This window comes from Ornithodoros turicata, chromosome 6 (genome assembly GCF_037126465.1).
Source record: "Ornithodoros turicata isolate Travis chromosome 6, ASM3712646v1, whole genome shotgun sequence".
Lineage (NCBI taxonomy): Eukaryota > Metazoa > Arthropoda > Arachnida > Ixodida > Argasidae > Ornithodoros > Ornithodoros turicata.
The window spans coordinates 58,529,072-59,002,900 of NC_088206.1; the positions used below are offsets into that span (position 1 = coordinate 58,529,072).

General features: G+C 46.5%; 13 protein-coding genes, 1 long non-coding RNA gene, 2 other non-coding genes and 1 pseudogene across 29 annotated transcripts; 8 read left to right on the forward strand and 9 right to left on the reverse strand.

The window, feature by feature from the left end:
• Positions 1 to 12,225: 12,225 nt before the first annotated feature.
• On the reverse strand, positions 12,226 to 20,432 carry LOC135398111 (uncharacterized). The gene is made up of 3 exons (XM_064629532.1): positions 20,119 to 20,432; positions 18,793 to 18,891; positions 12,226 to 14,789 (listed from the first exon to the last, which is right to left on the reverse strand). Exons 1-3 carry the CDS (start codon positions 20,356 to 20,358, stop codon positions 14,685 to 14,687), a joined length of 444 nt encoding a protein of 147 aa, XP_064485602.1. The 5' UTR covers positions 20,359 to 20,432; the 3' UTR covers positions 12,226 to 14,684.
• Positions 20,433 to 28,130: 7,698 nt separating this feature from the next.
• Positions 28,131 to 30,126, forward strand: LOC135398112 (serine/arginine repetitive matrix protein 1-like). The gene has a single exon (XM_064629533.1). It carries the CDS (start codon positions 28,306 to 28,308, stop codon positions 29,977 to 29,979), a length of 1,674 nt encoding a protein of 557 aa, XP_064485603.1. The 5' UTR covers positions 28,131 to 28,305; the 3' UTR covers positions 29,980 to 30,126.
• A 7,237-nt stretch (positions 30,127 to 37,363) lies between these two features.
• Positions 37,364 to 80,883, reverse strand: LOC135396809 (uncharacterized). Its single transcript, XM_064628002.1, has 12 exons — positions 80,802 to 80,883; positions 80,421 to 80,462; positions 74,576 to 74,623; positions 72,268 to 72,309; positions 66,785 to 66,861; positions 61,985 to 62,125; positions 56,727 to 56,908; positions 52,219 to 52,431; positions 46,255 to 46,379; positions 44,409 to 44,538; positions 40,214 to 40,504; positions 37,364 to 37,598 (listed from the first exon to the last, which is right to left on the reverse strand). The coding sequence occupies exons 1-12, from the start codon at positions 80,858 to 80,860 to the stop codon at positions 37,449 to 37,451; spliced, it is 1,500 nt and encodes a 499-aa protein (XP_064484072.1). The 5' UTR covers positions 80,861 to 80,883; the 3' UTR covers positions 37,364 to 37,448.
• Positions 80,884 to 90,015: 9,132 nt separating this feature from the next.
• On the reverse strand, positions 90,016 to 91,356 carry LOC135398667 (uncharacterized protein K02A2.6-like). The gene has a single exon (XM_064630051.1). The coding sequence runs from the start codon at positions 91,354 to 91,356 to the stop codon at positions 90,016 to 90,018; it is 1,341 nt and encodes a 446-aa protein (XP_064486121.1).
• Positions 91,357 to 104,441: 13,085 nt separating this feature from the next.
• Positions 104,442 to 107,281, forward strand: LOC135398113 (uncharacterized). Its single transcript, XR_010424004.1, has 2 exons — positions 104,442 to 104,582; positions 107,039 to 107,281. It is a non-coding gene; the product is annotated as an uncharacterized LOC135398113 (long non-coding RNA).
• A 2,817-nt stretch (positions 107,282 to 110,098) lies between these two features.
• On the reverse strand, positions 110,099 to 141,389 carry LOC135396808 (uncharacterized). Of its 3 annotated transcripts, none has more exons than XM_064628000.1 (12): positions 141,278 to 141,389; positions 137,073 to 137,088; positions 134,692 to 134,789; positions 130,210 to 130,371; positions 128,751 to 128,912; positions 123,379 to 123,598; positions 122,188 to 122,347; positions 120,409 to 120,557; positions 112,995 to 113,133; positions 111,210 to 111,374; positions 110,875 to 111,006; positions 110,099 to 110,386 (listed from the first exon to the last, which is right to left on the reverse strand). In XM_064628000.1, exons 1-12 carry the CDS (start codon positions 141,309 to 141,311, stop codon positions 110,222 to 110,224), a joined length of 1,602 nt encoding a protein of 533 aa, XP_064484070.1. In that variant the 5' UTR covers positions 141,312 to 141,389; the 3' UTR covers positions 110,099 to 110,221. The 3 variants fall into 3 exon arrangements, with proteins under 3 accessions (XP_064484070.1, XP_064484069.1, XP_064484071.1); XM_064627999.1 differs by having other exon boundaries at positions 137,073 to 137,091; XM_064628001.1 differs by lacking the exon at positions 111,210 to 111,374 and having other exon boundaries at positions 137,073 to 137,091.
• A 943-nt stretch (positions 141,390 to 142,332) lies between these two features.
• LOC135396811 (eukaryotic initiation factor 4A-III-like) lies at positions 142,333 to 145,550 on the forward strand (annotated as a pseudogene).
• A 35-nt stretch (positions 145,551 to 145,585) lies between these two features.
• On the reverse strand, positions 145,586 to 189,037 carry LOC135396810 (uncharacterized). 3 transcript variants are annotated; one of them, XM_064628005.1, is made up of 11 exons: positions 188,920 to 189,037; positions 188,483 to 188,501; positions 186,573 to 186,670; positions 181,930 to 182,091; positions 173,310 to 173,529; positions 170,732 to 170,891; positions 167,121 to 167,269; positions 159,963 to 160,104; positions 154,368 to 154,532; positions 154,101 to 154,232; positions 145,586 to 146,073 (listed from the first exon to the last, which is right to left on the reverse strand). In XM_064628005.1, exons 1-11 carry the CDS (start codon positions 188,951 to 188,953, stop codon positions 146,023 to 146,025), a joined length of 1,332 nt encoding a protein of 443 aa, XP_064484075.1. In that variant the 5' UTR covers positions 188,954 to 189,037; the 3' UTR covers positions 145,586 to 146,022. The 3 variants fall into 3 exon arrangements, with proteins under 3 accessions (XP_064484075.1, XP_064484074.1, XP_064484073.1); XM_064628004.1 differs by lacking the exon at positions 145,586 to 146,073 and adding an exon at positions 153,434 to 153,624 and having other exon boundaries at positions 188,483 to 188,498; XM_064628003.1 differs by lacking the exon at positions 145,586 to 146,073 and adding an exon at positions 153,434 to 153,624.
• An 899-nt stretch (positions 189,038 to 189,936) lies between these two features.
• Positions 189,937 to 199,856, forward strand: LOC135396813 (eukaryotic initiation factor 4A-III). Its single transcript, XM_064628006.1, has 11 exons — positions 189,937 to 190,101; positions 190,329 to 190,401; positions 190,546 to 190,675; positions 190,738 to 190,870; positions 190,931 to 191,011; positions 191,113 to 191,254; positions 191,692 to 191,830; positions 191,913 to 192,028; positions 198,759 to 198,866; positions 199,561 to 199,688; positions 199,766 to 199,856. Exons 1-11 carry the CDS (start codon positions 189,963 to 189,965, stop codon positions 199,780 to 199,782), a joined length of 1,206 nt encoding a protein of 401 aa, XP_064484076.1. The 5' UTR covers positions 189,937 to 189,962; the 3' UTR covers positions 199,783 to 199,856.
• Positions 199,857 to 204,729: 4,873 nt separating this feature from the next.
• On the forward strand, positions 204,730 to 226,401 carry LOC135398114 (uncharacterized). 3 transcript variants are annotated; one of them, XM_064629536.1, is made up of 10 exons: positions 204,730 to 205,038; positions 206,417 to 206,429; positions 206,509 to 206,526; positions 208,405 to 208,523; positions 214,088 to 214,168; positions 217,591 to 217,632; positions 217,695 to 217,886; positions 220,694 to 220,864; positions 224,396 to 224,622; positions 226,164 to 226,401. In XM_064629536.1, the coding sequence occupies exons 1-9, from the start codon at positions 204,834 to 204,836 to the stop codon at positions 224,578 to 224,580; spliced, it is 1,026 nt and encodes a 341-aa protein (XP_064485606.1). In that variant the 5' UTR covers positions 204,730 to 204,833; the 3' UTR covers positions 224,581 to 224,622; positions 226,164 to 226,401. The 3 variants fall into 3 exon arrangements, with proteins under 3 accessions (XP_064485606.1, XP_064485604.1, XP_064485607.1); XM_064629534.1 differs by lacking the exon at positions 226,164 to 226,401 and having other exon boundaries at positions 224,396 to 224,672; XM_064629537.1 differs by lacking the exons at positions 206,417 to 206,429; positions 206,509 to 206,526; positions 208,405 to 208,523; positions 226,164 to 226,401 and having other exon boundaries at positions 224,396 to 224,672.
• Positions 226,402 to 234,291: 7,890 nt separating this feature from the next.
• LOC135398115 (uncharacterized) lies at positions 234,292 to 238,644 on the forward strand. Of its 4 annotated transcripts, none has more exons than XM_064629538.1 (7): positions 234,292 to 234,376; positions 236,470 to 236,527; positions 236,576 to 236,706; positions 237,070 to 237,111; positions 237,185 to 237,232; positions 237,324 to 237,419; positions 238,482 to 238,644. In XM_064629538.1, the coding sequence occupies exons 1-7, from the start codon at positions 234,361 to 234,363 to the stop codon at positions 238,538 to 238,540; spliced, it is 450 nt and encodes a 149-aa protein (XP_064485608.1). In that variant the 5' UTR covers positions 234,292 to 234,360; the 3' UTR covers positions 238,541 to 238,644. The 4 variants fall into 4 exon arrangements, with proteins under 4 accessions (XP_064485608.1, XP_064485609.1, XP_064485611.1 ...); XM_064629539.1 differs by having other exon boundaries at positions 236,594 to 236,706; XM_064629540.1 differs by lacking the exon at positions 234,292 to 234,376 and adding an exon at positions 236,282 to 236,311 and having other exon boundaries at positions 236,444 to 236,527.
• Positions 238,645 to 243,595: 4,951 nt separating this feature from the next.
• LOC135398668 (delta-like protein 1) lies at positions 243,596 to 274,572 on the forward strand. Its single transcript, XM_064630052.1, has 9 exons — positions 243,596 to 243,702; positions 258,251 to 258,282; positions 262,221 to 262,573; positions 269,363 to 269,615; positions 270,383 to 270,443; positions 270,529 to 270,659; positions 272,733 to 272,793; positions 273,651 to 273,781; positions 273,902 to 274,572. Exons 1-9 carry the CDS (start codon positions 243,596 to 243,598, stop codon positions 274,087 to 274,089), a joined length of 1,317 nt encoding a protein of 438 aa, XP_064486122.1. The 3' UTR covers positions 274,090 to 274,572.
• A 169-nt stretch (positions 274,573 to 274,741) lies between these two features.
• On the forward strand, positions 274,742 to 417,874 carry LOC135396814 (uncharacterized). 4 transcript variants are annotated; one of them, XM_064628009.1, is made up of 16 exons: positions 274,742 to 275,070; positions 326,179 to 326,260; positions 389,057 to 389,395; positions 391,039 to 391,310; positions 406,878 to 406,978; positions 407,131 to 407,247; positions 407,333 to 407,390; positions 407,478 to 407,570; positions 409,371 to 409,532; positions 410,476 to 410,631; positions 411,582 to 411,677; positions 411,760 to 411,889; positions 412,692 to 412,817; positions 412,961 to 412,971; positions 413,142 to 413,258; positions 414,528 to 417,874. In XM_064628009.1, exons 3-16 carry the CDS (start codon positions 389,092 to 389,094, stop codon positions 416,625 to 416,627), a joined length of 3,843 nt encoding a protein of 1,280 aa, XP_064484079.1. In that variant the 5' UTR covers positions 274,742 to 275,070; positions 326,179 to 326,260; positions 389,057 to 389,091; the 3' UTR covers positions 416,628 to 417,874. The 4 variants fall into 4 exon arrangements, with proteins under 4 accessions (XP_064484079.1, XP_064484080.1, XP_064484077.1 ...); XM_064628010.1 differs by lacking the exon at positions 274,742 to 275,070 and adding an exon at positions 308,812 to 308,972; XM_064628007.1 differs by lacking the exons at positions 274,742 to 275,070; positions 326,179 to 326,260 and adding an exon at positions 328,550 to 329,356.
• On the reverse strand, positions 299,721 to 299,802 carry Trnal-aag (transfer RNA leucine (anticodon AAG)). Its single transcript has one exon. It is a non-coding gene; the product is annotated as a tRNA-Leu (tRNA).
• Trnal-aag (transfer RNA leucine (anticodon AAG)) lies at positions 319,570 to 319,651 on the reverse strand. Its single transcript has one exon. It is a non-coding gene; the product is annotated as a tRNA-Leu (tRNA).
• A 96-nt stretch (positions 417,875 to 417,970) lies between the features above and the next one.
• LOC135396816 (protein yippee-like 5) lies at positions 417,971 to 423,095 on the reverse strand. 2 transcript variants are annotated; one of them, XM_064628012.1, is made up of 3 exons: positions 422,991 to 423,095; positions 422,351 to 422,537; positions 417,971 to 421,681 (listed from the first exon to the last, which is right to left on the reverse strand). In XM_064628012.1, exons 2-3 carry the CDS (start codon positions 422,509 to 422,511, stop codon positions 421,486 to 421,488), a joined length of 357 nt encoding a protein of 118 aa, XP_064484082.1. In that variant the 5' UTR covers positions 422,512 to 422,537; positions 422,991 to 423,095; the 3' UTR covers positions 417,971 to 421,485. The 2 variants fall into 2 exon arrangements, with proteins under 2 accessions (XP_064484082.1, XP_064484081.1); XM_064628011.1 differs by having other exon boundaries at positions 422,863 to 423,094.
• A 4,696-nt stretch (positions 423,096 to 427,791) lies between these two features.
• On the reverse strand, positions 427,792 to 463,625 carry LOC135396819 (protein-cysteine N-palmitoyltransferase HHAT-like). Its single transcript, XM_064628014.1, has 12 exons — positions 463,515 to 463,625; positions 461,311 to 461,444; positions 454,079 to 454,146; positions 451,148 to 451,258; positions 450,441 to 450,638; positions 446,550 to 446,753; positions 439,460 to 439,578; positions 436,987 to 437,193; positions 436,829 to 436,864; positions 430,562 to 430,763; positions 428,266 to 428,401; positions 427,792 to 428,177 (listed from the first exon to the last, which is right to left on the reverse strand). The coding sequence occupies exons 2-12, from the start codon at positions 461,429 to 461,431 to the stop codon at positions 428,053 to 428,055; spliced, it is 1,527 nt and encodes a 508-aa protein (XP_064484084.1). The 5' UTR covers positions 461,432 to 461,444; positions 463,515 to 463,625; the 3' UTR covers positions 427,792 to 428,052.
• Positions 463,626 to 473,829: the final 10,204 nt, after the last annotated feature.

Genomic DNA, 473,829 nt, shown 5'->3' on the forward strand with positions numbered 1-473,829 from the left:
AAAACGTGAATATCGACCAGTTAACTTCTCGCAGCGCTTGCATGGTCATTACACGCACGACAGAAGGACACTGAAACTTTGGCAGGCTCTAACTTTTATTTTGCAAGGAAAAAACCTTAGATTTTCTGTGCACTCAAATATCATATACAGAAGCATGTGCCTACGAAGTTTGAAGAATTTTCAAGGTGGGTTTTTTTAGATATGAGTGCTCAAAAACCGCATTTTTTCATATTTGACGTGTTGTAGACGCATCCATGCGTGACAGCAACCTGGCCTAGACTCTTAAATTTGATATCTAATTATAGAGCCCAGTCTCCGCTACACGGCGATACCTTTCTCGTTTCACTGGCATGTACACAAGTGCCGCAATAGCTGCAAAACTATGAGCGATTTTCGTCGTCGCAACCAACTTTGCGTATTTTTAGCTGCAAAATAACAAAATCCCCGCCGGAACTAAACCAAAGCACTGGAAGACAACATAGCTGACAGTGCGAGGAAAAAAATTCAAAGCCGTGAACGCGTTCGTTGGAAAGATATTGAATGCCAAAATCACTATGCTTGAAAGCGCGTCGGATCTGTCATATTCTTTCGGATTTTTTTTTTCTCGGGAACTGCGGAAACTAGAGAAAAAATACTTGCTGTTCCATTCTCAATGTGAGTCAGGCTACAACATATATCTTTTCAATAAAAATCGCTGATGGTGTCCGGACCACCTTTCCTGAGTTGAGATGGAATCACCCACGGACGCTTTGAGAGAAATGTTGACACAGTTCCCTGTGAAGTCGGTCCAGGACGCACGACCACTCCTGCTATAGTAGTGACGTTGCCAGTCTGAGCGAGGGCCGGCTACGGCGAGCAGTTCCGTCACCACTAGTCTCTTCATGTGTTCTCTCCTCACTGAGGTTTCTTTTTTTATTACTCCGTGTTAGCGCCGCGAATGCCACTGTGGCTATGAGCGGCGTACAGACGTAGACAGATGGAGAGAGGACAGCAGGAAGGAGTGGGGGACAGGGGGTTAGTATGCGTCCTTGGCCGACTTCAGGGGGATCTGTGAGGACATTAGTCTGGAAAGTCTGCAGGCAAAGCCATGGAAAACCCCAGACAGCACATCCGGTGCGAGGATTCGGACCCGCGTCACCTCCCAGTCCCGGCATGGAAAATGATGATGGAAAATGAAGATGATGGAAAATCATCCTAACCACTATGCCACGGGAGCCGGTCGCAGAGGTTTCTGTTCAAGAAGAAATAAGTAGGGGTTGTTATCCACATTCCGGACTCCCGCAATATAGACCTCTGTTTGTCCTTTAGACTGTGCCGCCCTCTTACAGTCACGGGTGGCTAGTAATACTCATAAGAGAGACAAAACGGGGTAGTTGGTACAAGTTCATATGATGTTCATGTCCCTTCTATGTTTTAACTTCTTCTTCGTGTCTATTGCTGATATCAGGCGATATCAGTAATACTCATATTTTGTATAATACAGGTCCATAATACTTGCCAGAACGCAGTATTATAATACTAATACATAAATACTTCGATTTTGGGGATACTTGTGTCCCTTAGTCCTGTTGTCTTTGACATCCTGCAAGTTTATAAGAAGGCGGCCGTTTCAGGGCATACTGTCGCATTGCAGTGGATCCCCGGACATGTCGGCATCAGCGGCATTGAAGCGGTAATGAAGAAGCAGACAGAGCCGCCTTGAGCGCTCATCAGCGCGCAGCTTTTCCCCCGATAATGATGTCTTCGGGCGACCGAGGACACCTCCCTTCGACACTCACCGGCCGCAAGATGCGGGCTCAGTGGCAACACGACATAGCTCACTCCCTTCTCTCGGATATACACCCCACGTTTTCTCTTGTACACTCTCAGAGAAAAGCGAGTATGGGAAACTCCCTTGTGGGTGTTCACCTTCGTCACACATATGACTCCCTTTGGGGTGTCTAGGCTACTCCCCTTGTAAGGGTGTTTTCTTGACTCCCGTCCCTGAGGATATTCCCCTGACACCCTTCCTGCAAATGTTCCCTTGACTGCCCTACCTAAACAAATTGCAGAGAACACTAAGCATTCTGTTTTCCACTCTGTCATTAAGTGATGTTACTTCATAGGTCCTTTTTTGTTGTTGTTGTGCAGGTACTGATATCCGTTGCACCACGTTACAAAGACAATACTTCCCTCCCCCCAAAACACGAACAGATGCAGTGCCCCTCCGTCTTTGTATTGTGCAAGAATCTAGGTTGTCCCACAGAACTATCAAAGCGGAACATCCCTTAGAAGCCGTCATTGGGATTGCAGCACTATACGACCCACCAACCCGCTCATAGAGACAAAGGAACTAAATACTTTTGTAACGGTGACGGGCATACGCCTCATCAACTCGCAGTAACTTCAAGGCCCTTAGCGTTACAGAACAGATATCTCTTTCTATAGGACATTGCGTTAATTACTTGACCTGCCAATGCATGGGCCATGGACCACGAGCACAAGAAAACAAGATGTAGGCATTAGCTTACTTGTAAAGTTGAAGTACATGTTCCTCAGTACGTAATGTTGGGCACTTTCCAAGGATATCTGCCACCAACGCCATTTTTCGTACAGCCAGGACTTGCGAAAAGTGAATGTCCTCTGCAGGGATACAACTACTTTGGCCGTGTCACACACAGCTAGGCTTGTTCATCTCTTTTATTTTCGTTTGCTTTTTCATATTGTGCAGGTGTGTCTCGATAATCTTAACAAATGAATAAAAGTACGAGACTGTACTGTTGCATAGTGTGGAAGAACCTCGTCATGAACATTAGGGAGTGAGGCTAACACCCCTCCATGAAGGGAGTGCACGCAACACCCCGCATTAAATACGGCCACAGACTGGTGTCGCTGCAACGGCCTCTCAGTTCGCGAGGAAGATCCGAGCATCATTTGACTCCCTTTTGACTCCTTTTCTTCTAAGAGTGTACTTCCTCCGCGACTACCGATCTCCTTTACTGCACTCTTCCACCGCATGAGGCTCAATGTTGACTTTACACTTGCCTTTAAACACCGTCTCGGCTCCACCTCGTCTTCCCTCTGCCCCACTTGTGGAGTGCACGGCGACCTCTGACACGTCGTCCTGGCTTGTGTGCAACATCACCACGAGCGTGCACTGATGGAAGTTGCTATTCAATATAACGGCCGTTCAACCTCATGAACATCCTTGGACCGTGGTCTAACGATGCCCACCAGATGCAAGGCCTTCGTCTGGTGACGGCTCTCTGAAAGTGCCGCCCCCGTCATCATCCCCTGATCCGTTCCCAATGCGCAATAGGGCAGTGTACCGCCTCAGCGGTGGCGAATAGTCCACCTCATCATCATTCAAAGTATGTGTGTTCGATGCATAATACTAATACTTATGTGTATTACACAAGTAATACTAGCAATACTTTACCCTAGAAACTCAACTGTAAGACGCCGGATTATCACGAAAGAAAAGGCACAAATATACACAATTTGCAGCTCACTTGAGGCATTCATTGTCTTCTTCAAACGTGTTTATTGGAGGCGGTCACAATTTAACAGGAGCATTTTCTCGAAAGGACAGTCCTCTAGTGCGCGTCTGTTTGCTTTATGCTTTCTTCTTCATACTCCAGACGAGCAGAAGGATGCATCCTCTTTTACAGTAAGATCTATTTACATTTCTACCGGGTGCAACAGAAGACAACCGGAAGTTGTCTAGTGTTCCCAGCGTCAGCGGCTACATATGGCGCCACGCCGTGACTCATTTGAGCTAACCGGCGAAAGTGTGAACACGTTCTGTTCTGCTTTCTTTGGTTAGGTTTGCAGACACTGGCATTCCTCCAAATGAAACTACTGTTGTCCTTGCACGAACAGCTGTCTCTTGTTGCCGACTGACTGTGTGGCCTCTAGTGTCGAAGAACTATTGTCTTGTATACGTTTGAGTACGTTCAGCGAATCTCTGCGGCTCAAACCTTTTTTTTCGCTGCAAGTGCATCCGTCGCTGTGCTGGGATGCTCTCCGTTGTGGCTCACGTCGGATGGAGGTGGTGGTGGTGGTGGTGATGATGATGATGATGATGATGAAAGAGCTCGCCGTTGTCGGCCTCACAGAGGTGGGCAACGTCACGACTGACGCCCTGGGGAATGTGCGCCCTGGGCCGACTTCGAAGGGAACTGTGCCGACATATGTCTGAAAGCGTCTGAGGAAAACCCAGGAAAAACCACGGATGAAGGTACTTGTAACCCTATTCCGCGTTCCTCCAACCAGCATATATATGTCCAATATGTCGTGCTTCATTCTTCTCATCGATCAGTGCGACCAGTCTTTTATTGATTTAAAATTTTTAATTTATTTATATTAATATTTAAAATTTATTATGATTTATTCCTGACTGATTGATTGGGGCACCATTGCCTTCAAGAAACGTGTGACCACGGGGCCCCGTTTTTCGGCTTTTTAAAATTATTTGTTTGCTACATTAATTTACAGCAAGTGTTCTTGATAACTGATTATGAAAAATACCAGCGGCATGGCCGATTTGCGTCCCGTTCGTTGGTGGTAGCCGTGGTCGGGCTGAAGACTGGGAGGTGACATGGGTTCGAATCCTGTCACCGGCTGTGCTGTCTGATTTTTTCCGTGGTTTTTCCGAAGACTTTCCAGACGAATGTCGGCACAGTTCCCCCTGAAGTCGGCCCAGGACGCACATTAACCCCCCTGTCCTCAGTCTGTACCATCTGTACTCCGTTCATAGCAACAGCTGCTTCGCGGTGCTAACACAGAATCAAAAAATTAAGATAGGAGGAAGCAAACACGAAATCAAGACCCAGAGATGAAAGCAGCCTCCCACCGGAACAGTTACGAAACCCCGCAAAAATTGTTGAAGAAACACTTTCAACCCAACAGTCACAACACAGACAAGGCAGTCTCAGTAACAGTCACTCTCACTCGCTACTCGAAGCACGGAGCTTCAGAGGATGTCTTCCGATCCAATGTCCCTCAAGAAGGTCACCAGGGCATCCAGTGTACTCCGACTTTGGTACGCTGGCCGAGCACCCAGAATCTCAAACGTATCGAAAGGGTGATCCCGCATCGCGAGCGAGGACTATGGTCCATTACGTGCAGCGGCGTAGCGAACACACGACACGAGTATATGCCCTGTGTCTTCCACTACACCCCACAGATTCGAGGCTTCTCTTCCCTATCTTGTACAGCAGACGGCCACTATGGGGAACATTGAAGTCAATCTCGTCCTGTAAGAATGAGCCAAATTCCAGGTTCGTTAGAGAACATTTAATGACTGGGTAGCTTCTTCGAGCATTGTCCGCCGAATGCCTCCCGAATGTCCAGTGCCCGCGCTTCACAGCTCGGCACGTGCAGACAATGTCCAAGCATCTACGTCGTCATCGACGCAGATCGTCTTCCGTGTAACAATTGAGGAGCAATCGGTGAATGGAAGCTTCAACACAGCGTGCACAGGCTGGGACACGAAAAGTCAAATCAGGATCAACGGCAAAGGGCAGGGACTGTCTTGCTCTTCCACCAAACGACGTATCTTTGCTCGTTTGCTGTCGAATGAACTATAACAAGTTCTTTGCGTCGGAGGTGGTGAGTTACACCTTACGTATAGGTGCGTGCTGATGCGCCCATACGGCAGCGGTATTATCTATGGCGTGTCCCGTGATACCAGAATGGCCAGGTACCCATTGCAGAACCACGTCTTAACCCAGTGACAGGCAGGAACTTAACAACACAAACGTATCGTGAACAATAGCTGAAAGCGAGTGAGACGCAAAAACACTTTGGAGTGCCCGCAGACTCCCCTTGAAGCCAATATGAATGATCCATGCCCCGGTACAAGCGAAGCACTTCATGAAGGTATGTGCCAGTATTAAAGCGTGGACCTCCGCGTAGAAGACTTTCGAACGCGATAACAGAGCAGCGCCTTGGACAGAGACCTCGGAAACAACGTAAACACAGCTAGATCCCATTGCAGTGGTGGATGCATCTGGGAAACTCCCAGTTCTGTCATGGTGCTGGCTCACCAAGTCCAGGGTGCACTGCCGGACAATGTAGCCGGGCATACGAGCTTCTTGCACAGGAGCCCAGGGACCACAACGCCCACGATGCGCTGCACTGCTGTGGCTGTGCCTTATAAGGCGTTACGGCTTTGTGAATGCCACAGAAATGCCTCCTACGAATGGACACTGCCGGGTGCCTCACAAACCGTGTAGACAGGCGCACATAATGGCGCAGAAATTCCGTCACCCATATCGCCTGCACTGGAGGTTCCCTTGCCTCGGCAATGGCGGCATCAGTCAGAGTTGAACGCGGCAGACCCGTGCTTTTTGCAACTAGACTTTGTAAGGCATCCTCCGACGACTTAGACGGATCCTGGAGAACGGTGATATCCTAGCCTTTGACAATCAAGGAAGAGTGAAGTTTTCATCTCGCTGTTTTCCGTTTTCGTGGAGGTGCGTCCTTGGAGTTTCCTGATGCTGCGATGCTGAGGGTAATCTCGTTGACGATCGGTAAACACATGCTGGTGACCAAAGATTCTGTTACAAGCATTGGTCCCTTCCGCCGTCAATGACACCTCTGATGTAGCATGATCTTTCAGGTGTCACAGCCCATGGTCTGAATGTCTGCAGAAGAATGGCACCTTTTTGAAGAGGCAGTGTACACGTGTCTGCGTTGAGTAATGCTGACTGTGCCGGGAGATTAATTCTTGCACCAGTGTTCTGGGCCCTAGCTGCCTTCCGACATATCGAGGAAGCGTGTTTTTCCATGGCATCCTGAACAACGTAAACAACGAGAGTTGGCCAAGGCAAACCACGTGACGCGTACCATGCGTTCCTTTGCCCTGTGACCTTCGATGTTACACATAGGAAGTCCTTGGATGACAAATTCACTTTCTGATCTCAGGGTATGTCAGATAAGCATGTCTAGGTCTTGTGATGCTCTTTTCAGTACAGACATTCTTTTTCATTTTGGGGTCTCAAGCGAAATACAGAGCTGGTGCAGATGGAATCGTTTTGCAGAGATCATATCTGTAGCTGTTCTCGGTAGGATCTGACTTTGGTCCGCCTGACCAAATGCACCGCTCTTGGCTTTTTACCTCCGTCTTTAGAAATGTCAGTAGACTTCAGCCGAAACGGATTCCCACAGCAAGCCCACGAAGTAGGGTTGAGTGATAATCTCTGCGAGCATGGCTGCATACGACGCAGTTTGCACACCACGGCTTGCAAACTTCTGCTGTGGACTTGAACGTGATCGTAGAGGCCAGGCCCCGAACGTCGGCAGCTGAATTTACAAGGGGTAAGTTGCGCAATTTCTGCAGATGAATATGTTGAATCCTTTTGTTGTCTCCAGAGCGTTCTTTTAAAATACATAGGGCATCGTCGTAACACGAAGCTGTAGTCGCGCTGCAAGGCCGTAAGATGTAGTCGCACGTAGTGGAATTTATCGCAAACGGTGAGCTTGGAATTGTTATATGTATCATTCCTGAGCGCGAATTTCATGCTGACGGAACCTTCCTCACCCCTGGAAGGGGACAGCCTTCCAAGGGTCGTTAAGGATGGAACATAATGATACACGGAACGCAGCCAGGGACACGGACGAGGAAGTGCACAAACGAACTGCTGACTCTCAACTAACAGAAGTTTACTTGCAACACACATTTAAATACAAAAAACAATACACAAGAAATGTGACAACATGTTATCACAACAGCAAAACAGAAAAAACTAGCTGCTCAACACATGATGGTTGCGATCCCAGCACGTTCCAAGATAGTCCATTTCGGCTGATAAGAGTGACACTGACGGTGTGCTAACACAGTGATCTTCATCTGACGTTGTGATTAAGAAGGTCTCCAGAATTTCCCGAGCAACGCGCGTTTTGAACCCACCCTCTATTGTGGTATTATTGAATATCGGGGAGCACCCACAGGTCTTGCAGTGAAGAGCCAGGTGTCCTCCGGACCAACGCCCTATGTTCGTTCAGTCTAGTGTTAATGCAGCGCCCAGTCTGGCCTATGTAAACCCTGGAGACCTTCTTAATCACAACGTCAGATGAAGATCACTGTGTTAGCACACAGTCAGTGTCACTCTTTCCAGCCGAAATGGACTATCTTGGAACGTGCTGGGATCGCAACCATCATGTGTTGAGCAGCTAGTTTTTTCTGTTTTGCTGTTGTGATAACGTGTTGTCACATTCCTTGTGTGTTGTTTTTTGTATTTAAATGTGTGTTGCAAGTAAACTTCTGTTAGTTGAGAGTCAGCAGTTCGTTTGTGCACTTCCTCGTCCGTGTCCCTGGCTGCGTTCCGTGTATCATTATGTACAGTTACCAACTACCCCGCATTTCTACGCACGCATGGAACGTTTTCCCGACGACTTCGAGGCGCGCGCTCGGCGTGCGTGTAACCTCGGAAAAGCCAGTTTTCTAACGCACGCGGAGAGTGTGCGTGGGAGATCTTTCGACTACAGATATTCGCGCGCGTCACGGGTGCGTTATAGGAAGTGACCTTTTGCGTCAACCAGAATTTGGCAAAGAGATGAGAGGAAGTGTTCTCTCTGCATAACGCGAAGGGCCTGGGTATAGGCACAACTGCAGGAAGAAGACGCACACACGACTCAAACCAGCATGCAAAAGCTTAAGTTACACAAGGCAACTCACATATACGTATATATGGGACATGATTCGTGAGAAGGATTAGAGGGGATTAAGCGGCCAACCAACCTGAGATAGAAAGTCTGCGAAAGTGTGGCGAAAAGCTATATCGTCGTATCTAGCCCGTCAATTAAATGGGACATTGGAGATAAGGTGACGCAATTCGCTATGCAAGTAGGTCAGCTTTTCGCGTAGACTCTCATCTTTTCCCTTTCCCCTCGTGCACGTGGTCTCATTGGATCGCTCTCCAATAACGTACCACAAAGACTGCACGTGAGGTCCATGTTGCTTCACCTTTTTCGTTGCGTTGTGGCGTTGTGGCTTGTCTTCGAATTCTCCCTTATTGACACTGCTGCTGGCACTGCTTTCTGAGTGGGCAGACGCTTGGTCACCTGCTTTCTCCAATATTTTTTTGCTTTTTTCGTTTTGGCTATTGTCGTGACGATGCCCACTCGTGTGTGACCAGCAACGGCGAGCTATTCCTCCCCACCCACAACCTTTTCTTTCTCTCATGCGCATAGACGTACTGTCGTAGCGTAATATAGCGCACCAGGAGAAATACCGCAGCGCCACCATGCGCCATCAGTAGGGGAGTGGCATGGAGGACTCACGTAGCGTCATGTGGATTAGATGATCTGGGAGCGTGCCCTCTCTGTGTCCAGCCCATGGTCCAGACATCTTATCTTCGGCGCAGTAACAATTTGGTAGCTGACGGACTAGATAGATTTTTTTTTTGCGTCTATAGGTCAGAGAAGGCGTCTGTATGCTTGGTGAATACATACTTTCACATCACTGCAGGCGCTCTCTATTGCCAAAGATGTCTTTATGCACCGTCGTACCAACGTCTTACGACTAACTCCGAGGCGATGCAACCGCACCAACTCCGTTACTCCGCCCAAAAACAGCCTTATACTCCAATCTGAGGGGGTGTAGGTTCGAATCCAACTGCCGGTGCCTTTTCTTCAACTACTGCCATTATTCAAACCTAAGTCAGTTTATTTCGGCAAAATATCATTATCTTCAAAAAATGTCTATTGATATTTCGCGAGGCATTAGAAAAAAGAAAGAAAAGGACAAGAGGGACAAAGTCGGGTAGTTGGTACAAGTTCATATCGGCTTCACTAAGTTGAGAGCCCGCAGGTGGTTTGTCCCATTTAAGTTCTAACTCCTTTTCCGCGTCTATTGCTGCAGTAAGCCGATATGAAAAAAAAAAAGAAAAGAAAAATGTTTCTCAGCTATATATGCCTGCAGGATTTGAGCCCATGCAGGAAAGCACGACAAAAACAGAATCACACCGCACCATCAGTCACGTAGCCGAATGTTCCTCTCGTTGATCGGCTATAGAACACCACCAGTTTTCGGTCGGTCACCTCATCCCACCGTCATTGATGTAGTTGTAGTTGTTTCGGTCGGCTACCGATTCGGAACAACTCGTGCTGGTCTTGGATCTTGGTGTCGGCCGGCTCGGACCAACTCCAAAGTTGGTCATAGTTTGTGGAGAAAGCTGGCCCGCGCGTGAACGCTCTGAAGCCTACGCTGTAAGGTCAAAGGGCACGTGCGAAACATCGCGTAGTGCCAGCTTGCGCTTGGGCAAACAACAGCTACGGCACTTTGTGTAATGGCATCTATGGTGAATTTCTGCTAAGTCACCTACCCAAAAGCGACGCCAACGGGACATGCACGTATAGAATAGGCGCATACAAATATGTTACGCATTTTGTATTTGCGTTATTCGAGGAAACCCAGCTGCAAATACTTTACCAAATATTCAATTCAAGTTTTCTCGGTTTGGGATTTTTCGACCTATTCCCTTATTGCACACAGAGTTACCTCACGGAACACCGTAATGATTACAAGTCCACACGGTGAATCACATGTAAATAAATTTCCTGCATGAATCGACACGTTGATGCTGATACGTCGGAGCTTTTATCTGTGTTGTTCTTCTGTGAGAAATAAAACAGACACAATGTTGTGTGGTGAGCTGTGTTTATTTGCGGATTACTTTGCAACGCTCATTGATTCGTATCATATTGGAATGTGACAACAAGAAAAATACTCCGATATATAACATCGTATAATGTAACGCAGATATCATGCACAGTACAGTAAGGGCGACCACGCAGGTAACTTTCAGGAAACGGGTAGTTGTAACCCCTTGTGCGAAGCTTCTCACAAGGTATTTTGAGCAGGAGTGGAACTGATTGCAGTTATGCGGATTCCTAGTAGCACAGGAACGCGGACACAGAATGAAGACAGGACAAGAAAGAGGGAAAAGATAAAGATGGATGACATAATTATAAAAGAAAAAGATGACATATACAGTCAACCCTCGATTTATGTTCCCGAAAAATCGTTCATAAATCGAGGGATTCATAAATCGAAAATTCAGTTAACTGAGTACTATCGAGCAAATGCAGCAGTATTTCCGAACAAGAGAGAAACTTAACCTAACCTTTTCAGTGACTTTCATCTTTCATCGTAGTATTTCCGAGTTGGGATTGTGTTTAAAATGCCATATATTGTGTAATTTTGCTTTTGACCATGCCTTCTGCTGTATCAATCTCACAAAGAACAGACGTTAGCGCATTCACACTCTGTTTATTATGCAATACTAAATTGTTTAATTTTGCTTTGGACCATGCCTTCCGCTGTGTCAATCTTGGAAATAAGAGATGTCACCACATTCGCACTGGACTGGTCTCGGATTTCCTCCGGGATTTTTAACCTCCGTTTATTAATCTCCGGGTGACAGCGACCACCTTATTCATCAACTGAGGTCAGAAACACTTGGTCGCACCTTGTGCGACCCCGGAAAACCCGTTTGTTGTTCGGATTTCGAGGGGTTAAGAACTGAGGGTGCAATACCTGGAAAACGTTTTGTCCGTTCAGGCGTCATTCATAAGACCACGGAATTATCCCTTTGAAGGTTTCTGTTGACCTCGGAACGATCCGTTCATAAATTGAGGGCAAAAACGCTGGGCAACTCCTAGTTGGTTCCCAGAAATTCCGTTCATTACTCGAATATCGAGGTTCATAAAACGAGGGGAAAATGAATGGAAAAAGTTTGGTTCCCCGTGCTCGTGTTCATAAAACGAGGGAATTCATAAATCGAAGGTTCATAAATCGAGGGTTGACTGTATTATTGATATATTATTGTCCATGGCTTGGCTCGCGTTCATAAAACGAGGGAATTCATAAATCGAAGGTTCATAAATCGAGGGTTGACTGTATTATTGATATATTATTGTCCATGGCTTGGCTCGCCTCAGAAACGACAGTAGTGCCTGAAGTCGTTGCTTCACTAGTTTTGAGCAAAGTTTGGATGGTGTATACAGAAATCTCACCGCGGATTGCTTGTTCAATCCCTTGTTTACGCGCAGTGATATATAGGATGTCCCAGGTAAATGCGAACTTATTTATTTCTTATTATTTATTAATAAATAAATAAATAAATAAATAAATATATATATATGTATACAGGGTGTCCCAGCTAAGTGTATACAGATTTTTTTTAAAATATATATATAACACTTTTTCCAAGATGAAATCAATTGCAATATCGCATATGCTGACGGGCACTTCTTAGGAGGGCATTAGCAAACTCCTAAGGCAATGTCTTACCTAACTTTCAATAATAAACTTTTTAGTTATAAAAGCTACGAAGTTGTCCCAAAGAGAACATCTGGTCCAAGTTAATTAAGACTGCCTTAGGAGCTTGCTAATGCCCTCCTAAGGAGTGCCCTTCAGCATATGCTATGTTGCAATTTATTTCATCTCGGAAAAAGTGATATATAGTTCATTAAAAAATATGTTCGCATTTAGCTGGGACACCATGTATTTGCTCTTAACTAGTGCCGTGCATAGCTATGTAATAGACATACATATTACGTTTCTTTCACTTTAGAACGTACACTACCCGTACACACGACTATCACTTGATATGCTAACGACTGGAAGCAAAATCTGTAAGGAACGACTAGCCTAATTAGCTGCTTTCTATAGTTCTCTCGTTCGGTGAAGCTATCTATGTGTGCGTCAAGTGATGATAAGGGAAATAATGTGCAATGCGTGTCCTAAAAGTGTGCTGACATACCCTTAACCTCCTGCCCTTCTGGACATGCGGCAGTGTGCAAAAGAGAAGTGCGTGCTGTCTTGCATACCCTGAGATAATTAGCTTGATTTGACTACGTATAGTCGTTCGTAACGTAATTTTGTCTTCCGGAGGCAACGCGCATGTGCCTCTTTACTTTACCGATGGCTGTGACGGGATGACAAATACTTTGGTCCTAACTTACCCTGCACCAGACAGGCAAATTGGTTAAATTACACTTCGAAGTGTTTCAGAAAACGCTGTGCTACCGGGAAGGGAAAAAAAAGTACGAAGCAGACCATGACCGTTATGTTAGGCCCACGACCGACTTGATTATAACGACCATGTCATAATCGGCAACCCCTATGAGGAGCCCGTCCGCACGATCCGTTAGGGGCGCTACTCATCGACCCGCGAGATCTACATTATGATTGGACAATGGAAATTTTAATTTTGAATGCGCAGAAGCGGATGTACGACTACCGTAGCAGACGACAGCAACAGCTCCTATGAAAACGCGTAGAATGATGATGATGATCAACTTTAGACTGAAACATCTTACGTGGGAAATCCACCGCTTGTACAAAAATATTAAGGTAAGCTGAAGTACGGAGTATTGTAGAAATTGAAGCAATAACCGGGCCGACGAGTAGCGCCACCGCTAGCTTCCAAATGCAGCGCTGGGAAGGGGTGCCTATGATATGGCCGCTATAATCTAGTAGGTCGTGGTTAGGCCTAACGTTCTCTTCAAAGGTTTCTCCGGCGAATTTTGATTCGCCAGCACATATTGGCTTCGACTGCTGTGATATTAGCGGTTTCTCACGTAGGAGTTGACGCATTTTATACGCAGATTTATTTATATAGCCACTTATTTATGTATATAAATATTTATTTACGTATATGTTATTATTTACGTGTCGTGACCTCTAGCTGCGCGATTAAGCCGGTAACAAGGAACTTAACGGGGCACTAAAATGCTCGCACAAGTTCACTTCAAATTACGTTACACGCTATATGTTAATTTCGCACTTGTTGTCGTAATTTAAAACTTTGATTCCGTTGTGAAGCTACAATCAGAATTATGCCGGACTATTTCTTGCCTTGGCACTAAGTAGTGAACGTCGCTTCAGCTTGTGCATCGGTGCTGTTAGGCCTACGCTGCGCGTGTACGCGCCTGCCGCACCATGGATCAGTTACGGCGAAGAACATAGTGCGACTACGACGCGAATTGGTGTCGCTACCCGAAGGACGCGAATGTAATATTGTTTTAGAACGTTTGTCGTCTACAATTCAATAAATTGGTATTGAAAGATGCAGCAATGCACGTCATGCCGCGCATGTACACGTACACGACAGGCATGCGCGCGTTTCTCCTGCTGTCTGATTGGGTGCCGCAAATCTTTGCTTCCTGAGATTCCATTCGTTGCCGGCAAACTAAAAGACGGCTCTGTTTTCATTGCATTTTGTCTTCTAAACAACAGCGCTGTGTGAACTAATTTCGCCTGCATTATACTAATTGAAACACGGACTTTCATTTGAGAACAAGTTGTTTTTGCATTTTAGTGTCCCTTTAAGAAACAGCCCGCCATCTTGAAAGTTCGGCCCTACTTCTGTTTACGAGTTCTGCTATTGGACGGTAAACGTAGTACAGCCGCCCGTCATGCGGCGATTCGTTTGAACTACGATGCTACGGCGCCGAACGCTGTCGTCGGCCCGCTACACTTTTGTCGCAAACGGCTTTAGCGCGGATTTAAATGAGGTTGTGCGGACGGATGCGTGGACTGTGACCTAACTCTTCCATATCAAATACTCTTGTTGGTGGGTTGATAGAAACGTGATGTACTATAAGTCTTAAGCCTACACTGCTAAATGGTGCGTTTTTCTTCTAGCTTTTGTGCGCAGTTTGGAGCGTGTGAGTCAGGAAGTTGACTGTGTTCAGGTTCGCAGTTCGTCCACTTGGAGGCAGGTAGATCGCAGAAGCGCCATCTGGTGTCGGTCCTCTTCGTTGCTTTCCCACACTTCTGCCTCGCATACTTCGGGCTGGAAAGTAAAGACACGTGACAAAAAAGAAAATGTGCATTTTGAATTCAAATGCATTTCTGACTTTTAGAGGTGCATCCCTAAGGGACCCGTTTTACCGTCATCATACTTCATTACAACAGCGCAGGAACATTACGTATGAAAGATGGCAAATTTGAGGCTTTGTATGTATTTGTTTCCAGCCTCAGAACATCAGTTCTCTCTTGTTCAAAATTACGTATGTTTGCTAAGAAAGTCGAGGATAGACGCGCTGCTTCCTTGCTTCTCCTGCGTACACTAAACCAACGCAGTGAAAGCACGATTTACAGGAGACCGCTGCGAACGAACGGACACACAGCATACAGGGTGTTCCAGAAAACGTGTCATTGAATTATAATAAAAAAACTACGCCACCTAGAATCACCAGGTTAACGGCATTTGTTCTTATTAGGATTTTGCCGCCTCCTGATGTGAATGTCATGTATCATAAGTTTGATTATGTAAATATTTGCGAACTGAACTCGAAAATTTGCCAAGTGATGGTCACTTTTTTACTCCACCAATATGAAGAGCATGCCGAATTCACTCAAATTCATGATAATTCACAGTGATATTCATGAGCTATCCCATCGAAAAAAATAGCCGAATGTCATGCTTTTAGGAGCACCGGACCATAACGCGCGATGACTTTTTGAGCGCAATCGCTCACAGTTCGACGAAAGGAGGTACCAGAGCCAGCCCACAAAGGGTGCGTTCCAAAACCTACTCGAGTCAAGTCGGGAGTAGCTCTCGACCCGAACCGCCGTTCCAAAACCGGGTCGAGTAACTCGATGACGTCACTACCCGCGTTCCAAAACAAGGTGGAGTAACCAGAGAGTTAACTCGATTCAACTCTCCTCTGAAGGCCGGTCAGGGAAGGTTCGCTCGAGTAATGACGTCATGCTTGTAAGTCCAGTTACGTCATGTCCAGTAAGTAACTGCACACACAAAGTGCTGAAAAAGTCAAATGCCCACTGGGCCGACAAGAAAGAGTTCAACTATGCCCGACGGGGCATGGTGACTCCTGTAAACAGCTCACAATACATTCCCAGTCTTCGTTATCGTTGTCTCTGTAAAATAAACCTGACGCGCGCGAGATGAGAGCGGTGACGACACCGGCCTCCATCTTAACTCGGTCGGAGTCCCCCATGCGTTCCCAAAGCTACTCGACCGGGCACGTACTCTGTGGTCACATGGTACAACTCGGTCATGTGACCTACTCGACTCGAGGGTTTGTTTTGGAACGCACCCAGAGTGATACGTGTAGTAGAAAAAGTAGCAGTTCCTAAAACTGGGAGAGGGAAAGCATTATCCCAGCGAACGTCGGACGCGATAAGTCATGCCTGTGTTATCTCTTTCTGCTATGCTGGTGTGGGCTGGCTTTCCAACCTCCTTTCGTCGGACTGACAAAGATTGCGCTGAAAAATTCATCGTGCGCTATCCTGTGGGAGCTCCGTAGAGCACGATGTTCGGCTATTTTTTCCGATGGGATAGCTCCTGAATATCCCTGTCAATTACCATTAATTTGTGTAAATTAGACACGCTCTTCACATTGGTGGAGTAAAAAAGTCACCTTTACTTGGCAAATTTCAGACTTAAGCTCGCAAACATTTACATAATTAAACTTACGTTACACGACATTCACATGAGGAGGTGGCAAAAACCCAGTAAGAACAAAAGCCGTTGACCGTATGACTCTAGGTGGTGTAGTTTTTTTATTATAATTCAATGACACGTTTTCTGGGACACCCGATATAAGTAGTGAGAGCTTTTTCGGGTTAAATGCCATCCTCAGATTCGGGGCCAACCGGGTGCTATTTTTAAATATGTAATTAGAGGAGAAATCTGGCGATAAATGTGCCTTCGGGTGTTATCGGGCGTTTTTGTTTCTCCTTTTAGATATTAAGTCATTTTCTACTCGATTTTTGTTTTGTTCTTTTTTTTTTGGTAACCTAGGAACGCTAATCCCTGAAGGCATAGATAGTGCTGACACACACGGGTGTATTGTTGGGAACGTAAGTGCCATTCTTACATGTGTTACACGTGGCGACCTTTGTTCGTCTTCAGTGGAAACGTCACTTGAGGATTTCGTAGTGAATGTAATTCGGGGAGAGATCGGGTTTAACCTGTCGGAGGTCAGTACGGGGGGAATAAGCCGGCGGAATCGGGTTTAACCCGAAAAAGTCACTCCCTACATATAAGTTACGAAAGTACTAGGAGCAGAGCTGGTAACCGGAACTGAACCAAAGTAAGTAAAAAAAAAACGTTGTAAACATTTTTTTTGTTGTCACCCATAACTGAACTGAGCCGAAATAAATTCTGAAGGAAATTCACGAAACGGATAAAATCGAAATAATGCACGCAAAAAAAAAAAAAAAGAAACAAATAGCGTGTTGTCATGGAAAATAAACACCAGGTCGCCAGTTCAGTGCGTTGTGTGTGTGTGTATCCCTCGTTCATTCCCGTGCCCTCCACTGGGGTTATGATTTTATTGACTTTAACAATGCAGGAATCAGCGGCAATAAGTGATCACAGTGTGACACGCGCGGACATATTTTGTGTAGCTACCACATAGTATAGCAGCTAGAAGTTATTGAATTTTGATTGCTTGAATTGAATTGAAGCTATTGAATTTTAGTCAACAGGCGAAATCGTTATCCTTTAAGACAAAGACTGTTTAAGGCTCCGGACGTGGAGAGCGCAGTTTTAAGAACATCATCCGCAAGTTATGTATCGTTTTATCAAAACAGACACTCGTTTCATATGGACTGCTACAAATCCTTGAGATTCAGGAAGTGCATTACGAAGCTGCGCTCACTTATTTGATTTTTAAAGTAAGGGGGGATATTTATTGCTGCTGGCGAACATCGGCGGCCGAGGGTAGCATTCGAAAGCATTTAAATACACGTACGTACACGTATAAATACACGTATAAACATGTTGTGGTTTATATTTAGAGATCATCAGACCGCTACAATGAGACCAGACCGCTCTATAACAGGATTGTAATTCCGCCTGGAACGCGTTTAGGGAAGAAAACTGAACTAGTGGCTTCTTAAGCGGCACTCTGTCTTCCTGAACCCGCGTTGTTGTAAGAATGAGATCTGGTGAAGGAGAATCAGTTTCATTTCCGGAGGTATATCCAGGTAACCAAGGAACAAGTAGTCCATCGATCAAAATATTCATTCAACACGGAATAGTCACTGTATGTCCATGTAAATGTCCTCGTCCCTCACAATGATTGAGAAACGAGGGAAAGGCTCATATTATTACTTGTGAAGTTTGAGCACGCATAAAGTCTACAAGTACACACTCAATTATCTGGCCCCTCCCTCCCCCTTTCCCTCCTCTTTTTGTGTCGGCATTTATCACCTGCATGTTATCGCTTCCCGTTATCATGTTATCGTTAATGTTCTTGGCGTAGTATATCGGGAGGTCGCAAAGTTCCTTTTGGAATTACGGGAATAACTGTTCGTGTATTCACAAGACCTCCATGTATTATCATAATACATGGAGGTCTTGTGAATACCATCTTGTGAGTACCATTCGGGACACTCTGAGCCGTGAAATCCGCTATCGTGGATATGTTGTCGCTGTAGATTTTCAAATCTTGTGAGTTAACTTCTTATTGTGAACTATTGCCTGTTATGTGACAGGACTGATTCGTTTTTTGTTCTTTTTTGCCTACGAGGCCAAAATAGATTTTGGCATTCAACTGGTGCCATACAAGTTAAATTTGTGACCAGAAGAAGCGGTCCAAATCGGTGCGAACCGATTGCTTAAGTTTCTTTCCTACTCCGGACCTGATCCTAAACAGAAGCGTCACTCCTGAACCCTATCCCAACACCCCAAAAAAATAACTGTTCCGAACCCTAATTTTAAGACCACTCAAGGAAACGTTGTTTTAAGAAAACAAATTCTCCCACATTTCTACTTTCACGGAGTCGTTCAAAACGTGTGACTGTGAACTTCGAAGAGTACCTACCTGCTGATTTGTAGTTGTGTTCCGGTGAGCGCAAGCCGGTGTGTTAACTAGAGTGGGCTGAATCTTGAGAGTCAGACGATGTTTCAGACCATTTTCGACCTGTAGTTGAGTCGAATCACGTTATAACGTATGAATATAAAAGATCTCAGTGGCTCTTGTAGTGAAATCAAACAACGCATGCACGCACACAAACTGTACGTAGAAGAAATTCGTAAAGGTGGCTTTGCCACATAAGGTATGTGTGCGTGGCAAAGTATCCTTCAAAGGGCCATCCCTGTTCCTTGAACACGTAGCTTTGCATGACATATAGCTGCACCAATCGTACCATGTGAACGGCACCATTTACAGCATGCACAAAGGTGTTAAATAGAGCGCTCAAGTAGAACAACAACTTTATTTTCAGAAGGAGAGTGGGGAGGTTCATCGCGAGAGGCGATACTCTACTTCTTATATTGTATTCAAATAGAACAGTTAATCACTGTTCAATATTTTCGCACGTGGCAGTCATGACCAAACTTTTTGATATGATCTATATTATCTTTCTTTCGTTCTTTTTTACTACCTGTCCTCTCTGTTTGTCCAAAAGAAATCATACAAGAGCTCCGTGACTTTCACTTTCCCAGGGAGCTACCCATCTTTTCTCCATCTCGTTGATAAATGAGTGCAGAGGAAGGGCGTTTATATATAAAAGAGGCGTAGGGAGCAGCAAGAGAAGAAAAGATGAAAGGGGAATCGATACCATCTCTACGTTTTCTTCCGAGAAGGCACACTTAGCTTTGAACATCACCGTTTATGCAGTTTCTACGACAGACGGTAAGAAAGAGAAAAAAGCAACTGATGAAAGATAAGGTGAGCTGAAGCATTGTCACATTTAGTTTTTCTTAATACGGGATAATATGGGCGGTATTATCTTATCTGCTGCTCGAAAAGAGAGAGAGAGAGAGGATAACATTCGTTTTTATTGGTTACGAATTTGTATACACGTAATTGTACGTGGCTGGGGCAGTCCTACCATGTACTACATGAGTTGTAATACATGATTTGCTTAATACAGACATCGCACAGCAATATTTCAGCATTGTTATTATATGATCAATATTATTTTCATTGTATCGTGTTTTACAGTAATGCAATGTACGTTTTCAATGTACGTGCAATGTAACTTAATATTGCTGCCTATCTCACATATTAGAAATTTGAATCTGCGACAAGCTGCGTGTATTACCTAATAACCACAACCAAGTTCAAGGTGACAGATGCTACGTTACCGTCGCACCAATTGAAAAACATCATTATATTAAAACGTCAGTTAACTGATGTACCAACCCTCTCATCTTGCGTCTCCATCGAAGCCAATTCTAGCCCGTGGCACGAATCCATTTCCTTATTCTCCTGCTTCAACCTCTGTATCTCAGTGAGCACAAACTTGAGCAGGCTGTCTTGTTCTTCAGGGTCGACAGGACGTAGCAACAGGGGAGCTTTCGGTGTTAAAGATGCTCCCCACGCCGAATGGTGGACGCATTTTAAAATCACTGCGGCCGCAGCTAAACAGTAAAGAAAATTCATGGCGGGAGTATGAAAACGCTTTGTGGTGGAAGCAGATGGGGATGTTGAGCGTAGATTGATCCCGGATATTTTCTCTCCTCCTGCGTCCAGGAATGATGGGCGAGCGTGACTGACGCCATCTCGCGGGAACGGATGGGAGCTATAGGCTGTGTGCTCAGTTGGTTCTCGCGTTCATTGACAGGTGGCGGTTCCCGGTGAAATTTCTCACAGGCGCAATATTTTTATTTTTCAATCAATCAATCAATCAACCAATCAATGGCTAGAAACCCCGCTGCATTTGTCAAGCTGTCCATGTCCATAAGGAAGCCGTCATGCAAAATGCTTTCGCTGTGCGGTGTTTCGTCACTATACTTTGGCACACAGCATGGTAGCCAGAAAGATATTTTAGGGAGGGAGGAGGTGTTTACATGGGGGAGGAGGTCTTTCCCGCTCCCAAATTCACTACGAAAGGTACAATTTTGGGGGAGTTTGAACCCGCTAACTGCCCAGTCCTGACTACGCCCATACTGTCACCACTGTCACGGTGTAGGATCGGTAACGGTCACAGGGATAGGTGACGTCATAATGTACCCTCCTCCCTCCCTCCTTCTCTGTCATGCTCTTGCCGAGAGTGAAGGGTTTTCGAATGCTGCGGGGAACGTCCACGCGCGCTCTGCAGAACACCTGCGCTCAAATTAATTTGCTGTGGAGCAAAACAACAACAATATATAGGGTCCACCCCAGTGCTCCTTTAGGATTTCTTAAAAGTTGGCAACTTTGTTACTTGAACTTTGCGCGACTTAGGATACCACTGTGCAGTGCATATTGAGGAACACCATCTCCCGTGGCATAGTGGTTAGGATGATCGCTCTCCACGCCGAGACTGGGAGGTGACACGAGTTCCAATCCTGTCACCGGGTGTGCTGTCTGAGGTTTTCCCCGGGTTTTCCGAAGACTTTCCTGACGAATGTCGGAACAGTTCCCCCTGAAGTCGGCCCAAGACGCATACTAACCCCCATCCCTGTCCCCCACTCTTTCCTACTGTCCTCTCTCCATCTGTCTACGTCTGTACGCCGCATATAGCCGGAGTTGCTTCGCGGCGCTAACACGGAATTAAATAAAAAAAATCTTGAGGAACTCAGGTGCTGCTTTCAAAGCCTACACTGGCATTAAAAGATGACTAAAAGACGCGAGCGCTTCCTCGACTGATCATGACTGCTTCATGGGTCTAGCTCCATTACTGCTTTGGTGCACACGTCTAATGTCCTCCATTCCACGCGACTTGTAGATTGGCTGTTTAGTGAACCTCTTTAGAACGGAACGCAAAAGGACTCATGCAGTATGTCTCCTTTTCTAACAGTCAGATCGTATCTTCGGCTTCACCACTTTCGCTGCACCCACACTTTAACCCCGATTAACCACCTTCACCCCAATTCCCCTAGAATTGTAGGACAAATTCGTTTTTCCTCCATTCTCCCTCTTCAACTGATACATATGCGAAAAACTGCCTCTCTTATTCGAACTGTTATGATTTTGTGTGTTTTTTTACTTGCTCCAAATTGTAATGGCCGCCCCATTTTCCTTATCCACTTGTTCGCACTGTGTTCTGTTGTACGTTTTTTTTTTTAATCTGATTAACTGCGAACGTCGCGTCATCATTGCGTGGGTTCCCTTTCTGGCGCGGTTGTGGAACCCTTCCCTTGCACATGTTTGTCCCCTATTATCAGTCTCCCTCTCCATCTGCTGGGAGTCCCCGTGTCCCTGTCAGTCCTCCTTTCGTTTGGACCCTCTCACACGTCTAGTTGGGATAGGTCTGTGGCAGCGGGTCTTTCGTATTTCCTTTCCCGCTCGCGCTGCCTTCTAGCCCTCCCTGCATCATTCGCCATCCACACACAATCACCCCTGCACAATCATCCACTAAGTATTCACCACCTCCACCATCACATTCTCCCTCCAGCTTGTCACAGTCATGCCGTTGTTGTAGTAAATTCTAAAGCCCTTGCCAATCTCCCTTGTGGCTAATGGCCATTCTCCATGGGGCAGAAAAAGAAGAAGAAGCGCATCATTGGTTGCGTTAAGTAGCGTTGTGGTCTCATGAGCCTCTAGAGATTACTCCGCACCAAACCCTGGCCAATCGCCCTGTGTGGCTGGCGGCCACTGTTCCTAGTGGTGGAAGAAGAAGAAGTAGCCGTCTCAGAGCGTGAGTGTTTCAGACCATACCTAGGTAGTAATGTCATTACTGTAATGAAATTACAGTAATAAATTACTTTTTCCGGTAATTTGTGATGTAATGCATTACCTTTTGATATTATGTAATCTGTAATGTAATTTAATTACATTTTGGCAGTAATTTTAATGACATTACTCATTACTCTTTACAAAAGAATCGCCTGTGTGTTCTGAATTCCAACGCCCACTATGAACGGTGACGCACTCAATCGGCACAGAATAAAATATGTCTTGTTTTTACAACGTAGTGTTGTCTGACAATGAATTTCCACATCCTCAATATCATTACGATTAAATTCGCAGTAATGACTTTGTACTGTCATTACTTTTTCGTAGTGATTGTAATGTAATTTCATTACATTTTGATTGCAGTAATGAGTAATGTAATTTAATTAAATTCTAACTCGAGTAACGAGTAATGTAATTTAATTACATTTCAGAAGTAATTTACCTAGGTATGTTTCAGACTACGCTCACCTAACGCAACGCAAGCACCACTTGCGCATCCGGCAGTGCGAGACTCCAAGCTGCTCCCCGCGCCCCTGAAGAGGCCCGAGCCCCGGGGGTTTATTCCCGGCTGCCCCCCCCCCTCCCACCGACCTTCTAGCCGGTCCTGCGTCCCACTGCAACTTGTCTTGTGCAACCGCACCGGTAGGCAGAACGCTCGGTAACTAATAACACGCCGTCAACCAAGCAATTGGATTGTTCGTGAGCTGTCCCGTTCTTCCTACGTTCATCTCTCATGGAACTTTTCATATCCTTGACAAGCATTACGCTTTCGCTGTAATCGGTTAATAAGCGATTATAAAGGGCTTAAAATCATCCTCATAGCCAGCCACAACGTTACGACGATATGACCTCTCACGATAGTGACGCAGAGCTTACGGCTTCTAGGTCTAGGAGCCATAATAAAATATATTTAAAATATTTATTAAAAAACTGAAAATTTAACGGACTGAAGTACCTCGAAGAGATATTTTGCTTAGTCTAAATGAACGAATTACAAAACAGCACACATACCGTCAATGAAAGAATGTCGAGAAGACATGCAGGTTGGTGGCAAGGATTCAATACGAAAAACCTTGAGATCAGGGAACGTAGAAAAATCATACACGTGTTCGTGAACGTTCCATTTTTCTGTAACCGGTCTGTAGCCTAGATCATAACGTTCACATAATTCCCTCCACACTCTAACAAAGCAGCCATTCACTCCGGCCGTAGAAGCCCGTACGGAACCTTTCTTCCCTCCGGGCTGTTGACCCACAATTCGCATGAACCTTTAAACACGTCACACTTAACCCTTTAAATACCATGCCAATGATGAGGACGGTGCCCAGAAGAAGAACAGTCTCTGTTCGAAATATCGGCGGCTTCTGTCCTGAGGCAACTCCCTTCCTATACACAAGAAAAGTTTGATACAGAGACGTCCTCCTTTGTTACGCCGAGGATAAATTTATCGGCTCCCTGTTAAACTCCTCAGCTGAGCCTTATCTGCATGTGCTGCTACGTTCCTTAGCCGCGGGGTTTTCGTCATAAACATTGCTAATGATGTTGTGACTGATTGGTGTCATTTTTAAGCACCATTTCTAGTTCTCCAGCCACTGTTCACGAAGTGATTCCACGATTCTCGCACGTTTCCTATTTATAGGTCATTTTCTACCATACCCAACTCGTCGAAAAGCTCCTGTATCCTTTCCTTTCCCAGCTTGCCGAAAGGGGTTGACCTTTCCCCTCACAGATAATCCGCTTAACTTCATTCGGCGAACTAGGATTCGGCAGATTGGGATGTGACATGTAGATAAATGCGGTGTTTCCCAAATTCCATAGAGCTGTGCCCTGTCAATGTCCTGTAATGGTGCCATGATATTACACGTAACTTTGTCTGCCTGTAGTATGGCGCGTGTAGTACGGCGTGTGTAGTACGGCAATGTCTTGTCATGATATGGCGTTTCATGACAACGATTTGTGATAAATTTCCCCTCTTCATATACAGCGAGGGTTGACTGTAACGGTGACGATAAAATCAGCAGAGTTTTCGGGTACCGCTTGAGCACACCCGGTACCCGGTACGATCAGTTCGGAGAGACGGAAGCGACGCGCATGCGCTTTACTTCATGGGAATTTTATTCTTCCCGCGCGTCGATCTTCATGGCCGCTTCGAGGTCACGATCGGTTCGCTTCCGATGATTATGTTAATATTACGCTTACATATATATACATATTACTATATTACGCTTATATTACTATATTACTTACTATACTACTACTGTATTACGCTTACTAATATTATACAGGGTGTGTGCAGAAAAACATGACCCGCATTTTTAGATGTAACTCGTTGTCTACTTAGCCGAGGAACTTCCGGTGGCGCACGACGGCGTATTTATGCGTGCGAAAGCCACAAAAAAATCATGGAAGCCATACTCAGTGTAAAAAAATAAACAGCGCGCGAAAACATGGGCTTCCATGCATTAGAATAGGGCGGTCATGACAGTGCATGGTAGTGCATTTCGTCTCAGGAGAGTTATGTGCAGGCACCGCTAGGGGTACTGCCGATGAGCATCCATGTGGGACATCGTTTCGATATATGCACCGATAGCTCCCCTAGCGGTACTTGAACACAACTCTCCTACGTCCACCGTGTTGCCCTTTCACATACACCCTGTTGTCCACCATGTTGCCCTATTCTGATGCACGGAAGCCGACGTTTTCGTTGTTCCGTTTATTTTTAAAGCTGAGTATGGCTTCCACAATTTTTCTGCAGATTTCGCACGCATAAATGCCCCATCGTGCGCCACCGGAAGTTCGTTAGTTAGGTAGGCAACAAGCTATGTGCCTAAATGCGGGTCATGTTTTTCTGCACACACCCTGTATAACGCTGCTAATATTTCCGTTTCTGAAGAACGAGCACTTGTAGTGTGACATGTTGCTGCACATAGGCCGACGACGGGCGCGACATCGTCACACGCAGTTGTTGCCGCGCCAAATAACATCGTCAGCAGCAGAAACTTGAGTAGAATTTCGATATTGGATTTTGGATTCCGCGTTAATTAACGCCGCGTAGCAACAGTGGCTGTGAGCGGCGTACAGATGTTGACAGATGGAGAGAGGACAACAGGAAGAAGTGGGGGGCAGGGGTGGTTAGTATGCGTCCTTCGCCGTCTTCAAGGGGAATTGTGCCGACATTCTTCTGGAAAGTCTTCGGAAAACCGAGGGAAAACCTGAGACAGCACAGCCGGTGGTAGGATTCGAACCCACCACCTCCCAGTCTTCAGCACCACCTTGGCTACCACCAACGAGCGCTCGGCCATGCCGCTGGTAATTTCGACATCGGGTGGGTTTCAAACTTTGTAGGGGGTGTATGACATCCTTATCTGCTGATATTTCGGAGATTTTCTTTTTTTTTTTTGCATTTTCGGACAGTTTTTTTTTTTTCTGATCTTTTGGGAGTTATGGGGAAGTGCTGGCAAAAATGATTTGCACGGTCATCCTCTTGGTTGTCATTCAACTCGCGCAGTGACATGGACGGGGTATAAGTACGATACACAGACGACTGGCGTCCGCCTTTGCTAGCACAGTAGTTCTGGATATTTATATATATTATATATTTATTGTATTATATACGTTTTACTATATAGTATCAGTGGTTTACTATGGTATCAGCGATTGGTTCGGTGTAATGAAAAATAAAACGGACAGTGTGGCGTTCATGAAGAGAGCCGGCTACTCCAAACTCTAAGAAGAAAAAGGAGTAAAATGGGGATTAATTGCAGCTTCTAGTCCCTTAGAGTGCAATTACTCCTCCATTTTAGTCCCCTAACGTGGACATTTACTTCCCCGGAGAGCAAATTCTCACTGAACTTCGCGAATGGTCTTCCGAACGCAACGGTACGTAAATATGTGCTCTTGGTCAATTTGATGGCATCATGCCATGTAACTCAGCCAAGTTAGCAATTTTCCACCGACACAGAGTGAGAAACAGTTAGCGCTTCTTTCTTCGCAAATTGTGCCCTATGTATGTCGCAAGATTTTATATCACACGATATATCACGGTTGACGATTTGGTGGTGGTGGTGGTGGTGGTTGATAAAATAACAAGGGGAGGTTGAATATGCACCACAGAATATGCGAGCGCACCGCAAAAGTTCACCGGGGTGAGCGTCTCGACCGCGACAACGACCGAGCGCGCCGTTCACATCAAGGATCATAATAATGTCCACGCTCCGTCTAGTATAGAGTTTCTAGTCCAGATTTCACAATGAAATTGACAAGAGCATTGAAGGCCGCGTCCCTGTGGTTAGCGTCCCATACGCCTAAGACTTTCTCTATGCTGAAGTCCCTGCTGTCGAGATGGCCAAGGGTCTGCCTCAAGATGCCTCTTTGTGCAGCATGTTTTGTACAATGCATGATGATATGTTCCGTGTTTTCCACTGTCCCGCACAGTAGACAGTTGGGCGAGTCCGCCTTGCCCACTTTATGAAGAAACTGGCGACCATAGGGCACATTCAGGCGTAGACGGTGCAGGAGAGTTTCTATGTGTCTGGGCGTTTTTGAAGGTATGGTAAAATTCAGCTCCGGGTCTAGCGTGCGCAGCAGTGACGGACCACTGTCGACCTGGTGCCATTTTGTCCTGCGGATGTCATCAGTCATAGATTTTAGGAGAGATTTGATGTCCTGCTTTGAAAACGTGACAAGATATTCTGTCGATGACAGGTGTGCGATGTTCGCCATTTCGTCCGCCTTCTCGTTACCACTTATGCCAATATGGCCAGGTATCCACTGAAGAATGACGTCGTGACCGATGTCTGTGCACTTGCGATACCCTAACAGGAGGTCTCGTACTGTTGACGCCGTACGGCCTTTTTCCAAGAACGATGAGATGGCTTCAAGGCCGGCTTTAGAGTCGCAGTACACTATCCATTGCGCAGGCAGCTCGAGCGTGGCAAGGTAAGTCATGGCTAGCTGTACGGCTACCAGCTCCGCTGTCGTCGATGAGGTCCTGTGAGACAATCGTGCTATGCCTTCCCTCTTGCGCTCTGGTATTACAAATGCGGAGGCAGACCCGGATAGAGTCGTGGACCCGTCGGTGAAGATGGCTACACGGCCTTTGTGCCTTTCCATCAATTGACGATTTGATTCAAAGTGTGTTCATGCATGCGCACGAATTAAGTACTTGGGACTCTTAGAACAGAGTGGGAAATGCAGTCTCCAATCTGTGACATTCGTTTACTCCCGAAAGGGATATTTTTTGTGGCAATACATTTAGTCACTAAAAGGGGTAAAAGTGCTCCTTTTTTTTTCTTAGAGTGCAGTTCAAATAAATATCCAGTGGTCTGCTCCCTACCCCAAGCTGCACAAGATGTTGTGCTGCTTGGGATGCCGTAATTTATGACTGTAGTCCGGTACGGTACTTTACATCAAATTTGACGGTGCCTTCTGTAAAGACCACTGGATAACATGGTATTTGGTCCATTCGTTCACATAAAACTTCAGTTTTCTTCGCCACACCTTTGCAGTTTGTGGATAACACATTCATCTGCGCCCTTATATCAAGGCAGATTACCTTCTGGTCATGAAAGACGACGAAGCTATCCCGCGTTCCTCCCAGCGCAGACATTCCACCGGGCCGTGAGGCACAGGATGTAACGCTAAATTCTTCGTTTTGGTCCAGCGTGGACTGGCTTCTTGGCAAGATTCTTCTAGCGGGCTTCGGCCGGCGCTGTCCAAGATTGTGTCAAGATGTCAGTGAGACGTACTAATTCCGTTGAGCTGGCTCTGAGCCTGCAACCGGGCTGCAGCAGCAGGACACACCAACCGAACAGAGGTGAGGGTTTGTCACCGCGTCAGTCGTCAGCTACGCGTTCCATGTATGCCCAGCAGGCAAGGTCGCGATCTCCTCAGCGCTCTGTCCGGCAGCCTTCTCAGAGTCAACAGTATTACTCTAGTCGGATGCAAGTTGGAAGCACTGAGAATGCAAGCCCCATTGAAGTGAATTACACGGTCGGAAGCGACCGCGGAATATACGACAACTACGCCGATTCTAATTACTACGATCGCGACAGTCAAGGAGGTTGCATTGAGCAGCAGTATTACAGCACGGCGTACGAGAGACGCAATTCGAACCGCGCGTACGACGCTGGCTACGACTCCCATGGAACCCGCGAGAACTACGACCGCCGCGACACGAGCCAGCCGCGTCGACGAAGTCGCTCGACTGGTTCACGAAGGCTCGCTGAGGACAGGAAAGTCATCGACAATGCTGCGGCAAGCGGCAAAAAGTCCCGGTCGCGATCAGCGAGCTTACGTGGTAACGCGGACAAACAGGATGTGGTGGTACTCATTACGGCAGGTGTTAAGCCTAAAAAAGACAGGAAATTGTCAAAATCAAGTTGCGGGGAAAACGAGACATCGGAAGCAGTTTACGAAGACAGCGAAGACGATACGAAGGCTCGAAGTGCGGGTAGTTCCCGAACATCTAGAAACCACCGAGACGACAGCGAAAGTTCGGTGGCGCCGAAGAAGGTAGAGAAGCCGAAAGATTCGAAACCACAGAAAGGAAAACAGAAAGGTAAACAGGCAAAATCGAAACCTGCAGATGAGGATGACGAGGAGATGGTGTGCAGTACAGTCACCATAGTGACAAAGGCAGTGAAATCGAAATCCAAGTCAGAAGCTGCTCCCTCAAGCGACGAATCCATAGCAGCAAAGAAGTCCGAAGAGAGTAATACAAAGAAGACTGTCAAGAAATCACAGACAAAGGCTACACAAAGCGAGAAACCGAAGGCCACACAAAGCGAAAAACCGAAGGCCACACCAAGCGAGAAACCGAAGGCCACACAAAGCGAGAAACCGAAGGCTAAACAAAGCGAGAAACCGAAGGCATCACCGCAGAAAGCCAAATCTCCACGACCTTCACCTAGCATCGAGATGAGCTTTAGTGAAAGCGACGATGGCACCGAAATCTTCGTGGTCAAGAAGACGAGGAAGAAGTCGTCCGATTCGAAACAACCTGCAAAGCCCAAGGTGGCGACATCGCCGGGGTCGCCTAAAGCAAAGTCGCCGCCTGCTCAGTCGTCAAAGCCTGCACCGTCGTCGAAGGCACAACCGTCTTCAAAGTCGCCACCACCGCCACCATCTCCTTCAAAGGCACCACCATCTTCAGCATCTACTCCCACGACACCCTCTGCCCCGCCTACACCGCAGCCTGACAGTGGAATTTCCATGAGTGCTCTGCAGTCACTGATGCTAGCCATGAAGCCACCCGAGCCGCCCGCGGCACCACCCTTTCCCCCTCCTAGCAATCAGCCGATGATCGTTATGGTTCTGCCTTCTCCCGGAAAGAAGACTTCCATAAGACAAAAGCCTTCTAAGGCAGCATCGAATGCGTCATCCAAGACATCATCTGAAGGTTAAAGATGCGCCGGAGACCTCACTGTGTGTTTGGTTTGGAGATGTTCGTAGTTCGAGATAGTGGACTGAGATCATTACCCTCCTGCTACGTCTTTGAACTTGAAACGACCGATGCAACTTGACAGCAATAAACGTACTGGTGTGCTGGTAGCTATGCGTCAACAAAACGGTGCCCACAGCGAAAATTGAGTAAATTAAGTTGACGATTGAAATTGGTAGTGGCAGTAATCTAGAAATTTGTCCCTGGTGGTGCTTAACGGGGCCACCAGAAAAGGTGCCTACCTTAAGACAGTGCCGTGTATGCCAAAGGGAGTCTGGCCATTAGGAGGAGACCAAAAGAGGGGCTCGACCTGTCAATCAAACATAGGCGCATTTCATTGGTTACTGCTTTTCATGGGAGCTGCCATGACACCAAATTTTCTCCAAAATGGAGGATGGCTCTTGGAACGGCGAAGCGGAGATTTCGTGACAAAGAAATTTCACTAGTTTAATTTCACCCTGTGAGTATATATCCTCATGTACGCATCTTCAAAATGAGCATCTTTCGCTCTGCCATCATTATTTACCCGAAAATGGGATGTTTCGTCGCTAATGGTAGGCCTAGCTAATACCGTGATATCAAGAAAATAGCATAGCAAGGAGGAGGACCATTATACGTAGGATCTTGCATTCTATAATTGCATCTTATTTATACATACATATTTACTCATTTTTGATTCGATCTACTTCCATTACGTGTGTGGCGGCCCGTGGAAGACGACGACGACGACGCGCCTCTGCTGCCACGCGCTACGGCGCTGGCACGGCAGTTCTACCGGCACCGTCCTAGCGTGAGGCCACGTCCATCATCGCCGGTCAGGACTCATGTAGGGGAACACCACCTCCTCTACATTTGGTGACCCGAACAACGAACACCATGTTCGGCGTAATTCGGCCATTCACCATCCTAAATTTTTCCTCGGCAAACCAGCAGCGAACCACCCTCTAGCAGGCAAGGCGCACCGGGACCACTGTTCCACCGGGGACCCGCAGGGAGACCACAACAAGCTCAGTCTACGGCCTCCACCTGCTTCGCGATGGTCCTCCTCGGCACTTCTCTGGCGGCAACCGGCCTTCACGCTGTCGTACCGGTCGCGGTACTGTCGCCCACTCAGCAAATCACCAAGCAACAATCAGCTCTCAGCAACGCAACTCAACGCATTCACTCAGCAACAATCAACGCTCAGCAACTCAACGCATTCAACGCACTCAGCAGACAATCAGCAACGCACTCAAGCACCCAACCACTCAGCACTCTCAACTCATCTCTGGAACCCGCCCGGACCGCACCACCCTTGTTCCCGCCATCCCGCTGCTGCATCAACAGCCACAATCGCAAGCCGTATCTGCAATCGTCCACCATCCACGAGTCGTCCTCATTCTCCTCTTCATGGTATCGACGCGGACCTCAACCGCAGGCACCGCTCCGCGTCTGAGGGGGGGAGTGATGTGGCGGCCCGTGGAAGACGACGACGACGACGCGCCTCTGCTGCCACGCGCTACGGCGCTGGCACGGCAGTTCTACCGGCACCGTCCTAGCGTGAGGCCACGTCCATCTGCCCGCTGGGACATTCCATCATCGCCGGTCAGGACTCATGTAGGGGAACACCACCTCATCTACACGTGGTTTAAAATTTCATAGCGGCAGTCGTCTGCTACGAAGAGCGTCGTCTGTTACGGATGGGCCGCTCTCCTGGCCCATCACTTCTGCCAGCAACCATTTCTGCAATTCTGAGCCTTCCCAACATGACTCTCTCCATGCAGATGGCGTTGATAAAAGTGGGCGCAAAATCCATTTTTTGGTCTGTCACTAGTGATATCCGTTCCAATCCGAATCAATCGAGCTTCTCCAAAATGGTGGCACCCAGTAAATAAGGGTGAGGTATAAGTACTGGATGGATGTAACAATAGACAACAGTATTTCGACCCGTGATTGGCTAGGTAGCTTAAAAAGTGGGTGGAGCCTCAGGTATAGGCAGGTCCCATGAATGGCCAGACTCCCTTTGGCATACACGGCACTGCCCTAGGATGTTCTCATTTGAATCTATTAGGGCATAAATTATTAGATATTGCTGAAAAAAAAACTGAGCTGGTCCAGGACGAGTCGAACTCCTGTCTTTGCTACGAACGCTGAGCTGTTCGATTCGGTAGTGACACGTATCTCATCTTGGTGGAGCATACAGACAGACAGAAGAAACAAGGAAGTCACTGAAGAGGTTAGCCTCACAACTCGCAGACAGACAAGTCGTTTTAGTACCGGTGAATACTTGCATCGACTGTCGTCGGCGGAACAAAAATACTCCCGATGCACAGGATTGAACTCTATGCAAGGGGCAGAACGCGATAAACGAAAACCGTTTTTGTAGGCCTTTATACAAATTTAATGTGGTGCGCGTTCAGTCCTTGCAACGTTCCGGCATATCGTTTTAGCGCATGCTGGCCACAGTACTTAGAGGCCTTCGACGGGAAACCTGCAATGGAACGCTGTCTGAGCAATGTAGTTCTGGCTCCGCTGCCTATAGCAAGACCACTTATATCGCCTCGCATCAGTATCTACAGCGTTCCACAAGGCAGACCTATACAGATAGTTCGGGAAAAGTGCCTCTTTTTTTCTTGAGGAAATTGAATTGCTTGACCACATTGTTAGCTATTGTTATATAAGGTGTAGGCTGTCGAGAGTTTTCCTAAGCCAAGCAGTGTCAAAGGGCTCCGAAGTTTCCTTGGGCTATCGCCGTGCTTCCTGCGCTTTACCAAGGGACATGCACTTACTGTCGCGCTTCTCATAGCTCACCTTTCTCGGGACACCCCCCTGACACACGGGCACGTTTGAACTCCTTTCCATTAGGCGCCCTTTACAGCTGCAAAGGACACCTTCGCGAAAGGAGTTCGTGCTGGTGACACACGGGGAGAGCGAACTACTTTTGTTGTTTCGTTTAAGAAATAATACCCAAAGAAATAAGTCACTTAATTAGTTCAAGAGTTCAAGATACGTACTGCAACTGCAATACCTGCACGGAGACTTCCAGTACTTGAAAAATGAAAACACGGTCTATATCCTTCGTTCCAGACTATTGCCGTCGTATCGCCCTTCGTTTGAGGCTACGCCATACGCCTTCACAGATGAAAAGGAGATCGCAGAGCTCAACGTCCCAAAAATACCGCTTCGTACAAGCAGGTTCTCCTTTGCCGTGTGTCACGTCACGCAATGCCTTTCCGTTAGGTCTCCCTTTGTGTAAAGGAGCTCAAACGTGCCCGTGCTCCGTGTGTGTCGAAAGCCAATCCATTATTCGGCATAGAAAAAATCTTTTATGGTCATATTTTCCGTGGTCAACCAGGTTTACTCTTCCTACATTCACTTTGCACTACGAAGATGCCTGTATACTGCCTGTACTGTCTGTAGAGAGCGTTTATGCTCCGATATACACAGTTATTCAACTGATCAGAAAATCTTGAGTGCATGTTACACTGGTCGCTTCAGTGCAACGTCCCGTCGTTCCGTCCGCTCTTCTCTCGTTGTTAGAGTCAACGCACACCGGCACACTACACTGCGCTGCACGAAAACTAGTCAGATTTCGCAGCGCAATTCTCTCAATGTATGTTGTTCTGTAAACTATTGCTGCGTACCAGGTTCCTCGTCAGGGATCCTAATACCTTTCGTACCCGACCCTAATTTCCGTTGGAAATGAAAAAAATGAAAATGAATTCGCCAGATTTCCTTTCCTATAGTCTACAATCTCTCACGACATTCGTAAATAGCAGCAAACAACATCACAGCAGCAAACAGCATCCTACAGTTTGCAATACAAACTTGCAAGATTTTGCTTTGCTGAGGTCTTCGAGCTACGGAGGTCGCATGCCAACGGAAGTGGGAGCAGATAGCGTTGCCGTACGATGCTGAATACGCAGGTTCCCATCAGTTGACTACCTGTCTTCATTTTCTTTTTTGCTTTTCTTGCATATCGGCTTGAGTGAAGGACGTACCTCTGGACCATTCAAACATGCGCGTTGTAGCGAGCCGTCCACTCTCTCCGTGCAACTCGCTGTACGTGTATTGTGTGGCTATGCTTAGAACGACGCCAGGCACAGGGTCTGAACACTAAAGGTACCCTCCCCCTCCCTCAAAGTAATTTTTACTCCTATGTGGCTCTCACGGACACGGTTGGGTATCCCGTTTTTTTAGGGATGGGCCAACCGAATCCGCGAGTCCTAGGCAGGGATTCGATATTTGGGAATCCCAAAATAGCGAATCGAATCTTTCGAATCCACCAACCACGTCCGCCGAAAGCTTGATTAGCCGGCGGGACCCCGGGCCCTCCAAAACCACAGCATAAAGCTCAGTCATTACATTTTTAAACCATAACACGGTTTTGCTTTCGACTGTTTCTTAGTTTTATGTAAGGAATTCAGACTAGAGAGTTATGTATTTCCTGTAGCCGATGAACAACATCTTAGGAAGTAGTATATCGGTATGTTCTCTACAGTGAACCCTCGTTAATATGACCCCCGATAATATGACTCACATTATGACAGTTTTTCTTGGGAACCGTTCCGCCGCCATGTAAATCCATCTCGTTAGTATGACAATCCGCCTATCCGACTATGACTGATATATTTGTCACAAGTATGGGGTCAAACACGGGCATTATCTTCTCGTTATTATGACCACGTCATATGACCCACAGAGTAGCCCCAGGGAGAGGCTACACAGGGTGACACGTGTAGGACGCCAAGGTTTGGGATGACTCCTGATGATGTTGACCTCGGAATTACTCATAGCGCTCTTCAGACTGCCAAAGCACTGTAGTGCTTAAAACAGCAGTGACCAGAAGACCAGGTCACACTGTGCTGCTATTGTGCACCTAAGAATGGCCGGAACGAAGCGGTCTCTGAGGTTAGCGGATTGTGAGTTTCTCATTAGTGTATTATGACCAAAGTCTGCGGGAACGGTGGTGGTCATATTAACCAGGGAACCAAATTCTGCTTCAAAACACTTTTCAGTAGAAGTGGCTACTTTTTTTTTTCTTCTGGCTTTCTCAGAGAAAGGATTCGAAGGATTCCTAAGGTTCGTGGATTCGCAGAACCTTCCGTGGAAGATAACGCGACTAGAAGCATGTCCAGGAGCACAGTCCCCGCACTCTTTAGCATTCCTTAGCGTCTAAGCAGATCATTCGTCCGCTATCCTTATCGAGGACAGGATACGTCAGAAGTGGCTTGATGGCAATTTGTATCGCGCCATATACCAATGGAAGCACGGTGCTCCCCACTGCCCAATAGACCGTTTACAGCAGCCAGTTGCTTCGGGCGCTAATAGATGGCGCCACAGTAGTCACGCCATTGCTTGCCTTCTGTGGGTGCCTGTGTGCCTTTGTCTATGTGAGTGTTTCCGACCTTTTTTGTCGCTGTGCTACAGTTCTGTGCAAAATCTGGAAAAGCAGAGGGATCGAAGAGTTGTTCCGTGATTGAGTGTACAAACTGTGACAGAGGTCTGATCGCGTGGGACGAAGCTGTTTGTTAAATTCACGAGCCGTCGCTATACAAAGACTGCCCGCGTTCGAGGGCTTTGCAATGAACGGGTTTCCACAAAGAGAGAAAAACAAGCTGATTCGACAACAGTAGTAATCGAATCTTTAGAGGAAGGATTTCAAACCGGGAGAGTCAGGTAGGGTAAGTAATGCAGCCCTCAAAGTGGCGCAGCATTTCTGTGTGAGCCCCAAACTCCACTGTAGGCGTTGGCTGCTGCCCCCATAGTACCAGTTGAACGGTTCCGTGTACATGCCTTGTCAGTGCACGAAGCACACGTGAGCCCCTTGTTTGTCGCCTCTACAACCTTGATGAGCGGTGTACAAATATGACTGCACTGCTGCTCAAACCCGCTTTACATGTGCATGTTGCGCCAAAGTGGGCCCGAAGCGAGTCTCTGTACTACACGTTCTCTACGTCTCTCTACGCTGTTTGTGTCGACCTGATGTCGGCCCTTAAAATTCATACACCATCGTTACACTGGCACAGTACTACACCGACATGGCAGTTGTCTAAAACAGCTTCGTTCCCTTTGCAAATTCTCTGTAGTTCAACGCAGGCTTTCCGTATCCTTCTAGCTCGTTGATCATGTGGTTGTATACATTTGAAATCACCAAAAAGTATGCTACCTCATAACGACAACACAACAGCCCTTACATATCTTTCTCAGGTAGTTGTACCGCAAATCTTGCGATAAAAAGCAAGAAATCACGATCTTACGATATTACATTATGAATGTACCCACAACGTAACGTATGCGCAACAAAAGAGGAGAAAAAAACCCCCGCCGAAATATGTAGTAACTCGAGCATAGTGATGCCGATCATCTGGGTCGCACGAGGACAGAAATATCACTCTAAATCAAGCAAATTCGCTCACCTGACCGTTGAAGCTTCGGCCAAAGCCTCGTGTCATCCTTCCATCCGGAATTCATTGCAAAAAATTTAAAATCGGAGAAAGCGTCTACGGGTTGCACCGCCGTACGACGTGCGCCGTGCGAACAGGCAGCCGAAAGAGAAGGCAAGCAGTGGTGCGCAAGGGCACGTGCGCCGAGATGGCGGCACCCAAATAACTCTGCTGTAAACGGTCTATAAGCGGGTTCCGGTAAGACTCTTCTCGACGCATCAAGTATCTGGACATTAGGACGAATATAGCCTCCCAGGACACTCAAATGACAAACGTGACGCATTGAGCCGCTTTCTCCGTGAAGTGTAGCGGAAAGAGCGGTCTTTCTTCCTATCAGAGGCGACAAAATAGGCGACATGCCATTCGACGCATCGCACGCGAAGCTGGAGCCGATCCTAGTGGATTATGCTGCCACAGCGCCTCTTGCGACAGGTCGTAACTGCTCAACAGTCTTGAGCTCCAGTCGGCCGCGACTGGTGACAGCACGAGGCCAATGACGTTGCAGAGTCCGACAGTGGCAGATCCAGACCCTCGGTGTGGGGGACGGTTTCTTTGTTGGAGCGCGTAGTGGGGGAGGGGAGAGATGGAAATCGTATGTATAATCACTTGGATCCGCCACTGTCCCGCACTCTAACGAGACGTGCTGACGATTTGTCTTCTGTCCAGGGGCCCTGTATTCCAATCCGTGTCTGTAGCGCGAACGTGTCGTTGTCGTTGATGCAACGTAACGCTAGCGATAAGATTGATATTCCCTGCGCTCGAAACGTGTCGCCCGTAGGCGCCGCTGTCCCTCGCGGGAACGACAGTATGCGGAGCGAGAGCTATGCTGCATGAGACACCGTACAGACGCACTGTAGCGCTGTACTCCGAAAGCTATTCCCACAAAAATGACTTGACAGCAGAGACTTTTTACAGACCAAAAGAGAGACCAACACTCTTTACTGATCACAGCAGGAAATATGCCAGAGAGTCCTGTGAACAAAGTCCTGTCCACGCTGTGGCGATCCCTATGGTTTAGATATCCCTCTGAGGTAACCCTGCATGCCTTTCACTCGACTGAAAGGTTCTACTGCCGAGCAGGCTTCAACATAGTCGTACTGGATGTCGACCAACATGACGCCAATACTTTTCTTCTGACCAGGATTGACTGCTTGGAACTGCAAAATACGAGGTATTTAGAACGCTGTTTCCCCACGACACACACCCAGAACGGCCGGCTGTCAGGTACTAGACACTAGACAAGAACAAGTGAGTAAAACGGGGAGTAATTAACTTCTAGTCCCCTAGCTAGATTGCAACTACACCCGATTTTAGGCCCCTGACCCCGAAATTTGCTCCCTAAGACTGCAAACACTCACTGAACTTCGCGAATGGTCTTTGGAATGCAACAGTCTACACTGGGTGAAGCAACGCTCTACAAGGGTGGAACAGTTACACCTTTTATGAGCTAAGAATTGTCGCATATGTTGTGCCTAAAAGGTTGCAAAGCTCTACCGGCTACCTCACTCTCTCTGTTAAGAATGATAGGGTTACCGCTTCTGGTTCGGTGAGCGAGAGAGGCGTACGCCTTTTCGTAACAACTTGGACATATGATAATTGCTTTTACCACCCTTTTACACCCTTAAGCAGACGCTTTGTTGACCTATGTGGTAACTGTAGAAGTTACCACCTTTTCACACCCTTTTCTTTGTACGCAGATATGTGGTCTTCGTGAATTTGATGGAATAAGGCTATATAGCGTAGCAATTTTCCACCTGCACAAAGTCAGAAATAGTTAGTGCTTCTTTCTTGACAAAGTGTGCCCTACGTATGTCGCGAGATTTTATATCACCGTTGACGGTTTAATTCAAAGTACTTTCGTACGCACATCAATTACGTACCTGGAACAGAGAGTGAAATGCAGCCCTTTCTCTCTTTACTCCCAATGCATTTAGTGTACAAAAGATAGATGCATTTAGTGTAGGAGAAAGATTGCCAGTCAGTTAAACTTAGGTGATGTAAGTGCTTATAACATGCTTAACATATGCTATGCGTGCAGCTAAAGAGCTCCGGCTAATTTTTTCCCTTAGTTAAACTAGGTGGTTAGCATCGAGAGCACTACCTTACACCAGGTATGCAGGTAACTAGGTACACTATTGTGCCTCGCACCATAGTACATTTGGTTCTGAATTTTATCGAGAAAAGCGCAGCCTCCACGCTTGACACCAAGACGATAGTGTAGATAGCTTACTCGATGCTATCAGTGTTGCCGAGCGGTCCTCAGTATCCAGTTGAAGTTCGGGACCTATACTGCTTGGTACGCATGAGTAAACGTCAACACTTTTATACGGTTCTGGGCGTAGACGCGGTCTAAAAAGCACTGTGCGTCGTAAGCGAACGAAAACTGGAGAATATTGTGAGGGGTCGCGTGTTCTCATCGCCTGTATTCTTTCATGGTGGCTGATTAATTAATTACGCGAAATTAGCTAACTTATTCGTCTTAGGGACGAGATATGAATTGGAAAGCTGTAGAGCATGTCGCCAAACAGCTTACACCTTGCGTGAAGCTGTTGTTCTCGTAAGAAAGAACGCGCGCGAAATCCGAAAGTATAACATTTTCGGGTAAACATAAACAAGCCCCCGCCACACTTTCCGGTTGCCACGAAGACCTCCGATCCTTCCGCGACTACTCACGCCTACACTCTGAAAAATGAACTTCACCACATAGCACGCTCCAAGCCAACCATCATCCCGAGTGACATCGTTCTCTCACACGATTTGTGGAAAACGGGAGGCGTACGCCTTTTTGTGACAATTAACATTTCTGCATAAGTGTCACAAAAAGGCGTACGCCTTCCGTTTTCAACAAATCAAGGAAGGGAACGATATCACCCGGGATGATGGTTGGCTAGGAGCGTGCTATGTGGTGAAGTTCATTTTTAAGAGTGTAGAACCAGCCGCCATGGCAATTTGAATTGCCAGAAAAAGGCGTATACGACCCTCTCTCTCCTCAAATCAGAAGCGATGGCTGTATCAATCGGCACAATGGTTGGCGCAGAGCGTGTTTGCTGTGAAACCGGATGTCATTCTGGCACCAAACCGGAACCGTTGAAAACGGCATACGACGTGACGCAAGGCGAGTGCATCTCCGCGCGCGCGCGCGCGCCTCGGTTTCAGGGGTTAAAGGAGTGAACTGTACCAAGCGAGCCAGCCGACTGTGTCGGCTCCAAACGGCGATTTCAATGTGTTGTCTGACACCTTTTGTATAGGTGTATTTGATAGGTGCGTATTTTCGGCACATAGCACGCTCCTAGCCAACCATCTTCCCGAATGACAACGTTCTCGCCCATGATTTGTTGATAACGAGGGGCGAAGCCTATTATGTATCTTATGCGCGGCTTCAAAATAGGGGTACGCCTCCCGTTTTCAATAAATCAGAGACGAAAACGTTGTCATTCGGGATGATGGTTGGCTAGGAGCGTGCCATGTAGTTCATCTTGAAGAGGGTAAAGCGGTACCTCCGCGTTCGCGTCTGATTGGGCGCTACAATTCTTCAGATGACGTAACGGCGGATAGAGGTATCTGGACGGCGGTGCGTGTACACGCCCGAATACGAAAGAGAGTGATGAAGGAGAAGAATTGAACAATAGATTGTAAATAGAATTACGAAGCGTAGAAGAACAATATTACAACTATTAAACCCGTAACTAAATACATGCAGATAGGAGTTCTTACCCCCTCTAAGCACAGAATTACTGAATCCGTCATCTACAGAGAAGCGACATTGTCTTACCAATGCTTTCATGTTGTCGACCGTGTCGAACGAGTAAACCATGTTCTTGCCGGTGATGTAGAACCTCATGTTGTGCTCCGTGCCACTTGTGAGACTGTGTTGGTCCTGTTTGGGAACGAGGCACACTTCTGTGTAACTGATGACAGAGTTTGCGATGCAGGCTGCCTGAAAGGCCGGCGAGGTGTCCGTCGGTGTAGATGAAACCGAGTACGCATTCACACCCATGGTGAAGGAAATGGCAAAGTTCAGGGTGGACGTCGCAGATGCTTTAAGCAGGTCCGTAGCAAGTTTCTGGCAACGAAAAGTAAACGTTGATTACTTTCGTCGCTACGCTGATATGACCGCATAACACGGTCAGGGCCGACCACTGCGCAGAATGACACCGCTACAAGTCTGATTTCTGGACAGCGCAGGGCGTACATTATTATTATTTTTTTGCAATTAAAGTGACAGTATACACGGCGTCCAGGAAACCGTGATGGGAATTGATGTTCTGAGGCTGGGACACATAGAAAGGACAAATACCGTATTTCCCCGTGCAACGCGCGCGTTTACAATAAAAAAAGTGCCCCGAACAGGTCCCTGCGCGCGTCATCTAACGGCGCGCGTTATACACGGAAATATTTTCCTGCGGAGTTCCTTTTCAGGTCACTGCCACTTCCAGGGTGAGCCGTGGCTTTCTCCCCTATCTTTTAGGGTCAGTTGACAAAACCGGCGAAAGGACACTTCATACGCGCTCAATAATCTTGAATTCATTTCCGAAGAATGGCGCGATTAAGAAGGGGGCGCGAAACGGAAAGCAGAGAGGACACTGAAGTATACTATATATGCAGCGACACTGCTGCATCAGAGTTTAACGGATTTGACTAAATGTGTTCCAAATATAGCATATGCATATATGATGCCCCGCGCTTTGGTTTATTGTGTATACTGGTGGCAGTACAGAAGCTTGTAGCACCATTGCGGTACGCGTTATGCACCGGTGCGCGTTATACATCGAACATTTTTCAAATTCGGCCCGTTTTTAGGGGTGCGCGTTATACACCGGAAAATACGGTACATACGAAGCCTGTCCTTCCTTACTAAATCCTCCTTTCCTCAGGAAACAGTTTCATTGATTTGTAATTTGAACAGAAACGCCACCTAGAATCACGCGGTCAACGACATTTGTTCTAAGTTTTTGCCACCTCCTGATGTGAATGTCATCTAACTTATTATGTTAGGTTTTACGAAACTGAACTCGGAACTTTGCCAAGTAATGGTCGCTTTTTTACCCCACCAATGTGAAGCCACCGAATTTACTGCAGTTCGCGATAATTGACACGAATATTAAGGAGCTAACCCATCTGAAAAAGAAAAGAAAAAAGCCGAACATCATGCGTTACGGTATGCTAATAGCAAGGAGTTTGACCACTTTTTGCGCGACGAAAGGGGTTGCTAAACCCAGCGCACACAGGGATACTTAGTAGAAAAGGTGAGCCGATGCCGCAAATGAATGTATTTTCTTGATTCGATACGGATAAGACAGGCATGGCTTATCACATCCGGCTTCTGCGGGGATCATGCCTTCCCACAATCTACTATCCATGTGTGAGCTGGGTTTAGCAACGCAGATGACATTCACATCAGCAGGGTGGCAATAAACCTAGTAAGAACAGATGCCGTTGACCGCGTGATTCTAGGTGGCGTAGTTTTTTAATTGGAATTCAGTGACGCGTTATCTGGGGCGCTCTGTTTGGGTGTCACAAAATGGCGTACGCCTCTCCTTTTCAACAGGGGAGAGAACCGTACGTCATTCAGGGATGACGACTGGCTACAGGGGTGTGTTATGCGGTGAAGTTCTGTTTTAAGAGGATTGAGGATTTTGTCCACACACCACTCACCTTATAGGCCTTTCCGATAGGGGAAGCAAACGGGGTGCATACAAATATACCGTATTTTCACGCGTATTAGCCGCGGCTTATGCGCGATTTATTTTTTTCGCGGACGCTCTGCGGCTTATCCGTGGGTGCGGCTTATCTGGTGACTATTCCAACGCTGACTGACTGACGTTGACTGACTGACTGACGTTGACTACTCCAACGCTGAGGCATAGCCACGACAGCGGCTTCAAACTAAAAGTCGTCGACTTCGCGGACAAGTACGGGAGCAGGGCAGCTGGCAGGGAGTACGGCGCTGACGAGCTTTGAGCGTCTCTGTTGATTTTGTATGTGCATCACTGGTGTAGCGCACAAAGCAGTTGCGTCGTATTACCCGCGGCTTATCTGCGAGAGCGGCTTATCTGCAAAAACATTTTCAAAATGTATCTAAAAACGAGTCCTGCGGCTTATCTGCGGTGCGGCTAATACGCGTGAAAATACGGTACATCAAAGGTAGTGCAAGAAGAAAACAGAACACGGAAATAACTTGTAGCTAGTTAATTTGTCATAGATCAAAAATGTGGTTACGATATGCATGATAAGAACATCAGTGTAAGTAATGAAGTATTCACGAAGAGTGAGTCGCATAATTGATCAATGTGCGTACAGCGACCTGAAATGATTAGCAACAATGTTTTCGAAAGAGCTAGTATCTGATGTTTACGATGTCCGGCTTCAGAAGGTTATCCCGAGGAGTTGAAGCTGTGGAAGCGTGATGTGGTCGAATTTTAAACCAATTATTGATGCTTGACGAACGATGAGGCTTTCGCCGCGCTGAAGTTTCGGAATAAAAGTTCCATCTATCTTTTCACTTCGGCTATGCCTTGAAAGAGACCACGAAGAGATCCCGAAAGCCTCTGCAAGCATATGTAATGCATTCCTGGACGCTAATCCATTCACCATAACGGATATATTTCCTAAAAACCACGGCCAAACAGGTGACTGGTTCGACACAACCGCTGACGGCGCGACGGAGAAACTGGCTGTGACGACAAAATCAAGCGACCTTTCCCATTGCCGGACCAGTTTATTCAACACCGAGAAAGCCTGCGCATTACCTCTCTCTCTCTCTTGCAATTAAGAATCAGAACTAGGCTTCTACTGCGATTCAGCGTTCTGCGAATTCAAGTACCCGCAAATTGACTGTAGCTCACCTGGAACTTGCAGACCTAAATATTTAGACAAAAAGTGGGAGACGTTCAATCACAACCCGCAGACGACGTTGGTTCTTCTCCATGGCCACGACCGCTGAGAACACAATCCTGATTGGCTGATTATTACGTCACGTCGACTAGCGCACAGGCTTTCCGTATCTAGGTGGCGTTGGTTTGGTACGGTCTAAGTGATGTCAGTCCGCTTGCAGGGGGTGTCATGCCAACACCTAGATAGAGAAAGCCTGCTCACTCGTCGACGTGACGTAACTACTAAGAGGCAGCCAATCAGGATCGTGCTTTCAATGACCGTATAACCAATCACGAACGTGCTTTCAGCAGTCGTAGCCATGGAGACGAAACGCCGTCGTCTGCCAGTAGTGATTGAACGTCCCGCCTACTAAATGGGGAAATAAAGTACAAAACAGTCCCATATCTTTCTCAAAAGCGTGTTGCGCATTTTTTCTTCAGATTTAAGTCTGCAGGTTCAAAGTTAGGTACTATCATTTGAGAGTTGCAGAACGGGGAATCGTGGTAGCAGACTAATAGACGATTTCAGAAATTGCACGGACGGCCCACCAGAGTGCGCCGTGTTGCGAAAGCCCCGCTGCACCTTGGGATTTAGTTTTCATGAGTCAGAGAGAAGAAGAAGAGCGCAAACGGTTTCGGTTTTCTTTCTCCTGCACCTCCCACACCTTCGAGCAACAGGCAGACGAGCACGAATGTAAACCATTTCCCACGGCGCATTGCGCGATGCGCGTGACTTGGGCGACGGAGGGCCCCCGTGCGGAGCACAAGGGCAATATCTGAAATCGCCTATTCTGACATTGTATGTCCACGTGGCGAAGGATGGAGAGGAGACAATAAGCAGGCCTTCTGTATATCTAGGTGGCGTTGGTCCGCCTCAACGCCCTTTGTTTCTTTTTTTCGCGCGTGAACTGCGCAGTGTTGAATGCAATAACATTTGAGATGGTAGACCTCCTTGCGAGCTGTTCTCCATTTGAGAATGTTTTGGGAATCTCTTCACGGACCCTTTAACTATGAAGTTCGCAAGGTAAATGGACTGATTCAAAACGTACGTTATACACAGACATGCCATCAGAGATGAGTCAAAGCTCCACTTACGACTGAAGTGAAGTTGGAATTCTGGATGGTAGCCTGCGTCATCGTGCTACTGGGGTACATCTTACAGGCAGACGCGTCCATCGACGGCAGCGGTGTGATGTGAGTTTGGAGGATTAGCACATTCAGGTGGCTGCACAGAGAAATACCGGGTGTCAAAACTGTCGCACTAGTCGGCAGTATATACGCTCACGCTCTTAACCAACGAATTTCCTGAATAACGTCTCTCCAGGGGGCTTAATCGCTTCATCGTCGTTACGGTCGTTACAAGCTAACGAGTGGCGGGAAATTCAAAAAGGTGGGCACGTGACACATTGCGCGTGACGCGTACCACGGCCTTCACGTATCGCGCAAAGAGCGCCGTGCACGTGTTTTATCACGTGCCCACCTTTTTAGATTTCCCGCCACTCGTTAGCTTGTAACGACCGTAACGACGATGAAGCGATTAAGCCCCCTGATTTCTTAACAACGGAAGGCGTACGCCATTTCGTGACACATGCAGTTATATTGTCATGAAAAGGCGTCCTGCTCCCTTCCGAAATCTGAAGAAACAGTGCAGTGGTTGAGCCTGTTGTGGTTCTAGCGTTACCGTCAAGAACCAGAGAAGGGAGGTAGCAGCTGTAAATTCGTAAGGCAAGAGTGTGCAAACTGAACTTTACTGACAACAAAGCTGAAGGCCAGTTGTCGCACGGGATGATGGAGATTTTACGCGAGTGTAAAACGCAGTGCAGAACAGAGTTTACTTTTACAGTTTTCTTACTGATGTGCACATCGTTACTTCCTTTGTTAGGTGTAACTCTCTGCCGCGTATGCACGGCTTTCCAGCCAGCCTCACACCCCAGCACACCACAGCAAGGAGGAAAGCGATGCACGTTGAAAACTGTTTACCGCACAAACAGTTTCCAACGTGCTCCCCCGGCTATATAGACGGCGCTGCGCTTTCAATGTAGCGGCGTCCACGGGAAAACGGTGTATACGCTCTGCAAGTAACCGAGCGTTCTGCGCATATCTCCTCTCCTGGTTACTCCACTCGGGAAGCCCCATTGGCTACAGCGGCGCCCTCCCTCTCTGCCCCCTCTCATGCGCAGAGAGGCACTTGCACAGCGTATAGACCAGTTTGCGCGCCTGACGTCTGTGGCGCTGCAGTCAGCAGATCGCCTGCTTGATGTGAGCAAAACCGCAATCTATTGGAGTGATTGGGGTGATCATTTTCATGCAAAATGGGCATGCCGCAAAGCCGTGTATCCTTTGGTTACTCGATGGGGAAAGGGTGGCGAAATCACTTTTCATCAGTTTCAGCGCAACGCAGAACGAAATCGTTTGACCGCTGCAGTTACCAGAAAGATTCCCCGAAGTCGCCTTTGTGAGATTCCTTCACGATACCTGTACGCAAATAAACGACGCTAACATGAATCGGTGCACTTCAGCAAGTTAGCGCTCTTTTCCGAAACGCCCCGACCAAACAGCTCGCCTATTAAGCAACTGTATACTTCCAGCAACTTCCAGTGACTTGTAAGCTTATACAGAGTATATCAGCTGTGAATTGGCTACAATGCGATTGTGACCGGCGGCATGTTTTGTGGCTGGGCTGTCCAGTTGTCCTCATGTTGTATACCGTTCATAAACGGTCTAGTAACGACACTTGTCTGATTCCTCCAGAGCTTATTGGGGTATCGTGGAAGGAGACAGTCGAGAACGGTGTAGCAGTGCAACACGGCCGATGCCCCACTTGCGGAAAGCATTCGCACGCTGCGTTCAGTGTCTTGCCTCCACCTGCTCCGCGCATGCCCAGATGGCGCCTCTTGTTTGTAAACAGTAAAGTGGTCTGTTAATTTTAAAAATTTCCTACGTGATATCGCGTGCTGCAGTCAACAACGGCGCGCTGTCGCTCTCTCCTCCTGAGGTCATCCGTAGTCCAATGAAGAAGGTCAGGAACAACTTTTGCTGGTCCGCCGTCATCGCATTGTGGATTTTCTGAAATAATCGTTATCCGTCACTCACTCACTCACTTCACACTGTGCACAAACAGTCACCAAATAGGGGCCAGAGTAGAGACACTGAGCCACACCGGCGAGCGAGGCCGCCATCTTGGGTCTGGCGTGGATGCGTCCACGCATCCACGCCAGACCCAAGATGGCGGCCTCGCTCGCCGGTGTGGCTCAGTGTCGCTACTTCCGCGTACGCGTAATTCCAAAACACTACCCTGTACAACGGATCGCGCAGTGTTAGCGGGCGATAGCCGATCGTCTGGCAACCTGCGTTACCATGGCCACGCCGAGACGCTACTGCATTTCCACCGAGTTCGATGGAGGAAAAGACAGCAGATATCTTTTCCAGTTGATGTCTCGTCAGCGATATTTTTTGAGTCTGCATTGTTTTTGTTTCGTTTTTTTATTTGGTACGTACGATTACATCAATGACATCAGAAACGGCTCGATTTCCTGTCGTGCGATATGTTTTAACTGTGAACCATGCAAGATATCAGCTGAGACATATATCGTATCAAGAGACGTAGTGGTAGCGTAAAATGACGAGCAATGGTCCGCAACTTCTGGCTTAGAGCTTGTGAACTTTTGTGGTCTTTTTATTTACTATATTTTCGCTGTTACGTCAGCACGAACAGCCGCCTTTCGGTTTTCGGTGTTTACAATGTTTGAGACCTCTCAAAGTACGGTAAAAATGAACGCCAAACCAAATTACAGTATACCACAAGATTAAATTGACTTACAACATAATAAAATAACAAGATAACTTCTCTTTGTCACTTATCCTTGCTCTATCTCGTAACACCTCGGAGAGTATAAACACCGATAACAAGAAAGCTTACATGATTGCGTTTTTTTTTCTTGTTCTGGTTGGTTGGTTGGTTGGTAAAATAACAATAACAATAACAAAGGGAGGTTGGGTGCTACTGAACATGTTCATGAACATGAACATGAACTGAACATGTTCGCTGACCGAATTCCAGCTTGCGATACTTATAAATAAGCGACGAGCAGTGCGAGAGCAGTGGGCGCGTCGTACACAAAATTATATCTGAGACATACTCAGCAATTAGTTGCTATAGAGCAATACTGAAACATACGTCGGCGCTTTTCACTGACACCTTTATATGGTGACACTTTTACATGGTGCACCATTCTCAACTGGAAATTAAAACTGCCACATATGTGCCCTTTGTGTGATATGAAATTATTTTCATAACTAAAGTAAGCATCCCCTTTGCGTTTTGATTCTGTTTTTCTGCCCACGCGTGTACCTCCCATTTACGCTAGCAGTTTGCCTGAATGATATCACAGTCTTCAGGCATTTCACGCCTATAACATTGAGTAATGTATTCACGATTCCCGAAATGTCGCCATCATCTCAGTTCGATGGAAATGATCACACTACAAGCACCACGAGTCTTCACAGCTCAGCTGGCTCTGCTAGCGTACCAAACGCACGACACATTTTTCTCAGTTCAATTCAAATAATGAACATGAAAAGTCTGCCTTCGTCGACGGCCTATGCGCGGCTTGTATTCTACCTTAGGAGTACCAAGCCATTAAAACTGGCTGACCACTCTCTCCCCATACCAAGATGAAGTATCCTTCTTTCCACCGTGAATCACAGGTCCTGATTTAACACAATCAGTCCACTTGGAAAGCACCACGCTGCCAACATCTGCAATTTAACACAGCTTATAGAAAGTTCGGCCGCAGAAGTGGAAGGGTACCGGCTGACGAAAGATCCCTGCATTCTTTCCTCCAAGGATATTTGAAACGACTCTGAAGGCAGTGGCGTCTCGTCGTCGCCATGGCAACGTAGGTTGCCAGAGCATCACCTATCATCCGCTAAGAGTAGAGAAAGCACGGTCTGTTGCACTGGGTAGTGTTTTGGAATTACGCCAACGGGACGCCAATCTTCCCCTTCTCCACCGGAGAACCCGCAGTCGAGCCAGCTCGCAACCCAAGAAACCTGTTTTGGGTTTGGGACTCAACATGGAAGGAGAAACCATGTGACACAATCGACCCAATCGGGGACACTGAACGGCGGTTCCGGTTCGGAAAACGAATGCAATACTCTGTACCCCTATTTAGTGACTATATGCACAAACGGCCTTCTAATAACCTGTATAGCTTCATCAGAGCCTCTCTATGGCGTTATCAGAGATTTCTTTGGAGGAGGTAAACACACGTGTAAGGTCTCTCGCCATCTGTATTAAGATGCCCACTTTGTAATTTAGTGCAGTGTTTAGTGTCTGTAGCGTTTAGTTTGCGATTGTGCCCTGCACGTTCCCTTCAGACTGCACGTCCACTCCAGACTGAAAGCGATTCAGCAGCTGCTCAGAAACTGCCATGCGCGCTCCCTTCTGGTCACAAGTGAGGGGTCGAGGAACACATTTTGCACAGACTTTGCGGAAGAGCAAGTGCTCGTGAATGATTAGCTAGTTTTTAGTGAATCGTATTCACTCAAACGGTTCGCGAACGGTTTTGCCACGACCCAGTCAGGTGGTTACGTTCTGCGCCACTTCCTCTTATCATTGGTCGTCCGCGGAATCGTTCGCAGACCGTTTGAGGAACAACAATTCACTAAAACTCGTTGCTGCGTCCACACTGCAAACAAGGCATTCAGATGCGAGGTTTTGCAAACAGCGATGAAGGGAACAGACGACACAGAGATGCGAAGAAAAAAAGGCTACAGATGGCGCAGATCGCACAGATATTTCTCATAGGCACGGAACTCGCACGTTACAACCGTTAACAGTTTAAACCGAACTTTTCAAGAGTTGCTGTCGTCTTAAGAAAAAAGAAAAGAAGTCTAATCGTAATCCGTAACGTGTCTCAAATGCGTTTTGTTGTACTTCAGTCTCACGTGATGTCTGTCCGCCAATCCGGGGCAGACTAAAAATTTGTCCTTTGCGAACGTTGAGGTTCTCCACCTTGTTTCCAAAAGTGCTCAAAATTAAAACGACGAACTGAGGGGTGATAACGTGTGTATGCGTGTGTGTGTGTGTGAGAGAGAGAGCATGATAGAGCGGATTTTTAGGCACTATTAGGTAGCGCTCTTCCTCGCATAAATTCTTCAACACTATATAAACTGAGCTTCACCACACAGCACGCTCTGCGCCAACCATTGCTATGAATGATAGGGTTATCGCTTCTGATTCGAAGAGAGTGGAAGGCGTACGCCTTTTTGTGTCAGGGGTACATGATAATTGACACAGAAAGGCGTATGTCCCCTCTCTTCAAATCAGAAGCGATAACCCTATCATTCGCGGTAATGGTTGGCGCAGAGCGTGCTATGCGGTGAAGTTCAGTGTAAGCCAACCAACCTTCAGAATCGTATCGTCTTGGACACATAAAATGGGGTGCTCCCCCTTTCTCAGCTTATCGGAAGAGAGCAATATCATATGCAATGATGCTCGACATACTGCGTGCTATGCGATCAAAAGCGCCCTCTGTTAGTGCCTAAAAATCCGCTCTCTATATAGTAATCACGCGGCGAAGTTCTACATAATGTTATCTTAAGACACTGCGATTATATTCCACTTTACAATTCCTTTAAAGGGAGACTCCGGGACAACTATTATAAAGACTGTAAGTAAGATCGCTACATTCTTTCGATATGAGAAATAAAGTTGGTTTGGCAGTCGGGGACTCGTTAGCTGCCGAAAGAGCTGGGAAGCTCAAAACAAAACCGAAACTGGAGGCGGTTCCCTCTCGTACCTACTGTGCCATGCGTGACGTCACCGGTAGTCTCGTGCGGGCCACCCGGTGTTTTTCGTGCACGCGCTTTGTAACTTCTTCGTGCCACATGAATGACCATTCATCTGCTTCCTCGATTTCGTTCTAAAATATTCGCCAGCGGTAAAAGCAAAACCTACAGAAAGCCGAGGAATATCGGTGGGGTGAAGCCCAGTGAAGAAAAATATTCCTTTTCTACCAGGAAATTGTATTCACTGAAATATCATATGGTCTGGATTGATGTCGCACTGTTACCTCAACACGTTTTTGGTGCAAAGTCTCCCTTACACCTGTAATGGCGCATTCCATTGGCAGAGCTGGGTCAAATTTTTTGCCCCGGGAAGGGACAAAAACTGTTCCATTGGCAGAATCGTGTCAGACGCTGAATGTTTCATTGGCGGTGCACGCTAAAAACTGAACTTCACCGCATAGCACGCTGTACGCCAACCATCACCACGAATGACAGGGTTATCGCTTCTGATTCGAAGAGAGAGGGGGGCGTACGCCTTTTTGTGTCAATTTGGATATATGATAATTGACACGAAAAGGCGTACCCCCTTCTCTGTCTTCGAATCAGAAGCGATAACCGTATCATTCGTGGCGATGGTTGGCGCAGACCGTGCTATGCGGTGACGTTCAGTTTTTAGAGTGTGCAAGGGCAAAACGTTTGCTAAGAGCAATAGTTTTTGACCCACGAGGCCAAAGCTAACCAAGGAAAGCACGGGCTCACGTGCTATGCGCATCGCGTGCATCGTACCTAGAATGATTGTTAGCCGTGTGACCCCGCCGGGAGCATGCACTCAAACCCCACCCAACGCGGGGCAAAATCTTCTCTCCCAATGGAATACGCCAGCATAACTAAGGTACTCAGCTAAGGCAATATGTTCCCTCCCAAGTCAGTTCCCTATAGCGTTTTTGTTCTTTAACTTATAGCCTAGTCAGACGGCCTAGTTAGCGGAACGGCGGTTACTTCACTTGTTGTCCAACCATCATTTCGAATGACATTGTTCTCTGCCTGATTTGTTGAAAACAGGAGCCGTACGCAATTTTTGTGGCAATTATGAACTGCATATAATTGTCACAAAGAAGGTGTACGCCTCCCATTTTCAACAAATCAGGGCAGAGAACAATATCATTCGAAACGATGGTTGGATTACAGGTGAAATAACCGCCGTTCCGCTAACGGCCTTAGGTTTGCCGTCTGACTAGGGTATTAGTTACTCTTTTTTTTTTTCAGTAACTGACTTATGGCACCTACGACATGCGTTATCATTAGTGATGTCAGGAACCTGGCAAAGTTCGAGTTCGCAAAAGTTCGAAACTTTCGAACTTTTCTCAGAAAAATTCGCAATAAGTTCGACTTCACTGCGCATGCGCTGCCGTGACCTGCACGGAAACGTAAATAGTCTAACGTCGACAATTCCCACTTCGGCCCGTAATCCTGGGAACAAGGCTGACCGGAAGTGAGGTTAGGTTGGTTAGACTAACAGACGGCGAAGCCGTTGGTTAGGTCGGTGCGCCATGGCAGAAGCCTTGCGGCCGGCGAAACGACCGTTGCTGCATCAGCTGCACTTCCGTCTATGCCTCGTTCCCAGTGCTAAATCTGAGTGGGTCCGCACTCGTCTAACGTAGGCTTAATCACATCAGACAATATGTCCTCCTGTACGGTATGTTCGATGAATCAGTTAGCTTTCCTTCGATATGTACTTTTCTAGCAACAGAAACTTACCTGCGCCTACCACGGTACCACCTAGCATTCCTACATACACCTTCGCAGAGTAAACAGACAGTCGGTAAGAAAAACAAAGCACGCAAGGACAGCGGCGCAAAACTGTTAGCAGTTAAATCTTAAATGTACAAACTACGTTTACCACGAAGCCAAAACACTAGTCGGCTCTGGTCTGGGGACGACTTTCGTCACCTGTCCTGTCCTTACCTGTCATCCGAGGCCCCACGAAAAAAAGCTTTGCGAAACTGACAAGAAATTCGAAGGTGCGTCGAACCTTGCGAACCACCAGGTTCGCAGTCGAACCGCAGGTTCGCAAAAAGATCGTGACATCACTAGTTATGATACAGTCACTTACCTCGAAGATGCTCTTAAATTTCGGGGCATCGGCTATAAACGTGGTGCGGCTCCCAATGTAGTTGAGTACCCCAAACGTCGTGTAGCTCTTGCTGAAGAGCGCCTTCAGGGAAGTGACGACGGGAGCTTTTGTAAGTTCAGCCACAGTGTTGTCGATGAAATGACCCGAAAAAGCAACGCCAGCACGTGGAACCTTGTCCCCTTCCCAGGTCATCTGAAACGCGAGCCATATGTGACTGGTGGACATAGAAATCACTGCAACACACCCACTAAACAGGAGTCATATTTGAGCAGCGTCAGCCCGTTCTACAAAATTCTAGGCAGTTTTCGCCCCCCTATACAGGCTTGTGGTGCTGGAAGGCACCAACACAGGTCATCGTGTAATACCCCTATGTACACTTTGCCACATAGCACGCTCCTAGCCAATCACCGTTCTGATTTATGTCATTCTGAGTCCCGATTTCTTCAAAACAGAATGAGGCACATATCTGGGACACGTGTAATGTGTCCCGGATAGGCGCCTCATTTTCAACGAATCAGGACACAGAATGTTATCATTCCGAATGATGGTTGACTAGGAGCGTGCTAAGTGCCGAAGCTCAAGCCCAAAGCTACAAACTTTGTAGAATTACAGTCCGTTCGTGCAACATTGGTCAATACCTTATTAACGTTTTAGTACTGCATATACAGTGAACCCTCGTTATTATGACCATAGTCGTTCCCGAAAATGTTGGTCAAAATGCGGAATGGTCATATTAACGGGGAAGGTTTGCAGAGGTTTCACTGCATTGTTCCCCAGGAGTATGGTCGTAAAGCTCGTATGTCAGATTATCGGGGGTCATATTAACGAGGGTTCACTGTATTACAATGGTCACAGAGGAATATTCTCCTCAGTTCGCAAGTGATAACGCTATCATTCTGTGCAGTGGTTGGCGTTGAAGCTCCTGGATGTGCTTGAGTAGAGTGACTCTACGCTTGAGCTGCTTGTGTGCAGAAACGCACGTATCACATGACATTCTCGGGTAAACACAAACTAGCCCCCGCCACAACTTCCGGTGCCACGAAGACTTCCGGGACTAACGACGCTCGGAACCAGCCGCCATGCAGAATTATATATTTCGATTTCCTGATTTGTTGAAAACGGGAGGCGTACGCCTTTTTGTGGCAATTTGAATTGCCACTAAAAGGCATATACGACCCTCTCGCTCCTCAAATCAGAAGCGATAACTACACCCTTAAAACAGAACTTCACCGCATTGCACGCTCCTAGCCAACCATCATCTCGAATGGCATCGTTCTCTCCCCTGATTTGCTGAAAACGGGAGGCGTGTGCCGTTTTTGTGACAATTATGAACTGCGTAAGTGTCACCAAATAGGCACGGCCTCCCGTTTTCAACAAATCGGGGGTGAGAACGTTGTCATTCGGGATGATGGTTGGCTAGGATGTGGTGAAACTCATTTTTAAGAGTGTACCAGCTCCCGCGGCATAGTGCACTGTTAAAACAGAACTTCACCACATAGCACGCTCCTGGCCAACCATCATACCGAATGATATCATTCTGTGTCATTATTTGCTCAAAACAGGGGGGAGGCGCCTATCTGGGACAAGATAATCTGTCCCAGATAGGCGCCTCCTCCCATTTTCACCAAATCAATGCACAGAATGATATCATTCGGAATGATGGTTGGCTAGGAGCGTGCTATGTGGTGAAGTTCTGTTTTAACAGTGTGGTTACGACGATCATTTTCCACGCCGAGACTGGGAGGTGACACGGGTTCGAATCCTGTCACCGGTTGTGCTGCCTGAGGTTTTCCCTAGGTTTTCCGAAGACTTTCCAGGCGAATGTCGGCACAGTTCCCCCTGAAGTCGGCCCAGGACGCCTGTCCACGTCTGTACGCCGCTCAAGTTGCTTCGCGGCGCTAATTAAAAAATTTAAAAATAATATATGTATATATATATATTTAAAAATAAAATAATAATAATAGTAATTTAAAAAAATTGAACTATCAATCGGCACAGTGGCCGGCGCCGAGCATGTTGGCTGGGAAAGCGGATGTCGTTTTGGCACCAAACCGGAAGCGGTGAAAACGGCATGTATTCGTAAAACGATTTATTAGACGATATATCTATGCCCTGAGGAACGAGGCTATTGAATGTGGTTTGCAAAACTACTGTTGCTATCATACGACTGGCCCAGAGCTTCTTTCTTTCTTCTTCACTTTTCCGCGGAACACGTTCCATGTTCACAGGTTCGTGGACCTGGGGTCGGATGCACAAACGCGATCGTAAGTAACGCCAAGATGCGCTAAGACGTCGCAGCCTGCGAAGCGCGTACGCCAGCGACGTAAGCATGATTCACAAAGCTATCGTAGTGAAGAGGGTACCCCCTTTGATGAGGAAGAGGACGTTTCCAGGAGAGAAACAGGCAACGGGTGCGAGACTATGTTTTCACTATGGTAACGATGACGAAAATCTGCAATCGTACCAATAATAATCAAGAGAGAAACGAGAAACAGAAAGGGACAGATACAGAGCCCTGGACCGGTAATCCAGAAGATGTGGGTTCGATCCCTACAGCTGGCTAACCTTTTCAGTGACTTTCATCTTTCATCAATAATAATCGTCCGTCCCCAATTATTGTGCTGTTACCACATGTGCTCTCGGTCTTTCGGTAACCGTAATGGATGCCATGCAATCACAGGCGAAACGCGTTCGACGGCCCAGCAGGATTCCCAGTATGTGCGTCTCGGGGGGGGGGGGGGGGGTTGCAAGGGGTGTGCGGCACCCATATTTGCAGCTTTTATGGCTTTTTTAGCATTTCTTGCAGACAATTTGGAGGGATGTTACACGATTTTGGGGGGTGTCTTAGCGGGGTGTAGGGGATACTTGAAAAATCCCTGGGATCTGATTTTACGAAGCACAAAACTGAGGCATTTGGTGAAGGTTATCAAGCAAAAAAGTTCGTCATTGACGCTCCGGGGATGGTCTCGAAGGTTCTGTGGCAAAGTGTAATGCGTGTGGCGTATTACGGAGTCTTTGTTTGCTGTCTCCAAATCCACCGCTGCCAAATACGCCGCCATCTTTCATCGCAAGACTGCTCGGGAGCTCTCGCAGGATTCCGCCGTAAGCTGCGAAGATTTTGCGACGCGCGCCCTTCGTGAATCTACACTTCGTCGTAACTTTCCTGTACGACGGAGTTACGACAGATTCTGTCGCACGAGCTTTTTCTGAATCCGACCCCTGGTCTGTGCACAGGAGCCCTATACATATATATACCGGGTGTTTCAGTTAAATCCCCGGGCTAAATAATTCGCGAACCGGTGCACCAATCGAATAACTCTCTTTTTTACAAGTACCTGTCCAATACCGCCTACAAGATGCGCACCGCATGAATGAGCGGGAGGCGTCATTATTTAAATAAAAATTCAAATGAGTTTCGTGAAAAAAGCTCTAGGAGGAGGAGTGTCGTTGGGAGGAACCCGAGAGGTCTGCCTGCCTGATTAGGCGGCATGTTTCTCGGGAAGGGAAAGGTGGTGGAGAGGAGGAGAGGAAAGGGTGAAGTGGAGGACCGAACGGAATCCGCTCGGGGGGAGGATAGCTGCGTCCATGGGCCGACTACAGGGGAACTGTGCCGGCATACGCCTATTACACATCTGAGGGACACCCAGGAAAAACCCCAGACGGCACAGCCGGCCCGCGGATTCGAACCGCGGACCTCCCAGTCTCCAAGCGCACGCGTTACCGCTGCGCCACCGGAGCTGGTAGCTAACTTGTAAAGCAGGGCGCCGTCGGCATTAAAATGGGTACTACCCCTTTTGGGACCTTCAGTGGACACCTTTTAGAGAAAAATCTGCCACCGAAGCGGGTCATTTGTTGCAGTAATTAATTGGTTTCGGTTTACGTATTTTTGTCGCGGCTGGTCCGGGCGAAGCGCAAAAGGACGTAATTCATTGGTGTAATGCATTGGTGTAATTCATTGGTGTAAGGACGTAATTCATTGGTGGAAATGGGAGTGAAAGAGCGTCCTTTTGTGCTTCACCGCGACCAGCCGCGACAAAAATATGTAAACCAAAACCAATTAATTACTGCAACAAATGACCGCTTCGGTTGCAGATTTTTCTCTAAAAGGTATCTACTGAAGGTCCCAGAAGGGGTAGTACCCATTTTAATGCCGACGGCGCCCTGCTTTAGAATTAAATAATGAGCGCCTCCCGCTCATTCACGCGGTGCGCATCTTGTAGGCGGTATTGGACAGATACTTGTAAAAAAGGAAGTTATTCGATTGGTGCATTGGTTCGCGAATTATTTAGCCCGGGGATTTAACTGAAACACCCGGTATACATATACATATATATATATATAATCAACCTGGATTGCTTTGTGTCTCGTCTCCCATTGGTCGTCACGCCTTCTTAGCGTAACGACCAATGACAAGGCAAAGACACAAAGTAATCGAGGTCGATTACTTTGGCGAGAATAGGGTCCCAGAAGAACAGTGAGGAACTTGCCTTTTGGAACTCGATCCAGGAGTGCTGCTCTTGAGAAGCAACCAGTCCGACACTCGTGGGCGTGATGCTGTCATATATGAAGTAGTCACACGGTAACGCATTGTACTGGTCCGGTTTACGGAAATGCGGTCCTACGGTGCACATGAGCAGGTTGTACGGTACATGCGGTGTGGTTGGCGGTGCTGCAATCATAAGAGTGAAACTGTGGCAGTCATACCAACAACGGAGATGAAGCACCCGCGTCAACTTGATGTTCGATTGACAATGTAGCGGGACCATGTGATCGCAGTGCGGCTGAGCGTTGAAAATTCAAGAGGGGGGGGGGGGGTAGATGGTTGGCGTACTTACTTTAATAGTATGAAGCAAACACTGCCTTGCAAGTCAGTGTTTACTTCATACTATTAAAGAAACATGTCTCCTGGCTTTTGGTCCATCTTCATGGTGGTTGGCGCACATCGGGAACGAAGCGCACAAACACACGCGACAACACGTTGTTAATTGTCCTGCACGTCTTTGCACTTCGGTTCCAACCTATACATCGCTGCGGCATTCAGCGCCGTCATTGGTGATATGATAAACGACCCGAATTCCTTACTGCTTCACGAGGGTACCATACCAACCGAGTGAATTACATGCATCCTACGTCCCACACGTGGATTCCATCAGGGATCGTTTTCAAGGTTAGCGAAATGCAGTGGAACGTACGCAGTTCGTATGCATGCGGAATGTAATTCATGGAATGCAGTTCCCCCTGGTCATGCATTTGCTCAGAGATCCATAGCTCCACGGCTCTCTAGACGAGCAGATTTAATGTTGCTACGCTGTTGTAATGGAATCTTATCGTACTGTATCGTGCCATTATGGGAATAGCAAGCCGCCATACCGGTGGCTAACCTTTCCCTCTTATTTTTTTATATATAATAAACATATCCCCCCCCCCCATTATGTATCGAGCAAAACGATAGCCAAAAGTTCTCATTAATGATGATAATTTCATAGTTCATCGTTCGGCTTTGTGTAACACTTATATGCGTTTATGATTAGGGGCACCACCAGGATTTTTTCCAGGGGGGTGGTGGTGCGTCAACTGCGCCGGCAACTACATTGTCTTGGTGTCGGCACAGTTTCCCCTGAATGGGGCCCAGGACGCGTATTAACCCCCCTGGCCCCCACTCCTTCCTGCTAGCCTCTCTAAGCAGGCAGGCAACGTTTGAGCGGATGGCGTCAGAAGGTCACGTAGCGCGTGATTCCTCCCGTCATGGTGTGCAACTTACCACTGAAAGCCCAGTGCAAAGCCAGTGAAGTATGTAAGGAAAAAGGCCCAATAAAGCCGAATCCGCTGTCCAGTACTGGCGTGGCGACGTTTGAGCACTTACATACACTCGTGCAGCCAAAGAGCTCCGGCTAATTCTTTTCCTTACATACTTCGCCGTCTTGGCACTGGGCTATGAGTGGTGTATTAGCACACCTTGACGCGAGGAATCACGTGCTACGTGACCTTCTGACGCCATCCGCTCAAACGTTGCCTGCCTGCGTACTGCTGACGATGGCTCAAGAAGGCCGAAACAGCTGTCCATACTGGTGTGGCGACGTTTGAGCAATTACGAACGTACACCTTACGTGCAGCCAAAGAGCTCCGTCTATTTTTCCCCCTTGAATATACAGGGTGTCCAAGCTAAGTGTGAACATATTTTTTAAATATATATATATCACTTTTTCCGAGATGAAATCAATTGCAATATAGCCTATACTGAAGGGCACTCCTTAGGAGGTCATTAGCAAACTCCTAAGACAATGTCTTAATTAACTTTCAATAATTAACTTTTTAATTATAAAAGCTACGAAGTTGTCCCAATGAGAATATCTGTTCCTTCTGTTCCAAACCTATTATGTTCATGGAGACTGGTGCAGCGGACCATGCGGGTGTCCAGAAGTTCGTATTATGACATTTGAGAATAATCATGCCGACCTATGACTAAAGAATGCATCATTTTTACAAGCCACCTTGGAGCTCAAGGGGGCACGGCCCACCCTTGCCTCCCTCTCGGTACGCCCATGTTCTATATATGGGGGTACCGACAGGTAGCCGCCAGCGGTTTCTAAAGCGACGCCCCGCACGCAGAGCCATGAATACCAGAGAAGCCGCAGACTTGTGCGTAACGCGTTACTAGTAATTGCTTTACTTGTAATCAATTACTTTTTCGCGTCAAAGAATTGATTACTTTTCCGGCAGAGATTAACTTTTCAGATGTTCTGCCCCAAGTCAAGCCCCTCGTGCCGTCAGGCTTTATTGGGTCGTTCTACCATAGCAAGCCTAGGCCACTTTAATAACGTTCTGGAATTTCAGGGTTTCTCTTCCTAATAATCTCTTTCCACACCCGTGTGGAGGTACCTGAAGCTTTGCAGCTTTAGTGACTCATGGGGAAGTTCCACGCGATTTCTTCCGCAATTGGGTCAACGTCTTCCAAGGCGATAAATACAGTAGATGTACAGATCTACCTGTCCTACACGTTTTTGTTTTTCGCGTTATTTCAGCTATTCCGCTGTTAAAGGTACTGTAAAGCAGCGGCACACAATTTGATACTGCTGGCGCATTTGATAGCCTGGGTGCTCAGTATATAAACGCCACAAATTTCGTTCAAATCCACATCGTAGTTTTTTTTAGAAAATTCAGATTTAATATTATGGGCAACCCTGTGTCTAAGACCCGACACGAACTCCGCAGTTCTCGCCATGTACGGCGGCGAACATAAACATGCCAATAACAATGGGAGCGTACAGCGACATCTGTGGGCCGCTACCATCACCACGTCGGCTTGGGGGACGTGGTGCCTTTTTGCGCAGGTGACTCTCATGATGATTCTGCTGACAGTTTGTTACTCATTTCCACGATGTACCAATGTTATAGCATTTTGAGAGAATATATGTCAGGAATTATCTCGCTTGAACAAACTTTTCAACGAAAGTTCATCAAGCCGGCTACTTAGCCTCTGACTTAGCCGATAGAGGGTTGAGGTACAGTGCCCTAGAATATTGTAGTGGAAAATGCGACGCTCCCTCTGTGAGGCTCTTGAGGCGGATGCCGCTGGGGGGCGCTGGCGTAGTTACCCCGAGTAGGAACTGGCGCTGGCATACCGGGTTATCTCCCTCCCTAGGACTGTTATTTGTGTGTGCGTGTCTCTCTGTCAATTATTTCTTGTTACTTTTATCAAAAACTTTTACTACATGACATAGTCTACTGGCATATGCCACATAAAACAGGAAGCACGCGCAATGAGGGAAACAAGTTTATGCGTTTAGGTATGTAAAGCATATAGCTATATGTAAAGCTATAACGTTGGCTAACAAGAAGTATAAGACACAAGATTATTACGTCCACAGAGTATGAATATAAAAAGCACAATAAAACTGCAATTAAATGCAACATTAGATGCACATAATGTAAGAACAAAATTTTACTGGCAGGTAAAAAAGACAAGTTATGTGCAGCGACTGAGCTTCAAATATTTTGCACAGTCACGTTTCTGTGCTTTGGCTCAATTCAGCGACTGAAAAAAAAAGAATTCTAGTGGTGACATAAAATGCCATTACTTCAGCACTCATTTGCTTGCAATGTTCAGTGCAACCAATGGCATCATATCGTGTTCAGAACACGGTGTTCTACGAAGAAGTGCAATGACGACCATCCGGCGCGGATCCGGGGGGGGGGGGAAGTCCAAGGGTCCGAACCTGAACATGGGGTTCAATAGACCAATCCCAGAATGCACCTGGCACTTGTCCATAGCGGACCCCACCCCTCGGGAAAATCCTAGATCCGCCCCTGACTTCCATAATGCCTTCATGGTGAAGTTCCTGCGTACTGAAGCAGGTCGTAAGCACGTTTTCCGAATTTTCCACGAACCTTAGCATAAAGTCTGGTGTGTATAACAGGCTCCCCTTGCCCCCCTTCAGTGATTTCCCCAGAAAGTCACTGCTGGGGGGGGGGGGGGGTAAGCCTGGTGAAGGTTCCGCTTACGGAATTTTTCTTAGATACGTAAAGTATCGTGCCACAATGGTGACACATCTGCACAGGTTTCCCGTTTTCTTTGTACATGTTATTACGTTAGAACGCAGTATATTAGAATATAGAAGGGTGAACATAGGGAAATCCCTGCCCCGCTTATCTTTCAGCTGAGATGCCTGCAGGTTCTGTACATCATTCTTGTCACTAAGCAACAACTTTCTATGCATGTCACACTTTGATTTAGACAGGAATTTTCCGGCAACATCGGGCCAGCATTGCAGCAGGGCACGAAGCGATGCCTCTCTACCATCATCTTCTTCTCCATCGAGGACTAGCACACTCAAATACCGGCAAAATTTACAGGAAGGTTCTCTATTTTGATGCGTCACACATCGCCTTATTTCTGAGTCACCAAAGCATCACGCAAACCACGCGAACACAGCAAAAACACTGCAGCGGTCATAAGCGCTTCACACGTTTCTCCTCGGGAATTCGACAGCAGCGCCAGGAGATCCAGCAGCGGCCGTCCGCTCGTCCTTCCTTAGCTATTGGGCTGAAACCGGCTCCGCTCTTTCCACTACATTCTTCTAGGGCACTGTAGTTGAGGACATGCAACATGCAATACTGTTGCTCGACGAATTGTTTCCCACCAGGCGTCGCCCCGCGTCTTTTCACTGCAATTACAGTCGTGATTGGAAAATATTTAGAGTTTTCTGTTCAATTTGCAGTGTGGATTTCTTTCGAAAAAAGCTTTCAAATGCCGCTGCCAATATTAGCAGCTTGCCTTAAGACTTTCTTATTTTTATTCTTATTTTTTTTTCTGGGGCACACAAAGGCGGATATAATTTGCATGAATGCAGAGTAACGACCGGAGTAACGCGTCACTTTCCTACTCGTTACTCAATTACATTTGGGGTCGAGTAATTGGTAACGGTAATGAATTATTCTTTCCGTAAAAGTAACGGTAATCAATTATTTTTTCGAGTAACGGGCACAAGCCTGGGAGAGAAGGGGAGGAGTCACGTTGAATACCCTACCTCAAACACTTCCCCGTCCACTTTTCCCGTGGCACCATCTATCGTCCAAGCTGAGTTTTCGGCGCAGACCACAAGGATTTTCGAGGTAGCCCAATAATGCTATCGCACTAAGAGCTGTGGTGCGGGCGGTCTACGGCTAACTGCCAAGGAAAACCAATCGGGACGGCTACTCTGTAGCCAAATAGACTCTCCGCAACCTTACCAGCACATCACCTTACCAGGCGTTGTTGGGGGATCTGGTGCCGGGGGACTTCCTGCTGGACCGGACGGGAAACTATCTCCAGACGGTGAAGAATCATCGCCTCCTGATGCACTGCCGCCTCCTGGGGCATTGTCGTCCTCCCCGACTTCTGCGCCAGCTAAGTCAGACAAGACAAGTCAGTCCGCTATTGACAAGTCATGAACGCAAATGTCATAACGGGGACAGGAGACGTCCTGTCAATTACGAGCCGTTGATGTTCGAGCAGCAGCTGTTTTTATTGGATCCTGCTTGATGTGTGCAATATCCGTGTTATCCGTCTAGTAGTGTCCGTTCTACCTGCCCGTAGCACCCGTGCCGCCGTGTGCAGAGATACAGGCGCAAGAATCCTCAGGTGGGCACAATTAATCCATAAACCGATCACCGTGATCATAGTTTTCTCAGGACGTAAAGATCCGAACATTATTGCCCATACGCTCACAACCGGCACCAGGCGGCACGCTGAACGCCGACCACCTAGAGTCACTGTACCCGGGGGAAGAGTATCGCAATCGCTTTCCCCGTGCCGCCGCCTTACTCATTCGCCGAGGCGCGTCACGTGGTGCGTTTTCCTCCTCTTTGCTTCCAACCTCCTGCCGGGTCTACGGGTGCTACGGGGAACGCAATAGCTGGGACGCATGTGCGCGTACGTTCGTATGCCGCTCTTGGTTTTTCGTACGTGAAATGGATCTCAGAGAGCTGAGGAACTACGAACAACCATGTCTGGATGTTGTGCTGCAACGGGACAGAGTCAGGCAAAGCATTTTTCTGCATTCCGACGGGCAAAAGTGACGAGACGCGTAGATCGGCACAGAACCTGCCGGAAGAACTTCACGCCTACGAATAACACACGCTTTAGCGAGGTAAATTTCGTGGCGTGTTTATTTTTCATTGCATCTTTGCACACAGTATTGAATAACAGTTCAACTGTGCGAAGAACAGCCGGGCGTATCGAAGTAGTGATTGTTGGATCTTCCCATTGAGTTCCCTGTCCTGCGGTGCTAACAAAACGCCACTATCAAGACCACTTCACACGCGACGACTTCGAGGACAAGGAGATGCGAAAGAAGTTGAAGTGAAGAACCTACGAGGCTGAGGAAGGGTCCTATCCCCCGTTCTTCGCACGCAGAGTACTCCGAGGAGTCACCAAAAGACTTGCACACTGAAGTTGATGACAACCTAGTGTAAGATCAAGGGCAGTGGAGGATGGTAATGCGTCGAAATATATGTAGATGTGCACTATGAAAATTATTGAAACTTATGAAAACTATTCCTAAATATTGATCAAGGGGGAGTGGAGGATGGTAATGCGTCGAAATATATGTAGATATGCACTATGAGAACTATTGAAACTTATGAAAACTATTCCTAAATATTGAGCTGCAATTGTGAGTGAATCAACTTTGCAGAGGAAGACAACACCGTCACAAATTTCTGTGATCAGAGCATCGAGGAATATGCGCAGGAAAAACCTGCAGACAAGTCATGTGATGGTCCCCTCGACGAGGTCTCAGTCTTAAAAGAAACGAGCAAAGGCTGACGCGGAATGTAGTGACTTGAAGCTCACGGTCTACTCCTCATGGAAGATTAACTGCTTGCGTTGGAGCGGGGGATTGGAAGAACAATCCACAGCACTTTACATGCGCGTGAAAAAACGTTGGCATTCACATAGTCATTGAACGTGTGAAATAGAAATTTAATTGCTAAGAGATGAGAATCTGGTGGAGGTTATTTATGTCAACCTGAAGCTGCGCACACGAGCACTATAGTTTTATGTCCACAAAACAAGTGAACTAAAAAAAAACTGATCTATAGAGCGCAAACGAGACTCGACGATGCCTTTTAGAGGCGAACACGCGCCAACATAATTCGTCTGTTAGCTACAGAAGACAACAAACTATACTGTAGTGACGCTTGTGCCCTGTTTCACTAAGTATTAGCAGAGTCCCACCACAGGAAGTCACTAAATGTTTGGTGCACAGCCGCGAAATCAATGCGATGTAACACTGAATACAGCTATCCTAACACGCGATCCGCGGCGGCTTGGAAGCAATATGGCTGCCGGAGCAGACGACGCGGAGCGGTTGCGGTACTCTTCCCCCGGTACAGTGACTCTACGACCACCCAGAGCCGTGCGGAAACCCTGACTTGTGGAAAGCCGTGGCGTATGCGTTTTTGTGGTTTTGTGACAGCTATCGTGTATTCGAGCGACATTCCCCAGAATACCCCGTCGGAACACGCTAAAAACGTCATAGCTTTCTGCTGTCACGTCGTGTTTTCACGCGCACTGCTAACCGTGGGGAATATATCCTGCGACACCGCCACAAGATATTCCATATAGCACACTCACGACCTATACTAGATTATAACGACCATGTCATAGGCACTCCTACCCAGCGCCGCATTTGGAAGTTATCGGTGGCGCTACTCGTCGGTCAAGTTATTGCTTCCTCAATACTTTGCGCGGGACGCGGGCTCGGGCGCGGGACGCGGATCGCGGGACGATGTGAACTCCTCGAAATCAAGGTACTCCTTGACGTAGTCGCAGGGCAGCTTTCGCTTGCGTTCCATCTTGTCGTCAGCACTGCAACTAGTTGGCCTTTCGAAAAGACCACTCCGCATGACCTCGGTTCGATGCTTATTTTAGTGCTGAGGTCGCGTGTAGGACAGAGAAATCGGGAAACAGACTGGGGAAAAATCTGGGCGGTGAATCTTCAAGTGGTCGAGATGACCGCCGAAGAAAACGCTAGGTCACGAAAACCATTATTATGTTGCGGTGGGGCCGGTATCAGTAACACAAAAAGAGGCCAAGAACAATAACCCGGTTATCAGGGAAAGCATCTGCCAAGCGGAGTTTTTCGGATTAATCCGAATTGCTTAAAATTTTACCGGAGTACCTTTTTCGGCTTTTTTCGGATAAATCCGAAAACCCGGAACCCTAGTTATAATCTAGTAGGTCGTGAGCAGACTAGACGCTGGCGTTGTCGTCTGCCACTCACGATATTCCGGCTCCGTGCGCAGTTTCTTTTTCTTCTTCGTTCCCTTCCACTAGAATATTCGGTGAGGATGTCGCGCTCGAGTGTCTACACGCGGTAAATGTCACAAAAATGCGTACGCCTCTCCTTTTCAACAAATCGGGGGAGTAAACGATGCCATTCGGGAATGATGGCTTGGCTATATAGCAGCGAGTTTGCGGTGACATTCTGTTTTAGGAGTAACATGTATTATGTACAGAGTGCAAAACACGCTGGCTAAACCTCTAGACCCTGATATACGCAAGGATGGTGGCTGATGAGGACTGACGATGGTCGGAAAAGCAACCACCCAAGCAGCACAACATCTTGGACCAATTTTGGACCGACATTGGGCCGGCATTGCCAATATTGGTCCAATGTTGGGCCAAGATGTTCTGCTGCTTGGACAAGGCCATACTGCGCTGACCATATGGAATCTTAAACGCGAAAACAAACGACCTGTGGGAACGTGTGCAACACCAGAATACGCATGAGTAGCCGCAAATTATCTACGGAATGGTCTTCATACACCTAGGACAGGCTGCTGTGAATTTATATTCGTGAGCGAACACTCTAGACTAATACCTGTCGCTGCAAAAATATGCCATTTTTCTCCACCGCGTAGGTTCAAAGGTACGGCTATAACGTAAAAAGGACCCGCATGGCGATAGTTTATGGTACAACTTCGACGTCTCTTTGGTGTAAATGTCTTGTTGGCTTCGCCCACACTTTACAGAAGGATGCTTTTTTATCGTCATTGTAATTGGTATATTGATATTGATTGTATTGATAAAAAGCACATTTCAAAGGGCATGTTCTGCAGAAAGCACCATGTCAGCGCCGGTGTATTCCATTCGAAACAGTAGCAACAGTTAGGTGTTTTCCAAATACCGTTTACACAGCGACGAATGCAAAACAAATTACTACGCACAGTTTGGCAATAGAGCATACTGTTGAGGGAAATCTCATTGCGGTCGAATTCCTCGGGTATAAGTTGGCATGAGAACGGGTTGCGTAATGTCTTGTTTCATGAACCAATGATTTAATAATCGGCAGGGACGACGAACGCTTTGATCGAATAATTCGTCGAAACGGCTAGAATGCGGGCCAAGTGCGTCAGATATTACACCACATTGGCACTGCTTATACTCACCACTTGGGGAAAATGTAGAGACGTTCCCCACAGAGCTTCACGACACCTCCTTCTACGTTTGTTACCGGGGAAAGGTAACAGAAACGGTATTGTACCGGAAATGCAACAGGTAACGGTAACAGAAGCATAAACGGATATCGAAAGAATACCTGACACAGAAGCGAAAATAATTTAAGGTAACAATTCGGGTACTGCAGGACGCGCATTATTCGTGACTGACACGAACTGGAGCGAAGAAGCGAAACTTTTGCAACGCTTCTGCGCATGCGCTGTGACCCTGACAGCGCCAAAGAGGGTTCCCTACATATTCAATAGATGGCGCTGGCTGCGTGTTGACGCGCGCCGAGTATTTCACTGGACAGCCGCTATAGGATATGACGAGAGTGTTAAAAAAGGTCCATTGTGCCGCGTGCATTCTTACAGCGCGCACTTTACCGCATAGCACACTGCAAGTCAACCATTGCACAAACTCACACCTTTGTCATCTTGTCATTTGTGGAAAGTGCCTGGCGTACGCCTTCTTGTGACAATTAACGTAACTGCGTAACTGCTTAGAGTGTTAAAGTCCCCGCAGTCCGATGTCAGGGAATTATCACGCATAATTTACACTCACCTCCCACGACGGCGTAGAGGATAGCACCAATGACAGCAAGGAGTAAAATCGTTGCCAAAGCCAAGCCGATTTTCTTACTGAAATAGTTTTTTTTTTGTTAATGCTAAATCACAATGAAGTGCACGCAGTGAAGCTTTCAGCTGTTTATCGACACAAGCTTTGCGGTGGACTGCATATAACCGGTTACAGTCACTATCTATAGCAACATGCAGCCACACACGAGCGCTGTGGGGGAAATACCTCATTAATGCTAACTCAAGGCGCAATTGGATAAAAATAACGAGCTACCCGAAATATGCATCTTTGCACTTTGAAGTAAGTCTGAAACACAAAACCCCACTGCATGACAGAACTTCACCACATGGCGCGCTCATAGCCAACCATCATTCCGAATGATATTCTGTGTATTGATGTGTTGAAAATGGGAAGAGACACATTATGCTTGTCCCAGATAGGCGCCTCCTCTCATTTTCAACAAATCAATGCACAGAATGATATCATTCGGAATTATGGTTGGCTAGGAGCGTGCTATGTGGTGACGTTCTGTTTTAACAGTGTATTGTTCTCTTTCTTGATTTGTTGAAAACGGGAGGCGCCTTTGAGGGCACTTATACAGTTGTGTGTTTCGCGCTTTCCACAAATCAGGAGTGATGACGGTACCATTGTCTGCAGTGGTCAGTCCTTAGTGTGTTACCTGGCGAAGTTCTGCTTTAAGAGTGTGGAGCTATACGGGCACTCTTAAAAATGAACTTCACCGCACAGCACGCTCCTAGCCAACCATGATCTCGAATGATGAATGATATCGTTATCTACCCTGATTTGTTGAAAACGGGAGGCGTACGCCTTTTCTGTGACACTTATGCGGTTCATAATTGTCACAAAAAGGCGTACGCCTCCCGTTCATTTTTAAAAAGTTCATTTTTAAGAGTGTGCTATAGAGCATAACACACGATTTCCAGCTACACTGAATGAAATTCACCACATAGCACGCTCCTACACTGTTAAAACAGAACTTCACCACATAGCACGCTCCTAGCCAAAGCCTAGTCGAAATTATCTGCAGTCCTATCCTGTAGCACGTGCAGACAAGCCTCACATGTAACATAACAGCACGCTGCCTATATAGACGCCAGCTTGCCGTACAGCGGCTGAAGCTGCAGTACGGATGGATGGATTCTCGCTTAGATGCTGACAGCCAGGTTCCCTCAGACGTGTTATAGGAACAGTTGAACTGTTTTGAGTACAACTGTTGTACTACGTCTAGTACTACAAATTCTAGTCGTATAGAAACGTTTGTACCCTTGCAGTTCTATACTCATTTGAGCACAACTCTGGTTGCAACGCAGTTCTACCCACACGGGTAGAAAGTTCTACTTTTTTCTCTTAGCGTGTATTGTCTTGTTGACCCACGAAGCAAGCATCGGCCCATCTCCCTATATCTGATCGGCCCATCTCGATGTCACGGATCTGCTGAACATGAGCACTGATGTTCTGAGGCAGGAACAACATAAAATGGAACATCTTTCATCTTTCACGGATGCCGGAAGAGGTGCAGCGTTTTCGTCAACTCATGCTGCACTCCCGCGGCACTTTTTCGAATCGAATTTCACTTTTCCTTTCCCAACCTCCTCCTGATAACGGCAAACAGGGACCGGGTGACAGTTTTACTTTCGCCGGATCTCGCATTATCTTGACGCAGAACTGAGCTTGGTCGCCAATTTGCGCTCTCCGAAAGGACGGCTTTCGGATTTTTTTTTTTTTTCGGCTGTCTTTGTAGTAGTGAATGTATTTTGTGCTCGAATTGGGTAAATCCTGCGCGCGCTTTGTTTCCGTAAAATAAATAAAAAACGCGAGGTTGATTTGGCAAATTTCGGAGTTATATTCGGAGTTCGGAAAATTCAATTTCTAGCGAATTAACTTTGATAACGGTGATCAGAAGTAATGGCTAAATCCCACCTGGGATAAACAGCGTTGATGCCGTAATGTTCCGACAAGTAGATTTTTAAATCGAATTGCGTTGAATCGGAAGACTAGGGAATCGAATATCGAATAAACGTTGGGTGACACAATGCATTTAGGTATATTCGCAAAAAAAAGATAAGAGTGCAGCGCACAATGCTGCAACGCTTTAAATACTCACTTGTTTCCTGAATATAACACAGAGAATGTATTAATACTTCTGTACGGTTCTCAAGGAGTGCTGTTTCCACAGTTAAGTTACCAAACACACATACATGAAGTTTTGCCGGTACTTTGGCAGAAATGAGGGATGATAGCTACCGCTCAGAGCCGTAGCGACAAGGGTGCGCGAGAGGCAGCCGCCCCGGGCGCCCTCGCCAGAGAGGGCGCTGGACGGCAAGCCATGGCAGGTAGGTTGGACAGTATGAAGTAGGAAGAGAATTTTAATTTACGGTCTCGTCAGTGCGAATGAGCGTTTTCTTTTCTTTGTTTACAAGGCTTCTGACGGCAGTAAGGGAGGGGGGGGGCTGCAGATTTGCCCCGGGCGCAAACTCGCCTCGCGACGGCTCTGGCTACCTCTATACGCGCGAAAGGGGTTAGAAGGCGATGCAGACGGCGCCCGCGGCAGATCTACAGTTAGTAAGAAGCCACGCAGTAGTTAACCATGTCACTCGTCCAGTAATGGAGACACTTTCCACTCAGTCCCGCAAACTGCTTATTTCTCTCGATTCATTCAAAAGTTTTATACAAGGTAAAACAGATTAAAGAGACCATGAAATGATTTTCGAGAATTCCGAGTACTCTGCAGGAAACCGTTCGCATGATCCATCACTATCGTACACACATCGACTTTTAACTGTATTCAGTACAATGGGGGCGCAGTTGTCAGACAAAAATAACAGGGCGTGACCGCTGGATATATGCCTTCGAAGTGGGCTTACGTCATCGCCATCCAATCCTCTCCGTGCCAACTGTGAACGACGAGGAAGACACACCCCGCCGGACCACGTGGGTGCATGGTTTCGGTTTGGAGAACAACGGCGTTGTATATCTCCCGTCGAAATCACTTAAAATATGGCGAAAGGCAAATTATCAGCAATGGAGGAAGAGGTTATGGGACACACACAGCGTCTATGGATCGTTCGGTACGCAGCACCTCGTAAAATGTCACCGACGAAGGTATGTTCCGACGAAGAAGAAGTTCAAAGGTGAAAACGTGCTCCGGTAGCCATGCTGAGCAGTCAACGGCTATATTACATTTCTCGTAGGATTCTGTGTAAACGGTTAGTTACAGTCTTGTCTCCAACTGAAATTAAAACATATTTCATGATGAAGTATGCAAGCTTGTTTGAAAATTTTGCAGTTTGCTCGCAAAAGCCCGTCCGCGAATCGGCAACATGTTCTGTGTATGATGTCACGGCCAGTTCGCCTCGGAGGCGGGCCGTAGCAGCCGCCGTTCACGCCTGTGGTAAATATAGAATAATTTCAGTATTTGTACGATTTTCAACGTCATATTTCACAGAGTGAATGCTTTATTACAGGGAAACTAATTAAAAATGTTTGTGGACTTGTCAAATATCGTTTCATGGTCCCTTTAAAAAAGAAAAAACTGGCGGTGTCTCTGCTGATACAGCGAGGCGTAACGCGACAGCATTGCTACTGATTCGCTAAGCAGATAAGAAATTACGCAGAAAATCTGAAATTCTTGAAACTGCGCCCAACTTTACCGAGCGATAAATAGTTACATACAGGGTGTCCCAGAAAACGTGTCATTGAATTATAATAAAAAAACTACACCACTTAGAGTCATGCAGTCAATGGCATTTGTTCTTACTGGGTTTTTGCCACCTCCTCATGTGAATGTCGTGTAACGTAAGTTTAATTATGTAAATTTTTGCGAGCTTAAGTCGGAAATTTGCCTAGTAAAGGTCACTTTTTTACCCCACCAATGTGAAGAGCGTGTCTAATTTAGTCAAATTAGTGATAATTGACAGATATTCAGGAGCTATGCCATCGGAAAAAATAGCCGAACATCATGTTCTACGGAGGTCGCACAGAATAGCGCACGATGAATTTTTCAGCGCAATCTTTGTCAGTCCGACGAAAGGAGGTTGGAAACCCAGCCCTCCCCGACATCGCAGAAAGAGATAAAACAGGAACGGCTTATCACGTCCGACTTTCGCTGAGATAATGCTTTCCCTCTCCCAATTTTAGGAACTGTTACTTTTTCTACTATCACTCTGTGTGTGTGGGCTGGCTTCGGAACCTCCTTTCGTCGCACTGAGAGCGATTGCGCTCAAAAAGTCATCGCGCGCTATGGTTCGGTGCTCCGAAAAGCATGATATTCGGCTATTTTTCGGATGGGATAGCTCGTGAATATCACTGCGAGTTATCATGAATTTGAGTGAACTCGGCACGCTGTTCATATTGGTGGGGTAAAAAAGTGACCTTTACTTGGCAAATTTCCGAGTTCAGTTCACAAATATTTACATAATTAAACTTGGAGTACATGACATTCACATTAGGAGGTGTCAAAAACCTAATAAGAACAAATGCTGTTGACCGCATGATTCTCGGTGGCGTAGTTTTTTTATTATAATTCAATGACACGTTTTCTGGGACACCCTGTATACTGCGAGCACGATGTTCAAAATGGATCGCACGCGAACTACACTCGAAGCTAGGGGAAACAAGGTTGCGCACGAAAGCCACGGTCTTGTGGGGATTACACATGGTCCCTGAAAGGGACGCGACCTTCAGTCCTACTTTTCTTTCAATACAAGGCAGCGAACAAGTGCCCATTCGTGGAACCCAACCCTCCCGATTGGTTTCGGGTTCAGTCTGTCTAACGTCATGATGACGTTTCTCGGGTAGAGGTCAATAGTACATCTATTGCGTTACGCGGCAACACGCTTAGCGCGTCCTTCGTCCCGTTGCCTTTGTCGATAACAAGCAAGACGTCGCTGCACGGAATTCTCTCGCTGCGCATTGGCATATTTTCTCTTCTGTTCGATCTTCTGTTTAGTGGGATGACGTCTTCTCATGACCACCTTTTGCAGTGAAACGGATCACGCAACCGGTTTTATATCCTGCCAGACAGCCCTGAAGCCCCGCGAGCTGGCGGTGAGTTCGCCAGTGAGGTTGCAGGCTGAGTCAAGCTCCGACCATCCGCACCCAGCTGCGCCGCGCATAAGCTGCTCCAGTGCGGTAACCGTTGCCAGTCTACCGCGTCGCTCAGCGCCGCTAGGGAGTTTTCGTTCACATCGCACAGAACATCGTGGACGTTACCACAATAGTGCGATCGCATTGATATCACTTTCAGTCAGTCATTCAAAAGCACTACCGATGGTAAATGTCTACGTTCCCTGCTTCTCACAGGATGAGGTTCTTGTGGGGGATTCATCCTATTCTCGCTCCGCGAAGCTATAGTCTGGTTTCTTTAGACGTATCCACCACAGCCCCGAACTGAAGATAACCATTGGCGTATTAGCGGCCCTACCCCTAACACTACAGTGAATACGTACCGCCGCCTTCTCCTCCTGCCCCTGTCCCTGTCGTGCCGCTCTCTGTCAAAAAGATATTTGATATGTCAGTGATTGTAATGAATTAAGGGACAGGAGGAAACACTGCTGTCACATGGGCACTTCAATTGACCATTAAAGTGAATGACGCTTGAACTGAATAGTCATTGACCCCTGCTATACAGCGCCATTTTCAATTAAAATTGACTCGGATGGTCCTCGACTCAGTGAACGGTCGTGAAACGTCATTGAGGCAGTCGAGGGTCCTCGAAAAGTGCCGCCGGCGCACTGAACAAAAGCACAACTACAAAAACACCACACGGTGTCGGACAAAACAGAATCGTATTAAATCACTAGCTGCATATAGGTAATGAACCATTGGAACGCTATTAAAATTCCAAAATCTTTTACGTGCTTACACTTTCCGCCACTATGGACGCCTTTTGTCTCATGCAGATGGACGGACAAATTCGCGTCAATTTCTCAAATAGCATTGCATCGAGCCATGTGGCAGCGCGGTATTGTCAAAGTGTCAAAGGTTTTCAATGACCATTGGTTTCAACGGTCATATTCAATGGCCGTGTGAAGAAGAGGTATCAAGGAAGATTGGATTGGCTGAAGAACGATCAGCCAGTCAAGTCCTCCCTGGTGGAAACGAAAGTGGCTATAGTCGTGACGATGCCCACTTGAGTGCGGCCAACAACGGCAAGCTACCTCGACACCCCCCCCCCCCCCCTCCCTGGTGGAAAGTCACTGCACTGAGGCTGGAACGGAACACAGACAAATACAACAGAAGCATCAACGTGCCTAACATGATGAAATATGGCAGTCGTCGAAAATGCCCGGGCTGGCGATGGTCACTATCATCAGAGTACGCCACCAGCTTCGCTACGTTGGCACGGCTACAGTCACGAAATAGGGGTACAGAGTATCATATTCCTTTTCCGCGCCGCGGAGCCGCCGTCCGGTGTCCGCGATTGGGCCGATTGTGTCACGTGGTTTCTCCTTCCAAGAACTCGCCGCCCATGTTGAGTCGCCTCCGTGCAAAACAGGTTTCCTGGGTTGCAAGCTGGCTCGACTGTGCGTTGTTATCCGCCGGAGAAGGGGGAGTTTGCGTCCCATTGCTATAGGCGACGCAGCTGCGGCTGACTCAAGATAGCGGTCTCGCTCGCCAGCGTGGCTCACTGTCGCTACTCTGCTCCCTATTTAGTGACTCTAGGCACGGCTTCCCGGGAGCCCTCATTCAATGACCGGGACACGCACTCACCTCTCAACGTCACCTGGTGAACATCATGGAAAGTAACTGCTCCGCCTCGTCCTCTGTTGTATGCACAGGGGTGACACAAACCCGCCATTGTTGTAACTACCCTCAAGCGGGTGCTTTTGGCAAAACTGCCATATTATCCTGGTCGCACGTCCATTTTGAGGTCACGTGACTTTGTTTACATCTCGTTTCGCCGCTTACCGACATATTTTCGTCGTCATGACGCCAAGAGATGGACGCATTTTGCCAGCGTAAACCATGCGGTGCTTCTTCCGCAACATGTTATATAGCCCATTTCGCCTTAGTTTAAGTACATGGCATCGGCTGAGTGAGTCTTAAAGCGTGGTCGTCAACAGTACGAGGCTTTATGTGTAAAACTGCACGTCTTACTGCGAGATTATCGGATATAAATAATTACCGTGATCGAAAGACATGCAAAACGGCGTGCAGAAACAACAATCGCATTGTTTACAAAAGTTTTGGACGCCGATCACGGGCGCCGCCATCTTTAAGGTCACGTTTGCGGGGACGTGCGACCAGGACCTGTCCAGGATGCATTGCGTTCGCCCAGCACGGAGCAATACATTGGATGCCCCCCCCCCCCCTTTGTTCTACGTATGTGTAGTATACGCGAAACCATATCCAGAACATATTCAATGCGATGAAGAATTCACTTGCAAGCCTCAGCACCTAACATCAAGACTCCCCACTGCGAAAAAAGAATACCACTACCACTGCTGATCTGTAAAGGGGGCAGAACGTACGCCTTTTTAACGGTGTCATTTTGTGCAGCGACGTACTGCTCGCGACATGCTTGTCTGAAATCTCCAGGTGTTGCAAGAGTTCTTCCGACATACTGCCCCCCACCCCTCAACCACAATAATGGCACAGCTCCTACAGGAACAGCCAAGCCAACGCGGGATGGTGTACCTTCGATAGAGAAGGGGCAAGTGTGTCGCAAGCAGTACACTGATCACGTATTATTGTGTAACCAACCGAATGTAAACCTGGACATTCACAGTAGTATCTCACACTCAGCCCACTTACCCATGCCAGACATGCCAGACACCTCGGACATCCCTGACATTGCGGACTCTGCGGTAGAAACGTTGCCACACCATTAGGGTAGCTTTGACTATTCACACACAAATGTAGCACAAACAACAAACAAACAAATGTTCGTCACAACTGTAGCTTAGGCATTGAAAATACTACAGAGACATTAATTTGGTCTGGATATATTCGCGAAATTTAATAGGCACGCGAAAGATTCCGAAAGCTATGCTGGAATCGCAAATTTCAGAGTTCTTTCGATCTTCAGAGTTGGTTGGTTACTGTGAAGCATTTGAATGCAATGCTGCTTTGATCAAATGTGCTCTGGGGAATATCGGGCTTGTCACGAATACGCCAATTAGGCCACGAATTTTAGCATTCAAAATTCGCGAAATTTAGTGGCCACGAATAACCCTGGGCTCGATTCGGGTAAAATTTAATGTCTCGAAATGAAGGGTTGCACTGTGTCCACAGTGAGCTGTTAGCTCATTCGATAGTTTTCCGCTCGCTCGCTAGATTCGCCAGGAGTGTTTCTTGCTCATGCACATGTCCGCAGTCTTCGTAGCATTACTTTCTACAGTCAGAAAACAGAAGTGATGAAGTGATGACGAACTCGCTAGGTGGGACGCCTGAAAAATATATTGCGAGAGTTTGCGATGCATGTTCGGCGAGATTGTTCCATGGAACGCATATGAGTCACCCTTATGAAAAATAGAAGCTAGGTTCTATATAGACAACTGTGGACAAGGTAGTTTTAAAATCCAATGGAAATATATACAACTTTTGTCTACTTTCAATGTAGTTCCTTTCAATAATTGGGCACCACTTCGTATAGAAAGTGGATGGAGAAAATTGACAGAAATTGTAAACAGGGTAGGTACAAAAGCTAAAGGAATCCTATACAGCCTCTATCTAATCCTGATCCATTTCTAATGAATATTAGCAGACCAGTTTCTATAGAATCTAGACAGGACAATAGATAACACGTCTTGAGCAATATGAAAAGTCTCCTCTCATTTAGATACAGCTTAGACCTTTGATAACTTGCTACGCATGCTTTGCACCTAGCCGATGCCTGTATCTTGATAACCAGGAATGTTCTATTTATTTCACCACTACACCAGAAAAATGCTTTCCCACTCCAAATCACACAAAAAATGAATAAATAAACACAAATAGGAGGGAAATACTTGTGACGTGTTTGCAAAGAAACAGATACTAATACAATACGTAACGAAATGGCTTGGCCATATGGGGAGCCGTCCGCGCTTGAGATGCGACCGCAGGGGTGAGGACGGCACGCATAGATTGTTATTTCGGGAGCAAATGACAGCCACAAAAAATATTTCATCCGACTGGTTCATATATTACTGCATTGAAGACTGTTTCTTATTTAAATTACTCTGGACACAATCTCTACAACAAAATGTGGTGCTGCACGTTGCGCATGGGTGGAGCGCCGTATTCTACAATAGACGATTTTAAAAAGATGCGGGCTCCACCAAGCGCACGGCGCAAAGCATCATGGGAACTTTGAGGACACTGCTCTGTCGTCTGCTTCGGGTATGGTTTACCCCGGCTCACGCTGCTGCTGCGCACACCAGGAATGTTGTTCTTCCTCTACCTCCACCTCCGACCGTCTCATAATGTTTGAAGGTGCTCTAAGTTCCCATGAGCCCTTGCGTGCCACAGGTGGCGCTTGCTTTTCTAAAAAGGTCTATTAGCTGCCACGATCTATGCCTTACACGTGGTTCAAACGTGGTAAATACAGTTGAAATAGGTACAAAACTGCTACTTCAGAACTGGTTTACCCATTTTGTACACACTACCTTTTCTTTTGACAGTGTAGAAGCAGCAGTGTGTCAAGTGCAATATTAAAAAGCAAACAATAAATGTTCGCGTTGCCTGAAGTGATGTCACAATATTGCTATTGACATTTGTATCCATGTTCACACATTCACAAATAATGTGCGTTACTTGTTATTCAAATGCGTAAAAAAACCAAACTAGTACTACATGTCGACAAATAGGAACTTCCGTGCCTAGTATAAGCTCTTTACAGACTGGATAGAAAGTCTATACATTCTATTTCCTGAATCCTGTATAGAAAATGTATAAAGTTTACCAGTAAAAACCCTATACAGATTCTGTCTATTTCCCATGTACAAAGTTCACAGAAAGTGTATTGAGTTTACCAGTTAAAACCCTATACGGATTCTGTCTATTTCCCATGCACAAAGTTGACAGAAAGTGTGTGGAGTTTACCAGTTAAAACCCTATACAGATTCTGTCTATTTCCCATGCACAAAGTTGACAGAAAGTGTATGGAGTTTACCAGTTAAAACCCTATACGGATTCTGTCTATTTCCCATGCACAACGTTCGCACTGACACGATAGATAATCTATAGGTCCTGTATATAAACTAGAAAATCAATTTCATCAGTGTATATACGCTCCTCTTCCTTTATTCGCACTGCTCGGTGCCTACTCAGTATTAATGCGCTCTACAATGGGTGAAAACTGCATATTTGTTACAATGACGACATTACCGTTCATTTGAGGACATTATTTCGTTGCACAAAATATTTAAAAAGTACGCAGATCATTATCATCATCAGCTTTATTCCATAAACAATAGTAACAATTCGTAAGAGTTAATTGTAGTTAAATATTCTGCTATTTAATTGATAAAATATTGTATATTCCTAATAATGATTAATAAATACACTCTAAAAAAAAAAGGTTGAAAACGGGTAGAAGCGCAACAGTTCTTCCCGACCTATTTTCCCTCTACCGACTGCAGGTTGAAGTTGTGCTGTTTCTGCCCTTTTGCTCAACTCTCTCCCCCTAACGGTAGAACCACTGTGGCAATCTTGTCACTATTAGGGTACAAGTGACTCTTTTTTTTCTTTTTGTGTGTTTCGTAGCAGGGTCACTAATGGAAGTGTAAATGGAGTCACTCAAGCGACGAGAATAGTTGAGGGTTACTAATCCTGCGCACAAAGGCGTTTGGTCCAACTTCGAGGTCACTGTTCAAGAGATTAGCCAGAGCGACCGAACACAGAGTGTCTGCGCTTGCGCGGAATCGCTGATTGTGTAAAAGGGGTCAGTATAGAGACGAACGCTGAAAGTGACAGACTGTCGGTTTGCACGTGAACATTGCTGCACCGAAGGCCATGCGTGCGGCCTAATGACTATGCTGAGTCGGGTATTCGCATCTGCATGGTGGAAGGTGTTATCGGTTCAGCTGCAATGGTATGAACATAAGCAAGGTGGAGTTAGGACAGAATCAGGTGAGTAATTTTGATATTCAAGATTTTTCTTCCCGAGCGTCTTATATGCAGTGATCAGATGTGTTTTGCGCATTGCGTGTTCGGGTTGACCGGCATGTCGTCTGACACTTTTTCAGCATCCTATGAAACTGCAATATGAGCAAATGCGTTTGTGTAATTCAAGCAGGTCACCATGACAACTTTAGCACGGCACCTTATCAGCGCCCGCCGGATGTAATTACGGGATCCACTTCGAAAATGAAGAAACGGAGCCATGACATACGGTGAGCCAGTGTTTGATGGGAGAAGGCATTCATCGCTCGAGTCATGGTTTTTTAGATGTGCGCTGTGTTATTTATTTATTTATTTCTTGGCTTTTGTTCACTGCCGGGTTAGCCTTCTTTTTGCATGCCTATTTCTGGGCGAATCACACATGTAAACATATTTCTGAATTTTTTTGAGAAGTGAAACATGTACCGTCGTTATTATTTATCGCTTATCTTAAATGCTCTATTAATGCCATTTACATTTCAGTTGAAATCATCCGTCCTGCCACGTGTTCCTCCGGCCACATATTATAGACCGGGCGAAGATTCGTGTGTATTTAGAGCGACACAGTAGTGTGAAACGTCGAGCCCTCAGAAGTTATCCCGATGCCCTTGTTATGGTGCATGCATGTGGAATTTATGTGCAAGACAGTCCATGCAAGTGCTGTGCAGTCTGATGGATGCAACAATGTAGTCGTCTGTGTTGTGTCATGTTTTCTTTCGTGTCTCCGTGCTCAGGCTTCTTCAAAATGGATGTACCTTTCACATTGGTAAGCGCAAGTGTACGATTCCAATTGTGACGTGCTAATAAAATGCTGTGACCAGTAACTGTTGTCTACGTACATGTTCTATCTTATCCACACAAATACTATACGTCAAGTTCTTCTCAGAAGGGCAGACGTCCTTCATGAAAGGCGGAGTAAATATTTCCCTACAAGGTCTAAATGCCCCGTCATTACGGGTAGAGATATGCCAACGGTAGGCACAGCACGAATAATAGCAGAGATTCTTACCATTTCGGGTAAAAAATTATCTTCCAATAAGGGAGAACAGTTCTACTCACGGTAGAACTGTCTTCCGGGAATGGTTGAATATTTAGCGTCAAGATGGGCAGATATTTCTCATCCTTGGGGTAGAGGTGTCTTCCATATGGAGAGAAAAGATAGACCCCCCAGAGGAATAACAGTCAACCATGTAGGGGCAGAATTTTGCCACTAACAGGGTAGAATTCTCTTCACACTCAGGGGTAGAACTGTTCCACCAGTGTGGTAGAAATGAAGGGGTAGAAGTGTTTCTACCCCTCACTTTCTACCCCAAAAGGGTTGAGAATCTGTGACAACACACTTCTACCCCAAAAGGTAGAAAATTACACCTTTTTTTCTTAGAGTGTAGTATAATTCTGCTCATTACTATCAATAGTTATGCTGTTTAATTATTAGTTGAGTAATTAACAATATTATACCACATGCATCAAGTCATACTGCACCGTGGCCCAAAATCCAGACTTACTGATGAACTCGCTTATATGTATACAGAACAGATTCAGAATGGAAAGAATTATGTTTGCGATATTTGTATAGGTCTAGAGGACTGGAGTGTCTTGGAACTGGATAGAGAAGATAGATTATCCATTGGAATTGTATAGAAAGTGGAAAATCATTTTCATAAGGGCAGAGGGTCAGAATGCTGGAGGCTTCGCAAGGATATATCGCGAACTCCGGTGCTTCTGCGACAAGTACGTACGATCAAACCCAATACTACGTCAACTCGAGGTTGACGATCAAACATACATTCAAGAGTTGATAATGAGGGTGGAATGACCAAATGCTGTTCGGATCAGTGTGGAAGCGATGTCTATATAATTGTGCAAACGTTGAAAAATTTGTGATTAATTGATGAAACTGTACCAAAATAGTGCTCGCAATAAATTGCACTCAGTGGGTCACTTGGACTTAGTGAGGCCCATTAGTTTTCTATCCTTTGAAATGGCATTGATTACTTGCTTACGTTAATTACGTTAAAATTATTTACGATATCTCGACACCAGCCCGAAAGAAACGGAACTCCACCTCTTGCGTCGTTCGTGATTCACGATTGATAAACAAAGCGAAATTTACGCTTTCCCACCGCTTCGGCCGGCAATGCGGAGCGGGCTGCCCGTTCGTCTCCTCGAACGATTCGTCCAATCATCGTCCAATCAAGGTTGTTTGAGGAGACCAATCGGAGGCCTCTCCGCATTGTCGCAGGTCTTGAGAAGGGGAAGTTCGCCACAATGAGGTCCTCGCGAAAATTGCCTATTAATACGGCAGTAAACGTCCCAAGAACAAAGCTCAGGGAACACGAAAAAGGCAACCCCGTGATGGTTTGTCCTGAGCCTGATGATGCGCCGATATTTTGTTTTCACAGTGTAGGCTCACTCAAAAAAAAAAAAAAAAAACTGCACCACATCTACCCTCGTCCGTCTAATTCGTTAGCATGTAACCGCACACGAAAGAAAAAAGTGCAAACAGTTCACTTACGCTCTGTCATCTTGCTTTCTTGTTGTCTGTCCTAAAAAAAGGCTGCAACCACAAGCAAACGCAGCCATTTACATTGGGTACTCATCCTACTAATACTAATAATAAGTTTTATTGCCAACTCTAGGATGGGGCAAGCGCAATGCTCGCCCACATCACGCTTCAAAAATAGTACAACCCTCGCCCGCAAAGGGAAAACCAGTCGTGCACTACTCCCTCCACGGCGTTCATCGGGACACCGATATGAAGGGAGACAAACGTTTCCAGCTTGTTGACTCTCATCGGCACAGCGTGGGAATAATAATAAAAATGGTAATAATAATGGTAATGGTACTGTGATGTTACACGATAGAGTGGGAATAATACGTGAAGCATATTACTCACGAAAGCAGAGGGGCATGCGTTCCAGGCGCGGGCAGATATTGGAATGATCCTTCGAACATGCAAGCCTCGGGACAGCACTGAACCTCTTCTTCGTCGGGTCATGCATGCAATTCGCAATGAAGCACCGAGAGACAAAAGGCCGACCGTTGCAGAGAATCATATACCGTAATTGTTCCTGACTTGTAGAATGAAGCAGGTGTACGCCTTTTCTGTTACAATTCACATGAGTGCATAAATGTCCTTCGATCATGATGTCCTTCGGGATGATGGTTGGCTAAGATACCGTTGGGAGGACGCCGGGTTCGAATTCGACTGTGCTGTCAGGGGTTTTTCCTCCGTTTTCCTCAGACGCTTTCAGACATATGGCGGCACAGTTCCTTTAGATGTCGGCCCAGGACGCACATTCCCCCAGAGCGTCAGTCGTGACGTTGTCCACCTCTGTGAGGCAGACAATGAGTAGCCCTTTCACCAGCACCACCACCACCTACCTTCTTTCCTGGGCTTTCCTCAGACGCTTTCAGGCATATATGTCGGCACAGTTTCCTTAGAAGTCGGCTCACGACGCACCTCTGTGAGGCCGACAACGGCGAGCCACCACCACCTGCCTTACACTTATATTATTACTATTATTACCTTACGCAGCAAGCAGTTCCACCACCACCACCTACTTTACACAAGTTACACACACTTTATGTGTAAATTTACTCCAATTACCTATTACTTTACATATATCCGTGTTCCGGTCTCCCTTCAAATCCGCGTATTAATCTTTCGCCCGTTTAGCTTATTTACCTATCTGTTCGCAACTATATGCATGTGCTGAACGCCTTACGTCCAGCTGCTGAAACACCATGCGTTTTATACGTGGTAAAAATGACAGGAATCCACGTAACACGACGATTACGGATTGCACTTTTGGGCGTCAGCCAAGGTATATCTAAACTGGTAGCGAAAACAAGCGAGAAGCGAGCAAAGAAGCGAGAAGCGAAACTTGCGTGCCACAGGTGACGCTTGCTTTTCTAAAAAGGCAGAGCCGTATATTAAAAGGAAGTCTGGCCATTGGGAGGAGTCACAAAAAGAGGCTCGACCTGTCAATCACAGTTTCGCTCCTCTGATTGGTTTGCTTTTTACCAAGGGGGTAAAATATCTCTCCGTCGTACACAACAGTAACAGACTGGGCTAAGCAGTTTCGACTGGGGCGAGAGTCCATTGACGACCATCCACGCGATGGTCGTCCAGTGGAAGTGGTGACACAAGAAAATTTGTCTCTTGTCGATGAGGAAGTGCTGAGCGACAGGCGTCTGAGGGTGAAGGAAATCTCAGAAAGGCTGGGGCTTTCCAAAACAACCGTTTTTCGCATCATCGGCGAAGGCCTTCACATGAAAGGTCAGTGCGAGATGGGTGCCACGACTTCTCTCGTCAGTGCAAAAGCAACAACGCGTCGTCTGTGCCAAAGAGTTTTTGGAGCTTTGTCAAGAGAACGAAGAAGAAATATTGAAGTCAATTGTCACAGGGGATGAGACTATGGTGCTCTACTATGATCCCCTTTCGAAAAAGGAGTCGATGGAATGGCGCAAACCAGGAGAAGCACCCCCAAGAAAAGCCAAGGTCACACAATCCACAAAGAAGATCATGGCAACAATATTTTGGGAATGTCACGGGATCCTCCTCATCGACTTCAAAGAGAGGAACACCACAGTGAATGCGACTTATTATGCTTCACTCCTGCACCGACTGCGAGACGCCATCAAGGAAAAGAGGCGCGGCAGGTTGAGTCGAGGTGTCCGGTTGCTCCAGGACAATGCCCCTGTCCACAGGGCTTCTGTTGCCAAGGCTGCACTGAAGGAGTGCGGCTTCGAAGAAATCCACCACCCACCCTATAGTCCAGACTTGGCACCGAGTGACTACTTCCTGTTCTCAAACTTGAAGAGGGATCTCAGAGGACGGAGATTTCAAAACGATAGTGAGGTGCAAGAGGCAGTTTTCCAGCATTTTGCGGACAAAACTTCGGACTATTTTTTCAAGGCTATAAGAATGCTGGTTGAAAGGTGTCAAAAGTGCGTCGAAGTTAAGGGTGACTATGTCGAAAAGTGATACACTTGTTTCGTCTCTATGACTATTAAAAGTTGGTCGGGCCGGAAACTTCTGGAACCACCCTTAAAGCGGGGATTTCGTGACAAAAAAATTTCACAGACTAACCTGATTTTACGCTGCAAATGTACATCCTAATATAAGTTTATCGGAAATCAGTTTCATCGATATCGATATCTAACTGAAAATAATACGTTTTGTCGCCGGTGTTAGGCCTAGTGAACACGGCGATCACAACGAAATTCAATTTAATTCAATTCAATTCAATTCTTTATTTTTCCAAATAACTTGGTCGGGAGGTCAGGCAAAAAGCTGCTAGTGTGCAGCTTGACACGGCCCGACCCTCTGTGTACATTTGGCAGCGCGGCACATATCGTTCATGCAAAAAGCATGATGTCCAACATCCATCTGTTAACAATATAAAAAAAGAAAAGAAAATGCACACATACAAGAAAATGAAAAGAGGAAATTCCACCCAAGCGGTACAAACATAACAAAAACGGCGCTGTGTTGTACAATCTTATATTTAATTGCTGGATTTCATGGATATAAACATTCTTGCCTCTTATATTCCAACTATTCATGTAGATTTGTTTAAACATCATACCGACAACAGAATGTGTCCCAGCAGGTGGTTCTGCCGGCAGCGGTACAACGACGGAAGCAGACGACAATTCCCAAAGTGCCTTACGCTCCCTAGGTGGCGCTCATCAAATTTGCACCAACAATCCACTACTTTTGCAGATTCCGAGAGGTATCCATTTCAATCCCATCCAATCACAGGGGTGGCAATCAATGTATTGCTCCGCAGACGAAAGCGTGCTGGGCGAACGCAATGCATCCTGGACAGGTCCTCGTCGCACGTCACGGCAAACGTCAAGGCACACGTGACCTTAAAGATGGCGGCGCCTGTGATCGGCGGCCAATCCGTTTGTAAACAATGCGGTTGTTGTTTCTGCGCAACGTTTTGGATGGCTTTCGATCACGGTAATTATTTTTATCCGATAATCTCGCAGTAAAACGCGCAGTTTTGCACATAAGCCCTCGTGCTGTTGACGACCTCTAAAGATGTGATGACGACCGCGCGTTAAGACTCACTGAGGGCCACTTCTCACTTGGCGGCGCCCGACGCGGCGTCGTGAGCGGGAGGAGGAGGAGGAGGAGGAGTGTCGTTGGGAGGAACCCGAGAGGTCTGCCTGCCTGATTAGGCCGCATGTTTCTCGGGAAGGGAAAGGTGGTGAAGAGGAGGAGAGGAAAGGGTGAAGTGGAAGACCGAGCGGAATCCGCTCGGGGGGAGGATAGCTGCGTCCATGGGCCGACTTCAGGGAACTGTGCCGGCATACGCCTATTACACATCTGAGGGAAACCCAGGAAAAACCCCAGACGGCACAGCCGGCCTGCGGATTCGAACCGGAGACCTCCCAGTCTCCAAGCGCACGCGTTACCGCTGCGCCACCGGAGCTGGTGTCGTGAGCGGGTGGCGGAAATAGACGCGCATTTCCGGAGTCGGGAGAGGAGAGACGTCGAGCCAAAAAAACTGCCATGCCGAACTTCTTTCACGACGTCGGCGAGAGCTGGCTAGAACGACAGCTGGCGACCAATTAGGTGACACAGAAAGGCCACGCCTCCTGATTTTTCGTCTGCTTTGGACGACGGAATGCCACTGTGGTGACCATGAAAATCGTGCTCGCTGACGGGGCCGCGGAAATGCGCCTCTACCTCCGCCGCCCGCTCACGACGCCGCGCCGGGCGTCGCCAAGTGAGAACTGGCCCTGAGCCTATGCGATGTACTTAAACTAAGGGGAAATGGGCTACCATGTTGCGGAACAAGCACCTCATAGTTTATGCTGGCAAAATACGTTCATCTCTGGGTGTTACGACGACGGAAATATGTCGGTAAGCGGCAACGCGACATGTAAACAAAGTCACATGACCTCAAAATGACGTTTTATATGACGTGCGACGAGGACAAGATGGCAGTTTTGCCAAAAGCACCCGCTTGAGGGTAGTTACATCAATGGCGGGTGTGTGTCACCTCTGTGCATCCAATCCACTTGCCACTCAAAATGGCGCTGCCCATGTTGGATAGGGGGCAAATAGTGAGGATAGGCTGATTGATAGCGCCTCATATTTCAAGACTTCATTGATCGGAAAGCTGAAAAAGTGGGTGGAGCTCCAGGTATTCGCGTTTTTCATGACCTGTAGGTGGCGCATCTAAACTCCAACATGGCGGACGTATCCAGGTTGTCAATTCGTTTCGATTTTGAGATTTCTGAACTGCAATGTTAATTCTCGATGTGTTGAAGGCGAACGAGTATTAAACGCTGCTCATATACTCCTGGCAGGCGTAACCGGGTTGTCCAAAGAGAAGGCTATAGTTGTCGCGTATTATTTGCGAAGTTCCGGCGTGTTTGATCAACCACATTTCGTGAAGGTGAATTTCACGTTTACCGGTTGCGAGACCGAAATAGCAAGCAGCGAGTGTCCTGCGCTGTAGGAATGTGAGAGACATGCAAGCACGCGACATCTGTGCTGCTGTTCTCTTACAGCTAGCATCTTCTATGTGTGTAGCGCGTGTACGAATGTAGTTTACAAGTTACACGGTAATGTTGCGACATCCGTGTGTCACTGGTGCGCATGTATTTGGGAAACCTTAACGAAACGTCGCATTCTTTCTGCATTCTATCCCAAGTGGTTTGACGAGCTGATTCAAATGTAGGGTTACAAAACTGACTTGATATACGTTTTCTCGCTATCTCTTGCGCTGTCTTACACATAATGGCTATTCAAGTTTGAAACAAACTTGTTCTGTTTTGTCTAGACAAGTTTTTGTTTCCCTTCCTGACGTGAGTTGCACAGGAGTGTGCTTCAGAAAAAAAAGAAAAAAGAAAGAACGTTCATCAGACATGTAGAGTGTACCGCTCCAAGAGCTCTGCCGGACACACACAAGCATTGCTGATGTAACAGGTTTGCTGATTTTGAATCGCTCAATCCATCTCCTCCGAGGATGCGTCGAAGTAGGCGGTATTCCATGTGTGGAAAGAAGAAAACGCGTAAAGACAAACTGCTGTCCCCTCGGCGCTCAGAGTCGCATTGTGACACAGAACAAAACTAGTTTGGTTTAGTTCGCTGGTCGTTGTCTGCAATGTTTACTTCATCCATGATTTCAACAGCAAAATACAGGTGCAGCTCAGCGATTCATGCGAAAAGCAGCAACTTCTCCGCAAGTGTACGCGGGGTCGGCCCTGCGTACCTGGATTGGCTAGTCCCGAGTTTCACCGCTGTGCGGCGTCGATTTGGCGAAAAACGTGAATAGGCATGACCCATTAATGGCCAGACTCCCTTTTGATATACGGCTCTGTATTTTTTTAAATATAATATTCTGTATATAATTTTTGAAGCGTGATATGGGCAAGCTTAGGCTTGCCCCATCCTACAGTTGGCAATACAAGAATACCAAATCAGATCCATCGGGAAGGCTACCATCATGAGGCTCGAGCGTTCCTGGGTGTTGGTAGTAGAGGTACGCTGGTAAAAAAAAAAAAAAATTACAACATGGGCATGGCATGTGTGTGTACTAATACGTTATTCATAATTTCAATGAGAAAAAAACTATCTGTTGCCCCATTCGTGCACATATACAAAATCATCTACCACCCGAAATAGTTTCCGTATCCTGCTCCTATACGCATGTGTCACAGAGGTCACAGTGGGCTTGTTTATCCGTGCCTCTCTGCATCCGTGTATCCTTGCCGTGTGTCCGTGCATTTTAGTACGGAGCTCGTACACGTTTTGGGTTAAACAGGAAGCGACGTTCACATCTCGGAGCTGTAGACCAAGATTAACATGCGTAAACAGATTAACACAATGCATCTCCTGTTCGTAGCCCCACGAAAGAAAAAAAGAGATTTCGTCGTGACACGACCGGCCATGATGGCGTGAGTGCTAGCAGGGATCAGCTGCGCACCAACGATAGCGTGTTTTTCTTTTTCTCTCTCTCTTTTTTTTTTTTTTTGCAATGGACCCATTATGGTTACTCATTGAATGCAAACGTTTAATCACTACGCATACATATAGCTCTAGGTGAGAAGTGGACCTTAAGTGAATCTTCCCGTATCTTCCCATAGTCAGTGACAGCTTAAGTCCTACAATTGGGACCGCCCACTCATCCGTTGAAGGCTCCTGCGATTGGCAAACCAGCCTTTGCACGACGTCCCCCTACGCGATGTAGTGCCGTCTCTCTCGCTCTCTCCCAATCCCTACTTGGCCGCGTCGCACCTTAGCGCGCGCGGAGCGGTTCTTGTGTGGGGGCGGGGTCAAGTGTATGACTTATGTTGTCACGGACTATAGTTTCTGCGTGGTCATCACGATGCCCTTCTGTTTGGAGTTGTCAAAGTCTGTGATAACTGTATGTATTTCGAATTGATTTAAACCTGATTATATTTGCCAACTGTTTAATTGAGATTACATCAGAGTACATAGGAGCATAGTTTCCACTATAGTCTGTGCGCGACTGACGGGTTGAGCGCATGTTACACTGTGTTGCGCAATATCCCACAGTTGCCAGGGGCGATCGTTTATCTGCCGATATCAGCCGAACACGACATCTCCTCCCCGCCAAATTCTTTAGCCCAGTCCCACAATCAGCCTTTCCGGAGGTCTTCTTTTTCGTTGGGGACAGGGCGTCTTTGCGACTTGTGCATTCCCATTTCCTAGATCAGGGACTGCTGTATTCGGAGCGTGCACATTCTAAGGGGTCGTGTGCAACTCGCTCGGAGGAGTAACTTCTGCTTCTGGTTGGTGTGGTCGATCCGCTACCATGGGCTCTGGAGCAGCAGAGTCATTTGAAGTTGGTCTGCGGTTTTCCTCTCGGGCGTTTTGGCGTTCGCAGGCACCCGGTTTCAGCTGGCCGATGTGACGGCGCCAGATTTTGTCACCAACCTTGTGGGAACCTCGGCCCACAAACCCGGGGTGGTTCCGTATTCGACCCCGCCGTAACCCCGAAGAACACTGACACAGCAGGTGAACAAAAGAAACAAAGTCTATTGCCTTACATCAGAGCTGCTGGTCGTCTGCCCGCTTCGTCGCTCCTCGCTTCTGTGACCGTCTGCCAGCGTGCCTGCCGCACGAATCACTCTTTTCCCGAGCGCTCGCTCTTTTATCTCTTGCGCTATCTGCGCTATCGCGCGGAAGTTGCCGGGTTATCAGCGCCCCCCACACTCTCCCCCCCTTGAGTCAAATGTCCGGAAGTTCGGGGAGATCGAGGATTATATCCTCAGGGTCTGGTGAGAAGGATGGCCGAGCGAGAACTTGGGGGGCCAGCTGCCGAAGTAGGTTCACTGCAGCGACTATGTCCCGACGTGTAGGAGCGGAGGCCACGTTGTTAGCTGCTGCCCTCTGCTGTGCGGCTTGTTGGATACGATGCAGGTGAAGGGCTCCCGCATTATGGGTCGGAGAGTGGATCAGTGGAACACCGCAGAAGGGGCAGAGGGCGCTTCTTTCTTGTTCCGTGTACACCGCTGGAGGCTCGGTGGGGTGTCTGTTTGATAACCCCAGCCCGCGGAAGGGCACCAGGTAGGGAACCAGGTAGGGAACCAGGTGGGTCACCGATGAGAGGTCGCGCCTGGTTCCGCCATCTCGTTCTGGAACAGTGTCCGATACTGCGGCCTTCAACTAGGACAGTCCAGGTAGCCACATTCACAAGTCGGGGTGACGGGGAAGGCCTCCGAGCAGGAGAGTTCCCAGGGGGTCGCTGAGGTCGGTGCCGTTGTTGGGGTCGAGAACGGCTTCTCGCTGCAGGTGGTCGTGGCATCTGCAGGGGAAAAAAATGAAAAAACATCACCTTGGAGGTCTACGAGGGCGGAGGTTATAACGAGGAGACCCCGGTAACCCGCCCCGAACTGTCCCATCTTCAGCGGGCTGCGACTCCGTGTCGATGGGGCCGTGGAAGGGTTGGGATTGCGACGAACTTGTGCCGGAGTCCTCTTGCACTTCATCTTGCTCCAAGATGCGATCGATGAACTCCTTGATGTCTGTGATGTGAACTGGGCCGGACTCCTCGCTTGTACTGCAACGTTCAAGTCTATAAGTTACGGGTGTAAGTTGCGCACTTACCCGGTAAGGCCCGTCCCATCGGTCCGCGAGAGAAGCTGCGAAGCCCTTCGCCGCGTCGCTAAGTGGATGCGTCCGCCTCAGGACTAAGTCTCCTACGCGGTATGTTACCTGGCGTCGACCCTTGTTGTACTGGGATGCTTGCCCCAGTCGTGCGACCTCAAGATTCTCACGTGCACAACGAACTGCAGTTGAGAGACGGTTGCGAATGTCTTCCGCATATCGTGCATACGGGCGACGGGGTTGTTCCCTCAGTGTTCGTAGCGTGTTTTCGAGTGGAAATACTATTTCTCGTCCAAAATTCAAATAGGCAGGGGTGAACCCAGTAGACCTATTTTCCGTCGTACGAGTGGCGAAGCCAATCTCCGTTAGACGCGCGTCCCAATCCTTATGCCTGCTGGTAAGTGTTACCATCATCATTTTGATATTCCTATTGACCCGCTCAGTTATGTTTGCCTGAGGGTGATAGGGGGTCGTCTTCTTATGTCGAATAGTCAATGCCGAGCATGTGTCGACAAACCGCTTCGTCGCTCCTCGCTTCTGTGACCGTCTGCCAGCGTGCCTGCCGCACGAATCACTCTTTTCCCGAGCGCTCGCTCTTTTATCTCTTGCGCTATCTGCGCTATCGCGCGGAAGTTGCCGGGTTATCAGCGCCCCCCACAACCTTTACCTCATAGGACAATGGTCCGTGGCGTCTGAGGACAAGACCAGTGGTCCAGTTCCCCTGTAGTCACGAACAGAAACATGTTGTCCCGGTTCAAAGTAACGTTCTCTTCCATGGTTCCGCTCGAACAATTTATCTTGCTTGGCTCGTATACTATCTTGAACACTTGTCCTGATAAGTGACAGGCGGGTGCGAATTTCGCGTCCCAGGAAGAGTTTAGATGGAGTTTCTCCAGTAGTTGTGTGGGGGCAAGTGCGATATGCAATAAGGAACTTTGCGAGACTCTGGTGGATACTCCCTTCCCCCTGCATGGATTTCAGGCTTGATTTGAATGTCTGGACAAAACGCTCAGCAAGTCCATTGGTTGCTGGGTGGTATGGCGCTGTCAAGGAATGTTGAATTCCATTGTTCCTCGTGAACTCCATGAATACGCTTGATATGAACTGTGGTCACTGTGTCAGACGCAATAATTCCTTTAGCTTTTTGGAAGGCTGCTTTGCAGTCTTTTGTCCACTTCCACTTTGCAGATTTTTCCAAAAGTGCGTGCAAAGGTCGCAAAAAGTTTGCGCTGTCCGGAATAAATTTTCCGTAGTAGTTGATTAGCCCAAGAAAGGAACGCAGCTGGCTGACGTTTTGCGGTGCTGGAGCTTCAAGTACAGCACTAATCTTATCTTGGGTCTTGTGTAAACCTTCGCTGCTGATCTTGTATCCGCAGTACACAATGCTGTCCTGGAAGAAGGAGCACTTCTGCAGGTTTGCTTTTAGTCCAAACGATTTCAGGCGCTTGAGGACTTCCGAAAGATTTTCGAGATGATCCTCTTCATTAGTACCACTTACTAATATGTCGTCTTGCGTTGCATGTGTCATAGGAACCCCCTGTAGAACTTGTTCGATGGTGCGTTGCCAGATCGCAGGTGCGGGAGCAATACCAAACACCATCCTGTTATGTCGGAAGAGTCCCTTTTCTGTATTGATAGTTAGCAAATGCTTGGACTTCTCATCCACTTCCATTTGAAGGAATGCTTGCCGGAGGTCAATTTTTGTATATTTCTGACCACCAGATAATTTCGCGAAAATGTCCTCAACCAGTGGTAGAGGATACTCATCCACGACTAAGTGTTGATTGATGGTGCTCTTGAAATCTCCACATATCCTGACTGTCCCATTGGGCTTTACCACAGGAACTATGGGAGTAGCCCATTCACTGACATTGACTTTGGTCAGAATACCTTCCGACTCTAGTCGGTCCAATTCGGCAAATACTTTTTCCTTGAGTGCATATGGGACTTGACGAGCACGAAGGAACTTGGGCTGAACATTTTCCTTCAGGTTTAAGGTTGCCTTGATTCCTTTCAACTTCCCGATGGAGTCTTCAAATACGACTTTGTAAGTTTCTAGAACCTGGTTCAGCTTATTTTTGACTTCTTCTTGAGAAGATGTCGTTGCGGTCCACGTCTTGAAGATTCCATTTGTTTCTTCAAGCAACTTGAATTCTTGAATCCATTCTCGGCCAAACAGTGCTGGTCTTGGGGTTCTTGCAACATAGAGTTGCAGCCTTGAACATTTCTCTCGAAATTTTACTTGAACTGTGGCTACGCCATCAGGTAAGAAGCATTGATTTGTCACAGTTCGAAATTTCATGGAGGTAGGTTCCAGTGGAATGTGGCTGAAATGCTTCGAGTAGACCATAGCTGGGCGGCCTCACTCATGAGGACCCTCATGAGGACGTCTCACCCTCACCTCACGACGATGAGGTGAGGGTGAGTGAGGCCAGACCACGCTGAATGTTCCTCATGAGGACTGTCGTGAGGCATGATCCCTAATGAGGCCCACCGTAAGGGCCCTCATGAGGCCAGTCGTCGTGAGGCCATCAATACGTGAGGGTACAACGTATTCCGTGAGGAGCCTCACAGATGAGGCCGTGAGGTCCTTTGTGAGGAGCCTCACAGATGAGGCCGTGAAACCCTTTGTGAGGAACCTCAACGATGAGGCCGTGAGGCCCTTTGTGAGTGTTAAATCTTAGTGATCCAGTAGTCTTCCAGTGATCTTAGTAGTCCAGGGAAGACAACAGTGGGTAACGGCAGGACTAACTTGGCATAATGGAACGATTTGATCTGATCCACAAGCGACAGGAGCTGCGAACGAAGGTGAGAATCTTAATGACCGACCTCGAACGCAAACGATCCACCGAAGAACTGCAAGATGTAATCGTAATCCAAGTGAGGATGGAGCAACTACGCAGATTAAACATCCACCTCCAACAAATTGACGGCGAGATAGAATTGATGCTCACCGAGGACGAATTTGAAGAAGAGTTCACGAAACAAATAGTTCTTCAAGACAAGATAGAAACTGCACTTTTGAAAGCTAAGAGATACTTAGCGGCAAGAACAAATGATGTCTCAGTTTCAACGTCAACCTCAAAAGCGAGCAACCGCGCGGCGCCCGGGACAGCATCAACGACTGCACAAGTGCCATCAACGTTTACTACATTGCCTGTCGTGCACGACATAGTCCAGCATCCGGTACTGACCTTTGTCAACTTGTACGGCGAGATGCCAAGCCAACAGCAGTATCTCAATGCAGATGTAGTGATAGAAGATTGTACTCACACACGCATGGCTCTGGAACTACGAGATGCAGAACCGACGTACGTTGACCTATCACCTGGAAAGATAACACAGGCAAAGGCTGGGAGGCCTACGGACAGCCTGGAACCTAAAGCAATCAAGCGAATCAGTGAAGACTTGGGAGCAAATGTCATTGAAACGCCTCAGACTGCAAAAGGGCAGCCTGAAGAACCGAAGGCTTCAGAAACGCTGCAGACGTTTGCGCAGCACGAAGATCAAGACAGACGGTACGTGGAAAGACGGCAGAACATCGGTTCGGACATAAAACGCGAAGCAAACGATGGAAGACAGGGAGCGGAAACGCGGAACAGCATGTTGCTGTCAACGCCAGAAATAACAGTGATAGCAGATAATAACGAACAAGAAAGAAGGACTAGGGTACCTGATAACAAGTTCCTACCCAGAAGAAAGAAATTGACAGGGCAAATGGTACAAGACCCTGACGGACTCCTTCCCGATCCAGCTGCGAGGCCTAAGCCAGAAGACGAAGAAATACGGCCAAGATCATTAGTGTCTTTCAAAACGTTGCTTGAAGGGGACGTCGAGTGCGTCGGTAAGCAACCACTGACCACATGCTATAAGTCGGATGACACTTCCATCGACAGGGACCTCCTTCCTACAGCAATCTTATCAATATCCTTGCACCACGACGTCATGTCAGTAGTGTGCTGTACTGCAAGGTGCCTTAGAGACAGGTCACGATCCCTGCGCAACAGATCTATCAGTATACGACATACTGCTGGAAAGACATATTGTCTGAAGGCTTCTAGGAAGAAGAACACCGTCATCAGTGAAGTCCGACAGTGGAAGCCAGCGGAATCTCAACTAATGCGAAAAGCTCCGCCATGGCTGCAAGTTTTACCGCTGCACGGCGCTATTCGTACCCATATTGCTGGCATCACCAACATTAGTCGACGATCCGCCCGTTAACGCCTTCCGCGGCGGGCAGCCTGTTAAATCTTAGTGATGACGACGAAGCAGTCATTATCTCGTGACCCCATATTCTTCTGTTACTCAGCCATTAAACGTAGTCACTCCTACCCGCTGTCCTGTTTTCCACAGTGAGGAACCCCAACGATGAGGCCGTGAGGCCCTTTGTGAGGAACCTCAACGATGAGGCCGTGAGGCATAGGCGCCGACTGCGGGGGGGCGCTGGGACCCTTGCCCCCCCCCCCCCGAACATAAACTAGGGGGGGGGGCGGCGCCTCCCCCGGGAAGTCCCGCTAAGAGACTGATACTAACCTTTGAGGCTCGGCGCGCCCGGGTCAAAAGAGCGAAGAGGCACCAACCCCAAAAATGCATCTTGCAATTTGTAAAATATGTATCCGCCCACTATACTCATATCACAGTAGAAGGTGAGGCGAAGAAACACAGAGGTTGACACAACACATAGCCTGAATTTCGCCCAAAGCAATTAGATCAATGAAACGAAGCAGTCGAAAAGGCACCGGCAGCTGCCAGTCTTCGGAACGCATATCCGTTGGGAGTGGGTTCAACTCCTGCTGCTCCATTTCATTGACCATATTCATATATTGCGCGCATTTCGGGTCAAGCATCGAGGATTCGATGCATTTTGTTCCTTTTGCACTCAGTTTTCAAAGGCGTAACGCCTTCAGTTGTGCACATATTCACTGTTTACGTTCTCTGTTTTTTCTTTTTTTTTCTGTTCTTCCTTCCTCTTATTTCTATACCAGTTCTGCATACATCATAGGATCCCGCCAGAGTGTGTGATTCTTCAGCTCTAGTTTTGTGTTCATTTTTCATTTCCTTTTCTTTCCTTCTTTTTGTTTTCTTTTGCGTTCTTCTTTTCTTTGCCTTGTTTGTCTTCCCCCTTTCACTTTTTTTAAATAACAAGCCGACATCCATCTGGCTTACCTTTCCTTTCTTTTTTTCTTAGTTCCCCCCCCTCCCGCCAGAGTACTTACTTCGCGGTGCGCGCTTGCCCCCCCCCCCCCCCCCGGGAAAATGAAAACTCTTCGCCTCTGCCGTGAGGCCTTTCGTGAGGAACCTCACGGATGAGGTCATGGGTCCATTCGTGAAGAGCCTCACGGATGAAGCCACCGTATCTCCTCGCTTGGAGCAGGTGTGCGACAGATGACATCACTCTGCGCGAAGGGCCAATGGAAATTCGAAGATCTTCCAGGATCGCCATGTTCCGTTCTTAGGTTTCATTCCTCCATATACAGGGTGGTCAAAAACCATGATAGAAATTCATAGTAAAAAACGTAGGCCCCGGAGAGACACGCGGTCAAGGAATTTTTTCCGCCAATAACTTTTGCCACATATTGGTAACATTTTTATTTCATTTCAATTGACGGAAAGTTAATTTCTTGAATTGAACTCCGACATTTTCCAAGGCAACCTGACGTTTTCTTTGCCGAAATGGGTTCCCCGTGGTCATTTTACTCAGTATAGCACATAATCCCACTCGTAATGCAATGGCAATTGCCGAAATAAATTCGTCGAAAATCCGTGAAGATGAGCCATTGGCTCCGCCTCTTTTTTGACGGCTCTAAGTTTGAGCGCAAAGCTGCGAAGAAAGGAGGTTACATTGACACGCCACACGAGGGGGTAAAAGGTTACAACCCAAGCAGCACAATGTACTGGAAGTCGAGTGCAATAAGGGTGGACGGTATGTGTCTTATCAATGTTCTTTAGTTTCACCAGTCTGTTCAAGGCCTTCCACCTACCCGTCCTCCCCTATTGCACTCGACTTTCAGTACATTGTGCTGCTTGGGAAGCCCCTTACCCACGGAACAAACACGCGCGGTGAGTGCGGGAATCAGAGCTATCTTATCAAAAATGAGGTCACCCGACTGTTGACAGGTAGGGAAGGAAATAACATGCACTCCGGTCTCAGTGAATGCAGTGAACAAGTAAACGGCAGCGATGGCAAGCACCGTGTATTCCAACCAAGAAAAAACAAGGATGATCATTGCTGTAGGTGCTGCAGGTATGGACTATGACAGAGCAGTCCTCAAACACAGTGAAATGCTTCCAGGAACTAGGGTGGTGAGCTCTTGTACCATAATGCGTGCATTTTTGAGACTGTCCACAACAGGAAGTTTTCATTTCGTCAGAGCCGGTCACACTCAATCACTGCCAGTGAGTCGAGACAAACAGACAAGGTCCTGAAAGAAGTAGGAGATGACTTCCACGTGAAGTCTGCGCACCGTGGCAAAGTGAGTACAGACATCAAAGTCAAGTGTGCTGAGGATACTACACATGCACAAATTCCACCCGTACCACGTGAGCCTTCACCAACATTTCCAGCTGGGCGACAACGAGAAACGGCTGGATCTCTGTAACTGAATCCTATGTCAGACCGAGGAAAGTAGAAACTTTGTGCAGAAAAAAATCCCTTGACCGCATGTCTCTCCGGGGCCTACGTTTTTTACTATGAATTTCTATCATGGTTGGTGGACCACCCTGTATTAAGGTTACCATGAAGAACTTCACAAGTGGGGGCATGCGACTTTTTCGTGAGGGACCTTACAGATAAGTCATGACTAGCTTAGGCGGTCACGTTATGTTGTTGCATAAGGTACAACCCCGAGAATAGGGAACACGATTTCGTTGACGTTAAGTCGTGTTTTGAGCGCCACACTACCTCTTGTGGATTCGTTTTTCTGCCTGTTTACAGGAATAGCAGCCTCGTTTGGAGAGGCCCTGTACTGCGTTTTCGAAAGCGCGTGTAGCGGCTTTCCGCCGCTAATTTCGAATGATTGCAACTGGACACACTCATACTGTGTCGTGCCAAAGGTGCCACGTGCGGTATTTTTGTATTTTCTTTTAAAATGCTTTCAAATGTTACCGCTGCTGGGAATGTAACGAGGCTTTCTTATTATTTGACGTCTCTTGTTCTTAACAGCATAAAGCTCAATATAAAGTAGCCTTTACCGGACTCCCCAAAGTCTGTGCGACAGCAATAATGAAAGAAGTACTAAGGCAGGAACTAACAAAGCAGAACAAACAAATAACAGTCAAAAAGATCTATGATGAAAAACCCGAGACTGGGGAAGAGACGAAAAACAGACGTTGAAATTGAGATTTGTGTGCGTCGTCTGTTTTTCGTCTTTTCCCCAGTCTCGGGTTTTTCATCATGGAGTTGTAAGAATTTTCAAAATATTCCTTTGTCTCCTCAAAACGAAGTCAGGAAAACTGGAATCCCTGTGACTGTAGCGCGCCTTTGAAATGTAAAAGAAGGAGAAGAAAAAACGACAACAAAAAGGCACGACCTGATTGCAGGTGCGATTAGTACCATCGTTGTGCCCAAACACTTCAGCTGTGAGCGTATCCTCCGATTCTGGCAGCAGCGTCGTACGGTTCTGAGAATCGAGTACAGGATCTCTTCAAAGCACTATTCCCCGCCGCCACCCGATCATTTCCGTAACGGTACATCTGCACTGTAGTATTTCTTGCTCCGCTTTACAGATGCCAAACACTAACGTTAACCCTCACTGTGACAGTAACAACTGTCACCACATTTATCCAAGCACAGCACGAAACCCTATAAACCGTTTAATGCCGCGCAGTATCATTAGTACCAACTACCGACACAGTAGTTCAACGCCGACGTCTCATGTGAACATGACGGAAAGTTCTTTTGAGGCTCACGTGCCTCCTAGTGACTCAAAGACACGTCAGGCCATGAGAGCCCTCATGAGGTGAGGACACGTGAGGATGAGGACGCGTGAGGCCATGTGGGTCCTGATTAGGCGAAAGTACGTGAGGCGCCCTGAGGCCATGAGAGCCCTCATGAGGTGAAGATACGTGAGGCCATGAGGGTCGTGAATAGCCTCAAGAGGTGAAGGCATGTGATGGATGAGAATGGTGAGGCCTTCCGGGATCCTGATGCCCTGAAGTGAGGTTTGTGAGGCCGAAATTTGAAATGGAATGTCAAGGTGAGGGCGACTGAGGTTAAGTTGCTGGTGAGGAAAATTTAGTGAGGGTGAGTGAGACCGATAAAGTCCGTGCTTCGTGAGGTGAGGAAGAGTGAGGCCGCAGGAAAATGTCCACTTATGGAGTAGATAACTTGGGGTACAGTAGTATACTATGACCCTGTGTCCATTTCTATTGGAATTACATGACGCTCAATTTCTGGTTTTAACCAAATGGGCTCGCATCCACCACCAGTAACGTGCGCAAGTAGCTCTGAGTCAACATGGCGAATGGTTCCAACATTTTCAGCCTTTGAAGCATTTGTAGTGTCGTTCTTTTTAGTTTTCTTCGTTTTAGCTTCAATGCACGATTTGTTCGCTGCAAGATTACTGCAGGCGGGACGTATATGACCCTTCTTGTTGCAGTGGAGGCATACAGCGTCGAGGTATCGGCATTTCGAAGGAACATGACCCTTCTTATTGCAGCGGAAGCACTTCTTTTCCTCGTCTCGAACTTTCGAAACACTAGACGTGGCTCCGTTTATGCTTTCTCTTTTGGTATGTAGTTCCTCCACACCTTTGGCTTCAAGCTCACATGACACCGCTTCTCGAAGCGCCTTTGTCAAGGTCAAATCCTTCATGGTGAGCATGCGCTGTTGAACAGAGGTGCTTCGCAGGCCACAGACAAATTTCTCTCTAAGGGCTTCATTAAGGAATGTGCCAAAATTGTGTTGAATGTGCCGTCAGCCAACAGCACCTATCCTAAATCCACGTAAGGGTCGTGTCTTAAATGTCTCGGTAATAGGGATTTCTGGATATGCTTGAGATGAATAATGTTTCCACGCAAATACGTTTCGATGCCAAGGCGTTTCAGTGCATTCGTATCAGGGCGATTTACCACTCGCTCCATAATAGTACTTACCGTTCTTGGTAGCTCAATTAGTGAAGTGTTCGCCTACTGATACCGACATTGCGAGTTCGAACCCGGCCGAGGACGCCTGCAACTTGGTAGCAGGGTCGAAGCTGCTTTCACACGCCGTCTTCCGCGAGGGACGTTATATGCACTGTGCCGTGAGCAGAGCTTTTCAGTAAAGGTGGTAAAGTAAAGAATCCGGAATTATAAGGTTAATGAGATATCCGCTTGGAGGTGCCGCCCAAGAAAACCCAAAAAGGTTTTGCGAAATTGGTTCGCGTTTTTTCACAAAAACATCATAAAACACCGAATTCGAAACCAACTGCCAGCTTCAGGTTGAACCGGCTCATCCAACGCCACCTAGATAGAGAAAGCCTACGCATTGCCTCCTCTCCTTCCTTCGCTACGTAGTCAGAATGAGGCTTGTGCAGTGACGTCATGTTTGGTCACGTGACATTGGAAAACATATTGCAGTCTGAAGTCACAGTAGGAGGGCATCCCGTGAGTTGTTGCGGTATGCGTGCAATTACGAGAGAAAATTGTAAAAACATACGCTGCTGCCTCATTCGGCCCGAAGAAAGACACCTCTGAAGCATCCCCATGTTTTCCGTCATTGAGTACGGCGCAAATTTACAGCGTAGCGTCGGAATTCTCTGAATCGCTTAACCAGAGTTCACCCTCTACGAAAATATGGAATGTCATTAAATCACTTGAGGGTGTCCCTGCTCCTAAAAGGCCACTAGCCACCGTTGCTATAGCGACCAGATCACAGCCCAGAGATATCGCAGAAGCTTTTGCAGACTCAGTCTCCCCGTCTCTGTTATCAAGCACATCTACGCTTCTAGTTACACACGGTGCATCTACACCACCGCAAGCCTTGGGCCCAGAGGATGACCTGTTTACCATGAACGAACTCTGTGATGCTCTGAGACGATGTAGAAGAGCAAGCGCCTGTGGATCAGACCAGATAACATACCAGATGCTCAAGAACCTTGATAGTTCAGCCCTGACCAAACTTCTAGATCTTTACAACGAAGTCTGGACATCAGGTCACATCCCCTCTGACTGGAAACATGCTACAATCATCCCCATACCGAAACACGGCAAGCCCCTAGATGACCTAAAGTCGTACCGTCCTATTGCCCTCACGTCTTGCGTGGGAAAATTAATGGAACGAATGGTGCACAGACGACTCACCTGGACATTGGAGAATAATGGAAAGCTCCCAGAACATCTCTGTGCCTTCCGCAAACATCGTGGTACAGCCGATGCCCTCATGATGCTGTCAACTAAACTCCACGAAGCAAAGAACAAGGGACTAATATCTTTAGCAGTATTCATGGACGTGGACAAAGCGTTCGACTCTGTTCTACATGAGGCCATCATGCATCGTCTTCAGAAGTCGGGAGTTAAAGGACGGTTAGAAGCATATGTACAATCATTTCTCACGGACAGGACCATAACAGTAACCGTGGACGGCGCTACCAGCACCCTCCGACGCCTCACACGAGGGGTACCTCAAGGCAGCGTAATTTCTCCCCTCCTCTTCAACGCAGCTCTATCTGACATCCACGTAGGAATTCCCATCACAACCATCCCAGCAGAATTTATTGTATACGCAGATGACATATGCATACTCTTCCAAGGCCGTTCAAAAAAGCGAATTCAAAACTCTGCCCAAGTAGTCCTTAGCCAGGTGGTTGAAAACCTCTTAGCCAAAGGACTGACCATCTCCACTTCAAAAACAGTCACTCTGGTCTGTGCACCACCAGGAAAACGCCTCGGCAGCAATTATCCAGGTCTTAGCGTCGGCAATAATACTCTGCCAAGAGTCCCACGGGTTCGATACCTTGGAGTAATATTCGACTCCAGACTCCAATGGGCATCCCAAGTAGAAGCAATGGTGCATAAATGTACTCCCCTGCTAAACATACTCAGACGTCTTTGTGGTAAAACCTGGGGAAACCACCCGCGACACATGATCACTCTATATAAGAGTCTCATCTTGAGTCGGCTGAATTATGCTACTCCGTTCATAAAACCTTCGATGCACGGTTGGCAATCACTGGAGCGTCTCCATCGTGCAGGCATCAGAATCGCACTGGGTCTTCCAAAATATTCCGAAGTAGAAGCTACCCTCGTCGAGGCCGCCGAGATACCACTGAGTCTGCACGCAGAAAGAATGGCACTCGCCATAATTGACAGAATCTACAATGCATCATCTGTTATCAGCTACATCGATAGCCTATCAAAATGCTCGAGCACAAAGACCGGCTCCTTAACCAAGTTATATTGAGAAAAAGTCGCGATCACTCCGGCTCCATCACTGATTCAAACCCCACCCCCATGGAGGGAGTACATCCCAAAGTTATCCACCGAGATACCAGGCATCCGCAGCAAAAGAAGCACAGCGCCTACTGTAATGCGGTCTATTGCTATTGGTCTCATAGACGAAAAGTTTGGTAATCACCTTCAGATATACACTGATGGGTCAATTGACAGTCTCAAACAGTCAACAACCAGCTCCTACTTCATTCCCAAAACCGGCAACTGTTGGAAAGCTAAACTTCACTGTAAGTCACCCTCGTCCACTACGGCCGAATTATGCGCAATCCTAAACGCAGCAGCAGCACTGAAGTACATCGACTGTGCAAAGGCAGTTATACTTACTGACTCATCAAGCGCATTAGACCAGATCAAAGACTTAGACCACTCATCTATTATGATCCGCTGCATCCGCAAAGCCCTCTTGGACCTGAGACGGGACAGTAAAGACATAGTTCTGCAATGGATTCCTTCCCACGTTGGAATTCCCGGCAATGAGGAAGCTGACCGCCTAGCAAACGAAGCCCATTCTCTTCCGGCTCCCACGTTTCCATCACCACCACATCGAACCACTAAACAAACAGCCAAGAGTTTAATATCTACAGTTAGTCCGAGCACCAGGCTCACTCTGTCCAACGCACGCCCTTCACTCCAGTCTCAAAGTTTCTCCAGGCTCACAGCTACACTCCTACACCGCATACGTACAAACTCAATGTATTCGAACGTCATACTCCACCGTCTGAAGACTACGCACGATCCAACATGCCCTTTCTGTCCGACATCCCTCGACACAATTGAACACATCCTTCTACAATGCCCTGCCTACAGTCAGGAAAGATCTAAGCATCTAGACCCCATCATCCGCAACAGCTCGCAAGTACATGACGTCATCTTTGGCGGCTCAACGCCGGCAGAAAGACGTTACCACGCGTCAAAACTGGCTTCCTTCCTGAGGGATACCAAGCTGATATATCGTCTCTAAGAACGCATCACAGGTGGCCCTTTCGCCGAGTACACCAACACCTTAGTCAAGCATCCCCACAGTGATTTTTATTTTCATTTTCTGGTGTTCTACCGCTCATCGCTCAACGCTGCTCATCGCTCAACCCCTGATTGGACTTCACTGCAAATCCGAATCTACAGTCCTGTCTTTCCCGTTTCCTTTTATTTATTTATTTTTTACGGACCTGCGTTAGTCGTGACGTTGCCCGCCTTGCGAGGCCGACTACGGCAAGCAGTTACACAACAAACCACCACCACCACCACCACCACCCATGTTTTCCCATGCCACGTGGCTCCAAGGCGCGCAAAGGCTGCGCGTGACGTCACGTGCACAAGCCTCATTCATCTGCTACTGCGATTCACAGTTCTGCGAATTCAAGAACCCGCGAATGATTGCAGCTCATCTGGATCCTGCAGACCTAAATATTTAGGCAAAAAGCGCAAGTGCAATCAGTTTTGAGAAAGATTGAGACCATTTTGCGCTTTATTTCCATGTTTTCTCATTTAGTACGCGGGGACGTTCAATCACAACTCGCAGACGACAGTGGTTCTTCTCCATGGCCACGACCGCTGGAAGCACGTTCGTGATTGGCTACGGCCGCTGAAAACACGATCCTGATTGGCTGACTCAGGTGTCAGCCAATCAGAATCGTGTTTTTAGAACTAATTGGTACGTCACGTCGATGAGCGCGCAGGCTTTCTGTATCTAGGTGGCATTGGCTCATCCCTGCTTTGCCTTTTCCGGTGACGTAATTGGCATTGCCGGCGAGATTCCCAATCGCTCAGCTAAAGCGTCCCAGGGCTGACTACAATCTGATACCACAAAACGTATGACGCAGATGTTTGTATAGCGACTGTTCGACAGCAGATTGCGAGTCTGAAGACCTACATTTTGTGACGGACACCCTGCCTCAATAAGGGCCAGTTCTCACTTGGCGACGCCTGGCGCGGCGTCGTGAGCGGGCGGCGGAAGTATAGAGGCGCATTTCCGCCGCCCCGTCAGCGCGCACGATTTTCATGTTCCCACCACAGTGGCATTCCGTCGTCCAAAGCAGACGAAAAATCAGGAGGTGTGGCCTTTCTGTGTCACCTAACTGGTCGCCAGCTGTCGTTCTCGGCAGCTCTCGCCGACGTCGTGAAAGAAGTTCGACATGGCAGTTTTTTTTTTTTTTGGCTCGACGTCTCACCTCTCCCGACTCCGGAAATACACGTCTATTTCTGCCGCCCGCTCACGACGCCGCGTCGGGCGTCGCCAAGTGAGAACTGGCCCTAACAGACACTAGTGTGACGTCGGTCCGCACAATGTTGCCTGAATTCAGTCGGGAGCGCGCAGCCTGCTGCAAAATTCGATGAAATCCATTTTCTAACGATTCCGACGGCTCCAAAACGAAATATTCCGGTTACATGTAATTCAGGCATCCACTATTCCAGTCGCAAGAAGTCATAGCTAGAAATGTGTGAACAGATTAGAAATGCCAAGAGTTTTGTAATTTTAATTGTCATGAACGAGAATTTATAGGAGGCTTTATTTTTATATTTTTATTTAAAAACAACAAAAACAAAACAATAACTGATCATTATACGTGAAGGAGGAAAATGAACGCTTCCCTTTTATTTCTTTTTTTTTTTTTGCGCATGTACCGTCGGCTGTGGCCCTGCTGGACAGTGGTGCAGGTTTTTATTCTTACTTTTTAATTGTCTTTTTCCTTTTCCCCTGAGGTACCTTGCGTGAAACGGGGGATGGGCGATGGGTTACTATTCCCTCTCTCTCCTTTCCTATCATTCATTTTCTTCTTCAATCTTCTAGTTTTTCATTGTAAATAAATATCACTGTCGCACCTTCAGTTCAACTGCGTTTTTTGTCCGGACACCACCTCACTCTCACCGCAACCCTCAGGTGGGCAGAATTAATCCACAGACCGATGACTACGGCGTCGCTCATGATCACAGCTGTCTTGCGACGTAAGGCCGCGAATTTTTAAATATATAAAATGAAAGCATATATGACGAGCTATTTTTTTTTTTATGTGCTCACTATGGGAGCATGAATACGGTATGGTCCCAAGGTCATTTCCGCAAACTTTAAAACGGCGGAAATCTCCAATTCTTCGCGCAGAGAGTTCATATGAATTCGAATTTTTGGAAAACTCCGACAATAGTCAGTATGAACAACAGATGGAGTTAAAATCTAGCGAGTTTTAGGAATGATGTACTGATGTTCCCAGGTGAAAAATATCTGCAACCCCAAGCGGTTTATGAAAGGATTTCCACTTTAAATTACTTACGTACAAAGTGGCTCAAAGTGGTTTCAAGTGGAAGGGCTTTCATAAACCACGTGGCATTGAAGACATTTTGATTCACCTGCATAGGTTTCATCCATAGTTCTTAGCCATTCTGCACAACATATACAAACTTCGGGTGGTATCAGCTTAATATAAAGATATCTTTGTTTTGTTAACGATTTTCAAAGCTTTTGTAAAATTCTGCAAGAGAAGCCCAAAAGAACAACATTATCTGTTCGAAATATCGGATGCCATCTCGTCCTGAGGCTATACCTTTCTCTGCATAGAGACACAGTTATTATTCCCTCCACAAGAGTTTGTACGTCTTCCACCCGCACCGTATTATACGGTGCGGGGGGGATGAAAATCTAGTATACGGTCCGTATACTATATTTTCATCCCCCCCCCCCCCCTCACAATCACCGGGTACACTAAGACACAGGAGCTGGGGCACCGTGACGTATTATCCTGCGTACGTACGACAGCTTTGAACCGGGAAAATTTGGTACGTCATTTCAATGACAAAGCGTTAAGGTGGCACGAACTGTTAACGGTGGATGCGTTGTGTCTCACCGTGCTTAGCTGCTGAAGTTTGCCGAGTGGACGGTCGTGACCGGTAGTTGCAAATTCACGAGTGCTCGTTAGTAAAAGCAGCTGCGTTACGAATACGTCCCGTCAGTCAGCCACATTACCATGTGTCCGCGACTGTCAACGGGATATTCCGTTCACAAAAAGGGCTTGATGCCGTTGCGCAGGCCGCTGTATAAGAGTCTCGGACGTTGAGACGAAGAAGCTGTACTCGACGGAAAAGCAGATTGTAAGATGACAGCTGTGGTTCTTTTGGCGGCAACCTGCATGTGCTGCGTGGTGGTGACCGTAAAAGGTAAGTACAGGCTATGCCTGTCCGCGTATTCACACGTGGGACAACCCCAAGGGAATATTCTAGAGGAAGGAAAGACAACACTCTGCTCCGGGACAGAAGTTCCACCGCGCGTTATGGAACATTCGCACGGTGCTGGGGTATCGAATGCGGTGAACGAATTTAGCAGACGACACCGTCTGCGTTTTTTCGTGTCGTCTGCTACGGAATAGGGAGTTTTAGAATAGCGGACTCAGGTGCTTTGCGTGCTCGAGTAATAGCGTTATCGCAACTGCGCATGCCCAGAGCGTAAATTCAGCTTTTGCGTTACGAGAAACAGCGGAGCATCCAGTCGTCTGCTAAACGTCGCAAAGTAATTCACAAGAAAACAATGGTCTGTCCTGCGATAGTATATTTTTTATTAACAACAAAGCATGCTTAGAGAAGGTGATTCCTCTGTTTATTTTCATTATTATTATTTTCTGTTCTTTTTTATTTCCTCATTTCTAGCCGTAACGACGCTCCGAGCGACGGACGCAAAGCCAGCAGCTTTATACGTCATGGACACGCCATTCTCTAAGCGCTGTGCGGACGGACCAGTTGCGTGCGTTATAGCGTTTGCGTTTTGAGTTTCCAACAATTGCTATTCTAAAACTCCATACGAATAATGCACACACACCAGCTCCCGTAGCATAGTGGTTAGGATGATCGCTTTCCACGCCGAGACTGGGAGGTGACACGGGTTCGAATCCTGTCACCGGCTGTGCTGTCTGAGGTTTTCCCTGGGTTTTCCGAAGACTTTCCAGACGAATGTCGGCACAGTTCCCCCTGAAGTCGGCCCAGGACGCATACTAACCCCCCACTCCTTCCTGCTGTCCTCTCTCCATCTGTCCACGTCTGTACGCCGCTCATAGCCACAGTTGCTTCGCGGCGCTAACACGGAATTAAAAGAAAAAAAAGAATAATGCACAACATTCTGAACTGCTGTCGTCGGAGCCACATCCCTACATACGTCCTTACCGGTTCGCTGGATTTTCTACACTTCGATACGTATACATCAGCTTTTGCATTTTGTGCGGCATCTAGCAACATCTGTTTGATTTGATTCCGTGTTAGACCCGCGAAGCAACTGTGGCTAAGCAACATCAGTGCCACAAAGAGTTGTCTGGTCTTCTCTTATTGCCTGCATTATCAGGAAACGTGTTACGATGAAGTGCACAGAAGAGAGAACGTGCAACAGATTACTTGCAATGCCAGGGAATCTTTGGACCGAGCTTTGCCTGAAGAAGCATGGCCGTCACGTGACGTAGAATGTCACCCATGCACAAAGGGAGTACTCTGTGCACTAGAGCCCTGCAGGGATTGGGATAGTGTGGATCTCTGGTGGGCTCTGGTCCCTCTCTGATGCACTCCAATAGTCTTTGTATGTCACTTTCACACTTGCACAAGTCAAAGTTGCCCTGCTGGTAGAGGGAAGGGCTCGCTGTGCGCGCTGGCAGTCGAATAGACCTTGCATTGCCAACTGTAGGATGGGACAAGCGTAAGCTTGCAGCGCCACCTGCGGCAAAGCAAGCGCCACCTGTGGTACGCAAGGGCTCATGGGAACTTACAGTGCCTTAGAGCATTACGAAACGGATAGAGGCGGAAGTAGAACAACAACAACAACATTCCCGGTGTGCGCAGCAGCAGCGACAGCCGGGGTAAACCATAACAGAAGCAGACGACAGAGCAGTGTCGCTCAAAGTTCCCATGCTTCTTTGCGTCGCGCGCTTGGTGGCGCTCACATCTTTGTAAAATCGTCTATTTGCCTCCGCCGCTAATCTTCTTCGGCGCTCCCGTAGCTCTCTCGATCGCTCGGTGCTGGACTTTGGGGGCTTTTTGGGTTTTTCTCGAGGTGCCCTTTCTTCTGATTGTCGTTTCCTTCTATTCTCATATTTTAGTTTCACATATGTCGACATTCTAGCAAAATTTTGATATTTCAACTTCGCCAAAGATTCTGGTTATAGTTGTTAAAGCCGATACCGCTTAAGGTCCAGGTACAACCTCTCAAACACTTCCGAACGACACCTCGATCGGCGTCCAAGCTTCACGCGTTCGTGCGATAGACTGCCCACAAGGTACGCCTGTCCCTCCACACCCAGAGGTTGCGTCAAATGTCACAATGACCTTGTTAGCTAGGTTCTTACACGTATCAGCTATCTGGATTTAGTCTGTTGGTTCTATCGGTTTCTTACAGAGTTATCGCGTCATTAAATTCGGCATGGTTTCGTTGCATGGTAATATTTCTACCTGGCCACCAAACCGAACTTATAGGCATTCTCCCCTCAATAAAAAAAGAAAGAAAGAAAAGAACCATTTCATGATCAGTTTCACAACTTTCGCTCAAGTGCATATCTGCACAAGCCCGCGCGTCTTTTGCGATCATGTGTCGGATCGTAAGAGACGTCATTGTCGCTGAACGAGTTCCATATCTCTTGCAGGAGAGGAAGGGAATGCCGACTGCCCCAAAGTAGAATGCGATACCAAAGATGGACGCTGCTCGCTGAGTAAAGACAAAGAGACCGGCTGTCCAAAGTGCACTTGCAAGCCAGAATCCGAAGACGGCTGTGCGGATTGCCCGGAAGGTTGCATGCCGACCATGTTCCAAAACAAATGCACGGGATGTGTCTCTGAAGATGATCCCAACACTGAATGCAATTAATAAACGAAAATATCTTCAAGTATTTCGAATTCCCGCCGCAGTTATTCTGTGCGCCCCCTACCCATAATTCCTCTCACGGAGAGGAGGCATGTCGGGTTCACTTCGCCGTCGTCCAATAGACCCCTACCGAAGAAACGTCATCGTGACGTAATCATGACATTGGTCGACAGCGAAACCGAAACGGCGCGGGCCAGTGCCGAATTTGCAGTGGTGGGGGCCCCGGGGCACTGTGCTGTGGGGGCTCCCTCGTGTATTCTATGTCTATCCAATGTGTTATTATCCGATGTACGGAGGACAGACTTTTACCAAGTTTCCGTTTCAGGGATGCGTTTCAGGCATGCAAAACAGATTTCCCTTGGACAAGACCTTTACTGGTGGGGGCTCCTTTGTGGTGGGGGCCCCGGGGCAAGTGCCCCGTCTGCCCTCCCCTAAATACGGCACTGGCGCGGGCGGATTACACCGCCGTTTCACAAAGCCATATTCCTTCACGAATGTCACGGTGGCTTTTCTTGACACAGATGATGTCACGTTTGTATAGTCGCTTTCGTGACTTCATTCGCGTTCCCAGTCCATCGCGGAAGCAAAAGGCGGCTTCATCCCAAGAGTTGCATCGTCTGAAAGTCAATGTCGCAGTCCTCTGCGGAATGTGGTTTTGTTATTACGACTTAGTTCGCGCTTGCTTTGTATAGGGGCGCCACATGCACTCCAAGAGAAATTAGTTTGTTTTTATGTAGCGCAGCTGCCAATAAAACGTTCACGTGCAAAACTCTGCAGGGCATGCACGGAAAAACGCACAGTGTTCAGTTTTACTGTACCCGACGGTGAAACCGGTTTATTTTTCTCCCTACTTGCAGCGCAGATCTTGCCCTTTTCTTCAAATTCCGCTCTCTACGTGATTTCTCCAGCATCAGGTAATGCAACAAAATACAAATGTCAAAAAAATCTCCCACTCTACTCGCACATTCGTACACATCACTAGCGGATCCCAAATGATCACATATCGAACATCATGTTCCAATTTGATTGCTCACGAATTGTAGTTGAAACTCCGCTCCCGCATATGATGCGAAATCATCGCTAGATGCTCGCCACTTTTGTTATGCAGCAGCATGACAACTGGAAACATGCTTTGCGCGTTCCCAATCCCGTTGTCTTTATGCATAAGCCGAAATAGATAGACGCCTTTGTAGATAGGCCGAAGCAGATAGACGAAGCAAGACGTTGCTCTCTCTACTCAAGTCTCTGTTGAACGTATCTCTCGTTGCGCCGTAGCGTCTTGTGTTTTGCTCTTTGCTCCTTGTGTTTTCTGCTTGATCTCAGGTTTGTCAGTGAGAGGTCCGCAGGCTGCGCTGCGCATGGGCTGCTGCAACGCGGTACCCGTGGCGTTATGTATCGCCGATCAGTGCTGCTATATAGTCGTGTTCAACTTAAATCTAGTCTGTCAACTACATACGCCGTTGGAGATACGGAGACGCAATAGGGTTTATCCACATGACATCATCCGTAGGAGACCGCCAGTATCGCTAGCAGGCAGGTGTGCTGCCATCTTCCGCCATTTTTTAGGTCCCATCCAAGCCGTCACCCATATCGCACTCACCGTATATTTGGTGTTTCAAAGTTACTGCGCTGTGTGATTTGTAGCATATTCAAGTAATTTCCATGTTTTTGACGTTGAGAGTTATCCAAAAAGCATCTAGCAGCGAACGAATGCGGTACGAACCTACAGTATGACGGCGAGGTGACGTCAGTGAATAAACCGTATAGCGCGCCAGGAGAAATACTGCAGCGCCACCATGCGCTATCAGTGGAAAAGTGCGCTCTCTGCCGCAGCGTAGTGTCATGCGGCCAGTCTTAACAGCCAATACAGGAGCAGAGTGACTACGATTACCTTATCTCACGCAAGGAGGCAGCGTGACCTCCCGCCGTCCTATCTGCGGCGCAGTGATATTTCGAGAGCCGACGGGCTAGATTTCGTTTCGTTCTTAGGTTGAACAAAACTACAGTGAGCTTCCGCTTTCATCGCACAGAAAATCGCGGAGGTTACCACGATAATGCCATCACACTTTGAAATAAAAAAAGAACACGTGTCTAATTAACGCATATTTGCTTAAACCGCTGTTCACATCTTTGCATCACGACGTAGCCTCTGTTATTGCCATTGTGCATGATTATGGCAAAAACATAGCGTGTAGCAAAGCTCTGCACGACGGCATTGGATGAGAAAATGCGTGCGAAACACATGACAATTTCCTGTGCGCAGAATTTCAGACAAGTACAAAAGAGTACAATAGAGTACAAAATACTCCAAACTGAAATTAATTTGAGTAGAGTAACAAATACTAGTACTTTAGTATTAGCAGGAACTGGAACGCGTATCCTGAACGTGGCCGTCAAGTCATGTTTGGTGGACTTTGGTGATATGTTCTGACCCAAGACTTCGTAACGTCTCTTGTATGTCAGCCCCGGTCTGTCAGCTCCAAGGAAATAAATGCCGGGATTCTCTTGTACCTAATCCCCTGGAGATTCACCCGGCAATATGAATAGGAACCGTTTTCTGGCGAATGGGCCGGGCTATTGACAAGCGAGGCCAAGCCCGGGACCAGCCCATTGTACGGGAGGATAAATAACAGATGCGCGAATTCCCCCCCCCCCAACACACACACACACACACTAAAAAAGAAAAAGAAGAAAAGGGGGTACTTCCAGTGAGCTGAAAATCCGGACACGGCGGGGTAGCGTGCTGGATACGGCTTGACGAGGAAGGAAAGTATTTTGGGTACTGAGTAGAAAAATACCGAAGGAAGTACTTCTGCAACAAGTATTGAGTATAGTACCAAAATACTGGAAAAAGTATTTAAAATACTGTATTTTGGGTACGTACTCAAGGTACGTACAAGTCTGCCTGAGAAGTTAAACGAAGTGAAGTTGTAAGGAGAGCCTGTTTCCACGACGGTTTACTGCACTACAATGTATCCACGAACTCCCTGGCGATAGATATCCGGGGATGATCTTCTGTTGACTCGTGTTTACTACAGTTTGCCACCGGTTCTTCATACTCGACGTCGAACATGATGAAACCGAAATTTTTGACGGGTTCATTTTTCAGTTCCTCTAATACCTTCCGCATCTGAAATGTACACAATAGTAAGGCACGCGTGAAGAGAAATGTGCAAAGAAACGGCGAAACATATTTTCTGAAGCTCGATTCGGGTGTCCGTCTGGCTCAATGAGACGTACCAAATATTGGTACTTCTCATTGAAGGAACTGGTAAGCCGAAACTTACTGAAGGTCCCAAAAGGGGTAGTACCCATTTTAATACCGACGGCGCCCTGCTTTAGAAGTTATGTAATTTTTTTTTTTTCACAAAAGTCATTTGTATTTAGATTTAAATAATGAGCGCCTCCCACTGATTCACAGGATGCGCAGCTTGTAGGTGGTATCGGACCACCGTGTATCGGACCGACACTTGTTAAAAAGAAAGTGCTTCGACACAAAGTTCGTCGACAAAGAAGCGCTCTGTCATTACGTATTACCACGTGGTATTACGTTCTATATACGGAAACGAAATCTCAGCAGGACACAGCCAGAGACACTGAAAAGGGTTTGACGTTTACCTTTTCCGTGATAGTCGCGCCCGTATCCCAGGTGAAATAGTACGGAAGTTTTGGATGCGCAGAGGCGAAAGCTATCTCGTCCTTTGTCTTGGTCGCCTTGTCCGTCTCGGCTTTTACGTCGGGATCGCATATCTGCAAAGCACCGAGGTCCCCTGAACATGGTCTCATTGGACTATTATTATTATTATTATTATTATTATTATTATTTATTTACTGACACATTGCTGGTACACTGATGAAATGTGGGTTTGTCCGAGCTTTGGAATCCGTTATCGTTCTGTAGTAATAACCTGGACAATTTGTTTGACAACACTGCTCCTGAACAGTTCACAAACCTGGCTGTAAGGGACAACAGAGTAAGTTTTGCACTCGAGGTTGAAGGCATGCTTTTCTGTCGGCATCGCTGGCATGGTATAAAGCTTGACAATCATCGTGAAGCCGAAGAGGACGATCATGGATTTACTGATATTTGCCGCCTTCATATGCAGTACGGTAGAGTACTGAAAACACACACAAAAAAATTCATGTTCTCCTCCGCCTTCTCGTGACCACCGTGAAAACTGATGCCATACTCGTTTATCGTAATGCAGAAATGTCTTTCATACGCATAGAGCACACCACTACCCCCCCCCCCCCCCCCGAAGGGTGTTTTCTTTTTCATTCGTCTTTAATTCGATACAGAATTTTTGTAAAAACAAAAACAAAGAAGAGCTATGAGAGCAGCATAGATACAGTTTCTGAAGGCGGGTTATGCAGCCTGGAGGATATTCTGCCGAAGAGGGGATGTAACTACTTTCCTAAAATTTGGTAATTAGCTAAAATTCATTAATGTAGCTAATATTCGTTAATTAGCTGCCGGCACCGGTGGGTCGGTTGGTAGCGTATTCTCCAAGCTTGGGCGTTCTTGCGTCGTCGCTGTCTCGTTCCTTCTTTTGTCGCCTGGCCAATGGATATGTATACCAACCGGCCCCATACTCTATGTGTATGTAAGTGATATATTAACACAGCAACAAACATTATTTTATTGCATATATATATATATATATCCTTCAAAACTGGGGCCCAGGACGAACTAGTCATATTCAACCATGTTTGCCAACGCGCACACATACGGCAGGTAATCAAGTGCGAATTCTATTAGAACCACTGCAAATGAATATTTGTTTAGGTTGAAAACAACTGAATGGACTGGTTGCACTCATTTATGGAACATGCATAGAGTATGTCCGTTACTAGTCGACGAAACATCAAGCATGCAATGATGCGTGCGTTCGTTTGAGTGCCATCCAGTAGTTGCAAACCCCTCGACAGAGTGTCCGTATGGCCGTAGAACAGTCTGCAAAGTCACATACGCTGCTCGCTCACAATGAGATAGAAAGGGAACGAGGGAGAGGGAAGGATTGCCCCAGCAGCCTTGGCGAGGTTCCAAGCTTTGATGCCAGTCGGCGACCCTCTCCCTTCTCTCTCGCACTCCCTCGGTCAAGGCAAAAACGAACAAAGAGCGAACTGAACGACCAATGAAATGCGAGTGCGCAGCGCAAGTTGGGTTGAAGCAGCCGTAGGACATGCACGCTCGAATCAGTGCAACTTTTTCTTTACGAAAACAATCTGCTGAATTCGCTATAAAGCCGGCTCCTTATCGGACAGCGCCAACGATGGGGTGCTGACACACGACGTTCCAAATTCCGGTATCTTTTCGGCCTCAATGATTTCTCTGGTGGACTTACTCATACATCTCGCTATCACACTGTTTTGTTATCGGTAGGCTTGGGAAATATTGTTGGCGGCATTACGGAACCAATAAACGCCACGGAATTTCGAAGCGTACGGGCGCAGAGACGCTCACCGCACGAGTCCCTAATGTCCCTAATTAAGAATCGGACGGCGGGACACCTGTGAAACACCGTACTGGCACCTTACAAAATTGTGTGATGACAAACAACGATCAACGCTTGCAGCGCAATAAATACACACCATATCTGTTGCCTCCCATTGTTTTCTATGGGCACACACAGCGTTTTAGGGCCCACCAACATGACGGCACGAATGCGTGCCTCTCCCCTCGAGCCCCTCTCCCATGCGCGATCCAGCCTTTATACATAGAGATCAGTGGTTCTTACAAATTGCGGAGATTGTTTTCGTGGCGTCGAGGACTGCCAGACAGTCGGTGGATCATTGTAGCACCAAGGGTTAGAGATGCGGAGACTTGTAGGCCACGTGTTCATCGCAGTGTTGACGAGCAGCACGTTAATTGCCAAACTATGAGCAGTGGACGAAAAATACACATTGATATCGATATCATGGAGTGACATGTCTGCCGAAATATCTCGGATGCTTAATACTGACCGTATCATGCGCGAAGCAAAGAAATACAGGGTGCGTCACACAAGACTGGCCATAAATTTATTAAATTCGCGATTTGTTTTTCTTTCGGGAGAGTGGTTGAATATATCTATTCTTGATGGGGCCTACTCAAAGGTGTGGTGTATAAGTAATTAGTGAAGCCGTTGATTAACTTTTATAATTAATCTTCATAATGAGTGAAAATAAGTTGACTGCGCAATTGCAAAGTTGTGGAGCACGACCTTGACGAGTCTAATCCGCTCGAACCGAAACCGCAGCGCTTTTATGTGCCTTAGTAAAAAAAAAAATATATATATGCGAAAATGCACTGAAATGAACTTTCGAGCGTTGCGCCAGTTCTGCACCCCTTTTTCCTACCGCTCTCTCGCTGCCACCCTTTCTCAACTGACATCAGGCTGTTCCTCAAAGCATGAAGCACCCCCGCTTCCTAACGTCCTGGGGTCCTATACATGACATTCTCGGGTAAACACAAGCAAGCCCCCGCCACAACGTCCGGTGCCACGAAGACTTCCGGTCCTTCCGCGACTGGACGCTCGGAACCAGCCACCGTGCAGAATTATATCTTTCGCTTTCCTGATTTATAGAAAACGGGATACCACACTCCTTTTTGTGGCAATCTGCATTGACACAGAAATGCGTATACGACCCTTTCTCTCCTCAAGTTAGAAGCGATAACTGTATCAACCGGCACAGTGGTTGGCACCGAGCATGTCTGCTGTGAAACCGGATGTCGTTTTGGCACCAAACCGGAATCGGTGAAAACGGCACGTATATTTTGCATTTTTGCGTATTTTTTACTAGAGCACAGGAAAGAGCTGTGGCTGGGTAGACTCGTCAGGCCATTTTTGTGGCATTATAATTCGTAATAGTCGTAATATTCGTCATAATTGCCACAAAAATGGCGTACGCCCTCGTTTTCACCAAATGAAGGGAAAGAGCGTTATCACTCTGGAGCATGGTTGGCCTGGAGCGCGCTATGCGACGAAGCTCTGTTTTTAGAGTGCCCAATCATGCCTAATGCGGCATCGTTCTCTGTGCACGTTTGTTGAGAACGGGAGTAGCACCGCTTTTTATGACACTAGTGCAGTTTGCCCAAGCAACAAACAAAGGTTGGGCCAAGCTTGGCAACAGTTAGGGTTGCCTGCCTGGCCTTGGTTGGTACGGCCACGGCCAACAAGCTTGTTTCTTGATAGCAAGCCTGCATTGTGCCAAGCTTGTGCCAAGATACACAGCAAAGCATCCTTGCGGCATCGCTCATATTCATACTCAATTGTCTCGCGGCGTAAGATGACGATTTGTCGCGAGTTGAGTGAGGCCAGGAGACAAGAGGCGGCAAGTCGGACCAGACTATTTTAATGACCGCTCTGGCTGGTCGCTCGAGTGGAAGAACTAAACTAGCTCGCATCTCGCAAGCGCGAGGTGGCAGGCCAGAAAAGGGTCATGTGGCCAATGGCGATGGTGGTGCAGTTAGTGCTGCTACATCATCCTCCCTCCCCTGGAGAAAGATGATGCTGAAGCTGCAGGCTGGACAGTGCGGGGTAGATCCCACGATATGTGCTTGCTGGAAGCTGAGCGCACTGGGAAAGGTCGAGATGCGGCTGAGAGGGCGGCTCGATCGTCATGCTGTGCGGAAGGCTCGTTCAAAGAGTCGGAAGAAACTTCCGGCTGGGTGAAATGCGCTAGGGATGAGGGGTCTAGGTGAGCGGGCTGCAGCCTATCGATGGAAATGTTGTCCTCGCGGCCATTAAGCTGTACACGGTAGAACTTGGCGTATCGGTAGAGAACTTGAAAGGGGCCGTCGAAATGAGACTGAAGAGGCTTACGAACGACATCCCGGCGAACAAAAAGATGTGTACAGCTTTCAAGCTCGGGGCTGATGAAGGGATGGCTACGAAGGCGTCGTCGGGTTGGGGAAGGGCAGAGCTGGGACATTGTTAAACGGAGTTGGCGAAGGAATGACGATGGCTCGACTGCTTCGGAACGCACAGGATGGAAGAATTCTGACGGCAAACGCAGTGACGTCCCGTAGACGAGTTCCGCGCTGGAGGCGCCGATGTCTTGCTTGAGGGCCGTCCGAATACCGAGCAGCACTGTAGGAAGAGCGGCGAACCGCTGGGTACGCTCACGCGCGCAGGAGAGGGAAGCCTTAAGGTGTCGGTGAAAACGCTCAACGAGCCCGTTTGCTTGGGGGTGGTATGAGATGGTTCGTATCCGATGTGTGCCGAGGGTCTCCAAGAGCTGGGTGAACAGCCTGGCTTCAAACTGGCGGCCGCGATCTGTGGTAGGGTAGCAGGCACACCAAAACGGGCTATCCAGCCATGCAAAAAGGCTTCGGCAACGGTCTCGGCGGTGGAATCGGCGATGGGAATTGCTTCTGGTCACCTCGTAAACCTGTCAATGCATGTTAACAGGTATGAATGACCATGCGACGGAGGAAGCGGGCCGACCAGATCGATGTGCACGTGCGAAAATCGGGCGTCAGGGAGCGGGAAGGCTGCTAAAGGTGCCTTGTTGTGCCGGTTGACTTTCACACGTTGGCAGACGAGGCAAGCGCGGGTCCATGCCCGAACGTCGGCGTTCATCGATGACCATAGAAAGCGGGTGGTGAGCAGCTTCTGCGTGGCGCGGATACCAGGGTGGGCTAGAGCATGCACGCTATCAAAGACAAGGCGACGGAAAACCTGCGGAATTAACGGCCTGGGTCTGCCCGTGGAGATGTCGCAAGTTAACTTGAGGAGCGATCCGGGCAGAGGCACCTCTTCGAGAGAAACAGTGGTGGCAGAATCTCGCAGTTTCCGAAGTTCTTCTTCTGAGTGCTGCACCTCGGCGATCTTGGAATAGTCCAGCGTCAACTTCGGGAAGGTGACAGCATCGACGTGCATCCTGGACAGAGCATCCGCTACAGGGTTGTCGGTTCCGTTCACGTGGCGAATGTCAACGGTGAACTCACTTATAAAGGCCAGCTGCCGGGCTTCACGGGGAGTGTAACTGTCGGCAGCTTTGGAGAGGAACGCGTAAGTCAAAGGCTTGTGGTCTGACAGGATGTAGAAAGTTCTTCCTTCGATGAAATACCGGAAGTGGCGGATGGCTAAATAGGCAGCGAGCAGCTCACGGCCAAACAAACGCCCTGTAGCGGGACTGCGCTGGAGAGAGCTTCTGTGAGAAGAAGGAGAAAAGTCTCCACTGCCCGTCGATAAACTGCTGTAAGACAACGCCAACAGCATGGTCAGAGGAGTCAACCATGATGTTAGTTGGCGCGCCGTGTTTCGGGTAGACGAAGACAGTAGCGTCTGGCAGCAAGGAAAGCGGTGTTCGCTTCTTCCGTCCACGAAAACGGCGTTGAAGATGGCGTGCCGCGCAGCATGTCGGTCAGAGGTCGCAAAATGCGCGCACAGCCGGGAATAAATCGTCCATAAAAGTTCACCATTCCCAAAAACTCTCGCAGCTTACGCAGTGATGTTGGCGTTGGGAAGTTGCGTATGGCAAGAACTTTGTGGTCGAGGGGGCGGATGCCGTCACTGCTGATTAGGTGCCCGAGGAACTCCAGCGATGGCTTGCCGAACTCGCATTTTGCGGCGTTCACAACAATGCCAAACTCTTGGAGACGCTGGAAAAGCGCGCGAAGGTGGTCTTCGTGCTCCTCGGGGGACCCGCTGGCAACGAGGATGTCATCTATGTAGGCAAACGCAAAGGGGAGGCCGCGCAGCACTTGATCCATAAAACGTTGGAAGGTCTGGGCGACGTTTCGCAGACCAAAGGTCATCCTGATATATTCGAACATGCCGAATGGTGTAACGATGGCAGTCTTGGAAACGTCGGAGGGTTCTACTGGAATCTGATAGTAAGCTTTTACCAAATCAACCTTGGAGAACATGGTCGTGCCGTGGAGATTGGAGGCGAAATCGTGAACATGCGGGATGGGGTAGCGATCTGGCACAGTACGCAGAAAGTGGCCTGCTTGTCCTGGGAGAGGGCCAGTAGCGGAAGGGGGTCCAGTGGCCATCGCGTCCGGGTCACCAGTTGTCGCGAGTTCAGTGAGGCCAGGAGACAAGAGGCGGCAAGTCGGACCAGACTATTTTAATGACCGCTCTGGCTGGTCGCTCGAGTGGAAGAACTAAACTAGCTCGCATCTCGCAAGCGCGAGGTGGCAGGCCAGAAAAGGGTCATGTGGCCAATGGCGATGGTGGTGCAGCTAGTGCTGCTACAGATTTATCATTTTTCGTTTGTTGCTCGTGTTCCCACAACGGACAATATGCACGGAGTGCAAAAATAAAGTGAGGGAGAATCATGAAAGCTGGCAAGATGCCCGAGACCAGTAGGACAAAGCAGCTCCCAAAGAAAAGCAATTGCATTTGTTTCCCGAGGAAGAACAGATACTATACATATAGTTCGTCTTGTTAGCTTCCACAAATTCGAGAGTCCTGTTTGCCTGTTAGTCAAAATGAAGGTTGAAGTGTCCAAGTTTAATTCGATGTGTGGACAAACAACAATGAAATTATGAATTGCTTGCCATATTAACTCACCATGAAGATAACGTCTCCGTTTCTTACTGCTCTTGGTTTGACACATTCACTTGGTCCACCGAAAGTCGAACTTATGTATTTCTACACCATTCCGTGGTACCCTCTCCCCAAGGCGACATATCGAGATGTTACCAAGCTTGGCAAGAGCTTGGCCTGCCAGCCTAGCCGTGCTTTGCAAGTGCTCGGCCAACGAGCTCGTTTCTTGGTACGAATCTGTACCCTGACCGACGGCTTGCAAAGCATTGCGCCAACGTTGGCTTGCCGAAGGACTCGTTGGCCAGCTGTCATCCGAATTTTTTGCCAACCGTCGGCCATCGGCCATTGCTTGCTTGGGAATTGTCAGAAAAAGGCGCACGCTCTGCGCTTTCCACAAACCACACCCTAACAACGGAACATCACCGCATAGCACGCCAACCATTGCCTCGAATGATCGGGTTATAGCTTCTGGTTCCAAGAGAGAGAGGAGGGGGCGTACGCCCTTTTTTGTCAGCCACTGTCGCGCAGCTACTCGGTCCTCACTCCCTCTCCCGGACTACCGGACACCTGTTGTGATACAGGCATCCACGTGAACACCGTTCAGGGCGGCTATCATGAGTTACCGCCCAATGATAACTATCCTACACTCACCGGATAGGGCTACATTCCATCGAGTTTTTCACGTCACCAACATCCCCGCTTCCAGTAGCGCCCCCTTTGGATTCAAAAACGGTCGTCGCCGGAAGCTTTTTCACTGGTCATATAGTCGCATGGCCGAAAGCATGGGGTGTACCTCGAAATAGCAATCGAAATCACCGTTGCAAAATAGACTACTGGAAATAAACGTCGTTTGACTATAAAATGCACAGTCTGAAATATACAGGAAACTGCCAACAGCGAACTTAGACTAACCTGGACAGGCAAATGCCAGAGACACGTACGCCATTTGGGGTCATATCCTCACCCCATCACAATCCTGTGAGTATCTCGGGCTTCACTTCGCATCTAATCAATCACGGAAGGACCACGTCGCGGCTGTATGCAAAAAAAAAAAAAAAATAGCTCACTTGCGTTTCTTTGGCGTAGCATGTATCCGGCACCCCCGTCTGTAAACCTCCTTGCTTACACCACTCTGATTAGGTCGAAGTTGGAATACGCAGCATCAGTAGGGGACCCTCATAGGTCATATACTTGGCATCTCTCATTGCCTTAGCTCGGGACAGCTGTGCTCGTTTTATCCCATCGGTCTACTCTATCTTATCTATAGCGTAATTATAATGAAACAAAACTTAGGCCTCGCACATCTAAAGTTTAGAGGGAACTTCTTCCATATCTGCTTGTTGCATGTTCTCTCACACTGCCTCCTTACAGCAAACATATTTAAGGCCAGTTACATCTCTCACCGTACTGATCATAGCTTAAAGGTGACACAAAACGCTTGTCACTTGGAACCATTTAGATTATCATTTCTACCTCAAGCCGAGGTCGAGTGGAGTTCCTTTCCTCAGACCCTGATCAACATCACGTATCCCCCCATTGACGTTTCTTAGGCAATCATTCTCTCATACGTTTTCCCAATAAATAACTCCAGTGTTTTTGTTCTTGTCAGTCAGCTTATGTTGACTGACATATTTTTGTACATTGACATCGTTCAGCATTATCTTTTTGTAGTGTTGCAATTGTTCTGTCCATCGATAAACATTTTGTTGAATTGCTCCGCTTTAACCTATGTAATGACCCTCGTGGTCTTTTGGGTATTTTGCGTAAGAAATAATAAATAAATGATAAATAATAATTGACGCAAAAAGACTTACGACGATCCCCCCCCCCCTCTCTCTCTCTTCGAATCAAAAGCGGTAACCCAATCATTCGTGGCAATGGTTGACACCAGTGTTCCAGAGTTTCCACTCCGGAGTTGGAATGATTCCGGAATCACTCCAGATTTATCAGAGCCTGGAATGGAATTGGGACGGAATGGCGGATATTGTCCTAGGAATGGAGTGGGAATTCAGTTTGGCCCTTTTTCGCAGGAATGAAATTGGAATGTAATGGTCTTGTGTGTGTGGGGGGGGGGGGGGGCAGACGTGGGAGTTAATGGCATTACTCTGGCATTACATTTACGTTTTAAGGCATACGCCTCAAAGGTGTCATGCATGAGTTTTCTTCCTTGCTTTTCTTTCTTTCCTTTTCTCTCTTTTTTTTTCTTTGTGGAACTAAAGGAAATGAAGTTGCCGAGCCATTCCAGGGGGCTTAATCGCTTCATCGTCGTTACGGTCGTTACAAGCTAACGAGTGGCGGGAAATTCAAAAAGGCGGCGGGAAATTTAAAAAGGTGGGCACGTGATAAAACACGTGCACAGCGCTCTTCGCGCGATACGTGAAGGCCGTGGTACACATCACGCGCAATGTGTCACGTGCCCACCTTTTTTTCAATTTACCGCCACTCGTTAGCTTGTAACGACCGTAACGAGACTAACGACGATGAAGCGATTAAGCCCCCTGGAGAGGGAATGGACCACACCTTTCTATTCCGAGGAACTGAATTATCACAAATCTCCATTCCTGGGAATGGGAATGGGAATGGAATGGGTGTCCCTACTCCGCAGCCCTGGTGGGGACACAGCGTGCTATGCGGTGCTATGCTTGAAGACCGTGAGTGTTGTGAACCTTACCCCTGATATTTGGTTAAGTCAGCAGGGAATAAACGGTAATCGTTGAACACCACGAAGGTGTTTTGAGACACAATCTTGGTGCCAAGAACGAGAAAGTTTGGATTCTTCGCGTAGTTCTTGTTCTCGGCCGTCTGCAGGGTTTTCAGGATCTGGAAAATTTGTAGCACGAGCTAAAGTTTGCGAGTGGACATATGGGAACACCAGCTCCCGTACTAACCCCCCTGTCCCCTACTCCTTCCTGCTGTCCTCTCTCCATCTGTCCGCATCTGTACGCCGCTCATAGCCACAGTTGCTTCGCGGTGGTAACACGGAATTAAAAAAACATATGGGAACACATAATGAACAGAGCACCACATAGTTTCCGAACAATCTCCAGCAGGAACATTCGAAGATGGTTCTTTATAGAGCTGAGGGCGAGTAAGTCAACCCGTGCACACTAGAAACAGTACTTCACTGCATGGCAGGCTTTGCGCCAACCATTGCTACTCACGATAGGATTATCGGTCCTGATTCGATGAGATAGGGAGGCGTAAGCCTTTTTTTTCTCTCTCTTCTTTTTTGTCAGTTATCATACATTCAAATTGACACAAACAGGCATATACGAAACACGCTCTCTTTCGAAACAGAAGCGATAACCCTATCATTTGTGGCAATGGTGAAGTTTTGTTTTTAGAGTATAGCGTCCTGGAAAAAGATCAAAAGAAAACAGAAAAAAATGCAACCCAAGATAAGGGCAGTTCCGATAGCGTCAACCGACACATACGTGTCTTTGTTTTGTTTCCGCATCTTCGACGCATGAGGCGGCACTGTGGCCGCATTTTCCACGCATGAGGCTCCTTCACCTTCTCACATTGGGTGTGAAGCAAAGACGGGTCTCTGAAGATAAGCAATGAACAAAATAAAGAACAATATGGTGTTCCTTCACGAATTTTTTTGCGGACGATCTACCGAACGGATTTTTGTTCTGAAAACGGCTACGATATCAGCTCACCGGTAGGAACAGATGTTCTCATTGGGACAACTTCGTTGCTTTTATAGTTAAAAAGTTAATTGACGATTTTCAGGTAATTAGTCATTTGACGGTCGAGCAAGATCTGGCCAAGAACGCCCGCCGGCCCAGAGATGATAGAAGTGAAAATAGCGTGTCTATAGCCCTTATGAATTTTTTAAAATGAAAATCTGTATTTAAAAAACACCTTGTGTATACAAGGAAGGTCCCACGTGACCTTTCTCGTCGACTGGAAGGGATGCGACCGTTCCTTTCTAATCGTGCTTGAGCATATCTTGCAAAATGAATGCTAAAAGCTCCGCAACACGAGAGCGAATAAGAAAAATGGAAAACGTGATTGCAGTACAAAAGACACCGGCTTCCGGAAAAAGAGACATTAACGCGGACAGCAATTTATGGCATCGTCATTTGAATCACAGCAGGAAGTCATTTTTCCCTCGAGTACAAGATACAGATGAAACGTAATTAAATTACATTAACTACTCTGATAGTAATTCAATGGGCACGAAAGCGTGAAAATGACCGACCGACTGAAAGACCGATAGATCGATCGACTGAAAAACAAACGAACACACAAAAAAAAAGAGATGTGAGGCGCAACGGATGAATTCCGTGTATCTTGTATTGCTGTGAAGATAGTGACACCTTTCATCCCCCGAGGATAAATTTTGTCCACATTCGAATTTCTTCGCAGCTCTGCATGGGAAGACGCTATATATTCGGAACACCCATTTACAAGATTGAGGCACGGCACGATTGATAACATATACCTTAAGGAGGCTTGTGACATTCGGGAGAAGGTCCTCCCTCTCGTCATGAAGCCCGTCGAAGTTGAGAATACCGTGGTGGCGAATCCCTAGCCCGTACAGCGACCGGAGCAGCAAATCCTTGCCCACGTCAGCGAAGTCCTTCATGGTCAACGCTAGATATCTGAAAACGGTATAGAGCTCTATTCAGTCATGCCCCAAAAACAGCGAGGATAACATCCTACGCTCTTCACCGCATAGCACGCTCCCAGCCGACCTTCATTCCCGAATGACATATAATTCTCTCCCTTGGTTTCTTGAAAACGGGAGATGTACGGCTTTTTGTGACAATTATGCTGTTACGTTAACTGTCAGACAAAAGCGTACGCTCTCCACAAATCAAGAGTGATAGCGGTATCATTCTGTCATGATAATTATCGTTCGGTTCGTGGAAAGCACATGGCGTACGCCTTTTTGTAACAATTCACATTTCTGCATGAGTGTCACCAAAAAGGCGTACTCCCTCCGTTCTCAACAAATCGGGGGAGAGATCGATGTCATTTTGGGTGGTGGTTGACTAGGACGTGCTACAGTGGTTAAGTTCATTTTTTAAGGCGGACTCACTCTTTAAGAAAGTCTATGGGGAAATTTTGTTCGCAGGGTTCCCGTAAACCTCTTTAAATTTCTACACGAAAGAGGTATACAGGCGTGTTTCCCTCGAGCTTATCTAGGAAATGGTATATTTTTGAAGGCCTGAAGCGATCCACAGATTTTTGGAGAATTAAAGTTTGTCAAATTTTTAATACAAAGGAGTCTATGGGAGATGCAACAAAATCGCTTCCCTCGGCACGCAAGCCCGCGACATTTCGGCCAAAATGATTTCACTCCCTACAGTAACAGTCTGGGAATTGATTGCAATCCACAAATTCGGCAAGCTTACTGCATTTTTGTAGATCCCTGCGAATGAAAATAACGTACGGCTTTGTCGTTTGCCGTTCTGCACGCTGGCACCGACTACATTTCTACCTTAGAGCGCAGGAGGAAAGCAAAGCGAAGAAAACAGTTTTGTCACGGTGCAGCCAGCTCTCTCCAGAAGCGAACGTTAACGCATGAGTCCGCCCTAAGAGTGTGGGCAATGGTCGGCACTCAGAGTGCTACGTGGTGAAGCTCTGTTTTAAGAGTGAGGAAGTAGGTCAATAGTGACATATACATTACTTTGCATGGAAAGAAAGTCCATATTCCGTCTTTTGAGCGTTCTGGGCCATGTTTAGGAAAATCTCGTAGCTGGCAGGGTTTGTGGGGCTGTTTACTTCTTCCAGGATGTACACGTGCGTGTAGAAGATGACGTCACATAAACCGTCCCTGGGGTATAGTCGAGGACTGGAGGCGTAATTCCCGGCAGCACAGAAAAAAGGGTGCTTGCGCTTGTCCCGAGCTACGACACAGACAAATTTCAGACCTGTAATCGTACTCAGCGTTTCCGACAGGACAGACCGCAGGCACAACGCATTACATCATGAAACGTATACGTGAGGATATGGTATAGAACCTAAACATCCGTTTCACCATAGTTTGGGCACGGTCCCTTGATAGCTTCCTGGTCACGCAGCTTCTCCGTAACTCTATGGGGAAGCTTTGCCCAGGGACCGGACCGGTCGCGCGGAGACGCTGCCATCGGAAACCCGGGAGTGAAACGCCTGCGTCTCCCATTGCAGTACACGTGTTTCGGCTGCTGTCGCGTGGTAACTGTGTGCTAGCAGCATGCCGGAAACATGCTGTGTTACGAAATGTCGTTCCGGGTATTCGGGAGGCGGCAAGGGATTGATGTTCCCGTTTCCTGCGGATCCTGAGGAGGCGTGAGAGGTGCCATTCCTCGCATTCAAGGTGGGCGGTACAGTTCTTTCTCGCCTCACAAACCTGTCTGCGAGAAGCACTTTGATCACGGCGATGTCGTCTGGCACGACGAATTCGTCATCAACGGCGAGAAAGTTCTGCACAAGCGTGGAAAGCCAAAGCGTCTAGAAGATGCAGTGCTGCGCATATTCGACGGCTGCACGTCATATCTGAGCACGCTGAAACCGCGTAGCTGTTCCGTCAGACAACGAGCCCAGGGAAACGTCCCCGTAAAAAGAAAGCATGCGCTGTCGACACCAACAATGAACTCAGTGCTTTTATGAATAGAATCTGAAAGAAAATTGCTCAAACAACGGGGCTTTTGAGCTGATTTGGCTCCCAGAGATGTTAACTGGTGCAATAATCGTGTAATCGCGACCGACCGAGCGCGTCAAATACTATGCGGTCGTGTAACTGTCCCGATAAACTGTAGAAAGTCCTCTACACGAATCATTAAAATTGTTTAGCATGGCGGGATAAAAAGAGATTGATTCACGCAAGCGTGTCGAACACATGGCGGCTCCTTTCAGTATCGGAAAAGAAATGAGGTCGACACGAGATGACGAAAGCAAGAGACGAACGACAAGGACAGAGCGGCTAAATTTCCTGACATGTCTGAGTCAGTCAAGATCCTTTTAGAAACTATACTTTTGCCTTCATCAGCGTCGCGGCAACAATTGAGAGTAAGCCATCTCATACCACTTGAAAGAGACTGGTATGAATGCGATCGGCCAGTCGCGTGAATTAGTACGCTGGCATGGGCGCACTAACGGTCTGAAGAAGGTAGAAGGTCTTCTACGCTAAAGTACGCATCACCTTACCGCCGGGTACTATGCAGATAAACGGCTCCAGAATCTCCAGTTGAGGGTTTGAAGATAGTTGCCTTGCGACAATACATCATGCCACGTGAACTGATCGCCAGCAGCTTTCCGCATAAAATGAAGTCGAATAGAAAACGATTATTGACATTATAGCTGCTGAAACGAGCGAGAGCTTCTGCCAGGTTCCGATCGCGGCGCCGCCACGCGGCTCCCGTTGTCCCTAGGCCAACTTTTGATGGAGCTGCATGTCCAGAAAGCTATCAAGGGACCGTGGTTAGGGCTTGTCAGCAGGCCCCTGGCTCTGCTGGCTCAAAGGAGTACGGAATAGCACCTCGAACACATTTACTTTAGCCCTGATTTGAGCAGCAGCAGCAGAGCAACAGCAGCGGAGCAGCAGAGCTGCAGCGACACGAGCGGTCCCATAGCACTGGGCGAGAGCAGAAGCGCTGCCGAGCTGCAGAAATTCCCAGCTGCTCTCGTATCCGAATTTTGGTTGCTGTGCTGCCTTGTTGCTCTGCAGTTTGAGCAGCCGGTTTCGAAAGCCAATCAGGAGGCTGGTTGGTATTGTTTTCGTTCGACGGTGTTTAGGGTTAGCAGGGCAGTGAGTGACGGCAGAAGGTTTGTGTCTGGTTGTTCTGTGATTTGTTTCTGAGGACCTGGATACCCTTGTGATTGCCAGTAGTTTGGAGCGAGTGTTCAATCATCGGGACTGCGTGAAGCGCGCTTTCAGGACATAATTCAGTTCATAAAGTTCAATAAAGTATTCGACCGAACCTACGTGATACATATGTTGTGTATACCAGTTGCAGCTACATGTTCGCTTGTTTTCTGGAAAGTACTTCAAAACCCGTGACCTGATAATGTACAAGCAAATTACTTTCACGTCCATGCCAGTCCATAGAAGAAAGCCGCTGCTGCCGCTTATTCAAAACGAAGCTATGGGACGCCTCCAGCAGCAGAGCAGCGGCAGCAGAAAGCTCCTCTGCCGCCATATTGCCCTGTTGCTGTTTTGGTGCTGCTGCTCGCATAAATCTATGGGACCCAGCCCGAATCCTCGCTACGCGAGAATCGTGGCATGGTTGGTCTGTAGCCACGGCGCGGCACGCATGCGCAGTGGGTGGAGAGGGAAGGAGAGAGCGCATGCAGAGCGTGACGCGACGCCGATGCGTCGGCACTCGGCAATGCAACTGTGGTGGTTGACAGGTTCAGACGTGTCTGCGTGGGCGCGCCATGGGTTATGAAAGCTGTGCAAAGGAGCGGCAGCGAAAGAAGGCTCGTTTGGCTGCGGATGCTGTTTTGCGCTAGCGTTGTGAAGGGGAGTTCGTAAAGGGTTTTCGAGTTTTAATGCTAACGCATTTCCGTCAGATCCACCAATGAATTGACTTTTTTTTTCTTTTTTTGCCACGTGATATGAACATATTACCTTCAGGGTCTGCCACGCAAAATATTTCCTTTAGGAAGCGTACGTTCCCTAAAAACGTTAGTGTGAAAGAATGCGCGCAGCGGCGCTGAATACTCCCAGCTCCATCTGGCATGTTGTGACGACAGCACATCCGAGTGCTTTTATGGCTGCCGAGGATCGTCTGCTACAGCGCCGTTTATGTCTCCAAGAGTTTGGACACTGGGAGGAGCTTAATATGCGCAAAATGCGTCACCTCGCTCTCGCCTTCTCCTGCACTCGGCGCCATCTTTACATGGTCATCGGAGGCTGTCGGCGGCGCTGTGCTTGCATGGGGCATCGTCGGCATATACCAATTTATTACCCACATATTTTATTTCGATCGTTATTTGTATTAGACGTCTGAGACTGCTTTCTTGATTTCTATTAGTTTTTTAGTGCAAAGGTTAACCCCCCCCCCCTCCCGTTCATCATCTTAGAAATAAAATGGTTGTTCTTGTTGGATGCAAAGGTTCGAGTCCATAAGTGGAAATAACCACATTTTGCGACGCGAATAATCCAACACATTTTAGAGAGAGCGGTACGACACAGTATTCTTTCTGAAAATCTACTATCTGCATAATAATGTTTTACAATACATCACAATATTTTCAAAATTCAATTGAAAAATAATAAATTTCACTTGTCCAAAGCCTTCCTAAATTGCGGCAAAAGTTTCCAGAAGGTAATTGCCGAAAGTCCCACGGTCCTCCGACGAGTATGTCACCAGTTAGAATTTTTTTATCGCTTTAGGTGAAACAGCCTGTATAATTTCTGGTTGTGGTTGTGCTGTGTAGCAATTTCTCAAGCGAATCAGATGGATCAATCGAGACGACATCAAATAACGAATAACGACGGTTGTACATGAATATAGTTTTCCTATTTTTGGGTTCTCTTGCACTCTTAAAAATGAACTTCACCGCAAAGCACGCTCCTAGCCGACCATCATCTCGAATGATATCGTTATCTGCCCATATTTGTTGAAAACGGGAGGCGTATGCCTTTTTTGTGACAATTATGAACAGCATAAGTCACAAAAAAGGCGTACACCCCCGTTTTCAACAAATCAGGGCAGATAACGATATCATTCGAGATCATGGTTGGCTAGGAGCGTGCTATGCGGTGAAGTTCATTTTTAAGAGTGGAGGTATGGTTATTTTGGACATGGAAGCCACACTCTTAGAAATGAACTTCACCGCATAGCACGCTCCTGGCCAACCATCATCTCGAATGATATCGTTATCTGCCCATATTTGTTGAAAACGGGAGGCGTATGCCTTTTTTGTGACATTTATGCTGATATATAATTGTCACAAAAGGCGTACGCCTCCCGTTTTCAACAAGTCAGGACAGATAACGATATCATTCGAGGTGGTGGTTGGCTAGGAGCGTGCTATGCGGTGAAGTCCATCTCTAAGAGTGCACTTCGATGCAAAGTCAACGGTACTTATACCGGGTGTTTCAGTTAAATCCCCGGGCTAAATAATTCGCGAACGGGTGCACCAATCCACGAACTTTCTTTTTTACAAGTATCTGTCCGATACCACCTACAAGCTGCACACCGTGTGAATTAGTGGGAGGCGCTCATTATTAAAATAAAAATGCAAATGAGTTAAGTAAAAAGCGTAACTTGTAAAGCAGGGCGCTGTCGGCATTAAAATGGGTACTACCCCTTTTGAGACCTTCAATGGACACCTTTTAGAGAAAAATCTGCCACCGAAGCGGGTCATTTGTTGCAGTAATTAATTGGTTTCGGTTTACGTATTTTTGTCGCGGCTGGTCGCGGCGCAGCGCAAAAGGACGCTCTTTCACTCCCTTATCCATCAATAAATTACGTCCTCACATTAATGAATTACACCAATGAATTACACCAATGAAATACGCCCTTTTGCGGCAGGTGTCCACTGAAGGTCCCAAAAGGGGTAGTACCCATTTTAATGCCGACAACGCCCTGCTTTAGAAGATACGCTTTTTGACGAAACTCATTTGCATTTTTATTTTAATAATGAGCGCCTCCCACTCATTCACACGGTGTGCAGCTTGTAGGTGGTATCGGACAGATACTTGTAAAAAAGAAAGTTCGTGGATTGGTGCACCCGTTCGCGAATTATTTAGCCCGGGGATTTAACTGAAACACCCGGTATACCTATCGCATGTTGCAATTAGGATTAACTACTACTACGTTACAATTGAAGATCATTGACGCAATTGATTGATCATGTAGCTATCTTGAAATGGCAACATCGGTGTGAAAAGTGTTCACTAGGCGTCCGACGGAGCCGCGAGCGCTAAGGCAGTGCCGCTCCTTGAAATGTCGGCCGTACGGGAAACGTCAACCCAGTGACACCCATCTGGATTTTGATTAAATCCACTGTCATTCGTCACAGTGTACGGAGCGCACCGCACCTTTCGGGACTTCGTGTTTCTATACTTACCTGCGAGGGCCAGCCGCGCTGCAGCAGTTGGTGAGCGTTTAGTAACAGGAGTCCGACCAGTAGAAACGGTTGAAGGATCGTTGTCAGCTGAAGAGGCTGTAGAGGCCTTCGCTGCGTCCGTTGACGAGACGGCTTGCGCCTTGCTGTCGCGGCTTGGTGAAGCTGGGAAATGTGTTTTGAGTAGAGGGCATTTGGAAAACGGAACGAAGAAGTCACAACGTTAGTTGAGAGCATTATGCAACAGATGATGAAGCACAACTCTAAAGCCTCCAACACCAATGCTTCGAGGCGAGTCAATTCCTAACTGAGGTAAACTCCGTCCACAGGCCTAATTTAGGGATATGCAACCAAATCCTCGAATCCTCGAATCCCCAAATCCTAGGCACGGATTCGAGATTCGCGAGTCCGGATCGCACTGCCCAAAACAGCGAATCAAATCTTTCCCAGGTGGAAATGGTCTGCAATCCCAAGTGGTTTATGAAACCTTTTCCACTTGAAACCACTTTGAACCGCTTTCCACGTAAGTGGTTTAAAGTGGAAAAGGTTTCATAAACCACTTGGGATTGCCGGCTATTTCTACCAGGGTTCGAATCCACCAACCACGTTTGTTCGTTTCTTTTTAAAATCGGCGCCTCCAAGCCTGCTTGGCCGGCGGCCCCCGGGGCGCGCCAAAACCACAACATAAAGCTCCGATATTAGAAGTTTAAAAGCAACACGGTTTTGGTTGCATTGTTCCTTAGTTTTATTAAGCAAATTCAGACTCCTCAGTTTATGTATTTCCTGTAGTCGATTAACAACATGTACATTTAGGAAGAAGTTTTCTCCCGAAATTTGTTTTTCAAATTCTGCTTCAAAACACTTTTAAGTAGAAGAGTTTTTCCCTGAATTTTTAAACTTATTTTATAGAAAAGATTCGAAAGATTCGAGATCCGTAAGATTGGTAGATTCGCAGTACCTTCCTTGGATTCGGATCCGAGAAATTATGGATTCGTCTCTTTATCTAATGGTGTAGTGATTGCCTTAGGCAGACTCCTGACGCCTCCAAGTCACAACATAGTGCGACTGCGCGACTCAAAATGTGACTGTACACCGAGCGGCGAAAATACTCATCGCAGATGATCCATAGAGCGGATGTGCACGCTTTTTAAGTTGAATCACGTATAATATTCGGGTTAGCATAACACGTGAGTCAGCTTCTCCGTCTGCCTTGCGTCCGCCACCTTCCCGTATGACAGCACGACATCTTGGCCCAATATTGAATCAGGATTGGACCAATATTGAACCAAGATGTTGTGCTGCTTGGGTCAGTGTACAAACCAACAAGTGTCAGTGTACAAACCAGTGTACAAACCAACGTCAACCCAGTGACACCCATCTGGATTTTGATTAAATCCACTGTCATTCGTCACAGTGTACGGAGCGCACCGTACCTTTCGGGACTTCGTGTTTCTATACTTACCTGCGAGCGCCAGCCGCGCTGCAGCAGCTGGTGAGCGTTTAGTAACAGGAGTCCGACCAGTAGAAACGGTTGAAGGACCGTTGTCAGCTGAAGAGGCTGTAGAGGCCTTCGCTGCGTCCGTTGACGAGACGGCTTGCGCCTTGCTATCGCGGCTTGGTGAAGCTGGGAAATGTGTTTTGAGTAGAGGGCATTTGGAAAACGGAACGAAGAAGTCACAACGTTAGTTGAGAGCATTACGCAACAGATGATGAAGCACAACTCTAAAGCCTCCAACACCAATGCTTCGAGGCGAGTCAATTCCTAATTGAGGTAAACTCCGTCCACAGATCTACGAACGTGTATAGCATCGCTACAAAAGCAACGCCCGAGGAGCACTTTGTGAAATATGTGCTCGTGAACACAGTATGCTTGCGTATTCAGTAATCGTCCTGCTCTTGGGCAGACTTCACGGGAATGCTGCCGACATTCGTCATGAAAATCTACCGAGAAGCTCTGGTAAATCCGCAGACAGCACAATCAGGATTCGCTCCCGTGTTACCTCCTTTGCACGGAAGGGGATCATTCTTTATAACCACTATGCCGCGCGAGGGCTCAAGGGCTGTGGTAGCACTGATGCTATGGAGGAACGTCATATCGAGGGTCAGCGCGCATTCACACGTGCGTAAGAATGGATTGTAATTTATTTCAAGTTCTCGCTAGGATTAATTTTCTTTGAGATTATGTTGTCCTCGTCTCGACCCTTTTGTCCATAGTCATCTCCCATGGTACGTCCGCATTGTTGTCCCAGAATATGCATCTCACAGTCTGAATTAATGGTCACACTAAAGTTACCTCACTGCGGCACGTGAGACATTGCCTGAGCAACACAATCGTAATATGCATCGTCTCAAAATGCTGCACCAACATTGAACTAGAGGCATTGTGGTAACATTCCTGGCCGAACTGTCGAACTGCGCTTTATTCGGCCCCCTCAAGGCTCAAGCCCCCTCAGAGGTTTCGTGCGATGGCGTGGGACGCTTACGAGCTCTTTCTGCGTTCTGTCATGCTTCGGTTTATATACACTTTAAAGACAGAACTTCACGGCATAACATGCTCCCAGCCAACCATCGCCCCGAATTACGTCGTTCTCTCCCCTGATTTGCCGAAAACTAGTGCCGTGACAAGTGTCGCAGAAAGGCGTACGCTTCGAGCGTTCCCACAAATCAGGACTGCATGTGAACGACATCATCCCGTGCAGGCCTTCACCTTCAAAACACAAAATTTGTTGAACTGTACACGTGTTATGTGTCAAGATATGCCTCCACATGTCAGATGATACTATCACAAACTTCTACCAGAACCGGGTACTTGGTACATTACATGTAAAAGCACACCGTTAAAACAGAGCTTCACCGCATGTGGTGGCACGTTCACGGCAAACCATCATCGCGAATGACATCGTTCTCTCCCCAGATTTGCTGGAAACGTGCATTCGTACGCCTCTTTGTGACACTTATGCAGTCACGTTAGTTGTCACAAAAAGGCGTAGGCCTCGCGCTTTCCCCGAATCAAGAGCCTTCATCGTTTCTGAGAGCACTCGCAATTAATATACATGTATTATAATCATTATCCTTATCTTGTCATTAATATATCTTCATTAAGTATTACTACAATTATATTGCATTATTTATTGACACGTATTTAATTCCTTTTACGCTCCGTTATTACGTAGTAAAGGGCAAGTGACGCTTCCAACAACAACAACAAATACACTGATGATGATGAATGGGGAAATTCGCCACCTGGGTTGTGGCCCACTACCTCAATGCCGACGGGAATGCATGAAATGTAAAATGACAAAGAGGAGACGAGGCGGACAGAGACAGGAGCAAGGCCGCACATCAGGGTTGAAGAACATAAAGGAGACCGGTGTCTTGCAGAAAATTCAGGAAAATCTGCAGGACACGACGACAGTGTTGCAAGACGTCGGTCCAGGGACAGAGAGTTACCGGAGCGCCCGCTAAACGACATGTACCCTATAGTCACGCGGCACGCTTAACGCGAGGCTCCGGGACAATCCGAAACTATTATAATAGCTGTGTAAATAAGTTCCACCTCCCGTTTTCAACACATCAGGGGAGAGGACGATGTCATTCGAGATGATGGTTGGGCTACCGGTGAAGTTACGGCCGTCTGACTAGGGCATTAGAACCCTCATCCACAATTCGTAATCAACGCTCGCCACCGAAGAAAAGAAACGAAACGAGATGAAGAATGACATCGCTTTCCACATTGACTCTCTATATCCTCCTCTCTTTCCTTTTTTATCTCCTTCCCTTTTCGGACGGCACGCGTTCCCTCAAACCATCGCGAAAGACTCGGCGGTGCCAAACGGAGGCGTGTGCGATCAAATGTCATTTAGTGTGGCTATTCGATAGTCCAAGCCACCAGGACAAAAACTGTGCAAGTTTCATTCCAATCGACGGTGCAGTTAATTAGAAAATTACAATTAAAGATTACGGGCAACACTGTACTAGGTATTCGAAATGAATCCGTACTTCTGACACATACGGCGACAACCACATTGCATGCGTATAACACTGGGTCCGACATAACAATCCACCACAATCCACCATAAAATCCGCCCCTGCAATCCACACAACGATACACATCTGAGGATAAACGGATAAGCGAAGTGAAATGAAATGCTGAGCTGTTGAAAAAAATGTGTCAGACGTTCAAGAAGCCAGACAGCGTCGGGACTTGTTTGTTCACAGAGGTTCACAGAGAGAGTTTGTTCGTTCGAAAGAGGCTGCGAACAAAAGGAGCGCGCAGGCGCAGCAGAGAAGTAGGGAGAGCCCCCATCGAACAGCGGCCGGCATTGTGTTAGTTCGCAAAAACAGGGGTTAACAGGTTAACAGGGGTTTCAGAATGCATAGGTAAACAGGAAAACTAATAATATGGTTACTAAAATGACGAAGTTCCAATGTCATAGTGTGTAATACCAATTTTCAGTGTTGCCCGCTGTACAGGGGGTTGTTTGACACCAGGCGTCGCACCGCTCCACTACGCCGCATCTTTCATGGCAAATTAAAAATATTTATAGCGCGTTGTCGGTCGTATGGTTCCGCATATGGTATTTAGAAGCAACAAAGTCTCTAGTCTCATCACCGGCTGGTGGTGGTGGTGGTGGTGGTGGTGGTGGTGGTGGTGATAGGGCTTGCCGTTGTCGGCCTCACGTATGTGGGCAACGTCACGACTCACGCCCTGGGGGAATGTGCGTCCTGGGCCGACTTCTAAGGGAACTGTGCCGACATATGTCTGAAAGCGTCTGAGGAAAACCCAGGAAAAACTCCAGACAGCACAGCCGGCTGTGCTCATCACCGGCATATCATGCTTGTCTACTGCTTTACAGTACCTTTAAGCAAATCAGGAAGAACGACGATGTCACTCGGGATGACGGTTGGCTAGGAGCGTGCTATGTGGTGAAGTTCATTTTTAACAGTGCAGAATAACCGTTCTTTGTTCTGTACTTAAAGTACCAATGACGCAAAGTGCTTGATACTTGATGGTAACCAGTTATGAGGGGCACTTTGTCCATCGCTGTGCAGCAGCAGGAGGGCAGCAACGAGCGCAAGGGGGTACAGGGGTACAGGAGTGAGAACTGAGTGCACCCTTAGAAATGAACTTCAACGCATAGCATGCTCTCAGCCGAACGACAAGCGAATGGGAAGCGGGATCTAATAAAAAAAAAACAAAAACAATATACTAACTAACAACTAAGAGTGCATGTAGCCACACATTCGATTGCATAAAACAAGAAGAGGCTTTACGAGCTCGTACGGCGTGTGAATTACGTCCTCGGTGTGTCCAAAATGTGTCCAGTTCTTACCTGGAAATTCTCCCACTGCATATACGTCCAAAATGTTTTGCAGCATTATGCAGGGCATAAATCGGCAAAAAAAAGGCGTACATCTCCCATTTTCATAAAATCAAGGGAGAGAACGTTGTCATTTGGGATGATTGTTTGCTAGGAGCGTGCTATGTGGTGAAGTTCATTTTGAAGAGTGTGGAAACACCGGTGGTTGAAAGGAGGGTGACGTTGCCTTGCGCTTGGCGTGAGGGCGGAAGATCACGTCCGATCACGCGAACTCCACATTCTTAGAAATGAACTTCACCACATAGCACGCTCCCAGCCAACCGTCATCTCGAATAATGTGGTTATCTGCCCTGATTTATTGAAAACGGGAGGTGTACGTCTTTTTTGTGACAATTATGAACAGCATAAGCGTCACAAAAAGGCGTACGCCTCCCGGTCTCAACAAGTCAGGGCAGATAACAATATCATTCGAGATTATGGTTGGCTAGGAGCGTGCTATGCGGTGAAGTTCATTTTTAAGAGTGCGGCCACACATTCGATTGCGTAAAACAAGGAGAGGCTTTACGAGCTCGTACGGCGTGTGAATACGTCCTCGGTATGTCCAAAATGTGTCCAGTTCTTACCTGGAAATTCTCCCACAGCATATACGACCAACACCACGGAGAGCATGCACACCAGGACAATGCCGGTGCCTGCATAGGTCTGATTAGTCCATTTCATCCTGCGTGGACACACAATTGAATACATGACGTGTGCGTAAAACCACAGTCGAGATGGGGTTGCATTCTTTATGGATGCCTCAGGACAAAATAAGGAGAGAAAGAGAGACGGCCTCTTGATGTTCTTTGCGCTTTTGAAACACATAATTTAACATTTGGGGGGAATTCCATGTCTTACATTTAGAACATTTACATATAAGGAATGAGTTTCGTTGGAATATTGGGGGGCCAGTGGCGTATTTACTGTATAAAGATATATGTCAAGAACAAGTTCAAGAGCGTAACGTTTGACAAAATACAAATAATTTTTCGTTGAATTCGCGGCAAAGTGCGACGTCAGTGCAATGAGATGAAGTCCGCAGTGGAAACTCCTCGCAGTATCATATAGGTTGATCGCATCTTGGCCTTCGATTTTAATTTTTTTTCTTCATATTTGTATTATCTTTCTCTCTCTCATTGACCTTTAACCTCTAAGTGAGTGGCCGTTCCTCCGAGCGTAAAGCAGTTTCGATGCTAAAATAAGGTTATGTTCAACTGAAAACCTGTTCAGACTCAAACGTGATAATAGCGCACCACAAGGATTACAACTGATAAACTCGATTTTAACCGTAAAATGTACGTCGCTTTCTGGTGGACGCTGCCACATTGAAACCGCAGCGCCGTCTATTTGTATTGCTCTCCAGGTAACGCCAGTCCTCCTCAGGTAATCGAGGATGCGGCTATAGAGTATGTACCACTACGCCAATCCACAACGTTGCGAGCTCCCAATATTCAACTTTAAAAGATCACGTAAAAGATTGCGATGGTTGCATTATCGCGGAACGCAAATTCTTTTTCACGGGCATGGAAGAGGGAAGCTTCTTTATCAGGAGGCTAGGTACATTCGAGAGGAAGGGGATAATTGTGTTAGTATGGCATCCATTGATTTCACCAAGAAAATAGAAGAATTTATCAACGCACGAAACAACAGATAGGCAAGCAGATTTCGAAGAACTTGTTTCTAGTGTATAGCGCTCTCTTTTGGTCGGTTTTTGCGGGGTGAGAGGGGTGTCACTGGTTTGCTCGAAAAAAAAAAAAAAAAAAAAAAAACACTTCACTTGGTTGCAGTTCAGTGCCGGTCCTTGTCCTTTTATCCTCTGTCCTTGTCCTACCCAGCACTGGGGGTTTTTAATTGTTTTTAATTCAATATGAACCAACCAGACCAAACGCTTACTCTTCTGTTGCAAGCTCATTGGCCTAGACTGTGTGCGCGCTCCGATTGGTCGACAATGTTTTGAAATCGCATTTTCTACGCCCGCATGTGCGTGCATCGTCCCGGCGGCCGTTTCAACAGTTTCAGCATAGTTTCGAAATAGCTCGCATCGGCCGGCACGGCGTCCGTCGGCTTGTGTTCCGTGTTTCGGTGATGTCAGTCGGCAGGACAGTTTGTGATTCAACGTGTGTTGTGCTGTTCCTGGACACGACTATTATCCCACGAACAGTCTATCAACTCCGGAACTGGAATGCTTCGTGAGTTGGAGAGTGAAGAATACGCTCGGGCCATGTCGGATTTCGAGGGCTGTGTTCGTTTTGCTTCAAGTTCGAACTTAGTTACAGTGCGTCAACAACGCAGTGGGCTTTGTATTCACAGTGCACCCATGTATAAGATCTTTGAATCAGTGCTTTGTGTCAAATAAATATTTCGTTTAGCCAAAAGAAGCTTAAGTTATTTTGAATATCGTGTAACGGCGGTAGGCGTGAAATCCGGTATAGAAGTCGATGGTAGCCAGAACCAGCCGAAAGCTCAGCCAAAGTTAAGGCTCCTGATTGGCCGACTGGCATTGCATAATTTCTACAACGTTGCACTCTCATTGGTCGTGTGCCCAGTGTTGTGTGAATTATTTCAAACTATGGGCTCTACGGGGAGCTGCTGGAGCCTGGTAACGCCACCTTTCATTCCTCAAGGAGAATTTTTTGTACTTTCGTGTTTCTTTAGCCAGTCGGATGGTCGGATTGTACGAAGGAGAGAGTTGCGTTACTGACGCAGGAAGAGAGGATGCTTTGATGCGCACTTTACTTAGTAATCCCTGCGGGCGGAGCGCGGATACGTCCGTTGCACCCGTAGAGAAAAGTGTTTGAAATGGGGGTAACCATCCTCCTTTACCGCGTTGATGGAAGCCCTTCTTTTTATATAAGAAGGTTGCTCATTACCTCCAGAAGACCCAAGTTCCCCCCAACATTTAAAGCAAAAACGCTCAGGTGGCAAAAAGAGCACTATAAAGGAAGTAGTGGAACTTGTACTTTACCTATATCTTGTCCTCCCTGCTGTTTCGACAAGGGAAAGAAAGAAAAAGACGTGTATAGACGTGTGTACGTGTAAGACGTGAAAAAGACGTAAAAGACGTGTTAAAGTGTAAACGGAGTCCTGGCGCCAAAGCTTCGGTCCTTACTGTGAATCTCATCGATATATTTTCACCGTTATTAGCACGTGCCCAGTGCCGTAGCCACGGGGGGGCTAAGGGGGGCTCGAGCCCCTGTCACGGACCGGCCCACGCAAACCGTGCCAATCCGAGGAGAATATAATATATGGAGGAGGGAGGGGATACCATTGACACCATTTACATTGACACCATTTAACACCTTCCTGGAGGTGTTAAATCCGCCTACACGCCAGGGAAATCTGTTTTCTTTGACGGCTTTCCATCTGAGTCAGTCAGAACTCTCGTCTTTCTTCCGTCTGGTTTTCTTCTTCGGTTTTTCATGAAACCAGTGTGACGATAGCGAAAGTTCTTGCAGTTCACGGCGTTTATCTAAGCAGCACTCTTGAACGGTTTCAAAGAATGAGCTTTTCAAAATACTTCCAATTTCGTGACACCACCTCATTGGTCATGACACATGTAATTGTATTCTGAGCGTCCAAATCAATTATTTTCGCTCCTTTTTTTCATCGCGTTTTGAAGTGTGCACAAGTACGTGTGTGTTGTCGCAACCAGGATCAGCGGGGGGGGTTCGTATCGAGGCCCCCCTACCATGGATGTCTGGCTACGCCACTGCACGATGCCTAAACGTCCATTATACCAAGGAACCGTGATTATACAGGGTGTTTCAGTTAAATCCCCGGGCTAAATAATTCGCGAACGGGTGCATCAATCCACGAGCTTTCTTTTTTACAAGTATCTGTCCGATACCACCTACAAGCTGCACACCGTGTGAATTAGTGGGAGGCGCTCATTATTAAAATAAAAATGCAAATGAGTTAAGTAAAAAAGCGTAACTTCTAAAGCAGGGCGCTGTCGGCATTAAAATGGGTACTACCCCTTTTGGGACCTTCAGTGGACACCTTTTAGAGAAAAATCTGCCACCGAAGCGGGTCATTTGTTGTAGGAATTAATTGGTTTCGGTTTACGTATTTTTTTCGCGGCTGGTCGCGGCGAAGCGCAAAAGGGCGTATTTCACTGGTGTAATTTATTGGTGTAATTCATTGGTGTAAGGACGTAATTCATTGATGGATAAGGGAGTGAAAGAGCGTCCTTTTGTGCTTCGCAGCGACAAGCCCCGACAAAAATACGTAAACCGAAACCAATTAATTACTGCAACAAATGACCCGCTTCGGTGGCAGATTTTTCTCTAAAAGGTGTCCACTGAAGGTCCCAAAAGGGGTAGTACCCATTTTAATGCCGACAGCGCCCTGCTTTACAAGTTACGCTTTTTTACTTAACTCATTTGCATTTTTATTTTAATAATGAGCGCCTCCCACTAATTCACACGGTGTGCAGCTTGTAGGTACTTGTAAAAAAGAAAGCGCGTGGATTGGTTCACCCGTTCGCGAATTATTTAGCCCGGGGATTTAACTGAAACACCCGGTATACCAAAACAGATATTACACATGTTAAAATTCCGCCCAGTGTCCTTTTCTTTTCCTTTTCGTCGTTGCACAAAGTGAATATTTTAACATCAACATACTGTGTCCTGCAACGGACGTGTTCGACAATCCCATGTCCCAGCTTGTGACATGGGAGGACACAGCATGACATATAGCAACGCTGTATAGGTACATAGCAACGGAGGACAGCAGGACATAGCAACGCTTCATAATCATCCCTGCATGAAGCACACTGTACAAAGTAGCCAGGTTGTCATGAATTCGAGCAAGTGTCAACCTGTAATTATGGTTTTTTATTCGTACAGGGTGTTTCACGAAAATCCCCCCAGCTGAATAATTTGTGAACAGGTGGCGCTATCGAAGAAATTTCTTTTTGGTAAATATCCTTGGGACATCGGCCTCGAATTGAGTAGTGAGCGGCTCATTTGCATACGCTCACTAATTAGCTGTTAACTTTTAACCTTTACTTCGGACGCATACGAAACCTGTGTTTTACGCATCGCGGCCTTTAGCGAAAAATATTGCAAGGAAAAAACCGCATCGACACTTAGTGATTTTTTCGAGTAATTAATCGGTTTCGGTTTACATATTTCTTGCGCGGATCAGTGCACCAATGCGCTCTTTGAAAGATGAAAGAACTGATGTTCTGAGGTTGGAACAACATAGAAGGGACAAACACATACAAAGCCTCAAATTGTGCCTATGTTGTTCCAGCCTCGGAACATCAGTTCTTTCATGTTCAACAGTTGCCGCCTGCGTCGATCCCGTCGTATGAGTGTGTGTATGAGTGAGCAAAAATGTAAGAGTGAAAGGAGGATGAGCGAGAGAGAGTGGCTGGTTTGTCCCTTCATATGACGCACCCTGGAAGTCACTGAGAAGGCGTGTTAGCTTAGCTCAACTGGTAGAACCCTGGACCGGCAATCCAGAAGATGTGGGTTCGAGTCCTACAGCTGGCTATCCTTTTCAGTGACTTTCATCTTTCATCGTCAATTTCGTGTTCATACGCCTGGTTGACACACACGAGGTTGACGGAAGATAAGGAACAGCCGCAAGACCGCTTTGGTGTTCCCTCTCCTTCTCTACACTCTTAAAGTGAACTTCACCACATAGCACTATCCTAGCCAGTCGTCATCCTGGATGACATCGTTCTCTCCCTGGATTTGATATGTATAGGAGACGTACGCTTTTCTTTCTTTTTTCTTCTTTTGTTTGTACCATTGATGCCGTGCATAAGGACAACAGGAAAGACTCCGCCTCCGTCTTCAACAAATCAGGCGAGAACGTTGTCATTCGGGATGATGGTTGGCTAGGAGCGTGCTATGTGGTGTAGTTAATTTTTACCCACTCTCGACAGCGCTCGCGGCGCATTCGATCAATGATCAATGATAAGAGCACACTATCCCACCTACGGAACGACAGAACCGGCAGCGCTGTTTACCAGTCGCTTTGAGAAGGAATACCAAAGCGTCTCTTGCGGCTGTTCCTAATCTTCCGTTGGCCCCGTGTGTCAACCAAGCGGATGACAACGAAATTCATAGCCGGATAGCTGATCCAAAGAGCGTATTGGTGCACTACACTCTTAGAAATGAATTTCACCGCATAGCACGCTCCTAGCCAATCATAATCTCGAATGATATCGTTATTTGCCCTGATTTGTTGAAAACGGGAGGCGTACGCCTTTTTTGTGACAATTATGAACAGCATAAGTGTCACAAAAAAGGCGTACGCCTCCCGTTCTGAACAAATCAGGGCAAATAACGATATCATTCGAGATTATGGTTGGCTAGGAGCCTGCTATGCGGTGAAGTTCATTTTTAAGAGTGTACTCCGCGCAAGAAATATGTAAACCGAAAGCGATTAATTACTCGGGAAAATCACTAAGTGTCGATGCGTTTTTTTTTTGTTTTTTTTTTGTTTTGTTTTTTTTTTTTGCAATATTTGCTATATTTTTCGCTGAAGGTTCCGATGCGTAAAACAGAGGTTCCGTAAGCGTGCGAAATAAAAGTTAAAAGTTAAGGTGTTTATCTAATTAATGCGCGTGTGTAAATGAACCGCTCACTACCCAGTTCATGCCCGATGTCCCAAGGATCTTTACAAAAAAAAAAAGAAATTTCTTCGATAGCGCCGCCTGTGAATCCCCAGCTGGGGGATTTTCGTGAAACACCCTGTATAATTGGTGCATACTTTGCGAGACAACTGAGATCATGAGCGATATCTGTGGATTGCTTTTGCCCACGTGAGGGTTCTGCGCGATGAAAGCTCATCACACGGCACCATTGGAGGCACCATCACAAGGCACCTTGTATCCTGCCACCAAGTTGCTGGCGTCCTCGGCCGGGTTCGAACCCGCGATCAGAAGGCGATCACGCTAACTACTGAGCCACCGAGGCCGGTTATGGCTTTTATGATCTCTATAGGTTTGTACGCTTGACGGCGACACTGTTCAAACGAATAGGGGTGCTTACTCGGGGGGGGGTACTTACTCGAATAGGGGTGCTTACACGCCATCATTAGAGTAGAAAGTATCTTGTTACGAGTTTGCAAATAATTAAGGCTTGTCGTGACGTCATTCTATATGCCATTATCTTGTATTGCTAGAGGATGGGACAAGTCGCAATTCAAGCTTACCGTTTTCTTCACTGCTGTCACGTTTCCCGGACATTGCAGTGGTCGGTGCTCAACCAAAGACAACGTCTACCGGGCGAAGGTGAGTGAGTATGGTGGAGTGAGCTAACTACCACGCGCTCCCGTTGTTCTCCTCTTCCTTGGCAACAACAAAGGTTTACCATCTAATTAATAACATCGGCCAATTTCATCAATTCTTTTGGATATTGGGCATCTCATTTTCGGAGTGTCTTTCCATCTCCACCTTGTGGCCTTTATTATTTTATATCAGTATTGAAATTATTAGGCTTTTCGAAATCGAAAGTTGAAATAAAGCAATGTTTGTGCATATTTCACACTGTGCAGTATATGTGCAAAGTGTATAAGATTCATTGGAAAATGTGAGAAATGTCTGTGTTTCTCAATCGTTTTCCTCCCGCATGTTGATGCGCATTTGTTAGCGTGCGATTTGACGGATATGGAGGCATCCAGAGAGCCCACAACTGAAAACAGATCATACAGGAGGATGATCGCTTTCCACGGTGAGACTGGAAGGTGACATGGGTTCGAATCCTGTCACTGGTTGTGCTGTCTGAGGTTTTCGCTGGGTTTTCCGAAGACTTTCTAGACGAATATCGGCACATTTCCCCCTGAAGTCGGCCCAGGACGGATACTAATCCCCCTGTCCCCCACTCCTTCCTGCTGTCCTGTCTCCATCTGTCTACGTCTGTACGCCGCTCTTAGCCACAGTTGCTTCTCGGCGCTAACACTGAATTAAAAAAGAAAGATCATACAGGACAGTTTTTCCGTGTTCATAGGGTGTATATAGTGCTTATAGCCAACACGGGCAAGCCGTGGAGCTCTCTTCTGTCGCTGTTTTTTATTATCATTGCCTCTCTTTCTGTCATTCTTCGTCTGTTCCCTTGCCTCAAGTGCACATTTAAACTGAAACGTCATATTATTCAATAAGACATGACAAAACTGCACTTGGCGCGAAGGCGCATGAACGCCTCGCTTGCCGGTGTCGTCAGGAACCACTCTACGTCTGGCATCACTGCGATATTACATATTACCGTGGCTCGACCTGCAGCTGGCCACATTGTGCTTCGCAAAAATGGCGTCTCGTCGGAGAGTTGTGCAAGCGGAAGATTTGGCGAACGTAGAATTTGAAACCAGTGAGGATGTGGAAGTAATTCCAACCTTTGACGCTGTAGGACTACGTGAAGACCTATTGCGTGGTATTTACGCGTACGGTAAATGTGTTGTTGTGAAGTGACGCTGTGACGTAGCCTTGGGCCTAAACACGCCTGGGACCCTGGGACGCGCGCCTGAAGTTTTGCGGAACGATGCCAGCGCCAATTTCTCCCCTGTCGACGGAAGGCGAAACTACCGTCCCGTGTATGCCGGAGTGTGCTGCTGGGCGATTCCACGCGAAATGATCCAGCTGACCTGCTCTGCCCCCCCAAAACGATCCCGAATTTTTACGAAAATTTTTTTAGCAGTCGCTAATAGTGCAAAACGACACACCACGAAACATTTCTTCCCAAATCTCAATGTGGCGGGTGCTAGACACGAGCGAAGTTCGCAGCGCTGGCAAAAACCGTGCCTGCCGTGAACGGCAGGTGCGGCTCATAGAAAGCACCCAGAACTGTGTGGTTTTCTTTTGCGGATAGAGGAAACTATGCTCTACACAGCATCCATATCCCGGTTGTCGTGCTGTAATCAGTGCAGGTATACAAAGGCCGGAAGTTTCGCAATTTTCCTCCTACTTCGCGATTTTTTTGTGGACAATCATGAATATTTTTTTCCTGCCAAGGCACCAAGGAATACTTCAACAGGAAAAATCGCCAGACACGTAACTTTCATAGTCATTGCAGGAAAAAAAGAGGAAGTATGCGATTTTTCCAAAATTCGCTACAATCGAGCGTAAAACACGCAATGAAGAGGTCGGAAGATATGCCTGAAACCAACGCAGTTTTATAGAACGAGCCTTCCTCTACAACATATTAAAAAATCTCGAGGGTGTTTTTTTGTATACAGGAGAAAATAATTTTTTTTTTGTAGTAGAGGGTATTACGACCACAAAAAGAAAAGAAAAAGGCAAACAAAAAAAGCTGTCACCACACTTCATCCGCACGGGCAACTTCCTGTCTTTCGTTCTGACAGTGAAAACCCCGGAGCGGCATAGCTTTTGTAGCGAGGACAGGTCCTGAGCGTCCTATCATCAACTCGTGCACTCCAGTCCAATAAATGTATCCCAGTGCAGTGAATATGTCTCTAAACCCTATGGAACGTAATTTCAGTGGGGCTTTAAAACAACAGTGTTGGGACGAGGCTGTCCTTTTAACCACTGAAGTCAGTAACACACCTTTGGCTTCCACTTGAGCATCATTTATTCAGTTGTTAGAACATTACTACAGAATAAAGCAAATGTTGATATTCAGATAATATAAGCCACAAGTTTATTCGGTCTCACTGAGCTCATTGAGGAGATATGTAAAGTAAAAATACTCTAGCTTTGGGATTAATTCTGAAAGACGAGTCATCCCGAGTGACTGCCACAGTCTGTGTCTCCTTCGGACTGTACACAAACAAAACACCCTTGGACAGGTTGAGAACGTATAACTGGACTTGGACTTGAGTGTAGTAGCAATGTTGATTCCTTAGTGAGTGATACCTGTTCATCACACATCTCTAGATATTCTACGAAACATCGTGCACCATCTTCAAAAATAACGCTCCTGTGAAGTATGCTTCCACGTTCTCCACCTTGCCGAATCCATAAAATAGACGCAACACTGCCATAGCTAGGAAAGCACGGCGGCACAACGCAGAAGTAGCCGTTCACTTGCTTTCGCTGGAAACAGCTGCGCCTATGGCCTGGCTGGCGCGAGACGGTAATTACTCCACCACCGCGAGTGGCGCTGTACGCAGTGAACTTGCACGCCACCTGGCCGAGGTGAAACACGCCTGGTTTACGTTATGGCCACCGGAATCTTTTGTTGTATCGAAATGTGGTGTCTAAATAGATACTAGATGCTGGTTTTACGCATACGCGTACTCGTGTAGACTGTTCTGTGCGTGTAACCTTCATGAGTATCACCTTCGGGTTCCTTACTCGCTTCTTGCGTCTTTTGTTCAAGGTTTTGAGAAGCCGTCAGCAATTCAACAGTCATTAAAGGTCGAGATGTCATTGCGCAGTACGTATTACACAGCACGCACAATAGTCATTTCGTGTTATCAGTGTCTGTCTTTGCACACCTAACGATTTCTACTGACCATGTGCGTGCATAAGCTCTGTGAATACACGTATCTTTATCCCACATAGGGCGCAGTCAGGAACAGGAAAAACTGCTACATTCGCAATTGGCGTTCTTCAGACAACTGACACCCAAGTTCGAGAAACACAGGCACTCATTTTGTCACCCACCAGAGAATTGGCTGTACAGATTCAAAAGGTGCGGAGGAGGACGTTTTCCTGTATGGATAGTGACACTTAAAGTGGTGGCCCACATTGTAGGTCATTCTTGCTCTTGGAGACTACATGAACGTCCAGTGCCATGCATGCATCGGAGGCACTAATTTGGGTGAAGACATCCGCAAGCTAGACTACGGCCAGCACATTGTATCCGGAACACCTGGCAGAGTGTTTGGTGAGTAGGAGGAGCGTAGCAACTGTTTTGTGGAGCTAAATGGAAAATGCTTAATTGCAGACGTGATCAAGCGGAGGAATCTCCGAACTCGTTCCATCAAAATGCTTGTCCTTGATGAGGCTGATGAGATGCTGAATAAGGGTGAGTGTCAGCTAGGAAACATTGCTGCTACGCATTTTAGATGCATCCTATAATTCCCAGGTTTTATGTCAGTAACCATTGTTGTCTTGACCCCCATCGCAGGTTTCAAAGAGCAGATCTATGACGTGTACCGGTACCTGCCCCCCTGCACCCAGGTTGTGCTCATCTCAGCTACATTACCGCATGAAATCCTTGAGATGACCAGCAAATTCATGACTGATCCTGTTCGTATCTTGGTCACGTAGTGCTAAGCTTCGTACTCGCTCAATCTATTTATTTTCCCTTTTTTTTTTTTTGCAATCAGCTGACTATTTTGAGTGACCAGCAAAACCAACACTGAGCTCTGGGATACCTACGCAGTTGGCATAAGTAAAAAGCTGTAGGAAAAAAAGTTAGAAGTGAGGGAGACTGTGTACCAAATCCGTGGAATACAGCGTGTGATACGGAGCCGTAGAGATATCGGGTTGAAAAAACGTTCCACAGCTCCTTTAATCTAAGGTGATAGCGGTGATCAAGAACACATACACAATGTTACAGAAACTTGTAAGGATCTCACGAATATGGCTATTTTGGAACGAATAAGTTCACGTCAAGCCGGTATGTTACGATGCCTGATGCACCATTTGGTTGAAATGGTTCGTGATACCTCACTCGTTCCTATTGTCTGATTTTTCTTGATGATTGTCCGTTCAAACAGTGATGAGTTGACACTTGAGGGCATCAGACAGTTCTTTGTCGCTGTCGAAAGGGAGGAATGGAAATTTGACACACTGTGCGACCTGTACGACACCTTGACCATCACACAAGCAGTCATCTTCTGCAACACAAAGCGAAAGGTAGCTGTCATCACACATTGCCCCTTGTGCCTGTGACCCTTTTCAAAAATGAGCGCCACCTGTTGCGCTTTCGTTGAACTGAGCTGCGCCGGCCATGTTGCGGGAGAATCCGACGCAGCAGCAGACTGCTGACGCCTGCTCAGCCTATGAGCCGTTGTGAATTTATCTTTCCTTTTCTCTTCGTTGAAATCTGTAAATGATGTAAAAAAGTACACATTTGAAACTTTCTTTTCAAGTGTTTATTTGTTTTGTACTTCACAATCAGAAAATATGGGCAACAGTATTTGAAAATCAAAATGTGTCAGCTTAGGCTACACAACAAAATCGACCCACGTGTCCCAGAAATTGCCATTTGCCTGAGTTTGGTTGTTGTTCTCGTGATTTCTGTTTAGTGAATCAGCGATAAAACTTGGGCGGGTTGGTAGAACACCATAAAAAAGGTAAAAACCCCAGTGTTAAAACACAGGGCATCGAATGCTCCAGCAGTTCTGCTTCAAGTAGAGCGCATCGTCCTGTTTAAACTGTCGGTGTACTTTAGGCTGGACAGCGGACACCCTGTATAGCAACGCGCACAAGACACCGAGGTAGTTAAAAATGTAGTTAATGTAGAAGACAGGACAGAAAGACGGGGTGAAAATGTTTACTGGTGCGCAGGTGATACAAGGAATGACTAAGTGCATGTGGCACGAGCCACGCTCTGGGGTCAGACTGTCGTCGTCTGTAATTGTTTCAACATCCTGCCTCCCGACGACGTGGAGGCGGATGTTGGTACGTGGCTAAGGTGATGCACTGACTGACAAAGTGGGTTTGCGCGAAGTTTCCAGGGTCCGAGTACGGAACGCAGGTCGGTCTCCTCATCCATGCAGTCGAGCGCTGCAAACCATTGATGTCGCGGTTCCTCAACTTCTGGGTGTGCCCCAAGGACGCTACTGCCACACTTTGCGCCTCATCCTCTTTGGAGGGCAGTTGATCACTCCTGTGGCAGTCTCGATGCTTCGGAGCTCGTGTGCGGATTTCAGCGTGTCCACGGTGCGCTGCGCTGTCATCAGCTGAGAAGTCCAGTTGGCACAGGCAGGTGGTACAGTCAGCGGTAGAGGCGGCCACTTTATGTACCGTTGAGAAGCCCGCAGTGATTCGTCCTCGCTGGTTTAGATGTGGCGTGCCAACTGCGCTGCATCCAGGCGGTGTAGCTCCCGTTGCAGTGTTGCACAACAGTCTTTGCTGAGGAGTAAGTTTGCAGCTGTCGATCGAAGTGTCGGAAAGCTCCGGCTGAGCCTGCGACTGGTTGTTCATCGGAACGTTTGGGTTGTGTGGTATGTCATGCTGGCGGCTCGGCTCTCCATGACATCTTTCAATCGCTATTTGGGGGAGGAGCAAAGCGTTTTGGTGGATGACTGTCCGTCCTTCGATCATTTGGCATTCATCATTCAATGAGCATGCCGTTTCACTTGCGGTCTTTGAGGAGGTGGAGATCATTGCGTGCTCTGATGAGTAGTTTTGTACGCTCTGACTCACTTCCACAACAAGCGATTCTGTCGTCACAGTCTTGCACAGCACTTTCTCCGTATCTCCCTCTTTACCGTTCCCAACGAGAGTATCCTCAACAGACAGGCTCTTGCTGTCAGGCCCGTTTTGGCCCTGATTATTGGTTGGAGGCTTAGCATATCCCCGTTGCGATGTGCAGTCTTTTTGGGAACCTGCTTGTGACGCTGCATGCCTGGCCTTTATCGCGCTGATGATAGACATTCGTCTTGCGGTTAGGTAAGCCTTCGCCCTGGAAATCGCAAATGCGATGTCGCCCTGGTAATTCAGTTGCGTTAGATATTCGTTTTCGAATTCTTCCTCATCGTAGTAAGCTTCGATTTCGTTGTCCGTATTCCTCAGGGCATCGTTGAGGTTCAGTAGCCGTTCCACGTCCTCTTGTAGTTTCGATCCTGTAGTTGGTTGCTGTCGATGAGACGCCATTTGTCGTTCCATTTCGTTCATGATGGCCCTCACCTGCGCACGTAGCAAGTTCCTTTTTGCGTTCAGATGCTGTCGTTCCATGGCTGTGGTCAGGTCCGTCGGCCGCATCCTTCTGTCGTCCTCACGTTCTATCAAGCGATCCTGGTCACGGCACCATGTAGAAGACAGGACAGAAAGACGGGGTGAAAATGTTTACTGGTGCGCAGGTGATACAAGTGCATGTGGCACGAGCCACGCTCTGGGGTCAGACTGTCGTCGTCTGTAAATGTTTCAACATCTCCTCCAACCAATAATCAGGGCCAAAACGGGCCTGACAGCAAGAGCCTGACTGTTGAGGATACTCTCGGTGGGAACGGTAAAGAGGGAGATACGGAGGAAGTGCTGTGTGCAAGGCTGTGACGGCAGAATCGCTTGTTGTAGAAGTGAGTCAGAGCGTACAAAACTACTCATCAGAACACGCAATGATCTCCACCTCCTCAAAGACCGCAAGTGAAACGACATGCTCATTGGCTGATGAATGCCAAGTGATCGAAGGACGGACAGTCATCCACCAAAACGCTTTGCTCCTCCCCCAAATAGCGATTGAAAGATGTCATGGAGAGCCGAGCCGCCAGCATGACATACCACACAACCCAAACGTTCCGATGAACAACCAGTCGCAGGCTCAGCCGGAGCTTTCCGACACTTCGATCGACAGCTGCAAACTTACTCCTCAGCAAAGACTGCAGTGCAACACTGCAACGGGAGCTACACCGCCTGGATGCAGCGCAGTTGGCACGCCACATCTAAACAAGCGAGGACGAATCACTGCGGGCTTCTCAACGGTACATAACGGGGCCGGCTCTACCGCTGACCGTACCACCTGCCTGTGCCAACTGGACTTCTCAGCTGATGACAACGCAGCGCGCCGTGGACACGCTGAAATCCGCACACGAGCTCCGAAGCATCGAGACTGCCACAGGAGTGATCAACTGCCCTCCAAAGAGGATGAGACGCAAAGTGTGGCAGTAGCGCCCTTGCGGCACACCGAGAAGTTGAGGAACCGCGACATTAATGGTTTGCAGCACTCGACTGCGTGGATGAGGAGACCGACCTGCGTTCCGTACTCGGACCCTGGAAGCTTCGCGCAAACCCACTTTGTCCGTCAGTGCATCATCTCAGCCACGTACCAACATCCGCCTCCACGTCGTCGGGGGGCAGGATGTTGAAACTTTTACAGACGACGACAGTCTGACCCCAGAGCGTGGCTCGTGCCACATGCACTTAATCATTCCTTGTATCACCTGCGCACCAGTAAGCATCTTCACCCCGTCTTTCTGTCCTGTCTTCTACAGTTAAATAACGTCGGCAGTAGTGACAAAGTTGTTTTAACTATTGGTGCTATGATGTAGTTACACTAATACTTAAACTACAAAAAAGTAGTTACCGCCCTGTAGTAAAGATGAGCTTTGTGAAGCAACTATGCCACAGCAGATCAAAGGCACACACGCCATCACGAACAGTGCATCTGAGCCAAACAGATCGGCGACACATAGGGGTCATTTCCTTTTTCATCATTTTTCTTACCTTCGTGTAGCACGATACCTAGATGAAGTACGTACCTTGCCTGTATATAATAATGTTTCTTTGTTTGTAAGGAAAAACGAACGAACGAATTAACTCACTGTTCATAGTGTAAAGCGTCCCAAATATGCTCCTGTCAAAATCTGAATTCTCCGAAATGTGAACAGCAGGCTGCGAGCCAAATACTATCTTCACTCCCCTTGTGCACAAACTGCTCAATGTAAAAGTTGTAACTTGTGACATTTCGCTGTGACAAGCCAAACCACGCCATGCTTTCTTTCGAAAGTCTTGGCAACTTAGATAGATCGGTCACCCATCCAGCCACGAGGAACATTTCCACAGAGATGACGAAAAAAAAAAAAAAAAAAACTGCCGCCCGTAGGCGCGTGCGTGTGTCTGGGGCGCTCCGTCCCTCGCAACATGGCGGCCGCAGCTGCCCACGGCTGCTAGGTGGCAGTATTTCGAAACAGGTCTATCCTGTTGCCCAAACTTGTGTGAAATCTTTCCTGGAATGCGATAAATGTTTTCAGGTGGACTGGCTGACAGAGAAGATGCGTGAAGCAAACTTTACAGTGTCCGCAATGCACGGTGACATGCCGCAAAAGGAAAGGGACGCCCTCATGACGGAGTTCCGCTCTGGACACAGGTATGCTGCCATATAGTTTTGGTTCGGGTCTTATTAGGACAGAGCGTACCAGTTTCGTATGACATCTTGCTGTGTGAATAATTTACCTTGGTTGCTCCAGCCGTGGAGTTCTTTGCGTCCTGCTGCATAGAATATGTCAGGAAGAGGTATAGCTATGGGAGAGGTCATGGAAGGAAATGGAAGTGAAACCAGAGCCTATTAAGAGAATATCCTGCTTGTTCCTCTCCATGGGTGCGGGTCAGCTGCCTTCTCGCTCTAACAAAACAGTCTGGAGATATGTACGTCAATTTCGAGTGAAAAGGCTCGCAGGAGAGTTGGTCGGAATGATACACTCCTCCCTACAGGTGGACCTGGAGGTGGGTGGTCTGGTCATCCTGATCCCCCTCAATTTCTGTCACTACATAGAGTTTCAATTGGCCTTCGGTAGTATGGTAGGATACTGTCCAAGGCAGGACCTCTCCTCAGAAAAATCCTAGATCTGCCTCAGCTCCTGCCAGACATACAGTGAACCCTCGTTGGTATGTTAGTCTGACGTGCTCACTTTACAACCGTTTTTCTTGCGAATCGTTCCGCTGCCACATAGGTTCACCTTGTTAGTATGACCGCTTATCCGACAGTGGCCGAGATTTTTTTTCACAAGTAGGATCAAACACAGGCATTATCCTCTCTAGCGTTGGGATCCGCAACATTCCGAAAATGTGGGATCCTAGCTGTTTTTCATGTTCCAAAATCGTAGGATTTTCTAAAAAAATCCTGGTATTTCGAATGTGAAGGGACTGCAAATAAAAATGAGCCTGTTATTTGAGAACATGAAAAAGTCAGTTTTTCGATAAAAAGCGTTGCATATTAAAAATACACGTAGTGGAAATCATTCACTCTTTCCGTACCGCCGCTACAATGGCAAGTTTTGGGTGTCTCGGTAAATATATTTTTTGTCGCTGACGGTATCACTTCACAAACTATGTTGCTACGTAGGAAACTGTAGCGACGCGAGTCCCTATCGAAAGATGTAGGTTTCAGAAACAAAGCTGTCTATGTACTCTAAAAATTAATTTTGGAACACAAAAAAAAATCTGTGCAAACAGCAAAAACTTAATGGAGACACTACTGTATCGTGAACAAAAATATCAATCAACAAGTTCCAAAATATACAAAATGTGCCAAATTTTGTCAGAAATGTCTGCAAATATTAACACTCTGGATTTTAAAAAATCTGAGTTATGGAAAATAACGCCAACACCCAAGTTGTTTATGTAACTGAGTGACAGAGTTCCTCGACCGTAATAAACCAGAAATGAACATAATTTCTGCAGAAAACATTAGTTTCATGTTCTTGTACCACATTTTGCTATTTCACGGCTTTTCTGTTCCTCCCGGTTAGTTTTGAAACAGGAAGAGCAGCAATAGTGCAAGTTCCACACAACTGTCCACCCATTCGGGACAAACATCTGATTATCTAGCACCTTCAGAGTCGTTATTTGCATTTTAATAAACAAAATCAAACCAACATATGCTTGAAAGGCAAGTGTTGCGCATTTGTGAAAGACGTACACTGCGGGAACGCGACTAAGATAAACTCTCCACACTGCCTCCTTGGCCAGGGCCTCATAAGTCACCACAATGAGGAAAAGCTAAAAGTGAAAACCAAACTGATTCTATAGTGTTTTTAGTATCCACCAGATGCCACCACTTGTCCATATCTGCTGTAGAGGCAGAGTAGCACGACTCGCAAACCGTCGGTCACCGGTGATGACGCTCAGTGGACATGGTAAGGAAAGGGTTGAGCTATCAGAAGCATTTTGATTTGGAATCCCGAGATCCCAGACTTGTCAGGAAAAATCCCTGGACTGCAAAAATGGTGCAGGATTTCCAACACTAATTTTCTAGTTATTATGATTGTGTCACATGACCCTCAGGGTGGCCCAGAAAGAGGCTACCACATACCTAAGGCAAAGGGTGACACGAGTTAAACTAGGGCACAAATGTTTAGGGTGACTTTTGATGTTGTTGATCTCAGGAATACTCGTAGCACTTTTCGGACCGCCAAAGCGCTGAAGTGCTTAAAAAGGCAGTTACCACTGGACCAAGTGCGTCATTAGTTGCACTCTTTAGAAAGTCATCGATTTACTCTACACGTTGGCAAGTTGCACTGCCAGATGTGCACAGCCCACTGTAGGGTGATTTTGCTGTAAAGAATAGTGCGGCCTATAAGGCAAAATTGTGTCAGTCACAGAGTTGTACGTATCATTTGTCACATTGTAACATTTCCCGGTAATGTTTCAGTTCCAGTTAAGCAAGTTGTTTTGAGAAAATGCAGCAGTGCGCATGATGCGGCATACAGTTGGCGATATTTCGGACTACCAAAATCCGTGCTTCCCAGTTTTTCTTTTTTTTTTTTTTTTTTTTTGACACAACTCTTGGCACCGTCAAACGCCCCATAGAGCTAATGTATCTCCACGTCCAATATTTTGGACCGCGTTTCAGACTGACTGCCTGGTTTTTCGTACTCATTTTGTTCTGAGCATGCCTATTTTTTTCGGATGTATCGTATTCCAAGAGATAAAGCAGACGCACTAGAGTGCGTTTCGAGACTCAATATTTCGGAACGCTCGACGAAGTGAAGCAGGCAGATCCAGCGCAAGTGTAGGGGAGCAGCATACATGACTTGCGGAGCTTAGTAGTGCGTGAGTTGCCGCTCCATCTCCATGTTTTCATTTCATTCAGACGCATTCCACAACTTCATGGTAGCTGACGGGATGTCGTAAAGTAAAGACGATGACAATTGGTTGCACGAAGAGGCGCTTGCAACATCTGCATTCGATCCTGCAACCCTCACGCATCATGTTATGCTATGTCATGAATGCCACGCTTTTAATGTTGATTACATGTCCACATTTATGGAGGGGGTGCAAGCTAACCTGTGCTCGCCTCTTGCCTGTGAGTTACCTGACAAGAGCCGCAAGACTTGTGAGATTGCTTTGCAGTGCAAAAGCTATAGGTGGATTGATTCGAGATGCCATAGTTGAAAATGGTGCTGTGCCATTGTACCAGCCATTGTACGGGAGGATAAATGACAGATGCGCGAATTCCCCCCCCCCCCAAACACACACACACACTAAAAAAGAAAAAAAAAGGGGAACTTCCAGTGAGCTGAAAATCCGGACACGGCGGGGTAGCGTGCTGGATACGGCTTGACGAGGAAGGAAAATATTTTGGGTACTCAGTAGAAAAATACCGAAAAAAGTACTTCTGCAACAAGTATTGAGTATAGTACCAAAATACCGGAAAAAGTATTTAAGATACTGTATCTTGGGTACGTACTCAAGGTACGAACAAGTCTGCCTGAGAATTTAAACGAAGTGAAGTTGTAAGGAGAGCCTGTTTCCAAGACGGTTTACTGCACTACAATGTATCCACGAACTCCCTGGCGATAGATATCCGAGGATGATCTTCTGTTGACTCGTGTTTACTACAGTTTGCCACCGGTTCTTCATACTCGACGTCGAACATGATGAAACCAATATCTTTCACGGTTTCATTTTTCAGTTCATCTAATATCTTCCGCATCTGAAATGTACACAATAGTAAGGCACGCGTGACGAAAAATGTGCAAAGAAACGGCGAAACATATTCTCTGAAGCTCGATTCGGGTGTCCGTCTTGCTCAATGAGAAGTACCAAATATTGGTATTTCTCATTGAAGGAACTGGTAAGCCGAAACTTACTGAAGGTCCCAAAAGGGGTAGTACCCATTTTAATACCGACGGCGCCCTGCTTTAGAAGTTGTTTTTTTTTTTTTTGTTTTTTTTCACAAAAGTCGTTTGTATTTGGATTTAAATAATGAGCGCTTCCCACTGATTCACAGGGTGCGCTTGTAGGTGGTATCGGACCGAGACTTGTAAAAAAGAAAGTTCTTCGACACAAAGTTCGTCGACAAAGAAGCGCTCTGTCATTACGTATTACCACGTGGTATTACGTTCTATATACGGAAACGAAATCTCAGCAGGACACAGCCAGAGACACTGAAAAGGGTTTGACGTTTACCTTCTCCGTGATAGTCGCGCCCGTATCCCAGGAGAAATAGTACGGAAGTTTTGGATGCGCAGAGGTGAAAGCTATCTCGGCCGCTGTCTTGGTCGCCTTGTCCGTCTCGGCTTTTGCGTCGGGATCGCATATCTGCAAAGCACCGAGGTCCCCTGAACATGGTCTCATTGGACTAGAGGTTAGTCCGAGCTTTGGAATCCGTTATCGTTCTGTAGTAATAAGCTGGACAATTTGTTTGACAACACTGCTCCTGAACAGTTCACAAACCTGGTTGTAAGGGACAGCAGAGTAAGTTTTGCACTTGAGGTTGAAGGCATGCTTTTCTGTCGGCATCGCTGGCATGGTATAAAACTTGACAAGCATCGTGAAGCCGAAGAGGACGACCATGGATTTACTGATATTTGCCGCCTTCATATTCACTACGGCACCTAACTGAAAACACACAAAAAAATTTCATGTTCTCCTCCGCCTTCTCGTGACCACCATGAAAACTCATGCCATACTCGTTTATCGTAATGCAGAAATGTCCTTCAAACCCATAGAGCACACCACTATGAATGGCGTTTTCTTTTTCATTCTTCTTTAATTCGATACAGAATTTTTGTAAAAACAAAAACAAAGAAGAGCTATGAGAGCAGCATAGATACAGTTTCTGAAGGCGGGTTATACAGCCTGGAGGATATTCTGTCGAAGAGGAGATGTAACTACTTTCCTAAAATTTGGTAATTAGCTAAAATTCATTAATGTAGCTAATATTCGTTAATTAGCTGCCGGCACCGGTGGGTCGGTTGGTAGCGTTTTCTCCAAGCTTGGGCGTTCTTGCGTCGTCGCTGTCTCGTTCCTTCTTTTGTCGCCTGGCCAATGGATATGTATACCAACCGGCCCCATACTCTATGTGTATGTAAGTGATATATTAACACAGCAACAAACATTATTTTATTGCATATATATATCCTTCAAAACTGGGGCCCAGGACGAACTAGTCATATTCAACCATGTTTGCCAACGCGCACACATACGGCAGGTAATCAAGTGCGAATTCTATTAGACCCACTGCAAATGAATATTTGTTTAGGTTGAAAACAACTGAATGGACTGGTTGTACTCATTTATGGAACATGCATAGAGTATGTCCGTTACTAGTCGACGAAACATCAAGCATGCAATGATGCGTGCGTTCGTTTGAGTGCCATCCAGTAGTTGCAAACCCCTCGACAGAGTGTCCGTATGGCCGTAGAACAGTCTGCAAAGTCACATACGCTGCTCGCTCACAATGAGATAGAAAGGGAACGAGGGAGAGGGAAGGAGTGCCCCAGCAGCCTTGGCGAGGTTCCAAGCTTTGATGCCAGTCGGCGACCCTCTCCCTTCTCTCTCGCACTCCCTCGATCAAGGCAAAAACGAACAAAGAGCGAACTGAACGACCAATGAAATGCGAGTGCGCAGCGCAAGTTGGGTCGAAGCAGCCGTAGGACATCCACGCTCGAATCAGTGCAACTTTTTCTTTACAAAAACAATCTGCTGAATTCGCTATAAAGCCGGTTCCTTATCGGACAGCGCCAACGATGGGGTGCTGACACACGACGTTCCAAATTCCGCTATCTTTTCGGCCTCAATGATTTCTCTGGTGGTCTTATTCATATACATCTCGCTATCGCACTGTTTTGTTATCGGTAGGCTTTATTGTGATATATTGTTGGCGGCATTACGGAACCAATAAACGCCACGGAATTTCGAAGAGTACGGGCGCAAAGACGCTCACCGCACGAGTCCCTAATGTCCGCCATTTGCAAACAAGGCGAGGTGAGGAAAACATGACGCCATCCCGGGCGGTTTCACTACCCTCTCTATCTCGTTGCTCGCTCAGCCTTATCCTTTCGTTTGCCTGTCTTCTTTCTTTCATTTTGTCCCATTTCTGTCTCAAACTTGCTCTGCTCGGCACATGAAGGCGGCTATTTTTTTCTTACCACTGATCTCGATTGTAAAAGGCTGGATCGCGGATAGGGAGGGCGAGCGTGCGGCAACCGGCCGCCATCTTACTGTACCCAGAACAGTCGCCGCAGCGATCACGGCAACTTCTTGCAATTACGGTCGTACCAACCGTACCGACAAGGACACAGGGCCTAAATTTCTACAGGCGAGTCATTCTTTGTCAAGGAATAAATAGGCGTCCATCCTGTACAGTTATTTGACAATTATAAAGTGTTTTCTTGACCAAAACCAGCACTGGGTGCAAGTTGTTTGATTGCTCTTCCGAGGTTCAATCAAACACACTTGCATTTTACCAGGCGTTAATACAGTATGAGTGCATAATATGCTAGAGGGTACATGTTACACTACACTGGTAGTGTTGTCATCTATATGTGTACAAGTACTCGAGCGCTTTTCATGCATGCATTGCTAGCGTGGTACACGGTGTTCTCTGCGGAAGCAAATGCAGTGTCATTTCTTTGAACTACCTTCGCGCAGAAGTTCATATATTAGAATCGTGTTGTGGGCCTTTGTTTGATTTGCGACAAAGAATCCTACGTAACGGTGGTGTGGTGAGACTTTGATACCGCCTCAGTGTATGATCTATGTTGGCAGCTTGTTGCGATAATAATAATTTGTAGCGTGTCGTGTTATTTGTAGCAGTTTTAAGGCAAAAATGGCCTCTCAATACAGATTTCCTCATGGGGGCTACCCAGAGGATCGTCTGTGCACTGTTATGCGATTGGGTTTACAGATAAGTATCGTGTTCCTCATCCAGTGGTTTCCAAGGAACCACCTCAGTGCACGCACTGTGGTTAGCCTCTCTAAATTTTGCGCATTTTAATTTACATGTTCACATCATGAAACACACTTTACATTTTAGGCTCCTTCACCCAGCATTATTGCTTGGCGATCAAGCTATAATTCTTTGTTGACGAGTTTTTAAATTTTTAAAATATATCGGGATTGTAAACCCTGTTTTAAACTGATGTTTGAAACATTTGTCCAAATGCTTTTATTAAACAACATATTTATGTTGAACTAGTTGCATCTTAACCAATGTTCTCATGTATTATGACATTTGTTGTCGATGCACCATAGAAATTGGAAGAAGCATCATCAATACAGGTCCCTTCACAGCTGCCTCGACATACTCAAGAAATGGGTGCAGAACCTGCGCAGTGCCCACAAACTTTGATTACCACAGCACCTCCAAAAAGTAAAAGCATATGTGTCACATGAGATTTTTAAAGGTATTCATAGTATATAATACCTTGTATTAACTGTTGTAGATCTAGCCCACCTCTATAGTACACTCTCAGAAATTAAAACTTTACAGGGAACTGTGATAATTGTTTCAGTTAATAGGCATGCACATATATGCTATAAGAAGAAAATTATTTCTTGAGAACGCACTTCTCTGGGCTGACGTTGTCTACGTCTACTGTTGATCACATTCATTTATCACATATTATATTCTTCGGCATAGATGAGAAAATAAAAGGAGGGCAGTTGCTATTCATTGCTCATTCCAACCTAACATTGAGTGCTACAAATTTGATATACAGGGTGTCCCAGAAAACGTGTCATTGAATTATAATAAAAAAACTACGCCACCTAGAATCATGCGGTCAACAGCATTTGTTCTTATTAGGTTTTTGCCACCTCCTAATGTGAATGTCATGTACTTAGAGTTTAATTATGTAGATATTTGCGAACTGAACTCGGAAATTTGCCAAGTAAAGGTCACTTTTTTACCCCACCAATATCAAGAGCGTGCCGAATTCACTCAAGTTCATGATAATCCACAGTGATATTCACGGAGTATCCCATCGGGAAAAATAGCCGAATATCATGCTTTTCGGAGCACCGGACCATAGCGCGCGATGACTTTTTGAGCGCAATCGCTCTTAGTGCGACGAAAGGAGGTTCCGAAGCCAGCCCACAGAGTGATAGTAGAAAAAGTAACAGTTCCTAAAATTGGGAGAGGGAAAGCATTATTCCAGCGAAAGTCGGACGTGATAAGCCGTGCTTGCTTTATCTCTTTCTGCGATGTCGGGGAGGGCTGGGTTTCCAACCTCCTTTCGTCGGACTGACAAAGATTGCGCTGAAAAATTCATCGTGCGCTATTCTGTGCGACCTCCGTAGAGCATGATATTCGGCTATTTTTTCCGATGGGATAGCTCCTGAGTATCCCTGTCAATTATCATTAATTTGACTAAATTAGACACGCCCTTCACATTGGTGGGGCAAAAAAGTGACCTTTACTAGGCAAATTTCCGACTTAAGCCCGGAAAAATTGACATAATTAAACTTACGTTACACGACATTCACATGAGGAGGTGGCAAAAACTCAGTACGAACAAATGCCGTTGACCGCATGACTCTAGGTGGTGTAGTTTTTTTATTATAATTCAATGACACGTTTTCTGGGACACCCTGTATACTGGCATTGCAGGGAGGTCACAAAACAATAAACGTTGTCTTTTGTGACCTCCCTGCACATTCATTGTATCTTGAAACGCATAAGTGCAAGAAATAAATGTTGAACCTGAAAAATGTATATTCTCTTTATTCATCGAGCGTAACATCACTTATCTTCTTTACAAAAGCATATCGTGTTACACTTTTTTTGTTCACGTTTGACATGATTCAGTTGATATCATTTCACAGACAGGGCACACCAGGGCTCAAAATCACAACTGTTTCAAGCTCCAAATCGTCCTGTTGCAGTTTGCAGACCATACGTGTGTAGTACAAGAGAACCCTCGCAAAAAAAAAAAAAAAAAAGAAATGTAAATTCCACAGCTAATGAAAGGTGGTTCCTATGAGAGACTTCGACGCTGAAGAAAACTGTGCTAACTGCGGAAATATCATAGAAGATCTTCAGAAACCGTGTCTGGTCTCGCGGCTATGCTACGACGCTCCTTTTTAGATTATGATGATAATGATTGGATTTTCACATTTTCAGCTGCATTTTTTTGGAACGTGCTCCACAAACATGACAGTCAGCAGTGGATGGCAGGCCCCCGTCCCTACGCAGCTTTGCTCACGCTGCAGTCCTGTGCAGCAAAAGTACGCGAGAAGGACATTCAATTTGGCACAACCGCGCCTGCAAATAATCAGAACAAATGAAGGAAGAAACAAACAAAAACAGAATAGCTGTACTTCAAAAGGGGATAAGTCTTCAATCTCAAGGAGGGCTTACCACTATCTAAGTAACTTGAATAAGCTTACATCACTACCTGATTAACTGTCCTAACGAGCGTGATCTAATCGCGTGTAGTAATTATTTGGGCTGCTTCGGTGTGTCCATATTTGCGAGGCATTACGTCGAAGACACCGCTATCGTTCACTAAAAGACTCTTTCCGCGGCGATGCTTGATATAAATCATAGTAAACACACACGTCTATCTAATACAACGGCTACGATTCTACGGGACGACCACTTTCTGCCACGCGAGAATATCTTTTCCGGGACCATTCTTTCTGGAACATTTTTGTCCAGAACGCAGCACGGGATACGTTTGTCGTTTCTTACTGGAATATTGGCTGTGAAACGTGCTCTATCGCTACCATCAGCGCTATACTGCAGTGGCGGTCTAAGTTTCGGAATACGGAACGTCGTTCGGAACATAACGTAATTAAGAATCGGACGGCGGGACACCTGTGAAACACCGCACTGGCACCTTACAAAATTGCGTGATGACAAACAACGATCAACGCTTGCAGCGCAATAAATACGCACCATCTCTTGCCTCCCATTGTTTCCTATGGGCACGCACAGCGTTTTAGGGCCCACCAACATGGCGGCCCGAATGCGTGCCTCTCCCCCTTCGAGCCCCTCTCCCATGCGCGATCCAGCCTTTATACATAGAGATCAGTGGTTCTTACAAATGACGGAGATTGTTGCCGTCGCGGCGTCGAGGACCTCCAGACAGTCGGTGGATCATTGTAGCACACAGGGTGAGGGACGCTGACGCTTGTAGGCGACGTGTTCAGCGCAGTGTTGACGAGCAGCACGTTAATTGCCAAACTATGAGCAGTGGACGAAAAATACACATTGATATCGATATCATGGAGTGACATGTCTGCCGAAATATATCGGATGCTTAATACTCACCGTATCATGTGCGAAGCAAAGAAATACAGGGTGCGTCACACAAGACTGGCCATAAATTTATTAAATTCGCGATTTGTTTTTCTTTCGGGAGAGTGGTTGAATATATCTATTCTTGATGGGCCTACTCAAAGGTGTGGTGTATAAGTAATTAGTGAAGCCGTTGATTAACTTTTATAATTAACCTTCATAATGAGTGAAAATAAGTTGACTGCGCAATTGCAAAGTTGTGGAATACGACCTTGACGAGTTTAATCCGCTAGAACCGAAACCGCAGCGCTTTTATGTGCCTTACTAAAAAAAAAATATGCGAAAATGCACTGAAGTGAACTTTCGAGCGTTGCGCCAGTTCTGCACCCCTTTTTCCTACTGCTCTCTCGCTGCCACCCTTTCTCAACTGACATCAGGCTGTTCCTCAAAGCATGAAGCACCCCCGCTTCCTAACGTCCTGGGGTCCTATACATGACATTCTCGGGTAAACACAAGCAAGCCCCCGCCACAACGTCCGGTGCCACGAAGACTTCCGGTCCTTCCGCGACTGGACGCTCGGAGCCAGCCACCATGCAGAATTATATCTTTCGCTTTCCTGATTTATAGAAAACGGGATACCACACTCCTTTTTGTGGTAATCTGCATTGACACAGAAATGCGTATACGACCCTTTCTCTCCTCAAGTTAGAAGCGATAACTGTATCAACCGGCACAGTGGTTGGCACCTAGCATGTCTGCTGTGAAACCGGATGTCGTTTTGGCACCTAACCGGAATCGGTGAAAACGGCACGTATATTTTGCATTTTTGCGTATTTTTTACGAGAGCACAGGAAAGAGCTGTGGCTGGGTAGACTCGTCAGGCAATTTTTGTGGCATTATAATTCGTAATAATAGTCGTAAAATTAGTCACAATTGCCACAAAAATGGCGTACGCCCTCGTTTTCACCAAATGAAGGGAAAGAGCGTTATCACTCTGGAGCATGGTTGGCCTGGAGCGCGCTATGCGACGAAGCACTGTTTTTAGAGTGCTCAATCATGCCTAATGCGGCATCGTTCTCTCTGCACGTTTGTTGAGAACGGGAGTAGCACCGCTTTTTATGACACTAGTGCAGTTTGCCCAAGCAACAAACAAAGGTTGGGCCAAGCTTGGCAACAGTTAGGCTTGCCTGCCTGGCCTTGGTTGGTACGGCCACGGCCAACAAGCTTGTTTCTTGATAGCAAGCCTGCATTGTGCCAAGCTTGTGCCAAGATACACAGCAAAGCATTCTTGCGGCATCGCTCATGTATTCATACTCAATTGTCTCGCGGCGTAAGATAACGATTTCTCGCGAGTTGAGTGAGGCCAGGAGACAAGAGGCGGCAAGTCGGACCAGACTATTTTAATGACCGCTCTGGCGGGTCGCTCGAGTGGAAGAACTAAACTAGCTCGCATCTCGCAAGCGCGAGGTGGCAGGCCAGAAAAGGGTCATGTGGCCAATGGCGATGGTGGTGCAGTTAGTGCTGCTACATCATCCTCCCTCCCCTGGAGAAAGATGATGCTGAAGCTGCAGGCTGGACAGTGCGGGGTAGATCCCACGATATGTGCTTGCTGGAAGCTGAACGCACTGGGAAAGGTCGAGATGCGGCTGAGAGAGCGGCTCGATCGTCATGCTGTGCGGAAGGCTCGTTCAAAGAGTCGGAAGAAACTTCCGGCTGGGTGAAATGCGCCAGGGATGAGGGGTCTAGATGAGCGGGCTGCAGCCTATCGATGGAAATGTTGTCCTGGCGGCCATTAAGCTGTACACGGTAGAACTTGGCGTATCGGTAGAGAACTTGAAAGGGGCCGTCGAAATGAGACTGAAGAGGCTTACGAACGGCATCCCGGCGAACGAAAACATGTGTACAGCTTTCAAGCTCGGGGCTGATGAAGGGATGGCTACGAAGGCGTCGTCGGGTTGGGGAAGGGCAGAGCTGGGACATTGTTAAACGGAGTTGGCGAAGGAATGACGATGGCTCGACTGCTTCGGAACGCACAGGATGGAAGAATTCTGACGGCAAACGCAGTGACGTCCCGTAGACGAGTTCCGCGCTGGAGGCGCCGATGTCTTGCTTGAGGGCCGTCCGAATACCGAGCAGCACTGTAGGAAGAGCGGCGAACCGCTGGGTACGCTCACGCGCGCAGGAGAGGGAAGCCTTAAGGTGTCGGTGAAAACGCTCAACGAGCCCGTTTGCTTGGGGGTGGTATGAGGTGGTTCGTATCCGATGTGTGCCGAGGGTCTCCAAGAGCTGGGTGAACAGCCTGGCTTCAAACTGGCGGCCGCGATCTGTGGTAGGGTAGCAGGCACACCAAAACGGGCTATCCAGCCATGCAAAAAGGCTTCGGCAACGGTCTCGGCGGTGGAATCGGCGATGGGAATTGCTTCTGGTCACCTCGTAAATCTGTCAATGCATGTTAACAGGTATGAATGACCATGCGACGGAGGAAGCGGGCCGACCAGATCGATGTGCACGTGCGAAAATCGGGCGTCAGGGAGCGGGAAGGCTGCTAAAGGTGCCTTGTTGTGCCGGTTGACTTTCACACGTTGGCAGACGAGGCAAGCGCGGGTCCATGCCCGAACGTCGGCGTTCATCGATGACCATAGAAAGCGGGTGGTGAGCAGCTTCTGCGTGGCGCGGATACCAGGGTGGGCTAGAGCATGCACGCTATCAAAGACAAGGCGACGGAAAACCTGCGGAATTAACGGCCTGGGTCTGCCCGTGGAGATGTCGCAAGTTAACTTGAGGAGCGATCCGGGCAGAGGCACCTCTTCGAGAGAAACAGTGGTGGCAGAATCTCGCAGTTTCCGAAGTTCTTCTTCTGAGTGCTGCACCTCGGCGATCTTGGAATAGTCCAGCGTCAACTTCGGGAAGGTGACAGCATCGACGTGCATCCTGGACAGAGCATCCGCTACAGGGTTGTCGGTTCCGTTCACGTGGCGAATATGTCGACGGTGAACTCACTTATAAAGGCCAGCTGCCGGGCTTCACGGGGAGTGTAACTGTCGGCAGCTTTGGAGAGGAACGCGTAAGTCAAAGGCTTGTGGTCTGACAGGATGTAGAACGTTCTTCCTTCGATGAAATACCGGAAGTGGCGGATGGCTAAATAGGCAGCGAGCAGCTCACGGCCAAACAAACGCCCTGTAGCGGGACTGCGCTGGAGAGAGCTTCTGTGAGAAGAAGGAGAAAGGTCTCCACTGCCCGTCGATAAACTGCTGTAAGACAACGCCAACAGCATGGTCAGAGGCGTCAACCATGATGTTAGTTGGCGCGCCGTGTTTCGGGTAGACGAAGACAGTAGCGTCTGCCAAGTCTTGCCTGGCAGCAAGGAAAGCGGTGTTCGCTTCTTCCGTCCACGAAAACGGCGTTGAAGATGGCGTGCCGCGCAGCATGTCGGTCAGAGGTCGCAAAATGCGCGCACAGCCGGGAATAAATCGTCGATAAAAGTTCACCATTCCCAAAAACTCTCGCAGCTTACGCAGTGATGTTGGCGTTGGGAAGTTGCGTATGGCAAGAACTTTGTGGTCGAGGGGGCGGATGCCGTCACTGCTGATTAGGTGCCCGAGGAACTCCAGCGATGGCTTGCCGAACTCGCATTTTGCGGCGTTCACAACAATGCCAAACTCTTGGAGACGCTGGAAAAGCGCGCGAAGGTGGTCTTCGTGCTCCTCGGGGGACCCGCTGGCAACGAGGATGTCATCTATGTAGGCAAACGCAAAGGGGAGGCCGCGCAGCACTTGATCCATAAAACGTTGGAAGGTCTGGGCGACGTTTCGCAGACCAAAGGTCATCCTGATATATTCGAACATGCTGAATGGTGTAACGATGGCAGTCTTGGAAACGTCGGAGGGTTCTACTGGAATCTGATGGTAAGCTTTTACCAAATCAACCTTGGAGAACATGGTCGTGCCGTGGAGATTGGAGGCGAAATCGTGAACATGCGGGATGGGGTAGCGATCTGGCACAGTACGCAGAAAGTGGCCTGCTTGTCCTGGGAGAGGGCCAGTAGCGGAAGGGGGTCCAGTGGCCATCGCGTCCGGGTCACCAGTTGTCGCGAGTTGAGTGAGGCCAGGAGACAAGAGGCGGCAAGTTGGACCAGACTATATTAATGACCGCTCTGGCTGGTCGCTCGAGTGGAAGAACTAAACTAGCTCGCATCTCGCAAGCGCGAGGTGGCAGGCCAGAAAAGGGTCATGTGGCCAATGGCGATGGTGGTGCAGCTAGTGCTGCTACAGATTTATCATTTTTCGTTTGTTGCTCGTGTTCCCACAACGGACAATATGCACGGAGTGCAAAAATAAAGTGAGGGAGAATCATGAAAGCTGGCAAGATGCCCGAGACCAGTAGGACAAAGCAGCTCCCAAAGAAAAGCAATTGCATTTGTTTCCCGAGGAAGAACATACACTATACATATAGTTTGTCTTGTTAGCTTCCACAAATTCGAGAGTCCTGTTTGCCTGTTAGTCAAAATGAAGGTTGAATTCGATGTGTGGACAAACAACAATGAAATTATGAATTGCTTATATTAACTCACCATGAAGATAACGTCTCCGTTTCTTACTGCTCTTGGTTTGAGACATTCACTTGGTCTACCGAAAGTCGAACTTATGCATTTCTACAACATTCCGTGTTACCCTCTCCCCAAGGCGACATATCGCTAAATCGCTATTACCAAGATTGGCAAGAGCTTGGCCTGCCAGCCTAGCCGCGCTTTGCAAGTGCTCGGCCAACGAGCTCGTTTCTTGGTACGAATCTGTACCCTGACCAACGGCTTGCCAAGCATTGCGCCAACGTTGGCTTGCCGAAGGACTCGTTGGCCAGCTGTCATCCGAATTTTTTGCCAACCGTCGGCCATCGGCCATTGCTTGCTTGGGAATTGTCAGAAAAAGGCGCACGCTCTGCGCTTTCCACAAACCACACCCTAACAACGGAACATCACCGCATAGCACGCCAACCATTGCCTCGAATGATCGGGTTATAGCTTCTGGTTCCAAGAGAGAGAGAGGAGGGGGGCGTACGCCTTTTTTTGTCAGCCACTGTCGCGCAGCTACTCGGTCCTCACTCCCTCTCCTGGACTACCGGACACCTGTTGTGATACCGGCATCCACGTGAACACCGTTCAGGGCGGCTATCATGAGTTACCGCCCAATGATAACTATCCTACACTCATCGGACAGGGCTACATTCCATCGGGTTTTTCACGTCACCAACAACCCCGCTTCCAGTAGCGCCCCCTTTGGATTCAAAAACGGTCGTCGCCGGAAGCTTTTTCACTGGTTATATAGCCGCATGGCCGAAAGCATGGGGTGTACCTCGAAATAGTAATCGAAATCACCGTTGCAAAATAGACTGCTGGAAATAAACGTCGTTTGACTATAAAATGCACAGTCTGAAATATACAGGAAACTGCCAACAGCGAACTTAGACTAACCTGGACAGGCAAATGCCAGAGACACATACGCCGTATCGGATCATATCCTCACCCCATCACAATCCTGTGAGTATCTCGGGCTTCACTTCGCATCTAATCAATCACGGAAGGACCACGTCGCGGCTGTATGCAAAAAAAAAAAAAAGAAAAATAGCTACTTGCGTTTCTTTGGCGTAGCATGTATCCGACACCCCCGTCTGTAAACCTGCTTGCTTACACCACTCTGATTAGGTCGAAGTTGGAATACGCAGCATCAGTAGGGGACCCTCATAGGTCATATACTTGGCATCTCTCATTGCCTCAGCTCGGGACAGCTGTGCTCGTTTTATCCCATCGGTCTACTCTATCTTATCTATAGCGTAATTATAACGAAACAAAACTTAGGCCTCGCACACCTAAAGTTTAGAGGGAACTTCTTCCATATCTGCTTGTTGCATGTTCTCTCACACTGCCTCCTTACAGCAAACATATTTAAGGCCAGTTACATCTCTCACCGTACTGATCATAGCTTAAAGGTGACACAAAACGCTTGTCACTTGGAACCATTTGGATTATCATTTCTACCTCAAGCCGAGGTCGAGTGGAGTTCCTTTCCTCAGACCCTGATCAACATCACGGATCCCCCCATTGACGTTTCTTAGGCAATCATTCTCTCATACGTTTTCCCAATAAATAACTCCAGTGTTTTTGTTCTTGTCAGTCAGCTTATGTTGACTGACATATTTTTGTACATTGACATCGTTCAGCATTATCTTTATGTAGTGTTGCGATTGTGTTCTGTCCATCGATAAACATTTTGTTGAATTGCTCCGCTTTAACCTATGTAATGACCCTCGTGGTCTTTTGGGTATTTTGCGTAAGAAATAATAAATAAATGATAAATAATAATTGACGCAAAAAGACTTACGACGATCCCCCCCCCCACCTCTCTCTCTCTTCGAATCAAAAGCGGTAACCCAATCATTCGTGGCAATGATTGACACCAGTGTTCCAGGGTTTCCACTCCGGAGTTGGAATGATTCCGGAATGATTCCCGATTTATCAGAGCCTGGAATGGAATTGGAACGGAATGGCGAATATTGTCCTAGGAATGGAGTGGGAATTCAATTAGGCCCTTTTTCGCAGGAGGGGGGGGGGGGGGCAGACGTGGGAGTTAATGGCATTACTCTGGCATTACATTTACGTTTTAAGGCATAAGCCTCAAAGGTGTCATGCATGAGTTTTCTTCCTTGCTTTTCTTTCTTTCCTTTTCTTTCTTTTTTTTTTTTTGTGGAACTAAAGGAAATGAAGTTGCCGAGCCATTCCAGAGGAGAGGAGAGGGAATTCCAGAGGAGAGGGAATGGACCACACCTTTCTATTCCGAGGAACTGAATTATCACAAATCTCCATTCCTGGGAATGGGAATGGAATGGGTGTCCCCATTCCGCAACCCTGGTTGGCACACAGCGTGCTATGCGGTGCTATGTTTTAAGACCGTGAGTGTTGTGAACCTTACCCCTCATATTTCTTTAAGTCAGCAGGGAATGCACGGAAATCCTTGATCTTCAGGAGGATGTCGTAAGACACAATCTTGGTGCCAAGAACGAGAAAGTTTGGATTCTTCGCGTAGTTCTTGTTCTCGGCCGTCTGCAGGCTTTTCAGGAACTGGAAAAATTTGTAGCACGAGCTAAAGTTTGCGAGTGGACATATGGGAACACCAGCTCCCGTACAAACCCCCATGTCCCCCACTCCTTCCTGCTGTCATCTCTCCATCTGTCCGCATCTGTACGCCGCTCATAGCCACAGCTGCTTCGCGGTGGTAACACGGAATTAAAAAACATATGGGAACACATAATGAACAGAGCACCACATAGTTTCCGAACAATCTCCAGCAGGAACATTCGAAGATGGTTCTTTATAGAGCTGAGGGCGAGTAATCAACCCGTGCACACTAGAAACAGTACTTCACTGCATGGCAGGCTTTGCGCCAACCATTGCTACTAACGTAAGGCGTAAAAAAAGGCGTAAGCCTTTTTTTTTTCTTTTTTGTCAATTATCATACATTCAAATTGACACAAAAAGGCATATACGAAACACGCTCTCTTTCGAAACAGAAGCGATAACCCTATCATTTGTGGCAATGGTTGGTGTAGAGCGTGCTATGCGGTGAAGTTCTGTTTCTGAAATGTATGTGCAGATGTGCCAACCGCAACCCGCGCAGCGTTATGCGGGTATGTACAGCTCCGGTCAACCTTAATTATAACACCGAAAAAAAAAAAGTGGTATCTTTCCCGAGCGCGCGATTACAGCCACCCTTGGGGCCATGAGGAAATCTTAGTTGAACAAAAGTTGATTGATTGATTGATTGATTGATTGATTGATTGATTGATTGATTGATTGATTGATTGATTGATTGATTGATTGATTGATTGATTGATTGATTGATTGATTGATTGATTGATTGATTGATTGATTGATTGATTGATTGATTGATTGATTGATTGATTGATTGATTGATTGATTGATTATGTGTTTAATGGCACAAAGGCAACAAAGGTCATAGAGCGCCAAAACCATGGTGAGTGTGTCGGAGATGAACAAAAGTACTCTGTTAGTTTAAGGCAATGATTTTGTTCACTTAACATTCCCCCCAGTGCCCCCAGGCTGACTGTTATCGCGCTCGTAAACAAGACCGAATTTTTTCCAGTGTTATTATCAGAGTTCGAGGTAACTCGTTACAAGTAACTCGTTACTGTAACTAAGTTTCTTCTTTTTTCTTGTAACTTGTAACTTAACTCGCTACTTTTGCGCCGTGGTAACTTTCAGAGGAATTCCTTCCTTTTTCAGGTAACTTTGCCAAAGCAACTTAAGTTAAGTTCAAAGTTACTTCTAACTCGCTTTTCACTCACGTCCACATATTTTCTTGCTTTCTCTCCGGTTCCTTCATGGCATTTTTTTGCCATAAAACGTCATATTCAATCAATGACAGTATTTTATTCAGGAAGTAATAACCGCTGCCATTGAAATGAAGCTGAACCATTGTACGCCCACAAAGCATTCGAATAGACCTCTACCAGAGAAACGTCATCATGACATTGGTATAGACACACCTTGTTCACCTCTATAGCTTCGAGCGTAGTTCAATTCTACCAAATTTTGGCGCTGTCGAACACTATGACGTCATTTTTTTACAAACAGGGAGAGATCTATTGTTGGACATAAACGAAAACGATCTAAGCGTGTTGCCGCTGTTGCTCTCCTCCGCAGGCAATTCAAGGACTAACTCAACTGCTCACGCGCGCTGCACCTGCGTAATGCTATGTTGTGTCCGAAGTAACTTTTAAGTAACTCAGTAACTGCGAGTTACATTTCAGGCTGAAGAACTTCGTTACCTAGTTACATTTTGCACACGGTAACTTAACGTGTAACGAGTTCTCTTCGATGGGTAACTTCTCAATCTATAGTTATTATTATCGTTGACGAGAGCTGTACAATCTAAAGACGGAACTTCGCCGCATTGCACGCTGTGCGCCAACCATTGCCACAACTGATAGGGTTATCGCTTCTGACTCGAAGACAAAGAAAGGAGTAGCCTTTTTATGTCAATTTTTATATCCAAATTGACACAAAGAGGCGTACGCCCCTTTATTCGTATCAGAAGCGATAACGCTATCATTCGTGGCAATGGTTGGCGCACAGCGTGCTGTGCGGTGAAGTTTTGTTTTTAGAGTATAGCATCCAATAAAAAGATTAGAAGAAAACAGAAAATGCAACCCAAGATAAGGGCAGTTCCGATAGCGTCAACCGATACATGTGTTTTTGTTTTGTTTCCGCAAGTTGAAGTTCATCTTCGACGCATGAGGCGGCACTGTGGCGGCATTTTCCACTCATCAGGCTCCTTCACCATAGAAATCTCCGTAAGATTTCTTGTCCTTCACCCTCTCACATTGGGTGTGAAGCAAAGACGCGTCTCTGAAGATACGCAATGAGCAAAATAAAGAACAATATGGTGTTCCTTCACGAATTTTTTTGCGGACGATCTACCGAACGGATTTTTGTTCTGAGAACGGCTACACACTTAAAAATGAACTTCACCGCATAGCACGCTACTAGCCAACCATCACCTCGGACGATACCGTTATCTGCCTTGATTTGTTGAAAACGGGAGGCGTACGCCTTTTTTGTGACAATTATGAACAGCATAAGTGTCACAGAAAAGGCGTACGCCTCCCGTTTTAAACAAATCCCGGCAGATAACGATATCATTTGAGATTATGGTTGGTTAACAGCGTGCTGTGCGGTGAAGTTCATTTTTAAGAGTGTACGATATCAGGTCACCGGTAGGAACAGATGTTCTCGTTGGGACAACTTCGTTACTTTTATAATTAAAAAGTTAATTGACGATTTTTAGGTAAGTAGTCATTTGACGGTCGAGCAACATTTGGCCAAGAACGTCTGCCGGCCCAGAGATGATAGAAGTGAAAACAGCATGTCTATAGCCCTTATGAATTTTGAAGCGAAAAATCTGTATAAAAAAAACACCTCGTATATACAGGGAAGGTCCCACGTGACCTTTCTCGTCGACTGGAAGGGATGCGACCGTTCCTTTCAAATCGTGCTTGAGCATATCTTGCAAAATGAATGCTAAAAGCTCCGCAACACGAGAGCGAATAAGAAAAATGGAAAACGTGATTGCAGTACAAAAGACACCGGCTTCCGAAAAAAAAAAGACATTAACGCGGACAGAAATTTATGGCATCGTCATTTGAATCACAGCAGGAAGTCATTTTTCCCTCAGTACAAGATACAGATGAAACGTAATTAACTTACATTAACTACTCTGATAGTGATTCAAGGGGCACGAAAGCGTGAAAATAACCGACCGACCGAAAGACCGATTGATCGATCGATTGAAAAACAAACGAACAAAAAAAAACGGAGCTGTGAGGCACAACAGATGAATTCCGTCCCTCTTGTATTGCTGTGAAGACAGTGACACCTTTCACCCCCCGAGGATAAATTTTGTCCACCTTTCGAATTTCTTCACAGCTCTGCATGGGAAGACGCTATATATTCGGAACAAACGTTTACAAGATTGAGGCACGGCACGATTGATAACATATATACCTTAAGGACGCTTGTGACACTCGGGAGAAGGGCCTCCCTCTCGTCATGAAACCCGTCGAAGTTGAGAATACCGTGGTGGCGAATCCCTAGCTTGTACAGCGACCGGAACAGTAAATCCTTGCGCGCGTGATTGAAGTCATTTATGGTCAACGCTAGATATCTGAAAATGGTATAGAGCTCTATTCAGTCATGCGATAAAAACAGCGAGAATAACATCCTACGCTCTTCACCGCATAGCACGCTCCCAGCCGACCTTCATTCCCGAATGACATATAATTCTCTTCCCTGGTTTCTTGAAAACGGCAGATGTACGGCTTTTTGTGACAATTATGCTGTTACGTTAACTGTCAGAGAAAAGCGTACGCTCTCCACAAATCAAGAGTGATAGCGGTATCATTCTGTCATGATAATTATCGTTCGGTTCGTGGAAAGCACGTGGCGTACGCCTTTTTGTGACAATTCACAATTCTGCATGAGTGTCACAAAAAGGCGTACTCCCTCCGTTTTCAGCAAATCGGGGGAGAGATCGATGTCATCTTGGGCGGTGGTTGGCTAGGACGTGCTATAGTGGTTAAGTTCATTTTTTAAGGCGGACTCACTCCTTAAGAAAGTCTATGGGGAAATTTTGTTCGCAGGGTTCCCGTAAACCTCTTTAAATTTCTACACGAAAGAGGTACAGGCGTGTTCCCCTCGAGCTTATCTAGGAAATTGTATATTTTTGAAGGCCTGGAGCGATCCACAGATTTTTGGAGAATTAAAGCTTGTCAAATTTTTAATACAAAGGAGTCTATGGGAGATGCAACAAAATCGCTTCCCTCGGCACGCCAGCCCGCGACATTTCGGCCAAAATGATTTCACTCCCTATACAGTAGCAGTCTGGGAATTGATTGCAATCCACAAATTCGGCAAGCTTACTGTATTTTTGTAGATCCCTGCGAATGAAAATAACGTACGGTTTTGTCGTTTGCCGTTCTGCACGCTGGCACCGACTACATTTCTACCTTAGAGCGCAGGAGGAAAGCAAAGCGAAGAAAACAGTTTTGTCACGGTGCAGCCGGGTGTAGGACAAAATGTCCCCGGACAGAATGTCCCCGGACGAAATGTCCCCGGACAAAATGTCCCCGGACGAAACGTCCCCGGACAAAATGTCCCCCGAAAAGGCCCCGGACAAAATGTCCCCAGCTGCCGTCACTGAAACCAGCAACCGTAGAGCTGCAAGCACGGCTGCGGAACCTTTGCAGCCGTCAACAATGAAAAAACCATTGAATTTCTACGAGGTGTTGCCCGGACGATCCGTTTCTAGATCGCAAGCTGAGTAATCCGAGACGTTCGGTATTGTAAATAACTGTAAATAATTGCTAAGGTCCTACTTTTGAGAGATGCTCCATTGTATGGGTCCCTAGCCAGCATCCCCACTTTGGAGAGATTCGTTTAGCGATGTAAATACTTGTAAATAAATGCTTTGGTTAGTTCAGTTCCAAACTCATTGTCGCAATAACTGGTAAGCTCCTACTTTTGACATACGCTTCATTGCTTGAGTCCCCAGACTGGCTTTAGAGGGAGCTTTAACTACATGGGCCCAACCGCACGTAGAGCAGTACGTCGTAAATAAGAAGTCAAATTGCCCTGACGGCCTATGGGATGCGCAACCTCCACACGATCAGGGTTGTAAAAAATCGTGATTAAAAAGTCAAATTATTCAGGTTTTTTTCATTTAAATATGATGAATATTTATTAAATCACTGAGTTGATTTTTGTCTTCTAAGACAGATCTTCACCTCATGGCTTCCGTGTGCCACCTCGTAGTAGCGAAATCACTTTTTGAGCACATACAAAGAAGGGTGTCTAGACTTCTCACAGTGCGGCTAACAGTTACTAGCTAATGCAAATGGAGATCTATTTGAAAACTATATATTATGAATTACACCGAATAGTAATAGGAAAAAGAAATAACTGGAAAAGTTCTACGCTCGTGGAATGACCACCCGCCATGTGTAACCAAATTGTTTGCCAGTGTGCCGGAGAGCCACTGAAGGGGTCACGTGACGGTGTTTGCGCTAAAAGTCACTGAAGTATAATATATTTCAGGCTGTGGTTCATTTCCAGGCTCAGTCTCATCTTCCCCAGCGTCTCCAGTTTTATGTTACTATTCGAATTCAAGCATGAAAGAGGTGATTTAAATCTTGATTAATATTCATGACTTAAATCGCGATTAAAATCGGTGATTGAAATCTGGCTGATTTAAATCAATCAACCCTGCACATAATAGCATGAAAAACATTTGTCACATTTGAGGTACCAACGGCTGTGCAACCTGACGGCATCTGGGGACATTTTGTCCGGGGACATTTTCGGGGACGTTTTGTCCGGGGACCATTTGTCCGGGGACATTTCGTCCGGGGACGTTTTGTCCGGGGACATTTTGTCCGGATCCCGGTGCAGCCAGCTCTCTCCAGAAGCGAACGTTAACGCATGAGTCCGCCTTAAGAGTGTGGGCAATGGTCGGCACTCAGAGTGCTACGTGGTGAAGCTCTGTTTTAAGAGTGAGGAAGTAGGTCAATAGTGACGTATACATTACTTTGCATGTAAAGAAATTCCATATTCCGTCTTTTGAGCCTTCTGGGCCATGTTTCGGAAAGCTTCGTAGCTGGCAGGGTTTGTGGGGCTGATTACTTCTTCCAGGATGGACACGTGCGTGTAGAAGATGACGTCACATAAACCGTCCCTGGGGTAAACTCGAGGACTGGAGGCGTACTGCCCGGCAGCACAGAAAAAAGGGTGCTTGCGCTTGTCCCGAGCTGCGACACAGACAAATTTCAGACCTGTAATAGTACTCAGCGTTTCCGACAGGACAGACCGCAAGCACAACGCATTGCATCATGAAACGTATACATGAGGATATGGCATAGAACCTAAACATCCGTTTCACCATAGTTTGGGCACGGTCCCTTGATAGCTTCCTGGTCACGCAGCTTCTCCGTAACTCTATGGGGAAGCTTTGCCCAGGGACCGGACCGGCCGCGCGGAGGCGCTGCCATCGGAAACCCGGGAGTGAAACGCCTGCGTCTCCCATTGCAGTACACGTGTTTCGGCTGCTGTCGCGTGGTAACTGTGTGCTAGCAGCATGCCGGAAACATGCTGTGTTACGAAATGTCGTTCCGGGTATTCGGGAGGCGGTAAGGGATTGATGTTCCCGTTTCCTGCGGATCCTGAGGAGGCGTGAGAGGTGCCATTCCTCGCATTCAAGGTGGGCGGTACAGTTCTTTCTCGCCTCACAAACCTGTCTGCGAGAAGCACTTTGATCACGGCGATGTCGTCTGGCACGACGAATTCGTCATCAACGGCGAGAAAGTTCTGCACAAGCGTGGAAAGCCAAAGCGTCTAGAAGATGCAGTGCTGCGCATATTCGACGGCTGCACGTCGTATCTGAGCACGCTAAACCCGCGTAGCTGTTCCGTCAGACAACGAGCCCAGGAAAACGTCCCCGTAAAAAGAAAGCATGCGCTGTCGACACCAACAATGAACTCAGTGCTTTTATAAATAGAATCTTAAAGAAAATTGCTCAAGCAACGTGGCTTTTGAGCTGATTTGGCTCCCAGAGATGTTAACTGGTGCAATAATCGTGTAATCGCGACCGACCGAGCGCGTCAAATACTATGCGGTCGTGTAACTGTCCCGATAAACTGTAGAAAGTCCTCTACGCGAATCATTAAAATTGTTTAGCATGGCGGGATAAAAAGAGATTGATTCACGCAAGCGTGTCGAACACATGGCGGCTCCTTTCAGTATCGGAAAAGAAATGAGGTCGACACGAGATCACTAAAGCAAGAGACGAACGACAAGGACACAGCGGCTAAATTTCGTGACATGTCTGATTCAGTCAAGATCCTTTTAGAAACTATACTTTTGCCTTCATCAGCTTCGCGGCAACAATTGAGAGTATAAGTCATCTGGTACCACGTGAAAGAGACTGGTATGATTGCGATCGGCCAGTCGCATGAATTAGTACGCCGTCATGGGCGCACTAACGGTATGAAGAAGGTAAAAGGTCTTCTACGCGCTAAATTCTACGCGCTAAATAAAGTACGGATCACCTTACCGCCGGGTACTATGCAGATAAACGGCACCAGAATCTCCAGTTGAGGGTTTGAAGATAGGAGGCTTGCGACAATACATCATGCCACGTGAAGTGATCGGCAGCAGCTTTCCGCATAAAATAAAGTCGAATAGAAAACGATTATTGACATTATAGCTGCTGAAACGTAGCAGGAAGTCAGGCAACAAATTTTCTTTAGGATGTTTGGAAAAGCGCAGAAACAACACTGCACTTGCCGTTCCCATGACTGGTCCGAGCGAGAGCTTCTGCCAGGTTCCGATCGCGGCGCCACCACGCGGCTCCCGTTGTCCCTAGGCCAACTTTTTGATGGAGCTGCATGTCCAGAAAGCTATCAAGGGACCGTGGTTAGGGCTTGTCAGCAGGCCCCTGGCTCTGCTGGCTCAGAGGAGTACGGAATAGCACCTCGAACACATTTTCTTTAGCCCTGATTTGAGCAGTAGCAGCAGAGCAACAGCAGCGGAGCAGCAGAGCTGCAGCGACACGAGCGGTCCCATAGCACTGGGCGAGAGCAGCAGCGCTGCCGAGCTGCAGAAATTCCCAGCTGCTCTCGTATCCGAATTTTTGGTTGCTGTGCTGCCCTGTTGCTCTGCAGCCTGTGCAGCCGGTTTCGAAAGCCAATCAAGAGGCTGGTTGGTATTGTTTTCGTTCGACGGTGTTTAGGGTTAGCAGGGCGGTGAGTGACGGCAGAAGGTTTATGTCTGGTTGTTCTGTGATTTGTTTCTGAAGACCTGGATACGCTTCTGATTGCCAGTAGTTTGGAGCGACTGCGTACGATTGCGTTCGGGACTGCGTGAGGTGCGCATTCAGGACATAATTCAGTTCATAAAGTTCAATAAAGTGTTCGACCGAACCTACGTGATACATATGTTGTGTATACCAGTTGTAGCTACATGTTCGCTTGTTTTCTGGAAAGTACTTCAAAACCCGTGACCTGATAATGTACAAGCAAATTACTTTCACGTCCATGCCGTGTGAAAACCATACCGACCACATTTCTTGTGGTCGGTATTCCAAGACCTTGCTACGTGGTTGTAAATGAAACTGACCCTTGAAAAGGGTTAGATGGAGATAGACAACGTTAAAAAAGGTTCGATATAGATAGATAATGAACCCATTCCTTGTGAAAACAGGCAGAAAGCAGTGAATACTAGCAGAAGGGGCCTTTGTTTTCGTTAGACAATTTTTTTTTCACTAAGAGCAACGTACACATTTGACAGTCACCGTAAATCAAAATATCGAATACTATAGTAACGAGGCAATATTTATACGACAAAATCCCGTAGAAAAATCTCCACACAACACAGCAAGGACTGTTCTGCACAGCAGTAGGACGAACCTACGTTGAATGTCACGAAACTGACTACACATCAACGAAGAGTCAATTAGGTAATACGAGGCTCAGACCACCACCACACTCACACTCTTAGAAATGAACTTCACCACATAGCACGCTCCTAGCCAACCATCATCCCGAATGACAACGTTCTCGCCCCTGATTTGTTGAAAACGGGAGGAGGAGCCTATTTTGTGTCGTGCATAATGGCACAAAATAGGCTCCTCCTCCCGTTTTCAACAAATCTAGAGCGAGAACGTTGTCATTCGGGGGGTGATGGTTTGCTAGGAGCGTGCTATGTGGTGAAGTTCATTTTTAAGAGTGATCTCAAAGTCCACTTATGAGCTCCAAATCGACAATATATCTCTCACACAAACGCCTTTCACCTAGGATTGCGCTCCTATAGGTGTGTGTACTAGAATGCTTATACCTCTGTCGGGCACATATACGGGCTTAACGGTTACGGCCGTAAATGCATACTGTCATTAACTTCTTGCCAGACGGTCAGCAATAAGGCCTTTGCGACAAAACTGAGGTAGAAGGGCAATGGCATTCCCGCAAGACAGTTTACGGCACCCTATCGAAACTGCCCAAGCCTCGTTACCAAGCACACCATAAACAGGATTTAGCACATTTAATTCAATTCGAAATAAAATGCTTTTTACCCGACGTAATGTTGTCATCTTTTTTTGTGTGTTTTTCTAGCGTTCTTTCACTTTGCTTCGCTTTTTATCCCATCTGTACAAGTGTTACGTTTGTAGACACACCCTCGAACCACTGCACGCGGCATCGCACCGTGTCGTTTGCATCCAAAAAGTCGGACGCCACTCAAAAATATATCCAAAGCATTTAAAAGCAAATATAGTTTGCTGTTGTATTTTGAAAATAGCAACTAAACGTTGTTTTCGTGTACTTTCAGTAAGAAAAAGCGTGATTTCGCTACATTACATTCAACGTTCACAGACTTGTTTATCGACTTGGACATCATCGACAAAATGGCTTCACGGATACCGTCTGGCAGCTCCCCAGAGCTTAGGGCCGTATGTAACTTACGGCCATTTCTTAATGCCGTAACTTTAAGGGCCGTATATGTGCCCGTCTGACAGAGGTATTAGCCGCTGCGTACGCCTTCGGAATGTGCGAAATGTAAACAATGCCGCAGTTGCCAACACGTTTTGTGTTTCCTAAGCCGCTGCTGCGGCTAATTCAAAACGAAGCTATGGGACGCCTCCAGCAGCAGAGCAGCGGCAGCAGAAAGCTCATCTGCCGCCATGTTGCCGTGTTGCTGTTGTGCTGCTGCTGCTCGCATAAAGCTATGGGACCCGGCCCTTAGAATCCTCGCTACGCGAGATTTGTGGCATGGTCGGTCTGTAGCCACGGCGCGGCACGCATGCGCGGTGAGTGGAGAGGGAAGGAGAGAGCGCATACAGAGCGTGACGCGACGCCGATGCGTCGGCCGGCACTCGGCAGTGCAGCTGTGGTGGTTGACAGGTTCAGACGTGTCTGCGTGGGCGCGCCATGGGTTATGAAAGCTGTGCAAAGGAGCGGCGGCGAAAGAAGGCTCGTTTGGCTGCGGATGCTGTTTTGCGTTAGCGTTGTGAAGCGGAGTTCGTAAAGGGTTTTCCGAGTTTTAATGCTAACGCATTTCCGTCAGATCCACCAATGAATCGACTTCTCTTTTTTCTTTTTTTGCCACGTGATATGAACATATTACCTTCAGGGCCTGCCACGCAAAATATTTCCTTTAGGAAGCGTACGTTCCCTAAAAACGTTAGTGTGAAAGAATGCACGCAGCGGCGCTGAATGCTCCCAGCTCCATCTGGCGTGTTGTGACGTCAGCACATCCGAGCGCTTTTATGGCTGCCGAGGATCGTCTGCTACAGCGCCGTTTATGCCTCCAAGAGTTTGGACACTGGGAGGAGCTTAATATGCGCAAAATGCGTCACCTCGCTCTCGCCTTCTCCTGCACTCGGCGCCATCTTTACATGGTCATCGGAGGCTGTCGGCGGCGCTGTGTTTGCATGGGGCATCGTCGCCATATACCAATTTATTAGCCACATATTTTATTTCGATCGTTATTTGTATTAGACGTCTGAGACTGCTTTCTTGATTTCTATTAGTTTTTTAGTGCAAAGGTTAACCCCCCCCCCCCTCCCGTTCATCATCTTAGAAATAAAATGGTTGTTCTTGTTGGATGCAAAGGTTCGAGTCCATAAGTGGAAATAACCACATTTTGCGACGCGAATAATCCAACACATTTTAGAGAGAGCGGTACGACACAGTATTCTTTCTGAAAATCTACTATCTGCATATTAATGTTTTACAATACATCACAATATTTTCAAAGTTCAATTGAAAAAAATAAATTTCACTTGTCCAAAGCCTTCCTAAATTGCGGCAAAAGTTTACAGAAGGTAATTGCCGAAAGTCCCACGGTCCTCCGACGAGTACGTCACCAGTTAGAATTTTTTTATCGCTTTAGGTGAAACAGCCTGTATAATTTCTGGTTGTGGTTGTGCTGTGTAGCAATTTCTCAAGCGAATCAGATGGATCAATCGAGACGACATCAAATAACGAATAACGACGGTTGTACATGAATATAGTTTTCCTATTTTTGGGTTCTCTTGCACTCTTAAAAATGAACTTCACCGCAAAGCACGCTCCTAGCCGACCATTATCTCGAATGGTATAGTTATCTGCCCTGATTTGTTGAAAACGGAAGGCGTACGCCTTTTTTGTGACCATTATGAACAGCATAAGTGTCACAAAAAAGGCATATGCCCCCGTTTTCAACAAATCAGGGCAGATAACGATATCATTCGAGATGATGGTTGGCTAGGAGCGTGCTATGCTGTGAAGTTTATTTTTAAGAGTGGAGGTGTGGTTATTTTGGACATGGAAGCCACACTCTTAGAAATGAACTTCACCGCATAGCACGCTCCTAGCCAACCATTATCTCGAATGATATAGTTATCTGCCCTGATTTGTTGAAAACGGAAGGCGTACGCCTTTTTTGAGACCATTATGAACAGCATAAGTGTCACAAAAAAGGCATATGCCCCCGTTTTCAACAAATCAGGGCAGATAACGATATCATTCGAGATGATGGTTGGCTAGGAGCGTGCTATGCTGTGAAGTTTATTTTTAAGAGTGGAGGTGTGGTTATTTTGGACATGGAAGCCACACTCTTAGAAATGAACTTCACCGCATAGCACGCTCCTAGCCAACCATTATCTCGAATGATATAGTTATCTGCCCTGATTTGTTGAAAACGGAAGGCGTACGCCTTTTTTGTGACAATTATGAACAGCATAAGTGTCACAAAAAAGGCATATGCCCCCGTTTTCAACAAATCAGGGCAGATAACGATATCATTCGAGATGATGGTTAGCTAGGAGCGTGCTATGCTGTGAAGTTTATTTTTAAGAGTGGAGGTGTGGTTATTTTGGACATGGAAGCCACACTCTTAGAAATGAACTTCACCGCATAGCACGCTCCTAGCCAACCATTATCTCGAATGATATAGTTATCTGCCCTGATTTGTTGAAAACGGAAGGCGTACGCCTTTTTTGTGACAATTATGAACAGCATAAGTGTCACAAAAAAGGCATATGCCCCTGTTTTCAACAAATCAGGGCAGATAACGATATCATTTGAGATGATGGTTGGCTAGGAGCGTGCTATGCTGTGAAGTTTATTTTTAAGAGTGGAGGTGTGGTTATTTTGGACATGGAAGCCACACTCTTAGAAATGAACTTCACCGCATAGCACGCTCCTAGCCAACCATTATCTCGAATGATATAGTTATCTGCCCTGATTTGTTGAAAACGGAAGGCGTACGCCTTTTTTGTGACAATTATGAACAGCATAAGTGTCACAGAAAAGGCATATGCCCCCGTTTTCAACAAATCAGGGGAGATAACGATATCATTCGAGATGATGGTTGGCTAGGAGCGTGCTATGCTGTGAAGTTTATTTTTAAGAGTGGAGGTGTGGTTATTTTGGACATGGAAGACACACTCTTAGAAATGAACTTCACCGCATAGCACGCTCCTAACCAACCATTATCTCGAATGATATAGTTATCTGCCCTGATTTGTTGAAAACGGAAGGCGTACGCCTTTTTTGTGACAATTATGAACAGCATAAGTGTCACAAAAAAGGCATATGCCCCCGTTTTCAACAAATCAGGGGAGATAACGATATCATTCGAAATTATGGTTGGCTAGGAGCGTGCTATGCTGTGAAGTTTATTTTTAAGAGTGGAGGTGTGGTTATTTTGGACATGGAAGACACACTCTTAGAAATGAACTTCACCGCATAGCACGCTCCTAGCCAATCATCATCTCGAATGATATCGTTATCTGCCCATATTTGTTGAAAACGGGAGGCGTATGCCTTTTTTGTGACACTTATGCTGATATATAGTTGTCACAAAAGGCGTACACCTCCCGTTTTCAACAAGTCAGGACAGATAACGATATCATTCGAGGTGGTTGTTGGCTACGAGCGTGCTATGCGGTGAAGTTCATTTCTAAGAGTACACTTCGATGCAAAGTCAACGGTGCTTATACAGGGTGTCCCAGAAAACGTGTCATTGAGTTATAATGAAAAAAACTACACCACCTACACCACCATGCGGTCACTGGCATTTGTTCTTACGGGGTTTTTGCCACCTCCTCATGTGACTGTCGTGTAACGTAAGTTTAATTAAGTAAATTTTTGTGAGCTTAAGTCGGAAATTTGCCTAGTAAAGGTCACTTTTTTACCCCACCAATGTGAAGAGCGTGTCTAATTTAGTCAAATTAATGATAATTGACAGGGATATTCAGGAGCTATCCCACCGGAAAAAATAGCCGAACATCATGCTCTACGGAGGTCGCACAGAATAGAGCGCGATGAATTTTTCAGCGCAATCTTTGTCAGTCCGACGAAAGGAGGTTGGAAACCCAGCCCTCCCCGACATCGCAGAAAGAGATAAAACAGCAACGGCTTATCACGTCCGACTTCCGCTGAGATAATACTTTCCCTCTCCCAATTTTAGCAACTGTTACTTTTTCTACTATCACTCTGTGGGCTGGCTTCGGAACCTCCTTTCGTCGCACTGAGAGCGATTGCTCTCAAAAAGTCATCGCGCGCTATGGTCCGGTGCTCCGAAAAGCATGATATTCGGCTATTTTTTCCGATGGGATAGCTGGTGAATATCACTGTGAATTATCATGAATTTGTGTGAACTCGGCACGCTCTTCATATTGGTGGGGTAAAAAAGTGACCTTTACTTGGCAAACTTCTGAGTTCAGTTCGCAAATATATACATAATTAAACTTGGAGTACATGACATTCACATTAGGAGGTGGCAAAAACCTAATAAGAACAAGTGCTGTTGACCGCGTGATTCTAGGTGGCGTAGTTTTTTTATTATAATTCAATGACACGTTTTCTGGGACGCCCTGTATACCTATCGGATGTTGCAATTAGGATTAACTACTACTACGTTACAATTGAAGATCATTGACGCAATTGATTGATCATGCAGCTATCTTGAAATGGCGACATCGGTGTGAAAAGTGTTCGCCACTAGGCGTCCGACGGAGCCGCGAACGCTAAGGCAGTGCCGCTCCTTGAGATGGCGGCCGTACGGGAAACATCAACCCAGTGACACCCATCTGGATTTTGATTAAATCCACTGTCATTCGTCACAGTGTACGGAGCGCACCGTACCTTTCGGGACTTCGTGTTTCTACCTACCTGCGAGGGCCAGCCGCGCTGCAGCAGCTGGTGAGCGTTTAGTAACAGGAGTCCGGCCAGTAGAAACGGTTGAAGGATCGTTGTCAGCTGAAGAGGCTGTAGAGGCCTTCGCTGCGTCCGTTGACGAGACGGCTTGCGCCTTGCTATCGCGGCTTGGTGAAGCTGGGAAATGTGTTTTGATAGAGGGCATTTGGAAAACGGAACGAAGAAGTCACAAGGTTAGTTGAGAGCATTACGCAACAGATGATGAAGCACAACTCTAAAGCCTCCAACACCAATGCTTCGAGGCGAGTCAATTCCTAATTGAGGTAAACTCCGTCCACAGATCTACGAACGTGTATAGCATCGCTACAAAAGCAACGCCCGAGGAGCACTTTGTGAAATATGTGCAAGTGAACACAGTATGCTTACATATTCAGTAATCGTTCTGCTCCTGGGCAGACTTCACGGGAATGGTGCCGACATTCGTCATGAAAATCTACCGAGAAGCTGTGGTAAATCCGCAGACAGCACAATCAGGATTCGCTCCCGTGTTACCTCCCAGTCTTTGCACGGAAGGGGATCATTCTTTATAACCACACTCTTAAAAATGAACTTCACCTCATAGCACGCTCCTAGCCAACCATTATCTCGAATGATATCGTTATCTGCACTGATTTGTTGAAAACGGGGGGCGTACGCCATTTCTGTGACACTTATGCTGTTCATAATTGTCACAGAAAAGGCGTACGCCCCGTGTTTTCAACAAATCAGGGCAGATAACGATATCATTCGAGATAATGGTTGGCTAGGAGCGTGCTATGCGGGGAAGTTCATTTTTAAGAGTGCACTATGCCACGCGAGGGCTCAATGGCTGTAGTAGCACTGATGCTATGGAAGAACGTCATATCGAGGTTCAGCGCGCATTCACATGCGTAAGAATGGATTCTAATTTATTTCAAGTTCTCGCTAGGATTAATTTTCTTCGAGATTATGCTGTCCTCGTCTCGATCCTTTTGTCCATAGTCGTCTCGTATGGTACGTCCGCAGTGTTGTCCCAGAATATGCATCTCACAGTCTGAATTAATTATCCCCATAATGGTCACACTAAAGTTACCTCACTGCGGCACGTGAAATATTGCCTGAGCAACACAATCGTAATATGCATCGTCTCAAAATGCTGCACCAACATTGAACTAGAGGCATTGTGGTAACTTTCCAGTTGTGCATGAAACGTTGCCGCAAAGTTTGAACACGTCGTCAAAAACAAACTGACAAATGAGAGGTGCACGTCACGGGAAATTCCGAAGATTTCATTAATTGTTTATTGGTGGAAATTACAGATAGAACAAGATCGTGCAAACATTGTGTTACTAGAGCACTCGGAGCAAGTGCCTCGGAAATGCTGCATGGAAAACGTGCAGCATTGCAGCAATATGTTTGTTTCGATGTTGCTGCAATGTTTCAGACGTTGCTTAGAGGTAACGTTTATAAGCTGCTTCGTTTCCTCAATGTACCATGTGCAACATTGCTCTGGCGCAAGAGAACCACACTGTTAGCTCTACGCATCGTTCGAGATACAGCAGACACATTGATGTAATGATAGTGCTGCAACGCTAAGATTAGGTGCGCTGTTTTTTTAGTAATGCTATTGCAACATTGCATTAGAACTGATTGCCAAACACCACGTCAGCAATGTAACTGCCACCTTTCTTCAGTGTAGTACACGCAAGTTGCTTCCGAGACACAATCACACTGTACCTCTACGCATCTTTTGAAATACGGCGAAAACATTGAAATAAAGATACTGCACAAACGTCGAAGTTACGTTGCTGCTTAAGCGTTTTGGAAGAAATGCAATTGCAACGTTGCATTGACATGCATGAAGAATGTAAACTCCACATTACCCGAGTGTAAGATATTCATCATCGCTTCAGTAATATCGCAATTTTAACTTTACGCGATCTTTGAGACATAGCATGAACATTGAAGTATGTATATTGCTACAACGACGAATGTGGGCATGAAACGTCTCTGCAACACTTCAACGTTGAGGTAACATTGATGCAACACATTTGCAGCATCTTGTGCTGTCTGGGCATATGCATCTTCCTAAGTGTAACTTATTTAACATGCTGTTCATCGACTACAGGAAATGCATAAACTGGGGAGTCTGAATTCCCTCCATTAAACTAAGAAACAATCGAGGCAAAACCGTGTTACTCTTAAACTTCTAATATCGGAGCTTTATGTTGTGGTTTTGTAGCGCCGCGGGAACCGCCGGCCAAGCAGGCTTGGATTAGGCCGATTTTAAACAGAAACAAGCATACTTCGTTGGTGGATTCGAAAGATTCGATTCGCGGTTTTGGGCAATGGGATTCGAATCCGCGAATCTCGAATCCTTGCCTAGGATTCGAGGATTCGGTTGGCACATCCCTACTTAAAACTAAGATTCATCCTTGTGGAAAGAGTTGTATCGTTTCCCGTGGGATGGCTCCCCTTCCGCCGTCCTCGCGCACGAGAGTACACGCCGGCACTCTCAAAACAGAGCTTCACCGCATAGCACGGTCCTAGGAATCCATCGTCCCGGATGACAACGTTCTCCTCCTTGCTTGAAACTTGAGACACAGGTACGTGTTTTTAAGGATTGCGCTTGTAATCGTGTTTCCTACTGAAACAAATATGGTAAAGTTTATCGACCTGGCCGAACTGTCTAACCGCACGCTTAAAAATGAAAAAAAAAAAAAAAAATGAAAAAAGCAGCTTTGCTGCTTTTTGCCAGGCCCTCAGTATTCATGTACTTTTTACATGAGTAAATAAAAACATCAGATCAGATCAGGTAATTGCCGAAAGTCCCACGGTCCTCCGACGAGTACGTCACCAGTTAGAATTTTTTTATCGCTTTAGGTGAAGCAGCCTGTATAATTTCTGGTTGTGGTTGTGCTGTGTAGCAATTTCTCAAGCGAATCAGATGGATCAATCGAGACGACATCAAATAACGAATAACGACGGTTGTACATGAATATAGTTTTCCTATTTTTGGGTTCTCTTGCACTCTTAGAAATGAACTTCACCGCATAGCACGCTCCTAGCCAACCATAATCTCTAACGATACCGTTATCTGCCGTGATTTGCTGAAAACGGGAGGCGTACGCCTTTTTTGTGACAATTATGAACAGCATAAGTGTCCTCCCGTTTTCAACAAATCAGGGCAGATAACGATATCATTCGAGATGATGGTTGACTAGGAGCGTGCTATGCGGTGAAGTTCATTTCTAAGAGTGTGCGCTTCATTCCGGTCTCAAGCCCCCTCAGAGGTTTCGTGCGATGGCGTGGGACGCTTACGAGCTCTCACCTTGCTGACGTCATATCACGTCATATTGGGGCGAACCGGCGGGGTCCGCGTGTGCTTAATTGGCACAACTCTCCGCACACTCGAAAAACAGAGCTTCACCGCATGGCATGCTCCTAGCCAACCAACATCCGGATTGACAACGTTCGATCTCGCCCTTGATTTAATGAAAACGGGGGGCGTGCGCCATTTTTCTGGGAATTATGAAATGCATAATGCCACAAAAATGGCGTACGCCTCCCTTTTCAAGCAAATCAGGAAGAAGAACGATGTCACTCGGGATGACGGTTGGCTAGGAGCGTGTTATGTGGTGAAGTTCATTTTTAAGAGTGCAGAATAACCGTTTTTTGTTCTGTACTTAAAGTACCAATGACGCCAAGTGCTCTATACTTGATGGTAACCAGTTATGAGGGGCACTTTGTACATCGCTGTGCAGCAGCGGGAGAGCGAGCGCAAGGGGGTACAGGGGTACGGGAGTGGGAACTGAGTGCACCCTTAGAAATGTACTTCACCGCATAGCACGCTCTTAGCCAACCTTCATCCCGAACGACAATGGGAAGCGGGGTCTAATAAAAAAAAACAATATACTAACTAACAACTAAGAGTGTAGTCACACATTCGATTGCATAAAACAAGAAGAGGCTTTACGAGCTCGTACGGCGTGTGAATTACGTCCTCGGTATGTCCAAAATGTGTCGAGTTCTTACCGGGAAATTCTCCCACTGCATATACGTCCAAAATGTTTTGTAGCATTATGCACGGCATAATTCGTACAAAAAAGGCGTACATCTCCCATTTTCATGAAATCAAGGGAGAGAACGTTGTCTTTTGGGATGATTGTTTGCTAGGAGCGTGCAGTGAAGTTCATTTTGAAGAGCGTGGAAACACCCGTGGTTGAAAGGAGGGTGACGTTGCCTTGCGCTTGGCGTGAGGGCGGAAGATCACGTCCGATCACGCGAACTCCACATTCTTAGAAATGAACTTCACCACATAGCACGCTCCTAGTCAACCATAATCTCGAATGATGTCGTTATCTGCCCTGATTTATTGAAAACGGGAGGTGTACGCATTTTTTGTGACAATTATGAACAGCATAAGCGTCACAAAAAGGCGTACGCCTCCCGGTCTCAACAAGTCAGGGCAGATAACGATATCATTCGAGATTATGGTTGGCTAGGAGCGTGCTATGCGGTGAAGTTCATTTTTAAGAGTGCGGCCACACATTCGATTGCATAAAACAAGGAGAGGCTTTACGAGCTCGTACGGCGTGTGAATACGTCCTCGGTATGTCCAAAATGTGTCCAGTTCTTACCTGGAAATTCTCCCACAGCATATACGACCAACACCACGGACAGCATGCACACCAAGACAATGCCGGTGCCTGCATAGGTCTGATTAGTCCATTTCATCCTGCGTGGACACACAATTGAATACATGACGTGTGCGTAAAACCACAGTCGAGATGGGGTTGCATTCTTTATGGATGCCTCAGGACAAAATAAAGAGAGAAAGAGAGACGGCCTCTTGATGTTCTTTGCGCTTTTGAAACACATAATTTCACATTTGGGGGAATTCCATGTCTTACATTTAGAACATTTAGATGTAAGGACTGAGTTTCGTTGGAATATTGGGGGCCAGTGGCGTATATTTATAAAGATATGTGTCAAGAACAAGTTCAAGAGCGTAAAGTTTGACAAAATACAAATAATTTTTCGTTGAATTTGCGGCAAAGTGCGATGTCAGTGCAATAAGATGAAGTCAGCAGTGGAAACTCCTCGCAGTATCATATAGCTTGATCTGATACGCATCTTGGCCTTCGATTTTAATTTATTTTTTCATATTTTTATTATCTTTCTCTCTCTCTCATTGACCTTTACCCCCTAAGTAAGTGACCGTTCCTCCGAGCGTAAAGCAGTTTTGATGCTAAAATAAGGTTATGTTCAACTGAAAACCTGTTCAGACTCAAACGTGATAATAGGTTATTAATAGCGCACCACAAGGATTACAACTGATAAACTCGATTTTAACCGTAAAATATACGTCGCTTTCTGGTGGACGCTGCCACATTGAAACCACAGCGCCGTCTATTTGTATTGCTCTCAAGGTAACGCCAGTCCTCCTCAGGTAACCAAGGATGCGGCTGTAGAGTATGTACCACTACGCCAATCCACAACATTGCAAGCTCATTGGCCTAGACTGTGTGCGCGCTCCGATTGGTCGACAATGTTTTGAAATCGCATTTTCTACGCGCGCATGTGCGTGCAGCGTCCCGGCGGTTGTTTCAACAGTTTCGAAATAGCTCGCATCGGCAGGCACGGCATCTGTCGGCTTGTGTTCCGTGTTTCGGTGATGTCAATCGGCAAAACAGTTTGTGATTCTACGCGTGTTGTGCTGTTCCTGAACACGACTGTTATCCCACGTACAGTCTATCAACTACGGAACTGGAATGCTTCGTGAGTTGGAGAGTGAAGAACACGCTCGGGCCGTGTCAGATTTCGAGGGCTGTGTTCGTTTTGCTTCAAGTTCGAACTTAGTTACAGTGCGTCAACAACGCAGTGGGCTTTGTATTCACAGTGCACCCGTGTATCAGATCTTTGAATCAGTGCTTTGTGTCAAATAAATATTTCTTTTAGCCAAAAGAAGCTTAAGTTATTTTGAATATCGTGTAACGGCGGTAGGCGTGAAATCCGGTATAGAAGTCGATGGTAGCCAGAACCAGCCGAAAGCTCAGCCAAAGTTAGGGCTCCTGATTGGCCGACTGGCATTGCATAATTTCTACGACGTTGCACTCTCATTGGTCGTGTGCTCAGTGTTGTGTGAATTATTTCAAACTATGGGCTCTATGGGGAGCTGTTGGAGCCTGGTAACGCCACCTTTCCTTCCTCAAGGAGAATTTTTTGTACTTTCCTGTTTCTTTAGCCAGTCGGATTGTAGGAAGGAGACAGTTGCGTAACTGACGCAGGGAGAAAGGATGCTTTGAAGGGCACTTTACTCTAGGAATCCCTGCGGGCGGAGCGCGGATACGTCTGTTGCACCCGTAGAGAAAAGTGTTTGAAATGGAGGTAACCATCCTCCTTTACGGCGTTGATGGAAGCCATTCTTTTTATATAGGAAGGTTGCTCATTACCTCCAGGAGACCCGAGTTCCCCCCAACATATAAAGCAAAAACGCTCAGGTTGCAAAAAGAGCACTATGAAGAAAGTAGTGGAACTCGTACTTTACCTATATCTGGTCCTCCCTGCTGTTTCGACAAGAGAAAGAAAGAAAAAGACGTGTATAGACGTGTGTACGTGTAAGACGTGAAAAAGACGTGTAAAAGTATAAACGGAGTCCTGGCGCCAAAGCTTCGGTCCTTACTGTGAAGCTTATCGATATATTTTCACCGTTATTAGCACGTGCCATAGCCAATCATCATCATAAAGTGTGGTTCTTATTGCTAAGACGTGCTTGTTTAATTTTTTTTGCCTCCTAAAAGAGGAATGATTCGCCAAATATACTCGAATATACTAAATACTCGAATAGGGGTGCTTACACGCCATCATTGGAGTAGAAAGTACCTTGTTACGGGTTTGCACCTAATTTAGGCTTGTCGTGACATCATTCTATATGCCATTATCTTGTATTGCTAGAGGATGGGACAAGTCGCAATTCATGCTTACCGTTTTCTTCACTGCTGTCACATTTCCCGGACATTGCAGTGGTCGGTGCTCAACCAAAGACAACGTCTACCGGGCGAAGGTGAGTGAGTATGGTGGAGTGAGCTAACTACCACGCGCTCCCGTTATTCTCCTCTTCCTTGGCAACGACAAAGGTTTACCATCTAATTAATAACATCGGCCAATTTCATCAATTCTTTTTGATATTAGGCATCGCATTTTCGGAGTGTCCTTCCATCTCCACCTTGTGGCCTTTATTATTTTATATCAGTATTGAAATTATTCGGTTTTTCGAAACCGAAACTTGAAATAAAGCAACGTTTGTGTATATTTCACACAATGCAGTAGATGTGGAAAGTGTATAAGATCCATTGGAAAATGTGAGAAATGTCTGTGTTTCTCAATTGTTTTCCTCCCGCATGTTGATGCGCATTTGTTAGCGTGCGATTTGACGGATATGAAGGCATCCAGAGAGCCCACAACTGAAAACAGATCATACAGGAGGATGACCGCTTTCCACGGCGAGATTGGAAGGTGACACGGGTTCGAATCCTGTCACTGGCTGTGCACTCTGAGATTTTCGCTGGGTTCTCCGAAGACTTTCTAGACGAATATCGCCCCATTTCCCCCTGAAGTCGGCCCAGGACGCATACTAATCCCCCTGTCCCCCACTCCTTCCTGCTGTCCTGTCTTCATCTGTCCACGTCTGTACGCCACTCTTATAGCCACAGTTGCTTCTCGGCGCTAACACGGAACCGCGTTCATAGGGTGTCTTAGTCAACACGGGCAAGCTGTGGAGCTCTCTTCTGTCGCTGTTTTTATTATCATTACCTCTCTTTCTGTCATTCTTCGTCTGTTCCTTTGCCTCAAGTGCACATTTAAACTGAAACGTCATATTATTCATGACAAAACTGCCCTTGGCGCGAAGGCGCATGAACGCACCGCTTGCCGGTGTCGTCGGGAACCACTCTACGTCTGGCATCACTGCGATATTACCAATATTACCGTGGCTCGACCTGCAGCTGGCCACATTGTGCTTCGCAAAAATGGCGTCTCGTCGGAGAGTTGTGCAAGCGGAAGATTTGGCGAACGTAGAATTTGAAACCAGTGAGGATGTGGAAGTAATTCCAACTTTTGACGCTGTAGGACTACGTGAAGACCTATTGCGTGGTATTTACGCGTACGGTAAGTGTGTTGTTGTGAAGTGACGCTGTGACGTAGCCTTGGGCCTAAACACGCCTGGTTTACGTTATGGCCACCGGAATCTTTTGTTGTATCGAAATGTGGTGTCTAAATAGATACTAGATGCTGGTTTTACGCATACGCGTACTTGTGTAGACTGTTCTGTGCGTGTAACCTTCGTGAGCATCACCTCCGAGTTCCTTACTCGCTTCTTGCGTCTTTTGTTGAAGGTTTTGAGAAGCCGTCAGCAATTCAACAGAGGTCCATAAAACCAGTCATTAAAGGACGAGATGTCATTGCGCAGTACGTATTACACAGCTTTTATGTGCAGTTGAATCCGAAATAGTCATTTCGTGTTATCAGTGTCTGTCTTCGCACATCTAACGATTTCTACTGACCATGTGCGTGCATAAGCTCTGTGAATACACGTATCTTTATCCCACATAGGGCGCAGTCAGGAACAGGGAAAACTGCTACATTCGCAATTGGCGTTCTTCAGACAACTGACACCCAAGTTCGAGAAACACAGGCACTCATTTTGTCACCCACCAGAGAATTGGCTGTACAGATTCAAAAGGTGCGGAGGAGGACATTTTCCTGTATGAGTAGTGACACTTACAGTGGTTGCCCACATTGTAGGTCATTCTCGCTCTTGGAGACTACATGAACGTCCAGTGCCACGCGTGCATCGGAGGCACTAATTTGGGTGAAGACATCCGCAAGCTAGACTACGGCCAGCACATTGTATCCGGAACACCAGGCAGAGTGTTTGGTGAGTAGGAGGAGCATAGCAACTGTTTTGTGGAGCTAAATGGAAAATGCTTAATTTCAGACATGATCAAGCGGAGGAATCTCCGAACTCGTTCCATCAAAATGCTTGTCCTTGATGAGGCTGATGAGATGTTGAATAAGGGTGAGCATCAACTAGGAAACATTGCTGCTCTGCATTTTAGATGCACTCTATAATTGCCAGGTTTTATGTTAATAACCATTGTTGTCTTGACCCCATCGCAGGTTTCAAAGAGCAGATCTATGACGTGTACCGGTACTTGCCCCCCTGCACCCAGGTTGTGCTCATCTCAGCTACATTGCCACATGAAATCCTTGAGATGACCAGCAAATTCATGACTGATCCTGTTCGTATCTTGGTCAAGCGGTATGTAGTGCTAAGCTTTTCATTTTCCTTTTTTTGCAATCAGCTGACAATTTTGAGTGACCAGCAAAACCAACACTTTGAGCTCTGGGATACCTACGCAGTTGGCATAAGTAAAAAGCTGTAGGAAAAAAAGTTAGAAGTGAGGGAGACTGTTTACCAAATCCATGGAATACAACGTGCGATACGGAGCCGTAGAGATATCGGGTTGCAAGACGTTCCACTGCTCCTTTAATCTAAGGTGATAGCAGTGATCAAGAACACACACAGAATGTTACAAAAACTCGTAAGGATCTCAGGGATATGGCTGTTTTGGAACGAATAAGTTCACGTCAAGCCGGTATGTTACGATGCCTGATGCACCATTTGCTTGAAGTGGTTCGTGATACCTCACTCGTTCCTATTGTCTGATTTTTCTTGATGATTGTCTGTTCAAACAGTGACGAGTTGACACTTGAGGGCATCAGACAGTTCTTTGTCGCTGTCGAAAGGGAGGAATGGAAATTTGACACACTGTGCGACCTGTATGACACCTTGACCATCACACAAGCAGTCATCTTCTGCAACACAAAGCGAAAGGTAGCTGTCATTACACATTGCTTTCCGTCCTGTTGCCCAAACTCGTGTGAAATCTTTCCTGGAATGCGATAAATGTTTTCAGGTGGACTGGCTGACAGAGAAGATGCGCGAAGCAAACTTTACAGTGTCCGCAATGCACGGTGACATGCCGCAGAAGGAAAGGGACGCCCTCATGAAGGAGTTCCGCTCTGGGCACAGGTATGCTGCCACATAATTTTGGTTGGGGTCTCATTAGGACAGAGCTTAATCGTACCAGTTTCATATGACATCTGCTGTGTGAATAATTTACCTTGGTTGCTCCAGCCGCAGAGTTCTTTGCGTCCTGCTGCATAGAATATATCAGGAGGAGGTATAGCTGTGGGAGAGGTCATGGGAGGAAGTGGAAATGAAACCAGAGCCTATTAGGAGAATATCCTGCTTGCTCCTCTCCGTGGGTGCGGGTCAGCTGCCTTCTCGCTCTAACGAAACAGTCTGGAGATACGTCAATTTCGAGTGAAAAGGCTCGCAGGAGAGTTGGTTGGAGTGATACACTCCTCCCTACAGGTGGACCTGGAGGGGGGTGGTCTGGTCATCCTGATCCCCCTGAATTTCTGTCGCTACACAGAGTTTCAATTGGCCTTCGGTAGTATAGTAGGATACTGTCCAAGGCAGGACCTCCCCTCAGGAAAATCCTAGATCTGCCTCAGCTCCTGCCAGACATACAGTGAACCCTCATTGGTATGATAGTCAGACATGCTCACTTTACGACCGTTTCTCTTGCGAATCGTTTCGCTGCCACGTAGGTTCACCTTGTTAGTATGACCACTTATCCGACAGTGGCCGAGATTTTTTTCACAAGTAGGGTCAAACACAGGCATTATCCTCTCTAGTCTTGGGATCCGCAATATTCTGAAAATGTGAGATCCTACTGTTTTTTGTGTCCCAAAATAGTGGGATTTTCTAAAAAAAATCCTGGTATTTCGGGACTCAGTTTAGGTACAAACTTACTGTTAGCGCAGTTGTGATGCAGAAGTGTGCAACTATAACAAGATGCTTAATTTGTAGCCCTCGTTCTCAATGACAATTCTTTGTCTTTAGCTCATTTCAATAATTGCGGAGCGAGGGAGGCTCCGCCTCCTGGATGCGGGCCAGTAGGAGGACGCGGAGGGCAGGCACTTCCCAAGCCTCTGCTCTCGTCTAAGAGATGGCGCAGCGTTACCATTGTTTCGCATGTCGTAAGGCTTCTGCCATGGCGCACCAATCTAACCAACGGTTTCGCTGTCCATTAACCAGCGTACACGCGACTCCCGCTTGGCCTCGTTCCCATGTTGATGGATGCCAAAGCCGTCGGTTGCATTAGTGTGCCATGGCAGAGGCCTTGCGGCAGGCGGAATAACTGTAGCTACCATATTTTCTCGGATCTAAGACAACCACAATGCACAATACCGTTTATTTATCATCATCATCACATTCTAGCTACTCTGTTCTTTGTTCATTGTCCTCCGTTCCATCCAAAAAGCTAGACAAACCATATTTCTTCAGAGTGTGCACGACAACGTCGTCAGGCACGTTGCAGGAAGTGTCCAAAATTCTCTGCGCTGGTACAATTCTTGATCTCTCCCTGTTGTTTTAGCCACCTTGTAACACTTATTTCCAATACTTGAAAGCGCCTTGCCACCGCTAAATTGTTGCTGTATTTACAAAAGTGTTAACAAACGCCGAAGACCGACGCCATGACAGGGAATGAAGAATGGATGCCGTCCCCATTGTGTCTGTATTGCCGTATTTGCATTGACACTGCAACACGTGATATCGGTCGCGCCGCGGTGTTGGCCAATCCCGTCACCCACTTCCGCCTCTCCCCTGAGCTGGTTGTGGCGCGCATATTCGAAGCTAAGGCAACCCCGGACTTTGGAACACTGGATTTTGGAAAAAAAAAAGGTCATCTTATAATTGAGAAAATACGGTACATTCCTGTCTAAGCCTTGTTCAGCCATTGGTTAGATTGGTGCACCATGACAGAAGCCTTGAGAGACACAAAACAACGGTAATGCTGTGCCATCGCCTAGGTGAGAGCAGAGGCTTGGGAAGTGCCTGCCCTCCGCATCCTCCTTTTGGCCCGCACCCAGGAGGCGGAGCCTCGCTCGCACTTGGTCAGTAAATGCAAGGATGCTCAAAGAAAGAAGAACTACTGGGTGTCAAGGGTATCGGCTTAGTTGCTAAGACAGGCAGACAAGCAAAGTGTGTAGCGTAGTGACTTAACTAGAGAAGTCAGGCGATTCCACCAGCGTATGGTTTTACATCTTGCGTGCTAAAGATTGACTTTGACATCAAGTTGAGGGGGCGTGGCAAATTGCTGAAATCTAGGGCTATGCGAGTACTCGAAATTTCGACTCGAGTCGATGTCATATTCGACTCGGATTCGACAAATGATGACTCGTCAACTTTCGAGTACTCGATATCGTTTCGGGCTCGTGTTAAATCCACATTAAAATCCATCACATATAAGATATAACCTGTCACAACGATTCCACCATTTGGAAACACGCATTCGGCGCAGGCGTGATCGCTGTCGTATTTCCACGAACTTGTTTTCACTATTAGCTTCGGCTAGCCTCGACTTGACTACAGACTGAGTAGTGGCTATGAATGGCAAACCAGCTTCAACTAGCTACTGCTGGCTATGGAGGCGACGCGCGCGCGCGCGGAAGTGTATCTGACATGGGAGGAGCGCATTTCGTAGTTTCGTTTCTTCGCCGGGAGTGTCTTTTTTGGTTCTACTAGTTCATAAAACTTTGAAGACACCGACAGGTTCAATGACGACCCTTGTGCAGCATTTGAATGCCGACCCAATATCAATAGCAGAATACAGCAAGAAAAGTGGGGACAGCATCCTCAATCCTCTTCGGGGAACAGTGCAAGAAGAGAATGTCTTAGCTCTTTTCTTACCCCGCCCATAGAGCGTAGGCCACCGGTGATCGACGTTTTATGAGCGGCGCTACTCGGTCCCTTAAGTAGATTTGGACAAGTGGTCGCATTTATTGGATACTATTAATACTACAGAATGAGTTTTGTTTTCACTTTTATCTTTTCTTTGTGGTAGTGATTTATGAAGCTGACTCTGCGCCAAGGAGGCAGTGTGGCGATTTTATCTTGGTTGTGGCATCGCGTTCTCGCGGTGGACCTCTTTCAAAAATGCTCAGTACTCACATTTGAAGCATATTTAGATTTGATTTTGTTTATTAGAGCGCAAATAACGACTCTGAAGGTGTTTAGACGTTTAGATTTTTGTCCCGAATATGTGGATATATATAATTTGCACTATTGCTGTTCTTGTCTCAAAACTAACCAGGAGGAATAGAAGAGTGGTGAAATAGCAATATGTGGTAAACAGGAAAGTTGAGCATGAAACTAATGTTTTCTGCTGAAATTACGATATTCATTTCTGTTTTACGCCTTCAATGAACTGTGCCACTCAGTTACATGAACAACATGGGTGTTGATGTTATTTTCCAGAGCTCATGAACTTCTTGATCCAGGGTGTTGATATTTGGAGCTATTATTTCTGATAAAGTTTGCCACATTTTGTATATCTTAGAACTTGTAGATTGGTATTCAGTATATTCATGACGTGTCTGCTCTTTGCACCAATTTTTTTTTTTTTGTGTGTGTGTCCCAAAATTTTGGAAATACATGGATAGCTTTGTTTAGGAAACTTGCATCATTTGATATGGCATTCATTCCTATATAGCAACATATTTTGAAGTGATACTGTCAGCCACAAAAAATATATTTGTCAAACCACCCAAAAATGTCCATTTTTGTGGCAGTAAGGAAAGAGTTAAACAGCACCTGGTAGAAAGAATGGTTTTTGCTGCCCAATAACTTGTAAATCTCTTTATGCTTCTTATGGTTGCAACATTTATTTAGCAATGTTGTCCTTAGGTGGCACATTGTTCTCATAAAGCTTTTATAATTTTTTGTCTATCTTCCTGCTTCTACGCATTACCTATCATTTAATGGAACGCCAACTACTTGACTCGATACTCGAAACAGTGGTTTAGTATTACTCGACTCGATCTTGAAAAATTTTGCTCAATTTTGCACAGCCCTACTGAAAACTGCTAGGGACACTATGGAAGGTCTGCACAAATGTCCCCTTTGAAAGCATCTCGCTTGGCACGTAAACCATCTGGAGTTTCGAAAGCAAGTTTTTCTTCAACATTACAATTCGTGCGCATTCTCTTCTTGTTGCCTGCCAGGCCTTGATACTTCTGTCGTTCAGTTCCGGAAGTCACAACCGGGTTTCCTCTTTGGTGACAGTCTGAAATAAATCGGTGGGGGCAATGTGAAGGGACTGCAAATAAAAATGAGCCCGTTATTTGAGAACATGAAAAAGTCAGTTTTTCGATAAAATGCGTTGCATATTAAAAATAATGGAAACCATTCACTCCTTCCATACCGCAGCTACAATGGCAAGTTTTGGGTGGCTTGGTAAATATATTTTTTGTCGCTGACAGTATCACTTCACAAACTATGTTGCTACATAGGAAAATGTAGCCACATGGGTCCCTATCGAAAGATGTAGGTTTCAGAAACAAAGCTGTCCATGTACTTCCAAAATTAATTTTGGAACACAAAAAAATCTGTGCAGACAGCAAAAACTTAGTGGAGGCACTACTGTATCGTGGACAAAAATATCACTCAACAAGTTCCAAAATATACAAAATGTGCCAAATTTTGTCAGAAATATCTGCAAATATTAACACTCTGGATAAAAAAATCCATGAGTTATGAAAAATGACGTCAACACCCAAGTTCTTTATGTAACTGAGTGACAGAGTTCCTTGATGTAATAAAACAAATGAAACATCGTAATTTCTGCAGAAAACATTAGTTTGATGTTCTTGTTCCAGATTTTGCTATTTCACGGCTTTTCTGTTGCTCCTGATTAGTTTTGAAACAGGAAGAGCAGCAATAGTGCAAGTTCCACACAACTATCCACACATTCGGGACAAACATGTGATTATCTAGCACCTTCAGAGTCGTTATTTGCATTCTAATAAACAAAATCAAACCCACATATGCTTAAAATGCAAGTGTTGCGCATTTGTGAAAGACGGGGACGCGACTAAGATAAACTCTCCACACACTGCCTCCTTGGCCAGGGCCTCATAAGTCACCACAACGAGGAAAAGCTAAAAGTGAAAACCAAACTGATTCTGTAGTGTTTTTAGTATCCACCACTTGTCCATATCTGCTGTAGAGGCCGAGTAGCACGGCTCGCAAACCGTCGATCACCGGTGATGACGCTCAACGGACATGGTAAGGAAAGAGTTAAGCTATCGGAAGCATTTTGATTTGGAATCCTGAAATCCCAGACTTGTCAGGAAAAATCCCTGGACTGCAAAAATTGTGCAGAATTTCCAACACTAATTTTCTAGTTATTATGATTGTGTCACATGACCCTCAGGGTGGCCCAGAAAGAGGCTACCACATACCTAAGGCAGAGGGTGACACATGTTAAACTAGGGCACAAATGTTTAGGGTGACTTTTGATGTTGTTGATCTCGGGAATACTACTCATACCACCTTTGGGACCGCCAAAGCGCTGAAGTGCTTAAAAAGGCAGTTACCACCGGACCAGGTCAGGCTGTGCTGCTGCCGTAGTGTACGCAATTTTTGTAACTAAGTACATTATTAGTTGCACTTTTTAGAAAGTAACTATGTCATTACTTAGTTACTTAAAACGTTACAGCATTAAGCCGTTACAAGGAACACGTTACGTACAGCTCTGAAGTTACATTCACAACTGCTCTACGCTAGCACCACCCAACAGTCATCGCTTTACTCTACACATTGGCAAGTTGCACCGCCAGATGTGCACAGCCCACTGTAGAGTGATTTCGCTGTAAAGAAAAGTGCGCCCTATAAGGCAAAATTGTGTCAGTCACAGAGTTGTACGTATCATTTGTCACATTGTAACATTTCCCAGTAATGTTTCAATTCCAGTTAAGTAAGTTGTTTTGAGAAAATGCAGCAGTGCACGTGATGCGGCATACAGTTGGCGATATTTCGGACTACCAAAATCCGTGCTTCCCAGTTTTTTGGACACAACTCTTGGCACCGTCAAACGCCTCATAGAGCTAATGTATCTCCACGTCCAATATTTCGGACCACGTTTCAGACTGCCTGCCTGATTTTTCGTACTCATTTTGTTCTGAGCATGCCTATTTTTTTTCGGATGTATCGTATTCCAAGAGCTAAAGCAGACGCACTAGAGTGCGTTTCGAGACTCAGTATTTCGGAAAGCTCCGCGAAGTGAAGCAGGCCGATCCAGCGCAAGTGTAGGGGAGCAGCACGCATTAAGGCGGAGCTTAGTGCGTGAGTTGCTGCTCCGTCTTCATGTTTTCGTTTCATTCAGACGAGTTCCACAACTTCAGGGTAGCTGACGGAATGTCGTCAAGTGAAGATGATTTAAATTTCCTTGCATGAAGATTACAGAATGTTGAAAATACAAGGATGTTGATTACATGTTCACATATATGGAGGGGGTGCAAGCTAACCTGTGCTCGCCTTTTGCCTGTGACTTACCTGACAAGAGCCACAAGACTTGTGAGATTGCATTGCAGTGTAATAGCTGAAGGTTGATTCAAGGTGCCATTGTTGAAAATGGTGCTGGATGACGATAAAATATTATTAAACTGCATATTTTTGGTGTGTAATGGTGCATAGCTCTTTTCATCTCTGACAGCTGATAGTTGACATTGATGATAGCCTCAGTGTGTGTATCGCTACATCGTTTGCATAAGTGATGTGAAAAGTACCCAATCGCAAGACACTTCTGTGGTTGCAATTGAAGCATGATTCTGAACACGCATGCAACTGAAAGCTGCATTATCTGCGTTTAGGTGGATCTCACCTCATTTATTTATCCTGTTCATTTCAGTCGTGTGCTGATAACAACTGACATCTGGGCCAGAGGCATTGATGTTCAGCAGGTCTCACTTGTAATCAACTATGACCTTCCCAACAACCGTGAGTTGTACATCCACAGGTATGTAACACAAATCACTCTTTGTAACTCGTTCACTGCACCAGTCACTTAGGGAAAGTGTGGCTGACCTTTAAATCTGCAACAGCTGCCCTTGGTATAATTGACGTCTGAAGGAACTCTGGTTTCTTTGCCCAAGTCCAAGCCTTGTACTGTCCATAAAAAATGAGAACAAAGCTCAATAATGTGTGAGCACATTTGAAGCAACAACAGCAAAAGAGTTCCTGCTTGACTTTTGTTGTAGGTGTATCACAAGCCATGTAGCTATCATGTGAAAAGTTAGTTTGTGCTGTGTTTAAAGGAGCAGTGGAGGACCCTTCAAAAGCTGTTTATTTTTGGTTATCGTGGGTTGTGTGAGAAACAAGTGTTCCTGCAGGAAAACCATCGTGTGACAAGCCACTAAGGCATCCCGTGACGTAAAGCGACGAATTATCATAATCATCACCAAGGCAGGTGGGGGCACAAAATGCATTGAAATGAATGGTAGTGGGCCGAGGATTTAGCATGGCCATTTGAAGCAGGGAACATTTCCACATGTTCGCCTTCCAGTGGCGTAGAACATGCGAGGAAGATCTGCAGGTGGTGCCATTTTTAAGTTGAACACAGCCGTGGAAGTGAGCTTGGCAGTACATACGAGAACGAGGAAACCAAAAGCATTGAAAGAAACATGTTCTATATTTTACTCCTCATTTTTCAGGATTGGCCGATCAGGTCGTTTCGGCCGCAAAGGTGTCGCCATCAACTTTGTGAAGAACGATGACATCCGCATCTTGCGAGACATAGAACAGTACTACAGTACTCAGATTGATGAAATGCCCATGAATGGTACTCTTCCTTTTCTGCTTATTATAACGCAGTTATTGGCTAGACGTTGAGTAATAATTACTACATTCTCTTTGCAGTTGCTGACCTTGTCTAAACTTCAGAAGATCATCAGATGTACAGACTTAAACAATAAATCATCCAGGGCAGTTTTTCATTTCCCACAACCAAGATTTTGTAAAACTGTTTCATTTGCATCTTTACAGCATGTTAAAGGGGTGGTGCCACTTTAGTTTGATGTGATCACATCTAACATCATTACATTGCATCATGCACGCTTTGTACGACTATCCTTGCGTTTGCTGGCTAAGAGCGAGGGAGGCTTCACCTCCTGAATGCCAGCCAATAAGAGGACACGGAGGGCAGGCACTTCCCAAGCCTCTGCTCTCGCCTAAGAGATGTCGCAGCGTTACCGTTGTTTCGCGTGTTGCAGGGCTTCTGGCGGGCAGTGGCGCACCAGTCTATCCAACCTTTTCACCATCCGCTAACCAGCAGTTTTTTCTGGCGCAAGGCTTCTGCCATGACAAGCCAATCTAGCCGATGACTTTGCCGTCCGTTAACCGGTGTATGCACGGCTCCCGCATGGCCTCGTTCCCATGTCGATGGACAGCGAAGCCGTTGGTTAGATTGGTGCACTATGGTAGAAGCCTTGTATCATGCGAAATAATGGCAACTACACTCCTGTCTAAGCCTCGTTCAGCTGTTGGTTAGATTGGTGCACCATCTCTTAAGCAAGAGACTTGGGAAGTGCCTGCCCTCCGTGTCCTATTGGCTGGCATCCAGGAGGCGGAGCCTCCCTGGCTCTTGGTCGGCAAACGCAAGGATAGTCTTCTATGTGTCTGCTTAGCGACATACAAAGCCTTGAACACAGCCCGAGTAAAGCACAGACGTCGGAGGCCTCAGAGCCCCCATTAGTAGCCATAGGCACGTGACCTCCCTTACACTGCCTCACTGGTAGCGATGCATGCTGTAATGTCAAAGTCTGGTGAGCTTCAGTATTCACAATGCAAATTTTCTGCACTTCTATTACCCTTTTCGCTGCAAAACTTGGAATGCAGGCTCACATCGGTGCAAAGAACAGTCTTTTACATTTTACCTGGGATGTCGTGTCCCTGGGTGTTCCATTCAGTGATGCTTTTTGTGTCCTACGCATCTTACACATCCGGTGCAGCTGTTACTAAGCCACTCTTTGACAAAACGGTGTGGACACCAGGGCTTGTATTGTACCCCTCTATCTGACATTGTGTGGACAATTCTCGTGATGCAATTTGGCCTTTCTCCATATGTCCCACTGGAGAAAGTTGTATACTTTTGTGTCGTAGCACTGCATAGTTAATAGTATTGTATGAGGGTGGCCATGTAATGATCCTTCTTGTTTCCCTTTGTGCAAATACAGAAAGACGTTGGTTCATGTTCATGCTAATTTTTGTCCACACATTTTGCATGCTGCAGGATGACCACCGGTCACACAAAGGTAAAAAATACTCCCTTGCCTTTGAAAATGTATACATAGGCCCTTGTTTTTGCCGTTTGCGGGACTCGTGATTCTCGAAAATCTCTATTTAGTTCAGGACCTGTAAAATAGGTGCAGTCAGACATTGTGTGGAGAATCTAAAAGAAAAAAAAAGTGTACTTCGAGTCAGGGAAGGGGAACGGCAATGGTAACTGAAACAAACGGTATATTACCGAAATTGGAGATGGGAACGATAAACGGAAATGGGAACGCGTACCACGGTCCTCCATCACCAGAAACGGAAACGAGTTTATATTCCGGTATTGAATTCGGGTAATGGCTATTCCTGTTGTGCGATGATATTTGAGTGACTTTTCATTTTTTTGTTTTTGTTTTGATGACTTCATTGCCTGTAATTCTCTAAATACTACACGAGAGCATGGAAAGAAAGCGCAATATTGGATCTCGAGGGCGCATCCCTCGCTTACCTCGTCCCAGTCCTCGTGACTCCATGACATCAACACATGACCATACTCCACCATAGCACGAGGATGATAGCCTACGATTTTTAGTTACTTGTCTTTTATTTCCTTTTTCATTTCACCGTGACTATGGCAGTATAATTTACTACCGAGAGCGTCCGCTTATGAGTGCGACATTGGATGAAGGTTACGCCCATCTTGAGTTCCTGGACTGCGAGTGACTGTACACTGAATACATGTTCCTACTTTTTTTTTTTATCTTGCAAGATGTGCGCATCCCAACGACGTCAAATTATTTGTGTAGTGTGTACGCGTGACACCGAAGCAGCACTTGGGCAAAACAGGGTGCTTATGGAGCCGGAAGGGCTATTCTCCCGCAGCTCTGTAACAACCGTTCCATTACCGGAAACAGTAACGGAAACGTAACGGAAACGATATTGAAAGGCCGGTATCAGAAACGGATAACGGAAACGAAAATATAGCAGTAACGAAACTGGAAACGGTAACTAAAATACGTCCGTTATCCTTCCCTGCTCCGAGTGAACACGAGGTGCTGAGTGGTCGTACTGTATGCGTACAAAGCAGCCCGTCGTGCTTTCATGGGTGAACCCAGAGGGTTCATGGAGGAGGGTTGTTGCGGTTAGACTCTGTTACATCACCAGCATTTGCCGAATTCGGAGACTTAGGCAGGTTTCACCAACACCGATTAACATTTGAACCGAGATCAACTGTCCCGTTATAACGATTAACTGTGCTTCACTAAAGGGAGTTATTGCTGAAGCCCCTCGGTTTCTGCGGTGGCAAAGTTTTGTTTTTTTGCGACCTAGACTTTACAAATACGCTGGTGTCCGTGAATTCCGCGGGATATTTGTGTGGCTTTTCTGGGACATTTATGAACCACTGCGTTCGTGCGACGTTTTAAGCTTGATATGTGCTCGTTGATCGACGATCTTCGTCGATGATCAACCTATGTCGTGGATCCTCTGCAGAGAAGAAGCTCTTCATCTACATACTAGAACCCTGCGAGTGCGGACTGTGCGTCTAGCAGCCGCGCTGGCCGCGCCGCACGTACGTCCGCGAGAAACTCGTGCGTATGATTGGCTCACAATCATCACTTGACGCATGTTGTTCAACTAGCTTCGGAGTTTCGCGGTTTCACAGCGTTACGCAACCGAAACGCAATCGCCTGTGCCGCCTGCGCGCACGTGGCTAAAAACGGGCTTTGATGATTATTTATTTGTTTCTTGTGGTGCTTCAGGGGCCTTGCAGAATTACGTGGACCAGATCCCGTGGCTGTGGAAAACAGGACAGCGGGTAGGAGTGACTATGTTTAATGGCTGAGTGACAGAAGAATGGTGTCACGAGGTGATGACTGCTTCGTCGTCATCACAAAGATTTAACAGTGGCATAGTGGTTAGGAATTCCCGCGCAGGCTGTGGTGTCCGAAGTTTTCGCTGGGTTTTTCGGTAGACTGTGCAGACGAATGGCGGCACAGTTCCCGTAAAGCCGGCCCAGGACGCATACTAACCCCCCCTGTCTCCCATCCCTTCCTGCTGTCATCTCTCCATCTATCCACACGGCGCTCAGAGCCACAGTTGCTTCGCGGTGATAACGGAACACGGATAACACGGAAGTAAAAAAAATACGCGGAGAAAGCATAATTCTCTAGCAATAAAGCAACGGTGAGAATAGTACAGCAATGCGGGGGGGGGGGGGGAGCGTATGATTTACGAGTGATGGATGAGGGTTGAAGAATACCGTGACACATGGAAAGAAGGAAAGGAATCCTATGGGAGTAGAATGGTGCGCATTCGTGAGCGTTGTCGAGGCGTTGGCGCCAACGCTGGCGCGAAGCGCTGTACAACGTTGAACAAAAGTTCACGGAACACGCTCCCTCGCATTTCTTCCTCAAAGTGACACGCTAGCAGCCGTACCGTACGGACGTACAAACTGGTGACTGGGTTACCTGGGCCCATGTCTGTAAATCCTTACTGTCCCATTTGCTGCTAGCGTATCACTCTCGGGAAGGAATGCGCCGGAGCGTGAGCAAGAGGTGGCGGGTGAAGCAAATGGTCCATAAAAAACAAATTCAGTTGAAAGCGTACTGTTCTTGTCTTGCTACCCAACTTCTTTTTTATTTGACCTTTCCTGGTTTGTGCTTTGCAGCCAGCCGAGGTGTTTCAGGTGAGCTGTTGCTTGCGATAAGTGTATTAGCGTCAGCTATATCCTGTGAAGAGAATGATTTGAAAGACAAACATCTGTGGTTGTGCAATACGCTATTCTGAGCCTGTATGCATGAGTTCATTTCCCTGGGCTCATGCATTATCCTGTCTTATGTGTTCCTGTTGTGCATTCCAGGAAAGCCCGCAAGAAAATTGGTTTCCTTAGTTGACACCTTTCGAATAAATAGTTTGCTTATGAAGTGGGTCTGTGCCTTGATGCTGTGTAATTCTTGTAAAATATGGGAGCATAAACAGTGACATCTTGAAGCTTCAAGGGCTTCAAGTAACGTCGACTGCATCCGGCTGTGCAACTACAGATCTACACCGTGCAAACGCAGAAAACAATTGTGTTGACACGAAGAGTGCACATAACGTAATGAATATGTAGGGTTCTTCGTTTTCGAGTGAAACCCGATTTTTCACTCTCGTCTTTACGCATATCTTTTCATCAAGTTTGATCGAAAAGACTTAGGCCAATTTTTCTAATTTTGTTTTCCCTGATTGGAGCAGGCCTTTGTAAGAGAACCTCTTACAGTCAAACCGTTCGATCTGGACATGCCGTCCTGCAGTTCTGCTTGACATTCCGCGAGCCGATTCAGTGCATTTTTCATCTTGTTATCACGATAGTAATAAACAAAACTTTTGCAGTGCTCCTGCGCATGTATGGATGATGCTGTCTCTGACTAGAACCCTAGAAACCCCGGAGAACCCTCTGACTAGAACCCCGGTCACAAAGTGAGGATGTCGTATTAACGGGTATCATAATAACGAGTTTAGACCGTAGTTGTTTGCGCACCTCTCCAGGAGACACTGGGACCCTCTCCACTACCGTCCAGGAATAGTACAACGGCTCGTCGCCTGTCAGAAGAAGAAAACGTACGTGCATTTGCACAAGAAAGACGAAGCAGAAATACGTCTGATAGCCATTTTGTTTGGTGAAAGCAGTCGCGGTGCACTCTGCTCGTTTGAGTTAAGCTTTTGACTGAACATCATGGCAGGTTATTCACGAGCGCCTGCACCTGCTGCCTACCCGGCCGCGTACCCTGCCGTGCGACCTGCCGCGTATCCTGCCGCGTATCCTGCCACGCGTCCCCCAACTGCTCCCGCATCACCAGTACACACCGTAGCTGCAACTACTGTGGGAGCAACTACCGCTGCCGGGACTCCCGAGGATGAGCAGGACGAACACGGAGGAGGTATCATGATGCGTGACTTGACAGCGTGTTTATACCCGCAGTCTGAAGTCCGAACGAGGGAACCCGATCGCTGCCACAAATAATCCTGAATTCAATGGGTGGATGAAAGATAACGCAGCAACGATATTAAGGCGGACTCACTTCTTAAGAAAGTTTATGGAGAATTTTTGTTCGCAGTGTTCTCGTAAACCTCGCTAAATTTCGACACGAAACAGATACAGGCGTGATCCGCTCGTGTTTATCTAGGGAATGACATATATTTGAAGGCCTGACGCAATTCACTGATTTTTTTTTTTTTTTTTTTGCAAATTAAAGTGTCAAATTTTCAATACATGGGAGCCTATGGGAGAATCACATCTGTCGGCCCGCAGGTCCGCGATATTTCGGCCAAAATGATGTCATTCCCTCCGGTAGCAGTCGGGGAATTGATTGCAATCAACAGATTTGACAAGCTTACAGCACTTTTCCAGACCCCTACGAATGAAAATAATGGCTTTGTCGTTCGCTAGCATGTTCTGCATGCTGGAGCCGATTACATTACTTCCTTAAAGCGCGGCAGGAAAGAAAAGAAGGAAGAAAACAATTTTGCGACGGTGCAGCCAACTCTCTTCGGAAGCGAAAGGTAACTAGACCGCATGAGTCTAGTTCCTAGTTCCTAAGTTCTCTTTAGTGTGACGTGAACATTAATGTGTCTCCACGCTTACAGTGGTGTACTTTTACAGTTGAAGTGAAAACCTGGTTTGGTTAACGTTCAAGATAAGTACTATGGTTCAGGTCACGGCACGGTTAAGAACGAATGCAATGTCCTCTCGTTCTTCGCAGCCGCATGTGTGGCTAGCGCCTTGAAGGGTTGAAGAACATGTCCTTGGCTCTTTCTGGCATCCTTGAACGTGTGGTGAGCTCCACGAGGAGAACAGCGCTAAAAACACAGCATGAAGCTATAGGCAGAACCTCGTCCTGTGTCTTTAGCACTGTTTTCGTAATATTAGTCATTCAGCAACTTCCCATTTTCTCACCATCACCTGAGGAACTCACCACACGTAATGTGAACACAAATTGGATGCTGTAGCGTCCCACAGCACATGCAAAAAGTGCATTTCCTGCGGGACGAAATGCTGACACTTGTAATGTCGCACAGTGACAGTGGGGTTCGTTCTGAACGTATCAAGTGCACGTCTTGCAAATGGAGCACTGACCATGGTTTATCTGTGCCGTGACGTATTGAAGTTGTGAAGCCAAAAGCTAATTCTGTGGACAATCACGGTGCTCTGCACAGACAAACATCGATTAGACAGGAAGATATGGGATGGTATCGTCATGATTTATTTTACAATCTGTAGTTTTCTCCGCTATGACCTATAATTATATCCCTTTGCAGAGCATACGGAGCCGTAAGATTCCGAGTTTTCATTCTTCAATTCTGGGGTACTGGAATATCTATTGTGTTATTATTTGCTTTGTTGTTCACAGCAAAGAAGACCTAAGAGGGCAAGTAATGTTTTCTCTGTGCTTGTCAGTCGCCTTGCAGGTTTTTCACTGTTGCATAGCACTCGTGGTCCGTACACCGACCGGACAGTGGACGAATATGCTTTCTTGCTTCTATAGCACGGTCCCTCAGTACTCTTATTGAGGGACAGCACTTTTAGTACCGTACGGCCCCATTGGGCAGCGTGCAATTTCAGTCACCAGTTGTATACTGTGACCGACGTGTGCTTTATGTTCGACCTTAGGATTGCCATTAGAAACCTCGGCGCATCGTTTACAGCGTACTTGACAAGATATTTTGGACGAATTTTGCTTATTTGCCCGGCGACCTCCAGATGAACTGATTTATAGTTCGTGTCTGGTATACAGGTGAACGCATGGGATTCGGCAGGTTGGGCTGTGACGAGCCATCTCTATATACCCCTTCGTCCGCGACCGATTGTGGTAATGCTGTAACTGCTATGGTTCTGCATCATTTAGGTGTCACGTCTTAATCGATGTGCCGTTTGTGGTTATACGGACAGGGATATCTTTTTTTTTTTTTTTTTGGTATAGAGGGCTGCAGCAGACATGTTTACTTGCTCTGGCTCGCGAAGGTGTTGTATGTATGAGGGTGTTGTATGTATGAAGCAACCTTGTTTTAGTTTTCCGCGAATGCCGATATTGTACTTCTCCCTTTGGGGGAATACGGGACCCTGAACATCCTCTGGAATCAAAGAATGTGTCTGTAATTGGCCATATTTCTGTTTAATTTCTGCTTTTTCGTCTTTTAGAGCGCAAATTCTGATGATGCAGCCACGTTTCTCAGTGCCGTACAGTTAGACGAAAGTGGATGAGTTACAGCAACTTTGACGTTTGCTAAGCGTATATTTGGCCTTCACTGGACGTCATACGTTGCCATAACGTGGGAAGCGCTATTTTCAAGTATACGAGCTGTGTTGTGCGGAGCATAGATTATATTAAGCGTATGAAGAGACAGGTAAACTCCCCCCGTAAATCTAAAGACGTCCGTGATTGGCATAAGGGACGATCGCATCCGGAAACCGCACGGAAACTGTACGGCATCGGCCTACAATCTACCTGGTTAATTTTTGTCCTAAAAGTAGTTCGATATTAAATGTTTTTTAAATCAGCCCTGATTCAGCGGCCGCAGAAGCTCCGGCGGCGTGACGTTTCTCCCTAAGCGGAGGAAAGAGGAGGCGGCTATCACAGAACGAAAGGCGGCGCTGTCCAGACGCCCCGTAGACGCCCGCACTGCTGCGGCATTCCTTTTCTCAAGGTCGCGCCCTCATTGGTTCTTAGGGAGTGACGTTTTCTCATTTTTCCAGAGGGAATTCCGGAATACTCTCAACATCCGTCGTCTGCTCTTGTCATGTATTCCACCAAACAGCAGGCCCACTACGCCACTCTTTGCGTGGGATTTTCGATGCCGTGGTCGGTAGTCCAGGAGGAATAAAATGGCACTATAGTGTCAAAATCGACTGGAACGGATGCGACAGTCCCTCTAACATATATCAAGCAAACAAGTGTGACGCCTTGAAGTCGTGGCGTAGTGTGCCCGCCTGTCTCAAAATGTTGATTGTGCACTGATCACCTTGCGAAAATAAACGCGTAAAACATTCGCGCTAACAACACATATGATTAGGCTTCCCCTTGTGTCTTGCGCGCGCCACCTTCTGGAACGTCACACGTTCCATGTGCGGTCTATCATCCGCTGGCGGAGATACATCTCGCTGTTTGTAGCGCTTGTGTTTTCTTGGAGTGTAAGTAAGCAAACTAGTATGTCTACAATTTCGAGCGTAGCGCTGATGCTGGAAAGTCGATACTTTTATTAGGACACTGTAGTGAGACTGTGCTAACTGTGTTTGACGACATGTGCAGGCCTGCCGATTTCTTCGCTGGGTTGACTCCCAACGAGCGCAACATTCGCATCTTCTATTGCGTCTCCTTTTTTACCATCAGCGTCGTCGTTGCGCTCGGCGTTTTCATCATAATCATCGGCACGTATCCTCTATATCATATCTATCAGATGTTGTGATAACCTATTCAGTTTCGACACGGAGTGATCCGGTTCATACTGATGGCGTGTATGCCAACAGCTTCTAGATAACAGAAGGCCTCTGTGCAAACGACGCCTAGGTTCAGAAGGCCTGCTTATAGCCTCCTCTCCCTCCTTCGTTACGTGGACATATAAAATCAGAATTCATCTTCTACTGCGATTGAGCGTTCTGCGAATTCAAGAACTCGCAAATCGTTGCAGCCAACTTGGAACCTGTAGATCTGAAGCTGTAGGCAAAGAGAGCAACCCGCTTTGGAGAAAATCGGTATTGAGAAAGATATAGGACTGTTTTGCGCTTCTATTGTGGTACGCGGGTACATTCAATCACACACGCTAACGACGGTGCTTCGTCTCCAGGGCTACGACCGCGGAAAACACGATTCACGTATTTGTTCGTGATTGGCTACCGCCGTTGAAAACACGATCCTGATTTGCGGACTTTTAGTTGTTACGTCATATGGACGAGTAAGCAGGCTATTCTCTATCTAGGTGGTGTTACCTCTGCACTCGATTTACGCCATGCGTCTGGCCTGGCCCTGTTGTGGCTGTTGGCGATAGATAAATGTGACGTCACCGAAAGAGCGAAGAGCTGACTCATTGAAAATGCATGGCAGCCGGAGTGACGTTTTTGAAAGAGTGCAGATGCCTTCTCCGTTATCTAGAAGAGTATGCTCATGTCGGAACCGCGTGGCGCGTTTTTGCTCTCGTCGGCGCGGCAAAATTTTGACACGCGCGCGCAGATTTTCGCCGAAGCTCCAGTATGAAGGCGGACAAGAAGAGAGCGTGGCTCGCCGGCTACTACGCCAGAAGTGATAAGCGGCTTTCGCCAATAGGAGCTGGCTGAGAGCAATCGCGTAATTGCTAGAGCTTCTGCCTGGTCTGGTAGTCCTACGAACAATCCAAGCGCGTCGAGGATTATTTTTTGTGTGTTCGTACAGGTTTGTGCATAATGAGAAACTCATTTCGGAAGTTGAAGCGTACCGCGTATTGCCGGGCCACAGGATATGAAACCAAGCACTGGCTAGCCCTGGCACGGCTCGGTTGCACGAGGGCGTCAATGCGGTTTGGTGAGACCGTAATAGTCAACCAAAAAATAAATGGCATGTTGACTGTTCCCTGCAAGTTCATTTTAAATCTATATTTATTACTTCAACGGTCATCTTTTTTATAGAGACACGATAACATGGGTGTATGCTGGCGTACTGGCGTTTTTCTCTTGCCGCATGCCGGAGTATCTTCGTTGGCGTCGACGGCGGAGTTCCTCGCCCGTGGAGTTTTCACGTGCAAAAATCGCTCCATGCTGCTCATGCTTTACACGCCGAGTTACGGCTCTAGGGTCAAATTCACAAAAAGCTCGTTGGGGACGGACGACTTCTTCTAACGGAACGATTATTATTGGTACGATTGCAGATTTTCGTCACCGTTACCATAGTGAAAACATAGTCTCGCATCCGTTGTCTGTTTCTCTCCTGGCAACTTCCTCTTCCTCATCAACGGGGTACCCTCTCCACTACGATAGCTTTGTGAATCGTGCTTACGACGCCGTCGTACGCGCGTCGCAGGCTGCGACGTCTTAGCATATCTTAGCGTTACTTACGATCGCGTTTGCGAATCCGACCCCTGGGGTCGGATTCACAAAAAGCTCGTGCGACGGAATCTGTCGTAACTCCGTCGTACGGGAAAGTTACGACGAAGTGTAGATTCACGAAGGACGCGCGTCGCAAAATCTTCGCAGCTTACGGCGGAATCCTGCGAGAGCTCCCGAGTAGTCTTACGAGGAGAGATGGCGGCGTATTTGGCAGCGGTGGACATTGAGACGGCAAACAAAGACTCCGTATTGCGTAATACGCGCAAACGCATTACACTTTGCCACAGAACCTTCGAGACCATCCCCGAAGCGTCAATGACGCACATTTTTGCTTGATAACCTTCAACAAATGCTTCAAGTTTGTGCTTCGTAAAATCAGATCGCAGGGATTTTTCAAGCATCTCCTACACCCCGCTAAGACTCCCCCCAAAATCGTGTAACATCCCTCCAAATTGTCTGCAAGAAAGGCTAAAAAAGCCATAAAAGCTGCAAATGTAGGTGCCGCACACCCCCTACAACCTCCCCCCCCCCCGAGACGAACATTCTGGGAATATCCCTGCTGGGTCGTCAAACGCGTTTCGGCTGTGACTGCATGGCATCCATTATGGCTACCGAACGACCGAGAGCAAGTGGGGTAACAGCACAATAAACCTCTACCCGAGAAACGTCATCATGACGTTGGTAGACAGACCGAAACCGAAACAGATCGGAAGGTGAGGCCTGGGTTCCATGAATTTTCAATTCTTCGCTACCTCCTATTGAAAGAAAAGTAGGACCGAAGGTCGCGTCCCTTTCAGAGACCATCGTAATCCCCTCAAGACCGTAGCTTTCGTGCGCGACCTTGTTCGCCACTAGCTTTGAACGTAGTTCAACTCTACAAAATTCGTGGCGCTGTCAAACACTATGACGTCATTTGTTTACAAGCAGGTATAGGTCTATTGGGGACGGACGACTTCTTCTTCAAACGTGACGATTATTGGTACGATTGCAGATTTTCGTCATCGGTACCATAGTGAAAACATAGTCTCGCACCCGTTGCCTGTTTCTCTGCTGGTTGCGTGTGACAGGAAATGAGCAACCTAATCTTCCTCATCAAAGGGGGTACCCTCTCCACTACGATAGCTTCGTGAGTCGCGCTTACGACGCCGTCGTACGCGCGTCGCAGGCTGCGACGTCTTAGCGTATCTTAGCGTTACTTACGATCGCGTTTGTGAATCCGACCCCTGATTGACATTGCTGTGGTTAATGCTGCGTACAGCGTCTTACGTGTACCATCGTTCCATCCGGAAGGATGTTCCGTTGCAGTCATTGACCATCAACGGACGTAGCGCGCAAGCGGAACCGAAAACGCATCGATGTGAATCAGCCTTACACGGTGTATACGGATCCCAACTGACGTAACGTGCAAGGAAAGCATGGCGTTACTCCCTCCGGCACTCTCTCTTCAGTATCTCGCTCACCTACGATCGCCGCGCCCAACATCTTCAGGGTGCCGAGCTGAAGCTAGCGCGTGAGAAAACTTGCACCATCCTGAAATCTGAGAATGTTTCCTTCCTTATGTCAACTTGTATTATCCTCGCAAGTGTGTTATGCGCAAATTGTAAAAAATTAGTGTGCGGCTGTGTACTAACAAGTTTTCGTACAAAATTTTATTCAGTTCAGTGCACGAAAGGAAATGCACGTGCAGTTCTCTTACGTCAGAGCACCTTTTGGGAGGTTATAGAATGTGCTTTATGTTATGTTAACACAAAATCGTTTCTGGTTATTTTTACTTGAAACGCTCACAGCCGTCACGTGACAGATCCCATTCACCATAGAAATCATAAGGAGAGAGGCTAGAAGGAAAGCTGGGAGAGAGGGTGATGGGGAGAGCAAAGGAGTTGTACGGAAGCAAGACCCACTCCCAATGTCAACGCTACTCCTTTTATTACAACATAAGTTGCACCATAGTACAATTGATAGCCGCGGGGCAATGCCTGTGAAGCGGCTCACATAATAAAAGACTCACAAAGCGCTAAAGCGGCTCACAAAGTACAAAGAGAAACATGTCCAAATCCGGGAGGCGCCATGATCGATATTCTGGATTCGGCCGGATTCGGGAACAGCCTTTCCACGCGTGAAGACCAGGTGCGCTCGACGCAGTGGTATCCAATCCAATGCAAGTCGCTTCCGCTGGGCTCCGTGTGCCATGCCGTGTGCGAAGTGTGTTTCTTTTGTCTGCCATCACCTGTGCGTTTGGATTCCCTGGGGAACGAGTATATCGCACTGTTTAAACCTCGTGCTGCGACATGAAAGAACGGCGCACGAAACTGGTAGGAGACACCGTTCGTAACACGCTAGGCCTACCGTATCGACCATGACCATCATGGCGGCGCACATGTTGAGATGCCCCGCCCCCCTTTGCTGGCTTGGTTTCTAGTTATAAGAGAGTTTTAGTAGATCCTACGCTATCGCATTTGCGTACGTTAGGGATAGAGTTGCGCGAAGCTCTCTTTCTGCTATAGGCGTGCACAGAACCATCAACGCTATCCCTTACGTACGCAAAGGCGATAGCGTACGATATACTAAAACTTTCTATTATGAAAGTTCTATGCCATTCACATGGGGTGGCACGTGTCTTAAATTTGACGATGGAAGCCAGGGGTGCGTTCCTGGCAGCGCGGCCCAGGAATGCACGAGGAGTTGTCACGCGTTGTGATATTCTCAGAGTCTACTGCATGTCATGGAAACGTCGACGAATCTCAACTACATTTCAATCTCGACATTTCACACCATCGTTTTGCTCGTCCGTGTTCCTCACGGAGGCACATCCAACCTACTGGAATCTACGGAGCTCGATTGCTTAATGGTGCTATTTTTTTGAAGCACACGAGTAGTGTGAAATGGACACTACCGTGGGCCATCCAAAAAAATTTTCAGATTAAGACGTCTGACGAAAGTGTCTATCATTTTACCGAATAGCGCGAAAGGTTTTGATGTGTGCAATTTGTCCCCCCCAAAAAAACAAACAAACAAACAAACATATAAACATGGCTCCGCTGCGTTCACCCTTAACTCGCCACTTCGGGTATAACGAGGAGGAGAAGGTATGAATGCACGTCACCGATGACGTTACAAGGAGAACTCGTTCTTGTTCGCCGATCAGTGGGGTCAGCGCCTTGTCCCTTTGCCGCAGTAAACTAGTTTTGCCACTTCTCCCGGAGAATTGGGGATAGAAGGAGCGGCCGAATCATGACCGAGTCAGGAGCAAAGCTTTCTCAGAACCCCGAACAGGCGAGTAGCAGACGACAGCGGACTAGCAGACAACATTTCTCTGGACCAATCAGCGAGCGTTCTCCTTGTAGCGTCAGCGCGAGGTTCCAGGCAGATCACAGGCTGGTACTGCCCTCCACCGCCGTTGCGCACGGTCGTTTTTTGCGGCGTACTTTAAATTCGATATCTGCGATAATTATGACTCTGTGGTGTGAATTACTTCGCATAGTGCATCTTACTGGCATACTTAACAGTTTTATAGGGAGAAAACAGAGTGTTAAAACTGATTTCTGTGCTACTTTAAGGAGTTTGCGTCGATCGGACGCAATCAACGACACGATCAAAGGAAGCTGTCGGACCAAAGTTTATCATTGTGATGTTAGCCAGTTCAAAAGGAGAAAGCTTTCATTACAGTTATCGTGAACATCTTCCGATGCACTAAAACCCTTGATTTTTGTCATCTATACTGTTACACTATGCGTTGTCATCGAAACATTGGACCCAGAGTGAATTTAACTCTTGTACTTCCCGGTCATCCCTTGTTGCAGCAACGGGAACGTGCACCAGGGGAACTACTTGCAAGAATGAGAGAATTGCTGAATGTGTATCAAATTACTCAATTCTTCTGCACCAGCTTTAACCGCAAATTTTTTTTCATCTTCCAGGGCCCGACCGCCCGGACTTCTTTACAAACCGGTTCACAGGATTAGCAAGAAAAATTACTGTTGAAGTAACGGATGAGCAAGGTTGGTTCACATCGTTTACGGTCGTACTGACTTGTTGCGTGCGCTTTCGGCTGTATGGCTGTCACTAGAGTCACTAAATAGGAGTACAGAGTACTGTATTCCTTTTCCGCGCCGGAGCCGCCGTTCGGTGGCAGCGGTTGGGGCGATCGTGTCACGTGGATTCTTCTTCCAAGAACTAGCCGTCCATGTTGAGTCCACCTCCATTCAAAACTGGTTTCCTGAGTTGCGAACTTGCGAGCTGGCTCGACTGCGCGTTGTTCTACACCGGAGAAGGGGAAGGTTGACGTCCTGTTTGGTAGGCGACGCAGCCCCGCCTGACACAAGATGGCGGGCACGCTCGCTGGCATGACTCAGTGTCGCTACTCTGCCTTATTTAATGACTCTACAGGTTTTCCCGTCCATTGTAGTCCAAGTGCCATCTGGATTAGTCCAGGTGTCATCTGAAATAATCCATGCGCCATTCAATTGAATCCGAGCGCCATCTGAAAAAATCCAGGTGTTATTCAATTTAATCCGGGTGCCATCTGAATTAATCCATGGTGTTTTTAAGCACTGTAACCGTGTACTCACACGAAGGACATCCCCGCAGAATAATCTACAGGCATGTAGTGGAAGGAGAAGTAAAAAGCTGCTGACAGGACTTAAGTTCTGCGGCGTCTTATGTTGAGCATTCGCACGGCGCCGAGATATCGAGAGTTAAAGCGGAAGAATAGCGTACGACACCATTGGTCATGTCGCCTGTTACAGAATGTCTTCTTACTGAGCTGCAGGACATTCCACGCGGTTAGAAGAGCACGAAATGCATGACTCACATAGCAGACGACATCATTGGTCCTGTCGTCCGCTACGGAATATATTGTGACTAAGCTGCAGGATGTGGGTGTTGTCTTTCCGTGCTCTTCAAACCGCAGAGAATATCCTGCGGCAGAGTCACAAGATATTCCTTCGCAGACGACAAGACCACTCGTGTCGTCTGCTATGAGCATCATGCCTTTTCGCGCTCTGCTGACAGCGCGGAATATCCTGCAGTTCAGTCAGAAGACATTCTGTAGCAGACGACAGCACCAGTGATGTCATCTGCTATGTGAGTGGTGCCTTTTCGTGTTCTTCTAACCATATGGAATGCACTGCAGTTCAGTCAGAAGATATTCTGTAGCAGACGGCAGCACACGTGGTGTCGTCTGCTATGTGAGTCATGCCTTTTCGCGCTCTTCTAACTGCGCAGAATATCCAGTCAGAAGATATTCTGTAGCAGACGACAGCACCAGTGGTGTCTTCTATGGGAGTCATGCCTTTTCGTGCTCTTCTAAGTTCTAACCGTGTGGAATATCCTGCAGCTCAGACAGAAGATATTCCGTAGCGGACGACACCACTAGTGGCGTCGTTTGCTATGCTTCCGCTCCAACTCCCAATATCTCAGCGTCGTGACACCGCACAACTTCAGTTCCATCAGCAGTTTCTTTTTTTTTTTTTACTTTTCCTTCCACTAGAATACTCTACAGGGATGTCCCTCGTGTGAACACACGGTTATAGTGCTTAAAAACACCATGGATTAATTCAGATGGCACCCGGATTAAATTGAATAGCATCTGGATTTTTTCAGATGGCGGCCGGATTAAATTGAATGGCGCTTGGCTTATTTCAGATGGCACCTGGACTAATTCAGGTGGCACTTAAACTAAAATGGACGGGAAAACCTGTAGTTGCCGCTCAAGTGGAGGGACACGTTCGCTTTACAAGTTGAAAAGTATTTTGGCTTGTGGGTGTATTAAAGGGACAGTCGTATCCGTTCCAGTCGATTTCGAAACTATAGTGTCATTTTGTTCCTTGCGGATCATTGACCAGGGTACCGAAAATCCCACGCGAAACAGTGGCGTAGTTCGATTGTTAGTTGATGGGATACATGACGAGAGCAGACGCCAGATGCTGAGAGTATGCCGGAATTCACTCTCCCGAAATTGAGAAAACGTCACCTTCTAAGAACCAAGCAGGGCGCGACCTTGAGAAAAGGAATGCTGTGGCCGTGCGGGCGTCTCACCAGGGCCAGCTCTGATCGGGGCATCTGGACGGCGCATGGAGTAAAGAAGAAGAGGCGACCCTACCGCTATTCCGGAGAAGAGAGAAGCGCGAGACAAGTGACGTGAGGAATGGAGATGAGCTGTAGCTTCTTTGGAGCCACGTGGTGGTCACGTTAGCTAGATAGCCCAATGAGGTCGCTTTACACACGCCTCCTTGGGGGCCACTTTGGCGCGCTACCGCCGCACCTCTCCAAGTATTCCGAACCGGAACTATGCGTTGGGCTCCCCATAGAGGTGTATGTAACGAAAGCCGGAAAGCAAGTGGTGACGTCTTAGGAGCCTTCTTAGGTGACGTCTTAGACGTCTTCGTATTTATTTCTGGCATTCGTATTACAGCCATGTAGCAAAATATAGTGAGGCGGGAAAACAGTGTAACGCCTAGCAACTCCGCACGTGTCCACATAACCGCCGGGGCCATTTTTCTATCCACCGCCCGCTTAGCGCGACCTCTATGCGACCCGTGCCGCCACCAACCTACCTATACAGCGTGGGTCAGGCCCCCGCTGTGCCGTTGTTTTTGCTCTCTTCCTTTCTTTCTCATAATGTTCAGATATACATACTGGTGTTGGGGGCTCACTTGCAGTTACGTACCACATGCTAGGTATTAAATGCGGGTCGGGTCCAGGATTTTTCTGATTGGGGTTCAGTTTTGAACACCATGCTACATGCATTAAGGACCACTGAAGCACCACGTGACGACAGAGATGAGGTGTCAGGACATCCGAAACCCCCTCCCCTAAATCCGAGATGTGGTACGACCCAAGTCATACTTGCCTGTCTCCTCTTACTGGATTCGAGCATCCGATACCGATACGTGTATCAGACGGGTCCCGATTGCACGAATGTTGTGGAAATTCGTTAGCGCGTCACCAGTAGCTTTACCACTGCTCTACGAAAGAGCAGTATTGAGAACAGTAGCGTTTGCCCGAAGCGCTGCCGAAGCTACTGGGGACACCACTGAGAAATTTCCTCAACATCCGTGTTTCCGTCCGTGTCCGTCGTTGTCTGTTTGCAGAGGAGGGTCTGTGTCGACCTTTGGATGTGCGGGAACTGTTCTCATTTCGGTTCCACAACTTTTTTCCTTACTGGATGTGGGCCTTAATAAAGGCCACTGCCACTCACTGCTCTGACGAATGCACACACCTCTACAAACAGATATAGTGGTCAGTAAGACCAGTTTCGTATCGCGCAACAACGGGTGCTCGAATCTCGTCAGATAATACGATTTCGATTGTACTACTACATCATCCCGGTATGTTTGATACCTTCTGTCACGTCTGTTGCGTCTGGAGAGGGTAGACACTGACATCTCACATCGTCACTGATATGACTTTTTCCTGGCAGGAAGTACCAGTACAGCTGCACGGCCGATTACGACGACGAGTTGTACGTAGACACTTTCTTGCTCATTCCCCGCCCTTGGGTTAACTTGTCCGTGTATCTTCCAGCCGACGACAGCAGTGGTTGCTTCGAGACATCCTCGCTGACCCTCTGCGTGATTGCAATGGGGAAGTCCTACACGTGCATTCCTTCAGGCAGTTCTAAAAATCGTCATTGCCTGGAGTGGGACGCTCAATACCACTGCCTCAAGTCGCCAAGGTTTGCAAACAAGTCGCATTGTGAGGACACCTGCGCTCGTGGTGGGTTGTTTGTATACCGTCAAAAGCTTAGCCATCCTATAATTTAGCTGTAAGCATGCATGTTTTGCAGTTGGTTTACATAGCAACGTCCTCCTTCCTTTGAGCTCAAGGGCGTTTGTACAAGAACATCTCCCCTGTTGTATATGACAGTTCTGTCGCGATTTACGTTTCAAACTTTGTCCAGCGTCTGAATGCTGCAAATACGTTGCAGGGCGTTCCTCGCGAAGTTCTTTCAAGGGTTAGTACACTGTCCAATTCCTCTGTCCGACGAAGTACAGTGGAAAGTTTCGGAAAACCGCAAGCAGTAAGCGCACTCGTACTTGCGAAAGGCATCGGATGTTCATTCCGACGTGTTTTATGATGAATTCCACTGGTCTATCTAGATCTGGGGATTCGCGCGTGTTTCGCTAGTCGTTTCAGAAGAACTCGCTTCGGGATGGAGCGCACTTTGTCGCTCTGACGAGAAAGCTCCGACTCGGACACAACCTGGACTCCAACGAACCACAGTCCTGGATCTTGCGAGGCCGAGCAACCGCGAGCGTTGTGCCGAATAGTTGAGCTTGCCGGGTGCTGTCGGTCGACTTGCGCCATGCTCTTGGATGGAGCGCAGTCGCGTTTCGCTAGTGGATTCGGTGCCTCGCTGCCGAATGTTGTTGCTCTATGTAGCGTATTCAGGTGCTCGCACCAGATGCACTCTTAAAAATGAACTTCACCGCATAGCACGCTCCTAGCCAACCATCACGTCGAATGATATCGTTATCTTCCCTGATTTGTTGAAAACGGGAGGCGTACGCCTTTTCTGTGACAATTATGAACAGCATAAGTATACATGGTACGACTTCGACTAGTATAGTCGTGGCGTCCCCTACACTGTTAAAAATGAGTTTCACCACATAACACGCTCCTAGCCAGCCAACATTCCGAATGACAAAGTTCTCGTCCCTGATTTGTTGAAAACGTGGGGCGGAGCCTATTTTGTGACACTTATGCTGTTCATAATTGTCACAAAAAAGGCGTACGCCTCCCGTTTTCACCAAATCAGAGGCGAGAACTATATCATTCGAGATGATGGTTGGCAAGGAGCGTGCTATGCGGTGAAGTTCTTTTTAAGAGTGTACCTGCGTACACTCTTAATAATGAACTTCACCACATAGCACACTCTTAGCCAACAATAATCTGGAATTATATCTGCCATGATTTGTTGAAAACAGGAGGTGTAAGTCTTTTTTGTGACAATTAGGTACGTTCGATTAGGCCTGCACTCCCCGAACCAGTTCCGGGTGGTGCAGAGCCAGTCCTAAACTCGCAACTACTAGGCCTGCTCTAGTTCAACGGTGCAACACTAGTGCCGCCGCGAAACGAATATTGAAGTGCATCGCTAGTGCAGGCCTTCTGCTCTCCGCGAGTCTTAACACCGCTACGGATTGTAAGAACGCGTGTGACATTTCAATCACATGTGCATTGCTGCTTTTTAATTTCGAACACAATGAACTGTTCAACAATTGTGCAAACAGTCTTGGAACTTGTGGATTCTGACAACGAGGACGAAGAATTCGACGACCTGGTAACCGTGATAGCGTTGAATCTTCTGCGAACTAACAGGAACCGTGTACCAATGTACACCGAAACTGTAATGAATCGTTATTTCGACTTGGAATTCAAACGTCTTTTCCGGCTCTCTCGGGATACGTTCGAGAATTTACATTAACTATTATTTGCCTTGTGTCGTCTGCTGCCATTGCCGCCATTACTCTGCACTACCGTTGAACTGACCCCTGCGGGAGTGCAGAGTTTCCTTACACTAGGGCTACACTTGGCGTGCACTGGTTGGAAACGAACGAGACTGTGCAGGGGGCGCTCGGCTGCACTGGCGAAACGAACGGACGAGTGCAGCACCACCGGAACTGGTTCAGGCAGTGCAGGCCTAATCGAACGTACACTTAGAAATGAACTTCACCGCATAGCACACTCCTAGCCAACCATAATCTCTAATGATACCGTTATCTGCCCTGATTTGTTGAAAGCGGGAGGCGTACGCCTTTTTTTTTTTGTGACAATTATGAACAGCATAAGCGTCACAGAAAAGGCGTACGCCTCCTGTTTTCAACAAATTAGGGCAGATAACGATATCATTCCAGATTGGTTGGCTAAGAGCGTGCTGGGGCACGTGCTCCGTGCTGCCTCTTGCACTCTTCCCTTTTTCAGTACACTCTTAGAAGTGAGGGGGGGGGGGGGGGTCGAGGTAGCTTGCCGTTGTTGGCCGCACTCAAGTGGGCATCGTCACGACTATAGCCAAAAAAAAGGAAAAGAAAGTGGGAGAGGGGAGTTGAGGACCTCAAAGTGATGTAGAGGCAGGATGACCGGTAATGAACTTCACCACATAGCACGCTCCTAGCCAACCATCATCCCGAATGACAATGTTCTCGACCCTGATTTGTTGAAAACGGGAGGCGGAGCGTATTCTGTGCCATGCATAATGAGCACAAAATAGGCTCCGCCTCCAGTTTTCAACAAATCAGGGCAGATAACGTTGTCTTTCGGGCTGATGGTTGGCTAGGAGCGTGCTATGTGGTGAAGTTCATTTTTAAGAGTGTACGTACCGTGTTGTTGATCCATCTGACTAGTTGCCTCCTTTCCCCGAGTTTCAATCATTTCACGGAAGGTAAAAGATGACTGCCTGTTCGGAGTGTCAGTTGTCTCAATCAGTGTCAATCTGCGAAAAAGCATCGCCGTTGTTCCTCGATCATGACGCTGTACAATCATACCGATTGCGTAACTGATTTCAATGTATTTCTTATTTATCTCAGAGGGCGGGGAGAACTGCACAGCGGTAACTACGTGCTCGTGCTCCGGCGACTACAGGCGCACCAACTGGGTATATGATACCACACTTGGCTGTCGCCTGCTCAACCAAAACTACTGCGTCGAGAGCAAGGCTGGCTTCAGGGACGCCAAAACATGCACTGAGACGTGCACTGGTACTGTCCGCCTCCTTCCAATCATATACGAGCGGTGTTCAAGTCAAACCGGGACTTTTCATTTTTCGCAAAAGTAAAATGAAGTTACAGGCGAGAAATTAGTTTTATTTTTCAACGCAGTCTCCAGCTGCACTAATGCACTTGCCCCAGCGTTTCACGAGGGCTTGGATGCCAGCAGCGTAGAAATCCTTACCGCCGCTTAACAGCCATGAGCACATCCCTGAGAACCTGGCAGTAATATGCACTATTGATGGTGGCACCACTGGGCAGAAAATTAACATGAACAAAGCCAGCCTTGTCCCAGAAAACCGTGGAAAAACGTTGGATGTTCTCAGGAACTCTGACACTGGGCTCTGAGCCGCCCCGGCCGGGATCGTCCTGCACTGACGTACGGCCGTCTCCGAACGTTTGCACCACTTAAACGCTTTGCTGCGGCTAAGTGTATCGTGGCCAAACTGAGCCTGAAGTCTTCTGTGAATTTCAGATGACGTTATACCTTCATTCACGAGAAACTCCATGACAATTCGCTGTTCGATGTGCGCGCTCACCTCGTTGTCGGCCATCTTGTCCAGCACGTGTCTTCTGTTGCGCACAAACTTTGGATCACCTCGTGGTGAACGCGGAGGCCTGTCGCGTGTGAAAATGACGAAAAAGAAGTAACGCGAGCCATTTGTACACTCAGGAGACAAAGTCCCGGTTTGAATTGAACACCTCTCGTATATATATACAGGGTGTTACCCTATAAAAGTATACCCGTGCCGCCACCCGGCACTCGCCAATTACTCAATGCAGGCGGCACATTGTGCGATCTTCATATAGAGCTCATAAGGACATTTAATCTTGGTAAATTTAGAAGTGATTGAGCGCAGCAGCACGAAGTTATAACTCAAAACGTGCAATTCCCGTAGTCAAAACAACCAAGATGGCGGCGTTGAGAAGAGCACCTGACATGCTGCTCCCCAGACGACGACGTGTCGCATATCCTGCCAGCCGGATGGAACTGTAGTTTTCATTTCGCTTTCGTGTAACTGTCATATTTTGCTCAGAAGTAAGCAACGAAAAATGCCGACATACTCGGCAGACGACACCCAAAAGGGATGTGGTCTACTTACTGAGAGGCGCCATCTTGGCTGTTTTGACTACGGGAACCTCACGTTTTGCGCTATAACTTTGCGTTACGGTGCTCAATCACTTCGATATTTACCATGATGGAATGTCCTTATGAGTTTTACACGTATGCAGCACATTGTACCGCCTGCATTGAGTAATTGGCGAGCACTGCATGCCGGCGCGGGTAGACTTTTATAGGGTAACACCCTGTATATATATACATAGTACGATACATTTCCAGAGTACCGCACACACCTCCAAAGATTCGTATGTGTTTAGGGTGCGCAAGTCGTACCTTCGACGGAGGTCTTCCATGGCACCTTCTCAAGGGATCCTCATTTTAGTCGCTTGTACCCTTCGGCGCATAGCTTCAAGCGTTCTATACGGTGTGACTCCTTTTTTATTCGTTAGATCCTTTTTGCAAAAAAGCTATGAGAGCATCATACAAACCGTTTTTGCAGGTGGCTTATACACTCTAAGAAAAGTGCGCAATTTTGATCCCTTTGGGGACTAAATGCGTTGCATCGGGAAGTAAATGCACAGGACTAAATCAATTTTATGGAGTTCCGACTGCATGCATTTCTTACTTTTATTCTAAGAGTCCCAGGAACATAATTCATGTGCACAAATCAAAATATTTTGAATTAAACAGTCAAACGTGGTATGTCGAGTGATATAAAATCTCGCGACGTGTATAGGGTACAATTTCGCAAGGAAGAGCCTGTAACTTTTTTTTCCCTCTCTGTGGGTAGAAAATTGGTAAGTTGCATGGCTAAGTTACATAGCCTTATCCCACCAAATTCACGAAGATCATATATTTACGTGTAGTCTGTTGCATTCAGGAGACCATTTGCGAAGTTCAGTATTTGCAGTCCTGAGGAGTAAACTTCGGACTTAAAGGAGTAAAATGGGGAGTAAGGAGTAATTGCAGTTTATGGGAGTAGAAGCTGCAATTACTCCTCATTTTACGAGTTCCTTTTTTTTTCCTTAGAACGTACGGCATGGCGGACATTCTCTCGCAGAACCACCGTATAACTTATGACATAAAATTCATTAATTCGCAATTTATTTCGCGGCCTTCGGACAAAAGTGAGACAGCAGAGGAGGAAGCAATACTCGTTTAAAGACAGTATAATGTATAAATATCCGAGATCGAGCACGTGCGTTGAAATATCAATCGCCGAATTTTGTTATGCCAATGGATCCGAAACCGAAACTGCGCACATCAGGAGCGCACGGAGTACAGCACTCAATAGACGACTTCTGAAAATCCCAGAGAGCTTCGCGCCGCTTTGAACTATGGGAGCTTGCTGATCACAGAGGAGGAGAAGACTTCCAAGCTGTTTCTCTCGGCTGCCTGCCCACGAGGAGTCAAGGCCAGCGAAAACGAAACGTGAAGGACATGCAGTTCTCTCTTCCTTATTCCAGTAACCTCACAGGATGCAACGCGTGCACAAGGACCACTGGGATTTTCTGAAATCGTCTATCCCTCGTCAAGGGGTCACGTTCTTTGGAGCGATGGAGATGATTGGAGTATAGATACTGATCTGCTGGTCAGATTAACCACTTTGCGGCAAAAGATGAGCCGCCGACGGCGATAAGCTCATAAGCCCTCCCGATGCGTGCGGTTTTGGTTTCGGTTCACTTGCCTAACAAAGTCCGTGGAAACAAAGTCGTTTCAGGATAATAATAGTTAAGATAATAAGAATAATGGAATGGCTTTCAACAAGAGTTGTCTCCCATTGTCCTGCCCCACTTCTGCGCAAAGGCCTCCCTAATTAAGAGTCAAGTGTTAATATACTTTAAGTAATTAGTCAGCTAGTAGTTACATAACTCTCGTCGAGGGGACGTCCGCCGTGCCGTGCAATTGAAATGCGAAAACGCCATCTATGCCCTTTCGTAGCATTCCCATAAAATATGTAACTAATAAAAAGAAGTACAATGTACAGGTTATCCGCCGTTTTCTTTTTTTTTTTTCCTTTTTTTTTTTTTGGTGTGTGTTTTCATATTGAAGTAATAGTTCAGTAAGGCACTAGACAATAAATGTGGAAACACCAAAAATCCTGAAAAGCTCAGTACACACTCCCCTAGGAACGTCGCCGAAGCAGACTGAAGACGGGTTTACGGTACGCTATGGTCCCCTCAAGTGAGTGAGAGTGTGGTTGATTTGTTCGTTCAGATAATGCACCCTTGGAAGTCTCTTTGGAGGTGGGTCAGCTTAGCTGAATTGGTAATAGCCCTGGACCGGTAATCCAGAAGATGTGGGTTCGAGTCCTACAGCTGGCTAACCTTTTCAGTGACTTTCTTCTTTCATCCTCCTTTAGTTTCCGTTCCTTTTATCCGCTGCCGCCCTTTGTCGCGTTTACCGTTTCAAACGTTACATGAAAGCTGCGGGGAACACACGGATGTATGCTTGCGCAGGGTCTGGTACTTCTCCGGATGACCGTTGTAATGGAACGTACACGCTACGCTCCTGTACGTTCGAAGACCGCCTGTACCGCTACTTCTGGGACACCAAACTTCACGAGTGCGTTGCTTGGGAAAAGAAGATCTGTCTCCAAGATGCGTACGAAGAGCTGCACTCCTGCCATGAGCGCTGCTCCTAAGCCCCCACGGAAGGGGTTACACTGTCTCGCCTACCTTAAATGGTTCTTAATTTGTATGGTATATAATTTATATGCATATTGGTATATTGTTATCGGTATATTCTCCATTTATCGGCAATATATCGGCAACAAATCTGCGAGTTACACGGTGTAACTCATAAAGTTGCTGCCGATTTTACATTTAGGCTTGCCGCTATAGTAATAGCGTGTAGCTGTGTTTGCTTTTGTTCATTTTGGTACCGAAAGCAACGAACTAGACATTTCTGTATTTTTTTTAATTCCGGGTTAGCGTCGCGAATTAACTGTGGCTATGAGCATGGCGTACAGACGTGGACAGATGAAGAGAGGACAGCAGGAAGGAGGGAAAGACAGAGGAGTTAGTCTGCCCTACCCTGAGGCTGAAGCACACAGACGAACACAACACAACTGTCAAGCCGCAGCTGGCAACTTTCAGCAACTGCCATATTTCAATGAGGCTCGTGCAGTGACGTCACGTTTGGTCACGTGACATTGGAAAACATATTGCCGCACCGGAGTCACGTGTAGGAGGGCATGCCGTGAGTTGTTGAGGTATATGCGAGTAATTACGAGAGGAAATTGTAAAAACACACGGTGCTGCCTCGTTCGGCCTGCAGTATTCTCATTGCTGCCTCAAGTTTTCCTTTCGAGAGATTTTCCAGACCCTCTGAAGTCAGTTTTTTTTTTTCAGTCCCTCTGAAACCGCCTGTGGATTGCGTGGATTGTGGCCGCGTGTGAGAGGCGAGCTTGTTGGCGAGCAATACCATAGTCAGACGGCAAGCTTAAGGCCGTTAGCGGAACGGCCGTAACTTCACCTGTTATCCAACCATCATTTCGAATGACATCGTTCTCTGCCCTGATTCGTTGAAAATGGGAGGTGTACATGTTTTTGGGCTACACGTGAAGTTAGCAAGAGAAAGTAGGATGTGAGCGCCGGAACATGCCGATCTGAATAAGCGCTTCCAACGCAAGACCAAGAGGCTGCCAAGAGAGAGGGGGGGAAAGAGTGTGTCTCCGCAATCACAGGAAGTGTTAAGCATTGCCTGAACGGAGTAAGCAGTCGGAGTCGGAATACAGGGGAGTGGGAATATAGAGCATGGAAGTGATTTCCAAGTGGAGAGGGTAACAGGAACAAAATGGAGTAGCCAACTTATAGGGAGAGTAAGAATTCTAGGCAAAGGAGTAAGGAGTAAGGCAAAGGAGGAGTAAGTGTGGGAAGTAACACAGCAAAATGGAGTAAGCTGAGGGAGTAAGAATTCTGGGCGACCGAGTAAATTTCGAATGGGGGGAGTAACAGCAATTAAATGGAGTAACTTATAGGGAAGGGGGAGTAAAAGTGAGCAGTTACTCCCCCGTTACTCCCTTTTTTTTAGAGTGTGCGGGGCAATACGCGACAACTTAATATAATTTACATGTAATGCAATTTAAATGCAATGTAATTTAGAAGCTGGTCACTCCACTATTAAGTGGCCTCATGCTTGTTCCTCGGAGATTCCTTTTTTTTTTTTTTTTTCATATTGTCTAGTGTTTTCCAGCAACTTTTCTGTGTCCTATGATATTTCCAGCAAAGCCAAAGCGCACTCAAACCCGAGCGACCAGGACACATCAGACTGGCGGTGTCTTGTTTCCAAAGGACGGTTGGGGCAAGATGAGGCAATGTGCTTTTTTTGAATTTCTTGTTCTGTGTTTATTTTAGAGCCGGTTATGTCCGTTCTGATTTACAGATCAGAGGCTCCAGACATCTGAGAATGTGCCTATGGACGTATCTTGAAAAACACGAAAAATAAAAATTCCATATTCGACTGCAAACTTCTGTCTTATCTTTCCCTGCACTCTTAAAAATGAACTTCACCACATAGCACGTTCCTAGCCAACCATCATCTGGAATGATATCTTTATCTGTCCAGTTTTGTTGAAAACGGGAGCCGTACGCCTTTTCTGCGACACTTATGCCGTTCATAATTGTCACAGAAAAGGCGTACGCCTCCCGTTTTCAACAAATCAGAGTAGATAACGATATAATTCGAGATGATGGTTCGCTAGGAGCGTGCTATGCGGCGAAGTTCCTTTGTAAGAGTGTACCTTACCCTACACTCTTAAAAATGAACTTCACCGCATAGCACGCTCCTAGCCAACCATCATCTCGAATGATATCGTTATCTGCCCTGATTTGTTGAAAACGGGAGGCGTACGCCATTTTTGTGACAATTATGAACCGCATAAGTGTCACAGAAAAGGCGTACGCCTACCACTTTGAACAAATCAGGGCACCTAGCGATATCATTCGAGATAATGGTTGGCTAAGAGCGTGCTATGCGGTGAAGTTCATTTTTAAGAGTGTATACTATGGTGACCAATACTGCGGTCTATCCTCCTCGGCTTAAATGGCGACTCTGGAGTGACGAGTCACATGTGCGATGTCCGGAAATTCTTCAGGAAAAACTAGAAGGAGGGCCAAGTCAGACACGAAAAGGCGATAAGATGCGTGTTGACTGTGAACACACATCTCTTTTCAGTGTGGATAAGAAGGCGTTGTGCGCATTCTGCACTCTAAAAACAGAGCTTCACCGCATAGGACGCTGTGCGCCAACTATAACCACGAATGATAGGGTTATCGCTTCTGGTTCGAGGAGAGTGGGGGCGTACGCCTTTTTGTGGCAACTTGGATATATGGTAATTGCAACAAAAAGGCGTACGCCTCCGTCTCTCTTCGAATCAAAAGCGATAACCCTATCATTCGCGGCAATGATTGACGCACGACGTGCTATGCGGTGAAGTTCTGTTTTTAGAGTGTGGTCTCTGACGTACCTACCCAAGCAGCACAATGTACTGAAAGTCGAGTGCGATAGGGGTGTTCGGATACGTGGAAGGCCTTGAACAGACCCGTGAAAAAAGAACATTGATAAGACGCATACCGTCCACCCCTTTATACTGCTACTTTCATGATTTCCGCAAATGTATCATAAGTTCATGCAAGACTACTGATTCAACAACCCCTGGATTTTGCAGTGTCATGCCGTGTTTTAGGACTGCTTTTTTCATTATGACATTTCATGACTATTTTCATGACATGTGCCATAAATCGATTTTATGGGACTACCGCTGCTTCACAGTGTCTTACAGTGGTCTGTGACTACCGAGGGTCATTATGACATTTCATGACTATTTTGATGACATGTGCCATGAATCGATTTAATGGGACTACCGCTGCTTCAAACAGTGTCTTACGGCGGTTTGTGACTACCGAGGGTCATTTTGACATTTCATGACTATTTTCATGATATGTGCCATGAATCGATTTTATTGGACTACCGCTGCTTCAAACAGTGTCTTACAGTGGCTTGTGACTACCGACGGCCATTGTCACATTACATGAATATTTTCATGACATGTGCCATGAACCAATTTTATGGGACTACCGCTGCTTCAAACAGTGCCAGCGGTGTTTTATGACGGCTTTCTGTCATTATGACATTTAGTGACTATTCTCATGATATGTGCCGTGAATCGATTTTATGGGACTACCGGTGCTTCAAAGAGTGTCTTACAGTGGTTCGTGACTACCAACGGTCATTGTCATTTCATGACTATTTTCATGATATCTGCCGTGAATCGATTTTGTGGGACTACTGGTGCTTCAAACAGTGTCATGCGGTGTTTTATGACCACCGACAGTCATTATGACATTCCATGAATATGCCATGGTATGTGCCATGAATAAATTTTTGTGTGACCACCGTTGCTTCAAACAGTCATATAGTGTTTTATGACTACCGATGGTCATTATGATATTTCATGACTATTTCCATGATATGTTTTATGAATCGATTTTATGGGACTACCGCTGCTTCAAACAGTGTCATACAGTGTTTTATGACTACCGATGGTCCTTGTGATATTTCATGACTATTTTCATGATATGTTTTATGAATCGATTTTTTAAACTACCGCTGCTTCAAACAGTGTCATACAGTGTTTTACGACTATTCTATGACTATTTTAATGACATGTTCCATGAATCAATTTTGTAGGACTACCAGTGTTTCAAACAGTGTCATGGAGTGTTTTATGACCACCGTTGGTTATTATGACATTTAATGACTATTTTCATGATATGTGTCATGAATCGATTTTATGGGACCAGCACTGTTTCAAACAGTGTCATACTGTGTTTTATGACTTCTCGCTGACATTATTACATTTCATGACTGTTTTCATGATATGTACCATGAATCAATTTTATGGGACCACCACTGCTTTAAACAGCGTCATACTGCTTTCTAACTACCAATGGTATTTAATACATTCCATGACTATTTTCATGATTTGGGTCATGACTCGGCTTCATCCAACTACCGTTGCTTCATACAGTGTCACGAGTGTTTTAGAGGCTACAGACGGCCATTATGACATTACATGGTGGCATGAACCGACATTATTTTATTTCATTTCCTTAAAGACCATTTACGTAAAGGTGTTACATAGGAGAGAAGAAGGAACAGAAAATAGAAATTTCAGAAGATCTGACAGTGCGACAACGTCTGCTGGCAAGTCATTCCATTCGCTAACACCTAGCCACCAGTGTGGAGTATTTGTGTGTGTCTGTGTAACCTAATTTTGATTCTGGCTTGTAAGGATGCCCTACACGACGAGACAGAAAATCAGGAGGGGTAGCATATAAACCAGAATGATATAATTTATATATAAGAACAAGCCTAGCTATTTACGTCTCACTGTCAATTACGAAATTTTATACCGCCTTTTAATCTCGGACGTACTTGCTGTGCGATCACGTATATTAAAAATGAACCTCGTAGCATTGTTCAGAACAAGCTCTAGCCTATCACACCTGATAACGACTCCGCATACCGGCTGCGTATCGCAATATTGACCGTACCAACGTGTTATGCGACTACCTCTGCGTCAGACAGTGTCACATAGGTTTATGATTACTGACGCTCATTATGACATTCCATGATACTTACATGATATCTATCATGACCGACTCGATGCAACTCAGCTGCTTCACATCGTGTTATACAATGTTTTGTGACTATCTACGAATACCTTAGTGACCATCGGTATTCATAAAACCGCATGACACTGCGTGAAGCTAAGGTATCTGCATAAAGTCGAGTCATCACCCGTATCATGAAAATAGTCAGAGAATGTGAATATGACAGTGTATGAAGTGCCACAAATTGATTCAGGGCACGTATCATGAAAGTCCTCATGAAATGTTATAATGACCGTCAGTAGTGACAAAACACTGTATGCACCTTGTGAAGCAGCGGTATCCCATAACATCGATTCATTGCACATATTGTAAAAATAGTAATTGAAAGTCATAATGAACATCGGTGGTCACAAACCACTGTATGACACTGCTTGAAGTAGCGGCAGTCCCATAAAACCGATTCATGGCACATGTCATGAAAATAGTCATGAAACGTCGTGATGACCGTCGGCAGTCATAGAACACTGTATGACACTATTTGAAGCAGCAGTAGTCCCATAAAATCGATTGATGGCACGTATCATGAAAATAGTCATGAAATGTCATAATGACCGTCGGTAGTCACAAACCATGTATGACACTGTTTGAAGCATCGGTAGTCCCATAAAATGGATTCATGGCACATATCATGAAAATAGTCACGAAACGTCACAATGACCGTCGGTAGTCACAAACCACTAAGACACTATTTGAAGCAGCAGTAGTCCCATAAAATCGATTCATGGCACATATCATGACAATAGTCATGAAATGTCACAATGACCGTCGGTAGTCACAAACCACTGTAAGACACTGTTTGAAGCAGCGGTAGTCCCATAAATTCGATTCATGGCACATGTCATGAAAATAGTCATGAAACGTCATAATGACCGTCGGCAGTCATAAAACACTGTATGACACTATTTGAAGCAGCAGTAGTCCCATAAAATCGATCCATGGCACATATCATGAAAATAGTCATGAAATGTCACAATGACCGTTGGTAGTCACAAACCACTATAAGACACTGTTTGAAGCAGCGGTAGTCCCATAAAATCGATTCATGACACATGTCATGAAAATAGTCATAAAATGTCATAATGACAAAAAGGAGTCATAAAACACGGCATGACACTGCAAAATCCAGGGGGTTGTTGAATCAGTAGTCATGCATGAACTCATGATACATTGGCGAAATCATGAAAGTCGCAGTCATGACATGACGGAATACAGAGTACACAATTGGATTAAATTGTGTATAGCGCTTGGATTAAATTGGTTAGTGTCTGGATTAATTTGGTTCACCACAAATTGGGTAGCGCTTGGATTAAATTCAGTGACCATAATGGATTAAAATGAGCGGGAAAACCTGTAGATGACGACGATGTACCCTTGTGGTTTTCGATATGGTGAACTATAGTTTTCGAAGCGCGCCATACGCAAGGTGCTCCTGGTGTTTGTTGTTGGGATTAAAGACGTTTGTATCTTTGGGTGACCGGTCGTCCCCCACCCTTTGGTGTCTCTAGTCTCTTTCCCCCCCAGTAGCATTCCTATGGGACCATTGTCCTTTCACTAAGTATAACGACGACTCAGGACGACATCATCAGGACGACTTGAGGCGGCCAACTCTAGCCAACACCAGGCAAGTGTCAAGTTACCGGAACTGCACGCTGTGACCTCATCGCGTATAGGGCATCGGTATTCAGAAGCAGTAAAAATATTGCAGAGAAAGCTCGGCGGGCAGGATATTTTAGTGGAGTAATGCAAGCATCTACACTGAAATACATTATACCCAGGACGCATATTCCCCAGGGCGTTAATCGTGACGTTGCACACCTCTGTGAGGCCGACAACGGCGAGCAATTTCATCGCCACCACCACCAACACCGCCACCACCACCATCACCACCACCGCCGGGATAATAGTCCGTTGCGAAAGCTGGAACATCGATAAAAATAGTTTATTTGTTGTAATTGCTGGACGTTGTGTCACTGGCAACCTGTGGTTGTATAGTTGCCACATTTTAGTTTTTTTAAAGACACCCTGTGTGGTATGAGGAAATGGAGTATCTTCTAGTATAAACAGTACGTTTTTCTAATGTGCGAGGAATAAGGTACCATTACCACTCCCCGCGCCCCCAAATCAAATGGTTGTAATATTGTTCTGGTGATTCCTAGAGTGACCACACTGCACATCTCAGTGACATCGCTTCCGGTTTTAAATTATAAAATTATAAAAAGCGATTCCATATGAGGAGAGTTTGCTGTGCTTCGTTACGTTTATAGACGATTGAGGTACATCATGAACATGCTCCACTCCATGAACGAGGTCCTTTCGAACAGCTCTTCAACAGAGTCAGAGTTGTGCCTAACTCGTTACAAGTAACTCGTTACTTGGTAACGGTTACTTTTTTTGGTAACGAAGTAACGATTCAGCTACTTTTTAAAAAATTGTAATAGTAACGGAATCAGTTACAAAAATTGGTAACTCGTTACTGACGTTACTCGTTCCTTTTCTTCAGCAGGGGGAGTACATTTCGACACTCCGTGTGGCGCAATGCGTGCAGATTTGACCTGCCTTACCCACGACCACGTGTGACTCAAAGTATTATTGCAGTCCCTCGCTGGATGTGTTGTTGTCTTTTCTCTTGTTTCCGTAATCTCACACCATCACTCCTTCCCAAGAATGGGCACCAATTGTGCTATGCCTACAAAAAACGCGTTTCGACTTCTAGCCTTTTCTTGTCCTCCACGCGAAAGCTTGTACAAATTAAACTTAAACAAAAATCTTCAGTGTCGGCTTCTGTATTTTGTTTATGTGATCTACAGGACTTGACTCCCCTCTTCGTATACGCATCTTTGCTAAGCTTCTGAGCGCCCAAATTATGACGCAGCCCCTCGTCTGTTTTGGGGAACTGTTGGTGATCGGTCGCACGAGAACCGGTGTCTTTTCTTGTATTTTCATAATCTCCGGTCACCCCCACTTCAGAGTGCAATGGCTAACCTTCCCTACCCCATAACGAACAGAACAGAACAGACGTGCAAGTGACGGCATGTTTGTTGACGGTAACGTAAAAGTAACTCGTTACCTGTCAGTAACGAGAACTCGTTACTTTTGTATGTTGGTAACGAGTAACGTATTTAGTTACTTGTTTCTGAAGTAACGGGTAACGGTATTTAGTTCCTTTTCTATGGTAACGGGCACAAGTCTGAACAGAGTCCAAGACATTGGAACAGCCGTGCTGAATTGGCTGACTGCTCAGATTCTGCAGCTTATTGGAGTCACTGAACGGGAGCCACGGTGGCTTATCTTATATTGGTGCCCTCGACGTCTCTCACCGCTAGGGCCTTCGACGGTCATCATTCCAGAACCCTGCGATTCGCGTACTGCAGCGAGTTTCCAACTGTCTGCTTGCCCGCATAGTTTTGTGGTCTGCTGGCGGAGTCTGATCTGTTGCTGGACCTGGTACAGATGTCTAACCGTACGCGAGTCTCTCTGTCAGCTATATGTGGCGTACGTCTATCGACTCGGTGTCCCTGAACAGCTGAACAGGTGCCATCGAGGCTGCCTAATACTATAATCCGGACATTTCATGTACACGCCTGGAAAAAAAAAATGAAAACACAGAGAAAACACCCAGCTGATGCCGAATTCGAGAGGCACAGAAGGCTCTTCCGGCGGAGCTGGTAAAGGTGTCTCGCAAAGGGTAACGGACGTATTTTCGTTGCAGTTTCCATTTTCGTTACTGCTATATTTTCGTTTCCGTGATCTGTTTCTGATACCAGTTTTTTTTTTTTTTTATTTCGTTTCTGTTCCGTTACGATTTCGTTACTGTTTCCGGTAATTCGTTTCGTTACTGTTTCCCGCAGCTCAGGCTCTTCCTGAGCTGCGGGAGGACAGCCCATCCGGCTCTGTCACCACTCTGTTTTGCACAAGTGCTGCTTTGGTGTCACGCGTACACACTACACAAGTAATTTTACGTCGTTGGGATGCGCACATATTGCACGATTTCTTAGATAAATGTAGAAACATGCCATAAGTCTGTCTTCAGTCACTCTGAGTCCAGCAACCCAAGATGAGCTAACCTTCGTCGCATGTCGCATTCATGCTCCCAGTAGTAAACCATACTGCCGTAACCACGATGAAATGAAAAAAAGTAAAAAGTAGACAAATAAATAAAAATTGTAGGCTGTCATCCTCGTACCATGGTGGAGTAGAGTGCGCAGAGTCTATGTTTAAGCCTCATGTGTTGATGTCATGGAGTTTTGAGGACTGGGACGAGTAGGTAAGCGAGGGATGCACCCTCGAGATCCATTATTGCGCTTTGTTTCCATACTCTCGTGTAGTATTTAGAGCATTACGGGGAATGGAGTCATCAAAATAGAAAAATAAAATGAAAAGTCACTGAAATGTCATCGCGCAACTGCAATAGCCATTACCCGAATTTCATACCGGATGATAATTTTCGTTTCTGTTTCTGTTTCCGGTAATGGACGATCCTGGTATGGGTTTCCGTTTCAGTTATAGTTACCATCTCCAATTTTCGGTAATATACCGTTTTTGTTTCCGTTACCATTACCGTTACCTTCCCCAGCACATATGACAAGATGTTGTACGGTTTGTAACGTCCTATAACAGTCACATTTTGCTTTCTCGTGAATAACGAGAAACGAAATGTTCAAAGAAGAAGTGAAGAGTCTCGAGAAGCATTATAAACTAGTTCGGGGGGAAAGTGGCATCGGTCTTTCAGGCTTCACAGTGGAACCATGATGGACTACAGCGGTAGGTGCCGATAGATTCGACACACCTTAGCATTTCTCGGATTTCAAATCTTCCCGACTGCACTCTGATATGACTCAACACTGCCCGTTGGTGGTGATTGAGAAGATGGGAGCAGTGCGGTCATTGTGCTGTCGGCAGAATACCCCGTAAAGACTTTTTTCAGACAAACTTGTCCCATTGTACTCAGACTCGTGTTTGACATCCGCGTTGACATTACTGACAGACTTTCGTCGACTTGCACAGCTAGGAAAGTTCAGATTTTGTCAGTTTAGTCTATACCTTTTGAACATTACCTACTCTGAATAAGTCGTCGAAAAGCCGGACTGCGGCAGGGATCGAACCCGCACGTTTGTGTAGCTTGTATTTTTGTGCCTTCAAAGGCAATAAACCTCTACCCGAGAAATGTCATCATGACGTTGGTCGACAGACTGAAACCGAAACAAATCGTATGGGGAGGGCTGCTTCCACGAATGGGCACTTGTTCGCTGCCTCCTATTGAAAGAAAAGTATGACCGATGGTCGCGTCCCTTTCAGGGGCCATCGTAATCCCCTCAAGACCGTGGCTTTCGGGCGCGACCTTGTTCGCCCCTAGCTTCGAGCATAGTTCAACTGGTGTCGCTGTCGAACACCATGACGTCATTTGTTTACAAACAGGGGGATGTCTATTGATCAACCGACCGACGTGTCGGTAGTATTCGTATAGGGCTGTACATTGGTAAAGATACAGGAACATACGGAATACAAGGACAGGTGCTAGTCATGTTGCATGCGCTGTCGCTGCATGCTCTGTTGGCAGATCGTACTGCGAAATAGGTTTGGGGTTAGTTTGATAGTGCATGGGGACAATCGGAGCGCGCGCGTAAATATGCGCGTTACGTATGCGCGTAAGCTACGCTACGATTTACGTAGGCGTTAGTTTGAACACTAGTAGTAATAGTATCGTGTAACCGAGGGGTCGTGGAAGGGGTCTTGGGGTCTTGGAAGTCGCATATTGCCGAACAATACGTTGTAGTACTACGAGGTAGTCTTATCGATAGTTTTCGTCGTGAACCCGTCGAAGCCTGCTTTTGATTGGATGTAGTTCCGTATCGGGACCACTGGCTTTTTTTAAAGAAAAACGAATAAAAACAAAAATCTAACGCTTTTACGTGAAAGAGGAAGTAATTAGTAACGAAATTCAACAGGAATGTCCCTCGTATATTGCGTAAAATGTATAAAAATTAAATTTTATCGCCGGTTTCTTGATGGCGATCCGCCATCTTGGCTGAGGACCTTACTGACCTAACCCGAGGCACAGTCTCGACGCCCGCACCGCCTAGTGCGTGCCTGGGGGGGGGGCGGCGCCCCCCCAGACCCCCCCCCCCCAATCTGTAGAACCTAACTTAACCCAACCTCACTAAGGTGAGGTGATTTAGCCCATTTCAACGACCCTACCTTTCGCAAGACGGCAAGTTTCGAATCCGTTAGGCTTAGCATTCCCGTGTTTCTCCTGCGCTAAAAGTGAATCAGATGGGGTTGTTTAAATGCATATAAAAAAACTTATAGTCCACAGAATTTTATAATTCTTACATTTTTAGATTCAGTATATGATCTTCTTCCACTTCTATGCAATATTTACTTTCCTAACCGTTTCAGTAATTTTTAAAAACGAGTGGTCCCGATACGGGACTACACCCTTTTCATTTACTGACATGTATGACTCATCAGTCTCTGCCAGTTCACTGTAGTGATGCGTGGCCCTTGAAATCCTACATAATACCTGCTATAAAGTACTGCAAATGTCACAGTATAACTCCAGAATATGACCTTTGGACATGTGTCTCCCAGCCCATGAAGTAACTCTCACTGCTATAAAGAGGTAGTCTGGACAACATTCAAACGCCTTGGAGATTTTTTTCGTGCGGGATCTGCACTTCAGGTGATGAAGTGATAAAGGTGATGAAATGCAGATTCTTCACGAAAGCTCGTCAATTAACCTAGATGCTCCTAACCGTGTGAATTTTATTCTGACTACCTCCTTCGTGGACTTGACGGCGTTTTTGTATTTTGTCTATAAATATATGTAAGAATACGTACCTGCTTGCTTGTTCAAGACTTTGAAGACCACTACGTAGGGGAGTACCTTATGAAGCAGAAGGCGACAAAGAAAGAGTGAGTAGCACTTGTATTTAATGGGTGTTAATAAGTCGGGTAATACAGCGCTCCATTTAACTGCAGACTGCCCTCGGGTCGGACTCTTGTAGGACTCTCGCTGCTTTCTGGAGCCCTCGCCTTCATCTGCATCATCACTATCACCACACTAACGCTGCACAACAGTAGACTGCACCCCGGTGACTCGCCTTTTACAGCCTTATGTAATACGGAGCATTAATGGCAAGGCGCATGTTGTTGCGGCTTTTCTTTATATGTTGCCTTCTCTGTGCGCTTTGCTGTTTCCCGGATAGAGTGGTTACTGCTAAAAGGTTGTGACAGCAGGGAGAGAGTGCTGCTGGTTACAGTATGTTTGTAAATATGATACTGCTACGTGACCTGCTAAGGAACGGCACGGGGGCCCCTTTTGAGGACCTCTCGATATGTGCCTGCAGCTACCCCTCTGGGATAGACTGCAAAGTTTTCTGACTTTTCAGTTCTTTACGATTTACAGTTCTCAACAACTTCTGATGAAACACATTTTCTTTTTCTTTTCTTTTTAGAGCCAAGACGTGACTCTGACGATGTGTCGACCGAGCTCGCGGGTGAGTGTTGTTCTTAAGGAAACAACTATATATGACGTTGGATCATTTATTTCTGCATGATCCCTCAACGCAGACAAGACGACTGCCTCGGTCATCACGGATTTCGACGAATCTACAGAAGGTGATGTGAGCAGCTTGCAAACGCGTGATAAAACATTTTTGCTGCAGCACAAATCTTCGAGTAACATCGCGTCGTATTTGCTCATGTGCAGTCTCACCTGTTCCGGACACCGCGCGGCCTGCAAATATGTCTGGCGTCACGACCATAATGGGTGATCAGGATCGACGCGAACGAATCCAGCCTGAAGGTGAGTATTTGGTTGAACTACGTTGCTTCAAACTAGTTTTCCCGGTATCCTTCCTTCCTGCATATGACGTTCGGTTTATGCCTCGAAACTGCGTGAATGTTGTGCCATCACGCTCAAATGCGATGCTCGTTCGGAAAACATCGAAGCAGAGTGCCACTTCGGACGCATTCCCACAATTTTCGAAAGGACCAGCTACACTTCATAGTTTCGATTTCTCCAAAAATAGATGACGTCATCGTGAGCTCTGACGTGTGTACCTCTGCAATAGCGTACAACCCTTCCCCTCCTCACGTTGGAAGACTGTCAGTCGATCTGGTGCATACCTGTGTAAATTACTTCTAAAATGTAATTAAATTACATTACTCATTACTGCAATTGAAATGTAATGAAATTACATTACAATTACTATGAAAAAGTAATGACATTACAAAGTCATTACTGCGAGCTTAATCGTAACGATGTTGAGGATGTGGAGATTCATTGTGGGCGTTGGAACTCGCCAGTGGCGAACTCTCATTCTGCGAAGTGCAAACGCAGAACACAGACTCGATTCTTTTGTAAAAAGTAATGAGTAATGTCATTAAAATTATACTGTCCAAATGTAGTTAAATTACATTACAAATTACATAATGTCAAAAGTACTGCATTACATTACAAATTACCAGAAAAAGTAATTCATTACTGTAATTTCATCACTGTACAGTAATGACGTTACTACTCAGGTATGATCTGGTGAGGAGACTGAAGGCCACGTTGGAGAAGCAATGTTGCCAGATGAGTGAGGAGAACAATGACAAGCCGACTTCGTCACCACCACCATACTTCTCAAAACTAAATTATTTTATGACACTTCCACGTCACACGAAGAATAAATATTTTGGTAGAATACGATGTAGATTACAGTAGACTGCACGTCGACAACCATATACGCAAGCAACAATTCTGCCTTCTGCTTCTTGCTATGTTGTTTGCTTGGCTATGGCAACTTGGCTATTTCGTTGTCTTACCCTTCTTGAATCTTCCCACTCGACCTATTACTTCACCCATGAAATATCGTTTCAGATGGCACGCCCAGTCAAAGTTTCGCCGCAGCCTCGAACACCTCCAAGGAAGACTGGTGAAGCATCAGTTATCTGTGACAAAAGTATACAAAAAATACGACTGCAAAAAGAAAAAAAAAGCAGAGAAAGAGAGAGAGAAAACGAATAAATGATTGATCACCAATGATTGCGTGCTTCATAACCGATACCTCATGGTATATGTTGCTTCTTATCACAGGGTGCAACACTTACCACCTTGTTTAAGAATGATAACGCTATCTTTCTTTATTTTCCGTTATTTGTGGTCACGCCCATTCAAAGGTTCATTCGGAAGACAGTGGGACAGTCTAAATGACGGAGTGTAAGGGTTGATGTAGTTGGAGTGGAATGTCAGACTTTCCTATTTCCGCTTTGTGACATCGCGGGGGACTTCCAAGAAAAGCTGTATGTGCACTAAGAAGCAGACCTTTAATATGACTTTTATGAAGCAGTCGAATTGCAACTGCAAATACATGCTCATAAAAGTAATAGAGTTACAAATACAAGCTAATATAGTTGCAGTAAATCTGAAAAGTAATTGAGTTACACAAAGTTACATGAATTCAATTAAATTGTTAAATTTTAAACAGTTACATTAATTTCAACGCGTACTTTTGATGTGTCACTTTATTCACATTCACTAAGGAGCTTTGTGCTGTGCGCCTTGTTGACGTCAGTCGTGCTGTTTCGATTATTTTATGCCGGTATATGCGGTACGCGAAAGCGGATCTATACTATTCGAACGCGCCCCTAATCGTTCAGATTGTTGCGTACTCGCATCTCGGTCATTATAACATTATCTTTCGTGAGTGATACCGGCCTCAGTGGCTCAGTCGGTAGCGTGTTCGCCTTCTGATCCCGAGATCGCGGCGAGCACCCGTCCGAGGGCGCAAGCAACTTGGTGGCAGGGTACAAGTTGCTCAAACACGCCGTCTTACGCGAGGGACGTTAAATACGGGGTGCCGTGTGATGAGCTTTCATCGCACGTTGAAGAACCCTCAGGTGGGCAAAAGCAATCCACAGACCGACCGCTGTGGCGTCGCTCGTGATCTCAGTTGTCTCGCGACGTAAACACCCAATTATATATATATATATATCTTTCGTGAATGATTGAAATCACGAACATCGCGAACATCATTCAAGGTTCAAAATCAAGTCGAATCCCTTGCAAATCGCATGCGAAGCAATTCCAAAAGTAACTCACAAGTGAATCATGAATGACTCCTGAAAGTAATTAAGTTACAGTTGCACTGGAAAATAATCCAGATGTAATTACGTTACTAATTATATTCTCAGTAATTAATTACAATACACGAGTTACTGTAATTACTTTACAGGTCTGCTAATGACAGTCTGCGACTTTTACAGGAGCCCTTGTGATTTCTTATGATGTACTGCTCGCGACACGGTTATCTGAAATAGCCTGTCAGTAGTGTCTGCAGCCCATATTTCCCTGATTGCCCTGGAAAATATTGTTCCAATATTGTCTTTAAAGGTGGACCATATGCTGCACGTGTTTCTTACTCGAAAGAAATGGACTTGCAACACCTCGAACTATAAGATGGGATAAACCACGGTGCGCTGATTTCAGACAACCGTGTCGCGAGCATTACGTAGTCTGAAAATAGGAAAATTGAAAAGCCGACGGCAAATGCCGGCAGACGGAACTGCAGTGTCGTCTCTTGTCCTTCCGGTCCAGCCTCGGGAATGGACCAGTTGGGGGAGGGAGGCATTCCGGTTAATGTCATACAAGGGAACTGGTTCGAGCAAAACGAATAAAATGTCGTCTAACGCATACAGGTCGTCTGTCGTGTGATGACGTCGCACTTGTCTAAGACTAGAACCCCTGATAAAAGTTTTTTTTTTTTTTTGCTAAAAGGTTCAATTTTAACTAATTTTAACTAAAGGGGTTTAAAGAGTTTTGAATATGCATTCACTTCTTAGTCTGTATTATAGCCTTGTGAGAAGCAAACTGGAGTTTTCTTCTGTAGTTTGGAACGCTTATCCAAATCATCCTCGGATCATTTGGAAACTATACAAAAGAGACTTGTCAGAATTATTTACGACAGATTTGTGAGTCGGACGTGGTACTTCAGCTATAATAATATTCCATCTAAGCTGAGCATGATGCCCCTAAGTAATAGACGACAGCTGCGTGATATTATATTTTTTCACAAGCTTGTTCATGGAACAATGGATGCTCCCGCACTTTTGTCTGAGGTTTCTTTTACGCCCCTCCAAGGCTAACTAGGTTTCCTTCTACATTTTACCCTGGTTTCCCTTATATATCCTCTCCGATTGTTCGAATGCAGTGTTTTTACAATGACTTCCAAAATAATGATGTTGATATTTTAAGGCTTTTAGAACTGCTGTCTATTCTTGTTTGTGTGTCTAATGTTGCTTAGCGATTTTTCTCTTTTATCTGTATTATTTACTGTACGGGTGTTTTGTATCAATTAGAGTGCACCTCCAGGCTTCAGCTGTTGGTGGGCACTGACAATAAATAAATAAATAAATAAATAAATAAATAAATAAAAGTTTAAGAAAGGCGGTTTTTACGTTAGTGCAAGTGAGTGTATGTAAACAAACCTTGAGGTGGTAGTGCAACCCCAGTCATTGTTTCGTCAACCACGCACAACAGGACAACAACACCTTTATTGTGCGATGTTGAATGGGGAGTTTCATCGCCAGGGGCGATACTCTACCCCATTGCTGGTGGGGATGCGGCATACCTGGGTAGTAATGTCATTACTGTAATGAAATTACAGTAATGAATTACTTTTTCTGGTAATTTGTAATGTAATGCATTACTTTGACATTACGTAATTTGTAATGTAATTTAATTACATTTGGACAGTAATTTTAATGACATTACTCATTACTTTTTACAAAAGAATCGAGTGTTTAGTTTAACGGGTTGTGGCATTGGATAATCATTGTTTGCGGGCCCCATCCTCCGGACAATCTTCCCGTTGCCGTGATACATTGTGTCACCTTCGTCTCTACAGTGTGGAACGATACCCCATACGTGGCACCCTGACATGTAGAAGAGACAAATAGAAGAGTGTGATTAAGCTCGCGGTAATGACTTAGTAATGTCATTACTTTATCGTAGTAACTGTAATGTAATTTCATTACATTTCAATTGCAGTAATGAGTAATGTAATGTAATTAAATTCTAACTGGAGTAATGCGTAATGTAATTTAATTACATTTTAGAAGTAATTCACCCAGGTATGGGATGCGGGGAATGAAATAATAAGCCCCTTCACAATAAGGATGCAAGTCCTATGGTATCTAGAAAGGTGAAGAGAGGTTTCAGGGCAGAGCGTTGGTGGGCTGGATGTGGCCAGAAGAAACACAACACACAGGAGGATACTGTTACGGCCATGTTCTATATGTTACGTACCTGCTATATCAGACCTTGCACGTAGCTTGTATCTGAAAAATCTTGCGAATGTTAGGTAGATGGGCTATAGGTATATGGGCCGACGTAGAAGAAGGTAGTAGATGTCGTTATAGTAGGCGTCGTTGTTTACCGAGCTGTTTCCTTGCTGTACGTGTTATAGCATGGGAAGCATGGTGGTGCCTAACAAGGATCATGCGTCCTTCATAGCGAACTGTGCCGACATTTATCTCAGAACGGAAAATAAAGTGCACTGAACGAATAGAGGAGGTAAAGAAGACAAACCAGCAAAGAGGTGATTCGCCTATAGCATTTTGGGTAACGTGTGCCACGCCCCTCGGGTAGAACCGAAAGAATAAAAGTAAAGCCCAATTTCACAAAAATGTGTAGAGGACGGTGGTCTTCCTCTACATGAGGTGACCCGGACGTGATGTCTTAGCGTTCCACCATCATGAACGGTGACCAGCACTCCACCAGCTCTTCACCTCCCAGCCGGCCACCGCCACCGCTTGAGGCTTCTGTGGCACCGCTCCGCCTGCCGCCTTTCTCCGCCGCGGACCGTATTTTGGATTTTGCTGGCCTTCCATCTCCAGGAGCCGTTGCCGCCCTGGCCCCCCCGCACCTCCCCTCCACCGGTGGACGTTGCAATCACTGCCATCAGCACGTCGCTCCAGCAACTCCAGACTACGGTGGCGGCCCTGGTGAACCGGGTGGACGCCATTCCCCCGCAGCGACCACGTTCCCCTCGGCGCCCGTTTTGCCGTCGCTGCTCGCCATCCCGTCAACGGTCTCCTTCGCCCTCTCAGCACCACTTCTGCTGGTATCATCGAAAATTCGGCGATGCCGCAAGGAACTGCCAGGCCCCTTGCTCGTGGCCGGGAAACGCTCCCCCCAACCATTAACGGCTGGCATGGCTGGGGGCAACAACAGCCGGCTCTTCCGGATCACGGACCGCGTGTCCGGCTGTCGCTTCCTGGTGGATACCGGGGCTGACGTGAGCGTCGTTCCACCAACCCCCGCAGAAAAACGACACCGACAACCAGACTTGGCTTTGCAGGCCGTCAACAAGTCCACCATCTCAACTTACGGTTGCCGCCATTAGTCCCACCATACGGCTACCGTTGCCCACTGCTTTCGCCGACATTGTCACGGAGTTCCCCGCTGTCCTGCGCCAATCGCACGCCTCTTGCCCACCTCGCCACAGCGTCACTCACCACATCGTGACACGGGGCCCCCCTGTCTTCGCTCGCCCCAGACGGCTGGCTCCGGAGCGCCTCGTCATTGCCAAGAGGGAATTTGACCACATGCTCGAACTGGGGATCATTCGGCCTTCCTCCAGCCCGTGGTCTTCCGCTCTCCACATGGTGCCCAAAGCAACACCTGGTGATTGGCGCCCATGTGGGGACTACCGTGCACTCAACATCGTCACGGTACCGGACAGATACCCGCTTCCCCATATTCAGGACTTCACCGCGAATCTTGACGGAGCGACCATCTTCTCCAAGATAGACCTCATCAAAGCCTATCACCAAATTCCCGTCCATCCCCCTGACATCCCGAAGACTGCTATAACCACCCCTTTTGGCCTCTTTGAATACGTGCGGATGCCCTTTGGCCTGCGTAATGCTGCGCAGACATTCCAACGATTCATCAACGAAGTGCTCCGCGGCCTGGACTTCGCATTCGCATACATGGATGACATCCTCGTCGCAAGTCCATCTCCGGAGGCTCATCGAGCCCACCTGCGCGCCCTGTTCTCGCGCCTGGAGGACTACGGAGTCTCCATCAATGCCGCGAAGTGCGAGTTTGGCGTTACCACCCTTACCTTCCTGGGACACACCATCACCCCGCAAGGCATCCGGCCACTCGCATCCAAGGTCCAGTCCATCCGAGACTTTCCTGCCCCCACTTCTCGCAAAGGACTTCGTTCATTCCTCGGCCTCGTGACTTTCTACCGACGTTTTGTGCCTCGCTGTGCTGCCTTGCTCCAGCCTCTCTACGCAGCTCTCGGCGCTGACCATCCGAAAGAGGCCCGTGCTGCCCCTCTGGAGTGGACACCGGCAGCAGAACGCGCGTTCGAAGAGGTCAAGCAGGCCCTGGCAGATGCTGTGCTGCTCCACCATCCTCGTCCTGACGCCGAGACAGCGTTGTTCGTCGACGCCTCCACTGCTGCTGTCGGCGCAGTCTTGCAGCAGCGTCAGGATGGCCACTGGAAACCTCTCGGTTTCTTTTCCCAACGCCTCTCGCCAGCCGAAACACGCTACAGCACCTTCGGGCGTGAGCTCCTCGCCGCCTACCTGGCATGCAGACACTACCGCCATTTTCTCGAGGGCCGCCCGTTTGTGCTGTACACCGACCACAAGCCTCTCATGTTCGCCCTGCGATCGGCCTCCCTCAACCACTCGCCTCGTGAAACCCGCCACATGTGCTACCTCTTGGAGTTCACAACCGATGTGCGACACGTCGCAGGCGAAGACAATGCCGCTGCCGACGCACTCTCGCGGCCGGACGTCAATGCTCTCCATCCGCCCCCCGCTGTCGATTTGGACGGCATCGCCCAGGCGCAACAGGCAGATGAAGAGCTCGCCGCCCTTCGTTCATCCCCCGCCTCATCCACCACTTTTCGGGAGATCTCGCTCCCCGGTTCGACGGCAAGTCTATGGTGCGACACCTCTACTGGTACCCCGCGCCCTTTCGCTCCCCTGGCCTTCCGCCGGCATGTTTTCAACGCCCTCCACTCGCTGTCCCACCCTGGCGTGCGCGGCACGCAAAAGATCGTCGCAGAGCGCTACATATGGCCTCGCATGAATGCCGATGTCCGTGACTGGGCGCGGGCCTGCCTAGCCTGCCAGCGGTCCAAAATCTACCGCCACACCATCTCGCCTCCATCGCGGTTCCTTCCGCCAGATGCACGTTTCGACCAGGTCCACATCGACTTGGTCGGCCCGCTTCCTCTGGCCAAAGGCTACCGCTACCTGCTCTCGTGCATCGACCGCTTTACCCGCTGGCCGGAGGTAACGCCGATTCCTGACATCACGGCAGAGACGGTGGCCCACGCATTCCTCTTCTCCTGGGTTTCCCGATTCGGCGTCCCGTCCACTGTAACCACGGACAGAGGACGCCAGTTTGAATCGGCCCTCTTCCGTCACCTGTGCAGCGCCCTCGGAACCCATCACATCCGAACCACGGCCTACCACCCGGCTGCCAACGGCCTGGTCGAGCGCCTTCATCGGCAGCTCAAGGCGTCCCTCCGCGCCACTGACCACGGCGACACAACCTGGCCCGAGCGTCTACCCTTCGTCCTGCTTGGCCTTCGCGCCGCGATCCGCCAGGATGACTGCAGCGCGGCCCACATGGTCTACGGCTGCCCGCTCCGCCTTCCCGGATCATTCTTCACCCCCTCGGCCCCGCTCGTGCACGACCCTTCCTCCTACATCGACCGTCTCCGCCAGCTCTTCCGGGACCTCAAGCCCACGCCTACCCGCTCCGCTCCCGCAACACGCGTGTTCGTGAGCCCCGACCTTAATCAAGCCACCCACGTCTTCGTCCGCCGGGACTCTGTGCGCTCCAGCTTGCAGCCTCCCTATGACGGCCCCTACAAGGTCATCTCGCGAGCCGCGAAGTTTTTCCGCCTCGATCTTCCACGGGGACCTGACACTGTGGCCATCGACAGGCTTAAGCCCGCATTCCTGGAGTCTGCACCTCTGGTATCGCCCGACCCGCCCTCCCTACGTCCGTCCTCACCTCCTGTCTCCAGCATTCCTCCCCCTCCACGTCGAGTGCATTGGGCGCCGCAGCTCGCACACTACGAGCCGCCCGCCGCCTCGGGTCCGGCTCCTGCACTCCTTGGCCTCGGCGCCCGACCTTTCCGCCAACCTCGGCCCTCCTCGCCAGCCTTGTCATCCGCCACGGGGGGGAGCCCTGTAGCAGCAGCGTCATAATCATCACCAGCACCGCCATCGGTTACGCGCAGCACTGCGCGTGACCCGAGCTTTCGTTTTCGGTTCATCGCCATTAACCGTCATTAAACCCATCAACCTCAGTAGAGCCTGGTCGCCTCATTTCTCGCTCTACAAATGCAACGGAAGAGTCAACAACACGCGTGTATTTGTTTCTTTATTTTTTTAAATGTAATGTTGTGTCTATCAAATCAAATGTGAATGTTTTGGCAAGTGTACGTATAGCCTACAAGTGACATCGATCTCGAAAAAATCTAGTCCCCCTTAAAATTACTTCACGATAATATTTTACACTTTTTTTTACAACTTTCGGGTGTAAATCGGGTTTTGTCTTATGGCACACACCTTTGTAGTGCGAGTTTTACACCATACAGAAGTGTGTTTTGCAGGAAACCCTTCTTAATCGTGTATCCTACAAAGAGCATCATTCAAAAGATCATAATCTAATTCTACAGAAAACATCATTTCACGGGGTGTAACCGATTTAAAACCATTTTAGATGGGTGTTTTGAAGACTCCTTTTTTTCGACACTGCTATTACACCTTTCAGTCGAGCCTGCAGAATGAAAACTGTGTTTATCCACAAAAACACCGTTTTTGCAATATCTTCCGTTTCTGTTTTTTGTTATGTTTTTTCTATAATGAAACTCAAACGCAAACTCAACCTTTTTTACACGCTAAAAAGTGTTAATAAAATTACCGTGTTGTAACACCTTTCCAGCGCAATATTTCTCCTCGAGTTACAGATAAAAATTACCTCCCAGTTATTGCATCCCAGACTTATCAAGTAATTTAAATAATTAAGGTAAAGTTATAAACACTATAAAGTAATATACTGAAGTAATAACTCATTGAACTAATTTACTTTACTACTAAAGTAAAATTATCGATTCATTTTATGTTCGGAGAGTAGAGTACTGGAGGAAATTTGAGGAATTTCAGACAAGTTGATATCCGTTAGTAGCTATAAAATAGAATGTTGGCGCTACCTCGTACCGGTTTAACTGCGAAGTGGATCCCGTCTTCTGTAGCTAATGGACTCGCAGTGGTAGTCAGAAAATACCCGTGCGAAGATTTGGGACTTGCTCCGGAATGAAGCGTTGTGCTGCTAGCAGTGGGTCACACCGATCTGTCAAGACGAGCTCTTAAACGAAGTTACACAAATGTGGGTCGCACGCACGATATATCTTTATTTCTTTTTTCCCCTCTACCGTTGTTCCTCTCAACTCCTTCCGTCGATGCCACGAAACGCCTTGAGAGAAGACCAGTTTAGATGAGCGCCGGATGTTCGTTAGGAACGGGATATAGAGGGGTGGGGCGCGCGCTACGAATGACGGTGTTATGATAGTATTTCCTCAATATAATGTTGCATATGTTGCATTCATAGTACCGTATTTTCCGGTGTACACTCTAAGTAAAAAAGGAGTAATTTTACTCCTTTGGGGGACTAAATGCATTGCCACAAAAAAATAGTCCCTTTCGGTAGTAAATGCACGGGAGTAAATGAATGTCACAGTGTGTAAGACTGCATTTCACGCTCTGTTCTAAGAGTCCCAGGTACATATTTCGCGTGCATGCACGAAAATACTTTGAATCCAACCGTCAACCGTGATATATAGAGTGATATAAAATATTGCGACATACATAGCGCATAAAATTTACGAAGAAAGAAGAGCTAACTGATTGCTAAGTTGGCTGAGTTATACAGCCTTGTGTCATCAAATAGACCAAGAGGACATACTGACGCAGATTGTTGCATTCTGAAGACCATTCGCGAAGTTGAGTGACTATTTGCTGTCCTGAGGAGTAAACGTTGGGGGCGGGGGGGGGGGGGGGTTAGGAGGCTAAAATACGGGAGTAATTGCAGTCTAGGGGACTAGAATAATAAACCAAGGCGGTGTATAACATATGCATATGCTTTATTCGAAACATATTCAGTTTCGCGTCCCTTCTCAGTAACGCCAGCCTTCTGAAATGAATTCAGGATTACTGCAGGATTGAGCTGGTATTGACTGCTCAATAGCATACTTATAAGCAGCAGCATTAATTTTTATGAAGTCCGGCGCCGTTTCGCCGGCTTTGTCAACTGACCCTAAGAGATTTGTGAGACTCACAGCACACCCTGAAAGAGGCTACACTCTTTAAAATGATGGTGGTGGTGGTGGTGATGGTGAAAGGGCTTGCCGTCTCTTTAAAATGAGTTTCACCGCATAGCACGCTCCTAGCCAACCATTATCTCGAATGATATCGTTATCTGCCCTGATTTGTCTAAAACGGGAGACGTACGCGTTTTTGTGACAATTATGAACAGCATAAGTGTCACAAAAATGGCGTACGTCTTCCGCTTTCAACAAATCCGGACAGATGACAATATCATTCGAGATGATGGTTGGCTAGGAGCGTGCTATGCGGTGAAACTCATTTTTAAGAGTGTAGAATTTGTACGACACCGACCAGAAAAAGAACTCTGCGGGAAAATATTTCCTTATATAACGCGCACCGTTAGATAACGCGCAGTACCTCTTCTGGGCACCTTTTTACTGTATAACGCGCGCGTTTAAAATACTCGTTTAAAAATATTTGTTGTGCCGCTGTAATGTGAACAAGGGGTATATGGTCTACATTGAAAAGTATCAGACTGATCAGTGTGCACGTCTGTGGAAAACACGGAACACATCGTTATGCACTGCACAAGATATGCATCGCAAAGAGCTACATTGAAGTCTGCCCTAGACCGCTTCGACAATACAGCCTTCGATATAGTCAAGGTGCTGGGTGTGTGGGAACCCAAGAAGAGAGATGCGGCGTTATCAGCACTTGTCAACCTTATAGTGAGGAGTGATATCGAATGTATATTTTAGTACCGCTGTCTAGGCATATGTCGTCGAGTTCCTCCTTCCTGTTAGTTTCTCGCAATTAAATTTTTAGTACACGCAATCATTTCATACATGCATGCATGAATGTGCACGTACAGTTCGGTGACCGGGAGGGGTGACGTTTTGCTCTTTTTATATTTTTATCTTCTCATTTTTATTTTTATTTTCTGTGAGGTTCATTCATTTGGGGGTTCTTTGTGGGGTATAGCAGAATTCGTCAGGTGACGAATCTAATTTCTCCCCCTTTTTAGATGTATTCAACTCAACTCTCATTGCCTATGAATTATGTTTCCATATTAACTCACACATGTGTTGTCTTCGTGTTGGTACAAATAGTTTTTTTCTAAAGAAAATTGTAAAGAAAAACAAACAAACAAAAACTGTAGTTTGAGAGCCTCACAGACTCAAAAGCCGACCTCAGTGCAAAGTCAGTAAACTACCTATATTAGAAAGGGGAAACCCAAACCTCAATAGCTTCACCATTGTGCAGAAGTTTAATAACACAAACCACCAGGCGGCTGTTTCGCCCTGCACTGTAAACTGAAAAACACCCTTATGGGTGTAAATCGCTTGTCCTATATTTGACTCCTCTTTTTACACCGTATGGTCTGGAACACCCTTTTTAGAGGGTGTATCCCGTGTAAAACACCCTTTGAAAGGGTGCTTTTCCTTGAAAATGCCGTCTTTTGCACCCTTTATACACCTTTTTAGGAGGGTGTTTAACGATCTTACACCCTCCTAAAAGGGTGTTTAAAGGTTGCAAAAGAGGGCATTTTCAAAGAAAAGCGCCCTTTCCAGGGGTGATTTACACGGAATACACCCTCTAAAAAGGGTGTTCCAGACCATGTACTGTGTAAAAAGAGGTGTCAGTTATAGGACAAGCCATTTACACCCATAAGGGTGTTTTCCAGTTTACAGTGTGGGCACCGGCAGTTCCTCTAATGCCTCGTCTGTGAGCGACAGAATGCTCAACACACAACAAAGTTGCGATATCCCACATGCATATGAGGCTTACGGCGAAGTGAAAATGTGACGGGAAATGTTAAGACGAGGAGCGGTGTTTTATGTTGCATAATTTGTTGACAAGGCAATTTTGATATGAATCTTTAGCGTATGATGTACATCTAGTTTGGTATACCTAGTTCAGCTTTTAAACAAACTCTCTTTGTACATTCTATCCTCGTTACAAATCTCGTGCTTTGTCTTGGGCAAACCCGTACGCATATTGCGATTAGCGAGCAAACGCGGCATCACCTGCAGGAGCGAGCGAAAAGACCTAAGCATCCTCCAGAGCGGACACTGACCCAGCAGTGCTTCGCGTCGACTATGGCAACAATCCGTCTCCTTGAATGGTGGCTTCTTTGTGAAACGCCGACTGACCCTTTCACTTCCGCTATAACCTACGGTAACGGTGAACGTTCCGCTCGATAAAAAATAAAGGAAGCGAGAAGCAACCGTTTCGAAACGCATGTTCCGTGACCGTTGCTTCTTTCCACTGTCTTATTGTCTGCTAGATGTATACTGCACTACAAAGGAAGCTGCTTCCACAATATTATTAGAAAGGATACTTCCGTCGCATGCAAGTTCTCTTGTTCTTCCTGATGGATGAAGTCATATTCCATTCTCACTTCATATCATTTTTTTATGTGTGCGTGTCTGTGTCTGTGTCAAGTCGCAGCAAGAGACCTTGGGTAGGCTTTCTTTATTTTATTTTATTTTTCTCTTTGTTTTTCTTAACGTCAATTAATCAATCAATCATTTTTATTTCATTAATCCATACAATGCATACAATTACCATGGAACTGAAGGAACCAGAGGGAAAACGCACTTATACGATTTATTTTAACGTGGCGAAGAAATGTGTGTGCTGAAATTTGTTCTGTTGTGTGATCAGGTAGCGGGGTCGACTCTACCGAAGTATTCTTGCTACCGCTTGCGCTATTGCTTGTCTCCATGGTATTGGGCTGTATAGCAGCGGTCTCAAACACGCGGCCTAGCAGGTATAGGATGTTGACAATCCACGCCTAGATTGGGTGTTTTTTCCCTGGGTTTTCCTAAGAAGAAAATGTGGGCACAGTTCCATGTGAAGTCGGCCCAGGACACACGATCACCCCCTCCTGTGATTGTTGCGACGTTGCACGTCAGGGCGTGGCCGACTACGGCAAGGAGTGACGTCACCACCACCACGGGGCACGTGATAACCTGTTCTGTGGCCCGAGGGCCCTTGACCATAAGCAGAACGAAGCAACCCTCTAAAGAAAGGACAATGAAGAACTAGGAATAGAACCTGATTTCGAGGCACTGTTTTTACCCTTACGCGGCGTAGTGCTACCCCTGTCTATGGTCCTACCCCTGTCTATGGTCCTACCCCTGTCCATCCACGGCACGTGAACACTTCTTCTGGCTCATCAGCCTTAAGAAAGCTGGACACAGCAACGCAGTCTTCGCGTGCACTTTGCTAAACTGCCGCTGTAACTACTGTGAGTGTTAAGATGAGCTTATCTTAATTCTTACACACAGTCAAAATAGTGACATACCAACAAAGTAGAGGTAGAACGGTTATGTACATAGGCCATTATATTTTAATTTTTTAAGGGTCGCATTAAAGTAGCAAACGCGAAGCCATCCATTATTAATAATGCCAGCTAGCTGTTTCGCTACTATGCTTCTATTTCTTTTTCCAAGTTGAAACTGTGAGCAAAGGCAACAATACAGTGTGTAAATATAGGAGACAATCTCAGTACCCCTGAACATTGTCATAATCGTTTGTGAAGAACTACGTATTTTTCTCTACTCGTTTATCATATTTTCACTACCCGATTTGGAAAGGCAGCTTATTTATTTCTCTCGGTGTGTCAAGTGGAGCTTTTCAGTAATGAATTGTACACACACCGTCCGGCTGCACACATCGCTGCTGTTTATTTATTTATTTTTTTGTGTGTGTGTATTTTTTATTTTTATGACATAATAGGGTATTTTATGGTGCTTATAGTCATTTCTTTTCTCTGTGGCCCTCCGTGGTATGATCTATGGTCAATGCGGCCCGCGAGTCAATTTGAGGCCCCTGGGCTATAGTCTTCATAAAGATAATAACGTTGAATGTCGAAGTAATATGGAAGCGATTTCGTGTACTCTTGACGCTGTCAACATATCCGTGATCTTGAAGAAAAGACAAGTGAACAGAGCACAAAACAAAAGCCTTGTCTTATGCAGTTCGTCTTGTGCTTTTCCCATTTGCATTTTTCCACCGCTCAGGAATGTGGTGCCATCGTCCAGATAAACTCGTCTCTTAGTACCTTCACCCATATAAACTTCACTGAAAGATAAAGTGCTAGTCAAGATTTAATCTGCATCATCTGCATCACCCGTTTACCCTCCTGGAAAATTTTAAAGGGTTACTCTCCTGACAGTCGTCCCGTTTTGCAGGCTTCCTCGGTGCTGTTATCTCATTCGAAATGACCGACCAAACTTGAGGAGGCATGGGCATAGCCGGAAACGCATTACCTACCGGCTGACCTCACCAGACGGGTCACCTCCGTCTTCCCTCTCCCTCCAATGCCTGTCCCTTCTTTTTTAACTTCCGAATGCACACACACACACATGGGAGGGGATGCACTTGAACTTGTTCGACGTGTAACGGTACCCTCTCCGTTCAACATCGGCCTCCTCCTCTCCTCCTTAGGATTCTGCAGCATCTCAAGCATCCCAGGGTTTTTTTGACTGACGGACTCTTCACCTTACGGTGCGATCGTGCATGATCGACCTGTGGAGTTCCGTCGCGTGTGAGAGAATACGGCCGTCGTGCAATAGTGGCGTGATTTTGCGTGACTGCGCCCGTGAGAGTTGTAGAGAGTGACATCTGACACTACGGCACATTGATTTCGCGATTTTGTTGGTGCGATTCGTTTCTGTGAGTGAGTGATTGTGCGGCGATATTGACATTTAGTGAAGCGAGATGTTGTGCTTCAAGAGATTGAGTACGACGGACTTTTTGGTCTTGGGATTTGCGCTCGTTATTTTGTGGTATCTCCAAAGGGTGAGTTTTTGCTGGTTGATCATTCTACCATATCCGTTTCCGATTCAATACAACGCCAAGTTAATTCATTTGAGACTGAAATTAGAAGTACTTCACCAAAAACGATCCGATTAAGGAGGTCCTTAAATCCATTCTCGGCATGACAACGGTCCACTTCAAAGGAATAGCAGGATTGGCCTTATCGTCCTTTCCGTATTGCATCGGGATCATTTTCCGACCTATTAAAGCTGGCTACTGTTTAATAGACCAACTTTTAACAGGATAACATTTTAATCCGAAAATCGAAGGTTGCTAGGATTTTGTTTAAATTCATCCTCTCATATTAACCTATTTGAAGTGATGGGGCCACATTACCACCAGCAATGGGGCAGAGTATCGCCCCTGGTGATGAAACCCCCCATTCATAATCATAAAATAAAGTAGTTGTTGTTTGAAGGGGGGTATGGTCCACCACTGTGGGGAAGCATCCCATGTCGTCGTCACTGTGCATTAATTTATTATTTTCGTTGTCGTTGTATAAATTGAGATATGTGCGTGTGTTTTCTTCGTTTGTTTGTTTTTATTGTAGCGCACGTGTACAATTCTCGTTACTCATTTTCTTATTTGTTTCTTATTTGCTTACAACCTGAAGATGTCTCCCAAGTCATACCGATTAATCTATAGTGTAGTATTTCGTTTGATTGCCGGCGCTAGAGGTAATAATAAAGAAATATATTTGAAATGTATTTAATTTCTTCGCACACGAATTGAATTCCGTGTGCTCATATTGTTCACGTGGACGAATGAGGTTGACTCATTAATAGCGACTTCTCATCAAGTTCCTAAATATTTCCGCGTTAAGCTACATATCCTGACGAGGTCGTTGCAAACCCTCGTCACCTGTACAACATAAAATGTCACGTATTAGCCTAGAAGAACAGTCTCTGTTCGAAATCTCGACGGCTGTCGTCTTCTGTTCGCTCAATTTCGTACTTTTTTTCTGCATACTGCAGTATGTATAAAAAATGTATGTATGTGTAACACACATGTGTTTTAAGTGTTTCACGCACATTACACGCTTGTGCGCTTTATCACCTTTATCTCATTGTACCGCAACCTTTTCCTCAGGGCGAAGGTGCTGGCGTGTTCCAGCTGCGCGTGAGTCGCTATTTTTCCGACGGTACGACCTCCGACGGGCAGTGCTGCGGCGGCTTCTGCCCTGGAGTGTGTCGGACCTTCTTCCGTACCTGTCTCAGCCACTTGGGCAGGGAGCCCCCTAGGGTCGACTCGCATCATATGCGCCGTCTGGATGTCAATACGCCATGTTCCTTTGGCATGTTCGTGTCGGACGTTGTCGGCAACAACACCATGATGGATCAGCAACTGACGTACAACTTCACTTTTGATTTCCCTTGGCCCGTGAGTTTTCCTGTTGTCTCACCGTGATGGTTGTCAGATGGCGCTGGGGATGTTGTTGTTCCGATTATGGTGTGGTGGTGGTGGTGTTGGTGGTAGTGAACCTGCTTGCAGTAGTCGGCCACGCCTACACTCTTAAAACGGACTTCACTGTACAGCACGCTCCTAGCCAACCATCATCACGAATGATATTGTTATCGGTCCTGATTTGTTGAAAACGGAAGGCGTAACGCCAATTTTGTGACAATTATGATTATGAACTGCATAAGTGTCACAAAAAAAGGCGTACGACTCCTACTTTCAACAATCAGGGGAAGTAACGGCGTCATTTGTGATGATATATAGTTGGATAGGAGCGTGCTATGCGGTGAAGTTCAGTTTCAAGAGTGTATAGGCGGGCAGCTTCACGACTAATGCTGGGGGAATAGTGCATCCTGGGCTGACTTCACAGTTGACGTCTGAGGAGAACCCAGGCTTAATACCCGGACAGCACAGCCGGCGCCCGGATTCACCGCATAGCAGCCTTACCAATCATAATTCAGAATGATGTCGTCCTCTTTCCTGATTTATTGAAAACAGGAAGCGCATATTTCGGTACAAAAAGGCGTACACTTCCCTTCTTTTTTCTAACCTGCGTTTTGGTCGTGATGCTGCCCACTTTCAGCGTGCGGCGAGCAGTTTTCATCTTCACCACTACCACTTTCCATACTCAAGAAATCAGGAAGGAGTTCTGAGCCTCGGTGAAGTTCTCGTTTTAGAGTGTAGCATATAGAGTAGAAAATCACGTTTCTAACCTTTAAGCATCACTTTGCATCAGTAAGTATAACAACGTTTTGGGGGTTATAGCTGCATGTAACGCCCCCCTTATTTGAATTTATGCACGCGCATGTAACTGGGGGATATGTAATCCTATGCAATAATCATTTCCACACCACAACTAAAACGCACATTTTAGAGGACTGCAAGAATGGCAGCAGCGGCATGGCCAAGCGGGTTAAGGCATCCCGCTCGTTCGTGGTAGCCAAAGTCGTGCCGAAGACAGGGAGGTGGTGGGTTCGAATCCTACCACCGGCTATGCTGTCTGAGGTTTTCCCTGGGTTTTCCGAAGACTTTCTAGACGAATATCGGCACAGTTTCCCCTGAAGTCGGCCCAGGACGCATACTTTCCCTCCTGTCCCCCACTCCTTCCTGCTGTCCTCTCTCTTTCTGTCCACATCTGTACGCCGCTCATAGCCATATAGTTGCTTCGCGGCGCTAACACCCAAAAAAAAAAAAAAAAAAGGATGGGCTACTGCACTTAAAAAAAAAAAAAAGGCTTTGCTGTTCCAGCTTCAGACTCAGAATGGAACATAGTCGTTGGTTATGCTTCCATGAATCTGTCTTAGGTTATTGCTGAGAAATGCCGGTTTCCGTGTAGGCGGAGCCTACCTCTCCATTTTACTTTATTTTATTTTTTCCTTTCATCTTCATCTTCAAAGCAAGTATACTGTCGATTTCGAAAGTGTGTAACCGCGTTCTACTGTCCTTTTCCTTGTTTCGTTCTCTTTTTCTTTTTTTCTGTACGTCCCTCTGTTTTTTTTCTGCCGTCCCTTAGCGCTACATCGCGTACAGTTTATAAATATGCTTTTGGTTTTCTCATTAACCGGTTGACACAGAGAATTGTGATTACGGTTATGCCCCTAATCTGAAAGTGGACGGTATATTATTTGAAAATGTAAGCTAAAGTTATTTCTCGGCTCCGGTGTTAATGGACCAGAGGCGTGTGGTGTGCCTTTTGTTGGTTGACAATTACGATGACGATTTCGCGTTCTTGTGGTACAAAAGCAACTATCGCGCGCGAAACCATAGTGAGAAATGCAGTATAACTATGCTTGCAAACTAAATGATCATGACCAGAGGGAGATGATTAACAATGTACGCGCAGGTGACGAAGTCACTCTGAACCGTTATAAAACCACAGATCGTTGAAATAACTTAGGTCTCAAGAAAGAGTACACACCCTTACGAGGGCCACAAGCGGCTCGTTACCAATCAATGCATGACAGTGTTGAATTACGCATGTTTTCCTCTCTTTCACTCAGGGCAAGTTCAAGCTAATAATTGAAGCATGGCACACGCAAAATGGAACGGTTCCATTGGAAGGATGTAAGTATATAGATTTATTTCCTTAAAAAATATTACGCAGTCCTGGATCACCTTCGCAACATGCGAAGTTGCATGTTCTTCAACTGCGAAGTACTCCAAGTACTCCAACTACCTCGGGGGACACTTTGTCACTCTCCGACGCTAGGGTAACCCGATGAGTTGACGTCGTTTCCTCACGAGACAGCATACACTCTTAACTCCGTACCCTTTAGTAAAGGGTAAAAAATCGCAATATTTTACCCTCTATTTCAGAAGCTACCAGGTACCCTCTGAGTGACACCTTTTATAAAAGTTACAAGGAAACCCACTAATTAGAGGTTACGGCCTTCAATCCAGCACCTGCCCGTAAAGGTTACGCCAACGTGCGGCTTTTTATACAGGATGTTCATTTTTATTCGCAACAGAGTAGCGCTCATTTGGCAGGTGGGTTATGTGAATCTTTGCTAATTAGTCGATCCGTAGTTACAAACACATGCGTCAGGAAATGTCGGAAATGTTTGTAACTACGGATGGGTTAATTTGCGAAAATTAACATGACCCACCTGTCAAATGAGCGCTGGTGTGATGCGAATAAAAACAAACACCCTGTGCGTGGGATATGGACAGACATTTACAGAACACACCAAGGTACCACAATGAACCACCAGAAAATGAGATCTTGAACATATGTATATTACAAAAACAGAAGTCTGTCGAGAGGTGACACATTGTGCACAAGTGCGATTCTGGTGTGAGGAGAAACCATGGTCGCTTTACCATGTATGTGGAGAAAAGAACTATCTTCTAAGTGAGAAGCAATGCATAAAAGTGCGAGGAAGCTAGCGAGTCAAAACAACTGACCTATGTTTGCTAAGCTGAACACACCCAACGAAATGGAGAACTGCAGCAGAAAAAAAATTATTCCACATTCGTGTTGCAGAGGCGAGCGCAAATGGCAATACAGTATTACATAAAACGCACACAACCTTGAGGAATATGAGTGTACAGTAACGCAGGAGACACTACATTACTGCGTTATCAGCGTTGGAGGCGCTCTGGGACGAGTTTGTGAGGTACTGCATTGCGCTGGTGACGGTATGTGAACCTGCATGTGGGATCCTGGGAACAAAAGTTTGGGCAATGAGAGTAACATTTACGGAACCATTCAAATCCGTACAAAGCAGCATAAATGCGGGAAGGCGTTCACTCCGCGATTGAGTCTTAGAATATCGTAAGAATACAACAAGTAGGAAGCTGCGAATTATATATCTCGATGCATATATCCGCAGCTCGCAAAATGCACGCCGGTGTATTGACTTGGCGACCAAGTAAGAGCAGAAAAGTAGCAAGCGTAAGTGGCGTTCATATGCAGGACCGCAAAACGCTTGCCATAATCACAACAAACCTGCGCTAAGAGCTCTTGCTATCAAAATAACGCACGTACCTAGCACAAAATGTACACTTACCCAGTGTATGAAGTGTGTGAATTAGGGCTGCGGTGGTGACGTTCGTTTTCGGTTATATATTCCAGGTCCCCCAAGGTCGCCATTTTCCCATGTATTTGTTCCTATCCCGATGCGTGCAATGCCGGTGGCCGCCCTTAGATACCCCATTGTTACCAGACGTTGGCTTGTGTTTGATTGTAGCGCGCTAAAGATCCAGTTGAAGCACAATCCAAGCCAGGCTAAGTCACCGAAGGAGGAATAGACGACTGCGCCTGCGGCGCCTGGTACGACAGGTACGCTATGTGATGCACGCAGCCGTGCACTAGATCCTTCCGATCGCTCAACACGTTTAAAAACCGGACCGAAAAGGTGAAACACGACACAGAAAGTTGTTATACGCGTTTTATTTGGACATATAAAGACTAGATTCATTCGCAGAAACAACAAAAACATTTTGCCGCTAAACTTAGCGCGCTGAAGTGATCCGGAACGGCAACAATGGGGTATCTAGTGGCGGCCTTCTTCGTTGCACGCTTTTCCGAGGTGAGTTTGGGGGACCTGATATATTCTGTGCAATCTTCGCACTCACTACACTTTCCCCTGAGAACACCGAAAATATACTTGTTTGCTAGCGACATCTAGCTTTTCCGTTGTTCCTGACGATACTATGATAAACGCGAGGAAAACCACTGATTAAAACAGATTACACTTGTTAACGGACGGACGACGAGCGTTAAGCGTTTCAAGGAAACCGCTCTCAGTGTGGATAGACCTAGACCAGGCTCGGCTACGCAGCGAAATCGAAAATCTTGGTGGTTGCGGCATTGACAATTGTTTTCCACCCTTTAGAAAGAAACATACTATCAGTATTTCAGACTGAGAACTTATAATCTGTGTTCATACAGCATTGATAACATGTAGTTGACGTATAGGTGACGCTGAAACAGATAAAAAATAACAGCGTAGATTCGCAACTGTCGTCTCGAATGGGAGGCTGAAATGCGGCATTATGCTGAAAAACAAAAGGAAAACAAACGATAAGAAACTAACAAAGAGATTATCGTTGGAGATTTCGCTTAGAAGTTACAGTGTCGGAGTAGAGGGTACATTTATAAGTTACAACAAGCTGTTTTTGTTTTTTCCGAGATGTAACTTCTATTCGTGTTGTAAAGACATGACCTTGGTCGCTTTTAACCTCTAAATATACGTTACAGTGGTGTAACCTATAAGAAATCTCGAAATCTACGTCTATACAGAAGTTACATGTTTCTAAAAGTTACAATAAAAGGTACGGGTTTAAGAGTGTAGCAGGGGACTGTCTTCAAGTTTAATCCAACTTTATGGCTGAATCGTACAGCATGTTTTATCGGGAAAGACTTTCGTTTTGTTGTCGAAGCGAAATTCCTTAAGGCTGGTTTAGAGCCCGACGTAGTCTTCGCCCATCGCCGCCCGCGTTGCGCGCCGATAGCCAGCGTTCGCTACGCCACGCTTCCTCATCCTACCGGGATCATAGTCTGACACGATTCGGCGCAGCGCAACGAAAACACTTCCGGAGGTTTTCACATTTCGTAGTGGGAAAGTAGTCATATCTGGCAACTGTACCCGCGTGTTGGAATCCGTCTAAAGACAATCCGTGTTCCCATCGTATGTTTGTACTGTTTGTACTACTGTAATACGGTTTGTATACCCCAAAATGGACATCGAATTGAAGAAGAAAGTTGCACGTCTACCCAGATGTTATCGTTCTTTTGCTTGTCTCTATAATCCATCCGTCGTGTATTAGATAGGCACGAATGTTCCTGAACAGCTTCGATCAAAGGCTCAATGGACGACGCCATGTTTGAAAATGCGAGTCCACCGGAGCCCGCGCCGTACACAGCTCGCTGGCCACCGCCAGATGTGGAACATTGATCTACTCCCCCGACGGTGGCAGACGTAAGGCGCGTTGCTGCCACGCCGCGCTTCGCCGATGTCTTTGAACTATGAACTCACCGACGGTGGCTCGCGATGCGCGGCCGTGCGCTGCGCGTCGTTAGGCCCCGCTCCGCCGGACTCTAAACAAGCCTTTACGCTCCAGGACCTGGCGCGAGGAAACACGCTTACCAATGTAAGTTCTGACGCGACCATGTCGCGTGGAACGCTCCTGGCTGTACGAACCACGACCTACTACATTGTAACGACTATGTCATAGGCACCCCTTCCAAGCGCCGCATTTGGAAGCTAGCGGTGGCGCTACTCATCGGCCCCGTTATTGCTTCCTCAATTTCCGCAATACTTTGTACTTCAGCTTACCTTCGTATTTTTGTAAAAGCGGTGCACGTCCCACGAGAGATGCTTCTTTCAAAAGTTGATTATCATCATCATTCTATGTGTTTTCATAGGAGTTGTTGCTGTCGTCTGCTACGGTAGTCGTACGTCGGCTTCTGCGCGTTCAAAATTCAAATTTCCATTGTCCGATCATAATGTATATCTCGCGGGCCGATGAGTAGCGCCCCTAGCGGATCGTGCGGACGGGCTCCTCATAGGGCTTGCCGATTATGACATGGTCGTTATGATCTAGTAGGTCGTCGTACGAATACGCCCGACGCTAACCGAGAACATTCCACATGCTAACTACGGACTCTCCGAAACCTGCAGACGCCCTTCCACCCGCCCGACGAACGCCAAAGGCCCTGATTAATAATTCGCGTTGTTGACGGTGTTGAATGCGGAGTGAAACGGCACATTTCGACCGGGACGCTGCAGTCCCTTTAAGGGGCTGAAAAGCGAAGGGTAAACACTTTGAAACTGCGTACTTTTCTGAAAGCTTGTAACTTGGACCTTTCAGATACGTCATAGATATGCTTTGCATTGAGCATTTTTTAGCAATTTAATTTTAACAACACCAACAACAACTTTATTGCGCCATTTCATTATTGGGTATTAATTTCAAAGATTGCTGCGCCAATCAAAATTTGCAGACTCAAACACGAGGTAACCACGAGCAGAGTCGTTTATGAGGAGAGTTTGGCCATTCTGTGACCTTTTGCTGCCCGGAGATGGGGAGCCGCCGTGACGTCAGAGCCGTCATCGCTCCACCCACTTGGCCGGGATGACAGGCGAGCCGCGGCGACCCCGTGGGATTTCAAGGATGTACCTCTTCTACAAAATGGCGGAATGGGAGATTACAGGGCGATAGCTCTGATCCAAAATGGTGCCACTGGCCTTGGCGCCGCCCATCGTGTGAGATCAAATGGCGCGCTTTGAGACAGGCTCCTCTCAATGGTCAAACTCTCCTAATAAATGGCTCTGACCATGAGCCGGCTCGCGCGCCATCTATTGAGAACACAAGCAATTAGGCTAGCCATCTGGCAGGTTGTGGCGAAGTGCAATGTGCGCTTCGTCGTCGAAGGTGCGCGGTTGTTGCATCCCAGAACGCCAGAACGTAAACCAGACATCTGTAGAAGTCGACGCTATGCGAGATTTTGCACACAGTAGCGATACCATGGGAAGTTTCATCGCCAGGGACGATACTCTACCCTATTGGCAGGAATAATGTGGTGAAATGAAATAATGAATCAGACATATGTCGGCACAGTTCCCTTAGAAATCGGCCCAGGACGCACATTCCCCCAGGGCGTCAGTCGTGACGTTGCCACCTCTGTGAGGCCGACAACGGCGAGCCCTTTCACAACCACCACCAATGAGTCGCCTCACAGTGAGGACCGAAGTTCTGTGGCATCCAAAAAGTTTGGTAATACTTTTAGGGCAGAGCGTTTGTAGGCAGGATTGGCCATGGACCAAGCAACTTTGACATAGTGAGTGAACTGCTCAACAACCACAACAACTTTATTTCGAGACGATGAATGGGGAGTTTCATCGCCAGGGGCGATACTCTACCCCATTATTGTTGCTGTTATTCTCCAAAACAGATCTAATAGTAATTACTAACTTGTCCCAAAATGCGTTACGTGTACTTCAATACCACGTGATATCTGTTTGCCAATCCGGAGCGGCTCGCCAATGTTTCCCGCGGCGGACGTCTGTGAGCGCTGCTATCGCGTAATTCGTTAGTATGAAAAATATGAAGGATTGAGACGGCTAGTGGTGTCATCAGCCAAGCTCTACCTGGTGGTACATAAAAACGTGGTGTTTGCATTTCATTTTACAGTCCCTTCAAATTCGTGTAGCATGTATTCTGTAAACACGTAAGCACTATTCTCGGTGTCAGCGCTGTGCTACATGTCAGCCTGATCCCTGCTGTCAGTTCAGTTACACCGTGCTAGAGCTTCTGGACCTTCTCTTTCCGACTTTCAAAAATTTGCAGTCTTACCAAAATTGAACGCTGTTTCGACAGACTGGTTGTGGCAGGTAGTCTCAAGCCACACGATAGCAAGGTCCTGTGCTACATTTTGCATGCACATATATTGGTTGAAACACCCTGCGAGATTAGTGACCCGTTCTGTTCTTTATATTAATTAAGGAAACTGTAATGCCTCTAGCGTTCCGGAAAGAAGCTCGGCGACCCCTGCTCAACAAATTTAGAAGCCTTGGTGCGTCCGAGTGGTTCCTGGACTTGGCGACTCGAGTCCTGGACATTCCGGAAAGGTGGATCCAACGTCGTGTGGCCTTTGATGACCGCAGCAATCGAGTCTCGGAAGGCGCTCTGGTGCAGAGGTTCACTCTGAAACGACAGCTGGGTGTAGTTTGGAACTGGCAACACTGGACGTTCGAAAGAGACTCGCCCAGGGCCCACGTCGACGTCGATTACCGGGTGCTCTGCAGTCCTGGATTCACCGGTGCTAACTGCTCTGAAGAATGCCCTGGACCTGATGCTGTGAACCCTCGTTTCACGGTAGGAGACAGTTTTTGGCACTAGAAGAAAATTTGTCTTTTAGATGCGCAAGTTTGATCAACGTCTACGATGAATGGTAATGCTTATCATGACCTTCACCTACGGAGCTAGCAGTATAGACAGTGTACCAGTAATGGCTGCCATGACAGCCATTGCCTATGGCCAGCGAGAGTCTCTAACTGTAACGCCTCCTGTCGTCTGCTTTAGCCGGTCGCCGCAGACGACTTCAAACATAGGCTTGTGTTAGGTTCAACTCTTTAATAGGAGGATACAATATGCAAGAGACGGGCGAGTCGCCCGTGATACATGAGTTCGCTCTGTCCCAGCAGCTTCGACTGAGGAAAACTGCGTCAGCCGCGCCAGACGTAACGCGAGCTTCCCCATGCTTCTCAGCCTTTAGGTACGTTGCACCCTCACGTGGAGAGCTTCGGATACAATTGCACGTACCCGTACGGAGAGCACAGGGAACATCCAACATCTCTCTCCTTAACTCTGGCCGTACCCGTAACGTGTTGGTGGCTTCAGATGTCTTCCGTAACATGACGTAGGTCCAGACGCTTCTGGTACTCTTTGTGGAGTTGTCCCATCGGATGGACTTGGAGGAGGAACGCAGAGCAAACTGGAAACAGACCACCAAGGTAGAAATTTGGGGTAGTTGGTACATAGCCATGAGTAAAATCTTGCAGCCAAAGAGAGGACGAAGACACAACAGTAGAAACACACAACAGCCTTTCTGTGTGTGCAGTGTTTCTACCGTTGTGTCTTCGTCCTCTCTTTGGCTGCAAGATTTTACTCATGGAAACAGACAGCTGATCATCGTCAATGCTGCATCCTCGGTGCTCAAGCACTAAGTGCCTTGCATTTCGGCGAACGGTGCCCTGATCTGTGATAACCCAGTAGGACCGAGGAGTGTCAGCCACACTCAATATCGTTCCGTGGCGTTTGAGGTCAGTTACCCAGATCTTCTCCTGAGGTTGGAACACCTCACGTTCTCGGACAGAATGTCGCCTGTTGAAATTGATTTCTTGACGCTTTCTCCTTTCGCCTTCAAATGCGCTCGGCTGATCAGCATTGGGCACAGATGGTAGCAGCAGCACCGCCGCGATAGGTACATGTGTGCGCAACCGTCTGTTGAACAGCAGTTCAGCAGGGCTGAAACCATTGGCCAGGGGCGTTGCTCGATACGGTAGGAGTGCTCTGGAAGGGTCAGACGATTTCGAGATCTTCGCTTTCGCGATTTTTACCGCTGCTTCAGCGCAACCATTACTTTGTGGAGGTTTGGGGCTCGAAGTGGTGTGGGCAAAACCCCAATCCTTGGCAAAAATGGTGAACTCTGAGCGAAACTGTGGCTCGTTGTCCTTGACCACCGTTTGCGGAATCCCATGTCTCGTAAAAATCGACTTTAACTTAAGGATGATTGTCTCCGGCCTCTGGTTCTCCAGAAGAGCGACTTCGATGTAGCGGGAGTAATAGTCCGTTACTAACAAGTAGTTCTTCCCATTGGCATGAAAAAGATTCAATGCCACCCTTTGCCATGGGCGGTCAGGGAAAGAAGTTGAAATAAGAGGTTGGCTCCGAGGCAGTCTTTGCTTCATGCAACTCACACATTTCTCAACCATGTCAACTATATCATGCGATATGCCTGGCCACCAGCAAGACTCTTTGGCTCGCCTTTTGCATTTGACTATGCCCTCATGTCCGTCGTGGAGAGAGCTAAGTACTGAAGGACGCAATGCTGCAGGTATGAGGAATCTCTGTCCTTTCATCAGAATTCCTTCATGCAGAGTAAGTTCATTTCTGAACTGCCAGTATGGTAAGCAGCCTTCACACACTTGTGACTTTGTGTCTGGACAGGTAGTCTGAAGATATGTACGCAAAGTTTTGCACACGGTGTCCTGGTTTTGCGCATGCAAAAGTCTCTGATGACTTACGTCTGGGACACGTACGTGACGGATAAGAGCATCTTCAAATTCTGCAACTTCCTCCGCGAGATGTGCATTTTCTTCTTCGGGGAGTGGTTGTCTGGATAATGTATCTGCAACTACGAGGTCTTTGTCTGGAACATGTTGCATTGTATAGTCGAAGTGCGTCATCCTAAGACGTAAGCGTTGAAGGCGCGGTGTGAGGTCATCTACTGGTTTCCTGGTGAACAGGGGAATAAGTGGCTTGTGATCGGTTTCTATGTGAAACTTCACTCCGACCACGTAGTCTTTGAATTTCTCACACGCCCATGTGACGGCAAGGACTTCCTTTTCTATTTGAGAGTAACCACCTTTTGCCTCTGTGAATGACTTGGATGCGTAGGCAACGCCCAGCAAACTTTTGTCCTCTTGTCGCTGCATGAGGACTGCTCCAAGGCTATGACTTGAAGCATTGGCTGATAGTATTATTTCTTTCGTTGGACAGTACAGTGCCAGGACTGGTGGTGACATGAGCCAGTTTTTTTACTTCTTCAAATGCACGTTGTTGAGCACAGTCCCAAGTAAATGAGACATCCTTGCGAAGCAGTTTCCTTAACGGGGTAGTCTTGGCTGCCAGGTTTGGTATGAAACGTGCGATGAAGTTAACCATTCCGAGGAACCTCTTGAGTTCAGTGACATTTGTAGGTGCTGGCATGTCCACGATGGCAGCTATTACTCTGGTCTGGTGTGACTCCATTTCTGCTGATCACATGCCCCCAAAAAGTGATTGTTTCTTGTGCAAACACACATTTTTTACGATTGAGTGTGAGCCCTTTCTCTTTTAGTCTCTTCAAGACTTCGTGTAGGCGATTGTGGTGTTCCTCCTTGGTTTTGCCCCAGACTATATCGTCAATGTGGCATACAATGCCATTTAGACCTCCTGTCAGCCGGTGAATCATTCTCTGGAAGTGCTCTGGAGCACAGGAGATACCAAAGGGCAGTCTGTTGAACTTGAATCGGCCAAACGGGGTGATGAATCTGGTAAGAAGAGTTGACTCTGGATGCAGCCTGACCTGATAAAACCCTGAATATGCATCCAAGCGAGAAAAGTACTTGGCCTGTCCCAGTGTAGCGAGGAGCGGTTCTACACTTGGAATTGGGTGATATTCTTGTTGCACACATTTGTTGAGATTTGTGTAGTCCACACATATGCGCACACCCCCGTTCTTTTTAGCACTACTACAATGGGAGAGCGCCAGTCAGTTGGTTCGTCAACTCTGGTAATAACGCCTTCACTTTCCATCTTCAGGAGCTGATTCTCTACAGCCTTCAACAAAGGAACCGCTATGCGCCGTGGTGATGTCACAGCAATGGGCTCAATTTCTGATTTCAATCGGATTTTGCATTCGTAGATTGTTTGTCCCAAGCCTTGAAACAGCTCTGGGTACTCGTTGACTGGATCCAGTAGCGATCCTATGTAGGCTCCGTTCACTTGGCGCAGAATATCGAGACTCTCGATAAGGTCTAACCCAAGTAGTGGTTCATCCAGGCCCTTTGTGACGTAGAGGCTTGCCTCAACACTTTTACCTTGAAATGCAACAGTTGCATGCAGAGTTCCCACGACATCCAGACGTTGTCTAGCTGGTCCGAGGATGACCATGTCTGACTTCACAAGGGTAGACTCTATCTTTAGTTTTGATAGCAGGTTAGTTGGCACGACAGTGACATCAGCACCGGTGTCCAGAAGGAAAGTAACATCCTGATCATTAACAAGGACCGAAACTTTCCATGGCTTTTCTTTTGAGCAGTGGTGATTGCTCCAGCAAAGTACACTTCGTCCTCATTCTGTGTGCCTTGAGGCTGCTGAACAACCTGCCGTAGCCGCTTGGCTTTGCATACTGAGGCAAAATGACCCGGTTTGCCACACTTGTTGCATCGAGCTTTTGCTGCGGGGCATTGTGGCCTCGGATGTTTTCCTGGCTTCCCATACCAGTAGCATGATTGTGTCGCTTTAGAATGTTCCTCCGTTGAACTTGAAACAGCCTTGGCTTGGATCTTCTTCGTCTGTTGTGACTTCGCTTGTAGTCTGTCAACATGGACGGTTTGAGCTGGCGCCGCGTTGGCGGAGTGTTTCAGATTATCTTGCTGCCGCCCGACGGTTTCAGTTTGCTTGGTAAGCAGTACTGCTCTTTCCAGGGTCAGGTCACTCTCCATTTGCAACTTTGTGGATAGTTTTTTGTCTCGAACTCCGACCACGATTCGATCCCTGAGAAGCTCGTCTTTGAGGTTGCCGTAATCACATGTTTCAATCAATGCATACAGCGCAGTGATGAAGTCCGCTGCCGGTTCACCCTCGCGTTTCGAGCGGCTGTTGAGCACAGCCCGTTCATACACCACGTTCTTCTTTATGATGAAAAACTCTTCGAAGGCTGCGACGACATCGGCGTACGATTTCTTCTTTCCTGCAGGAATAGATAGAGTGCCGAAAATCTCCTCGGCTTTGGGACCCATGAGGTACACGAAGGAGTTGACTTGCTCGGCTTCGTTCTTGGCATGGAGACCCGAGGCGGTGCGGAACCGTTCCCATCGTCTTTTCCACGTTGTCCAGTGCTCTGGTCATAGGCGCCGACTACGCGGGGGGCGCGGGGGCCCTTGCCCCCCCGGAGCAGGAACTAGGGGGGGCGCCGCCTCCCCCGGGAAGTCCCGCTAAGAGACTGACAACTCCCGCTGCTCCATTTCATTGACCATATTCATTATATTGCGCGCATTTCGGGTCAAACACCGAGGATTCAATGCATTTTGCTCCTTTTGCACTCAGTTTTCAAAGGCGTAATGCCTTCAGTTGTGCACATCTTCACTGTTTACGTTCTCTCTGTTTTTTCTTTTGTGTTGTTTTTTTCTGTTCTTCCTTCCTCTTATTTCTATACCAGTTCCGCATACACCATAGGATCCCGCCAGAGTGCGTGATTCTTCAGCTTTAGTTTTGTGTTCTTCATTTTTCTTTTCCTTTTCTTTCCTTTTTCTGTTTTCTTATTTTCTTTGCTTTTTTGACTTCTCCCTTTCACTTTTTTTTTGGAATAACAAGCCATCTGGCTTACCTTTCCTTTCTTTTTTTTTTCTTAATAAACATATCCCCCCCCCCCCCCCCCCCCCGCCAGAGTACTTACTTCGCGGTGCGCCCTTGCCCCCTCCGGGAAAATGAAAACTCTCCGCCTCTGGCTCTGGTACAAACGTAAACGGATCTGGTGCAGCGAGCTGGTATGTCAGGGGCGGTTGTTGCGAAGACACATCCATAGTTTCGGAATGTTAGGCCTACTGGTTGTATGCTCGTTGACACACGATGAGAAACGATACTAAAAGTTCGCACCTGTGTCCAGCAATGGGTCGGTCGGCTGATGCGTGAAACCGTGTCCGCATTCTTCTGACACCATGTTAGGTTCAACTCTTTAATAGGAGGATACAATATGCAAGAGAGGGGCGAGTCGCCCGTGATACATGAGTTCGCTCTGCCCCAGCCGCTTCGACTGAGGAAAACTGCGTCAGCCGCGCCAGACGTAATGCGAGCTTCCCTTTGCTTCTCAGCCTTTACGTACGTTGCACCCTCACGTGGAGAGCTTCGGATACAATTGCACGTACCCGTACGGAGAGCACAGGGAACATCCAACAGCTTGCTGTGGCTACCAGTGGCTACCATAGCTACGGCTGCTGTAAGAACGGTCGTGATTGGCTGACTCTTAATGAGTACGTCACATCGTTCGAGCCATCAGGCTTTGTTTATCTATGTGGCGTTGGTAAAAGCCCATGTATTGTCTACTTTCGTTTCGCTTTATACTGTACTTTTTCCCATCTCTGTTTTCAGTGCGACGCGTGAGCCATACAAATGACATCGTTTGTTAACACTCGGACGTTTTTACGATGCATAGCGTGGGCACTGCTACCAGGTTCAAGATGGCACAGCCATGTTGCAGGCGGCACTTCGGCATTTCTTTTCTTTTCATTGAAAACTCAGATCTTGTATTTCTGATTATGGTTTGTGTACTTTCGTGGAAGGTACTGCTAAAGCAGCAAACCAAATGTAAAACGAAACCCGAGACTTCTCATACGCATGAAGCATGGACTTGAAGCACCAGACTTGTAGTGCTGCATTTCTAAAAATATTACATATCATAGCAGCTTCCCAACTTGGTCGCTGGAAGAGCTAGGGTACCGCATCTTTACATATACTTTGCTTTTAATTTCTTCCAGCTTGTCTTCTAGCCTGTCCGTGATTCTCTTCCCTTGTCATATTACAATATCTATGGTTCCTGAGAAGGCCGACACTAGCAAGAAGGTATAATATGGAAACACGATGAAAACCTACCAAACACTTTTGGAGAAAGTAGGCTTTAGACGGCACCAAGGAGCACACTCGGTGCCGGAAATAGACCTCTCCCTGTTTGTAAGCAAATGACGTCATAGTGTTCGACAGCGCCACCAATTTTGTAGAGTTGGACTACCCTCGAAGCTAGAGGCGAACATAGTCGCGCTCGAAGGCCAAAGTATTGCGGGGATTGCGGTGGTCCCTGAAAGGGAAGCTACCTTCGGTCCTACTTTTCTTTCAATAGGATGCAGCGAACAAGTGCCCATTCGTGGAACCCAGCCCTCCCCTTCCGATTTGTTTCGGTTTCAGTCTGTCTACCAACGTCACGATGACGTTTCTCGGGTAGAGGTCTATTGTACCTGATATTTAGGCGCATAGTACGCGACCCTGAGATCAGTGAGCTTAATTCACAGGCCGACCGGTATGACTTCGCTCGTCGCCGTATATTGCATATCAAGCAGGAACGTACGCAACACGGATTCCCATAAATGGTGATGCTATCAGTGACGATTATTGCCTGCATTTCAGTGCCTGCCAGACGGAGCCAAAGAGTGCAACGCTGGATGGTCTGGCGAAGAGTGCGACGTACCAGTTTGCGCCGATGGCTGCCATCCAGATCATGGTTTCTGCGACAAACCCGGAGAATGTCGCTGCCGTATGGGATGGGAAGGTCCCCTTTGCGACCGATGCGTGACGATGCCCGGATGCGTGCACGGCTCCTGTAATGCTACCTTCGAGTGCAATTGCGAACCAGGATGGGATGGCTTCTTCTGCAACAGACGTAAGGGTTGCAATGAGGGCCACATAGATGAAGAGCTGTAGGGAGCGTGCAGTGCGACACTTTCGCCGTGCTTGAAGCTCTGAGTGCAGTCTAGGGTGCCTGAATACTAGCTCCCTACGTGTACACAGGGGGAGCTATTACCACAACAACACCGAATATCTTCTGGATGTACGAATAATGTCTAACGGATTCGCACGTCCGATGGATACCTGAGTGATATCTATCGGACGTACGAATCCGTTAGGACATTATTCGTATATCCAGAGGATATGTATTGTTGGGATATTCAAGCACCCTAGTGCAATCAGACGTGGTACCCCAGTCTTACACTCGGTAGAAATTCTGTAGCAAAACTTCGGGGTTGTAAATGCATCGTATTTATAACTGAACCTGAAACTAACAAAAAAAAAAAAAAAAGAACATCGCGACTTTCGCATTTCGAACCGCTCTCAGTAAACAGAGCGGGACTCCAGCGACGACATACGATAACCCTTCCTCTACAAGTAGAAGGAAACCGGGACATTCTAGGGACATTCTAGGGGCTCCTAATACTTCCATGACCGCTCAAAACGCCATGCACTAGAGCAGAAATAATTTCTCTGTGTGTACTTAGGGACAGCCAATACTTTTTCAGAACAAAATCGTGATATGTGATGTGATGTGATGTGATAGAAAGAGAAAAAAATGGGAATTTAAGTCATGGTGATGTGTTTTGGAACCCAATTACTCCAACTGCTGTATGGACGGTCAATTTGCTTTCTTTCCAGCCATGTGCGGCGATGGCTGTCATCCCACTCGTGGATACTGTGAGAGACCGGGACAATGCAGGTACTCTGTTTACACCAGCCTCGTTAACAATGTAACATTTTATGAGTCCGTTCACTCGAGTACAACCTGTGTTACCTGTTTGTAGCTGCCGCTTTGGGTGGCAGGGCGAAAGGTGTGACAGTTGCAAGCCGCTGCCTGGCTGCGTCCACGGCTCGTGTCACAAGCCATTAGAGTGCGTCTGCGAAGAAGGATGGATGGGCATCTTCTGCCACATACGTAAGATAACTTCTCCGTTTACTATTCGTACACACGTAAAGCTTCCATGAGCTCGAAGGTTCCAGGAGAATTCGCCGTTCTTCTTGTACCAGTGGGCCCATTATAGGGTTCCGCGTTTTCGACACTGATTCATGGGTAGGTTCGGCGGATGTTTTTTCGGTATTTATATGTTTCGCCGCATTCTGATATTTTCGGCATTTTAAAACGTTTACATTACAAATAGATGCCGAAAAATTGGTAGCTATAATCACTAGGGGGAGGACCATGGACGGAAAGCAGCCTGGTAGGAGGACATTGAGAACGCAAAGAATTTCCTTTCCTGTCTTGGAGGGTTCCAGATGTACTTGAACCCTCTTTGACCAACAGATCAAAGTGTTACGGGGGAAGGTGTTTCCATGAACTATAGAACCTAGGAGCTCCGCAGGGCAGAATTCCCCGCATTCCACCTGGAAACGAGGAAGGAAAAACGAACATGTCATGCCCGGGATGAAGAAAAGTGCAATCAGGAACGAGCATTTTCGACATGTAGCACCATATGCATGAGTATAATTCAAAGTTTTGTGGAACATGCCAAATTTAAAAAATAATATTCGGCGGGTGTTTTTCGGCATTTTTCGGCAAATGCCCGAAAAGGCAGAACACTATTCATGGCTGATGCCTTTGTGTGTCCATCTGTGCACGGAGTGTATCACCTATCTACGAATGAAATTTTTATGTGATAGACGACGAGTGCTATGTGGTTGCTGACAGGTCGTGCTGCTAAACTACCATCTGAGGGTCTACTGTAACTAAGACGACTCGGAGGGACTCGTGGCAATGCAGACACTTGCGAGCAGTTTGTTTTGTGCGCGAACTGGGCTCGTATGGAATGCAGCATGGCAGAAATCGCAGACAAAAATCATCCTTAAGAACAATTCTCTCCCGGGAAATCAAAATTTTCTGGAAGCTCATCATGGTCCCTTTAGACAGTCTTGGGCCTTATACTGTATACAGGGTGCGGCACGAAACGTGTCATTTGGGGTCTATAAGAAAACGATAGAACGGAAAAATATGCGGTCAACGGCTCCCGTGCGGCAATTAAGTTTGCCATCTTCAAAAAAATACTTTTGTCGAATTTCAATTGCAATAAATTGAAACTTCTTAACTGAACTCTGAAATTTGCCCAGTCAACATGACTTTTTTTCAACGTTAGGTTGCTTTGTTGGGTTAGGTTGCACAACGTTAGGTTGCTTTGGGAAATTTCGGAGTTCAATTCAAGAAATTAACTTTTCGTCAATTGAAATGAAATAAACATGTTACCAATATGTGGCAAAAGTTATTGGCAGAAAAAATCCCTTGACCGCATGTCTCTCCGGGGCCTACGTTTTTTACTATGAATTTCTATCGTGGTTGGTAGACCACCCTGTACATATTGTATACGGCAATTTCATGTTAGCGCTGCGAAGCAACTGTGGCTATGAACGTGGGTAGATGAAGAGAAGGCAGCAGGAATGAGAGGAAACGGGGCTTAGTACGCGTCCTGGGCCTCCTTCAGGGGTACTGTGCCGACATCCATCTAGAAAGGGTGGTGAGGACCTCAGACAGCATAGCCGGTGGTAGGATTGAGTGGAAAAAGCCGGATTTCTTGCTTCATTCGCTTTTTCGATCGCCCACAAAATAAGGACACTTCGAACGACAGTTCTAATCTAAAATCGATCTAAATCTAAAATCGATACATCCACCAATATTTCGTGTACGTCGAGCCATCTATATATATACTGGACTATGATTTGGGTCAGTGGTGAGCTGACAAGACTCGCAAATCGATGTCGGTTTCTTGCGAGATGCAAGATCTTCCATAGTCACGTGACAAGGAGGTATATAACACAATATAGCACATAACAGGATAGTAACGTAATCCTCCTGTCGGGTCTGGTTTAGAAACTCTCACAGTACCGGCATCCGAACAATTCAACATGCATTTACAAGAATCAGTTCGTGCTTATGTGATACACCCTGTATTTTTGGCAGCTCTTATATCGTCATAGCGTCTGTGGTGTTGCGTTAACACATACCTGGTTACCCTTTCTGCAGCGGTGTGCTCTTCCAAGTGTCACTTCGAACATGGCTACTGCACAAAGCCTGACGAATGCAGGTATGGTTATTGACTACTCAATGACGTGCTTCTGTTTAAGGGGATGCTTTATTGATGTTAAAGCCTTGCATACGATGTACTGCTCTTTGATACATTGGTCGGATACCTAATATCTTTTTTTTTTTCTGATACGTTGCCAATAACGCTTTCTTTTCTTTTTGTTTCGCTGCAATATTAATTGATGCATTTTTTCGCTTGACGCATGTTGGATGATCAGACTGGATTGCTAATACCGTTGTGATAATTATAAGAAAGAATAAGGACTAATAGGACGGAAACAACAACAACACTTTATTTTAATGATGAAGAGCACATGAGGTGTTTCGCCGCAAGAAAACTTTCTTGACTGTCTACTACCCTTTCCGGTCAGGGTACACCAGCTTAATGTCTCTATTGGTTCGGTAATTTGTCTGGATCTGGTTCCACTCGTTAACGTCCGCTCTAAAGAAAAAGAAAAAAATAAAGTGGGCAACAATTAGAGCTTCTAGTCTCCCAGATTGCTAATGTTTTTGTCTCCCGAGCTTAAAACTTATTCTCCAGCACTCCAAAATAGTCCCTAAACCGCGCATAAGGTCCCATGCATTTAGTCCTGTAAGAGACTAAATGGTTGTGGCAGTGCATATAGCCCTCAAAAGCATTAAAATTATTCAGTTCTTTTCACAGCGTGTATACGGGAGCTCTATTAACATACTAGGGATAATATTGATGTAAAGCATGAGAGCAACCTAAGGGTACACGCTGCCTAAGCTGTGCTTACAGCTTATTAGTTTTAGTAATAAACATTGTATTGTATTGTATTGTATCATCTTCACTTTCGTTATCACATGTTGAGCATTTTTGCGCGCTTTCCTTTGAAGATGCCGCATTGGATGGACTGGAAAAAACTGCGACAAGTGCTTTCCGTACCCAGGATGCAGACATGGTGCATGCACCAAACCATGGGAATGCATGTGTGAACCAGGCTGGGGAGGAACCCTGTGCGATCAAGGTAGGTTCCGTTGATAGTTTTATTTGTCTTATTCTTTTTTTTTTCTTTCTTTCTTTCCGTGCGACATCACAACACAACTCCTTCGTTACAAACTGTGTTTATTTGTCATATTTGGAACAGAATTGAAGTACTGCGAAGAGCACGCTCCCTGTGAAAATGGCAGCACGTGCCTGAGCCTATCTGAAGAAGATGGATTCTATCGCTGCGTTTGCCCGGACGACTTGTCCGGCAGGAACTGCACGGTGCCCGTAACACCGTCCGATATTTTTCTAATCTCCAGAAACAGAATTGCCGGAGAAATATTCTGAGGTACATGCATCGTGGATTGTATTCGGTTGTGTCATCACATACTCATTCGTAGATGTCTATTTTCTAAGGAAGGACATCGTCAGATTAATTTATTGTCTCATCATTGTCAGGCGTCAGTACGCCTTCGGGACTGATTCATTTCGATTTCATATTGCCAAAGTGGTGAGATTGTTGTTCTAAGGAGTGCCATTCCTCGTTCAATAGCTGTACATAATATGTACGCCTTTTGTTTTCGTTCTGAAGACTCCCTGCTCGGAAGCTCTTATTTATTGAATAGTATTACCTTTGCGGGAATGGCTCCTGGTGCTGCTGTGATTGGTGGTGTTGAATAAACTATATTGATTAGCAACTGTACGTGTTCACCAAGGGCATCGGAACAGATATATCCGTTATCAGCACATGAAACTTTTAGCATCGCATTTTTGGGAGTCATAATCATTTTGAAGACAGTACCTAAAACGAATGAACGGAAACTCAAACGAAAAATTGTGAATCGGCAACTAATTATGCAACAACACACCATGCTGCAGCGCGGCAAAGACCGAAACCGAAACTCTTTGTACGGATCATCAGTGCGAGGGTACCTCGGAGGTCTGGGAGCGAGAGTGTCGGAGAAACAGGAAGTTGGTGAGGGGAATACTTTGCAGACGAGAATGCGTGGGACGCCGCCAAACAACTCCGCTAACGTGGGATGTTTGAAATGGACGTCTGAATTTGAACGGTTTGTTGGATCTAGTGCACAATTCTCATGAGGTGAAGTTCTTGCAAAGTGCCTGTAGACGCAGCGCTGTGAAGCCTCAACAGTGAATGGTGTGGGAGTAATGAGTTTGTGCTCCTGTTTGTGCGTCTTGCACCTCTACAAGCACGTGCAATTGTATTTGTGTGGAAGTCAACCCAGTTGCATCATTACTATGTAGTCGTTGGGATACTCACGAACATTCGACGTGGAATAAACTATCTCTCCGAGAGACGCAAACGAGGTAAGAAACTGCTGTAACATTCCTGTCACGCCCGGAAGGAACGGTTGATCAATACGTTGTCAATGTGTATTAGGGTTAACAGGTTATAATCCTGAAGCCAAGGCCGAATGGTGATAGTTATACATCACTTGACATTGTTTACAATTGGGATACATGCTGTTTGAAGACGAACGCATGTGCTTCGCGAAGTCGAGCCCTGCCTCCATAGAGAAGCAAATGCTCCTTTTGTGTTTTATTTGTGTTCATATATCAGTGAAGCTGTGGGTATTGCAAATACCGTAGCTTTATTTTTCTTCTTTAATGTATGGGGTAACGCGATCAAAAGGAGAAAAGACCCCCCCTCTCTCTCTTTTCCTCTTTGTACATTTATGTGGCCATGTCTTTGTTGGGTGTTTGTCGAGATTTTGGAGGGGTGGGCGGCCTCTGTTATCCTCGCATTTTATTCCGACACTTTAGTCGCTTTGAGCTGCTCGATTGAACGCGAATCTATGCGATAATGCCATGCCGAAATTTCTTGTCGTCATTGGAATTTTCTGGATGTCAGGCTTTGAATTGTACAACTAAACTACACAGGACGGCAACATGATACGATACTCCAGAACCATCACGAGAAAAGACGTGTTTTGATCACTGCGTGTCCGTTGCGCGTTGCATGGGTGAGTGGGATGACAGTCGCTTAATAATTCAGCACTATGTGAGCTTATATAGTGACTGTAAGCAGGATAATACTCCCATGGCTCAAAACACTGTCAAAAACTGAGTGTTATGTAACAGTGTAAAGAATGTTGGGTAACGTGTCAAAGCCAAAATAAGAGTACATAAAACACACAACTTAGCAGCAATAAAGTGTTTGTCTCCAGATACACTTGCAGGAATAGGGGAGGGGGTGGACTACCATTCAGGCTGCCGTAGTGTTGTGTTAGACATTCGTGTATTAATAGGAGCGATATTCCCCAGAATATTCAGACGGAAGATGCGCGAAACGTCATAGCTTTCTGTTTCTACGTGTGCGCTTAGTGGTCATCACGGCCCAGCCAGAAGATATTCCACTGCAGAAGACAGGGCTGATGGTCGTCTGCCACGTGCACAGTACGCCATTAAAGATGTCCCGGCTCAACGCAAGGACGCGGCGGAACAAACGTGTTTTTTCTACCACTACAATATTCCACGGGTATATGTCACGGTATATTACGCGGGATAAACAACGGTAAATATTCTTCCGACATATACGCAAGCTACCTTCCACGCCTAACGACACGACCGTGGGAATTAGAGGGCATTGTTTGCTCGCTAACTTATTTAGAGTGGCGATGTAATATTGCTCGAGAACGCTTCGTCTGTGTAGACACAGACGGATTGGGGAGCTTTCTCCCACAAAGAGCAGGGATTGGGTCCCCTGGCGAGGGGTGGTCGTGCGGGGGAGCACGTAGGGTAGGTGGGGGAGTTCGAGGCAGGATAAATGTGTCCCCGTCATCCTCTCCTGGAGTTTTTGACGCCCCAGTAATAGATCGATACGGCACCTACCCTGCTGGTATACCGGAGACACCGGTATATAACCTGACGTAGTTGAAAAACGGAAAGACGGAGGTCTGACGGTCGACAATGCAAGCTTGCTCATTTCGGTCCGTGGTATTGTGTGTAACGCGTACTGTGTAATACCCGGGGGTGAAGAAAACATTCATGCCTAACTAGACGGGAGATGAGACAAGTGCACAATGTGCACCGGGAAGACATATGGCTGCCCCAACCAACGTGCACCATATGATTTTAAAAAAGACTTATCTCTCTATACGTGAATTATACAAAGTAACTGTCATTAGCAGTCGTGTATCCTAGTGCCCAATATTTCTTTCATTGCGACTAATTAATTAATTAGACCAGACGAATTAGCAACATTTTAAAGTATTTGTTTTATAGCCGAGCTGTCAATTAGAAAGTTGCAGATTACCACGAGCAACGCCCAACCGAGGTGTTTCCAACAAAGTACCCTTTGCGTGGCTTGGTTTTTCTTCTTCAGCCCAAAAAAAGGAAAGCACATAAAATACAAATGGCGAATTCGGGTGGTCATTTCATGGGACAGGGCCTGGCCAACGCCACCAAGATACATAAGGCCTGCTTATTGCCTCCTCTCCCTCCTTCGCTACGTGGCCAAACAAAGTCAGAATTCGTCTGCTACTGCTGCGATTCCCCGTTCTGCGAATTCAGGAACTCTCAAATGATTGCACCACACACTTTTGAGAAAAATATGGGACCGTTTTGCGCTTTATTTTAAAGTTTTACACGTTTATTACGCGGGGATGTTGAATCACTAGTCGCAGACGACGGCGGTTCGTCTCCATGGCTACGGCCATTGAAAGCACGATCCTGATTGGCTGACTCTTAGTTGTTACGTCACGTCGACGAGTGAGCAGGCTTTCTCTCTCTCTAGGTGCGCGTTGGCCTCGCGCTCGAAAATTGCTCCGAAATTGCTCGCGCTGGATCACGTGACTGTTGCCACTCGAACATGAATGCCAGGAACCTAACGGATTTTGGCCGCTTGGATCATGCTATACGGGCATCGCGGTCGCCCGTCTTCGGGTTTCGTCGTCTGCTAACCCACGTGAACTTCGACCTGCGAGACAATGCGGGCCCTCGCCACCCTTGGAGTGCGGATGTGACGACATCGGATATAGTGGGGCAACCCGCGCTACCCGGTCGTATCGACGCCGGGCGAAAAAAGTGGCAGCTGGCAAATTCCGGGCACTCGGAATGCGCCACGCGAACATGCCAGATTGCTTCTCTTTGATCAAGCGAACATGACTGCTCGTGATCTGGCAAAAAAAGGTGGCCACGAAATGACCACACGAATTCGCCAAAAGTACCGCGAGGCAACGCACCCTGCAATCGCGGCGCGCGCTGTCCTTTGGCATTTGTTTATCAGAGTTGTCTAAAAAATCGAAGCTACATACTTTTACGCTATGCGCAGTAGGATCATCGTCGCAGATATGCAGTAAATATTTGAACGCTCCTGGAGCATGCTTGAGTTTCGAGAAAGCTGTATATGTTGGAAAGCACCGTCACAGGAATATCTCTTTGGAAGGAATAAGGAATGTAGCATTTAGAATATTACCTGTTCTCGAACGAGCCAGTTCATTGCCTTTTCCTGAATCCGCGTCAGTTGAGATCGTTTCGAGAGAGAGAGAGAGATAGTGCATGGTAACATATAGTGAGGTCACGTTAATTTGATTTGGTTCGAAACTACGTTAAATTGAAATTTCACTGCGATCCCTTTAATAACATCCCGTTAATGAGCTGAATTCGAAAACCATTTAAATCCGATCTCGAATTAACGAAGCGTCGCAGGAGATAGCACTGTCGAAAGCTTGATTTGCGTCACCACTTTCCGTGACTAATTGGTACACAACGTCCCATCTACCTTTTCGACCCTTTAGACATCAAGGGACACAAACACGGGCATAGTTGTAAAATCACAAGCATACTCACACGCATTTCGTAGCAAGCAATTCGTTATGGAAGAAAGCGAACAGAACGACTGTTTCCGTGTGGTTGTCTGTCCTTGTCGTTCTGTCGCGCGTTCTTCTATATAATGCATATATGTATACAAACACTCTCTCCTTGCCTTGTCGTTCAAGCAACACAGACAATTGCGTTATTGTGTGCGGTGTTACTGCGATTCCATGTAAAAATGCGGACAGGGTTGTACATGCAGTCAGATCATCGTAACACTATATGCAATCAAAACATGGCTCCTCCGTTTGATTGAAGCAAAGCGCCAGTGTGGGAGTCGGCGATATTTCGAACAGTGTCTGTTCTTCTGCACACCGTCATTGGCAGTGTAATTAAAGAGACACTACCCGTGTATTCACACGAGCGACATTCCCCAGAATACTACAGCGGAAGATTCGCAAAACTAGAGTCACTAAATAAGCTACGCTAATAAGCGTAGCTTATTTAATGACTCTACGCAAAACGTCATAGCTTTCCGCTGTCACGTGAGCGTGAGCGCTCAACGTCGTGTCTTCACTTGTCTTCACATATACTGCTAACCGTTGGAAATAGTCTGCTACACAGCCACAAGATATTCCGTAGCAGACGACAGGAAAAGACGCCGACGGTGTCGTCTGCTAAGTGAGCAGTACGCCATTCTGGAACTGTGTGAATGCTCAACATAATATGGGGCGGAACTTCAGCTCTGTGAGCAGTTTTTTCGCTTTTTCTTCCACTAGAATCTTCCGTGAAGATGCCGCTCGCGTGAGCACACGGTTAGTGTCCCTTTAGTGTCCCTTGGGGATTATGTGGTAGCAGAGTCGTTAACTGCCAAATGTTATTAAACAACAAAATGTCACCGTTCCCGTGATTCCCATGCGGTGATTTGATGGCAGGTCGATCAACCTTTGGTCCGAGCCAATGAGAGCTCGTTCCCATTTTGGTATTGGTTCATGGCGTCCTCCCCAGTTCTGACAACATGACACGTTTGAATTCGGCAGAACCTGACGACGGTGTTGTATAGGCTGTTTCGCAGTCAGCCCCACGACTCCATTTTAATAATGCGCACAACGTCCATTAGAGAATAAACTCGTAGGCAGCATGAAACCGATATGTTTAATTAACGTTAATTTCGTTCAGCAGGCGTTGTCCTACTCAACAATTCCCGCCGTGCACATAAGACACTTGTGTGCGGGTAGCACACGCTGTAGGGTTTTCATTTCTGTTTGCCGTTTTGATTGCCGACTTTAAAAAAACAAAATGTTGTAGGACATGATGACAAAGTGAGCGGTTGTATACGTCTCGTACAACCCTTTAAGCCCAGCAGGCAAGCTTTAATTTGTGCCGCGAACAACGCTCGGCGTATTTCACAGCGGAGTGACAGGTCACGGGGTCGACAACCGTACCCGTCTTGTTTTACCCGTGCGTTTATACAGTGAGAGAAGGAGAGGGGGAAATGGAACGCGTAGTAATTTGCCCCTTAACGGCACGTTTTATTGGTTGATATCACCGTCTCTTTATGTGTGTGTGTGTGTGTGTGTGTGTGTTGGTTGCGTTTTGTTTATAGTATATATGAGGGTGTTTGTTTTTATTGGATACATATTTTTATCAAAAAGAAATCAAAGACGCGAACCCAAGCAGCACAATGTACTGAAAGTCGAGTGCAATAGGGGTGGTCGGTATTCGTCTTATCAGAGTACTTCAGTTTCACGAGCCTGTTCAAGGCCATCCACCTACCCGTCCACCCCTATTGCACTCGACTTTCAGTACATTTTGCTGCTTGGGAAGATGCCGTTTTGTGGGTAGGTAATGTACGAAAGGGTGGATGTTCTGTGCAAGAGTGGTTGCAACTACAAAATTAACTCGCCACCTCTTTAATCTGAGGGTTTTCGGCACATGTTGCAGGCAGTCATTATGTAAAGCCAGGCCACTAAAAAAATAACAATAAAAAAAAAATCCTGGAACTAGCGCGGCTTTGAGATATCCGCGAACCAGGGCTGGGCAGTAATAGTAATACTTTGTATTTTAATACTATTACTGTAATACTTTGAGTATCTGTATTATGTATTATAATACTGATTCTAAAAATGTATTTGTATCTGTATTATAATACACAAAATTGAGGTATTACATGTATTATATTACTTGTGAAGTCGTAATACTTTTTGTGGACCTTTTGGTCCTAACAAAAGCGCCACATGTGCAGATGATCGGTAATCTTCCTTCCAAGAAGCCCATCTCCCATTGGTGACAAACAAAGGCGCCTGGTATGCGGCCACGCGGACCGTAGCTTGACAATAAGACCGCTATCCCAGATTACACGGGACTGGATCAATGAGTTCAGAGTTGGGAACACTCGTTTCCGGGCGTTTCTTCGGGACAACGACGACATCCCCTCATGTTTAGTCACCACACGTGCAATGTCCTCGTAGAAGGGTGCTTGTAGCCATGTCCCATTAACAGCGTGCCCGGTTAGAACTGAACAATTTTGGCGTCAAATTTGCGTCAGAAATTCACAATTTTGGACGGCCGTTTTTTGTGGTTGAGCACATGAAGTCTTTGCCACACTGAAGGCAAAATGTATATTCTGTTCGAAAGTGATCAGCACGTCGAAGCAGTCAACCTCCAAGTTGAAGGTATCTCAAAGTGAATCTCTATTGTTTTTATTTATGTTGTGTGAAAAAGTGAGGACATAACCAACATCACCCTAATAATGATGACGCGTAATTCTTCTGCAGGTTAAACTGACCGCGCATGTGAACGGGATCCGTAGAACGTTCTTGCACGACATCCGTTTTTCTTTCTTTCTTTTTTCTTTTTTTTTTTACATTTCAGAGGGTCAATCCCTCTGCACACCTTGAGTATGAAGAAAGCATGAAGGAGAACCCTTCACTAGGAAAACGATCTCACAATCTATCCAGTTAATTGTATTACTAGTATTACTCAAGTAATACATAGATGTATTATTATTATGTATTATAATACTTCGGCACAAGAGTATTATGTATTTGTATTATAATACCCATTGCCGTCATGTATTATGTATTTGTATTATAATACAAAATATCAGTATTACTGCCCAGCCCTGCCGCGAACAAATTTTGCCATGGAATTGAGCCAAACCGAAATCCCACGCAAAAGATCTCCGGAAGGACAACGCCCTATCTAAGGAAGGCGGTTCATATGGGCAGCCAAAAGAGGGGAATAATAACAACACATTTCCAATATAACACGCTTCCCTCCACTTCGGTTTCTTGCTTTGCTGTGTATCCTCTTGCAGGAAATGATATCTAGAATTGCTCGAAATATCTAGCTTAAAGTGCCACTCTGAACTCGGAAAACAGCGTTTATTTTATTTAGTCCACCATAAAAAGAAGGTGCCTCAAGGATTCTCTACGCGAAATTTAAATTCTGTTTATGAACGCTGTGCATATCTGACAATTTTTGAAGATGTCATGTTCTGGACAGGACACTAGTCTGCTAACAAGGACGCCGGCGTCCGGGAGGGTCACGTGGTGGAGAAGTCACGTGACCCTGATCAAAAGAAGGGACAATGGGAGAGATAGCTTCTTCCTCCTTGTGTTTTCTCGGAGGTCGGAGCGGTCGGTTGGGTATGTCACATGGAGATCCGCTAACGGAGTGCAAGAAGTGAGCCCCCCCCCCTCCTCCCCGGAAGACGCGAACAGCAACAACGTTGCCAGATGAGAGCCGGGCGCTCCGTCGGAGCCAAAATATTTAGGTGTCCGCCCATTTGGTCGAACGCCGTTTGATCGAAGGCGTTTGATCGAACGCCGCTTGGTCGAAAGCCGTTTGATCGAAAGCCGGTTGATCGACGCCGTTTGTTCGAAAGACGTTTGTTCGAAGGGAATCCAAAGCTGCATGCACTGTGTTGTCCCCACCACTTTTTCTGTAACTTTTGACTCGAGCATACGAAGCAGGCAATCAGTGTAGTCTGCTTTTTTTATTCTTTCTTTTTTGCTTTTAACAGCCGAAGAGGGGAGACCACTGGTTAGTTGCAGACGTTTGTCCTTTACGAATCAATAGGACACATATTGAAGAAAGCTGCCCCAGGTTGAGAGCAGCCGATAGTCTATCCTTGTTCTGGGCACCCTTCTTATTGCTGGCGACATATTTAAAGGGAACGGTCTGGAACGGGATAGTCATATGTACAAAGCCACTCGAAGTCTGTGGGTGCTAAGAACGAATTTCGCCATGGTCCAACGAGAGATATTAAACTAACAGCATGTAAAACCTTAGTTCGACCTTAGAGTATGCATCTGCAGTCTGGAATCACTACACATGCACGCTATCCGAAGAAATAAAGAAAGTACAAAGATCTGCTGCCCTGCTTATCTTGTCTAGGTTTCGAATGACTTCTTCGGTTACATGTCTGTTGCAAGAACTAAATTTAGGTTCACTTTCACATAGGCGAAAAGTAAATAAACTGAAACTGCTCTTTCTCCTATACAGTGGTCAGTTGATTACAAACAATAATACATGTTAAAATTTGTTCACATTCGACGGGAATAAATCATCATCAAAAATGTCATTTACTTATTTTTTAATTCATTTGCCAAAATGTTTAATACTTGACATTAATTATTATTTGACAAAGGGTTGGGGAATTAACAAGTACAGCATGTTTAGTCACTCTGTGTCATAGCGGAAAAACCTAAGCGGTTGTCCAACGGGTTAAGGGTGAACAACCCTGGCCCTTGTACTGCTTTTTGGACACGAAAAAGTGGGTTAGCATGAGGAATGTGTTTACGGAGAAGCAGATTACACAAAGTTAAATGTTCCTTAGGATAACTGCATTTAGAATTTTTTTCCTTGTCTTTTTTTGTCATTTTCGACACTCCAAGTGAACCAATTAAGAAAATCGATCAAACGACCGCTGCCGTTTCGATCAAATGGTTTTCGACCAAATGTCCCGCGTTCGATCAAACGGCTTTCGATCAAACGACATTCGATCAAATGTCCCGGAACCAAATATTTACGCTGTGCGGTGTGCGGTCACTGCGCAATCAAATTTGCCACAACAGTCAAGCAACGCAGCAGCGGGCTGCCCACTGGATCGGCACGTGTGACGTAGGCAAGCCCCATGCCCTTTTTCTTTCTTTCTTCGCAGCTCACGCACTATGCTTGAGCTGCGCCGGTCTCTACATCACGAGTCACATGGTAGAGGAGTCGGTGGTGTCACGATGCACTTTCCTTCTTCCCTAATTCTCCGATACGCTCTCTTCAAGGTTCCACGACTTTTTTTTTTTTTTAAGCCCAGAACAGAGGACTCGCGCGCGTGCTGCATGTGAATTGCCCTCGTCGTCCTCTCGCGGGAGCTAAAAAAAAAAAGAAAGAAAAAGTCCGCACCGGGCAGTTTGTCATGAGTGACAATTCAAAGTATTTTCGCCGAGCGGTGTCCTATCACCGCGCAACCCAACAACGAAAAGGCACCGGGACGTCAGCAAAGCATAGAGCAGCGAAATCGACGCCACCCAATCCTGCTGCTGTGGCGTGGGGCAAAGGTGAGCTCTCATTCGCCACCGAAAATTCGTCCGCTAGGGGTCCGGCGCACCGCTGGCCGCATGACCGCTTCGGCCTAGACTGTTGACGTCACGCTACGAGCAACGTGATTGGGTTTCCCAGGTGCGTCACGGAACGATGTCAACCTCACTAGAGTGAAAGGGGTTCTAGAGCGCGTGCAGATCGAAGGCTTCAATCTTGGGGTGAGAATGTACGACGGGTATTCAAGTCAAACCGGGACTTTCTGTCTCCTGAGTGTATAAATGGCTCACGCAACTTCTTTTTCGTCATTTTCACACGCGACAGGCCTCTGCGTTCACCACGTGGTCGTCCAACGTTTGTGCAAAACAGAAGACATGTGCTGGACAAGATGACCGGCAATGAGGTGAGCGTGCACATCGAACAGCGAATTGTCATGAAGTTTCTCGTGCATGAAGGCGTAAAGTCACCTGAAATTCACAGATGACTTCAGGCTCAGTATGGCCACGATACATTTAGCCGCAGCAAAGCGTTTGAGTGGTGCAAACGGTTCCGAGACGGCAGTACATCAGTGCAGGACGATCCCGGCCGGGGCGGCTCAGAGCCAAGTGTCAGAGTTCCTCAGAACATCCAACTTGTGGAGCGCCTGATCCTCAATGACCGACGGATAACATGTCTCGAACTGGCTTGAAAGACGGACCTTTCTGAGGGAACGTTGAGCACTATCATTCATGAACACATCCAGTTTCGGAAAGTTAGTGCCCGTTGGGTCCCGAGGCAGCTCTCCGTGTTTGACCGGCAGAGAAGACTGGAAATCCCCTAGAGCTAAGGTATCGTTTCGACACTGAAGGACAGCCGTTCCTTGATCGGATCGTCACGTGCGATGAAACGTGGGTGCACCATTTCGCTCGTGAGCCTAACGCGCATCAAAACAGTGGAAGCATCCGGGCTCGCCAGCTCCCAAGAAGTTCCGGAGCACCCCATCTGCGGGTAAGGTCATGGCCACGGTTTTCTGGGACAAGGCTGGCGTTGTTCATGTTGATTTTCTGCCCAGTGGTACCACCATCAATAGTGCATATTACTGCCAGGTTCACAGGGATGTGCATAAGGCGCTGCAGCAAAAGCGGCCGGGCCTCATCACCAAAGGAGTCCTCCTCCTACAGGACAATGCACGCCCGCATACCGCGCATCTCACGACACGCACCTTACAGGAACTTGGCTGGGAGTTGCTGCCACATCCCCCTTACAGTCCAGGCCTCGCCCCAGCGATTTCCATCTCTCCGCGCCACTGCAAGGCGTTCCTTGGGGGCTGCCACTTCACCAGCGACGACGAGGTCAAGAATGCGGTCCGATCATAGCTGCTACACGTCGGTAAGGATTTCTACGCTGCTGGCATCCAAGCCCTCGTGAAATGCTGGGACAAGTGCACTTAGTGCAGCTGGAGATTACGTTGAAAAATAAAACTAATTTGTCGCCTGTAAGTTCATTTTACTTTTGCGAAAAAATGAAAAGTCCCGATTTGACTTGAACACCCCTCGTATGATTATTCCAAGAACTTGTGTAGGAGAATGGTCAGTCAAACACAAGGCCCACTTACTATTGCATTGAAAAGATATATTTTTTTAAATTCCGTGTTAGCGCCGCGAAGCAACTGTGGCTATGAGCGGCGTACAGACGTGGCCAGATGGAGAGAGGACAGCAGGAAGGAGTGGGGACAGGGGGGTTAGTATGCGTCCTGGGCCGACTTCAGGGGGAACTGTGCCGACATTCGTCTGGAAAGTCTTCGGAAAACCCAGGGAAAACCTCAGATAGCACAGCCGGTGATAGGATTGAAAAGAGAGAAAAAAAAAGATAACGCACTCACTAGGGGTTTTGCTCTAATTCGGAGACTATTCATCATAAGCTCTGTATCTCAGGAAGTTGAATACTGCATGTGTCACACAACATTGTGGGGGGCAGCCGTATAGTGCGGAAGAAAAGATTGTGCATTCCAGATTATCCAAGCGCTACCTGAGAACGCCTCGAGGAACGATGTCTCGTTGACAGTTCAGTAGGAGATGTGGTGTGCGCACCTGCTTCTACACAGTGCGAAGTATTGGGACGATTGAAGGGGTCTGGTTGGTGCAGTTTAAACACAAGTGATGGGGCTCGTGCAACATTATGAGACGTGCGCGGTGGGGAGAATCGATTCAGCTCTTCAAGTGAAGTACCTATACCGCGCGTCTACAAAGTCTGTCGTCTACAAGTCATCTGAGATGATTATTTGTGACAGGTTCGTGACATATTATTTGGTACAGACAGAGCGCGTGATATTTGTGGTACAGCCAGCCGCAACCAAAAATTTGCAGACCATCACAGAAGGTGTTGCGATTTTCAGCGGCGGCTGTTAGCGACTTTTGCTGACGCTGACGAAACGTTTGACATCGCCGCTCAATGTCGCAACACTTTCCGTGTCAGTCTGCAAATTTGTTTGTAAAATGCTTTGTTTGTGAATTGCTGGAAGGGAACCCCGAGACAGGGAAGGGGGGGGGGGAGACGTGCACAGGACAACAACGTCTCTTCGTACAACCAGCTAACCTGCATCTTATCTCCCCTTCGAGGTTATTAAAGCTGATCCATTAGTGCTGTATTGACCTCCACCGTGCATAAGGGCATGATCGAGGCGCCGGATCTGCAAAAACTGCATTCGCGGAGAGATCAGTCGTTCACTCACCAAGTCGAGCTCCGGCAAATCAGTCGGCATGGGCAGACTGACATATAGCCTTCGCACGTTGTGAGTGCCGTACCTTGCCTGCGCGCAGTGAACATATAGACACGTCGAGCAAACGCGAAACGTAGTAAGGTCGACGTCGGGTAGGAGCTAATACCTAGTCCACACTTCGTTACGCCTATCGCGAAGCCACGGCACGAATGGTGACTTCGAGGGACGTTGGCAGAGAGCACACGTGTGTTTCGTGTTCTCACTGAACGAAGAGGTTGCCGCTATGTCTCGCGGTGACGAGACTATATGCCCTCGGTCTGCTCTCGTTTAGTGTGTTCTGTGGTTCCCGCATGTAGCTTCCCCCATTTCGGCTCTTCTGCAGTTCATCATGTTCAACTTTTAATTACCGTAATGGTACATGCGTCAGCTAGGGAATCAAGGTAATACGAAAAACGTGCTTTTGGGGTGTCGGTGCCTCTGTTGCGTCACACTGATCGTCCTCGTTTGTTTACATGTCACGGCACCGGATTAGTAGGGCGGTTGAGAAGGATTAGAAGAGATTTAGCAGATTGGAAGGTCTTTACGATAACAGTTCCGAAAATATGGTACGCCAAGGAAACCCGATTCCTTTGAAGTGACTAGCATCACGTTGCTGATCTTGGACGTGAAAGCTTCCTTTTTGTTTTTGGTTTGTTTCTCTGGAACGCGTCCGATGTTCTAAAACTCCCTAATGTGTGCTTCCTTTTGATTCCCGCCCTGCCCCGCACGCAGCTGCCGCTCTCTCGCGCCGCTTTCCCCTTCAACACCTGCGCGCGTACCTGTCACCCCCCTGTTTTCCTCCTCTCTGATACGAGGAGGCAAAGGGGTTTTTATTCCACAGACAAGGCGATCTCCTGGAACCTCCGTGTTAACCGCTGCCTCTGTAAAACGAAAAAGAAAGGACTTACAAACCCGTACCACACACCAAAGAAATGGTCGTCGAAGTCGAGAGATCCGCACGTAAAACACGCTAACGTTTTGCTCTTGTCCTGCGTAACGCACGCATTATTCGACGCGGATTCCAACTTCTGCTATACTTCATTGACGGTAACGCAATGTAATGTAATTTGTGCACTGAAATAGGGCGAGTATACGGCCCGCATTCTCCGATCGACTCTACGATCATCTGCTTTTTGTTATCTGTCGCTCTCCAGATGCTGTATCGCAAATCACGCAGTTGAAGCCCGTGTGCAGCCCATTGATTTCGTAACGACCGCGCTGTTGATTTGCCTGATGGATTTTATCGACCTGTTCTCGTCGACGTCAGTTCTCGTGTCCGCGGACGAAAAAAAAAAGGGCTTTGTGGGAACAAAGGAATAGAAGGTAAGCTAAGTGAAAAACTAACAGGGCCAGGTTATTTATGGCAGGAGGACATGGGTGTTGTCTCCGAATTCTGGGTGAGGTGCGCTCGTCCTATATGAGGTTCGTGTTCGTTGCGTGCTTCAAGATGGACTCTTTGAGATTTCTTTTCTCTTCTTCCTTCATTTCTTTTCGCGGATGCATCGTGGTGAATATAATGAACATACAGCGCGTCGGCCATATAGGGTATAAGGTGGGACAAGATGCGCCATTTTTTGCTCGACGCCGCTTGTCTCAGAGACGCGTTGCTCCGTGCGCTTGAAACTTTACTCATAGGTGGCTCTGCATGTCCGCTTTACTGCTGTTGGAAATTGTCCGGATTGATGTTTGCGTTGAAGAGAAAAAGAAAATCGGTTACTTCTGCCTGGAATGTAAAGACCCGCAAAAAAGGCGCGATTTTCTGTATAGTCGCTTTTTCTTGTTAGCTGTGCCGCGGCGTGTCGCCGGTTTATTCTGTCAATGTAAGTCCACATCCTATTTCTTTATTCATTCAACTAGATATATGCAAAATATGGGCACTCTTGGTTATCCGGTGCTTAACTGAAAAATTAATGCATCCGATGATATGCACGGTGCAAGACGCGACAACTTAATGTAATTTAAATGTAATGCAATTTAAATGTAATGTAATTTAGAAACGGATAAGTCAACTAGTAGGTGGCTTTATACTTGTTCCTCAGAGATTGCTCTTTTTGCATATTGCCTAGGATTTTCCAGCAAATTTTCCTGTGTCCTAGGATATTTCCAGCAAAGCAGAAGCAAACTCAAAAGCGAACGACCAGCGACACATCAGACTGGCGGTGCCTTGTTTGCAAAGGACGGTAGAGGGAAATAGCACCGGGTTCTGTGTGGTTTTATTGCACATCATGTAGGCGGTGGGCTCAAGGGGGCTGTATATGTGCTTGAATTGCAAAAACTAATTTGTATAATTCATTATCACGGCGTGCCTCATCTTGCCCCACGCGATGTAGATGAGACAATCTGCATTTTTGAATTTCTTGTCCTGTGTTTATTTTAGAACCGGCTACGTCCGTCCAGATTTACAGATCAGAAGCTCTAGACCTCTGAGAATGTGCCTTTGGCTGGTCTTTTTTTTTTTTTTTAACACGAAACATAAAAATTCCATATTCGATGGCAAATTTCTGTCTCATATGTTGCCCATTAAATTTCACTGGTGAGGTCATGCAGTGTTCTTGTATTGTATTGTATCCATGTCTGTTGTGTTCATGAGTAGAACATTATGCACGAAAGACTTATTAAAGCTACTATGTGAAAACACCTCTGTAAAAGTACGTATATCTTCGCTGACGCGTGTGTGTTCTGACGCGATCATATCGCGTGGCTTAACCCAGCTAATCATCTTGAACTAACCCAGAAACGACATTCAACGACCCGATCACAGGTCTCCGACTTGCAGAGGCCAGCCGGCCTCGCCGGTCGCCAAAAGGCTCTCCCTGATTGTACTTGTCCGTGTGACGTTTTCTCCCATTGCCGGAGAGGGAATTCCGCCATACTCTCAACATCTGGCCTCTGCGCTTGCCGTGCTATTGCATCAAATTGCGCAGAAACTGCTCCACTCAATTCGTGCCGGATTTTCGGCTTTATTGTCGGTGATGAACGAAGAGTAAAACGACGCTAGTTTCGGAACGGTGCGATAGTCCTTTCAATCGTCATTGAAACTACCAATGGCAATTGAACAGAGCCGTGTATAAAAAAGGGAGTTTGGCCATTAGGAGGAACCTAAAAACAGAGGCTCGACCTGTCAATCAAACTTCGGCGCATTTCATTGGTGACTGTTTGCTATGGGGCTGCCATGACACAAATGTCTGCCCATCATGGAGGTGTTGCTAGGAAGGGGGATTTCGTGGCAAAAAATTCAGAAGTTACTTCAATTTCATTGTGTGAATAATTGAATATACATTTTCTTGTAACTAGCTGCAAAATCGGCTTGAACTTTCATTATTTACGTGAAAATGACACGTTTCGTCGCTAACATTAGGCCTAGTGAAGACCAAGATCCCTGGAAAATAGCAGAAAAGGACGCCGCTGATGCGTGAGATTTTGCATTCATTGAATTTTATTTATACCTACATCATTACCCACTTTTTACTCGATCTGCAAAAGTAGCATAATTATGTTACGTGATTAAAAGCTCATACCGCAAGCCGTCTGTCTACGAAGAAGCGGCTCTTCCGCCCTCTTGACCGATCAGTTCTGCCAGCAACAATTTCTGCTAGATTTCTACAGTTCTGCGTCTTCCCGACATGCCTCTCTCCATCCAGATGGCGCTGATAAAAGTGGCCGCGAAATGCATCGTTTCGGTATGTCAGGAGGGGTATCCTTTCAATCCGAACCAATCCAGTTTCCCCAGCATGGTGGCGCCCCAGTAAATTATGGTGAAACATAACTTTTGGATAGCCTGTAATAATCCCGAACTGTATTTCGACCGATGATTAGTCAGACATCTCAAAAAGTGGGTGGAGCTCCAGGTATAGGTAGGTCCCATTAATGGCCAAACTTCCGTTTTTATACATGACTCTGCAATTGTACAGATGCGGTAGGGCCACCTAGCGTGTAACGTGTCAACCTGTCAGAGAGTATTGGATCCAATGCTTGATGGCACCACGCGCATGTTTATTGGTCATTGGCTTCATCGTTGATGACTGCTCGTGTGACAAAGTTTTTTTAGCAACGTTTTTAACAACAAGCACGTGGCTTATGGTTGACAGCATGACTTGTATTTTACAGAAAGTGAACCAATGCTAGAGTGCTCTGCGAGAAGAGAGAGAGACGGGAGGAAAAGGGGAGAGGGGACACGTTCACCTCAAATTCAAACGAAGCGCATGAATCCCGTTTTAAAAAAGGTACTCAAAGAGGTTGGAGTGGAAACACGCCAACTGTGGTTTGGCAGGACTCGTGGTCCACTTATGCACAAGCAGAAAGGAAGGCAACGGCCGATATGAGAGAACCCCGGAATAGAGACCTCTCCTCCAAGCAGACTGGGCTTCGTTAAGTGCCCTGGCACGAGATACCGCCGTACTATATGCTGACGCGTGTCGACTCATACGTAAAAGCAACGCCCTCGACGTCAACCATGACACCATTCACTGCCAGGTAGACACATTGCGAAAAACCCTGTTTCAAAAGCTTCCATGCATGTATACTATAGCAATGTGACTGGTGCTTTTCTTTTTATTATTTTGTTTATTTTAGTCCTTGTCAGGACTGTTACGGGGGGGGGGGGGATGTACGCAACGGGTCAGAGCAAACAAATAAATATGAGCGAACAAATACACAACAAAAGAAATTTCACAGCACCACAAAATCATACTCGAGATGTCTAGGGCACTAGGTAACAAACTGGAAAAGTTGTTCACATCGTCGACACAGGCGACTGACTGGGGTAGGCTGTTCCCCAAATCAATAGAATCAGGAAAAACATGAAGACTTGAATTGTCTATGTGTGAGGTGTACGACTTGATGTTCTTGTCGTGATTGCTTCGTTTGCTGTGAGGGTCTACGCGTGTAATATATTTGCTACTGTCAATTTGTGACTGGTTGTGGTAAACGAGGAGTAAAAACCTTAGCTTGGCTGCCTTTCGTCATCGTTTATGTAACAAAACGTAAAGTCCAAGAATGGCACTTAGACAAACATCCTTTGAAATATCTGTGGCGTGTAAACCTAAATGAGCAATATTTTCGACGCTGACTTTTTAAAAGTACGTACGAAAGTAACGTAGCCTGCAAGCAAGTATTGCGAACATCTGCTAATAATGCAGTTTGATGCTGACACGGCCTAATGCCCCCCCCCCCCCCCTCCCCAGAGTACACTCCACGACGATTGGTTGTCTTCTCTGCCCTATACACGAAAGGACAAACGAGTACAGGGTGTTTAAAGCTTCTTCTTACTCACTTTCCCACATCACTCTACCACAATTTCCAATGCCCTTCAGCACCTCCTACCGCATAATGCCCGTACTATTGTTATCCCAGTCAAAATGAAAGACACGAAATGGCAACTATACTTCCCAATAGTACTCCGCATATCTCCTGCTGCAAACGTCGCAGCGAGTGCACCAGGTGTCGTCAGAGTTTGGACCCAATCTTCCCACACGTCCACTAGAATGAAGATACATTTCCTGTACCGTAATACGACAGCGGCCTGTGTCCGTAAAGCTATACTGGGACCTCTAGGTTTCATCGAAAGACGGCTTCATTGAAAGACGTAAGTGATACAGTAAAGTTTCGACCATTTAGCCTTGGCACTGCACCGTTCATTTTCGCTTGCGTTTCCAAGTATATACGCGCGAGATCGATTTATTGGAAACGGAGCCCGCAAATTTGGTGCGTCTCGTTTTATTCTGTAAACTAGACAGTTCCATTCTTCGAGTGAATTTAGAATTCGTCATGTATTGGCGTCACAGGAGTTTTCACGTGGCTCGCAGAGAACTCAGGGTTTCGAGCAGTAAGTATTGGAGCATTCTAACTGGAACATACTAACTTTTGGAAGTATGGTGTAGTGTAGTGCCATAGAACTATGTTGCGACGCGTATTTTGAGCGGAATCTCCCCTAAACGCGTGATGCGATAGTGCATAAGGTTGGCAAGAGTGTGCGTAAGATACATTGATATATTGCGATGAATAATGCCTAAAGGGTGGGCAGGAAGAAACTTTGACTTCTCCGTAAAATGGCAATCAAAGCGATCAGTAGGGGATCTTAATGCAAGATAAGGTTAGATGAGGTCTCGCAATGTTAGGACGGCCAAAAAAAGCAGTTCAGAGAATGGCTCCATCTTAAGAAAGCCTGGTGGCGGTGGTGATTATGGAACTGGAACTGCTTGCCGTTTCGGTCACGCTCATGCAGACGAGCAACGTCAAGACTATCGCTGGGGTGATTGTGCGTCCTGGGCCGACTTCACAAAGAACTGCGCCGACATTTGTCTTAAAGCGTCTGGGGAAGACACCCAGACAGCACAGCCGGCGCCTGGATTCGAGCACGGGTCACCTCCCAGTCTCGGCTAGGCGTTCCAGCGATGCATGGGCGACACTGAAAAACGACCAACGACACAGCGACTCACTTTTTCTCAGCTTTTCTGCTCCCAGCCCAGTTTTCTTTTTCTTTTTTGTTTTTTACGTTGCCCATTGCTCAGACTGTTCTCAAGATGGAGCGATACGCTGTCAGCCGCGAACACCAAGAAAATCCTTTGAAGTCTGTCGTCATCAGCAACTATATATTCCACACGAAAGGACATATGATTGCGATGCGAACGCGAAGTAGACGAGCTCGGAAAAAATCGCCCGCGCTGCGCGCTCCCATTGGTGGGCCTGCCTACGTCAGCATGATGTTACTGTCGCACGGGCATCTTTAGGTGCAGCGGCAGCGCGAATGTTTAAAGCTAATTTATTTAATATGTAAGCTATATTTTCGGAAGAGAAATTTTGCAAAGTAGGCTGTGAAGCGGTGCCAAACATTACTGTGTCTGTCTCATACACACATTTCCGTACGCGATAGTCCCTTTAGCGACTAACCGTGTCACAGGGGCATTAGAGGGTCACAGAAAAGTACGATCACATAATACTGGTTGCTGGAAACGATATTGGTTGAAGCCACTGCGCATGATCTGAACTGGTTCTCGTGCCGACACTTTTGCTCATGTAGGGTTTGTGGTTTTCGGCATTTGCCGAAAAATGCCGAAAAACACCCCCAATATAATTTTTTGTTCAAATTCGAAATATTCCGAAAAAATCCGAATATGCAGTACCATGCACACTGCCATCCTTTGAATGGGAAAGGGAAATCCTCGTTGGACTAGCTAGCTAGGCTCACTTGTGGACCGTATAGGTCGAACGTCGCATTAGAGTGTTTTAGCGCGTCGTACGCTATCGCCTTCACGTACAAAAGAGATACTGTTGGTGGAACCACCACGTTATTCCTTACGTACGCTCAGGCGATACCGTACGGTGCACTAAATCTCACTATTTTCTTCGGACGGTGCCCATGTTCCGTTGCTTCAGTGATTATAGAAGGATGACCTGGTTGTGAGGTCTTGTTATCGCCAGGCAGAGTTGGGCAGTAATACTCATATTTTGTATTACAATGCTAATACATAATACTTCCTTGAAATCGGTATTATAATACTAACACATAATACTTTGATTCTGAGGTATTATAGTCTACCTCATAATACTAATACTTGTATGTATTACACGAGTAATACTAGTAATACATTGATACATAACTTGTGGAGAAAAAAAAAAAGGAAAAGAAAAACGGAAATATATACAATTTGTGCATTACTTATCGAGACAGTCATTCTCCACTCACGTTTTATTTCAGGTGCTTACATTTTTAGCATGTTCACAGAGGGGGAGTCTTCTATATGCCCTCCCTTTCCGAATTTGATGACATAGCGCTGGTCAACTCGACCACAATGAACAGCTTGCTCTCATTGTGGCAGAGTCTTGATATCGTTCAGCCTAGACGCTGAAATGTGGGCGGTTCAAAAGTGTGTGACTGTCCATAGTGCAACCGCGTACAGAGGTGACTGGACTGGACGCACCGTTTCATACAAGGGACCTGAAATGGGATTGCTCACGCTTACGGACGCTGGACTGGAAGGACTGCGGGGAAGCCTCCAGTAACCTCTGGCCCTCAGGCCATACCCTTTGCGATAAAATGGGGCAGGGAATAATAGGGGCTTTGTTTGTGTCCGAATGCTTGTGGGACACGAAAAAATGCTGATAAAGTGCACCTGTGACACTCAGCAGGTCGGACTTATAGCCTCTGGGAAAGTATTACACTTTCAAAAGTATTATACATATAATACCTCGATTTTGTGTATTATAATACAGATGCAAATACATTTCGAAAATGAGTATTATAATACATAATACAAATACTCAAAAGTATTACAGTATACAAAGTATTACTATTACTGCCAACCCCCGTCGCCAGGGAATGTTCCGAATTCCCAAACGGTTCCAAAAGCCAATCACTGCCTTCCAGCTCCACTTTTCACTCTTTGAACTCTTCTGGCTACACCCCTCCAATAACGGCTTAGACTCACCCTTGTTACCATTTCTGAGGTCCGTTAAAACCACAGCCTACTAGATTATCACGACCATGTAATCGGAACGCCTTCCCAGCGGCGCATTTGGAAGCTAGCGGTGGCGCTATTCATCGGCCCGGCTATTGCTTCCTCAATTTCTGCAATACTTTGTACTAGACAGTTCAATTCTTCGAGTGACTTTAGAATTCGTCATGTAGTGACGTCACAGGAGTTTTGACGTGGCTCGCAGAGAACTCGGGGTTGGAGCAATAAGTATTGGAGCACTGATTGGAGCAATTCCTTCAGCTTACCTTAGTACTTTTGCACAAGCGGTTGATGTCCCAAGGGAGATGATTCTTTCTAAAGTTGATTATCGTCATCATTCTACGCGTTTTCATAGGAGTTGTTGCTGTCGTCTGCTACGGTAGTCGTGCGTCCCCTTCTGCGCGTTCAAAATTCAAATTTCCATTGTCCAATCATGATGGAGATGCCGCGTGCCGATGAGTAGCGCCCCTAGCGGATCGTGCGGACGGGCTCCTCATAGGGTGTTGCTGATTATGACACGGTCGTTATAATCCGGTAGATCGTGGTTAAAAAACGGTCAAGCTAGCAAGACCTTCGTGTGGAATTGAATAGATGTCGGCGTTCGGGGAATTTATTTTCAGTGACGAAAATAGCTGCCAAATGAATCCTATCTTTACTGAAACATATAAATAATAAATAAACACCCCTCAAACCAGGTTGAAAGAAAATACCGAAAACCACAAAGCCCTACACGGTTGTTGCTAAGTTGTTTCTGCGACCGTATACCCGTTTTGTGTCAGGCGATCCCTGTTTGCGCGGAATTCTTCCAAATTGTATTCTCTTTCACGCGTCAATGACAGCGCGGAATGGAATTGTTGCCGCACCCAATGATCGATTCCCTTCGTGTCTCTCTTTCTCTCTCTCTCTCTCTCTCATTAGACTTTGAAATCAGCGCCTTCGTGGTCCTCCCCTCGATCTGCAAATTACCTCATTTGTCGATTACGATGCCACAAGCGCCTGTAATCGAAACGTCCACTCACGATCATTAGAAACCACCGCTTTCGTGCTTATGACGCTCTCGTGCGCAATAAAGCTTCACGCGCGTTTCTTCCGCGTCGTGACTAGATCCGCAAGTAATTAATTAATTGCCTACGCAGGCCGCCCACTGAACCGCTGGCCGACATTCTGCACGGGACAGCGAGTGATGTAACTATTGAGCTACAATGGAGAGGCTTAGTGGACCGTTCGCTACACCTCGCCCTCTCTGCAAACAAATGTCGTCATAGTGTTCGACAGCGCCACCAATTTGGTAGAGTTGAACTACGCTCGAAGCTAGGGGGCGAACAAGGTCGCGCCCGAAAGCTACGGTCTTGGGGGGGGTTACGATGGTCCCTGAAAGGGACGCGACCTTTGGTCCTACTTTTCTTTCAGTAGGAGGCAGCGATTCGTAGAACCGAGCCCTCCCCTACCGATTTGTTTCGGTTGCAGTTTGTCCACCAACGTCATGATGAAGTTTCTCCGGTAGAGCTCTATTGAAGTGGGACGGTCAAAATGTAATATTGACTAACAAGACGATATTCAACGAGATTGTATAAGTTCATTTTTGAATATTTGGTGGCATTGTAGCTAACACCGTTGTCGTTGACTGCGTTGAACCGCTTTCGTGCCGCATTGTTTTTATATCGAACAAGTCGAACTCCTGGGAGATGCTCTCGCAGTTCTCTCCGGAGCAGTTCTCTCCGGAGTACCACAGGGGTCCGTGCTTGGACCGTTGCTGTTTCTAATTTTTATAAATGACCTTTGCATTGACATTCCGGGGATCTAGTGTCGTTTCTTTGCTGATGATTGCATTTTGTATTCTAGTATAAACACTACTAACGAACAAGTTAAATTAAACAACTGTCCTGAATCTGTTGTTAGGTGGTGCGAAATGTGGCAGATGGAGCTCAATGTGAAAAAGTGCGTGTTCATGTGTGTCACAACGAAGAAAACTTCGTTGTCCTTTCCGTATAGCATTAACACTACTGTGTTGAGTAAAGTGGAGAACCAAAAATACCTTGGTGTATCAATAGCATCAAACCTAAGCTGGGCCGAGCATGTTGAACAAGTTGCTACCAAAGCATCCCGCGTAAACTTTGGTCACTGAGGAGGACGATGCGCCACTGTACGTCTGCAACGATGCTGACGGCTTACACTACGCTAGTGCGGCCAATTTTAGAGTACGCGGATATTCTTTGGGATCCCTACGTACAGAGGCATACTAACATGCTAGAATCTATGCAGAAAAAAGCCCTTCGATTTATTATATAATGCATTTATCCTATAATGCATATGGTCAGCACACATCTTCGACTTCACTCTATGCTAAATGTGGTTTGCCAACCTTGGCTCAACGTAGGAAAATTCGCCGTCTCAAGTTTTTGCACGACATAGTTAGCGGTACTAATGGGCTCAAGTTCTGCGATTACTTAACTTACAATTCGAGCCGATCCACGAGACTGAAACATAGTAAATTAATCCGTGAGTTTCGTTGCAATAAAGATGTGTCTAAATTTTCTTTTTTTCCTCGTACTGTACGAGAATGGAACAAATTGCCCTCTTGTCTTACACAAATTCCATCACCAACCCGGTTTTTACAAGGTCTTGTAGGCTAACTTTCTTTCTAGACTTCAGATGTTTAACACTTGACATTTTGCACTGTGTATAGCCGTGTGTTCTATGTAGTGTACTCATCTCATCTGCCATGGCCATCAAGAGAAGGCCGGCAGTATCTTTCAAATACATAAATCTGTGTCTTCTTGTGGGAAATATACACTCCCCCTCTCTCACCCTTCCTGCGAATGGTTGTAACGATAATTTTTAACTTTATGTCATGGTACAGCCTGACTACACTTCGTCATGAAGGCTTTGTTTTCTCTCTCTGTATTCTTTTCTTTCTTTCTTTTTTTTTAGTTACTGAGTTACAGCTCCTGCTAACGCACTATCCGTTCTAAAAGTGTCAGCCAGGACGTTGTCCTTCCGCGCGTCTTCTGCAGGACGGTCGACCAACCAACTGCTCGCTGCCACTCAACAGCTGCCGATGTTTGCGATTTGTTCTCTGGTGGTCGTCGAAGTAATCCTTCCTGCTGCGCGGTTTATCCCTCGACAAACTGCATGCTTAGCGCGCCCACGCAAATTTTCTATGGCATCAAACCTTCTGGAAGACGCACGAAAGATATCGGGACGTGGGCGTCTATCGCCTTTCACAATACCGTCCATTGAATGTAGTCACGTGATTACCTTAATGACGTCAAGGAATAACATTACCGGTCCTGTGTCAAGGGGGCATGGGGAACGGACAGCGAAGACGACGACGAGCCATAAAGATTCCCCTCCTTCGCGTCTGGACGGCGTGTATTAGAGGGGTAAGAGGGGGGGGGGGAGGATCCTCATGAATATTTCATAAAGCAAGGCTGGGATTAAATGGATGACAATGGGACGATAGAAAGGCTGGGATACTGGCGACACCGATGGCTCTGACAATGAACGAGTGATATGTAGATATATAAAAGAAACTATTCCTTTGCATGACCGTGGTGAGACGCCCAGGGTACATGTGTCGTCGACGTTGCTTAGATAAATTATTCTAGCCTGGTGGCTTTCTCACTTTTGAACATGCTCATGGGATATTTAACGGTATGTTTGATATGAATGTGGATGGTATATCGGGGTATCGGCAGTAGACGCGAAGCGAGGTGCCGAATCTTCTATCATGGTAATAAAATATCCGCTTCGAAAAATACGGGAGTCTGACTCCTTTGGGGTGGAATGTCAGCCTGACGGCCACAACGAAAAGTGGCACTTTGCGTTCGAATAACATTTTTCTACGGTCCCCGTAATCAATCATAGTTTTCCCCATGTTCGCATGGTGATTGTGCTCGTAGCGCCGATAACAGTGCAAGTGTAACTTATCTTTGGTTAGGATATATGTATCCCTCTATGGTTCCCTCTAGCACATGTAACAACGTTCTCCTCATTGGATTTTATGGATATGTAGAATGGGGCAGTTTATCCGACGAAGATACATAGCGTTTGAAGTTTGGAGCTAACGATATCTTGATTTGATATCGTCCATCGATCCATCAGTTTTGTAAATTTGTTCTCCGTACTCTATTTACGTGGCACGCGATAGTGATAAAGAGTGTGCTCTCTTTTTGTGTAATTTGACGTGTAGTTAGTATTCATAATGCCAAGGATGGTGCAACTCACGCTTTGAATAACCACGTTCGACTTATATGAGTACTGTCTAAATGCGAAAACTTTAACCAACAAAACCTTTGTACACACGTCGGAAGGGGGGGGGGAATTTAAAAAAAAAACGTGGTTAAATGGTCCTGCACATATTACCATGCACCTCCTACGGCGCTTAGAGACCGCTGTGCACAAGTAATTGGCGTTCTAGGGCCCGGGGGAATATCGTTCACGTAATAAAACTTATTTGCAGAAAAAGTTTTTGGCAGCGGTGGGATTCGAACCCACGCCCCCGAAGAGACTGGTGCCTTAAACCAGCGCCTTAGACCGCTCGGCCACGCTACCGCGAGAGACTTCCCGTATAATAGGCGCGCCATGCTAGGCATACCGTTCTAGTTCTGTCCTTACTATTTTTGAGGGAGACTGCCTGTCGCTTGATTAGTGAGTGCTTGCACAATAGCAACTTCTGAACCTCAGATTACGGGAAGGACTGATACGGTAACGGTTTGTTTGACCGCGTTATTACGGCGTAGATCAATGAGGCGCTCGGCAGCGTAACGATTTCGATGCCGATGGTGCTATGCAGAACCAGACGGAATGGGAAACGGGGATTAGTACTGTGACGACATCGACTTGGAACGTGTGCCGGAGAACTCATCCGGCGGTAGGTTCGAATCCGCCACCTCCCAGTCTTTAGTATGGCCTGCACAAACGAGCAGCTGTTGTGTCCACTTAGGCCATGCTGCAGTTTCCTTCATTTTTGCCTCCTTTTGCCAATAATCGCAACTTTATTTACATTCTATGTACACTTATACCACGTGCTTATACGTGATTACGGAGAAAATGTGATTAAATTCCTAAAAATAGTGTGCGTAGCAGAAACCCCCTGGGTGACCTTCATATAATATTTTTGAACTTTTGATAGGTTTCATTCCTGTCGTGTAGTAATTAAGTTAGCTTTGTTAGTTGAGCTCGAAAATTAGTCAAGCTAGGTAGCATTATTGGTCATGAGTCTGGACCTCACGGTATTCCGATCGAAACCACCTTCGGAAGATATTTAGAAAAATTTGACACCGGAAAATCTGCATACGTATTTTTAAAGTGCTTACTGTAACTGTTTTAAGCTGGTTAATGCTGTTACGGGAGTCTCCGCCTTTGTCAAGCCCCCCCCCCCCCCCCCTCCCGCCCAGCCTTGCTGCTTTTTGTCGAGCCTCCTTATCGTATGATGGAAATAAAATTCAATTGAACTGAATGTGCCACAATGGACTAATTTTCGTGCCTTCGGAAGCTTAGGGGATAAATGCCATTATCTATTAATGACATTATCTACGAATGGCGAATTATGCTATTCTCACACAGTACTCTCCAAAATTAATGCCGTCCTTATAAGTGGGTAACTTGCAACCGTAAGTAGTTACTACTTTTTGTTAAAGTGTTATATGTAACTGCATCTAAGTTACTCAGGTTTTGTAATATTTTCCACGCCTTAGTGCCCATGGGAAATCCTCTGTTTATTATAACCAGGACGGTACAACTGGTAGAACAATTTTGTATGGTTACATTTATTCCGCATTTTGAAAGGTAACTGTAAAGTAACGAAGTTACTTTAACCTGGTAACTGTAGCTGTAGTTAGTTACATTTCAAGAAGAGTAACTGTAACTCAGTTCCCATTTCTGCAACCTAACTGTAACTTAGCTACTCTTTGAACATGACAAATTAGTGTTTCTCTATGTGAAGCGGAAGTGTCATAAAACTAATTTATAGTTTCAATGCGTCTGGCAACATTGCTCTCCATATCACGTTGATATCCGTCTCTTCGCTGCAGCGGCTGGCAGACTTCCAACGTTAGGTTAAGGGTGGAGGCGCTCGCGCTGTTTCTCGGGGGGGGGGGGGGATATTTTTATTAGACCAAAGTAAAAAAATAGAGGAATGGTCAGCCAAACGGTATGTCGGCTTGCTATTCCGCAAAAAAAAAAAACAAGAAAATTGAATCAAAAGAACAGAATTAGTAAATAAAGGGTAAACAAACAAAAGGTGAAAGGTTTTCTAGGATAGACACACCAACCCTGGATGGCTGAAGCGCGTAATTTTCGCTGACCTCATTTATATTCTGCATATGTACCGACTACTGAGTATTTGAGCGAGGTAGACGTACGGCATATGTCTTTCAGTTCATAGTGGAACTTTAACACTTAAAGGATACTTCCACGCTGGACAGCCAACGTAAACACGGCTCACGGCTTCGTACCATGCCGCCTGTGAATAAACAGTGAGAGGAAATGATTACTTTAAAAAAAAAATGCTACGACGAGGCAGTCAGCTTTTGCGGAATCACGTCCTGTGCGGGGAAACATGTTCCCGTATGATTAACGAAGAGCGCCCCAAAATTGACCCATTTGGGCACAGGACCATATAAGAGGCACGTGTGTGACGTCCACCATCCGGTGGGCGTATTTAATATCGAGCCTAATTTCTGCCCAGTATAGCCCGGGCGGCATGCAAAAGTGAAAGCTCGAGAATATTTTTGGGTGTGACATGGGGGGCTAGATATTAATTTGGCAGGTAGCGTGCGCTGCTGCCCACTCTTCCGCTTGCCTGTGTGTACTTCATCAACCACGATGGAATGCATAGGAGGGGCGAGGTTTCCTCGCAGGGATAGACAAAAGAAGGTATACTCGTTTGTCAGATCTGAGGTTTGTTTTTGCGCAAGCTAAAGTATGGGGTTTGTAATGAAGATAAAGAAAAGTAAGAAAGAGTGCTTGGGAGCTCAAATGTATGTTTGAGGACGGAATATACGCTGAAAAAAATCCTGTAGAAATTGTCATTTGGTCCCATTTTGAGTCCTTAAGCCGAGAAAATAATAAAACAAAAGAACACAGTCCTTCTAACGTTGTTAATGCGACGTGAATACTGTCAGTGTTTTTTTTTCTTTTTTTCACATTCAACAACTGTTCGCTTCCCCCTCCCTATACGAATTTGATACCCCATGATTCATGTGTCGGTGAGTCCCGAAGATAAGCACTTACATGTTACAGCACAAGTATGTTACAGCCTACAGTCACAGCCCTATGACGTTTCCTTTCCAACGAAATCCATTCCACAGAACATAAGTAACATGTATAAATGCTCAGTGAATACATAATTATTCTGATCTGTATTCACACACACACACTCAGGAACTTCATGGCTCCACATGGCTTTGTCGTACAGTCTAGACAGGAGCGCCACCAGGATTTTTTTTTTCAGGGGGGGGGGGGGGGGCAAAATGTTTGGGGTGGTGGTGTGTCAACTGCGCCCCCAACTAGTCTTGGCTCAGAAACCGTATGTTTCTGGAAGCCGGGGAGTGGGGGGCGAGCCCCCCGTGACGGCGCCCATGAGTATTACCACCGTGCTACAAGGCAGGAATACAAGGCCATTCATCGTGCCTGGAGTGTCACCGACCTAGTGCCTCTATTATTTTTCGTGGGCCAGCGAATAGAAAAAAATAAAATAAAGAGAAAATAAAGAAAACGCAAGGCTTTCACTGCACTGTTTCTATTTCACCACACTATTTCGATGTATAATACCGATGGTTGAAAGTTCGATGCCAGTTCGAATGGCCCGCGCGTGAACGTCGAACTGGTTCTCCTGATGAACGATAGGCGTCGCTAACATCGTGCTGGGTGCGCAACAGTCCCACGCGTGCGTTCCGTTCTGCATGTTGTCGCGTTTATTGGGTGTAACTGAATACCGGAGGGCAGTGGCGTGGCCATGGCGGGTTTAGGGGGTTCAAACGCCCCCCCCCCCCCACCTCGAAACAGTGCCCTTGGTTGTGTGTTTGGGAGGTGAAACCCTCCACCCCCATGTAAAGACCCCCAACCTTCCAGACGAACGTCGGCCCAGGACGCATACTGACCTCCCACTGTCCCCCACTCCTTACTGCTGTCCTCTCTCCATCTGTCCACATCTGTACGTCACTCATGGACAGTTGCTTAGCGGCACTAACACGGAAGCCAAACAAAAACACAGAACCTAGAACCCTAAAAATCCCCACCCCTACCCGACATATTTTTCTGGCCAGGAAACTGCCTGAGTGGGATGTGCGTAGTATGTGCAGTACATGGATGGGTAGACACGCGGAAGAAAAACGAACCTTGTGTTGTCGCGATTGATGTTGATAGGTAAGGAGTACGGATACAGCGAACCCCACCTGTAACGACACCTGTACATATGCTTAATACACCATTTCGAACCACGACCAAGTTGCAGAATAAGTGTGAACAAATGTTGATGATACAGCATGACAACAATAAAAGAAAGTAAATCGTCGTCATTTTCCCTCTGTGAACAAGGCAAAACGCATTCCGAAGACGGTCGAGCCGTTTTCTGCCGGCCTGTTACACGTGAGGCAATGCGGCATACGATTTCCATTAATCCATTCTCCCTCTCTTCCGGTCGTGACCGTAAGCCCCACTTTCACGCCGTTTGTTCCATCCTACAAATGTTTCCGCGGGGTCGGCAGTAAAACGCTGATGATACATTCGGCGTTGTGCAGAGTGCAGCCTGTGCATGCACTGTTACACGAATATCATCGAATCGAACTTGCTAATGGGGCTGCATGAATCGGCGGTACATGCTTCTAGTTATAGGATGCTTGTCAGATTCAAAATGATAGAGAAAGATGAGGTTGGTGGTTCGAAAGAAAGAGAAACTGCGAGGGTATGCTGTCGGTGAAATCGTTGGTCATGCCGAGGTCTGTTTCTTTTTAAAGGATGATGGAGGGTACACGTGTATTAGCGGCTATGTGGTGGAGCGGTAACCACTCATGACAGATACCTGCGGCATGGTTTGATTGAATGGATCAGTTTGATTGAAAAAAAAAAAAAAATACCTGCGGCATGGCCGAGTGGGCTAAGGCGTCCGCTCATTGGTGGTAACCAAGGTCGTGCTGTAGACTGGGAGGTGGTGGGTTCGAATCCTACCGCCAGCTGTGCTGTCTCAGGTTTTCGCTGGGTTTTCCGAAGACTTTTCAGACGAATGTCGGCACAGTTCCCCCTGAAGTCGGCCCAGGACGCATACTAATCCCCCTGTCCCCCACTCCTTCCTGCTGTCCTCTCTCCGTCTGTCCACATCTGTACGCCGCTCATAGCCACAGTTGCTTCGCGGCGCTAAGACGCAATCAAAAAAAAAAAAAAAAGAAAGACGGGGGCATGATATTTCGTAGCAGATGACAGGGCCGAATGTGTCGTCTGCTAGGTGCGCAGTAAGCCACTCCTGATATTCTGGCACCGTGCAAATGTTCAACAGAAGACGTGGCGGAACTTGCGTCCCGTGAGCATATTCTTGCGTTTTTTTGTTTTTGTTTTTTTCAACGAGAATATCTCGTGTCATGTTCATGTCATGTTCAACCTTAAGAATGGCGTTGCACGTGCCTCTTTTCTCCTTGTATTTATTGCCATCAGAAGAAACTTGATGTTCGAAACGTTGAATGTGTAATTTCTTTGGGTCCTACGTACGTTTGCCAAAACTAATTTTCAAAATTCAGTGTAATGAGGATAAATACATAATAAAGTTATTCATCAGCACCCGACATGCCGTTCCTAGCGTTGATCACGACTGTAGTCTGCAAACCAAGTGGAAAACAAAGTCCGGAGCGGTTCTTGTTTCGGCTTCGTTCTGTCGTGACGTATTTAGATGAGAGTGATATCATGTCCCATCACTGCATATGCTTAGGAGTTTTTCCGCGTCCTGCACTACAATTTGTCATAGAGACAACGAAAAAGAATTTGGGGGAGGGAGATTGTGGGCGCAGAATTTACTTTGATGACACAACTACTAATTAACTTAATCAATAAATTAAACCTACTATTTAGTCAGTTAAAGGGGGATTAAATTAATCAAATCACTAACTAATTCAGCACTGATCTAGGGAGTAAATACCATGCAATTGTTACATTAGTCTAATTTAAATTTACAGTGCACCGTATACCGCCGCAGCGTTAAATTTCTTGTGAGCCTGATAAATTATCGGACAGAAGTAAATTCTATGTAACAAATACCACTGTCACGTGCAGAGCATGAACATTATATTCCAGAAAATAACACAACAGTAAAGGGAAAACGTATCTCTGATATCTAAATGAGACTCTAATTGCGCTCCTGCAGCTATGGCTTACTCAGTGAGAACTCCTTGCCTCCATCTTACATGCAACTGCAGTGGTTGGATAGTGCAAGGACAGAACAAACCACTGCGCGTACAGATTGCGTGTGTAGCCTTGAATGAGCAGCACGTTGGTAATTGGAAACGCAGACGATTAATAGGTTGATGGCGTCGATTTGTGGTTGTTCCTGCAAGATGGAATATCCGATTTAGCCTCCCCGAGTATGAAATAACAGTGTCAATGGCCCTCAAGCTTGGGTTACAATGAGCACTCAGCAAGGCAATGCCCGCAGCACGCCACGAAAACTATAATCATCAGTGTGTCAAGTGAGCTAACATTAGAGGAAAAGAACGGGCGGTGCCCTTGATGTTAGCACGAGCGATAGGTGGCGTTCGAGTTATTGGGAAAACACTTCCAGGTGAAAGCCGGAAGCACGATATTCACAGAAAGCGTGAAAGAGTCGTCCTTATTCTCGTTCCCATGTTACGACCACATACGAATGGGGTGTTTCATCGCCGTTTGCATTGACTTCATTGAAATCTGGCACCAACGTGCATGACTCTTGACGAAGGGGGATAGATGTATTTTGCTGGGCGATGGCAACGCCACCTGGGCACAGAAGCCCTGCTTATGCCTCCTCTCACTACTTCTCACGTGGACATACAAAGATGGCATGAGAGCCATGAATTAAAAGTGAGGCTGGCCAATGGAAGGAGCCACCAAAAGAGGCTCGATCTGTCATCAATTCACAGTACGCGCCCCCCAATTGGTAAGCTTTTTAGCACGCGGGCCGCTATGACACCTGACTGCCACCCAAAATGGCGACGAAAACAAGTGAAGCGATAATTTCGTGACAATTTTTTTCGCAGGCGTCATCCTGTCATAAGCTTCTCGAAAATCAGTTTCAGCTTATGCTCGCTATCGATATCTAAACGAAAATAATGCGTTTTGTCGTCGTTGTTAGGCCTATAGTGAGCACGGTGATCACAACGAGGTACAAGAAAAACGGCACTGTGCTGTACAATTTTGAATTTACTTACTGAATCTCATGGATATAAACATTCTTCCCTTTTTATTCGAACTAGTCACGTTGTTTAATTATAACAGGATGTGTACCAGCAGGTGGCAGACCACAATGCCCGACGTGCCTTGTGTCGTCTAGGTGGCGTTTTTCAAATTGGCTCAAAAACCTGTTAGTTTTTGCAATTTGCAAGAAGTACCCATTTCACTCCTATTCAATCCACTTGCCATCCAAAATGGCTCCGATAATCGATAGCACCCCGTATTTCAAGACGTCATTGGTCAAACAGTTCAAAAAGTGGGTGGAGCTTCATGTGTGAGATGACCCATTAATGACCAAACTCCTTTTAACTGCTCTGGTTTCAGGCGATTTCAAACACAGGCTTTTCATGGCTACAAGTGGCTTTCCATGCGGCTGATGGTGGCTCGTTCCTTGCGGCCGCCGAAGCACGGTTGTGACTGGCTGATTCTTAATTGCTACGTACGTCATGTCGCATGAGAGATCAGGCTTTGTTCCTGTGTGGTGTTCATCCTGCACACATTGTACTATACCCGCTTGAGTATTGAGGAAAAATAATTAATTAATATAAATAATTAATGTACGTGCCGTACTTGAAGACAGATTCGCACCTTTGAACAAACTTTGGCACTGATATCAGAGAAACGAGAGCCTCGGCCATCACCCATTGGTTCTCGTAAGCACGTGACCCCACCTCCGGAAGCCTCATTGGCGGAGATGCCTGCCGTAACGTCGGAGACGAACGAGCTTCGATGTCTACCATGATGCAGATTTTCTACACCTCCATTACCCTCTTTGCTACGAAATTTTTCGGACGAATTTTCGCTATAAATATGTGGTACATATTTTGTTAGATTTTGTATTTTTTTTTTAACTTGGCATGCCGGTGCACATCGACGCAAATGGCAGAACCCTTTTAATTAAAGGTAGAGTCACTAAATAAGCTACGCTTCAGAGTATCGACACTGAGGCAAAAAGAGCCGCCATGTTGTTTCGGATGACTCCAGCCCCACCTCTATTTTGGCAGTAGAAATAGATGAAGGTGAAGTTCAGCAGTGGAAGAAGACAACACTTCGAAGAGCGCTAAATGGATGGCGCTGGAGGTCATCCGAAACAACATGGCGGCTCAGTGTCGCTACTCTGAAGCGTAGCTTATTTAGTGACTCTAATTAAAGGAGCACTGAGCCCCGTGCTGTTTTGTTTGTTTGTTTTTAGCTGCCACGTGTCCTACAACAAATAAAACGAGCTCTTACGAAACAAGCACAAGTGCAGGTTAGAGTCACTAGATAGGGGTGTGGTGCATCGCATTCCTTTTCCGCGCACGAGCCGCCGTTCGGTGCCCGCCATTGGGGCCGATCGTGTCACGTGGTTTCTCCTTCCAAGAACGCACCGTCCATGTTGGGTCCCCTCCATCCAAAACCGATTTCCTCGGTTGCGAGCTGGATCGACTGCGCGCCGTTCTCCGGCGGAGAAGGGGGAGATGGGCGTCCCGTTGCTAGGCGACGCAGCCGCGCTGGACCCAACATGGCTGGCTCGCTCGCCGGCGGGGCTCAGTGTCGCTACTCTGCTCCCGATTTAGTGACTCTGGTGCAGGTCACCCGCGCGGGCCGCCCTCTGTTGCGCAGGCTTGTAATTAAAATATTCTCCACTCTTACAAAGATCGTGTCCGTTACGAGGGAAGGAGAAGGAATGTACGTCGTGCGTGACGTCACCTATCCCCCTGGCAGGGTCAGAGAACCAAGGCACGGGCACGTTGTCGCGACGTCACGTGAGCCGAACGTGACGGCCGGCCGCGGCTGCTTTCTTCGAGTGTTCTTTTTCTTCTAAATTTGACTGCGAAGTAACACAGCGAAAATATTTTGCGTGTTGGCTGCTGATGGGCAGCTTGACGTACGAGACAGTGTGCCGGACCATGTTAAATGTCAGCTCGTTGCTTCTCTAAAATGACGTCGCCTTTTTCGCGAGTATAATGATTCTTCATTCTTGATGTCTTGCCCTTGAATACACGCATGAAAGGCACAAACGTCACGTTGTACGTGTAACTTTATCCCGCCGAGACAGCTTATTCCGCGCGAACACTTTGCGGCGGGGGTGGAGGAAATAACTGACGTCACCACATGCCGGATGTTGTTTAGTACAGGGGTATCAGACGCGATACTGCCAGGTGATCTTGATCGAGAGTATGGCGTTGACTATGACGGAGTATTGAGGTTGTGCAGAAGTAGCCGTGGAAGTAAACATAACCTGGGCTGTAAAGAATATCCGACCTGCATGGTGTGGATCTTAGGTTCCGTGCCTTGAAGTGGGTCAGTGGACACTCCGTTGCAATCGCAGGGTAATTTCTTTTTTTGTTTGTGCAATCTGAGAGTTCGTTATAATAAGATCGTCTGTATGCACTGGGTGATTCGCGGAAGTCGATGTACATCTGTGTCGCGCCGGAAGAGCACAAGGTTGCAGGACAGAAACCTTCTTAGCGGACCTCCATGTAACTCTATTCGTCTGTTTTTTAGGCACCAACTCCCCGGAGAAGTAGGAGGAAAATATTATCGCAACCGTAAAGGGGTTGTGATGCTTTGGTACTATATGTGGATCATTTTGCATCATGTATGCATTGTATACTGCACGCGAGAATATGAGGGGAAGAGCATTATTTTTCTACGTGTCGTGCTTGGCGAGATACAGGCACTCGTCCACACGCCAGCGTATATCGCTAGCTTTCGCAAGGACCAAGAGCTACGGCAATTCCCGTTGGTTCTCACAAGCACGTGACCTCCCCCGCGCTGCCTCATTGGCGGAAGAGCCTGCAGTGATGTCACAGCCGGACAAACTTTACGTGTAACATCACGGGACCATTATTATATTATGGGTTTCGCTTAGGGATGGGCCAAACGAGTCCGCGACTCCCAGGCAGGGATTCGAGATTCGGGAACCCGAATCCCAGTGCCCAAAACAGCGAATCGAATCTTTCGAATCCACCAACCGCGTTTGTTTGTTTCTTTTTAATGCGCCTCTGGGTCCGATGAAAGCCTGATTGACCGGCGAGCCCCGAGCGAGTAACACGGTTTTGGTTTTGACTGGTTCGTAGTTTTGTGGAAAGAATTCAGACTCGAGAGTTAATATATTTCCTGTAGAAAATTACACTTACAATTACACTTAGGAAAGTATATGGGTATGTTTTCTCCTGAAAGTGAACTATTATTATTTTTTTTCATTAAACAGGGATATCAAATTCAGCTTTGAAACACTTCTACTGAAAAGTGTTTCGACTCTTTTTCAAGAAAGTGTTTTTTAAAGAAAGGTTTCGAAAGATTCGAGATTCGTAAGATTCGTGGATTCGTAGATTCGTAGAACTTTCCTTGGATTTGGATTCGGGAAATTCTAGATTCGTCCCATCTCTATATAGTTTCGATATTCGGGGTGCCGGTTTTATTAAACGGTATTATATTAATTATTATATTATATATAATATTTATATATATAATAATAATAATATTATATTAATATATATATATTAATAATATATTAATATATAATATATATTAATAATATATATTATTAATATTATTATACGATAGGAGCAACTTATTTATTTACATACGGTAAGCGAGACTTTCGTGCATAAATAATAAGTGTATAAATAGATAAATATGTAAATAAATCGTGTATAAATAAATCAATAGATTGCTCCTACTGTTTAATATCACTGTTTGATGTACTCACCACCGGCAACTTGACATCGCCTTTTTTTTTCTTTTTTTTTGCCTTCTTATCTTTTTACGCGTGTTTTAGTGAGTTTTAGTATAACGTTCGCTGTCGCCTTTGCGCACGTAAGAGATAGCGTGGTGATTCTGCGCAATGCGCAAAGCTCTGCTTGCGTCTTGCATGTACGCAGAACTACTAACAGCTATGCACTAAATGTAAACGTACTAAACGTACGATGCACTAAAGCTCACTATTATCACCTCACCTAAAAGCTCACCTAAACCTCAAGCTCACCTAAAAACCAAGCCTGTATAAGCCTGGTCGCTTGAACGACGAGTCCGCGCCAATCACGTGACCATGATTTCGTAGCTAGGGATATACGAGCCGTCATCAGCCACATGCGCATCCACTGGCAGACTTGTACAAAATACTCAAAACTGAAAGTAATTTGAGTAGAATACTAAATATTCTAAGAAGTATTTAAGATACTCTTTAAAGTACTTTAGTACCAGCAGAAAGTGAAACGCGTATTCTGAACGTGGCGGTACAAATGAAAGGAATAAACTTCATCTGCCATGCTTGCCCAATCTTTCATTTGCAAGGTGTTGGCGTCAAGTAATGTTTGGTGAACTGTGGTGAACCCAAGTAAATTTTGTTGATATTTTCTGACCCAAAACTTTGTAATCCCGCGTGCATGTCAGCTCAAGTCTTTCAACCTGTGGCACATGTTTATTAATTTGGTGACCAAAGAAATAAACGCCGAGATTCTCTTGTACCTAATCCCCTGGGGCAATATACCTGGTAATATTAAAATTGAAATATAAATAGGAACCGTTTTCTGGCGAAGTTGGCTATTGACAACAAGACCCCTATCATACAGAAGGATAAATGACAGGTTCCCGAATTCCCGCAAAAAAAAAAGGGGGGGGTAAGTTTTAGTGAGCTGAAAATCTGGACACAGCGGGAAGTATGCTTGACGAAGAAGGAAAGTATTTGAGTACTGAGTAGTAAATACCGAAAAAAGTATTTCAAGTACGTCAGAAACACTTGTCACAAAAAGTATTGAGTAGATACCAAAATACCGGAAAAGGTATCTAAAATACTGTATTTTGAGTACGTACTGAAGATACGCACAAGTCTGGTCACTGGTAACCTCTGAAAGACTGTTCGAGATACTGTAGTCTGCAGCAGTTGGTTGACATCCCTCCGCGAGCGAAGAAGTGAGAGGAGGCATTTGTCTTTAGATGCTTGAAGACAATTGTGTCGGTAGAGTTCCCTATGAAGTCGGCCCAGGACGCGTGGTCCCCGTGCGATAGTCGTGACGTTGCGCGCGTAAGCGTGGCCGACTGCGGCAAGTAGTTCGATCATCTCCACCACCACCACCATTAATCCCATTTAACAGCGCCGTATAAGCATTTCTTTCAGTCATACGCCGCCATTTTTGTCCCACTCCTACTCTTCTGTTTCCCGCATGGAAATAATGAGATCGAGCATGATCTCTTTGTCCTCGCTACTTCTATAGTCTCCCGGACATTCTCCAACGCATTGTTGTAATTCCAACGTCAGCGAGGGAAGTCGACATTAATTTACGTCTTGTCACGTAGTCTGCCCATGCCATGTGAATGACTTACAGTGCAACGCCGACGCCTTCCTTTGCCGTGTATACGTTTACCGTCAAGATTTATACATTCTGTCTCCGTTCGGAATGCCGGCTGTCTTACGCATCGGCGCACGGAAGTCTGTTTTCCGGCTCCAGGTATTCACCGCATCGTTTGACATTTCGTTGCTGTGTTCGTGATCGGAGTTCGATAAAGCGTACGATCTTCTCATAGCATTCGTGGCTTCCGAATAGTTTGTAGGCCGTTGATCGAAGACTGGCAATCCTGATATGCGGCTGCGTTCGGGGAACATAAATTGACGTTATACTTAGTCAGCGACGTTTCTCATCGGAGGTAAAAAGTAGTCATCATTTCGAGACGATACTGAGAGGACGGGGGAAAGGGATGCGTGGACTTCGGTACTTTCGTATATTACGCGGGTTTGTTTTTGCAAACTTGTTTCATGCAGTATTCTCATGGCGATCGTGTAGTCGTACTACGGAGCTTTAACTCACTAATGTCACTATATGGAGGCGCGCAGGGTTTGGGTTAGAAAGCAAAGTTTGGGCCTTGTCAAGCCTCTTTTTTAGCGAATCACCGTACAGGTCCGTCTATGGCTCTATAAGGTGAACCAACACGTGACACGACATGATCACGTGACGTGGTCATGTGATGTGGCCCCACAGGTAATTTTATTACTCGGTGTCTGTTTTGTTCGATTATTTATGTAATCGTTACATCTTGCGCACTCCACAAACGAACGATGTCCTGTATACATCCCGCACGGGTTCTCTTGTTCAAAGGTGCGCTAAACTTGTAGTTCACGTACACTTTCCTCGGGAAGCGATCATGGTACGGAGCCACCTTTAACAGTGCCACATATGTCGCTAATTGCTCTTATTGAACGTGTACACGAGATTTCCTATCGCTGTGATCGGCCTTCATCGTCCTTCATCATAACCAGCTTTCTCTTCCACCACATACTAGCCCCGACCGCTGCCCACGCTTGGGAAGAAAAACAATGGCGAGCCGGTTACGGCCATCAATATCAGCCACCTCTGGTATACATTGTTTACCTTGATTATTTGTTGTTTGTCCGTTGAATTAGTCCCTATTTCAGGGTAAACGACACTTCATAGTGTTAAGGTCCTGCTGCGATATCAATGTGTCTTTTAAAAGTTTGACGTAGAATATACACCTTTCCGCTTATGTGGCGGACGAATTTCAATCAATAAATTAGTTATGTTATAGCTAAAACCTTCCGGCACCTCTCCAACGGATAGAGCTCCGTCTAATCCCCCCTATAATAACCCCACATATACACTCTAAAAACAGAGTCGAATCCTAACCAACCATGATCCCAACTGACATCACTCTGTTCCCTGATTTGTTGAGAACGGGAGGGAAAAGCCTTTTTTTGTGACACTTATGCGGGTTAGTTGTCACTAAAAAGGCGTTCGCCCCCGTGCTCTCCACAGATCAGGAGTGACAGCCGTATATCATTGTGCGCAGTTACGTTTTAAGAGTGTAATACTATCGTCTTTTGGATCACGCTTCGTATACGGGACGAAATCGAACGCACGAAACGCGATTCAAGGAACGGGCGCCGCCATTAGTGCTGCCACCCCGTGGTACTCACAAGAACTGTGCACGTGTGGACTGCCGTTTGCAGAGTTCCTTCATTTTCCCGTGTGTGTGTCTTCGTTCATTTTCGTGTTTGTTCGTGTTCATTTCGAGCCCGTTCGTTTTCTCCCGCTCGGGAACCGGTGTAGAAAAGATATCGCATCGGCCAGCACTCCTCACGTTAACAACTGTGCATATCGCACGCGGAAGCAAGCAACCTTCTTTTTCCTTGATCTTTCGAACGTTGATACGCTATTCGGATGTTTACCGGATGACTAGTTATATGGAATGCTACGTTATCGTCAGTCATACTCATTAGAGACGGCGGCCACCAGTATTCATCCAGGGATGGGCATAAATACATTTTTTGAGTATTTAAATATAAATACAAAATACATTGTTGACAGGGGTATTTAAATACTCTTCATAAATAGTTTTCGACATGAGTATTTAAATACAAAATATAAATACGGTATTTAAATACCGTAACTACTACCATAAATACTGTGAGGAAGATGTCATCTGGAATTACAGAAATAATTATGATCATAAGGACAAATCAGCAAGAAAGAATAGCATTTATTTGTTATTGTTATTTGTTATTGATTATCATGGCGATTTTAATATTAGAAATTTTTAGAAGACTGCTTCTTTTAGGCATCTTCTGTTCGGCCGTACAATCAGATTCTCAAAGGAGAACAGCATCTCCACAGGTGCAGATGAACAAATGCTTGTATTAAATTTGACGAAGATGCTTCGTAGAACAATGTAATCGGGTAGTCACGCCCGTTGTCCGCAACAACAGTGAAAAACTCGCCATCTAAAATGGTTTGTCGCATGCGCATGCTAGCACAAACCCGGCATAATTGCGCCCCAAACTCGCCCTTCTTCCCGAAAGGTCAAATGCAGGGCAACTTTATGATATGAGTCAGTATATTCTGTATTTAAGAGTATTTATAAAGTATTTACAAGAATACCCGAAAATTGGTATTTAATTATAAATACATTTTTCAAGTCTGTATTTAAATACAAAATATAAATACATGTATTTATATTTTAAATAGTATTTTAATTACAATGTATTTAAATACTGCCCATGCCTGTATTCATCCCAATGGAAAGACCGATTTTGGCAATCCACCTTTGTTGTGTAGTCGCTGGGAACGAGGCTATGGAACGCAAGGAGACTGGTGGTTTGAGAGGAACGTGGCAAGGTCTATAGGCAGCACAATCCATTGGAAGTGCGAGTGCATACGGATGAACGGATAGATCAATGTTGTTTTCTTGTTGGGCAGCTTCACGAAATGAAACACGGCACTGATAAGGCAGACCTGCCAGCCATCCCCGTGCACTTGAACTTTCAATACATTGCGCTGCTTGGGTTTATGTCATCCCATTAGAATGCAGTAGTATGCAGCGTACGCATATCCATTTCATCTTATAAGCGGAACAGTGTCGCTGTCCTCGGCAAAGGAATTTACAACGACTGCATTAACGCACTGCACGCCGAGGACGTCCTATCTACCAGACAAGAAGATCGTTTTTTTTTTTTTTCGGCTTTGCTGTTTTGTTTTTATGGAGGCTGGCTTTCGTCTCGTGTTTGCTGTGTCTGTTCTTTTGACAGCCCGGGATACAAAGCCTCCCGTTGTACGACGCACAGCTCGATCATATTATGTCCCCCAGCCATGGGGCAATGTATATCCCGCCCGGAATATGTTTCTCGCCCATGAATTCTTCGAGGAACGGAAGTTGCACGCAGCAGTAGAAAGCGTGTGTAGAAGTGGTTGGAGAGCGTGTGGTCGTCGTTTTAGGCGGGGTCTCTTTGTTCGGACGCTGCGATGTTGCATCTGACCGGCATGCAACCATGCGTGCGTGTTCATCAGATAGGCATAATCTCTTGTATGGTTGCTAGTCGTTTTGTTATACACGTACAGCATACTTTTTTTTTTTTACCATGGATAATTATATTGAAAAATTGTTTCGCTGCGATAAGCGGGGGTCGAATCTGGGTTCGGTTTTCACATCGGGTGTTTTCAAGGGAGACTCCGCACCAAAACCGTGTTGAGGTCACAGTGCGACATCAGTCCGTACCATGGTCCGTACCGTATGGTATTTCACTGAATACAATTTCTCATCCCCAAGTGGCACACATAATTACAAAAGGAATATATTCCTTTGAGTGATTAGGCGGGGCTCCTCCACGAAAAAGCAGTCCAGCAACACTGGGCTTCACCTCACCGGTATTCTATGGCGGGCCATAGGTATTCCTCGTGTACGGCTTTCTGTATAGGCTTTGCTTTTACCGCTGGCGAATATTTTAGAACGAAATCGAGGAATCAGATGACTGGTCATTTATGTGACACGAAGAAGTTACAAAGCGCGTGACCGAAAAACAGCCGCTGGCCTACACGAGACTACCGGTGACGTCACGCATGGTACTGGTGGCACGACAGGGAACCTTCAGAAGTTTCGGTTTCGTTTTGAGCTTCCCAGCTCTTTTGGCAACTAACTAGTCCCCAACAGACCTGTCCCTGTTTGTAAACAAATGACGTCATAGTGTTCGACAGCGCCACCTATTTGGTAGAGTTGAACTACGCTCGAGGGTATGCGCGAACGAGGTCGTGCCCGAAAGCAACGGTCTTGAGGGGATTCCGGTGGTCCCTGAAAGGGACGCGACCTTCGGTCCTACTTTCATTCCCATTATCATTGCCATTCGTGGAACCCAGCCCTCCCCTTCCGATTTGTTTCGGTTTCAGTCTGTGTACCAAAATCATGATGACATTTCTCTGGTAGAGGTCTACTGCGAAACCAACTCTGTTTCTCATTTCGAGGGAATGTATCGAACTTATTTACACAGCCGTTATAATAGTTTCATATTGTCCCGGAGTCCCCCTTTAAAAGAGAAGTGAAGGCCCTCTTCATAACTTGTACGTTTTTGGCTACATTTTGATAATAATAATAATAAATTATTATTATTATTATTATTATTATTACATTTTGTGTAAGAGCAGGTGAGCGTAGCTCCCCTGTTGTGCGCGAGATGGTTTTTCGTCAGAACGCCCTCTATAGACACATTTCCCCTCCTTCAGGGAACCCGTAAGTGCGTGAGTGATGCTGACGTCACACAAAGACGTGTAGAGACCACCACTGGCGGTGCACTCTCCGTAGAAGACAAATTTTCAGTGCAAAAAAAAGAAAAAAAAGGCGGATGCTACGTCACAGGGGCCTGATTACGTCACGTCACGGGCCTCCGAGTTCGCGCGCACTGCTAATGGCTGCTTTTTCGAGGATGATTTGTAAATTTCAGTTGTGTAGTGACGGGACATCGAACGGTCAAAATAACGTGCACTGTGCCTCCTGATAGAGCGCTTGATGAATGAAACAAGGTTTCGAGCCACTTCCTTACTCCTTCAGAGCGTTTGGTTGTAACGAAGTGCGTCCATGACGAATGGCAGTCGCGCACCTTGTCGACATTCGTTAATTTTGTTTTAGCGCAACACAGCTTCTGTTGTTATAGTCATAACTTGTTTATTCGATCTCGGTGGTCGTCGTATACTCAGTTCAGTGTAGATGATCAGCTGGCGGGCCGACTTGTCACTTGCCTTTCTTTTTTTCATTTTGCGGGCTTTAAAAAAGAAAAAAAAACTACAAAATGTACCTTGTTACACATGGCTATTCTATACTGAATTGCTCCTGCTCCCGGAGGCTCCGCCTTACTGTGACGTAAGCGCGATGAAACTCTGATACTCTATAGAGTTTATTCACTGACGTCATCCCTCCAGAGGGCACTAGCTTCGAAAAAGCGAAATCGCCGCAATGATGTAGGTCCATCGAAGTTTGGTTCCGGTTTTCTTTTGCTGCCATATGCTATTTAGAGATTTGTCGACGTTGAAAACATGGAAGCTACTTGAATATGGCACGAATAACATTTACACAGTACAGTAACCTTGAAATACCAGATGTACGGTGAATGTGATGTTCGTGACGCTGGACAGTGAAAACAGCAGGGAGCAACATTATGGCGGCAAATCTGCTATAGCGAGAGTGGCGCTCTCGTGCTGATGACGTCATGTGAATCAACGCCTATACAACTTTCCAAATGACAGCTCGGCTCTTCTCTTATTTCTCCCTTTTTCTTGTCTTTTTCTTCCCCTTTTTGGTATCAGCCCTTATACCAGTACTTTGGAACGTAGCTTAGTCTTATCTAATAATGCGGCACAATGAAGAAAATACTGTCAACTGGGATACACGACTGCTAACAGCATTCAGTTGGGGCTAGGTCAGCTTTCTGTTGCACTCGTTCCATTCAGGTGTTCTGCCTTCCACAGTTGCAGTGTTTACGTAAACATTTATACTATCATGTATCCTGTTGTGTCGACTATGAACTTCCTCGTATGCAAATCTCTCCTTTACATTATTTTGTCAGAGAGTGCAGTGTACGTGTGGCGCGACCTGTAACTCAAGAGGAACTCAATTACCTCTCACGGGTAGCTGTAACTTAATTATACTTTTTCGGTAACTTCGGTAACAGCTCTGGACGGCATGCTATGTTCTGGTAATTGAAATCGTGAAACACGGGAAAATGTGTTCGTGCCCTCGTAGTCCGACACTCCGAATGCTCTCCCACAGTACTTATCCATCATATGAGAGGCACGCAAAGGACAGGAAGCGGATTAAAAAGAAAGAAAAAGATACGAACAAAATGGATGAACGAAAAAACATTTGCACAAATTATGCGACGCGCAGCAACCACATCGGACATGGAGCGCCGTGAGAAGCCTTGGCATTACATTAATGTATAAGTACATTATTAACTCAAGGTTCTTTGTACGGTGTTCCGCGTTAGCCCGCTATACGCCCCTGTGCAATATTCTCGCGGAAGATTTTAATCCGCAGCGAGTTTTCTTCCCATTCGAGCTGCACATGGAAATGCAAATTAAAACGGCCGCTTGGTAACGCAAATCATTTCTGGGCATAATCATTAGTTTCTCAGTCACATTCCGGCGTGTCTAATAGGTGCAGTTCAAGGGTGCCAACCCGCTGGGCTCAGCGGGTGTAGCTAATAACACCATCTGGTATCGCTAATTACGTATAGGGCTAACGCTGACGTGGCGTCCGGCGTGTGATTTTTGATGCGTTTCATACCGAGAGCGTCAGGTATGAACACCCGTGAAGCAACTTTTAAAGCGATAGATTTACAGGCCCATCGTGTAGGTCCGTCCATGGCTTTGGAGGGACATGTGACACTGCCACTCAGAGCCGTCGCGAGGCGGGTTTACGCCCGGGGCAGGGTAAACGTGAAGCCCCCCCCCCCCTTCTCTCTCTCTCTCTCTCACTCCTGTCAGAAGCTCCGTAAAGAAAGAAAAGAAAACGCTCATTTGCGCTGCAGAGATCGTAAATTCAAATTCTCTTCCTTCCCGCTTGATACTGAACAAACAACCTTACCAGGCCCTGCCGTTCGGCGCCCTCTCTGGCGAAAGCGCCCGGGACGGCTACCCTTCTCCCCCCCCCCCCCCCCCATCGCTACGGCTCTGCTGCCACTATCACGTGATCGCCAGACTGGGTTTGCGGCACGCTCAAATCGTGTGAACACCACAGTAACAGTGCGAATGAAAAAAATAGACGATTGCACATGAAGAGGCCTTCAATAAATATTTAATATCACTTTCTAGAGGAGTCAAGAGCGGTTACACGTTATTTTCAAAGATCGAGGTAACCACATTTCTACTTAACTGCGGAACGTAGAACGTGAAGAAAAACAATGTGCAAGTTTCCGGCGATGCAGAATCAAAAATAACAAAGACGGTTAAGAGCATCAGCTGTTTACTATATACATTAAAAACAAGACTTTCGTGCAGTAGGCTGCTAACCTGAAGAAGTGCAGCCTACTGCACGAAAGTCTTGTTTTTAATGTATATAGTAAACAGCTGATGCTCTTAACCGTCTTTGTTAACTGCGGAACGTTAGAAAATATCCGGGTATCGAAAGGACCCACAAAAAGGTAATTCTTGGCAGCGGTGGGATTCGAACCCACGCCCCCGAAGAGACTGGTGCCTTAAACCAGCGCCTTAGACCGCTCGGCCACGCTACCCATGATGTTTTCGTGAGTAGTTTCCCCACAGGTACGCAGATCAGATACTTATCTGTTTTTCTGCGCCGATGGCAGTAAATTATCTTAGTTCCCTGTCCCGTTTGTCGATCCCTGGCGGCGCTGTGTCGTGAGCAGAGCGCAGAACTGGACGCCTACGACAGTTGAAACGGTTGACAGTTCGAATACTAAACGACTAACTGGTGTTTTAATATTGAACATATCTATATTATATAGATGCATGTAGCTTTAGCTACGAGAAAGAGAAGTAGGACTAACTTTGTGGAAGAGGAAGACGTTAATTTGAACGTTCTGCTATGCTCACCGTAGCTCTTCGGCTCAATAGAAATGAAGGGACAGGTGATGGTGGTGCTTCCTTGCAGTATCCGTAATATAAATATTGAGTTCAATATGGCCTCTGTTACGAACAAAAAACAAAAACAATTCGTTAAGAGTTGTTTTCCCCGCCTCATAGGGGAATGATGCCAGTGAACTCAAATACAACAGTTTCGCTGAACTTGAGGGGATCCTCGGCGGACCGACGTACACGTCATATTCGTGGTGACGCGCTCCTGACCCTGACGGCGAATGACGGTTTCGCCTGTACGCTGTACGCTCATCTATTGGTCTATTCAGGATGATGCCAACGTGACGTTCGTTGTCGTGCTTCTGTGTGCGATAGAGACGTTCATTGTGCTAAAGATCTGGAAAATGTTTGCAAATTTCTTGAGAAAACTACTTTGTCTTTCTGATATGAAACATTCAGTGTTGTGTATCTACAGCGCTCGTGGATAAACTTTCATGCGACGTTTCGGAACGGCACGATCTGTGCGAGACCGTGATGTATAAGTACGGCCAAAACCCCTGTCTGTGCGATCACACGGAGACCGGCCACACACGCCTATGGAGGCGAGAAGATATAGTGACATCCCGTTATGTTTCCTGTCCCTCCGACCCATGGAAAGAGAGGCCCCTAGTTCGGGGATCTTTCGACGCTGGGACCGGCCGGCATTTCTGGCATCGGTGCTCGAGTGCGGCGTTATACATATATTCTTGCATCCTATATATGTGGGTACATGTGCGTGATTGTGTTCCTTCCTTCGCAGAGGGTACGAGAGATGGGCGTTTTTGTTTGTTTGTTTTGTTTCTGTGTTGTCCTCTCCCGTTCTTTTTATGGCGCAAAGTTCCCCTGTTCCAAGACTAGCATATTTTTTTTTCGCGGCTATTCTTAGCGGGTAGCATTGTTGGCGTAAAGGTAGACCTACGGCTTACGGTTGCTTCACGATTTGAAATGCTTCGTTTGTCATGTCTTCTCATTCATTTTTCCTTCTTTAAAGAGGGAATGCGCCGAAGAGCATTGCTTAGGAGGACAGCTTATTGATGGGTACATTACATAAGAGGTGGCCCTCTTTCCTCCACTTATTTCGATAGGTACCGTATTTGGCAAAAAAAAAAAAAAAAGGGAAAAAGATTTTTCTGAAGTCTGGCGGAAACCGCGGTGTTTCATCGTGGGAGGTGATATTACATGCGAATAGCACACTTCCTTACAGTACCATCAGTCAAGGGTCGTTGATAGGAAAAAGAAGAAAAACATGGAGAAGTTGGCCCAACTCTACATTGGCCCGGCTCGCCAATAAGCGTAAGGAAGCAGGCTTCGCCACCGGATTCATGTTCCACTAGGGTCCCGAAGAAGGAAGTCACAGAGTGGAGCACAACAGCTAGTCGACACGCGTCTGGCCAGTTATATACAGAGTACTTTCTCCATGTCAAGAGATCCATTGACGTATCTCTCCAATGCACCGTGTAAACGCTTCATGACTTGTTTGTTTGTTTGTTAATTGATAAGGGGCAAAGGGAAGGTTAGCCATCATAGGAGAGGCTTGCTAACTTTCTGTGTATCCTCGCAGCTGAGCGGTATGTCCTTGATATACCTTCTGATATTCTGCATAGGGTGCAGTCTGGTGAAGAGGTGATCTCGATACAGGGTAGGAAGGAACGCGGGAACGTCCAGTCGGAACCAGTGAAGTAATAGTTCCAATGGTCTCCTGGCATCCTTCAAGGCATCCCAAGCTGCACAACATCTTGGTTCAATATTGGACTGACATTGCCAATATTGGTTCAATCTTGGGTCGACATTGCCAATATGGTCCAATCTTGGTCCAATATTGGATCGACATTTCCAATATTGGTGCAATCTTGGTCCAATATTGGACCGACATTGTCAATCTTGGTCCAATATAGGGTCGACATTGCCAATATTGGGCCAACGTGTTGTGCTGTTGGGATTCTATGTGTGCGGTGGGGTTCTATCCTATGGAGTATAGTGACGTCGGTGTCAAGGAGGGCTAAGTTAAAAATAGCTTTCTGGCCAATGGACAACGTGTGAATGAACAAGAAATGGGAGGGGAAAAAAAAAGAAACAGTATTGGGTAACTTCAAGGCGGATATTGAACGATTAGGACTTGCGCCACCAGCGCAGCATTCGATTTCGAGACGACCTTATCCGCGCCAGCGAGGGTGAAGACCTCGCGTGGCGACGTTAACCGGGAAGTCGCCCTGTCGGCGAAGACGTCCTGCATCCATCTTGTCGTGTGATTTCACCACCGTGTGTCTTCCATCGTCTCGTCGGGGAGCCGCGTGAAATCGTATGTGACCTTCGGCGAGAGCGATGAAAGTGTCTGTGTGTGTGCGTGGCGGGCGATTAATGGGGATGGGGGGGGGGGGGGGAGGGGTCAAGTACGTTACGGTTTCCGGCGAACGTTTCGAGGTGGAATTCTTCCAGGCTCGTCAAGAAACGACTTTCGGGTTTGGAGTGCGAGGGGTCCTGTGTTTACAGACAGGAAGGCATTGCGAGGTGGTGGAATGTGTGTGAATCAGTGGCGTAGCCGGAAAGATATTTTGGGTGAGGTTCTATGGGGACTTTACATGGGGGAGGAGGATTTGAGCCTCATTTCTCTTTCCCAAATGTACTACCTGAGGTACACCAGTGACATATTGCCGAGCGGGTTAAGCTGTTCCGCTGGTTGGTGGTAGCCAAGGTCGTGTTGAAGACTGGGAGCAGGTGGGTTCGAATCCTACCACCTGCTGTGCTGTCTGAGGTTTTCCCTGGGTTTTCCCTAAGGCTTTCCAGACGAATGTCGGCACGGTTCCCCATGAAGTCGGCCCAGGACGCACACTAACCCCTCTGTCCCCCACTCCTTTGTCGCAGAATTACCCCTCAAAACGGAACTGCGAGGACGAGAAAGAAAACGCTGAAGTTTCCTCGGCTCACGAGCACCCTTTTTCTTCTACATATACTGTTCTTCTGATGTTTGTATTATTCAGACGTGTATAAAGGTATCTCTGCGTTTGGAACGCGGAGTGACTAGGGCACATTCTTCAACTATATAGGCAGCTCTTTTGGAGTTACCTTTCCACAACACCTTCCTGCTGTCCTCTCTTCATATGTCCACGTCTGTACGCCACCCATAGCCAGAGATGCTTCGCGGCGCTAAAAAGGAATTTAAAAAAAACTAATGAAGTTGACCCGTGACGTTCGACTATCTCATTCTCCCACCAACATGGCCATATAAGGCGTATAAGGCAGGCAAACAGTCCAGTTAGGTAAAATCTCATGTTCTGTTTTGTTTGTAACAAAAGGTATAGCACACATAAAAGCTTCTTGCGTCTGTATATCGATTAACCAGTCGTATACGTATCTTATTATTAGTCTCCCCCTCTCCCATTTCTTCTTTGGTCCAATTGCTGGAGAAATTTTAAGATTTAGTGTAAGTATAGAGAACACTTCGAGTCGATAATGATCATAGTGAAGGCATACAGTTCCCCCTGAAGTCGGCCCTGGACGCATGCTAACCCCCCTGTCCCCCGCTCCTTCCTGCTGTCCTCTCTCCATCTGTCCACCTCTGTACGCCGCTCACAGCCACAGTTGCTTCGCGGCGCTAACACGTACGCAAGTATAAAAAATACCTGAGGTACGATTTCGAGGGGGCGTTTTCAACCCTCGACCTCTCTTAGCTGGTGTGAATGCCTGTGACCTTTCGAGACCACTAAGATGCATCTAAAAGTTCGCGTTTAATTCAACCGCGAAATTAATTTACGGGTATCGCACGCCGAACCGACGAATTAACGACACCATCTCTATATATGTCACGTGCATAGCCGCGCCTATAGCGTCACTGAATTAGCCTATTTCGTGACTCTTTAGCCGCGCCGTCTGCGTTCCTTATCGTTCCTGGGCCAAGTCTCGGACGTTTCGGGAGTGAAGGGGCCCGAAGCCTCGGAGCGTCAACGTATGCAGCGGCAGCTGTGCACCGTTTGTCTTTCCTGCTCTATACACCAGCAGTCCTGTGAAGCAGGGGTTGGGACATATTTTGGGTGCCCTCTTATAACCAGAGCCGCGCGCTGAGGTATTTTGAGGGTCACAGGGAACTCCCAGTGCGATACCACGATCCCGTCGCACCTCTGTTGTACATCACCTCGGATATAGGAGCGAGCTTAAATCCTCGTCATTGCGAAGATTCCACGCAGACGATCCTGAACCGAGAACGGTCAAACCAACGAAAACGCGAACTATATATACCAGTGGCTGCCTCGTTAGTGCTGGATTATATATTTTTTTAAGTAATTGATGATCCGTGTGCCTGGTGAGTAGCCGGATTATGTGCCGTTGTGTTTCTTGATGCCGTAGAGCTCTAACTGGAGTTTCGCGTGCTTCTACCAGGACTATTGGCGTTCTCGCGCAGCGGCACGTCCTGCCGCTACTAAAGAACAACAAGACACGACAGTACATGTGATGCTCACTACAGAGTGTCACGTATGATAGTCACTGCCATATTGGCGACACTCACAAGAAATGGAGCTGCAGGGGCCTTTTTGGGCAGCCACAAAGTTCCAACTCCCCCCAGTTATAGCTAAGAAGAAGAAGACTGCTCGATTAGTGTGCTTTTTGCTGAGAGAGCTTGAACGTATGCAAACGGCTAAACGACACCGTTTTCCCGCTCTTGTGGCTTTTCAGTAAAGAGTTTCTCAACTAGCCAGTCTGCATCTGTGCCACTTTACCGGTTACGTGCTTGTCTCCGCTGATTAACGCTTGCACCTCTTGTCACTAACCGCGCGTTTTAAAATGCGAGCTGTGTGAACTGGAGTCTGAATGTATGAACGCCGCTCGAAAAAAAAGAAACAAGAAGGAATGGAAGAAACTCAGCCATGCGTAACTTCTAAAGTACCACGTACGGCTTTGAAGTTACGGCGATGAAACGTCGACTCAACTATCCAGTCTGGACGTACTGGTAGCAACTCCTTCCTACACCGTCTGTGTTTACATTACCGCGTTATATACGCAGACTACATAGCGCCTTGGCAGTGGCTTTCTTTTATATAAAGAAAATACGCCGTATATACTCTATCACGATCCTTCCACCTTGCATGCAAATGCAACGGGGCACCGGAGAACACCACGGCTCCTCCGTACTATAAACCAGATGGATGCATGCGGCAGACGCGGGGATCGTAAGCCGATCCGGATGTCTGCAGGATGCAGCATATTTCGGCCGAATCAGCAGCGGCGAAAAGGGAGAGAAGGACAAACGTCTGGACGAGGGTGTGTGGGTGTTGGTGAGCCGCGGTCTCCACTTGAATTTGACAGAACCACCTGGGCCGATGTGTTTGCGCTGATGGTTTATACGAAGCACGCACGGCGCCGTGATGTGGGGTGCGCTTTCTCTGATGCGGTCTGATATGATGTGGGGGATTCTGGTTTGGGAAGGTGAGATGGTTGGGAAACGTTTTTGGGGAGGCAGGCCGTGTTTTGCCTGAATGGTGCAAGTGAGTGCGAAAGCGTCTCATTTGTAAATGCTTGCTGATTTTTATTACTTTTAAGAGACGCTGAAATATACTCGACAAGAAAAGCAGATGACCACGAAGGGATCAGTGTCGCCCCCAGTGGTCAGTCCTTCTGGTGTGACGTCACTGATACAGCGTGGTCTCGTCGAGTCAAAGCACACAACGGTCAATCCAGTACACAACAAAGTCAATGTGTGTTTTCAGCTGCTCCGAGCGCTCTATATACCAGACAGTTTCTGAGGATAGCATGAGGCTAGTTGCAGTTTGTGCTTCTGGGTCTCTTGCGTCGATGCTCAGATAAAAGGAAACATTGCAGTTTGATTGAACATCTTGCACTTAAACATTGAATGCCCTTCCACTGTGTGGCGCCATGCTAGAATGGCCATCGCGAACCCCTGCATTAGGCTTACCGGTTTATATCCACTTTTTTTGTTCTCGATATTCCTATTTTTTATCTCCTCTATAAACGACGACGACGTCAGGAAAACACCGGTGCTTTACACCTGTTCGAGGCACATCAAGAAAATGTCCGATTGTGATTATCTGGGTTTTTTCCTTAATGTGGTACAACTTTTTCGTTTTTGTTTTTTATCACTTATATTACATTATCCGGCTACTCCCCTCTTATGTGGGATTTCTTCACATCTTATCTCTGTGTCCGATACGAACGTTTCTTCTTTTTCCACCAGGGCTGTTCAGTGCACTCTAACTGAAGCACGGTAAAGGATGACGATGATCCATCAACCGCGCCAACGACGGTCAACGGCTTCGGTAAGTTCTCCTTTTTGCGCGTTCCGCAACATGCGCGCTGTTCAATCGCTCTTCAACACTAATAACTAATGCATTGATCACGTGATGCCGCGTGCTGAAAGGTACACAGATGATAGCCGATCGCTCACGCGTGATGTACCATTCGTCTCTCTCTCTCTCTCTCACTCTTTAAAAAAGTTGATTATTAATATTACTATCGGTCTCTCTCTCTCTCTCTCTAACTTTGATGTCGCTACGAAGGGTGCGCTCACGCAGAAAGCTTCCGTTCGGGATCATTTGGTCACTGGGAATTCGTGCGTGAAGGGCCAACGAGAAGCGTAACAAATATCGTTAACCTTGACTTCTACAAGCAAGTGAAAGGAAGGGGTACGTGTGCGACAGTCACGGTATCATAGGAAAGTGTCATGGAAGCGAGTTTTCGTCGTCGGCTAGTTTTTTTCTATTTTTCTGGGGGGGGGGGGGGTTGTATAGGCGGGCGGTACATGAACAGGCTGTGTTGGAAGCACTGGTCAAGTTTCTCGAGGAAATCGGACTGAATACATGTTTTGTGACAATCCCTACTTAAATCCGCGCAATCACGTGGAATATATATATATATATATACATATATATAAAGAGAGGAAAAAAGCCATTAAAAAATAAGAAAAATGACGCTAGATGTGTTTGAAATTCAAACTTACAGATTAAGATGGCTTCTATGGCTGCACGTAGAAAAACAGATACTCATGGAACGATGCGACAGCACCAGAGGACACGTGTTTCGCCGTGTTTGCGGCTCGTCAGCTCTGGGTAGCTGCGCATCGTTCGGAATTGGCAAACCAGGGGTCACAGCGCTCGCTGAGTGACCCCTGCTTTGCCAATTCCGAACGATGCGCAGCTACCCAGAGCTGACGAGCCGCAAACACGGCGACACACGTGTCCTCTGGTGCTGTGGCATCGTTCCATGAGTATCTGTTTCACAGCGTGCAGCCATAGAAGCCATCTTAATATGTAATTTTGAATAACAGACACGTCTAGTGCCATCTACTTGTTTATTTAATGGCTTTTCCCCCTGCATTATATATATATATATATATATATATATATATATATGTGTGTGTGTGTGTGTGTGTGTAAGTAAAATAATGAGGCGTGGGCGACAGATTACAGGAAAGTTAACAAAACGGATCTATTTAATAGGTAATTTAACACATTTTACCCATTAAATAGATCAGTTTTCGTTAACTTTCTTGTAATGTGTCGTCCAACGTCTTATTATTTTACTTTTATTCAACTTCGCAGCCGTCTGATATATTAACCTCTTTAACCTATATATATTTTTTTCTTTTTTTTACTGACCATCTGCATCGGTGTAGCTTTTTCCTTTCTTCAGCTTTTTGTTTTTCACCGTCGTTTTTCGTTTTCTTCTGCTTTGTACGTCTCGTTTTATTCTGTACAAACTCTGTAGTTAATAAGTTATTGACTACCGAGTGGGTGGGTACATTTATGTAGCAAGTCCGACTATGTGGCAACTCACGTCCCCATTTCTTTTTTCCTGTCGTGGTCATCAGCATCAGTAGCATTCAGGGAATGTACACCAGAGTCTCGTCCGTAGCCTGCTTTCGGGTACGGCGACTTCGAAAGCGACGTTATCATCACCAGTGCGCTAAATTTCCATGACGCATTTTTTATCGCCACCCGCGTATACGTTCCTCTGTTGTTGTTGTTTTTTTTTCGCAACTTCGGTGTGCTTTTCTCCAAAATACCGCTGATTTACCACTTTCTTTAAAGAAGCTGTTTCTTCCTCGAATGCGTAAATGGGAGTACTAGTACCATCGTGCTGATTGTTAACAGCTTATTGTGATTCGCCGTATACGGGGTCTGTGACCGCGAACTCTGCGGAAACTCGAGCTGACTGCGATTATTGCCGTTGAGCATCACGTATTCGTGGAAGTTAATCGTTCCTGCCGCTAGATATCCGGCGATATCCGAGGACTCGCCATTATCTCGTAACTGCTATGCTATAGTCGACGCTAATAATAAACACCGTCACATAGAGAGACCAATATCACTGCTTTCTGTCACCCCCCTCTGTACCGGTCGTACTGTACGACTGTCCGAAATATATCCCGCGTACGCGCTGCCCTAACCAATATTCGGGATCTCGCTGTTCTCGTGTGTGCATGAATAAGAAGAAACCAGCTGTGCGGTGCCGATGCCCCGCCATTCACGACACTCGAGGGAGAGGAGGAATAGCGGAGGAGGAAAGGGGGCGAACAACGTGCCCTTCCCGACGTTCCCCTCGTGCTTCGTGCTGTAGCAGACAAGAATAGGTTGGCTACGCGGCCCGTACGCTCGCGCAAAATTTCGCTCGCGACACGCCGGGCTGCGTGCTGCAAGCCGCGAGTGCAAAGTGTCGCACGATACTCGATTTATACCTCCTGGATTGCGTCACGCGGTCAAGTGCAGCGTCTGTGCGTTTGTTTGTGTGTGTGTGTGACTTGTTTCCTTCGGCGTTTCTTTGGAAGTTTGTGGGATGTTGTACGTGCGCTGATCAGGTTGCATAAGAAGGTACGTAGGCGTTGTCTGCTACGCCTGTGCGGCTGGGTTTCGTACTAATGGAACGTTACATCAAGTAGTGTACTCGACGGCGTTGGACCTAACGTTTGGATCCTATACTGTGTGGCAGTTCGGCACCGTTGTTGACAGACGGTGTTAGTTCGTCGTACTTCGGCCGCTGAACGTGAATTGCAAAGATTTGCAAAGATCTGTGGAGGCATCTTTGAATTCTGTGAGCTGCGACGACACGGATACACCTTGCGATTGTGATGTGTGACGCGGGCGTGGATGCAAATTGAGGTCCTCCGGAATGACACTTAAAAAAGGAGGTGGCGAAGAGAGAAAAGGGTTGAGGCACCTTGACCTTGATGCGACGCCGCGACCTGAAGGTTGGCGTTCTCGTCGTTAGCGAGAACGAATGCACCCTGATGCTGGTCGAAGAAACATCGACGGGCGTCGGTCAGGGTCGGCGAACGCCGCCGCCGCCGGGAAGGTTCGACGTTGAACCCGTTCAGAACGTAGATTCTGACGACTCCATCAAGTGGGAGGATTTTTATGGTGAGAGTCATTTTTTTTTTTTTTTGTTGTTGTCTTCCGCTTCTGGGTCGGCCAACGCGAGTTTTGTTTTTGGCTGGTTCCGGTAAAAAACAAACTTTTAAGCCGGTTGGAGTTGGTGTGGGTGCGATATTTTAGGGCGCATATATGACGTAGAAACTGTACGTTGAGGGGGAGGGAATGATACAAGAGTTCGTCTGAAGCTGATAGAGCAGACCCAGACATCCCCCCCCCCCCCTGTTTTTATACAGCTGATTTGCATCATGTCAGTGTGGTGTCATTGTAAAGGTTGCCAATTTGACACACTTCCGTTTTAAGAGCTTTGGCATGGTGTTAACGACTAGTACCTTGTCACAAGTAAAAAAAAAAAAAAAAGAAAGCGTTGCTCAGTAATCTATGGTATTAGAAAAGTCTGTATGTCTCCGTGAGGGATACGGACTTTTTGTATCTGCCGTCTATGGGGTTGTATATGGTAAGAGTCATACAACGACTGTGTATGTTGTCATAGGTGTTTCACGGGAGAGGTGATCGTGAACTCCTTCGTGTCACAAACCAACGTCCCTTCGCTAATGAGAATAGTATCTTCCCGCCGTGCGCAATATTTTTTTTTTCTTTTCTTTTCTTGTGTAAAGACCACTTCTATGGTCGTGACAGGCTGTGGTATATATCGTTGTATTACCAAGAAGACAGATTCAGGAGTGAAGAGGCGATTTGTCGTCCACGTGTTTTCATTGGACGCGTTGGCAGCGCGAGAATGATTTACGGGTCTTCGGAATGCATATTATCATTCCGAGCGTCGACGCTTGGTCGGAAAAGGAGAGGGAGTTTTTGAGCTCTTTTATAGTACGTGCGTCTCATGTCTGTTAGTGCGCCTTCCTTGTGTGTTGTCCTCGTCTGGTTTTAGCGCTTTTAATCCGGCATGCAGTACCAACAGGCCCAATTCCACATTTTGAGGTCCGGCTTGGTCGCGAAGGCGAAGTGTCAAAAGGAGCTGCTTTGAAACATGCGATTAAATGCGTGATAGCTTTAAAATGTTAAAAGGAAAAGCTCGCTGTCAATTTCAGCCCCATTTCCATATCGGCGCTTTTCCTATATACTTGTCACCAGATGGTGGGTGCGTTTATGGTGAACAACGAACCCGCCTGTCATCAAGTTGCTTCTTCCTGTGTAACGGTTACAAGATAAGAAAGGACCTCGAAAGGTGACTTGATAAGCGTTCTGGCGAGGCTCCTATCGTATCGCTATCCGGGCTTTTTAGGTACTCACCTATCGCGCTGGCCTCTTGACGCGCTATAGTATACAACTCTTTCCCCGTGAAAGGGTTCCGTTGAGGTTCCTGTTTATGTCGAGCCTGAAGTTGCTATACAATACCTCTTAGGTGTGGAAAGCTGCACAGCACGTGTTTTGAAGTAGCCGTAATGAGCTCTTCACACCTTGCGTTGATGGTATCTCTGACTTGGTATAGTCAATTCTTTTGCATTTGCAGCGGATAAAACTGTGCGAGTTTCCATTGCCCGTAGTATACCAACCTTTCGGGAATCCACTTATTACAGTGTCCTTAAATCAGCTTGGGCTCTCGCCCCTTCACTATGACAAGATTACTCGGTGCATTACAGCTCAGCGGCACCGTGCTCTAATAGCGCAGCTTACTTTCCTGGACACTCTAGTACTTCGGCTCTTATAGTGTGAAGCTCGTCGTTACGTCTTCACGGAATTACCTCTAGTACTAGTGAGGTAGAGTATTGCCCGTGGTGATGACACCCCCACTCATCGTCACCCAAATAAAGTTGTGTTGTTGTTCCATTTATTTTCGCATAAGATGGGTGTTGACACTGACTCTCGCGCAGGGAAACTTGTACGTATATTGGTGCCGTGCTTGAAATACTGTATTTTAAATACTCTTGTTAGTATTCTAGTATCTCACTGAGTATTTCTTCGGAAACATATTTGTGCTCTGTTTCAAACACTTCTCTTTTTTTTTCAGTAGTTTCCTACTCAATATTCTGATTACTTTCCATTTGTCTGTTTCTCTGCATAAGATGTTTAGTTCCAGAAAAAGGTACCTTGCTTCCGTGGTCTTTTTTCTTCTTTTCAATGCGTTGTGGAGGACAACAGCTACCTGTGCAATTAGAATATTTTTCAAACAGACGAATATTGTGAAATGCGGCTTCTAGACGAGCCCACCATGTCTGTGCTTCAATGAAAAAACAAGAAAAAGTAATTACCCATAGTTTTGCGGCCAATACTCAAGTATCTTAAGGTATCTTCATTACTGTCTAATTACCTTCGTTTCCTTCTTTCCCAGGTATTTGTACTGTATTCTCCCTTCAGTATTTAGTGTGGTATGTTAAATACATTCTTATAATCTTGCGCATGTCTGCATCCAAGTCTTTTCTATCGAGAGTTCATTTTTATCGAGAGTACGCTTTTCATGAAGTTGACGTAGCTAGAAAGGGTACTGAGCACGTGTTGTTTCCGATAAGCAAGTGCAGGATTTCCACACGATTGGTATTGAGATGAGAATGCACTACACCGATTCTGGACGAGCTTTTAATGCCGCTATATATGGATGCCGCCTGTGCATGCATGAGTGCACGATCATTATTTCAGTTGCCCTGCGACATGCTTCCGTGCATCCCTTGTTCTTTCGAATGGTTCGACGTGACGCCTCCATGTCGACCGCATGAGGCTTTATACGTGTAACTGGCAGGCGGAAGGTACAGCTGGCATGACGTCGCTCACAACGACAAGCGCGATTTCAAGCTCCTTTCTGTTGAGTCACAGCGGTTGTTTGCATACCTGGCAGAAGGTTGGCGCCTTGTTTACGAACGATTTCGGGTCGTACTCTATGTACAAAGTGGAAGTGTATCTGCTGATAGGTGTTTTTGGTATGAAAATGGGCGTCGCCAGAGATGGCTAAAAGAATGGTGGCAGAAATATTGGGCCCTAAAGGTAAATAATAAATAAATAAATATCAAATAGCGAGCATTATTTATCTGGTTAGTACGTTCCCGTCGATATGACGCTCTTCTTATATGTAACTCCTGAACGTATCCTGTAATTTACCTGATATGTTCCTTGCAGCAATTAGCATAGGCTGGAGTAATCCTCGAACCCAAATGTTACCCCAGTTAGTCTTTTTTGGGTACCACTCAAATCGTTATTATTGGGTTTGTATTATATGCTATATAATGTGTGTTACATAACTTAGATATTCATATCGATTACTATGCCACTTAGGATTAACAAGATCACGATTTCTGCTCGGAATTTCACTGACTCTTAGACACATGAGGCTACCAACGGTACATCAAAAACAAGAACACTTTAAAAATCGCCGCAGTCTTTGGATAATATTTTGATTGAAAATTAGCGAATTGCATGCCCTAGTGACACCACCCTCGTATCAAGTTGGAAAGTACAGACTAAAAAATAAAGAACACAGATTAGCTATACGATGGTGAGAAACGCCGAATACTTGTTTCGATATCTTCCGCCGGGCAGGTCTGTTTACGTGATTACCAATGCGTTAAAGGGGCACTAAAGTGCTAAAACAAGTTCACTTCAAATTACGTTACACGCTATTTTGATTTCGTACTTGTTATCATAATTCAAAACCCTGATTCCGTTACGGAGCTACAGTCGAAATTATACCGGACTCTTTCTTGCTTCGGCGCTAAGCAGTGAACGTGTTTTTTTTTTTTTAATTCCGTGTTAGCGCCGCGAAGCAACTGTGGCTATGAGCGGCGTACAGACGTGGACAGACGGAGAGAGGATAGCAAGAAGGAGTGGGGGACAGGGGGGTTAGTATGCGTCCTGGGCCGACTTCAGGGGGAACTGTGCCGACATTCGTCTGGAAAGTCTTCGGAAAACCCAGGGAAAACCTCAGACAGCACAGCCGGTGACAGGATGAACGTGGTTTCAGCTCGTGCATCGGTGTTTTTAGTTGCGAAGCGGATTGGCGTCGCTGTCCGAAGGACGTGAAGATAAATGTTGTCAGTGGAACATTCGCGAGAACTATTGTGGTCTGCAATTCAGTGAATCGGTATTGAAAAATGCCGCAGGGTGCATCATACCGCGCATATACGGAACATTACGATCGGACCCGTTCCAAATCTACACGGCCACGATAGGTATGCGCGCGCTTCTCCTGAGCACTGTCTCATTGGATGCCGCCAAACTTTTGCCTCCTGGGGATCCCATTCGTTGCCGCCAAAGACGGCTCTGTTGTCATTGCGTTTTTCTTCTAAACGGTAGCGCTGTGTGAACTATTTTTGCTTTGTATTATACCAGTTGAAACACGGACTTTCATTTGAGAGCAGTTTTTTTTTTTTTTGCATTTTAGTGCCCCTTTAAACAACCCTCTCTTATGGAGCACACTTTTCTCAGCTGCAGTCATCGTCGAAGTGCCAGATAAGCCTTTTTATAGGGTGTACTGTGTGCGTTTTGTGATGTATAGTTTCTTTATAGGTTCCTAGATTGGGCGTTGCTTTGTCAAAAAAATCCGAAGCAATAAGCTGGTCGTCTGTCTTCTTCCTCTTTTTTTTTTTTTTTTTTATGTTGTCTCGATGGTGTTTTTCCTGCAAGTGGACGTTTGGATTGTTTTTATTTTTCATTTTCGCTTTATCATATGGCGTTATTGGCCACTAGGCATTGGTTATTTTGGACAGCAGGAGCGAAGTTATGCTATGGGCACACGCCATGGCCTATCAGTTTATCGTACTCCCAAGACCTATCGTGTGTGTACATATTCCGCTGCGCCGTCAGATTTTGCGATAGCCGACGACCTCGTTTCTTGTTACCTGTACCCATGCCTGCACTTTGCTGGTCTCTACATTTGCCTCCACTTTGCTGATCTCCACATTGTACTGAAAGTGCGAGTGCATAGGGTTTTGCGGGTAGACCAATGTTTCCTGCGTTGGTAACTCTGCAACCAAAGCACTCATAAGGCGCCGTCCATCTGTAACCCTCCTACTTGAACTTTCACTGAAAACCTGCGAGGTAAATCTCCGCCAGCTGTGGATGTATGAAGCCCGCACATTGAGACTGGGGCATAAGAAAAGATGGCGGACGTCAGGCAGACCAGGAAGCCGGTTCGCATATTTTATTGAAATAAATATTTTAAGTGTTTGCTTTAAAAGCATACAAATGTGTTCTAAATACGTCGTTTTCGACGAGCGTTTTGGCACCATGATCGGTGTACAAGGGGGTCTCGGATGGTCTAAACGAGAACACGATTATGGAGGGGTCTCTTCCAAGTCGTGCCGCTTATGGAGTGACTTGCTGTGCGCTTGAGAATAGCGAGGTGTGCTACATGAATTACAAGCAGGTAAAAAACGCTGAAAGGAAGAGGAACAGAAACCGGAAGCCACACTGATAGTTACGTCACCATCCCCTTGAAGTCGGCCCAGGACACGTACTAACCCCCCCCCTGTCTCCACTCCTTCCTGCTGTACATCTATCCACGTCTGCACGCCGCTCGTAGCTACAGTTGCTTCGCGGCGCTAACACACACACATATACACAGAGTTACGTCGTGACAGCTAAATCCGCGCTCGTTATAAAATTCAGCTATAAATGATTGGCTACGAATTTAATCGAAATGTTTTGCCCCACTGACGTTGAGCACCACAACAAAGACCACGTGACAGCGTTTTACTAGTTTTGGTTTGGTTGGCCCGCTGTGGGGTCACAGAGGAGACATCATTTTAAGACTTCACTATAGCCACGTGCGCTTAATCGTTCTGGAGTAGACGCTAGCGCGCTGGGTGGGTCTCACGTCTTCATTTTTTTTTTCTACTATCATTATTGAGAACCGTACACCCATGCAACTTTTCATACATGTACGCGCTATGAAACAAACAGACAGTGAGAGAGAGAGAAAGAACCAAGAAAAGAGACGAACACGATTGGGCAAGCGACTTCAAAAAAAAAGAAAAAAAAAATAACAATAAAATACCGGAGGCGCTTGAGTTCCTCCGCTGAAGGAGAAAGACGCTGTAGAAATGACATAAAACTGAAAATCTAGAACATGCGAATGTGTAGTAGTTTCTATACTTGTGTGGCGTTACGTCCACGTACGTAGGTGTGGAGAGACAAAGAAAAGAAGAAGAAGAAAATTCTCCTGCAACCTTAATCGCTCCCGAGCGAAGCGGATTCCCCCAACCCTTCTTGATGAGTGAAGAAAACATTACTCTCAATTCACCGGGTATTATGCTTTTTTTGGGCACGACGAAAGTTGTATTCTTTTCTTCTGCCTTCGCAGGTATATACATAACGGAGGCACCCCCCTTTTTTTTTGTTTTGGTTTTGTGAGCGTTGCACTGAGCTTGTCTGCGAGCCACGTCGTGAAGGTTGACGCCCTCTCGCTGTCTTGACGATAGCTAGCGATATATATTTTTTGCAACAATACCATACGTTGAGGCATTATAGAGATCTTTACGCAGCTACCACTGTCATTGTTGTTCGAGCTACACATGGCGAATGTGCGAAAAGCTGAGAATTGATTCTTTTTCCAAGGGGGGGGGGGGTGCAGGGCAGAATGTTTGGGGAGGGGGGGTGCGTCAACTGCACCCGCAACATCATAGTCTTGGCTCAAAAACCCTGTCTCGGCGTCCATGATCACCGCTATATGAAAAGGGCGTTAATAGTACAAAACCAGTAAGAAATAACGTACGTGTAAAAGCAACTACGTTCTAAACACCACTAGATTACATTATAGCCTACACAAACAATGAGCTGCAAACCAACGCACCACTCAAATGTCAAAACTGTTGCTGAATTATTATTAAACATCATTAGCATTTTATTATTTAATATATTACTTTATTCGTACTTTGTTAATATTTGAAATGTTGCCTTATTCTTATTTTATTACTTCAAATATTAGTTTATTAATATGATAATTTTTGAACCATCTCCGGTGGCATAGTGGTTAGGATGATCGCTTTGCACGCCGAGACTCGGAGGGGACACGGGCTCGAATCCTGTCACAGACTTTGCTGTCAGAAGTTTTCCCTGGCTGTTTCCGAAGACTTTCCAGACGAATGTCGGCAGTTCCCCGTGAAGTCGGCCCACGACGCATACTAAACCCGCTCTGCACCCCATTTCTTCCTGCTGTCCTCTCTCCGCCTGTCCACGTCTGTACGCCGCTCATAGCCACAGTTGCTTCCCGGCGCTAACACGAAATTAAATCATTTTTAAAAATCCTCGCTGTTTTTGTCTCCTCATCCCATAATCGCGAATACCCGTTCCACATGTTCCATGGCTTCTTTACCCGAACGAAATATAAGGGCACAGCCTTTGAAAAGATGCATGGACAAACAAGCTTGTCCTATTGGGTGACGACGGCGTCGTCTAATTTTTTCTCGTTCCGAATGAAGTGTTCTTGAACGGCTTCCAGCGCTACTGATTTCCTTCACGCTGCCTCGCCTCTTCGTCAACCTTAAAAATAAAGGCGCGGAAGCCAAAAATGACGTCGCCTTGAAAATCTTGGCGACGTTTTCCATCTGTTCCTCTCTAAAATAACGACGACAACGTCCTCCAGCAGGGTTTCCAGGTGTAAACGAGGAAACGTCCGTGTTTGTTTGTGTTCTTTGTTGTCGTGGTCCCTTATAGACAGGCTGTGAAAAGGGATTATGTGAAGTTTAACTTCACGAACAAGAAAAGCTCATGAGCGGGATGACTTTTCATTTAAAATCAGAGTGTTACAGAAAAGCACATGAAGTCATAACATTGTAGTATAGATTATTCCGGAACTCTGTATTCACGCGAGCGACATTCCCACGGAATATTCTCGTGAAAGGAGAGGTAAAAATCCGCTTACGGAGCGCAAGTTCCGCGCCTTATGTTGAACATTCGCACGGAGCTTGAATATCGGGAGCGGCGTGCTCCGCACTTCGCAGACAACACCGTCGGCTCTGTCGTCTGCTACGGAATATCGGGAGTGGCGTACTTCGCACTTAGTGGACGACACCGTCGTCTCTGTCGCCTCTACGGAATATCGGGAGTGGCGTATTTCGCACTTAGCAGACGACGCCGTCGGCTCTGTCGTCTGCTACGGAATATTGGGAGTGGCGTATTTCGCACTTAGCAGACGACGCCGTCGGCTCTGTCGTCTGCTACGGAATATCGGGAGTGGCGTATTTCGCACTTAGCAGACGACGCTGTCGGCTTTGTCGTCTGCCACGGAATATCTTGTGGCTGATTCGCAGGATATTTCCTGTTAGAAGAGCTCGAAAAGACATGACGTTGAACGCTCGCGCTCACGTGACAACACAGAGGTATATGACGTTTTGCGCATCTTCCGCTGGAGTATTCTGTGGAATGTCGCTCATGTAAATACACGCTAACGTTTGCCACCTTCCCATAACAATAGTCTCTCTCTCTCTCTCTCTCTCCAAACGTAATCTGACGCAGCCGTATAGTCTGCGACGCCATTCCTTCACTCATCCCCGCACGGGAAATTAAATGTCATTTCCAGCGCGTGACATTCACGTTGAATGTCATTAGTTCGCTGCAACGCGGGCACACGTAATGACATTAGACTGAAATGACAAAATGACCTTCGCTTACTGAATGAGCTTGCGGAAGTAATTTGCTTTCCTCCTGGCACGAACTGCTTATTCTCGATGGCGGAGTGGCAGTAAAAAGCAGGAAATTAAAAGTTATCGGCCGATATATGTGTTTCACGGGTAAAATTTATTTTTGACGTTAAAAAAGGAATACATCAAACAATCTCGAAAGGACTATTCATTCCCAAAGTCAACTTTAGAGCCGGGAACGGAGCAGGGAACGAGTGAGCGAGAGTCGGAAGTGTCGACCACCGCGCACAAGATGCATTCAAGACAAGGACTGAAGGGAATGTGCCAACAAAATATCTGAACTCTATCCGCGTCGGGAGCCAGGCCACATCATTTTTTAAAATGGTGGCATGACGTCAACCCTTCCGCACAAGGGTCAATACTCTGTTGTCTGTGTCTCCTCCGACGAGGGAGCGTTGAGTGTCTATAAACAAAGTATCTCCTGTCAGTCCGAGAACAAAAGCGCCGACATGGGAACGGAAGTCGCGTTGTTATTACGGACATTGTACAAGCGTCGGGCGAGCATTTTAGAATGTGCACAGAAGCGAATGTGTTTTGAGAATTTGCTAACTCGATGTTCGGAAGAGTTCTCACAGGACATTTGTCAGACACTTAACACGTGTTATGTCAGACAGACATAACACGTTTTGACATTCTTCTGTAGTAGTTTCGCGCGTTTCCCACGAGAATGTGTTAGTCCGTGGGTTAAGTGATTTTGCTTTGACGTCGGCGATTCTCTGGCAGTTATGTGTCTATCAGCAGGCCGTCTTATTGGAAGGCTATAGTAACATCAGCGTGAGGGCATCGGGAACGAATTGCAGCATCGTGTGACTCGGAATCTTATCCACTGATCGGATGCGGCAGATACGGTGCGTACATACGGATCAGCGTGCCGTATTCGATGTCCTCAAATTGCTTTTTTCAACTTTAATGTTAGTTTCAGAGCGACGAAAAAACACGAACCGCCCGCGTTTCATTCCACGGTGTGTGTCCCGAAGTGTTTCGCTACACTCGAATGCCGTTTTATTGTAAATATCGCTTTTTCGTTGTTGACAGAAGCTCGGGTATAAATTTATTCAGTTAAGTACAATTCTCGCAATATATCGTCCGCTGTACCTCTCAACTATACACGAACCTGGAAACTGGGAAGCCATATTTGACGAGTCGTGGGAACGCTCCTAAAACAGCACAATGTAGTGGCGGTACAGTAACTTCTTCTTTTCCAACCCAACCCAACCCAACCCAATTCAACCCACGGTGCTTTATTTTAGTTTATTTTTCTTGTCCGCGTTGCTGCAAATGAAGCAAACGCACAAACGAAAGATCAAAGCGAGGTGTAATACGGGTTATCCTTAACCAGTCTGCCGACAGCACTCCGTCAACAAAGAAAAGCCTCATACATTTAACCAGACGTGCACTGCGTACTCATTTACATCGATACAGACGCAAATCCTGGTGATCCAATAACAGAAATGACCTTGGAGGAAGGAAACAAGGATAAGACTCCTGCTTATGCATGCACCCACTTACGTGCATACTATACGTTATAGCTATGCGTAGAATGCAGTTTAGCATTCGGCTAATAGCTCGGGTGTGCTGGGTAACACATTGCATCAGGAGGTTATGCTGCTTTGCGTAAGGTCGCATTCTCTCCACACCAGCAAGAAAAGTGCGAAGTCAGCAAACGTGAAAGGGGGGAAAGCCGTGCAACATAAACGGAGAGTGTACTTAGGTGAGGATAACATTTTCGAAAACAAAAATATATAAAAATTAACACGTTTTCTCAAGCCGCATGCCATCGTGTAATGGAAAAGTATGTCGATTTCCTCGAGGAAGATCTCTAACGTGCTCGTTTTTATCTGTGTATTTTTATTATTTTTTTATTTCAACGTCCGATAACCGGCTACAATAATCTGTAGTGGCAAGTGCTTGTGACCCACATATTTTCTAACACGTACGCACAGGTATCGGGACGAAATAAGAGGGATGGGGGGGGGGGGGGTGCGGATGCAAGGTGTAATTTGAACAAACTGATACGTCCCAATTTATCACTCTCGATATTATATAGAGAGGGGAAGAATACATACTCAAGGGGAGTACATATGAGTGTGCAAAGCTGCACACTTTTTCTTTTTTTATTACACTACATCTTAGGCAGGCCTGGAAACATAAGTGGTGTTGGGGGGAAGAGAAGTTAATGGATGATGTCAGTCCACTGGGCGAAAAAAGGTGGGAAGGTGGGGTGATTGCATCCCCCCATCTCTATACATAGACACGTCCCTACAAAGTACGCTCCGAAAGTCATGCCTCCCTTTCAAGGTTGGAGCCCTCCTTTCTACTTTTTTGTGCGTTGTGCGCTCGCTTGAGTGTTGGGTTGGGTGGGGGTGAGAGGAGCTAAATGGCTAGTCCGTTACAGCTACTCGTTATATCCGGGGTCTCTAATTTGTCCCCTGTGGTGGCAGTTAGCCCCGAGGAACCGTGGAGAAAGTTCGTCTCTCGTAGTATACAAGAGGAGTGTAATGTATTCCAAGAACAACGGGGATCTTGGGAAAATCGTCGCTTTCCAAGCTCAAATTCTCGGACTGGCTCGTCGGAATGCCGACGGGACAGAAATAGTGACTGATCGAAAATAAGTAAATATAAATGAAACACGAAAGTTTTATGCTTTTCAGGGTACAGGGGCTCGATTTTCGTTGTATGGGAAAATTAAATAGGTGAAGCAAAGTCAGCGATACCGCGTTGCGTCAGCATTGCATTTCAATTATAGGTATTGGATGCAGACCAACAATCACATTTCGTAAAGGGAAGTTGGGCACTCTAAACATTGAAGCTTTCTGCATTTCTTTGGCACAGACTTTCTCGCAGTGGACCACGCTTCGTCAGGTACAAAACATAATGGAGCACTTGCTTGCGCTTGCACTAGAGTGCTTTTGGCATCGCGGACCTGATTCTCCTTGTGAACCATTTTCTGCTGAAGCGAAGTTGAGGCAAAAGGTGCAAAAAACTTATTGGCAAGAGCTTCAGCTACCTTCTGCAACGAACGCACAAGAGCAAATAAACAAACAAAAAGTACGTGACACGATATGTATCAAAATGGGCACGAAAACACGTGGCTGCTTGTGACCATGAGACGCTGTTCGCCGTTTTGGTGACGTCCCAGCGCGCGAAGGTCACTTTCCCGCAACACTTTGAGTCTGGCGGCGAAGCATGCCGTCAAGGCGCATTCGTAATTAATAAACAAACAAAAAAAAAACAAACAGAATAAGAACGTTAAAAAAGAAAGTTGTGTTCGCGAGCTTGTGAAAAGCGTGAATGAAATTGGGGGTCTTATCCACTTTGTAATGACATCCACGTACACGCGGTGTCTTGACATGCGACTTTTATACAGCAGCAGCTGGAAATCTCAATGTGGACGGCCTTGATATTTTAACCCCCCCCCCCCCGCAAAGAACGTGCTCGCGGGAAACGTGGGTTCTGTAACCAAAACGGTCAATGCTGCCAACCTTTCAAATTCATTGCGCACATACGCAACGTGTGCAGCCGGGCACTGGGTCAAGCCGCGTGAAGCAGTTGGCCCGTATCACGTTATAGCCGTACGTGATTAGAGAGCAGACAAGGTTCTGTGTGAGCGGGCAGCAAGAAAGAAATTGAATTCAAACCCACGCGCGTGGGGGGCGAAAGTGAAGTCAGCAACTACACACACGGCGTTGGTTCTACCCTTCTCTTTTTCTCGTCTTTAAGCAGCTGATTTAATATCTTGTATTCGCATAGATCTTTTTCGTTATTTTTTATTTGATGTTAGGCTCTGAAGAAACTGTATAGTTGTAGGGCGGTGTGCAGACGTAAATAGCTAGAGAGGGGACAGCAGGAAGGAGAGATACATTGGGAGTTTAGTGTGCTTCTTGGGACGACTTATGGGAAACTTTGCCAGAAGAACAGGGGAAACATCAGACAGCTCATGTTTGACCTTACAGTCTTCGGCGTGGCCTCAATGCTGCATTTACTCGACCGTGCCGCCGGTTTCCTCCCCGTTAGGTTCAGATGATGTGGATCCGGGGTAGAGCTGCACATGGGAAATGTTTTCATTGTTGTCTGTCTGTTACGTAACATGATGAACGTCTGTGTCTTTCGAATAAAAGTCTTTCTTGCTTGTTCTAGTTTTCAGTATGGTTCAGGTATATATGACTGCGAATGACAAGAGGAACTGTTCGTTTAATACTTACTCGAAATACTTAGCGACGAATCTATACTTTCACAAGACGGCTGGACTTCCATTTTTCTGCGCTCTGGCGCGTATTCTAATCTTTCGACTTCTGCTGCCGTAATCGTAATAAGAATCTTGCTTGAAAGATGACTGAAAAACAAGAAAAAAACTGTGACGTAAGTCGCGACAGGGTCCTTTCTCGAACTGCGCGTCTTGTTGCCTTTTGCACTTGTTTCTGAAGCTGTCGTTACTTGGTGGTCCCGACCCTGCTTAAATTCGGTGCATGACCCTATCCGTCAAATATATATTATATTCACACGGAGGACATCCCCACGGAAGATTCTAGTGGAAGGAAAAGCGAAAACACTGCTCACAGAGCCGAAGTTCCGTCCTATCCCATGTTATGTCCAGCATTTACACGGCGCCAGTCATAGCAGACGACACTTAGCAGACAGCACTTGGCAGAGGACACCGTCAGCGTCCTTTCCTGTCGTCTGCTACGGAATATCTTGTGGCTGTGTCGCAGGATATTCCCCACGGTTAGCAGTGTACGTGAAGGCACGACGTTGAGTGCTCGCGCTCACGTGACAGCGGAAAGCTATGACGTTTTTTGCATTTTCCGCTGTATTCTGGGAATGTCCTACGTGTGAATACACGGTATAACTCCATCCTCTTAGTTTTGGGATGTCTCCCCTCGTTCCATCTGTCTGCGTCCTCTTTTAGACTTTTACGTGCCTCATTTAGCTTCGACGTACGCATGAGTCCAACACGAGGAAAAGGGGGTGATTCCCCCTTAGATCCCGACAAGTTCAGTAAAACAGAAAAAGAGAAAGGAAATGATGCAGGGGGAAGAGCATCAAATTTAATAGTCACCCAATCACTGCGCGGCTTTGACCAGAATCCATTTGTATGGCCGGTTCACTTCACCAAACACCCTTCTTGACGATAATGAAATCCCCAGCGCTTAATACGAATCGTGGGCTTTGGATACAACGGGGATAACTGGGCGCCTGGCCAAGTGTCGGATGGCACGCCATCTGTCGCGCTGGCGATGAAGTAGTCGAGAGGAAGAGGGTTGCGAGACTGCCAGCGATATGCCATTTAATTTGCGTGTTCACGGGGCGAGAAGGCCACGGTCAGTGGGGCTGGATTTTGTGACCACTCTTTTGTGACTGTCGACAGACGTCAGGTTCTTTCGGGGAAAACTATGTCGACGAAAGCAGTAGATGTAGAATATCAGAAAAATTACGTGATGGCGAAACCGCGATACGAGGGACAAGGGCTACGTCCCTCCTTGTCCCTCGTCTCGGGGTTTGGCTATCATGGATATTTTCATCAGCTGAAACACAGGTATGTCCGTTTTATTTATTTATTTTTTTTATGTCCACGATTTATCTGCAGAGAAACGGGCAAAGTGGCAACATCGATGTAAAATTTTGGTGCATAATACGTCTTCTAACATCTACTTTAGCTTCCCGACACTGTTTTTATTTGTTTTATCTCCGTTAGAAACCCCAAAGTTTATCTTGGCGAACCCTGTACATTGCATTCGCATGACACTATGTCTAAAACGAAAAAAAAAAAGAGAAGAAAACAACAATATCGGCTATATGTAGCCATCAGGAAACCAAATCGTTCTCGTCCACTTATATCACTGTTGCTCGACAAATGGGGCATTATTTTCCAGCACATGTTCGCTCCGAGCCCTTCAGCGCAATTTTGCTAACAAATTAAAAATCTTAGGAGTGCTCTGCCACATGCATAACTTGTTGCTTTGGGTCTAGAAACAACAAATTGCTAAACTACGCCATCAACATAAACTGTTTTCATCAACATCAACATAAACTCTTCTACAGTACCTTTAAACTGTGTTTCTAAACTGCGCAAGAGATACGTCTGCGTGGCGTCTAACGGTCTCTTTTAACCACGATCTCGTTTGGCGAGTAAAAATATGATGTAAAATTTATGTTTACCCTGCAAGTTGTTTATTGCGGTATATATTCTGTTTATTAGCAGTATTTCTGGGTTCTCCGTGGGAGTGACGTGGGAAAGCAGTGAAGTAAAATAAACGGATTCGCCGCTGGGGTTCGTCGTGATTAACGGCCAGTTTGTTGTTTTACATGTCGTGTCGGTACGGGCTGAGACACATGTACGACGAAATGTGCGACCCGTCGTGCGACGCGTCGCAGCGCAAAGCGTCCTGGGACTGATTCTGGAGAAATAGGTCGTCGCAGCAGCGCTCTGCGACAAGTCGCAGCGCGACAAAACTGCTCAGATATCTCCGCTCCCGTCGGCGGGTTGTCGTGAGGATGTAGTGACGTCATGAGCGAAGCAGCCAATGATGCTGCCTCTCTGGTAGATGCGATGGATCGGAGAAAAAATGGCGGACAGTGTGTGTTCTGAATGCAAACAGTGGCTGATTTCGTCGTGTTGCGCCTTGAAAGACACGTGAAATAAGGAATGAATTGTTCTCGTTTACTGTGAGCACATTTCGTTATGTTAAATAAAGTGTAAGCGAGTGTATCTCTGGTCGCGCTGTTCTAGCACCACCAGCAACACGGCGGTTCAGAGCGACATGTCGTAAGGATGTCGCCGCCCATGTGTCGGCTGATGCAGCACGCGACAACTCGTGACACGAAACTGTGCGACTCGTCGCACGACGGGCCGTGCATTTTGTCGTACATGTGTTTCGCCCTTTACTTATGAAGTTGACCCGTGACGTGCGACTATCTCATGCTCCGAACAACATGCCCATATAAGGCAGGCAAACAGTCCAGTTAGGGAAGATTTCGTGTTCTGTTTTGTTTGTAACAAAGCTAGCACACATAAAAGCTTCTTGCGTCTGTATATATCGATTAACCAGTCTTATGTATATTATTATTAGTCTCTTTCTTCCCCATCTCTTCTTTGGCCCAATGGCTGGAGAAAGTTTAAGGTTTAGTGTAAATAGAGAACGAGCAATGAGCAATGAAATAGCGATAATGAGCATAATGAAGGCTGTGTGGCGCGCGCGCAACAGCCTTATACTTAGATAGGAAGATACAGTTAGGGATGTGCCAACCGAATCCACGAATCCTCGAATCCTAGGCAGGGATTCGAGATTCGCGCCCAAAACGAATAATCGAATCTTTCGAATCCACCAACCACGTTTGTTCTTTCTTTCTTTCTTTTTTTTAAATTGGAGTTTTCTTGGAGTTCAAATTGGAGCTTTCGGAGTCCACCGAAAGCCTCATTAGCCGGCGGGTGTTTCCTTCATAACGAACCCTGAGACTGGAGAAATAACACACAATACACGAGTCTCAAACACGGCTCTGAGCTGTGTTTGAGGCTCGTGTATTGTGTGTTATTTCCCCCGATCTCAGGGTTCGTTATGAAGATCAATTATCACCAGCTCGCCTGCTTTCTTGCCGCTCTGTGGTGTTTCCTTGTTTGTTTGTTTACATTGTTATCGACTTACATACAGGAACTGTTACATTACAAGTTTCAAAGTAACCTGGGTTTGCTTTCGATTGTTGCTTAGTTTTATGGAAATAATTCAGACTTGAGAAATTTTGCATTTCTTGTAGTCGACGGACAACATGTTAATTAAATTACGTTTAAGAAGAACTGTATGGGTATATTTTCCCTTGAAACTGAAACATTATTTAATTTGTTTTTTCATTAAACAAAGGTGTCATATTCCGCTTCAAATCATTTTTCACTAGACGTGTATTTTTTTCTGGATTTTTTAAACTCTTTTTAAAGAAAGGATTTGAAAGATTCGAGATTTGTAGAACCTTCCTTGGATTCGAATTTGGATTTGGATTCGAAAAGTTTTGGATTCGTCCCATTTCTAAATAATATACATATGATTAGTTGGTTGGTTGATCACATGTCAGAAGCTTGTATGTATGCGATACCTTTATTACACATTGGTACAGAACATGGAACTTTCCCCAAAGGTAGGTCCTTTGCGCCATCGCTCTCGTGCCTGTTCAAAACGCTGACCCACAGAGTATCCGGCGACTCCAAGTTCGGCTGTCCACACACACCCTGCACTCAGTGTGGATGCATTTGTGTGAACGATTACTTCTGGGACCGCTCCCTATATAGTTGCTCTGGGGGATTCCCGTGCGCTTCCTGTCCCCTCAAACTGTATTCGAAATGGACGTGTTTCCTTCGATACCTCTCTCCCACTTCCTGTTTGGGTTGTTGACCGGCTTCCGGTTCCCTACTCCCTTCTTACCACGTGCTGTTGGTGGCCCACGTCCACAGCGAGGTCCCTCGGGGCTCCAGGCCAGCATAGAACGGGAAAAGAAGATTGATTCGTTTTTCGGGAGCACCGCATACTCTTCACAACCGCCACCATTTTTACGGCTTCTTACTTTCTTTTCTTTTTTTTTTTTTTTTTTTTTGAGAGCGCGTTAATCATTTTACATAATACACAACCTCAATGCAGCTAAGTCTTCCCAGATCACAGTCTTCAACGGAAACAGTCGTTTACTTCGCGTATACGCACCGAATATTATTCCATTGGACGTGATAAAACTTGTTTCCTATGGGCTTTATAGAACTTCTTTCTATGGTCCCAAGGGCCGAACATGGCCGAGAAGCGGCATGGCTCAGTGGATAAAAGCGTCTGCTTGTTGGTGGTTACTCCAAGGCCGTGCTGTAGACTAGGAGGTTGTGGGTTCGAGTCCTACCACTGGCTGTGCTGTCTGAGGTTTTCCCTGGGTTTCCTGGTAGCCTTTCCACAAGGATGTCTGCACAGTTCCCCCTGAAGTCGGCACCGGACGTATACTAACTCCCCTGTCCCCCACTCCTTCCTGCTGTCCTCTCTCCATATGTCCACGTTTGTACACCACTCATAGCCTCAGTTGCTTCGCAGCGCTAACACGGAATTTAAAAAAAATCTGATTGCAGGCAGTTCCGAAGACACCGCCACCGACCATTGCGGCACCGCTCATGATAATAGCGATCTCGCGATGTAAAGCCACGAATTATACCATTATCAATTTGTTTACGCGTTCTATATATAGGTGCGTTCTATTTCTAGATTAGCGCAAAGTAGTGACGTTTCTGTCGTCTGATCACACTGGGTATAGCACTTTTTCGCAGCAATGCAGCCACTGCATACTATACGTGCTACCTTTATACGCTCTGCAGTTCCACTGAGACCTTCGGTTACCTGAGGTCTTCAAACTGAAGCTCACTGAGGCATTCATTCGACATCCCACTCATTGCGAGATATCCTTCTCTTCTCCGAGTTTCTCAGCTGATCTGGCGCATCGTGTCAAACAAGCGTATCGTCTGTCAGGAAAGCTTCGGGCACGTCGTGTGAGTGACACAGGTGACGCTTTGCAGGTGCGTTTTGTTGCTAGACCAGTGGCATGGCCGAGCGGGTTAAGGCGTCCAGTTCGTTGGTGGTGGTAGCCAAGGCTGAAAACTGGAAGGTGCTAGCCAGGTTCGGATCCTACCACCGGCTGTGCTGTCAGAAGTTTTCCCTGGGTTTTCCGAAGACTTTCCAGACGAATGTTGGCACAGTTCCCCTCTAAGTCTGCCCAGGACGCATACAAACCCCTCTGTCCCCCACTCCTTCCTGCTGTCCTCTTTCAATCTGTCCACGTTTGTACGCTGCTCATAGCCACAGTTGCTTCGCGGCGCTAAGACATAACTAAACAACACTGAACTAGAGTGGTATGAGGCTTGAAATCTCGATCGTCTTAATCAATTTAACAGATGACAAACTAACCACGCTGGCGACGTCAATATCTATAGTTTCATCGCGGTTCACACTTATCGAAGGTGATCTGCAGTGTTCGAGAGAAAGTCCTTGTTACATCATGGCGAACACCGGATAGAAAGTGGATTTTAATATGCGTTGCCAGGTGGTCTATTGTGCCTCCATTTCTTACATCCTTTCTTTCATCTCTTTCGAAATTATCCCGTCTCTTCGCAGCACGCACCAGTGGACTTATATTACGTGCCCTTCTCGTGCGCCCTAATTTCTACCATATGCGTTGGACCAGCTTATGGCGTCTTCTCCACGCGTGGCGGTTGTCACCACTTCCCCTCCTCGCCTATCTTGGTCGTGCTGTGAGGCCTGATCCTCCCCATTCGTCCCGTGTCTTGATCTCGGAGACTTCCGGTGACCCCCGTCTGGGTTTTGCGTCTTTTTTTCTACTTCTCTCGTGGCGTTCCTTTTTCGCGTTGGAGGTCTCATTCGCCGATGTCGAGAATTGTACTTTCTGCTGCTGCTTCTATTGTGTGTCCTGCGTGCCTCAAGAGGACAGGTGAGAAGCTGTGGCACAAGGGGTCTGGCAGCCGCCCCCTTTGGAGCTTTCGCCCTTCACCGTATAAAGTCAACTGCACACATGAGACGCGTGGCAGTTCCTTGGATTAGTACGCTGCACTCTTAAGAAAGAGGGTGTACTTTAACTCCTTTCCTTGCCACATATATAACACCCTTTCGGAGAGTACAATTACGCTCAAAAGGGTGTCTCCTCACTCCCTCAAGGGAGTTGCATAACACCTTCTCCCTGCCGGGGAGTAATATTAATCGCCAGTAGGGAGAAAGGTGTTATGCTACTCCCTTCAGGGAGCGAGGAGACACCCTTTCGAGCGTAATTGTACTCTCCAAAAGGGTGTTCTCTATATGGGGCAAAAAAAGGAGGTGGGGGACACGGAGTGCCTACCCGTATGGCCTGTGCAGGCTCCGAAGCGCGCGCTGGATGGGTCAGACAGTTGACCGTTTGATGTGGAGCAGGTGCTGGGGAAACATGACACCTGCGAGGAAAACCTGCGCCTTTCGCCCTTGTGCATTACATAAAGGCACAGGTGTTGCGGCCATCTTTTAAGTATTCATAAGCGTTCTCAAGTTCTCAAGCAACTGGCTCAGCACGAGTGAGGACATACGGCGTTGTTTTTTTACTCTCTCTCCCTCCCTCCCTCTCTCTAGTTAAAAAATATCTTTGTTGTTGTTGTGTGTGTGCGCATGTATATTTGTGTGCGTGCGCTTCTCACTCTCGGAAACAAGGAGTCGAGAAGGTCGACTACTCTGGATATCATCTGGACCGGATCCGGAGTACAAGGCGGTGTCTATTAAATGTCCACATTAGACTCCAGAAAACACAGGGTAACGAAGAGACGACGAACATAAGTACTCCACGTTTACTCTAAGGAAAGCTCCACAGTATCAAATGGCGATTTTTCTATGTCGTTGATGAGCGTGAGATTCCGAGGTGTGATTAGATACGTCACTCGCGATTCATCAAGTACTTTTTAATCTTTTTTATATTTCGTTCTTTCATCGTCACTGTCGAGGTCGAAGCAGCAACTCATCAAATCTGTGTCAAGAACGCCGTCGTTTGATTTTACGATTCCATTAACTTTTACCGTTTATATACTTCGTGCTGGCACCGTATCTCTCGTACGTTGAACTTCAGCAAAGGAGAGAAAAAAAAAAGAACCGTCATATTCTCTGAAAAAATTCCGAGAAGAATTAGAGTTAAGCGATACCAAAAATAACGCACACAGTTTGCTTTTATCTCGGAGCCTCTTCAATCGTCAATGAGCAACCACGCCATGGTCGGGGCTATGACGACCTCACGTTGTCCTTCGCAAAAAAAAAAAAAAAAAAAATCCTTTTAAACGCTCTCATTCTCGCTTCGACAAAAAAAGTAATAAAGGACCGAAAATTATGTTTCTCGTTTTGTTTTTGCTCCTGGATCCCGTTGTGGGCCGGTTTCCTTGATCCTATCAGGTTTCCCTCGATTACCGTTCCAGCGGTCGCAATAGAAACAAGAGCAGAGGCAAAGACGGACAGAGAAGACAGCTATGAGTGAAGGGCATTTCCGTCTCAGAAGTGTTTGCCTAAGGACTTTTAATCTGGCGACGTGATGGGGTTTCCGAAGCGCGAAAGCGGGCCTCGCAAAACCGAGATAGAAAACGATAAAGCGAAAACAGATACCGTGCTGTGCTGCTTTCTCCACGGCTGAGGGAAAGAATGAAAAAAAGAATTGTGATGGGGCTCCCATTAGCTTCCAGCTGTGACGCCTGTCTGGTCAAATGATAGTTCTTCGGAGTGAGGTTTTATGAAAGAGTGGTGCATGTGATGTTTTGGGGGTCCTTCGCTATAGGCAACGTATCTTGCGGGTTGTGAGCTGGAATTATGCGGCGCAAGATGTGAGCGTATGTAGTTTTTGAAAACATCTGTTAAAGGTGGTGTGGGCGAGGAATCCGGAATTATAAAGTTAATGTGATATCCTCTTGGAGATGCTTTTCAAGAAGGAAACTACCAAAAAAGTGTATCAGAATTTGTTGGTGTTTCTTCATAAAACATCAAAAACATCGAATTCGAAACCAACTGCCGGCTTCCGGTTCAAACGGTCCTTCCCTGCTTTTGTCTCTTCCGGTGATGTAACTGGCATTGCCGACGGGATTCCCTATCGCTCAGCTGACGGCGTCTCCAGGCTAGTTGCCGAAAGCATATATTGCCCAAAGCATGAGTACATGTTTCTAGCGACTGTTCGGCAGCAGATTTCGAATCGCAATACCGCATTCGGTCAGCCTGCCTTCATAACCGACTCCAGTGACGTCGGTCCGCACACTGTTGCCTGAGATTGGCCGGGAGCGCGCGACCGGCTGCAAAATCCAATTAAATTCATTTTCTAAATCATTCCGACGGTTTCGAAACGAAATATTCCGGTTACGTGTATATCAGGTACCCATTCCGACTGCACCTTAGTTCAGTGTTGTTGTTTTTTTTTTTTTTTTTCTTTTTTTGGACAAGGTGCAGTACTGACAGCAACCGATGGAAACTGCGATAAACCTTACAGCTGTTTGCGTACGTTGGGATGATAAAGTAACTTTGCAGACGACAACAGCAAGGCGGTAACGCCGTCGTCTGCTTCGGATGCTGTCAAAGGGGCAGGGGGCTTGTTCGTGTTCGGGGAAACATAGCAAGGTGAAGCACACTGTGTCATCCGCAACCTGTGAAAGTAAAATCTGTCCTTTTAACATTTTTACCTCACATCAGTTATTACAGATTGCTGTGCACCGAACTAACTGTAAGGAAAAGCAAACGTTTTCAAATCGGACTCATTTTTCAAAATTCTGTGTATGCGACGCTCCTTCATTTGTTCACATATAATCTGTCTGTAATTTGTCATGGTGTTATAGAAACGTGCCGAAAGTATTAGGAGGTCGCGTTTGCGATGACCATGCCATCACCATGATTTGCCTGCACAGACTGTTTGGACAATACATTGTTTTATACCAAAACCAGCCAACCATTGAACCATTGAAATTATACAAGACTTAAGTACGTCAGCAGAATGCTCATAGCGAAATTGGTTTTCGTAACATAAAGTAACAGTAAGTATTCATCCAATACTGTGCTTCCCAGACATTGTAAAAAGATGATTTTAAAAAATACACTCTGCTGTTTGGAGTACATTTTAGAAACAATCCAACCAGATTACCGCGCATGCCTCCGTATAGTTTTCAAATAGAAGGGAAAATCACAAAACACCTTAGGTTGGTGTCATGGGTCGGCTATGGGACGAACAAGTACTAATAATTTGACGCTAGTCGTAACATGTGCTCCTCGCTGCCAAAAGTTTGTGCTAACGAGTTTTTTTTTTTTTTTCGTTTTCTTTTATTTATTTATTTTTTTTTCATTTTTGCTGCACTGCATTTATTATAACTTTATTATTAGATCTAACTAGAGATGGGACGATTCCTGAATTTTCACGAATTTCACGAAACATTCGCGAATCTTACGAATCTCGCATCCTTCGAATCCTTTCTTAAAAAGAGAGTTTAAAAAGCCAGCGGGGAAAACACTTGTACTGAAAAGCATTTTGAAGCAGAGTATGATATATTTGTTTAATGCAAAACAAATGGAATAATAGTTCACTTTCAAGAGAAAATATATCCATAGTACTTCTTAAATGTAATTTATTTAACATTTTGTTCATCGACTAGAGAAAATACATAAATTCTCGAGTCGGAATTATTTCCGTAAAACTGAGAAAGAATCAAAACCTGTGATGTAAGAGTTCCTGCCTGAACAACTTTCAGTCCAGAGCAATGTAAACAAACAAACAAGAAAACATCCGCCGGCCAATTCAGGCTTTCGCCGGACTCCGCAGGCGCCAATTTTAAAAAGAAACAAACAAACGTGGTTGGTGGATTCGAAAAATTCGATTCGCCGTTTTGGGCCCTGGGATTCAGATTCCCAAATCTCGAATCCCTGCCATTCGAGGATTCGCGGATTCGGTGGGCACCCACATCCCTATAGTTATAACCCTGTGCACATTGTACAATATTTTGTAGGTCTCACTCGTTAAAATCGAGAATCGTTATTGATTCCTTCCTTTCACAGCAGTATATATTTTTTCAATTAGTACGTGCAGAGTGTTCGTAATTCAATTTAGAAACGATGATTACACGAATGGTACAACCGAGGCGGAAAATCCTTGGTTGTGATTCGGTTAACTTGCAGGGCGTGTTGTCCATTGAGGAGCGTCGACGACAGACTGTCTGCATGGCTCCCCCGCTCATTATCATACTTGTTTCGGCGCCTACGGAGCACATTAATCGTACCACGAGGAAACACTGCACCAACCACGAATTATAGTGCAGGAGGTCGGACGGAAGAACCCCAAGCATCTTTCGAAAGGGGAGAAAAAAAAAGAAACCTGCTATATGGCGGTGATCTGTGACGTCATGCACGATAATTCGGGGAGGCTTATGAACGAAGGGACGTATTCGGATGTATGATTTTATAAGGATGTATTCGTATTCGCTGCATCATGTCTAAGAATTTACCGGGAATGCGTGAACGACTTTATCATGTCTCTTTGGCCAATAGTTAGCCCTTGTGCCATAAAAAAACAAAACAAATAAATAGATAATAAATAAACAATTTATCAGGCGAGTTATATAGGCGGAGGAGAGCGAGGAGGGAAGCACGCTGCAATAAGATATCGTGGAAGAAATGCTAAGGGTATTGGAACGATGCTGGAAGAAACTATGAAAGATTTGTTAGCAAATGCGAAGAGTAGGGTCGCCTCAAAGTGGTGCTGCTATACACTCTTAAAAAAAGGGGATATTTTAACTCCCTTTTGGGGACTACACCCTTGTCACATATATCACTCCCTTTGGAGTGTACAATTACTCTCCAGTAGGGAGTTAAGGGGTCTTCTCACTCCCTGGAGAGAGTGAGGAGACTCCTTTTTGAGAGTATTCAACACTAAAAAAGGGTGTGATATATGTGGCGAGGGTTACTCCCAAAAAGGAGTTAAAATACACCCCCTTTTTTTAAAGAGTGTAGCAGACAACACAAACAGACGAGCAGCGAAAGTAGGAATATTCTGTGGCGAGCGGATAGAATCTTCCCATCCTCCCGAGGCGCAGGGCATATACGCAAGAAGATGATCGCGTGCTCTCAACTAAAGTTCTGTGACTTTGCTGTTTTCGCAATCCCATCTCCGCCGACATCCCGATAAAGTCGTCTGCGGATACCCGCTCTGTGACGTCACTCTTGATAATTGGTGATCTGTGACGTCACTCTTGATGATCCAAGGAAGCTTCTGAACACATGGATGATGAGGATGTATTAGAAGCACTTTGCATGGATATTCGCTGGAAGATCCGTCACTGTATCTTTGGCAGTGCAGCTTGTTTGATCGAGTCAAGGAGACTTTGGGCAGCAAGCACGACCACCCGACCTCTGTTTTGACAGGTCTGGTTGTTGCAGTTTGACAAACTGCCGTGATCAGTGACAGCTACATTTTCCGCTAGACGTTATCACTGCTATCATCTGTGACAGCTCGCCGCTGACACTACTTTCCATCTTGTACTCCGTACTGTATTTAATTGGTTTGCAGAAACTTTGTTACACAGATAATTTGTTGCTATAGAGGTCTTCATGTCGAAGCAGTGCTCTAAATATCTTTTGTGCGCGGCTACATGCACGGTTCGAGTATGGCACGGACGTTGAATCACCTGATGGTTAATGCATGCGGAGCTTGGCATCAAATAAAAGACTGTATAACGAGTGACAGTCTGTGCAACATATTACGGCAGGTGTCTGTCCCGCATAACTTGTCCTTCACGCGCGTTATTACTCCACCTGTGGATGTCCAACAGCTGACTTTGCTGTCACTGGATATCGCAATTTCCGCCCTCCCGACCTTGTGATGTTGCAAGACGAAAGCTTGGACGGCCACGAGGCGTATAAACTGAATAGTCTTCGGGCAGCACTGTGAATGGTGGGAATGTAAAAAACAAAAAAGCCATTTGTTGAGGGATAAAGTAATTAAGTGCTAATGGTTAAGTAAACAGTAATGCACACGTTGAGGTATAGGGGCCTCACACCTTCAGGACAAGAGTCGTCTGTATACCAGGAAGCCAGAGCCTGCGCATCAACGTCCATATCGCCGTTAACTTGCCCCTAGCAGTTGCTTAGGTAGTCTATCCTTTAGCTCTCCTATACTTTGGAAAGTAATGCGGTTGTCCGAATCTCATTTATTTTCAGTATAATTAATGTATATGAATACACATACATGGTCACCGCCTCTCAAAAGTGTGTTGGGTGCATAGCCTCGAGACAGGTGGTGTCTGACAGGCTCCTCATCTTGAAAGATGGGGCCACGACGTCGGTAAGGAGGGAGGGGAAGAGGGGGGGGGGGGTTGCTTGGCACAACGCATCTTTGTGCACCGCTGGTGAACATCTGCCGCGTCTCTCCGATAAGCGTGCACAACACGTGGCTGGTGCACGCGACTGAAACTGGCCTTTTAAAAAAGTTTTTTTTTTGTCATTTTTAGATGCGTTCCTTTGTGCTCGTATAATGTGGGGAAGGAAGAGACCCGTCGCCCACCTGGCGTAGTCTGTTAGGCGCCGCCGCTTGGAATGGCGTAGGGGGTCTTCGGGTCTTCTTAGGCTTGGGTTGGGTTGGGTTCTAAGAAACGGGACACCGCGTGCATCCGTTGCTGTCTGCGTGTGTCAGGTGTGTGCTAATTTGTACGAACATGCAGAGCGTGCCACTACTTATGCAAAGAAGTTGAATCCGCAACAGTTTGGAATCCGCAACCTTCTGAACAGTTACTTTACAGTTACTTTCCAAATGGCATGCGCTCGTGTGCCGCTATAGAATCTCGTGCAGGTGTAAATTTGTCAGGATCATTCACGTTTGCAGGCGAGAGTACCTGCAAATGTATTCCATGTTAGATGCTGACATGCGAACATCATACGTGCAGCACGTGCATGTGGCACGCAACCGTCAGAGCAACGCGCAAGGACTGGAAAATATGTAATATAGTTTGGTGACTTCTATCATGGCACCGCTGTTAGAGCTTGTGAAACGAAGAAAAAGAAAAGTCACATTTCTTGTCAAAGGGGGGCGCAACATGCAACCGGAACAGACGTTAGTCAAATAAAAGACCGTATAAGACAATCTCCGACAAGTGTGCTTATCTTATAGGCGTTATCTATATCTTATAGACGTATAGACGTGCGTATTTTATAGACGACTTTCTGTTTACAAACATGTGACGTCACGAGACGACCGGTTCGAGGTTATATTTTGCTGTGGTTGGCAAGAAGCGGGAAAAACTCGTCAGCTGATAGTGCCCACCAGCATGCTTTGCGCGGCGGCGTTACGTAATCAGTGACGTAGGAGTGGAGGTCGTCTATACACAGGTCTCATTTGCTGTGTTCCTCTGATTATAGAGAATGAACATAATAATCCACCCTGCAGTCAAGTCGTCCTACCCTTCAAGTAAAACCAGCGGGTTGCTACAGCGTGTCCGACAGCACTGTACTGTACTGCACTGTACTTCTGCACGCAGGCCACTGTCGCTTCGGAGCCCGAAACGTTTGTTGGAGCGCTGAGTGTCCTGGATTTGCGGCACTTAATTTGAGGCCCGGTGAAATTGCTCATCAATGCAAATAAGTACGTCACTAATATTCACCGACAAAGAATAATCGTTGTCACGGAACAAGGGCCACAGAGCGATCCCGAGAAATGATCACCCAATCATTCTGTACCTTAACTGGTACACTAGACCCCTGAGGCCATGAGGTGAACTTTGTCTGAGGGAAGCAAAATCCATACCGCGCATGCAGACAGAATATGATGGAAGCTGAGAGAGTAAACTGTATATATATACACTTTACAAAGCTCCCGTCCTGCGACTGTCTTCATAACACACCAGGTCGCTTCCTTGCCGCTGCCTCGCCAAAGTTACAAACATTTGCACACCCACAGTTTTTGCACACCTTGGCGTTTATACCGCTGCTATACGCTGCCGCAAACAAGTCCACGTCCCTTCTCCTTTCTGAAGAGAACGCTTTCGGAGAGAGGAGGAGACAGCACTCACGCCAAACACCCAAGTATGCCGCCCGTTTCCTTCTCAGTTCTCGACGGCTCGGAGAACGAACTGCACGACAAGACCAACAGAAGTGGTGGCGGGGGTCGATTCTCTCTCTTTCCCGTGCTCCCAACATCGTCTGCTATCGAGATGGCATCCGTCTGCTTTACGAACATGTTTCTGCTCACTCTTTCAACGTGATGGAGTATCCTACGAGGGATTCTATCGTCTGCTTCACGTTGTAGCGTCTCTGTATGTTCGTCGTTCATGTCCTCCAACCGCTTCATCTCCACCTGCATTGTTGCGTGCTAGTTGTCTGCTCTGTCTTCTGCGGTTGTGCGTTGGCCTCCCTGTTCAAGTCTTCATCACATAATCGCACAGAAGCGACTATCAAACCACCGTCTGCTCTGATCTTGCTATGGTTGTGACTCACCGGCTTGGTGCACCGCATGTTTGTTGACGTGAAAAATCAGTGATACAACGAATTGTGCCATCTGCACCGTTACAGACTACCTGGTGAGAACGTTTGAGTATCTTCGAAGCAGATCTCGTAGCATCGCCTTCCTACAAGCTGCCATCTACTTTCATGCCCTGTGACTTTCCCGAGTGTATCCCATGAGCAAACCGCATCGATTTCTGCGCTCCTCAAGAGAGTAGTAATCAAGGAAGAAGAACCGAAGCATTGTGTAACCTTCGGTGCACGGTTAACCTGACGGGGAAATTTTTCGGTGCGTTCGCGTCGGTGGGAGGAACGGCTTTGGAATGGCACACTCGACAGTTCTGGTAGCAGGATTACGTGAGATTACGTGACCTGAAACAAACCCGTCTGCTGTTGCTGCTGCTGGAAGTGGATGAGTAAGTTTACTTTGGTTTGTGTATACTTATAATGCTCGGCATTAAGCGCCATGTTCAGATTTGGGACAGCGGCTGTTCGTGTCTTTGTGTCCCACAACGTGGTGATTAACAGAGAGGAAGAAAAGGAAAATACTGAACGTTTACTTCTATTCACGTCAACTTCGGCGTGGGTGATGAGGACTGGTATACTGATTCGGAAGATGCAGCACCTGTTCGAAGCGTGATCAAAAGCGATAAAAATAGCTTCTGCTTCGACTAGGCACTAACAATGATAGTATAACGTGAACATCTGCTATATATGTACCGTATTTGTTTTACCGTTTTGCCTCATCAATCTGACTTAGCCGTGCCAGGAACGGTCTGCACAGCAATTCCATTCCAAGGTTGAACAATGCCGGTTTTCTTCCTCCGATCGGGATTGATCATTCTTCCCCCAATGTCTTACGGCAGAGATTCCGAGCAAAGAAAGAATTATAGTATGAATAGTAATTCGGCCAACGGGGGGGTCGGACGACCGTTATGTCATTGGTATACTTCAAAATAAGCAAGAACGCGATCATGCTCTTGCCACAGGTGTTTAGTGTTCTCCATCTGAACATCTGCTGTGTCAAGAACCGTTTCAAGGACGGCCAAAGTGTTTATTCCATTAGAAAATTATTGATCCGCGATGACGGTGTTGGGAATTCATAGGCTCGTTATTATTTTCTCCGCGCACAAATGTATACTGAATGTCTATTGTTCACGAAGTACGTCCGTGGACACATTTGACATAAGCAGAGTGGATTTCGACAGCGTAGTCGGTGGTCCTGTTTTGGACCTGTTTTGTTGAGAAAGGGATTTTGATGGAGTGTGTCAGCCAGCTAGCCTAGTTGTGCAAAGCACGCTGCAGGATTTGTCGCTCTGACAGCTATTGGGTCAGCGACCGTGCGATTTCGACACACGTGTCTGTACCTGTGGAGCCGATGCCCTTGAGCTCTCAGTCGGAGCGACAGCTGCTCGATTTGAAAGCGACGGGCGTGGATGGAACTGGGACTGGAAAGTGTTCCGACGAAAACGCAACGCTTAAAATGCTTAAAGCGACAGCTCGCACCCAAAACCACGAATACGGTGTCGCTACGCGTGCTTTCTTATGATGATTAGATTTGCTGCGTAAGAGCATTCAACTAAATTCGCAGCCAATAAGGATACAATTTAATTTCATTGCGATCGGCATCGCCTTTTACTTCACTTTTCGCACGTACATTCTTTCTGGCCATTCTGAATAGGCCACTGAGTCGTGCACTCTGACAAACCACTATCTACAGGAGGAGGAGAGGCAGGCAGGCTGGCTGATACATCGTAAACGTAAAGCAGCAATCAAGAAACACGGAACAAAACAGGAACGACACGACAAAACATCTGTTCGTGTCGTTCCTTTTTTGTTCCGTGACTCTCGATTTCTTGTTGTTGTTATGGGAAAATTTATTATGAACGTAATACACAAGCTGTACTCAACACAAACTAATTCGATGGCAGACACCTTTTTGTTTCTTTACGTCTGTGAAGCACCCATCTATTTTTTTTTTCGTATGAATAAATGGTGTTTCCTCCTCGTGAAGTATATTTTCGTAATTCGACCTTCTTTATCTATTCGGGAGAGGGGGGGGGAGGGGGGCTTTTGCATGACACCGACACCGAAAGCTGTTCCTTGGCTCAAGATTACACGACTTCGACGAGACGTACTCACCAAGAAACAGTTCGCTTTCCTCTCGTTTCATTGCGTATCTGAGATAACTGAGCCTTACGCTCGAATTGTAGCCCGCTGGCGCAGATTTACGACCATGCATACGTACACAACCGAAAAGTTTGCCTTTGTAGTCGTAACTTATATCTCCCATGCTCAGTGGACAAGGAGGCTTTACAAGGAGGTTGTCCATGCACTTGTGCAAGACCCGGTACCCGGCGCGCCAAATGATATGCGCATACGAATAAGCGCAAATGCAGAGGAGATCTATACGCGAATGGGCCGTGCGGAATGTGGCTGCATGACGCCAATGAAACCAAGCTGCGGACTTTATCTTCTTCTCGGGAACGAGATCTTCGGCTCAGATTTGGAGCGGGACCGTAGAAAACCTGTGTGCCGCGTCTGCTTAGTCGTGAATCCCGAAGCGTTACGTAGAGGAAGCAAGGGCGAACGGAGGAAGGAAGCAAGTAGAGTCCACGGATTACGTAAAGCTTCGCTGTTTTCGACATGGTTTGCCGTGGTTGCGCAAAACGCCGCGCTGCACTTTGCGAAATCGTATTCCGCACTTCATTAAGATCGGTTATCGGTAGGCGACACATTAAATATCCCTCCCGAGCGACAGTGCAGATATTCAGAATATACAAGCTCCCGTGGCATAGTGGTTAGGATGATCGCTTTCCGCGCCGAGACTGGGAGGTGACACGGGTTCGAATACTGTTACCGGCTGTGCTGTCTGAGGTTTTCCCTGGGTTTTCCCGAAGACTTTCCAGACGAATGTCGGCACAGTTCCCCCTGAAGTCGGCCCCGGACGCATACTAACCCCTCCCCCTGTCCCCCACTCCTTCCTGCTGTCCTCTCTCCAGCTATCCACGTCTGTACGCCGCTCATAGCCTCAATTGCTTCGCGGCGCTATCACACACACACACAAATTCAGAATAGGGGACCCAAGCGTCGTCGCACTGTGCATGCTCAGAGTCCAAACCGCACTTTGGGTTTTGGGTGCGCACGCTATTTTTTGAAAATGGCGTGGGACCCTGAAAGCTGGCTTGCATCGGCTTTCGCGGCCGTCGTGGCCGCGAAACATCACTTCCCCCTAAAGTCGGCCAATGCAACATTCTCTATCACAGTAAAATAGCTATATAAACGCTAATAATAATTCAACTCGATTTATTGTTACTACTAATAATAATAATAATAAGAGATGCACACCCACCGCTGACTCTCTGGGGTCAGAAAGTGATATCACCGGAGTCTCAAAAGTTGTTTATTCGACAAGGGTTCAAATTATAGAGGGCACTAGATGACACGAACATCTTTCTTGGAACAATCCTAGCAAAGGACGTGACACGATCTCGTTTCCTCTGCGCTCCCGTCGTCCGTTGTTGGGAGCATATCGAGTTACTGCATTGTTTCACGGCACTTCGTTCGGAACTTGAGGCTGGCCACCTATATGGATGGCTAAGAGAGTGAGATAATGAATTCGAAATACGTTTCGCTATTTCGTTTATTCCTTATTGTTACATATCTAGTAAACGAAAATAAATGTCATTATTAGGCGAAGTATATGTAGATAGTACATTTAAATATATTTTTAAAAAGATTGCTTTTTCAGTTGTGTACCTCTGCTGGTTATCGTTGCCGAATGTTACGTAACACAAACATTACTCTTTTTGTACCTCGTAGATGCGTTGTCTTCAGGTTTTGAGTGGCTCAGAAGGTGGTGGTGACAAATACAGAAACCCCCGTTATCAATTTTTTTTCGAGTTATCGTGAAAAAAAGAAGAAAAAAAGCCAAGGTGCTCACCACCAAAGTTTGTTTGCTTACATGACACCCTTTTTGCGGACTGCGCGGCGTTTCCGTGGCGTCTGTCTGTCTGCTTTTACTTCCGCTTTTATCGAACATCCGCTTATATCGAACTATTTTTCGGTTTCGTTATCTTCGTTATAACGAGGGTATACGGTGTTCAACAGCACGCGCTTTCTATCCATCATCAAGGCGCGATTCGCCGCGTACTTGACATAGTACACCCACACTCTTTTGCCTCTTTATTTCTTCTTCTATATTTTCAAGGTGGTGCTCGGTCTCCAACGAGGTTCCAACATCCATCATATGGAAATTAGCCTCCGTGCACTTTCCTCGCATTTAGAAGTGAACGGAGTTTGCTTTCCTCGTTTAGCTGCCTGCACACGTGTGTCGCACTTATTACTGTACCCTGCCTCGCGCTGCACACACGTCTGAAGGTCGTTGCTGGACAACTCCTTTCTCTCGACTTTAATGAGGTTTTAACGCCCATTGTGTAGCGTGTATCTGCAGGCAAATCGCCCATAGCTAAACCAAACGAGGAGTAGCCAACCCACCCGCAATCACTTACGCAGGAACAATGCTGCGGAGTAACTTGATTTTCATACATACATATTTCAGGTAGCATTTCACGTATTGATTCCTATCTTTGCAAGATAGGGAATATTGATGTGCACCGCCTATACGGCTTCGATAATATTTCTTCCTTGGTGCTGCATCGTGTGCGAGTTCTCACAGCGCAATACAGTATTTTTGACACCCTTGGGATATAAATGTCTTGTCCTATGGCACACATCTTTGTGGTTGCCAAGGTTGTGCTGAAGACTGGGAGGTGGTGTGTTCGAATCCTACCACCGGCTGTGCAGTCTGAGGTTTTCCCTGGGTTTTCCGAAGACTTTCCAGACGAATGTCTGCACAGTTCCCCCTGAAGTCGGCCCAGGGCGCATACTAACCCCCATGTCCCCACTCCTTCCACCTGCTGACTTCTCTCCATCTGTCCAAATCTGTACGCCGCTCATAGCCACTGTTGCTTCGCGGCGCTAACACGAAAAAAAAACGTGTTTGTGATGAAAGTTTCACACCATAAAGAACAGAACAGAAAGAATGGTGTAAAACACCATTGTGAGTGGTGTACTCTACAGAAAGCGCTATTTCAAATGGCATATTCCATAGAAAACATCATTTCAGAAGGCGTAATCAATTTGAACCACTGTTCCAGGTGGATGCCTTGCAAACACTATTTTCAGCAGCGTTATTACAAATTTCAGTAGAGCCTGCGGGGGAAAAAAATTGTATGTTTATAAAAACTCCCATTTTACAAGCTCAAAGGAGTAAAAATACGTAAAATGTGTTGCAACGGCTCCTGTACTAAACTCCTTGGGAAAACTCCCACTAAACTAAACTGCTGTGCGGGTGTCGTCTGCTTCAGGCAAACGTCGCAGACGACTTCAAAACACAGAAAGTCTGTGGCTACGAGTGGCTGCTTATTCGACTGATACCGGCTTGTTTCCATAGCGACGGCCGTTGAAAGCGTGCCTGTGATTGGTGCAGCTTCTGATGACTACGTCACGTCGATTAGCGAACCGGCCACCGTGTTTTAGTCCGCGTGAGTCGTTCCCTGCACGGTTTCCGAAGGCCGTGTCCGGTGAAGGTTAATCGAAACCGAAAGCTCGTGAAAAGGAAGAGGATATTCGCTGACGAAGAAAAAACAATGGCGAAGTAAAGCCAAACGCGCGCAGTCTTTGTACGGATACGAGTAATCTCCGAATACGAACCTATTAAGCGACTAAAACAGAAAGGGGAAATCTGGGAGGAGGAGGAGAGCTAAAAGACCCTCTTCCGCGACATTGACATACTGAGGGGGAGACCGGCTGTTTCCACAAAGGAAATTAGTCGATGGAGCGGGAGAAAATAAAATAAAATGTTAAATAAAGGTCACTTGTGATTCAGACGGCCTCGGCACAGCTGTGTTTGTTGGGACACCCCCACTGTTACCCTGCACTCTGTCTCTTTCTTTCTTTTTCGGCTATTACGTATTTTAGCCGTTTTCATTCGGTTTTGAACCGCACTTAACGGCTTAGCGTGCCGTAAGTGTTGACACAGTTGGAAAGAAGGGGGGGCAGAATGAAGGTTAGCTAGCATGATGAAATCGTACGGACTGCAAAGAATGCAGCAGGATAATACGAGCGTTATTTACGCGAGTGATAGGTATACGGGATTTGTGTGGTGTCACTTGTCAGTCACCGTGGAAACCACCGGCATACACCTAGGAAACGAGAACTTCATTGGAGGGCACGCTCCTAAGTCAACAACCATCATCGTTCCCTCCCCTGATTTGTCGAAAACGAGAGGGATACGCCTATTTGTGACACTTATGCGGTTGTGTTAATTCTCACAATCCAAGCAGTAGAACATCTTGGCCCAATATTGGACCAATATTGGCAATACCGGTCCAATATTGGTTCAATCTTCGACCAATATTGGCAGCACTGGCCCAAGATTGGTTCAATATTGGCAATACTGACCCAAGATTGGTTGAATCTTGGACCAATATTGGGCCAAGATGTTGCTTGGGAAAAATGTATACCCCGCTCCTTCCACAAATCAGGAGAGAGAACGGCGTCATTCAGTGCAGCCTTCGGTGTACTGGTGATCATCCATCTTCTTCTTCGTAACGACTTAATCGTCGTTAAAGGAAATCTCGTTCATGCATACTATAATACGGGGTAGCTACCTATATAAAGTTTACCCAACATGGCTTCCATCTTGATTGCTTCTCCCCTAGGGATTTGGAGGTTTTTGGTTGTAACTTCGGATTGCGATGTTGAATCGGTTTGAAATTTACCACGGTGAAACGTACCAATTAGAGTTTCACCCGCACACAGGAATTTTTCACCGGGATTGAGAAATTGGTAAGTACGGCGCGCCGGCATGGGTAGACTTTTATTGGTCGTATAACAAATTAGTATTATACTATAATGCTCTTTTTAAAAAAAGCTATTCGATAACTTTATTCGGAGTCCTCGGTTAACGTTTGTCGAGCATTATAGTATTTTGATAAATATAAGACTGGATAAAAAATGACAGGATAGCATCGCGCAATTCACGAACTCGTGCCGTGCCCGAGGGACATAGTTTTTGTGAAATACAACGATGAATACGTACCTTTAGTTATTGCGCACGCGCCAAGCGCAATGCCACGTTCAGCACGTCCGCAGTGTACACATCCTTTATTTCCTTGCGTATACACAAAGAGATCGCGCCTGGAGTCTGCCAACAGGCCTCCGCGGCTTAGACGGGCCTTATAACATGTAATATCAGGGTAAAATAAAATAAAAAAGTACTGGAACTCCCTAATATCCCTCAAAAGCTCTGCCTCGTCACCTTTGTTACGTCTCAACTCCCAAGTCTGTACCCCTCAGATGGGCAAAATTAATCCGCAGACCCGACCACTGTGGCGTCTCTGATGATCACAGTTGTCTCGCGACGTAACGCCCTTATTTATAATATAATAATAATAATAATAATAATCGAGTCAATACAGAACACGAAAAACGAAATAAAACATGTAGTCTACTTGTTCTTTTTTATTCCTTTATTTTTCTTTTACGGTGAAGAGTAATAGTGTGCTTCGTTCCTTTTCTTTAGTTTCAACGGTAAAGACTAAGGGTGCGCTTTGTTTCCTATTTTTTGATCTCGTACGTACCTGATATCTATTTTATTTGTTTGTTTATTCCGTTCGTGTCTATATCAACATCAAGTTCACGATCAGTAGCCGCATCCGTTTCACCTTTCCCAAAAATAACGGATGGTGCAACGGCTGAACGCTCGTTTTTTTTTTTTCCCCTCTCTCTATCTGTTTCTCTTTTAAAATTTTTCCCGATAATACGAGATTGGAGTAAGCCGTCGTTGCGCAGCGAATAAACGTCCGAACCGGCGCCGCTGCGGGCGTCGTTGTAAGCGATCTCCAGACATCTGTGCCTCCCGTCTCTCGACGCCCGTTGTCGTGAAAGCAAAAAGAAGACAAAATGGAAGAGTGCAGGTGAACGAGATGAACAAACAAACGTAATAGAGGAAACCTACTTCGATGGAAGGTGACAGGTTGAAGATAGCGGAGAAGAGATAAGACTGCCCAAATATCTCCTGTACGTGACGCGGGATTTCGGTAGTGGTATGTAGGGATGGAGATGGAACGTGAGCGGAGAGATGGATGATCACTCGGTTGTCTTTGATGCCATTATATCGAACATTTCCCGCGCTTGGGAGTTCTGTTGAAGGTGCCTTTGTGTGGAGAGAAGGTTGTTTTATGCCCATGATCGAACGGACATGGCTAGAAATCCGTTGAAGTAAATGTCCTTTACAACTTGAAGGGCTCCTTATCGAAAGGAGCTTGCGCCGCAGATGTATACACAGCGGCAAGAACTGTGGCGCTAGCTGTTAGGACTAGAAAGGACAGTGCACTAAAACATATTTAAAAATTAAAAACTGCTTAATAAGTAAATAAATATAAAATAAAAAAATAATAAAGTAAATTTTAAATTGCTAAATATCTGCGCACTTTATTCAGGTACATTTCAGCCTGGGCATCTGATACAGACGCTTATAATTAGCACTAGAAAGTATCTAGTCACTAGTCTTAGTGCCGTGGTTGTCTTTGTTTTGCTTGCTCCATCTCCCGTGCGCTCTACAGAAAGTTAACTGAGTTAGACGGAGTTAACTGAGTTTACATAGTTACGTAGCCTACAGAAAGACTGGTAACATAAAGGAGATTCTGCATCGCCGTGTGTCAGACGACACAAACGCCGTTCGTCTATATGTCTTTCCGTGGAAAAGCCTTTAGGGTGTCCGTGTGTGCGTGCCAGAGATGTTCGTTTCTTTTTTTTTTTTTTTTTTTTTTTTTAAGTCCTGCATAATAATATTTATTGGATCGCAGGGCTGATTGGAAGCGAAGCAGACACAAAAAGTCACTTTACGTGACTTGATGAGGTGAATTGTAGATGGATGTGGAATTGTGGATAGTCCAGCTTAGGACAGTGCGTATAAGGTAAAAATATATATATAACCTTCACACAGGGTAGGTGTTGCTTCCTTGACCCCGTACAGCAGGTCACAAACTCTCGCATATTTCCCCCCTCTCCGTTCGCGCACAAGAATAGCTTCCGATTCTTCGTGTCGGGGCTGTTAAACTTCACAATGAGATACACACGGAGCCGGCTATTAGCAGCACCCACACGATTTTCAGAAAATTGGAATCTCTTTCAGGGCATGCGACGAGAGCACCCAAGGCACGAGAGCTCCTTGCAGGTGTGTGTGTCTGCCACATAAAACTCGGGAGAGGAGGAATAAAAGGGGCGTGCAATTTGCCTGCTTGCCTGCTCATTTTCGTTTGGCACTAATGGCACGTGTCAAGATTCCTCGGGGGAGAATAACACACAAAAAAAGCTCCCCTTGCTGCGGTTTCTCTTCTTTTTTTCGTTGCAGAAGACAAGTTTCAAGGTAGCGCTTCTCTCTTTTTGAAGCAGAAAACGCCATTCCTTGACTTTTTGTCTTTCTGTACCTTATTTTGTTTCTTGCCACTCCTTCACAAGAGGGGGCAGCATCGAGTATGTTTGACTGCTTGACGCATGGCATGGCGAGGAAGTCATTTCAGTCAGCGAATGTTGCGGTGGCGTTCTGCTTTGGTGTCTTGTCGTCGTCTGCGAGTTATTTCCGAAAGCTCGTTTCTGCGATTGTTATCGGGGAAAGTTATTTTTCTGAGGGGTATAGCTGCGAAAAATGCGTGTATGTTTCTAGAATGCTTTCTTTTAGTATTCCGTTTCCGCATGTTTTCATTTCAATTTGCTCACGTGACACCCCGTGCTGTTTGCAGATACACGGCGGTTAGGCGTTTGCCCAGCGACTACGTTACGGTGTTTGATGCAGTCTCGAGCCTTGAGCGAACGCGACGACGTTCCCGCTTGCGAAGGCTGTCCCACTTTGTTCAAGTACACCCGTGGAATAATTGTCATGTCACGCTTTTAGTACGCGCACACCAGCAAATGATTTCAACACCGTCGAGTGATTTACTCCGGTGCTTACCGGATGTCAAACAACTAGGCTGGTGCATGCGTATGGTAATTATAAAACCGAAGCGAAAACAGAGCCGAGTACGCATGCACTCCATGTACAAACATATTTACAGCATGTCGTACCAGAATATGAAATAACACTCAATTTTGTTTGATGCCCTCTCTCATACCGTTTTCTGCCTTTCGTGTGCATCTTTGGAATTATTGTAAAACCCTTACTGTTCGTGTATTCACAAATTTCGCGAATTTTAAGGGCACGCGAAAACGTGCATGCAAAATTTGACACCTCGAAAACTATACTGGAATTGCAAACTTTGCCACTAAACCACTGCCCGTAAGGTGCACCCCCCTATAGGGGGTACACTGGTGACAAAGTTAGGGGGTGTCACTGAATATTTGGGGGTGTAGGGGGGTCTGGATAAGTCACTGTGTATGAGTCACTGGTACTCATTTCGGCTGCTTTCTAGCACAGACATGTGCAATATCGCTCCTAAGTCCTGTCAAACGTGCTAGGGGCAGTCTCGGGCTTATAACGAAGCGAGTCAATCAAGCCACGAATTTTAGCATCCAGAATCCGCGAAATTTAGTGGCCGCGAATATGTATGCCCTGTGCCCGATTCGCGAGAAAATTTGGTTGCGAAGTTCAAAGGTTTTGCAGTACGTATTCGGATGTACATTCAATTTGGAAGAAACATACATGTGGGAACACAACAGAAAATGGGAATTCGAATCGAATACACAATATTTTCGCTGCACGATGTTTTGCCACTGCCGCAATTAAATTTACAACATAAACAGCAACAAAAAAATGACAGTACAAAAACGCACGGGAAAAGCCATGAGCGCTGCTGTGCGATATTGGAGGCCCGGCCCGACTCCTCGCGTGACGCAATCAAGTCCGTGTGACGTAACATAGGCGTGGGGAGCAATCACGTGGTATCATTTCTCGCAGAAAATTCGTCTTCTAAAAACACCGTGCGGTGCTGTTGCGCGGGACTCTGTACGTCACATAGTGACGTCGCTACCACCCGTTTCCAGATGGTGTGCGGTGCAACGTCAGACCTCTCGCGCGCGTTACGGGTCAGCTAGGACTGTCGTTCCTAAGAGCACGCGTTATCTGTTGCGTAAAACACCGCAGGCAAATAGGAAGAATGTACGGAAGGGAGCCTTGACTGGCACTCTCGACTAAACATGGAATGAGCGAGACGGTTCTAGGCCGAAAACTGCGGCACCTGCAGGTGTGTGAACACTTGGCTGTGCCGCAAAGACAAAAGGAAACGCCGCCAGTCCCCGCAAGTTGCTTCGAGAATCTACACGCGGGAATCTGTATATGAGTGTATGCAAGTCACTTCTCCTTTTGACAAGGCCGAGGTGCAGGTCTTGTCCACTCCATCACGGAGCATTAGGAAGCTTCGACAACTGAGTATACATGACCTATCTCTCTTGCTGTTGAAAGATTGCCGAAACGAACGTTTTCACACCTGCAACACCCCACTTATTTATTTATTTGTTTCGTTCGTGGCTCTGAGACTGGTTGGAAAAGTTTACCAGGCGTGCATCTTCAGGGAGCCTACAAGTATGCTTGTTCACATTTCAGTGAGTAGAAATTTAAGTTTTGTAAATCACGCTACGAAAATTTGCCAAGTGAAAGCGTTGTTCTGTCACAAACACGGGACACAACGGTGTGTTTTTGCCTCCGTGCCCATGAAAATACGTATCCTGGCGATGTCATAAAAGTTTTAAAAGAGAGAGGGAGAGAGAAAAAAAAACACTTTGCATGTGACCTTCGACAACCTATTGTGCTGTTAAACCTGGCGAACTTTTCCCGCTCATGACATAGTCATGTTGCAAAATATTTATGGCACGATAAAGAGGAGCATGGTTTCCGTGTATTTATTTCTTCTCGGAAACTAAGTACCTTTGCGTGTCATGTAGTCCTTGTGTGACTTAATTAGTCGGGGGCGGCAGCAGTTTATGGGCCGTACTTTGAAAGGCTGTATTTCGATAAAAAAAGGTTAATGCTTCATTTACGACCAAAGGAAATAAGAATGCCTTTAGTTAATTAGTTTTTCCCACAGGGGCGCGCGCCTCGTTGGTTTGAAAAAGGAAAATATGGACAGGTTGGCCCAACTCTATATTGAGCCAGGTTTCTAAAACTGTGTTCGTATCTGGCCCCTCGTTGTACAAAACAACAAGGGTGGTTTAATGCAAACCATATAATCGGTCACAGACAACAACGTGCCAGGCTACCACAAATCCTTTCTGGACAGGCCTTGGTCACACGTCATTGCAAACGTCAACGCACATGTGACCGTAAAAATGGCGACGAGACGAGCCGGCCAACCGTTTGTAAACAGCGCGTTTTCTGTTTCTGTGCGTCATTTTGTAAGTTCTTTCGTTTTGTAACTTATCCCATACTTTCACAGTAAAACACGTGGATTTGCAAATGAGGCCTCGTATCGCCGAGCACTCCCAAGGACGGGGTTTCCTTAGAAGTCTGCCCAGGACGCACATTACCCCAGAGCGTCAGTTGCGACGTCACACACCTTTGTGAGGTCGACAACGGCGAGCCCTTTTACTAGCACCACCACCATAGCCACCACCACCACCACCGCCACCACCTAGTTTTCGGGTTTCTCCCGAAGTGACGATGGTGCAAATTGGGGGGGGGGGGGGGTAAAAACGGGTTTTACCCTAAAACATGTCCTAGGTATGACCCAGACATTCCTTTGTTTTCTTATATTATTATAAGAATTAATAATTCTTAATTATTATTATTATTTTTGTTCCACAAGCGACCTCTTGTGAGTAATTACAACATTGGTGGGTATATAGTGCAATCTCTGTCTACAAAACAAACGTACCTTATTGCCATCTGCGTCTGCCAAGCCGTTTTGGCAGACACAGAACCGTCGTCATCATTGACGTATGCATACGAATGAGGAAGGCGCCACAGCGTCTGCTCGATCAAATAGGAACAAGTTGAGGGTCGTTAGAACGCACCCCCGCCACCAGGAAGAGGTGGCACTGTAATCGCGGCAAGATCTGTACACACGCCGAGGTAGTTAGGACTACATGAACCACGCATAGTGGAAGAAGCAGGGGCGGATAATGGGGGAGACGTGGATGTTCTAACTGGGTGGAACTGTGAATCTCCGCTTGTTTTGTTACTGGCACGGGTATGGTTGATTGTTTCGTGGCGTTTTCCCAGAAGACAGGGATAATTGCGTTTGGGGTGAAAGTGCCTGGAGCAGCGACGACGACGGAGTATAGGTGTATGGTTATCACCAGGAGATCAGTCCCCCCCTTAGGCCAGACGAAAATCAGCACTGAACGACCGGAATGGGACATACTACATTCAAAAATGCTTCCGCTTTGCTGCCGCGCTGTCTGAACGGAGCGAGACGGTCCACACTACCGGGTGTCAAGATGGCTTCCGCCAGTGGTGAGCACCTGCCACTGCCCTCGTGGTCTTTTGCTGCTGCTGAGGGCGATGCGTCTCAGCAGCGGCTCAGGAGGCGTTTTCGGATCGACGAGGATCCTGCAGGGCCCTCCAAAAGTTCACAAGTGAACCAGTGACGGAGAGCTTCAAGCGCAAATTTATTGTTTACAAGAAGCTTGCACCAAAGTCGACCCAGTCTTGGCTATTGGAAAGCCGACCGGCCTTTTTTAATATTCAGGTTTATTATAAAAGCAACAGTCATGGAATTATTTTCATATATAATGAAAACTGTAATAATGAACAGTATAGTCTTGCTTTCACTGAAAAAAAGCTTTGCTAATCACTTGCATTTGTTCTACTACTTCCCGTGTACAAAGACAGAGAGCGCCGTTAGCGGTGCGAAACGGAAAACGGGATGATCGCCCTGCTAAAACCAATTTTCTTACCCCCGCTCCGTTCACGCTCGCAGATCACCGTAAGCGGAACGGAACGTCAAAACTGTCAGCTAAAACTCTCTAATACTGCAGGAGCGATCAAACTGCAGGGTATTTTCGATGCATCCAACGGTGCGACGACTCAGCAACAGAGCTTCTGGTTCCCGAAAATATGTGAGTACATCGCGAAGTCTAGAGGACTCTTGTCCTTAACCCCTTGTCTTCAGTCCCTTGAAATCCCAGTGGAACGACAGCCTTCGTTTGCAATATTGGCTTCGTTGGATAGGAAAGCCTTCATTTAGGCAACAAACAGTTTTATTCGATTGCTTGTACGTTGCGTATACGTCGAACGGGAGCCACCTCGTGCCTATAGGCTGAAAGAAGTTTAATCGTAGTTGCGGTGTGGGTCTTCAGGAAGATTTGTAGTGGCATTAGTCAACACACAAGCAACAGATGCTATCCACTTGATGTACTCTTGTGCAGATCAACTTGGTCGTGCCTGCTGAAGTATATGCGCCCCGAAATAGTCACGTGGTCACGAGTGGACATGCATGCGCTCGAAGGTCACGCAAAGGTCTGGGAAATGACGGCATGCAGTCCCTCTATACCGGCTGCGGTTCCCCGGCATACTTTCCGGCAGTTTTCCGGCATACTTTCCAGGCAGAGGTCCGCGCACCACTCCTTCTGATGTTGGGCCTAGGACGCATACTGCCCTCCTCCCTCGTCTCCTACTCGTTGATGTTACCCCTCACCACCTGTCCACGGCTCACAGCCACAGTGTCCTCACGGTGCTCACATAGCATGAAGATGTGTTGCTCCTTAGTGGGGCCGCACTATAGGCCTCTTTCCGTTTACAAACGAAAGACGCCATTGTTGTGTGGGCAACCACACGAACGCGACTCCTGATTGCCGTATGTAATTGCAGATTGATTCAGGTGTTTTCGAATGGTAATTTCTGGCAAACTGTGTCACATTATTCTCATTGTCCCGGACTCTCTGTTAATTTGTTTTGCCCACACCGGCCTTGTGACGTCACCCGCGGAAACTGGTCTATAGGGTTTATTCACATGACGTCATCCTCAGGAGACCGCCACTGGCGCTAGCAGGCAGATGTGCTGCATTCGGCCACTATATTGTAGGTCCCATCCAAGCCGTTACCTATATCGTACTCACCGTATATTTGCAGATGGGTAGAAATCCAGCGAACGGGTAGAGAAGTACGAAGGGAGTTGCCTCAGGACAGGAGCTGTCCTGTCCTGAGGCTCCTGTCCTCTCCTGAGGCAACTCCCTTCGTCACCCCGTATATTTGGTGTTTCAAAGTTATTGTGCTGTGCGATTTGTAGCATACCCAAGCAATTTCCATGTTTCCGACGTTAATAGTCATCCAAAAAGCATATGGCAGCGAGGTGACGTCAGTGAATAAACCCTGTACCTGGAGTAGACACAAGACGCACTAGCGGCGGTTCTGCCAATGAAGCACATTTGAAGCAATTAGAATCAGTCCCTGGAAGGACTTTTCTTTGCCTCCATCCTTTTAATCTGCAACCGCTCTTCCATCACGATCCTCCTACGGCAATCTATATTTCTTTCGTGCTGAGCGGCATCTAAAGAGATGAGGGTTTCCCCCAGCCTTGTCCTACAAATGTCCGTCGTGTGTACCGACTGACCGCCAATCTTGTCCGCGATAAACGACCAGGAAGGAAACCGACCCGTTCGTCTGCCTGCCCTCCTTATCGCGATCCTTTCGTGTATCTCTCCTGGTGTATGCATGTGTGCGTCCCCTGCATGTTCTGTATTTCTCTGAGTGCCGCGACGGTCTATTGAGTATACTTCCTCCTCATCGCAGGTTCTCTCCTCTGTTGCGTGATGTGTGTGTGTGTGTGCTTCCGGCTGGATCTCCTCCTCAAAAAACCCGTCTCATGCGTGGTTAGCTGTACTGCTTAGGAATTAGTGGTTAATTGAATTAATTGACGAAGTGAGGGTATGGTGTAACGGATTACGTACGCCTCCTTTTTTCTCTCTCTCTCTTTCATCCGCTCTCTACGTGCACCTCCTTTCTTTTCTTTTTTTTTATTGATAGATATCATGGGCACCAGATACTTATGTCATAAAGCAAAATATAGGTCAACCACCCCAACGATCGCATGTATATAAAAAAGAAACTGAAAGTTTTTATCCCTGAAAACGTTACCCGGGGATAATGAAGTAGATAGGGAATTTACAAAAAGGACGCAGCAAGGCACCACTGCACTCTTTAAAAAAGGGTGTACTTTAACGGCTTTCCTTGCCACATATATAACACCCTTTTGGAGAGTACAATTACGCTCAAAAGGGTGTCTCCTCACTCCCTCAATGGAGTAGCATAGCACCTTCTCACTGCCGGGGAGTAATATTACTGTCCAGTAGGGAGAAAGGTGTTATTCTACTCCCGTGAGGGAGTGAGTAGACACCCTTTTGAGCGTAATTGTACTCTCCAAAAGAGTGTTATATATGTGGCAAAAAAAGAAGTTAAAGTACACCCTTTTTTTAAGAGTGGTGGTAAGCACACTGCACGTACACACACGAGAAAGAAAGAAGAAAAAAAATATATATCGGGACGTCCTCCACCCATTGTTCCTCGACTCGTACTTGTTTCTGCCGATGACTGGTACACAGACGACGGTTGACTTTTTACAGTGCTGATTTATGCGGTACATCGTCCCTGGTACAAAGATGGAGGACCCAGAACGGGGTCGACACGATTTCAACGCGTTGTCGATGTCAAGTAATATTGGGAGTAGACATTGAGATAAGCTATACAGGCAAGCTGGTACTTCATCACGGAAGAAAACCGAGACGCTACGGACGAAAAGGACAAAACACACACGACAGATCCACAGACACAGCAAAGAAGTTTATTGGGGCCAACCACCCGGCGGATGGTGGCAAGAGAGGCTGAGGATCTGTGTGTGTGTGTGTGTGTGTTTGTCCTTTCGTTCCGTGCCTCTCATTTTTCGAGCAATGTGTAACACGGTAATTTTGTCGTTTGTCGTAAGGTTCGTCACGAGTTGGTCTTTGCGTAGCAACAGTATCGCAGTACAGTATCGACGTGATGGAGTATCAAGTACAATTCAGTCAGCGAAATCCTTCTCAAGGACGGTATACAGACTGTACTGTCGTGGCCACTGTTAACCAATCTCCCGTTTCCGTGGCTTCGCTCCGATAAGCGCACGACTACCGGATAACAGTGAAAGTAGCAATGGACCCGTTGACCGTCACTTTAGGGGTGGTCGGTTGCAGGTATGGTGTTGTTTAGACAACACTTGTAAGAACAACGGCCAAAGCGCAATGAAAGAAGCCCCAGGAAGTCATTTAGGCAAGTCTCAGATAAGCAATCTTTCATTGCACTTCAGCTGTCACTTTTTTTCTTCTTCTTTCCTTTTTTTTTTTTTTTTGTTCACACGTGTCGTCAACAAGTGATACCATGCCAGCACCCGGCCATCCCCAAAATGACATTCGACCGGTCCAGTGCTGTTCTCACTGTTCCCCTATATTTATTTATTGACGTTTCGAGGCCTATACGGGCCTCATCCTCAGAATGAGGTTCTCCGGCGTCCGCTTTTCACTTAAATAGTGGTGCATATCAATCCGGCAGGGGGCCTGGATGTTTGTTCATGCAACATTGACCTGTCTTGATGTACCACGATTCGAGGTTCCTTCTAATCCCCCAACGGCCCTCACGTGCTAAGATATCGTACTGCAGCCAGATATTCGAGCGCCCACGACAGTACAAGCACAATAATCGGTGTGGTGCAATGGAATGCAGGAGAGAAGGAATGTCTTTATCACATCATCTTTGTTATTGTATGTGTTTAAGGAATAAATCTGTTCGAATGTTGCGAGGCGCCTCGGAAGGCAACTCTGTGCGACGGCGACATGGCGACATCCGTCCCTGCAGAGGCGACTTCCGGGTATCGCGACAGGGCGACCCAGCGCACAGCTTGAGGACGTCATATCTCAACAGTTATTATGCAACTCCTCCCGCGACGCCGTCATCATTTTCGCCCTTCTCGGCAACCAAGATCTAAATGACGCGAAAATAAAATAAAATAGAGAAATTAAAATAATTAGGCGGTTCTCTGCGTTAGAGAATTCGCCGAAGTTTTCGGTGCATAATTTACTTTGGTGAGTTAAATAAACGAGCAAATTGAACTAAAATAACTACACTAAAAGTTAAATGTAATTAACTTCATTTTATTAGTGAAGTTAATTAATTGTGCTGATTTAATTCACCGCCACATCAAACTACAACTCCAAAGCGTTACATGAAAATGGGTGTTGGTCACATAAACGATCGAAACTACTTCGGAAAGGGAATAAGCTACGGAGCACTCTAGTTTGTAGTTCAACGCGCGCCTCTTTTTTCTATTGCATTCACACGGGAAGTGTGTTTGGTCATTTGAAACGGGGGCTTGAAACAAACCCAGGTTCTAATGAGTATTTTCTGTTCGAGTTCGCATATAAATCGAAACCGCAACGAGCGAGCTACGAACAGTTCTCAACAGCCTCTACAACCAGATTGAGTCAATTGAGACGCTACAGCAGCAAGAGGGGGGACTCCAGGAAAATAAATTATACCGCGAAAAACATTGGGGGGCGCTGATAGCTCGTTAAGTTTACATAGCGCCCGTTATCAAGTCCCGTCTATATGCGCGTGTGTCACGTTGAGCATTAGCACTCGTTGAATTTACGCTCTCTTGCGTCTCAATCGCAACGTTTTGTTGCCAGCTTTTCTCTCTTATGACAGAGCAAACCTCAGTATCATTACGGTCTGTGAACGCAGGACGGCAACCACCTTCTCCCTGTAACCATGCTGTGCGCTTCAAGGCGCAGATGGTCTAAATCAGCACTTCGTGCACAACCACAAGGGACGTGCACGACCTTTCATTATCGCTTACGTCGCCTTCATCGACGTCAAGCGTGCCAGCAACACAGCTGTGTTTAGTATCTCGCGGCTGAATTGGCGCAGGATCTTGATGGTGCCACTTAATCGGCGAAGGCTTTTTACTCATTGTTTCGAGGACGACTGCCTCCTATCAACCGTTTCATTCGTGCACGTACAGCAAAAATTGTTCTTCCTGGCAATCGTGAAGCTGTCGAATATTGACCTGTCTTCTATAAATACATGATTGCACTGTTCCGCGTACTGTCGGGAGTGTGTGAGAAAAACTCCGTGTGTGCGGATTTCCGCGACGTCTACATACACATGCATGGCCCGTTGTTCTTAAAAGGGTTGTAGCACTTTAATAGACGTGATAGCTGCGTCACGAAAGAGTACTGCAAGGTATCGTGGAAGAAAGGATGATTTTCCTACGTGCGCTAGTTAGCGACGTAGGTGCCATTTACATGGGTGCGCTGGTGGCACACTGAGTCGGAGAGCTCTGAGATAGGGATCGGAACGATTCCACGCTTCCGTTTACACAGGCCGCTCCCAGCGGGTGGCAAAGAAGGGGTGAGACCGGAAAATGAGGAGGAAGTAGATGGATGTGACGTTCCCGTCATATTTGGGAAGTATATGACCTATAGTCACAAGTAACTAGTTTGAGAAATTTCTCTTTACAAACTAATTACATACTCTTCCTCGGAGAATAACTTTCAGCTCCATCTAGTTACTTAATTGCTTCAGTAACTATAGTTGCAGTAACGAATTACTTTCTTTCGTAATTGCGCGTGTTTCGCTATAATTGCGGCAACCGTTTATATTTTCTTTCACCGATGTTGCCAGCCGGTATTCATGGCTTATGTAAATGTCAGCCCTGAAAGAACGGAAACCGTCGCGTGACGCCGCAGTAACTATTTTGTTTTTGAAAGCCTTGATGCGGCGACCAAGCACATGAAAGATGGAAGGAAGGTGGTCGAAGCTCAGTGCTTATTTATTTATGGTGTCTTCGAGTTGCTTCTGATCGCTCCAGAGCGCTCCGGAGTGACGTTTCATCTTCGACTGGTCTAAACAGAGCACCCTCACTGCATTCGACTGGTTCATTTGGAGCGCTCTAGAGTGCTCTCGCCAACGCCGTCGGAGCAATTCTGAAATCTGGTTGGGTTCAGGTCACGTGACTGCGTCGGCTTCCGCTGAGTATTGTTTCTGTTCCGCCATGCCTGCCAAGTTCTGCGTTTTGCGTCGTCGTCGTCGTTTTGGCTACGGGGGAAAACCGGAAGTCACGTGAGTTAACATTCACTGTCCGCTCCTCGCTGCTCGAACATGCCGCGTTCGGCTTCTGCGCGCTACCTCCGACTCGGAGGTGTACGAGAGGCGCTCTGACCCGCTCCAGCTTGGAGTATTGGGACGACCAGTCCAAGACACCAGTATTTTATCCTTGGAGCCAGAGTACACTATTTGCTCGAAACAATTTCCTGTGATAACAATCTTTTGCCAGGATAGATAAACAGAACTTTACTCGCCACGAAGCAATGGGCGTGGAAATCTATAGAACGCCACCTATTTCAAGGAACTGGGTGCGCACCGAGGTGCTCCGAGCGACGACCCGATCCACCCATGAGAAGTGGACCGAGTCGGCGAGCGTTTGGGAGAGATCCGAGATGTTTACATGAGCGAACTGGGTTCGGTTCGTCCGAAGTGATCCAGTGTAAACGGTGCCACATAGACCTTCGAACACACCAACGCTTGGAGCTCTGACGCCAGAGGGCCGAAAGCGTTGGCCACCTAAACCACGTGATCTCTTCCACGGCTTTTTCACTGACGGTGGTTGCTGCCGTGCCCCTGGATTTTGTGAATGGAGAATTATGTGCCACCTAAAAAGGTATCGCTGTCCCTCTGTGATACCTTCCTATAGGTGGTATACAGGTGGCAGAGAATTCTTATACTTCGTCCTGTAACTATGCGCTGTTCCCCGAAACAAATTTCTTGCTGTCACGCGCTCTCTAACGAACCTGAGAGTCGCCGTGCGAAATGTTTTAATTAGTTTCTCAGCCAGTTATTTATTAAAGAAACAAGGGAAAGGGTGCAGGCTAGCTGGTATAGATCCATGAAGAAGACCGAGAGACACGGACACAGAAGACGACACACGTAGGTTCTCAGTTCTCAGTGGCACCTGAGAACCTACGTGTGTCGTCTTCTGTGTCCGTGTCTCTCGGTCTTCTTCATGGCAGTTACTTATTATCGAATATTTTGTTCGGCGCTTACGCCGCCGCTAGTTTTTTTTTTTTTTTTTTTTTCTGCCCAACAATCATGCCTCTAGTTCGAGAAAAAAACTTGTTGACTACAGTTTATTATATCTGGAAACAGTCCTCAATCATTTTTATGTCGGCTGAGCACCCTGGTGACGTCTACCAAGCTGCAGTAGTTCGTGCTGATACATCAGAGTGAAACGGAAATCGGAAGTGGACATGCCTTTCGTTTTTCTCGTTTATGTCACGCTTTCTTCCTCGTCACCTTTTCTTCGTCACGCTATGGTGAATGAAATTTTGCATATGACATCTGCACGAAACTCAGTGGAATAGAACTCGATAATAGAATCCTATAATCTCATAATAGAAATAGTAGATAATAGAAATCTCAAAATGAGTCGACTGCTTCGGCACTGAGTCGACATTCTATGCTTCTTCGGTTCAGGTTGTGTTGTTGAGATCGTGTGGGTGTTTTTATTTTGTTTTGTCTTTCAGTGGTGCATGTGAAAACGATTGTGGGTGGTTCGTATTTTTTCTTCCTTCTGGTGCTTTTTTCTTCGTCGTAAGAATAGCGGTGATGTGTGCATTATAAAACAATGCGCACGCAGTTGATTCACAACCTCGAAAATGCGTGTTTTCTTTTCTTTCCGTTTTGATCCCCCTCCGCAACCAGAGAGATTCTAGCACACAGAGATATCATCAAAATCCGACGGCGCGGTTTCGGTATGATAGATACAGGAAGCTCGGCACTCTCTTTCCCGTCGTCTGCTACGTGAAAAATATGATGATGCCGTGGGAGCTACCGCACGCCGCCCGTCTCGCTGGCGCCGACGAATCATTCCGAACGAACCTCGCAACCGCCTTCGTATAGCGTCATGATGGAAACCGAATCGGGCCGATTTGCTCCCCACTCCACTTGGGATGAGGTCTGAATGGGTCTTGTTAATCTGCAAGGACGCCGGATCAAATTAATGGCGACGAGATTCTCCGTGGAGGAGAACAAGGAATGAATAACAGACGAGGGTTCTGACAGTGACCCTGTCTTGTCAAGCCTTTCGTTTGCACCAGAATGGGGGACTCTGTGTTGCTTAGTTCTTGGGAAGGTACAATCGTGGCCACTGTGCAGGAGGCGCCTGCTGGTACAATAACATCTGTTAGTGGCATATTTTGATGTTCGTGTTGGGCAGAATTCAGAGCGAAGGAATTTGTTGAAGGCACTTGATTGATTTGTTGACGAAGTCGAGAAAAACTTTCTTTAATGTACACCACGTACACTATGTTACAGTATTTATTATCACTTCGAGATTGGTTGTTGATGCAAATGTTGTTGTGATTGAATGCAAATGAAAGTGTAATTTTTTTTTTTTTTTTTTTGCTTATTGGCGTAGTTGCTTCTGGTTTTGGTGGTTCACGGAAATGTCCGTTGTTATTACATATTATTTGCGCGTAATGATTGCGGTATTTATTATTCTTTCTCTATGTACTTTTTCCCCCTTATTTTCTCATACGCAACCCCTGCAACCAATCATGTCGTATTTGACCAAATGAAGAGCTCGCACAACTGTCGCTTCCGTAACCTGTGAACTGAACCCAGGCAGGGACAACAGCAATGTGCTCTGCCTCTTATCACGATGAACGTGAAAGTCCTTTCTGTCACACCTTCGTGTCTTTCGTCCTTTTCTCTGTTGTACGAATTGAATTGAATCGAATCGAAAATGTATTTCCCACCCCTTACAAAGAAGAACGATACCGATTCATTTCGAGGTCGCGCTTTCGCAATGCGAAAATGAATGCCGCTCTAGGCTGAATTTTTGCAGCCTGGTTTGTTATTTAGTTTCCGTTTCGGAATCACCTTAGATCGTTGTGAATGTGACTCGCATGAAAGCCTTGTTTTACATTATCTGCCTTTATAAGCTGCTTGCGTTCGGCCTTCTTATGCGCTTTTGCTTCAAGGTGCGGCTGAGGCAGAGCCAACGACGCGAACATAATCTTTCGGAGAAATCTGCGCAAACGACGACGTCGTACAGAGAGACGGCGGGGACAACGCCTTGTAAGTTGTCGCCGTTAATTTCTTCTTCTGCGACATTCTTCTCTTTCGTAAACATGATACTTTGGTGAGAATGGAACGAACAAAAAACGGCGACTAATCAACCCGGAAGACATCAGCCTTCTTTCTTCTTCGTTACTTCAAGGCCTCGAAGACGACATTATGAATCTCGCCTTCCCCCTTTTTCTTTTTTTAATCTTTCACTGCGCTGAGATATGCCAAGCGAGCATTTTATTCGTCTTTCTTTCGTTTCGTACGGAGTACCGTAAATGACTTTAGCTTCGTTTGTTGTTTTTCGTCGAAGTTCTTGTTTAGTTGACGGGTCGGAGACGTCAGACTGGCGCAGGCATGTTAATGAGCAAATTGGAGTCTCTTGCGGGGGAACTTTTGCGACTGTTCTGGAGAGTAGTCAGAATGGCTCACGCATTTCTATAGCCGTGAAAATCTCGCGTATACCTCGCGCGACAGTGGCTCTCCGAACACGTGCGAACGAAACGTATAGTGACTCGGAAATACGGTATATACGCGGTATAGAGTGACGAAATTTGACATAAAGGAAGTGTGATGGACGGAGAAGTAAAAAAAAAAAAAAAAGAAAGAAAACGGCCGTAATGAGAGTCTCCTATCTTGCAAAGTGCCATCCTCTTTGGGATTGTTGGTTTGAAATATAGCTGCGAGACACACAGAGAGAGAAAAGAGGGGGCATTTAAAAGCTGTCGGAAGCACGTACTCAAAACTCGGACGAAGGCCTACGGGTGACATCGGTAACATAACGTTTTAGCCGGCGGCCATTTTCGAGATATAAGGCAATGCTAGAATTAGTCGAAAGTTAAAAGCTCAAATTAATTGCATGGCGCGGACTATTCGTTCCTTTTCTTTCCTTCGCCAATCAAGTTGTCGTGTATGAGTGTGATCACGCATCTGAGAGAGGGAGAGAGATTTACAAAACGGGATCATCTTCACTATAGCATAATAGTCGATGGAACAAGCGCGTAATCGCTGTAACAAGCACTGCTGCGTTTACGGTTGCGCTTGCGTGTTACGTCCGCTGACAGCGAATCATTGCAACGGAACATCCGTCATGATGGAACGAAGGGACTCGCTGATTCACATTACAGCGTTTACGGCTGCGTACCTTCGTTCCATCCTGAAGGATGTTCCGCTGCAATGATTCGCTGTCAGCGGACGTAACACGCAAGCGCAACCGCAAACGCAGCAGTGTGAATGAAGCTTAATCGCTCTGACGAAGGGCTCACCTAAACGTGGTTTTTCCGTACGTTCATTTTCGGAAAGCAATAGTAACCATGCAACAATCAGAATAACAATTCTCGAAAAAACATGCCATTATGCAGTGATGGGCAGCGACTACTTCTTTAGTATAGTTTATAACTACTGACTACACTAGTTCAGCTACATCTTTGCAGCGATAGTTGCAGCTATTTTTTTATATATTTTTCCGCTTTTGGTTATTATTAGCTTTCCATGTGCGTAGAAACTGCACCAAGCCGCCCCAGGAGCGGCAAATGGGGTGTATAGCTCTCAGGATATAACGATTTCCTCGGTGTCTCGTCTGGTCAAGTTTTATCCAGGTCAAGTGTACTATCACTGACAAGATGAAAACCAATCCGTTCATTCGACCGCAGCATATAAGTATCGCAGTATGCGATTTCAAAAATCGCGACCGTGCGCAACGGTGGCAATGCCCGCAACTAGCCGATTTGACGTCATTACGGTACAGCCCGCTGATTGGTTTAGAGAAGTGTCGTCTGCTACGCAGGGAGAGAGCCCCCTCCCCCCCCCCCCCCCCCCACCTCCTAGGAAAAAAGAAAGCGGAAAGCGCCGACATCGTTTGGAGCGCGGTCACCATAATGACATCACCGGTGACGTTTTGCTTCATCCTCCTCCTCCTCGTTTAACCCTGCAGTGCGAGTTGAGCAGGAACGTGCGCGTCCTTGTTCGGGTGCGTTTTTTTCTGTGAAACATATTTCAGAGAATTTTTTCGTGTTAGTTATCAAGTAAGGTCCTTTAACTAATGTACCGTAGTTAGCCACAGGGAAACTAAGTTTAACTCCAGTAATTGGAGCTAGATTCCTGCTAATAGTTCCTGCTTTCTAACTACCATGCAGCAGTTTAGCTATGAAGTTAACTATTGCCACCTGTGGCATGGCATGTTAGGTTAGGTTGGGTTGGGTTGGGTTAGGTTAGGTGTGAAGTTCACTACCGCCAGCAGCGGCATGGCCGTGTGGGAAAAAGAATCCGCTAGCTGGTGGTAGGCAAGGTCGCGCTGAAGGCCGGGAAGTGGTAGGATTCGAACCCACCACCTCCGGCCCAGTCTTCAGCGCGACCTTGGCTACCACCAGCTAGCGGATTCTTTTTCCCAGACGGCCATGCCGCTGCTGGCGGTAGTTAACTTCTAACCCAACCCAACCCAACCCAACCCAACCTACCCTACCCTACCCTACCCTACCCTACCCTACCGCATGGTATAGCAAAAAAGCAGAAACTATCTGCAGGAATGAAGCTTCAATTACTAGTTAAACTTAGTTTTCCCTCGTTGTCCTGCAGGCGAATGTCTGCACAGTTCCCCCAAAAGTTGGCCGAGGACATATGCTAACCCCCTATCCCTCCCACTCGTTCCTGCTGTCCTCTCTCCATCTGTCCACGTCTGTACGCCGCTCATAAACGTAGTTGCTTCGCGGCACATGGAATAAAAGCTACTGCCCATCACTTCCGTTATGGTCACTCAAGAGAATGAAGTGGCATGGGGGGTTATCTCCTAGGCCAGTTGTGGTGGTGGTGGTTGTAGTGGCAGTGGGCCTGAGGAGGAATGAGGAGAGGAAGTTCATTCTCCCACCCTCCTCTCCAATTCGATGACTCATCGTGGACTCGCTCGACCTAAAGAGGGTGAGGGAGTCGGAACGCTTGGTGGCTTGGTCATCCGGCGGGCATTCCTCTGTGTTGTTGTTGTCTCACCTGCCTTGGCATAAAACATCTTCTGGGCTTCTCTGGAAGTATTGTGTTTCTTCTTCTTCTTCTTCTTTTTTTTTTCTCTCTCTGTGCCTACGTCTGGCTCTTATGCATGCTGTGGAATATATTTCGCGCATTCGTTGGCAGGCTGTTCCAGGAAGAGGGAATGTGTTGCATGAATAATCTTGAGCTGCCAGTCTTTTCTTGTTATTGAAGCTCATGGACGGCGGGGTGACGAATCCATTGCAATTGCCTACACCGATGAGGGGGGCCCAAACTAAATAGCGTTTTATCCGGTGTATAACGCGCATCCCCGAAAATTATCGGAATTTGGAATGATGTCCTATGTGTAACGCGCATTGATGCATAGCGCGCACCAGGGGGCTGGAGAGACCGGCATTAATAGCGCGCACAAACTCTAAACCCCACACCACGGTAATCAAAGCCCGTACAAGTAAGTAATTTTTATCGCGGACCCGGTATTTATACAAGACTTCCATTAGTCCGATCTGACAGATTCGGTGCGTGTAGACTTCGGTTCCAACATGGTACATGAACGATTTGCGCCTCTGTCACGTGTCCCAGCCAAGGAGACGACAACTTCTCGGTCTTCCAGGACAAAAAACTCTGCTGCATAACGCGCAACCGGTATATAGTAACGCGCACTTCCTCTTCGGGACACATTTTACATACACCAGAAATGCGGTACTTAGTGCCCCGAAATCTGTTGAAATGAATGTGGTTTCCAAAAAGGCAAAGGTCACCGGCACCAGAATTCGAACCTCTCATATTTTGAAGCACTGTCTCAAAGACGACGAACTACAACACGGGTGTACCTGGAAATAAAGTGATCGAATTCCCCGCTGCAAAATAAACTACTGGAAATAAACGTTATTTGACTATAAAATGCGCAGTCGCGCGCGGGAAATTGCCAACAGCGAACTTGGACTAACCTGAACAGAAAAATGCAAACACCAAACTCGGACTAACCTAATAATAAACTAACCAACGTGGTGTTCCGTCGTGTCTGCGTCGTGTCGTCGTGTCTGCGTCGTGTTCCGGGAATGTCGAGGTCCGCCCCTACAACACTACCAACACTTGCGCTAACCATTTCTTTCCCTTTTTTTTTCTTGCATTTTTTCCGCACATTCAGGTGCCAGACGCAATGGGATGTGCCTTCCCAATGTGGGGAATGTGCCTTCCCAAGCAGCACAAGACGTGCTGTAGACTGGGAGGTGGTATGTTCGAATCTTACCTCTGGCTGTGCTGTCTGATATTTTCCCTGGGTTTTCCGGCATACCTTCCAGATGGATGTTGGCACAGTACCCCTTGAAGTCGGCCCAGGACGCATACTAACCCCCCTGTCTCCATCTCCTTGCTGCTGTCCCCTCTCCAACTGTCCACATCTGTGTGCCGCTCATAGCCACAGTTGCTTCGCGGCACCAACACTGAATAAAAAAAAGACCATCTTGTCCCAATATTGGCTTGATATCGTCAATACTGGTTCAGTATTGAACCGATGTTGGATCAGCATCGCCAATATTGGACCAATGCTTGGGTCACATAATTTATGGAATGTACAGACGGATTACTTGCCAGTTGCCACGTTGAATACTTATGTTGTGTTCCCAGTTTAAAACCTGACGGATATATCTTTGGGAACTGTTTGAGTTACGTTTGTTGCAACTATAGTGCTATCTTTCTAAAAGTGTGCGCGCTAAAAACGTAAAGCAAAAAAAGGTAGTTTCAGAACCAATGTAAGTCCCGTGCTGGGTACATACAAAAGGACGACATACACAGAGACAGGTCCAAAACACCACATGGATCCCGCAACGCAGAACACCAGTTCGTGGCACCCAAAACGGAAAAGAAACTTTTGTTGGCTTCATAGATGGACCACCGCTGAAGCTATGCTGTTTTTAGTGGACCAATTGATGCGTGACATCACCCTCCTTCTGGTACGGTGACTTTCGGGTTAAAAACTTGTGTACTATAGTGCAGTCATCAGTATGTTGCATCATTTTCGTTATATATTCCGTGGTTTTGCACTAAGATTCTCATTTGCTGAAGTTCTCACCATTACATGAGAACGCATCCTGAAATGTGACCTTCTGACACATTAATTACGTCGAATACTTATCCCGGAGTTTGTATCTACTACGACGAGTTGCTTATAAGCGGATACACAGATGTTTCGAAGTCAGAACTTTCACAGATGATTCCAAAGCAGCTGCAGAGGCACTGGCATAAATCTGTTTCACGGTGCGAGCATGATACCTGTAACTGGTGTCATGGTTACTTCCGGGGAATGGAGTAAAGTGGAACTTTTACTCCAAAAAGGAAGTGTTCTAAGGGACAAACCATTTACTTCCGTAAAAGGAGTTATGACGACGCCATTTTTTTCTCTCAGCGTGATACATGTGTCAGACGTACAGGCGCGAAAGAAAAATTCATTCAGTACCGTCAGTCGAGTTAGATCTGACGAACGAGGAACTCCAGAGTGATCGCGGCAGGGACACACTAGATTGAGTTATGACACTATTACAGTGGGGCAAATCAACGCTGGGCCTTGACCGCATTTCCGGGGTCCCTCCTTGTACACACGCCGTGTGGTTGGCAGAGTTACAGCGGCAAGAGCCGAGAATATCAACCGGCTCTCTCTCATTCATTCGCAGCGCTTATGTTTGTCTACGCACAAGGTTACTCAGATGCCATGAGATTGTGTGGTGTTCATGCTTCCGGCCCGTGAAAACTTTTCTCTCTTGGCAATGGGACGAGGAAGAGAGACACTGCGCCTATAGACATTGCGAAAAAACGTCCATGTTTAGTGATTCCGTTCACGCCCTGTCTGTCAGTCGGTGTTGCTGAAAAGCGTAATCCCAACTCGCAAACACGAATCAATCAGATGGCTATCGACCAGTTTTAAGCGCGCGTTTACGGAGCGGACAGAGATGGCTACGTGTAATAAAGCATTATTGGCTTTTGAACGCAAATCTGGTACGTTTCCAGTCTCACGCTGGCATTGCAATAAGTGATTTTTTTTTTAATTGCTGAATTTGTATTTGGATTCTAATGTAACTTGCATAGATGACGTTTTATACACCCAAAAGGATGGTGTTTTCATATGTTCGTCTGTTGCACCGTCTTATCTGAAATCTATTTAGGTTGCCTCGACTCTCATTTAAGTGCTTTTGTAAATTCGTGTTTGCCTGACACTGTTTTGGTGGCTAGATACGTTGATGATCTGATATGTATGTCTCGTTCCCGATCCTGCTTGGTAGATCTGCAACGTGTGGCTCGTGAATCGGCCCCCGAATTAACATTTACGGAAGAGCATCCTACCGACGGGAAGTTGAAGTTTTTAGATTTGACCTTACACTTCAAAGGTGGGTTATGCTAGGAATATGGTGCATCAAGTAAAAAACCCCTTCTGCCAAGAAGGAGTTTCCATTCTAAGTTGGTGAAAAATAGTCATAGCTGCCGCTTTGCGAGCCAAAAACGTAACACGTGGACACACGAGGTGACGTTGCGACTTGTTCACGTGGCGAAGGAGGAAGAGAAAGCATTCAGCATTCCTTTTCTAAGGGATGCTGACCAACAACTTAACTCTGACCTAACCTGACCTAACCAACACTGAATTCTGCCTCACTAAAGGGAGTTATTGTCAGTCAAACAGTCATTACATCACCAACTAACGTTTGTAAAAAAAATAAAATAAAAATAAACTTTGATCTCGGTTCCAAGTTAACCAGCGCTCAGACACGCAACAAAGATGGCGACGTCATAGGGCTTCGATACAACCTGGCAATACGGAATAGGCATAAAGGACAAATAAAGAGAGAAAAGGTGCAAGATTGGCATGATTTTACTCTTTGCTCAAGGGCAACGCTGCAAATAAAATGTCTGACCGTCCATTTGTGTTGTTGCACATGGCCGGTATACTGTAGTGTTCTTTTTCATTCCGTTACCTTAAAAGTGGGCACGCCCGACTCTCCTTCAATTTCGCCTACCCCGTTAGAGGTGCTTGTAGAATGAACGAACGGATAAAATAAAAGCACATTTGCATATCTTTTTCCGAGTGAGCGATTACAGACTATGTATCTCTGAGGGGGAATGAAAGCACTAATCCGCACTCCACGTATACAATGTGGGCGTCCAACGGGCGGAAGCACGACTTTCGACGGTAGCCGAACCGATGCAGCCGATATTACCGAGAGACAGAAATCGAGGTAACCTTATTTACTACGTGCTTTCCACCTTTTCTTTCGTTTTCCCCGTAAGTGCGAAACGGATCACTTGTGGCGCACATGCTCGAGAGCACCAGCGGCATGGCCGAGTGGGCTAAGGCGTCCGCTCGTTGGTGGTAACCAAGGTCGTGCTGAAGACTGGGAGGTGGTGGGTTCGAATCCTACCGCCGGCTGTGCTGTCTGAGGTTTTCCCTGGGTTTTCCGAAGACTTTCCAGACGAATGTCGGCACAGTTCCCCCTGAAGTCGGCCCAGGACGCATACTAACCCCCCTGTCCCCCACTCCTTCCTGCTATCCTCTCTCCGTCTGTCCACATCTGTACGTCGCTCATAGCCACAGTTGCTTCGCGGCGCTAACACCCAATCAAAAAAAAAAAAAAAAACATGCTCGAGAGCAAAAAGTGGCGGAGAAAGGAATGCAACAAGGATCAAGAAACGCGTACGAATTGAAACTTTTCGATGCTGTTAAATGAATGTGTCAGTGTTGGGGGGAGGGGGGGGGACTGTGAACTGTTGCAATGCTAAAGTCGCCGGAGCCAGGAAAGTACCGCCGGTATCCAAATCGGTTTCTCTTTGCCGCAGCGCCTGTACACTCTAAGAGAAAAAGGAGTAAAATTGGGAGTAATTGCAGTCTCTAGTCCCCTTGACCAGTGGTTCCCAAAGTCCCCGGGGGTCCCCGAGAGTGTTCGTGGGGGTCCACGACGATCGAAGACAGCCTAAAGACCGTATTGGCGAGTGCTGGTCACGTCATCCGTGAGGGCGATGATATTGATATATGACTATATATGATACTATAGAAGGCAGACTTATACCAAATTCTCATTTCCTGCATGGCGGTGCCTTGTTTGTTTGTTTTTCCTTTTCTTTCTTCACATCCCTTACTTATGTCAACATGAATCGTACTTAGCGGGGGTCCTCGAATGGATTCTCAGTGGGTTTGGGGGTCCGAGGCAACGAGAAGTTTGGGAAACGCTGCCCTAGCTAGACTGCAATTACTCCCCATTTTAGTCCCCTAACCCCGACATTTACTCCCCCAGTACTGTAAATTGTCACTCAACTTCGCAAATGGTCTTCCGAATGCAACTGTCTACGTAAATATGTGCTTTTGGTCAGTTGGATGGCATAAGGCTGTATAACTCACCAAACTTAGCGATTTTCCAACCACATATAATAAGAAACAGTTACCGCTTCTTTCTTCACAAATTGTGCCCTATGTATGTCGAAAGATTTTATATCACTCGACAATACACGGTTGACGGTTTGATTCAAAGTATTTTCATGCATGCACACGAATTGTGTGCCTGGGACTCTTAGAACAGAGCGTGAAATGCAGTCTCCACACTGTGACATTCATTTACTCCCGTGCTTTTACTCCCGAAAGGGACCATTTTTGGTGGCAATACATTTAGTCCCCAAAAGGAGTAAAACTACTCGTATTTTTCTTAGAGTGTAGGACAAAGCCTGGCCGACAGAGCACAGGATGTCTTGCGTAGATCCTGCGGTACTTTCAGTGTTTGAGAGAGTTAAGTTGGACTAAGGTTTCTGGAAGTTAAAAAGTAACCACAATATGGGGAGCCACACAAGCAATCTTGTTCTCCGGCGGCCATACTTGGTCCAGCGCGGCACGGCTACAAAGAGAAGAAACGATTACTTTACGTACCGGGCTCCTAGGGCTCTAGTTGATGCCAGGAATGTGGACAAGAGTTCCGACATCACATTGGTTTTCATTGGTGACGTCGCCTCGAATTGCCTCTTATTAAGAGTGACTGACTACCTCTGTTTATAAGTGGACATTGTCTTCCAATTTCAGGGCCTCCCGTGGACATCAGCAGCTCCCTGCTGGACATGTATGACACCCTAGTGGCACAGACACGCTCTAAAGATGGCGGAGCGGCCCCTGCGTCACAGGGATCCCATACGGCCTCCAAAGAGCACCTCAGTCCTCCTACGCCCCTGTCTCAGCTGAAGCGATCGTATACCCACCCGAAGCCGACCTCGTTGAGGGACAAGCTCGCCCGTCGGCCCCTGAGCACGAGTTCTGAGTCTTCCTCGACGTGTTCCTCGTCTTCGTCGTCTTCGTCGTTGCACCCCAGGAACGATTTAGATGTGAAGAAGTCTTACCTGGCCAGCATTGAATCGCTAGATCAAGGTAAGACATGTCCACACAGACTGCGTGCCGCCCCATGCATTTTTACAGCGGTATCCTTGCCCCCTTTCTTTGTTCAGCGCATTAAACAATATTTAAAATTGTTCCTCTCATGTACCATGGCTCCTGCATTACTAATCATCATGCGCCCAGTCTCATACTAATATCATCACTTACATATACAATCACGTATCTCGTTTTCGTACATGCATTCATGTCGGCTCGCTTCACTTTCACGTAACTTCACCAAATAACTTAAGCTTGCATCGTCATACTCACACTCGCAGCCAGAATTCGAGGTAACTCGTTACTGTAACTAAGTTCCTTTTTTTTGGTAACTTGTATTGTAACTTAACTCGGTACTTTTGCGCCGTGTTAACGTTCAGAGGAACTCGTTTCTTTTTCAGGTAACTTTACCAAAGTAACTTAAGTTAAGTTCCAAGTTACTTTTTACTGGCTTTTCACTTACGTCCACATGTTTTCTTGCTTTCTCTCCAGTTCCTTCATGGCATTTTTTGCCATAAAAGGCGTTATTCTATCAATGACAGTATTTTGGACAGGAAGTAAGAACCGCTTCCATTTAAATGAAGCTGAACCATGGTGCGCCCATAGGGAGTAAGATGCAAAGCGTTCGAATAGACCTCTACCAAAGAAACGTCATCATGACATTGGTAGACAGACTGAAACCGAAACAAATCGGAAGGAGAGGGCTGGGTTCCACGAACCGGCACTTGTTCGCTGCCTTCCATTGAAAGAAAAGCAGGACCGAGGGTCGCGTCCCTTTAAGGGACCATATCATAATCCCACCAAGACCGTGGCCTTCGGGCTCGACCTTGTTCACCTCTAGCTTCGAGCGTAGTTTAACTCTACCGAATTTGTGGCGCTGTCGAACACTATGACGTCATTTATTTGCAAACAGGGTCTATTGTTGTACATAAACGAAAACGATCTAAGCGTGTTGCACTCCTCTGCAGGCAACTCAAGGTCTAACTCAACTGCTCACGCGCGCTGCACCTGCATAATGCTATTTTGTGTCCGAAGTAACTTGGAAGTAACTCGTTCTTTTTGACGGGTAATCTATGCTTTTAATTCGTTTTTCACTCAAGTCCAAATATTTTCTTGCTTTCTCTCCGGTTCTTTTATGGTATTTTATGCCGTAAAATGTGATATCCAATCAATGACAGTACTCTATTCAGGAAGTAAGAACCGCTGCCATTGAAATGAAGCTGAACCATTGTGCGCCCACAGGGACTAAGATGCAAAGCGTTCGAATTGTTGGATATAAACGAAAACGATCTAAGCGTGTTGCACTCTTCCGCAGGCAACTCAAGGTCGAACTAAACTGCTCACGCGCCCTGCACCTGTGTAGTGCTATTTCGTGTCCGAAGTAACTTGGATGTAACTCGTTCTGTTTTTTTTTTTTTTAAGTAACTCCGTAACTGGAAGTTACATTTGAGGCTGAAGAACTTCGTTATTAACTTAGTTACATTTTTCGCACGGTAACTTAACTCGTACCGAGTTCTTTTTCACGGGTAACTTATCGATTAATGCTCGCAGCTGCCAATACCCCCCTTTCTAAACTACCATCTCTACTCGTGTGTTCGCTACACGAAGCTTTATTAGATGTGTCTTCGTCTCTGTCCCAGATGACGATGACCAGGGTTCGTCGACTTCGTCCTTTCCGGGAGGAAGCTCGGGAGCCCTGCTGCACCTTCATCACAACTGCCCGTGCCACAGAGGGGTAGCGGGGACGAACATGGCCCATCGACACAGCGCCGATAGCCTCTCCGAAAACGGCGCCTGTCCGGGTTCGGGGTCTCGCTACGCCGACCCGAACCTCAGTTACGTCGACAGGGTCATCATGGAGATTGTCGACACCGAAAGAACTTACGTGCGAGACCTCGATGCTATCGTAGAGGTGAGTCCACAGTCATTCTTGAGGAATTTTAATCAATATTTTTTTTTAAATTCGCGGTGTTAGCGCCGCGAAGCAACTGTGGCTATGAGCGGCGTACAGATGTGGACAGGTGGAGAGATGATAGCGGGAAGGAGTGGGGGACAGGGGGGGTTAGTATGTGTCCTGGGCCGACTTCAAGGGGAACTGTGACGACATTCGTTTGGAAAGTCGGCCTGAAAACCCAGGGAAAGCCTCAGACAGCACAGCCGGTGCGAAGATTCGAACGCGTGACCTCCTAGTCTAATAAATCAAACAATAATTAAATTGAACTAGCACTAAGAAAACTGAACATTTACTGAAAACATTTACGTTGTTGTTGCGTTAGTTAAAAGCAAAGTGTAATTTGGGTAGTTACTTGTGTAATTAGATAATTACGTGAATAAAATATTCTGAACAGAAAACTGAAAACAGTGAAAGGTGAGATGACAAAGAATAAAATGGAGTGTTTGAAAATAAATACTACATAAAAGGGAGAGAACGAAGAATAGAAAGTTTTTCAGTTACTATACTTCGAGTATAGTTATACTCGCTCATAGTGATAACACTTTTAGTTGTGTCCAATTGAACGAACGAACGAACGAACGAATGAATTAATTAATTAACGGCCATTAACAGACACACACGCTCGTGAACTCAAAACGTTCGCCATGTCACGCGTATATAGTGCCAGAAGAGGATTAAAGTCCCGGTGTCAGAATTAAACGACTCCCACATTTGGAGCGTCACGAAACGTGTGTCTGTGCGGAGGCATAATTACAACGACAGGCACGTTCTGTGCTCGTTTTATTGATACTTTCCCCCTGCAGGTTGAAGGCCCCGTAATCGTTGGGGCGACACTCATCTTCGAATGTGTCCTCTTTTAATCTATAAACCGCCTCCCTCTCTCCCTCATTAAAAATCGCCCTTGCTTATTTGCACAGGACGCGCAGTAGGGGGTAAGGAAGAGTAGAACTCGTTTTTTTTTTCTCGCCGTGCGTCCATTAATAACGATCCAGGTCGCCACTCAATATGTCAGGATTGAAGAAGTCGTCGTCGTCGTCGTCTCCGCTGCCACCGGCAATGCCTCTACTCACGTTTCGCTTCTGCCTGCTTGTTGTAAGTGGAGGCCAAATACTTCGAATATTGGACCGGTTACCGCTATTCTTCGTGCCAGACCACGATCGACTGGGGGAGGGGGGAGAAGGGCAGCCGCCCCGGGCGTCTTCCTTGGGGGGGGGGGGAGGGGGGGGGCGCCTTAGCGAAACTACATGTCCTGGGAGCCGACATGGTTGGGTAGTAAAACGAGAACCGAGAGAATTTTCGCTGAACGATTTATCGTGTAATTTTCACTATTGCACTTTTATCGCTTAGAACGTTTCCGTGGAGCTTTCAAGTGCGTTTATGTGGAAGAAGTTGCGTTATGTGTGCGTAGTACAATATGACCAGTACATATGTGAATTTTATGCGTGAAGCCTTCTTCTGGCAATTATTGTGCAATCCGCTTTGGGAGGGGGTTGGGGGTGCTTCACGTTTATTCTGCCCCAGGTGGAACTTGACGCGGACGGCTCTGTCCTTTGGGGTTTCAACTAGTCAATAGAGAGTTTTAGAATGGGGAACCTGGTAGAACGTGAAGAAAAAACAATGTACAAGTTTCCGGCGATGCAGAATCAAAAATCAAAAATAACAAAGACGGTTAAGAGCATCAACTGTTTACTATATACATAAAAAACAAGACTTTCGTGCAGTAGGCTGCACTTCTTCAGGAACCCGAAAGCGCAAGCTGTATAATCCACGCACCGGTCTTTCCCCGCAAAGCGGCGCTCCTGTGTTCCTAGCTTCCAGAGCCGCTACAGCTGACAGCCGAGATTTACAAAACAAAATCAAGGAATAAGAAAGCGTCTTTTGTAACAATATAGCGCTGTTAGCTGTAAAAATAATTGGCGTGATAAAGCAAACCCTTCTGTGTTGATATGTTGTTGTTGTTGTTAATTTTTTCGGTTGCTTGCAGACGACAAACTCACGCGGATTCTCGCCTGCAGCGAGAGCGACGTGAGCCAGCTTTGGGGCGTCGCGCAATTTTCAGAAAATAGCATGCGCGCGTTTGAGTTCTAGGGATGCGCAATGACGACACTAGTGAGTTTGAGCATAACGTACGCCGTCGCCCTTGCGTACGTAAAGACTAGAGTGGTGGTTCTGCGCAATGTGGAAAGCTCTGCTTGTGGTTTGCGCGTGCGCAGAACCACCAACGCTATCCCTTAGGTGCGCAATGAAAGTCTTTAGCGTAAGATTTACCGAAGCTCACTATTCATCACCTTAAAAATAAAGTACGTAGTAGTTGTTCCCCATTATTGCATTGGGTCCCCTATTCCAAAATTATCTGAGCCACTTGAGCCATTATTATCTACGTGAGCCACTGGTGTAACTTCGGGTTGTGCTTATCCGTGTCGGACTGGATCCGGCCTTTTCAGATCCGCCGTTCCTGCTATGTTATGTCCATTCAGCAACATACAGAGAGGAAGAGAGAGAGAGTGTGTGTGTGTGTGTGGCGCACCCGTTCTGTGGCGCTACATCTTTCTTTTTAAAAGTGCGTTAATTATGCGAGTAAATAGTATTCGTTTCAACTGTTGTTGCATGGGTGCACCTTCGCCCCCCACCCCCTCCGTTCTTTTCACGTCTCGTGCTCTCACTGACGGACCCGTGGAAACACGCTTGCGGTGTCTCCCACGTGACTTTCGGTAGACTTACTCACTCGTCATTTGCATCATTCTAAGAAACGGGTCTTTCGAAACATGTGGTTCTACTTCCACTTAAAAACACGTATTCCCGATCGGATGCATCTTCGCACTCTCAAAGACCCAAGTGCTCCATTCATAAAGGGCTGCCTTAGTGCTCTTCGTCGACTTTGAGTAACACGTTCGTCAGTGCTCCAGTTAACCTCACGATACACTAAAGGGGTTATCGTTTTGGGCTACATGGCTGGGTCACCATCTCGCTACGTCACAGCGAGAACACTTCCATATCTGAGATGAATGAAGGGGCTCTGTGTCATAGTAAATTTTAAGAGAGGCGACAGAACCGGGCACAGTCATTTAGGGATTAAGTTTAGTCATTAGTGATTTAGGTTATTTTTTTGTGGGTGTGCGCTCGATGCCGAACCCTGAAAGGGGAATATTTAAGATCTCTCGTCACATAATTGTCGCAACCTCTCCGCATAACTTTTTTTTTTTTTTTTACATTTGCCTTTCCTTCCCTCCCACCCCTCCCTCGTTCGAACTCTAGTTCGAACTAGAGTTCCGGTGGATGAGGATAACGCGCTTGGCCCAGTCTCTTTAGAGATTATAAGGGGGTTGACCTCGGGCAAAAAAGGAAACTGGGCTTCCCTAAAGTGACTAGTGACTCTAGGCTTCCCAGGTCCTGTATGGATAGCGACGATAGGGACCTTTCTCTGCAGCGCCATTTGTTCTTGACTGACATGACACGCGTGAGCCAGCTGGGGTCAGGGACAGGTTTAATTGTGCTAACACACAATAAACGACTTGTACTCAACGTACAGGTTTTGGTTTCTGTAGAACTTAGTTCCTGCCTCATAGTTCAGCGTTGGGATCTTCGGGACTATTCGTTATACATCGGTGCGCGGTACGTAGCTGTTTCTCTCTCTCTCTCGCACGAACACAGCGTCACTAAACGCGTTCGACAGGAGCGCACCTTGTTCCGGCATGCTCATCCTGTAGCCTTTTCGTACACTGTCATTCGGTGACTGCCGAACGCGTGAGACGACTGCGATACCTCCAATCCACTTCCTGCACATACCGTTTTCGAACCCCGCCATACATTCGACACGCGACCCACTTCCGAACATTACACGCGTGACACTGAGCGTGACGTAGACAAAATAACGCGTGAACATCGTATCGTGTCGTACCGCATACATCCCCGGACGAGCAGAAACAGCAGCAACGGCAAATGACATTCGCGTACAACTCGTGTAATGCGGACCAAAGAAGCTACAGAAGCGTCCCTATCGTGTTTGACGGGTATTTCGTGTTAAAGGCTGGCAACTGTAGCTGATGCTGAGTGACGTCGTGTAACGGGAATATTCTTTTATTCGTCCCGCGTTTTTGTTTTTCCTCAGGAAGAGGGGTCCATGATCAACTTGGCGGTTCCGTGGGTGTGGAATTTAGGAGGGGAGGGGGTGAAATGTCGCGGCGCGGGGGCTTCTAAAAATATGAGGCACCCGTCCGTCTTACACTATGGTTGGCGGGGGGTACTCTCAGGCATTTTGGCGTGGGCTTGTGGTGGTGAGATATGTGAGCCCGCTTTGGGGCTCACAACCTGACGGTAAAGGCATCAAATTGAGAATGACATTCCTTGTTCGACGAGAAAAAAAAATACTACAATGACGCTTCGACACCCTGTCTGCCTCACCTCACAGTCTATAGCTATATAAGCTAGCTATATAGCTAGTATAAGCTATAGCTATCACGTAAATTAATTAAGCTTACGAACACTTGGCATTGCAGTCGACGAAGCCAATTTTCCCGGCGGTGCGTACAATGTCTCTGACCTCGAAGCGTATAGCCCATTGACCCAAGACCCGCGAGAAAGAGCAGTCTTGGCGGATTTTAATCTGGGTTCGAAAGGCGAATAGCATTTCTCACGACACCAGTGTCCCGAAAGATCCATGTGGACACGTCCTATGTACACCATCTTCTCACACGTAACCTGATGTTATAAAACACTCTCGTGTGCATGAAGTGTGTGGCCCTCATTAAACACCGCCTGCTTTTCCTCCCGCGATGCCTTCACACTTGCGAAGTGTCATTGACCTTGAAGCTGTCACGTGTTTTCATCAGCAGAAGGGGAACCTTATGAGTGTGTTTTCATCCTTTTTTTCTTTATATATTCAACGCCGTGTGCTTTCACACGTTTGAAGAAGCTCGGAGCGCGGCCCGCGAGTGTTTACGTTTAGGCGAGGCGGCTGCGACGTTCCATAAACTTAACCGCGCAGCTCCCTTCTTCCAAACGATTCATCTCAATTTACCGGTTTTTTTGTTTTGTTTGCAGAAGCCAGCCTTCGTGGTTAGATTGCGGAAAAGGCTGAGCTCTGTACGGCGTGGTCGTGTGAGTTCTAGTGTGAGTCAGCCGGCTGGTACTGCTGGTCCTTTTCTGCGTTACTGAGGGGACGTTGTGACTATGGAGGAGGGAAGGCGGTTTGTTTTGGAATGTGATCGCACTGTGGCGGCGTATGCGGACGCCTATTAACATGCCTTATCGGAGGTTGGTACCGACGAAGGGGGTATGAATGAACGCCTCGAAAGTTGCCGTGTATTCACATTACAGCGACGTTCCCCAGAATATTGCAGCGGAAGACGCGAAAAACGTCATAACTTTATTCTGCCACTTGAGCCCTAGTACTCAATGTCGCGCCTTTTCGTGCTCTTCCCACCATGGGGAGCATCCTGCATCTCAGCCACAAGCAGACGACAGGGCCGACGGTGTCGTCTGCTACGTGCATTAGTTGTTGTATACGCCACTTCCGAGTCCCGACATTTCGCTGCTATGCGAATGTTCAACATGAGACGCCTCGGAATTTCTGGCCCGTGAACTGTATTTTGTTATTTTGCTCTTCCTTCCACTAGAATGTTAAAGACAGATAAAGAAAAAGATTTTAAAAAAGTTAAAAAAAACGGAGATTGGATTGGATTTGAATCCAGAATAATATGGTGATTGTGGCTCCACACGTGTGAAGCTGGCTACTCCAGTTCACCTGTACATGTAAAGTGTGGTTAATAATAATGGCACAGACCACTAGGGGCTTGTAGGGGCTTAATGATGATGTAGTGACAGGATAAAGAATGAACAAGTCTAAAACGATCACGAATAGTTGAAACACAAAAGCAGCGAACCGTTGCGGTGACCCACGGAAATCTTGCACACCCCAAAACAATTGTATTTTTTGCCATCGTGCTCGACGTGCATTTCGTGGACCGCATTCTATTGTGCAGAGACCGAAAACCACTATGGCAAACGCTTTCCAACGCGGATGCACACAGGTTGGAGGCCTGCAGGCTTCGAGTAACTCATCTAAGTGTGTATGTCCAGCGGAAAGACGCTGTTCCAATAATTTTAGGGTTCCGCTTCTTCAATCCGGTATTCGTGCTGACCGGCACTTCCACTTTTCCTCGGACCAGGCACCATGTATAAAAAAAGAGATGGTGATTTAGTTTAAGAAGAAGAAGAAAAAAGTTCAGTGAGGAGTGAATTCGTAGAATCAAGCATGACGACCGGTTCTTTATGTCTGACCCCGCCTCCGCGCCACGCTGTGGCGGGCAAACGAACCTTCTTTTTTTCTTTTCTTTTTTTTTTTTTTTGCGTGTAACTGAAGGAAACAGGAAGATCTAAACAGTGGAAAACGAACTGTGTTTGTCATGTGTAGCAGCAGGTAACGTATGTAATGTTAAATGTAAAGACGAAGCAAACAGGATAACTGTGTTTTCTTTTCTCTTTTCTTTTTTTTTAACCTTTTTTTTTTTTTCGCGAAATCGGTACACGCACACGGCACCCAACGGTGCGTTTCGTGGAATAGGCGGTCGTTCCACCTTGAGGTTATGTCAATGGTTTTCATGGCTCGTGCTGTTTGCATGTACGTTCCCGCACAACTTATAGAAACTGCGGACAAATGCCATGTGTAGTCAGCGAGGTCACCGGGCAGGTGTATCGGTGCAACGGCTGTACACGGTGAGGGTGGGGGGTACTGCTTGAGGGTTCCTTGGCTGAGTGCTGAAGATGACCTCCCATCGCGCGGGGCATAGGCGATGAAACGGGTTGGAACCTCGTTTGTATTTTCTGGATGTTTCCTTCCGGAATTCCCCTGGCCTTTAGGTAAATGTCAGCACACCATGAAGGCAGCCCTTCATCTGAGTAAGAGACAAGCAAATTTTAAACGACGGAGGTGCGAGAATTCGTCGGCAAAAGACATTTTGGAAAGTACGTATCCAGTGGATATCCAACCGCTGATTGTTATCTGAATAGTTCCTCCCCATTTTCCATTGGGTAGTGATGCCTTCCTATCCTACACCTCATCCCATCCTCACACCTTACGAGTAAACACCACATCCCATCGTCGTACATGTATATAGTTGTTGTAGTTCCTGTCCTATAAATCCTTCGTTCTTGTAAAACTTGTAGCGCTATCCGTTGTGCATATTCAATCCTGGTTATGAGAAACCGAGAGGAGCGCTATCAGCACCTGCCGTTTGTCCTTCCACTACGCTTGTGATGAACGTTCTGAATATCCGCAACATGACAGCCGGCGATACCGCAACTCAAAGATCAACGGTCACACATTCCATCATCATCATCTTCCTGAGCGAATTCTACGCCAAGTTCCTTCCGCGAATTTATGAAGAATCGAAGCTGAAAGTTGCGTAGAATGATAGAAATTTCCGTAAGTGTTTTCCTCCTTGCGTCTCACGCCGAGAGAAAATCGACCAGGGTGAAAGTACTTCCCGTCATATCTGCTATGCATGGCTGACTGAAGGGGTAAAATTACTGGTTATCGTTCAGCTGCCACTCGGAAGATGCGTTCTTGGCATCACTTGGCTCTGCGGAAGACAAAAAAAGAAACGATGTCGTTCAACCCAACGCCGAACAAAATAAGTAGCACCATATCGCACCCAAAATGCGTGATTAGAAGATGAGTATGGAGTGCAGCGTAGGTATGCAAAAGCGGGTGTCAACGTCAAAGAGTTCGACATATACACCTTCGACAGACCCGTTATTAAACTTTCACTGCAATGCATGCGAGGGCTAAGAATGCATGCAGTGCTTCGTGTGTGCGTGCACGCGTGGTAATCGAACGTCACTGGCTCCGCCCTGTGGCTTCACTGCTTTCTCTCGACACGTGCCACGAAAGAGAGGGAGAGTAAATTGCGCTAAGCCTATCATGCATCCCTGTTGAACCGTAATGGTACTTTTTTGTCGTTAGTCTGTATAGTTTTAGGTTTCTGTAAAAATGGTTAGTTCCACGGTCTCATTTACACTTTTCGCTCCTTCTCAGGAAGCGTCACAATGTGGAGAGACATGGGATTGGTCCCCTCAAAGGATCTCCCACGATGATTGGACAAATCGTTTTGGGGGCGACCAATGAGAGCCCGCCACGCATTCGCTCATAAATCACGGAAGACGCGACCGATTAATCTCGCTCCTTTTGTGTTGGTGTCAAAGTAACGACATATTGAATTCTGCGAGGATAAATTTTTGGCACTTTAGTGCCCCTTTAATAACTCCCGGGACTTTAATTGCTACGCGGTTCTACCATGCAAGTCACCTGGGTCAGAACGCTGGAATTCGATGGAAGGATTGAACATTTCATTGCTGAACCTGACGCTGGCGAGTGTCGAGTTGGGAACGAGTGTGGAATAACGAAATTATGATCGAATGAGTTCGAATGTCTGTGTCAAGAAATACTACATAATTTCTCTCAAACGTTCAGATATTTGTGGATGGTGGCTATACTACTTCGCGCGGGTATACCTTCGGAATCAGCCTCGTGGCTATATGAGATCGGAACCTGACGGTTACACACTCGGCAAACACATTCAATAACTTTTCCCGCACATCGTTGCTTAATTTTATCTCACCGCAATCCACACATCCGGCCTTGTGCAACGCGCCTGCTTCTCACCCATAGTGCTGAAGTTCATTGACGTCGCGGCTTATAAGATATATGAAATCCTCCGCGTGCAGCAGTCACGGTGCTATATGCGGTGGTTACTTTTTGAACTTCGAGATCCGTTCGATCTTGGGGAATAAAAATCTACATAGAAACCGCACGAGGACGCGGGTAAGTGTGACAGGTGGTCACATTTCGCAAGGGTCTCTCACACGCCTTCTCCGAAAACGATTTTCGGCGGTGTTGGCCCGGCCAGATTCCTTATTTGGCTCCCCGTTCGGCCTTGATGGAGCTCATCCTACGCACTACTTCAAAATGTGAGCAGAAACGAGCCGCCCTTCTCGTGAGGGGGGGAGGGGGTTCCTGTGGGGGGTGCGATGCCCCCAGTAGTTGTACGTACGTATACTTGAAGCGGGGCCAGATCTGAGCCCGTAAAAGGAGACGAATATCAGCGTAGTGGCGAGGGTGCCCTAAGGTTTTCTGAAATATGGCTTTGAGGAACGATAATAAATTTTACGAGTGGCTCGTTTGTGTTTCCCTGTCGCTTGTAAGTCACCGTTTGTCGACATGTAGTCTAGGGGCAGGCGAGGGCAAATTGGGTGCCATGTCTGTTGGAGCTTTACGTATTGCGCATGCGTTACGGAGTCGTTGTGGAAATCGTTTGTGTTCCGTAGTTCGTGTGGGGGGGGGGGGGCGAGGCATTGTACGAATATCAGCATAGTGCATGGCATGGCGTATACATTTTACAATTACTCACCGTTTTAGTCCCCCTGTCCCTGAATTTTACTCCTCAGAACCGCAAATAGTTCCTAAACTTGGCTTAAACTTCCATGCATTTAGTCCGGTAAGGAACTATTGGTTGTTGCAATGCGTTTAGTCCACAGAAGGACTAAAACTACTCTTTTTTCCCCGTATAGTGCAGGGGCCAACTTCATATTCTTCTCTAGCCTTGCTCACTGCGAAGTAACTATCGCATGCATTTGAAACAATATGTATTGTCTGAAACTCGACAGACCGTATCCCGCGCGTTTTGGGGCATGCCGAACTCATCGAAGAACATGAGAGAACAGATGTTCTGAGGCTGGAACAACATAAAAAGGACAAATACATACAAAGTTTCAAATTGCCTAAGAAATTAACAGTGAAAGATGTGGGTTCGAGTCCTACAGCTGGCTAACCTTTCCAGTGACTTCCATCTTTCATCGAATAAGTCAGCGTCGCTTTATTTCAGCACGCAACGAAATGCGCGAAATTGCAGTACCCTCACCAGTCCTCAGTCGAAGCTACCATATAATCACATTTTAACGTACCTTGTTTTACACATTGAAACATCGGCTATATCAAGGGTTAGCTTTGTATTTTTTGTCCGACGACGCGCAGCCGAACGAAAGGCCACCGGCTACGAAAGGCACTCGCACGGCAAACATTCTGCACGACCAGATTCTCGATCTTTTCTATAGCGTCAAGTACCGCAGAACCATCTAGCTTTCCTCCATATACGACGCAGTGCCCTTCTTTGCAGCCGTGCTCAGACGAAGCATAGTCCACAGAAGTGTACCGAACACTTGAACACTCTCGTCACAGCGCCCGATCGAGGTGCACGACGTACAAATCTGCATAGCTATACTACTCTTCATTTATTTATTTTTTTTTTATTCCGAAACGAACGAGGGAAGACATGAGATGAGCCGAAGCGTGGTACAAGGTCAACGCTCTACATGTGTAGCCTACAATCGATGAGGAACAGGATATTCGGCATTCGACCAGGCTTCCATGTGTGTGTGCGTCCAATCGGCCGAGAATCACGGTTCCACCTTGTACAACAGTCCTCCTCCTTGGCCTTGTCTTACCGATTGACAAGGAGCCTCGAAAAGGACACGCGAGCGCATCAGGAACAAGAAAAGTATGCACTGTTCGAATCACGACTGTTGGGATCCACTTCCCTCTCTCTCTCTGTGTGCCTCATTGTCTAATGTGAAATGCAGCGTTATACTAAACGAACGAGGTATAGCGCTATGCACATCAATGAAATAGATTTTGGTGTTACTGTCTTCAGATGGGTTGTGTGAAGCGTGTAAGTCGTGGAATTTGAGTAATTGAATAATAGCTGCCTGTGACTGCGGAATGTTCTCTCTCGTCTTTATTCTGGGCTTTGTTTTACTTATACTGTCAAAGTGGCAATTTTTGCGAGTTCCGTCGTTTTCCAGCGAAATACCACTCCTGATCTGTGGAAAGCGCGGTGCGTACGCCCCCCCCCCCCTTTGTGACAGTTAACGTAATTGCGCAGGTGTCACAAAAAAAAGTGAACCCCCCCCCCACACACACACACAAAGCCTCCCGTTTCAGACGAATGAACGATATCTTCTTCTTCTTCTTCTTTATGGGTATATAGAGATGTTAGCCAAGCTATAGGGCTGGCTTGCATCCGGGATGATGGTTTGTCTAGGAGCACGTTAGAGGACGAAGTTGGAAGTGACTTCACGTACGTACGTCACTATCCCGATTTCAGGACACATTTTGCGCACTTTGGCAAACATTTTCAACATTGAACGTAAACTCCACAGTCCACACTCATTTCAACTTCATCCTGCAATGCCACATTCGTTCTCAGCTGTTCTTTTTTTTTTTTTTTTTTTCATTCATTCATTTAAGTTTGAACGTCGACGTCAAGCTCACTCGAAGCAGCGTTAAAGAGACACAAGCATTCAAAAAGGAACTTCTCATACATCCTCCTACACGAATGTCAGTTGAAGGGACCCAAGATTTATAACTCCCCGACAAAACGAACGCTCTGTCCTTCGTGTATGGTCGACGCGACAGCCGCCAATTAGAGCATTGATTGCTGTGGGTCCGGGAAGTCCCGGTCACTTTAGTAACATTCATACGTAATCACGAAATACTCATGCGCACGTAACGTTTTCTTTCTTCCTTTTTTTGTGCCTTTTAGTGGTGCTTTTCTAAATAAGCACCATGTTTTATTCCGCAGGTTCAGTTGAAGGGTGTAATAAGTGCTGAAAAAGGCGTTTGCAAAACACGCGTGTGAAACTGTTTTAAACGGAATACCCTCCTGAAACGGTGCTTTTTGTAAAATAAAGACCATTTAGAAGGGTGTTTTGCAAACCATCATTCTGTATGGTGTCAGACTTATACCATAAGAGTGTGTGCCGTAGAACAAGGCATTTGCACCCGAAAGGTGTAAAAAATCTACCGTGTGGTGCGTTGCCAAGGAAGTTAATGTGGCTAAATGTCGTACGGCATCCTTTGCAACGTTTCTCGGTTCTTTTTAGTGACTTGACCAGACCGAGGCACGTATTTTCTTCCGCATTGCCGTTCTGTTCGTTGTATAAAAGTTCGTTGTATCGTGACGTTTCGGAGTATCCAAACACTGACAGCCACGCGGGAGCAGCAGTACGAAGAATGCAAATGCGATCGCGCGAGTACCTCGATTTGAGCTTCTTTACCCTGCGAGACGCCGATGTGCACACACACACACACACAGAGGCCACGCTTATGCAAAGTAGGACGCACTCCTTTAAGTGACACTTAACAGAGTGTCCTTGTCTTGTATAAGGCGGCCGTCATGATACATGGTTGCCCGACAGTGTCTCGTGGTTGCGCTAGATACCGTTCTTGAAGGGGGGAGTGCCATTTGTACAGCGCACGTCGGGCCTCATACGTTTCGAAAGCGTGTTTGCTTTTTCTTGTTGCCATGCCGTGGAAATATATTTGTCTCGCTCTACTGAAAGGGATGTCCTATATGTCTTTTTTTTTATATTATTTCTACGTGCTCCGTAAATATAAGCTTCCGCGAGGCTTTGCGAAAGTTTAGGTTAGGTTGGGCTGGGTTCAGTATAGTAAGAAAAGCGTAAGGTGGACGAACGACGTGACGTCCGCACTCTGCGGCTCCCCGGGGCTATATGCGCGTGTTTAGGTTGAGTCAGCTAAAAGTGCATGCAGATCGCGGAACAAATCTTCCAGTTCGAGGGAGCTCCTTGGGCGGTGCTCTTTGACCTTGCTGCATAATTTGATAAATATAGTATATACGAACACTATAGAGGACATCCCTAGTGTTTGTGTAAATATATATATATAATTTTTTTCATTTTTTCGGCTGTTCGCTGCTTTACCGACTCTTGTTGTCCCCGGCTCGTTTTCTTATCATTTATTCTTGCTTTATCTTATTTGCTTTCCTTTATCTCTGAGTAGGTTGCGGCAGAAGGTTACGTGGTATACATGACGTCCTTCCGTCAGGGTGGACTGCCAATTAGTAGTCGTTCTCGTCTCCTGTACTCCTCCAATGCTGAGGCGTAGAAGCGACTGTGAGGTTTAGCACTCGACACGTTGTAGTGACTTCATCTTCGCCATCCTTTTGACGCAGAAAATATCTCCCCCGTTCATTCCGCGTATCCCACTGCTGTATGAATTTTTTTAACGTCCGCCATACACGCTAACGATGATGATTACCGCGTCACTTTTAGCACGTTTCGTTTGCGTAAAAAAAAAAAAAAAAAGAACGACGCAACTTGGCCAGTTACAGGTGACTGCTGAACGCCAGGTACTATAGCCGATTTAGCTACCAACCTTTAATTACCGTCTCACGGTCTCTTCGTATAACGTGACTTCTGAATCATGGTCTGTCTCGTCGCGGCGGTGACCGCCAAGTTTTGTCTGCTATACTGTGATGGAAAAAAAATAGAAATCAAGGAGGGAAGGCAGTCACGACGACATCTCCTCGGAGGTGTCGCAAGACCACAAGTCCGTATGCAGCCCCCTCGTCCCTTTGGCTGTCCTCTCAAAACGTATGGGCGGATAGTGCTTTTGTGCTTCTTTTTCTTCAAGCGCGAAAACTGGTCACGGCCGAGGCCATTGCATTAAAACGAGAAAAAACAATTCATGTGTCGACATCTCTCTCGTCCTTCCAGAAGACGTCCTCCGCGACCAAAGTGTCTCGTTGCGAAGCTCCACGGATTTTGCTTGTATCGTAAACAATGTTTTTTTTTTCTTTCTTTTTTTTTTCTTTTTTGAGCTTCATAAAATAACATCTCGCGGATGCAATGCATGCAAACATGGACAGGAACTTCCGTCGGACTTTGTGCATGACCGTGTATTCACGTGAGCGACATCCAGACGGAATATTATAGTGGAAGGAAAACAAGAAACTGCTCACGGCGCGGAAGTGCCGCAGTATTCTATGTTGAGCATTCGTACAGTGCCGGAGTACCGGAAGTGGCGTAATGTGCACATAGCAGACGACACCACCGGCCTTGTCGTCTGCTAAGGAATAAAGACATGACGTTGAATGCTCGCGCTCACGTGACTGCAGAAATGCTATGACGTTTCGCGCATCTTCCGCTGCAGTGGTGTATGTTGAGGAATGTCGCTCGTGTGAATACACGGGTTGTGCTTCTGCGAAATAAGCAATGCAGGAGAAAGAACAGCGCTGAATTGTCTCGATTACGGCGTTGTTGGTTTGGTCGTCTTTGACCACATACGTGACTGGAGGTCAGAGGAATGTCCTGGCTGCAACGCGACCACCTGTCTCCTTCAGAAGCAACTCCTTCACTACTACACTACTAGTGAAACGAACATCTTCTGGGTGGCTATATTGAGAGGAAAGCTTACACGAACTGCCCGGTATTTTTTTTTTTTTTTCGTTTTATCGGCTTTCAAGAAGTAGTATTTGAAAGACCATCAGTCCTCGCAACAACACAGATGGTATCGTTTGATGAGGCACCACGAGAGGGGCTGCTGCAAAAGGGAGAGATGAGTGCATATTGGGGGACGGGGGAGAAGCGGAGACGCGAAAGTCGAAACAATGTGATCAATCATGTCGCCGTAAGGATGTGATATGGCGTAGATGTAGATGAGAAACGATAATGGCCGTTCGAGGTTTTAGAGCGGTCTGCAAGGCAACTGGATATTGTTATTAAAGGAACAAGAGAACACTTATCACGGCGCAATTAAGTTTGCAAGAAGCACCTAGAAAAAGCATCCATGAGCGGTGCGGCGCGATCCTGGAGGCCCGGCCAACACCACCTAGAAACCTTCTGCATCTAGATGACGTTGACCCGGCCCGATCTTCTTGCGTGACGTAATGAGGATCGTGTGACGTGCTATACTGCTAGGGAGCAGCCGCTCACCGTGCGCTACGGACATGGCGCGGCCGCGTGGCAACACTTGCGGCTCACCGTACTTGCGGTTGACTCTCCACGTGACGGAGTGACGTCTCTACTATCGGGCGCTCTGAAGCCGTTGAGGGGTTTCTGGAGTGTGAGCACACCAAAGACTCCGCGCGCGCGCTACAGGTCTGCTAGGATAATCGTTCATTCACAAGAACACATGTTATGTTGAAAGATGAAAGTCACTGAAAAGGTTAGCCAGCTGTAGGGATCGAACCCACATCTTCTGGATTTTCTGGATCAGTTTATCTTTTGTTCAACATGTTATGTGTTGCGCAATACACTGCAGAAAAGAAAAGAGGAAAATTTATAGCGGGGGCCTTCACCGCTCCTTTAAAGTTTGATTCTAATGTGGCTCCTTACTCGGTATACTTAAAAAAATCAGTTCGTGTTCGCTGCTAGGAATTTAATCAGTGTGTCCACATCTTGTGCAAGTACATGTGCAGTCCCAGCACGAGTACCAGGTCCCAGTGTGAGGAGATTATAGTCTGCTGTTATTTATTTGTTTTTTATGTATACAATCATCAGTTGAAAGAGGTGAAAAAGGGGGCATGTGTTGTTTCTCGCTGTCTCACTTAATATTCTCCACCTGTTCTCCGTATTTCTTCGTATCGCTTGTTGAAAACTTGTACCTCTCATAGCAGCTGCTCAGTTTGTTTAGAACAGAAATTTGACCTCAGTGTTCATTCCTTGCAGGGCTATCTGAAGCCATTATCGCAAGAGACTGGTGACAAGATTAGCCCTGATGATCTGAGCTACCTTTTTGGAAACATCGAGGATATCTATGCCTTCAACAGGTACAACATGCCATATTGAACTAACGATGCAGTTCAAAAGCGATACTTACATGATATATCTTGCACCTAACATACATAAAGCATAATTACTTTTTGCCAAACTGTGCGTGCCAGCTACTTTTTATTGATTACCCCCATCTTCCCATTTTCAGTGCGTTCTTGGAGCACCTGGAGAAGTGCGGATCAGACCCTGTTGCCCTGGCACGATGCTTTGTCACAAATAGCGATGGTTTTTCAGTTTACACCGAATTTTGCACTAGTTACCCCAGGTGAGTTTCTCAGTGTGACCTCCCAATGTGTTCGCAGTGTATTTCTCGTATCCATACTAACAGTCGCTCTAATGCACTATTTCAGGACAGTGTCTGTTCTAACGAAGCTCGTGGGCCAATCTGAGACTGCGGAGATATTCAAGGTAGGACTCACCATTGGTGTCAAGATGTCATATCGTTGACAGCGAAAAGATCTTTGTGAAACACCTGCAACATTCCATTTAATACAGGATCTGCAGCTTTCTTTACACCACAGCCTACCACTGGGGTCGTATCTACTGAAACCGGTTCAGCGTATACTCAAGTACCATCTCCTTCTCCAGGTATGAGGCAGATTATACTGCTTATTATGTTTCTAGTAGAGATGGGGTGAATCTAGAATTTTCCGAATCCGAATCCAAGGGAGGTACTGCGAATTCACGAATCTCGTATCTTTCGAATCCTTTCTTTAAAAAGCCAGGGGAAAAAACACTTCTAAAAGTATTTTCAAGCAGAATATGACATATTTTTTTAATGAAAAACAAATGAAATAATACTTCACTTTCAGGATGAAACATGCCCATATACTTCTTCTTAAATGTAATTTATTTAACATGTTGTTCATCGACTACAGGAAATACAGAAATTCTCGATTCTGAATTCCCGGTCTCCACAGGCGCTAATTTTAAAAAGAAACAAACAAACGTGATTGATGGATTCTAAAGATTCGATTCATCGTTTTGGGCACTGGGATTCGGATTCCCGAATCTTGAATCCCTGCCTAGGATTCGCGGATTCGGTTGGCACATCCTTAGGTTGTAGTATCCTTTCACTGATGCTGAGGGCAGTGAGAAGTTTCCTGTGAGAAGTTGTGTGCTTTGAAGGGCAGGCTGAGCCAACGCCTCGCATGCTGTGGTGGCTGTCTGATGCAGGGGCTGGGGTGTGACCCATTTGGCTGGAAACTAATTTATCATCCCCCCCCCCCCCCCCCCCCCCCGCAGCCCACTTTTGTGCCAAGTATAATTTTTGTATGTTTCTGCATATGAAAAGGTGTCTTGGTGGCTGGTGTTTCTTCAACGATGATGCTGTGAAAGAATCTGTGAGCAGAATATGTGCAATAAGAGTTTAGAGTAGACATGGATATATTATCTGAGCACGTCTTTCATGACACGCGGAACCACTCTACGATGTGGGCATGCAAAAATTGGCGTCCTGCTATGTCAAGTGTCTCATCAGGGGGAACTGCGTAGGAAAGTAATCTAAGGTACGTAGAAGGAATGAGGCACATGTTTATCGCTTTGCCTTCAAAAAGCAACGGAAGATTCCCATCCGCGTTTTGGGTCCTGGGAGCCTCACTACTTGACCCCGTTCCACTTCCCGGTCAGCTTGGGTAGGGTACAAGTGGGGCCATTCAGTTGGCCAGCACAAGTGAGCCGGAACTTGTGCTAAGGATGTACGGAACTTTATAAAATAGGAAAATGCCTCCTTCTCAATTACAATAAATGGCAGTATATTCGAGGTCATGTTGATCGCCTTACAGCCACACTAGCAACTTGGGGCGTTGTCCTCGTTAGTTTTGTGTAACAAACTCTTTGATTATGAAGGATATAATTTCGGCACAATGACAACATCCGTTTCTTTTCGTGTGCTGACGCTGTTGTTGTTGTCAGAAAAAGGAATGAGGCAACATAGATAGCACAAAGGACTTGCCCCCTCCCCATTCTGTGTGTGTGTGTGTGGGGGGGGGGGGGGGAAGCAGACGTTGAGGGCATTTATGGCTCTCTGTCAGATGTACACTTTCCTTGTTGCACTTAAATGCCAGAGAGACAAAACCATAGGCCCCCACATGTTCTTTCTAGCGTTCGCTCAAACACTGGAACAGTTATGCCTGCAGGATACATAGGCCACTGTAAGCATCAGTGTGAAATTCACACTTTTCAGAATAGCTCACACTGTCAGAAAATGTCACCAAAAACGTATTATTATCTTTTTAGTTTACTGGGCGAATCTAAAAAACCTCTGAACCCTATTTTATATGAAGTCTGACTATCAATGCGATTGAGCAGCCATTGAAGAGGGTTCATGATTTGACACAGCTTGCAAAGTTTTCTGTGTCATGATGGCTTTTTTGTTTGTGTTTGCAGAACATTGTCAAAAACTTCGACAAGGAAAGCGATGGCTACCCAGACATCAAGAATGCACTGTCAGTGATGACAGGAATAGCGTGTCACATCAACGAAATGAAACGCAAACATGAGCATGCAGTCCGTGTACAGGAGATCCAATCACTACTTTATGGGTGGCAGGTAAGATATAAATATTCTAAAGCGCAGGTGGACAGTGACCTCTACTTTAAAGGGACTGCAAGCACCATGTTTTTATGTACCACCATGGAGAACTAAGCTTTGTGATGTCTCACACAAGCCATTACGTCTCAGTTCTACATACTTTTCATATTAAGGAATTTCAAAGTCTGACAACTTTGTGATCTCAGTGCTCGCAGACGTCCGCTATGTGAAGCAGTGTCGATGTCACAAGCTTTCAGAAGAACATACCATTCCCTTTACAGTCCCGTCGTGTTTCAGGGTTGTTTGGATTTAATCCTCATGGATTTTATCTGGTGGATTTTTTTGGATTTTATCCACACTATTTTATCCGGATTTTTTAGAGATTCTGTCCAGATGTGATGTGAAAGACAATCTGAATTCAACGTCACACGGAAAACTCCCGCTTTATTTTATTGTAGTGTTGGCTGTTTACAAAAGCCCAGGTATGTGCAACATTAACTTTTTTTAACTTTTTAACTCAACTTTCTTTACTTATAACTTTTCAAATTTAACTTTTTCCCCGCTTTCTTCCGTTTCCTGGAGGCACTGTAACTGAAGTGCGCCGAAACAAGATAGCTAATACAGGCGTGTAGGATCTACACCATTTAACCACGCGTGCATGGAACTCCACCTTTCGGAAAACAATAGAAACTGATACAATGTGGCTGGAACAGGCAGTTCTATATACCGAAACTATGAGAGGTCATCCGAAGTCAAGAACAGCAAAATACATTTGTTTTTACTCCGTGTCACATTTCTAGGCTTGTCTATATTCTAACAAAATATCCGGGTTTTATCCGGAAAAGCCCACTGGAGAGGATCTTTTTAAAAATATCCGGATTTTTTTCAGTCCTGTGTTACTTAGATGCACACCGAAGCAAGTACGGATACTCTTACTTCAGCACTCTTACCTTCTCTGTAGGGCAAAGACCTGACTACATACGGTGAATTAGTTGCGGAAGGGTCCTTCCGGATGGTAGGAGCCAAGGCCCTGCGGCACTTATTTCTTTTTGAGAAAGTGCTGCTCATTACTAAGAAACGTGAAGAAGGTATCCTCAACCACAAGACACATATCATGGTAAGCATTATTGTTGTAGAATACTACTGATAAGGAATACAGCACCTTAGTAGGGCTGCATGAATATTCATATTTTATCGAATACCGAAGCAAACAAGTCGAATTTCGAATCGAACGAACGTTTATTTCAAACCAAGTGTATTCGAATAGTTCTCGAGCTGCACACGAAAACGCCACGTGAGAAAGTGAGTGCTGCTTCATGTGAAGATATGAATGTATATTGTATTAGGTACATGTGCTGTACATATATATCTGACTGTATGGTACATGTGAAGATCAATTTCGGGCCTATATATGTTCGCTTCGTATATTTGTTTCGGGTATGTACTATCCACTTCATGCTTGCTTCTGTTTTGAAATGACAATTCACAAGGTACTTTGTTTGGTTGCGTCACCAGCGTTTCAATTGCCACGGTGAATTGCTACACACATGTTTAGAGCCTGAAGTTTTCGGGAAATATTTTTTTCTAAATTCGGGGAGTAAAAATGGGGTAAATAAACATGTGCTCTAAATTCATGCAAATTCGGGTGGGAAAACTTACAGTACACTAAATTCGGGGAGAAATCGGGCTCAGTTACTCAAACTAACTGGACTGGTTTAGTACAAATGGTGATGTGACGGCGTCATTTGCTGCCCAACAAGTTAGTGTGCAATCCTACAGACGCCTCAGTGAGGGCAATTTGCCAGGTAAAAATTGGGTTTCACCCTAAAGTGGCAACCTTCAATTCGGGGAAGAATCGGATTAAACCCTAAAACTTAAGGCTCTACAGATGTTACAGTTCAATACCGCATTTGAATTTTATTCTTGATTGTGACATTCAAGTGCCACATTTGCTTCCTCACGTGACTTTATCTTGCACTTTCACGTTCTTATCATATACGGCATATTATTTGCATTGCAGTGTTGTTCTTATCACATACATGAAATATTATTTTATTTGCACTGCAGTGTTCAAACCTGATGCTGATAGAAAGTATCCAGGGTGAACCGCTTTACTTCCAAGTGGTGCCTTTTGACAGTCCGTGCAATCAGTACTCCTTTCAGGTGAGCTCTATTTGAGTTCAGGTGAAACTATTTTCAGAGACCACGCCTTATATTAACACTCACCTGTCGTTTTTTCTCGTAGGCTCGAAACATCGAGCAGAAGCGAGAGTGGTGCCTTCAGTTGAAGCGAGTGATCATCGAGAGCTTCAGTGCAGTCATTCCAAGTCACGCCAAACAGCTGGTTCTCGAGCTTGGACAGTCGAAAACCGATGGTGAGCTTTGCCATTTTTTCCAAATGACTCGTGAAATTTTTCACATGGTGAATATCTTTAATAGATTCCTGTTATGACATGCAGGAAATCCAACAGTGAAGCCTTCTTTAATATTCACAAGGAGCTCTATCCTTTCGATCATGACCGCGATCGGTTCATCGGTAACATCGATAGAGCCGATGAACCGATAGGGCTCCATCGAACCATCGAACGGGTAGAGCTCCTTATGAATATTAAAGAAGTCTTCACTGTTGGATTTCCTGCATATCATTACTGTTCTGGATGCTGGCTGTTTTCTTCACTTCCCTCTGCTATAAATTAATGTTACAAAAATCCATTCTTGGCGTCCGTTTACTCTGGGAAATTCTACATGGGTAAGATTCTCAAACTCTAGATTAAGGAGGAAGACATCACATATCGCTCTTCAGGGATATTTCGAGATAAGATAATTGGTTGGGTCTGCCAATTTGTTAGTCACAGCCATTTTTAGTGTGGTTTACCCATGTTCATGAAGGTACACGATGCCAGCAGCATGTGTGCTGCGGTGCATGTTAGCATGTAGTGCATATTCCATGTGCATAGCAACTACATTTGTTGTAAGAACATGATACAGAGAAGTGTCTGCTGTATATGGAGAGAATTCCTGTTGAAACTGTCACCTTATTTGTTACATTTAGTAATTTGTTTTAAATTGGACTGCCATCAGTACAATTCCCTGAGTTGATTGTAATGTTGTGGTAACATTATCAAATTTGGGCACGAAACTGATGGAGTAATGCAGTTTTGTGTTTGCTCTCTACAGAAGACATGTCCCATGAAAAGAGTTCCGTGAAGAAGTCCCTCTCTGCACCAGAGTACCTGAAAAGGCGGAAAAATGAGAGAAGAAAATCAGAAATGAACCTCCACAGGGCATTTCGTCTTCGCAGAGGTAAAAAAGACTCCTCGAAATGCAAATAAGCTTTTTATCGTTTATAAACGTATCTGTATGAAGTCCTTTAGCAGAATATCCTTTATCTCACGCTTATCATAATAGTAGATCACTAAAATTATGTGTCCTCTACTATTTTTCAGGTCTGAAAAAGGTGAGAACAACATCTTGAGTGAGAGGAAGGTTCGGAAATCTATGTGTGGTTCAACACAACAGGCAGCATGGAAAACATTAAGAGATGGCTCCTTCATCCAGTATCTAATGAACGGAAAATGGATTTTCGAAATACTCATTTGGTAACATCTGTCCAAATTTTCATTACAGGCATTCTCACAAGATATGTGTACATGTAGCTGCCACACAAATATCACCTCACCAAGGTTGCGTAGAGCTAGCGCAGATGCTGCACCTCAACTCTCAAACAGTGGATCATGTAATCAGGTATGATCCATTCCATAAAAATTTAGAAAATACAGTGGACTCTCGTTAATTCATACTCCTGGAGACCAAGGACCTTTCTTTGACTTATCAGGCTGTCATCTAAATACATGTGAAATGACAAAATATGGTTTAATATATGGCAGTAGTTCTATGTACTATACAAAATTATTTTCTATAAATTTCCTTTTCCAAAAATTCGAAATTTGTTTGAGTTAAACACAAGTACTAGGGGTGTGCAAATACAAATATTTTAAGGCTATAATCGAATTGAGTGAGGGAAAAGATGCCTAATATTGAATATTCGTGCAAATTTTACAGTATATTCCTTTTGCATTAGAAGTTTGCAATTTGTAGTTCACGGCTTCAGCGTAATTTTTCTGGCATTAACTGTCACAAGAGAGAGACGCAAATTTTCTGTGGTAAGCCCCTACTCTTTAATTTTACATGATAGTGTTGCTTTTGTCATGCTTTTCAGGTGAGTCTGCACTTACTGGGGTAATTATCTTGATTTCAAAATTTGATGTCAAGCAGTTGCATGTGCAGTCAAGATGTGGCACGTTACACAGATGAGGCTGTAATTGTTCCTGAACAACCACAGGCCAATTGTAAAACAAACAAATTGGCATCCTGCCTCAGCTTTGCCATGAACATCCTTTAGTGTGTTAGTTTGTTTAGTTAGTTTGTTTGCTGGAGCGTGTATGTCTTGCCTGGGGAAGTCGCACTGCTGAAATTTTGAACATAAGGGGCATCTTTAAGACACCCTTTTTGTTACTGGGTTGCAGGCATTATTTAAGTGTCTTAACTTTTTAAAGGCAACCTCCCAGACATCAAACCAAAATCCCCGTCGGCACCGCTAAAAGTGCACGTGGGAGGGATACCACCCTTTCCTCAGGCGAAGCATACACAATTAACGTGGGCTAACGTTATCGTAAGCTGGAAAATAATGGTCCGCCTGTGTTGGTCCTGCAGCAGTGGCAATTTCGTAAAGCAGGCTTCACTTCATGCAGGGAAGCATCAGGTGAAGCCCACTTTCGGGGTGGTGTTCATATTTGGGGAATAGTCAAATATTTGTAAAACAGAATATTGAATATTCGATTCGAATTCGAGAACTCGAATATTCGCACACCCCTAAAAAATACTGATTATCCAGATTAGAATTAACGCGAGTCTACTGTATGTCATCCTACTTTTCAGCTCATTCTTCACAGAGTCGTTTAACAGTGTCATTCTGAAAGTGGTTGCAGGAAAAAAAAAACATTATTTTTGCAGTGTTCCAGTTCCTGCCAGCAGAGGTCTTCAGCCTGCAGCAATTCCACCTCCTACCCTGCAGTTAGTGCACCAACCACACCATTGCCTGGCTCCCCAGCAAACGCTGAATCAGCCCAGTCTCCGCAAAGCCCATCCCCACGAAGACAGCGGGAATGGGATCTCATTGACACCAGTGACACAGAGAATGAAGATAATTGCTATTCGGGAGTCAATCTACACAGGCCATCACGATACCGACCTGCTTCGGCTGTTCCTCCGGCACTGCCGTCAGGCACAGAGGACTCATCCGGTGAATATGTCACCTTTGAGTTTGCCAACCGTTATGCCACCCGAGATGCAGCAGTGAGCTGCGTCGACGAAGGTCGCAGCCAAGAAGCCTCGAACGACGATTCGAGTAGAGGAAAAATGAACTACGACAGCCTCTTTAACCTCTGGACACGTCTTGGGACTGTTCCGCAGATGATGGAGACATCCACTTGTTCAACGGAACTTCCACAGACAAAGAAGGCTGGGGCACCCGTGCGAAGAACCCAGTCGTTTTCAGAAATGGCGCGGTCGAAGGTGTCGTCACTTATTCCGAAATGGCCCGGAGGTAGTCAGAGGCCCACGAACCTGGAGCTTCGAAGGTCCTCCCTCGGGTTGTCGGCAACAGACTGCAGTAGTCCGACCGTACCATCTGTGTGGCTCGACCAGCAGCAAGAGCACCTACCTTCAAATACTTGTTCAAAATGTGGATCTCTGCCACGTAGCTTCCAGCTGGGTGAACCAGGGACGACGAAGACGCAGCAACTTCGAGCGCGGGTTGAGAACTCTAGAGCGCAACACTTGGACCAGAGGCCGTTCACGATAGCCTCGGATAAGCCTTCGCAGGTGGACTTTCCAGACAATCTTGACAGGTACCTCGACAGCCACACGTGTCAACCCTGTCAGTTCAAGGGAAACGGGGACAAACTCGATGAGGGACAACTAATGACAGGATGTTCCAACACCCCGGCAGCCAGCTTAGAAAACGTCAGTACAATTCATCCGGACCACAGGATATACAGGAGAGAAGGAATGCGACAGACTAGCTCCTGGAGAAATGTTCTGTCTGGTTTCGGATCGAAAATAACGAACCTGCGTTCATCGCTGTCCCCTAGTCACAACGACGGACTCGAACAGCCGCCGGACAGGTCGCCGAGTCGGCTCAGCATCCGCAGCGAACGGAGTACGGATTCAAAGATACTAAACTCTCGCCTCATCACGTCCATCGGCAGGGCGTACGCCAAAGTGGTGCAACCTAAGCCCAAGCCGACGGTGCTGGCGAGTCCGAGACTCCAGCGGGTCCAAGGGAGCGCAACCGTCGCAGCCAGAATGGCTCGTCCGAGGGACTCCAATTATTGCCTGCCAAAGACGATCTTGGCAATACTGTCAGGGGAGACGGATGCGAACCTACGGCCAGATAGTGTGTTGTCCGAATCTTCAAATCGCACCTCGTCCTCCTCCAGCGAGGGAGACAAGGCCGAACAGAGGAGGGGCCTGGAACTCCTCGATGCTGGAGACGAGTCTGACGCAAGTGACGCATCCGCTGACAGTTACTACGAAAGGACGTTTGAGGCGATAGAAAATGTGCTAGTGGAAGAAATGTTCCGAGACTCCGCTATTTATAGTGAAGCCGAAGACGGAGATGTGAGCGTGGCAGAGGTCTCGTACGACTACGAGAAGTCTCCGTCGGACCTGCCCAAAGTCACCACAACTTCGACACTGACTTCCCTGTGCGTTCGTAAAGTGAAAGGAACGATTTTTGAAAAGCTGAAAGTGCTGGAGGAGAACGCAAAGTTTAAAGCTGACGAACTCTCAAAGCCCAGCGTGGAAGGCCTGAAATCTATTCAGGAAAGACGTAGGGAGCTGGAGCAGTGGTGCAAGTCACACCCAGAAAAAGAGGACAGGACGGAGTGCAACAATGTTCCTACGGCCACTAAGCAACTCAAGGACACGACAGAGCCCTGTGGCATGGCAGTTGTTGACACAGAAGACGAGTCATTGCCGCACATGAAGAAGGGCTGGGTGAAACACGTTGTTGACCGCTTTCAGACGGGAGTAGGTGATGGGGGAACGTGACGTCCTTTGTTGGGTTCTGCCAAAATGACTGAGTGCCAAAGCATATCAAAGTTTTGTTAAGAGTACGTTGTGAGAAAAGATACCACGCATGGTGGTAGCTGGACCATAAGCTGCGGTAGTGGTGTGGAGTAGATGTTGATATTCAGGGTTTCAAGTGCCACCAGTAGTAAATGTTAAGTCATTAAATAAGTCAGTTTCTTGCCGTAATGCTGCGAGTTCATTATGCACAGGCTAAGATTGGTACTACTATGTCCAGTACTTTTCCTACAGGTTGCGCGATAATTGATTATTAATTCTAGTTTGCCTGCTGTTGAAACGAAAAGGATTGATAACAGATTAAATACTTTGACGTGCTCCACAGCATACAATATTTTCTTTGAAATAAGAATGAGCATGCATAGTTGACCAGGTGCGAGATTCTGGTCACTGAATGTTCTAGCATATCACAACAGGTGCCTAATACGTGTCTTCCTGTAAGGATATTAAGTACACCTTTCGAGAGTAATGATCAGGTTATCCTAAGTTATGTAATATTTCTTCCCATGTCACACATATCGAACCCACCAATGGCATACTTACTTGCATTTTCTGTAAAATAGTATCGGTACAGGTTCTACCGCTATTTTTGTAGGACAGCGATTTCCTAGTCACATGTCTTGGGTCAGCAAGATTTTCCCAAGATCTTACGATGTAGCCATACTTATTAAATTCGTGTTGTAGCACAATGCAGGGACAATACATACGAGCATGGTGTCCAATTTTTGTGTTTTCGCTTTTGCATGTGCATTATGCCGTAAGCACTGTTTATGTCTGTGTTAGTAGGCCTACATTCACTGCCCTTATGTTTCGATAGTTATTCTAATTTAATATAAGCAAAATGTCTGGAAGAAGAGGTTTGTATTTCTGTTGCATAAAGGCAGTCATCTCTGTAATAACTGTAGCATAGTATTTATGTAACAAATTTATACACAGTAGAATATAATGGTCTGCAGCTACATTTTTTGTTTGCAGCTGTTTTTTTTTATAGGCTATCCTTTTGCTGATGACAAAGTGTGGCGAACACTTGTTCATTTCAGCATCAGTTCTGATGTCTGTTAAAAAAAATTACCTGAATGTATTTTTGAACGTTTCATTGCAGACATTGTATTCCATATATCGAAGCATACTCTTTCATCCTCAGAGCTAATGCAATGTTCTGAGACCTTGTGTGCTGAACTATAGATAAAGATATCTTTTCCACAGCTTCACATGTGTGCAGTTTATTCTTAATTATACATAACCTTTCTTTTGTTCTGTTTGAACCTGGCAAGTCATTGACAAGTGTGTATAAACAGGGAAAGCTCTCACTCTACTCAAATTTTTATTATCATTATTGCACTTATCAAAACTACACAACAAGTTTTGAATGGTGTGTTTTATATGCTGTATCAGTATACAGTTCTTAATTAATAATTATACAATTAACAATTAATTAAGGTGTGCACTTATGGGAGAGAGAGAACGCATTATAATTCTAATCCATACATTTTGCAATATTTTCCAAGTATTTCATCGATGTGTAATATGCAAGTAGGACATAACAAAATAACATCAACTCAACTTCCTGGTGAAAAAAAATTACACAATGTAAAACTCCACTGCTACTAAACGAAACAAGTGATCGTACAAAGTTTTCCAGGGTGCCTTCCCACTTATTCAATAAAATCTGACCCCACACATCTGCGAGATTCTATTCGCAGGTATGGGAAGGCTAAACATTGAACACTGCACAAAATTTCACCCCCATGTGAGCACATGTATCTCAGTGTACGACTGTTGATGTGCAAAAATAAGCTCTGATGACTATGACCACGGCGATCAGAACTGCCAACGTCTGACTCTCCAAGAGATGAAACTGAAAGCTCCGTTCCAATTCCAGCATCCTCACCGTCACAGTTACACATGAACACGTACATACTATTTTCGGACAACAGCAATGACTACTACTGACGTGAGTGACAAAGCTAGAATGGTACACTGCCACTAATCGGTTTTCTCACATGAAGCATGAAAAAGTTTAGAAGCCTTTACGCAGTTCATGTGTGATGAGCCACACTTGTCGACTTGCAATAAAGATTGGGCATTCAACGAAATGAATGAAAACTTTTGAGCTCCCTTAATCTTTCTTCCTATAGCTGTTGACTCCCCAAGACTGATGATTACCACAATTTTATGTTCTAGTACTCTCTTTGCAGAAGCTGTTTGATTTCACATCTACACATGCATCATCAAAATAAATGCTCTCTCGTGTGTGTGTGTGAAACTCTTCAGTAGGATTAGGTTGATCATTTTTCTTGCTAATGACTTCTCACTCTTACTAAGTGCTCTATGTTGAAAGTGACAGTTTATAAGGTTGCCACCATTGTTCCAATTGTATGCACAGTACAGTTTGGAAACATGAATGTGGCCACACTTAAACATGAAGGGAAAAAATTATCATTTATAAATATACAATTTTTGTACGAATCGCAACAAACACTCCTTTTTATTAGCAAGAGCTGAGCTTCTCCGTATTTTACCAACCCAAGTTGGAAAGTACACAATGTGTCAATAAACCCCTGGGAAGCTAGCAAGTTCATGACATCTCAAGTGCTTGAAACAACCTGCATGTCCAGCACATTGGCGAAGTATTTTTATATACATTTTGAAAATAATGTACGAGCCTGCATTTCAAATGTGTGAGCAGCCGCTTCTTATACCTATGCACTGTACCCATAAAATTGCCACACAACAGAGAAGCCAAACGAAAATTCACAGTGCAGTGCAACACATTTTCACTCTGAACACAGTAAAATACTTTCTTTTGGTTCCACAATGGAAGGAAAAATATTAAATTTGCCACCCTAGTGCCACAATACTTTGCAAGTTCGACCCACCTGGAAAAATGCAAACTCGATGCCGTTAAAACTCTCATCAGAGGAATGCGATTTTAAGGGGTTGCAATATCTTGATATTTGTGGTCAAATCCATGACGCATGCCATAATAAAGAGCAGAAGAATAATTGTTCTTCTGTGTGGCGCACTTAATGACGTGCACACTCTTGAGCATGCTGAAACTGCAAGCAATGATGACATCAAAGGAGCTAGAGCCTCGACCATTTCTGCTGGTTCGGAATGTGGCAGCTTCCCTAGCTGTAGTGGTATGCCATGATACCACAGCAGCACTAGCATCAGCAGCATCAGTATCCAAATGTTCTTGTTAAGTGATTGGGTTGCAGATTCACACAGACACAAGTAAGGATCTTTTATATGTATCCAGTATAACTTGGGACAAATTGTCAAAACCCCAGTAAACAAAAGAGGAACTGGAGAGTTGAAGCGCTTTGCTATCAAGTTTCTCTTCTGAATGCAATTTAAAAGGGTACTAAACAGGTATACAAGGTGTGTCTGTTGTTGTTACACTGGGCTATGCTTCTGATGGTGAAAGTTTTGAAGAAGTTATTGGTGCCAAAAAGTACAAAATGACTCCAAACTAATAAAGTATTTGCTGCGCTTCTTCATACTCATGCTCTGTCCTACAAAGCCTTGCTTGACAATAGCCGCACGTCGTTCTGATGTTGCGCTCCATCACACAGTCGTGCTACAGGACACGTTAATTTATTGCAGAATCGAGTGAGGCAAATTCGAAACTTCGTTCTACTAAGAACCTGAAAGTTCAAACTGTAGCAAATGTACAGAAATTTTCATTTCACGCACACACTACATTTTCAGTGCTGTATTTGTCTGCTAGTTGGAATAAATATCCGGCAACACCATTTCCATGGTACCACGTGCGTTCTAGCACAGTCACTATAGTGCAGTGTTTCCCAAACTTTTGGCGGTGATTGACCCCCGGAAGCGATGAGAACCAATTCACAGACCCCCCCCCACACACACACACACCGTTACAGCCAGTGCATAACCAGCAACCTCGTCAGTTGCTGCGTGCTTTCGATACAGCTTCAGAAACGATTCCGCACTGGTTTCTCCTTCTTGTTTGTATGTGTATGACGCGGACAAACGTGCATTGCAGGACTTTTCTATCAGAAAGTAGAAGCTAGCTGTTGAAGCATGCTTGTAGCAATTTTGGAAGTTCTGGGTGTTTGGAAATCGGGCAGCATGTACGAGCGAGTGTTTGTGGGGACGAAAATCCTCACTGAAATGTGAGAGACGGTTGCGGACCCCCACGGACACTCTCGCGGACCCCTGGGGGTCCACGGACCACACTTTGGGAAACACTGCTATAGTGTACCTAGAACAGGTACACTCCACATACCGTAGCCTGTAACAGTGGATTCCGCTTATGGGGTAGGAGTCCTAGTGGGTCGATATTTCCAGTGCCTCGAATGTGGCATTGTGACACGTGGGGATTTTGTGAAGTAGCTGAGTGTTGTAGGGAAGGAAGGAGAGAGACTCTCGCGCATTAAGGTTTTTCATTAGCATTGTCTCTCAACAAATATGCTCGCTAGAGCTAAAGAAATCACATATATTGGATGCTGTGGGCTACTTTTTTTCTTTTTTTTTAAGGAACATCATAAATGTTTCGGCAAGCTGCTTAGTGCCCCTTTGATGCATAAATTTACCACTGTGCACACAGACACATTCTGGAGATCACAAAAGACAAATCTTTACTGCCGTCTTCACTGCCGCGTAAGCAACAGGGCAGGGGCATCACTGCCTTTGAAATGCCACTGCAACGTGTAACCGTGCCAAACTTGGTGCATTTTGTTGCTCACGTGTCTCGAAACCACGTGAACGTTGCCTTTCCGAGGAAATTCTTGTTTGAACTCTTGACAGCATGAGTTCATATGTGTGCCACCACATCAACTTGGACGTGATGTCAGTTGCCCATGTGCTCTTCGATGCCGTCGCTTTCGGTAACGAGGGCTCGCTCGAGGATCACCCGTCCCTCCTTGTAACGTTGGCTCTCCTCAGTAGCAAACTCGTAAATCCATCCCAGCTTTGTGTCACAATTCTTGCAGGAGACATCTCGTACCATGTGCCGGCCTGTCAGCATGACACGGTCTTGAACTTCGCTGTTTTCAAGGAACACAAATGTTTTAATTTGCCAAGAAGTCAAGTTTCACAACAACAAAAAATTTTTTTTTTAATCTTTCTTGTTTGTAAGTACCTAATGACCCACAGTGTCTTGTGGTGTGCAGGGTGTTTCGAGGCAAACACTGAGGCCCTTATGTCTCTGTGATGCCATGAAGTATGCACACTGGCACACAGTAGAAGCCTAACATGCCAAATCTTGCTGCCACAACTACTGTGTTGAAACTGCATGAATTTTTCTATCTCACTGACCTACTGAAAGTGTCAAATACACTGAAGTTACCAGGGAACTACATATGCTCATGTCAATTATGTTACTGGTGCTCCAAGGGGCTCCGTTGTGGTGTGCTCAAACAGAAAATACACAATGCACCTGTATTCAAAACTGCTGCCCTGAGGAGCAGGGAATCAATGGTTGGTATTACAGTCACGAAATATAGTGCCTATATAGTGGCTCTAGTTGGCATAATCTAGTATAGCCTAGTGCCTGCCAAAACCTGGTAAGTCATAGCAGCACATTAAATATTTAACAAGGGCTATACGACCTACTCAAAGAATGGTGTAACAACATTCTGCTGGCTATTATGCATAAGACAACACATTGACAATGTTCTCTACATGCGTGTCGATCAGTTTCTTAATTACCGTACCTGTAATTGAGGTTGACGACTTTGTTGAAGAGGAATGCCCGACCCGTCGCTCCTGTGAACCTTGTGCTGATGAGCTCATTGCGATTCGTTAAGATGGTGTCGCAACTGGCGCATGAAAATAGCCGGGCGCCACCGATGTGATCCAAAAAAATACGACCCATTTCTGCCAGCTGCGCAGGGTGATTACCTAAACAAATACAACATCCGTACAAGGAACAACATGAGAACGACAACGCCATCTTTCCATGTCGCCACGCTGCTTGGACTAAAATTTATTGCAATGTGACACATTCTAGATTATGGCGAGAGTCATTTCTCAATATTTCGAAGTACTCGCACAGGTAACTGCGCACTTGCTTGCTAGCGTTCATTCTTCACAACAATATCACATAATCGCACGTCTCGAATTTCAGTATGAATGCAGGGGTGAAAATTCAAGACACTCCAAATTAACCGCAATGGTCAGTAGTTCAATGAAACTAGCAGAAAATGATCTCTAGCAGTTGGCTTACTTTTCTACGTCGCGAACTCAAGTAAACACAGTGCGTCGATGGAGAAGGTAAGCGCTTCGAACGCATTCATCATGTTAAGGCGTACGAGGCCGACGATAATGTAGAAGGCGGCATCAGGACAAGCTCACCATAGGACAACAGCAACCAGAAACTTGATTACAAACACACGCTTCACGCTTCCACCCGATGGTGGATGCTACGCATGGCAACAAATAACGTCACAGTCATCTGTCCCACTCCGCGAAATGAGCCAAGCCGATTTCTCGTATGTGCGGGTGTATTTGCGTAGTATTGTGGCAGTGAATAAGCTTTAGTACACATCAACTGCAACTTTTTTAGTTTTGATTACGCTTTGCGGACTTTGAAAAGTATATGTCCGTAGCTGCAGACTATATCCAACGAGTGCCCTCGAGGCGGCAAATTCAAACGCGTGTAGCCGTGTACACACTACAAGGCATGGTGCTACGAAGAATTTCGTGCAAGCGGGCCTAGATTTACATTTTTACATATTTACATTAAGGTGAGTCATCCCATACATGTGTAATATACCTTGTATGTGTGGCGACATGCTTCACGTGCTGCAGAGGAGAACAGCGAACAATTTCTACCGTCTGCAGTGATTTGCCCCATACACTTCTACGCCTTCTCCTTTTTTTTCTATAGTCAAACTTAACCCCCTACACTCTCCTAACAGGATAACACCCCCCAAAAATCTGGAGGATACTCCCTTAAATTTTTGTGTGATTGTGCAATATTTTGTAAAAACCATGTAAATACACCCTCCTGCGAAGCCGAACACCCCCAGGAGACGAAATTCTGGGTAAACTACTGCTGGGAAGGTTCTATAAGCAATGTTTTCCTACCGCCATCGGCCAGGATCGAACTCGGGCTGCTTTGAGGTTTTATGAGAGAACTGGAGGGATGCGCGTTGCAGAAATCCTTTTCTTAATTTTCGTGGAGCTGCAGTAGTTTCGGTTTCGCGCCGCCCCGACAACACGGTATTTTCTGAACGTGAATTTTTTTTTTTCAATATCCTTTTGGTAAGCCCAACTAGAGAACATTTAAACACATAATAAACATTACTGTATCAGTTGTAACCTAGCAGAAATACCATGGTTGGACTGTTGCAGATAACATATAGCGCATATTCTGTCGCAGGAGACACGTTTCGCTTTTCATGTGGCTGCGGCTCGTGATAGGTAACTTTTACTATTGTTATCTCGTAAGCTCCAAGCAGCGTGGCGACATGGAAAGATGGCGTTGTCGTTCTCATATTGTTTCTGTACGGATGTTGTATTTGTTTAGGTAATCAGCCTGTGCAGCTGGCAGAAATGGGTCGTATTTTTTTGGATCACATCGGTCATGCCCGGGTATTTTCATGCGCCAGTAGCGACACCATCTTAACGAATTAACTCCTTCATTGCTTTAGTTTTGTGTGTCTTAGGCATTTTTGCGTCACTCTCGCTCGACTGACCAACAAGTTACCTAATACGTCCGATTTGTTGGTCTTTAGCCTTTTGCACGTAACGTGGCTCTGGGGTTTGTGTTTAGACTTACAAAATGATGAATTCAAGAATCACATCAGGAACGAAAATGCCACCTTGTGCACCTTTTGTTGTCTCGTAGTATGTCGTCGCAATGTTTCTTCGCAGGCAAAAAAAGAAAACGCGGAATGTCTGAGGGCTTCGAAACCGTAGTTTCCCCCAAAAAATCTACCCCCCTGGAGGATGTATGTTTATGGGTGCCTGTTTTTTTGGGTATATGCATTGGTAGCCGAGCTGCATTGGACAATCTCAGAAATTTCGGAGGGGGTGTTGCAAAATACATACCAGGGGGAGTGCGCAATCCCCGTCGGGGGTGTAGGAAAATCTCTGTTCTCAACCCTACATTATGCAACAGAATCTCACAGGACATGTACGCTTGCGTCGGCAACGCAACCTGACCTTCCTCCGCAACCTACCTTTGGCTATGCAACTGGCTATGCAACCATGAGCGACCATGGCTGAATGGAGCCGAGCTATATGGTGATGGGGAGTGGAGGCGTGATTGGTCAAGCACAAGCATTTTCCGTATCAAAAACGCATGCGTCTGAACATCGTGGCGTACGACAGCCGCATCATAGCTTTCATTTCCACATATGCATTTGTTAATGTGCTTACAGTGTGCACTGATTGTATGTGTACTAATCGAAAGTTCAAAACCTTAATTTTCCAGGTTACTAACTGTACGGCAATCTCCTCATCCACTTTCAATGACCTGTATAATGGTCGTTAGATTGCTCTCGCTGGCTGGCATTTTGACATGCGTATTTGTTACTGCGCTTACTGTGTGCATTGATTTGTTATCATGTATGCTAATCCAGAGTTCAGAAGTACTGCATGGTGTTGGTAAGCACCCGCACTGAAGCAGGGAGCACTCGCTCCGCCAAGGAGAGCTCTCCCTTCCTCCGGCGGGAAACCTCGGATTCATCCGGAAGTCCGGTTGTCACTTCCTTCACCTTGCATCAGCGATGGTCGATCGATTAACTGCCAATCAACCAATTGACTAAAACCCACACTGTAAAAAATTTCACCGTAAAAAAAACGGGCAAATGCAAGGAAAGTTGGCTGCCAAACATTGGCCGTTATTTTTACGGTGGCCCCGTATAAGTTGTGCCCGTGAAAAATACTGCATTGGCCAATAATTTTAACAGGGATACGCCGTGTAGCATTACTGTGCTGTGGTCGTTAAAAAAACTGCATTGGCCAGTAATTTTAACTGACATATGCCGTGTACCCTTATCGTGCTGTGCTCGTCCCTGGAGCCCCTCTTTTTTTTTTCTACATATAGTCGTGGCAATGAGAGCAGTTTAAGCAATGACCATGCGCAACACATTGTGATGTTTGTCACATTGAGATTTATTTTCTATGTACATAGTGATGAAAATGCGCCAGTCACCTCTGGCATGAAAACCCTGCAAAGAGAAAGAGAACTGTTACAGGGAGCCGGGCAATTGACATGCAATTATACTCACCGTTTATTTTGTTCAAAAGAAGAACATACGAAGGAACCATGTGCACCCATCAGTCAGGTCTGGCATCAAAATACTGCAAAGAGAAAGGAAACTGTTACAGGGAGCAGGGCAGTTGACATGCAGTTATACTAATGGTTTATTTTTTCGAAGGAAGAACATACGAAGGAACCATGTGCACCCATCAGTCAGTTCTGGCATGAAAACACTTCAAAGAGAATGGAAATTAGACTCAGTTTTATTTTTTCAAAGAAAGAACAAGAAGGTGCACACAAAACGCGGAGACGGCACGGAACTTCTTCTGGCAGCGTTCATAAGGACATCTGATCATGACCCTTTCGTATGTGCTGCTTCATATGTGACATTATCTCTATATTCGTAGTGAACTGACGCGAGCACGAATGGACGTGACATACTTTCGTGGTTTCGGAGAGCAAATCGAGGCGACCGCCCTGGTGTGTTCTTGTAACGTCCCAAAATGTGACATCCGAGTTTTGCATAGGTCGCCGCCGTGTACACACATAATGCATGACAGCACGGTATTCTGCTCGCTTCATGTACACCTCTACGGTGGTCAACTAGCCCATCAGAGTGTTAAAAACACATGGGCACCTTCCGCAACGATACATTACAACAAGAGCGCCTTGATCACCCTACGAGCCAGGACGTACACACAGAGCTAGGGAGACACTTCACAACAAACGCGAGCCACGATTTACTGGTGTCAAGTTGAACAAAACCAGGCATACGGTGCACCACGCTCAAATCGCAAAGAACAGGATGTGCGAACAGAAATGTGCTTACCTAACTACATGCATTCGCGAGATTTACAACAACCGCTTCGTCGTCCTTCGTCAACCATCGTCCGCGCACGATGTTCCGCTTCCGGCGTTTGCGAATGACGGCAATGCCAGCAATGCCCCGTGCTTGGCTTGGCCTTGCCTCCGCATTGAAGTTTTTGGCCGGCGCATGATGATGGCGCCACCGTTTTACGTAGTTTTCGCAGTATTTGTGATTACGGTAACACGCCGTCGTCACATACTACTAAACGCCCGTAGAAATCACAGTATTTTTTTACAGTGCAGCAGGTCGCACTACACGTTCAGTCCCAGCCCATAAACACGGACCGGCCACTTACGGTCATAAAATGACAAGTCCTCCCATCGTGCCCCCGAGGGGTTACTTCAGCTCTCAATGGACAATAGTGTTTCCTGTAACAAGAGTGGTATATTTACAGCGCTATGGGATGAGGGAGGCTATACATGGTGTCCCACCGAAAAAGGGCCAGGGGCTAAAGAAAAACGGAGTGCTCTACACAAATGGAACCAACTGTACGTGCTTGGCAGTTGCGTGGTCTATCCAAAATATTTTTTCATCGGCCCTTGTCAAGTAATTAGCGGTAATTAATTTTCTAACTTTTTGATTATCGGTTTTGGCTCTCAGATGTCAATGAGGATGTTGTAGTACATGTCGAAAAAGACGCAACTGAAGCGGTTCGAGGTTGCTATGGCTTGTGGTTTCGTTTTTTCCCGGGTTTAAAAATTGGTTTCAGAAGCCGCGCGCCGCAGAGCGCTCCCCATATTCGGCGCCCGCGCGCGACGATTGCAGTGCACTGTGATAGGTGTGCCGTGAAACAAGTGAAATATCTTCCTCTTGTGTGACGTGGCCCAAGGATGGTCTCCAAGCGCTAACCTCATGGTCAATGTACGCCGGAGGGCGCTGGAATCGTCGCGCGCGGGTGCCGGATTGTGGGCCGCGATCTGCGGGCCGCCCGGCATCTGAAGCCAACTTTTAAACCCGGGAAAAAACGCAACTACAAACCATAGCGACCTCGAACCACTTCAGTTGCGTCTTTTTCGACATGTACTACAACTTCCTCATCGACATCTGAGAGCTAAAACCGATAATTAAAAAGTTAGAAACTGACAAGGGGCGATGAAAAAAAATATTTTTGGATACACCACACAACAGCCAATCACGTAGAGTTGGTGCCATTTGTGTAGAGCGAGATCGGGTGAGCCTGGACTACCCAGACGGAGGCCCTGGAGCGATGTCGACAAACAGCGCTGTTCATAGCAATATTTGTACCATTGTCAGAGAAGCTAGGTCGTATCTCACTAATACGGCTATGGTGCCGTTCCTAACAAATCTGCAGTGACTTCGTTTTCACTATCTACTATTTATTCTTTATGTCTTTTATCTTTGGCATCTTTGATAGTTGACTTCTCCCAATCTCGGAGTTCCAAAGCAGCGTAGCCGTTGCAGTAAAATGCCAAGAAGAGTGGAACCACCGGCAGAGGGAACCCTGCCGAACAAGCCACGAAGAGACAGTATTATTATGAAAGCGCTTATAGATTTGTCGGATGGCGATGACCACTCGGTGTTATACTTACCAAGCAGAAGTTTCTTTGTGACCGTAAAACCTATGGTATCCCCCGCCAGGAAAAACATACAGGACGTGGCTGATAGTATGACAGACGCAGCAGATAAGGAGGCGTGTATTGGTCGTATCTGCCGAGAGTAGGTTGCCTGTAAAGGAAAAGGAAAACTATAAGAAACAAAAGAATCTGAGACATCACCTTTTTATAAAAATCACTGAGGGACTGTATCTGGAAGGAAGCCATATGTTGAGGTGCATCGCCGAGGACCCTGCGGTTGGTGATGCAACTGACACCGCGACTAACATATCAATGACGAAAACCCGAGACTGGGAAAAAGACGAAAAACAGACGACACAACACAAAGTCTCAATTTTATCTGTAACATATCTGTGAATCCGTTGTGTGATGGTTGCGGTGGAGGTGGTTATATTTCCGAGCGATCTGCCTGCCGGCCTGGCAGCATGCTTACCAACTTAGGGATGGGGAAGGGGCATCGTGCGTTCTGGGCCGACTTCACAGGGTTGCGCTTCACTGATGACAAGCATTGTCACCGTCGAACCGACGATGATAATTCTTCTCTCGTCCGACTATTTGTTCTGCAACTTCATCAACGACATTCATGGCGAATTTTACGGAAGGGCACCTGTTCTCACGTATACGGCGCAGACACGAGAGGACTTCCGTCCTATACGGATAGACGACGGGACGCTATCAGTTATCGGTGGTGGTCCCCGGTCCTCACCGGATAACCTCACACTCGCGACCAGAGCATGGGTTATTTTGCCGGTCTCTGGTCGCGGGTGTCATGTTATCTGGTGAGTGCGATAAGATGCGGCACGGTCGAGCTCAGCGATACGCCACGTCAGACCTTCACGTGAGTTCGTAGCACGCAGCTGAGCTAACGCCTTATCAGATGATTGTGATCGTGAATTTCGCGACCGACAAGGCTGAGCTACGGTGGAGAGTCAATTCAAGCGCCGTCGCCCAGGGCATTTGTGCCGCAGCCCAGTAGGAAGCGCTGGTTCGACACGCACTGTGTATGTGCATGTTCGTGTCATCTTAGGGCGCCGAGGCCAAACTGGCTGTACTGCAGTCTGCCGCGGGTATGTGCAAGTACACGTCGCGTAGTCTTACGTTTTCTAACATGGGAAAGATCAGCTATTGCCCTTGTTACATGCGAACGTAGACATTGCGTCTTTCTTGGAGGGCTCCGGTGTGGTGTCTGCTCGACGCCGAGTCCGGCACATTTGCAAGGAAGATGGCCAGGATGTGTATATCGCTCCCACGTCACCCATTCTCACCTTTATGCCCAATGTAGAAATCCTGCATGGATACTATTACACAGGGATGCTCGCACTATGCGATGCGGGAGTGCGTCGGGGATCCCATTCACTGTTTCAAGTGTCGGCAGTTTGAGCACAACGCACGTAATTGCCGTGGCGCAACAAGGTGCAAGATATGCGCGGGTCTACTGTCTACAGATGCTAGCGGACGACAGCGTGAAGCGGCACCTTCACGGTACCCCCGTTCCTCGGCATTTTACTGCAAGTGTGCGAACTGCGAGTGTCCCCTCACGGCTTCGGATTTACGCTGTGCACAAAAGGAAATAGCTATTCAACGGCATCAAGAGGCAGATCTGTCCAGGGCTGGCAACTCACCCTAGGGACAGTCAGGGCTTAGGAATCCGCCCTGTGACAGCTAACCTTGCGGCGCACCCGGGTGCCTGTGAAGAAGTACACAGTTCCGTGTGGTACTTTCCATCGTGCGTGCTGAGTTTTATCAGCAGCGACACAGTGCCGTCAGCCAGTGACAACAAGAAGTAATGTGAGCGCGCTGACTGGGGTTGTCGTCGTGTGGTTTGCACCAGACTCGGCTCCTCCAAGACGGGCTTACGTGGATGCTGACCGCCATCGGACAAGACCCCCTCAACGACAGCCGAAGATGTCCAACGAGTCGAGACATAGAAACACCACGGCCAAGAGCAGGGATGGTATATGATCAGTGCAATCCTACCGTTGTTCCTCACTGCATTGTAGTCTGACTTCGCCGCTTTCCAGCGCGGGCTGCTCAACTGCCTGAAGTTAGAACTCTTCTGGCAGCGAGTGATCTCTTTACATCCAAGCATGGAAGGACAGTATAAATCATTGACATATTTTGATAGTATATGCCGTCGACGTACATACTAATGCTACGGCTTCGCCAGTGTAGATATTTGCACTGAATACCGCTCGTTTTCGTCCGCTTTCGGACCATTCTAAGACCTGTTACACCAAGTGGCTACGTGCAGAGGTTTCGTTACAGTACTCACCATAAACCTTGCCCCGAGTCCTGTAACCAAGAACTGCGAGACTATTTGCTCTGCCAGTATGCCAGCAAAGTTAAGACCGCACCATATGGTGATGGATGGTTCCATCCCGTGCCACACCCAAATAAAGAAGAAACTTCCTGCAGCACCTACAGCAGCACGGACAGACCGCCATCCGTCGCCGAGAACGGGCTTGTAGATGTACCTGTAAGTAAAACAATCGCATTATTCGAGCAATTTTTGTTCTTCGCGAAGTCCTGTTTAACCGTGTTTGACCATTACAAGTGAATCTCCATAGAGTGTCGAAATCGTTATGCAAAACATGGGACAATACATTGCCATTGAAACCAGAACGCGGACCGTCGTGTGACGCTCTCCGTTCCGTCGCGGACCGTCGTGTGACGCTCTCCGTTCCGCCACACTGGTGACGTCAGCAGAACAGTAACAACGGTTACGTGGGTGCTCTTCTATGAAAGCCATATTCGTGCATAGAAGTTGTTGTCCGAATGCCATTCGAAGAAGTGGGGAACAACTCAAACGTAGTAACAACTTTAGTCGCCGGTGCGTCAGTTGTTTTGTTCGTCTATGCCAGGGGTCTCAAACACGCGGGCCGCATCTGGCCCGCAATTATCTGTTCTGTGGCCAAACAACACCAAACAACGGAGCTATACCCTTTCAAGAAATTAATAAATAGTTCGGAATCGGACCAGATTTTTAGGCATTCTTTTTACACTTTCCCGACGTATAGTGCTGCCCCTGTCAGGCAGAACGTACATGTGGCCAAGCCAAGTTACGGGCACAGCAACATGTGGCGCGCTCCTTGCAGCGCGTGAGCACCACTGATCTCTATAGCCTAATATGGCTTGATCGCGCATAGGGTGCGCCACAGCGTGGTCACCGGTCGCCATATTGGTGGGCCCAACGCATCCTGTCGTCTGCATTTAGTTCAAGCGGGGCCGCCCGCGTTTTTAAAAATTTGCTTTAAATTAGAGGGCATGCCACGCCAGCTTGTTGGAGTTTTGGGTGCACTTCACGCGTGGACAGAGACAGGGGGATAACTTTTCACAGGTAAGCTCTTCATTTTGAGGAAAAATCGTCTTTATTCGTATCGCATGCATCTGACAAATCGGAATTGCATGTACTGCTACTTCGCTGGTGCCGCAGCAATGCGACGCTAAACATGCGAATTTGTTCCACTTTTCTTGGACACTCACTCACTCACTCACTCACTCACTCACTCACTCACTCACTCACTCACTCACTCACTCACTCACTCACTCACTCACTCACTCACTCACTCACTCACTCACTCACTCACTCACTCACTCACTCACTCACTCACTCACTCACTCACTCACTCACTCACTCACTCACTCACTCACTCACTCACTCACTCACTCACTCACTCACTCACTCACTCACTCACTCACTCACTCACTCACTCACTCACTCACTCACTCACTCACTCACTCACTCACTCACTCACTCACTCACTCACTCACTCACTCACTCACTCACTCACTCACTCACTCACTCACTCACTCACTCACTCACTCACTCACTCACTCACTCACTCACTCACTCACTCACTCACTCACTCACTCACTCACTCACTCACTCACTCACTCACTCACTCACTCACTCACTCACTCACTCACTCACTCACTCACTCACTCACTCACTCACTCACTCACTCACTCACTCACTCACTCACTCACTCACTCACTCACTCACTCACTCACTCACTCACTCACTCACTCACTCACTCACTCACTCACTCACTCACTCACTCACTCACTCACTCACTCACTCACTCACTCACTCACTCACTCACTCACTCACTCACTCACTCACTCACTCACTCACTCACTCACTCACTCACTCACTCACTCACTCACTCACTCACTCACTCACTCACTCACTCACTCACTCACTCACTCACTCACTCACTCACTCACTCACTCACTCACTCACTCACTCACTCACTCACTCACTCACTCACTCACTCACTCACTCACTCACTCACTCACTCACTCACTCACTCACTCACTCACTCACTCACTCACTCACTCACTCACTCACTCACTCACTCACTCACTCACTCACTCACTCACTCACTCACTCACTCACTCACTCACTCACTCACTCACTCACTCACTCACTCACTCACTCACTCACTCACTCACTCACTCACTCACTCACTCACTCACTCACTCACTCACTCACTCACTCACTCACTCACTCACTCACTCACTCACTCACTCACTCACTCACTCACTCACTCACTCACTCACTCACTCACTCACTCACTCACTCACTCACTCACTCACTCACTCACTCACTCACTCACTCACTCACTCACTCACTCACTCACTCACTCACTCACTCACTCACTCACTCACTCACTCACTCACTCACTCACTCACTCACTCACTCACTCACTCACTCACTCACTCACTCACTCACTCACTCACTCACTCACTCACTCACTCACTCACTCACTCACTCACTCACTCACTCACTCACTCACTCACTCACTCACTCACTCACTCACTCACTCACTCACTCACTCACTCACTCACTCACTCACTCACTCACTCACTCACTCACTCACTCACTCACTCACTCACTCACTCACTCACTCACTCACTCACTCACTCACTCACTCACTCACTCACTCACTCACTCACTCACTCACTCACTCACTCACTCACTCACTCACTCACTCACTCACTCACTCACTCACTCACTCACTCACTCACTCACTCACTCACTCACTCACTCACTCACTCACTCACTCACTCACTCACTCACTCACTCACTCACTCACTCACTCACTCACTCACTCACTCACTCACTCACTCACTCACTCACTCACTCACTCACTCACTCACTCACTCACTCACTCACTCACTCACTCACTCACTCACTCACTCACTCACTCACTCACTCACTCACTCACTCACTCACTCACTCACTCACTCACTCACTCACTCACTCACTCACTCACTCACTCACTCACTCACTCACTCACTCACTCACTCACTCACTCACTCACTCACTCACTCACTCACTCACTCACTCACTCACTCACTCACTCACTCACTCACTCACTCACTCACTCACTCACTCACTCACTCACTCACTCACTCACTCACTCACTCACTCACTCACTCACTCACTCACTCACTCACTCACTCACTCACTCACTCACTCACTCACTCACTCACTCACTCACTCACTCACTCACTCACTCACTCACTCACTCACTCACTCACTCACTCACTCACTCACTCACTCACTCACTCACTCACTCACTCACTCACTCACTCACTCACTCACTCACTCACTCACTCACTCACTCACTCACTCACTCACTCACTCACTCACTCACTCACTCACTCACTCACTCACTCACTCACTCACTCACTCACTCACTCACTCACTCACTCACTCACTCACTCACTCACTCACTCACTCACTCACTCACTCACTCACTCACTCACTCACTCACTCACTCACTCACTCACTCACTCACTCACTCACTCACTCACTCACTCACTCACTCACTCACTCACTCACTCACTCACTCACTCACTCACTCACTCACTCACTCACTCACTCACTCACTCACTCACTCACTCACTCACTCACTCACTCACTCACTCACTCACTCACTCACTCACTCACTCACTCACTCACTCACTCACTCACTCACTCACTCACTCACTCACTCACTCACTCACTCACTCACTCACTCACTCACTCACTCACTCACTCACTCACTCACTCACTCACTCACTCACTCACTCACTCACTCACTCACTCACTCACTCACTCACTCACTCACTCACTCACTCACTCACTCACTCACTCACTCACTCACTCACTCACTCACTCACTCACTCACTCACTCACTCACTCACTCACTCACTCACTCACTCACTCACTCACTCACTCACTCACTCACTCACTCACTCACTCACTCACTCACTCACTCACTCACTCACTCACTCACTCACTCACTCACTCACTCACTCACTCACTCACTCACTCACTCACTCACTCACTCACTCACTCACTCACTCACTCACTCACTCACTCACTCACTCACTCACTCACTCACTCACTCACTCACTCACTCACTCACTCACTCACTCACTCACTCACTCACTCACTCACTCACTCACTCACTCACTCACTCACTCACTCACTCACTCACTCACTCACTCACTCACTCACTCACTCACTCACTCACTCACTCACTCACTCACTCACTCACTCACTCACTCACTCACTCACTCACTCACTCACTCACTCACTCACTCACTCACTCACTCACTCACTCACTCACTCACTCACTCACTCACTCACTCACTCACTCACTCACTCACTCACTCACTCACTCACTCACTCACTCACTCACTCACTCACTCACTCACTCACTCACTCACTCACTCACTCACTCACTCACTCACTCACTCACTCACTCACTCACTCACTCACTCACTCACTCACTCAGCGATAAACAAGCCGTTATGCAGCCCCCTTGGGTCGCTGTTTAGTTGAGGAGAGTTTGCGGGGATCAAATTAAAACGAACACTACGGCACATTGCTAGAGAGTCACATGTACCTCTAAGTCTGTGTGCGTGCGCGAACGATAAACCATTACAAAGGGAGCCTAAGGGTCATAGTATACCGACATACATTCCACAGTAACCGTAACCCTCGTATGGTATCCATGACATGACTTCAGAGCACACGACGTCTGTTTCATTCGCCTATCCGTAGTCCAAACCGGCGAGGTTTTTTCTTGGACCGAAAACCGTTAAATATATTTTTCGGTTTCCCTCCTGAGCGAAAAAAAACGTATACGGTTTCGATTCCGTTCCGGTTCGCACCAAAATAGCGGTTTTTTTCGGTTTTCGGTTCCGGTTTTCGGTTCGCTCCGACACCCTGGTCACGACTGACGCCCTGGTGAATGTGCGTCCTGGGCCGATTTCTAAGGAAAATGTGCCGACATATGTCTGAAAGCGTCTGAGGAAAACCCAGGAAAAGCCCCAGACAGCACAGCCGGCACCGGGATTCGAAACCCGGGTACCTCCCAGTCTCCACATGACATGGTCCCAGGTCCCAGCACGCTAACCACTGAGCCACGCGCCCGTGCTTTTGCAATGAACGGTGCTACGATCACGACCCTACTAGGTTATAGCGACCAGGTCATAATTGGCAAACCCACTGGGGAGCCCGTCCGTACGATCCGCTAGGGGCGCTAGTCGTCGGCCCGCGAAATCTACATCATGATTGGACGGTGGAAATTTGAATTTTGAACGCGCAGAAGCGGACGTACAGACTACCGTAGCAGACGACAGCAACAGCTCCTATGAAAACGCGTAGAATGATGATGATAATCAACTTTAGAAAGAAGCATCTCTCGCGGGACATCCACCGCTTGTACAAAAACACTAAGGTAAGCTAGAGAAGTACACTGTAGAAATTCAGGAAGCAATAACCGGGCCGATGAGTAGCGCCACCGCTAGCCTCCAAGTGCCTCCAAATGCGGCGTGGGAAGGGGTCCGTATGACATGGTCGTGGCTACGATACGGTGCTCACGCGCTGCCAGGAACGCGCCCCTGGTATTCTCGTGCACTCTGGTAAAGTACCGCTGTAACTGATGTGAGGATTGAGATGGGTTTATCTTAGTTCTCACTCTCAGGAAAATAATGGCACACTAGAAATATAATGGAAGCGCGGAGCAGTTATGTACGCACGCCTTTGTATTTTAATTTTGTAGTGGTCATATTGAAATAACAAACGGGAAGAGCAGAAGCCATCCATTGTTAACAATGTCAGCTATAGCTGTTTCTCTACGATGCTTCTATTTCTTTTTCCCCCAAGCTGAAGCTGTGAGCAAAGGCAATTTTTTTAAGTACCCTATTTGAAAGATACCTTATTTATGAAAGATACCTTATACCTTGGTGCGTCAAGTGGAGCGTCACGCGAACATGCGAGATTGCTGCGCTTTGACCAAGCGAACATAACTGCTCGAAATCTGGCAAAAAAAAAAAAAAATAGTTGCACGAAATTACCACCCGAATTCTCCATTACTGCCAACCTTGACCAGAAGGGTATTTTTTGTAGCTTGTTGTTTTCGTTTTTTTAATCAAAGAAGCTGGTACATGCTGTGGAAGTCTGCACTTTTATCGAAAGGAATTTTTATTGAGCGAGTCGATCTAACCCGTGAAATACTCACCCGTACAATGTACTCACCTTACAAGCCACAGATGGAGACCCCTGTCAAAGTACCTGTAAGACGAAGTTTTATACTGCGTACAAGGTATTCGGTCCTAGCTTAATTAAAAAAAAAATAAAAGAAAAATACACCGTTTGAAACGAGAGCGAAAATAAGGAACAGGTGTTACACTCACTTCCAGAGGTGGGAACACAGACTAACGTGGCATATACACTTAGGAGGCGGAGGAAGATTGATCCCTTCCAGAGCAGCCAGTGACACCGCCATTCCATACAGCACTCGGTACTTTAGATAAAACATAAATATCGTCGTGAACGAGTACCCAGCAGCACTCCAGCCGTCCATCGCTGATACAACTTCAGGCATCCACCGCAGTACACCTCTGTAACAAAGCCAAAATTTCGTTTACTTCTGAAGACATCGTAGAAGGATACGCAGTTGCCCCTTGACTTCCGCAGCTTTGCCTTTCGCGAATTTTTTTGTTTAGGGTTTACAGTTGCCTCGCATAGGTGTGATGGTAGCGCGTCAAGGGCAGTCCACAAGGCCTGAAGCTGCCCAAAAAGGCGTATAAAGGTTTTTCAAGTATCCTTTCTTTCTTGGAGACTCGGAATTATGGATCCAAAGGCGTGGTGCTGCTACCACTTCGGAAAGCGCTCTCAAGAAGTAAAAGACAGTAAAATACCTTATAAGAAAAGATTCAATTATTTTGAATCTTCCTTTATTAGGCACAAATAGGCTATTAAACACAAAGTCAGGCCCGCCTAAACCATAACGGTTTGGTGCCTTGGCCAGCAGCCAATGGGAGCACAATTCAAACGTAACAAATAGAACATAACAATGCCCACATAATGATAACGCATACAACGGTGATACTTCTAGTATCACACGTATAACGAGCGAGACGCTGGCAACACAGCAGCAACATCAACAACATAAAAAAAGTAAAAAATAAACTGTCAGGATGTTCTTGGTTTTAAAGCAGCATTATTGGTTGTGCGGCAGATATATGTTAAGAATGATTTCAACTTCCCGATAGAAGAAATCTCTAGAAAAAATCGCATTAGACATGCCGCGTTGACAGAACCGACTCAACGGTGCAGCTTCCTGTTATTCTGCGAATTTTGAATTTTGCGGCGGTCTTCCGCCCACAAGCATCGCAGAAATCAAGGACCAACTGAAACATGCAGGCGGACATCACAGACATCCAATATTCATGGCAATAATCAGGAGAGCAGACCGAGACTTCAGCTGGCAGAGCGTTTTTCACTGTCCACCGAGATTCATCTGATAGCGAGAGCGACCAGTCGAGACGCGGGACAGGCGGCGCTGCAGAAAGAAAGAAAGAAAGAAAAAAGAGCGCGCTCGCCTCAGTATTGGTACTGGCGAGGCACATGACGTTGCACACTGGAAGCCGAGGGCAGCAGGTTTTCTGACCCGCGAGGCTGAAAGCTCTTGCGCTCCAGGATTATGCGCTTATGTTGACTACCTGGAAGCCGCCATGATGGATGCGGCCACGCCCAACACAACCTATAGATAGAGACAGCCTGCTTACTCGTCGGCGTGACGTAACAACTAAGAGTCAGCCAATCAGGATTGTGTGTTAAAGGACGGTAGCCAATCACGAACGTGCTTTCAGGGGTCGTAGTCATGGAGACCAACCACCGTCGTCTGCGAGTAGTGATTGAACGTCCCCGCGTACTAAATGGAAAAACTCTAAAATAGAGCGCAAAACGGTCCCATATCTTCCTCAAGACTGATTTTCTGGAAAGCGTGTTGCACCTTTTTGTCTACAGATTCAGGTCTACGCGTGCCCCGGCATCCCTCGTATCCAATCCAATCCAAGCTTTTTTTTTTTTTTTTTTGCGCTCCGTGTTCGGAGTGATTCTGTAACGGGTATTGCGCCCTATAAACCTGCTGCTGCGACATGAGAGGACGGCTAGCAGAGTTGTAAGAGATGCCATTGGTAACACGTTATGGCTACAGTATCTGCCATGGAGGCTCCGTTGTTGAGATGCCCCTCTTCGCTGTCCTCGTTTCTATAGTTTTTGTGAGAGTCCTATGTTACCATTGAAGCCGGCTCATATTCAGATTCACTCAATCGCAGATGGTGGCCTCGTAGGGGCAGTGCTGTGTTTGGGGCTCGATGTGGCATAATTCAGATACATAGATGCAAAATTTTATACACGCTTGCGTACATGTGTAGAGAGAGAGCGTACTTGGAGATAGGCCTTGGACCAAACCACGGGACCAGACGCGCTGCAGAACTCCTTCCGAGACACCATGCGAGAGCGACATTGATGTTACGGTGACATAAATCCGATGCAAGCACCGATCGGACTGCTCGCTCACGGCTGTGCCCCTTCCGGCCGAGCCTCTGAGGCCACACCGCTCCATACGAGACACAGAGATGATTTTTCAGGGTGTCTTTGAAAATTGAATTGCGCAGAGATAATGCGCAGTTCAGCGAAAATATTTGACACCTTATAGTTATGGACTACGTAGACCTATGGACTATGTTGCTCCTGATGAACTCTTCAGTTAATATAAGGAGGGTTCCGAGCAATCCGAGTTTCAGTGCTCGGTTTAAAATCTTTTAAAAGTCGGTTTATAAACTAACTGATGATGAGATGTGAATAACCAGTCCTTACACGTAAAAGTAGTGAGTGAAGACGTTGTACAAGAAGTAGCACAGGAAGCAGCGCCCCAAGTCGAGGAAGATCCGCAACGTCTTGTCGGAGAAATTCCACAGTGTTGGTGGACGTTGTAGCTGCAGAGAAAGATCGTGACCATTTTACACACTCAGAGAAAAATCTATACCTTTAGAGGTACAGATCGCCTGCTCAATAACTTAGCCCTTCTTAGGTATTATTTTATACCTCGGTTACAGGTATAAAAGAATAGTCCTCAACAAAGGGCTATATGCCATACCTTTAGGGGTATAGCTCTATACCCCTGTGAAGGTCTGCACGAGTACCATCATGGTGTTACATCACACCTAGGCATAGGTATTTTTAGAGGAAGGAACATAGAAAAACCACCTTTGGAGGGAAGAAAAGTTTTTGACATACACACACACACGTACTACAAACACACGCAAACGCATGGTTGGCACGCACGCAAACGCATATGGTTGTGAAGTAGGACGAAAACCTCGTGCACATTACACGGCATCTAAAATAAAAAAAATGTGGAGTTGAAATCTAAAGAAAATTTTCAAGGAGCAGGACGCTCTGCGCAGTCATCATGTGTGTATCACGATGTATCGTGAGACAGACATTTACAGAGCAACATATACTGATGTACTGGTGGCGACTTGACAAACTGTGGAGCAGCTTTCGTCTGGTATGCAACCCTAAGGGTGAGGACATATAGATTCAACATTCTAGCAATGAAGATTTTATGCAGCCATAAACTAACCATGTGGATTTAGATAGTACTGTACTGATGTGTATGTTTCTTAGTTAAATATCCGTTTAACTTAGCTGATACCGTCTCAAGAAAAAATAATGATGATGTGATACAGCACGTTGCGGAAGTAAGGGTATAAAAAACCATAAAGGTATAAAGAAACAGAATGTATATATAAGCAGCCTCATCGTATCCGTGAAAGGCATAGCCTGGTGATCTATTGCTGGTACTGGATATGAACGCATGGTGATGAGGTATAAATATGGTACGTTAGCTCTCCTTTATACCTCTTTCATACCCTTGAGAAGGGTTGGAGGTATAAATAGGAAATGTGTACCTCTTCTATACCCTCCAAAGGTATATATGTGAAGCAGAAGGTATAAAAGAGGTATAAGAGCACATTATTATACCTTATTAATACCTTTTTTTCTAACAGTGCAGGGGTTGATGCTTTTAATAAATGAACACGGTGGAAAGTGACGAAGCCGAGGCTAGAACATGGAGGGACAAAAATCAAAATACTTAACCTGTCGCATAAGAGCTGTCACAAAGAAAATGATAGGGGACCCTCTCGTGGTGAACAAGAAAGAATAGCTCACCATGAGTCATATCTCCTCATATAGCTCGCTAGGGAATTTTGTCGAGGAACACCACCAACAACAAATAAGTGATGATGACGTAGTGGGATGTTTCGCCGCTGAGGCGGCACCCTATCCCATTGCTTGAGGGGAGCACACCAATGGCGCAATGACAACGCGCATTCTGATATACCAGCTATTTAGTGACTCTATCAGCAGGGGCATAAAAACCCTCGTAGAGCTCAGCGTATGCCCAAGTACACAGGCAGCACTGAATCAATTTTGGTGGGTCATTGGAAGGATTGGTTCAATATTGGACTGGCTTCGCCAATGGCCAGCCAATAATGGCTTTAGAATGGAAATATTGGTCCAACATTACCAATTACCAGCCTCTGTTGGCTATAAACGGGCAATATTGGACCATGATTGCCAACAACGAACTCATATTGGCTGGAAGCTGGGAACGTCGGCACCACATAGCCCCCATACAACTTATATTCGACCAATATTGTTACTTGGTTGGCAATACCGAGGGATATTGCACTTCAAGAACCATTCCAGCCACAATATTGGAAGCAGACTGGCAATACATAACCAACAACAACAACAACAACATAGATGAATGGATGATGATGATGATGTGGGATGTTTCCCTGCGTTGAGTGCAGGACCCTACCCCATTCCAAAGAGGTTCATATGAGAGGATGACGAGGGAAGGAAATCCCTACAGTTCGTGAAGGAGGCCGGTGGCCCTCAGAAAGGAAAGAAAAGCGCCAAGTGCACGGCACTGATGTCCAGGGTTAAGGCCTGTTCCGACATATAGCGATTTGATATATAGCGCTACAAAATAGGGCGATATTTTCCTCCTCGTAGTGCTCGGAAACGCTAAAAATTAGTGCTTGCCGGAGTTGAGCTTCAGTCAACTTTTTCAGCGCTAATATTAGCACTACATTCGTGTTGGCCAATGAGGAGGCCCTTCAGTGGTGACGTCGCGAAAGTCGTGGAGCTGTTTCGCTTCCGCATTTCACGGCATGGCGACCGCATTGGAACCGGCGAGTGTGTCATCCCAAATGCCTGATAATTTTTCTGATTGTCCTTCTTGATAAGGTGTTCAGTCAGTTGATCGAATTTTTCCGTCGCTGTCGAACTCTGGAGGCGTCATGCTGGGAGAGACCGGAAACGATAACTTCCACTAAATTATAGCGCTTGCGCCGCTTTGCAAGTGTGAACCGTCCGATAACAGTGAGCGCTGTTTTTGCGTGCTGTTTTGTAGCTCTGTATTAGCGCGCAGCTATATGTCGGAACAGGCCTTTACTCCATGGGCCGAGAACTTTGCAGATGTTGAATGGCCTCTGATCGAGCATTTCAAGTTGACATTTAAAGGCCCGTCGCTCGCATACGTACTGGCTGCAGTCTTCTAAAATGTGTCGGATTGCTGCCGGGACACCACAAGTTGTACACAGCGCCGTGTTGCCGTGGCCCAGCCTATACCGGAGTGCAGGGGTGAATGCGACGCTGAGTCGTAAACGATGTACGAGAGAGGTAAAGAGGCGAGGGAAACCGCCTGGCATTTAAAATAATAGTGTTGGGTCAACAGCATACAGAAGCGACCACCGGGTGATGTCATGACACCATTCCTGATAGGACCAAGGCGAAGCCAATGCGGACCAGAGGGAGCGTTTATCCCCATTCAAAAGTATAATGGGGACTGCTGAGCGGCGATGGTGAGCCGCAGCAGCTGCCCGATCCGCTACTTCATTGCCTCTTATGTCAATGTGGCTAGGGACCCATTGGAGGGTCAACCGGTGGCCCCTGTCTTCTAGAACCTTGAGCGTCGTCAAGATGTTCACTACCACCGGAGCCAAGGAGCCACGGATGTCCATGTTGTCTATGCACTGCAGCGCTGCCCGCGAATCTGTGCAAACCACCCAGAGGCGGGGGTCGTGATCCAAAATAGACTTTAGGAATAACAGGATGGCATACAACTCCGCAGGGGTAGCCGAGGTGCGGTGCGATAGGCGGAACCCACGTGAAATTGATTCCCCTGGAATTACAAATGCCGCAGATGAGCCGCCAGTAGTAGAGGAACCGTCCGTATATACGGCGGTTTGGTTTCCGTATGCAGCGTCCATCCACTCCAGAGTAGCCTGCTTGAGGACTGGAGCAGGGGTTTGGCTCTTCGATCCCTTGATTCCCGGGATGTGAGACGAGATGGGTGGTTTCGGCAGTGTCCATGGTGCTACTGAAGAAGCGGTTGGGGCAACAGTGAAGGCAGGTATATGGTCCGTTAGTTCTTGCGCACACTGCGCGATTTTGCTGTGGTTCCGCTTACGAAGCTTCTGTACCAGTGGGTGACGGCGATGGTGAGCGCGCAATCGCAAATAGTGGCGGAAAGTTTCTCTCTGGCGGAGGACGCCAATTGGGAGTTCCCTGGCTCCGGCTACCACCATCCTCGTCTCAGCGCAACGCGGAACGCCAAGACAGGTCCGCAAGCTGCGCGCCAAGGCGCAACGGAGCTTGTGTTCGGATGTCCGTGATAGTCCGTGCAACGCAGGAAGGCTGTAGGCTACTGAGCCACGAACAAGCGCTTTGTGGAGTGCAAGAAGGTCCCGCTCACTACATCCCCAGCGCAAGCCGGCAAAGTGACGTATCACATTTCCCCAACGTTGCGCCTTTGAAGTGAGATAATCAATGTGTCTTGCCCACGACAGGTTGCGGTCCAACACAACACCTAGGAACCTGTGGTGCCTGACCTGCCTTAAGGGAGATCCTCCGATGTGTAGTTGGAACCGGCGCATCTCTTTCCGGGTAAACGGAAGCGTAGCGCTTTTCTCAGTGGAGATGTCCATCCCAGCTTTCAGGAAGTAGGCATGTATGGCATCAAGTGAGATCTGGAGCCGACGCTGAATTGCAGGGCGGGACTTGCCAACCGTCCAGACGCAAATGTCATCAGCATAGATGGACAGATGCGCCCTCCGAGCAAGGCACCCCTTGAGGCCCATCAAGACAATGTTAAATAACAGGGGGCTAAGAACACTTCCTTGAGGAACTCCCTGTGGCACAGTGATCTTTTCCGTGTCCCCCTCGCCTGTAGTGACGAAAATCTTCCGTTGATGGAGGAAGTCGGAGAGCCACGTCAGCGCCCTATGAGGCACCTGGGCCTGCAACAACCCATGAATAACACAAGGGTGGCTTACGGAATCGTACGCCCGTTTGGTGTCCAGGAAGACAGCCATCGCTATTTGTCTTCGCGCCTTCGCTTCTTCGACCGAAGAGACTAAATCGAGCACCGAATCCATGGAGTTACGGTGTCTGCGGAAACCCGCCATTTCCTGAGGAAAAACAGATCTTCGCTCCAGCCACCACTCGAGCCTGTGCAGTATCATACGTTCAAGGACCTTGCCTAAGCAGCTGGTGAGGCTCACGGGTCGGAAAGATGCCAGATCAGAGGGTTGTTTCCCCGGTTTCAGGATGGGGACTACCCGTGCCTCCTTCCACGCAGCAGGGACCTGCCCATCCCTCCATGACGTGTTGTAAACCTCTAAGAGCGCCAAAAGGGATGCGTCGTCCAAATTGCGGAGCGCCACGTAGGTGACTTTGTCTGGACCGGGCGACGACTTCTTGTGGGAGAGTGCCAGCGCAGCCTTGAGCTCGGCAAACGTGAGGTCTGCGTCCATGTCAGGGTCAGACACTGACGGGGCTTGACTAATAGCATGCTGCAGCTCCAATGCGTGGCTCCGAAAGGCTGCACATTTCGCTGCCACAGACTTTGCTGCCAGAATTTTGCAGAAGTCGTAGGCAACTTCCTTCTCAGGCCTAGATACTGAGAGTGCCAGAGATCTGAGGGGATTCCTCGTGGGAGGAGCTTCGCGGAGACTCCGAGCAATCCGCCAGACCTTCGAAGGGCTTGAAAACGGAGTCAGAGACGCGCAAAACTGACGCCATCTTTTTTTGTCAACAGCCTGCAATGCTTTCTGTACCGACGCATTCGCACGACGCGCGGCTTGTGCATCTGCAAGTTGGCCGGATCGCCGAGCCTTCCGCTCTGCCCGTCTTCGAATGGCACGCAAACGCTCCACCTCCGGGTCCGTACCTGGGTGGCCAGCGCTGATCTTTGCAGTCGTGGTGGCAGACGTCAGAGAGTTCACAATATGGCCGGTAAATTCGCCTGCGGTCATTCCCACGCGCACGTGCTTTTTGCACAGTTCACGAAAGGACTGTCAATTTGTTAGCCGTACGGTTCTCCGGCCTGCCCCAGATGCGTACTTGGAGCAGGACACCAATATAGGAACGTGGTCACTACCTCTTCCGCCCAGGTCTGTGGACCACGTCAGGTACGGAAAAACGTCCCTCGAACACAGCGAAATGTCTAATACGTCTGTTGAGTAGTCCCGGCGGAGGAATGTTGGAGACCCGTCATTTAAGACACAAAGATCCAGGTCTTCACTGATGTCGCACCACAGGGACCCCTTGCTGTCTCGCCTGCGACTCCCCCACAAGGGGTGATGAGCGTTGATATCCCCAACCAACACATACATACATAACCAATGATACATAACCAATATTGCAGATAAAATGCTAATACCAGCATTTGGTTGGAAATATTTGTCGTTCATTGCCTTTTTCAAATTGGTCGATATATGAATGTTGAGCACTATACAAAGCAGTTATGGGAGTATATTTCTATTGTGACCTTGTTTTTTAGGTGCATTCAGACTGTCATTTTTATTCTTCATCTCAAAGGTATTTTCCCCAGAGGACTTCAAGGAATTCCTAGGACAGTAACATTTTCAACGATTGTAACAAGAAATCAACAACAGCCCAGTGTACTGCCGTCAAAATACTGTAGTAACAGAGATATTAAAAGAAAAAAGGCAAACAATCCACACAAGTAAGCTCATTTCACTGACTGCAATGCAGCACATTACAGGTAACCGATTCATTCGTTATTTTCTGACCATTAGGATGTATTCTTAAAGCAAATAGCAGCATGCATACGAGTTCCAGCCTGCACCATTGCTGTCTGTATAGGCATTTATTGTAAACTAAATGACTGCTTTGTTCACCGCACTATCTAGAATTCCGAACTGTTTTCAAGCTGGACACTGTACCTACATTAATATGTTTACATATTAACCCTTTGTTCATTGACTGATTGCGGCACATGCAAGCTGTACATTCAACTGAGAAAGCCCAGACAAAAATTGATTTGGCGGCCAGTAAGTCAGTGTTTGTGCTGTCAGGAGTTTATTATATTTATATCATGAATTATACCTGTTTCGAAATTAAGCATGTCTGTCATATCAATAAAACACTTAACGGTCGAAACTGCCAAAGGACAGGTACCCTTCGTCCCTTAAATATCTTAAATATGTACAGTGTGCAGTCCGTAAGTTAATGTGCATTACAGGTATCAGTAATTTAGACATCATAGCATCAGCTATGAATCACAGGATTTTCCTCAAACTTTAGATTGACTCAAACTTGGCAAAATGAGCCCCATATAGCCAAGTTTGAGCCAGTAATGGACCCATATTGCACGTGTGCACCCCATCTTGGCTGAAAATGCAGAAAATGGGACCAACCAAATCGGCCATCCAATGACCACCGTCACTAATTGTCAATATTGGCCCAATCTGGGACCAATATTGCAGTGCTGCCTGGGTATAGGCAGCGACCATCTTATCTGACTTTCTGGCGGTATCGTTTTCCTGTTAGGAGTTCATTTTGACAGAACCGTGTTAATCCTTACCTCCTTTTCGAAGCTGACGTAATTTGTGAGAGGTCCGATGAATATGCAAGGCCAGTAGAAGACATAGGCCAGACTGTTCCAGAGAGGAGGTCGACCTCCTCGCTCTATAGTGTCAACAGCAAAGCTCAGACATCGAGCAACAGTCCATGCAAGTCCAACGTATGCCATGGAACCCGCAATGTGTCCCTCGGCGTATACGGCTTGCTGCACGAAAAAACGAATAATACTCAGTACGCATCGTATACACGGCATCCTGTTTGCATAAACGTAACGTCACAGCATTGCTTTGACTCGTGACAGAGGCGTTTCCATGGGGGGGAGACGGGCAGCCGCCTCGGACGCCTTTGCCAGAGGGGGCGCTTGGCGGCAGGTTCCGAGAGGATGGACATACTAAAACGAGAATCCAGAGAATTTTGAGCTCGGAAGTGCATTTTTTCTCATCCTTGTTTCCAGCTCGTCTAATTGGGGGGGGGGGGGGGGGGACTCTTTGATGTCTTTGGCGTAGAAAGGCGTGAGCTGCAGTCGTAACCACTGCATGACATCTTTCTGGAGGGCTTCATCTGTATGGAATAAGGGGCCCACACAAATGGTAATCGCTTGAGGTTGAATCTGGGCTGTAAGGCATGGGGCAAAACATCCCAGCGCATTTCGGCCAGGGTTGCTATCACGATCAAATTCGCTGTGTGAGGCCGGACATTGGCATGAAGAAGAATTACCCTTCGGGACAACTTTCCCATGCCTTTTCTTGCGAATTGCGTTTCGCACGGCACCCTTTATGCACGTGGAGTAATGCTAGCTGGGCATTAAAGGGGCCGTAATCAGGTATACAAGGTGCGTATTTCTCTGTGTTATATTATTGCAACTTATAGGCAATGAAAGCTCCTTGCAATTACTAGCGCTCTGGTGGTGGTGGTGGTGGTGGTACTTGCGAAAGGGCTCGCCGTTGTCGGCCTCACAGAGGTGGGCAACGTCACGACTGACGCCCTGCGGGAATGTGTGTCGAACCCGTGTACCTCCCAGCTCAAACCAAAACCAGACGCTCAAAACCAAAAGGCGCTTGCATACGGATGAAATAACGGATGGTGCTTTCCTCACGAATTACATTCAAGGGTTCCACGTATGATTTTATTTCACTTGCGGAAATGGACTACGTAAATGTGAGTCTTATTCTACTCAAAATCTAAACAGTTACAACATCAAACTGGAAAAGAAATGCGTTCAATTACATACCACTTGCGCACTACGTTTTACGCGCAGTAGCCCTATCACCCCTCAAATGTTCAGTGACCCCCCTCCCCCCAAACTTTTTCACCTGTTTACCCCCTACAGGGGGTGCCCTTGCGATTTCAGCTTTAGACACATGTCGTTAATGATATGTTAAGCTGTATTGACGTAACTATAGAAATGACCTCTACCCCCCAATTTTTTCCAACACCTCTCCATGCTTAGGATTCTGGATAAACCACTGCACGCAGCACACCGCGAGCGCGAATGAATATCCGGCGCTACAATTCCGGAATCTTAGGTAGTGCGCGATGGGCCATCTTCGTCATCTTCGAATGGTTCCGGCGACTGGGCTGCCATACTTTGGATTGAGCCACGCGTGCTAGCCATGTCACGTCGAGACTGGGAGGTATCGGGTTCGAATCGCGTCTCATGATATCCCAATTGTTGACGTTTGCGCAAGCCGAAGATGTTGGAGATGTCATGACGCTGAATTTCGGAACCACGGAGCGCCAAATGCAGTTCCATACAAACAAACGGAGCACTACGCCTCGCAGCTGATAATGAAGCCTGTTTATTGGCTTGTAATTTGAAATGTCATGTTTGGAGCTCCCCCCCCCCCTCCCTATTGGACGCCAATAGGCTACGTAGCCATGTGACGGTTATGTGATGGTTACTCATTTTTGAAAGCATCTATATGAGTCACGGAGCTCGCACAAGCCAAACGAAATGTATATTTTGGTATTATGACCTGCGTTCTTTTATGGGGCACCATTATTTTTCAAATGTTTGGCGGCCTGTTTACGGTCCCTTTAATCGTGACCCCTTGCTCCAAGAGGCCCACATGGATGACACCCCGCATGTCCCAGAAGACAGTTCCCATTGACTTCCCAGCAGACGGCTGTATTTTGCTTTCTTTGGCGGCGGGGAAGACTTACGTCGCCATTCCATGGTGCTTCTTTTTGACTCTGGGGTGAAATGATGCACTCTGGTTTTATCACATGTGATGATTGATTGCACAAATCTCGGATTGAGACCGAACCGGTTTCAACTGGTTTTCTGAGCAGTTGCTCAGAGACTGCCATGCGCGCTCTCTTCTAGTCACAAGTGAAGTGTCGGGGAACCCAGCTTGCACATACTTTGCGGAACAGTAAGTGCCCACGGATGATGGTCTCAACACTGCCGACACTGATATTACGCTGGGCTGCAAAGTCCCGAGCTGTTACTTGCCAGTTCTCGAGGATGGATTGCTCAACGCCATTGATGCTCACTGGCGTGACTGCAGCCGCACGTACGTGTCCGTGTGGTTCATTCGTCATCATTTACCGTCCGCCAAACTGTCTGCACCATTCATACGCTATTCCCAGTGACATTGTTTGTTCCTCACACAAAGATTACTATGCCTGTAATCTTTGCAAAATATCAGCTGGATTGATACAGCTACAGACACACTGCTCGTCGCCATAATAGCTGCCGCTATACTGCACGTGCACTGCGACACTTGCCGCTGACTCGAGAATGATTGTACTTCGCCCTCCGACAGCTTTATTCAGTTACATTTACTCACTGATGTTTGTCGAGCAAAAGTCTCGGTCAACCATGAACAAGCCTTGTAGAATAGGTTTTCATAACGTATGGACGGTGCGCATACGTTCTTTGCTTGCAGCGTCCCTACGACTGGCAACAAAGACTTGCAAAAGAAAATGGAATCAAGAAATACAAATCGCCTTTTGCAAACACACTGCGCCGTTAATAGTACAAATAACTGGTATCGTAAAAGACAGACTTTCCTTGTCAGTGTCTGCGGCCGTTTGCAGACGCCACGCTTACGCGGATTCTCGAAGGCATCGAGAGCGACACGAGCCTGGGTGCGGGGCACGCGCAATGGCGACGACACTATTCCTTTAGGGTTATCCAGAATCCCAAGCACGAGGGGGGGGGTTGCAACAAATTATGGGGGGTTATTATTACAGTTACGTCATAACAGACAACAGCTTGACTTTTCATTCCGACATGCGTCTAAAGCTGAAATAGCAAGGGCCAACCCCGGAGGGGTTGCACAGGTAAAAAACTGAGGGGGTGTCGCCAGTCATTTAGGGGTGTTGGGGGTTGTAGAGGGGTCTGGATGCTGCTTTGGGACCCCAAAGCTCTTGTGTCCTCTAATGCTTTGCTCTGCGGGGTCTTCCGCTCTCCCCTGATAAGGCCTGTCCCTGGGGGCCTTCCACTGATAAGGCCTGCCCTTAGTTATACAGCTTCCAGAAGTTCCCCTTAAATTGGAGGAGGAAGAGTGTCGTTGGGAGGAACCCGAGAGGTCTGCCTGCCTGATTAGGCGGCATGTTTCTCGGGAAGGGAAAGGTGGTGGATAGGAGGAGAGGAAAGGGTGAAGTGGAAGACCGAGCGGAATCCGCTCGGGGGGAGGATAGCTGCGTCCATGGGCCGACTTCAGGGGAACTGTGCCGGCATACGCCTATTACACATCTGAGGGAAACCCAGGAAAAACCCCAGACGGCACAGCCGGCCCGCGGATTCGAACCGCGGACCTCCCAGTCTCCAAGCGCACGCGTTACCGCTGCGCCACCGGAGCTGGTTCCCCCCTTAAATTTCGAGTCATTATATTGTGCATTGTGCTGAATTGCGAGTTCAGCAATATGAAAGAAGGACATTTACCAGAATGCTCTTCGGTATCCAGTCAAGTTGCATGGCCGCCATGAAAAAGGCGAGGAGCAGGTAGCACATTACCCGGGCTCCAGACATGGCGGCTAGGTACATGGTCATGTAGACGGTGTAGTACATGGCTAGAGGGACCCAGCCTAACATAACGAACATGAAGACGGACGTGTAGACTGTGTAGAAGAATGGAAGTGCCTGCGAAAAGTACAGGAAGGCAATATCGTACAAATGAAGGGGGAAGGTATAGGTTTGGTGAAGCGCTCTACAAATCCATGATGCAAACCAGAGTTCAACCGGCGACTGTTACTGCCTACTGTGTACCACTGTACATTGCCCACTATACTTTATACTGCTGCTTCGATTAACTGTTTATCATAGCGACTAAGAACGTGATCTCTGTTTTACGGCACGATTCCGTATAACTTTATAGGTTTACGGTAGACATAGGGCTTTCTCGATGACGTTGGAGGTGTAAAGTAGTGATTATGTTGTAACGCAGCCGTTTGCCCGCTCATATAACGGTATGTCGATCAGTGGGACATAGTATGTCCTGGGCAGACTTCTTAGGAACCTATGCCGACGTTTGCCTGAGGTGAGGCTGAACCTCCAGAAACGGAGGTCGAGTCTTTCCAACCGTCGCTTCAGTTTGTCGAAGCACGTTATGCTATAGTGCAGAAATGCTAGGTCAATAATTAATAGTTTACCTGTCGACAATACCGTAGCAATATTTGACAAACCACTGGATGGACGACAAACCAGGTTAACCACTGAGAAAATGCTTCTTCACTTCGGTACCATTCACCGTCTGTCCTATCCTGGGATGGAAGAATTACGCATAAATGATATTTCCTTAGTTTTAGCTTTGCAACTTGATGATGATTATGATGATGAGGATGATGATGGCGGTGGTGGTGGTGCTACTGTGAACAAGAAAAGATTGGGACGTGAGCCGCGACTCCAGAAAGGAAAGGAAGTAGAGAGCCGTGTGAGAGAGAATTGAATTGATGATAATTACAAGGGGAAAACACATGCACCAGTGACCGCATGCACTTGTGTTACAAAGTGTCTATCAGCGTACTTGGAGTGTTTGCAGTACAGCCGCTTTGTACTGCGCTGGCCCAACTTGTTTCGACATCACAAGGTCGGGCTCTCAGGCGATCCAAAGCCGACTCTCGCTTTAGGAGCCTGTAGGGCCTATGTTGGTACAGCTGGATGCGCTTGCTGCATATGTTTAGGAATAAAGATGTGTCTGAATAGCAGGAGTGAAAGCTAAGCAAATGGGTCACAAATCGGCTCGAAGCTGAGCTAGAAGGTGATGAACGCGTTGAAGACGCGTTGCCAAAGGGACGTGTACTGGCGAAGCGACTCTTGGATCCTGAGAACGGGTAGAGGTGGTTCTCTGGTTTCTCCCGAAAGGGGACGCCAAAACACAGTTAGTGCTCTTAGCTAGTATATGGCCTCTATAAAGGCTGTTTCCGCTGTGAAGCATCGGTACGTGATAGTGATAGGCTAGCATCTGACTTATGAGGGCGCGGTGGATCCTGAGCATACTAGATCGGTATTTTTTAGCTCCAGGGCCCCCCTTGCCCCCTCTCGGAACGCCGATGTCGCGGGTAAGTTTATAATGCAATGTGTTGAGCGTCGCACCTTTCCCGAGTATGCAATAGCAGTGTGCAATCGCAGTATGCAATAGCGGGGTGTAGTAGGCGTTATCTTCCACAGGCAGCTTGCAAGGCTGATAGCGAAATGGTGCTAATTCTCGAAGCGGTTTCAGGCAGTACTAGTATAGTACCTGCGACGTCTTTCATGCCGCAGGGGCGGCGGCGTTTCTACGAGAACGTCTGATTAGAGCCCTGAGCACCGTGTGCGACGGCGATCGCGATAGCCTCGTATGAGATTTTGGCAGAATTGTCAGAAGCCTGTAAGACTTCTCCAACCGATACTTGCGATATAGCCTGCCAGTGCCCGAAAGGGCTTCAGTTGTTCAGTTGGGGAACCTTCCGCCAACGCCAAACCCGTTCCTATGATTTCCAACTCATTGTGCAGTGATGCATCCTGGCGGATCCCGGCGGGGTGCTAGGTTATACATAGGGTTCCGCGATTTCGACATTTATTTTTGGGCGGATTCGGCGTACGTTTTTCTATGTCTATTGATTTTCGCGAAATCGGTGTTTTTCGATGTTTTTCTTTGCGTGTGCATGGTTTACCCGACAGTTATCGGCGAATAGCAATTGCAATGTAACTTCAGTGCTGTGCGCATCTAACGCTGCTTGGTAGGAGGAATGACCTGCTGAGTACGAGAATATGTTAAGAACATGTCCTGGTGGTAAGTGCCTCTAAGAAACAGCTCCTACCTTTAACTAATTAGTCAGGTTCTATATGCAAGAAATGACCGGGAAACGTTTGTTCACCTTGTTCGTTACCATGATCCTACAGATACACGTGCACCGATATGCGCGCCGCACCTCTTCCACAGCCCGCATTAATTGTCACGCGACAATACTTGCATGCGACAACATCTTCCTTGCCTGGATGTTCAAAATCTTGATTTTCGCAAACGCAGTCCCAGGCCCTCTTCCTTTTTCTTCCCACCTCGGGTGCCGCGAAAAGACAGTACCGCCGTACGTGGAAAGTACAGGTGTATGTAGTGTCGTAACCTCTCCACTAAACAACTAATGGCCGGTGACCGAGATTCTACTTGACGTCACGTCCCTAAAAAGTTCACAAGCGCGGTGCGGCACCTACAATGGCAGAAGAATGAGATTCCGACCAGCGCACACAATCCGGGACAAAAGGATTGACCCTGGAACACTCAACGTAGTCGCAGGTCATCCAACCATAGCAAATATCAAGAATAGAAGAGTAATAAAGGAAAGCCTGCTTGGCACGTTGGCAAGCTGGGCATGCCCAGCAATTTATCTGTCATGGGTCTTGGAATGTTCTGTATTCGACGTTTTTCACTTAAAACCGAATGAGGGGAAATTTACCCGATTAAAACCGATTTTCGATTAAAACCGAAAACGCGGAACCCTAGTTCTACATTAGTTTCCCCCTCTCTCCTCCCCAGTTCCGCGCTTCAACAAAGAAACCGCCCCTCCCCGAGAGCGAGGGTCCGGATCCGTCCCTGGATGCATCCTACCTCCGTTCCCCGTACAGTGCGCGTCGACTAGCACCACATCCTTCGTAGGCAGTATGAACAAGAACGCACCACTACAAAAAAAGAAAGAAAAAAAACGAAAGACATGCAAGGAGTCGATAAGCGTCCGTATGACAACGCCAAAATTCTTGAAGCGTGGATGTGCGCGTGTGTGCCTGTGTGAATCTCCGTATGTTACCGAGATCGTGAACGTGCGTTATGCGTGCAGAAAGGGAGAAAAGCGCCCCTTTCGTAAAGGGCAAGAAGAATTTTTTTTTTTTTTGTGTTAGCGCCGCGAAGCAACTGTGGCTATGAGCGACGTACAGATGTGGACAGACGGAGAGAGGATAGCAGGAAGGAGTGGGGGACAGTGGGGTTAGTATGCGTCCTGGGCCGACTTCAGGGGGAACTGTGCCGACATTCGTCTGGAAAGTCTTCGGAAAACCCAGGGAAAACCTCAGACAGCACAGCCGGCGGTAGGATTGGCAAGAAGTATTACTCTTCTCCTAGACAACCCGTACAGGCCGTCGTCGAATCCCCATTCGCTGTGATCTGGAACCTCTTTGGCTGGAAACAGAGAAAGGGAAGCGTATTAGGGAAACAAGCGGGACAAAGTTACACGAAAAAATAACTGATAGATGCCTGGCGTGCGACTTCGATGCTGGGAGCAAAACTAGTCCCCGCATTAGCTATGGACAAATACTGTCTGAATGTTCTTTTTTTGTTTTTGTTTTTTTTTTGTCTGTTTCGTGTTAGCGCCGTCAAGCAACTCTGACTATGAGCGTCGTACAGACGTGGACTGATGGTAGAGAGGAAAGCAGGAACTGCCTGAAAATTACAGACGTGTATGGGGTAAGGTGAGGCAAGATGAGACAGAAATTTGCAATTGAATATGGAATTTTTATTTTCGTGTTTTTCGAAATAACTACTCATAGGCACATTCTCAGACGTCTAGAGCTTCTGATCTGTAAATCAGAACGAACGTAACCGGTTCTAAAATAAACGGAGCACAAGAAATTCAAAAATGCAGATTGCCTCATCTTGCCCCAACCCTCGGGGCAAGACGAGACACACCGTGGTAATGAACTATACAAATTAGTTTTTGCAATTTAAGCACCTACACAGCCCCCTTGACTCTTAAAAATGAACTTCACCGCATAGCACGCTCCTAGCCAACTGTCATCTCGAATGATATCGTTATCTGTTTCGTTAGCCTGAACGACTCGTTGAGCTGTCTCGTGCCGTTAAGTTGAACGTGTGAAACGATTAAGCCCCCTGATTTGTTGAAAACAGGAGGCGTACGCCTTTTTTGTGACACTTATGCTGTTCATAATTGTCACAAAAAAGGCGTACGCCTCGCGTTTTCAACAATCAGGGCAGATAACGATATCATTCAAGGTGATGGTTGGCTAGGAGCGTGCTATGCGGTGAAGTTCATTTCTAAGAGTGTTGAGCCCACCACCTAAATGGTGTGCGATAAAACCACACAGAACCTGGTGCTATTTCCCCCCACCGTCCTTTGCAAACACAGCACCGCCAGTCTGGTGTGTGGCTGGTCGCTCGCTTTTGAGTTCGCTTCTGCTTTGCTGGAAATATTCTAGGACACAGGAAAATTTGCTGGAAAATCCTAGGCAATGTGAAAAAAGGGAATCTCTGAGGAACAAGCATAAGGCCACCTAACAGTTGAGTGCTCAGTTTCTAAATTACATTAAATTTAAATTGTATTACATTTAAATTACATTAAATTGTCGCGTCTTGCCCCGTGGATACCATCCCGCCATACCATACCGCCCCCCCCCCCCCATGTTCCTTCATCTTTTTCGCCGTAGTGTTGTGGCAGGTCTGCGAATGCCCCCTTATTCCTGCTTTTTGTGTAGACAGACGCTTTGTAAAGTGCTTTGTCCAACGTTTTCTTTCTCTGATGCGCGGAGTCGTACTCATGCCCAAGATTCGCGGACAAAAACTTAAAGCGTGCTTCGCATGCATTACACCCATAGACGCAATGCATAAGAAACGTATAATTTCATTTTGATGGAGAACGCCGAAACTTTTCACTGGTTCGCCACTGGATCCTGTGAGATCTATATACAAGGAATAATGCCGAAAAGGAATTATCTGTATACCTCTAAAGGCTTTTGTTCCCCCGGCGTTTGAAATCTTACACATTGTACTCAATGGGACAGAAGTAGAATTCGCGCTCCATCGTGATTTCACAGTCTTATACATCAAAATATATCCGCTTTAGGTAATTTTCCACTGCAGTATCACAATTAGGGGGACCATGTTTGGAACCTAAAGGGAATGTCTTGGTTTTGTAGCGAGCCAATTTTGTTCCCGAGGGCACCAACCCAAGCAGCACAATGTACTGAAAGTCGAGTGCAATAGGGGTGGACGGTATGTATCTTATCAATGTTTTTTAGTCTGACGAGTCTGTTCAAGGTCTTCCACCTACCCGTCAACCCTATTGCACTCGACTTTCGGTACATTGTGCTGCTTGGGAAAGTGCGACTAAAATGCGAGACATCACACTTAAAGAGGGCTTAGCCTATCGACACTTTCGCATGAGGGAAAGCCGACTGTACATTTGAGCACGTGTAAATGGGAGGAGGAATGAAACTCGAAAGGGAGGGGAATTATCAGAGTTCAGCGCGCATTCTCCTCTGATAACCAGCACAGCAAGACGGGTTTGATAAAATCATTTACAAAATAAACGTGCCCAAGCAGCAAAATGTACTGAAAGTCGAGTGCAATGTGGGTGTACGGTATGTGTCTTATCAATGTTCATTAGTTTCACGGGTCTGTTCAAGGCCTTCCACCTACCCGGCCACCCCCATTGCACTCGACTTTCAGTATATTGTGCTGCTTGGGTGTGCTTTCACGACCAAAGAGGCTGAAGAACATTTCTGGTGTCTTCTGCTTTAAAGGAGGTAAGAACTCCTATCTGCATGCATTTAGTTACGGGTTTAATAGATGTAATATTGTTCTTCTATGCTTCGTAATTCTATTTACAATGTATTGTTCAATTCTTCTCCGTCATAACTTGTGCAGCGTTAATACAAAAACGCACTCTCTTTCGTATTCGGGCGAGTAGACGCACCGCCGTCCAGATACCTCTATCCATCGTTACGTCATCTGAAGAATTGTAGCACCCAATCAGACGCCACAGCGGAGGTACACATAACGTCCTGCTTTACCCTCTTCAAGATGAGGGGGGGGGGGTCGAGGTAGCTTGCCGTTGTTGGCCGCACTCAAGTGGGCATCGTCACGACTATGGCCAAAAAAAGGAAAGTGGGAGAGGGGAGTTGAAGACTTCAAAGTGATGCATAGGCAGGATGACCGATACTGATGGGACGGAGGCATACTGTAGGTGAGAGGTGCACTAGAGTGGTCTTTCCGCTAGACTGTGATTGTGATCGGCGGCATGTTTTGTGGCTGGGCTGTCCAGTTGTCGATGTGTAGCGCAAAGAGATCGTCGCGTTGTATACCGTTCATAAACAACTTGGTCTTGTAGCGACACGTGTCTGATTCCTTCACAGCTCTAAATTATACTGGTATTGTGGAAGGAGACAGTCGAGAGCGGTGTAGCAGTGCAACACAGCCGATGTCACACCTGCGGAAAGCATTCGCACGGCCGCGTTCATTTTATTTTTGAAACACCTCCTAGATAGCATCAGGCTTGCGCGCTTACGTCACCCCACGGAGGCCTGCCTGGCTTTGCGACCTGCTTCAAGTTTTCTTCTCGTTCACTCTTTCATCGACATCATTGCAGCACCCACAGCAGGCCTTCGTGTGTGACGCCGCGTCACGTGGGAGCGGGCCTGATGCTACCTAGGAGGTGTTGGTTTTTCCCACACCAACTCCGCGCATGCGCTGATGGCGCCTCTACGAACAGATCACTTCTCTTCGTGTGCGTTTGTGCTGCTGTCGGGCGGTATTTCGAAACTTTAGGGGCACTTTTTTTTTAATCCGGGGAAAAAAGAAACAGATCTGAGAGGAGGTACATAATCACGGGTAAAAGTATCGAAGGCCCCCTTACTCCTCTACAACTCCGCCATTGACAGCTTTGCCATAGTCCCTGCAGTTAAAAGGATCACCAAATAATTTTAATTAACGAATTATGTAATTTACGAGGAAACAAAAAAATAGACTGAGTATCTCTGCACCCTTTCTAACATTATGCACTAAGTCTCGTTCAGGTGCAATGCACCATTTTTATAAAAATGTTTGACTCATTTTAAATGAAACGCCCTTCAATAATAGTGAAAACAGAAAGTGTCGGAGGTATGAAGGCATTGGGCATGCCATTCCTACCAGCGATACTCCTCTAAAAAGAAATCTGGCATTTGAAAGCGACGAAGCAGTTTGAAGAACCCTTATCAAGCTCGTCACACGGTGCCCGTTATCGCCAATCAAAAGGAAGTGGCGAAAAGTGTTCGCTCTCTCCTGTCCTCCTCTTTCCTTTCGGGTTTCATACCTCCTCTCACCTATACACGTGTACAAAGGTAAAGTTGTCTCACTTACACAACACGTGCTATTAGGCTAAGCGCCCTTTAGGGAGACGTGTCTGCGAATCTTGGACATGGCCGTAGCGTATAAAACAACGTTTCTTCATGTAATATACCCATCCAGTCTTTGAGCGTTACACATGCACTTCACACATCGCTTTCCAAGTTCTCTGATTCCTAAACTTTCTTTCCTTTTTTTCTTGTCTCGCCCCTGGAAATAGTGTTCAACTCGAATCCTCGAACATCGAAGGTGCTTCTGTCGGTGTTAGAGTTCAACGTCGTGGTCCACTTGTGCCTCTGTTATTGTAGTTTTGGGTGGTGGGTAACCAGTCAGCAGAACACCATGCTCATCCCCAAAACAATGTCACCATGATCACTCCGCAGTGGTTGTTTTGAATTTTACCGGCGGAGGAGAATTCTTGTGCTTGCTAAAAGGCCTTGCTCTTTGGCTGGCTCTCGGGGTCCCAGTGACAGATTGAGGTTGCTGTAAAAGCTGCTCACATAAGCGTTCGTCGCGGCTAATATTTCATAACAACATACTAGTAGATTTTTCTTCATTTCAGGTGTCCACATTTTGGGCACTCAACGCGAACAGACCTTATGGACCAGTGTTGCGGATTTGGCCGCTCAAATCGGATTTAAATCAAATCCGCATTTTTTCTGAAAGTAGTAAATCAAATCCAAATCAAGTCCGGATTTAATTTTGACACGTTAAATCAAATCATTTTAAATCCGGATTTGTTTTTCCGGACCTAAATCAAATCCGCTTTTAAATCCGGATTTATCGAATCTTTTGACAAATCCGGGAGCCAAAATTCGCGCAGTAGCATTATTAGACCTATAACCGTGTATACAAATTACTAATACTGCACGTATTCACTAAACAACGCTTAAATAACAGCGTGACATGGCACACAGAGCAATAAATTTCGTCTGATCCGCTGGCCGAAATTTTATTCATATTTTAGGGCATACATTTTTTAGTTTAGTTTAGACAGACATTTTCGGTTACGTCACCACGTATCAGCCTGTGTCAGGGGTGGATCCAGACGCTCGGTTTGGGGGGGGGGGGGGTTCTTTGTCGGAGCGCGTAGTGGGGGATTTCTACCATCAGTACTCAAAAGACCACAGGTCGTTGGGTACTATACCCTGGGGGTCACAATTAAATGGATCGTTAATAAATCGTGGGACATGTTACGAATACTTATACTAAACATGTAGCCCATGGGTCTATTTTAATGCTGACTTTTCGAGGCTTTGTGAAAATTTTCCTCGCGCAGTACAGACTGTTGTACTAAAGGAAAAAAAAAGGGGGTATGCGAGGAAGAGTGGCACGTCTTGCCATGATTGTCCGTGGGAGTAGGACAGGCTTGCCTTCCCGAAATCCCGAAATGATAGGATGTGATATATTTATTGTTCTTTTTTGCTTTGTTTTTGACGTGAATGCGTGTACCTATATGCGTTCAATATGATTGCGAAGACCAAGAATTTCGCGACATGATTTGGCAAGCTTGAAACGGGTCGTGCTTGAGAACTCAGCTAGAGGTCCACGGGAAAGGTGCCGTCCAATCGACAGAATAACGTTAACTGCGTTCAAAGAACTGCGCCTGGTGTTCCCTCGATGCGGTGAGGGGAAGTGATTGGAACAACACGGCTACTCCTGTTGCTCTGGGGAGAGGACGCCGTTGGTGCGTGTGCAGATTTCAGACAAGGTCACATCAATTCGCGTAGAATGCGAAACAGCGCTTAGCTCAATTTCAAATCCATGCGTCTTGTGAGGGAGCTTGGCGAAATCCACGCGCAAATCCGCTGAAAAAAGGCGATTGAATCCAAATCCAAATCATTCGTGGAAAATGCGATTGAATCCAAATCCAAATCATACCTGGAATATGGGATTGAATCCAAATCCAAATCATCAGTGGAAAATGCGATTCAATCCAAATCCAAATCCTGCCCATATTTTTTTGCGCAAATCAAATCGCAAATCAAATCCGCCAGCCCTCCGGTGGATTTAAATCAAATCCGTGGATTCAAATCCGCAACACTGTTATGGACATACCCAAAACGTTTGTGCAAGATCTTTTCCACGGAGCCAGTACTAATGTCTAGTTCCATAGCAACCTGAAGAACCGTCACACGCCTATTGGTCATAGTCAGGGGCGGATGCAGGATTTTTCTGAGGGAGTGGGTAGGGGAGGTCCCTCTTTGGACAGCACCGTACTACACTACCTAAGGTCAGTTGAAACTCTATGTACCGGCAGAAATTGGGGGGGGGGGGGCGCAGGACATCCGCCCCTGGGGCGCGTTGCTGGCATCGCCAGAACATCGAAGCATCGTAACGCCGCTCATTGCACGAGCATGTACAGCGTTACGACGCTGTCATGTCTTCCCTTTTGCGGCACCTATCATCATTGGTGGCATCGTCTGTGCGACCGGCCTGTGAGTTTGTCTTCCAAAGTCTCCCTGCCATGCCCAAACAAAGCCGCAACCTTTTAACAAATTGACAGTCGCATGACGGCGCAGTGTCCCCGTACATATTCTTCGTGGGCTCACGAGTACTTTCCGGCGCTGTTCCGTCTTTCATCAAAAATTCGATGACGGCACGATGCTTGGTGCTGTTCTGCGCTTCTTCAGCCATTGCCACCTAACGACCTTCAACGCGTCGCGTCGCGAGATCGAATGAGAGAGGAGAGCCACGTGACTCGTAACTATCACCTAGAAGGATGAATATATGCATACATGACTGCGATACTGTCAGTATATTGCACCATACCAGGCTCTGAACTTACTGAACACCCCTCGTATGTGAGTCACAAAAGGCAAAACCTTGCGGTGTTCCCTTGACACTCCTGACCGAACGCGTCGAAATGTGGGGTAGTTGGTAACGGTACATAATAATAAAAGGCAAGTAAATACAGCAAGCAAACTTCTGTTAGTTAAGAGTCAGAAATTCGTTTGTGCGCTTCCTTGTCCTTGTCCCTGGCTGCCGTTCCTTTTATTATTATGTCTCGTACTTTTCGAGCGTTCTGACGATCTGTACAGCCGCTCCCACCGTTTGCTTCTTGCGTTGCCGAGGAACGCAGTCCGCCTCGATTCGATAGCTTTTCGATGATTTGCTTTTAGATCTTGGTATATTGTATATATGTGTTTAGGGCACGACCCGGCATCTCGCTGTTTCATTCACGTCGTTTTTTACATCGGAAACATATTGAGTTCCAAAGCTTACTTTTGAAGGAAAAATAGCAGGACGCACAGACCAAGGCGGACATCCAGATGCCTCCATACCTCCAGAACTCTGTCGACAGGGGTTTCTTGTCCTCTTCACTCTCTTCAGCTTTGCCGTCCATCCTACACTGTAAACTGAAAAACACCCTTATGGGTGTAAATGGCTTGTCCTATAACTCGCACCACTTTTTACACAGTATGGTCTGGAACACCCTTTTTAGAGGGTGTATTCTGTGTAAAACACCCTTTGAAGGGGTGCTTTTCCTTGAAAATGCCTTGTTTTGCACCCTTTATTTAAACACCCTTTTAGGAGGGTGTTTAACACTCTTACACCCTTTCGAAAGGGTGTAAGCTCCCGCGGCAGCATGCCGAGCCATGCAGTCCGACGTTTTTGCTTGTACGGCAACAACCACCCTAGCGACGGCACAGTTCCAGCCGTGGTTCCACAGCAGAACCTAAACTGGAGCGCAGCGCGTCACTGGCAACCCTAATCGTCCTAGCAACACTGTGAGTGAGCAAAAAACAGGACACCTCTAATGTCATGGAAAAGGTTAGAATACATCTGAGACTTCTGCAGCGCACCTGTTCTGATATGCATAGGACGCGTTGTTCAATTATGTATTGTAATACCAGGAGAGTGGTGGGCACTGCGGGTAGAATTATTGCTCCCTTTCTAAGGTTTAAGAGGAATTTATAACATTAAAAAACATTACAAATATTACACGTTACAAACATGTCTTCGACATGCAGCGCGGGAGGCAAAGGGTAAGTATATGGTCTGCACGAGCACAGTTTGTGTCCCATGAAGAAAATCGCAAAACGAATATACTCTTTGCTGATTCACACTCCAGACCAGGCTCTAGAATTGATGGTGTTATAGACTAATGATTCGGGGTTTACGCTGCGATGCAAGTATGATAATGTGAAGGTCTGTCCTTGTCCGCGGAAGTCGGATCACAAGACACGCAGTGAATAAGGTCTTTTGAGGAGGATAGTGTATATATGAGCAGCATCTGCCACGCCATCTATTTTGTGCGACACCTCGTTTAATGCCGTACTGCAATACAGTACCGTACTAGGATATTCTTGTCTATAGAATATAAAAAAAAAGGAAATTGTCTATAGTTCACTAACTAGTAAATCCTGTTACTTTCCGCACTAAGGAACGTAATCCTACGTATCGTAGTTTCACCGCACTGCCGTGTACAATGCCGAACAAAAGTTTCAGGAATTGGAGAAGCGCCGTTGTTTTCTCCATCGGCGGTGGACGAAAGTCCGTGAAGGCTCTAAAGATGACCTTAATTAAGATGACGTGAGAATAATCCAGGGATTTCGAATGATGCCGTTCCGTGTCCCGAAAACTTTTCTCCAGCTCTGTATCAGTGTGCTGAAGTTGAAGTAGAGAACTGCACGGGCCGCATCCTTAGCGCAGCAAACTCCTACTCGAAATAAGTTCTCATTTCTTCGGTAAAGCTGTACGGTGCAAATTGGGAGAAGAGGCTGTGTCAAACCTTTTGCTACCTCTTCCAACGGAAAGGAAATAAAATTGAAACTGACACGAAAGTTTGGCGAAACGTATTCGCGAGCCGAAACAATTGTAACGGGCTGACCTGACCATACGATGACCATTTTATGGCCTGTACGGCATCGGAATAGGCGATAATGCTTGTATTAAATGTACCGCGTGACTCACTGCGATACGTTGCAACAGTTGCCGCCTGCGTCGATCCCGTCGTATGAATGTGTGTGTGAGTGAGCAAAAATGTAAGAGTGAAAGGAGGATGAGTGAGAGAGAGTGGCTGTATGGTTTGTCCCTTCAGATGACGCACCCTGGAAGTCGCTGAGAAGGCGTGTTAGCTTAGCTCAATTGGTAGAGCCCTGGACCGGCAATCCACAAGATGTGGGTTCGACTCCTACAGCTGGCTAACCTTTTCAGTGACTTTCATCTTTCATCACTGCGATACGTTGGGAACTTTTCGGTAGAGTATATGCACCACAATACGATACGATCCTGTCCACTCAAAAGTGCCAGCGACGCCGTTTTACGGCAGTATACTTTAAAAAATGCTCCCCTCTGCTTATGATGCAAATGCTAGCAACACAATTCAATGGCTACAGTCCTATATTTTGCAAACTGCGCTATATTTTTTGGCGAGTCCCATATTATAGTATTAGGCTTCAAGAGAGGATGTAAACGATGCTAACCTGAACAGAGGCCGCCTTGAAAGTGCAACAGCAATTACACAATCAAAGGTTTCTCTCAGAGGTACTTTACTCGGACCATCTGTGATTGCCACCTTCGTGATGCTGGCAGCTGGCTTTAAAATGTCGAAGGTGCATTTAAAGGTCGTTTGCTCAAGCGAAGAGTAGCGGGCGCATCTTTGTTGCGGCTTCCACCTCCGTTACTGAAATATTAATGTTTCCGTTTGTGACCTTTCAGTTTTGTTACCATCACTGTCTCCGGTAATGGAACGGCTGTTCTGGAGTGGACACAACTTTCAACTCACTCAGCACCTCCTCTTGCCAAAAGGGTGCTTTGAACTCACGCGTACACATCACAAAAGTAATTTGACTTCAGTGGGATCCGTACATTTTATATGTTGACGCCACAGCGTCCGCGCTCGCTGATTGGTTCAGAGTATCGTCTGCTAGTCAGTTGTTCGGGGCTCTGAAGAAGCATTGCACACAGGGAAGCTCTGGCGGGACAATGAAATCCTCCATGAGCACGGTCACCGTTTCAATAAACCTCTACCCGAGAAACGTTATCACGACGTTGGTAGACAGACTGAAGCCGAAACAGCCGGAAGGGGAGAGCGGACGGACGGACTACCGTTCTCAGACGGGGAAAAAAGACGCAAACACGCTCCAAGACGCACACGCGCAAAAAAGACGCTCCACATCGACCATGCAGTCGAAGATTGCCAGGAGTTTACTGGTTGCACGCAACGACTTCCGCCATAGGCTCTTGGCTCGAGCGCCATTGTTTTTCGCTGGTGGATTCGGTTCTTCGTGGCCGGATTTTGTTACTCTGTTACTCCTGTGCTCGCTTCTGATTGACCTTTGTATCTCATGTTTCCTATTAAGAGTGCAATGACTCGAACTAACTCGAACGACTCCAGTTGACTGATCCTCTAGTTGCAACTTCGCTAGCCTGGTCCGGACAGAGAAAGCTTTGTCCTTTCCGATGCGTCGCAGCAGGCTGTCAGCGACACAGAACGAGTGTGCCATGTTGGTTGGCTTGTACCTGGACCAGAACGCGCCATTTCTGGACACGAACGTTGTGTGGGGCTGTGGTAGCAGACCTCATCGACAACAAGATGCGGATAAGTGTCGAAGCTATCACCTTCTACATAAACAGCAAAATCGACCTGGGGTACATTCACAACCGAAGAAGTAGGTTCAGTGATTTATCCAGACCACCTACATCCCCACCCCACCCCCACCCAAATGTTCGGTGACCCCCTAACTTTTTCACCTGTGTACCCCCTACAGGGGGTGCCCTTGCGATTTCGCCTTTAGACACATGTTCGGCAATGATATGTTAAGCTGCAATGACGTAACTATGATAATGACCCCCCCCCCCCCCCAGTTTTTTCCAACACCCCTGGCATGCTTGGGATTCTGGATAAACCACTGAGCAGGTCCCAGATGAACGACAGCAACAGAGTGGAATGCATATCTGTATAGGACATCACGACAGGCTTCGTTACAACTGACAGAAACCCGACGTATATACTACGTTAGGCGTTCAGCCGCTACCTGTAAGCTCAGACAGGACACGTGGTTTATGGGGCTCCCTTAAGAGGGGATACGACCTCCGGCGGCCCCATGTATTCTCTATGGGCGAAACAATGCGATCTTTTGCAGCTAATACTGAACCGATTTGGACCAAAATGGCCTTGTTCGATTTTAGAATTTCAAAAAATTCGCATTGGAGACATTTTTTTTTGCAGAAGTTTTTAAAAACCTTACGAAAGCTGCAAAAAATTTATAAGTTCGGTCTCTCGCTTTTGGAAGTTCGTAGCTCGTTTACTGGAGCACATATGTGAAATGTAATCAGTAGCATTTACGCGGAATTCTTTCTTGAATATTTGCGTGTCCATATCATGTCTGTCCATGCCTCCAGTTGTTCACAATATTGAAAAAACTTAAGGTATCTACGGCTCCGTGAACTGCCCCGTCTTGCCATCGTACAGTAGCGCCACATTGCTGGTTAGAAGAGAACCTCATATCGTTCCGCGGAATGCAGTCACTGTTCTGGCACCCTATCCCAGAAGGGGTTTCCCCGGCAGCGGAAGCGCGAAATTGAGGTCGTGAAACCTGTCTGAAGAGATCCACGTTGAGTAGGTCGTCGCAAAATAATGGGAAGGCCTTGAGTGAGAATAGGGAGAATAGGCGGCATAGACCAGGAAAGCTTTGCTACACAGCCACACAATATTCGTCTCGCATCGCACGCACGTAAAAAGAACGGTAGGGTTAGGGGAGGTGAGGCACAGTGAGACTGAGTGGTGTTATCATTCGCTCTCCCGATGTGTTGAAATTGGAAGACAGTTTTCTTTTTTTAATGAGGTAATATCAAACAGTCAAAGACTGGATTATGGAAAGGCCGAAAAATAAGGAATTCCGAAAGGATGTCTGCGAAATAAATAATTTATGAATAAAACGTTGAAATAGACTCCACGTAGAAATTCACTTTTTAACAGAACTTTTTCAAAGGAAGCTCTTTCTCTATCCACAGCTGTAAGATCAACCCCAGTACACGAGGGATGCTGCCAAAAAGTGGCATGCGCTGGACAAGGTCATACAAAGTTATTTTAAATGCATAAAAAGCATTTAGCACATTAATTCCCAATACCTGTCCTGAGCACAGCGTTGTGGATCTACCTGATGTAGCAGATGTAACTTTTCGAATATATATTTTTCCTTTCTTGGTGGCCTCTGGCTTTCGATAGTTCAGTCTCCCCAGTTCTCGGGCTCGGGGTCCAATGATGGGTGTCACATATTACACCCAAAAGAAGGGTGCTTACTGGGTATATTGACTCAAAAAATGGCAAGTTCTGAAAAAAAAAAAAAAGGCTTGCTTCCAAAATTCACGGAACACTATTTGCACTGATGTACTGCAACCTGCATTTGCAAGTCTGAGCGTCTTAGCTGCCTAGACTCTTGGGGACATGTTTACAAAAAGAAAGTGCCTGGTGGGTGATTGCCAGTGAATGACTTGTACTACCCACTCAATGAATTTTAGAGGAGATGGTGTCGCTCTATATATTTGGCAACCCGAACGTGAGTGTCGTCGTGTACAATAAACACTTGCAATAACACAGTCATCTCTACTTTTACTTTTTGTTTTCTGCCTAAGTGATCGAAAGTACGTTATCTAAAGGGAAGTTTGATGAAACGATTTATTCCCTGTATTAATTCTCAACAATTCTATCCTACTTACTTTGTAGAGCTCATTTTTTATCGCAGTTGGAATAACAATTTCCGTATCTTGGCTTCCTTACTTTTCGACCTTACGGTAATTCGGTTTTCTGGCTTTCCGGCCTGCTGACAGTTCGGTTTTCTGAATTTTCAGCCTTCTGATCGTTCGATGTTTCAATTTTTCGGCCTTTTAAGTTTCGACCTTCTGATATCTTGTCTAGGTTTCGAAGGATACATGTATGCCCTAAGGAAAACGAAAAAAAAAGTTCCCGGAAGAAATGTCCCCGGAAAAAATGTTCCCGGAAGAAATGTTCCCGGAAGAAATGTAATCTGGAAAATATGTCCCCCGGAAAAATGTCTCCTCGAGAAACATCCACTCTTGGTACGCGTGGAATTTTTGCGAAATCCCCGGTTGCGATATTGCAGGTCTTCATGTCCTCCGGCTCAAAATAGATACTAAAATTCCTAACCACCTACTAAGGGTTTTTACTTTGAAAGCTCGACCTACTTTCACTTGCGATTTCTCGTAGGGAATACGCCGCAATCAATTTCACGTTCGTTGATACAACGTGACACAGGTTGGAATCCTGTCACCAGGTGTGCTCTCTGAGGTTTTCCCTGGGTTTTCCGTCGGACTTTCCTGATGAATGTCGGCTCACTTAGCCCTGAAGTCGGCCCAGGACGCATACTAACCCCCTGTCACCCTCCCTCCTGCTGTCCTCTGTCCACGCCTGTACATCGCGTACAGCAATAGTTGCTTCGCAGCGCTAACACGAAAAAACATTTTCTCTGCTAATTAGCACAAATGTGAAGTGTCACAAAAAGTAGTACGCCGTCCAGTTTCAACAAATCAGGAGAGAAGACGTCATTCGGATTGACCAGGAGCATGTCAAGTTCTTTTTTAGAAGTGTGCAGATCGACGTGCACGGTGATGTGTAAAGAGGAAAATAAAGAAAGCAACAAAATTGGCAGACAAAAATATATTTCGATATGTCTAGCGGTATCACATCTCGGGAGCCCCATGACTGTACAGGCCGCATTGTTGCAAGACACAATAAGTAAATTCACCAAAACTGACGCACAGCAACTACCTAGGCAAAGAAATGCTTTGTGTGAGTCATTTTAAAATGGAATTGTATACGAATAAATTAAGCGACTCGTTGAATAACCGTAATTGGATACATATACAACGTGTATTGGAATACAAACATGTACGGTACATATATGTATGCGTAAGTATAGCGCTTACTCTTTTTTTCTGTGTGTGTTCTCCATGTGCCGGGTCTCTTCAGATATATTCAGTTTAGTAGAAGCATCAATTCGATGTGGAATTCGAACATTGAATTCCATATTTGATTAGGAAATGGAATAGGATATATGATTACTCGCTTCGGTGCTCAAAAATCCAAACATTCACACCGTCCTATATGGTAAAAAGTCAACGTCCGAAGTCAACCAGTCCACGCGTACCAAAAGTGAATTTTCCTCAGGGGACGACATTTACGAACAACACAGCTGAACAGAAAAGTGGGTACTACCCGACGAATTACACATATTGAAGAATATGACCTGACGTTGGGAGCAGCTGACAGTCTGTGCTTCTTCTGGGCACCCTTCTCATTGCTGGCGGCAAATTTAAAGGGAAAGTTCTGAAATCGGATATCCATATGTGTGCGAAAGCCGCTCGTCTGTGGAAACTATAAGAAGGAAATTTCGCCATGGTACAACAAAACATATTAAATTAACAGCATATAAAGCATTAGTTCCGAGTGGCTCGGGACTAACATCTCCATTTTTTTCTTTTACAAATCAATCAATGAAAACATTAGGAAGGGAGTGGCCTCAGGACAGAAGCCGCCGATATTTCGAACAGAGACTGTTCTTCAGAGACTGTTCTTCTTCAACAGTCTCTGTTCGAAATATCGGCGGCTTCTGTCCTGAGGCAACTCCCTTCCTACATCTATACCGGTTCGCTGGATATCTACCCATCTACAATCAAAACATTAGTTCCCCTCATTTAGAGTATGCATCTGCAGTCTTGGATGTCTGCACATCCACGCTGTCCGAGAGAAAAAAAACAAAAAACAAATAAAGAAGACAAAATGAAAAGGTCTGCTCCACGGCTTATCTTGTCTAGGTTTCGGAGGACTTATTCGGTTAATGTTTGTAGCGACAAATAAATTTAGATTCACTTGCACACAGACGCAAGGTAAATACACTAAATCAGAATAGTCAGTTAAATACAAAATGCGTCCGCAAAATGTTCTAGTGTGAGAACTCGGCGCCAAAGAAAAATCAGCAGGTGAATATAAATAAGCGAGGGCCAACGAAACATAACATTTGGACTTCGCGCTGCGTCCAGAAAGTCAGACAAGCTAAGATAGCATAACATCAAGAAGTCACCAGATGCAGTCCACAAAGGGACAAAAGTGAAGAATTGGCTTTCGTCGGGACCTCCTTCTTTCTTTGTAGCTGAGTTGACCTTGGCAACCCAAACATGACGTGAGATCGCTGCATCTCAATAGTCAAGGAGGTCACACGTGTTTTTGGGACTACACAATCCTGCGGAGGAGTGAGTTATTTGTACGTACTAAGGGTAATGGTTACAGCTTCCTCCAGGCTGAGACCCGTATGTTCGTGTGGCGCCATCTACGAGCGAAAAAATCGTGAATCGGAGATGCCGCCTCACTCGTATCCCCTCTTAAGAAACTCCGGACGTACCGTTTCTGCTCTAGGACGACCGAAGAGTTCGGGCTACTGACGCCTGGAACAGCTCCGGAAGTGCGCAGTGTTGCGTCTCGGGGTCCGAGCGGTGATGTGACGGGGAGGTGGCCAGGCAGGGGTCCGACTCAAACAACAAAACAGTGGTTTATTGCATCTTCGACGGGTTTCAGAGAACAGACAGAGCGAACGGGAGAGTCCGCTCCTTATAAAGCATTCGAGCGGCCGTGGCCGTTACATACAAAAGAGCACTCACTTCATTAACAATAAAAGCACTTTGGCTTAACGTATTAGTTCTGTACATAGCACTGTCGTCTGGGCTCCATGGTCGTCTCCAGTCGAATGGTCAGCGGACGCCCCAATAGACGGATTATCTCCGATGGATAGAAGGATTAGCCATTGTGTAGGGTACACCACTAGAGGGCGCTACGAGCGACGCCTCACCACTAGGGGCCGCTGCTGTCGCATTCCGCGGATGACGTCATCGCTCCTTCGGGGAGCATGGTGAGAGATAGCGGGAGGCATTGGATGGCGATGCGAAATAGACCGCCCCCTTGTGCGAGGCTGTGGTGGCGCTGCGGGCGACAGGACAGACGCTCTCGGTGGCGGCTCTCCACGGCGTTGTTATGGTCTCGTGACCGTGATACGCGGCGTCGGCGGCAAAAGGGTTTTGGGTCCAGCGTTGTGTACGAGTCTTTGAGCGAGTTTATATTAATCTCACTCCATTTATTGTTCAACTGATGGTTGTTGTTTGAGAGCTCAATGGCTATGCTGTGAGATTGGGGTGTACGGCACGCATACGGCATACGACAATATAAATAAATAAATAAATATAAACAAAAGGACGTGCACGATAAATTACGCCACATTATTATGGCTTCCCGTGTTGCTACACTTTGCATTTATAAAGGCGCTTTCGCGAACCAGTCCGTCCACAAACAGCCGTGTGCATCCCGTCGTGTATATATTAGACTTGGATACTTTCCTTTTAATTGCCTAATAACGCTTTTGCGACTCGAGCGCGTATATTAGCAGGCTTTAGACTCGCGCAATATTATTTTGGTGATGGTGCATATGTTCAGACAAGAGCGGAGGAAAGTTGTTCCCCCTATTTGCTTTATGTATTTATTCACTTCAGTATATCATTCTCACATACTAGTTTAAATTTAATTAGCGATTAGTAATACTGCAGTATAAACAATTTAGCACACTACAGTGCTGTAAGATATATTGTAAGGACCTTATGGCTGCAGAATCACTGGGTGGAAATCTGTAAAATTTTAGTGCCTTCTTTTCTGTGGTGGTCACTGTCACTAATAGGGATTCAGTTAAGTGTTGTGGCAATTCCAATGTAAACAGTCATCTGCTATATTGGAAAGTGAGTGATTATGGTCAAACAAGTCAAAATAAACACGATACCTTCTACAATACCATCTATGATTCCTAAATGTCAGTATGACAAGGTATGAAGAAATGTTAGCGTGGTGCATGCTATTCAAAGCGAGTTCTTCCACATCCCCCCCCCATCTACACACACTCAGAAAACAAAAACAAAAAAAAGCAGGTCTTGGATTTGCCTCTGGTAACATAATTTAACTACACAAATGCAGATACGTGCACTCAAACACATTTGCAAGGAAAGCATGACGATTATTGCAGTTGCAACGGTCATGCCAGTAGGTCATGTACATCTTGGTATTTTTGAACTTTCTCAAACATTTCCATAGCTTTTATATTCAACGTACTGGACATCTAGTGTGCAACACCTGATATCGAATCAAAACCTGAGCCAGTATGGGGTCATGAACACACCGGTGTAACCTGAGCAACAATAAGGTAGACAGCATGTCAACAAGTTGCAAACCACTGTTCCATCTTGCACATTTGTCATGCTCATCTAGGTATTTTTCAAATTTCTCAAACATTTCCATATCTTTTATATTCAACGTGCTGGACATCTAGTGTGCAACACCTGATATCGAATCAAAATCTGAGCCAGTATGGGGTCATGAACACACCGGTGTAAACTGAGCAACAATAAGGTAGACGGCATGTCAACAAGTTGCAAACCGCTGTTCCATCTTGCACATTTGTCATGCTCATCTAGGTATTTTTCAAATTTCTCAAACATTTCCATATCTTTTATATTCAACGTGCTGGACATCTAGTGTGCAACACCTGATATCGAATCAAAATCTGAGTCAGTATGGGGTCATTAACACACCGGTGTAAACTGGAGCAACAATAAGGTAGACGGCATGTCAACAAGTTGCAAACCGCTGTTCCATCTTGCACATTTGTCATGCTCATCTAGGTATTTTTCAAATTTCTCAAACATTTCCATATCTTTTATATTCAATGTGCTGGACATCTAGTGTGCAACACCTGATATCGAATCAAAATCTGAGCCAGTATGGGGTCATGAACACACCGGTGTAAACTGAGCAATAATAAGGTAGACAGCATGTCAAAAAGTTGCAAACCGCTGTTCCATCTTGCACATTTGTCATGCTCATCTAGGTATTTTTCAAATTTCTCAAACATTTCCATATCTTTTATATTCAAAGTGCTGGACATCTAGTGTGCAACACCTGATATCGAATCAAAATCTGAGCCAGTATGGGGTCATGAACACACCGGTGTAAACTGAGCAACAATAAGGTAGACGGCATGTCAACAAGTTGCAAACCGCTGTTCCATCTTGCTCATTTGTCATGCTCATCTAGGTATTTTTCAAATTTCTCAAACATTTCCATATCTTTTATATTCAACGTGCTGGACATCTAGTGTGCAACACCTGATATCGAATCAAAATCTGAGCCAGTATGGGGTCATGAACACACCGGTGTAAACTGAGCAACAATAAGGTAGACGGCATGTCAACAAGTTGCAAACCGCTGTTCCATCTTGCACATTTGTCATGCTCATCTAGGTATTTTTCAAATTTCTCAAACATTTCCATATCTTTTATATTCAACGTGACATGACCGTTACAACTGACCTACTGACCTACATGACCTACTGACATGACCGTTGCAACTGCAATAATCTTCATGCTTTCCTTATTGCAAATGTGTTTGACTGCACATATCTGCATTTGTGTAGTTAAATTATGTTACCAGAGGCAAACCCAAGACCCGTTTTTTTTCTTTTTGTTTTCTGGGTGTTTGTAGATGGGGGGAGGGGGATGTGGAAGAACTTGCTTTGAATAGCATGCACTACGTTAACATTTCTTCATACCTTGTCATACTGAATCATAGATATCATAGAAATCATAGGAATCATAGATGGTATTGTAGAAGGTATCGTGTTTATTTTGACTTGTTTGACCATAATCACTCACTTTCCAATATAGCAGATGACTGTTACATTGGAATTGCCACAACACTTAACTGAATCCCTATTAGTGACAGTGACCACCACAGAAAAGAAGGCACTAAAATTTTACAGATTTCCACCCAGTGATTCTGCAGCCATAAGGTCCTTACAATATATCTTACAGCACTGTAGTGTGCTAAATTGTTTATACTGCAGTATTACTAATCGCTAATTAAATTTAAACTAGTATGTGAGAATGATATACTGAAGTGAATAAATACATAAAGCAAATAGGGGGAACAACTTTCCTCCGCTCTTGTCTGAACATATGCACCATCACCAAAATAATATTGCGCGAGTCTAAAGCCTGCTAATATACGCGCTCGAGTCGCAAAAGCGTTATTAGGCAATTAAAAGGAAAGTATCCAAGTCTAATATATACACGACGGGATGCACACGGCTGTTTGTGAACGGACTGGTTCGCGAAAGCGCCTTTATAATGCAAAGTGTAGCAACAAGGGAAGCCATAATAATGTGGCGTAAGTTATCGTGCACGTCCTTTTGTTTATGCGTATTTATTGTCGTATGCCGTATATGCGTGTCGTACACCCCAATCTCACAGCATAGCAATTGAGCTCTCAAACAACAACCATCAGTTGAACAACAAACGGAGTGAGATTAATATAAACTCGCTCAAAGACTCGTACACAACGTTGGACCCAAAACCCTTTTGCCGCCGACGCCGCGTATCGCGGTCACGAGACCATAACAAGGCCGTGGAGAGCCGCCACCGAGAGCGTCTGTCCTGTCGCCCGCAGCGCCACCACAGCCTCGCACAAGGGGGCGGTCTATTTCGCATCGCCATCCAATGCCTCCGGCTATCTCTCACCATGCTCCCCGAAGGAGCAATGACGTCATCCGCGGAATGCGACAGCAGCGGCCCCTAGTGGTGAGGCGTCGCTCGTAGCGCCCTCTAGTGGTGTACCCTACACAATGGCTAATCCTTCTATTCATCGGAGATAATCCGTCTATTGGGGGCTGCATTGGAAACAACACCCTC

Bases quoted from the DNA above. Each gene is read 5' to 3' on its own strand.
- LOC135398111 (XM_064629532.1), bottom strand. From the start codon at position 20,358: ATGAATTTTCTTTACTGTTTAGCTGCGGCCGCAGTGATTTTAAAATGC. The intron at 18,892-20,118 runs GTTGGTACATCA...ACTCAACTACAG, and splicing joins TGGAGACGCAAGATGAGAGG to GTCGAAAATGGTCTGAAACA. The intron at 14,790-18,792 runs GTAGGTACTCTT...TTTACTTTCCAG, and splicing joins ACACAACTACAAATCAGCAG to CCCGAAGTATGCGAGGCAGA.
- LOC135398112 (XM_064629533.1), top strand. From the start codon at position 28,306: ATGTCAGTGAGACGTACTAATTCCGTTGAGCTGGCTCTGAGCCTGCAA.
- LOC135396809 (XM_064628002.1), bottom strand. From the start codon at position 80,860: ATGTTCGAAGGATCATTCCAATATCTGCCCGCGCCTGGAACGCATGCC. The intron at 72,310-74,575 runs GTAAGTGGGCTG...TCTTTTTGACAG, and splicing joins GTCTGGCATGTCTGGCATGG to AGAGCGGCACGACAGGGACA. The intron at 52,432-56,726 runs GCAAGTTCCTCA...CTCGCGTTTCAG, and splicing joins CCTGGATCGAGTTCCAAAAG to ATGACCTGGGAAGGGGACAA.
- LOC135398667 (XM_064630051.1), bottom strand. From the start codon at position 91,356: ATGGTCTACTCGAAGCATTTCAGCCACATTCCACTGGAACCTACCTCC.
- LOC135396808 (XM_064627999.1), bottom strand. From the start codon at position 141,311: ATGTCCGGGAAACGTGACAGCAGTGAAGAAAACG. The intron at 120,558-122,187 runs GTATATGTTATC...CAAATTTTCCAG, and splicing joins ATGTCACAAGCCTCCTTAAG to ATCCTGAAAACCCTGCAGAC. The intron at 113,134-120,408 runs GTAAGGTTCACA...CACTGCTCATAG, and splicing joins GACTTAACCAAATATCAGGG to TTTGGCAATTAACGTGCTGC.
- LOC135396810 (XM_064628003.1), bottom strand. From the start codon at position 188,953: ATGTCCGGGAAATGTGACAGCAGTGAAGAAAACG. The intron at 154,233-154,367 runs GTTTGTGAACTG...GGTGCTTTGCAG, and splicing joins CTGCTGTCCCTTACAACCAG to ATATGCGATCCCGACGCAAA. The intron at 153,625-154,100 runs GTAAACGTCAAA...TGTACATTTCAG, and splicing joins GCGCGACTATCACGGAGAAG to ATGCGGAAGATATTAGATGA.
- LOC135396813 (XM_064628006.1), top strand. From the start codon at position 189,963: ATGGCGTCTCGTCGGAGAGTTGTGCAAGCGGAAGATTTGGCGAACGTA. The intron at 191,255-191,691 runs GTATGTAGTGCT...CTGTTCAAACAG, and splicing joins GTTCGTATCTTGGTCAAGCG to TGACGAGTTGACACTTGAGG. The intron at 192,029-198,758 runs GTATGCTGCCAC...TGTTCATTTCAG, and splicing joins GAGTTCCGCTCTGGGCACAG to TCGTGTGCTGATAACAACTG.
- LOC135398114 (XM_064629536.1), top strand. From the start codon at position 204,834: ATGGCAGGTTATTCACGAGCGCCTGCACCTGCTGCCTACCCGGCCGCG. The intron at 217,887-220,693 runs GTGGGTTGTTTG...TATTTATCTCAG, and splicing joins TGAGGACACCTGCGCTCGTG to AGGGCGGGGAGAACTGCACA. The intron at 220,865-224,395 runs GTACTGTCCGCC...ATGCTTGCGCAG, and splicing joins ATGCACTGAGACGTGCACTG to GGTCTGGTACTTCTCCGGAT.
- LOC135398115 (XM_064629538.1), top strand. The intron at 237,233-237,323 runs GTGATGTGAGCA...GCTCATGTGCAG, and splicing joins TTTCGACGAATCTACAGAAG to TCTCACCTGTTCCGGACACC. The intron at 237,420-238,481 runs GTGAGTATTTGG...ATATCGTTTCAG, and splicing joins CGAACGAATCCAGCCTGAAG to ATGGCACGCCCAGTCAAAGT.
- LOC135398668 (XM_064630052.1), top strand. From the start codon at position 243,596: ATGGATGACATCCTCGTCGCAAGTCCATCTCCGGAGGCTCATCGAGCC. The intron at 262,574-269,362 runs GTAGGAGACAGT...CCTGCATTTCAG, and splicing joins CTGTGAACCCTCGTTTCACG to TGCCTGCCAGACGGAGCCAA. The intron at 270,444-270,528 runs GTACTCTGTTTA...ACCTGTTTGTAG, and splicing joins GAGAGACCGGGACAATGCAG to CTGCCGCTTTGGGTGGCAGG.
- LOC135396814 (XM_064628007.1), top strand. From the start codon at position 329,167: ATGCGACGCCGCGACCTGAAGGTTGGCGTTCTCGTCGTTAGCGAGAAC. The intron at 391,311-406,877 runs GTGAGTCCACAG...CATTCCTTGCAG, and splicing joins ACCTCGATGCTATCGTAGAG to GGCTATCTGAAGCCATTATC. The intron at 407,391-407,477 runs GTAGGACTCACC...CATTTAATACAG, and splicing joins AGACTGCGGAGATATTCAAG to GATCTGCAGCTTTCTTTACA.
- LOC135396816 (XM_064628012.1), bottom strand. From the start codon at position 422,511: ATGGGTCGTATTTTTTTGGATCACATCGGTGGCGCCCGGCTATTTTCA. The intron at 421,682-422,350 runs GTACGGTAATTA...CCTTGAAAACAG, and splicing joins GTCGTCAACCTCAATTACAG to CGAAGTTCAAGACCGTGTCA.
- LOC135396819 (XM_064628014.1), bottom strand. From the start codon at position 461,431: ATGGACGGCAAAGCTGAAGAGAGTGAAGAGGACAAGAAACCCCTGTCG. The intron at 454,147-461,310 runs GTAAGCTTTGGA...CTCTGTTTCCAG, and splicing joins CTGCTATTTTTCCTTCAAAA to CCAAAGAGGTTCCAGATCAC. The intron at 446,754-450,440 runs GTAAATGTCCTT...TTTTTCGTGCAG, and splicing joins GGATACCGAAGAGCATTCTG to CAAGCCGTATACGCCGAGGG.